The 576,716-nt window shown below is 42.9% G+C and overlaps 15 protein-coding genes and 3 long non-coding RNA genes across 75 annotated transcripts in view; 11 read left to right on the top strand and 7 right to left on the bottom strand.

Moving 5' to 3' along the window:
• The window catches only part of LOC132592775 (aldo-keto reductase family 1 member C3), a 14,407-nt gene extending 5,925 nt beyond the window's left edge, over nucleotides 1-8,482 (top strand). The window contains exons 1-9 of one of the 2 annotated variants that reach the window (XM_060280009.2): nucleotides 49-216; nucleotides 1,292-1,459; nucleotides 2,140-2,256; nucleotides 4,288-4,365; nucleotides 4,606-4,728; nucleotides 5,809-5,918; nucleotides 6,699-6,864; nucleotides 7,526-7,608; nucleotides 7,980-8,482. In XM_060280009.2, the coding sequence (XP_060135992.2) occupies nucleotides 130-216; nucleotides 1,292-1,459; nucleotides 2,140-2,256; nucleotides 4,288-4,365; nucleotides 4,606-4,728; nucleotides 5,809-5,918; nucleotides 6,699-6,864; nucleotides 7,526-7,608; nucleotides 7,980-8,022 (975 nt within the window). In that variant the 5' untranslated portion in view covers nucleotides 49-129 and the 3' untranslated portion in view covers nucleotides 8,023-8,482. Of the gene's footprint in view, nucleotides 1-48; nucleotides 217-1,291; nucleotides 1,460-2,139; nucleotides 2,257-4,287; nucleotides 4,366-4,605; nucleotides 4,729-5,808; nucleotides 5,919-6,698; nucleotides 6,865-7,525; nucleotides 7,609-7,979 lie in introns of those variants that run through there. The other variant, XM_060280010.2, reaches the window with a different exon arrangement.
• A 1,337-nt stretch (nucleotides 8,483-9,819) lies between these two features.
• LOC148684650 (aldo-keto reductase family 1 member C3-like) lies at nucleotides 9,820-20,822 on the top strand. Of its 2 annotated transcripts, XM_088676913.1 has the most exons (9): nucleotides 9,820-10,214; nucleotides 11,284-11,451; nucleotides 12,125-12,241; nucleotides 12,770-12,847; nucleotides 13,094-13,216; nucleotides 13,773-13,882; nucleotides 16,742-16,907; nucleotides 17,569-17,651; nucleotides 19,757-20,822. In XM_088676913.1, the coding sequence occupies exons 1-9, from the start codon at nucleotides 10,128-10,130 to the stop codon at nucleotides 19,797-19,799; spliced, it is 975 nt and encodes a 324-aa protein (XP_088533039.1). In that variant the 5' UTR covers nucleotides 9,820-10,127; the 3' UTR covers nucleotides 19,800-20,822. The 2 variants fall into 2 exon arrangements, with proteins under 2 accessions (XP_088533039.1, XP_088533040.1); XM_088676914.1 differs by lacking the exon at nucleotides 11,284-11,451 and having other exon boundaries at nucleotides 9,993-10,214.
• Nucleotides 20,823-27,634: 6,812 nt separating this feature from the next.
• LOC132592777 (aldo-keto reductase family 1 member C3) lies at nucleotides 27,635-43,902 on the top strand. Of its 4 annotated transcripts, none has more exons than XM_088676909.1 (10): nucleotides 27,635-27,802; nucleotides 33,644-33,773; nucleotides 34,850-35,017; nucleotides 35,707-35,823; nucleotides 37,855-37,932; nucleotides 38,173-38,295; nucleotides 39,375-39,484; nucleotides 42,119-42,284; nucleotides 42,946-43,028; nucleotides 43,400-43,902. In XM_088676909.1, exons 1-10 carry the CDS (start codon nucleotides 27,750-27,752, stop codon nucleotides 43,440-43,442), a joined length of 1,071 nt encoding a protein of 356 aa, XP_088533035.1. In that variant the 5' UTR covers nucleotides 27,635-27,749; the 3' UTR covers nucleotides 43,443-43,902. The 4 variants fall into 4 exon arrangements, with proteins under 4 accessions (XP_088533035.1, XP_088533034.1, XP_088533038.1 ...); XM_088676908.1 differs by having other exon boundaries at nucleotides 33,632-33,773; XM_088676912.1 differs by lacking the exon at nucleotides 33,644-33,773.
• A 1,551-nt stretch (nucleotides 43,903-45,453) lies between these two features.
• On the top strand, nucleotides 45,454-56,559 carry LOC148684649 (aldo-keto reductase family 1 member C3-like). Of its 2 annotated transcripts, XM_088676915.1 has the most exons (9): nucleotides 45,454-45,621; nucleotides 49,549-49,716; nucleotides 50,397-50,513; nucleotides 51,042-51,119; nucleotides 51,360-51,482; nucleotides 53,519-53,628; nucleotides 54,576-54,741; nucleotides 55,128-55,210; nucleotides 55,582-56,559. In XM_088676915.1, the coding sequence occupies exons 1-9, from the start codon at nucleotides 45,535-45,537 to the stop codon at nucleotides 55,622-55,624; spliced, it is 975 nt and encodes a 324-aa protein (XP_088533041.1). In that variant the 5' UTR covers nucleotides 45,454-45,534; the 3' UTR covers nucleotides 55,625-56,559. The 2 variants fall into 2 exon arrangements, with proteins under 2 accessions (XP_088533041.1, XP_088533043.1); XM_088676917.1 differs by lacking the exon at nucleotides 51,042-51,119.
• Nucleotides 56,560-63,207: 6,648 nt separating this feature from the next.
• Nucleotides 63,208-72,404, top strand: LOC118090694 (aldo-keto reductase family 1 member C3-like). Its single transcript, XM_035126705.3, has 9 exons — nucleotides 63,208-63,437; nucleotides 63,957-64,124; nucleotides 64,798-64,914; nucleotides 65,703-65,780; nucleotides 66,024-66,146; nucleotides 68,020-68,129; nucleotides 69,587-69,752; nucleotides 71,348-71,430; nucleotides 71,798-72,404. Exons 1-9 carry the CDS (start codon nucleotides 63,351-63,353, stop codon nucleotides 71,838-71,840), a joined length of 975 nt encoding a protein of 324 aa, XP_034982596.3. The 5' UTR covers nucleotides 63,208-63,350; the 3' UTR covers nucleotides 71,841-72,404.
• Nucleotides 72,405-76,065: 3,661 nt separating this feature from the next.
• Nucleotides 76,066-89,934, bottom strand: USP18 (ubiquitin specific peptidase 18). Its single transcript, XM_035128334.3, has 11 exons — nucleotides 89,802-89,934; nucleotides 88,449-88,619; nucleotides 87,382-87,478; nucleotides 85,944-86,089; nucleotides 85,549-85,628; nucleotides 84,463-84,609; nucleotides 83,211-83,306; nucleotides 82,104-82,271; nucleotides 80,611-80,742; nucleotides 77,738-77,787; nucleotides 76,066-77,400 (listed from the first exon to the last, which is right to left on the bottom strand). Exons 2-11 carry the CDS (start codon nucleotides 88,609-88,611, stop codon nucleotides 77,346-77,348), a joined length of 1,134 nt encoding a protein of 377 aa, XP_034984225.3. The 5' UTR covers nucleotides 88,612-88,619; nucleotides 89,802-89,934; the 3' UTR covers nucleotides 76,066-77,345.
• A 14-nt stretch (nucleotides 89,935-89,948) lies between these two features.
• Nucleotides 89,949-121,847, top strand: LOC148684647 (uncharacterized). The gene is made up of 2 exons (XR_015951765.1): nucleotides 89,949-90,079; nucleotides 119,651-121,847. It is a non-coding gene; the product is annotated as an uncharacterized LOC148684647 (long non-coding RNA).
• LOC118091384 (tubulin alpha-8 chain) lies at nucleotides 93,280-110,855 on the bottom strand. Its single transcript, XM_035128329.3, has 5 exons — nucleotides 110,691-110,855; nucleotides 104,091-104,313; nucleotides 101,342-101,490; nucleotides 96,304-96,984; nucleotides 93,280-95,199 (listed from the first exon to the last, which is right to left on the bottom strand). The coding sequence occupies exons 1-5, from the start codon at nucleotides 110,691-110,693 to the stop codon at nucleotides 94,906-94,908; spliced, it is 1,350 nt and encodes a 449-aa protein (XP_034984220.1). The 5' UTR covers nucleotides 110,694-110,855; the 3' UTR covers nucleotides 93,280-94,905.
• On the bottom strand, nucleotides 116,140-120,036 carry LOC148684648 (tubulin alpha-8 chain-like). The gene is made up of 4 exons (XM_035128330.3): nucleotides 119,823-120,036; nucleotides 119,178-119,326; nucleotides 116,970-117,650; nucleotides 116,140-116,457 (listed from the first exon to the last, which is right to left on the bottom strand). Exons 1-4 carry the CDS (start codon nucleotides 119,848-119,850, stop codon nucleotides 116,164-116,166), a joined length of 1,152 nt encoding a protein of 383 aa, XP_034984221.1. The 5' UTR covers nucleotides 119,851-120,036; the 3' UTR covers nucleotides 116,140-116,163.
• A 3,747-nt stretch (nucleotides 121,848-125,594) lies between the features above and the next one.
• PEX26 (peroxisomal biogenesis factor 26) lies at nucleotides 125,595-131,618 on the bottom strand. Its single transcript, XM_035128332.3, has 5 exons — nucleotides 130,362-131,618; nucleotides 129,285-129,425; nucleotides 127,992-128,308; nucleotides 126,869-127,015; nucleotides 125,595-126,083 (listed from the first exon to the last, which is right to left on the bottom strand). Exons 1-5 carry the CDS (start codon nucleotides 130,589-130,591, stop codon nucleotides 125,980-125,982), a joined length of 939 nt encoding a protein of 312 aa, XP_034984223.3. The 5' UTR covers nucleotides 130,592-131,618; the 3' UTR covers nucleotides 125,595-125,979.
• A 23,123-nt stretch (nucleotides 131,619-154,741) lies between these two features.
• On the top strand, nucleotides 154,742-345,129 carry MICAL3 (microtubule associated monooxygenase, calponin and LIM domain containing 3). Of its 36 annotated transcripts, XM_088676906.1 has the most exons (44): nucleotides 162,501-162,810; nucleotides 226,229-226,617; nucleotides 229,064-229,271; nucleotides 230,241-230,357; nucleotides 230,619-230,720; nucleotides 231,708-231,863; nucleotides 233,345-233,445; nucleotides 234,684-234,941; nucleotides 236,224-236,339; nucleotides 238,659-238,785; nucleotides 239,679-239,772; nucleotides 240,173-240,320; nucleotides 243,360-243,556; nucleotides 244,312-244,424; nucleotides 244,755-244,817; nucleotides 245,628-245,801; nucleotides 247,288-247,380; nucleotides 252,409-252,507; nucleotides 255,818-255,874; nucleotides 257,589-257,702; nucleotides 259,068-259,175; nucleotides 264,093-264,200; nucleotides 264,937-265,123; nucleotides 266,397-266,485; nucleotides 267,362-267,449; nucleotides 288,572-288,767; nucleotides 291,146-291,378; nucleotides 294,928-295,017; nucleotides 296,378-296,515; nucleotides 300,151-300,213; nucleotides 302,603-302,695; nucleotides 303,266-303,391; nucleotides 304,792-304,883; nucleotides 307,458-309,315; nucleotides 311,202-311,296; nucleotides 315,287-315,337; nucleotides 318,150-318,257; nucleotides 319,456-319,549; nucleotides 324,396-324,446; nucleotides 337,408-337,473; nucleotides 337,603-337,653; nucleotides 340,141-340,240; nucleotides 340,838-340,911; nucleotides 341,005-343,095. In XM_088676906.1, the coding sequence occupies exons 2-44, from the start codon at nucleotides 226,354-226,356 to the stop codon at nucleotides 341,187-341,189; spliced, it is 6,945 nt and encodes a 2,314-aa protein (XP_088533032.1). In that variant the 5' UTR covers nucleotides 162,501-162,810; nucleotides 226,229-226,353; the 3' UTR covers nucleotides 341,190-343,095. The 36 variants fall into 36 exon arrangements, with proteins under 36 accessions (XP_034982829.3, XP_088533025.1, XP_088533031.1 ...); XM_035126938.3 differs by lacking the exons at nucleotides 162,501-162,810; nucleotides 324,396-324,446 and adding an exon at nucleotides 154,742-154,877 and having other exon boundaries at nucleotides 341,005-345,129; XM_035126940.3 differs by lacking the exon at nucleotides 324,396-324,446 and having other exon boundaries at nucleotides 162,394-162,608; nucleotides 341,005-345,129.
• A 6,475-nt stretch (nucleotides 345,130-351,604) lies between these two features.
• On the top strand, nucleotides 351,605-366,979 carry BID (BH3 interacting domain death agonist). 6 transcript variants are annotated; one of them, XM_088676883.1, is made up of 7 exons: nucleotides 351,605-351,721; nucleotides 354,561-354,627; nucleotides 360,193-360,255; nucleotides 361,170-361,356; nucleotides 363,350-363,498; nucleotides 365,033-365,240; nucleotides 366,125-366,979. In XM_088676883.1, exons 3-7 carry the CDS (start codon nucleotides 360,247-360,249, stop codon nucleotides 366,175-366,177), a joined length of 606 nt encoding a protein of 201 aa, XP_088533009.1. In that variant the 5' UTR covers nucleotides 351,605-351,721; nucleotides 354,561-354,627; nucleotides 360,193-360,246; the 3' UTR covers nucleotides 366,178-366,979. The 6 variants fall into 6 exon arrangements, with proteins under 6 accessions (XP_088533009.1, XP_088533010.1, XP_088533013.1 ...); XM_088676884.1 differs by lacking the exon at nucleotides 354,561-354,627 and having other exon boundaries at nucleotides 360,197-360,255; XM_088676887.1 differs by lacking the exon at nucleotides 354,561-354,627 and having other exon boundaries at nucleotides 360,197-360,255; nucleotides 365,033-365,245.
• A 1,083-nt stretch (nucleotides 366,980-368,062) lies between these two features.
• Nucleotides 368,063-409,115, bottom strand: BCL2L13 (BCL2 like 13). 5 transcript variants are annotated; one of them, XM_035127151.3, is made up of 7 exons: nucleotides 408,850-409,115; nucleotides 398,754-398,933; nucleotides 393,943-394,050; nucleotides 393,105-393,261; nucleotides 388,696-388,765; nucleotides 382,287-382,430; nucleotides 368,063-374,131 (listed from the first exon to the last, which is right to left on the bottom strand). In XM_035127151.3, exons 2-7 carry the CDS (start codon nucleotides 398,872-398,874, stop codon nucleotides 373,319-373,321), a joined length of 1,413 nt encoding a protein of 470 aa, XP_034983042.3. In that variant the 5' UTR covers nucleotides 398,875-398,933; nucleotides 408,850-409,115; the 3' UTR covers nucleotides 368,063-373,318. The 5 variants fall into 5 exon arrangements, with proteins under 5 accessions (XP_034983042.3, XP_060135990.2, XP_034983045.3 ...); XM_060280007.2 differs by having other exon boundaries at nucleotides 371,822-374,131; nucleotides 393,943-394,032; nucleotides 408,850-408,992; XM_035127154.3 differs by lacking the exon at nucleotides 408,850-409,115 and adding an exon at nucleotides 408,699-408,806 and having other exon boundaries at nucleotides 371,822-374,131.
• A 2,884-nt stretch (nucleotides 409,116-411,999) lies between these two features.
• Nucleotides 412,000-425,618, top strand: ATP6V1E1 (ATPase H+ transporting V1 subunit E1). The gene is made up of 9 exons (XM_035127362.3): nucleotides 412,000-412,121; nucleotides 416,963-417,028; nucleotides 417,742-417,851; nucleotides 418,442-418,508; nucleotides 420,336-420,425; nucleotides 421,036-421,104; nucleotides 422,571-422,665; nucleotides 424,209-424,296; nucleotides 424,998-425,618. Exons 1-9 carry the CDS (start codon nucleotides 412,089-412,091, stop codon nucleotides 425,058-425,060), a joined length of 681 nt encoding a protein of 226 aa, XP_034983253.1. The 5' UTR covers nucleotides 412,000-412,088; the 3' UTR covers nucleotides 425,061-425,618.
• Nucleotides 425,619-427,259: 1,641 nt separating this feature from the next.
• On the bottom strand, nucleotides 427,260-446,420 carry SLC25A18 (solute carrier family 25 member 18). 8 transcript variants are annotated; one of them, XM_088676879.1, is made up of 12 exons: nucleotides 446,292-446,420; nucleotides 445,297-445,407; nucleotides 443,078-443,174; nucleotides 442,297-442,426; nucleotides 440,704-440,826; nucleotides 440,047-440,102; nucleotides 436,214-436,304; nucleotides 434,278-434,396; nucleotides 432,925-433,117; nucleotides 431,090-431,244; nucleotides 429,378-429,453; nucleotides 427,260-428,463 (listed from the first exon to the last, which is right to left on the bottom strand). In XM_088676879.1, exons 4-12 carry the CDS (start codon nucleotides 442,317-442,319, stop codon nucleotides 428,322-428,324), a joined length of 978 nt encoding a protein of 325 aa, XP_088533005.1. In that variant the 5' UTR covers nucleotides 442,320-442,426; nucleotides 443,078-443,174; nucleotides 445,297-445,407; nucleotides 446,292-446,420; the 3' UTR covers nucleotides 427,260-428,321. The 8 variants fall into 8 exon arrangements, with proteins under 8 accessions (XP_088533005.1, XP_088533004.1, XP_034983251.1 ...); XM_088676878.1 differs by having other exon boundaries at nucleotides 442,297-442,423; XM_035127360.3 differs by lacking the exon at nucleotides 443,078-443,174 and having other exon boundaries at nucleotides 442,297-442,423.
• Nucleotides 446,421-449,238: 2,818 nt separating this feature from the next.
• Nucleotides 449,239-575,204, bottom strand: CECR2 (CECR2 histone acetyl-lysine reader). Its single transcript, XM_035128407.3, has 19 exons — nucleotides 574,683-575,204; nucleotides 505,655-505,749; nucleotides 488,877-489,060; nucleotides 484,928-485,061; nucleotides 484,165-484,269; nucleotides 483,371-483,420; nucleotides 482,369-482,538; nucleotides 481,326-481,403; nucleotides 469,544-469,700; nucleotides 468,276-468,405; nucleotides 467,967-468,004; nucleotides 467,771-467,862; nucleotides 467,491-467,617; nucleotides 465,124-465,539; nucleotides 463,337-463,465; nucleotides 461,142-461,949; nucleotides 458,920-460,330; nucleotides 457,420-457,525; nucleotides 449,239-455,762 (listed from the first exon to the last, which is right to left on the bottom strand). The coding sequence occupies exons 1-19, from the start codon at nucleotides 574,911-574,913 to the stop codon at nucleotides 455,757-455,759; spliced, it is 4,467 nt and encodes a 1,488-aa protein (XP_034984298.3). The 5' UTR covers nucleotides 574,914-575,204; the 3' UTR covers nucleotides 449,239-455,756.
• On the top strand, nucleotides 499,665-505,959 carry LOC148684646 (uncharacterized). Its single transcript, XR_015945913.1, has 3 exons — nucleotides 499,665-499,791; nucleotides 504,616-504,762; nucleotides 505,621-505,959. It is a non-coding gene; the product is annotated as an uncharacterized LOC148684646 (long non-coding RNA).
• Nucleotides 519,134-524,155, top strand: LOC148684645 (uncharacterized). The gene is made up of 3 exons (XR_015945809.1): nucleotides 519,134-519,326; nucleotides 522,324-522,383; nucleotides 524,119-524,155. It is a non-coding gene; the product is annotated as an uncharacterized LOC148684645 (long non-coding RNA).
• Nucleotides 575,205-576,716: the final 1,512 nt, after the last annotated feature.

The raw sequence follows: 576,716 nt of genomic DNA, 5'->3' as shown, positions 1-576,716 counted from the left end.
TATGACAACAGAATACATTTCATTGGAAACACGAGCTTCATTTTTCTCACTCGAGTTTTTCCTTTCGCCACAAGTGTGTTGTTCAGTTTCAGCCTGCAGCCAAAAACTGAACAAGCACAGAAGCTGAAAATGGCACTTAGCAAAGACCGTGGCAATACAATGAATGATGGGAACAAAATCCCAATACTGGGGTTTGGAACCGCTTCCCCGGACGCTGTAAGTAAAACATTTAACTCTTACGATTGTATTAGGTAACTTGTTTTTGAGGAACAAAATGCCTGGGAGCTGCTGGGTGCTTCATAGAACGCAAAGCACAGCATGAGATACCTCACCTGATCTGAGAAGCCAATTGAGCGTGAGAATTTCTTGTGCCACCACAGCCAAGAATGCAACAGATGCTTTGCAGCACATAAAGTGCTGCTTTTCGTGCAACAAGGGGCCTGAGTGAGCAGATTCAGGAGCAAATAATGTTTTGTGCAAGACTTGGATGGTTTGTAGCTGAGAAACAGTTTCCAGTGTGAATTGCTGCTACAGGGTTCAAAGTCCCCAATCCAAAATGTCGAGTGATATTTTAAAAAAATCTTTCTATGGAACTATAAGTGCCCCCCATTAGTTTGTTGGGAGTAACAATATTATCCAAAATCACGAGGCATTAGCTAACTATTCTGGACACTAATAATAAATATAGAATCAATTCTGTATCCAAACCATCTTCGTTTGGTCCATATCACCAGCAATGCAAATGAAGGGATCGGTGTCGATTCTTGTTTTGTAAATAAATTGATTTCTAGGAACATCATGAATTTACTAAATAAAAGCTACCACTCAGTTTTTCAACGGAATTTTCCTTTTTCCATTTTTCCAATTCATATGTCTGCCCCAATCACATATAAAGTGAGGGTAGAATCTATTTATACAAAGAGATACATGCTGACGAAGAGACTTTCTCAATCCCTTCTTGGATATCTCTCCTATTTCACAAACATTTAAACCAATTTTTTAAAAGAACATTCTACAAACTGTATGGTGTTCCACTGTTTGAACCAAAATAACTGGCAAGTTAATTGATTACTCATTTTAAATCTTGCATGCCATTCGGTGGCGCAATGTTACTTCGCACATATAACGCATATAAATCACTTTTTCTATATGCCTTTTCTTTCTTTTTCTTTGATGTGCCTAGTCCCTGGGACTCAGGTCTAGTTTGACAATGTCCACCAACACTCAGTGTTACTTTGATATAAATTTATCCATTGAAGCAGAGACAATGACTAACTTTTTCAACCGGTAGGTTCAAAAAAGTAAGTGTGAGGAGGCTACAAAGATAGCAATAGAAGTCGGCTTCCGTCATATTGATGGCGCATATGTATACGAGACCGAGGAGCAAGTTGGGCGGGCCATTCGTGCGAAGATTTCAGATGGAACAGTAAAAAGGGAAGACATTTTCTACACTGGAAAAGTGAGTGAGTTTGGTATTTATTTATTTTTTAAAAAAGTATAGAATATAGTGTCTGTATCATGATGCAATTGCATATTTCACAGACATTATTTAACAAAATCAGAGCGAAATGCCTCTCCCTATATGAACCTACCTGGACTCTGTTTTCATCCTCTGAGGCTCTTCTTTGTGTGCTTCCTCCATGTGAGGCTCAGACGGCGGGAACATGAGAACGGGGGCTTTTCTGCATGGCTCCCCATTTGGGGAATGCTCTCTGTAGGGAGGTTCATTATACACCTCTAGGCGCCAGGTGAAAATGTTCCCCTTTAACAAGGCCATGGGCTGGTTAATATTCTACAGCCTTTTTGTGGGAGGAGGGATTCCTGTTTTGTTGCTTCTGTTCTGACTATTTATTTGTGCTTTTATCTTGTGCTTTTATCTTGTGAATCATGCTGAGATCTTTTGATGAAGGGCAATATATAAATTTAATAAATAAATGGTAAATTTTTTGGTTATATGCAATAACTGTTTTAAAATTGCTTTACCTCAGCACAGCAATTTAAAATACTCCGCAGAACAATATCTGAGAGTGTCCTTAACACTATACACACCAGAATAGTCACCTGCCACAGCTAAACTGTCCCGAGATCCAAAAGCTCTATGGCTGTGTGAAAATATAAATCTCCTTATATTTTTGACAGCTCTGGAGTACCTTCCACCGCCCTGAGCTGGTTCGGAAATGCTTGGAAGAATCGCTGAAGAAACTCCAGTTTGACTACATGGATCTGTTCATAATTCACAATCCGTATTCTATGAAGGTAAATAATTGTTGTTGTTTAGTCGTTTAGTCGTGTCCGACTCTTCGTGACCCCATGGACCATAGCACGCCAGGCACTCCTGTCTTGCACTGCCTCCCGCAGTTTGGTCAAACTCATGTTCGTAGCTTCGAGAACACTGTCCAACCATCTTGTCCTCTGTCGTCCCCTTCTCCTAGTGCCCTCAATCTTTCCCAACATCAGGGTCTTTTCCAATGATTCTTCTCTTCTCATGAGGTGGCCAAAGTATTGGAGCCTCAGCTTCACGATCTGTCCTTCCAGGGAGCACTCAGGGCTGATTTCCTTAAGAATGGATAGGTTTGATCTTCTTGCAGTCCATGGGACTCTCAAGAGTCTCCTCCAGCACCATAATTCAAAAGCATCAATTCTTCGGCGATCAGCCTTCTTTATGGTCCAGCTCTCACTTCCATAGAACACTACTGGGAAAACCATAGCTTTAACTATACAGACCTTTGTCGGCAAGGTGATGTCTCTGCTTTTTAAGATGCTGTCTAGGTTTGTCATTGCTTTTCTTCCAAGAAGCAGGCGTCTTTTAATTTCGTGACTGCTGTCACCATCTGCAGTGATCAAGGAGCCCAAGAAAGTAAAATCTCTCACTGCCTCCATTTCTTCCCCTTCTATTTGCCAGGAGGTGATGGGACCAGTGGCCATGATCTTGGTTTTTTTGATGTTGAGCTTCAGACCATATTTTGCGCTCTCCTCTTTCACCCTCATTAAAAGGTTCTTTAATTCCTCCTCGCTTTCTGCCATCAAGGTTGTGTCATCTGCATATCTGAGGTTGTTGATATTTCTTCCAGCAATCTTAATTCCGGCTTGGGATTCATCTAGTCCAGCCTTTCGCATGATGAATTCTGCATATAAGTTAAATAAGCAGGGAGACAATATACAACCTTGTCGTACTCCTTTCCCAATTTTGAACCAATCAGTTGTTCCATATCCAGTTCTAACTGTAGCTTCTTGTCCCACATAGAGATTTCTCAGGAGACAGATGAGGTGATCAGGCACTCCCATTTCTTTAAGAACTTGCCATAGTTTGCTGTGGTCGACACAGTCAAAGGCTTTTGCATAGTCAATGAAGCAGAAGTAGACGTTTTTCTGGAACTCTCTAGCTTTCTCCATAATCCAGCGCATGTTTGCTATTTGGTCTCTGGTTCCTCTGCCCTTTCGAAATCCAGCTTGCACTTCTGGGAGTTCTCGGTCCACATACTGCCTAAGCCTGCCTTGTAGAATTTTAAGCATAACCTTGCTACCGTGTGAAATGAGCGCAATTGTGCGGTAGTTGGAGCATTCTTTGGCACTGCCCTTCTTTGGAATTGGGATGTAGACTGATCTTCTCCAATCCTCTGGCCATTGCTGAGTTTTCCAAACTTGCTGGCATATTGGGTGTAGCACCTTAACAGCATCATCTTTTAAAATTTTAAACAGTTCAGCTGGAATATCACCACTTCCACTGGCCTTGTTATTAGCAGTGCTTTCTAAGGCATAATGCAAGTATTGAGTACAATATTGTCATAATGCAAGTATTGAGTACAATATTTGAAGGAGAGAGGGAGGGAGAGGGAGAGAGAGGCTGCTAAAATATTTGATTCCCTGAAGGAACATTCGGAATTGTCATTTCCTAGAGGTGCTGACAATTCTCTGCTAGATCACATCTTAATCAAAGAATGATCACTCTCAGATTTTGGGGGAGAAACATGCCAGTTAATGAAAACCTTTGCATATAATGATTACATTAACCACATAGGCATCATAAGAAATTGTGTCCAGAGCAGGACTTGGCGAGGGAGCAAGGGAAGAAGAAAATGGGTTGGAGAGACGGGGAGACAGACCTGGGCTTGCGACTTGAGTTTCCCACAGATCCCTGCACTGTGGTATCAGCCCCTGCAAGGTGAACTCCCGTTTCCTACCACTCCCGTTTCCTATCACTGTCCATTAGTCTTATATAATATTACAGAGATAAGAGAACTTCTAGGCCTGGCCTGCACTTATTCCCCCCCCCTCCTTCTTTTCCAGCCTGGACCAGATTTATTTCCCATTGGAGAAGACAAAAAATTTATTATTGACAACGTAGATCTTCGGCAGACATGGGAGGTAGGTGCCTGGGATAATCAAATCCAGCCCTTGAGTCATTCAGATACAGAGCACAGTAGCCTACCACCAGAGGAGACATGTCCAGAACAATGATCCACACAATGGCTCCTATGAGAGCAGGTAAACTATTGCACACTCTTAGGAGTATATGAGTGAGCTTCCAATATTAATTGGAGGGTGGGGTGGCTTCAGCTATTCAACAAACACCATTCAACAAACATGTTGTGTCTTCTTTGCCAGGCAATGGAGGCGTGCAAAGATGCTGGCTTGGTGAGGTCCATCGGAGTGTCCAACTTCACCTGTAAGCAGCTGGAAATGATCCTGAACAAGCCAGGACTGAAATACAAACCAGCAATAAACCAGGTAAAGCGTGGTTGACCTTTGTAGAGCTTTGTTCCAAGCACTGTTCAAAGCTTCTTTACTTAAGCTTCTTTGTGAGAGGACATTTGTTTTGACAAACACAGCCATTCCCTCAAAAAAAACTTGCTTAAGGCTATAAGGTTGCAGATCCAGTCACAAGAAGATATGGTTATGAGTTGTGGGGTGGACTCAATTCCTGGAACCAGTAATGGGTTCTTATTTCATCAAGACCTCTGAATCCTCAGACAAAAAGAAATGTGGAGAAGTCCATAATGTTTGAAACAGGCATCTCAGGTACGTAGAAGGGGGCCTGCAAGCAATCAGGGCCCACACAGCCTCTTGCGGGGACTCCGGAAGTTCTCAAGGGGGGAGCAAAGGGCCTTTGAGTTAAGCATCTGGGCAAAGCTGTTACACCCAGACAGCCCTGGTTCACTTTGACATTGGTGTATATCATATAACCAATGAGACCGAAGTTTTTTGAGACCCTGATAAAGAAGAGTTCCAGATGATATAGAGCAGGTTTCCTCAACCTCGGCCCTCCAGGTGTTTTTGGCCTACGACTCCCATGATCCCTAGCTAGCAGAACCAGTGCTCAGGGATGATGGGAATTGTAGTCTCAAAACATCTGGAGGGCTGAGGTTGAGAAAGCATGATATAGAGGCATCTTCTCGCGTTGATGAAAAAGCCAGGTAAATCCCCCATCAGACGTTTCTGCTCAACATAGAAAATTCAGAGATTGAGTGGGTAGAAATAGAGACACTGCAGGCAGGACAGCGTGCCCAGGATATTTCCAACAGGGCTGGGGTGACAGGAGATTGTGGGGGAATAAGCCCTGTCCCCCATCTTCAGCTAACACATATTTCATGGATGAGGAGCATGGCAATGGAAACCACAAATGCAAGAATGGTCGTCTAAAGATTCTGATACATCAGAAAATACAACACACTTTAAGAAAAGTAACAGCTGGATATTTCAAAAAATAATAGCATGGTTCTGCTTTTCTTTCTTTATTTTATTTCACTGTATTCTTCTTTCATCTGAATTCTCACTTTTGGGCTGTGTTGGGGGATTTTGAATCCACAGGTTGAATGTCATCCTTATCGGAACCAAAGCAAGCTGCTGGCCTTCTGCAAGTCAAACAATATCATCCTGGAAGGATATAGTGTCCTAGGATCCCAAAGGGACCCAAACTGGTAAGAGATGAAGCCAAAATGTTTGGAGACCACCTCAGGGACCACCTAGGCCCACTATTCCCCAGTATCCACATCAGCTCTGAAGGTTGCATTCTTGGCCCCACAATAAATAAAGATCCTCGTGGTGGATACCAGCATCAGGACCTTTTCTGTAGTGGTCCCACAATTGGGGAACTCGTTCCAGAGAGAGATTTACAAAGCTCTTCCCCTCCCATTTTAGACATTCTCAGATACCTTCCCATTGCCGAAGTGCTTGTTAAATAACTGCTTGACTTCTTATTTCAGGCGGGGGGGGCTATTTAATAATTTCTGCTTCTGAAATTTTGTGCTGTTTTTAAATCATATCTACATTATCTTTATTGTTGCTTTAAGCAGTAGAATGCTAGAGATGCATTTGAATAATTATAGCATTTCTCTTTTTACATAGATTGTTTCGTGTGTCTCAGCCTTGGGCCTTTCTTTCCATCCTTAGGTCCCCCCCCCCCCCGCCCAAAATACTGATTGTTCTTAAGCAAATAAAAGACTTCTCTTTTGTGCAAGGATGCTACAATTTTGGCTACAGAATGATCCGTTTGCAATGTATGAGTTCGTGATTTATTATTGGAGGGGGAGAGCACGATACTAAAAATTAATATTAATTCAAATCGACTCCCAAGCTCTAAATACAAAATATTTAGTGTATATTGGATGGACTATGTCAATACTGTATTAATTTCAGAGTGAGATTTATATATTCTTGACACCAGAAACACACCTTCTTTCGACGTTGCTCTCCGGCAGGATAGATACAAACACTCCTGTCCTGCTTGAAGACCCTTTGTTGGTTGCGATCGCCAAGAAGTACAACAAAAGCCCAGCTCTCGTGGCTATTCGCTACCAACTGCAGCGCGGCCTGGTGGTCCTGGTGAAGACCTACACCAGAAAACGAATTGAGGAAAATGCCCAGGTAAAGCAGTATATATGAATCCATTTAAAAACAATACCGAAAAAGGACATCATTTGGACACTGTGATCTCACAGGTCACATGACCAGTGTGGGAGGGAAGACGCACATCTTGGTTTGGGGACTCAAGATGTTGGAGGAGTCTCCAGCAGTGGGCATTCAGAAGAATCACTGCCTCAGACTGTGAAGGCAGAGTGCAGCCAACATGATTAGCTTCCATTGGTATTCTTATCCACCATGAACTTGTCTAATGTTTGAAGTCATCCAAGTTGGTGGCTGGCACTGTCTCCCATGGGAGCAAGTTCAGTAGTTTAGCGATGCACTGCATGAAGAACCTCATTAGCTGGACAATGATTTCCCTCATTCCTGACCATTGGTCATGATGGCAGAGACTGATGGGGAGTTGGAATCCATCCACATCTGGAGGGCCACAGTTTCCCCACTCCTGTTCTATTGCAAACTACATTACTATGCATATAAAATTCCCTCAGTAGGAAGACATATTGACTGAACCTGTTGAATGAAGGAATTAAACTTTGGGAGGTGGTAGCAAAGTTTGCTTTGATATCTCTCTTGCTGGAAAAAGGTGCATAGCTCTGAGGTGCAAAAGGAAGACATGAGGTAAAAGCACCTCAACATTATTATTTTTCTCTCCTCCTGACAGGCATTTACTTTCCAGCTGTCTGAGGAGGATATGAAATCCATTGATGGCCTTCACAAAAACATGAGCTTCATAAAAGCGGAAATGTAAGTCACATTTAGATAGTATGCATATGGATACGTAAAAGTGCTTCACACAAGAATACAAACTGCGGGAGCAAAAAGAAGAAAAGATCTGGCATCGATCTATCTCCTCTTCCTAGAGAATAAGGTGAAATTATAGAAGGAATTTCTGTGGATATTTAGTACCAAAGTCACATGCATTCTTGGACTGGGGTGCATTTTGAATTTCAGCCTCCCAGATATTCAGCAGAGCGGGCGTTTGATGACAAACTCGAGGTGGTTGCCATGCACTGTTTGAAATGGTCTCATGAGGCAATGGCTGGCAACAGATCAATTTCTGTTGCTTGTGCATCTTCCCCACCCTTGAGTGTTGACTCTCTTTTGTCTTGTTTCAGATTTGCTGGTCACCCACAGTATTACCCACCAGATGAGGAGTGAGGACTCGTCTCCCATCTCCAATTTATCTCCTTCTGAACTGGGTTCTTTCTCATGGAAAACATTTCTTCTCACTAGGGATGGGAAAATCTGTCAGTATCAGTTCCTCCCAACAACCCACCACCTCATTTTCCACTCTTCAGTTCCTCACATCTCCACATCAGTTTGGGATTTTAAAAAATATCATGAAAATTCATCAGTGCAAATTTCTCCTACCACCCACTTTTTTGTTTGCACTTTTGGCTAAAATAAAGCATGATTGCATGGTGTTTTCACTGATATATGCTCTTTAATGCATACTTTACCCCAGTATATGCATTTTTGCAATTATTCTGTAGCTGAACAACTGTACCACCGAATTCAGAGAATTGCCACTTTCTCACGATAACTGCATTTCGATTTGCAGATTGGTCCAAGAAGTGTGAGCTGTGTAGTTTCTCATTAAAATGTGGACAAAATTGAACTCCTCTCCATCCTTAGTTCTCCCTAATGTGTCAAATAGCAGTTTCAAGGGGGTGATTCGTATATTGAAAATAGAAGCCGGGGGGAGGATTAACCTTCATAAAAAGAAGCAGCTGCATAGCCTGAGATTTATTGCCAAGATGATTTGAAATAACTTCAGAAAATAAGAAGAGCCTGCAGAATTAGGCCAGTGGCCCATCTAGTCCAGCATCCGGTTCTCACAGTGGCCAACCAAATGCATGTGGGAAGCAGGACATGAGGGGAAGCTTCTAAATTGCAAATTTGCTGCTTCCACTTCTGAGGAAGTGACGGGCAGGAATGACCAGTGCTGGCTCTGAGGTCCTCTGCTGGCTGTGAGGAGTAAAGAGCACAGGATTTTGATTGTCTGCCAACTCAACCTGAAATGACTTCTGACCATGTTATACGCATGCATTTTATCCTCTGCAAGCTGTAAAAATATTCAAAACGCCCTTGCTGAAATCATTTGTTGCTACTTGCTGTCTCCCACTCAGCCACTGCTTTGTGTAACCTGAATCCTCCAGTAAAGGCTGATTCTGTGGACACTCTTCCTTTTAATCTGCATTTAGGGTGATCCCACGGCTGGTTTGGGAAGCGTTGTGCACATTCCACTCAGAACACCCAGCTTCATTGGGTTAACAGATGCCTCCACATATTTCATTTATTATTTTGTTTCTGAACATATGTGTTTTCATTTCAACACAATAACCTGAAGAAAAGGCCTGCATAGCTTTTAGGTTTGCTTTTCCTTTTTCTGACATTTACTAATCTAACAAAGAGATGAAGTTTCTTGATTGAAGATTGCAATAAGCCTCTGCATTGCTTTATTGGTTTATTGGAATGCTAATAATAATAATAATAATAATAATAATAATAATAATAATAATAATAATACAGCTATAATGTTGCTAAGTCACCAATGAAAGCTTCTGGTGTACCAAAGGACATTCTGCAGAAAATCACTGATAAAAAGTTGGCCATAGGTTATTTATCCTCTGAAAGCAATGCTAGAACATTCTGCTGAAAGTTACTGATAAAAAGTTGGCCATAGGTTTTCCTGCCCTTCTCTCTCATTTCTTAAGGGTACTTAAGCACTCCCCTCCTATTGTGCCAACAGAAGACATTTTACAAAGCTACAGTTCCCAGCATCTTTAACAAATCTCAGTTCCCAGGATTCTTTGGGGAATGCCATGCACATCAAATGTGTTTTACATGTGCTGGCAAAGTGAACACAGCCAGAGGCAGTTTCGGATCTTATTCATACGGTCCTTTCTTTCCTTACATCCTTTGCGTGTTCTTCTGGCGCTTGGAACACCCTTCAGCCCATCAGAAGACAGCTATTATTTATCATGTGAAAGCAATGTTGATAAGTCAACAGGGAAACAGCTGGTTTACCAAATGACATTCTGATGAAGTTTACTGATAAAAAGTAGGTCATAGTTTTTCCCGCCCTTCTATCTCATTTGTTCAGGGCATTTGCTTAGACACTCCCCTCCTATCATGCCAACAGAAGACATTTCATTGGAAACACGAACTTCATTTTTCTCACTCGAGTTTTTCCTTTCACCACAAGAGTGTTGTTCAGTTTCATCCTGGAGCAAAGAACTGAGCAAGCACAGAAGCAGAAAATGGCACTTAGCAAAGACCGTGGCATTACAATGAATGATGGAAACAAAATCCCCATACTGGGGTTTGGAACCTATTCCCCGGACGCTGTAAGTAAAACATTTAACGATTGTAGTACGGTAACTTGTTTTTGAGGAACAAAATGCCTGGGAGCTGCTGGGTGCTTCATAGAACGCAAAGCACAGCATGAGATACCTCACCTGATCTGAGAAGCCAATTGTGCATGAGAACTTCTTGTGCCACCACAGCCAAGAATGCAACAGATGCTTTGCAGCACATAAAGTGCTGCTTTTCATTCAACAAGGGCCTGAGTGAGCAGATTCAGGAGCAAATAATGTTTTGTGCAAGACTTGGATGGTTTGTAGCTGAGAAACAGTTTCCAGTGTGAATTGCTGCTACAGGGTTCAAAGTCCCCAATCCAAAATGTCGAGTGATATTTTAAAAAAATCTTTCTATGGAACTATAAGTGTCCCCCATTAGTTTGTTGGGAGTAACAATATTATCCAAAATCACCAGGCATTAGCTAACTATTCTGGACACTAACAATAAATATAGAATCAATTCTGTATCCAAACCATCTTCATTTGGTCCATATCACCAGCAATGCAAATGAAGGGATTGGTGTCGATTCTTGTTTTGTAATTAAATTGATTTCTAGGAACATCATGAATTTACTAAATAAAAGCTACCACTCAGTTTTTCAACGGAATTTTCCTTTTTCCATTTTTCCAATTCATATGTCTGCCCCAGTCACATATAAAGTGAGGGTAGAATCTATTTAAACAAAGAGATACATGCTGACAAAGAGACTTTCTCAATCCCTTCTTGGATATCTCTCCTATTTCACAAACATTTAAACCAATTTTTAAAAAGAGCATTCCACAAACTGTATGGTGTTGCACTGTTTGAACCATGATAACTGGCAATTTAATTGATTACTCATGTTAAATCTTGCATGCCATTCGGTGGTGCAATGTTACTTCGCACATACAACGCATATAAGTCACTTTTTCTATATGCCTTTTCTTTCTTTTTCTTTGATGTGCCTAGTCCCTGGGACTCAGCTCTAGTTTGACAATGTCCACCAACACTCAGTGTTACTTTGATATAAATTTCTCCATTGAAGCAGAGACAATGACTAACTTTTTCAACCGGTAGGTTCAAAAAAGTAAGTGTGAGGAGGCTACAAAGATAGCAATAGAAGTCGGCTTCCGTCATATTGATGGCGCATATGTATACCAGAATGAGGAGGACATTGGGCGGGCCATTCGTGCGAAGATTTCAGATGGAACAGTAAAAAGGGAAGACATTTTCTACACTGGAAAAGTGAGTGAGTTTGGTATTTATTTATTTTTTTAAAAAATATAGTGTCTGTATCATGATGCAATTGCATATTTCACAGACATTATTTAACAAAATCAGAGCGAAATGCCTCTCCCTATATGAACCTACCTGGACTCTGTTTTCATCCTCTGAGGCTCTTCTTTGTGTGCTTCCTCCATGTGAGGCTCAGACGGCGGGAACATGAGAACGGGGGCTTTTCTGCATGGCTCCCCATTTGGGGAATGCTCTCTGTAGGGAGGTTCATTATACACCTCTAGGCGCCAGGTGAAAATGTTCCCCTTTAACAAGGCCATGGGCTGGTTAATATTCTACAGCCTTTTTGTGGGAGGAGGGATTGCTGTTTTGTTGCTTCTGTTCTGACTATTTATTTGTGCTTTTATCTTGTGCATTTATCTTGTGAATCATACTGAGATCTTTTGATGAAGGGCAATATATAAATTTAATAAATAAATGGTAAATTTTTTGGTTATTAGTAATAACTGTTTTAAAATTGCTTTACCTCAGCACAGCAATTTAAAATACTCCTCAGAACAATATCTGAGTGTGTCCTTAACACTATACACACCAGAATAGTCACCTGCCACAGCTAAACTGTCCTGAGATCCAAAAGCTCTATGGCTGTGTGAAAATATAAATCTCTATATATTTTTGGCAGCTCTGGAGTACCTTCCACCGCCCTGAGCTGGTTCGGAAATGCTTGGAAGAATCGCTGAAGAAACTCCAGTTTGACTACATGGATCTGTTCATAATTCACAATCCGTATTCTTTGAAGGTAAATAATTATTGATGTCATAACGCAAGTATTGAGTACAATATTTGAAGAGGGAGAGAGAGGGAGAGGGAGAGAGAAGGGGGGGCTGCTAAAATATTTGATTCCCTGAAGGAACATTTGGAATTGTCATTTCCTAGAGATGCTGACAATTCTCTGCTAGATCATATCTTAATCAAAGAATGATGGCTCTCAGATTTTGGGGGAGAAACATGCCAGTTAATGAAAACCTTTGCATACAATGATTACATTAACCACATAGGCATCATAAGAAATTGTGTCCAGAGCAGGACTTGGCGAGGGAGCAAGGGAAGAAGAAAATGGGTTGTAGAGATGGGGAGACAGACCTGGGCTTGCGACTTGAGTTTCCCACAGATCCCTGCACTGTGGTATCAGCCCCTGCAAGGTGAACTCCTGTTTTCTATCACTCCCGTTTCCTATCCCTGTCCATTAGTCTTAGATAATATTACAGAGATAAGAGAACTTCTAGGCCTGGCCTGCACTTATTCCCTCCCCCTCCTTCTTTTCCAGCCTGGAACAGATTTATTTCCCTTTGGAGAAGACAAAAAATTTATTATTGACAACGTAGATCTTCGGCAGACATGGGAGGTATGTGCCTGGGATAATCAAATCCAGCCCTTGAGTCATTCAGATACAGAGCACCTGCACCAGATCTACCAGAGGAGACATGTCAAGAACAATGACTCACACAATGGCTCCTATGAGAGCAGGTGAATTATTGCACACCCTTGGGAATAAATGAGTGAGCTTCCAATCTTAATCTGGGGGAATAAAGTGTGTCCTCAGTTATTCAACAAACACCATTCAACAAACATGCCGTCTATTCTTTGCCAGGCAATGGAGGCGTGCAAAGATGCTGGCTTGGTGAGGTCCATTGGAGTGTCTAACTTCACCCGTAAGCAGCTGGAAATGATCCTGAACAAGCCAGGACTGAAATACAAGCCAGTGATAAACCAGGTCAAGTGTGATTGCTTTTTTTAGGGGTCTGTTCTCTAAGCCAGTAGTTCCCTAGCAGAACCAGTGCTCAGGGGTGATGGGAATTGTAGTCTCAAAACATCTGGAGGGCTGAGGTTGAGAAAGCCTGATATAGAGGCATCTTCTCATGTTGATGGAAAGCCAGGTAAATCTCCCATCAGACCTTTTGCTCAACATAGAAAATTCAGAGATTGAGTGGGTTTAAATAGAGACACTGCAGGCAGGACAGTGTGCCCAGGATATTTTCAACAGGGCTGAGGTGACAAGAGATTGTGGGGGAATAAGCCCTGTCCCCCATGTCCAGCTAACACACATTTCACAGAAGAGGAGTGTGGCAATGGAAACCACAAATGCAAGAATGGTCATCTAAAGATTCTGATACATCAGAAAACACAACACACTTTAAGAAAAGTAACAGCTGGATATTTCAAAAAATAATAGCATGGTTCTGCTTTTCTTTCTTTCATTTATTTCACGGTATTCTTCTTTCATCTGAATTCTCACTTTTGGGTTGTCTTGGGGGATTTTGAATCTACAGGTTGAATGCCATCCTTATCGGAACCAAAGCAAGCTGCTGGCCTTCTGCAAGACAAACAATATCATCCTGGAAGGATATAGTGCCCTAGGATCCCAAAGGGACCCAAACTGGTAAGAGATGAAGCCAAAACGTTTGGGGACCACCTCAGGGACCACCTAGGCCCACTATTCCCCAGCATCCACATCAGCTCTGAAGGTTGCATTCTTGGTCCCACAATTAATAAAGATCCTCGTGGTGAATACCAGCACCAGGGCCTTTTCTGTAGTGGTCCCACAATTGAGGGACTTGTTCCAGAGAGAGATCTACAAAGCTCTCCCCCTCCCATTTTAGACATTCTCAGAAACATTTCCATTACTAAAGAGTTTTTTTAAATATATAACTGCTTGACTTCTCCCAAACGTATTGTAAGAGAGAGGGCTTGCAGAGAGCAGCCCACTCTGCTTACTTCCATCAGATGGGAGAGCAGCAGCAAGAGCATCAAGGCAGGAAGGAGGTTCCAGGGCTCTAGCAGCATACTGGAGCCTCAACTGCAGTTGGGAAGCAGAGAAGAAGGGGTGGAGCCAGCTGCATCAGAGGGTGGAAAGGAGAGGGAAGAATCAGAGGAAGTTGAGGAGAAAGGTTTGACACAATGGGGATCCCATAGCGCCAGTAGGAGGGGCATTTTGGGGACCAGTCTTAAAGGCTGGGTCAGAGCCCGCCAGAGGCTATTGCGGGCTTCTGCCCCATGCAGAGCAGACATGATTTGAGACATCTCACCACTGTATATAGCATGCACAATAAAACTCTGAAAATCCAGAGGAGGTGTGGAGTGCTTACTCGGGAGTAGCCAACACCCATCTGTGACACGTATGTTTTTAAATGTTTCAGGCAGGGGGCTATTTAATATTTTCTGCTCCTGAAATTTTGTGCTGTTTTTAAATCATATCTACATTTATCTTTAACTAGCTGACCTGGCCACGTGTTGCTGTGGTTCTTTCCTGTGATTCCCCCCCCCCGTCCTGATCCATGACGTATCCTGCCCCTCCTCCCTCCACCCCGGCTCATCCCTGTGTTTCAGTAGGATACCCTTCCCTCTGTTGTCCCTGGGGAGTGTTGGCCCCTTTCCCATGTATCTCCATACCTTGGCCCCCACCCTTGGAGAAGGAACTGTTAGGTTCTGGGTTCTATTTCCAAGCATGCACTTTTGTCTTAGCCCTCTGTTGTCCCCTCCCCCCTGTATCTCCATACATTGGCCCCTGCATCGTGAACATTTCTATATATTTAGATTAAGGATCAGGGGTGATGATGTGCCCTGGGACCCAGAGAACTACTTAAAGAATCCCGATGGGGGGGGGGTCAAATAGCGAAGCCCCACAGCCCCGTAGCAACAGACAGGCCCAGACCCTGTCTGGCCAGGGACCCAGGTGGCGCTGTGAGTTACTCCACAGAGTCTAGGGCTTGCTGATCAGAAGGTCGGCAGTTCGAATCCCTGCAGTGGGGTGAGCTCCCATTGCTCGGTCCCAGCTCCTGCCCACCTAGCAGTTCAAAAGCACATCAAAGTGCAAGTAGATAAATAGGGACCGCTGCGGCGGGAAGGTAAACGGTTTTTCCGTGCGCTGCTCTGGTTCGCCAGAAGCAGCTTTGTCATGCTGGCCACATGACCCGGAAGCTGTCTGCGGACAAACGCCGGCTCCCTCGGCCTATAGAGCGAGATGAGCGCCGCAACCCCAGAGTCGGTCACGACTGGACCTGATGGTCAGGGGCCCCTTTAGATTAAGGATCGGGGGTGATGATGTGCCCTGGGACCCAGAGAACTACTTAAAGAATCCTGATGGAGGGGTCAAATAGCGAAGCCCCACAGCCCCATAGCAACAGACAGGCCCACCCAGACAGAAGGAGGGGGTCATATGGGCCACTTGGCGCGGGCCTCCGAATCCAAAGGGGGCCTCGGTCAGCATATTCACAATCAGTAAAATGAAAAAAGTAACCAAAGGTTTAAAAACAGGGCCTCTGTCTGGCCCTGCAAGGGTGTTCTGAAGCACCCAAGTTGTTCAGTTCCATAAAAACCCCAGGAAGTGGGGTCTGATAATGGCCGCCTTGGTAGTTTCAGTTGCTTGGTTGATGATGTCATTTGGTTTGTGGGTGTGGCTTAGATTTCACAGGAAGGGAGGGAGTGGAGGAGGGTATAACGCCACTTGAGGGTGCTGTTTGACTTGGTGGAAAACCAGGTCTATACCTGGCCAGGTGTGTGATTTGAGGGATTTTTGTCCCTAACAACGCTCGGGGAGTGGCCTGGATCGTTGTGTCAAAATTTCAGGACGATCGGTCAAGCGGTTACGGAGAAAAGTGGAACACACACTTTCACGATTTTTACATTTATATATATATAGATGTTGCTTTAAGCAATAGAATGGTAGAGATGCATTTATTGCATTTCTCTTTTTACATAGCTTGTTTTGTTTTTTCTCAGAATTTTGAATTGTATTGTATTTATCTATATTGGAAACGACTTAAATGCTTATTTTTTACAAGTGGGACCAGCAACAAATATTGAGTTCTCTTTCAAGTCAATGAGCTATGTATTCTTCCAGGATCCTCCATTTCATTTGAACTCCCTCCCTCTTTTCCATATCGACTCTCCAACAGGCACACGGGATTCCTTGGGCCTTTCTTTCCATCCTTAGGTCTCCCCCCACCCCCAAATATGAATTGTACTTAAGCCAAGAAAAAGACCTCTCTTTTGTGCATGGATGCTATCATTTTGGCTACAGAATGTTCCGTGTGCAACGTATGAGCTTGTGATTTATTGGTGGAGGGGGAGAGTACGATACTAAAGACTTATATTAATTCAAATCGACTAACCAAGCTTTAAATACAAAATATTTAGTGTATATTGGATGGACAAGGCCAATACTGAATTAATTTCAGAGTGAGATTTATATATTCTGGACACCAGACACACACCTTCTTTCCACGTTGCTCTCTGGCAGGATAGATACAAACACTCCTGTCCTGCTTGAAGACCCTTTGTTGGTTGCGATTGCCAAGAAGTACAACAAAAGCCCAGCTCTCGTGGCTATTCGCTACCAACTGCAGCGTGGCCTGGTGGTCCTGGTGAAGACCTACACCAGAAAACGAATTGAGGAAAATGCCCAGGTAAAGCAGTATATATAAATCCATTTAAAAACAATACCGAAAAAGGACATCATTTGGACACTGTGATCTCACAGGTCACATGACTTGTGTGGGAAGGAAGACGCACATCTTGGTTTGGGGACTCAAGATGTTGGAGGAGTCTCCAGCAGTGGGCATTCAGAAGAATCACTGTCTCAGACCGTGAAGGCAGAGTGCAGCCAACATGATTAGCTTCCATTGGTATTCTTATCCACCATGAACTTGTCTAATGTTTGAAGCCATCCAAGTTGGTGGCTGGCACTGTCTCCCATGGGAGCAAGTTCAGTAGTTTAGCTATGCACTGTATGAAGAACCTCATTAGCTGGACAATGATTTCCCTCATTCCTGACCATTGGTCATGCTGGCAGAGACTGATGGGGAGTTGGAGTCCATCCACATCTGGAGGGCCACAGTTTCCCGACTCCTGTTCTATTGCAAACTACATTACTATGCATATAAAATTCCCTCAGTAGGAAGACATCTGGACTGAACCTGTTGAATGAAGGAATTAAACTTTGGGAGGTGGTAGCAAAGTTTGCTTTGATATCTCTGTTGCTGGAAAAAGGTGCATAGCTCTGAGGTGCAAAAGGAAGACATGAGGTAAAAGCACCTCAACATTATTATTTTTCTCTCCTCCTGACAGGCATTTACTTTCCAGCTGTCTGAGGAGGATATGAAATCCATTGATGGCCTTCACAAAAACATGAGCTTCATAAAAGCGGAAATGTAAGTCACATTTAGATAGTATGCATGTTGTTGTTTAGTCGTTTAGTCGTGTCCGACTCTTCGTGACCCCATGGACCATAGCACGCCAGGCACTCCTGTCTTCCACTGCCTCCCGCAGTTTGGTCAAACTCATGTTCGTAGCTTCGAGAACACTGTCCAACCATCTCGTCCTCTGTATGCATATGGATACGTAATATGGATAGTATGCATATGGATACGTAAAAGTGCTTCACACAAGAATTCAAACTGCGGGAGCAAAAAGAAGAAAAGATCTGGCATCGATCTATCTCCTCTTCCTAGAGAATAAGGTGAAATTATAAAAGGAATTCCTGTGGATACTTAGTACCAAAGCCCCATGCATTCTTGGACTGGGGTCCAAGAATGGACTTGGACTACGTCAGCCAGAGGCAAACGGACTGGGTGGATCGTCTGCCATTGGCAGAGTTTGCTTACAACAATGCAGTGCACGTCTCCACAGGGGTGTCGCCCTTTAAGGCCAACTACGGGCGGGACCTCAGATCTTTCCCAGAGAGGGAGGGGGAGGAGGAGGAGTAGGGCCCAGCAGCAGAAGACTGGGCGGAGGAATTGGAGACGGTGCACCAACAACTCAGAGAACACTTGGAGAGGGCCAAGGAGGCGTACAAGAAGGGGGCAGATCGCCACAGGCAACCGGGGGAGGTCATCAGGGTTGGAGACAGGGTGTGGCTGTCCTCTGAGGGCCTTCCAACCAGGGGGAGGTGCAAGAAGTTGGCACCTAGGAGGTTGGGGCCCTTCACGGTCACGCAGCAGGTCAATCCGGTAGCCTTCAGGTTGGAACTGCCGGCAGACATGAGGGTGCATCCAGTGTTCCACAGGTCGCTGCTGTCACCTTACAGGGAAAGCAGCAGGTTCAGAGACAGCGCCCAGCCCCCCAAGGGAGGGGGGAGAGGGGAGGCACGGAGCAGCTCAACGAAGCCACGGAAATTCTTGATTCCAGAAGAGGGGTGGGGGGCCTGGAGTACCGCATGGCATGAGAGGACACCCCTCCATCTCAGAATGAATGGGTACCTGCGAGGGAGGTACAGGAGGAATTTCTGGTAGAGGAGTTTCATGCCCTTTTTCCACACAAGCCAAAGCCTTGGCACATGGAGCGGGAGGAGGAATCCTCTTCGCAGGGGGAAGACGGGGGGATCCTACGCAGGGGAAGACACGAGCAGTTCACCCTGGTCTTGGGAAGCGAGGTTTGAAGAGGAGGAAGAAGGGGACTGGGTCTATAGGGTGCCCAGGGCCCCTGAACCAGCAGAGGGTTGGGAACAGCTCTTCTCACCCACGGACTCGGACGCCACGGAATTCTTGGGATTCCCGTCATCGCAGGAAGCGGCACCGTCTGAGCCCGACTGGGAACAGCTTTTCACCCCCACCAGTTCGGATGCCACGGACTATTTAGGTTTTCAGTCGTCCCCAACGCTCTCGGAACCCTCGAGGGAGGGGGGAGGGGGACCTAGGGGGGTGGATGTGAGGGAGAAGAGCTACCGACAGCCCCCTCCCATCTTGAACACCAGCTCCTCCCCTAGCAGGGAGGGGGAGACTTCGAGTGGTGAATCAGGAAGTGGAAGCAGGAGCTTGAGTACCTTAGCGGAGCACAGGCACCGCCGGGGAAAGGAACAGGGAAGCAGGGAGACAGTGGGAAAGAGGCCGATCCCACTGACCCCGGAATTGCGTAAGAAGCGCCGGGGGAGGAGATTCAGTATGCCAAGATTACTTTGCTGGAGGAAAACGCGCGAACCGCCATTCGGAGGTTCTGTGCAAGACTGACAACATGTACCACTATCTGTAAATAGCACTGTTTTCAGCACTGTAAATACACAGCACCAATAAAAGGATAAAATGCAGAGCTGTGTGGAGTCGTTACTCTGAAGTAGCCCACCTAGGCCACTGTGACAGGTGCATTTTGAATTTCAGCCTCCTAGATATTCAGCAGAACGGGCGTTTGATGACAAACTTGAGGTGGTTGCCATGCACTGTGTGAAATGGTCTCATGAGGCAATGGCTGGCAACAGATCAATTTCTGTTGCTTGTGCATCTTGCACACCCTTGAGTGTTGACTCTCTTTTGTCTTGTTTCAGATTTGCTGGTCACCCACAGTATTACCCACCAGATGAGGAGTGAGGACTCGTCTCCCATCTCTAATTTATCTCCTTCTGAACTGGGTTCTTTCTCATGGAAAACATTTCTTCTCACTAGGGATGGGAAAATCTGTCAGTATCAGTTCCTCCCAACAACCCACCACCTCATTTTCCACTCTTCAATTCCTCACATCTCCACATCAGTTTGGGATTTTTAAAAATCTCATGAAAATTCATCAGTGCAAATTTCTCCTACCACACACTTTTTTCTTTGCACTTCTGGCTAAAATAAAGCATGATTGCATGGTGTTTTCACTGATATATGCTCTGTAATGCATACTTTACCCGAGTATATGCATTTTTGCAATTATTCTGTAGCTGAACAACTGTACCACCGAATTCAGAGAATTGCCACTTTCTCAGGATAACTGCATTTCGATTTGCATATTGGTCCAAGAAGTGCGAGCTGTGTAGTTTCTCATTAAAATGTGGACAAAATTGAACTCCTCTCCATCCTTAGTTCTCCCTAATGTGTCAAATAGCAGTTTCAAGGGGGTGATTCGTAGATTGAAAATAGCAGAAGCCGGGGGGAGGATTAGTCTTCAGAAAAAGAAGCAGCTGCATAGCCTGACATTTATTGCCAAGATGATTTGAAATAACTTCAGAAAATAAGAAGAGCCTGCTGAATTAGGCCAGTGGTGCATCTAGTCCAGGAGCCTGGTCTCACAATGGCCAACCAAACGCATGTGGGAAGCAGGACATGATGGGAAACTTCTAAATTACAAAGTCACAGCTTCCACTTCTGAGGAAGGGATGGGCAGGAATGACCAGTGCTGGCTCTGAGGTCCTCTGCTGGCTGTGAGGAGTAAAGAGCACAGGGTTTCGATTGTCTGCCAGCTCAACCTGAAATGACTTCTGACCATGTTATGCGCATGCATTCTATCCTCTGGAATCTGTAACAATATTCAAAACGCCCTTGCTGAAATCATTTGTTGCTACTTCCTGTCTCCCACACAGCCACTGCTTTGTGTAACCTGAATCCTCCAGTAAAGGCTGATTCTGTGGATACTCTTACTTTTAATCTGCATTCAGGGTGATCCCACGGCTGGTTTGGAAAGCGTTGTGCACATGGCGCCATATTCCACTCAGAACACCCAGCTTGATTGGGTTAACAGATGTCTCCACATATTTCATTTATTTTGTTTCTGAACATATATGTTTTCATTTCAATAATACGGCCTGAAGAAAAGGTTTGCATAGCTTTTAGGCTTGTTTTCCTACCGGTATGTCTAACATTTACTAATCTAACAAAGAGGTGAAGTGATGAAAAAGTGCAATAGGCCTCTGCATTGCTTTATTGGAACATGAAGAAGGAGGAGGAGGAGGAGGAGGAGATCCTTTGTGTGTTCTTCCGGCACTTGGAACACCCTTCAGAAGACAGCTATATTTATCCTATGAAAGCAATGCTGCTAAGTCAACAAGGAAATTGCTGGTGTACCAGAGGACATTCTGCTGAAGGTTTATCGGGTCCTCCCTAACAAGAGGGCACGTGTTGCGGTGGGACCTGGCAACCAGACCCTGTGTTGTGAGTGGGAACATTGGAGTGGCCACAACACCCTATTGGTGGTCCCTCGATCTTGGGAGCAATTGGACTTGAGGGACGTCAATCAAAGCGATTGAAGGACCACTGTTTAACCGCTGCACGTGTCCCTGAGCTTCCTCTTTCGGGCTCAGTGCATCGGAACACCTGCCCACCTCTCCCTATATTTTGGAGGAGGACGAAATTGACATAAATGGATTCGACCTCCTGACACTCCCTGCTTTCCCCTCCTTGAAAGGAGGCTGTCCCAATTGTGGTCTTGTAATTGGTAACTCGCTTAAGTTACATACCAAACATACTTTAGTACAGGTTTTATCTGGGCTGATATCCGGGGGAAAGGTTTCATGGCTAATTTCCAATGTTTACCTCTCTCCAGGAGGTTTGTCCCTTGAACTTCGCTCTAGATGGGAAATACTAGGAGACCATCTATTATCATGCCGTGTCAAGTATCCCAATGCTCAATCCTTAATTGGAGGGGATTTTAATGCCCGTACCACAGCCAACTGGGAATCCTTGAATAAAGCCAAATGGTGAGTTGACCCATGTCTTGACAACTATGAACTGGAACACGCCATAGGGAGAACCTCTAAAGACTCCAGAGTAAACGAGGCTAGAGTGCTTCTCTATCAAATGGCCATCTGTCTAAATCTAGTCCCCTTGAATGCCAAGTGCCCCCCAGATGTACCGGGGGAGTACACCCATCTAGGCATAAAATCCAACAGCATATTACGGTAGATTACGTCTTGATTTTGAGGGATTTGTTCCTGAATGTCTCTTCCTTTAAGGTCGACAATATACAATCTAGCGATCACCTCCCCTTAGTAGCCACATTCTCTCTGGATTGGCATTCAGTCGAGCACAGACATCCAATCCGAATAGATTCCAATGTTCCGACTGGAGTGAGAGGAATAAATTAATTGGTCTAAGGTCCAAGTCCAATTGTACTTGGACGTTTATCAAAAATCGGTGTGCAGCTAACTGATACAGCTTCTGATTCCCATGACCCCAATGTACTATTGGGGCTGTTTAATCATTTTATGGTGGATCTTACTGCCTTCTTTACGATACCTCCCCAAGCGGTAAATCGCAGACAGTATAACTCTGGTGCCCCTTGGTACGATTCTCAGTGTAAACAAGCTAGAACCCTTTTGCGCTCAATTTACAACAAGTACAAGGTCTCAGGTGCTACCAACCTGCCAGTTACATATTTTCAAGCCAAAACGGCCTATAAACAGGCCCAGACAAAGGCTAAATGCACCTGGCAATCGTATCGTCGGCAGGCTTTAATTGCAGCATCCAAATCGCATAGGTCACGTGAATTTGGGTCACTAATTAATAGAAGAGTGAGAAGATACTCCCTGGCTGTTATCCCTGCTCCTACTTGGGAGCAGTTCTTGAGGAAGTGCTTCTCACAGGTGGATGCACCATCTGCCTGCTTGGAGCACCTGCTTTGCCATCTACCCATTTGGCCACCTAGACTTGATATGTCAACTGAAAGTGGGTAAGGCTCCCGGGCCCGATTGGTCCCAGCGGAGGCCATTAAGTCACATCCTGAGTGGTGGGCTGGAATTCTGGCCAAAGTTTTCGATGCTATAAACACCACAGGTCTCATTCCCAAGTCATGGAATTATTATCCCAATTCACAAAAAAGGATCCACCGCTAACCCCACGAACTATCGTAACATTAGTCTACTTTCAATCCTAGGGAAAATCTATGCGTGCTTTCTGCTGTCCAAATTTACCCAGTGGTCAGAAAAGTCCAACTTAATTGGTCATGAACAAGCAGGTTTTAGACCCAATTGCTCCACAACAGACCACGCTATAATTCTTTACCATCTTGCACTGAAATACTCTACCCCTAGTCGGGGCCATCTATGTGCTGCCTTTATCGACTTGAGGGCAGCTTTTAACAGCATCCCCAGAAACACCTTATGGGTGAAACTCGCTACCTGGGGCATTGACAGAAGACTACTATGGCTTATGATTCAATTGCATGAGGGATCAGTTGCCAGAGTGAGACTAACTCCAGCAGGTGAACTCATGAATTTGGTGCCTATAAATAAGGGAGTCCGCCAAGGCTGTATACTAGCTTCCCTATCTCTTTAATTTGTATATAAGTGATATGAGAAAACCCCTAATCGAGTCACTCGTCAATATTCATGCCCCCCGCCTTGCGGATTATCGCTGCCCACTGCTTCAGTATGCAGACGACGCAGTAATTCTTTCCTATTCTCGAGTTGGCCTAAATAGAGCACTGAAGATCTTTGTTTCCTATTGTCAAACCAATCAGTTAACCATCAACCATTCTAAATCCAAAATAATGATTTTCTCCAGAAGCCGAAAACAATACAAGTGGAAGCTCGATGGAGCAACAGTGGAACAAGTTTCCAAATTCCAATATTTAAGCATATTTTTTCAACAAAACTTGAGATGGAAAGCACAAATTCAATATCTCCTCAATAAAGCAGTTTCACAGCAGATGATGTTATATGCATGCATTTTATCCTCTGGAATCTGTAACAATATTCAAAATGGCCTTGCTGAAATCATTTGTTGCTACTTGTCTCCCACACAGCCACTGTGTTATGTAACTTGAATCCTCCAGTAAAGGCTGATTCTGTGGACACTCTTCCTTTTAATCTGCATTTAGGGCGATCCTGCCAACCTAGCAGTTCGAAAGCACGTCAAAATGCAAGTAGATAAATAGGAACCGCTACAGCGGGAAGGTAAACGGCATTTCCATGTTCTGCTTCGGTTTGCCAGAAGTGGCTTTGTCATGCTGGCCACATGACCTGGAAGCTGTACGCCGGCTCCCTCGACCAATAATGTGAGATGAGCGTGCAACCCCAGAGTCGGTCACAACTGGACCTAATGGTCAGGGGTCCCTTTACCTTTACCTAGGGTGATCCCATGGCTGGTTTGGGAAGTGTTGTGCACAAGTGTTGTGCATATTCCACTCAGAACACCCAGCTTCATTGGGTTAACAGATGCCTCCACATATTTCATTTATTATTTTGTTTCTGAGCAAATGTGTTTTCATTTCAATACAACAACCTGAAGAAATGGCCTGCATAGCTTTTAGGTTTGCTTTTCCTATGTCTAACATTTACTAATCTAACAAAGAGGTGAAGTTTCTTGATTGAAGATTGCAATAAGCCTCTGCATTGCCTTATTGGAACGCTAATAATAATAATAATAATAATAATAATAATAATAATAATAATAATAATAATAATACAGCTATAATGCTGCTAAGTCAACAATGAAAGCTTCTGGTGTACCAAAGGACATTCTGCAGAAAATCACTGATAAAAAGTTGGTCATAGGTTATTTATCCTCTGAAAGCAATGCTAGAACATTCTGCCGAAAGTTACTGATAAAAAGTTGGCCATAGGTTTCTCTGCCCTCCTAATCCTAAGAATGGACAGATACAGAAAGAGATTAAGGCATTGCAAGTACAATTTTCTCAGCTAATAAATCAAGAGATAGAATCTAAAATTAAATGGATGAAACAAAAATCGTTTGAATCAGCAAATAAATGTGGAAAATTATTGGCATGGCAATTGAAAAAAAGACAGAAGTCAAACACCATTACAAATCTTGTGCAAGAAGGGAAACATCTGGAGCACCCGACAGAGATTAGAAAATGCTTTCAAAAATATTTCAAACAACTGTACAAACAAGAAAGGCAAGATAAAGATGAGGTGGAGCAATTCATGGACAAACATGGACTGCAAAAAATCCCGGAAGACAAGAAATCCCTACTTTCGCAACAGATATCTACACAAGAAGTGGAACAAGCTATACAACAAATGCATCTGGGCAAGACCCCAGGACCGGATGGACTTACTGCCACATATTATAAAACAATGAAGGACTGGATAGTCCAACCCTTGAAAGACTTATGTAATGAAATTTTGAACGGAGGAGACGCCCCCCGAGTCTTGGAAAGAGGCCTATATCACACTGATACCTAAACCGGACATGGATAGAACGCAAGTAAAGAATTATCGCCCAATCTCCTTGTTGAACGTGGATTACAAAATATTTGCCAGTATTTTGGCTTCTAGATTGAAAAAGGCCTTAGGAGATTTTATCCACAAAGATCAAGCCGGCTTTTTGCCAGGGAGACATATGAAGGATAATATAAGGAATGTGGTGGACATTTTGGAGATGTTAGAACAGAAAATAAACAAAAAAGCTGTGCTGATGTTTATTGATGCAGAGAAGGCCTTTGACAATATTTCTTGGCTATTTCTAAAAACTTAGAAAAAATGGAGGTGGGCCAAAACTTTCTGAATGGAGTAAATGTGATCTATTCAGAGCAAAGAGCAAAGATAATTGTTAATAATATGGTTTCAGAAGACATTAGAATTGAAAAGGGTACAAGACAAGGTTGTCCCCTCTCCCCCCTGCTTTTTATATCGGTTCTGGAAGTCTTGCTCGACAGGATTAGAAAGGAGGAAAGGAGGAAATAAAAGGAGTGACTGTAGGGAAGAAACAATATAAACTTAAAGCCTTTGCAGATGATCTTGTTCTGACATTACAAGATCCAGAGTCCAGTGTTCAAAGGGCTCTGGAAGTACTTCAAGAATTTGGAAAGGTAACAGGTTTTAAATTGAATAAATCAAAAACCAAAGTATTAGATAAGAATTTGGATAGTAAGGAAAAAGAAAAATTGCAAGAAGCAACTGGCTTATTTTTTGTTAAGAAAGTAAAGTACCTTGGTGTTAATATGATGGCAAAAAATTTGAATCTATTTAAGGACAATTATGTGAAAATGTGGAATGAAGTTAAAAGACTTAGAAATCTGGACTAATTTGAAACTTTCTCTGTTGGGCCGTATAGCTACTGTTAAAATGAATGTATTGCCAAAGATGTTGTTTTTATTTCAATCGTTGCCAATAATTGAGAAGTTGGATTGTTTTAAAGAATGGCAAAAGGTTTTATCGAAGTTTATATGCCAAGGGAAAAAGCCAATAATTAAATATAAGATACTTACTGATGATAAACAGAGAGGAGGCTTTTCCCTGCCGGATTTAAAGATTTATTATGAAGCAGCTACCTTCTGCTGGATGAAGGATTGGTTTCTGTTGGAAAATTCAGATATTCTGGATTTAGAAGGTTACGATAATGTTTACGGTTGGCATGCATATTTATGGTATGACAAAGTGAAGGCCCACAGAGGCTTCAAAACGCATATAATTAGAAAATCTCTGTATAGTGTTTGGTCCAGGTATAAAGATTTGTTAGAAAGAAAAACACCTAAATGGATATCTCCATTGGAGGCCAAGGTTCGTAAAAGAGTAAATATGGAACCCAGTTGGCTGAAGGATAGAGATTTGTTGATTCAAGAAGGAGAACAACTTAAGTTAAAGACTTATGAGGAGTTGAAATGTAAATTAGACGATTGGCTCCAATACCACCAGATAAATGAAGTTTTCAAAATGGATAAATTAATTGGTTTTCAATCAGAGAGGTCAAAGTTGGAAACAGAATTGTTAGAACCTAAGACAAGATGTGAGATGATAGTTAAAAGATAATATATATAAGGTAATTAAAATGATATAGAATTTGCTAATTATAAATTAATCAAAGGACCACAGGGAGGGAAACCCGAGGGGGTCCCTATAGACAATGTGAAGGGATTAAGGAACAAACAATTTGATTTTGTTTTTTTATTTTTTATTTTTTGTAGTGTTGTTATTGTTGTGTTTTGTCTGTTTTCTGTGCTTTTTTCTTTTTGTATTCTGGAAAACCTTAATAAAAATATTATTTTTAAAAAAGGTTTCCCTTCTCTCTCATTTCTTCAGGGTATTTAAGCATTCCCCTCCTATTGTGCCAACAGAAGACATTTTACAAAGCTACAGGTCCCAGCATCTTTAACAAATCTCAGTTCCCAGGATTCTTTGGGGAATGTCATGCACATCAAATGTGTTTTACATGTGCTGGCAAAATGAACACAGCCAGAGGCAGTTTTGGATCTTATTCATACGGTCCTTTCTTTCCTTACATCCTTTGTGTGTTCTTCTGGCGCTTGGAACACCCTTCAGCCCATCAGAAAACAGCTATTAATAATCCTGTGAAAGCAATGTTGCTAAGTCAACAAGGAAACAGCTGGTTTACCAAAGGACATTCTAATGAAGTTTACTGATAAAAAGTAGGTCATAGTTTTCCCTGCCCTTCTATCTCATTTGTTCAGGGCATTTGCTTAGACCCTCCCCTCCTATCATGCCAACAGAAGACATTTCATTGGAAACACGAGCTTCATTTTTCTCACTCGAGTTTTTCCTTTCACCACAAGTGTGTTGTTCAGTTTCAGCCTGGAGCAAAGAACTGAGCAAGCACAGAAGCAGAAAATGGCACTTAGCAAAGACCGTGGCATTACAATGAATGATGGGAACAAAATCCCAATACTGGGGTTTGGAACCGCTTCCCCGGACGCTGTAAGTAAAACATTTAACTCTCACGATTGTTGTTATGTATTAGTGTATATAGTTTTCCCTCAGGTCCTCAGGTCCTTGTCAGTTGTTTTAGGGGGGAACTTTAGGAGGGAACTTTGAATTATGTTTGATACATTGTTTGAGCCAGCCTCTATAAAAGCAGGCCGGCTCAGCAATGCAGTTCAGTTCTGTTCCAGCTTCCAAATAAAGAGCTGCTTTTGGAGAGATTCCTGTGTCGTCTGCTATCCTTACCCACTATTTTATACTGGCAACGAAGGTGGGATGGAAGAACAGCAGAACACAGCCAGAATCAGACATGCAATGAGCTGATCACTGAGCTAAATCACTGAGCGAAATCACATTCAGAGCTGACCGTTCTGGCTAGAGCACTGTGCGCCCTCCATCGCCATCCACGTAGGCATCGGAACCATGGCTTCATTCGTGCCTCTACCGCCGTTCACACCAGCCTCTGAATCATGGGATACGTACCTTGCTCGGTTCGCTTGCTTCCTCCAAGCAAATGCTGGCAGCGGTGTCTGATGAGCGGAAGCGGGGTCTCTTCCTCAGTCTGTGCGGCCCCGAGGTATTCGAGACAGCCCGGGCCTTGGTTGCACCTCTAGCCGTCGAGGAAGCGCCATGGGACACGCTCAAAGAGAAGCTCCGTAACAACTATGTGCCCAAGCCGTCCAAAATTGCTGCCTGTCATGCGTTCTACCACCGAGATCAGACAGAGGGTGAGTCGATCAACAACTACATTGCTGCGCTTCAAAGGGCCGCCCTGCACTGCCAATTCCGAGATGAAGACGACGACGTGCACCAAACCAAGCGAGAGCGCAGAAAATTTAAATCAAAGGCCAGAGACCAATCAGCTTGTGCCGGTTGTGGAGGCCGCCATGCCCGCGCTAAGTGCCGATTCAGGGACGCCATCTGTTGGCGGTGTTCAAAAAAAGGACACATCGAGAAGGTATGCCGGTCAGCTCCGTCTGACATGCCCCCTTCACCATTTCGCAAGGCGAAGTCTTCACTCTGGTCCAACAATGAAAGCTGTTTTGCACTAACCAACTGCCACTGCGCGTCAGGAACCGCGATTGGACAAGCCAATTCACTGACACAACACAAGCTACACATCACTGTGATCATCGAAGGAGCTCCATGTGATATGGAGATTGACACCGGGTCTGCCATGTCCATCCTGGAACACACACAAAAGACTTCTGCCCAGGCTGTCGAAAAGGCAACTTGACCAGCACCGTGTACATCTCAGAGACTACCAGGGAAATGACATTCCTGTAGTAGGTGTCGGCCGGTTCCGGGTTGCCTTCAAGGAATTCTCGGGCCTGCTCTGACTGGTGGTGGTTGAAGGTCCACGTCCTAGCCTCCTAGGGCTAGAATGGTTTGATGCCCTCGGCATGGAAGTCACCGGCATCAACAGCATCTCCAACGCTGAAACAGAGGCCCTCATCAAAGACTTTGCTGAGGTTTTTGATGGCACCCTGGGCCAATACACGGGCACGCCCATATCTTTCAGCTTGGATCCACAAGTCGCCCCCATCAGACTTAAGCCACGCCGGGTTCCGTTCGCCCTCAAAGCTAAGGTGGATGAACAGCTGGACAAGTTGATCGCCCAGGGCGTCTTGGAGCCAGTGGATCATGCCAAGTGGGAGACTCCCATTGTTACACCAGTCAAGCCAGACGGGTCGGTGAGAATATGCGCTGATTACAAGTGCACAATCAACAAGGCGCTTCAGCAGCACGCTTACCCGGTTCCCGTCGTCCAGCACCTGCTGCACTCCCTGGGTGAAGGCAAGGTCTTTGCAAAACTGGACCTTGCCCAAGCCTATCAGCAACTGCCAGTCGATGACGCCACCTTGGAAGCCCAAACGATCATCACCCACCGAGGGGCGTTCCGGTGTCGCCGGTTGCAGTTTGGGGTGAGTGTGGCTCCTGGCATCTTCCAAAGCCTTATGGAGCGTCTCCTGCAGGGGCTTCCGGGCGTGGTGCCGTACTTCGATGACGTATTGGTGTCAGCAGAGTTTACCCAACAGCTGTCCGAGCGCCTCCGCAAAGTGTTGACCAGATTCTAGGAGGCTGGACTCAAGGTAAAGAGAGAGAAGTGCAAGATCGCTGTTCCGGAGGTGGAGTTCCTGGGCTATCGTGTCAACGCCTCCGGTCTCAACCCGACGGAATCCAAGATCTGGGCCATCCAGCAGGCCCCCACCCCAAAGAACAAAACGGAGTTGCAGGCATTCCTGGGACTGCTGAACTTTTATAACATGTTCCTGCCCCACAAAGCAATTGTAGCCGAGCCTCTCCACCGACTCCTCAGCACAAAGAGACCTTGGTCCTGGGGTCATCGGGAGACGACGGCCTTCAATGCGGTCAAGGCTCTCCTTTCATCGGACAATGTGCTGGTACAGTACAGTGAAGCCAGGCCGCTGGCCCTTGCCTGTGATGCCTCACCTTTTGGCATCGGCGCCGTCCTCAGTCATCGTTTTCCGGACGGAAGGGAAGCACCGCTTGCCTACTTTTCCAGGACGTTATCTCCGACCGAACGGAATTACAGCCAGCTTGACAAGGAGGCACTGGCACTTGTGGCTGGAGTGAAGAAGTTCCATGAATACCTCTATGGCAGGAATTTCGACCTCATCACTGGCCACAAGCCGCTCCTGGGTCTCCTCGCGGGTGATAGACCAACACCACCGGTCCTCTCGCCTCGCATGCTGCGATGGACTGTCTTTCTGGCAGCTTACCGCTACCAACTCATCCACCGCCCGGGAAAGTCGCTGGGCCACGCTGATGCTCTTAGTCGGTGCCCTCTTCCAATGCTTGTGGAAGACCCAGCACCAGCGTCATCAATCCTCTTGATTGACGACCTTCCAGCAGCTCCAGTGTCAGCTACTAATGTAGCCTCCACATCTGCCCAGGACCGGACTATCAGCCGTGTGCTCAACTGAGTGTGGAGGGGATGGCCACAAGGTCCCTTCGCCTCAGATCTCCAGCCATTTGCAACCATACAACACGAGCTCTCAGCTCATCGTGGCTGCCTATTGTGGGGGGACCGAGTTGTGATTCCTCAAAAGCTCCGCCAACGCGTCCTCGAGGCTCTGCACGTCGGACACCCAGGAATCGTCAAAATGAAGGTGTTGGCTCGGTGTTACGTCTGGTGGCCGAACATGGACGATGCCATCACTGCATGGGTTGCCGCCTGTCAAAAGTGCCAAGAGTCGATACCTGCACCGCCAGCAGCTAAAGGACACACTTGGGAGACGCCCAAGGCACCCTGGTCAAGGGTACACATCAATCTCGCCGGCCCGTTCCACGGATGGACCTTCATGGTGGTGGTCGACGCCTACTCCAAGTGGCTGGAGGTGGCCCTGATGACATCCACCACTTCCGAGGCCATCATCCGGGTGCTGCGAGACCTGTTTGCAACCCATGGGTGTCCTGATGTTCTCGTTTCCGACAACGGACCACAGTTCACCTCAGGTACATTTGAATGGTACCTCATGGGACTGGGCACCTGACATGCGCTGACAGCACCATTTCACCCCGCCAGCAATGGGCAGGCAGAAAGAATGGTGAGATCAGCAAAAGAGGTGTTTGCGCGCCTGCACCAGGAGGACTGGCATGAGCGGGTCACTGAGTACTTGCTCGTGCAGCACATCACCCCTCATGCGGCCACAGGGCGGAGTCCGGCTGAACTGCTGATGGGCCGCCGCCTTCGATCTCCACTCGATCGACTACACCCGGACTTTGGTGTGGCCGAACCCCCGGGCTGTGCCAACGCACCACGGTCTTTCATTCTGGGGGATCGGGTTTTTGCCCGGAACTTTGTGGGAGACATTCCTTGGGTGCCGGCCACAGTAGTGGGAGTCACTGGACCCCGCTCATACCAGGTGGCACTTGAAGACGGACGCTTATGGCGCCGACACATTGACCAGCTGAGGCGCAGGGTTGGGAATTTGGACACGGCCACAGTGCCCCCAACTGCACCCCCAGCTCCAGAGCAAGCTCTAACAGGTGAGGCTTGATCTACACCTCCCTCACAAGCTGCGGACGTGGATCCTAGCCAAGCCACGTCAGAGGTTCAGCAGCCCCCCCCCCGAGACTAGAGCCACTGCTGTGCCTGACCATCCACCGAGTCCGCACATGGTGGTTCCTTCGGCAGTCGCGGAGACAGGAAACTTGGACTCACCACCAACATAGGTGGCGCCACAGGCTCAGCAGGAATCGGCCAACCCTCAGGACACTGGTACTGGCCCTCGGCGTTCCACCAGGGTCACCAAGCGGCCATCCTACTTACAGGGCTATGTCAGTAAATGCACTTGAAACGTTGCATTGTAAATAGAAGCTATGTACCTTGAAACTGTTATGCCCTTGTACCTAATTGAAACCATAACAAATGTAACTAATACCTTTTCTTGGTGGGGAGGGGTGTTATGTATTAGTGTATATAGTTTTCCCTCAGGTCCTTGTCAGTTGTTTTAAGAGGGAACTTTAGGAGGGAACATTAGGAGGGAACTTTGAATTATGTTTGATACATTGTTTGAGCCAGCCTCTATAAAAGCAGGCCGGCTCAGCAATGCAGTTCAGTTCTGTTCCAGCTTCCAAATAAAGAGCTGCTTTTGGAGAGATTCCTGTGTCGTCTGCTATCCTTACCCACTGTAAACGGCGTTTCCATGTGCTGCTCTGGTTTGCCAGAAGTGGCTTTGTCATGCTGGCCACATGACCTGGAAGCTGTAGGCCGGCTCCCTCGGCCAATAATGCGAGATGAGCGTGCAACCCCAGAGTCAGTCACAACTGGACCTAATGGTCAGGGGTCCCTTTACCTTTACCTAGGGTGATCCCATGGCTGCTTTGGGAAGCGTTGTGCACATTCCACTCAGAACACCCAGCTTCATTGGGTTAACAGATGCCTCCACATATTTCATTTATTATTTTGTTTCTGAGCAAATGTGTTTTCATTTCAATACAACAACCTGAAGAAATGGCCTGCATAGCTTTTAGGTTTGCTTTTCCTATGTCTAACATTTACTAATCTAACAAAGAGGTGAAGTTTCTTGATTGAAGATTGCAATAAGCCTCTGCATTGCCTTATTGGAACGCTAATAATAATAATAATAATAATAATAATAATAATAATAATAATAATACAGCTATAATGTTGCTAAGTCACCAATGAAAGCTTCTGGTGTACCAAAGGACATTCTGCAGAAAATCACTGATAAAAAGTTGGCCATAGGTTATTTATCCTCTGAAAGCAATGCTAGAACATTCTGCCGAAAGTTACTGATAAAAAGTTGGCCATAGGTTTCCCTGCCCTTCTCTCTCATTTCTTCAGGGTATTTAAGGACTCCCCTCCTATTGTGCCAACAGAAGACATTTTACAAAGCTACAGTTCCCAGCATCTTTAACAAATCTCAGTTCCCAGGATTCTTTGGGGAATGTCATGCACATCAAATGTGTTTTACATGTGCTGGCAAAATGAACACAGCCAGAGGCAGTTTTGGATCTTATTCATACGGTCCTTTCTTTCCTTACATCCTTTGCGTGTTCATTGGGCACTTGGAACACCCTTCAGCCCATCAGAAGACAGCTATTATTTATCATGTGAAAGCAATGTTGATAAGTCAACAAGGAAACAGCTGGTTTGCCAAAGGACATTCTAATGAAGTTTACTGATAAAAAGTAGGTCATAGTTTTCTCCGCCCTTCTATCTCATTTCTTCGGGGCCTTTGCTTAGACCCTCCCCTCTTATTATGACAACAGAATACATTTCATTGGAAACACGATCTTCATTTTTCTCACTCGAGTTTTCCCTTTTGCCACAAGTGTGTTGTTCAGTTTCAGCCTGCAGCCAAAAACTGAACAAGCACAGAAGCTGAAAAAGGCACTTAGCAAAGACCGTGGCATTACAATGAATGATGGGAACAAAATCCCAATACTGGGGTTTGGAACCGCTTCCCCGGACGCTGTAAGTAAAACATTTAACTCTTACGATTGTAGTACGGTAACTTGTTTTTGAGGAACAAAATGCCTGGGAGCTGCTGGGTGCTTCATAGAACGCAAAGCACAGCATGAGATACCTCACCTGATCTGAGAAGCCAATTGTGCATGAGAACGTCTTGTGCCACCACAGCCAAGAATGCAACAGATGCTTTGCAGCACATAAAGTGCTGCTTTTCGTTCAACAAGGGGCCTGAGTGAGCAGATTCAGGAGCAAATAATGTTTTGTGCAAGACTTGGATGGTTTGTAGCTGAGAAACAGTTTCCAGTGTGAATTGCTGCTACAGGGTTCAAAGTCCCCAATCCAAAATGTCGAGTGATATTTTAAAAAAATCTTTCTATGGAACTATAAGTGCCCCCCATTAGTTTGTTGGGAGTAACAATATTATCCAAAATCACGAGGCATTAGCTAACTATTCTGGACACTAATAATAAATATAGAATCAATTCTGTATCCAAACCATCTTCGTTTGGTCCATATCACCAGCAATGCAAATGAAGGGATCGGTGTCGATTCTTGTTTTGTAAATAAATTGATTTCTAGGAACATCATGAATTTACTAAATAAAAGCTACCACTCAGTTTTTCAACGGAATTTTCCTTTTTCCATTTTTCCAATTCATATGTCTGCCCCAGTCACATATAAAGTGAGGGTAGAATCTATTTATACAAAGAGATACATGCTGACGAAGAGACTTTCTCAATCCCTTCTTGGATATCTCTCCTATTTCACAAACATTTAAACCAATTTTTTAAAAGAACATTCTACAAACTGTATGGTGTTCCACTGTTTGAACCAAAATAACTGGCAAGTTAATTGATTACTCATTTTAAATCTTGCATGCCATTCGGTGGCGCAATGTTACTTCGCACATATAACGCATATAAATCACTTTTTCTATATGCCTTTTCTTTCTTTTTCTTTGATGTGCCTAGTCCCTGGGACTCAGGTCTAATTTGACAATGTCCACCAACACTCAGTGTTACTTTGATATAAATTTCTCCATTGAAGCAGAGACAATGACTAACTTTTTCAACCGGTAGGTTCAAAAAAGTAAGTGTGAGGAGGCTACAAAGATAGCAATAGAAGTCGGCTTCCGTCATATTGATGGCGCATATGTATACGAGACCGAGGAGCAAGTTGGGCGGGCCATTCGTGCGAAGATTTCAGATGGAACAGTAAAAAGGGAAGACATTTTCTACACTGGAAAAGTGAGTGAGTTTGGTATTTATTTATTTATTTTAAAGTATAGAATATAGTGTCTGTATCATGATGCAATTGCATATTTCACAGACATTATTTAACAAAATCAGAGCGAAATGCCTCTCCCTATATGAACCTACCTGGACTCTGTTTTCATCCTCTGAGGCTCTTCTTTGTGTGCTTCCTCCATGTGAGGCTCAGACGGCGGGAACATGAGAACGGGGGCTTTTCTGCATGGCTCCCCATTTGGGGAATGCTCTCTGTAGGGAGGTTCATTATACACCTCTAGGCGCCAGGTGAAAATGTTCCCCTTTAACAAGGCCATGGGCTGGTTAATATTCTACAGCCTTTTTGAACATGTTTGTGGGAGGAGGGATTCCTGTTTTGTTGCTTCTGTTCTGACTATTTATTTGTGCTTTTATCTTGTGCTTTTATCTTGTGAATCATGCTGAGATCTTTTGATGAAGGGCAATATATAAATTTAATAAATAAATGGTAAATTTTTTGGTTATATGCAATAACTGTTTTAAAATTGCTTTACCTCAGCACAGCAATTTAAAATACTCCGCAGAACAATATCTGAGAGTGTCCTTAACACTATACACACCAGAATAGTCACCTGCCACAGCTAAACTGTCCCGAGATCCAAAAGCTCTATGGCTGTGTGAAAATATAAATCTCCTTATATTTTTGACAGCTCTGGAGTACCTTCCACCGCCCTGAGCTGGTTCGGAAATGCTTGGAAGAATCGCTGAAGAAACTCCAGTTTGACTACATGGATCTGTTCATAATTCACAATCCGTATTCTATGAAGGTAAATAATTGTTGTTGTTTAGTCGTTTAGTCGTGTCCGACTCTTCGTGACCCCATGGACCATAGCACGCCAGGCACTCCTGTCTTGCACTGCCTCCCGCAGTTTGGTCAAACTCATGTTCGTAGCTTCGAGAACACTGTCCAACCATCTTGTCCTCTGTTGTCCCCTTCTCCTTGTGCCCTCCATCTTTCCCAACATCAGGGTCTTTTCCAAGGATTCTTCTCTTCTCATGAGGTGGCCAAAGTATTGGAGCCTCAGCTTCACGATCTGTCCTTCCAGGGAGCACTCAGGGCTGATTTCCTTAAGAATGGATAGGTTTGATCTTCTTGCAGTCCATGGGACTCTCAAGAGTCTCCTCCAGCACCATAATTCAAAAGCATCAATTCTTCGGCGATCAGCCTTCTTTATGGTCCAGCTCTCACTTCCATACATCACTACTGGGAAAACCATAGCTTTAACTATACGGACCTTTGTCGGCAAGGTGATGTCTCTGCTTTTTAAAATGCTGTCTAGGTATGTCATTGCTTTTCTTCCAAGAAGCAGGCGTCTTTTAATTTCGTGACTGCTGTCACCATCTGCAGTGATCAAGGAGCCCAAGAAAGTAAAATCTCTCACTGCCTCCATTTCTTCCCCTTCTATTTGCCAGGAGGTGATGGGATCAGTGGCCATGATCTTGGTTTTTTTGATGTTGAGCTTCAGACCATATTTTGCGCTCTCCTCTTTCACCCTCATTAAAAGGTTCTTTAATTCCTCCTCGCTTTCTGCCATCAAGGTTGTGTCATCTGCATATCTGAGGTTGTTGATATTTCTTCCAGCAATCTTAATTCCGGCTTGGGATTCATCTAGTCCAGCCTTTCGCATGATGAATTCTGCATATAAGTTAAATAAGCAGGGAGACAATATACAACCTTGTCGTACTCCTTTTCCAATTTTGAACCAATCAGTTGTTCCATATCCAGTTCTAACTGTAGCTTCTTGTCCCACATAGAGATTTCTCAGGAGACAGATGAGGTGATCAGGCACTCCCATTTCTTTAAGAACTTGCCATAGTTTGCTGTGGTCGACACAGTCAAAGGCTTTTGCATAGTCAATGAAGCAGAAGTAGACGTTTTTCTGGAACTCTCTAGCTTTCTCCATAATCCAGCGCATGTTTGCTATTTGGTCTCTGGTTCCTCTGCCCTTTCAAAATCCAGCTTGCACTTCTGGGAGTTCTCGGTCCACATACTGCCTAAGCCTGCCTTGTAGAATTTTAAGCATAACCTTGCTAGCGTGTGAAATGAGCGCAATTGTGCGGTAGTTGGAGCATTCTTTGGCACTGCCCTTCTTTGGAATTGGGATGTAGACTGATCTTCTCCAATCCTCTGGCCATTGCTGAGTTTTCCAAACTTGCTGGCATATTGGGTGTAGCACCTTAACAGCATCATCTTTTAAAATTTTAAACAGTTCAGCTGGAATATCATCACTTCCACTGGCCTTGTTATTAGCAGTGCTTTCTAAGGCATAATGCAAGTATTGAGTACAATATTGTCATAATGCAAGTATTGAGTACAATATTTGAAGGAGAGAGGGAGGGAGAGGGAGAGAGAGGCTGCTAAAATATTTGATTCCCTGAAGGAACATTTGGAATTGTCATTTCCTAGAGGTGCTGACAATTCTCTGCTAGATCATATCTTAATCAAAGAATGATCACTCTCAGATTTTGGGGGAGAAACATGCCAGTTAATGAAAACCTTTGCATATAATGATTACATTAACCACATAGGCATCATAAGAAATTGTGTCCAGAGCAGGACTTGGCGAGGGAGCAAGGGAAGAAGAAAATGGGTTGGAGAGACGGGGAGACAGACCTGGGCTTGCGACTTGAGTTTCCCACAAATCCCTGCACTGTGGTATCAGCCCCTGCAAGGTGAACTCCCGTTTCCTACCACTCCCGTTTCCTATCACTATCCATTAGTCTTAGATAATATTACAGAGATAAGAGAACTTCTAGGCCTGGCCTGCACTTATTCCCTCCCCCTCCTTCTTTTCCAGCCTGGACCAGATTTATTTCCCATTGGAGAAGACAAAAAATTTATTATTGACAACGTAGATCTTCGGCAGACATGGGAGGTAGGTGCCTGGGATAATCAAATCCAACCCTTGAGTCATTCAGATACAAAGCACAGTAGCCTTCCACCAGAGGAGACAGGTCCAGAACAATGACTCACAGAATGGCTCCTATGAGAGCAGGTGAATTATTGGACACTCTTGGGAATAAATGAGTGAGCTTCCAATATTAATTGGAGGGTGGGGTGGCTTCAGCTATTCAACAAACACCATTCAACAAACATGTTGTGTCTTCTTTGCCAGGCAATGGAGGCGTGCAAAGATGCTGGCTTGGTGAGGTCCATCGGAGTGTCCAACTTCACCCGTAAGCAGCTGGAAATGATCCTGAACAAGCCAGGACTGAAATACAAACCAGCAATAAACCAGGTAAAGTATGGTTGACCTTTGTAGAGGTTTGTTCCAAGCACTGTTCAAAGCTTCTTTACTTAAGCTTCTTTGTGAGAGGACGTTTGTTTTGACAAACACAGCCATTCCCTCAAAAAAACTTGCTTAAGGCTATAAGGTTGCAGATCCAGTCACAAGAAGATATGGTTATGAGTTGTGGGGTGGACTCAATTCCTGGAACCAGTAATGGGTTCTTATTTCATCAAGACCTCTGAATCCTCAGACAAAAAGAAATGTGGAGAAGTCCATAATGTTTGAAACAGGCATCTCAGGTACGTAGAAGGGGGCCTGCAAGCAATCAGGGCCCACACAGCCTCTTGCGGGGACTCCGGAAGTTCTCAAGGGGGGAGCAAAGGGCCTTTGAGTTAAGCATCTGGGCAAAGCTGTTACACCCAGACAGCCCTGGTTCACTTTGACATTGGTGTATATCATATAACCAATGAGACCGAAGTTTTTTGAGACCCTGATAAAGAAGAGTTCCAGATGATATAGAGCAGGTTTCCTCAACCTCGGCCCTCCAGGTGTTTTTGGCCTACGACTCCCATGATCCCTAGCTAGCAGAACCAGTGCTCAGGGATGATGGGAATTGTAGTCTCAAAACATCTGGAGGGCTGAGGCTGAGAAAGCATGATATAGAGGCATCTTCTCACGTTGATGAAAAAGCCAGGTAAATCCCCCATCAGACCTTTTGCTCAACATAGAAAATTCAGAGACTGAGTGGGCAGAAATAGAGACACTGCGGGCAGGACAGCGTGCCCAGGATATTTCCAACAGGGCTGGGGTGACAAGAGATTGTGGGGGAATAAGCCCTGTCCCCCATGTCCAGCTAACACACATTTCACAGAAGAGGAGCGTGGCAATGGAAACCACAAATGCAAGAATGGTCATCTAAAGATTCTGATACATCAGAAAACACAACACACTTTAAGAAAAGTAACAGCTGCATATTTCAAAAAAATAATAGCATGGTTCTGCTTTTCTTTCTTTCTCTTATTTCACGGTATTCTTCTTTCATCTGAATTCTCACTTTTGGGTTGTGTTGGGGGATTTTGAATCTGCAGGTTGAATGCCATCCTTATCGGAACCAAAGCAAGCTGCTGGCCTTCTGCAAGTCAAACAATATCATCCTGGAAGGATATAGTGTCCTAGGATCCCAAAGGGACCCAAACTGGTAAGAGGTGAAGCCAAAACGTTTGGGGACCACCTCAGGGACCACCTAGGCCCACTATTCCCCAGCATCCACATCAGCTCTGAAGGTTGCATTCTTGGTCCCACAATTAATAAAGATCCTCATGGTGGATACCAGCACCAGGGCCTTTTCTGTAGTGGTCCCACAATTGGGGAACTCGTTCCAGAGACAGATCTACAAAGCTCTCCCCCTCCCATTTTAGACATTCTCAGAAACATTTCCATTACTAAAGTGTTTTTTTAAAATATATAACTGCTTGACTTCTCCCAAACGTATGTTTTTAAATGTTGCGGGCAGGGGGCTATTTGGAGAAGGAACTGTCAGCTTCTAGGTTCTATTTCCCAGCATGCACTTTTGTCTGTGCCTTCTGTTGTCCCTGGGGAGTGTTCGACCCTACTCCCGGTATCTTCCTACATTGGCCCCCACCCATGGAGAAGGAGCTGTCAGTTTCTGGGTTCCATTTCCCAGTATTTACTTTTGTCTGAGCCCTCTGTTGTCCCCTCCCCCCTGTATCTCCATACATTGGCACCTGCATCGTGAACATTTCTATATATTTAGATTAAGGATCGGGGGTGATGATGCGCCCTGGGACCCAGAGAATAATAATAATAATAATAATAATAATAATAATAATAATAATAATAATTTTTATTTATACCCCGCCCTTCCCAGTCAAGACCGGGCTCAGGGCGGCTAACAACAAATAATATCAACACAAATATAAAAGAAACAATTCAGTTAAAACACAGATTAATACAATGTTAAAATTCAATTTCAAAATTAAAAATCTACGAATAAGATAAAACCATTATGAAATAAAACCTTAGGGGAAGCCCCACAGCCCCGTAGCAACAGACAGGCCCAGACAGAAGGAGGGGGGTCATATGGGCCACTTGGCGCGGGCCTCCGAATCCAAAGGGGGCCTTGGTCAGCATATTCACAATCAGTAAAATGAAAAAAGTAACCAAAGGGTTAAAAACAGGGCCTCTGTCTGGCAAGGGGAAGGTAGGGGATTGTAAATGGGGTGGGGGGTGGCCACTGCAAATATCTGAGGACTTAAACTGGGGAGAGAAAGTGCATGGTTGTTTTTTTAAAATAAAAAAAGACACAGAGGGTTGTAATCAGTTGTAGTATATACCGGTAAAGCCTAGGTTAAAAGAGGCATGACTGCCCTTACTTAACGTCCACTAAATTATAAAGCGAAAACCCCTCGCTGTGCCCCCAAGTGCGTGTTAGGAGAAATGATGAACGACTGCCTAATGCTGCCAGGCGTTTATTAATGCAGCCGCCGGGAGAGGCTTTGGGCTTGGGCTTTGGGGGTGGAATGGCTGTTTTGGTGGTTGTTGGACAGTTGCTCCCCCCCACCCTACATCAGCCCATGACCTATTTGGGCTCCTCCTCCCCCCACCTTCCACCCAGGGCTCCATTCGGGATAGTATTTAAAGGGCTGTAGAGCTGAGGCCTAGTCTGTAAAATGGAGCCGAGGGAGTGGGGGCCTGGCAGGGGCCTACATAAAACAGAGGCCGTGCTGCGTCCTGTGATCCGTGTGCTTGTCCTCTCCCCCCCCCTCCGGGCCTAGTGGGGGCCTGACAGGGGGCTACAGAAAACAAAGGCCGTGCTGCGACCTGCGATCCGGGCGCTCGCCCTCTCCCCCCCCCCCCCGGGCCTAGTGGGAGCCTATTAGCCTGACAGGAGCCTAGGGGTCTGATAATGGTGGTTTCAGTTGCTTGGTTGATGATGTCATTTGGTTTGTGGGTGTGGCTTAGATTTCACAGGAAGGGAGGGGTGGAGGAGGGTATAACGCCACTTGAGGGCGCTGTTTGACTTGGTGGAAAACCAGGTCTATATCTGGCCAGGTGTGTGATTTGAGGGATTTTTGTCCCCAACAACGCTCGGGGAGTGGCCTGGATCGTTGTGTCAAAATTTCAGGACGATCGGTCAAGCGGTTACGGAGAAAAGTGGAACACACACTTTCACGATTTTTACATTTTTATATACAGTATATAGATGTTGCTTTAAGCAGTAGAATGGTAGAGATGCATTTATATAATTATCGCATTTCTCTTTTTACATAGCTTGTTTTGTTTTTTCTCAGAATTTTGAATTGTATTGTATTTATCTATATTGGAAACGACTTAAATGCTTATTTTTTACAAGTGGGACCAGCAACAAATATTGAGTTCTCTTTCCAGTCAATGAGCTATGTATTCTTCCAGGATCCTCCATTTAATTTGAACTCCCTCCCTCTTTTCCATATCGACTCTCCAACAGGCACACAGAATTCCTTGGGCCTTTCTTTCCATCCTTAGGTCTCCCCCCCACCCCCAAATATGAATTGTACTTAAGCCAAGAAAAAGACCTCTCTTTTGTGCATGGATGCTATCATTTTGGCTACAGAATGTTCCGTGTGCAACGTATGAGCTTGTGATTTATTGGTGGAGGGGGAGAGTACGATACTAAAGACTTATATTAATTCAAATCGACTAACCAAGCTTTAAATACAAAATATTTAGTGTATATTGGATGGACAAGGCCAATACTGAATTAATTTCAGAGTGAGATTTATATATTCTGGACACCAGACACACACCTTCTTTCCACGTTGCTCTCTGGCAGGATAGATACAAACACTCCTGTCCTGCTTGAAGACCCTTTGTTGGTTGCGATTGCCAAGAAGTACAACAAAAGCCCAGCTCTCGTGGCTATTCGCTACCAACTGCAGCGTGGCCTGGTGGTCCTGGTGAAGACCTACACCAGAAAACGAATTGAGGAAAATGCCCAGGTAAAGCAGTATATATAAATCCATTTAAAAACAATACCGAAAAAGGACATCATTTGGACACTGTGATCTCACAGGTCACATGACTTGTGTGGGAAGGAAGACGCACATCTTGGTTTGGGGACTCAAGATGTTGGAGGAGTCTCCAGCAGTGGGCATTCAGAAGAATCACTGTCTCAGACCGTGAAGGCAGAGTGCAGCCAACATGATTAGCTTCCATTGGTATTCTTATCCACCATGAACTTGTCTAATGTTTGAAGCCATCCAAGTTGGTGGCTGGCACTGTCTCCCATGGGAGCAAGTTCAGTAGTTTAGCTATGCACTGTATGAAGAACCTCATTAGCTGGACAATGATTTCCCTCATTCCTGACCATTGGTCATGCTGGCAGAGACTGATGGGGAGTTGGAGTCCATCCACATCTGGAGGGCCACAGTTTCCCGACTCCTGTTCTATTGCAAACTACATTACTATGCATATAAAATTACCTCAGTAGGAAGACATCTGGACTGAACCTGTTGAATGAAGGAATTAAACTTTGGGAGGTGGTAGCAAAGTTTGCTTTGATATCTCTGTTGCTGGAAAAAGGTGCATAGCTCTGAGGTGCAAAAGGAAGACATGAGGTAAAAGCACCTCAACATTATTATTTTTCTCTCCTCCTGACAGGCATTTACTTTCCAGCTGTCTGAGGAGGATATGAAATCCATTGATGGCCTTCACAAAAACATGAGCTTCATAAAAGCGGAAATGTAAGTCACATTTAGATAGTATGCATATGGATACGTAAAAGTGCTTCACACAAGAATTCAAACTGCGGGAGCAAAAAGAAGAAAAGATCTGGCATCGATCTATCTCCTCTTCCTAGAGAATAAGGTGAAATTATAAAAGGAATTTCTGTGGATACTTAGTACCAAAGTCACATGCATTCTTGGACTGGGGTGCATTTTGAATTTCAGCCTCCCAGATATTCAGCAGAGCGGGCGTTTGATGACAAACTCGAGGTGGTTGCCATGCACTGTGTGAAATGGTCTCATGAGGCAATGGCTGGCAACAGATCAATTTTTGTTGCTTGTGCATCTTCCCCACCCTTGAGTGTTGACTCTCTTTTGTCTTGTTTCAGATTTTCTGGTCACCCACAGTATTACCCACCAGATGAGGAGTGAGGACTCGTCTCCCATCTCCATTTTATCTCCTTCTGAACTGGGTTCTTTCTCATGGAAAACATTTCTTCTCACTAGGGATGGGAAAATCTGTCAGTATCAGTTCCTCCCAACAACCCACCACCTCATTTTCCACTCTTCAGTTCCTCACATCTCCACATCAGTTTGGGATTTTAAAAAATATCATGAAAATCCATCAGTGCAAATTTCTCCTACCACACACTTTTTTCTTTGCACTTTTGGCTAAAATAAAGCATGATTGCATGGTGTTTTCACTGATATATGCTCTTTAATGCATACTTTACCCCAGTATATGCATTTTTGCAATTATTCTGTAGCTGAACAACTGTACCACCGAATTCAGAGAATTGCCACTTTCTCACGATAACTGCATTTCGATTTGCAGATTGGTCCAAGAAGTGTGAGCTGTGTAGTTTCTCATTAAAATATGGACAAAATTGAACTCCTCTCCATCCTTAGTTCTCCCTAATGTGTCAAATAGCAGTTTCAAGGGGGTGATTCGTATATTGAAAATAGAAGCCGGGGGGAGGATTAACCTTCATAAAAAGAAGCAGCTGCATAGCCTGAGATTTATTGCCAAGATGATTTGAAATAACTTCAGAAAATAAGAAGAGCCTGCTGAATTAGGCCAGTGGCCCATCTAGTCCAGCATCCGGTTCTCACAGTGGCCAACCAAATGCATGTGGGAAGCAGGACATGAGGGGAAGCTTCTAAATTGCAAATTTGCTGCTTCCATTTCTGAGGAAGTGACGGGCAGGAATGACCAGTGCTGCCTCTGAGGTCCTCTGCTGGCTGTGAGGAGTAAAGAGCACAGGATTTTGATTGTCTGCCAACTCAACCTGAAATGACTTCTGACCATGTTATACGCATGCATTCTATCCTCTGGAATCTGTAACAATATTCAAAACGCCCTTGCTGAAATCATTTGTTGCTACTTGTCTCCCACACAGCCACTGCTTTGTGTAACCTGAACCCTCCAGTAAAGGCTGATTCTGTGGATACTCTTACTTTTAATCTGCATTCAGGGTGATCCCACGGCTGGTTTGGAAAGCGTTGTGCACATGGCGCCATATTCCACTCAGAACACCCAGCTTCATTGGGTTAACAGATGCCTCCACATATTTCATTTATTATTTTGTTTCTGAACATATATGTTTTCATTTCAACACAACAACCTGAAGAAAAGGCCTGCATAGCTTTTAGGTTTGCTTTTCCTTTGTCTAACATTTACTAATCTAACAAAGAGGTGAAGTTTCTTGATTGAAGATTGCAATAAGCCTCTGCATTGCTTTATTGGAATGCTAATAATAATAATAATAATAATAATAATAATAATAATACAGCTATAATGCTGCTAAGTCAACAATGTAAGCTTCTGTTGTACCAAAGGACATTCTGCAGAAAATCACTGATAAAAAGTTGGCCATAGGTTATTTATCCTCTGAAAGCAATGCTAGAACATTCTGCTGAAAGTTACTGATAAAAAGTTGGCCATAGGTTTCCGTGCCCTTCTCTCTCATTTCTTCAGGGTATTTAAGCACTCCCCTCCTATTGTGCCAACAGAAGACATTTTACAAAGCTACAGTTCCCAGCATCTTTAACAAATCTCACTTCCCAGGATTCTTTGGGGAATGTCATGCACATCAAATGTGTTTTACATGTGCTGGCAAAGTGAACACAGCCAGAGGCAGTTTCGGATCTTATTCATACGGTCCTTTCTTTCCTTACATCCTTTGTGTGTTCTTTGGGCACTTGGAAAACCATTCAGCCCATCAGAAGACAGCTATTATTTATCCTGTGAAAGCAATGTTGCTAAGTCAACAAGGAAACAGCTGGTTTACCAAATGACATTCTGATGAAGTTTACTGATAAAAAGTAGGTCATAGTTTTTCCCGCCCTTCTATCTCATTTGTTCAGGGCATTTGCTTAGACACTCCCCTCCTATCATGCCAACAGAAGACATTTCATTGGAAACACGAACTTCATTTTTCTCACTCGAGTTTTTCCTTTCACCACAAGAGTGTTGTTCAGTTTCATCCTGGGGGGAAACACTGAGCAAGCACAGAAGCAGAAAATGGCACTTAGCAAAGACCGTGGCATTACAATGAATGATGGGAACAAAATCCCCATACTGGGGTTTGGAACCTATTCCCCAGACGCTGTAAGTAAAACATTTAACTCTTACGATTGTAGTATGGTAACTTGTTTTTGAGGAACAAAATACCTGGGAGCTGCTGGGTGCTTCATAGAACGCAAAGCACAGCATGAGATACCTCACCTGATCTGAGAAGCCAATTGTGCATGAGAATTTCTTGTGCCACCACAGCCAAGAATGCAACAGATGCTTTGCAGCACATAAAGTGCTGCTTTTCATTCAACAAGGGGCCTGAGTGAGCAGATTCAGGAGCAAATAATGTTTTGTGCAAGACTTGGATGGTTTGTAGCTGAGAAACAGTTTCCAGTGTGAATTGCTGCTACAGGGTTCAAAGTCCCCAATCCAAAATGTCGAGTGATATTTTTTAAAAAATCTTTCTATGGAACTATAAGTGCCCCCCATTAGTTTGTTGGGAGTAACAATATATCCAAAATCACCAGGCATTAGCTAACTATTCTGGACACTAACAATAAATATAGAATCAATTCTGTATCCAAAACATCTTCATTTGGTCCATATCACCAGCAATGCAAATGAAGAGATCAGTGTCGATTCTTGTTTTGTAATTAAATTGATTTCTAGGAACATCATGAATTTACTAAATAAAAGCTACCACTCAGTTTTTCAACGGAATTTTCCTTTTTCCATTTTTCCAATTCATATGTCTGCCCCAGTCACATATAAAGTGAGGGTAGAATCTATTTATACAAAGAGATACATGCTGACGAAGAGACTTTCTCAATCCCTTCTTGGATATCTCTCCTATTTCACAAGCATTTAAACCAATGTTTAAAAAGAGCATTCTACAAACTGTATGGTGTTCCACTGTTTGAACCATGATAACTGGCAAGTTAATTGATTACTCATTTTAAATCTTGCATGCCATTCGGTGGCGCAATGTTACTTCGCACATACAAGTCACTTTTTCTAAATGCCTTTTCTTTCTATTTCTTTGATGTGCCTAGTCCCTGGGACTCAGCTCTAGTTTGACAATGTCCACCAACACTCAGTGTTACTTTGTTTTGTTTTTTTATTATTGAATTTTATTACAAAGATAACACATCATTAAAATACATTATTTGTAAAAAAAAAGAAAGAAATATATAAGAAATAAAGAAAAGAAAACTGAAAGATACATGTATTACGATACAATCCTCATATATTTGAAAGAATATCAAAGAAAAAAGTATAGAAATATATAAAGTTGCTTTTAAACAAAAAATACATTCCAGTCTAGACAAGTACCAGTACTTCCACCGCCTTCCACACAGTCATTAACATTTCCTTCGTTGAATTTCCTGTCTTTCCCTATATTTCCGCATATCTGGTTTAAATACTAATCTACACATAAGGTTTTGTTTTTTTTCCATCTTGCAAAGTTATTCTAAGCATAACCATGTTTTATTTCCCATGTCCACTTTCTTTAAATATTCATTCAGACACTCCCATTGCCTTTTGATCTCATCTTTAGATTTTTGGCATATTAAATCTGTCAGTTTCGCCATTTCCAGGTATTCACAAACCTTATTTATCCATTCTCCTTTTGTTGGAATGTGGTTCCCTTTCCAGTTTTTGGCAATTATCATTCTAGCGGCTGTTGACACATATAAAAAGATGTTCGTTTTGTCTTGTGGTATGTTGTTGTCTAATATGCCTAGAAGGTAGGTCTCCGCCTTTTTCACAAAAGATGTTTTTATTAATTTCTGTGTTTCTGTATGCACCATTTCCCAGAATTTATGTATTTCTGGGCATGTCCACCACATGTGAAAAAAGGTACCGATTGTGTTCTGGCACTTCCAGCATTTATTATCTGCGTTTTTATTCCTCTTCGCTAATCTGTCTGGGGCCAAGTACCATCTGTAGTGGAGTTTGATGAAATTTTCTTTTATGGTGTTACATGCTGTAAAATTTATATTTTTCACCCAAAATCTTTTCCAGTCTCCTACCTCTATTTCATGACCTAGATCTTGCTCCCATTTACATATATATTTATTTTTGGCATCCTGATCTGTCCCTGAATCTTCTAATAATTTGTACATTTTAGAAAGTAATTTTTCATTATTGTTGAGCACTTCTTTTTCAAATCTCGTCATCCCCTTGTCAAATCCCTTATCTTTCTTATCTTTCTCAAATGTTGTCTTTAGTTGGATGTATTGTAACCAGGTTATTCCCATTTTTTTCAATTCTTCATAATCCTTTAGTGTGATATTCCCGTTTTCATTTTTTGTTATCTCTCTGTACGTTGGCCAACTTTCTCTTTTATAACAATTTAATGTCGCATTAGCCTCCAGCGGCGAAAGCCACCAGGGCGTTTTGTCTATTATTATTCCCTTTGTTCTTTCCCATACCTCTATCAAGGCCTTCCTAATCGTATGGTTTTTAAAATCTTTGTGTATCTTACACCTCTCATACATTAGATAACCATGCCATCCATATAGTTTGTTACAACCCTCCAGCTCTAAGATCTCTGGTGTTTTTAATGTCAACCACTCCTTTATCCATATCCAACTCGCCGCTTCATAATATCTTTTCAAATCTGGTAGGGCAAGGCCTCCGAGTTCTTTTGGTTTTATTAATATCTCCATTTTTATTCTCGCTTTTTTGCCCTGCCATATAAAATTGGCCAGGTCTTTTTGCCAGTCTTTCAGATATTTCACGCCAATTATTATAGGGATGCTTTGAAATAGAAATAGCATTTTTGGTAAAGTTACCATTTTAATCATTGAAATTTTTCCCCACATTGATAAATTCAGATGTTTCCATTTCTCAAAGTCCTTTTTAATTTCTCTCCATTTCTTTATGTAATTATCCTTAAATAAATTTGTATTCTTGTTTGTGATCCAAATCCCTAGATAGTTAACTTTATTCTCTATTTTTATTCCTGTAACTTCTGCCAACTTTTCTTTCTCTCTCTCACTCATATTTTTAACTAATAGTTTTGATTTATCTTTATTTAATTTGAACCCGGAGACCTCCCCAAATTCCTTCATGTCTTCCAGGGCTTTTAGTATACCCTGCTCTGGCGATTCTGTCATTATAATTAGATCATCGGCATAAGCCTTGACCTTATGGCAATGTTGTCCCACGTTTATTCCTCTTATTCCTTTATCTTCTTTCAGTCTTCTTATAAGCATTTCTAGAGTCATAATAAACAAAAGAGGCGAGAGTGGACACCCCTGCCTAGTCCCTCTTTCTATTTTGAATTCTTCCATTATTTCATTATTAATTATTAATTTCGCTTTCTGTTTTCTGTATATAGCTTTAATCCCATTTAAAAAGTTTTGCCCTAGATTCAGACTTTCACATGTGTCATGGAGGAACTTCCATGATACACTGTCGAATGCCTTCTCCGCATCGACCATTAGCATTTACCGTGTTTTTGCTAGGGTTTAGTTCTAAAAACTCCATTAAATCAATGATAGTTCTAACATTATCCTTTATTTGTCTCCCCGGTAAGAATCCTGCCTGGTCTTTCCCTATTATTCTGTTTAGCAATTTTTTCAATCTGTTGGCTAGCACCCCCGTAAAAATTTTATAATCTATATTTAGTAACGATATAGGCCGGTAATTTTTGACCAAATTCAGATCTGCTCCTTTTTTCGGTATTAGGGTTATTAGTGCTTCTTCCCAAGATTTCGGTACTTCTCCAGTTTTTAACACTTCATTCATAATGTCTTTTAATTTAGGCACCAAAATTTCCTCCAAAATTTTGTAGTATTTAACTGAAATCCCGTCAGGTCCGGGAGATTGTCCCACTTTCATTTTTCTTATCACATTCTTAATTTCTTCATCCCGGATTTCCTCATTGAGATACTGCTGTTCCATTTCCCTAATTTCTGGTAATTTATTACTATTCAGATAATCACTCAGTGTTACTTTGATATAAATTTATCCATTGAAGCAGAGACAATGACTAACTTTTTCAACCGGTAGGTTCAAAAAAGTAAGTGTGAGGAGGCTACAAAGATAGCAATAGAAGTCGGCTTCCGTCATATTGATGGCGCATATGTATACGAGACCGAGGAGCAAGTTGGGCGGGCCATTCGTGCGAAGATTTCAGATGGAACAGTAAAAAGGGAAGACATTTTCTACACTGGAAAAGTGAGTGAGTTTGGTATTTATTTATTTTTTAAAAAAGTATAGAATATAGTGTCTGTATCATGATGCAATTGCATATTTCACAGACATTATTTAACAAAATCAGAGCGAAATGCCTCTCCCTATATGAACCTACCTGGACTCTGTTTTCATCCTCTGAGGCTCTTCTTTGTGTGCTTCCTCCATGTGAGGCTCAGACGGCGGGAACATGAGAACGGGGGCTTTTCTGCATGGCTCCCCATTTGGGGAATGCTCTCTGTAGGGAGGTTCATTATACACCTCTAGGCGCCAGGTGAAAATGTTCCCCTTTAACAAGGCCATGGGCTGGTTAATATTCTACAGCCTTTTTGTGGGAGGAGGGATTCCTGTTTTGTTGCTTCTGTTCTGACTATTTATTTGTGCTTTTATCTTGTGCTTTTACCTTGTGAATCATGCTGAGATCTTTTGATGAAGGGCAATATATAAATTTAATAAATAAATGGTAAATTGTTTGGTTATTAGCAATAACTGTTTTAAAATTGCTTTACCTCAGCACAGCAATTTAAAATACTCCTCAGAACAATATCTGAGTGTGTCCTTAACACTATACACACCAGAATAGTCACCTGCCACAGCTAAACTGTCCTGAGATCCAAAAGCTCTATGGCTGTGTGAAAATATACATCTCCTTATATTTTTGACAGCTCTGGAGTACCTTCCACCGCCCTGAGCTGGTTCGGAAATGCTTGGAAGAATCGCTGAAGAAACTCCAGTTTGACTACATGGATCTGTTCATAATTCACAATCCGTATTCTATGAAGGTAAATAATTATTGATGTCATAACGCAAGTATTGAGTACAATATTTGAAGAGGGAGAGAGAGGGAGAGGGAGAGAGAAGGGGGGGCTGCTAAAATATTTGATTCCCTGAAGGAACATTTGGAATTGTCATTCCCTAGAGATGCTGACAATTCTCTGCTAGATCATATCTTAATCAAAGAATGATCACTCTCAGATTTTGGGGGAGAAACATGCCAGTTAATGAAAACCTTTGCATATAATGATTACATTAACCACATAGGCATCATAAGAAATTGTGTCCAGAGCAGGACTTGGCGAGGGAGCAAGGGAAGAAGAAAATGGGTTGGAGAGATGGGGAGACAGACCTGTGCTTGCGACTTGAGTTTCCCACAGATCCCTGCACTGTGGTATCAGCCCCTGCAAGGTGAACTCCTGTTTTCTATCACTCCCGTTTTCTATCACTGTCCATTAGTCTTAGATAATATTACAGAGATAAGAGAACTTCTAGGCCTGGCCTGCACTTATTCCCTCCCCCTCCTTCTTTTCCAGCCTGGACCAGATTTAGTTCCCTTGGGAGAAGACAAAAAATTTATTATTGACAATGTAGATCTTCGGCAGACATGGGAGGTAGGTGCCTGGGATAGTCAAATCCAGCCCTTGAGTCATTCAGATACAGAGCACAGTAGCCTTCCACCAGAGGAGACAGGTCCAGAACAATGATCCACACAATGGCTCCTATGAGAGCAGGTAAACTATTGTACACTCTTAGGAGTATATGAGTGAGCTTCCAAATTTAATTGGGGGGTGGGGTGGCTTCAGCTATTCAACAAACACCATTCAACAAACATGTTGTGTCTTCTTTGCCAGGCAATGGAGGCGTGCAAAGATGCTGGCTTGGTGAGGTCCATCGGAGTGTCCAACTTCACCCGTAAGCAGCTGGAAATGATCCTGAACAAGCCAGGACTGAAATACAAACCAGCAATAAACCAGGTAAAGCGTGGTTGACCTTTGTAGAGGTTTGTTCCAAGCACTGTTCAAAGCTTCTTTACTTAAGCTCTTTTGTGAGAGGACCTTTGTTTTGACAAACACAGCCATTCCCTCAAAAAAACTTGCTTACGGCTATAAGGTTGCAGATCCAGTCACAAGAAGATATGGTTATGAGTTGTGGGGTGGACTCCCCTCAATTCCTGGAACCAGTGATGGGTTCTTATTTCATCAAGACCTCTGAATCCTCAGACAAAAGGAAATGTGGAGAAGTCTATAATGTTTGAAACAGGCATCTCTGGTAGAAGGAGGCCTGCAAGCAGTCAGTGTCAGGATCATCCTACATGCAAGTAGGACTCCGATAGAGACACATGCCTGACTGGAACGTTCTCTCCCTCCTGGTCAGTCGTTCGGGATCTTCAAAAGCTTTCTCCAGCCCGAACATCACAGCGGCAAGATACCAAGAGGAATCAGCACGCTTAGGAACAGCAGAGTGTTATCAGTTTGCGTGACAGACTCAGCAGCGCAGCATTTTGGCTAAACTACTTTATTTACATATACTGTAATACACTCGGAGCATTCTGACTCAGCTCCTTCCTCATCAGCATCAAACAGCAAAGAGAGAAAACAAAGGACAATAGTCCTACATCACGGAACACAGTAATACGAAACATCCTGTCTCCGTCACTTCCCACACTGTGAAATGAAAACATACAGCGTCATGTGATAAAACCAATCCCATGACTGCAATCACGGGGCAAGAATCCTAACAGTCAGTTCCCACACAGCCTCTTGTGGGGACTCTAGAAGTTCTCAAGTGGGGAGCGAAGGGCCTTTGAGTTAGGCATCTGGGAAAAGCTGCTGCACCCAAACAGCTCTGATTCACTTGGGCACAGGTGTATATCATGTAACCAGTGAGACTAAGGCAGGCTAGTCCAAGGCATGCAACCTGCTAGCTAAGCAGGAGTGATGGACTGACAATGAGATGTGTGCATGTGATCTCCCAGTACCAGAGAGACAGTGGTCCTGATACTCCCACTTAAATCATGGCTTCTTTGTACCCTCTGCCCAGCCTTGATGTACTATCCATATCATATGTGGCAGTAGAGGGGGGGGATACACATACCCCAGACAATTAGTTCCTACGTTTCCCCCCCCCCCATACTCTCCGCCATTGCTGAGCCACAGTGGTGACTTGAAGAAAAGATAAGTTTCACATACAAAATGCATTTACACAGGGAGGATTGCTGGAAATTATACCATTACTTCCTTACATATGAGATAAAACTGCTTCCTTAAATAGAAGCATTGCCATCCGACCCAATCCCACTCCCCACTTCCCTCTTCCCCTGTCTTTTCTTCCCACCCTCACACTATATGTAACACTAATGTCTCACAACAAATGATCTGATCTGTAGAAAATGCAACTTGAAAAAAGAGACAATGCACTTATATTTGTAAACTAATAAATCTTTAATAAAAACAACAACAACAACAACAACTGCCCCTTTGAAAAGTATTGTGCTACTCTTCCCCTGATTTTATTTTCTGATGTCTCCACTGCTCAGTTTGATTGAAATTTCAGTTTATTGAGACCCTGATAAAGCAGAGTCCAAGATCATCTTCTCACGTTGATGAAAAAGCCAGGCAAATCCCCCATCAGACCTTTCTGCTCAACATAGAAAATTCAGAGACTGAGTGGGCAGAAATAGAGACACTGCGGGCAGAACAGCGTGCCCAGGATATTTCCAACAGGGCTGGAGTGAGAGGAGATTGTGGGGGAATAAGCCCTGTCCCCCATGTCCAGCTAACACACATTTCACAGAAGGGGAGCGTGGCAATGGAAACCACAAATGCAAGAATGGTCGTCTAAAGATTCTGATACATCAGAAAACACAACACACTTTTAGAAAGGTAACAGCTGGATATTTCAAAAAATAATAGCATGGTTCTGCTTTTCTTTCTTTCCTTTATTTCACAGTATTCTTTGTTCCATCTGAATTCTCACTTTTGGGCTGTGTTGGGGGATTTTGAATCCGCAGGTTGAATGCCATCCTTATCGGAACCAAAGCAAGCTGCTGGCCTTCTGCAAGTCAAACAATATCATCCTTGAAGGATATAGTGTCCTAGGATCCCAAAGGGACCCAAGATGGTAAGAGATGAAGCCAAAACGTTTGGGGACCACCTAGGCCCACTATTCCCCAGTATCCACATCAGCTCTGAAGGTTGCATTCTTGGCCCCACAATTAATAAAGATCCTCGTGGTGAATACCAGCAAAAGGGCCTTTTCTGTAGTGGTCCCACAATTGGGGAAATCGTTCCAGAGAGAGATTTACAAAGCTCTTCCCCTCCCATTTTAGACATTCTCAGATACCTTCCCATTGCCGAAGTGCTTTTTAAATAACTCCTTGACTTCTTCCAAACGTATGTTTTAAAATATTTCAGGCAGGGGGGGGGCTATTTAATAATTTCTGCTTCTGAAATTTTGTGCTGTTTTAAAATCATATCTACATTATCTTTAGTGTTGCTTTAAGCAGTAGAATGCTAGAGATGCATTTGAATAATTATAGCATTTCTCTTTTTACATAGAATTTTGAATTCTGTTTTTGTTTTTCTGAATATTGTTTTTATCTATACTGGAAGCCACTTAAATGCTTATTTTTTACAAGTGGGACCAGCAACAAATATTGAGTTCTCTTTCCAGTCAATGAGCTATGTATTCTTCCAGGATCCTCCATTTCATTTGAACTCCCTCCCTCTTTTCCATATCGACTCTCCAACAGGCACACGGGATTCCTTGGGCCTTTCTTTCCATCCTTAGGTCTCCCCCCACCCCCAAATATGAATTGTACTTAAGCAAAGAAAAAGACCTCTCTTTTGTGCATGGATGCTATCATTTTGGCTACAGAATGTTCCGTGTGCAACGTATGAGCTTGTGATTTATTGGTGGAGGGGGAGAGTACGATACTAAAGACTTATATTAATTCAAATCGACTAACCAAGCTTTAAATACAAAATATTTAGTGTATATTGGATGGAGTAGATTTATATATTCTTGAAACCAGACACACACCTTCTTTCCACGTTGCTCTCCGGCAGGATAGATACAAACACTCCTGTCCTGCTTGAAGACCCTTTGTTGGTTGCGATCGCCAAGAAGTACAACAAAAGCCCAGCTCTCGTGGCTATTCGCTACCAACTGCAGCGCGGCCTGGTGGTCCTGGTGAAGACCTACACCAGAAAACGAATTGAGGAAAATGCCCAGGTAAAGCAGTATATAGAAATCCATTTAAAAACAATACCGAAAAAGGACATCATTTGGACACTGTGATCTCACAGATCACATGACTTGTGTGGGAGGGAAGACGCACATCTTGGTTTGGGGACTCAAGATGTTGGAGGAGTTAGGGTTAGGGGCCACAGTTTCCCCACTCCTGTTCTATTGCAAACTACATTACTATGCATATAAAATTCCCTCAGTAGGAAGACATCTGGACTGAACCTGTTGAATGAAGGAATTAAACTTTGGGAGGTGGTAGCAAAGTTTGCTTTGATATCTCTGTTGCTGGAAAAAGGTGCACAGCTCTGAGGTGCAAAAGGAAGACATGGATAAAGCACCTCAACATTATTATTTTTCTCTCCTCCTGACAGGCATTTAATTTCCAGCTGTCTGAGGAGGATATGAAATCCATTGATGGCCTTCACAAAAACATGAGCTTCATAAAAGCGGAAATGTAAGTCACATTTAGATAGTATGCATATGGATACGTAAAAGTGCTTCACACAAGAATTCAAACTGCGGGAGCAAAAAGAAGAAAAGATCTGGCATCGATCTATCTCCTCTTCCTAGAGAATAAGGTGAAATTATAGAAGGAATTTATGTGGATACTTAGTACCAAAGCCCCATGCATTCTTGGACTGGGGTGCATTTTGAATTTCAGCCTCCCAGATATTCAGCAGAATGGGCGTTTGATGACAAACTCGAGGTGGTTGCCATGCACTGTGTGAAATGGTCTCATGAGACAATGGCTGGCAACAGATCAATTTTTGTTGCTTGTGCATCTTCCACACCCTTGAGTGTTGACTCTCTCTTGTCTTGTTTCAGATTTGCTGGTCACCCACAGTATTGCCCACCAGATGAGGAGTGAGGACTCGTCCCCCATCTCCAATTTATCTCCTTCTGAACTGGGTTCTTTCTCATGGAAAACATTTCTTCTCACTAGGGATGGGAAAATCTGTCAGTATCAGTTCCTCCCAACAACCCACCACCTCATTTTCCACTCTTCAGTTCCTCACATCTCTACATCAGTTTGGGATTTTTAAAAATCTCATGAAAATTCATCAGTGCAAATTTCTTCTACCACACACTTTTTTCTTTGCAGTTTTGGCTAAAATAAAGCATGATATCATTGTGTTATATTCTCTTTAATGCATACTTTACCCCAGTATATGCATTTTTGCAATTATTCTGTAGCTGAACAACTGTACCACCGAATTCAGAGAATTGCCACTCCCTCAGGATAACTGCATTTCAATTTGCATATTGGTCCAAGAAGTATGAGCTGTATAGTTTCTCATTAAAATGTGAACAAAGCAGCTGCATAGCCTGACATTTATTGCCAAGATGATTTGAAATAACGTCAGAAAATAAGAAGAGCCTGCTGAATTAGGCCAGTGGCGCATCTAGTCCAGCATCCGGTTCTCACAGTGGCCAATCAAATGCATGTGGGAAGCAGGACATGAGGGAAAGCTTCTAAATTGCAAATTTGCTGCTTCCACTTCTGAGGAAGTGACGGGCAGGAATGACCAGTGCTGCCTCTGAGGTCCTCTGCTGGCTGTGAGGAGTAAAGAGCACAGGATTTTGATTGTCTGCCAGCTCAACCTGAAATGACTTCTGACCATGTTATACGCATGCATGCATGCATGCATTTTATCCTCTGCAAGATGCATTTTATCCTCTGCAAGCTGTAAAAATATTCAAAACGCCCTTGCTGAAATCATTTGTTGCTACTTGCTGTCTCCCACTCAGCCACTGCTTTGTGTAACCTGAATCCTCCAGTAAAGGCTGATTCTGTGGACACTCTTCCTTTTAATCTGCATTCAGGGTGATCCCACGGCTGGTTTGGGAAGCGTTGTGCACATTCCACTCAGAACACCCAGCTTCATTGGGTTAACAGATGCCTACACATATTTCATTTATTATTTTGTTTCTGAACATATGTGTTTTCATTTCAATACTACAGCCTGAAGAAAAGGTTTGCATAGCTTTTAGGCTTGCTTTTCCTTTTTCTGACATTTACTAATCTAACAAAGAGGTGATGTTTCTTGATCATTGCAATAGGCCTCTCCATTCCTTTATTGGAGTGCCATTATTATTATTATTATTATTATTATTATTATTATTATTATTATTAAGCAGACAGCTATTATTTATGCTGTGAAAGCAATGCTACTAAGTCAACAATGAAAACTGCGGGGCATCAAAGGACATTCTGCTGAAAATAACTAATAAAAATTTGGTCGTAGGTTTCCCTGCCCTTCTACATTCTACAGGAGCATTCTACAAACTGTATGTCTCAGCAGTGTTCCAAAGTTTGAACCAAAATAACTGACAAGTTAATTGATTGATCGTTTTAAATCCTGCATGTGAAGACAGGCTCTTGTGGATCCAATGGTCAAGAAGGGCCGTTGTGGGATAAATGGGTAAGAAAAGCTTAGCAGAAATGACCATGCCTGGCTGTTGTAACTGCTTGCATTGCAAAGTAACGACCACGCCTTGGTAAGTGGTAGTAAGTTTTAAAAAATCGCTGAGGATAATCAAGATAATGGTGGAAATGACTGGGGAAATCAGAAACCAGGAAGATAGAAACTTTAACAAGGAATGGGGAAAATGTATAAGTTACTTAAGTGAACACTACAAACAATTAAAAACTTTGGCAGGATTTGAGTAACAATTGTAATGTACTAAAAACTAAGAAAAATGGAGAAATTATATGATGCAGTAGGCAAAGTTTGATGATGGAAACCATGGAGGGGTGGAGGGAAGTCGAAGGATTCAGGGAGCACTAAATGTGGATTATTATGATTACTGATTGAATTCAAATGTATAGTGTAAAACCGAATTAAAAAATTTAACAACAAAGAAATCGCTGAGAATACCCAAAAGATAATGCCTTACAAGGTATTAGGACAGTTTGTGGGTGACTCAGGACCACGAGGGAAAATGGAGGAGAAGAGATAGAAAGCTATTGTGCATGCTTAAAAGGGCCATGAATATTGATCCAGCAGTCCCTAGTGGTGCTAGAGCTAAACAGCATGAACATGGGATGTATGTAATGTTTGGGGATACATATCAAGGGGGAAATATGAAATAGGCTGGGAAGTCTGTAAACTGCAATCTCCTAACCAATAGGAGAATGTAGGCGAGAAATTCAGAAGGGCTATAGGGTATAAAGTACTTTTGATGTACACAGGATGGTGCCCTCCCTCTTTACAGCATGCCCGTGCAGCACTGTCTCAAGAATAAACAACCTTTGGTTTTGCCTGATCTTGGTGTCCAACTCCTTCTTCTCACAGAGCAATTGACTCCCTCCGGGGAAGATCCCTGGGGCAAATTTGTCCAACAGCCGTTGAAGGAAGTGAGGGGCAGATGGGGCTTGTCCAGCTAGAAAGGTAGCCCATCTAGGAGAAGGAAAACTCTGCTCTTTAACCTCTCCTGCCTTGTGGGATATCTTCAGGAGAAGAAAAGGAGTAAACCCTACACAAATCTGGGGTGGCATTCCTAAGATGGTTGGGTGACCCATTGCATGCCTCCTTCTGGCAACTCCTGCAGCCAAGCTGGTGCCAAATATATTACTCTGCTTTCCTTTGGATCACATCAGCAAACATGAGAGGGAGGCCTTTTCATCTGGGCAGCCCAGGACCTCCATACCCACTGCCCAGGCTTGTGCCCCAGGGAAGTGACTTTGGTGCTGCTAACACAGCAGTTTGACTTTCCCCCGGAGGCACACTCCATTGTCTCTAGAGACAGACAGATGCCAACAAGAAGGATGGAGGGGTTCACAGCATTAACTTGCTTCTCCCATGGCCATAACCTTGGATTCCAGCAGAAATCAGGCCTGGCTCCATCTCTCAGCTGCCCAGCCTGCTTTCTGCTTCCAACTCCTGGCTCTCTCTCATACACACACCCTAGTTTTTGACTTTCTAACTACCCACCCATTTGCCCTCTGGCACAGAGCTGCTTCATTTATTACCTTAACCTCTCATACTTAAGTGGCCATTGCCAAGAGACCTGCATACCTATTCCAGCAATTGGATTCTTGTTGGAGCCCGGGGTTAGAAGGAAATCAGGCATAGAGCCGAAACGCCACCTACATCAAATTTTCACACACACCCCATTAAATATTTCATTTTTTCACAATAATTCCTTTTGGTACAGTTTTTTTTATGGATCTTCTCAAATAAATATAGGTATAACCAACATCACCATTAATGTGCGCCCCCTTGACTTTGCATCCCGTGTGTAGACCCACCCATACCCCCTTAAATCTGGCGCTGACCTGCAGTCAATAAAAGCCTGCTGTTTCCCAGGCTAATCTGAATTTACCTGATCCATCCCCCGTCTCTACATATTACATGCAGTTCTCTCTCTCTCTCTCTCTCTCTCTCTCTCTCTCTCTCTCTCTCTCTCTCTCTGTGTGTGTGTGTGTGTGTGTGTGTGTGTGTGTGTGTGTGTGTGTGTTATAAGAGTAACACCATCAACATAACATAGAAGCCAAACCAAAACATGGAGTACATTTTATTGTATTGTCAGCTATGAAACAATAAGGTACTATGCATACATAATAGGTTCACTGATTAATTAGTCCTCTCCATATAACATGTGTTATAGGGGGTTGCAATAACTCTGCTGACTTACTGATGTGATCTTAGTCTTAATCTTAATTTAATTGAATCTGTAACTGCTTATCAGCTGAACGGAGAGATAAGTGGGGGCTGCAAGCTTGCCAAAGAAGGTTCATTACTGAGTACCTTGAAGTTTGATAGCTTGCCCAACTATAACAGAGCTTTGTGAATGATTCCTGGCTTTAATCTAGAGGTAGTGGGGGGAAACGAGGAACTTTGCTGTTGACATTTTCAGAGCTACCTGTTTCCACTGCACGCATATTGGTTTAATAAGCATTCCTTGTGCTGGAGTGGCAAATTTAGAAGTGTGCAAACTTATAGGCACATCAACATGCACTGTTCAGAAATGAGGCAAGTGTGTCAATCCTCATACATACACACAAGCATGCATACACCCCAAAAGAGCTTCAGAATACAGCATAACATTTCATTAGGATCTGCTGACAGTCATATAACTCTATTGAATTTTAAACAGATTGAGCCTTAATCATCTTCAGACAGCTGACAGGCAACCCATAGATTTTATTTAGAAATGCCTACAATTTTGCAAAAAAGCATTACCATTTAAACCTCTAGCATGAAGTCGTAACCTCATTAAAGAAAAGAAAGTACACAGCCTCTGCTGCCTTATTTTCCCCATTCCTTAATTTCTTCTATGCTAATCTCTTGTATCACAAACAAAAGGGAAATCACCAATCAAAGCTATTGGTGTTTCGGAAGACACTGTGATGAAAATTAAGAAACTTCTGTATAGTTAACAAGTGCCATTTATAAGCACTGCAACTCTTTGTTGGAATCAAATTAATCCAAAGTCTGGAGCATGATAGGAAGCGTCCCTGCCCTTCTTTCTAGCTTCAACAGAACACTGGCTTAGACATTTCCCTTTCATCATATCCAAGGGAAATGGTTCCTTAAAAACACACACTCTGTTCATTTTTCACACTTGAGTGTCTGCTTTCAGCAGAAGAGTGTGGTGAAATTGCATTGTTGTGTCAAGTACCGAATCAGCACAGAAACAAAAATGGCAGTCAGCAGAGACCATGGCATTACAATGAATGATGGCAACAAAATCCGTGTACTGTACTGGGAGTTGGAACCTCCTCTTCGGATCCTGTAAGTAAAACACTTGAATCTCATAATTGTAGCAACATGTTTTTGAATAGCAAAATGCCTGACACTATGACCAAGGGGCAGGTAGTAGCAGAGCCCAGACACTGTTTAGAAATAGCAAAGGAACAATACATTGCAAAATTTGCCAAATAAAAGCTACCACTTCTTTTAGAAGGAAAATTTCCTTTTCCAATTCACATGTCTATTCCATTAACATATAAAATGAGGGTGGGGTCCATCTTACATAAAAAATATACAGGCAGATGAGAGGAGCTGGACATCCTTCCTTCCTCTTACTATTCTCTCAATCCCTTCTTGGATATTACTCCTGTTTCAGAAACATTTTGATTTTTTTAAAGCATTCTGCAGACATACACCTTTGATCCAAAATAACTGACAAGTTAATGAATTGCTGGTTTGGAATCCTTTAATTATTGCAGAGGTTAAAAGACACCAAAAGGCAAGGAGACAGAAAAAAACTGAGCCGTCGTCATACTAAATCAACAAAGGTAGGGGAGGATGGAATATATAATCCATCCGACTGCCAAATAAATCACCACAGGCCGGAAATCAGTATGTGGTAGCCTAATTTCAGTGAGTAGCTGGGTCTGGGAGCTACCATTTTCATTTCCCACAATGCACCTAAAATTGATACTACTGGAGCACTATACACAGAAATGTAGAGAATTAAAATGGCAGCTCTTCACCAAGCCGCCTTGACTGGAGCACTGTTGCCATTGCCAGTCACAAGCACTTCACCTACATGAGAGGGAGCCCACCAGAGACCCAGGCATCCTCTCAGGAGGTAACTGGAACTCAAATGTTAGTTACAGGTACTCTTTCACAGAGGCGGAGCTAGCATGCTGTGCACTCGGGGGTGGGGCTAGCCGCCCACGGCGAGTGGCAAGCGTCCCAGGGGGGCGGGGCAGAGATGTCACCCCTTCTCAGGGATGACACCTACCGCACCCCCTTCCTCCACCAGTGTTCTTTCATACAGAGTACACCACTGAAGCAGAGACTTTAATCAGCTTTTTTACCTTTTCAGCTGCCAAGTCTGAGAAGGCTACAAAGATAGCAATAGAAGTCAGCTTCTGCCATATTGATGGCGCATATGAGTACGAGGATGAGGAACAAGTTGGGCGAGCCATTCGTGAGAAGATTTGCAGATGGAATGGTTAAAAGGGAAGATGTTTTCTAAAATGGAAAGGTAAGTGAGTTTGTTTGTTTGTTTGTTTATAACATTTTAAAATAAACTTTTCAAATTTTACAATTTCTTTTAAACAACCGTCAAAACAAATCTTTCATATCTGTTGACTTCCCACCCACCGTTCCATGATGTTCTTTTCTTGCCTTATGAAGCTGCTGCATTACTTATAGTTTAGACGTTGTTGTTGTTTAGTCATGTCCGACTCTTCGTGACCCCATGGACCAGAGCACCCCAGGCACTCTTGTCTTCCACTGCCTCCCACAGTTTGGTCAGACTCATGTTGGTGGCTTCAAGAACACTGTCCAACCATCTCGTCCTCTGTCGTCCCCTTCTCCTAGTGCCCTCAATCTTTCCCAACATCAGGGTCTTTTCCAGGGTGTCTTCTCTTCTCATGAGGTGGCCAAAGTATTGGAGCCTCAGCTTCAGGATCTGTCCTTCCTGTGAGCACTCAGGGCTGATTTCCTTCAGAATGGATAGGTTTGATCTTCTTGCAGTCCATGGGACTCTCAAGAGTCTCCTCCAGCACCATAATTTAAAAGCATCTATTCTTTGGCGATCAGCCTTCTTCAGCTCTCACTTCCATACATCACTACTGGGAAAACCATAGCTTTGACTACAGACCGTTGTTGGCAAGGTGATGTCTCTGCTTTTTAAGATGCTGTCTGGGTTTGTCATCACTTTTCTCTGAATCTACTTGTACTTGTTCTCCGCTCTTCCTCAGTAGCATGTTGGACGCCTTCCGACCTGAGGGGCTCATCTTCCAGCGTCATAAGCTTTATATGCCCGTTGTTTTTGTCCATGGAGTTTTCTTGGCAGGGATACTAGAGTAACTTGCTGGTTCCTGCTCCAGGTGGATCACGTTTAGTCAAAACTCTCCACCATGACCGGTCCGTCTTGGGTGGCCCTGCACGGCATAGCTCATAGCTTCTCTGAGTTATTCAAGCTCCTTCACCACAACAAGGCAGTGTTCCATGAAGGAGAGTATAGCCATGATATACATTATTTATAAATTATTAAACTGCAATTCTCATCTGCTGCTTTACTTCAAATCTTGCATACATTTTAATATAACATTGCGAAACGGTGAGTTTGAATTTTATTTCTTTTATGGACAATTATCAGTATCGAAGTGCATATTTCACAGGCATTACATAACATAGAAAGGGCAATATGCTGGCTAAAATATTATAATAAATTAAAATATAAATCATTAGCAATAATGTTTGTAAATTTTGTTTTAAACATGCTTTTTTTGACTATCAAAATAGAACAGCTTATTAAGGGTGCCTGAACGCTGCATAGGACAAATGCTTAAGTTCACTCACCCCCATGCTTTCCTTTACTGGAACCCGAAGAAGAAGAAGAAGAACAAGAAGAACAAGAAGAAAGCTGTTATCGATCCTGTGAAAGCAATGCTGAGAAGTCAACAATGACAATGAAATTCTGCTGAAAATTACTGATAAAAATTTGGGCATAGGTTAGGAGGTGTCCACGTCCGTTTCTCTCATTTCTTCAGGGCATTTGCTTAGAAACTCCCCTCCTATCGTGCCAACAAAAGACATTTGAGTGGAAACACAAACTTCATTTTTCTCAGTCGAGTGTTGATCAGTTTCAGCCTGGAGCCAAGAACTGAAGAAGCACAGAAGCAGAAAATGGCACTCAGCAAAGACCTTGGCATTACAATGAATGATGGAAACAAAATCCCCATACTGGGGTTTGGAACCGCTTCCCCGGACGCTGTAAGTAAAACATTTAACTCTCACGATTGTAGTAACTTGTTTTCGAAGAGCTGCTGGGTGCTTCATACATTGCATAGCACAGCATGAGATACATCACCTGATCTGAGAAGCCAATTGTGCATGAGAACTGCTTCTCGTTCAACAAGGGTCCTGAGCCAGCAGATTCAGGAGCAAATAATGCTTTCTACAAGACATGGATAGTTTGTAGTTGAGAAACAGTTTCCAGTGTGTCTAGTGGTATTTTTTTAAAAAATCTTTCAATAGAGCTATAAGTGCCCACTATTAGTTTTGTTGGGAGTAACAATATTATCCAAAATTACCAGCTGTTAGCTAACTATTCTGGACACTTCTTCTTTAGGCTTTTTCTTTCTTTTTCTTTGATGTGTCTAGTCCCTGGGACTCAGGGGGTAGTTTGACAATGTCCACCGACACTGTGTGTTACTTACAGGTACCCTTTGATATTAATCTCCTCACTGAAGCAGATACCTTGACTAACTTTTTGCCCTTTTCAACCGGCAGGTTCAAAAAAGTAAGTGTGAGGAGGCTATAAAGATAGCAATAGAAGTCGGCTTCCGTCATATTGATGGCGCATATGCATACCAGAATGAGGAGGAAATTGGGCAGGCCGTTCATGTGAAGATTTCAGATGGAACAGTAAAAAGGGAAGACATTTTCTACACTGGAAAAGTGAGTTTGGCATTTTTAAAAAACATGAGTAAAATATAGTGCCTGCATCATGATGGATGCAATTGCATATTTCACAAACATTATTTAACAAAATTGGAGCAAATTGCCTCTCCCTATATAAACCTACCGAGATTCTGTGTTCATCCTCTGAGGCTCTTCTTTGTGTGCTTCCTCCATGTGAGGCTCGGACGGCGGGAACATGAGAACAGGGCCTTTTCTGCATGGCTCCCCATTTGGGGAATGCTCTCTGCAGGGGGTTCATTATACACCTCTAGGCGCCAGGTCAAAATGTTGCTCTTCAACCAGGCCTTTGGCTAATTAATATTCTGCAGCCTTTTTGAACATGTTTGTGGGAGGAGGGATTCCTGTGTTGTTGCTTCTGTTTTGACAATTTACTTGTGCTTTTATCTCATGCTTTTATCTTGTGAACTGCTCCAAGACCTTTTGATGGATAAATTTAATAAATAAATGGTAAAAATACTGTTTATTAGCAATGATAACTTTAAAATTGCTTTACCTCACCACAGCAATTCAAAATACTTTTCAGAACAGTATCTGAGTGTGTCCTTAACACTATACACACCAGAATAGTCACCTGCCACATCTAAACTGTCCCAAGATTCAAAAACTCTATGGCTGTGTGAAAATATAAATCTCTTTATATTTTTGACAGCTCTGGAGTACCTTCCACCGCCCTGAGCTGGTTCGGAAATGCTTGGAAGAATCGCTGAAGAAACTCCAGTTTGACTACATGGATCTGTTCATAATTCACAATCCGTATTCTATGAAGGTAAATAATTATTGATGTCATAATGCAAGTATTGAGTACAATATTCGAAGGAGAGAGAGAGAGGCTGCTAAAATATTTGATTCCCTGAAGGAACATTGGGAATTGTCATTTCCTAGAGATGCTGACAGTTCTCTACTAGACCATATCTCAATCAAAGAATGATCGCTCCCAGATTTTGGAGGAGAACCCATGCCAGTTAAAGAAAACCTTTGCATATAATGATTACATTAACTACATGGGCCTCATAAGAAAGAAATCATTTGCAGAGCAGGACTTGGTGAGGGAGAGGGGGGGGGAAATGGGTTGGAGAGATGGGGAGACAGACTTGTGCAGAGAGAGACGACAGTTTGTTCTATGGGGCACAGAAAAAAATTAAAGCATGTATGGGGGACCTGTGGCCTTCCAGATGTTCCTCAATTGCAACTCCTATCATCCCTGATCATTGTCCTTGCTGGCTGCAGCTGATGGGACATGGAGGCCAGCAAAGCCTGGAGATCCACTGATTCCCCACCTCTGGGTTAAAAGAGACAATACAGAGTTAATATTGCAACGTAAATTCCCCCCCCTCCCCGGCTAAAATAGCACTGCATCCCTCTTGAATAAACAAGAATGTGAAATGTGGTGCTTGTGATTTGAGCTTCCCACAGATCCCTGCACTGTTGCATTAGCCCCTGCAAGTTTCATTCCCTTTTTTCTATCCCTGTCCATTAGTCTTAGATAGTATTACAGAGATAAGAGAACTTCTAGACCTGAGCTGCACTTATTCCCTCCGCCTCCTTCTTTTCCAGCCTGGAACAGATTTATTTCCCATTGGAGAAGACAAAAAATTTATTATTGACAACGTAGATCTTCGGCAGACATGGGAGGTAGGTGCCTGGGATAATCAAATCCAGCCCTTGAGTCATTCAGATACAGAGCACAGTAGCCTTCCACCAGAGGAGACATGTCCAGAACAATGACTCACACAATGGCTCCTATGAGAGCAGGTGAATTATTGGACACTCTTGGGAATAAATGAGTGAGCTTCCAATCTTAATCTGGGGGGAAAAGTGTGGCCTCAGCTATTCAACAAACACCATTCAACAAACATGTTGCGTCTTCTTTGCCAGGCAATGGAGGCGTGCAAAGATGCTGGCTTGGTGAGGTCCATCGGAGTGTCTAACTTCACCCGTAAGCAGCTGGAAATGATCCTGAACAAGCCAGGACTGAAATACAAACCAGCAATAAACCAGGTAAAGCGTGGTTGACCTTTGTAGAGGTTTGTTCCAAGCACTGTTCAAAGCTTCTTTATTTAAGCTTCTTTGTGAGAGGACCTTTGTTTTGACAAACACAGCCATTGCCTGAAAAACTTGCTTAAGGCTATAAGGTTGCAGATCCAGACACAAGAAGATGTGGTTATGAGTTGTGGGGTGGACTCCCCTCAATTCCTGGAACCAGTAATGGGTTCTCATTTCATCAACATCTCTGAATCCTCAGACAAAAGGAAGCGTGGAGAAGTCCACAATGTTTGAAACAGGCATCTCAGATAGAAGGAGGCCTGCAAGCAGTCAGTGTCAGGATCATCCTACACACAAGTAGGACTCCAATAGAGACACAGAATGTTCTCTCCCTAATGGTCAGTCATTCGGGATCTTCAAAAGCTTTCTCCAGCCCAAACATCACAGTGACTGATACAAAGAGGCATCAGCACGCTTAGGAACAGCAGAGTGTTATCAGTTTGCGTGACAGGCTCAGCAGCGCAGCATTTTGGCTAAACTACTTTATTTACATATAATACACTCAGAACATTCTGACTCAGCTCCTTCCTCATCAGCATCAAACAGCAAAGAGAGAGAATAAAGGACAATAGTCCTACATCACGGAACACGGTAATACTAAACATCCTGTCTCCATCACTTCCCACACTGTGGAATGAAAACAAACACCGTCATGTGATAAAACCATTCCCATGACTGCAGTCACGGGGCAAGAATCCTCACAGTCAGTTCCCACACAGCCTCTTGTGGGGACTCTAGAAGTTCTCAAGGGGGGGGGAGCAAAGGGCCTTTGAGTTAGGCATCTGGGAAAAGCTGCTGCACCCAAGCAGCTTTGATTCACTTGGGCACTGGTGTATATCATCTAACCAATCGAACCTTTTTGCTCAACATAGCAGGTTCAGAGACCGAGTGGGCAGAAATAGAGATACTGCAGGCAGGACAGTGTCCCCAGGATATTTCCAACAGGGCTGGGGTGACAAGAGATTGTGGGGGAATAAGCCCTGTCCCCCATTTTCAGCTAACACACATTTCATGGATGAGGAGCGTGGCAATGGAAACCACAAATGCTGGAACAGTCATCTAAAGATTCTGATACATCAGAAAATACAACACACTTTAAGAAAAGTAACAGCTGGATATTTCAAAAAATAATAGCATGGTTCTGCTTTTCTTTCTTTCTTTAATTTCACTGTATTCTTCTTTCATCTGAATTCTCACTTTTGGGCTGTGTTGGGGGATTTTGAATCTGCAGGTTGAACGCCATCCTTATCGGAACCAAAGCAAACTGGATTGTCAGGACTGTAGAACACTCATATAAGAATCTGCCACTATCTGAAGAGTACATTCCGGCAGAGTCAGAAGAGAAGGAGGAGGGCGAGAATGGAGCGCTAGTTGCCAGGGAAACGAGCAGACGAGATCTTGTTGAGGGGTCAGGAGATAGAGCGGAGGGAGCCCACAGAGAGTGACAGCTTGTCAGAAAGGGAACCTGAGCCAATCAGCTACAGACTTCGCCGTAGGGGAGGCTTACAAGACAGAGAGAGGGAGAAGCAGCACAAGAAGATGTACTTCCATTGCTTCTTCCGTAGTAAGAGAAAAGGAAACCAGAGTCGAGTCGAGTCATCGTACGTAGTCTGTTATGCAGGCTGCTCAGAAGCCAGTTTCTGGACTTTCTGTTGGTTCTTTGCAATAAATCATCCTTTTTAATTAGCCGGACTCATGCGTTTTAAGTGCCGTGGACATGGATATTTCATGGTTCTGCTTTTCTTTTTCTGTCCTTTTATTTCACTGTATTCTTTGTTTCATCTGAATTCTCACTTTTGGGTTGTGTTGGGGGATTTTGAATCTGCAGGTTGAATGCCATCCTTATCGGAACCAAAGCAAGATGCTGGCCTTCTGCAAGACAAATAATATCGTCCTGGAAGGATATAGTGTCCTGGGATCCCAAAGGGACGCAATTTGGTAAGAGATGAAACCAAAATGTTTGGGGACCATCTCAGGGACCACCTAGACCCACTATTCCCCAGCATCTACATCAGCTCTGAAGGTTGTATTCTTGGTCCCACAATTAATAAAGATCCTCATGGTGGATACCAGCACCAGGGCCTTTTCTGTAGTGGCCCCACAATTGGGGAAATCATTCCAGAGAGAGATTTACAAAGCTCTCCCCCTCCCATTTTAGACATTCTCAGAAACCTTCCCATGGCTGAAGTGGTTTTTTTTAAAATATATAACTCATTGACTTCTCCCAAATGTATGTTTTTAAATGTTGTGGGCAGGGGCTATTTAATAATTTCTGCTTCTGAAATTTTGTGCTGTTTTTAAATCATATTTATATTTTCATTAATGATGCTTTAAGCAGTAGAATGGCAGAGATGGAAGGACTCTGCTCTTAGAATTTTGAAGTGTCAAGCATAGCTCTAGTGGCTTTAGCCCAAATGTAGCAGAGTTTTCCTGCATAGCGCAGAAGCTAGTTGAGGTGGAAATGACTAGTCGGCTAGACGCAGAATAACTATTTACAGGATTTATTAAAATAAAATAAAACCAGCAGAGTTTCTGCATACAAAGCAAAGCAAAAAAATCCTCTCTGTCTCTCTCTCTCTCCAACCATACGCAGCACTCCTTCTCCTAACACCCAACAAGAAACAACTGTGCTAGCATTCCTAGATAACAGAGTTGAGTGCTGGTCATTAACCAATCAGAGAGCTGTTGCCAGGCCAGGCAGACCTTGGCTTTCTGCCAAGAGTAAATTGACACTGCCTTGAGTTAACTGTGTGAAGCAAGAATCTGTAAGTTTCCCATGAGAACCTATTATCAGAAACCGAACATCTGCATCCAGGCTTACATTTAAATAATTATAGCATTTCTCTTTTTACATAGATTGTTTCATGTGTCTCAGAATTTTGAATTGTATTGTTTTTATCTATATTGGAAGCCACTTAAATGCTTATTTTTTACAAGTTTGACCAGCAACAAATACTGAGTTCTCCTTCAAGACAATGAGCTATGTTACCTTTCAGGATCCTCCATTTCATTTGAACTCCCTCCCCCTTTTCCATATCGATTCTCCAACAGGCACACAGGATTCCTTGGGCCTTTCTTTGCCTCCTTAGGTCTTCCCCCACCCCCAAATATGAATTGTACGTAAGCAAAGAAAAAGACCTCTCTTGTGTGCATGGATGCTACCATTTTGGCTACAGAATGATCCACATGCAACATATGAGTTTGCGATTTATTGGTGGAGTGGTAGAGCACGATACTAAAAACTTGAATTAATTCAAATCAGCTAACTGACCTTTAAATACAAATTACTTAGCATATATTGGATGTACTAGGCCAATACTGTATTAACTTTAGAGCGAGATTTATGTATTCTGGACACCAGAAACACACCTTCTCTCCTTGTTGCTCTCCTACAGGTTAAATCCAGACACTCCTCCCCTACTTGAAGACCCTTTGTTGGTTGCCATCACCAAGAAGTACAACAAAAGCCCAGCTCTCGTGGCTATTCGCTACCAACTGCAGCGCGGCCTGGTGGTCCTAGTGAAGACCTACACCAGAAAGCGAATTGAAGAAAATATCCAGGTAAAGCAGTACCGTATTTTCGCTCCATAACACCACTTTTTTCCTCCTAAAAAGTAAGAGGAAATGTTTGTGTGTGTTATGGGGCAAATGTGTGGCCTCTGGAACCAAATTGCCCAAAGGCGAAAAGTAGATTGTGCTTTTTTTAAAAAAAAGAAAGAACTAAAGGCTAACAAGAGGGAAAGAGAGTGTTTAGCTCAACTGCTGATTGCAAGAGATCGGGGAGGGAGATAAGGGATGCTAGCTCCCATCCCGGCATGCCCCCTTGCCCCGCCCCCCATTGCTGAATGTTCTGCAGAGGGAGGGTGTTTGTTTCCCCAGCACATGTGACTGGCTGATTAGATTATCTGTCTGGAAACTGTAGAAATGGCTCCCTTTCCTTTCCTAAAGAAGCTGCAGAACTGTGAGTTGAACCCGATAAAAACAGGATTTTTTCCCTTTGCAAAGTAAGCTCAACAACTTTGAGCTGATCCTCAAAAAAATTGTGCTTTCCCCCTTTGCAAAAGAAGCTGCACAACTGTGAGCTGATCCCAAAAAAACCAGGGCTTTCCCCCTCTAAAAATTAGGTGCTTGTTATAATCCGGAAAAGACGGTATATACAGGTGAAACTCGGATAATTAGAATATCGTTGCATTTATTTCAGTAATGCAACTTAAAAGGTGAAATCAATATATGAGATAGATGCACGACATCCAAAGCAAGATATGTCAAGCCTTTATTTGTTGTAATTGTAATTATTTGTCGTTAGGCGGGTCAATTATAAATGGAATGTAATTAATGAAATGTAATAGCGATGTTTATTTTTGTATCATTGTAACTATTTGTTTTATTACTGTGGAATTTCCAAAAGAAAGCATTTGTAAAAATTAAAAGAAAAATAACAAATAATAAGTTGCATTACTGAAATAAATGCACTTTTCGACGATATTCTAATTTTCCGAGTTTCACCTTTATTAATCCATTTAAAACCAATACCGAAAAAGCACGTCATTTGGACACTGTGATCTCACGGGTTACATGACTTGTGTGGGAGCAAAGATGCACATCTTGGTTTGGGGACTCAAGATGGAGGAGGAGTCTGCAGCAGTGGCTATTCAGAAGCATCACTGCTTCTGACCATGAAGACAGAGTGCAGCCATCATGACTAGCTACGATTGGTATTCTTATCCACTATGAATTTGTCTAATGTTTGAAGCCATCAAAGTTGGTGACTGGTACTGTCTCTCATGGGAGCAAATTCAGTAGTTTAGCTATGCACTGCATGAAGAACCTCATTGGCTGGACAATGATTTCCCTCAATCCTGACCTTTGGTCATGATGGCGGAGACTGATGAGGAGTTGGAATCCATCCACATCTGGAGGGCCACAGCTTCCCCACTCCTGTTCTATTGCAAACCTACATTACTATACATTTAAATCCCTCAGTAGGAGGACATCTGGACTGAAGCTGTTGAATGAAGGAATTAAACTTTGGAAGGTGGTAGCAAAGTTTGCTTTGATATCTCTGTTGCTGGGAAAAGGTGCATAGCTCCGAGGTGCAAAAGGAAGATATGAGGTAAAAGCACCTCAACATTATTATTTTTCTCTCCTCCTGACAGGCATTTACTTTCCAGCTGTCTGAGGAGGATATGAAATCCATTGATGGCCTTCACAAAAACATGAGCTTCATGCAAATGGATATGTAAGTCACATTTAAATAGTATGCATATGGATACATAAAAGTGGTTCATGCAAGAATCAATACTGCAAGAGGAAAAGGAAGAAAAGATCTGGCCTCCATCTCTTCTCTTTATATAGACTTAGGTGAAATTATGAAAGGAATTTCTGTGGATACTTAGTACCAAAGTCACATGCAATGTTGGATTGGGGTGCATTTTGAATTTCAGCCTCTCAGATATTCAGCAGAGCGGGCATTTGATGACAAACTCGAGGTGGTTGCCATGCACTGTGTGAAAAGGTCTCATGAGGCAATGGCTGGCAACAGATCAATTTTTGTTGCTTGTGCATCTTCCACACTCTTGAGTGTTGACTCTTTTGTTTTGTTTCAGGTTTGCTGGTCACCCACAGTATTACCCACCAGATGAGGAATAAGTACTCGTCTCCCATCTCCAATTTATCTCCAATTCTTAGGAACCACCATAGTTCCATCATACTCACAGTATCAAAAATATGTTTCAGCAAGACTTACATCTACTCTAACTCAGCTTTGCGAATGATTCCTGGCTTTAATCTAGAGGTAGTGGGGGGAAACGAGGAACTTTGCTGTTGACATTTTCAGAGGTACCTGTTTCCACTGCACGCATATTGGTTTAATAAGCATTCCTTGTGCGGAATTGGAAAATTTAGAAGTGTGGAAGCCTATAGGCACATCAAAATGCACTATCCAGAAATGCAGGCAAGTGTGTCAATCCTCATATACACAAGCATGCATATACCCTAAAAGTGCTTCAGAATATAGCATAATATTTCATTAGGATCTGCTGACAGTCATATAACTCTGTTGAGTTTTAAACAGACTGAGCTTTAATCATCTTCAGACAGCTGACAGGCAACCCATAGACTATTTAGAAATGCACACGATTTTGGAAAAAAAGCATTACCATTGAAACCTCTAGCATGTAGTTGTAACCTCATTAAAGAAAAATTATACAGCCTCTCCTGCCTTATTTCCCCTATTCTCCAATTTCTTCTATTGTATCACAAACAAAAGGGAAATCTGAAACCCTTTCTATCACATCACTAACTTGTCAGATCAAGAAAGCTCCATCAGTTATCCAGTGACTTCATCTGATGAGGCCATTGCATCTGCTCTGGAAAAGGTGATGGATCTACACTCCCCTGTGTTCCCCCTCCAATACACTGTTGGTCATCCTCTCTGCCCAGGGACTCCTGTAAACTGTGGTACTATGAAGGGGCTGTCACTTAAAGATGTAGGTACTTTTGTCTGCACATCTTCAAAGTCCATTTAGTCAGAAAGAGGACAAACAATGCTATTTATTTATTGAGCAATTTATGCATTGGTACAACTGCTTGAAATAATAAGACAAGGAAGGGTAGAGTTGTATTTGTGGCAGCTTTTGTAGGAGCATGGATTGCCATCATCAGAACTCATCATTCTGCCCGGATACTGAGGTCCAGTGTTGAGGGCCTTCTGGCGGTTCCCTTGCTGCAAGAAGCCAAGTTACAGGGAACCAGGCAGAGGGCCTTCTCGGTAGTGGCACCCGCCCTGTGGAACGCCCTCCCATCAGATGTCAAAGAGAAAAACAGCTACCAGACTTTTAGAAGACATCTGAAGGCAGCCCTGTTTAGGGAAGCTTTTAATGTTTAATAGATTATTGTATTTTAATATCCTTCTGGAAGCCGCCCAGAGTGGAAATGCAATAGCCTGGCCTTCTCCTTAGGGTATCCTGGGAATTGTATACCTATTTGGTGAACTTAAGGTTTGCTAATAGAGAAGTTTCAGCACCTTGACTAAATGACTCAGGCATAGGAGCCAACTCCTAGGGGTGAGGGATCCACGCCCCTCTAATAAAGTATATGAGGTGGCCGCTCCCCCCCCCAAGTTGATGGGACATTGCCATTCAAATAGTGTGTATGCACTGTGTCATGTGATTGATTATGTGGGGCAGGGCTTATCTGCCCCCCCCTCATATTTTATTCAGGTTGGCACCCCTCAATTCAGGATACCTCCAGGGAAGCCATGAGAGTTAATCAGCTACAAAAACAAAACAGTGTATTTTGTTCCACAATGTTGTGTCAAACAATTGCTACCACACTCTTTCCAGTGCATTTTCCTATCAAGCTTTCATTGTTGCAAAAATCGTGTTAGGGATGGGAGGCAGGATTGTTGTGCAAGAACAGCGGTCAGCAAACTGTTTCAGCAGGGGGCCAGTCCACTGTCCCTCAGACCTTGTGGGGGGCCGGACTATATTTTTGGGGGGGAAATGAACAAATTTCTATCCCCCTCAAATAACCCAGAGATGCATTTTAAATAAAAGGACACATTCTACTCATGTAAAAACACCAAGCAGGCCCCAGAAATAACCCAGAGATACATTTTAGATAAAAGGACACATTCTACTCATATAAAAACATGCTGATTCCTGGACCGTCCGCGGGCCAGATTTAGGCGGCGATTGGGCCACATCCAAGCCCCCGGGCCTTAGTTTGGGTACCCCTGTTCAAGAACACCGAGTCAACTTTACTTGTTTATCCAGTATTTGTTGGTATGTGATTGAATCCCATCTTGAAGCTGACAGCAGCCTGGAAGCATCCTTCTCAGGAAGGGGTGGGCAGGGGTGGCCATTGCTAGCTGTTCAAAGAGCAAAGAGCACAGGGTTCCTATCACCCACCTGCTTTACCTGAATCGACATCCAACTAGGTTTTTCTGGTCTCTCTGTTCACAACAACAGATATGATACATACGCATTTCATTCTCTGGAAATCTATAACAAAATTATAAATGTCCTTGCTGAACTCATGTGTTTACCGTCTCCCACAGCCATGGGTTTTGTGGAATCTGAACCCTTTGGAAAAGCCCATTTACTCTGCATATAGGATGCTCCTACTGCTGGTTTGGGAAGTGTTGTACGCACGGAGTTAGCCACATTCCTTATCTAGCCCGTCATTTCTGCTATCCAAAATAAGACAACTGCTGTGTACACACCATACATTCAAAGCACATGACTTCTCCCAAAGAATTCTGGAAACTGGAGTTTGCCCATCACAAAGCTACCATTCCCAGCATCTTTAACAAATCTCAGTTCCCAGGATGCTTTGGGGAAAAGATTTGGGCTTTAGATTATGCAACCAAAGGAGGGCCTAGTTGTGCTTTAAGCCAGAGCCAGTTTGGCATTTTGATACTACGGTCCTAGCCTTGCTTACCTCATACGCTCCAACATTTCTCTGATGAAAATAGGGACGCCCTGTTTAATAATTATTATTATTATTATTATTTATACCCCACTCATCTGACTGGGTTGTCCCAACCATTCTGAGCAGTTTCCAACATATATAAAAACATAAAACAGATCCTCCACATATTTTGCTATTTTGTTTCTGAGTATATTTGTAAAGAGATTTAAAGGTATGTGCCATTATTCAGAATTTTAGAATCATAGAGTTGGAAGAGACCACAAAGGCCATCCAGTCCAACCCCCTGCCAAGCAGGAAACACCATCAAAGCATTCTTGACATATGCCTGTCAAGCCTCTGCTTAAAGACCTCCAAAGAAGTAGACTCCACCACACTCCTTGGTAGCAAATTCCATTTTTTTGTGTTTGTTTTTTGCCCAGAAACAAACTGACAACCAATAGATCTCATACAAAAAACAAATAAAAATCTTATGCTCCCTTCAGCTAATGCATAATTTCCGCTTGTGGGAAATTAAACTAGCTGCCCTATGCATTGTTTCACAACTGCCCACAAAAGCCAGTTATAGTACCATTGAGAGAATTCCAGGATGTGCCCCGCGGTATTTAGAAGCCTCTAGGAAGGAGAGCAGCTGTAGTGGGCTAGCAACCCATATGTAGAGAGATCGTCTCATTTGATTTTCTCTGCATGTGCATAAACTGGGAATGCAGGATCCATTTTCAGCCTGAGTGGGCATTCAGTGGCAAACTTGGGGTGGTTACTATGTACTGTGTGAAATGGTCTTATGAGGCAATGGCTGGTAACTCATCAATATTGCACCTGCAATATCCCTGATGGTTGAGACTCTTTGGTTTTGTTTCAGATTTCCTGAGCACCCAAACTATCAGCCACCAGATGATGAATGACAACTCATACCCACCACCACCACCACCTCCTATTTCTCTCCCATTCTAAGGAACCTGTCACGGCTAAAAATTGGCTGCTGTTCCTTTAATGCTAAAAGAACTAAGTCAGCATGAGTCAGCAGCCTACAATGACTCATGCAACCTCTCACCTAATTGTACCTGTATATATAGAGTGGTCAATGTTAGTTTGGTGGGTTGGTTGGTAGCTGGTGTCGATTGATGTTGGTCGTGGTTGGAGGAATTTTTATAATAAAAGCAGCATTCTGCAAAGTTTGTTTTTTCTCAAGGACTCTTTGTGCTGACTAGGGTCCGAGGACCAGGCAAAGCAGGCAAAGGAGGTCAAAACCTTTGCTATAATTTTTCAAAACATTGACAGAAACACCATAGTTCCACAGCGTTCACAGTATCAAAAATACATTTCAGCACAAATGAGAGCTACTCTAGCTGAGCTGTGTGAATGATTCTTTGATTTCATCTGCAGAAGTGGGGGGAGGAATAAATAGGATTTTTGTTGTCGGTGTTGTTTTCATAGGCACCTATTTAGCACTGCACACATGTTTGTTTAATAAATATTCCCAGTGAGCATAAATATAATACAGGGAGCATAAATATAAAATAGTTTAACCGATAGCCTGGAAAAAATAGTATTAGGCTGGAGTTGTTATTGCAGCCCATTGCTATTTTTATTTAGGCTACCTTACAGGGCAAGGCAAAACACAGAAAAAGTCAATAAATAAAAGCAAATATTCCTGTGGCGTAGCAAGAAATGCACATTTTCCCAAGTTGACAATTTAATTTAAAGGAAAATGAGGTAATCTGTCAACAGCACGGCTGCTTTATTTTCATGCAAGCAGCTTATATAAAATATGTACTAAATAACCATGTCAATTGACTTATAGAATAAGGCATGAGATGCTAACTGAGATTCTATGCTACTCCTATCTATACTAGGAAAATAAGGATTATCCAAACAGATGTTTCTGTGCTAGATAGAACTACATTGTGTGGTCTCATGCTATATTGCTTGTTTTGAAGTCACTGAAATCAAATGTGCTTAAGAGTGCCTGAACACAAATGCTTAAGTCATTTTATAAAATGAGTTTCACCATCTACTAGTGACACTCATACCCAGAAACATCTAACACAGAGATGGCCGCAATAAAATTGCACCACCTACCATAAGTAAATGCTTCCATGTTAGTGTCAAAGGAGACTGAATAATGCAGCTGGTTTTGCAGATCGCAACCTCTGTGCTTCTTGGGTCCAGACGCCCATTGCATGTGATATGCAAGGATCTGCCATCCTTTCTACCCTCCTGTGGGTTCTGCTTTATAAAGGGACAGCTAAGAAGCGTCACAGCTGAGGTAGAACAGAGAGGTTGGGATGGGGAGATGAAGGGTAATTCTATGCTGCGTATAACCTGCCTCAAGTGTGCAGAAAATCCTGGGAACTAGTTTTATGAAAAGTGTGTTGAGGTGTGTGTGGCGGTGGGGGAGTATAGGCTCTCTTAGAACAATTCTCAGTATCCTCGTGAAAATACAAGTCTCAAGTCACTTAAAACACTGGCCGTGTCTCCTGTACTAGCCGGCTGCAGAGAGTCTGAAAGTGAGGCACTGTGTAACTTCTAAAGACAGACTGCAGATGAAAGTGTGTGTTCCTGAGCTTTCTTTCCAAAAGGTCTCCCTTCCTGGTGCCTTGAGTTGTTCACGTATTGCTTATACTCTCCTGCACAAATCCGATGGACAGTCAGTCATCTGGTATTTGGAGAATCTGGACACATAAATTGCAACCTCCCTCTGGTTCCCCTGAGTCAATCAGATCAGAGCTTCCCACAATTCCTTTTCAGGTAAACCAGGAGATAGGCTGTTTCACCCCTACAGGAAGGAGAAAATAAGCAAGTCAAAACCCAACAGCACAGTGGTCAACCTGTAGCTAGTCCTCAAATCTCTATCCAACAGAGTGCATAGGATTAAGAAGATGCCCTACTATAGTTAGTTGGACCATTGATCCGATTTCTCCCCAACAATAAATGCCTAGGGTGGAAACAGCTCATCTTGAAACCAGCTCATTCCAAAACAAAATGCAATGGTTTTTATTTTGTTTTCCACACAGCCAGCCACACTCATTTCACTGCATCCTCCAGCACGCAAACAAACACACAGCCCAGTTCTTCCAGTAGGATTAAGAGAAAAAACAGTCGACCCTCCTTACCAGCGGAGATATGCTTTTCCATAGGTACATTTGACATCATCCCAGGATACCTGCAGAATACAGAGTACAAGGAGCAAGCACATGAGACAGATTCAAAACCCCAGGCACATCCATTGCGAAAGCACATAAAATGTAGACCTAATACTAAAACTTTTTTCTCATAATGAAGAGAATTATTATAAGGTTACACAGCTGATAGATGACTGTGTGTGCATTTTTAATTGAAAAAATATTGGGTTAACCTTTTAGGCAGATGTGTAATTCACTTTTAAAGTAAAGATCTTTTCACAGACCACTATGCAGAGGTTTACACACATCTTGTTCTGAATATTACCCAATTTTCAATTTCAATTTCAACACCTTTATTGGCATATATATAAAATATAAAAACAAAGACAAAACATACAACACATATAGGTCATTGGTATAAATAGTGACTCTACATCATACGGAAATAATGGAGAGCAGGAGGAGGGAAAGGCACACAAGGGATCCTCAGCTAGATGTATTGATTTTAATTACATAAATTCTGGACAAGTAGTGGGCCATAATTCTGGTAATTTCGGGGAAGTCATCCCTCAACAAGAGCTGGACCACTGTTTCCTTGTTGGGGAGGGTTCCAGGTCTCGTAAAGGATAGAGGGGGGCCAAAATCGAAAAAATTGGAAAGGGGACAGTCCAGAATTATGTGGGCCATAGAGTCTACCTCTTTCTGGCCACAAAGGCATAATCTATTCCAGTAGGGGATGCCTTTTAGTCTTCCGGATAACACGGAGGATGGGAAAGCATTTAGGCGGGCCAACATAAATACTCTGCGATAAAAAGGAGATACCAGGTCATACAAATAATTAGGTATCAATCCTTGGTGCGGTGGCAGCCCCAGGAAGGCAGGCGAGCATACTAGAGGTTGGGCAGGATGAAGTTTCTGGAATTCGATATCAAGCAGTCTCTGCTTAATAAGAGTAAAGATATATGAGTCCTCATATGTCAGGAGGGAGTCCACTGGAAGGCCTAGTTGCCTCAGTTTGTTGGAAATATTAGAAAACCATATAAAGCTTTGGCTGTCTTTCAGAAGATAAGATATCAGGCTATCTGGATCGGTGTTAAAATGAATTTTTAGCCAATATTTAAGAGTAATAATCCAACCTCTTGTCTCAAGAAGGTGTTGGCCCAATTCTGCACAGATAGCCAGGTATGGCACACATTTTGGTAATCCAAGAATTTGCCGAAAGAAGGATGATTGGACTCCTTCTACTTTGTTGTTAAAGCTGGATATCCATAAGGGGATCCCGTATAGAAGCTGGGAGGCAGATTTTGCCTTATAGGCACTAATTGCTGCAGGTACAAATTGATTCCCACCAAGAAAGTGAAAACGCTTGATTTGTGCAACCGAGCATCTTGCTAAATTAATTGTTCTATTGCGATGAGTCGCCCATTTTAAGTTATAGTGAAAGGTGACACCCAAGTATTTATAGCATTTAACTTGCTCCATTTTTTGGGTTCCAATCGACCAGTTGAGTGGACACCAACTTTTAGAGAAAACAAGGATCTTTGACTTGGAGTAATTAATTGCTAGGTGATTTACTTCACAATAATTGGAGAATGCTCTTAGATATCTTTGTAGCCCAACTCTGGAATAGGAGAGGAGAGCAGTATCATCTGCGTACAAGAGGGTAGGGATTGCTTTGGTATCTAGTCTGGGAGGATGGCCATTTACAGCAGATAAATGTAGTTTCATATCATTTAAGAATAGGTTGAACAAGTGTGGGGCAAGTATACAACCTTGTTTAACCCCTTTAGTGATTGTGAAGCTGGTAGATAAATGACCATCAAGGGAAAACTTCACCTGACCTTTAGTGTTAGTATGTAGTTTTTTAATTAGACAGAGTAAGCGGGTTTCCATCCCAGTAGTTTTCAATTTATCCCATAATAGTCCTCTAGGTATTGAATCGAAAGCGCACTTTAAATCGATGAAGGCCACATACAGCTTCCCCCTATCCGATTTCGTGTATTTTTCAGCTAGGGATGCCAATAGTAGACAGTGGTCTATTGTTGATTTGTGTTTTGTAAAGCCAATCTGTTCAGGACCAATAATCCTTTTCTTTTTCATCCAATCTAATAAGTATCTCTCTAGATGTTTTGAGTAGAGTTTACATATGGTAGATAATAAACTAATAGGTCGATAATTACATGGCTGCTCAGAGTCACCTTTTTTATGTATTGGAAATATTATGGAGGTCAGCCAAGAGTTCGGGACTATTCCTGTTTTATCAATAAGCGTGAACAGATTAGCAAGTAATATTACCCAAAGATGTTGGGTGGCCATCTGTCATGGATGCTTTAGCTGAGATTCCTGTATTGCTGGGGGTTGGACTAGATGACCCTTGGGATCCTTTCCAACTCCACAAATCTATGATTCTATGTAACTTTCGCTGCTACTGGACTTGGTGATCTTTTAATTAGGGCTGCTTCAGACTCAAGCCAAAATTCACCCATGGTAATCTATAAAATTGCCCAAGACTCCAGTCCCATAACTCAATGGGACCTTCTTCTGAGTAGACATGTATAGGACTGCACTGTTATTCACAACTGGCCCTAGCTGGATCAGGAACCACTAGCATAAATCAGAGGTGCATCCACACAGCCTATCTGTAGCGCTACATGGCTTTGAATGGGAAGTGCATTCTGACATCCCTTCAAATGCTCATTCCTTGTTTGTGCACAATTAGGTCTAGATTTGGACCATCGCCCAGCATGGCTTGCAACCTTTTTCAATGCGCTGACACACATTGTGGTTGGATCTTAGACCCTGATTTTGCCAGGAGCGGTGGAAGGGAAGCAGGCACAATGCCACATATAGGCTGCCTTCCTCACCTGACAAACGCTCGAGTCGTTGAAGCAATACCACCTGCTTTCCGTGAGGCTCCAAATGTATGCAGAGTAATGACCAAAGTTAGCCGATCCCGAGTGTGCAACAACCGCAAACAGATCATACAAGCCACCATCCTGGAAAGAGTCACAGAGAGATATTTTCAATGGAAGACAGGAGAGACACAAAACAGGGAATTACTATCACTGGACAGGACCACATCATATGCCTCATATGTCCAGCATTACATCTCCAGTATCTTTCTGTATTAGACAGTGCCTTTCTTATATAGAGATCCAGTGTAGTGCCATGGTTAGAGTGTTGGACTAGGACCTGGAGACCAGGGCTCAAGACCCTACTCAGACATGAAGCTCATTGGGTGACCTTGGACTGGTCACTGTCTCTTAGCCTACCCTACCTCGTGGATTGTTTTGAGCAGGCTTCCTCAACCTCGGCCCTCCAGATGTTTTTGGCCTACAACTCCCATGATCCCTAGCTAACAGGACCAGTGGTCGGGGAAGATGGGAATCGTAGTCCAAAACATCTGGAGGGTCGAAGTTTGGGGGTGCCTGGTTTTGAGGATAAAGTCATAGAGTCATAGAATTGTAAAATGGGGAGGGGGAAACCATGAATGACACATTGAGCTCCTTGGAAGAAATGTAAATCAAATAAATATTTTGGGGTCCAATATACCCAAAACAACATTTTCGGCAGGCTTAATCTCCATTTCAAATATAAAGAAATGTTTTCCGTTTTCCATTGTTTAAGTTGCATAGCACTTGATTCCCTATTCCCGGTGCTTTTTTAAAATATGGTACTCACCATGAAGTTGTTACAGTAAGCGCCACACTTTTAACATTTTGGGGGAGGTGCCAGTACTGCAGAGCCTTGAGTACCCCCAGAAAAAGCACTACCTATTCCCCCCCTTTTTTAGAGAATAGACCATCGTGCTTCTCTGACTCCCTACTGACCAAAGTGCTTCATCCTTATGTCTTCCTTGAACATACCTCTTAAAGAGGGGAATTTCCGCTGTGGGGTGGGGGGGATAGGAGACAACAGTGTCTTCCTCAAATACTGTTGCAGAACAAACAGTATAGCAACCTTGAAGTTGAAATGATATCCCTTTCTGGGACCTGTTAATTCCTGCTTCACAATATTGAGGGCATCTAGAACAGCGTCCACAGAAAACAAGGGTGGGCAAAATGCAAATTTCCACTCTTGAGACTAACATTGCTCTGCAGTTCTTGAATAAGTTATCCCAGAATGTGGTGGAAGCACTTGGTTGACCCTCCTGCTTTAGCCCATAGGTTGGGAACCTGTGGTCCTCCAGATATTGCTGAACTATAAGCCCCCTCATCCCAGGCCATTGACCATGCTTCCTGATGGGAATTGCAGTTCATCAATGTTAGAAGAGCCAGAAGTTCTCCACATCTGCTTTGGGCCATTTCATTATGCCTTCAAAGTCCAAAGTGAATGATGATGCAGGTAAGTGTCCCACCTCCTGTACATCCCTGTCGTACTGTTCTGGCGTCAGGATCTCACTGAAATTTAGGCTCTGTGGGAAGGCTAAGGGATGGCTGATCTTCCGGGTCTGGCTGCCTTCTTTGCAGCAGAAACGCTTTAGGTGCAGCATCAATGTCTGTGGCAGACGTGTAACTCTCATGCCCTGCAAAACCGATGCACACCAACAATGAAAGACAAAGACTGGAAAACAAAGGTCACCATAAAAATAGTTGCAAAGCAGGAACAGAGGGACTACTGATACAGGGAGATCACACCCTTTTCACCCTTCTGAAAATCTAGATCCAAATGCTGCGTTTAGCAAATTGCAACTAGTCACCTCAACCACTTCATACAGGGTGGGAACCGCCTTGTGAATTTTTCAACATTAAGGAATTGGGGTGTAAATACCTTAGAAACACATGAAGCTGCCTTACCAGGCTATTGCTCCATCTAGCTCCATCATGGGGGTCTGCCTTTTGGCCATTATTGGCAGGGCACTCTTTTCTTTTTTATATATAAATCTTTATTTGCATACTTGAAAAGTTACAAAACAAATCCAGAAATAATACAAAAGGAAGAAATGCAAAGGGAAGCTAAAAATACAAAATTACAAAGAAAATAAAATACAAAGAAAGAATAAGGTACAAATATACCAAAAATACAAAAAGAAAAAGAACACAAAAAGAAAAAGTAAAAAAAATGACTTCCTGTTTTTTGAACATCGCTTTTTAAAAATTTTTTATCTTATCCTGCTTTATCTTATCTTGATTACTTTAATATAGCTTTCTAACATTAGAAACATTACTGGCACATTACTGGCAGGGCACTTTCTTTGAATACAGAAGGTTCCAGATTCAATCTTGTTCCATCTAGCCAAGTCTCATCTACCCTGATGGGCAGCAGCTCTCCAGAATTTCAGCCCTACCTAGAGATGCCAGAAATTGAATCTGGAACCTTCTGTATTCAAAGAAAATGCCCTGCCAATAATGGCCAAAAGGCAGAGCCCATGATTCTTCTATGAACAAATTATCCTCATCCATCATGGAAACAACATGAAGCTCCAAGGATTGAATTGCCAATTAACGTTCAAAGGCAACATTACCCTTAGATGAGGCGTTTTCAAGCCACACTGTTCGCAGTGGCATGCATTTTCATCCACCAGCTGTTCCGGTGCAAAGAAACAACGCAATGAATCTGCCTAGAAGGATTGAAAAGAGCAGAGATTAGTCCCTCATGTCCAGAGGAATTCCTGCTGGCTGGAACTGATGCGAGTGAGAATCCAGAAGAATCTGGAGGGCTACAAGTTGCCTTTATCTGACAGCCCCCCTGCTCCTGGTGTCATAACAAGGTGTCTCTACCAAATCCCTACCTTCCGTCACCATTGCACGCTGTGTGTATTTCTGGAAAATACACAGGTCTTCAACCCAGTAGGAGCCATAGGTTTTTTATAAAGTTGTTACACTTGCATCCAAGGAGTCTGGAGAAGCATCCATGGGGTTTTCTGCTAATCCTTCCATTTAGGCTTTGGCCTGATTTCAGATATGGATTACTGTGTCTCAGAGTCTACCTTCAGACAAGGTAAGTACCCACCATAACCCATATGCCAGGCCATATTTGCAAAGTTCTGTCTGCCCTGAGATCTTCAGGTGAAGAGTGGTATGTAAATTTAATATTATATCACCATCACCATTGCCTCTTACTTTGCCCTGTTGGCTACTGCTTTGGCCCACCTGTCCACCTGCACACACCTGACACAGCTGAGCATCACTTTGAAGCCATGACCGCAGTAATGGCAGTGTGATGCCTGACAGAGAGATTGTATGGGCAATGGCCTCCATTTCCCGCAGAGTCCCTTTCACATACTGAAATAGAGAGACACTGACAGCCCCAGAAGTTGTTTCCCCCCCCCCAAAGGTTGGACATGTTGAAGAACTAGAAGCACTTTTCTAGGAGTTTGGGGATCAGCCCCTCCACTCTCAGCCTCTCGCTCTCTCCACCCCTCTACAGAAAAGCTCTGCTCCCCAGGCACAGCAAGCAAGGTGGTGCAGTTGGTTGCGGAGCCCTAGAAAATTATCTGAAACCATTTATCAACGAGTTTTGAGTACAGCAAGAGTCTTCCCCTTCCTCCCCAACCAATCTTTCTGGAGTTTTGTTTGTTTGTTTGGCCTCCCTCTGCCCCAAATTCCATTTCTGGGGCCCTTCCCCAGCAGAAACACTGTGTTGATACCGTATTAAGCTTTCAATATGAGCACACCCTCTACAGGACAGGAGGGAGCACTACACTGGAAACCCAGTTCTGACCCATTTGCATAAATAGGATGGATCACAGTACAGTGGAGACCCTGTTCACATACCAATGTCCTGACTGGGTGAGAATCAGAATCAAACATTGGGAGTGGAAACATCAGCAAGTTCCCATCCTTCCTCATTTCAGCTGAGCACTTTTGACACACTAGGTTCTGCTGCAGCTGGATGGTGTGCAGGAGAGCCAGGCTTTCAACCTTAAAGAGACGGAAGGAGAAAATCAGAAGCGAATAAATAATGTGCTCTGTGTAGTCAACAAGCGCTGCTCTTTGCAGGATGCCACTAACAGGCCTCAAACTGGTTCCCATTAGAGTGAAAACAAGCAGAAAGCCACCACCAAGCCCAACTATCTGCCTCACTACAGAATCCTCTATTCAGCAGATCTAACCCAGACATTTGTCTAATCTTCTTTTAAAACCATCCAAAAACGCGGCTATCCTGCTTTCTTATCTATGTTCCCTCCCCCTTAAAAAAATGGTTGGATTAGTTTTATTTTTTAATTAAATACACCATTTTTTAATGAAAAAGCCGTTTATAAAGTTAATAAACAGAATATGAGATCACAGTGTACTTTAAATGGAGAGCAGGACAGGGGGAGGTGAATCAGATTAAAGGATCCTGGAGAGAGTTGTGTACTCCGTATATTTTAAGTTTATGCTATCAAAGTCTTCATTACGTGCTTCTGGATTTTGTATTTTGTGTGTGATGGGAACTCTGCAAATTAAAAGGGCACAACGCAGAGCAATATTACAAGTTAGAATAATACAGTAGTGTGATTTCAATTGCATGCTTTCTTAAATAGTAGTCATGGTGGGGAGAGATCCAGGGGAGCTGATCCCAATCAGAAGGTCAGCAGTTTGAATCCCTACGACGGGGTGAGCTCCCGTTGTTCGGTCCCTGCTCCTGACAACCTAGCAGTTCGAAAGCATGTCAAGTGCAAGTAGATAAATAGGTACCGCTCCGGTACCGAACTCTCTGGCAGGGCTCCGAACATAAGCCTGCATCATAAGTTCTGCTTTTTCAACAAGGAACAAAAGTATTCTTGGCTGTACTTCGAGGGCCTCTGCAGGTAACTCACTGTGTCTGCATACAACACGGAAGTAACATGCTTTCCTTTGCAAAATCCGGACTCTTACCAGATCCACTTTTGTGATTTGGTCCTTAATTAGGTTCCAGAGGATCAAGAAGAGTTGAGAAGCATCATACAGAACAAGCACTAGACAAAAAGGAAGAGGTGCAAGCAAAATTTAGCACAACTGCTGGTTAATGCAGCTTGTTTGTGCCTTTCCCGAATTCATATATTTTCGCCCACTTCTTCCAGATTCCAATGCTCTACTTTTTTTTAAGCAGCCAACCTTCCATTCTTGCCCCATCAATCAACAAACACAGCCTGACTAACGTTTCTGAAGTCGTTTATCAAAACACCTCTGCATGCGTTCTATAGGGGGAGGGCAGTTATTAACTATAAGCAACCCCCACCCTCCAAATGACACCTCCCTATGGGAACATAAAGACTCCACTTGCTCCTTACATTTCACATTGTGCATTGAGAGGCAGCGGGCAAGATCCAAGGGATGCACAGATTTTCTCTTGCTCCGTTGCATCTGCTCCAGAAGCAAGAGCATTTGGTAAGGGACGCTTGCTTTCTGCTCTGCAGCTTCAAACGGCACTTTGATCCTGGCAACAGAAAGAAGGAAAGCTATCACTGCACTTTACAGTCAGAAAACACGGGGCCTCGTGCTTTAAGGCTGCAATCTTAACCATACTTCCTTGAAGAAAATCACCGTGCAACGGGATTTTTTAAAAAAACAGAACTAAGTGTAATCGCACATTTTATGACTTGCAAATGCATTCGTTAAACGGAAGTTTAAGCAGGAACCTAGCAAAGGTTTCAATTAGTAATCGCTGTTGTTAGCTACGGTTGGCTTTCCACACTCCATAAATGATGGAATTTGCATCTGCAAGATGTAGCTATGGCAACCTGCATGGATTTAAAAGCAGATAAGAAAAAAATCATGGGGGGCAAGTCAGTCAGTAACTAGTACCCATGATGGCTTGTTCTCCTTCAACTGTTAGAGGTGGTATGCCTCTGAAAGCCAGTTAAAAAGGTAAAGGGACCCCTGACCATTGGGTCCAGTCGTGACCGACTCTGGGGTTGCAGCGCTCATCTCACATTATTGGCCGAGGGAGCTGGCGTACAGCTTCCAGGTCATGTGGCCAGCAAGGCGAACCAGAGCAGCACACGGAAACGCCGTTTACCTTCCCACTGTAGTGGTACCTATTTATCTACTTGCAGTTACTGGGAATCAAAAGTGCGGAGAGGGCTGTTCCAATCAGGTTCTGCTTGCGGGATTCCCATAGGTATCCAACTGGTCACTGGGAGAACAGGAAAGCAGACTAGAAGGGTCTTATCCCGCAGGGCTCTTCTTTTGGTCTAAAGGGCCTTTACATGCTATCTAGTACCTGTGTACAAGTTGTCTGTACCTGGGTTCAGTTACTCCTAAGTAGGAGTATACACATTTTGATTTTAAAATCACTTGCTTTTTTTAAAAAAAGCACTGTGATTTGAATCCAAACCACTGCCCTTGGAGGGTTGAAAAAATGCTCCATTTTTTAAAATAAGCTAGGGTTGCCATACGTTCGGGAATTCCCAGACATTTCCCCTTGTGGGAGGCCTATGTGCATTTTTACAAGTTATAGCAATTGTCCCAAGTTTGGGGAGGTTTGGTTTTTAATCTTCAATTTATTTATTTATTTTACTTATTATTACCATCTTGTGCACACGGGCAGCTCTGGTTCCGGTGATCGCCAAAAAAGCTCAACGGCTTTTTTTGTGCAGATTTTTACTCCTTGAAATATGGCAACCCAAATTAAGCACACACACACACACACACACACACACACACACCCTGGAGAAAGAGATTTGGATCCAAAGCACTGCACCGGATGGTGGGGGAATCCTCACTCACCTCCGCAGTATCATAGTGAAGTGTCTGTTCATGAAGAAGACCTGAAGCAAGGAGTTGAGGCAGCAGCTTAGTCCAATATTGTACAGGCCAACAGCTCCTGGAAGCAAGAGACAGCACCCAGGCATGCAGCTTTGGTTAAGGGCAGGGAGAATGATGCACTTCTGACTTATGGTTGCAATTCTCTGAACACTTTCTTTGGATTAGGTTTCATGTTGGGGGGGGAGCGGACTTACCTAAGTGTAAATAGGCATAGAATCTAAGGCTATACATTAAACTTGGAGTGGGGGGATAAATTTGATGAAGTTCACCGTTAAAGGTTCACCGTTTTCAAAACAATGCACAAGCGAAAACTAGTATTGCGAGGTGAGAATATTCTCCGTAAGGCGGGTGGGCCAACAAAAGAGGTTTAAAGACTCTCTCAAAGGGAAATCTTAAAAAATGTAGTATAAACACCGACAACTGAGAAACACTGGCTAGTGAGTGCTCCAATTGGAGAACAGCCTTTACCAAAGGAGTCATGGGCTTTGAAAACACTTTGAAAACTCAGGATGAAAGGGAGAAACGTGCTAAGAGGAAGGCATGCTTGGCAAACCCTCACCGTGGTCAACTCCCTCCCAGAAACCTATGTCCCCACTGTGGAAGGATGTGTGGATCTAGAATTGGCCTCCACAGTCACTTATGGACTCACTGTTGAGAAGGCAATGTTCATGGAAGACAATCTTACTTGGCTACGAGAGATCGCCAAAGACAAGCAAGATAAATGTACAGTTGCACTCTAAGGTAATTTCTACACACACTCACATCCTGCTCTTTACCTTCCACTCGACAAGCAAGTAGTATTATCAGAGTTCAAGAACACATTTCAGCCAGGCAAAAACATTTGAGGAGGGTATGAAGCAGGGTTGGTGACGGGTATGGCCTGGGGACTGGTGCGTGGCTTGGGAGAGGGTGGGGCCTGGGGGGGTGCCAAGGGCCATACAGAGAGTCCCAAAGGGCCACGGTTGGTCCTCAGGCCTAAGGTTCCCCACCCCTACGAAATGAAAATGCAAGAAAAAAATAAAAAGTACCATTTCTTAAGTCTGCCAGGCCACATATCTCTTGGAACTTCTGGCTGCATGTCTCCAAAGCTTCCTCTGTAGAGCTCTCCTCATCTGTCTCAGCCGTCATCGTCTGATATTCCTCCAGCTTGAATGTCCTCTTTGGCTTTGGACGTCCAGCTCTCTGACCCATCAAACGTACTATAATGCAACATGAGTAGACAACATGCAAATCACTTTACCCTCAAAATAAGCACCTCATTTTATCTCATGTCTTGCTGCTGCTGCTGTTTTTTCCAGGAGGAGGAGGAGGACTTGCTGGTCACTGTGCATATCTCCTTTCTTATTTTTATTCTCTTCAATGTCATATACCTGGAGCAGTTGGCCAGGCAGGTACATTTTATTCTTTTTCACTTTAAACATATATTATCCTTTCCTACAGCAAAATGGTGTTTACTCCCATGCAAATGTGTTTAGCACCAGGGCAGCAGCAGAAAACGCCATTTTATTCCTGAAGTTCACGATGGTGCTATGATGTACGTGAGTTTAAAATGAAAACCTGCACATGCTCAGAGTATTTATTTCTTTTTTTCCCTAATCACAGGGTTGGCTGGCAAATTGGGGTTTTTTGATCTAATTTATCAGGAAGAAGATAAATGTTAATGGTGTGGTTCAGAAGTGAAGTTATAAATCCTGCGGTCTAAAGTGGTGGCATTGTAGGGGCAACATGAGTATTCAGACCAGGGTCTAAATCTTTGCTAGGGGCTTGGAAGAATTGAAGTCAGAGACATCTGCAGGCACTAGGTGAACCCTGACTTCAGCAGGACTTCAGCAAGAGATTCTCTCCGCTCCACCTGATGATGCACTTTTAAATAGGATCGACCAATTTTTATCTGCTATAGGAGCACGCCAGTTTCTGAGTTACAAAGGGAGGCAGAATATGATTCCTTATCCATGTCGCTCAGTTAACCCTGCACCCTTTATTTTTGGACTGATCCCCAATGAACCCTGTGTGGGGCTCATTTCTGAGTAAAACGCAGCACGGGAACATTTCCTATTATTTTGTTTCTCAACAAGTAGTTTTTGTCAACCTGCTAATAAGTCTGGGGATCGCTAAGAGGCATTCCGGTATAATGAAATTAAGGATTCTTCCTAGAATCACAGAATTGGCTCATCTAGTCCACCCACCCTGCATGCAACACAGAACTCGAACCCACGACCCTGAGACTAAGAGTCTCGCGCAAACAGCGCTATTTTCCCAAAGCAAGTGGAGCACCGACCCTCTCCGAAGAGCTGAAATATTTTTTAAAAAAAAATTAAAGAAAAGCAAGCAAACGGGATACAGTATACAACGTTTCGAGTCCGAGAAGAATTGGGACTTACTGCGCCTCGACCGCCAGCCGCTCGGATGTCCTGGGTGCCCCGCTTCACTTCGCTTTCCACGAGCCAAGCTTCCTTTATGAGCGCGCCGCGTCTCGGCTAGAGGGCAGAGCGGAGCAGCCGAGATGAGTTTTGATTTCCCCTTTTGAGAGAACAGCTTGGAAAGTGAAACTTAAGCGCGGCTCCGGAGCAGCTCCGCCCCCACCCGCCTCGAGCAGCCTGCTGGAAAGGGACCACGCCAGGGCCGGCCTTAGGTTTGATGAAGCCCTAAGCTACTGAAGGTAATGGGGCCCTTTATATGCCCAGCTGTCCTTTGTCAACAACAAATTGTCGCTGCTTTTTGTGTTGAATATATGCTATATGGTAATTGAGGGACCTAATAGGAGCAGAGCAGTAATATTATAAGGAGCAGGCTAGCAGGTGGGGCCCATTGCTTACATCATAGGAGCCAACACAACACCAAACACTGTTGCTGTATGTAGGTTTTATTTTATTTTTTATCTTATATTTTGGAAATGTACATCTTGTTTTTTTCCTTTAATTTTTGAGAGTGGGGCCCTAAGCTATAATTTGTTAAGCTTATGCGTAAATGCGGCACTGGACCACACATTAGTCGCGCGCCTGCATTTTCAATGCTTAAAGAGGGATGGGGGGCTACAAATTTGAGAGAAGGGATAACCCTGCAAATTTACTCCTCTTCCGCACCCCCGCCACACAATTTTCTCCATTAGGACCAGCAATAAAACTGCACGCACATTTGCAAAAGCTAAGTACCCTGTTTCTCATATTTTAAGACATACCCATAAAATAAGCCATAGCAAGATTTTAAGCATTCAAGGAATATAAGCCATACCCCGAAAATAAGACATAGTGATAGGCGCAGCAGCAATGCCGGCCGTGGCAGGAGGAGGAGGAGGAGGAAAAAAATAAGACATCCCTTGAAAATAAGCCATAGTGGGGTTTTTTGAGGAAAAAATAAATATAAGACATGTCTTATAATATGAGAAACACGGTAGGGTCTGGTACAGTGTTTTTTTAAATGCCTGCATGGAGGGGTGAGCAGATACTTGTTTTTAGTTTAATGCTAGGCCGCTGCAGACTGCCTTTTATCTAGACGCCGCCCGGCGATGATTTTTAATCATGGTGATTTCAAATAATGGTGGTGACTGGCACCTGTGTTGTTTGAGCCCGATCAGTGCTGGATTTATGTATAAGCTAAACAAGCTATAGCTTAGGGCCCCACATTCTTGGGGGCCCAAAAAAAATTATAGGAAAAAAATGGATGTACATTTCCAAAATATAAGATAAAAAACAAATAAAATAAAACCTACATACAGCAACAGTGTTTGGTGTTGTGTAGGTTCCTATGATGTAAGTAATGGGCCCCGCATGCCAGCCTGCTCCATAAAATATCACATATAAAGGGCCCCATTACCTTCAGTAGCTTAGGGCCTCATCAAACCTAAATCCAGCCCTGATCCTGATCCTATATGTGTGTTTTAAACAGAGGGAAGTGCCCACTGAATTCAGTGAGGCTGACATCCATTATACCTTACCTGGCTGTGCCATTGAAGTCAATGGGGCTTACTTCTGAATATTGGATTGAACTGTCATTCCTAAATATGACCAGTTGTGTGTATGCTTTCTAGGGAATAAGCCCTGACTGAGAATAATGTGACTTCCTCCTGAGGAAGGAGAAAAGAATGGTAAATCTCACTGGCAAAACTTGGACCTTTCCCCCCCCCCCCAAGTTATCATGCCACGCTGCATCCAAAATGGATTTCAGAAGATTCATCCTAAGCCAAGTTATGGCAACTGATTCTTTCACGAAATGTGACTTGACACTGAGAACTATTATATGATCTCTGCCCCCTAATCCACTGGCCTTCAATTGTTGGGACTTGATGATACACACCCCGCCGCTGGGTTGTGTGAGTGACAGCTGTGATCAGACCTCCCCACCGCCTTTAAGTTTCATTTCTTAGCTTCTGCGTATGTCAACAGTGGGAGCTCAGCTACTATTGTTTCCTGGTCTCAGCGAGTTTCTGTCAAACCTCAAGTCTGTTTTTCATCTAATGTGCAAAGGCTGTGGTTTAGTGGGAGACCACAGGATTTGCATGCAAAAGATCAAAGACTGAATTCCCCTGCATCTCCTAATAGGGCAAATACAGAGAGGTTTAAAAATGTCCTCACCAGTTTGGCCACCAACTGCTTCAGACTATAACGGAACATAGCATTTCCTCAGCCCTCGTATTAGGTAGCTTGACAAAAGTCTCGTTTCATAGAGTCGCAGAGGCAAAGGGGATACATTTAGGAAATTCAGAAATGGAATATTCCCCAAAGGTGCTGCCACAGTAGATCTGGGGACAAGAACTGGTGTCTGGGTTTGACACAGTGAATAGCCCCTGTTAATGAGGCCATTATCGAGGTCTGTACCTTTCTACATTTTATTTCTTGCTGACCTTCATGTTTACAACCCTCCCCCCCCCAAAAAAATAAAAAAAACTCTGTAGATTTGGTGCCTGCAATTCAAGATGCCATTTCATGCACCTGATGAAGTGTACAGTAGTTAGGAGTGAGGGGAAATTTTCATCCATTTCATTCATGTAAAGATGAATCTACCAAACTTGCGTTCTCAGAAGCAATACACAGCCCTCTTTCAAAATTTACACTTCTCTGAATTTTGCAGTGTGGTTTTCAAGCCAAGTAATGTGTACAAAAATGTATGTGCCAGGTGCGTATGTAAATATGCATATATTGGTGAAACTAACATGCGAAAATGCATTTTATATGGGGAAATGAATTGCAAATACATGTATATCCAGCAAAATTGCATATAAAATATGTATATTAGGATAAATTTGCACTAAAATGCTGATAAATTTTTCATAAGTCTTTTTTTAAGGAACTAATGCAGAAATGTGGAGAACTGAGCTTAGCAAGACCCGGGGGGGGGGGGATTTACAAATTGAGAGAAAACGAAACTGACAAGTTCATCCACCCCTAGCTGTAGCACATGAAAAGTTGTGCCATAATAAATGTGTCACAAGTGTCAAATTTATCTGTGTATTCTAAGTATTGTTAGCAACAGAAATGTAATAATTTCTTCAAGAATTATCATTAATCTGCTAACAGTAACCCATATCACTGTATGTCAGTGATGAGGAGAAAAGCAGACCCCCCTGAATTAGAAAATTGGCTAAGGTCTGATAAAACAAACACAATTAGAAAACATTGACAACAGGATAATAGATTTGTTTTTTTTAAAAAAAAATGCCCTTTTCTTACTGGAAGAAAATAATGTGAAATGTAATAAATCCCACATATGTTGCTAGGAGAGATATTAAATTAAGTAATCTCTGGGATTACCGGTAGTTTAAACTGTGATATATATATATATATATATATATATATATATATATATATATATATATATATGATTTGATTGATTTTTTTCTGGGATCTTAATTACTTAGTAAACTCAATGAAATGATTTTATTTAATTACAAATGGCCCATTGAGCTGAGTTCTCTGGGACTGATTGTCTCACTAAATTAGAAAATTAAACAATACATTCTTGTGTAACATTATATATATTTAAATATTCTTACGATATATATTTTATGATTAACAACATCACTTTTTATGTACCAAGGCATTGAAATGATAGAAGATTTTACTTATGTACATTCAACAGTACCTGTTTCTCCCCCCAAAAAACGGATTTTAATTTTTATTTTTGGTAAAAAGGATGGGGAAATGCACTTAAAGGTGGAGTAACACTTTGTTGATGCAATGTCATAAGACCACCCCACAAACAAATCAGAATGAATGCTCATTAAATGGTCAAGGTCTTCTAACCTCCTTGCAAAGTGTGTGCAAACAAATCAGGAAGAATGCTCAATAAACAGGTCACCTGGAACGAGGAGGGGGCTGAAATGCACAGAAGTCTAGCACATGCGAGTGCACAATAAAAAAAACTTTTTAAAGGCATCCTTGACATATCTCCAGAAGATAAAATGCGGGAAATGTTTTACCTGGAACAAGTATCAGCAAATCAGTCTGTCTACTGCTGTAGCTATAAAGGTAAAGGTAAAGGGACCCCTGACCATTAGGTCCAGTCGTGACCGACTCTGGGGTTGCGCGCTCATCTCGCATTATTGGCCGAGGGAGCCGGCGTATAGCTTCCAGGTCATGTGGCCAGCATGACAAAGCCGCTTCTGGCGAACCAGAGCAGCACACGGAAACGCCGTTTACCTTCCCGCTGTAGCGGTTCCTATTTATCTACTTGCATTTTGACGTGCTTTCGAACTGCTAGGTTGGCAGGAGCTGGGACCAAGCAACGGGAGCTCACCCCATCACAGGGATTTGAACCGCCGACCTTCTGATCAGCAAGCCCTAGGCTCAGTGGTTTAACCACAGCGCCACCTGGGTCCCGCTGTAGCTATAAGGCAAGGTAAAAAAAGAAGAAGGCAGGACAATAGGAGCCTAGCCCACTTGGAGATATTCCCTTCCAGAATGTTGGATGTTCTTTCTTCCTTTTTAAATTCAACTGTGTAGCCTTTTTTGTTGAGTTATAAGCAGGTGCGTAGCCAATATTTTACCCAACTACTTACAAAGAAATAATGTGTACTAATTAATTCCAGATCTTTTAGACTACTTGTGTTTCATCTTTTGCAATGATTCTCTACTGCCTTCAGCCTCCTTACTTCAAAATTTCTGGCTATGAACCTGGGATGTAGGACAGTTGAAGCATAAGTCCTAACCAGGGATGTTGCAACAGCCCCTGAGTCCTGTGTCACCCGTGCCATGCTGGTACTTATACTGTATTTTTTTCTTGGACTGCTTTAAGAAAGGAGCAGAATATTTCCTCCCCCCTCTCAATATAAGGCATAATAAAGAAAGGAAGTCACTGGAAATTGTTTTTTTGCAGATGGATGGTCTATTATTTTACATATGCTGCAGGAGTAGGCACAAGGTACAATCCACCAAACCCTCCTACTGTCCATTCCTCCATCCACCCCCATGCAATGATCAGAAGCTGTGCAGCAAAGAGTTTGGTGAGCTGTATCCCCAGTGCAATAAAGAGCTGCCAGGACCAGAATTTTTAATACTCTTCCCCGTCATTTTCTTCTTCAAAGGAGTCTGTTCCAACTTCCTCGTAATCTTTCTCCAGCGCAGCTAAATCTTCCCGGGCCTCCGCAAACTCTCCTTCCTCCATGCCCTCACCAACATACCAGTGCACAAAAGCTCGCTTGGCGTACATCAGATCAAACTTGTGGTCCAGCCTCGCCCAGGCCTCGGCAATGGCGGTGGTGTTGCTGAGCATGCAAACGGCACGTTGCACTTGAGCAAGGTCACCCCCGGGAACGATGGTCGGCGCCTGGTAATTGATGCCAACCTGGAAACCAAGAGGAGGGAAGAAAAGGCAACTGTACAGACAGAAATTAGCATGGGGAGCGGAACTCCTCAGCTGATAACCACCGCTTTGTGAAGCCCCATTGTCATCATTCCCTCAAATAGCAAACTCAAGCCTCTCTGGGGGAAACAGAGTGGGGACAGCTACAAACAGAACTGAGGTTTCGCTAAGCCTGGAATATGCAAAAGTGCAATGCATTTAAAATCAGCCCTGAACCCCCTAAAAAAAAAAGTTGATAAGGACTGCATATACATATGAGTGGAAGGGGGGTTGGTTTGTTGCGGTTGTTATTTTTTACTATGTATTTTGAGGTTTTATATTGTAATTTTATGTTGTGAACTGCTCCGAGATTTATGGATGAAGGCCGTACAGTCGTACCTTGGAAGTCAAACTGAATCCATTCCAGAAGTCCGTTTGACTTCCAAAACGTTCGAAAACCAAATCATGGCTTCTGATTGGCTGCAGGAAGCCCTGTTGCAAACCAGAACACTCACTTTCGGGTTTGTGGCGCTTGGGAGCCAAAACGTACAAGTTCCAGGGCGTTTGACAACCAAGGTATGGCGGTATACACACTTAATAAATAGTCATACTAATAATAACATAGGAAACTGCCAGATACGGAGTCAGACCATTGGTCCATCTATTATTGCGTACACTGTCTGGCAGCATCTCCCAGCCTAGCCTGGACATGCTTGGAATTGAATCAAGGACCTTCTGTGTGCATACCAGATGCTCTGCCACAGATATGGCCCTTCTCCATGCTAGGTTTGCACGTGCTCCCCCTCAAACCCTTTCAACGAGTGGGATAGGGGAGGCTGGACAGTTCAGGTGAATGGAGCTCTAACTCATCTGCCAGCATTCCTCCTCCTTGATCTCAGAATTGCCCTTACAGGACCAAGCTGAGAGGAGGAGAGGAGGAAAACTCCAAATGCAGTCCCCAGCCACAAGGGTCCACTCAAAAAATGACTCTTGATATGACCGCAGCACATGTAAACAACACTTTCGTCACCGTTGTTGTTGTTGTTTGCATTGTGGGTGTTAAGGTTTCAGTCCTACAAAAGAGAGCACCTGCTTGTCCCTTCTCACCTTGAAGCCAGTTGGGCACCAGTCCACAAACTGGATTGCCCTCTTGGTCTTGATCGCAGCAATGGCTACGTTGACGTCTTTGGGCACCACATCACCTCGGTAGAGCATGCAGCAGGCCATGTATTTCCCATGGCGGGGGTCGCATTTCACCATCTGGTTGTTGGGTTCAAAGCAGGAGCTGGTGATTTCGGCCACGGAGAGCTGCTCGTGGTAAGCCCTCTCGGAGGAGATGATGGGCGCATAGGTCACCAAGGGGAAGTGGATGCGAGGGTAAGGCACCAGGTTGGTCTGGAACTCAGTCAAGTCCACGTTGAGGGCGCCATCGAAACGCAGGGACGCGGTGATGGAGGAGACAATCTGGCTGATGAGGCGGTTCAGGTTGGTGTACGTGGGGCGCTCAATGTCCAGATTGCGACGGCAGATGTCGTAGATGGCCTCGTTGTCCACCATGAAGGCGCAGTCGGAATGCTCCAAGGTGGTGTGGGTGGTCAGGATGGAATTGTAGGGCTCCACCACCGCAGTGGAAACCTGGGGGGCTGGGTAGATGGCAAACTCCAGTTTGGACTTCTTGCCATAGTCCACAGACAGGCGCTCCATCAGCAGGGAGGTAAAGCCAGAACCTGTGCCTCCTCCGAAGCTGTGGAAAATCAGGAATCCTTGTAGCCCAGAACAGGCGTCAGTCTGAAAAGGGAACCATAATGAATAATAATTACGGGTTAACCACTGGTGTTGTTGGGCAGGGATGAAGTGCCACCACATTGATCCTCGGATGAAGGGCAGTATAGAAATTTGATTGATTGATTGATTGATTGATTGGCTATTGGTTGTTTGGTTGATTCACAGCCTGGACAATCGTGTAATCTCCCAAGGCACTAATATCCAGTCATCTGTATACCAAATCCATTTTGTGGCTATCCTGAGTAGGGCTTTTAGTGTGATGGCACCTGTCGCATGGAACATCCTCACCTTAGAAATATGGTATACAGTCAGCAGCATTTTATGTTTCTGGCATAGACTAAAAACTTTATTCTTTGCTCAAGTGTTTAGATTAGTGATATTCATCACTGTGAAGCTGTGGAATTGTATTTTATGCTGGTTTTATGTCATTTTATTATGTGCTGTCTGATTTTCATCCTTTTATATAATGCTTTGAGATTTTAAAATATGAATAGGTTTATAAGTATTTTAAATTAAATAAATTATCTTTCCCCAACCCCCAAGAAGCCCACCAAACATCTGATACGCAGGCTGAGACCCTACCTGCCTGCGGACTGTCTTGCCAGAGTGGTGCATGCTCTGGTTATCTCTCGCTTGAACTACTGCAATGTGCTCTATGTAGGGCTGCCTTTGAAGGAAACTACAACTAATCCAGAATGTGGCAGCTAGACTGGTGACTGGTAGCGGCCACCGAGACCACATAACACTGGTCTTGAAAGACCTACCGTGTTTCTCCTAAAATAAGACACGTCTTATATTTATTTTTTCCTCAAAAAAAAACACTATGGCTTATTTTCAAGGTATGTCTTATTCGGGGGCTGGATCATAACAGGGAAATGATTTTTTATATGAATTTTACAGATGCTGTACAACAGAAATCACGTTTCTCTCTCTCAGGACTGATTAGCCAGATGCTGCCTGAGATCACAATTGGCTTTATCAAATAGCTGTTAAGTACTTTCCTTTGATGCCCAGATCTCATGGCTACCATAAGGTTTCTACCTTTCAGGACAAAGGCAAGGTGATAATAGGAAGTTGTCTTTATCTATCTCCTTAATCTCCTCTTTCATATGCATAACCTTTGAAGCCTAGGAATGCAAGTTGTCTGGGTCTCTCGGCAAAACGAGAAAAGAGGGGATGTCAGTTTTAAAAAAACCACCCGCGTGTCTGCGAGAGCTTGCTACTTTCCTACCGTAGCTGCAGTTTGCCTGCTTCGCTCTCTGTCTCGGCCATCAAGAGGAAATCAACAGGCAACTCATGGCTGGGCACATACCGGTAGAATGGAAGGGGGAAAAGGTGGGGGGAAGCGAGAGGTGGGCTGTGTGTGTGTGTGTGTGAGAGAGAGAGAGAGAGAGAGAGAGAGAGAGAGACGCACAGGGGGAGAGAAAGAGACGCGCACAGGGGGAGAGAAAGAGACGTGCACAGGGGGAGAGAAAGAGACGTGCACAGGGGGAGAGAAAGAGACGTGCACAGGGGGAGAAAGCAAGACGCGCACAGGGGGAGAGAAAGAGACGCGCACAGGGGGAGAGAAAGAGACGCACACAGGTGGAGAGAAAGACGCGCACAGGGGAGAGAAAGAGACGCGCACAGGGGGAGAAAGAAAGACGCGCACAGGGGGAGAGAAAGAGACGCGCACAGGGGGAGAGAAAGAGACGCACACAGGTGGAGAGAAAGAGACGCGCACAGGGGAGAGAAAGAGACGCGCACAGGGGGAGAGAAAGAGACGCGCACAGGGGGAGAGAAAGAGACGCGCACAGGGGGAGAGAAAGAGACGCGCACAGGGGGAGAGAAAGAGACGCACACAGGTGGAGAGAAAGAGACGCGCACAGGGGAGAGAAAGAGACGCGCACAGGGGGAGAGAAAGAGACGCACACAGGTGGAGAGAAAGAGACGCGCACAGGGGGAGAGAAAGAGACGCACACAGGTGGAGAGAAAGAGACGTGCACAGGGGGAGAAAGAAAGACGCGCACAGGGGGAGAGAAAGAGACTCGCACAGGGGGAGAGAAAGAGACGCACACAGGTGGAGAGAAAGAGACGCGCACAGGGGAGAGAAAGAGACGCGCACAGGGGGAGAGAAAGAGACGCGCACAGGTGGAGAGAAAGACGCGCACAGGGGAGAGAAAGAGACGCGCACAGGGGGAGAAAGAAAGACGCGCACAGGGGGAGAGAAAGAGACACGCACAGGGGGAGAGAAAGAGACGCGCACAGGGGGAGAGAAAGAGACGCACACAGGTGGAGAGAAAGACGCGCACAGGGGAGAGAAAGAGACGCGCACAGGGGGAGAGAAAGAGACGCGCACAGGGGGAGAGAAAGAGACGCGCACAGGGGGAGAAAGAGAGACGTGCACAGGGGGAGAGAAAGAGACGCACACAGGTGGAGAGAAAGACGCGCACAGGGGAGAGAAAGGGACGCGCACAGGGGGAGAAAGAAAGACGCGCACAGGGGGAGAGAAAGAGACGCGCACAGGGGGAGAGAAAGAGACGCGCACAGGGGGAGAGAAAGAGACGCGCACAGGGGGAGAAAGCAAGACGCGCACAGGGGGAGAGAAAGAGACGCGCACAGGGGGAGAGAAAGAGACGCGCACAGGGGGAGAGAAAGAGACGCGCACAGGGGGAGAGAAAGAGACGCGCACAGGGGGAGAAAGAGAGACGCGCACAGGGGGAGAAAGAGAGACGCGCACAGGGGGAGAGAAAGAGACGCGCACAGGGGGAGAGAAAGAGACGCGCACAGGGGGAGAAAGAGAGACGCGCACAGGGGGAGAGAAAGAGACGCGCACAGGGGGAGAGAAAGAGACGCACACAGGTGGAGAGAAAGACGCGCACAGGGGAGAGAAAGAGACGCGCACAGGGGGAGAAAGAAAGACGCGCACAGGGGGAGAGAAAGAGACGCGCACAGGGGGAGAGAAAGAGACGCGCACAGGGGAGAGAAAGAGACGCGCACAGGGGGAGAGAAAGAGACGCGCACAGGGGGAGAGAAAGAGACGCGCACAGGGGGAGAGAAAGAGACGCGCACAGGGGGAGAGAAAGAGACGCGCACAGGGGGAGAAAGAGAGACGCGCACAGGGGGAGAAAGAGAGACGTGCACAGGGGGAGAGAAAGAGACGCACACGGAGGTCATTCACGAGGCGTCTTTAATCGCTCCTCTTTTCTTCTTCGTGCCTTCCTCTCCTCTCCACCTCAAATGCCACTTTTGTCCTCTTCACCAAGTAGCACTACGGCTTATTTTCGGGGTATGTCTTATATTTTTTTCAACGCATGGAAATCGTGCCATGGCTTATTTTATAGGCATGTCTTATTTTAGGAGAAACACGGTACATTGGCTCCCAGTGCGTTTCTGAGCACAATTCAAAGTGTTGGTGCTGACCTTTAAAGCCCTAAATGGCCTCGGACCGTTTAGGAGCATCTCCACCCCCATCGTTCAGCCTGGACACTGAGGTCCAGTGCCGAGGGCCTTCTGGTGGTTCCCTCACTGCGAGAAGCCAAGTTACAGGGAACCAGGCAGAGAGCCTTCTTGGTAGTGGCAGCCACCCTGTGGAACGCCCTCCCACCAGATGTCAAAGAGAACAACCAGACTTTTAGAAGACATCTGAAGGGAGCCCTGTTTAGGGAAGCTTTTAATGTTTGATGGATTACTGTATTTAATTCTTTTGTTGGAAGCCGCCCAGAGTGGCTGGGGAAACCCAGCCAGATGAGTGGGGTATAAATAAATTATTTGTAGAGGAAGAAATAAGTTTCATTTACTGTGCTACAGGACCAACAGGGTTAGCCAGCGTCTTCATGGGTTCCTTAGAATATGCCCCAGGATTTCCTACAGCACAGAAGGTATAATAATAATAATAATAATAATAATAATAATAATAATAATAATAATTTATTATTTATACCCCGCCCATCTGGCCGGGTTCCCCCAGCCACTCTAGGCGGCTTCCAACAAAACATTAAAGTACAGAAATCAAACATTAAAAGCTTCCCTAAACAGGGCTGCCTTGAGATGCCTTCTAAAGGTCTGATAATTGTTGTTCTCTTTGACCTCTGGTGGGAGGGCATTCTACAGGGTGGGTGCCACTACCGAGAAGGCTATGTGGCAAGCATGCAGAGGTTCCTTGGCCAAGAAGGTGGTGTGGAAAATATTTCCTCATGGTTAATGAGGAAATATTTCCTAATTTTGGAAAACCACTGATCTCTGAATAATGAAACGTCCAACCTCCACCCACTATGGACCTAACTTCTAAGAATGAAATAAAAAATTATAGCCCTCCAGATTACTGCCTCATCCTGCTCCCAAACCGCATATCACTTTCCATTGGCAACCTTCTACCTACCAGCTTGCGAATGCGGTCTAGTACCATGTCGATGCTCTCCTTGCCAATGGTGTAGTGGCCGCGGGCGTAGTTATTGGCAGCGTCTTCCTTGCCAGTGATCAGCTGCTCTGGGTGGAAAAGCTGGCGGTAAGCTCCAGCCCGCACTTCATCTGTTAAGAAAACAAAGCAGAGCATGGTCAGAGTTTGTTGTGGACATGTTTCTCTAATGCTGATGTGTGCCAAATGAAGACCTGATACAGGATGCCGTCTTTGTGGTAAGTCGGATGAACTTTTAAATTATTTAATTATTCTGGCTTTGTCTGCGATTCTGAACAGAATTTTGTGGAGTGTCGGGTCTGTGGAGGAATTCTGGGTGGATGTTTTACGTTTTGTGTGCTTTGAGAAAGGATTGGTGGCTCCTGTTGATGTCAGAGTGGTACTTCTGGGGTTCGAGGTCTTGTGCTGTTCCCACATTGCAGGCCTGTTTAGCGGTAGCTGCTCGGTAAAGGTAAAGGGACCCCTGACCATTAGGTCCAGTTGTGACAGACTCTGGGGTTGCGGTGCTCATCTCGCATTATTGGCCGAGGGAGCTGGCGTAGCTTCCAGGTCATGTGACCAACATGACGAAGCCGCTTCTGGCAAACCAGAGCAGCACATGGAAACGCCGTTTACCTTCCCGCTATAGCGGTTCCTATTTATCTACTTGCATTTTGATGTGCTTTCGAACTGCTAGGTTGGCAGGAGCTGGGACCAAGCAACGGGAGCTCACCCTGTCACAGGGATTCGAACCGCCGACCTTCTGATCAGCAAGCCCTAGGCTCAGTGGTTTAGCCCACAGCGCCACCTGGGTCTGCTTGGTAGCAACTCCCAAAAGTGGAAAGAGAGAGAGAGAACTGCACATAATATGTAGAGACAGGGGGTGGATCAGGTAAATTCAGATTAGCCTGGGAAATGGAAGGCTCTTATTGGCTGCAGGTCAGCGCCAGATTTAGGGTGGTATGGGCGGGTCTCTGCATTGGGTGGTGATGTTGATACCTATATTTATATCTGTACCTACTGAGAAGATCCATAAAAAGCAACTGTACCAAAAGGAATTATTGTGGGGGGAAATGAAATATTTAGTGGTGTCAAATTTTGTCCTTGCTCAGGGGACCATATTACCAAAGTCCACCCTACAGACGTTTCCATCAGTAAAGAATGCGCAGTTAACTAGCAAAATTAAAATGAATTTACCTGATCCAAGCCCAGTCCATCAATATTAAAAATGATTGTCTCCCCAGCCCCACCCACTGCATTTAGAACATGTCACCAAGCAGCTACTGCTAAACATGGTTCTTATTGTGCAAGGCCTTGAACCCTGGCTGTGACGTACAACAGAGGGCATGAATCTTTTTCAAAGCACTAAACAGGCGCATATCCAGCATTTTTCCACAGAGGCATACTCGTGCATGATGCTTACAAGCCAAACAGGGGCTATGTCAGCACCCAAGGCAATCCCTGCTGGTTCAGACTAGGCCAGGGAACAGCAAGATTAATGTTGGTGGTGCAGCGCAAGACAGCCATTGCTATGCCAGAAGAAGCCCCTGAGCTGATACTTCTTCTGATAACTATCTGGTATGCAGCTGCTGCTTGTGTGTGTGTGTGTGTGTGTGTGTGTGTGTGTGTACATGCATGTATGTGAGCTCTTCCTTTGTGCCAAATAGTTGTGTTTTTCTCAGAACACATAGAAAGAAATGTTCAGGAAGAAATGTTATCATACACAAACACACACACTAAGAGAGATATGCTACCTGAACCAAGGACATGCAGTTTCAACATTTGGGGGGGGGTCACAAATCCTTGAAAACAGATCTTGGTGCACCAATGTTTTATGCCAGCGTTTCTCAACCGCTGTTCCAGACGCTGGCTGGTGTGCCGCGACGTGCGGCGACGAGAAGGGTGATTTGCATTGTCACGTGCCTGGCAGCCGCCAATAGGCAGCGCTGACCCGCCGGAAAGGAAGCCGGCCGGGTCACGACGCGGAGCGAGCGCAGCTCTCAACAGCCACCACCACGGGAGGGTGGTTTTAGACAAACTTAAAGAAGCTGGCTGGATGAGCTCAACCTGAAACTTGCTGAGCAAAGGATTGTGCTGGCAGAGAAATCAGCGGCTTGTGAAGCCTTATTACAGGAGATTGCAACCAACACAGCAATTGGCAAGTGTTTCTTACAGTCATAATTATATAGTCACTATAGGGCGGCACAGAGTTAAATTTTTTAACTTTTTAAATGGTGGTGTGCCTCGTGATTTTTTTCATGGAACAAGTGTGCCTTGGCCCAAAAAAGGTTGAGAAACACTGTTTTATGCACTCTTCAGCAAGCAAGATAAACTCTTTGTGCCCAACCTTGTGCAAACTGGTGTTCCAAATGCAGCATTGGCATTTATTTATTAAGATAATGCTATGATGACTAATGACCCATAAGGGAATGTGAATGAACGCAGTATATGCAACAGCCTCATAGCAGGGTTTTACTGGAGGACAGAAGACCTCTGGATAGCACAATCAGATCTTTATAATGTGCCTTTATACTTGTATGAGGAGGACTTCTGAAAGATATAACTCCCCCCCCCCCAAATCAATGCTTGCATGGCACCAAGTTTCTTCAGTTCAACTGTTAAAGATGAAGGAACCCTGTTTGTACTCACATCAAGTCACTCTACGTTGGTCCCCAGCACTGTTACACATTAAGCGGTCTCATTTGCATTTGCTACTGCTAGTTATTCCACTGACCTACTACAGTGGGTTCTAGGTCCACCATGACAGCCCGCGGCACGTGTTTTCCTGTGCGAGTTTCGCTGAAGAATGTGGTGAAAGAATCGTCATCATTAAATTTGTTGGTTTCGTCCTGGAAAGTTCCATCTGGGTTGATGCCATGTTCTATGCAGAAAAGCTCCCAGCATGCATTGCCAATTTGAACTCCAGCTTGCCCAACATGTACAGAGATACACTCACGCTGTGGAATAAGGAAGACAACAGAGCAAAGGTCAGTAGAACAAGAGCACACATTGGGTCTGCCCATTCCCTTGTTCTTCCTTGGCCTCAGGTCCAGGGACAGAACTTCCTATCAGCTTCCTCCCCTTTAGTCTCAGTTGAGGACTCAACAAGAAGGAGGGTAAGACTCGAATTACTTGTCTCTGCTTTTCGTTGTCTCTGGCTGAACCCGCTATTAGGTTCTCTGCTTTTCACCCCACCAGTCCCAATGAGCATCAGCCACCACTGCTCAGAGTTCTTCAACACAATATTCTATTCCTAGTGCCATCCCTACCCTTCCAACTTTCTTCATTTCATCAACCTCATTTAGAAGAAGAACCACCAATTGGGAGTCACAAACTCTTGCCAACTATGGCAAATCACCAGTAGATCCCAAATGACTTTCACCCATCCAATGCTGTCGAACACATTGCAGACAGATTGATCAGATATGGCGGACATACTGTCTTTCAGAAAATCTTGTTCACCATTAATACTCTTATTATTAACGAAGTCATGACAAGCTTGTAAGGACACAGTATCCTTTAATAATTATTTTTTTCACTATCGGCATAGCTGCCAAGTTTTCCCTTTTCTCGCGAGGAAGCCTATTCAGCATAAGGGGAAATCCCTTTAAAAAAGGGATAACTTGGCAGCTATGACTATCGGTGCAGTTGTTGCTATCTAATTAATTTGTAATTGATTATATCCAGATATATTGACAGGTACATATTGGTAGAACTTCAGTTTCTGAACTTGATATAATTATTATTATTATTAATCATAAATCTTCATTTAAAAATATCTGAATCTGTACTACAATGACTATTTATTTCAATAATGCAGAACCAAAGCTGTATCCATTCTCATCTGACAATTGCAAGCTAGACAGTATGGAACCGGAGCAAAGCCAATGCTTTTGTTTGCCACAAAAGCATTATTCGGTCTGGCAATATGGCAAAAGTTTGCACATTCCAAGATGGGCTCCGCATTCTCTGGCTGTGTCCATGTACAAACACTGTTCAGGTGTACAAAGAGCACTCTTGATCCCATGTGGATTTTGATAGATCTTGAAAGGATACTGTGTGCCAAGTGAGTTTATTTTTATTCATGACTGGGACGTGACGCAGCTTGATGGTATTTCTCCACTGGGTGTAACTTAAGAAGGGTGCAGAGCCTTCTGATTTCTTTACTCTTTTCTGGTGATGCGAACGGCAGCTCATGCCCCTCCAGAAATACTTTCTGATCCAGAAAGTAGCATTGATTCTCACAAATCGGAGAAATTTTGTTATCAAACCTTGACAATAGAGAAGTTTGGATTTAACACTGGTGGTTTAAACTTTAAAAATGCTTCGCTCTGCCTGTCTGCAGCAAATGTTCAAATTTAGCAGCCAGAAACTAATAAAACTAGATGGGAGAGATGCAATTTCCTAGCTCACAGGCCTGAAAGCCAGGCTATTAGCTCACATAGCAGTCTAGCCAAGGACAGAAACACCATTAACAATAAACCCTTGCTCCCCTAATAATTTAGGGTGGCCAGGTGGAAAAGAAGACAAGACTCTCCTGCACCATTGATAGGTGAATTTCACCTGCTGAAAACCCCTCTTCTACACAGCAATTATGCCACCTTAGACTGCACACACACCATACATTTAAAGCTAGCAATTGTAGCTCTGTGAGGCATAAGCTGAAGCTCCCAGTAGCTTTTGGGGGAAGGCATATTCTTTAAATACTATAGCCACACTAATTGTTTTTGCTACCCTTCTGCTCTCCAAAATGAAATGTCCTAGAGCAGGCATCCCCAAACTGCGGCCCTCCAGATGTTTTGGCCTACAACTCCCATGATCCCTAGCTAAGAGGACCAGTGATCAGGGATGATGGGAATTGTAGTCCAAAACATCTGGAGGGCCGAAGTTTGGGGATGCCTGTCCTAGAGTCTCTTCATGACTGCCTGGTTAGTACTCTGGAAAAGAAATGTGAAAGCTGTTTGATGTATTGATTGCCTCAAATAATAATATGTTGTTCTCCAAGGTCACGTTGAGATCACCAGTTTACTGAATATTTCTCCTGATTTGTTTGCATCAAAGCAAGTGTTATCCTACACTTTCCAGTGTCTTTTCCTGTCACTTTACTTGTAGCAAAAAGTTTGAGCTTTTGGGAAAGCATGATTTTATATAACAATAATAATAATAATAATAATAATAATAATAATAATAATAATAATAATAATATATTATTTATACCCCGCCCATCTGGCTGGGTTTCCCCAGCCACTCTGGGCGGCTTCCAACCAAATATTAAAAACAGTACAGCATCAAACATTTAAAACTTCCCTAAACAGGGCCACCTTCAGTTGTCTTCTAAAAGTAAAATAATTGCTTATTGCCTTGACATCTGATGGGAGGGCGTTCCACAGGGCGGGTGCCACTACCGAGAAGGCCTTCTGTCTGGTTCCCTGTAACCTCACTTCTCGCAATGAGGGAAGCGCCAAAAGGCCCTTGGTGCTGGATCTCAGTGTCCGGGCTGAATGATGGGGGTGGAGACGCTCCTTCAGGTATACAGAACCGAGGCCGTTTAGGGCTTTAAAGGTCAGTACCAACACTTTGAATTGTGCTTGGAAACGTACTGGGAGCCAGTGTAGATCTCTCAGGACCAGGACCGGTGTTATGTGGTTATTTTCAGCCGGTCAATAAAGGAACCAAAAAAGATTTACAGCAATACAAAGAAACACCCAAGGCAGAGACTAAAATTATTGTCATGCTGCTGGAAAAGCTTATCAAAACAAAATGTCTACAGTTTTTCTGGAACCCACAAATAGTGGTTACCTGTCATACCTCAACAGGGATACCGTTCCACAAAACAAGGGGTAGCTACATCGAAAGCCCTGCTCTGAGTTGCTGTGGAGTCAGTTTCTGATACTTTAAGGATTCTCAAGGAAAGTCTCTCCAACTGCATATATAGGGGTGGATGGTCCTATAAGGTCTGTATTTGTGAGTTTGTAACTCCCCAAGATCTGTCTCTTTTCTTGGCAACCTTTCAGTGAAGCCAAGAGCTTCTGATGACAGAAGCTAATCGTTGTCAGGTGTCTGATGTCATAAATAGATGAGAGGGTATCTTTCAAACTCCTATAGGCTTGTGATGGAGGGAGTAATGCATTGCTTGCAAAAGAGAAAACAGAGGTCTCTGGTTCTCAAATTATGAACTATGTGTGTGGCCAAGAGGTGGCCCATGGGGAGCCAAGAAAAATTATGCTTCCAGGTCAGAGGTCAGAGCCAATGGGGATGTCCTAGAAGGGGCCTTAGTCTTGCTAAGTGAATTATTTCAGAAACATGAAGCTGATTTCCTTTCCCAAGGTAAGTTTATTCAGGAATTTGGCTGTTCTCACCTGAACACAGGTTGAAGAATACATTATGGCTATGCTGTTTGGCTAGAAAATGTCTTAGGTGAGAGAAGAGGTATAAGCTCATCTTTAAGCTTTTGATTACATCAGAACATAGAAAACTGCCTTATATTGAGTCAGACAATTAGTCTCTTGAGGCCGGTATTATTGACATTGACTGGCAGTGGTTTTCCAGGGGTTCAGAGACAAGTCTCTTCCCAGCCCTATCTGGCAATGCCAGGGGTTGAGTCCAGAGGTGGATTTAGGGAACCTAACTGGTTCGGTTGCACTGGACACAGAGCCATAGCTTTCAATTTTTCCCTTTTCTCGCGAGGAAGCCTATTCAGCATAAGGGAATTTCCCTTTAAAAAAGGGAGAACTTGACAGCTATGCGCAGAGCCTTAGAAGGCCACCAAATTCGGGCATCACACAGGGCGCCGCTAAAAGTTGAGACCCCAATGTCTGCCACTGGTTGAGTCCAGAACTCTTTTTCACTCTACCACTATGGTTCCTTCCAAATATAGTATGAACAAGAAAATAATATATCAACAAGACTGCTGGTATTCTCATGACTACAAGATGCACGTGTTTGATCTGTGGCTCTGAGTAGCAGAAACAATTGTTTCATTTTGGCATTTTGTCAGAAAAACAGAACTGGAATTCATCCTTAGCACCTTCGTTGCCCCTTAGATTCAGGACTCAATTTCACATAATAACACAGGAGAAAATGATTGTAATGTAAGCATGCATAGAGTGCTTTTTGTGAATCACAGAGAAAACATAGCTCCAGGGAGAGCTTCCAGAGCAGGCAGCATGACCTCCAGCCAGCAACATTTTGGGAAATTAAGCATTGCTCTGATGTCATGTAAAACATCCTGGGGGAAAGTGACAAGTGGGGTGCCAGTGGGTTTCGTCCTGGGCCTGTTGTAGTTTAAAGTCTTTATGACTAGGATGAAGGAATTGAGGGGATGCTCATCAAATTTGAAGATGACAGCAAACTGGGAAGTGTACCAATGCCGCAGAAGACAGAATCAGAATTCAAAATGACCTTAACAGATTGGAGAACTGGGCACAAGCAAGCTAACAAAATGAATTTCAGTAGGGACAAATGTAAGATTGCACCTCGGCAGGAAAAACCAGATGCACAAATATAGGATCGAGGGACACCAAGCTTACTAGCAGTACATGTGAAAAGGACCTAGGGGTCTTGGTGGACCACAAGCTTAACATGAGTCAACCATGTGATGCAGCAACAACAAAAAAACTAATGCTATTCTAGGCTGCATCAACAAAAGTATAGTGTCCAGATCAAGGGAAGTAATAGTACCATTCTATTCTGCCTTGGTCAGACCACACTTGGAATACTGTGTCCAATTCTGGGCATCATAATTTAAGAAGGATGTTGACAAGTTGGAATGTATGCAGAGGAGGGCAAGCAAGATGATCAAGGGTCTGGAAACCAAGCCTTATGAGGAATACTTGAAGGAGGTGGGTAAGTTTAGCCTGGAAAAGAGGAGTCTGAGAAGATATGATAGCCATCTTCAAATATCTTAAGGGTTGTCACATGGAGGAGGGAGCATGCTTTTTTTCTCCTGCTCTGGAGGGTAGGACTTGAACCAATGGCTTCACATTGCAAGAAAGGAGATTCTGACTAAACATTAGGAAAAACAGAGGTAGGATGGCCATCTGTCATGGATGCTTTAGCTGAACTTCCTGCATTGCAGGGGGTTGGATTAGATGACCCTTAGGATCCCTTCCAACTTTATCAAACAAAGCAAAATAGTTATATAACAATATAAAAAGCAATCTTTTACCAAGTCTGAGCATAGATCCATCCAGCTCAACATCATGTACACCTGATGTCCAACACATAGATTGCGATCTACTGGTCGATCCCTGCGATGTTTTTGTAGATCGCGATCAATCACTGGCCCCCTTCCGCCCCCGCCCCCTCTCCCTGTGCCTGCGTCCATTGTTGCAGAAGGGAAGCCGGAGCTTAGAAACGGAGGCTGTTATCTGGCCAGCAATCGTAATGTTAGTTAGTGGGTGCTTCAAAAAAGTCAGTGAACCCCTATAAAATGGGGCGTTTCCCCTCCCTAGAAAAACTAGTTCGAAACCAATTTAATCACGTCTTTGCCCAAATGATCTTAGGAAAGGGGCTTGAAAATTATGCTGCTTTGCGAGAGATCCCTTGCCCCTTCCGAGAGATTATACTTATGTTATTTGATTGTGAGCCATGACTATTAAACTGGTGTGAAACTGGTCTTAGTGTAGAGACATTGCATTTATTTGCAAAGGCACTTTTGAGTTACCCGCAGGAAGAAAAGCAACTGATAAATTTAATAAAACAATAATAGACATGCCCTACTTTAACTTCTGGCTCTGCCAAAAAAGAATGCTTTGGAGCAGCCATAGCTGGCCGAAAGGTAAGATTGTGAGATTTTGACCTGGAAACCAAAGCCCACCATAGCCAAGGAGTGTGACTCAGCAAGCCAATTGCTTTCAGCCCCATCTCTAAAATGGAGAGAATATGAAACACTTCATCAATTTTTTTTAAGACATTGCGCCCCCCCAGCTGAATTGGCGAGAAAGCATGATTAATCTCGGTACTGTATATAAATGTATTGGCAAGCACCCCATGTTTTAGTGTCTCAAATTTCTTCATGGTGAAAATGTAGCTACTCAGAGTGCAATCCTAAGTAGGGTTACTCAGAAGTAATGCCTTCTGATTTGAGTGGGGCTTTCTACCCACCCACCCTCTAAAGACACACAGGAAAGCAGTCCGGGTGACTTCTTCCAGCTTGCTGTCTGTGCCAGAAACATTGAAATCTAGCCAAGGGCTGCAGAAGAAGCTATCCCGTCCGAAATGAATCTCAATTTGCCTCTTGATGGGCACAGCTGCATAGCAGAGTATAAGTGGCAGCAGAGAGACTCTCATTTCCCCTCGTTCTGTGGTTTCCTCATAATCCCCTCTTGCTTACCATAATGCTCTGACCGATTCTCACTTCCCTTCTTGGTGAACAGTTAGAAGGCTTCGTTTCTGTTCTCTCCGTCTCTCTCCTACTCCTGCTGTATCACTTTGAGCTGTAATGCAGGAGGAGAGGTGGCACTGGCACCAAGCACCTGCTCATGCCCTTCAGTGTCATAGAGCAGATGAGGAAAGAGGTCACAATTCCCACCACGAACAACCCTTGCCTGATTACATCACCAGGCTCTTACATATAGACAGATAAACAGCCAACAGTGCAACCCAAGTGCACGGCTCTTCCACTCTCTGTGCATTTTGTGTGTTTTCCAGCATGTCACACAGACTTCTGATTAAGATCCTGTCCTCTGGGCTTTTGTCTAGCTTGACTGCTTCTTTAATGGCCTTCAGTGGCTACTTACCGCTATTGAATACATTCCACTCGCTCTTTAGGGGCCAATGGCTATACCTTCCAACATTTCTCTTATCAAAATTGGGACGTCCCATTCCATAGTGATAGTTTTACTATTTATGCCCCACACATCTTACTGGGTTGCCACAGCTGCTCTGGGCAAGCTTGCAACATATATAAAAACATTACATATCGGAACCTAGTGAGTACCCAGTTAGGAAAGCTTGTCATGCTCTCAACTGCAGCATGTTGTTTCTGTGGTTTGGGGTGGATGAAGGTAAAGGTACCCCTGACCATTAGGTCCATTTGCGGACGACTCGGGGGTTGCGTGCCCATCTCACTCTATAGGCCGAGGGAGCCAGCGTTTGTCCACAGACAGCTTCCAGGTCATGTGGCCAGCATGACTAAGCCGCTTCTGGCGAACCAGAGCAGCGCACAGAAACACTGTTTACCTTCCCACTGGAGTGGTACCTATTTATCTACTTGCACTTTGACATGCTTCTGAACTGCTAGGTTGGCAGGAGCTGGGACCGAGCTCACCCTGTCACGGGAATTCGAACCGCTGACCTGATCGGCAAACCCTAGGCTCAGTGGTTTAGACCACAGCGCTACCCACGTACCGTTTGGGGTGGGTAAGAAAGGGATGAATTGTAAATGAAATAAGATTGGGTTACAGACATTAGGTAGGGGTGTCAGATAATTCTGATGAAAATTGAAGTGGAAATTGCTACAGTTTGTGTGTTTGTCTGTGGTCAGCAATGGAAATCAGTCAAGCGAATATGGTGGGTACATCAATGTGAATGATAAATTGTTGTTGTTGTTGTTGTTGTTGTTGTTGTTGTTGTTTTGTGATGGTGTGTTTTTTAAAGTCTGTAAACAATACATAATTGTTTTGACATTTTCTTTACATGATGTACATTAAATGGAAGGCAGAAGGATGAGTAACATAGTATTTGGTGGAAACTGAACTGCAGCATAGAATCATATAACCATGGAATCATAGAATTGTAGAGTTGGAAGGGACCTGAACAAAGGGTCATTTAGTCCAACCCCCTGCAATGCAGGAATCTCGGCTAAAGCATCCACGACAGATGGTCATACAACCTCTCCTTAAAAACCTCCTTGGAAGGAGAGTCCACAACCTTCCCAGGGAGACCATTCCACTGTCGAACACCTCATACTGTCAGAAAGTTATTCCTGATGTTTAGTCAGGATCTCCTTTCTTATAACTTGAAGCCATTGGTTTGAGTCTAGAGCAAGAGAAAACAAGCTCATTTCCATCTTCCATGTGACAGCCCTTCAGATATTTGAAGATGGCTATCATAGCTCCAGAAATGAAACAGCACTGATTGTGATATATATAGATAAGAACAGAAATTGCTGCCTTCTTATGTTCCCATTGGGAAGTACATAAGCTATTCCTTTAAGTGAGAAGCAGGGTATGTCAACAATATAGAACTGGATTCTGGTAGGTAGCCGTTTTGGTCTGACACAGTCGAAATGAATAAAAAATTTAAAAAATTATCCAGTAGCACCTTAGAGACCAACTAAGTTTGTTCTGGGTATAAGCTTTCATGTGCATGCACACTTCTTCACATACACATAGAACTGGTTGGTGTGAAAGTAAGCTGGGGAGGGTTAGAAGCCTTTTCAAGAACCAGGTTGTTTAATGAGGTAATCTGTTTGTGATACTAAAGGCAGCTAATACAGCCCCCAGTGTCATATGATGAAGTGAAGCAGGACATAAAATGATACCAGGAGTTCCCAGCAAATGTCACTCTTAAGAAAAGTACAGTACTGTGAAGAAGAGAGAGGAATGCAGGGATGGAGCCTGTGAAGTCCCCTTAAAATTTGAACCTATATGTGCTTTATTGCACTAACTAAGCCGTGAAGTCTGATGGGTGACCCTTTCTGCTGGTAGCGGCTAGGGGCAGATTGTCACCCGGCACTGGAAATCTCTGAACAACCTAAACTTAACTGCATGGTATAGCAATGTCTGGTCAGTAACTATAGCTGAAAAAATTTCACTCCATATACTACAAGTAATGCAGGGTAAAGAATGGCCACAGTCCTTTTAGGCCACCTGGTGGTCCTTTATTACCTAGGCATCTAACAGTGACCTGCAGCATTATAGCATGAAAAAAATTGCAGCTATTTGGAGAATGTTATGATAATATAATGTTACCTGAGAATCGCTGTTGGTATTAATTCCAGTTTTATGTATTGTTCCACAGATATGCAAGTTGTTCCATTTATTGGGTTTTTTTTTTGTATTTCTAGGTTTGTTCTCCTTGAGTTGTTTTTAAAAAGTTGAAAACTTGGAAATTTAAAAAAATATATTGACATTTGGGGTAAATTTGGAGTAAATTAATCTCTCCATGAATAATTCACTGCCTTCTGTTTATTATACAATATTGTAGCTGAATGGGTCTCGAACCCTCAGTGAGTTAGGGACTTCCCCTGCATACAAAGACAGGTTCCAGCAAATTGCAGTCTTAAAATTGTAATCTTTTAAGAATGTGTGCAGTATTTGGCTCATACGCTTACATTTTATATATGAATTTGTTGTTTGAAATGCTACCGAATTCACATTTCTTAAACAAATAAGGTTCCCAGTGCCTACTAGCTGTGATGGTTTTTTCAGCCTCTACTATCAAAGGCAATTTACCCCCTGGGTACCATTTTGCTTGGAATCACAAGTGCTGTGACACCTGAGTCCTGCTTGCAGGCTTCCCATTGGCTCATCTGGTTGGCCACTGTGAGAACAGGATGTGGGATGAGGTGGGCCTCTGGCCTGATCTGTCTTTTTACGATCTTATAGAAATTGCTACAATACCAATATATATATATATATATATATATATATATATGTGTGTGTGTGTGTGTGTGTGTGTGTGTGTGTGTGTGTGTGTGTGTGTGTACTTTGCCTATACTAAAAGGTTACATTTTTCATCTCCAAAATGAAGTGTGAAGTGAGATTACAGTAGAGAGTCCCAGGGCTTAACTTCAAATGTGTGGCAGCGGTGTATCCATTCAACAACGATGAAATGGCAATCATCATTTCAAAAGTTCAACCTTTCTTATTGTTTCCCTTTGACAATTGGGGTTGCCATATTGTAAGACTTGCTTCATTTTAAAGGAGTGAGGCCAAGAAGGAACGAGGTGCCCAAAGGGCCCTAGAAACATGGAACCAGTTCTGCTGCTCTTGAATGGCTCCCACTTATTTAAACTGGCCTGCGCTGCACACACACCATACATTTAAAGCACAGTTAGACCACATGGCTCCACTCCCCCCCCCCCCAAAAAAGAATCCTGGGAATTGCAGCTTACCTTTCACAGAGCTACATTTTCCAACAGCACCTTTAATAAACTACAGTTCCCAGGATTCTTTGTGGGGAGTTTTATGCTTTAAATGTATGGTGTATATGCAGCCCAGGTCTCCTAATTGCCTTACCTTCCAAGTCCCGGACTGCAGAATCCGGGACCGGCAGCCGTGTGACACCGGAAGTTGCATCAACGTAACTTCCGGTGTCGCTTTGCCCTTCTATGGGCACCAAATATAGCCGGCGGCGGCTTCGAAAGTCACTTCTATGCATGTCCGAAATGACGCAACTTCTGGTGTCACTCCGCCCATTTATGGGCACCAAAAATGGCCGCCGCCAACACCGGAAGTCCCGTCTACGCACTTAGATGCGACTTTTGAAGCCGCCGCCGGCCATTTTTGGTGCCCATAGAAGCGCAAATCGGGGGGGAAATGTCCACTGGCAGGAGAAAATAACGGAGAAAAACGGAGACGAAGTGATACGGGGGACCACCGGGAAAAGGTAAGTAAAAACAGGGGTTTCCCGGGGGAAACGGGGTACTTGGCAGCTATGCCTAATTGCTCAGAGAACAAACCTGATGTGGAAGCTTTTATAGGAGTCACTTGACCTGCTCTTGGCCACCCAATTGGAGGAGGTTTCCTTGGCTGCCTCCCAATTTTCTCCTTTGGCCAGGGGAGGCTGATCTCACACAGGCTGAATCTCTGCCCAGTTTTCTTCAGCTCACCCATTTCAAGACTCATTGTAGGCTTGTTGTTTTGATGCTTGCTGCCCACATTACACAGGCTTGTCTTAAAGGTTGACATGGAATGCCTGCAAAAGGATTGCTTGTCATCATGTATGCAAGAGTGTGGCCTGACCACAAAACTGGTAGGAACCAGTTAGGAGGAACCTAATACTGACTGTTAGAGTGAAAAACAACTCCGCATAAGGTACAAGGAGAGCTCTGCATGTACCTCGATTTAAGTACGCCTCAGTTTGAGTACTTTCAGTTTAAATACTCTGCGGACCCGTCTGCAACGGATTAATCCACTTTCCATTACTTTCAATGGGAAAGTTCGCTTCAGGTCAAGTACGCTTCAGGTTAAGTACAGACTTCCGGAACCAATTGTGTACTTAAACCGAGGTACCACTGTAGGGTAAAAGAAACTGATTGGGTAAAGTTGCATTTCAAAGGGCTGTGGTTGGGTGAAAACATGTTGGAGTGAAAGTGGTTGGCCAGAGGGTGAAACAGCTAATACAACACATTTTTCATATACAGTGGAACCTCGACTTACGAACGATTCGACAACCAAATTTTTTGACAGGAATGGGGCAAATGGCCGCACGCTTACGAATTTCTCAACATCCGAAAGGAAACCGTGGCGGTTTTAGATAGGGTTTTTCCGACTTACGAATTTTTACATGGGGTTGCTTCGACTTACGAATTTTTCCATTTCCAATGCATTCCTATGGGAAATCGTGTTTCCAAAGGCGCTTTTCAACTTACTAATTTTAGACCTACAAAGGTGCCTTCAGAACGGATTAAATTCGTAAGTCGAGGTCCCACTGTATAGTGTTTTCTAAAAGAAAGCTCTCGCAAACTCTTTCGACTCTGTCCTGTAATGCGTTACTGAATAAGGTCTGACCTATTGGGAACTTTTCATGAGCCTCCACACGGAACCCCCAAGGGAAATTTCTCCCATAAAGTCTACAAAGGCCCAAGGAAGGGAAGAAACAGGCAAGAGACAATGTGGTGCACAGAGAGGAGCAAACTGTTAGATTTCCTCGCTGTCAACTACCGACTCAAACGAGTCAGTTGCCACTTCCTCATAGTCCTTCTCCAGGGCGGACAGGTCCTCTCGAGCTTCTACAAACTCCCCTTCTTCCATGCCTTCACCAACATACCAGTGCACAAACGCTCTCTTGGCGAACATCAGGTCGAACTTGTGGTTTAGCCTTGCCCAGGCTTCAGCAATGGCAGTGGTGTTGCTTAGCATGCAGACAGCGCGCTGGACTTGGGCCAGATCTCCTCCAGGGGTTACAGTTGGCGGCTGGTAATTAATGCCAACCTGGTAGGATTGGGAGGGAAGGGGAGAAAGCAAGCATATAGACACACACACAAATAGTATCAGTTCAAGCAACCACCTTTAAATTGGAACCTTAGAGGTAGAATAAGAATGAGGTGACATACTGCCTGTACTTCTGGTAAAGACTGGTACCTTCCATCATAATTCTCTATGGGAGCTGAGTGATGTCCCTCTATTTTTTGGCAATTCTATGGTGAAATAGTTTGCAAGTTCTATTCTATACAGGAAATATCAATAGGGAATGTGATGGAGTGTGACTCTAGCCTTTTTCTGGAATCACCAAACCACAGGCACCGGTATGCTCACCAGCAATTCCTATGGCATCCCCCTTTCTCCACACCACGTCTCCCCTTATTTGCTTTTTTTCTAAACTAAAAAGCTTCAGATGTTCAGAAAAGGCCATTTTCTGAATCTTTTCCACAGATTCCTCTCTTGATAAACCTTAATGATTGCATTGGGACCCAGACTTCATGCCAATATTAATCTCTCCTCACCTTGAAGCCAGTTGGGCACCAGTCCACAAACTGGATTGCCCTCTTGGTCTTGATCGCAGCAATGGCTACGTTGACGTCTTTGGGCACCACATCACCTCGGTAGAGCATGCAGCAGGCCATGTATTTCCCATGGCGGGGGTCGCATTTCACCATCTGGTTGTTGGGTTCAAAGCAGGAGCTGGTGATTTCGGCCACGGAGAGCTGCTCGTGGTAAGCCCTCTCGGAGGAGATGATGGGCGCATAGGTCACCAAGGGGAAGTGGATGCGAGGGTAAGGCACCAGGTTGGTCTGGAACTCAGTCAAGTCCACGTTGAGGGCGCCATCGAAACGCAGGGACGCGGTGATGGAGGAAACAATCTGGCTGATGAGGCGGTTCAGGTTGGTGTACGTGGGGCGCTCAATGTCCAGATTGCGACGGCAGATGTCGTAGATGGCCTCGTTGTCCACCATGAAGGCGCAGTCGGAATGCTCCAAGGTGGTGTGGGTGGTCAGGATGGAATTGTAGGGCTCCACCACCGCAGTGGAAACCTGGGGGGCTGGGTAGATGGCAAACTCCAGTTTGGACTTCTTGCCATAGTCCACAGACAGGCGCTCCATCAGCAGGGAGGTAAAGCCAGAACCTGTGCCTCCTCCGAAGCTGTGGAAAATCAGGAATCCTTGTAGCCCTGCACAGGTGTCAGCCTGTAAAGGGAACCATCATTTAGGTGCTTTCCTCACACATGCAGAGAGCTTTTTTACACCGACGAGCCTGCATAAATAAGATACCCCTCCTGAGTTCTGAAATGTTAGAGTCCAGGAAGGACTGTACATTGTGAAAAGTATTTTGGTCTGTTTAAGTAGGCAGGCAGAGGGGTGGAGATTCAGCACCAAAAACATTAGGAGGGGAGGGAAACTTTAATTCTCTTTCCATGCAATTGGCAAATGTGATATTAGGATCCAGGTGTCTGCCCAGGTGTCTGCTTAGTGTGGTACAAACTGGCCTCTCCACATCCTTTCTCAGCCAATCAGAAAGTGGCTGGGAGAAAGGGATGGATGGTGTATGTGTTCATACATATGTGTGAGTGCGTTTCTGTGTGTGTCTCTGTGTGTATTTATTTTATTTTTTGTTAAATTAATGCACAGAAAGTCTCTACAGAGGGTGGTGAATACAGCACATAATATCATGGGCTGTCCCTTGAGTCCGCTAGATGACATCGCAAGGGATCATTGCCTTAGGAGAGCGAGGAAAATTCTCAGGGACGATTCACACCCCGGCCAGCACCTCTTTAATCTTCTACCCTCGGGCAGGAGATATAGAAGTATATAATCAGCCGTACCAACAGGCTAAAAAATAGCTTCTATCTGTGGGCTTTTAGGCTGTTGAACGGAAAATAACATAGCACAATGAACTTGCGAGGTGGTGTCTTGTTCGATAAGAGATTGAGTGTTGGGGGGGGGAGGCTCGTTTAATTTCATTGTACATAGGTTGTACAATGATAAAATAATTATTATTATTATTATTATTAAAGGTAAAGGTAAAGGGACCCCTGACCATTAGGTCCAGTCGTGACCGACTCTGGGGTTGCGCGCTCATCTCGCATTATTGGCTGAGGGAGCCGGCGTATAGCTTCCAGGTCATGTGGCCAGCATGACAAAGCCGCTTCTGGCAAACCAGAGCAGCACATGGAAACGCCGTTTACCTTCCCGCTGTTGTTGTTGTTGTTGTTGTTTAGTAGCGGTTCCTATTTATCTACTTGCATTTTGACGTGCTTTCGAACTGCTAGGTTGGCAGGATCTGGGACCACGCAACGGGAGCTCACCCCATCACAGGGATTCGAACCGCCGACCTTCTGATCAGCAAGCCCTAGGCTCAGTGGTTTAACCACAGCGCCACCTGGGTACTATTACTATTATCGTCCTATACCCACAGATCTCAATCAATAAATCTATTGATTGGCATAAATATCTATTGTAAAATAAGATGGTATATTGACTTACATAAACATAATTATTAGAATGAACGAGTAAATTATAGCTGTGACAATCTTCTAATTAACAGAGATATCTGATGGGTGGAGTTTGACTCAGGTGGACCAAAGGGGGGACTTCTTTTGTTTGGTCCTCGGGTTCTCCAGGGACCCAGCCAATGCATTTCTGGTCTCTTTGAAGTGCCATTCAATAAAACATTGTAGCCTACCTAAACATGCTTTCAGTTTCGTTGTGCCTTACCAGTTTTCGAATGCGATCCAGTGCTAGCTCAATCCTGTCCTTCCCAATGGTGTAGTGACCACGGGCATAGTTATTAGCTGCATCTTCCTTGCCAGTGATCAGCTGTTCCGGGTGAAAAAGCTGACGGTAGGTACCAGACCTTACTTCATCTGTGAAAGGGGAAAGGAAGCGTAAGGCCTTCTGAAAGGAGCTGAGTTTTAATTACAAGGACGGCCCAACTCTGAATCTAGATAGAAAACCATGGCCTGATATTTCAACTCAGTGGTGAGGGACCTGTTGCACTCCAACTCCCATCAGCCCCAGCCAGCATGGTCAATGGTCAGAGATGCTGAGATGGTCCAACAACATCTGCTGGGCTACAAGTTCCCAAGTATCTGTTAGTTGGGGGGCATTGCGTAGTAAAGCTGTGGCTTTAAAGAACTGAATAGCTTGATTCTTCATACCATTAGAAAACATCTTTTGTTTTCTTACAGCTGAACAATTCAGTAGGGCTTGACTACACACATGGAAACTGAAGATTCATCTATTCACCTAAGGCATATCCCGGGACTCGGAAACCTGAGGCCCATTGAGGAAATGTGGGCCCCCCGAGCCACTATATGATTTCACAAGCATTTCATGTGACCTGAGACAGTCTTAACTCACCAACTACAGTTTGCTCCAAGTCCACCATGATAGCTCGTGGCACATGCTTCCCGCTGCCAGTCTCTCTGAAGAACGTAGCAAAGGAGTCGTCAGTATTGAGATGGTTCTTTTCAGCGAAGGTGCCATCTGGCTGAATTCCATGCTCCAGGCAGAAGAGTTCCCAGCAAGCATTGCCGATCTGAACTCCAGCCTGGCCAACGTGAATGGAGATGCACTCACGCTACAGAATGGAGAACAGGGTAGTCAGAAGACACGACACAGACTCTTTGGGACCGGTCCATTCGTTTTTGCACCCTGTAAGTAGTTGCAGGCATATGCTTGGAAGGATTTATTTATTTTAGGTTTGATTTCCCACAGTGACCCTGCTGCAGTCACTCTGAAGCACTTAGTCAAATTAAAATGGTAGCTGGACCTCGTTGCTTGGCACTGCTGGGCCCGCTGGACCAGAATTGTCTTAGAATCAAAGAACTGTAGAGTTTGAAGGGACCCAAAGGGTCATCTCTCTTCCTCTATCTGTCCCATCTGAATTTGGAGAGGCGATTGAGGTGTTAGACTGGTGCTTGGAGGCAGTGATGGGCTGGATGTGAGCTTATAAATAGAGGCTGAAACCTGAAAAGACGGAGGTACTGTGTGGTGTTCCAAGTTCTCATGACAAGGAGGTGGGGAGACACAGCCTGTCCAGGAAGGAGCAGGTCCTCAGCTTGGGGGTGCTTTTACAGTCAACACTGTCACTGGAGTGGCCTCCGTGGCTAGGAGTGCCTTTTGCCAGCTCTAGTTCCTTTTGGACACACTGTATTGTGTGTTTTGTAATTTCCAGATTGGGTTATTGCAATGTTCTTTACACAGGGCTGCCCTTGAAGATGATTTGGAAACTTCAGCTGGTTCAAAATGTAGTAGATAACCAGAGTTCTGGTTTTATGAGACAGGGAGGAGGGGACCTTCTTTCTATGCATTTTCTCCATACCATGCAATTTTTATACCTCTATTATATCCCCTACTTAGGACTCAGCTGTTGTTGTTTAGTCGTTTAGTCGTGTCCGACTCTTCATGACCCCATGGACCATAGCACACCAGGCACGCCAGCTACATTAGTCAAATAACAACACTTTGAAAGTGTTATAAACATGCAGCACCAGATGGCGCCAGAGAGAAAACAAATTTCCTATGTGATTTTTACATAGGTTTTTTTCTCTTTTGTTATAGAACGATTTAATTTCGGACTTCTTTATAGCGTTTTTATTCGTCTGTAAATCCGCCCTTAGTCACCTTTTCTCTAAATGAAAAGCTCCAAACACTGTAGCCTTTTTTCACAGGGGATCTACTCCATCCTATTGATCACTTTGGTGGCCCTTTACTAATACAGTGGTACCTCGGTTTACAAACACAATTGGTTCCGGATTCTGTACTTAACCTGAAGCGTACTTAACCTGAAGCGAACTTTCCCATTGAAAGTAATGGAAAGTGGATCAATCCATTCCAGACGGTCCGTGGAGTACTTAAACTGAAGCATACTTAACCTGAAGCGAACTTTCCCATTGAAAGTAATGGAAAGTGGATAAATCTGTTCTAGACAGGTCCACAGAGTACTTAAACTGAAAATACTCAAACTGAGGCGTACTTAAACCGAGGTATGACTGTATTTCCCTTCTACATTTTCCTTTTTGAGGGGTGGCGACCAGAACTGTACACCTTATTCCAAATGTAGTTGTACCATTGATTTGTATAGCAATATTGTTGCTATATTGGCAGTTTTATTTTCAATTGCTTTCTTTATGATCTCTAACCTGGAATTAACCTTTTTCACAGCTGCTGCACATAAAGCTATCCATCACTTTTAACTTTTAGGTAATTTTTATTGATGTTTTCAAAAAACAGACAACAATATTGAACCCCAATATCTTTTTTTTTCTGGACCAGTTCAGATGCCATTAGAGTTATGTGGTTGGAATTTGGTTTTTTGCTACAGTGTGCATTGCTGACAGCTGGCATAAATAAAATCAAGGGGAAAGCTTCAGTCAACATCAACTGGCAATGTTTGAATAAAACAGAGAGGGATTGAAAGCCTAACTAACTAATATTTGACAGCTCTCTCTCATTTATCATCATAGTAGAACATGATGTATAAAGTAAATCAAGAATGGATTATATTCGAGTACCTGAAAAACTACTGTGACAGCAAAAACCTCCTGGCAGATCTTGAATGAGTCTTGCATTGTACAGACAATATATGTAAACTTAATGTTTTTTTCTTAAATTTTTCTTTTTTTTCTCATTATCAAAAAGATTTAAGAAAATAATATACTAATAGGATACTGTGTAAAATATAACAAGTGTAATTTAGGAGTTTTTTTTAGAACAATCAGAAGTCTATTTTAGGTCTTTTTTAAAAAAATGTGTTTTTACTTTTTCTGCGGTATGGGATGGGATACAAATTGTAATATAATATATTGTTGTATAATTTTGTGGAAAATGTTCAAGAATTCAATTAATGGGGGGGGAGAACATGGTTAAACTATGGACCTTGCTAGATGTTGTGATAGCTGCCAACTAAAGGGAGGTAAAGGGACCCCTGACTGTTAAGTCCAGTCACAGACGACTCTGGGGTTGCGGCTCTCATCTCGCTTTATTGGCCGAGGGAGCCAGCGTACAGCTTCCGGGTCATGCGGCGAGCATGACTTAAGCCACTTCTGGCGAACCAGAGCAGCGCACACAAACGCCGTTTACCTTCCCGCTGGAGTGGTACCTATTTATCTACTTGCACTTTGACGTGCTTTCGAACTGCTAGGTTGGCGGGGAGCTACCAACTAGGATGCCTTAAAAATGTTAGATAAATTCAGGTAGGATAAAGCTATTAATGGCTCCTACTCATGCTGGCTATGTTCTATCCCCAGTGTCAGAGGTCTTATACAAGTCTGCTGGGAATCGCAAGTCAGGAATGCTATTGCACTCAGATGCTGCTTGTGGGCTTCCCCTTGGCACTTTGGAGAAAAGGGTGGGATACAAATGCAATGAAGTCATTCAGCTGCTGGCCTGGAACAACTGGCTGCTGCAGCATCAACCTTGCCATCACAGAACTGATGTGGTGATGGTGGATAAAATGTCTGGGTGTAGATCAGGGAAGGGAAACCTGTGGCACTCCCGATGTTATACTTCTAACACCCACCAGTCCCGGCCACCAGGGCCAATGGTCAGGGATGGACTTATAGCCCAGCAGGATTTGGCAGTTCCCCAACCCTGATCTACACCCTGGCATCTACACCACATCAATCCTGTATTTTCAAACTGCCTTGATCTTCTACCCTTTCAATAGTTCTGAAGCAGAGCAAGTGGCAAAGGAAACCTTCTCTCCCCTTGGCACCTTCCATGTGCAGGAGGAAGCTCCCCTTCCCTCCTTACCATGGTGCCTCAAGTAATGCTCACTCTCGCTCCCGATTAGCAACAGCAGCTGTGGATGTTGACGTTCCCACTGCTGTCTCGCTCTAGGCAGCTGGGTGCCAAGGACCCCAAGCCATGCATGTCACTCCCAGGGAGTGCCATTGAGCATCACAGTGCAGGGGAGGAAGGTCATAATCACCCTTGGCAACCTCCCCTTTCCTGCTCCTGCCATTTACATCACTGAACACTCACCCACTCTCAGGTGGTGGGCTCAGCAGAAGCCATCCGCCCATGTCCCCTTCCCCACTTGAAATGATAGGAGCTTCTTCTTCTTGGTTCTGTTTTATTCTCTGAGCAGAACTGGGTTCTTTTCCTGGGACTCTGCCACTTCTTGCTTTGTTTGAATGCTTCTGCCATGGACAAGGTTTTTTGGGGGGGGGAGGGGGAGTTCCTTGCATGCAGGGAAATATATTCCAAGAAAGCTGGGCTGAATCATTTCCTATGTAGAGGGAGTTACTTGCCCCCCACTGGGGAATTCAAATTTGCAAATACCCACCCACATCTTGAAGTAGTAGGGGCCATGGAAAAGCCTTCCCATTTGATTCTACTGAATGCTCGTTTTTTCTGAGTTCAGGAATCTGCTGAGTAGACCTTGGAGGACACATCACAAACCCAACAAAACATAGGTATGTGGAACCTGAGGCCCTCTAGATGTTGTAGGACATCATCTTTCATCAGCCTCCACCAACCAATGGCCAGAAGTGATGGGAGCTGGAGTCTAGCAGGAGTCTAGCAGGATCTGGAAGCCACAGGTTGTCCATCCCTCAGCTAGCACCTATTGTTTGCCATGAACTTTCTCTGCCATCTTCCTATCAATGGGTTGTCATCTAGCAGAGCTGTTCCGGGGGTGGGGGTGGGGGTGGGACTGTGCTGGCCTGGAGCAACCAGTTTGCAAGGCACCTTGCTGATAAAGTCATTTGTGTTTGTTTCAAAATAGATCCTGTTCTCATTGTGAAGTCTATGGAAGCCTTGGTAGAATCACAGAACTGTAGAGTTGGAAGGGACCTCCTAGGGTCATCTAGTCAATGCAGGAATCGTTTGCCCAGCATGGGGCTCAAACCCACGACCCTGGGATTAAGAGCCTAATGCTCTCCAGACTGAGCTATCCCTGCTGCCATCTGGTACTGCTGTTGCATTAACTTTTTTGCAGCTTTGACATAGGCATGTGGTCGGCTGCTGTGAGAACTGGAGGTGGAGTTAGATAGGCCTTTGATCTGATCCAGCAAGGGCTCTTCTTATGCTGGTACCTGCTCATCCTGTTTTAATAGGTATGTTTTAGCTCCTTCCGTCTGAGGATGTGAACAAGGTGCTTGGAGGTATTAGGCTGATCATCTGTCCTCTTGGCCCTTGCCCATCCTGACTCCTTAAGGCAGCCAGAGCAGGGCAGGTCAATTGGATGGGGCAGGTTGTAAAGAATGGTGAAGCACCGTATGGACTGAAGGAAATTGTTGTAAGGCATTATCAAAGGAGCCTTCATCAGATCCCACTATCCTAGGTGATTACCTGCTGGTTTCCTATTTATGCTACTTGGGCAAAGTGCTCAAGTGCACAGCAGTGTTCCAACCTGAAGCTTTCTTGGAGGAAACGTATGATCTTTATCCTTTGCAGTACAGTGGTGCCTCGCTTAACAAATGCCCTGCTTAACTAAATTTACACTTAACGAAAGGATTTTTCGAGCGGAGGTTACCTCGCTAGACGAATGCGTTTTACGAAAAATTCATCTAGCGAATCGCGGTTTCCCATAGGAATGCATTGAAATTCAATTAATGCGTTCCTATGGGCAAAAAAAAATTCAATGCATTCCTATGGGATTCGCTAGACGAATTTTTCGCTATAAGAAAAGACCCGTGGAACGAATTAATTTCGTCTAGCGAGGCACCACTATATGGTTTTGGGTCTGAAATATCTGTCACACTAGTGGATTACCTGTGCTGTGAGCTGGACTAGGGAACTGCAGGCCACTTGGACCTTGCAACAAGCTTTTAATACCATTGACCATCCCTTTGGGATGGGAGGCGCTGTTTTGCAGTGGCTGTAGTCTTACCTTGCAAGTCAGTTCCTGAACATGGCATTTAGGGATTTGTGCTTAATTCCTTGGTCTCTGTCCTACATCACAAAGGACTCCAGTGTGTCCCCTGTGTTATTTCACCCCCACATGAAACAGCTAGGAGGTTATCTGGTGTCAGTAATACACTGCGAACACCCATCTCTAGTTTGCATTTCCTTCCTTCTGTCCAGGGAGGGTGTGGAGAGCCTGAACTGCAACCTGAGAGCAGTGGTGGGTTGAATGTGGACTAATGAGTTGCATTACTGAAATAAATGCACTTTTCGACGATATTCTAATTTTCCAAGTTTCACCTGTATAATACGTAAATTAATACCACAATCAAAAATACGAAAACAGCCTTAAGCGGAAGCTCCAAGAACTCAGTTATAAAAAATATCTAGTTGACAAGTGTTTCTAAGTGATCATATACAAAGCCACCAAATTCCAACTATATCATGGAAGTGCTTTATCAGTCCCATCCCTGTGATCATGACACAGCAGATGCCCCCCCACCAAATACTGAACTGCCACTATCCTTAATTCTTGAAGAAGTCTCTGCCTCACTGCAGGTGCTCTCTCAACAGGTGCAGTCACCTTCATTGACTTGCAAGTGGTTTATCCACAGTACCTCCAACAAGCACTGCTTCAGCTTCATACAGAAGGCAGTGGAGTCAGTTAGTCTTGAACTGGAGGCCTGTAGTGTGGAGAAAATGCAGCCAAGCGGGCTTGATGGAAAAGCTGGATTAGCCTGTTGAGGAAGGGCAGAGAAGTAGGAGATGCTGGGAAAAAGAAGAAGAAGAAGAAGAAGAAGAAGAAGAAGAAGAAGAAGAAGAAGAAGAAGAAGAAGAAGAAGAAGAAGAAGAAGAAGAAGAAGAAGACTTTCATTTCTCGTATCTACCCATAACAATAAGCAAATATTATTCATGACACTGGTCAAACATTCCTCCTCCAAATGTAAACACCCAATGTCCCAAGGGTTCTCATACAACTAAAATAAACCACTAAGGTATCACATGCACCATATGTTTAAAACACTGTCATATCACTTTAACAGCAACGGCTTCCCCCACCCACCCAAAAAAAACCCGGGGAGCTGCAGTTCATTAAGGTAGCTGAGAGTAGTTAGAAGACCCCTCACAGAGCTACAATTCCCAGCACCTAAAACAAACTACCGTTCCCACAGAGACTCCTTGCCTGAAACCCTGGTGAGCCATTGCCAGAGCTAGATCGACCAAGAGTCTAACTCAGGAAGCTGTCGTATACTTGGTTCTTATGCAGCTACTCCCTGCCGTGCCTTCTACTCCTTTGCTGCTGGACCTGGGGTTGAATTTGGGGCTCTCATTCTGTCCCACTCCAGATACGGCAGGTGTGACCATATCCCCAACAGTCTGTGCTTTACAAGACATCCCAGAAATCTCAATCTTGGCCAAGCAGCACTGTGTCTCAATCCACACACACAGCCATTCCAGATACACCTTCACACAGGCTAAATATTTCACAGAGTAACAGCTGGATACTTCTCCTTTCCCTTCCCCTCCCACTGTCTCCCCTCTCTTAAGTATACCTGGGTCAAGTCTCACAACAATGAGACACAACATGAAAGCAGCCAAGAGGGTCTTTCTGTAGGGGATGGAACAGAGCTGGCCTGCCAAGGATCCAAGCACTCGACCCAGCTGTGCCAATATGGTCAACACCTTTTGGGATACCAAACCTGCAAAACAAAAGGAGAAGTGGCGAGGAGGCACCACTCAGAAAAAAACTTTTTTTAAAAAGTTATTTCCAGAGAAGATTCCATGAAAAATAACCTCCTTTCTCCCTTAAAAGCTCTCCAGACACCACCGTTGTCATGTGAAGACTGCATAGCCAGCACCGATTTCTTGTGGCTGATCAAGGAAATGCTTTTGCCCCTTAGCAAACGCTTTATCTATGCTAATAGTCAAAAACCACCAAGGAAGGTCAGTCCACAACCTCCCAAGGGAGACTGTTCCACTGTAGAACAACTTACTGTCAGAAAGTTTTTCCTGATGTTTAGTCAGAATTTCCTTTCTTGTAACTTGAATCCATTGGTTCAAGTCCTACCCTCCAGTGCAGGAGAAAACAAGCTTGTTCCCTCTTCCACATGACAGCTCTTCAGATATTTGAAGATGGCTATGATATCTCCTCTCAGTCTCCTCTTTTCCAGGCTTTTTCAGTATACCTGAAGGAGCGTCTCCACCTCCATCGCTCTGCCCAGACACTGAGGTCCAGTGCTGAGGGCCTTCTGGCGGTTCCCTCGTTGCGAGAAGCCAAGTTACAGGGAACCAGGAAGAGGGCCTTCTCGGTAGTAGCACCCGCCCTGTGGAACGTCCTCCCACCAGATGTCAAAGAGAAAAACAGCTAACAGACTTTTAGAGGACATCTGAAGGCAGCCCTGTTTAGGGAAGCTTTTAATGTTTAAGAAATTAGTGTATTCTAATATTTCTGTTGAAAGCCGCCCAGAGTGGCTGGGGAAACCCAGCCAGATGGGTGGGGTATAAATAATAAATTATTATTATTATTATTATTAACATAACTACCTCCTTCAACCACTCCTCATAAGGCTTTGTTTCCAGACTAGGTGGCAAGAAAATTTATATACTCCAGGCATCTATGGTTTCAGCTACAAAATGCATAAGATTACTTTATACATATATTTAAAAAAAGCCTACCCAACCGTTGCTTCCACACCATTTCTGGGTGCTCCTCCGGAAGCTGCCGCTCCTCCTCTTCCTTCTGCAGCCACTGCTGCCTCTTCTCCTTAATGCTCTCATAGGCCTCCACCTGTTGCTCTTTGCTCAATGCTTTACAACCTCGGATTAGCTCCTCTGCCTCTGCAAAGAGCCTGAGCGGCAACAGCACATGAAACAGGTAGAGCTGAGCCAAGAGGCAGTAACTAGGCAGCTGCTGATTGGCTGAGGAATGTAACCAGTCCCTGGCGACTTCTAGCATCACATGAGGTTCTTCCACTTTACTATGCAGGAGGATGCTGAGAGGGAAACAAAGCAATACCACCATTTTAATATGGTTACAATGACACCATTATCTTTGCATTATTGCTTTCCCTATGCATTCTCAAGAAAGCCCTTGACACAAAGGGAGCTAGTATAATTTATCTGGCCCTCAAAACACTCTACAAGCAACAAGTCCTTCCCAGACACAACAACAAGGCAGCCCTGTTTAGGGAAGCTTTTAATGTTTGATGGATTTCTGTATTTTAATGTTTGATGGATTTCTGTATTTTAGAATTTCTGTTTTGTTGGAAGCCGCCCAGAGTGGCTGGGGGAACCCGGCCAGATGGGCGGGGTATAAATAATAAATTATTATTATTATTATTATTATTATTATTATTATTATTATTAACAACAACAACAACAACAACAATTTATTATTTATACCCTGCCCATCTGGCTGGGTTTCCCCAGCCACTCTGGGCAGCTTCCAACAAAAGATTAAAAATACATTAAAACATCAGTCATTAAAAACTTCCCTAAAAAGGGCTGCCTTCAGATGTCTTCTAAACGTCAGTTGTTTATTTCTTTGACATCTGATGGGAGGGCGTTCCACAGGGAGGGCACCACCACTGAGAAGACCCTCTGCCTGGTTCCCTGTAACTTGGCTTTTTGCAGTGAGGGAACCGCCAGAAGGCCCTTGGCGCTGGACTTCAGTGTCCCAGTTGAAAAATGGGGGTGGAGACGCTGCTTCAGGAGAGATCATACGACTTACTGCATCTCCATACAAAAAGAAAATCCATACACAGAGAAAACTAGCATGTCTGGCAGAAGGCTAGGGTGCAATGCCTCTTTCTCCCAGATAGTTTTCTGTATGCAGGGAACTGATCTGCATGAATGTGCATTTAACTATGCAAGCCCCCACCCGCAGCCTAAACTGGTACAGTTCAGTAACAGGCTTACCACCCCCAAAATACAATAATATAACTCCGCTTCTATTAGAGCAGAACCCACCACAGCTCTAGAATTCTGGAAGGCCAACATTCAGGATGATGATAGTACTGAAGAATCCAAGGGAGGACTTCTCTCCATCGGTTCATCTCAGCCAAGGCCTGGATACCCACAGTGCATAAGGAGCATTTCAGTTCTTCAGAGCTGAATCAGCAAGGAGATGCACAAAATTTATTATTATTATTATTAAAAATTAACCCCACTCTGCTGCTGAAAAGCCATACAAAGATCAGCAACAAGACTGGAAGTCTGGGGGCAAGGGCTATCTAAATGGCATGACACAAAAGGAAAAGGCATTGGGAGGGAGGAGGGAGGGAGAGCAAGCACAGGCAGTAGTTCTTATTTACAAAGTTTTATAACAACCAGATGGAATAGGAGAAGTTCAAGGAGAGGACGAGCGGGAAGTTGCTGTCTCTCAGCACAGCCAGTTTTCATTTTACCCTTCCCATCCCTCTGCTGTAACTTGGTAAAATATCTTTTTCTGTAAGAAACTGCATTCTTTTGCCATTTGTGCTAACAGGTACTGGAATAAATATCATTATTTAATTCCCTTTATAAGAACGACATCAATTCCAGGACTGGATTTAAGCAACTGGAGGCCACGGGCTAAGTGTTTAATAAGCTTACAAAAGTATGGAATTATTGAAGACATTCACACAGAACATTCATAGGGGATGGGGAATCACAGCTATGTTATAATCCTCACTTGTTCTCAAAATGTACTCTTTAATGATAGTGATCTGAACACATGTATTGCTTCACATGGCTGACTTTATTATTTGATTCTGAACAGCATTAAAACCTACACGAACTTTACTAAATAGTAAGTACACAATTGTGTAACTCTTATACTGTACAGTCATAGACACACAAACATTGTGTGTTTAATATTACCGATACTAAGCAACTGGGCCTAGATAAAATCTGCCTGGATTTTTTATTTTAAAAATCCTTGCAAGAGAATGAGCCCTACCCCCTGGATCATGGGCAGCAGATAGCTCCGCACATAAGTAAATCTGGCACTGATCAATCCCATTCTTCCCGGTTCTCGTCCTACCTCTGCCTCAATTCAGCATGTACCTGTCAGCATCTTTATTCTCGGGGTCCTTCCTGACGCTCTCGCAGCCTTTCTCGCACCTGTCCAGAGCAGCCGCGAAGTCCCTGTTCATCACCAGCAGATCTGCAGCCTCTTCCAGTAAGGAAGCTGCTTGGGACGCCAGTGGAGACAGAGACACGGGCTCGCTGCTTCTTAAAAGGCTCCCTGCCCCGCCGATGCCAGCAAGCGCCACGGACAGATCATTCCTCATCATCTTTAGGTGCTGGTTCTAAAACTAAACACTCCGACTGAGCTGCGCTACAGGCCTGATTACCTCGCGCGATGTCAGCAACTTCAGGACAAAATATTATGCAGCACTCAATAATTTGGGTTTTTGTTTATTAATTTTAGCCCACTAGCTTTTCTTCCTTCTTCAGAGGCAGGCTATTCCCCTCTGCAGTCAGACACCGGCTAGAAAAGAGGGGAGGGGGTGTGCAGGAGGGAAAAAGCTAAGGAAAAAAGAAAGTTGTCTTCGGTTGCACCATTCTTCAGAATCCAAAAGATCCCGACTGTCCGGATCTGCAGAATTGCAATTCTGAGGGTGCGGGTCCGCCTTCTATAAAGCCCTGTATCCTATCAAAGAGCAAACGCAGCGCAGACCCCGCTCTCTTTCTAGGAAGCAAAGATCATCTCCCTGCACATTCTGTACAAAGAGCAACAAAAAAAATGCGACTGTTCGGCGAGCTGCAGAACAGACGACTTCCTCGCTTTACCTGCGCGACCACAGTCACGCCGCAAGAGAGCATGATGGGAAATGTAGTCCCTCGAGCAGGAGGGAAAAGCGGTCGACGGGAAAGGCTGACTGACGGGAGGCGGGACTGCAACAACCGGAAGGCAGCCCGTGGCAGGAAGTAACGTGGAGCAGGAGGGAGGGGGATTTAAGCTTAGTTCCTTGGCCTCCTCAATTCATAATGTCCCTCCTCGCTAATTAGCTGGAAATTTCTGAGGGCATTACCTACCCACCCCACCCCACCAACTGCTTTTAATGTATTGTTGCAAAAGCCCGACGCCGGCCAAGCAGTGACCAGACTGCATGGCGTCTCAGGCGCACCTTCAGGGTCTGCGTCCCTTCGGAGAACAGAAGACTCGGCGGAGGCTGTGGTACTTTGAGAAACGGGGTTTATTCACTTATTTGCACCTTGCATCTGCATGGAAGGGATCCAGATCTTACAGCATGGCCCAGAGCATTGCGGGCAGTCTTTCCTTCACCCTTGTCAAGATGGATCTCAGCCATTCTCCCTCTTTCTTCCCAGAGGCTCCTTGCCCTCCCCCAGAGCAGTTACCTAGGCAACCCTCCAAATCTCCAGCCTCTGGTCACACCCGAGACAAGGAGTTGTCCTCAATGGCTCTCTTATTTTAATGCTCTGCTCTTCCCTTGGCCAGCCAGGCTGGTTTGAGTAAGGCAAGCCAGGAATCCCCTTGGCAGCTTACATTCTCCCTGCATATCTCAAAGAACCCAAAATCCTAGCATTTATTAATTTCTTGGGTTTAGGGGGATGCCCCCTATTTCTATAATACCACCTCCTCCTTAGCAAAAGCAGTCTTCCATGACTGTCCAACGTGGTTACTACCAACTTTCCACGGAGCTTGAAAGATAACAGAATTGCATCATAAACACAAGAAGGCATTTAAAAAGACAATAACTGGATTCCTCCAACTCTTTTCTTTCTTTTTGTGACACCCTCTGGTCACTGTTCTGCATTCCAGTGCAGCTTACCCAGTCACCCACACCTGGCATGCAAGGTGATGGTCATCCAGTCCAACCCCCTCGTCAGAACAATTCTCAAACATCATTAACAGTTTTCATCAAGTACATCCCTGAACAGAGTATTTGAAACAAAGCCCTTATTATCCCAACACCACAGCATGCACATAAACAAAAGACATCACAGCATTTCAAAGTCATTGTTGAACTTGCAGGAACTATCCCTTTGTAGGTCAGTTCACAGCTCCAAGAGCAGAAACCCCCCACCCCCTCTTCTTGTTGTAGTAGCTGGGTTTTTCAGAGTTTCCACCCTTAAGTAAAGCAAACACAATTCTCAGTCCTTGTTGCTTAATTCACAGGTTCAGTCCTTCTGGTGGCTTCCTATGCCTCTGGGGTCTCCCAGCAGGTTGTGTAGGAATGCCTCCCTCCTCTAGCCCCCCTAGGCTGCCACTGGTGATACTAGCTACTGTGTTGGGCCTGTGGTTCTGTTCCCAGAGCCCCACGGTCTGGTCCCACTGGTTGTTGGGCCACCCAGGATAGAGAATAGCTCTTGTATTTACACATTGGCATGAAATATTTTGACCACAAGCCTTTTGTCTCTTGTTTAGAAAACTGCATTCTTCAATAGTAAAACAAACAAACAACCCCCCCCCCACAGAACACAGTCCATATAAAACCCTCTAATTTAACCCTATTTCAGCAGGAGAAAGCTAAGTACCGGTATATCAACAACATTCCCACAGAAGTCCATGAAATCAAGTTCAGGATACAACAGAACAGCCTGCTCTTATAAGAGAAATTAATAGTACAGTAACATGTTTTTGTACTTGGCTCTTATGTCCTGTAGGGTGCAGTGTGGAACTATGCAAGACCAACATCTTCAACTTCCAAGATTGCCACCCAGAACAGCAATTTGATAATAAGAGGCTTATTTGAAATCAAACAGGTAACCATCTCTAATGCACAACCACATGCAAAACGGCAAAAGAACTTTTACTTTGAAATAAAATATCTAAAAACCAAGTTGCATGGGAACCAAAGCAATAGCAAAGATGTTAGTATCCCGATTTTGGTAACCTATGTTTTTTGTGGGGAGGTATGCAAGTGCCAACAAGAATGCCCTTTGCAGAGCTCATTTTAAATCAAGTGTATGATAACCTGATGCAACAAAAAAACCCCAACAACAGACTAGGGAATAATCTCAAGGAGAATAAAATAATAGGAACATTCTGTAGGTGTTCTATGAATTATTTTCATATGTGAACTGGAAAACGCATTTACGCCCTTCTTTGACAAAAACTTATCATTTAGTCATTTTCTGGCCACTTCCCATATGAGCTTTCAAAACCTGTTTAGAGGAAAGTTACATGAATCACAGAATCATAGAATTGTAGAGCTGGAGGGGGCCACAAGGTTCATCTAGTCCAACCCCCTGCAATGCAAAAATCTTTCACCCAGTCTCATACTCTACCAAACTGAGTTTTACATGAGAAACAACCCACAACAGGTCATGCAGTGAAAAATTAGATGGCTACCTTGCATGGATTCAAAGCTATCCACAGGAACTGGAAACCTGCATGCTGAATTGGTTATTGGATTGTGGTGTTGGATACACAGCTCAGCGGTAGTGCCTATTCTCTGGATACAGAAATCCGCAGGTTCAGATCCCAAATTGCTTCCAGCTAAAAGGACTTACGGTGCTAAGTGCTGGAAGGAAGCCTGCTGGAGAGCCTAGAGCAGGCATCCCCAAACTTCAGCCCTCCAGAAGTTTGAGACTACAATTCCCATCTTCCCTGACCATTGGTCCTGCTAGCTAGGGATCATGGGAGTTGTAGGCCAAAACATCTGGAGGGCCGCAGTTTGGGGATGCCTGGCCTAGAGAGATGTTGTAGAAAAGTCTTCTCCAACCTGGCACTCTCCACATGTTTTGGACAACAACTACCGGTATCATCCTTGAGCATTAGCCAAGCTGATTGGGGCTGATGGGAGTTGGAGGCCAACATGGTTTGGAAGGCACCAGTTTTGGAAAGGCTGGAGTAGACAGGATTCGACTAGATCAGAGATGGAGAGACAAATGCTGTTGGACTTTGAACTCCCATTAGCTCCAGTTGGAATGGCCAATGTCCAAAAACATCTGAAGGGCCACCGGTTCTCCATCCCTGGGACAGATAGACGAGTGGTGTCATTCGGCTAAAGAAAGCTTTAATGCATAAGACAATTCCAACTTTTCAGGCAGGGTATGACACACAAAATATAATTATGCATTATATTTTTATTCCAAAAAGCAACATTTCCTTATTAGGTTTGGATAGCTTACTTGTTATTGCTTTTTACTGCCTCTGAATTCTCCCCTCCTTTCCCCTCCCCACAACACATATTTCTGAAACTGAAGGCAGAAGGAAATTTGTTTGGACACACAATTTCCGCTTTCACTAAAAATAAGGACAGACTCTGCACATATTATATTTTCTGCTCATGAAGAGAGCTTGTGAAATACGAACAATACATAAAAAACAGGAGTAGATAAGATTCTAACCCAAAACAAATGGCATAGCAAAGGTCACTAATAAGTCATTTTCTTTTGGCCACTCCCAGTTCACATCAGTAAGTCAAAATAATATATACTTGCATTAAATAGTTTTTTCACTGGAGTGGCAAACTCATGTTTACTTTAAAAAACAAAACCCAAACCCTGTATTTGGGCTGTTATATCTGCAGTTGGAGCTCATAAATTTGTGTGGTTCTCCCTTCTATATAAAAAACAAGCATGTCGAGATGGATAGTTTAAAACCCTTTTACCTCACACCTTTTTCTATTTTCAGGGGCACATTTGTGTAAGAGAACTTAATAATTGAAAGAGACCCCACCTGCAATCTGAAGCGGTACAGCCCAGACATGAGGCTACCACCTCAGTAAGAACAGGTCTTAGTCCACTGTGAGAACAGAATGATGGACTAAGACAGGCCTTTGGATTGTTCCAACATAATAATAATTATTTTCTTAAGATCTGTTAGTATCTCTGCTGATAGTTGGTTTAACCCAGTAATAGTCTTAACCATTTCTGGTTCTATAGCAGTAAGTTCTGATTATCAGTACTGTACTCTGGGGGGAAAGCTTTAAAACTACATAACTACATCCACTTCATTGGATGTCCTCCACCGTTACCAAAGATGTGCTTCCTTTTTGTTATTTTTTTTCAAGTTACTAGTTTTACATTTCTCTCAACTTGTTTAACCTTAGCTTCTTCTTTTTTTCAGCAGGAAAGAACATTTCATCTTGCAGTGTATGGAAGGCATTCCTCGCTCCCTCGCTCACATTTTGTAATCTTGCATTTTGCTTAGTATCTTTGCTAAAAAACCTCTTTGGACCAGAGTAGCCACAAGGTGCAGTAACCAAAAAAAACAGTGAGTAGAATGAAAAGCTAGACCCTTTGCTGTGCAATTGTTGTATGTGGTTTTACTCACTCATTTGGTTTGGTTTTTAATACCCCGTTACCCAGTGCAGCTCAAGGGTATTTAGAAATATAGGCACATGCAGTAAGGCCTCCAGGACAAATCACCTCAAACGTTAATCCAGATCGGAACAGTACCGGTCACAGGGCCAAAGGGTTGGGGGTGGGCAGTCTTTCGAGCTCCTGGCTTCTTCTGTGTTAGTGGGCTGTTAATTAGAGATTAGCAACACTAATACTCTGAGCTGGAAGGAGCAAGGGCATGCAGCTAAGTTTGAAGAGAAAGAAATAGTCGCAGCTTCTCATGTTGAAAAGAAGAGGCAGACATATCAATGTCATCAGGATGGGTAGCACACCCTAAATCCAACTGAGATGAGCATGAAAGACAGGTAAGGATCACGGAATTGTACTGTGTAGTTTGCAGTCATGTTTAGCTCATTGAATGCAAAACTCCGCTTTGATTGATTGGAATGTTTTGGCTGTTTCAACTGAAGTCCAGGATGTATATTGGAGACCCTAATTGTTATTCATCAGCAACTATGAGAATGGATTATTGTGATTAGCGCATGCTTGGCATACAGTGTACAACTACTGTATGCCTTTCAGCTTGTAATGGACCAGCAGGCAAGTTCAATTAATTAATAGGGTCTGGATTGTCTTCCCTTCTTTGCTGTTGATAGTGGCCTGGTTCAACGCATAACACTAAATCATGATTTAGCAGCTAAATTTTAGCATTATGCAGCCAAGGCTCAATGAGCCCAACAGGGTGTTCATATGCTACTCCTTTCCTGCCTGTTTTCACAATCCAACTATAGTAGGCTTATTAGAAAACAGATGTGATGTTTGTTTTTGAAAAATGAAGGATCCCTGTTTCAACTGTAATGCTAAACTGAGATACTTTAAAGTGTCCCAACTAAACTTGGGAGATGTCCTTCTCCTAGCCATGTGGGATGAGGAGAGGGGAGGGAGAACATGCTAGGCTGATGCTTCCCTCAAGCTTGTTACGGTCTATCCATGTAGCATTAAACCATGGTTTATCATTGCGTGCTAATAATGCAGCCAATCAGTGCAGCCCTTGGAATTACATTTTTCCACTCTATGTATGGGCCTCTCCTGACTGTTTTTTTCTTCTTGTTGTTGCTGTTGTTTCATTTTGTGGGTATATCCTACAATATTGGCACAATACTAGTGCATTGATGCATTAATATACAGGACCATCCACAAATCATTCCACTTTATTATTTGTTCCGTGAAGCTTCCCCAAGATTCCCACTCAACAAAAGCAGGACATAAAAAATAACCCAGAACATTTGTGGTGTGTGTGTGTGTGTGTGTGTGTGTGTGTGTACAGGATTTCAGCCCAAAGTTGTGGACATGCACTGATTGGGAACAAAGCAGTATGACTGTCCCATGACCTTGAAGCTGCTAAGAGTATTGAAAGCAGATATCACACAACTGGCCTGATATCACCATGAGCACAAATAATCATGATGGCACAATTAAAAGGACATCTGGAAAGACTCTACATCAGGCATCCCCAAACTGTGGCCATCCAGATGTTTTGGCCTACAACTCCCATGATACCTAGCTAACAGGACCAGTAGTCGGGGAAGATGGGAATTGTAGTCCAAAACATCTGGAGGGCCGAAGTTTGGGGATGCCTGCTCTACATCAAGCATGGGTTGGATTGGATGCCCTGCACAAACCCTTCCAACTCTATGAAACAGTAAGAATAGTGAAGGCAAAGTCTTATCAAGATGTAGGCAGAGTAGACAACAGATTTGATAGACCATGAGCCAGATTTTGGCAAACCACCTAGCACTGGAATTCTTACAAAGAGTGCTGCACTAATCTAATCCAGTGCAAGGCACTTCTTTAAGCAAGAATGTATACTCAGGAGCATTTGACACGGATTAGTTACGCCTTCACTATTAAGAGATTCCTGGTGTGTATGCATGCTTGTTTTGCAAATTAAGAATGTATTGGAGTAGATTTAGCCAACACCCAATTGTGTTCCCATTGGCATTCTTTCAGTTTCATCCATGTATGCTTAAGAATAAGAGGAGCCCTGATGGATCAGGCCAGTGCCCATCTAGGCCAGCATTTTATTCTCACAGTGGCCAGGCAGATGCCTGTGAGAAACCCGCAAGCAGGACCAGAGCCCAAGAGCTCCATCCCCTCCTGCTGTTCCCAGCAAGTGATATTCAGAAGCATACTGTCCTGAGCTGTGGAGGGTACAGCATATCCTTCAGGGTTAGTAGCCATTGGTAGTCTTGTCCTCTATGAATGTGTCTAATCCTATTTTAAAGCTACCCAACATTCTTTTTTTCCTAATCCTCTAGAGTCTTTCTAGTCCATTCAATCTGGTGGAAATTTCATCCCATCCTTCCTCCTATAATACTCCGGTTCCTGCCTGGTTTCTAATCTCTGTGGGCCACCACTATTTAAAGTTTGTCGTGTATATACACTTCTCCACTTCATTGCTCTTTTCATTGAAGTTCATCCGTGCTCCTCCTTTTAAACTCAGATTTATTGGCAGGCTGTGTGAATTAGCACTGTAGTATATTTATTTACATTGTACAGATATGTACAGAATGTCAGAAAGGCTTAGAAGAACTCAGAAACCAAGAAAGAGCCAGGAGCCACTATTGCCTTCACTTACTGTTGCTTCTCTTGCTGTCTGCCACCCATGAGGTGGTTAATGAAAGTCTGTTTTGCAAAAGCTGGCCGTTCTCTGTGGTTGCTAGGATACATTGCCCTGCTCTCAAGGAAGGATCAGCTAATTAAAGATTGTTCTGATGATGAAATGTTTCTATATTCGTGTTCCATTGGTCAACGGCACTGTCACTCATGTTTTCAGCTGGGGAAAATCTGGGTGGAATTCTGTAATTTACTGAATGTGTCTGCTGTGTATTGCTTGTGCTAGTAATTTTTTCATCCCTATACTGTATCCCAGTACTAATAAACATGGCTATCTAGAAGCAAGTCCTGCTCGGATTCAAGAAAGGTAATTTAGAATTTCAGCCTTAAAAGGCAGATTGAAAATTTGTAGTGTTCAACCTGCGGACGCAATAGATATCTGGAAGTAGTTTATACATTTTTTATAAGTCACATTTTGCATGTGTCCTTATAAAGGCTCTTGTAGGCATAGAGCTCTACTAAGTACATCTTGAAAATCACCTTTAATTTTTAAAAACCCACCAAAACAAGTTTCTAGCCTTCATGCTTGCTTGCTGGAAGGTAAAACACAATCCACATGGCTCTTTCTTTTTAGGCTGCAATCCTGTATTCAGTTACCTGGAAATAAAATGCCTTAAACTCAACGGGTCTTACTTTTGAGTAGACTTGACTGCATGCTTCGGCATGTAAAACCACACTTTCTTTCTCCTTACCGCCTGGGTCTTCTTCCTCAAGAGGTGTTAGAGCAAAATTGGATACAGCTGCAACTGGGATTAGATTTCTAATTAGTTAACTGTCTCTGCACACAGTTGCTTACTTTTCAGTGGGGGTGGGAAGGGCAGCGACAAGAAATCTGACCCTGACCTTCTTCTCCTACCTTTCAACTGTAAGTGAAACCTGAGCTTCAAGGGCAGAGGGTTCCTGCATACCTCTGTATACTCTGCATTAAAAGGAATGGAATCATGTGCAAAATATCCTACCCTCTGAAGAGAAGCCAAAATTCTGAGCCTTGGCTAAATAATGCAAATAAAGCCATGTTTGCACAACAGTGCTTATTTTGCATAATTCAGATTGCTTCTGCCAAATACACACAGCCCTGACTGAATACCCCTCCCCGCCTTGTCTGCTGGAAATCCCGCTCAATCCTCTGCCCCTCCCCGGCTCCTGAAATCTCGTCAACTATTATCCAAACAGTTTCAAGGTTATATTTGCAGTCTTAAGGGCTAGAAAGTTTCTGGGCTCTTTTTAATAAAAAATTAAGCCTGTGATTCTCGAGATTTGCTTAGTAGCAATATCTGTGATTGCAATAGACTTGTGTAAGAGCTGGCACCGGCTGCAGCTCGCCGGTCAAAGCTTAGCGGAAGGGTGAAGGTGGTAAAAGTGTTTACCTTGCATACAGAAGCCCCTAGGTTTGATTCCTGGCATCTCCTGGTAGGGCAAGTTGAGACACCTGCCTGCAACCCTGGAGAGCAGCTGCCAAACAGAGTGGGCAACTCTGAGGTAGGCGGAACAAATTGCCTGATTCGCCTACAAGGCAGCTTCCTGTGTTCCAAATGCAGCCAAAATGCCTACAGCTCTTTTGCAACTTAAATGAAATTGGGGAGGAAGGTTAACAGGTCATTTGGCAGAGAAGTGTTGCCCATGGTTCTGAAGTTCTCAAACAGTACTCTGAGTAGTCTGGAGGTGTTGGCTTCTGTAAGGGGCTCATGCTCAATGTCTGCCTCACTCTGACAGTCAAGTGACACTTATCATTGCATGCACTAGTTCCTTTTATCAGGAAGCCCCATAAGGCATATCCTTGAAAAGGCTGTTGAAATGTGGGTGCCATGAAAAAAGACCCATGTGATTTGAAGGCCACAGAGGCATGTTGGAGGAAAGGATTCACTAATAAAATTCTTCTGTGACTACAATGGTCCCTGTATGGATTTCATGCTTAGCCCTGGGTCCAGTAGTGTATGGACTGATGGAGTGGAAGTCAGGGAGACCCACACTAGGTGGAGCGTAAGCTAACGTTTGGCAGAGACAACTAATTCTGGCTTTGTCTCCCTCCTTCATGCTGAATTGCACAAGGACAAGGCTGAAAGGAAGGAGGAAGAAGCTAATAGGCAGTGCCACCTGCTGACTGGTGGTTGTAATTAAGGAGGCAGGCAGGTGGGGGCAGACTTAAGTTGGTGTGGCAGTGCCCTATTTGCCCTAACAGACCAACCTGCATGGCATGGAAGGAGCCCCTTTTCAGCTCTAGAGTATACTGTTTGTGTGAACATGGACTGTATGTGGTGCTTTTAAGTGGATGAGGAGAAAGGCCTGCTGTAGCCGTCTTTGTTCAACCCTTAAACGAGGCCTGCTCGTATTGTGTGGCCCAGCGAGCTAAATGCCAGCGTCCATCACCGTGGTAGAGTTAACTTAATTGTGCCTTACAGAATTTGAGCCTTAAAGGGAGACGATGGTGACATTCCTACATTACAGCCCATGAGTGTACAGTGTACTTGTGTACACAAATACATTGTTTTTCACATGTAATATTCAACGAGTGTACAGTCTATGTATCTGTGCACACCACAAGTCAATAAGTGTACACTCTTTCAATTTATTACATTTATTCTTATACCGCTTTCATCTTCCAATGATCTCAAGGTGGTGTACAATGGTTCTCCTCATCCCCATTTCACCCCCACAACAACCTTGTGAGGTAGGTTAGGCTAAGAGATGGTGAGTGGCCCAAGATCACCCACTGAGCTTCATGGCTGAGTGGGGATTCGAACCCTGCTCTCTATGTGTGCTCAGTGTGTGTGTGTGTGTGTTTATGTATACAAGCCTATAGCATTATTGGAGAACTTGGGGACAGGGCTAATTAGAACAAACCTTCTCTTGTGACCTCTTAGACTATTGACACTTTTCTGTATGGCATAACGATATTAGGAATCGTGTCCCACATGTTGTGGTAACTCTCCCCTCTGGGAGAGTGAGAAAATGACAGCTCTGGCTCATTTCATTTCCATTTGACTCGTCAATTCAGAACTAATCTTGGGTTAGTGGCAGTAGGCCAGACAAGGAGGAAAGCAGCTTTAAGAGGTTTTATCCTGTCTGGAACTGCCATTCACTGTTTCCGTGCCTCCGGAGAAACTCCCGCCAGGACCCTTTCAGACTCTCCCAGAAAGGATTACTACAACTTGGATCACACTGGTGATCTTTGCTTCTTCCAGTAGACTGACATTTGTTTGTCTATCTTCCCAAGTGATGTGTAATTTTTTTTTTGAGACACCTTTGAGGGAATCTTTCAAGGAGTTGGAGGTGGTGTTCATAAGTGGTCCATGTTTCACAAGTATACAGTAAGGTTGGTAATAGAACAGCTTTGTAAACACGCATTTTGGTTTCCCCGAGAATGTCCTGGTCCTCAAACACTCTGTGCTTCAACCGGGGAAAAGCTGCGGTCGCAGAGCTCAAGCAGTGCTGGAGATCCTATTAAGCGGGATTTCTTCCAAATGACTCCTAAGGACCATCTGCTTTTGGAGTTCCCTGGTAACATCGAGGAACACTGGACCAAGCTAAAAACATCCATTATTGCAGCCTGCGAACAAACTATTGGATACCAAACCAAGAAACACCAGGGCTGGTTTCATGAGAATGACAGTGAGTTTGAATGCATTATCAACAAGAAAATGAAGGCCTTTCAGATCTGGCAAAGAGATAGAAACTGCGCCACTAAGGGAAAAAAAACTATGCAAACGCTAAGGCTGAAGTGAAAAGGGGGGGAAATCCTATAGTATGTGAAAAGGAAAATAAATAAATAAAACTGGTTTCTACAGGCCCTGAAAGATACCCAATATAGGTAATAAATGCTCTGCTTAGGCTTTATTTTGCAACCAGAATGGCTGTCAGGATTACTTTGTGATGAGAGAGTTCAGCTCCCCCTGCTTTTTGTCATTATGCTGAGGCACAGTCTCCACCTGTTGTTGGTCACCAAAGTGCAGATTCTGAAAACAGATACCTGCAGTAAAACTGGAACCTGAGCCTGGCAGCAGGAGGGAAATACTCTTAATTAGTATTGGGCAAAAGACCTTTTCATTTTGCAGCTTTCGAGCAGTTTTAAAAGATACTTTGCAATGCCAATGGAAGAGCAGGCCTTGAAAACTTCACCCATTGAGGTATTTCTAGGACCCCGTCCAATTGTTTAGTAAAAATAAAATTTTGGGCATTACTATCTGAGGCTGCAATCCTATACACATTTACCGGTACCTGGGAGTAACTCCCCTTGAACTAAATGGGGACTACTTCTGAGTACACATGTATATGATTGGCCTGTTAAATTCCATTTTTCTCTCTGAGTCTTTATGGCTGTGAGCAATTTAACCCATCCTATTTATTTGTTGTTTGCACGTAATAATAATAATAATAATAATAATAATAATAATAATAATAATAATATTTTTATTTATTTATACCCCACCCTCTCCAGTCAAGACTGGGCTCAGGGCGTCTGACACCAATAAAATTACAATAAAACATAAAAGAAAGAAAAACAATTAAAATACGAATTAAGATACAGTTTAAAATTTAAAACGCAGCCTCGTTTTAAAGTAGCCCATAAATCGAAACCATAAGGAGGGAAAACATAGGGGTCCAACCCAAAGGCCAGGTGGAACAGCTCCGTCTTGCAGGCCCTGTGGAAAGATGTCAAATCCCACAGGGCCCTGGTCTCCTGTGACAGAGCATTCCACCAAGTCGGGGCTAGTACTGAAAAGGCCCTGGCCCTAGTTGAGACCAGTCTAACCACCTTATGGCTCGGGATCTCCAAAATGTTATTTGTGGACCTTAAGGTCATCCGTGGGGCATACCAGGAGAGGCGGTCCCATAGGTACGAGGGTCCTAAGCCGCATAGGGTTTTAAAGGTCAAAACCAGCACCTTAAACCTGATCCTGTACTCCACCGGGAGCCAGTGCAGCTGGTAAAGCACTGGATGAATGTGATCCCGCGGCTGGGACCCCGTAAGGAGCCTCGCTGCGGCATTCTGCACCCGCTGGAGTTTCTGGGTCAGCTTCAAGGGCAGCCCCGCGTAAAGCGAACTACAATAATCAAGCCTGGAGGTGACCGTCGCATGGATCACTGTGGCCAGATCCGGCGAGAAAGGTAAGGTAGTTCTGGTGCTTGATAAATAATAACGAGACTTGCAGGACACTTGGCAAACTCCTGAGTAGTATGTTAAATGTACTCTGACCCGATTTTCTGGTACAAACCCCTGATAAATTACAGCCCTTCTTTTGCCAGTTGGGAAGCTTTCTGTTTCAACTCAGGATGAATTGCTATAGTTGTCTGTCTGCAGGCTCCATCCCCAGCAATCAAATCTCTGGAAGTAAGACAAGGGCATGGATTATTATTCTTGTTTACAGCGTATGTAAATATGATGCACACAAACATGTGCTCTAACCATGCAAACCATTGAGAAGCCCCACTGTGTTCACCAAGCCTTATTTGCACAGGTAAATGTGCACAGCAATGCAGTTTACCATATCGTGTCAGTACACAGCTTGCCATTTCAGACACTGCAGCTGGTGAGATTCACCACAAACTACTCATAGCATTTATTATAAGGCCATTATAATTTTCTAGTGAATCTTTAACCAAAAAGACAACTGTCTTGTTTGCTCTTAAATCAGTGTAGATTGGGCTATTGCAAAGCAGATACATACAGGATATATGAACAGGCAGAGAAGCATCTCCAGGCAGACAGCCAAACTATGTACGTATGTCTTGCAGACGTGTGACATTCTCCTGGTTTTTATTTATGTTTTAATTAAACTCTCACAAGTGAGAGAGGTTCATTGCACCCATGCGCTGCTTATGGGTTTCCCATAGGTATCTGACTATAAAAATCAGTGCTTTTTTCAGGGGGTACTCAAGGGTACACTGTACCGGCCGCTCTTTTCATTGTGGTTAAAAAGTGTGGCACTTACTATAACAACTTCATGGTGTGTGCCGGCACCTCTTTTTCTAGAAAAAAAGCACTGATGAAAACATAATTTTATGCTAGAAGAGCATTTGTTCTGACACAGGAAGGTTCTTCTTAGTTACGCTTGTGGGGAAACAGATATGTATCTTTTCCCATGCTGAGGAGACAGAGAAGATAGGAAAGCCGTCTTTTTTAGCAGAACAATTGAAGTTTCCAGAAGTTGCCTTTTGCAGCTTTCATAATGCACCAGGAGAATGTTACACTGGAGGACAACTTGCAATATTTACTTTATCCCTGGGTGTTTCTGATGTGATAACAGACATGTTCAAAGTGTTCCAGAGAGTGCCTATTTTCATGTGTGATAGCTTGGATGATGCTATATTTATCATACTAATTAGCCGAAGCAGATGAACTTGGCAACAGTGCTTTTTCCACATTTTGGGGGAATTCGAGGCTCCTGAGCTCAGTGCTGATTCAGCATCGCTTTAGAACTGGCCCTTCAATTTGCCTTCCAGGAAAAAAAAGACCTTTTTAGCAGTACCAATACATGCAGATGGCAGTACAGATAGTGCCAACTTTCCTGGATAACACAGCAGCATAACAAAGAGCTGGTTGTCCGGCCTATTGCCTTGCCTGCCACATCTCTCCCTGCTAGAGAGGGTAAAAACTCATTCCCTCCCTCACTGCAGCCAATTCTTGCAGCAACAGCAAGGAAAACTTACTCAGAGCGCTCAGCCCTGGCCAGACTCTGTTGGGGACGGAGGATCTTGGCAGCTGGGTCTGATTCAGGCTTCTGCCTTTTGTTTCAGGGCATTTTCTCTCTTGGCACAGCTCAGAGGCTCTCAGTGTTGTGCTTCAAGAGTCACATGGTAAAATATTTGTACAGCTGTATGACGCTAGAGAGACACATTGGAGAGAAGAGATTGTCTCCTATTATTCAACAGTACAAATCAGTGTTAACCCAAAGCAGAGCTCGCCTGTGCAGTCTCTATCTACAAATCCAAAGCATCTCTGGCCCAACTGTTTACTCACTCACCCATCCTCCCAGCGGAGCAAACGGTCACACATCTTGATGTTGTTATGTCCAGGCTAGTTCCAACATTAATAGTTTGGGAGCATCATCTTGCCTTTCCAGGCTTACTGACTCATTCAAGGTGGGCCCCAGGCAAGAGCAGACTGAGAAATTATGCAGACTGGCTCAGGAGTGGAAGTTACTGTGAAAGTAGGGATTTGCAAGCACCCTGATGCTCAACCCCCAAAAGGGTCAAGCTTTTGTGAGCATTTGCAAAGGCTTAAGAAAGACATAATTGAAGTGCCTGTGGCCTTCCCTTTCCCAACCTGGACAACTTCTACAAAGCATGGGATTCCCCTGAGCTTGCTGATACTTCTCTCTTTTGTATGGGTGGTGCAGTTTTGGCTGCATGCGGATTGGCAGTCACCCACTCAGCCAAATCACTACTAGGGGAAATGATGACGATTTATTAGCCACTCTCCCCTGCAGCTACTTATCTACTTCACAGCACCCCCCTCTTCCAAAGCTGACTTTCTAAAGTTGGCAAGTTATTGCAGATATAGGGCAGTATACAAATTCATATTATTATTATTATTATTATTATTATTATTATTATTATTATTAGTTGTTGGTGCCCACCTGTCTCAAGAGACATTGGAGTGTGCCTCGGGGGATGGGGAAGTCAAACCTACTGGAGAATCACCGTGCCTGTTGTGGCTACAGAGACCGGAAACTCGTAACTGCTGCCTCCCTCGTTGTTTTTGCTGCATTAGCAGTGCTGAAGTGACCTCCCTCTGGTGCAAGCCTGGGCAGTGTGTATGGAGTTCTGGGGCTGCCCAGATGACAAGACCAGCCTCAAGGATGTGGTCCAAAGGAAAGCAGAGCAATACGTTCGGCACCAGGGCCGTCTTAAGCACATCCAGCGCCGTGGCGCAAACATCCCTCCAGCGCCCCCTCCCTTTCCCAAAATTTAGAACTCAGAGCCCAACTTGTGGACCATCTCACAGCCCCGGGAGCCGCCGCCCACAGAAGACGCCCCTGATGTGGCCGCGGCACAGCTGGCCAGACCGCTGGAACCCCATGCTCACTTGCGAGGCTCCAGGGCACCACCTCCTCCTCTGCTGCCTGATGACAGCCCACTGCCGGTGCTCTCGCTGCTGCCCAGTGGTCCGAGGAGCAGCAGGCAGTTGCCACACCATGCCTGTGCCCTGGGGAGTGGTGGTGCTGGGGCGGTGGGCACCGGTGATGGGAGGAAGCTCCTCGGGAGCCGCTGCCGCCACTGCCGCTCCTGCCGCTCCCTCAGATGACAGCGGCTCGGCAGGCAGTGGCTGAGGGGATTCCCGCGGCCGAGGGAGGGGAGGCGGAGGAGCCATAGGGCTTAGTGGCTCGTTGCGCCCTGCCAACCATCTGGCAGCATGCAGGAAAAGGGGAGGCCGCTGGCAAAGCAGGGCAGCTCCCCCACTCGCTGGAGCGCTCCTGAGAGGCTGGCGCCCTGGTGCAACAAGCCACTAGGCCCTATGGGAAAGATGCCTCTGTTTGGCACCAGCTTGGCTGCAGGAGTTGCCAGAACAAAGCTACAAGGTGTGATCTGTCTTCGAGACTCCTCTCCAGATTTGAGTAGGGTTTACTCCTTTAGCATTTTATTTTCTTGAAGATATCCTGCAAAGCAGCAGAGGTTTAGGAGTTTTTGCTTCTCCTACATGGTTTTGCTTCTCCTACATGGGCAAACTTTTTGTTTTCAGAAGCCACTTTCTCTGGAGAGACCTGTGTCCTAGGTCTAGGACAATGCGGGTGGAAGGGAATGAGAATTCATGCCTCAGTCATCTTAAGTAAGTCCTGGAATGGTGCATGAATCTGCCTTATGCTGAATCAGATCTGTGTTCCATTCAAACTCAGTGGTGTAGGTCTTCCTTACTGTCCTGCCAGCTCTTTTAACTTAGGTTGCTTGGGACCTGCTGTTATCTGTTGAACCTGGGACATTGTGCATGTTTACCTTCTTGGTATTCACAGCCACATCCCATTACAGTCACATCCTCTTCTAACAGTATATAATAATCTGATAATTATACCATAATGATGATAAGGGATGCATTGCAACAACCAATGCAGATTTCCATGTGTTGTCTTTCAGCTACATCTACTGTTTTCTAGATCAACTGGACATACATGGACAAATTATTATTATCGTCTTTTGGGGGGACTTACATTGTGTTTTCATTGCAGTTCTGTTTAACAACACTTGCACACCATTCTCTTGAAACCAGTGTTAGAAACTGAGATATCAAAGCTAGGAGCTAAATGGCACTTTAAACCTAGGTTATGGGCACAACAACAGAATGTCTAGGCACGCTTTTTTATTGCAATGATTCAAAGCTGAAAATGTATGAACTGCAGCTAAAATATTATGTTCATTTTTCACATGGTCTAGTCCTTCCCCTCCCCACCCCCCCCCTAATATTCTTAAGAGGGTCTCTTGTCCAGTTTTCAGAGAGTAGCTGGAAGTGGGGAGGCAGAAAAAGATTTCCTTCCACTTTGCAGTTTATATTTGAAATCTTAGGCGTAGTACTGCGCCAGAGCTCAGAAACTGCTAATGCTAATGAAATCCCCTGCTGCAAAATGTATGTAGAACAATTGGAGTTTCAAACACTGCTTGAAAGTGAAGCATCTTGTATTTTATGTGTTCCTAAATGTGTAACTTCAGCGCATACAGGGGGAGAAACCTGCTCGGTGATCTTCCCATGCACCTTCTTCAGTGACCCTAGGAGCCAATCCTCACCTCTGTTGACTCTGATTAGCTCCAATCAGCACAAAGGGTGAGAAGACTTCTCAGCAGGTAAAAAGCTCCCCTTTCCTGCTGATTGAGCGACTCTAGGACACTGAAGAGACAGGGTCCCTGCTGCAGAAATAGTAATGTGCCACTATACCTCTGGCTCTCTGTCACACTGAACTATGGGCTTTGCAAATTGAGCTGTGCTGAGCCTTTACCCTGATTCAGATTAAGCCCCCAGCATTTCATTTCCTCCATGTGGGCAGAAGTTGAGGAAGCACCGGAGGACTTGAGGAAGCAAGAAAAAAATACATATATTTGGAAGCACCCCTGCTTTTCTGCTCTGTGGCTGCAAACACATCTACATATGTACACACACTTTCTCTCTGCTCCTGGCAGAGAGCCAGCCGCTTCAGTGACGCTTCTGTTCCTTCAGCCACCACAACCTTTTGCTTGGGAAATCGTGCTGATGAGGCAGTTGATGAGAATGTTGCCGGCCATTAGCAGCTGTCACTTTTATGTCCTCCTTTGTGAGTGACGGGGCAGATGAGGCCTCTTCATCCCATTAGCCACCTCCGCAAGGTCCTTGGGCCTGCTAAGGAGCTGTCGCTGCCAAGAAAACATCCACAGAGTGGTGGTGCAAGTGGGAGGGAGCCACAGGCACCAGCCACCTGCTGGAGAATCCTGAGCATTTCTGGAGGCCCAAAGTGGTTCTAGGGACCATTACACAGCAACAAACTCCAAGCTTGCCACTGCGTGTACCACAAACAGAGCCACAAGCAACCTTGGCTCTCCAATTAGTGTACATGTATGTGATCATGCGTACTTCCAAACACCTGTTGTTGTTTTTTAAATTATGTTATGAATTTGGCAGAGGGGCAGGCTCGCCATAATCTCTACATTCAGAATCTGAGCGAACTCATACATTTATGAAGTAAGCAAAGTCTGGTTACCGTAATTAAAACTAAGCCAAGTGGTGTTGCTTTCAGTTTAGGACAGGGGTCGGCAAGGTTTACCTCGCTTGGGCTGGTTCACTTCAGTGGAGATCACTCCGTGGGCCGGATCACACACGTGCATGAGCATGCGCAGACGCGATTTCCGGCATCTGCATTGACACGATTTCTGGCGTCTGCGCAGATGCCATTTCCAGTGTCTGAGCATGTGCAGATGTGAATTCCGGCAATGTGGAAGTGAGTCCCTGCGCCGTGCTGCGCCGTGCTGCGCCGGTTTAGCGCAGCGCACAGGGACTCACTGAGTGGGCGGCTCAGTTTGGCCGGTTAAACAACCCCCATGGGCTGCTTGTGGCCCATGGGCCTTAGGTTGCCTACCCCTGATTTAGGATCACAATCTCAGGCAGCTTCACATAGCTAGCTGGGGATAAGCTAAGCCCTTAATGAGACGAAAGGTGTTGGTGGCCCATCTAAGAGGAATCCTTGGGCCTGTGCAGACAGAGGTTGCCAAGGTGATGGTGTGAGGTGACAGGAAAAGAGTGTCTTTAGCAAGGTGTGCTGGGAACATGAAGGGGGATCAAAGATAGATGCCCCCATTCCTCCCTTTTTGTGACACATTGAATGACATTTTCTAATCACTTTGGAGACCGGCACCGTGCGTGCATGCATGCGCAATCATGTCTTTTGGACGTGCATCAATTGGCCATTTCCTGTACTCAGAACAGAACAGAGAATTTACCTCACTTATTTCTGTGGCTAATAGCCAAGTAACTGCCTTATATTATTAATGGGTTAATAATACAGTAGTTTCTCTGCTCTGATGGGAATCTCCCCTCCCCAGAAATATTTAGATTTATGTTCTCAGATACCTGCAACATTCTCACAAAGAAAATGGAGAATTCACTCAGGGTTCAGCCTGGTTTTCTGTGTATCAAATGATAGTGGATGCTCCAGAGCCTCAATAATAGGACACCTGGTATGAGAGGGAGAAAGTCATTTCTAGGGATTCATTAAAAAAAAAAAGATGTATGTCAATTGAAAGGTCTCTGGTGTCTTCCAAAAGGATGCTCAGCACATAATTCACATAATTTCTGTCCTACCTTTGCATCTGCGTTATTCTACCACAGGGGACCACATCTTGGTTGTCATGACAACAGTGACAGAACGGCAGCCTGCTGCATCATCGCACCATCTCCACAAGATGCTCTGGTGAGATGCTCTGGGGAAAGCTTACCAAAGGAGATGCGCATCAAAAATACCGTTTCCCTTTCACCTCGATTTTCAGCATGCTTCACACCCACAAATAGAAGTGACGGAAGGAAATGGTACCTGTAGATTTTCACAAAGGGAACATTTGCAGTGCTGAAGCCTGAGGACAAAGGCAGGCAACAGGGAAATTTATGGTTCTGGAGATTCACCAAGTCAGGGGTTGTTAACAATTGTGAGTGCTCTGCTTACTGACAAGGATTTTAACCTCTGAGAAGAAGAAATAGATTTCATCACTGTTCTGTGAGTATTGACCATATCACATGTGTTTTGAAGCTGAAAATGTTTAATTGTCTTGTTCCATGTGTTGGTGACTTTAGGGGGGAAATAATTGGGCATAATGCCTTTTGTTAGAGGGATTCTGTGAATACACTGTAAAGGGTGGGTCAGGGCATAGAGTCAGTGTTGTAAACAGAAGCTAGAGGTCTGCGCTGGAGTTGATTTGATAATTATAATTTACACCTACATGTTGTTGTTGTTCCATCAATGTACATTGTGCTTTACAGAGTTTCATAAGTAAATGTATGGGGTTTTTTGAGCTTGCCTACAATCCACATTTCAGCAGTGGATGAGAAAACATTAAAAAGGGAAGAGGTCTTGCAGGAACATTCACTAGTATTATGTGTGTGTGTGTGTGTGTACACACACACACACACACACACACACACACACACACACACACACACACACAAAATGCATGGTCCCTTAAATACTAATTTAAACTGAGACAAGTCCCTGCCCCAAGAACTTTCCAATATAAATTTCAAGTAAACAGGAGAAAGAGGGAGACAAAGGCAGCTATAACAGGGGAAATATTATGTATACATAAATGTGGTTATGGGGCAATACAGTCCTATGCATGCTTATTCAGAAACAGCTTCCATTGTGCTTAGCATGGCTTACTGTATAGTACTGTGAGTGTGTTTAGGTTAAGGCCACGAAGCAAAACAAACTTATTAGGAGTAAGTCCTATTGGACACAGAGTAAACATGCAAACTATTGCAGTGTTGGGCTTAGTTTTCTGTATGCTGTGAGGACTAAAGACCACAGCTCTCCATTCCAGGGAAAGATCGCTTCTGGAGCCCTGATGAGAGCAGACCTCAGCCCTGGGGGATTTGCAGCAGTGTTTATACCAGAGTCCAAAGTGTACTGGTGTCCACACATCCAGCCTCAACTGTATGCATTTTATTTCTTTGGTGTCCTTTGAGATCAAAGAGCTTATGTGGCAGTGCACAGCCTCAGCTCACTGGGACTGAAGCACAAAGCGTCTGGCAGCAGTTGCTTCATACCAGCACGATAATGTTACAGTGAGCCTCAAGTGACTTGTGCCTTACAGACCCAGGGTTGCCAGCGTGGATCCATGCCAGCTGTTCCTAGGAGCAGCACGCTCAGGTCTTCTCATGTGCATAAACACACACATGCACACAGAAAGGCATGGACTTGTAGCATGCACAAGCTCCAAAGGGATGGCATGCCTGCTAAGGATTGTACTACCAGAGTTTAGTAGAAAATGGGAGAGACGTACAGGAGGGTAGCCCAGCCTCTGTTCCATGGCTGGGCCTGGGGTGCCCTCCCTTCTGTGCTTAAGCAGTTGTGCCACCACCTTTTGTTCCTTCTCAACACCCCTGGGTCATCTTCACTAAATGGATAGCTTACGTACTGAATTCTCTACCAAGCATGTGGTGATGTCCCCTGGCTGATGAGATGGCTTTAAAAAAAAAGTTTGACACATTGCTGGAGGAGAGGTCTGTCAGTGGCTGTTAGACGCAAGAGCTAAATACACCCAAAGATAAGATGCCACTGGGTACTAGTTTCTGAGGAAGGCTTGTTGCCTTCATGACATTCCTTTGGGCTCCCTGGAAGCATCTGGCTGTCCACTGTGAGAAATACGATACTGGACTTGGTAGATGTACCAGGGGCCTGGCCCAGCTGTTATCACTTGATTAGGCAAGGTGGTGTTGCCCTGCCACCATCTGGAGGGCCTTCTTGTCCCTAACAGCTGTGCATAAAGGATGTTGCCCAACCCACTGGGAAGTAAAGGGAAAACACTGCGATCCAAAGCAGGATATGTCTATTTCCTGCCGGCAGTGGCTATGAAACTTGGAGCAAAGCTCATTGTGTATCATAATGTGGATTCTGAAAGACAGGAGGAGATTTACATGTTTTACACCTTGCATGTCTTCTTTGGAAGCAGTCTGACACACAGGTGAGCTTTTCGACATTACATTTGTTTACTTCTTAAGGGGAAAGGTGTGTGAATAGTAGAGCACAGTCAGGGCTTTCAAAGCAACGTGGGAAATATTCCAGCCCAAATAGTGTTGTGAAACGTCCTGACAGCGTCTGGCAGCAGCTTTCCAGTGTAAGGCGGATTTATTCCCATCACCTGCTATCTGATCCCTTTAAACTGAAGATGCCAGGGATTGAATGCATGCAAAACATGTGTTCTGCCAGCAAGCTGTAGTCCCTTACTTCAGGTACAATTGCTGGCATGTGATCATTCTAATTTTTGTGCCTTGAAAATATTTACCTGCTATAAATCAAGGCACAAGAGCAAGTCAGGTGGCTGTTTTGTGGTCAGGTGGCAATCCTCTAAACCAGGCACCCCCAAACTGCAGCCCTCCAGGTGTTTTGGCCTACAACTCCCATGATCCCTAGCTAACAGGACCAGTGGTTGGGGAAGATGGGAATTGTAGTCCAAAACATCTGGAGGGCCGAAGTTTGGGGATGCCTGCTCTAAACGATACTCTCCCTGCACACACACCCATATAACTCCAGAGTAGCATAGTGAAAAAGACAGAACCTTTTCCCAATGAACTTAGAATCTTAATTGTGGAAGGCAAGGAGATATAAAGAGAAGACAGAGCCAAGGGTTGACTGTGAGCGAATGAGTACAGCTACCGTAAAAATGCACCCATATATACAGAAACATATAAACACTAAAATGTTTCATTTTCTTGGCGTGGTTTCCTCCCTCAAAACATTGTTAATAGATGCCCTTCACCAAATTTGGTTCCAGGGTGGTTTGCAAAATATGCAGTGAAATCCTAAACGAGTTTGCTTAAAAATAAGCTGCATTGTACAAAATGGTTCGTTCTGCCTGGTATTTAGGGCTGCATCCCAAATATGCAGCAAAATAAAACTTTTTTAAAAATCAGATAATGAAACAGAGATTTTCAACTCATGGATGGACCATGTTTGATCCCATGACAGCTGAAAACCTCGGTGTTTGGAACAGATGAGACCTCAGATCAGCAAGGGAAGAAGGGGGTCGGCTAGCTCAACCCAGTCCATGGACAAAAGGGAAATGTATGCACATAACTCCTGTCAATGCTAATGGGAGTCACGAGATGAAATTCCCTAAGCACCAAGAGCCAAAGCCGCCCCCTCAATGTGCAAGCAGCATAAAGACGTGTCTGTGTGTGTGTTGGCACGGCTGAGGGCCTAATGTGGAAGAATAATAGACATCAGAAATGGACATGAATTATTTGTTCATCTTGCCCATCCCCATGGAAATTGCTCCAGAATGATTCTCTGCTTTCTCTTTTTGGGGAGTCCTGCCCGCTCAGTATTTATCAAACAGACATACAAAACTGATCTTTCCCCAGTCTCTTTTAAGACAGCTCAGCAAACCCAGGCAACAGATACTCTTGCAAGCCAGTTCTTATTGAATCCAAGTCTCTTCCTGCAACATTCCCCAGCCCTGTTTGTTTTATTCATCACATCTTGTTTCCTGCTGTTCCAACCAAGGAGCTTAGCACAATGCACAAGGGGGCTATGCCATTGTCTTATCACACCATCACTGCTAGATAGCTTAGGCTGGCACAAGGCCATCCAGAGAACTTCAGCAGGGATCAGAACTTGTGTTCCAAGACTAACACTGTATCAATCCTATACACATTTACTTAAGCGCCATTGAACTCAATGGAGGCTACTGCTGAATGGGCATGACAAGGGTTGCACTGTTATTGTAGCATAAGCTCTTGTGGGCTAGAATCCCCTTCATCAGATGCTCATGTGGGGTTGGGGGTAGAATGGAGCCAACACAGCCTGTGACAACACTACGTTGATTAAATTGACCATTTGCAGCAGCATTAATTGAAGCGCAGAAAAAGAAAACATGACTGTACTTTTCTAATTTTATACCTGCCAGCTGCAGATAATACTGCATGCATCTGATAAAGGGGGCTGTAGTTTACAAAAGCTTATGCTGAATGTGTTGGTTTTTACGACACAGCATATATTTATGCAACAACCACAAGACTCTTTATTTGTTATTGCTGAATGTGTTTTGAGTCACACAGCTTCTATAATAAGTACAAGCAAGTACACTGGGGGACTGAGCATTCTGTTAAACTTTCTTCCATTCTAAACAGAAGGAAACTGTTGTGTTTGGTTTACTAACATGCCCTGCTTCAGAAGAAGCCAGTGCTGTCCAAGTTATTGCAGGCTACAATTTAATATGCTGTACAACCATCTTCAGCAATGTGTATTGATGGCCGGTGCACATTAGGTGTGTTACATGATTGAGTGTGCTTATTCTCCTCCATGAAACTTGGGAGTACTTACAGTTTGTGAATTCTAACCTTTCCTACAGGTAATGAGAATAAGAATTTGAATCCAAGTGATAAAAAGAAAAATATATGAGAAGAGTACTTCTTGCAAATCAGCATCTGTTTCACCCCAAAGGATTTGTTTCAAAGGTAGATTTCTCTTCGCTTAAAAAAAGGTAAATGAAAAACAGTGTTTGCTTTCCTTGCTTGTATTTCTGAAGGGGTGGTGGTATTATTCCGTGGTTACTGATTGTCTTGTTTGTCACTGATAACATATTTTGGCTCGGCATTGTATACAGTAATTTAGCTATCTAGGTTTTGTATCTTTAACTCGAGGTTGATTCAAGGGTTGGTATGCTTTTGCTGTGGCCCTACATCCCAGTAGCAGCCTAGTGGACCTGCAGCAATGAGGCAGTGGACACACACACTGAGGAAAGAGGAGTCCGTGGAGGGGGTCTTGTATTGGACCCTCCAAAACCTGGAGCTTTAGGTACCGGTAGTTAAATTTTAATTTTGTTTTTGGACCAATGGTCCGTGATAAAGGATGTGTTCTTCTGTTGTTTGTTTCTCTGGCTTCTGTATGCTTTATATCCTTTAGTGCAGCTCCTGTATACAGTACATTCTCTTTCTTGTGGCAACATACTGTAACTCATCTGACCATATATTTTTATTACTTGCTAGAAGTTAGCCTTGTGCTCTTTCAAAATGGGCAGCATTCATGCAAATCTTTAATAGAGAAAGGGAGCAAGTTTGCAATCATTTCCCCCTGCCGCATTTGTTAGACCGTCAAATTAGGAATAATCTTTCCTGGCTGTAACACACCAAGTATTGTTCTGCTAGTTGGATCAAAACTGCCGGGTTGCACAAAAGAAGTATTCTACACAGGACTTTAACAGTTGTGCTAAGAAGGAGTTCTCTTTCCATCATGGTGGGCTGTAAGAGAGAAGTGTTATGTGTAATAGGTTGGAGTGGGTGGGGAAAGGGAGAGTGGCTATTTGTAGGAAAGGGTGATGGGTCAAATTGAACCTCTTTTGTGTTGAGTTGAAATCTAACACAGAACTGATACTTAATTTTTCCACACATGAGAAATTCAAAACTATTAAAGCTAAGAAAATGTTGACCTAGTGAATAAAATGGTCTTAAATGCTAAACTGAATTTAGAACTGAAGCATTCTTGCTGCAGAAATTGAAGATATTTGATACTTAAAATAAAATTAAAATCCAGTTCTGTTGACGTATCAGATGTGTACAGTTGCCGTGCTTTGTATCAACTTCTCTTCCTTTTTCTCTACAAAGGTAATCTTAGTCAGGGGGAATTCCTTATTGCAGTCTGGGGCATGCTTCCTATCCTACAACTTAATCATTCAGTATTTTCCTGTTATTGAACATGAATTAGGGTATGATGAGTCATTGTATTTGTAACAAAGAAAGATTTATCACAGAAAGCTATTTTAAGACCTCACTCACTTTTAAAAAAACAACAACCCAGAAAAAAGCTGTCTGCCAGTTACAGAAGTCTTATTCCAGGGAGACAAAATGTTTAAGATATCTTTTCCAGGATCATCTAATGTGGTAAAATCCATCAGGTAGTAATTGGTGAAATCTGCTGTGCCTGTACCTAAACCTAACTAAAAAGTCTAAATTCCGTTATGTGTACACACACACACACACACACATATTTTTGGAGTGGGGAGTATAAACTTATTTGGTTCAAAATTATGTAATTATTTTAGAGAAAGAGAGCCATTAGTCAAGACAGGTCCCTGCCTTGAACTTAAAATCCAAAATTTGTCAAAGAAGAAACAAAGGAAGGGGAAGGAAGAGTAAACAATGAAAAACATGCAGTTATTTTAATAGCATATACTTATATAGCTTGGTTACAGGCTTAATGTCCTGGGACCTAGGGGGCTGTAACAAAGGCTTTGTTTTGCCTCTCCCTGCTAGAAAGAATACATATAAGAATTTGGTAACTAATAATTTTCCCCATCTCCCTCCCAATTATTTTTGTTTTCTTGCAAACCTGAGAGTTGTAGTTTATTGTATTGCTTTGAAGCGTATTGGCTTTTAAGATTATACATTGCTGTGTGGGTGCCTTTGCTCAGAGAGGTGACCCTCCAGTCCACAAGACAAGTAAGTGTGCAACAAGCCTGACATCCACAGTGAGAAAAACGGGTACTAGTGATCTGTTATGGCAATGTGATGGCTTGAGATAATGGGTGGGTAGGGAACAGAAAGGTTGAGGCTGGCAATTAACACGGGAAAACAAGAAAATAAAACGTTTACTTATAACTGGAATTTAGTGTTTTGGTATAGTGCACTGTATATTTTTGTCACTTTTCTGGCTTTAAAAAATCTCATCTTGTGAAGTGTGGTAGCACTGAGAAGGCTGAGCAATGGAGGTTTTGTTCTTAATGTTCTTCTCTGTTTACTTTGGTGTGGTCCAATCTATAGAGATGGCACAAGGCCCCAAAAATTCACCTCTACAACCTCCTCCTGGTCCGTAACCAAGGGCAACCTTCATAGGCCTCCTTCATTTGGCCGACAGCAGGGGTCAGCAAACTTTTACAGCAGGGGGCTGGTCTACTGTCCCTCAGACCTTGTGTGGAGCCGGACTATATTTTTAAGAAAAAATAATAATGAGCGAATTCCTATGCCCCACAAATAAACCAGATAAAAAAATTCCTTCAGTAGCACCTTAAAGACCAACTAAGTTTTTCTTTTGGTATGAGCTTTCGTGTGCATGCAGAATTAAGAAGAGCTGCTGTGTCAAATTTGACCAGCTTCAAAAGGAAGTTTATGACAGTAGATGACAAGAGAGGGCTTTCCCAAATAACTGTGTAAGTGTATGCAATCAAAGGATCCCTTGTTATTGCTATCACAATGATGCATTATGCTGGGTGCTTAGAATTTGACAGCAGTGCTGTACTTTCCCCCTGTAGTAAGTTTGCATCACTGATTAACTTGGCTACTGTTCTTCCAATTCTGTGTATCTGTTGCTGTATGTTGTTGTTTATTGAAGTGAGACAAGTCAAGGGAGCTGAATGAGGACACCATGTTGCTAGTCCTGTTGAACTTGGCATAGGTTGTGTGGATGCAACTGCTAACAGCTTTGGTTTTAATTACACAGTTTGTGTAAAAGATTTCTTGGTGGTAGTAATAGGAAGCCAGCTGTCCTGTCCTGTTCTTCACCTTGAAGGCAAAAAGCAGGCAGTGGATTGTATTAATCACTCCTTGTGTTCTGACAAATTCCAGAAGAACAGTTGAGATTCCCGCATGGCAGGGGTTGGACTAGATCAGGCATCCCCAAACTTCGGCCCTCCAGATGTTTTGGACTACAATTCCCATCTTCCCCGACCACTGGTCCTGTTAGCTAGGGATCATGGGAGTTGTAGGCCAAAACATCTGGAGGGCCGCAGTTTGGGGATGCCTGGACTAGATGAACCCTGTGAGTTAGGTTAGGCTGGGATAGTGGTGGGCCCAAGGTAAACCAATGTGCTTTATGGTTGAGAGTTGGGGATTTGGAGTTGGTTTTCCATAGGCCTAGTCTAATACCCTAACCAGTGCCTCACACTGAGCTTTAGACCAAGGGTTCCCATTTGAGATGTTCAAAATTACTGAAACCCACCCAAATAGTTGTATGGGGCCAGAGCGAGTCACAAAACAATGGGAATTTTTCCACAATCACCTGGCAGTTAATTAAGATCATCTTCTACTGATAACTTTTCTTCCTTTGGAAGTTACAAACTCATTTGCTGTAGGGTTTTCCTTGTGACAAAGAGTTCCAAAGCTCTGTGACTCATGCTAAGTACAGGCACTTATTGTAGAGAAAGGTGGGGAACCGCTGACTCACAGGCCAAACTTGGCCCACCAGGCATCCTCACTTGGCCTGCAAAGCTATTTGGGGCAAGCCACACTCACCCTGATGTCAAACATGATGTCAGGTATTGACAGGTAGGATCGGAACTCCAAAGAAACAATCAGAAGCTTAAAGTGAGCTGCTGAATTTTCCTTTGTTATTAATTAATTATATTTCCTTCAATATTTTCTCTGGCGCTTTCCCCTGAGACCTTCCTCCCCTCTCCCAAACTTCTGCCCACTTTTGTTCAACAACCAAGGAGTTGCTGGTAAGGGCATTGGTCCAACCAAAAACTATGGCAGGGCTTGGGACAGGCAAGTTACCGTAGGTGTATATGTGAAGCCCTTGAAAAATGGGGGTGGGTAGGATATTTTCCCCCAGGCCTTTGCATCTCTAGTGAGGAGGCCCTAGGCAGACTGTGACACTGATGTCCATCTGAAAGTGGCGCAAGTCTCACTGGTGGGTCCTGGTTCACTAGAAACAGCCTTAGACCATTCTTACTGAGCTGCAACATTACATGGGCTTCATTGATTGATTGGGTTAAGATACTAGACTTTGTTCTGTGAAAAGGGAATGCAGGGGGGAAATGTGCACCATATTTTATTGTAGTTTTGGGTGAGGGCCTCCCTTGTACCGTACTACAATGGAGCGTCACAGTATCTATGGAAATTCAAACAAAATGTTGATGTGAATAATCCTGCCATAGGATTAAAACCAGAGAATAAAGTCCTCTTCAAAGAACTTGACTGAAGTGTAAGGTTCCTCTAGAGTAGACTTTAATTGTCAGCTTCAGGCTAACATTTGCTGTGGTTTCTTATTCCTCTAGTGGGAATTGCTTTGGCCATTATTAGTACTTTATTATGATTGCTGATAGGCTGGGGAGGAGGGTGGGCATGTTGGAACAAAGCCCTACTTCCATAGCTGTGGCAGCACAAAGCTTACATCTCTCATTCAGTAATGCGAGCATCTGCTTTTGAAAGCATTATTAATTTTTTATTTGGTCTCTTCCCCCCCCCATGTGATTTTCATCTTTTTTCTCCAGCGCTAGTCTTTTAAACAATCTGGCATTTCACAGCAGGGGGTCAAGAACTTGAAGGCTAACCCCCTTAATCCTGGGATTAATTACACAATTATGCAGCAGTCTAGTCACAAACGACTTAAACTGGAGTATAGTACCGGGTAGGAGTTAAGCTAATTTAGTACCACTCTGAGAGAGACAAATTGAAGCACTGGTCTATAAATCACAATTGTGCTTAAATGCTGCTGGTGGCATCCTCTGGGTGATTTCTCCGTGTAAAGACTATAATATGCAGAATAGCTTCCCATGACTGGGTGGACCAATAGGAACTTCTGTTGGTGTCATTAGATTGCCCATGCAATGTAAACAAGTCATATGGCAAGGCACTCTACTTACAATGGCTGTAACACAGCAAGGGGAGATATGACCCTCCCCGTCGCGGCTTCCATGTGGCAGTTCTAGAGTACTGTATACCGTAGACTTGCCATAGAAGGCGAGAGAAAAAAAAAGGCACCTGTTTTCTCTCCCACTCTGGGAAAACAATATCTTAAATTTTGTTTCTTGATTTCATTTTTAAACCATCTTCATCAAGCAAGTGATCCTAGTACAGGATACATCAAATACAAAATCAAACTAACAATACAACAAGTCCAGTAAAAACATTAAAATCAGTACTTCTCTTCCTTAATTCAAAAGTCAGTTGCCTAACACGTGAAGAATCCACACAATTAAAAAATTGGCTAAAGAGAGAACGTTTTAATTGGCACTAAAAGCCATCCAATGCTGTGTTATAGATTTTCCTCTTTATTCCCCACCCCCGAAATGTTCAATTTACTGTTCCTTTAGCCCAGACTTCTAGTTTTCTGAAGGGTTAGGAAACATTAAGTGGTGCATTAAAAAACAAAACCCTTTAAGGTACAGGTTTATTTTTGGTTACAAATAATAACAGCATTGGATTCCAAAGGAGTCACAGCTGTAGCTCTGAAAGCTTTACCTCCACTTCGGCTAATTTCAGTGTAATCTTTCAGCTCCACTCTCTCTCTTCTGTTTCTCTGTCTACCCTGACTAGCTAGAGAGCATGCCAGTTATGTACCAGGCTAAGTTCTGGTGTATAAAGCCCTACATGGCTTGGGATACTAGGATGCCTGAAAATTATAAAGAGGTCAATTCTACACAATGTAGGAATTGGGCCTTTAATGTTGTGGCACCTAGTCTTGAGAATTGCTTAACCTTGAATATTAGACAAGGTGCCATCTCTGTTTCTGGCACCTGCCAGATCTTCCCCTTTGAACAAGCTTTTAAAGTTGAGATCTTTCCTGGTTGACTTCTGTATTGGAATTGTTTTTAAGAAAGCTTTGTTTTGTCACTTGTTGTTTGCTGCCCTGGGTATTTTGGGAGGAAGTATAACTAACTAACCTTCCAAATGTGGTATTGCATACCACAGGCTGTAGAGGAGTTCCCAGCTATCAAGGCATGTTACTTTACTTTTGAAAAATCTCTAGTACAGTAGTCATAGTTCCTCTCATAAACTATTTTAATGCTTTAGCTGTGTCAAGCGCACATATTGGCAGCTGCCTGAGGCTGTCACCTCACCTTACCTCATGGATTTGCCAGCCCTGTTAACTAGTGTACCATATCTGGGCTTTTTGCAGGGAACTCTTTAAGATTTGTAGGGGGGAGGGGAGGGGAGGCATCTAACACAGAATGATCAACCCTGCAAAACTACATTTCCCATAGTCCCTTGGAGAAAGAAAGCTGACTTCTAGGTTTGTTTTTCCTGTGACACCTCTGTGGAAACGAGCTGCTTCTAAGTTACCACAGTAAGGCAGCAATCCTATGCTTCTTGAGGAGTCAACTTTGGGATTTGCTTTTGAATGTGTGCACAGGATCGGGCAGCAAGAAGAACTAATGCACCAGCGTAAACGGGTGTGTGTAAGCGAGTGAGATTCTTCAGGTGTTTATACTGTACAGTATACTGTATTGAGAACTCTCTCAAAGCCGTGTTAGTCTGTAGCAGCAGTCAACAGGAGTCTTGCGGCACATGAAAGATTGGCAGATTTATTTTAACGTAGGCTTTTGCGGATAACGCTTCATGTATCTGATTAGGCGGCTTCTAGTGCACGCAAATTTATGGTAGAATAAAGCTGCAATCCCATTCACACGAAAACTTGATGGAACTCAAACCCAGGGAACTCGGGGCTTTGCTTCTGAATAGATCGGTATACAGTAGGATTTGCACACTGGAAATATTTAGCTTTCAAAATACTACAACATTCTCTGACCTCTAATTTCTAACGTTCCCTCCGAAGCGCAGTGGTTTTCTCAAGGGCACTGCATATATTCGAAAATCCTTCCTTAAACTTTTAGCCGTTTCTGATACAAAGCGCCCAATGGCTCTCGCAAGCAGAGTCGTTGCCGGCGCAATAATCCCGAGCCCGCTTCCTACAAACGCCGCCTCTCCTACTCCCTCTTGTGCTTTTTTGGCTGGTGTTGCTGTACTGTATTGAAATGGCATTGCAAATTATTGGATAGCTGGAGGTCAAGGTTGCTCTCTTCCCACGTAAGAGGCTGTGACGTGAACAGGGCGTGTGCTGCTTTCTCTCTCTTTCTTTCTCCCTCTCCCCCCTTTTCTTTCCTCTCCTCCTTTCCTTGGGACTCCTCCAGACACCTGAACCGCCCTCCACCGTTAGCCTCTGTCGCTTTAAATGCATTGCGCCTTGGCCCTGCTGCAGTCCCTTGAGCGGCTTCCCATTGGCCGCTTTGCTTCGCGTCTCCGCGCGGCGGCCAACCGCCGCGTTTGCTTTTTGTATCACAATTCGGACCGCACCACCGCCTCTCCCGGCGGAGGGGTGTGTAAGCGGACGCGACCAACCTCGGGACGCCGCTCCCTGTCCCCATTGGCCGCCGTTGGCTAATTCCCGCTCCATAAACCTCGGAGCGGAGCAGCGCGCGTGCTTCTTTAAGAAGCGGGGAGGACGAGCTGGCCCCGTCCGCGTCCCTCGTGCCCAGCAGCAGCGGGCAACGGCTGCCAAGGTGTGTGCGAGCCTGTCGCTGTTCCTTCCCTCTCCTGCACGGCGTGGAGAGAGCCTGGAGCGCGTGCAACGCGGAGCGCAGCTGGCCGGAGACCAGAAGCCCCAGGGAACCGGGCGACGGTGCAGCGGGGCTCGCCTTGTGGCTTAACGCGCGCTGCGCGAACTTCTTCCTTCCCCAGCAAGCGGGCACCGGTCATGAGCAAGTACGGGAGGCTGCAATGCACCGGCCGGAGGGAGGGGGTAGATCGGTTTGCCGCGGCTGGATTCCAGCTCCAGGGTTGAGGATCGGGACTGGCGGAATAGTGGGGAGGGGTATTTGACGGGCTGCCTGTCGCTTTTTCTACACCGAAGTCGAGGGCTTCTAGTGGGGTGGCCTGTTCCTCCATTGTTGGGGAAGGTGATGCCTTTGGGAAGGGTGTTTTCTGCATGAAGGTTTCTGGTCCTACTGGCTGCAGAAGAACGTAGTTGCCGCTCTTTTTTTTTAAAGGGAGGGCACGGAGGCGGTTTATTGGGGTTCCTTTTTTTACAAAAGAAAGAAAGAAATGGGAGCAAGGAATTCTCTTCTTCCTACAACCTTAGATAATAGCAGGAGGAGCGCCCTCCTCGGTTCTGCCCAGAGCAGAGAGCTTCCCTGCTGTGATGTGTGTTGCTGCGGGTAAAGGGTGGGGGGAGGAGGAGTGGGCTTTTAGGACGTTCGTGCATTCTCTATTATGAAAACATTCCTCCGCTCTCTGCATTAATTAATAAAAAAACCACCCGCAGTCTTTTGGGATTCCCTACGTATGCGATCAATAAAAGTGGACCGGAAACCTCTGCTTCACACACAAAGAGTATGGGAGACAAGACAATCCTTTCCGTATCGTCGTGATAGTATTGCATATCACTGGTAGCTGGCAGATAAGGGGTAATAGATCCGCATCAACACCGCGGTAAAACATGTGTCTGATTGCCCTGCCTAAAGCGCAACGGCAAAGTCGAAGCCCTGATCTAGGCACGTCTCCAAGGGTGTCCTGTGTTTGAGGATTGTGTGGGATAAGATGCATATGCAGAAATTCTCAGCCTTTTGTGCCTGACTGCTTTCCATATACTGGCATTCACCAACATGGGAAGGGCTCTGATGTACAGTACTTAGTAAGGAGTGTTGGATTTCTAAAATGAGCCAGGTTTAAGCTTGCCAAATTGTTGCACTTCTTCTCTGCAAAAGCTCTAAATTAAAGCTCTAAATCTGGGTTTTGCAAAGGCTGGTTATGGGATACTCTGCCTGTCTTCAAAGGCAGCTTCAATCTCTGTTACTTACTATACTGTACATTCTTTGTGGATGAACCTTGGGGTTGGGTGCAGCAGAAGTTTCCTGGACAATGAACTCTTCCTGAAACTGAACCCTAATATTTGGCAGTCCAGGCTTGGAGGGACAGGATTAGGCCATTTCAAGGGCAGATTGGTCTTGAAAGAAATTCTGTTCAAGTGAGCTCTTTGTTTGAGAGATTCGACAGAGGTGCAGAGTTTTGAAACGGGGCCCTGTGTTATTGGTGAAGAGCTTCATCTGGTACCAAGGTACCAAGGGGATGTTATTCAGCAAGAGCAGCCCTTTGTTATTTTATCTGTGCAAAATGTGCAAACATTTCTAAAGTCCCAAAGGCTGCAGAAAACGCTTGTTAGTTACTTGTGTGGATAAAGCCAAGGTGTATTTGAAGGGGAGAAAATAATCACTTGTAGACCATACATCAGCCACAGCATAGTGGAAGATGTGTTTGGGGAAGATTAATCTTTTCCCACCCTTGAGGAAAAGTTCTATGTGTCCCTTTTACTTGGGAGTAGAGGATCCATGACGTATCCTGCCCCCTCCCCCTCCCCCACCCCCAGCTTATCCCTGTGATTCCCCCCACCCCGTCCCGACCCATGACAGATTACGCCCCCTCTTCCCCCCACCCCGGGTCATCCCTGTGACTGGACCCACTGTGTCCTGACCTATCCCGTCCCCTCCTCCCCCCAACCCTCACCCAGGCGAGTCAGTACCTCCATTCGGCCTAGTCTGTAAAGGCTTTGGCCTAGTATGTAAACTGAAGCCGAGGTGCTGTTGAGAGGAAAGTTTTTATAGGTGCAGTACCAGTGTAGCCACCGCTAGAGGGTGCTGGTTTGCAACCTGGTTCTTTTCCCAGCATGCATTTCTGTTTGAGTGGTGTGTTTTGAAACACAGGGTTTTTGGGTTTTTACGTGGCACAGGTGTGACATCTGTCTTAGTGAACTTTATAAAAGCCTTCAGACATTTGCTTTGTGGGACTAGGCATGCATGTGTTCACGTGCTATATTTCAAAGAGTTAATATTTGGAAGATAATCATATTTGCCTTGCATATCTTGTCTAGATGTATTTGCAGGATGTATCTTACGATGCCCTTCATTCTGGGCAGAGAGCAATGCAACCAGTAATGATTGATTGCCTTTTTACAGAGTCTAATGTGATGGCTATCCATTAACCATGGGAGAGACAGAAGGGACAGATCTTTGCCAATTCTATTGTGTGGGAAACTACAAAGAGATATTAGGACTGAAAGCAGTGAATTATGCCAAATACCTACTTAAATCCTGGAGTGTGCCAGATGAATTTTCAAGCACTGTCTTGTTTTGTAACTGCTACATCTAGGGGTTTTATGGTTAAAATTCAGATTGGGAGGACTGGGTTTTTCTCTGTCTCTCTTTGCGGAATTTCAGATTGAGATCTCTATACTATGAGGGTTGTCAATTAGTGTGTTCTAGTTGGGATTGACTGTTTCTAGATGTGATTCGGTTATGTTTGGAAAAAATGCAGTTTTACAAAGATGCCTATCCCTAACCCCATAATGTATAGCTAGATTTACCAGGTGCTCTGTAATCTCAGAAATGACTTTAGGCTCCTGCTTCTGTTACATATACCGTGTTTCTCATATTATAAGACACGTCTTATATTTATTTTTTCCTCAAAAAAACACACTATGGCTTATTTTCAAGGGATGTCTTATTTTTTTCCTCCTCCTCCTGCCGCGGCCAGCATTGCTGCTGCTCCTATCACTATGTCTTATTTTCGGGGTATGGCTTATATTCCTTGAATGCTTAAAAATCCTGCTATGGCTTATTTTATGGGGATGCCTTAAAATATGAGAAACAGGGTATATGGGCCCATTCACACATGTAATATTACCATGCTGGTGGGCTATTAATAGGTGGCATTCTAACATTAACACATTCATGGGCCAGTGTGTACAGTAAGTGTGTGCATGCAGAAAATTTGCACAGGTCAGGGCTTTCACCTTTGCTTGCATCCATGGGGGTCCATGGGAATTTTTCTGGCATGGAGGAGTAAACCACTGAAATGGGGGAGCAGATGAATTTCTTTTTTAAAAAATGAGAAGAAGAATGTCTGCTATACATGTTGTCACTTATCTCAGGTTTCACAAATGCTAGAAACAAAAGTTGGGAATTGGAGTTATGGTTCTTCTGGGCATAGCTGCCAAGTTATCCCTTTTTTACAGGGATTTTCCCTTATGCTGAATAGGCTTCCTCGCAAGAAAAGCGAAAACTTGGCAGCTATGCTTCTGGGGTGGATCTGCCTCTCCCCCGCCCCTCCATTTTACATTGGGTCCAACTCTTACGCACTGAATATAAAACAGGAGTGAGTGTTTAGGATTTGTCAAATAGAAGCAACTGATTTTATCTGCATAACTATATCTTTCATGGTCTTTTGGAAGTCATTCTACCAGATATCATAGAGGGCACATTTACTGTTAAATAGAACATCTTTCTGTGTAGGGATCCCAACTCTGGGAAGGCCCAATGCTTTCTCATTTCTGTCAGTAACATTTGTCATCTATTGTAGTTGTATTTGTGTTTTGAATTGTTGCAACCTGTCCTGGCACCTTAGGGTGAAAGGCACGCAATAAATTAAATTAAATTAAATTAATGGTGATAATAATAATAATGTTGAAGACATCATTCCTCCTTCCTGGACTTGTAGCTGCCAGCTGCGATGAAGGCTGTGAAGCAGGGATGGTGATGGAAAGGAAGTAGTAATTTCCTTTAATTACTTTCATTTCCTGCTCTTTCTCCAGTGGCATTTTAGCCTCATGATATCCCTAAAAGTGAGGTTAGGAAGAGTTTTTTTCATCTAATGGTACCCTTTACATCTGAGCAGGGATATTTGAATCCAGGATTCTCATATCCAGGTCAGCACCTACAGTACAACATGGTAATTTTGTGACTGCTTTCGTTTCCGCCTGCAAGTGTGGGCTCACGCTGTTAAATGCTTTTCTATACAAAAACATTCCGTATGTACAGAAAAGTGGCAGGCTGGGAAGAGGGGTACCTTCTTCCTCACATGCTACTTGTCTATATGCAGGGAATGTTCAGTCACTTGTGGCGTGAAGTGATAAAATCCAGAAATAGGTTTAACCACCTGCTGATTGTAAGAACTAGGCCCAAAGAGACAGCTTGAGGTAGCCAGAACAGTTTCCTTTGTGAAAGAACAGCTGTTAGGTCTAGCAGGTTGCAGCCTACTGGGTTTCCTTTCCATTTGAGATATGCCTAGCAAGAAACTTGGGAGGTTGCTATTAATAGATTGCAGGGGGAGTTGTTCTGCTGCACAACACCTGTAGGGACATTGATTCTCCAGTCTGTCTTTCTGGGCAGGAGCACATTTAAAGGGCATTTGAAGGATGGAGGGTTAAACCCTCCTCTCAACAGGCAGGGGAAAGGGGTCTCATTCACTTACAGCCCAACCCTTTGCATGTTTTCTCCGAAAGGAAATCCCACCATGTTCCAAGTAAGTGTACATAGAATAGGAACTCATGATTCCCTTGCTGGCACACTCTTCTTCTTTAAAACCCACATTATAGATACTTAATTGTCGTGGTTGCAAGCTGCAGCAAGCAGGCAAGTGTCTGGTTAGAGTTAGACGGACGTCATAAAAGTAATTTCAGGCTTTCCATTGTAAAATCTGAGCACAGAATAGCTGGAGGGTGAAGATGTCATTAGTAAATACGTACTTTTACCTAGGCATGCATATGCATTTTGTGTTAATTATGTTAATCCTCTCAATCTGTTCTTCAGGATTTTAATCAGGTAGGTCTAGGTGTTAGCCAAAGTGGTTAGTGTGAACTTGTGCACAGGTATCTGAGCATAGCTTCTGGGCATGTAGCTTTAGCTTTAAACATTATGCACCTCCAGTGTATCAGTTCCTTTACTCTTCTGATGAAGGTTGCAACTCTTAGCTCATTCAATTAATTGATGGCATCTTACCATGAATATGGAACAATTTTCTCCCGTTTTCCTGCCCCATGGGACTATAAAATGAGTTTTTCTAACCCAAGGATAATAAACTCTGCCTCCTATTTCCCAAGGTTTATTGATAATATATAAAGACCTGTAGCTAGTTATTTGGCAAGTTATTTCTAGTTGGTAAGCGATCTGTTTACTATTATATTTATTAAGAAAATGTATATCCCTCCCACCCTTCCAAAGGATTTGCATCACTCAGGGTGGCTTATAACGGTAACACCAAGCAATGCCATTAGGCAGGCATAGGCAAACTCGGCCCTTCAGATGTTTTGGGACTACAACTCCCATCATCCCTCGCTAACAGGACCAGTGGTCAGGGATGATGGGAGTTGTAGTCCCAAAACATCTGGAGGGCCGAGTTTGCCTATGCCTGGTATAAGGCAACAACAACACACACACACACACACAGGGAGAGAGAGAGAGAAATGAGGTCCTGCTACATAAATGCAATGAAACTAGCAGGTCAAATTCCCATTGGAATACATTTTTGACCAGATTACAAGAAAAAGCGAAAGCAGGGGTAGATGGATTTCATAAGGTAAGATGTTCCATAAAATAAATAGAAGATGTTCTATAATCTGGCCACAGAGGAGGCCTTTTCTCACAGATTCTCACTTCTGCCTTTACGTGTGTTCAAATGTCTATTTAGACTGTTCTCTTTCCTAGTTTTTCTCCTCATTCCTCCAGTCTCCTTAGCTAATGCTGTTGCTGCTTCTCTCTCCTTTCCTAGACACTTCTGTCTGTTGTGCCTCTCTCTAGAAAAGGGATGGAGAACTTGTTGGACTCCAACTCCCAGAAGCCCCAGCCATCAGCCCCAGGGATGATGGGAGTTGTAGTCTAGCAACATATGTTCTCCATCCCTCCTGTAGAAAAAATGACTCACCTACCTGCCTGTGCCACCTTCTGTGAAAGTTGGACAGCTCCGTCAAAAACTTTGTGGCTTCTACATAGATTTTTGTCACAGACATGGTGAATGTTGTTTATCTGCTGTAGTGATTACAGAACTATGCGTTGGAAAGAAGCCACTGACTTCACTAACACAAGAATGTTGCTGATTATGGTTTAGGTAACATGGCAGATGTAACCACTGTCTGGAACGAAATTTGTGAACAAGTCCTGAACATGTTAAGACTTCTGAATCGTTACTCAATTAGAAAAGCAAGTGAGAAGACGGTATCTGACATAGACTTAAGGTTAATCACCAGCCAACCACAATTCTTCTTAAGAAAAGAAGGTTGTTGAATCTCTATGAATTTTTTCAGCTTCCAAGCTAATCTCAACACAACTAAAATGGTGAACATCTGGAGACTTAGCTTTATATTAGCTGGCTTTGTTAGTCTTAAACATAAAAATCAATGCTTTGACTTGCTGTTGGCTTATTTTGCCTTTTCACCTACTTTTGCATAGCTGCAAAGAGTTGCAAAATGTCAACACACATGCTCGTAACCAATCTCTCCCTTTGGGTTCAAAATGTAAGGTTGAAATAGTAGCACTGTGGGCTCTTACATAATCAAGGCACTTGTTTTCAAAAGCTAAATGTGGAACAGAATAGGAGTTGGCAGAGTCTCCTTCAAACAGTATATAAATCAGCCGGGTTCAGCGATGGATCTCAAGGTTCTTCTTCATAGTGCAAAGTAAGTTTGTGCAAAATGACACTGCTTCAGGAGTGCAGATTCAATCCTCGTGCTAATATATTGATATGTATATAATATACATTGAAATATATTTACTTTCTCTTAAGATAGTGACTAATTTAACTAGGCACAATAGGATCACCTTATTTGGAAATTTTGGGCCAAGTTCGGTTGAATGCATGAGGTCAGGAAGTGCTTACAAAACCTTTTCTTGATCAGGTCCCTGTGTCCATACACTCATCTCATAATAAGCAACTGCAGGAGCAGAAATATCCACCATATTATATAAGATTTGTTTGTCATAACACACTTGACTCATTGTTTTGGAGAATTTATGGCTATAGTGGTGTCATTCTAATAGGTTTTGGTGATTGTTTGTAAACACTGCAAAAAAAGGCTAAATTAATTGTATGGATCAATCTCATTTGTTAGACCATTCTGACAAATGCTTTATGCTTTGGAATTTTTTATGGAGAGTGAATATTGTCAGGAAAAAGGTTACACAAAATTTATTTTTGAATTACGGTTTGCATTCAAGCTTACTTGTAAATACCAACTTTTCACTTCCTTCTTAATATGGGTCTGTAATTTTAGGTGATGTGCATCTTGGCATAACTCAATGAATTCAGCAGGACTTTTATCCTTGCTTTATGTGGCTTTCAAATATTCTACTGTAGGCATAATCTGGAAAACGTTAATGTTTAGTATATGAGTGTTCTTTGGGCTGCACTTTGAAATTATATTTTACACTCAATCTGCCACACCATCTTTTACAATAGCAGATTTTCTTGGCTAATATAGGACACTGGAACTGTAGAAGAAAAATTGATTGTTGACCAGAGGTATGCCAGGTAGACACCCTGAACATCTGCACAGATTTCAAGGTTCCTTTTGAGAAAGGAGAGTGTTTCTTGACTGCTGCTCTGTATAGAGATAAGCTCAGCAGCAGAAGAAAAGCACGAAACCTGCAATTAGGTTGAATGTTGGCTCTCCTTAGCCTTGTGGGCAGTAGTGAACCTATCAAAATACAGGCTTATGTTGATTTGGCAGATCTTCTAGAAGTACATCAGAAATAAGCAATGAAGATACTCATTAAGATTCAGAGCTGCAAAAACGAGTGATGGAGTATGTGTCTGTGGGTGCTTCACTGCCATCTTCCTTCTTTTTCTACAGTTGTTTATGCAAAAGTATGTCTGAACATGAAAGCATGAGGAAGGACCCTGGGGAATCTGCTTCCAGCGAGGTCTGTGTCACTAATGAGTTTAGGATTTACATGAAAAATATTTTCTCTTTCCCTTCCAGTTGCTGCTGAGGGCCATCTGTAAATGCACGTGTTAGACCCTCCCCACTTACAACAATATAGACTTCTGTATATAAAAATGATCAGGATATTCCTCATCCTGGAGAGTAGTGACTAGTGGGGTGCCACAGGGTTCTGTCTTGGGCCCAGTCTTGTTCAACATCTTTATCAATGACTTGGATGATGGGCTTGAGGGCATCCTGAGCAAGTTTGCAGATGACACCAAATTGGGAGGGGTGGCTAACACCCCAGAGGACAGGATCACACTTCAGAATGACCTTAACAGATTAGACAACTGGGCCAAAGCAAACAAGATGAATTTTAACAAGGAGAAATGTAAAGTACTACACTTGGGCAAAAAAAATGAAAGGCACAAATACAGGATGGGAGACACCTGGCTGGAGAGCAGTACATGTGAAAAGGATCTAGGAGTCTTGGTAGACCACAAACTTGACATGAGTCAGCAGTGTGATGCAGCAGCTAAAAAAGCCAATGCAATTCTGGGCTGCATCAATAGGAGTATAGCATCTAGATCAAGGGAAGTAATAGTACCACTGTATTCTGCTCTGGTCAGACCTCACCTGGAGTACTGTGTCCAGTTCTGGGCACCACAGTTCAAGAAGGATACTGATAAGCTGGAACGTGTCCAGAAGAGGGCAACCAAAATGGTCAAAGGCCTGGAAACGATGCCTTATGAGGAACGGCTTAGGGAGCTGGGTATGTTTAGCCTGGAGAAGAGGGTGATATGATAACCATGTTCAAATATATAAAAGGATGTCATACAGAGGATGTCATATAGAGGAGGGAGAAAGGTTGTTTTCTGCTGCTCCAGAGAAGCGGACACGGAGCAACGGATTCAAACTACAAGAAAGAAAATTCCACCTAAACATTAGGAAGAACTTCCTGACAGGAAGAGCTGTTCGGCAGTGGAACTTGCTGCCAAGGAATGTGGTGGAGTCTCCTTCTTTGGAGGTCTTTAAGCGGAGGCTTGACAGCCATCTGTCAGGAATGCTTTGATGGTGTTTCCTGCTTGGCAGGGGGTTGGACTGGATGGCCCTTGTGGTCTCTTCCAACTCTATGATTCTATGATTCTATGATCAGATTTATATTTTGCCTTTTTCTTTTCTGCCATTCCACCTTTAAAAGCTGTTTTGTTCTTCCCACGGCAAACCAGTTCAGAGAGACATCTAATGTAGAAAAATCTATTAAAATAACCACATTGACTTAAGCAAATTGCCTTTCCAGGTGGAAATGTCTTACCTGTGGAGGGCCCTCTGGCTTTGATTTTGATGGCACTCCAGGGGAGAGGGAGTTGGTGTGGAGCAGCGGTTAGTGGGCTCAACTAGGAAGCTGCTTGGGGTGAGGAAGAGAAATGTGGAACCTTCTATGCCAGTGCGCTAGCCGACACAGATTCCCTTGTTTTTTATGGCTTCTAGGCTGTTTGTGAGATATATTCAGGAGAAGGCTAAGGAGTAAAGCGTACAAAAATCTGGAGTCCCTAAGACTCCATAGTGCCTTATATGCCTCCTTCCGGCAACTCCTGCAGCCAAACTGGTGCCAAATGTATTGCTCTGCTTTCCTTTGGACCACGTCAGTGAAGCTGAGAGGGGTCTTGTCATCTGGGCATCCCAGGACGTCCAGACACACTGCTCAGGCTTGCACCCCAGGGAGGTCACTTGGGTGCTGCTAACACAGCGCTTTGACTTCACCTTCGGAGGCGCACTCCATTGTTTGTTGAGACTGACGGATGCCAACAACAAGAAGCCTAGTTGCTAAATACAAGGCTGTGTTATTACCTTCTAATCATTTGTGTTAAGCTCACAGCTGAAGTCACTATAAAAGAGTGGGTTTTCTCCAGTGCCTTCAGTACATGCCTGTGGATGCAAACGTACACACACTTGCTTGGGGAATAATCCCTCTGAAACCAGTGGGAGTTGGTTCTGACTGTAAGCATGCGTAAGATTAGGTTGAATGTGTGGGAAAGGGTTTCTAATCTTTGTGAGTGATTGAATGTCTGGAACTGACTGCTAGCTTGTTTAGCTAGCATTCATGCAGTGTTTAATAATATGATCATCATGGGTATAATATCAGAAGAATAGCAAGTCCGCATGATGTAAAACCTTTTAGTATTCCAATACAGCCAATAGGCAATCTGTGTGTATTCCAGGTAACAGATATAAAGTACAAAATTTGGTATCCTGAGAATATATATTAAAAAAGAAAGCAGTTTGCTTATGATTTCAGTGGTAGAATGTGGACAGTTCTAGTTGAAATCCCTACAGCAGGTTGGTACCTAGGAATTCAAAATATTTTCCCAGCACTGTCTGGGAGAGCCTCCTTTGACTTTGCTTAAGCACAATGGCTAATCTATACAGATTTATTGCAGACTCCATGTGAATGAGCAGTAGGATCACTCTCTGCCTTAGGAAAAAATGTGCATTTCCTTCCAGGTGAATGGCATGGAGTGAATTCTAATTGAATTCACTAGTATATTTCCTGAAGTGGGTTTAACCTGGATTAACCAAAATAGCTAGTCTGTTGTACTTGTATGACTAGGAGACGAGTTCTGTTTGCTTTGAAATGCTGTTCTCAGCTGTAATCTGCATGGACAGTGTCATTCAAGGCCTTTGTTCTGTGTGGGAGGGTTATTCTGGCAAAATGTGTCATCTTGTGGGAGATGGTTCAGCCCCAAAGGGGATGACTTTGGATTGTGTTAGGTAGGGAATTATGAGGAAATTGGATCTCCCCTTTTTATGCTGTTGGTGTCCTGTGTGCTGATAGAACAGCCTTCTCAAAAGAGCTTCTCTTCCTGACTTTTGCTGCTTCAGCTCTACATAGCTCTCTCCTTACAGTAACAATCTTTGTTACTCATTTTTTTGGCTATTGAATTTCATCACCCACACATTTTAAATGTGTTAAAAGATATTTATAGTGAAGTCACTCAACAATATAGTAGAAAAGTTGTTGCAGTGGAATGAAGGCTGTGGCTTTCCGAACAGACACAAGGAACCAGTAGCATCCAGAAGGTCAGTTTTGATGGTTTTGCCTTTAAATCTCTGGAAGGGAAAAAGTGTAATTCATCTCACCCACCTGCCCGTTGAATGGGAGGGAAGGAAATAAAGTAAGAAGGTGGGAGACAGGGATTTTAGTTGTTGAGGTTGAGCTGGCTTGTGAATGACCTTCACAGTTTGGATAAACATTGTTGTGTGATATTGAAAAACTTTTACTAGTTTGTTCAAGCAAAATAAAAAAATTCCTTCAGTAGCACCTTAAAGACCAACTAAGTTTTTATTTTGGTATGAGCTTTCGTGTGCATGCACACTTCTTCAGATACCTTCGTCAGGTATCTGACGAAGTGTGCATGCACACGAAAGCTCATACCAAAATAAAAACTTAGTCGGGTATCTGACAAAGTGTGCATGCACACGAAAGCTCATACCAAAATAAAAACTTAGTTGGTCTTTAAGGTGCTACTGAAGGATTTTTTTTATTTTGCTTCGACTCAGACCAACACGGCTACCTACCTGTAACTAGTTTGTTCAATTTGAGTTTCACAATAGAAACACTTCATTTTTTATTTTCATTTGAGGTGGTTTATTTTACAGTATTCATTTTATTATTAATCTTTCAATCTAAGCTTCCTTATCATTTGATAGGGTTGAAGGATACCAGTCTTTAAAATCACAAATGCTAATTTTTCTTGTGCATAGGAGGAGCAGAATTTCTGTACTTCAAAAGTTCTCCACACCTGTAGTATGAATAAAGTACCGTAGATGTGTTTACATTTGAGATACTTCATCCTGGATACAAAATTTATGGTTTGGCAGCATTTAGCATTTGTAGGGGGTGTTGAGGTGACAGGGGGTGGAACTTTGGGTTTGGAAGTTTTTAAGGTGGTGCTGTGTGAGGGCAGGAACTGTATGCAGAATGACAGTTTTACAAACCATTAGTAGCATAATTCATATTCCTCTGCCCTCCCCCCCTCAATTGCTGATCATTGAGCAGAACCTTTCTGTAATCATTTGGATTCTCCCCCCCCCATATGAATTATGAGGTTCAACAACCTGTGTGGCTTTTTAAATCCAATATTCCTGGAGCAGAAGTAAAAGCAGGGAAACAGGGAAAACAAGTCCCACCAAATAGATCTTTTAAACATTTAAATAATCTTCATTTATCTGTAAAGCATGTCTTCAAGAAAGAGTAAGCTGAGTTGTTCTAAATATCATTTTAGATGCAAATGCATTTTTAATTGCCCTTTAATTCCTAATTGAAATTGAATTGGATAGTTTTTAATTGCTCAGTTCAACACATAGACTGGACTAGTCAGACAGCATAAGCTAAGTGATTGCTTCAATGTCAATGTAAACTCCAGGTTGGAATTTTGTATTGCAAGTTCATGCTTCAGGTAGCTTGAGTATGATTTCACTGCAAACAGTGAATATTGCTTGTTTGAGTGTACAAAGAAGCATGTTAGGCCTTTTAATTCTCCATCATTCGCTGAACCTAACACTGAGTGATCTGTCTTGTTTGATATTTGTTTTATATACAGGCCCTTTTCAATATATATACTGGTATATTTACGTTTGTTGTGCTTGTGGTCTTTGAAATAAAAATAATGGTTTGTTTGTTCCATTCTGAGTAATTGCAATGCTACTTTGTTTTACAGTGGTTATGTGGCAGGGAGAGAACATGTGTGAATTCATTTGTGTTAATAGCAGCCAGGTTAATGGAGGATGTTATATAATTGTGTTCCTGGCTTTAGACAAGCCAATTCAGGTTTGGCTGTGGTGGGAAGAAGGCTGGGATTAATGGAACCCTGCTTGGAAGCATGTATATCTCCTTAAAATATGCGTTTGAATGGGAGAGCCATTTGGGGGAGGTATTATGAATTAAGTTCCCCCACAGCATTTCTATTCTTGAATGCTCCACCAGAAGCAGTTGTTGTTGTTTTTTAAAAAAGCCAGTTGTACGAAACACATTGCTTGCACCTGAGAAAGAAACAAGACTGAGTGAGTTGCCATGCCTGCTATGTGCTTCTGGGGGGAAATTAATCATACCCCATGCACAATGTATGGTAAATGGGTGAGATGGGCTGATCATGCAGATCAATCGAGTACTATTATCGCAGAACCAGGATTGGTTCCAATGTGTATGCTTGGTGGCAAAGTCAAGATTTGCTGTTATGCAATATGTACGAACATGAGTCTGACCAAACTGCGGGAGGCAGTGGAAGACAGGAGTGCCTGGCGTGCTCTGGTCCATGGGGTCACAAAGAGTCGGACACGACTAAACGACTAAACAACAACAACAACAACAATATGTGCCATGGTCTTCAATGTTAGTCTCTTTGCTTAAAACAAAAACTCAATACTGACTTCATAGGGTAAAGAGTCCGGACTTCTAGTATGCAATTCCCACTTAGCCTCTCTTGATTCTTTGGCTTGCTCTCAGTTTCATCTGTTTTCCTTTTATGGTGACAGGACTGCCACATTTTATCTCCTCACTTGTCTCCTTGCCCTCTTAGCACATCACAAAGGCTTTCTTATCACTTCAGTAGATGCAGACTGCTTTGAATGTTGAGTGTGCTGGTTTTGCAGCACGTCTGTGTACTGATACCGTAATATGGGGCTGTAGGTGCTGCCTGATCATCTGGGGTACTCTAGCAGTAACCACCAAGCTTTCCAGATCTGGGTTCCACTCTTAGTCCAGATACGCATTTGGAGATCCACTTCTTCGTCATTTATCTTGTATGGTACCGGTAGTGCTACTCTTGCAACCCAACCTAGGTTCCAGCCCACCAGTTGAAGGTTGGTGCTGTAGGTAACACACACAATGAACGAAGAGCATGAACAAAGCAGCTCAGCTTGGCTGAGGAATAAGACAGTTGTTGCTCTTGCTCCTTCGTTGGCAAAAATGGGTATCTGAGCATCATCAGTTGTAGTTTGTTGGAAACTAATGGATAGCAATAAAGGAGCTTTGGTGTCTATTGACAGGAGCGGGTGCCAGGAGCAGGTTATCAATAACTTCCATGGCTTCGATGAAGTTAATTTTTTTATAAGAAACAAGACAGCTCAGGAAGCCAGGCCTAGAGGGTACAGCCTTTGCACAGCTCCCGAAGTCTCCCTCTGTTCCTTTCCAGGCAATCTGAGGCTCCTTTGTCTTGCCTGTCTTTGCTCTGCCTGTTTCATGCCTCTCCTTGTTCTGGGAGTCATGACCACTCAGTGTTGTCCCCCCCACTAATTCCCGGGCTTCTGAGTCTTCTTCCCTTGGGGGTTCCCCAGCTGTTGCCTCATACTGGTCCTCTGTATCCAGCCAGTCCATGACATCTATACATCAGATCAAGTTTTATTCTGCAGTAAAGTGAATTTGATGGGTTCGTCTGTTCTTTCTGCTCTTTCAGGACAGAGCTGTCTACCTTCATCGGGCTTTAAATGATTTTTTTCCCATTGTTTGCAAAAACGCTCCTGGAAACAAGCAAACAAAATTCCTTTTGTGGCATTTCCTTGTTTTTCACAAACTGACCATCCTTAAGTCACCTGATAGCACAGCATTGCCAGGACCAGATAAAGAGTGTGTATTCTTCTATGGATTTGTTTTTACTAGTATCCATGTTGTGTGTGTGCTTTTTTTTTTTAATGCAACCTTCTGTGCAGGCCTTTGTTACTGAATGAGAATGGTGTCTTTTTATATATTAAAACACCTGACCTCTGGCTTTCTAAAACATATATTTCAGTAGTTATTGTGAAATAAATAGTTGCATGACATCTTGAAGAAGTTCCATTAGGAGCTCAGTTTTTTAGAATATGATTTCCTTATTTTTTTTAAAGTGCCGTTGTTGCTTACCTTTTGACTTTCCTTTGCTTTCTGAATTCTGAAAGCATATGAAGTACTGTACCATGATAACAAAAGCAGTGTTGGGATTGCGACCCTGCAATGTTGATTGAGCCCAAGAGTAATGTGCTACAGGAGCAAAATTTGCAGTGTAAAACTGGTATTCAGATTACAATAACAAATGCTGGAAATGATTATAAACGGTGGTTTTTCACTTATGTATTGTAAGACATTTTCCAAGGCTCTTATGCATTGCCGTAAGAGCAATTTGGGGCAACCATTGTTCTCATTTTGCAGACATGGAAGAGTTACTTGTTCAAAACCACCCGCTGAGTTAATAGCTGAGGTTGCGATTTGAACCCAAGCCTCTGTCCACAAGATAACCTTGGCTGGATTTACACCCAGACACATTCATATAAACTAGTCTGGAGTAATATGAGCCTTAGCCACAGCCATCTGTGGGGAAGTGGTTGCCGATATTTGCCTAGTAAAAGGTCTGTGGTTTGTTCTTCCTCTATACCCCACTCCCTGCCAATAATAGTTCCAGTTCTTCATCTGACCCTTGGTGTGTTTTGCAATTTAAGTTACATTTATGAAATTAAAGTAAATTGTCTGCAGTTAGAATAGATAAACCCAGCAAACTGGTCGATATGTGAGCTGCATGCAGTTGGTATTCTTCACTGTACAGCATGCCCCCCCCCCGCCCGGTGGATCTAGGTACTTCTTGTATGGTAGCCTGTAGAGGGAGGTATAGGCAGTCCTTTTTTCTGGGGGTACACAGGGGTACACATACCCCTAAACATTTTGTAAATCTGTTTGGCCTCATTGAGGGGCAGTATTTCAATATGAGTAGGAAAATGAGAGTACCCCAAAACTTTTTTTAAAGAAAAAAAAGCACTGGCTATAGGCAGTCCCATAATTATGCCGATCACTTGCTTATTGCTCTGTCTTGAGTGTTAAAAGCACTTCATATGTCACTCTGTAGGTAATCCTTGCAACAACTCTGTAAAGTTAGTAGTATCCTCATATTTTGAGGATCTGAGGCTTAGGGAATAGTTGTTTGTCTAAGGCCACTTTGTGAGTCAAGGCAAGATTTGAACTGTGGACATCCTGATTTCAGAAACCAGCTCAAGAGTGTCTTGTTTGAAATCACAAAACAGTGATGTGCATTAAGCTTTTGGGGACTCTTTAAATCATGTCCTATTGTCTAGTATGTCTGTTGCGAGTTTACAGGGTTCCTGGTTTGTCACAGCTGAACTGCAATTTAGAATTAATCATTTAAACTAAGTGCCAGTGTGGGTGCGTGGAAGAACCTGTTTTCAGGGACATTATGCAAGTTCCATGCTTTCTGCCTTTGTTTCCCTTAAAAAAATGGCACTATAATGACCTACCTTTATAGGAGTCATGTAGAGATGATGAAGTCAAATGATAAATGATTAACACACTTCTGTTTACCTGTGATATCAGGGGCTTTGGCTTTTTACAGTCTGCTGCTGTCGAGGTGGGTTGTAACAAAAGTGGCTGAAATGTAGCTTCTCAAAATGACAGTTTCATTGTGTTCTGTCTGGGTAATTGGTTCTAAAACACTGTTCCCAAGCAATGAATGTTAAATATTTAGGGATTTAAATACTTTGAAATAAAGGTTAAATATTTAGGGATTTAAATACTTTGAAAGGAAACTGGAGTCTCTTCGAAAAGCAGCTTTGACTATAGTCAGAGTAATGGGCTTCTAAAAGTTAAAAGGCTTTTTCTCCCCTCTAGTTTTTAAACTAATTATAGAATTCATTCACTAGTAGTTCAAGTGTTTAGCATTAAATATTACGTGAAAGTCTGGCAGGCTATACTTTATTAAGGGAGTTTGTCAAAATGATTTGTCAGTTTCTTTTTCTCCCTTTCTCTCTTTTTGTAATTTTTTTTAAAAAACGAACTAAATCAATTTGCAATGGTAAGTTTTGTGGGCGGTACCTAATGAGATATCAGCCTAGGTGGGAACTGAGCAGGATGTCTAGGGGCTCCCACAAAAACATTTAAAAGGCCATATAATGTTAAATCAGCCAAAGGCTTGGTTATACATAGAGAAATGTTTTTGCCTTTCACCTAAAGATATGATAATGTATGTGTAATATTACCTTGTTCATTATTGGGGCATTCAGAAGACCTCCTTCCCTAGATGTCTCTCTGCTTGGAGATTAAGAGTTGGCTCAGACTTGGGAGAGGGCCACTTTGGTGCTAACATCCAAATCTTAGAACTTTTTCTGAAACATCTTTACCTGGTACCTTTTTTGCTCTTGTTTTTTAGGTGCACAGCGAAGACCATCTAGTCCTTTCACATTTTTTGTAGTATGGAGTTCCTTTTAATTGCCTTCATGCTCTCTTTATTTGGGCTTTTAATTCCTGCCTCTGGTGTTTTGTCATGTTGATTTTAATTAAATTTTAGTATGTAACCTTGTAAATCACCTTGAAGTTATCGGGCTAAAGGTGTGATGGAAATGCCATAAGTTAACAGAACTCTGTTTTTATCCCTATCTATTTTAAACAGTAGGCTAATCTCCCTCTGGTAGTCTGATAACGGGATATAAACCTATGCTGTTATGCTCAAGTGTACAGTACATCGTTGCCTTTCCTGCTTGCATTCTGTCCTAGGATGCAGTGGCTGATAGCTTCTCTTCTGAACTGAAGGTGCGACTTGATTCATACTTTAAACACTGCAACTTAAAAATAACACAGTCACCCCAGTTTTTCACAATAGAATGCATCCCTCCAGCACCATAAGGCAAGTAACCCCAGCTGTTAATATTTAGTGAAGAATCTGTTGAGTGTTCTATCAGACAAATGTTGGAAATTGGAGAACTGAAGCACATTAAATACATTGGAACACTTGAGCTAGTTTATTAAAAGGATTAACCAGCACTTGCAAACCTTAAGAACTAGAATAAAGCAAACTGTATGGATATATTATTACTTAAATCATTTATTCCTTTTGGATGTGTGCAGAACAGTTGCCTCTTCAGGGTGAGTAGTTTGCTATCCTGGTATCTGTAGGTTTGTTTCTGAAATCAATGCTAGAATTGGACATCTTCTGGTGTAGTGTACTTTCTGTCGACATAGAATAAAGTTGTAGGATGCTTAATCTAGTACCTCATTCATCAGAAGGTGGTGGGTTATCCTTCTTTGGAGGTTTATAAACCGAGGTTTGATGGCCAGCGTTCAAGGGTTCTTTAGCTATGATTCCTGCATTGAAGGGGGTTGGGCTAGATGACCCTTGAGCATCCCTTCCAGCTCTGTCATTTTATGATTCTATACAGCTTTGCAGAAGAAGAGTGGTTTTCCCCAATCTCCCCCTGCCACCATCAAATAAACTGAACAGCAGAAGAAAAAAACTTGGATAAATACTAGCTGGAAGCTTTTGATCCCCCTCCTTCGCCACTGTTAGTGTGAGAGCGCTAGTTTCAGTACAGGACATAGAAATGAGACATCTCAAGACTTTAACTTGGTTGCTGAGGTGTTATGGCTTATTCATAAAACATTCCAACTGCTGAACAACTCTTCCACCACCAAATATGTTGGGGCACTCGGGCTAGAGACCAAAGGAAGTAGGCAGCACTAGTTGGATGTAACAGTAAACTATGGTTTAGTGTTATATGCACAAGCCTTGAACTTGTGCATCCTTCCCTCTCCTCTAGTATGACAATGAGGAGGAGGTTTGATGCTTGTGCTTCTGTTTGTTTGTTTTTTGGAAATGCAGTTCTTAATTTGCTCCAGGGGGTGAGAGCGTAATGACCAAACAGGACTCCTCATTTTCATTTTTAATTCACCATGGTTTCTTATTTTGTCTGAACCTAGACACATCGTTAAGGCACCGTTAAGGGACCCAGGTGGCGCTGTGGTTAAACCACTGAGCCTAGGGCTTGCTGATCAGAAGGTCAGCGCTTCGAATCCCAGTGACGGGGTGAGCTCCCGTTGCTTGGTCCCAGCTCCTGCCAACCTAGCAGTTCGAAAGCACGTCAAAATGCAAGTAGATAAATAGGAACCGCTACAGCGGGAAGGTAAACGGCGTTTCCATGTGCTGCTCTGGTTTGCCAGAAGCGGCTTTGTCATGCTGGCCACATGACCTGGAAGCTGTACGTCGGCTCCCTCGGCCAATAATGCGAGATGAGCGCGCAACCCCAGAGTCGGTCACGACTGGACCTAATGGTCAGGGGTCCCTTTACCTTACCTTTAGACACATCATGGCTAATCTTAACTATAGCTTGGGGCAAGGGTGGGGAACCTCTGGTCCTCCAGGTGTTTGATTCCAGCTCCCATCATGGGCAATGGTCAGTGTTGATTCTAGCCCAGCCATGTCCAAGAGGACACAGGTTCTTCACTCCCAGCTTAGAAATATCTTTACTTTTTTTAGCCTTTGTTGCTGTCAGCTAGAACCAGATTGAGGCTCGGAAACATATTTTTAAGTATGAATGACAGCACAGTGTTTGGGGGTTCCATAAATGGTTACCAACTGTAGGCTTGGAAGCCATGATCAATACTTAGCGTATAATCACAGCTACTGGTATTTCAACTCTGTTATTTAGTACCTCTGTGGTGGGAAAGAGCCATAGCTCAGTGGTCGACCATGTGGCTTGCAATGAAAAATGTCCCAGGGTCACTCCCTGGTAGCTTCACTCTGAAGATCCACTGCCAGGGATCCACTTAGATGCAAACTGTTTTTGTGCACTGATCCTATCTCAGTCTCTTTCAACTTTCAGAGAGTTGCACTCATAAGGAACCTGTCTACTTAAACTGTAGGCCAGAAGTAGCAGAACAGCATTTCAGAACTTCACAGTAAAAGAGGTGTCCAGAAAATGCTTTAGCTTCTCTTTGCCTTAAAACAATATTTTCAAATGAATGCCAGTATAATTACTCGTAACAAAATATTGTAAAAGTGCTTCTGTGCTGAATCACGAGTATACAATCCCAGCTCTCTTCCTCCATGTAGGTGGATCAGTTGCATATGTAGTTTAAGCAATAGAAGCTGGAGCAAGAGATTTAGTTCTCTACATAAGGATGAATATGTTAAGCAGGTCTAATCTGCCCTGCATCTTTCCTGTGTGGAAGGAATGGCTTAATTTAGTGTGCTGGCTTTAAAAGGAGATAGTCAGATCAAAGAAAATGCTTCTGTTGGGAAATATTGCACCGGCATGATTTTCGGAAGTATCCAGCCAACTTCAAGTGTCTCCCAGTTTAATATAATCCTGGGTACTGTTTATTCTCTGTACAAGTTGGTTTTTCTTTCCCTTGCTGAAAAAAAAATGCTTTGGTGCTTTACATAGAGGCAGGTGGGGGTTCACTTATAAGTAAACTTGTATAGGTCTCGTAGGTTCTGTTAAAAAGACCGAAAGATGGAATTGCTAGGAATGTAGATGCTACATGGATCAAAGGGGTCCTTTTGAAGTTTCTGCATGCATCTGAGATGAAAGAGATTTTGATTGTGCTGCTGCTTTTTTCTGTCCTCTATAGAGCTGCTGCAATTTCCTTTTAGTTTATGAAAATGTTAAATGATTTGCCGAAGGATATTTGTAGTAGCTGTTGGAAATGGGGCACACAGTTGTAGCTTTCTTTTTTACTTGCATAAACCAAAATTGCCATCTTTGTTCACATCATAAACATACAGTTAATGGCTGCCATTTTTTTGGCACATAGCACAATTAAGATGCTGAGACAGAATTTAGTTTGCCAGTACAGTATGTCACAGCACTGTTAAAAAAAAAACAGCAATAAAGTTGTGTCATTCCTGATTGTGTTTGGAAGCTGCAGAAAGAAGCATGTTCAGGATTTGGAATGGTTTGTAGGTTGAGCAGTTTGTAGGCTGAAATTTGTAGGTGTAGCAGGGCCAGTCCACTTTTGAGACAAAGCACCTGGCTCCAAAGGTGTTTTCATTCCTAGCACCTGTTCTTTGGGCTAAATGAAATTTTGCAGAGAAGCACTGCTTTAATTAATTCAGAAAAGTTGCTGTGGCTCAGCCAGGCTGGAAATGATGATGCCCATTTGTCCTGGTTGTCTTGCTTCTTCAGCCTGTATTTGTGAGATCAGGCTGAAACTGCTTTGTGAGTAGGGAAGGCATTCTGCATGTGCTCAGAGGCACATATCCCAGGTCTTGTATTTTGTGTTTAAAGCTAATTATGGTACCAGGCTCTGGCACAAACGAAGCCCTGGGAGATTAAAGCACTGGTGGGAATGTGAAGAATGACTTTCCCTTTTGTGCTGGTCAACCCTGGGGTTAGCAGGAAGGGCTGAAATGGCAGACGAATAGATTTCTGTGCAATTTTCTCTGATATTTCTCTCTCTCTACTTATAGTGGCCTTCTGTGCCCCAGCAATCTCCCTCCACATGGGCTATTGTCCTGCTTTTGTAAAAAGCTGTTTTCCCATTCAGATTTCTTTCCCATTGACTCCTTTTTATATAGGTAAAGCTGGAAGACACTGACTGGTTAAAGGGTTCATAGTGAACAACAATTTGAATTCAAATTGTCTTGATCTGTTCCAAGAACTTTAGCCCATTGATGGAAAAGCTTTGGGGACAATGTGCCAGAAATCCAAAATGCTATAGTTGGACTGTAGCACAGCTGTGCAGACTTCCATTTATTTTTTCAGCCTCTTGTGCCTTGGGGTGGCTTTGCTTCTATATTACAGATTGGTGGAGCAGAAAGGTGTATCCTTTCATAGCTAGACCCATAGGGCCTACATGTTCCTGCCTAAGGTTGACACAAAATCAAGGTGCCTTGCGGTGCCCTGCAGGTTGGCCACCCATGCTTTAGCCGCTGTCGTCCTCTGGGTGCATGCCTAATGCTGCCATCTTTTCCCCTCCTCATTCTATTCCAGGATCTGAAAATTACAAACCTGCAAATTAATAGGCTATGCTTATAAGCACACCCTAATGGGGATAAAATTCAGACGAGTACACTGTCTAGTGTATTGTTTAATTTTCTTTTGCTTTGCAATCTTTGGAACATTTTGGGTGTCAGAGGTTATATGCCAGTGTAAGAAAACAATTTTTTTAAAAAAAAATTCAGACTGTTTCAACATACAGGCAACAGGGCTTAATAAAAACAAATAAAACACAACCACTGTGTTAATTTGAACTGTGCCCTATCAGTTTGGATATTCTCTTTTTTTGTGTACTCTTTTAAAAGTAACTCTGGAAACCTTTCTTGCTTGTTCCTGTTTAGCTAGCTAGCTAGTTCACGAGTCGTGGGGATCTGAACAACTGGAACCTTTTGAATGGTAGCATAGCGTACTCCTTTAAAGACTGTTGTTGGGCAAAGTGTGGTGGTTATCTAGCTTGCTAATGCTGAAAAAGAGCAGCAGCTTGGCGTACGCCCCAAACATCTGCTGCTTTGCATCTCACTCATTATTTGGTGTGTGTGTGTTGGGCAGTCGCCATTTTTGGAGGAGACACAAAGCTTGTCTCTGTGCCAGAAAGATAACTCCAGGGCTGGGTGTTTTATGAGGAGTGTTTGCTTCTGTTTCTGGATGCCGCTGCCCTGTTTGGAGCTGGTTGTTGTTGCAGGACTGATAATGCATACAAGGAGCTCATTCTTTGTGCAAAAGATGCCTGCTGCCTGACTAGGCACTGATGGCTTTGCAAAGATGGTGTCCTCCCTTTATCTCTCTCGTCATTGCAAGTGGTCTTCCATTGCCAGATCTGATGAGGCATTGCTGGCCTCAAGCACTTTGGGTCCTCCAGAGCAGTTATTCAAATCCAATGCATGTGATTTCAGACACTTTTTGTTTTCTTTTTCCTTCAAATGCCGCCACATCCAGCTCCTAACTTCTTAAAAAGGAGATGGTGTTGGCGTCTTGTCTGGAGACATCGCTTTCTGATCTGGAAGTCCCTTTGCCCAATCCCTGACAATACATCATTTCTTTCTGGTAAGGGAAATCCACTCTGTTCCTGGTAAAGTCAGTTTCATCTGTTCAAATAGTGCAAGGTTCGTTTGTTTGCTGTAGTCATATTCTGCCTTGCCACCAACAGGCTCAAAGTGGCTTATAGTTTGAATGCTGTTAAAGTTAAGCGATGCAGTACGAAAGAAAAAAGAGAGAATAATAAAATGGCCACTGGGATCGATGAGTGGGGATTCAGGCTCTTCAGACTATTTGTTTGATTCTACTGCTGTCAGGAACATGGACCAGTTTGCATTGGTTAACATTAAGCACAGTTTGTTGGTTTGGCCAAAATGACAAACTGGTAAACTAAAGCAGAGGTGGAAGTTTCCAAAATTCTCCTCATGACCATGCTGGAGGAAGAAGTGGCCAAGCTTGTGGCTTTGTTATGGCTTGCTCCAGCTCGTTCACATCATGCTAAACCATGGTTTAGCACAGAGACAGAGGACGAGATGGTTGGATAGTGTTCTCGAAGCTACCAACATGAGTTTGACCAAACTGCGGGAGGCAGTGCAAGACAGGAGTGCCTGGCGTGCTATGGTCCATGGGGTGACGAAGAGTCGGACACGACTAAACGACTAAACAACAACAACAACAAACCATGGTTAGTGCAGGGATTGGGACCTTGTGCCCTCCAGCTGTCCTCAGCCCCAGGATTGATCGGAGTTGAGCCACAGGCTTCCTGTCTCCAGTTCAGAATGATGTCCAAAGGTGGCCGTGTGAATCTTCAGTCCTATGAGCTAGTAACATGAAATGTAGGATGGTAAATTCTGTTGTGAAATTCCATGCTTGCATGGCACGATTACTGATAATACAGTCTTGGCTTCAAGCCCATTGTCTTTAGATGGCTGGATCTGTTTAAATAACAGACAGTTCTAGGTTTTTGTTCTCCCGTAGGCCTTGTAGCAATTCTACAGATAAAATTTGAGATGCATTGCAGTAAGAGTTCACTCCGTCTTGCACTTTGCTCAAACTGGCTACAGTGCAGATCTGATGAATAAATCTGCAAATGGAGCACCAGCATCCAGTTGTTCATACTGTACAGTGAAACCACCTCCTCTGCCAAGGATTATCGTGGTGCCAGCTTTTCAGAGAGATTATTAGTTTACAGAAGAGAAAACCAAACTTACCTGCTTTCGGTAATAAGGCAGCATTACAAGATAGTATGGAAAGAATTCCAGAGAGAAATTGGAAAGTTTGGGTGTTTTTTCTTTCTGTTCAAGCACTTAATTGGCGGTCTGGGTTGGGATGCTGTGTCTCTCTGCAACTTCCCTGACTGTTCATCCCTGCGTACGGCATTTCCTCTCTGTTGTTGAGACCATATCCTGTGAGTTGCTGCCAACGTTCTTGACAGTTGCATCCTCTTCACTGATTCAGGAGACAAAAGAATAAAGCTGCTCAGAGAGGGAGATGTAGGGAGCAGAAGAAGAGTGTTTGCTAAACCAGAAATCTTGCTGTTAGCAGCACATTTATAGCCCCCAAATGGAAATCTTTAGGGGAACTGGATGTGGCTTTATAGTATCAAACTGCTTGAAGAATAGCAGTTGCAGGGAAAATTGAACAAATGAGAGTTATAAGGGGCAGAGGCAAACTGGAGGTTTTGCCTGCCACTCTGGCATTATTTTACCGTAATTCATTTACAAATTGAGCTGGCATACTTTATCCTCCATCATCTGCAGCTTTCAAGATACGGATCTCAAAACAAGTGTTTATCAGTGAGTTCTTTTCTTTTTTCAGAATTATGCTTGTTAAAGTCCTGTCACCTTTGGCTTACTTTGTGATATTGTGATACCAGAAGGACAGAAATATGTACAGTGGTACCTCTACTTACGAATTTAATGCGTTCCGAACGCACATTCGTAAGTTGAAAAAAATTGTGAGCCGAATCCCATAGGAATGCATTGGGAGAAAAAATTCGTAAGTCAAAGCAACCCTATCTAAAAATTTGTAAGTAGAAAAAAATCCTATCTAAACCGCATCCAAGATGGCGGACGGAGCTCCATTCGTAAGTAGAAACATTCGTAAGTAGAGTTATTCGTAAGTAGAGGTACCACTGTATGTTGTACAAGTTCTTACTGGAACTATGAGTAACAAAATATGTCTTCTGATGTACTGTACCCAAGAACTGTAGGATTTGGACTTCTGTTTTCTTTTACTTTTGCTATTTAATGGTGCTTTATTAGTGTAAATTATACTATAAAAAAGAAATTATACATAAAGAAAATATTGCTGTTAGTGCATACTTAAATTGCTTCCTCCCAGAATCTAGACGAGAGATGCGTGCTTTCAAAACATTTACCTCCCATCCCCCTTGCAGATAAGTTTATGAAAATTACCAGCCCACAGATACGTTCTGCTAGCCCAATTATTTGTGGCCCTTTGACAGCTAGGGTGTGTGTGTGTGTGTGTGAGAGAGAGAGAGAGAGAGAGAGAATTATTTTCTCCACTTTACAAAAGCTTTCCTGTTTTGTAAACAGACCAGGCAATTGTAACTTTTCCCAGATTTTAACCAGCAAGGCCATTTCCACCCCTAGGATCTGAAACTTGACATTGAGCAATCCTTCTCTTCTACCAAACCTTGTCTGTATAGGTGACTTCTCTGAGCATCCATATGCATTAGCTTCAAAACAGAATGCATAGCCTTCCTGCCTGAGGAAACACCTTGACATAAGGAATCCTGCAGCAGGCAATTTGGAGGTAGTAGCTGCACAGGAGGGAGCATATTCACTGGGTGGGGGAAATTGCAGCTACTAATCTGCATATTTAAGCCAAAACTTTATATCTTCATCAAGTCCCAGCAGCGAAGACATGTGTCCTTTTCTGCATTATTCTAACAATTTGCTTAAAGGTGTAAATTAGTTGCAGTCCTTGCTATAGTTCTAATGTTGTGACCCTTGATGTACAAACTGCAAATATTTTCTGGCTACATTAATCCATTGCAGTCCTGTATGTTCCTGCTACCCACAGGGAAATTTCTTTTCAAAAAACCACCTTTAAATTGTAAATTCTTGGCTTACAACTCATCCTGTAGCAGCAGATACTCTTAATTGCTTGTGGTGTGAGCAAAGTATTTTCTTTCTATCGGTTTTAGAATCCCCATATGGAGAAACCATGACATCCAAGAGCTGAGGCTATGTTTGTGGGACTTTTAAGTTGCTCTGCTAGTGCTTGAATAAATGGAGCAGATAAAATGTTTTCCTTTAAAAGTGCCTTTCAGTGTGTAGTAAAAAGAGCAATGAATGTGGGATCCAAATGTTGATTATTTCTGCAATATTTTTTTATGATACAGAGGGTTTCATAATTCTCAGCTAAATTTTCCTTTTAGCTAAGGACAAAGTACTTTGTTCAAGGCAGGTAGCATATTAAACCTGCTCATGTTAAACATACTAAATCTGCTTCTGCTGATACAAATGGATTTGATTTTTTCACTCCTGTGATGTGGAGTCACCCTTCCCAGGGTAATGTCTCTTTAAGGCAGACAATTTATCTCGTTTCCCATTTCTCCCAACTGGGGGTGTCACATATCTTCCCCAGTATTTTGAATCCAGAAATCAAGAAACTTAATGCAAGATGCTCTCTAAGCAGGGAAGCTGAGCAACTTCTGTGTCTATTAATACATTGTTTTCTGCTACTAGCAATGTGCTCTGGTCACTTTCAGTTTTGTTTCATAACCACCCCATGAAGTCAGGTAGACCCAAAGATAGTAAGTCTGAACTTCACGACTGAACAGGAGTTTTAACCTAGGCCTTCCCCCATTTAGGGCTGGGCGATATATTGATATATCATTCGAAACCAGTGTGAAGTCCATATCATGATAATGGTTTCATAATTTTTAACTTGGCAATAAATCGTGAATCATGATGTGTGTTAGGGCTGGGCGATATATCGCCCCAAACCAGTTTGAAGTCCATATCGTGGCATCAGTTTCATAAGTTTTTGACCTGGCACTATATTGTGAATCCTGGTGTGTTCACGCTATGCAAAAAACACAATGTGGGGAAAACCATGAAGCCAAACAATGCTTCTCTTGATTCCGGCAGCCCCTGTTAACTCTGCAGACTCAGCTCTTCCTTGCCTACAGCAGGAAACAGCGAACCACAAGAGCAGACGCCTGCAAAAATCACGATGTGGGAAAAACCGTGAAACCAGCCACTACCTCTACATAGTTCCATCCTTACTGCAGGCATCATGATAAATTGCTATATTGTGATGTTTAGCTGCTGATATATCACATTGTTGAAGACCAGATATCACCCACCCCCACCCCCATTCCAGGTCAGTTCTGTGTCTTCTAAACCACTGCCTTGCATGTTATAGTGGGGCATATTCTGGGAACCATGAATCTGTCGCATATGCCTCCTGTCCTACTGACTTCTGCATTCAGCATCTTAGGAAAACTAGTTTGGGGAGCGTATGCAGACCTAGATCTGGTTAACAATGTCATGACCCTCTCCTCTGCCCCGTCCTCACCAATCACTTGTTGAGGACTATAGATTGCAGTTGCTGCCCAGAGACCTTACAGTCCTATGTGCTGTCTGGTATTAAACACAATAATGCTTAGTAAAGTTGATTTAAGATACCGTTAAGAAGAAGAAACTACCGTAGTTTTTAGGCTGCATTTCTTCACTCAAGGTAGGGAACCACTATCTTCCCATATTTAAAATGATAAAAAACATATTTCCACCTGGCTTTAGTGTACCGTAGCTCAGAAAAAACACCCCACGTAATGGCATATGATGAAAAGAAAAAGATTGGGACTTGGCCGAACCTGTTTGTGTTGGAAATGTCGCTGTGTTTCAGTGTCCAACTTTCCAAGCTGCCAGTGTGAGTAATGCAAAAGTGAGATGGGTGGATTTTTATATAAACATCTGGTCCTGGAAGCATATGGGGATTGGTACTCAAAGCAGTTAAAGATAATGCGGCACTTTGCAAGCCCTGACGCAGACTGGAATGAGTGCAAAGTATTCTCCGGAGAGAGAGAGAGAGTTGTACAGCCATTATTCAGCCCTACTTAAGTAAGCTATGTCGCATTATCCCTGATGCAGTTGCGTTTCTTGTTTTGCCTGAGATGGGTAAGATATTGCTTAATAAAGTAGGTTTCCTATAGCAGAGTAAAAATGGCAGCCTTGGTATATTTATATTAGCAGTGGTTGCCCATCCTTCATTCACATCCATTCTGAAAATTTGTGCATAGGCACTATTGATGTTAGAGCAATAATTCCCAAAGTGTGTGCCATGAGAGCTGTTAGTGTGCCTAGAGAAATATATTCAAAATTAAAGTCTCTTGTGAGCCTTTTTATCCACTTGGTTGCAGAGGAGGTTGCACACCGTATCCCTGCATGATGTGGATACTTTTGCCTTGCTTCTATAATAGGTAGTCTTTGCTGGCAGCATCTGCATTGGGTATGACTAGGGATTGCAGGGGTGCAACAGGAACTGCCCTGAGAATGCAGAGCTTGAAGAGGAACACAAGTTCTGGTCCTTCCTGTCAGCTAGGAGACTAAGGTATTCAGGGTTATCTGGGTTTCTTTGTGTGTTTTTGTGTACACACAATTTGTTGTAAGTCTCCTTGGGATCATTCAGTCAAAATAAATCCTATAAATTTTCTAAATAAACTTTTAGATTAAATGAAACTGCCGTACCTGTTCACAGATGAGACATGCTCAGAACAGGGACTCTTTCAAACTGTGTGCCTCAGCTACTGGAGAAACACGGAGGGAGAGCTTTTCCTATATGGACTGCTGATATCTGAGACTTAAAAAGAAACATCAGGAAATTCAGTCCTGTTTCTCATCTGTCCACACAGAAAAATATATTTGGATGTCCTGCATTCTGTTTGGAAAAATGGTCATTAAATTCTTTGTTCAAACTTGTTGTCAGCATCTCCGTTCAGAAAAGTTGGTGTGGAGGTTGCTATGCATTTTACAGCCTTTCCAACAGGTCCTGGGCAGCTTCTCCAGCCTGGTGCCCTGCAGATATTTTGGACTACAACTCCCATCAGCCCTAGCCCAGCCCAACTATCTGTAGGGCACCAGTTTGGGGAAGGCTGCTGTCGATGCGAGAGAAGGAAGAATGTGGCAGTCCATCCTAGATGAAAATCTGGTGGCTTCTGGCCGTCTTCTTCAAGTGCATTTATATGAAACAGATCTCAGGCATGTCTGCCTATGTAAGGAATGTTGGCTTGAAAGAGGCTCATAATAAGGCTGTGATCTAGAGAGCTGCATGGGTTAGTTTCTGCATACAGCATGGCTCTGAACTTGCTGCTGTGTGTGCTACACTGCTTGACAAACTGCTGTTGAAACGAGGGAGTTTTATTTGTATGCCACCTTGCAAGAAATTCAAGGCACCATACATCATTCCATTCCCCATTTTGTCCTTGCAGCAATCCCCCAAGGTAGGTTGGTGCAAGAGAGTCGCCCAGTCAACGTCATGGCTTGAGTGGTGATTTAAACCTGGGTCTCAACCAGCGGTGTGGGCTGCTGCTTTTGAAGTTGAGGAGGGAACAATGAAAATAAGTGGATTGTGTGTAAAAACCATGCTGCACAGGTATACAGGGTTCTGGGGATTACATCCCAAAGGGGCCCCTGTAGAATATGATGGCATCACTTAAATCAAGTGCCACAGTCTAGAATCCCCCTGGTACTTGGGTGACAGGAGAGAGCCAATCTGGTGCCACTGTCTGCTGTAAAAGATCATTCAGGAGACTATTAGGACGGTTATCGCCTTGTATGGCTGAACAATTTGGTCACCTGCATGCCTTCTCTAGGTAATCACCAACATTTGGACCTGAATGGCTGAGGTGTCTTGAGTTCTTCTCGTCACTTCCTCCTTCCTTCTTCATGCATTGCAAAAGCACCCTAAATGCTGTGGGTGAGCGACTGAAAGAAACACAGGGTGAGATCACCATGGCTTGTCCTGGCCAGACAACCTTTTCTGACTTCCAGTGACACTTTGGCTGCTTAATAATCCGACAGATGAATGAGCCTTCCACCCATTTTTTTATTTTTTGCTTTAATATCCTGGCTTGTTTGGAAGCTGTTAAACATAGTTCTCCAGTTTGGGAGGTGGGAACACTAGCTAATGGAATATGTCCCGGCCGATTTGTCTCCTATACAGTGACAAGGGTTGGATGTGCCGCCACTCAGTCATAGCTTGACTTAACCTGAGATATGATTGTCCAAACTTGCCCTATCTTCATCTTTGAATTCATCACAGAATTACACGGGTCATGGTATCAGAACTGGAAGCAGTGTTAGAAACTGAGATATGAAGGCTAGGAGCTAAATGGCATCTTAAACCTAGGTTATGGGCCCAACAACAGAATGTCTAGGCACACTTTTTACAGGGATCAAGCCTGCAATTTTGGCATTGTTGGCACCACACACTAACCAACTGAGCTGTCTCTGCTCAGGCTAGTGCCTTTCAAATTGGATTTGTGCCTTCTTCCAGGCAGGCTGAACTACGAGTGTGTAGGCTGTGGGAATCAGATGTATCACAGGAGTGCATCCAAGATACCTCCATGCAGATGGATCTCAAGATAAAAATATCTTTCATTCCTTCTTTCCTTGCCCCAGTCCCTCCCTTCCTCACCAAACATATGATTAGGGTGCTGACAGCAATTGATTGTCTCCTTGCCTGTTTTAGCATATTGATTTCAAGTCTTTCACCCCAGTCTGAGAGCCTAAAAGTATTTCAGTTGAAAAATTGGAAGTATGTTTGTCCTGTCAAAGTTTGTAACGTAGCTGCTCTGCAGAAAGCAAAGTGAGTGTTTTGTTTGTTCCTGAAGGGATCTTTCATTGAAGCAATCAGTGTGATAAGCTTAGAATGCCATTAAAAAGTTGCTTCTCTGCTGCCCTTTTTCAGTATGAGTAATCTTTCTATTTACTTTTTGTACAGGAATGTCGGTGCCAAAGTACATAGCATACCCATATAGCAGTCTTCATGGTCCTGACGTGTTCTGGGTGGGTTGCACAATGATGGGTTTTTCGTTTTTCATTTTGAATGTTGTTTTTTCTTTTACCAGGCTCAACATTACCCACTGTTGTTGTGTGTCCCTTTCAGCTTTGTTCCATCACTACACTTCACACTTAAATTTCATCCCAGCACTTGTTGCTGATATATACATTAATAATTGGGTTGAGGGGGGGAATAACAATGTACTGTATTGTTAACCGCTGATGTGATGTTTTTACATTCTGCTGTAGAGGGAGATATAGGGCCTGAAGTGTAGAGTTATTTTGCAGGTGGGTCCCATTCCAAAGTGTTTGAAACCCTGCCATATAGCATGCATCCATGCAAGAGAAATGTTTTCCTACGGAAAGGCAGCAAGTCTGTGTAGGAAAATAGGAGTTGCTTGTATTGGCTGCTGGGATGCACTCAGAGGCAAGAAACATGCCACTTGCACATTAAATAAACTTGTATTTTCCTGTATGAAGATTATTTCTAGAGCACCTGTATCAATCAGGGAGCTGAACAAGAGATTTGACCTGCTTGCAAACCGTATGTTTAAAGCACCCCCCCAAATATGGGAACTGTAGTTTAAGGGTTTGGGGAATTGTAGCTTTAAATGCATGGTGTGTCTGCAGCCTTATAAAAAGCCCCCTTCCAACTCGTATGATTCCATGTATAGGATAGCAGTACTGTGTGCAGGTGTCACAGGAAGCTACCTTATACTGAGTTAGACCACTGGCCCACCTAGCTCTGCATTGGCTACACTGACTGGTTCCAGCTCTCCAGGCTTCCTCCCAACCTTAACTGCAATATCAGGCCTTGAATGTGAAACCTTCTGCATGCACAATGTGCTCTACCACTGAACCGCAACCCTTCCTCCTAAAGGTCAGTACAAGCTTTGCCCTTTAATTTTACCTTTTCTTCCTTTTGGCTAACCCTACTGGTCAGTCTAGCCCAGTGTTGCCTGTCTCTAGGCCAGGGGCAGCTAATCTGCAGCCCTCCAGATGTTGCTGGACTACAACTTGCACCATCCCTGGCCATGCTGATTAGGTCTGATGGGTGATGTGTTTCAGGCAGGAATCTTAAGACCATTGTTGAATTGGCCCAGGAGCTTTAAAACGTAATATGGGAGCAGGTCCTGCATCTGTAGTTTCCCTCTGGTTTCCTTTGTTTTCAAGACTGGTCTTGGGGCAAGGCAAACTAGGGGCTAGAGGTCCTGTGCATTGAGAGAGGCCTTTGGTGTAGGAAAGGTGAAGGAGCTTGCAGCAGCTTGTACTGAGCTAATGTCTCTCTCTGCTGTGTAACAGTTATGGAGGCCCATTGAGAGAATCTGTTAGATACCCAGCACAGGGCATGAGTGGAGTGTGCAGCAGTAAAGTTCTAAAAGAACTGGTGAGCTGCTCCCAACCCCCACCCCGTCCCACTGCCAATAATTTTCAGATGTGATTTGGCCGCCCAGAAATAGTCAGCTGTGCCAAGGCAGAAGCTCGGAGGCCTCTGTTGCTTTGGCTACAGTGCTCATATGCTTAGCCTGAAATCCTGGCCCTATGCCAGTTAGCAAAACTATGGAGGATGAGGTGATACCATTCTCCATCCTGCCCCCATTCCTGCCTTATTGTTTGGGATTTGTTCGAGCATAACATGAAATTAGGTTGCATTAGCCTGGCTCAGCGTCCGTAAACAATATTTGCTCTGTCACTTCCCTCTGTGGGCTACCCTCTTCACCATCCTTTGCTATTCCCTCTTCTCCTCCTCCATGTATTGCGAATCTAGTTGAGATGGCTCTATTCATTCCACCCCAGTCACAAGAGGAATGCAGGTTAATGATTTCTGAAGTAATGAACTTTGAGGGTGGAAATGAGGTGGAAGTAGGAACTGGAGGCTGGTACTTTGAGATTTGGTTTGCCTTCCACATTACTGATCTGGTGTGCATGAGATACTCCTCTACTCTTGCATAAATGAGGCATTTTGAAAAGCTGTAGTAGGCTCAGGTTTATTGCAGGATATTTCAAACTTTCTGCCTTCATGCATTGCTGTTTCCATCAATGTGAATGCCACAAAACTACTGCTCATTACAAAAGATTCTAGCTATACATAGGAATATAGGAAGCTGCCTTATACTGAATCAGACCATTGATCCATCTAGCTTAGTCTACACTGACAGGCAGCCGCTTTCCCTCTGTCCTACCTGGGGGTGCTGAGAATTGAACCTGGAATGTATGTAGATATAGTTTCTGCATGTAAAGAGAAGTTCTGTGTTTTGGAATGGGCTGAGTAAGTGTTCCAAGCACTTGCACTTACTTGACATTTGACTGCCGGGAAAGTGTTTCATTCTCTGCTTTTCAGCAAACATACAATCACTGGGCTATCTTTAGTCAGCTTGTGGCTTAACTTTACCTCAGGAGAGACAGAACATTGCAAGTGGTTTACATTTTCCTGTGAGGAACACACTCCTTGAAGAAAGCAACTCATCTCTCTCATTCATCACTGCAACCACTTAGCGCAGGAAAAAAAAGAGCATTGTTCAGTCGGCTGATGTTTGCTTTGTTAAAAAAAATAATCCTCTGGAACAGTAGGCTACGTGGATGTTTGGCTGAGTAAGAGTTGGAATTGAAACTTCTGTGGCTTAAGGATTTTGTTTACTTATTTTCCTTCCTTTTACAGCATCGTGTCCCACCTTCCTTCAAGTTGCGTGCTCTCTCTCTCTCTATATATATATATTTGGATGCTCCTGGTATATAAGCAGAAAATGTAGTTCATGACTGACCAGGAATGAGACCTTGGGATCATAGTGAATAGCTCAGTGTAGATGTTGTCCAGTGTGTGTCAGCTGTGAAGAAGGCAAATTCCATGTTAAGGATCATTAGAAAAGGAATTGGGAGGGGAAAACCCTGTCAATACAATTATATTATTCAAATCCATGGTGTGACCACATTTGGAATACTGTGTACAGTTCTGGTCACCTTCTCTTAAAAAGCATATAGTAGGGTTGGAAAAAAGGTTCAGGAAGGGACAACCAAAATGATCAAGGGGATGGAGAGATCAATGAACAGTTGCAGTATTTGGCACTGCTTTATTCTGGAGAAAAGGCAAGTAAGAGGTGACATGATAGAGGTTTATAGAATTATACATGGCTTGGAGAAAGTGGATAGAGGAATTTTTTTCTGCCTTTCTCATAGCACTAGAACAAATGGATATCAAATGAACACGAATGTTGAAAGATTCAGGGCAAATAAAAGGAAGTACTTTTCATCCAGTGCATAAGTAAAACTGTAGAAACTCACTCCCACAGGACAGGGATGGCCACAAACCTGGTTGGCTGTGAAAGAGGATTGGACAAATCAGTGCAGGATGGAGGGTATCATTGGCTACTGACCACAATGGCAGGAATGCTTCTCAATACGAGTTGCTGGGAACCATGGGGCCAGGAGGAGAGTGCTCTTGTACTCGGGTCCTGCTTCCAGGCTTCACATAGGCCTCTGGTTGACCACTGTGAAGACAGGATGCTGGTCTAGATGGGCCATTGGCCTGATCCAGCAGGCTCCTCTTACGTTTTTATGTTCTTAGAGACATAACAGTATCCAAACCGCAGATAATAACAAAGAAATAACCAGTCAAAGAGAGTACAGAATCAGACTCTCATCCACAGGCCATCTTGTTAATCCAGGAGGCCTTCTAAGACAGGGGTCAGCAAACTTTTTCAGTAGTGGGGGGGCTGGACTATATTTGGGGGGGGTAATGAATGAATTCCTATGCCCCACAAGTAACCCAGAGATGCATTTTAAATAAAAGGACACATTCTACTCATGTAAAAGCATGCTGATTCCCGGACCGTCCGTGGGCTGGATTTAGAAGGCGAATGGGCCGGATCTGGCCCTCTGGCCTTAGTTTGCCTACCCATGTTCTAGGACTAAGTTTACTTATGCCTTTGCACTTACTAAAACTAGCTACCTTTTGAACACACCTTGGGCTGTCATTAGTGAGTTTCAAAAGCTTGCTGGGAGTGTGGATATTTACCGCTCCAATTCCAATTGTATCATTCACCCATCACCAGTACTGGTTCACAGCTTACTTTCATTAGCCACTATGCTACATTAGTTTATATGAAGAAGAATACAATGAATAAGTCTCTGAATCCTCATGTTTTTAATTTTAATATGCAGAACATTTGTTTCCCCTGGTTTGTGTGGCATAGGTTTGAATTGCTTGCCCTTCTGAATTTTGCAAAACAAAATGTCTGAAATGTCCTTGAGGCAAAAAAAATATGACAATCTACTTGCACACATCAAACTGAGATGCATCTGTCTGTAAGATGAATGGTATTGAATTATAGCTCTTTGGGCGAAAGAACTTGCTGCATTTTATCTAAAGATCAAATCCCATGAGTCCGATAATGATTTAAACCTCCTTTGTATTGAATAAAGCCTGTAGCTTAACAAGTATCGATCTGAGGCCAAAGTCTTAGAGATTCAAAATTTAGTTTTGAACAAAACTGAGGATCCTGCTTCCATTTAATGAAAGTTTTTATATTAAAAAAGCCCATGCTGTAGAAAAATGCCCCATTTCTTGAATATAGCTTTGGGCTGTTGCAGACACTGCAAGAATTCATGTCCATGCAGCAGATTTATTTAGTGTGCAACTATTAAGTGTTTTTATCTATTCACTGGCATATTACTTGGAATGATGCAGGTAGTTCATGGTGTGTACAATTAGACATCCAACTGCTGATGTCTCTGAAATGTACCATGTTTCTCATATTTTAAGGCATCCCTAAAAAATAAGGCATGGCAGGATTTTCAAGACCTGGCAAAATATAAGGCATACCCCGAAAATAAGACATGCTGGTACGGTATGGCAGGGCACGCCGCGCCAAGTCCCGACCCAGCGGGACCCGGCAAGGGCAGCAGCGCGCGCTTTGCCGAGCCCCGACTGAGCGGGAACCAGCAAAAGCAGCAGCCCGGCAAAGCGCTGGCTTGGAGCTCGGCAAAGCGCGCGCTCTGTTGGAGCTCCATGCCGGCGGCGGGCTGTGCAGGGGAGAGACCTGGATCTCGTAGCTGGCAAAGGGCGCGTCTCTCTCGCGTGGTTAGGGCAATTGGCAGAAAAGTACTTTGCCGCTCTTGCGCTTTCGTTCGCGAGCTGCTTTTTGGCTGTTGCTGCTGCTTTTCTTTTCTTTTTGTCGGCAAAAACAAATGTGAGGGGGGGAGGCGGGGAGAGCCCAACGAGCGGCAGAAACGCCTTCCCCTTAAAACCCGCCCTCTGCTGCTCACTCAGAGAGCTGCTCACTCGCACAAAGGGCTCATCGGGTGCTGCAGGCGCCTCGCCTCGCCTTCCGCGCGTGCCCAGCAGCCGCTTCTTGCGCGGGCGGCGGCTGCGCGCCCCGACGCCCCTCGGCTCCCTCAGCTCGACCTGAGCGGGGAGAGGAGAAGCAGGGCAAGGTGGCGAGGATGCTCCCCGCCGCCAAGCAGTTGCTCCGGGGCTGCAGGAGAAGGTGGCGAGCGCCTCAGCCCTCCTCGCCGCTCCTCTGAGAAGGGAAGGCGGCGTCTTTCTCCCGGCGGACCGGCTGCCTGTGAGTGGAGGACACGGCGTGCCCCTGACGCAGGCGGCGACCCCGTCGCTTGCTGCTTCCTCCTCCTTTCTTGGCTCAGGCCTGAGGAAAGAAACTTCTTAGCGCACGCGCCACCCGCTCCTTCCTCGGCAAGGCAAGGCAAGGCAGGGCGAGGCGGGCGCTTGCCCAGCTTTGGCCGTCTGTTGCTCCACAGCCTTTCAGGCTGTAATCGTGTTTACAGGCAAAAGCAGCAGCCCGCCGCCGGCTTGGAGCTCGGCAAAGCGCGCGCTCTGTTGGAGCTCCATGCCGGCGGCGGGCTGCTGCCTTTGCTGGTTCCCGCTCAGTCGGGGCTCGGCAAAAAAATAAGACACCCCCGAAAATAAGCCATAGGCTTATTTTCTTGAGTAAAAAAATATATAAGACATGTCTTAAAATATGAGAAACACGGTATATTTTGCTCACCCCTCATAGTGACTTGCAGTTTATTAAAATGCAGCTTCTATTAAATACAGTGAAATGATGAAATAGATAACTAACAGAGTCGGGCCAGAGGTCCTATGCAGCCCCTAATGGCATTTTATTGTGGCCTTCCGTTCCTCCTGAAGCTCTCTCATACTTCGATCCTGTTAGAGTTCCTTCCTTCCTTTCTGTCCCCTACCCCCCACTCCTCCTGTTTTTTAAAGGTTTGTTTTCTTCTTTCTACCTAGGTTCTAAACCAGGGGTTCCCAAACTAAGGCCCGGGGGCCGGATGCGGCCCAATCGCCTTCTCAATCTGGCCCGCGGATGGCCCGGGAATCAGCATGTTTTTACATGAGTAGAATGTGTCCTTTTATTTAAAATGCATCTCTAGGTTATTTGTGGGGCATAGGAATTCATTCATATTTTTTTCAAAATGTAGTCCGGCCCCCAACATGGTCTGAGGGACAGTGGACCGGCCCCCTGCTGAAAAGTTTGCTGACCCCTGTTCTAAACCATTGTGAGGGGAAAGTATTTTATTTGATGATTTAAAAAATTTCTTCTGGTTGTATGGCTTGATCTGAGAACAAACCAATAAGACAGGGGTGTCCAAACTTTTTTCAAAGTGGGCCAGATTTGATGAAGTGAAGGGCCATGAGGGCCGACCAAAGGGCTGACCAATGTTGTTGACCTTTTTTGGCTTGAAGTTGTTGAGCTTTTTTTAGGATTTTACCCCAGGAAATAAACTGCCACAGGGGCCAGATTAGACCCCCCCGAAATGGACTTTGGACACGCCTGCAATAAGGCTTCTACACTCTCTGTGTGTGTCATGTGCATGTATGTCTTGCTCTCTAAACTCAGAAATTACTTTCACTTACTTTCTAGAACAGTAACTGGGTTGCTCTCCTGCACTATAAATAAAAATTTAAACCCTCTGTATACTTATGTGAGAGTAATCCTATCAAGCACAGTTGAGATTACTTGTGAGTTGAACTTCATAGGATTGAGAGTTCTGCTCTGAGGCAGCTGTGATGAAATTGAAAAAGGGGGTGATCTTTATTCCAGATTAGTTAACCCAGAGCGGTTTTGTCTCTGACTTTGCTCACTGTTGACTCTGCTCACTACTAGCATGCAGCTCATGACAGTTCACTCACGAGAGCATGCAGGACTCGATAGAGGAAAGATTGCCCATCCCTAGTTTGCATCCTAAAACCTGTTGGTAACATTATCACAGCCCAACAAAGTATTTATTAATAGGAAGATCTTAACCCAGAAGCCTCCCTGGGCAAGGAATTATACGAGTAGATTTGTAGAACAGTATCTCTGTTAAGATAAGACAGGCATCCACCATCTGTACTTTGTGGAAACAATTGAAGACATTTTTATTTTTGCAAGCTTTTCCAGCTGTGTGGAAAGGTCTCTGCCTTAGGTGTTTATTTTGAATTGTTTTAAAACCTATAATTAGATTTTTGTACTATTTTTAAAAAAGTTTTTGAATGTTTTTAGTGTGTGTTTGTAAATCACCTTGAGGCTCATGTGAAAGGTGATTCCTAAATTAAGATAATAAAGAATAAATGCAAGTAACAGACAGTGTCACAACTGTGCATCTATAATTATCTATTGAATTCTAGTGCTGGGATCATAGCTGCCAAGTTATCCCTTTTTTTAAGGGATTTTCCCTTATGCTGAATAGGCTTCCTCGCGAGAAAAGGGAAAACTTGGCAGCTATGGCTGGGAGTACCCAAAGCAGGTACCCTGCTTAAGGTACAGTGAGAGAGCCAGAAGCAAAAGGACTTGACTGGGATATTTACCCTTAACTTTGGGTTCTCGTAATGATGCAGCATGGCTTTTTATGCCCTTTGCCAGAAGTATACATCTAAAACTGACTTCCCAACAGCTGTTTCGGTAGCTAAGCTGACACCTCCCCTTTTCCATTCCATCACAGTAGGTGGTAAAGCAGCCTTTTGCAGTGAAACCACATGGTCTGAAATCTGGTGTCTGTATATAAGAGGTCAGTTAGTTCTCTTTAACAGCATTCCCCTCCCCAACCTAATCTAATAGATGCATTTAGAGGCCAAACTGAAAACACATCAGCTCTCACTCCCCATTGCTTTGCCCAGGACCACAGTTGGCTTTGACAGAAATGACTTCTTCTGTATTTATATTGGGTAGTAAGGGCTTATAAATGGGAGGGAGGAATTCTTGGCAGGAAATACAGCCCGATCCCCCAGCCCACCCGTAACAGGGCTGTGTATTGTTGTCTGCTTATTCCCCCTCTCTTCTCTGGAAAATGATGTCACTGATGCCCTGATCAGCCCTTTATGGCTATTGTCCAAGGGTCATTAAGGAGGCAGGGCACACTGTTTGCATTCTCCACCTACCTCTTTTGAGTTGAGAGTGATGAGCTTTGTCTCTTCTTAACTTAGACAGAGATAAGACTAATTCTTTCCAACTCTAACTTGCTAGACATGAAAGGCCCATTATTTAGAATCGAGATTATTATTAATTTCATTTCTATACTTCTTTATCTTTATGCTTTGATTAGTTGCTTTCCATCTTACCAAAGAATAGAGATTGGAGGGAGCACTTCAGTTCATATCTCATTTAGAGACGTGCTTAATTTGCATTTCCTAAATCAATATGTGAACTGAAATGCAACTGTTCGCATTGCATCACATCTTTCTGTCTCGGGAGACAATGGAGAAATGCACTTTTGCAGGCAAACACTACTGTGACTGTAAAGACCGATGCAGGAGAGAGATGTTTTGTTGCAGCTGGGGCTGATGAAATTTGCACATGCCTGAATTTTGCAATGCCATTCTTCAGCCATGTGTAAATGTCCATGATGGACTTAAGAAGAAAATCACAGACTGATGTGGAAAAACAAACTTAATATTGGAAGAAAGGGAAATGGAGAAGAATCAAAATGGACAGATTCACCCATAATTAAGATAGTCAGTTATTAAAGGGCTGCGAGAGTTAATCCACTAAGTGCATGAAACTCTTAACTCTTGCTGAAACTCCAATTTAATGTGAGCTGTATTCTTCGTTTGGGTAATTCTATTTGAGCCTTGTTGTTCCATCATTCTGAGAAGCTTGGGGTGGCCCCTAAGTTTTGGAACTCCTTCCTTACAGAGGTGTGTCTGGCAACATCTTTGTTATACATCTTTGCTGGACTGCTGAAGACACACAAACCTCTTTTGATGCCTGAGATGTATGTTTTTTTGGGCATGCCTTATTTCTGCGATGAGAAGCCGTTTTAATTGTTGTAACTCAATTGTAATAATAGCCAAGGCAGGAGGAAGGGTCAAAAAAGGTTTGTGTGATTCCTTCTGTTCCCCTGTGGGTCCCTGTTCTGAGAGAATAGAAGTTGTCTGAAGAGTTCCCCACCCAGAAGTCTCAGTTACACTGGCAAAACGGATTGAGCTAGGGGCACCTGAATCCAAGGCTCCAGTTTAGATTGCAGCCCCACCCAAGTCTGCTTTTAGATTTATTTATTTTAATTTACAGCATTTGGCAAGTGTAACATTGTGGGTGTTTCTGTTTAGTAAACTTGTAAATGTAAATATATAATTTATATCAATATAAATCTGGCTAAATTATAAGCTAATTCAGTGATGTGAGCATGCTGTGTGTTGCTTTTAAAAGACAGAACAACCATATAAACTAGAGGGGAAGTAAGCACCCTGAATATTCAATATCAACATCAGGTTCTCCCCCCCCCCCATATTTTCAAGTACTGTTTGTACCGTACTTATCACTAAATAGAACTTCACATGGGGGCTGGTATGTTTTGCCTTTTAGGGCCAAGAGCGGGGGGGGGCACAATTTTAATAAGAGAAAATGACAAAGGTCAAAGGTCCCAAACCAAATCTCCACTCCATGAGACTGGTATTAATACTTGAAAAAGAACTAACACTGGAGATCCGTGTTCACAGATCCCCCACAATATGCCTTTAAGTCTTCATGAAACAGGTAGCTGGTCTGCTTTCCATTAATTTGTGCTATTTACAGCAGTTGGACTGCAGAACTGCGGTTAGCGGGACTTTTGTAATAAAGTTGCATTATAATTTAACAGACGTTACCCTTATATTTTATGGGACGCGGGTGGCGCTGTGGTCTAAACCACTGAGTCTAGGGCTTGCCGATCAGAAGGTCGGCGGTTTGAATACCCGTGACGGTGTGAGCTCCCGTTGCTCAGTCCCTGCTCCTGCCAACCTAGCAGTTTGAAAGCACATCAAAGTGCAAGTAGATAAATAGGTACCGCTCCAGCGGGAAGGTAAACAGCGTTTTCATGCGCTGCTCTGGTTCGCCAGAAGCGGCTTAGTCATGCTGGCCACATGACCCGGAAGCTGTACACTGTCTCCCTTGGCCAATAAAGCGAGATGAGCGCCGCAACCCCAGAGTCGTTTGCGACTGGACCTAATGGTCAGGGGTCCCTTTCCCTTTCCCTTTCCCTTATATTTTACAATATTTCCCCCCTGAGAGGCTTTGTCATACTACCCATGACTGGTATTTATAAATACATTTATAGTATATCTTCATTGTCCATTTCTAGTCTATGAACCTTCAATTTTTGGTGTGTGTCTGCTTGTTTTTGAGCAGCCCTTCTCATCCTACCTTTTCCTATTTAAGTTAAAAGCTTCCAAAATTGGCACAAACTCTGGATACATGCCAGGGTTTTCCTCTTGTTGCTTCAAGATTTCCTCATGCAAAAGAAATGATGCATGACCTAAATATTTCCTTTGTTTTATTCAGTAATCTGACATTGCATATCTTTTAGAGCAGGCTTCAATTATGCTTGGTTGATCTGGACGAGGGAGAGAGCTTGCTAACTCCCTCATCGGAAGCTGAAAAGAAAACAGGAGCTGACTGTAGAAACTCAGAGCAGATTAGATGTAAATTGCCAAGTGCAATTTAAAATTGCTGCATTTAGGAATGAAGGCCTGCCTTTAAGTTGACCATGTTCACAAAACTTTTTGCTTTGTTCTTCTATGCCTGTTTTTCCTCTCTCCTTTTGGACTTGACAATGCTACTCCCATGTGAAGACTTCCAAAAACTTACTCCACATGGTGGCCACTTCATGCTGATGTGTAGGGTGGGTACATGAAACCAGCTCTCCACGTGGATATTCCTTATGGCACGGAGAGTCTCCAGACTGTGTCCAAGATTGGCGGTTCTTTCAGTAGAAAAGATCTTAAGCAATATATTGTGCTTTGGTTCTAATCAGTGACCTTTTTTTAAAAAAAACCAATACCTTATCAGCGGTGACCCTATCCAATCTAGACCTGTTAACATGGAGACATCATAGAAACAAATGTTCCCTAACACTTGCTTACTGTAGTAGTCAATCAAGGCACAATTTATTGCTTAATTTTCTTGGAAGGTCCACTGTGGGAAGGGTGTAACGTTTGATTATAAAGTGGCCTGGTGACAGGTTCTGCATGAACACTTTCTCCAGATTTTGAGGGGCAACTAATTGAGCAACTTTGGAGTCAGACAGCACTTCAGCTACTGACCTATGCAGTTGTTTCTGATTCTGTAGGTTTGATCAGAGGATGCTTACAACCACCATGCCATTCTTTTATTTGGAAACTCTTCTTCTTCTTCTTCTTCTTCTTCTTCTTCTTCTTCTTCTTCTTCTTCTTCTTCTTCTTCTTCTTCTTCTTCTTCTTCTTCTTCTTCTTCTTCTTCTTCTAAATCAAGTTCCTCCATTTTTGCATTAGTTGATTTAGGCAGCCAGCATAACCATGTAGACATCAACATCACTGCAGCAGATTTTTTGGCGTGCGTACTGGCCTAATAATTGGACTACATTTCCACTACAGTTTTCTGTACAAGACTAGTAAACATGCAATGGAACTGAAAGCATGCTATCTATCTATCTATCTTATCTATCTATGGTGATGCTTGGTCTTTTTCAAGGGGAGTGTTTGTTCTGTTTACCTTTATTTGCGAACACCAATGTGTTCTTCCCCTTTAGCCCCTGGCATGCTTCATAAATTACTTTTAAATCTCATTTTCTCTGCTACCCTGATTGATTTGTTGTCCTGTTTTAAAACTTTATGTAGACCTTTGAATGCAAAGCTGCTTGCTACTATGTAGGATGCACTTATCATTTGAAAAAAAGAATACTGTATGGGGTGTGCTTTGAAAAATGAAGGTGATTGTACTTTAGCTTTTAATAGTTGCTACTATTGCATTATGACATTGTATGGTTCAGGCTCTGCATTTGCAGAAGAGACCTAATTTCTGAGACAGTAATTCAGGCATCCCCAAACTGCGGCCCTCCAGATGTTTTGGCCTGCAACTCCCATGATCCCTAGCTAACAGGTCCAGTTGTCGGGGATGATGGGAATTATAATCCAAAACATCTGGAGGGCCGAAGTTTGGGGGTGCCTGCACTAATTCATATCCAGTCTTGATTGACTGAAAGAAAGCATTGGTTGCTGTTGATAAAGTTGCAAAACTAGTATAATTTGTAATTTACTATTTGTGCTTGTATGAGTGTTTCCTCCTTTCTTATTTGTTTGTTTCATAAAACGTTCATACTGCTTGATAGTAGTTTACAAAAGTAGTTTACAAAACAAAGTTCTGTTCCTAAGTGCTTCAGGTTGGGTTCCTGTGGTCTTGGTTATTTCCCCTGAGGATTTCAGTTCAGTCTTTGTAACAACTGTGCCTCCAAATTCTCCCTTTATAAGCCTCCCTTTATAACCAACTGAACCTATTTATAATTGTTTTACAGATTGGTGTATGTTGGACATGTAAGCGTTTCCACATGTTCCAGCAGCTGCCCACCAGGCTTCTTCCCCAATATTTGTTTATTTGTGTAGAAAAAGGCTATACTACTCTTCAGTAAAAATTCCCATGGTGGCACACATTAAAATAATAAAAACAGTAAATATATATGCCATGCTACAGGAATCAAATGGTGCAAGAAGCAATTAAGATATAGCCACAGATAAATCACAACTTACCAGTACGTTTCATGCTGAGATGCTCTGGCAGGCTTTCTGGGTGACGGGTGGTACCAAGTAACACCAAGATGAATTTTTAGGGGGAACATCTTTCTTAATTCCCAAAATGTCCATGACATAGCACCACTCCTGGGTTAAACATGGCACCTCCCCCAGGCCAAAGGGGTACTCATTACAGTGGAGCACCTGATTTTTTAATTTTTAATTTTATTTAAAAAGGGGAGCTCAGGGCATGCAGGTAGGAGTCAGTGGTGGGCTGTGCAGGGGCCTTGAAGGTATCTGGTGCTGATGCCAGACCTGCTAAATCAAATGTGGAAGCTGATCATGGACTGATTGAGATACTTCAGTAACCTAGTGTCAGTGTTGGTGACGGAGGCAAATGAAACGTGATCTACTCACCTGTTCCCATTTGTATCAATTTTCTTTGCACAGCAGGTTGCTATATGGCCTGGTATTTATTGGAGTAGCAGTTAAGGGGTTTACAATTTTGCAGTAAGTGCAGTAACTTTAGAAAGTCTTTGCAACAGATCAGTTCAATGGAAGAACATTGTAAGGAGGTAGAGAAAGGGAGTTGTTTACAGCTGCTTACTTCTTATCAACCAAAAAGCACCATAAACGTTCATAATTTCCAGAAGGGAATCTGCGTTATTCTGCTTCTGCTGCAGCTTAGATTTTTTGCTTGGATTTTCCTTTCATTTCAGGCAGTTCCCTTTCTCAGTGAAGTAGTTTCATTGTCATACACATAACTTGAATAAAGAGGCTAATACAAACTTATGCACGATAACTTTTGGTGTTCCTTTACTGTCCAGACTTCCCCAAATCAGTATTTTGTTATTAAGTCCAACGGGCATTCCCTGACCAGTCATTCTTAATGTGTTTCTAGAAATTCTCTTCTCATTCGAAGTGTGGAGGTGTGTTGAAACTTTTAATTTCTAAAATTTGTCTCCTTGTAGGTATGTGTAGCATAACTAGTTTATTAATAGAGTTCTTTGCAGCTCCCTGGTAGGAAAGGGGAAAAGGTAGAGTCTAGAGCAGGCATCCCCAAACTCCGGCCCTCCAGATGTTTTGGACTACAATTTCCATCATCCCTGACCACTGGTCCTGTTAGCTAGGGATCATGGGAGTTGTAGGCCAAAACATCTGGAAGGCCACAGTTTGGGGATGCCTGGTCTAGAGGCTAAATTGTGCTTAAATGGACAGTGCATGGTTCATTCTCAGAGATTTTCCTGCTTGTTCATTTCTTTGCAAGTGATCAAGATTCCCAAGAGGGCACTTGCTCAGCCTGAAAAACAGAGGTGAACTTCACATGGTGCTAAAGAGTTGTCAGTTTCTGGTTATGGCTAATGTTTTCAAGTTTGTTGTTGTTGGCACCCATCTGACTTGAGAGGCAATGGAGTGCACCTCCAAGGGTGAAGTCAAACTGCTGCGCTAGCAGCACTGAAGTGACCTTCCTGGGGCACAAGCCTGGGGAGTGTGTGTCGGGGTCCTGGACTGCCCAGACAATGACCCCGCTTTCAGCCTCGCTGATGTGGTCCAAAGGAAAGCAGAGCAACATGCTTGACACCAGCTTGCTTTCAGGTGATCTTTTAATAGTTGTTGCTGTAAGATCAGTAACATCTATATGTTCCAATTCCGTTTCTGTTGCATAATCAACTCTGTTTCTATCGTTATTAAAAGGCGCATTACATAGATTGCTTTTACTTATCTTTTTTAAAAAGGGAATGGAACCTCCTCCCCGTTTGGTTACTTGTGAAGATCACTTGTAAAGATGATGGGAGCAAGTGTTTGAAACAATAGAACAAAATATACCCAGCCTTTATTGGTCTTGTAATGTTCCTATTTTTAAAGCACTCGCAATCTATTACATACAGAAATAAATTAGAGTGCTTCTGCAAATAAATAAAACAAGACTTGCCTCTTTGACTTTGGATCTGAAAGTCGGTGCTTCCCTTTTGCCAACCCCCCCGCCCCCCGCCGTCACACATTAACCCAGTGTTTCCCAACCAGTTTGCCTCCAGATGTTTTGGGACTACAACTCCCATCATCCCTAGCTAGCAAGACCAGTGGTCAGGAATGATGGGAGTTGTAGTCCCAAAACATCTGGAGGCACACTGGTTGGGAAACACTGCATTAACCAAGTCCCCAAGACCAGCTAAGGTGTCACTGCCCCTTTGTGCTCCACCACTTTGCACGGATCACCCAAGGTGGTAAGAAATAACATGATGGAATTCATCATTTGCATGCCCCACACTTAATGGAGTGAAGGGGGTCTCACCAAGAGTGCATTGCCAAAGAACTGACACTCTGCAGTGGCTCCATGAATGACTTTCAGCCTAGTATACATTTGGGAGAGAAAAATTGCCTATTTTATTGAATCCCTCTTGCCTTTTTGTTCAGGCCTCTACATAATCAGTCATCAGCTGTACAGCATGCAGGGAACTCCGTGTACAGATGAAACATTCCACTTCTGTGTTATACTGCACACAGCATAACAAACCTTTGCCCTCGGGTATGTTTCACACTAACAAGTAGGGAATTATACTATACAGCACAATCTGGTTTTGAACTATTTAAAGCACTTGCTTGATTACTGAATTACTGTTTGCTCTGGTTCTTCTACCAGGAACTGCTTTCTAAATTATGGGTGGACTCCCTGTTATGGCTGCTGATTCTTTTGCTGTTGTGGCTAGTAACAACCCCTTCAGTCTAATGGTCTGGAAGGTTATTTGAGTGCAGCAAGTCACATCTCTTACACAGACTCATTCCATGCTTAATTTCTCATTCTAAGTGATAGGCTGTGCTTGGTGATAGGGTGTGTTCTGCATTCCTGGCATGACTAGGTAAAACAGGGCTTGGGAACCTGTGGCCCTGTTGTTGGACTTGCAACGAGGGCCTCAGGTTTCCCACCCTTGAGTTAAAAAGATCAGGAAGCAGATGATTAGGGAAACGTTAGGAAGAACTTTTCAGTGGCAAGAGCTTTTTGACAGTGGAGCAGACCACCTCGGAAGGCGGTGTGGACCGTTCTTCATTGGTGGTTTTCAAACAGAGGTTGGATGGTCATCTGTTAAGGATGCTCTGTGATTTCTGCATAACAGGGGCTTGGACTAGACGATCCTTTGGGTCCCTTTCAAATCTACGATGTTGATTCTATGACTTCTTGAGAGAGAAAGGAGCTTCTTGTGTTCCATATCTCGTGTGTGTGTGTGTGTGTGTGTTGCACTTTGGAAGGGAAAAACATGAAACTTACCATAAAATGGGGAAGGCCTCATGGTGTCTGGACATACATTCTAGGCCAGAGGTCAGCAAACTTTTTCAGCAGGGGGCCGGTCCACTGTCCCTCAGACCTTGTGGGGGGCCGGACTATATTTTTTTTGGGGGGGGGATGAACAAATTCCTATGCCCACAAATAACCCAGAGATGCATTTTAAATAAAAGGACACATTTTACTCATGTAAAAACATGCTGATTCCCGGACCGTCTGTGGGCCGGATTTAGAAGGCAACTGGGCCGCATCCGGCCCCCGGGCCTTAGTTTGGGGACCCCTGTTCTAGGCACTTGACTGCTTCAGTGAAGATATAATAGAGCAGAACCTGCAGCATAAGGGGTCCTCTTGGTTCCTGCTAGTATTATTTATTTATATATTTACTTTATTTATTTTATTTATTACATTTCTACAGTTTTCTTCTTCCAAGGATCACAGAAATGCTTATAGTACAAAAACACAAAAATACATAACATAGTAACAAACAACACACACACACACACACACACACACACACACACACACACCAGTTTAGAAGGGCATACAGTCTTTGCCTGGCACCTAAAAGTATGTAACAAAGGTGCCAGGCGAGTTTCCTTGAGGAGAGAGCACTTGACAAGCAGGAAGTTGCCACAAAGAAGGCCCACACTTGTGTTGCTATGCTCTGGACCTCTCATGGTGGCTGTCTTTGTGTTTTGCCACCACTGCCCAAGCAGCTCTGCTCAAAAGCAGAATTTTCTGATTTGTGAACATTTGAACCCGCATTATGCCAAAAGTGACTACTAGCCTATCTGACTTAATTTTTTCTGCTCTAATTGACTAGAGCTTGTCATGGTCTCAAGAAGAGTTCTTTCCCATGTACTTGAGATCCTTTAGTTGGAATTGCCAAGATTGAACCTGGAAACTCTTGTATGCAAAACAGTAACTCTCTTACCTTGCTGTGGGCTTTCCTCTGCTTGAGTAGGGTTGTTTGCAGTGCAGACAGCCACAAAATACCTCTGTATAGAAGAGAGTTCCAAAGAGCGGAAAAGAACGAAAGTCTCCTTTGTCTTCTCTGTCTTCCATATATTTTTACACACAAACGGTTAGTAGTACATATTTCAACTTTACAGCATGTTTACATTTTTTAATGAATGACAGCGTTCTAAGTTTGTTAGTTTACTGGTACCTGCCTTTCCTTGATACCCAAGAGGTATAGCATATAAGCTTGTTTATAGTCTTGAATTGCTTTTTCACAAACCTGCAGACTCAAATCTTTTTAGAGTTCACTGAAGCCGTTTGCTTTTACTTCTTAGTCTTCCATGGGCATTTGGGCAGGCAGGTTAGTCACTTGAAAAATGTGACATGAACTAGTCTAACAGATGTCACCCTAAGCTTAAAGAACTAGCCGGCACACTGCAGCACAGGCATCTTGAACCAAATACGGTGCTGATTAGACAACAGATTAATCCCCTACAAAATGATTGCACTGCCATCAAATAAAATCTTGTGGTTTTACATCCACTTTTCTTCTTAAACTGCTCTTAATCACATCTTTTGAATTTGTGGCCCTGGAAACGTGTATGTATATATCTGCTGCGTTCAATCCCTTACGCTGGCTTTGCATACGTTGTCGATGTGGACCAGATATTCTTCAGCTTCTCCAGGCACCCTCATGTTGGAGCACTAGTCCTGGTTCCTTGTGCTGAACTTCGCTTACCTCTGATGTAATGTGCCTCTTTTAGGATGTGTTTGACTTCCCAATATTTAATCCAGAGGATTTAAGACCAGCCCTCAGATTTTCCTATTTGCACTAACTGCCAAAGCATGCTGGTGTGGCATGCTGCCAGTTCATGCCGGCCTTTTGCTGCTCCAACTGACTCATGTTGCTGAGCTGTGGCCCAACCTGGAGACAGGCTAGCGGTGGGTGTTAATGTATTGCATTCACTTTTTCTTTTTCGACTTTCAAGAAGGAGCTAAAGATGGGGGGGGGGTACATGGTGTAAGCTGGAAGCTGCCTCTCTGTGCTACATACTTTGTTCTAGCTCCCGTGAGGCATTTTAAGAGGTGGAGGGGTTTGTGTTTGTCCATGTCAATTCATGGATCATCAGCTCGTCTGGAAGAACGGCTGGTACTTTTGGCATAATGCAGCTGTGGAAGCTTATTTACTTTGGCTTTGAAAATTGGTTTGGCGCCGCCTTCCTTATGCGAAACCTGCTTTGCTCAGAACAGAATCCAGGACAGCAGTTTGCTTTCATTTCCCCCTCACCATTTTCTTTTTTTAAAAAAAGGGAACGCAATTCCTAACTCTCGTGGTTATCAAGAAATGTTTAAAATGTGCTGGGAATGTGTATAAAGGGGAGGCTTTGGGATAAGGGTTGTTTGCTATCCATTTCTGCTTTGTCTCCCTAGGGTTCCCCAGTTATCCTTGCTCTGTTCTAAACAGACTTCTTAGCTCCTTCCATCAACTCATGTAGTTTCTCTCCATTGTCAATTTCGCATAAATGTCCAAAATATTGCAACTAGAACAGAGCATGTTCGTTTTAAAGCAGGGTTGGGGAACCAGGTGCCCTCCAGGTATCGGCTCTCAAGAGACTGTTGGGCTCCCAACTCTCATCACCCCCAGCCAGCATGTCTAATGTCAGATGCCATGGAAGTTGTAGTTCAGCTACACCTGCAGGACCACAGTTGCCTACCCCTAGTTTAAGCCGAATTAACTGGTGTTTCCTTTGGTATAGAGCTAGGTTTTGTATTCTGAAAGCACATGGATCTTAAAAGGGCATTTTGAAGCTCCGCTAAAGAGAAGATTCATGGCGTGACAGTGAAGTCTGACAGGCCCATGGTGCCCACCCACCCCCCAGCCATCTTAGCCCTCCGAGGCTCAAGACAAGTGTACCCAGCTGCCCCCCCCCACATCTTCTGCACAGGCCTGAAGAGGGACAAGCGTCATTGGTCATCTGGAAACTGAACTGGGCAGAGACCAGAGGGAAGTTGCAAAGATCTATCATATTTTACATTGGATTCTTACTAGGAAGCAGGTGTCGCTTTAAAACTCTCTTAGTCCACAACACTCGTATCACTTCCACCAATTCCTTTCACAGCCTCTGGAGCAGCCTTTTTCAGCCTTGAGTCCCCAGATGTTGTTGGACTACAACTCCCATCATACCTGACCACTGGGCCCGCTAGCTAGAGTGATGGGAGATGGATTTCTTAGGAGGACTTTACTTGATCCATGTACTGAACTTGGTATCCTCTTTAGCTTGAGACATTTCCACATACTTGGTGTCTTCAGGCAAATTGCTTTACTAAATGCTAGTTTCAGCCTCAAGTGGGAGTCAGGTGTCCAACCAGAGAGGGGAGCGTGCTGCCCAGTTGCTATTTTTAAGTGCTTGAACAGTGCACAAACACTGTTCACTTGGAAGATGGAAGCTCACCCCTGAAGGCAGAAGCTCCGGTCCTAATCAGCTGTTAGTGCTGCAGAATCCAGGTCATTGGTCCTGTAGAGAGCTGCTTGCTTTGAGACTCTTTGCCCAGGAAACAGAAATTGCTCAGTCCCTGCCATCCTCTTTGACAGCTTCATGGGAAAGCAATTTGTTTAGCTTAGCTGTGCTAACAAAAGTTTTATAATCGCCTTCTGAATGGGGAATGTTGGTACAGCATCCGGAGCAGGCTTTGTTTTCTGGAGCTTGTGGTTTCTCCCATCACTAAGGAGATATGGTAAGGTTGGTTGTTTAGGGTGTGAAGCTTCTAATGGGACAGTGTGGGAAGTCTAGCTAATTTGTTTCTAATTGCTTTGCTTCATCTTCTGGTTTAAATTATGTGGTATGACGTTAGTTTTCGAAGAGTACTGGAAACTGGGATCGGTTGAAGTTTAGAGAACTGGTCTGGTGTAGCTTGTATTTAGGAATTCAAAACTGGAGTGAAAGGGTGTTATCTCTTCACAGAGTATGGAAATTAGCAAACAAAAAACCACAGTGCCTTTAGGATCCATTTTTCAAGATCACTTAATGTAGGTTGCAGTATGAATTCTAATCCACAAGAAGTTCTTTTTTTAAAAAAAAAATAAGGAATGAAGAAATGGTAGTTTTCCAGATCAGTGCAGAATGCAAGGGTGTGATCCTTATTGCATGTGCAGCTGGGGATGCACATTTTGGCAGATGTGCTGTACTTGTTTTCCATAGATCTTGCCTCTCCGTAATTAGACTAATCAGTTGGCTTCAGGCAAATCGGTATCTGTTGATCTCAGCCCCCACCAGTTGCAGTATTGGATTAAAACAGACCAGTTGGACAGGGTTGTTGCTTTTGTTGTTAGGATTAAATATATGCTCTGGGCACTCTGAAATGTTCTCTATATGCCATCTTCAGTGAATGTAGCTACCCCATTTCAACCATGGAGTTCTAGATCCCTTGACAACTCAAGAGCCAGCCGTGTCCTGTCCTTAGAACCTTTCTGCCCAAATTAAAAGATGTGCTCTAATTTCTGACCTGTTAGTTATGAGCACAGTTGTCTAGTTCACAGTGTGCTGGATGCAGCTGGGCTGTCTTCATTCTTCATACAGTGCTCTGATGTTGCTGTTATGCTGGCAAAATCAACAACTTGCAGATTTGTGTATGTATGTGCTGCTGCCCTCTACTGGATGGAATCACATTCATTAAAGCATTTGGTGCCTTCCTTTCAACTCTTGACATATACCGTGTTTCTCACATTTTAAGGCGTCCCTATAAAATAAGACATGGCACGATTTTCTGGAGGCAATAAAATATAAGGCATCCCCCCAAAATAAGACATGCTGACTGGGAGCAGTGGTGGGAGCAGGTCTGCATGGCGCTTTTGCAGCGTGCGCCTCGCCGAGCGCTGCTGTTTCTCCCGGGTCCCGCTCAGTCGGGACTCTGCGCGGTGCGCGCTACTGTCCTTGCCGGCTCCCGCTGAGTCGGGGCTCGGCACAGCGCACGCAGCTGTCTTTGCCGGCTCTTTCTTGAATGAATCCCCCACCCCGAATTCGACCAAGCCCAGAACAGCCTGCCAATCACACCAACGAGCAACCGACGTCGCTTGCTCCCAGCGGCCGTGAAGGGGCGGGGCTCCGCTCGTGAGCAGGCCGGGGGGAGGGTGAGAGCAGAAGCGGCCATTGGGTGAGAGGCGTTTCGCGCCTGAAATGGCCGCCGCTGCCGAACAATGGACGAGCCTATGGCGGGAGCAGGGCCCACCGCGGCCGGTCCTGTCGCCATGGGTGGGGAAAACGAGGCTGAAAGCCGGCAAGGCCCCGCGGACCGGGCCGACGGAGAGTCGCGGCTCAACCTGTTGGACACTTGCGGGGTGTGCGGCCAGAACATCCAGAGCCGGCGGCCCAAGCTGCTGCCGTGCCTCCACTCGTTCTGTGTGCGCTGCCTACCCCCTCCGCATCGCTACCTCATGCTGCCGCCTTCCGCTGCACCTTCGCCGGGCGCTGGCGGCCCCAAAGACCCGCCGCTGCCTCCACCGTTGCCTTTGCTTCAGCCTTCCCCGGCCCCCTCGTCGCCCGTCGCCATGCCGCCCTCGTCGCTGCACTGCAACCCGGGTAAGGAAGCCCGTGCGGCGGCCGTGTAACGACTGGGGGGTGAGGAGGAGAAGAGCTCGTACGGTAGTTATCTCAGAGAGGGAGAGCCCCGACCCAGCGGGAGCCGGCAAGGGCAGCAGCGCGCGCTGCACCAAGCCCGACCCAGCAAAACTCTGAAAGCTTAATACCAGTAAAAAATTAAAAAGCTTAACAAAAAAAATAAGACATCCCCTGAAAATAAGCCATGGCAGGTTTTTTTGGAGTAAAAATAAATATAAGACATGACTTAAAATGTGAGAAACACGGTATATGTATATGTATATGGTATATAATTTTTTATGTAGCATCCAGGAGTTATGATAGAAAAATGTAGCTTTGAGGAGTGGGCATAAAGAAGTGACAAAATAACTTGTTGCAAGAGCAAAGGCTGTAATACATAGACAATATAAGAAAATGTCAGAATCAGTCCAAGGTGACAGCAGAAAAGTTATGCCTCTTGTGGATGTAGTACAGTATAAAAGTTCTCAGACAAGAACACCAGACCCTTGTTTCCTAATTTACATCCCCATTAGAACATGATTCCTGTCGTTATGGGATTTCTTTTTAAAAGCTCCATTGTTTGGCTTATGTTGCTCTGCATTTCTGCAGTGGGTAAGCTGTGTGATAACCAGTTTTATTTCCAGGGGACGGTCCCCGGATTTACAAACCAGTCCCATTACAAAATCCATTGAAGTTGAAAAGTGTCCCCGGATTTATTGAAAAAAAATCTGGTAACCTTACTTTAGGAAGCTGGTTATGTGAGTTTGCAACATTTGACTAATGCTGATTTGTAGTGGAACTGAATTCAACAGTTATTTCTGCTTTGGGAATTCAGCGAGGTAGTTCTTGGGGAAGGGCCATAGCTCAGTGGTGGAGCTCATTCATGTTTTGAATTCAGAAGATCCTGGGTTTGGCCCCCATGTCTTATGTCTGGGATTTTTTATTTTTTGCCAATGATCAGATCTCTCTGAGATTGAAAGAGAATGAAACAGTCTTTTTCCAGGATGAGGATTTGTTGAATATGCAGTGCTGTATATCAGAAAAACACATTTAAACGGCATACATTTCACTGTGTTTACATCTGTTGCTGCTCTGTCCCGTGCTAAAATACAGCGGGGAAATGTACAAAGTTCGAAATACGTATAACAATATCATCCGTCGTGTTCAGACAGCATCTTTAATCCAGGTGAAGATGACTTCAGCCTTGTCTGGACCACGTCATATTATAGTTAGTGGTCTCTGCCAAGCTGAGGATGTGAGAGAGACAGGGTCGTGCTAGGGAATAATTGGAACAGTACTTGGCTTTTACTCTGTCGTGGTTGAGAGCTATGATTTTAAAATACCCATTGTGATTGAGATACTTATGGACTTCTGACTCCAGTCTAGTGCATCTAGGGTGTCTTAAGCCAAAGCTGTGGTGAAGCAGATTATTGGCAAGTCTTATAGGAATAGTCTGCCAGACAAACCTCTGAGCATTTTCTTGCTCTCTGGTGTTGATTCTTCAGGTTTTTTAATTTCTGCTGCCCCACCTGTAATACAGCATTTCTCTCATGTATCGATTGCTACAGACACAGCAGGCCCTGCAACTCTTCAATGGTTTGACTTGACTCTCAAAGGCACACTCTTTCATTGTCTCTCGAGACAGACGAGTGCCAACAACAGGTGGCTACAACAGCCGGGTAAATAAGCCCCTACATTAACTAGCCTTCCAAAATAATTACTAGCCTGCTGAGGGCTGGCAGAGGAGGAACTAGCAGCTTGCTTGGCTTCTATATTGGCCTCGGAGCGACTGCGTGTTCCATCCCTCTATCACCAGCCTGCTCACTCGTGTGTGTGATATTCCATCTGCCTGCCTGCCTCCCCCCCTGCAGCTCTGGGTTCCTGTGGTCACCAGGCTAGTGCTTAAATACAAGTCTATAAGTTCCTTATAGACACCCCCTGATAAGCTTCTTCCCCATGGGACTCGGGAAGAAGCTCCCCTTCCCCCTAGTTTGTAATTCTAATTACATAATTCTGTAATTGCGTTATGCTTGAGACTCCCCCCCCCCCCCCGCATTAGCAGCAGAGGGTATGTTTGCTCGAGAGGCAGCAAAAGGGGAAGTCGTTTCTTGAATTGTGTTTGCCATATGGTGATATATATTATTTTTGCTGAGATGGTTAACCTCTATCTGGGCTGTACCATTGCAGACTTCAGGTGAGGGCTTGCATTTTGGAATTTTTCTGATAGGCCAGCATGACTACTTATACTTCTTGTAGAATCTGAATGCTTCTCTATTTGGAAAAAAATAAATAAATCCCTGCATATAGATCAAGTGTGCCCACCACATTTGGGCTGCAACTTCCATAGTCTCTGACCATGGTGCCTGGGGTGGATGAGGTTATACATTTCCCAAATTTGGCATAAGGCACCCAGATGACAGATGAGATTCAATTAAAACATTCCTAGTTTACAGTTTAGTTCTTTGCCTACTCCACTGTTAGAGTTTCAGACCTGGCATTTGGAATACTCTTGGGTGCTGACTTTTTTCCTGTATTTATTTTTGGTTTCCTAACTGATTCCCATCTGTTCTTATAAGGCAACGTCCAGCAGCAAGAGATGTCCTAACCCTCAGGCAGCTTTTTCAATTCTTTTTGGGTGGATCAGTGCACTCTTTGAGCAAGCTGTGGTTATGGCTACTTAATACATGACTCACTCAAGCCGGTAAAAGTGAACCCTAAAGCACAAAATACACAGGAGGGTTGGTGAAGTTCACCTGCTCTCTGCAGAACTGGAGGGAAAACTTGACACACAGCCCACGTTTTGATGTTCCTTCTACATAAATGGAACAAGGATTAGCCGGCCACACCTGTGTTGTCAGCCTGCTTTAACTGGACATAAATTACAGGAACTTCACATATCTTTGCCATCCAAGAGCTCGGAAAAGCTTCCAAATAGTATCTTGTTGCATCTGTGGAGGCAATGAGTTGCTGAGGAAAGATGTTCACTCTTCACTTCATTCCTCAGATTCCCTGTTTGTTTTTTCTCAATGATGCTGGCTGGCCAAGTCGCACATGCTGAAAACCACATGGGATCTTGGCATAGAATGGAGTGATGAACCTTTTTCTCTTGTCAAGGGCCATATTCCCATAATCTGCAGGAGGGTTGCATGCCAGTGATCTGTGGGGCTGAAGTAAAAATGGGGCAGTGAGAGCCAAAAGTAAGTGGGGCACCCCTTCTCTCCCATCTTTCTCCAATTTCTCTGCTTTCTCCTTTTCCCCTTCTTGTTAGCAACATGAAATTAAGATGAAGGATACTGGCATAGAATAACATAAACCTCTCTGAAGAAGTGTGCATGCACACGAAAGCTCATACCAAAATATAAACTTAGTTGGTCTTTAAGGTGCTACTGAAGGAATTTTTTATAAACCTTTCAGTTTAGGACACTGAATTTAGGCCAGCTCCTGTGTCCTCTTGAAGTAGGAGGTGGGGGGCCTTTTGAGGAATTCCATAGTGAGCAATTAGTAAAGGTAAAGGGACCCCTGACCATTAGGTCCAGTTCTGGACGACTCTCGGGTTGCGGCGCTCATATCGCTTTACTGGCCGAGGGAGCCGGCGTACAGCTTCCGAGTCATGTGGCCAGCATGACTAAGCTGCTTCTGGCAAACCAGAGCAGTGCACGGAAACACCGTTTACCTTCCCGCTGTAGCGGTACCTATTTATCTACTTGAACTTTGACGTGCTTTTGAACTGCTAGGTTGGCAGGAGCTGGGACCGAGCAACCGGAGCTCACCCCGTCGCGGGGATTTGAACTGCCGACCTTCTGATCGGCAAGCCCTAGGCTCTGTTGTTTAGACCACAGGGCCACCCACGTCCCAGGTGGTTAACAACCACTTTCTTATTTATTTATTTATTTATTTATTTATTTATTTATTTATTTATGGCTGTAGGTCACATTTCCAGCTAAACAGTTGGGCATGTTCAGACATTGCTTTTCTCCTGTGGGTGTTCCCTGTTGGGAGGTGCCCCACTCCCCCCCCCCCAATTTCAGATACAGAACACTGGTATCATCCATGATACCACTGGTATCATCCATGATTCTTAGATTAAATTGTTGTCCTGAAGTTGAGAGCCAGGATCTTTGCAAAAACAGGGCTCTAGAGAGATTTCTCACCCTTAAGATACTTAAGACACATTGACTCTGAATGCTGGCAAACTTCAGGAACTGAGTGTGTGCAAGCAAATAAGCTTTCTCTGCCAGGCTGCTACATTCTGCCACCCATGACTATGTGCGTGTATGTTTTAAACTGTGTGTTCCTTTTTCTACCCTGGTAATTATAGGTGGTGCATCTACCGTATTTGCTTTGTGTAATTCACAAAGCTGTCATAGAGATGGCATTGGATGTGGAAAAATATAGGCCATCTCTTCTTGGTAACCCTGGGGCCTTGCCCTGTGCAAGTAGACACCAACTGGAAAAAATTTGTGTAGCTTGGCGCCTACTAACACACACCCCTGGATGTAAAATGACATTTCAGCAGCTATCCAAGGCAAGATGAATGATGTGGGTTAGATCTATAGAAGGTTGACGGTGTGGATGTTTTTGCCTTGCTATGAAGCAAATGGATGGGGGCCATCCTTTTGATCCCTGCCAGCTTCTGTTAAATTACCTCATTGGAATACTATGGGCCTGTTAGGCTGCTGCTTTGCCCTGGGATAGAAACAGTCCAGCCCACACTGCTAAGACCTGAGTGTTGATCCTGTTTCCTTTTAGTGGGGTTTTCACATCTTATGCAGTAGCAATCTAAGCCTGCTGTGAAGTCTGCTCTAAACAGGGAACCACAACCAACCTCAACTCCCTAAGAAGCATACCTGCATGATCTCTATGTTTGTACTTCACATGTTTACATTCATGCTTCACATGCTTAGGTGTGTAAGCATGTTAGGTCTGCATCTTTGGACATAATGGGTGAAGAGACCCTCTATTCTTGAGTTGGGGTTGGGGGGGGGGGAAGCAGCACTCTGCAGTTTTGTTACAGTTGCTGGCATTTGTCTTTCTCGAGAGACCATGGGGTGCGCCTCTGGCGGTGAAGTCAAACTGCTAAAGAACCACAGTGCCTTCCACTTCTGCAGAGACTGGGAACTCATAACTGCTGCCTTCCACGTTGTTTTTGCCAGAGTCCCCGGTGGAAACCCCAATATCTTTCTAATGAATTTGTTCTGTTGGGCTCCTAGTTCTGATTTGATACCACTTCCCCATATCTCGGCCCCATAAATCATTTGTGCAACAATCTTTTACACTTGGATCTTGATGGCTGAATTGATTAAGGCCCGCCCCCCCCCTTCGAGTGGAAGAACCTGTATAGCTGTCCAGTAGAGCAGGCAGATAATAGCTTGATTGCATCCAGATGGGGGTGCCATGAAACAGTGGCGTAGCTAGCTGCTCAGTGTGCATGCCCTGTGCCTGGGGGTGGGGCAAGCCAAGGCAGGATGTGCTACACGGAGCCTCCAATAAGTCTGCCCACCACCTCCCCCTCAGCTGTGGGGTAAGTGCCCCCCCCCGTGGTGTGGCGCCCAGTGAGCCCCCCCCCAAAGCTATGCCTCTTCCATGAAAGCTTTTCATTAATAAATAATCCTAGGTATTTAAATCTATTTGCTTGACCATCTAATGTCCACTTGGACTGGGTCAGCATTGCCTGCCTCAAGACAAAAACATGCAAGGTCCTGCTGGCTGAAAGGCACAGGCACGGAAACCCAATACCTTGGAAACCTGGCAGGCACCTCTGCCTCCCCTTGTATTTCTCTGGCTTGCTGCCTCCAGATTTCGAGAGCTTTAGGGGTCTGAATATTCCCGGCAGGAGTTAGTGGATGGAAATCACTGAAGCTCCAGACAGAAGGAAGTTTTGAATGCTGCTAATGCGCCTGTGCCTGTTTCCCCTTTCCCCCGTGTCAGGAAGGGTATTGCACCCACCTGCTTTTTAATGTTGCACCGCTGCTGTTAAGAGGCATCCAAAGACTGAGGCAGCCAGTGTAAACGATCGCATCACACAAAGACTGAAGGCTCTACAATACAAGCAAGGGTTTCTTGTGGCACCTTACAGGCTAGCAGATTTATTTATGGCGGGAGCTTTTGTAGACTCTTCTTCATCCCACTTCAACAAATGACTGAATTGTTATCCTTGGGTGAGCAGATAAATCATTGTAAAAGGTTCATTGTAAAAGGTTGTAAACAGTGGGGTCAAAAGGCTGTGCACTCGATTCCTGGAGACGACATGGCTCTTGGATTTTCTTTGTTTTAAACTCCCTTCCCCTAGTTCCCCAGACACTACATAAGATTCTCTTGCGGCATTCCTGTGTCTGGCAAAGTGGAAAAACAAGAGGAGGACATTCGATGAGCTATGTTTAGCTTCAGCCTTGCTCCGTGGACCTCTGCTGGCACTAAACCGTAGTGTGTTCTTTGCTTTATGCTCTCTGTTACTATAAAAAGCATTTTGTCAGCAACTGAGGGGGGCGCAAGTGTAACTTGATACACTGAAGTGATTTGGGGATATGTACAGAGAGTCTCTCTGGGAGGACACAAGGCTCTGTGTGCAGGTAGGATGTCTTTAGAGGGTGCCATCTTTATTCTGGAGTGGTTGATCAGGGAATAATGACTGTCACTCACTACTTACGTTCTTCAGTCATTTCTCCTGAAAGAGTGATGTTGCCTTTAGTCCAGATCAGCAGCATAAGCGGGGAAAATGACTCACATTTGTGATGGTGCTAATATTTCTCACATTGTGTCACTTTTTACCATTGTTGTATATGGTGCGATATGGAATAATATACAAAGGAGACGGGTCATTTTTCTCAAAAAAGCATTAACATCCGCCAAAAGAGGTACTTCAGACCACAATGAATCAAGACTAGTCCTGCTCAGAGTAGACCCACTGAAATTAATGAACCTAAGTTAGTTATGTCTATTAATTTCAATAGGTCTGCTTTGAGCAGGACCAGTGTTGAATACCACCACTTGCCCTTCACAATGTTTATTTGCATCTGTTTTTGAGACTAGATTTACTGTTGTAGTAAAATTTAAGCTGGTTCCTATGAACCCAGAGAAATGGATCCTGCCCAGGGAGAGCCCAAGGATCCAGGCAAACAGACGAATTTAAGCGTCTCCTGCCTACCAAATAACAAAGACCAAACCAGGACATACGAAGCAAGGCACTTTTATTTTCGCTGTTGCAACAGGGTCCTTCCTCTCACTCAGGAGAACAAGGAAGGAACCCCAAACAAAGATGTCTTGCCCTTAAAAAGAGATTTGAAATTGGTTTCAGCCCACCCCCCAGAAGCATCATCCATATGTCACAGAAGGGGTGTAGCCCAAGACCCCCCCTCCCTAGATTCATCATAGGCACATCATGAACGGGGAGGTCTGGTGGCAGTAATCTGAGCATCCTGGACCCTGCCCCCTGCCCCCAAAACCTAATCAACAAAATTGAGAGATATTTACATTTCCCTGTTTCCCAGCCAAGTTAATCACACCCTTTTGTCTGGCACTCAGGTATCAGGATGCCAGGGTTATCATTTTAATTCCTGAGACAATGAGAAGGTTCCCCCCCCTTCTTCCTTGCAGAGGAATGCCAGGTCTGAGAGAGTCAAAATGGTGTCAGTCGGGCCTATCTTCCTGTGCTGCTTCAGACATGTTTCTGTACATTCATGTACATGTTTTATGAACAATTATTATATATATATATGACCTTAAAATTCTTATAACACTGTGGTCATTCAGACTGCTCTTAATTCTTCTATCAGTGGTTCGTACATGATGGCAGCCACAATACGGTAACCGTGGAGAGTGCACAGGGCTGCCTCTGGGCTTGTGGTTAGGTCCATGGAAGTGCTATTTGTGTTGATAGTTTCTCTGTGCCAGCCTTTCTCAAGGTAGTGCCCTCCAGCTGTGCTGGCTGGGGCTGATGGGAGTTGTAGTCCAAAACACTGGGAGGTCATTATGTCTGCTGTATGCAGATAGTGTCCATAGGGCACTACCTTGTGATGATGGTGAGCCTGTTTTGACCCACCACTGTGTAAATTGCTGCATGGAATGGTGGTATTTCACACAAATAGGGCTTCCTTCTGAGTCAGCCTGTCTGTTCCCCCTACCCCTTGGGTGGAGATTTTATGGCGCCTGTCATCCTGTGTGAATGTGCCCTTATCATGTAAGTAAGCCCCAGGGGGAGATGCCTGCTTATTGCTTCAAATCCTAAATAATATCAGTTGACGTAGTGTTGGCAAATGTGCAACAAGCAAAACACTCCAGAGAGAACTGACACATTGGAATGGCAAGAAGCATAATCTGAAGATTTGCCTTGTCTTACTCCCTGCCAGGGGGTGAGAAAACAAGAATATGAAGTTGAATTTGAGTTAAAGCCATATCTCCATTCCAGCAAAAATGCATTTTGTTTTTAAAAGTCATATTAGCTTGTAGGAGCTGTGCCACTTATGGATTCTGTGTCCTGATAGAAGTGTACTTTCTACCTGTCTTCCTTTTTATTTAGAGATCAGATGTGTTGCTCTAGTGTGGATAGGAATGCCTAGGGTAGCAAAGATAAGGCATGCTAATGGAGGTAGATGGATGTGGAGGCCGATGAAAACAGTTGCTAAGGGATGCTGGTCCCATTTATGGTGCTGTAATGGGATAAGTGTGACATCCAGACCTCAGCGTTTTACTTATTTAAAGAAGTCTTTTAAGTCCAAAACACTTGGGGAGGAAACCTCCATTTTCATTTGGGCAAATTGTGCATGAAACTCCTCCTGGTAAGAAGATTGTGACCCTTTATATCGGATACAATCCTCTTTGCAAAACCTACGTGTAGGCAGCTGGTTCCATGTGGTTTGACAATTGGAGCAGAATGCAGTGGTCAGGGTGCTGGCTGGCACTACTGGCCGGGCACATATTACACCACATCTTACAGACCAACACTGGTTGCCGGTGTGCTCCCAAGCCCAGTTCAAGGTGCATATAAGTATTTGGGCCCCAGATGTCTCAAGGACTGCTGCCTCGCACATAGATTTGCCTGTGTGTTGACAGGGAAGGCCCCGCTGCCAGTTCTGCCACCATGCCAAATTCACGAGAGGAGCTTTTCTGTGGTGACTTTCAGATGGTAGAACACCCAGCTGGCATTGTCACTGTTCAAAGTTGGGCGAAAATGTACTTTTTTTTTTGCACAGGCTTTTAGAGTTGAAATGTATTACATGCCTTTATTGTACTGAGCAGTAACCTACCTTGGGACCACATGGTGAAGGGTGGCCTATAATTTCATTTGAATAAGTAATCCTACTACTATCTATGAAGGGCATTAAATCATTCTCTTCCCTGATTATTGCAAGTTCTACTCATAGTTTCTGATTTCTGAGACTTACATTTACTTTCAGTTGTATCTTTGCAGCCTTCAGGACTAGGAACATAAGAAAACTCTGCCAGCTCAGGCCAATGGTCCATCTAGCCCAGCATCCTCTTCCCGCAGTGCCCAACCAGATGCCTGTGGGAAGCCCTCTAGCAGGACCTGAATGCAAGAGCTCTTTCCCCTCTTGCAGTTTTTAGCACCTGGTATTCAGAAGCATTGGACCCAGGTGGCGCTGTGGTTAAACCACTGAGCCTAGGGCTTGCCGATCAGAAGGTCGGTGGTTCGAATCCCTGTGACGGGGTGAGCTCCCGTTGCTTGGTCCCAGCTCCTGCCAACCTAGCAGTTCAAAAGCACGTCAAAATGCAAGTAGATAAATAGGAACCGCTACAGTGGGAAGGTAAACGGCGTTTCCATGTGCTGCTCTGGTTTGCCAGAAGCGGCTTTGTCATGCTGGCCACATGACCTGGAAGCTATACGCCGGCTCCCTCGGCCAATAATGCGAGATGAGCGCGCAACCCCAGAGTCGGTCACGACTGGACCTAATGGTCAGGGGTCCCTTTACCTTTATTCAGAAGCATTACTGCCTCTTGACTGTGGAGGTAGAACATTGCCGATCATGGCTAGTAGCCATTGATGACCTTTATCTCTGTGAATTGTCTAATCCTCTTCTTAAGCTGTTCAAAGTTGGTGGACTTCACTGCCTCTTGGGGGAGGAAATTCCATAGTTTAACTGTGCAGTTCTTATATTTTAAAAATACAAATACAAATAATTCTCTTGGGTCATGATGTACATACACGGTGTATTCATACCCCTGCCCATTGTGAGTAGCCGCCTTTGTAGTTGGGTCACTAGGCCATGGCGTATTAGTTTTGGCAACATACCTGAAGAGTTCTCTCTTCAGTAGTTCTCTTATGAGTATTCTTTGTCCTTCTCCAGGTGCTGTAGCTTGTGTTGAATGAGTGTTAAATCAGTGGTGTGCCAACATTCCCATCTTGTTAAATCTGAGCACTACTGTGTTCCTGGGGCATTGTGTTTATTGGTTTCACGTTACAATTATGAGAGTTATTTATTTTTAATCTCTGCTTTAAGGCCTACTAGTCTTCTCTGTTCCTTAGAAAACTGAAAGGGCATAGGGATGTATCATGTCTTGTGATAAACTGGGAATTAACAGTGGCTTGAACACTTGGAAACAAATCAGGGAAACAAATAAAATTAATTCTTTATTTCTTTAATCCCCCCTTTTTTGCTGTGTGTGGGGAGGTGCTTAAAGAATAGTACATTGAAGATAGGCTTGAAAAGTTGTGTGGACAATGCTTTGTGAAACCCAGGATGGGGCAGCACGTTGAGCAGAATTTCTAACCATCAGGAATGGGGCCTCAGTGCTTGTTCAGTTCCAAGAAGCTCTCTGCATTGGACAGAGTCAAACAGATCTGTGTAAACTGGCATAAGCTGCACCACTTTTTACATACCAGTGACATGTGTTTTTGTGGACTCACTGACCTGTCTTTTGCTTTTCTAGGTTAATAATGTTTGTGGATTAAAACAAGCGACTGTTGATGAGTGAAATAGCTGACAAGAAGGCAGGCAGACTGGAAGGGGGCAGCTGCCAATGCGCCAAGGAGGGCCAGCGGCTCAGCTGGAAGCATGGAGGAAAGGAGTAATGAGAAGGTGAACCAGGCCCATGTCCTCTTTGACCGATTTGTCCAGGCCTCGACCTGCAAAGGGACTCTCAAAGCCTTCCAGGAGCTCTGCGATTTTCTAGAGCTGAAGCCCAAAGACTATCGTACTTTCTACCACAAGCTCAAGTCCAAGCTTAATTACTGGAAAGCCAAAGCCCTTTGGGCCAAGTTGGATAAGAGAGGCTGCCACAAGGACTACAAGAAGGGGAAAGTATGCGCCAACACGAAGGTGGGCATTGACAAGCAGGGCTGCATTGGGTTTACCTGTACAGTATATATGAAAATATGAGTCTGACCAAACTGCGGGAGGCAGTGGAAGACAGGAGTGCCCGGCGTGCTCTGGTCCATGGGGTCACAAAGAGTCGGACACAACTAAACAACAACATATATGAAAATGGCCTTTAGCTGTATGCAGTTACATGTAGATGAGCCTGTGATGTTGGCTAGTATTTTCCATGCTGTTGGCTAGTATTTTCTTGCTGTTTATCTCTGCTACAGTAAGCTGAACAATAATCTTAATGCAATGTGCAGTTGGGCTACACAGAGTACTGCAGCTGATACGACTATACTACATGTTTAAGTAATATTACTTGTTGCCTCGTGTGGGAGGGTTCCTTTTGGATTTGTGTGGAAGTCTTGGGAATCTCCTCCTCAAACATTATCACTAAAAAATTACAACCATGATTTAAAACCTGCAGAAAATTAAAACTGCAATAGAATAGACTAATGCAAATTAAAACTCATACAGACTTTTAAAACACGTTGTCTAAATAAGAACGCCTTTAGCAGGTGCTGAAAAAAAATACAGCAAAGGAACCTGCCTGATATCAAAATTTGATTCTGATCCTCATGAAAACCTCTTCAAGTTCTAATGACCAGATTTTATTTATGAAAAGTATAAACTTCAGTTACAATCTATCTAAATTCCCAGTTACTTTCTTAAAATTGCTGATCTCCTTGTTCTAAAAGTCCCAATTTTGTCAGCTAAATCACCTGCTAACCCTTGGTGGTTTTTCAAAACAAACAGATACCACCAATAAATAATCCACTTAAAACTTGTATTTAGCAATATGTTGTAAGGCTTGGAAGCTGCTGGCAGCTGTGTTTAGTTGGGCCGTTCCATCTGCAGAAACGGCATGTTCCAAAAGATCAACACAGTTCACAGTGTGCTTTTCAGCCTCCATCTCGTGTTAACACTGCCTGTGCTTCATCTTTGCTACCCTGGCTTTGGCTTTATCTTTTATATCCTGGCTGTTTGGTGGCTTAGTGATATCACTTCCTAATATAATTCTTGGAGTAGGCAAGAATTCCCATTGTAGCTGCTGAGCGATTTCCCCATTTGCTATGCCGGTGACAGGATTGCAACAGTCACCAGCACTCAGTTGTTACTTGTTTGAATATTCATTTGTATTCTGCTCAGAGGTCTTGGGGTTGAACGTGTGGGTGTTCTGGTTTTGTTTGTTTGCTTTGTTTCGTATCATTTTTGCAACACTGTGAGCTAGGTGAGGACAAAGGGACTTACAGTGGGCAACCCACTTGGTCTGCATATGCAGCTGAAAGAGGAGGTAGACCTTTGAGGCAGTTGTACCATTTCACATTGCATGCACAGATCACATTTCTTAACACTCCCCTGTATGAAAATTTGCTGTAAATAGAAACTAGCACAATAGGGAATGAAGTTGGCATAGAATCTCTGCAGGGGCAGCAACATGACTACCTTCCCCTCCCAAACACAGCTCAGAATGTGGGCATGGATTCCAGATTGGCTGTTTAGGGAAGTTACTGTGGTTTCTTGATGGTGTCATGAACTATAGCAGCAGCTTAGTGTTTTGTCTGCAACTGGGAAACCCAGTTTCAAATCCCCACTCAGCCATTAAGCTCACCAGGTGACCTTGGGCCAGTCAGCTTCACCTACTTCGCTCGGTTGTTATGAGGATAAAGCGAAGGGACTGTGTACACACCAGCTTGAGCACCTAGAGGAAAAGTGGGGTATACATTTAATGGTGTATTAATAAATCTGATTTGGGAATGGAGGGGAATTAGAAAGTGAACTTGTTCTGAGATTTGAGCAGAACTTTGGTAGAGGTCTTACTCAGAACAGTTTTAATTGGAGGTGGCAGGGATTGAATTTGTGGCCTTCTGCACGCAGAGAGCATGCTTCACCTCTGAGTCATGCCCCTGTCTAAATATTATGATGGTGGAGTCAGATGCTGAAGCGGAGGAACTATTATGTGTAAGGAATCCAAGCACTGCTTTTGCTGAATCCTGCGTAGACAAAAGCTGCTTTGGAAAACGGTAAGCTGGTTTGTGTGTATTTTCTAAGGCATACCGCCTTGCAGGTAACCTGGTTTTATTCTGCAGAACCATTTCATACTAGGAAAAGACTACGGTTATTGTGAAAACTTGACGTTGCCTTACACAAATCTGAAGTGATTCCTGATGAGGAAGACTGTCTTTGTGTCACTCCTGTGTATTTCCACTGAAAATGTGGTTATCATCCTATAGCCAGAAATGTAGAAAGGGCACTTGAGTATCTTTCAATGTCTTCCTGGATTTTGTTGCATTTCAGTGAACAAAGGCCATATAAACCTCCCCTGCCCCCGTCCAGACTTGGAAGTTCGAATTTTGAAATCGTCTTCATACAACGACGTGTAAAACTGTTGCCTCTTTTGCAGTGTCTCATCATTGGGGCTGGACCCTGCGGCCTTCGAACAGCCATTGACCTATCCTTTCTAGGAGCAAAGGTGGTGGTGATAGAAAAGCGTGATGCCTTCTCCCGCAACAATGTTCTGCATCTGTGGCCATTTACCATACATGACTTGCGGGGCCTTGGCGCCAAAAAATTCTATGGCAAATTCTGTGCAGGAGCCATCGACCATATCAGTAAGTGGTACCGTTCTTGGTTATCACAAATTATATATAACCTTAGGTGGGGCTGAGGAGGGTGGTGTGTGTGCCTGAGATGGCTGTGGTCAGGATAATGTTGGCATATAAAATTACTTGCCTGCCACAATAATATTTATTAGCTTTCTCATATTTAGGCTTGGGGTGGAGGAAGGAAGGGGGCTAGAGTTGAGGTTGGTGGGTATGGAAGCAACATGTCTCCCTGCCAGATAGTGAGTTCTCCTTCTGCAGCCCTTCAAATCCTTTCATGCACTTGTATTCTCAGAAATTCCACTGAGTTAATTCAGGCATACTTCCAAGAAAGTCGGCATAGGATTTTGGTCCCTGATTTTTTTCTTTTTCTTTTAACATATTGATATAGCAGCAACTAATGTACGTAGCTGTACACAGATAACACATGTAAGTTCATGAAGAGCAGCAGCCTGTCTTTGTTGACAGATAATAATCACAGGTCTCTAGCAAACAGGTGTGGGTAGTTACTTGCATGGCTGTATAAATTGCCACAAGGTGAGTTTTTTTCAGTTGCTCCCTGTGTGGGGAGAGGTACTATTGCCACACGAGAGAAGAAATGTTTTAATGAGTCTCCCTGGTAAAATAGAAGATCATACTGGATCGAGTACGTTCAGGAAAGAAGTTCACCATAGCAAAATACAGTAAAAAGTTCTTACCCTCTGATTTCCTATCCACTTTCTTTTGTACAGTCTCATTTGATCACAATCCAGATGCTTTAATCTTTAGAGTTTTGCTGCTGATAGTCATCCGGGAAGCATCTAGGGTTGCTTTCAGTCACTTCATTGACTATTGGATTATATTTTTAGGTTACAAAGCTCTTTTGAGGGGATTGGTGGTAACATTAGTGGCAGGCCTTGGTAATGTGTTAGTGCCAATCAGCAGGTTTCACGTTAAGCACCACTTGTCATTTTAATTGTCTCTCCCTCTGTCTTGCAGGTATTCGTCAGCTCCAGCTGATACTCTTGAAGGTCTCCTTAATCCTGGGTGTTGAGATCCATGTCAATGTGGAATTTCAGGGGCTGCTCTACCCTCCTGAGGACCAGGAGAATGAGAGTAAGTAGAGTTGGGATTAGCAGCAGGATCTGGAAGAGTAAAGAGGAAGGCATGTATTGTTCTGCTGGTGGCGACTGAGAGTTAGTTCCTGCATTGTCAAAGTGTCACAGGCTGCTTCAGTAATGCATATAATGGGGAAAACCCCAGGGGGAGGCAAGTTAAGGTGCAGTTAACTTTCCACACCAGTTTTGCTAGGCTCAGTGAAATGTTATCTGGTATTGTTGTGCTAAAATGTTATTAACATGCAGAATTTATTCATAGGAATAGGTTGGCGTGCACAAGTTCACCCGAAAACTCATCCTGTGTCGGAATACGAGTTTGATGTGATCATTGGCGGAGATGGAAGGAGGAACACATTGGAAGGTAGCTGCTACTGGTGTTTATAGCAGTGTGGAGTCAGCACCTCTAGTTTCTGCTCAGCTATGCACCCCCAACCACTGTCTTGCAAGTCTTCCAGGAGGACACATTATTAAAATAAATTATGTTGGATGTGGGGACCATGGTTGAGTGATGGAACATGCACTTTTTATGCAGAAGTAGAGCTGGTCCAAAACATTTTGCTGCCTGAGGCAGAACAGCTGATGCTGCCCCTCGCCAAGACAAGATGCATAATACCCAAGAGTAGTCAAGTTGCTTGGCCACCTGAGGCAAGAAATCCCACAAGCACGTCTAAAGATCCTACAATAATGACAAATTAAGCTACTAACAATTTGCTGCCCTTTCATGTCTCCCCAAAAGCATCATTTGCACCCAGTCAGAGATTGAGGGCAGACGGGGAGTGGAAATGTTCTCCTCCTCATGTGGGCAGATGACCCCCTTGCTTGTTCACGGTATTCCCACTGTACTAAGTTACTACCTGGTACATTGTCTGCAACTATAGTAGGGGAAAGTAACATAGGAAGCAACTTTGAGGACATACATTACATAGTTAGTCGGTGCTTTAGTTGAGATTCCTGCATTGCAGGGGGCTGGACTAGATGACCCTCAGGCATCCCTTCCAACTCTACATTTTTATGGTTCTATACCCAGAATGGACTGTGAAAGGCCCATATACAAGTTTTATTGCGCACTTAGTGAAATGAATGTATCTGCCCCTAATTATAAGTAATACGTTAGATATACTACTGTAGGTGCTGACTCTAGTGAATGAAACAATGCAGTCTTTGGGCAGCTGAGTAAAAGTCCAGGTCTCTTGTTTTTAATCCAGTTTTTTCTACTACTCCATGCGGCCGCTGCTTCTATTGCCAACACTTCCATTATCAAGACAGCCCTGAGCCTATTTAATTGGCACTTTAGTTGTCACAGTGAGACTTTTGAACCTTTTTTTTTTGTCCCTTATCTCTTCTGTAGGGTTTCGACGAAAAGAATTCCGTGGCAAGCTGGCAATTGCCATTACGGCAAACTTCATCAACCGCAATACAACAGCGGAAGCCAAAGTTGAAGAGATAAGTGGTGTGGCCTTTATATTCAACCAGAAATTCTTCCAGGATCTACGAGAAGCTACAGGTTTGTAGAAATAGTCCAAAGACGAAAAAGGGCATTTTCAATATGCATATTTGATCTCTTCAGTTTTCACATTTTCTTTGTACTACTTGGGGGATGGCTGCTCGCCAATCGTGGTTTCACAAGGAACACATGGGATTGTTTCAGTTGCCCACTTTATAGAGCAGATAGCGTGGTTTCTGGGTCTTGGCTTATGTTCTCTGCCTGTTAAAGGGTGAAACAACAGTGGATTCCTATGGTATGTTTTCACTATGCTTGATTCTCATGACAATCTAGTTTTGATTTTGATACACTCTATGTGGGGCCATCATGGTTAAGTAACTACAGCGGTGGTGTGCAGCTACTTGGGAGCTATGTCACCTGCATGTTTCCTAACTGTAGCATTGTAGCAACCCACTTGATGGAACACTTCAGATGTTCTCTCTCCCAGTGTGGAAACTTGCTCAAACTTATTTCTAAACTGAAAACTATGGAGAGACCTAGTCTGAATAGAGATATTGGATTCTTGTCTCATTACACATGCTGAAGCTATTTTTGGTCATTGCATACTATGCTTTGCTTTTTCCTGTAGGACTAATTGCAGTTGTTAACAGTCGTCAACAGGTTTACCATATCCATTGAGCCAATCACCCATCTCCTACTACCCTTCTGAGAAAAACCCCACCCCCCCACCCTCCCAATATATATAAGGGTTTGGTGACTTCTGTTTCAGTGTATCTAAAGAAGTGTGCATGCACACGAAAGCTTATACCCAGAACAAACTTAGTTGGTCTCTAAGGTGCGACTATTTTTAATTTTTTTAGTATGGAAACAGATATGGCAACTGCAGCCACCCCCACAGTGCTGTATGTACATTTAAAGTGGGTCTCTGCTTCATGTTGTCTTGTGGGACCCTTTTCACTGTTTGGTTCCGTGTTACTGATGCTTCCGAACAGGCCATTCATTCAGGACTACTTCTTCACTGAACAACTTGCAAGTTATGGGCTACATCTGTTGCAATGGGTTTTTTAGGGGGTACTCAAGGGCATGCAGTACCAGCACCGCTTTTGTTGTTGTTAATAAGTGTGGCACTTACTGTAACAATTTCATGGTGAGTCATTTCTAGGGGGAAAAAAGCCCTGTCTGTTTGGATCAAAAGCAGTATATGCCTTGGAAGTCTGCTTGGCAGAAGTTTGCATCTTGGGCCTTTAGAGTTTTGAAAATGAGGTGTTCAGGGGTCCATAAAACTAGATCTGTGTAGTTGACACCAGTTCCAGGAAGAAGCCCTTTTCTTTTTCTTATTGGGCACCTTGTTGTAGCATGGGGAGCATCTTGTAGTCTGGAGCTGGTTTTTCCCTATAGGTGTCTTCCTTAGACCACCTTACAAGGACATGTAAGGTGAGATCACCGGAAGGGCCCCTTGCAATACATTCTGCATTCTGTCACGTGCTCTTGTATTTACCCCTCCACTGCTTGATTCCGTGTCTGTTTTTCTTCCAACTTAGGCATTGATCTGGAGAACATTGTCTACTACAAAGACGACACCCACTACTTTGTTATGACTGCCAAAAAGCAGAGCTTACTGGAAAAAGGAGTGATATTGCACGTGAGTGTGCTGTTAAGTCTCTTTGAAACCTTTGTACACTGTGTGGGGTGTAGCACCATCATTCAAGCACTTTAAAGTTTGTTAACTATTCTGCTGACTTGCTGTTGGCTATCACATCAATCTTCTAGGACAGGATTTGACTCAGATTATTGATAGCGTCATTTTGAAGCAAAGAGGCCATTAGATTATTAAATGGAAAACTGGCAAATAACTCAGTGGTCCAAGTGCCCCCAGAAGCAGTCACCAAAATTCAAGAGCTAATTGCACCTTATATAAATATGACCTTGAGTAATCTTGAAAGACAAGCATAATTGGTATATTTAATTCTCAGTAGTGGCAGAGTTTGCTCTTGTGTTCTGACATATTTGTTTCACCACTGTGTAACTGAACTGACTCAGTAAATGAGCTGCTGGGAGCTGCTGTTTTGTGCATAAACATCTATCCAGGAAAAATACACCTATGCTATTTGATATATAAAGTGTGGCAGCAAAGGATTGTTTTTTAACCACCAGAATATGGATTGAGCAGTTGTCTTAGTACATATTGTTGTGTGAATAAGATGCTATGGAGCTGAAAATAAGTATTCCTTTCCATTATTTTACTATTTTTTTATCCTCATTTTCAGCTGACAGCTTCCCAGAGTGGCTAACAGCAATCAATAAGATGGTTCCAGTTCTCAGGCTTACAGTCTAAAGCACATAACACAAGATTGTGGGGGAAGGGGGGGATACAAACTTGGACACTACTACTTGTTGAGTTATGAAGCTCTTACAAGTGTTATTTTTGGCAGGGATGGGTAGAGCAGGTTCCCTTCTGCTCCTTGGTCAATGGAAGTGGCCAGGTTGATCTCCGCCTTGCCATGATGTTCTTCTTCCTAGGAGGCCAGGGGAGCATCTTCCCTGTGATCTTTATTTTCCTGGCTGATGGCAGAGGCCCAGGACATCTGCAATGGAAAAGTTCATCCATTTCACTGATGTACCAAAGTTCCCCTTGAATATTGGCACACTGCGCTGCAAACGTGTCCACCTGCACAATTCTTGAACAAAGTCTGATTGTTATGCTTGTTCTCTCCTGCTGAGGAAGTTAGAACAACTTAGAAGTGGTTCCTAGGGGGCTTGCTGTCTAGGCAGCTAGCTAGTGATGCCAGGCCTGGTTGGTTTCAGTGCTAGGGTTGCCTTATATGCCTTCAGAGCATTGCACAATCCCTGATCCTTTCTCTCTCTCTTTTGGTCTTGCAGGACTATGCAGATACAGAGCTCCTTCTTTCGCGGGAGAATGTGGATCAGGAAGCTTTGCTCAATTATGCCAGGGAAGCAGCTGACTTCTCAACCAATCAGCAACTGCCATCGCTGGACTTCGCTATCAACCACTATGGGCAGCCCGATGTGGCCATGTTTGACTTCACTTGCATGTATGCCTCAGAGAACGCAGCCATGGTTCGAGAAGTAAATGGCCATCAGTTGCTAGTGGCATTGGTTGGGGACAGTCTGTTAGAGGTTTGTTCTTTTACATGGGTTGTTTCTTGTTTCAAACGGCTTTGTTTTTATGTCCTTTCCCATCACAGATGCTCAGGGCGGTCAACAACATTTTGTATTATTAATGTAGTTGTTTCCGTGTTTGTTGAGGGGATTACTACTGAATGGAGCAGAAATAATAATCTGGAGGGAAAAAATAAATGGGTGGAGAAAAACAGAATTTGAAAACAATGGGTTATTTCAAACAGTGTTGCTTAGCTGATGCTCTGTATCTGCTTCAGAGAGTTTGGGAACCCTCCAAAGAAACTTTGGGATGCAGAGGCTGTAGGCAGGAGGGGAAATCACAGAAAGTTGCTCACCTCCTCTCCACTGACGGAGGGAGGCAGCACCACCAGCTGTGTGACACCACTGGAGAAAATCCAGTGGGTGGTAGTCAATTAAATCCTACTCAGAGCAGACCCTTTGAAATTAATGATGCTAACTTAGACATGTCCATTAACTTCAGTGGGTCTACTGTGTAGGACTAGTGTTGAATACCACCCAGTGATCTTGTAGGGCAGGGGACTGTGCATAAAGAAGAATTGCTTTCTTCTGTAAATGTGTGGAGGACTATCAAAAAGGCAACTTCCATCACTATCTAGTTCATTTGAATAGGGGTGGACTATTAATTGCTCTCTATCAACACACTGCTTTTTCTCCAGGATCCTCATCAATTAAACAAACATATACTGAATAAATTTTAAAAATAACTTGCATGATAAAAGGTGAGCCTTCTCACAGTTCAGAATGTTTTGATGCATGCCAGTGTTGCTTCTTCTGCAGCTCTCGTGCCTCTGGCTTCACATGGAAGTAGTGGAGTGTTGTTGTAGGGCTTACATATATATGCACATCCAGACATGGGTGTGACTTGCAGGAGTGTCCTAGTGACTTGAAAAATGCAGCATGCGAAAGAGACCAGATGAAAAACTGCTGGAAGTGCTCCCACCTCCCAATTGCTCTGCCATGACTTGAAAAGAAGCATGGTTTATAGAGCCTGTAATTGGGTAGCAAAAAACAATTAGCTGTCTGTAATTGACTTAAATGGCATATCTGGCTTTGGAGAACTACTGTAGCAGCTCAGGGGATAAGGGTGCATTGAAATCCCCCAGGCATCATATTAGATGTTGCTCCTACAGAGGCTTGGAGGGAGTGCGGGTCTTAAGGCAGCATTGCAATGTGTCAGCTTCTCCAGTTTTCTTAGGAAGTTTATTCTCTTCTTCTTCCTCCCCCTCCTCCCCCAATGCTTCTTTGTGGTTGCCTCAAGCCATTCTGGCCAATGGGAACTGGAATTGCCAGGGGCTTCCTTGCTGCCATGGATTCCGCCTGGATGGTACGAAGCTGGTCTCTGGGAACAAGTCCTTTGGAGGTTCTTGCAGAGAGGTAAAAAAAATTTCTGTGTGTACCCTCTGTGCGGAGGGTAGAGAACAAACGTGAATTCTCTCCAGATGAGAGAGTGGCCTGGTTCACATGTCACCTTAAACTGTAATTCCCTGCAGCTACTGTACTTCAAATGAAATAAGCCAGAGTGTGGCTTGTTGTGTATCCCAAACACAGGCTTGTTTTCCCCCAAACAGGCCACAAGCAGTAGTCAAGTTTAGTTCTTGGTATACGACTCATTGCTTGTTTGTAACAAGCAAACTCTGAGCCCTCATTCAGATGACATGGCAAGCTGGACTCTGGTTTGTTTCACCTGTGCAGCAGCAGCAGCAGCAGCAGCAGCAGCAGCAGCAGCAGCAGCAGCAGCAGCAGCAGCAGGAGTTCATAGAGGGGAAGCATTCAGGGAACTTTTGAGTATTGCAAACTAGCATGCTGCTTGTTCACATTAAACCACAGTTCGTTTTAAATGAGGGTTTAATGTGACGTGCAAACTGGGCCATAAAATGGAAGTGTCTGTGGCTCCTTAATATACCTGCAGAAAGCATGTGATTTTTATGCAAGCACGAACCAACCTTAATTCTGCACCTTTTTTTGTCCGATTGCATTTCAGTTTCCCCACTCTTTTTTGCTGTGCTTTTCTTTGTGTGTTTATCTGCTGAATTTGTGTAATTCCACCCAGACACATTAGGAAGTTTCTCTTTGTGTGCAGAATCAGATTTAATAGTAATGTGGAGCAGTTTTCTTACCATTGTCTTCCTGCAAGCAACACAGGGTTGTTTAAGTGAGATTACTTTATGTACACTTGCAATGGTTTTACAAGAGAGATTAGATGTGGAGAGAGAGAGAGAGAGAGAGAGAGAGAGAGAGAGAGAGAGAGAGAGAGAGAGAGAGAGAGAGAGGCCTGTCCAATTGGACTCTCATTGCAGTCCTGTACATGTCTGCTCAGAAATAAGCCCCAGTGAATACTGTGACACTTGCTCCGGGGTTAAGTGTATTTAGAATTTTCTTGGAGAACATAGGGATTTCATCCCACGTCTGATATTGGTGCTCTAATCACTAGTCCTCATTTCCTGAGTGAATAACACATGAGGAGCCATGAACAGGGACATTGTAAAAATTTATCCAAGCAACTTGCAGGAAGGATGTCCTTAATGATATGCAACCTTTTGCGTGGAGATAGTGGGAAGAACTAGGAAGCAGAACACTAATTCAAGTGTAATTAGTAAATATAAGATTGAGGTCCACACTCATCTTCTGCCAGCTTCTCCCACTCTTCTAAAGACAGATCAGTTGACAAATGAGCTCTTCTGGGCCTACCTACCTTAAAAGGCTTTGAAGCCAAGCAGCAATGTAATTAAGATGAAAATTGTTCTTCTGAGTTCAAAATTGTTCTTTTCTGAGTCACATTTCATTCCTTATCCCGTTGCATAAGAGCATTGTTAACCTCTGGTGTCATGCCCTGGCACAGGCAAAGGTTGTGGTAGAAGTTTACTTCATACATATGGGAGAGACAAGAGAAATTGTAAGAAATTAAACAGATGTTATCGTGCTAATCGCTAATTCCTTTATTCTCTGTCTAACCTTCTCATAAGCTGTCCCCCCTCACTGCTCACCCTCACTCTTAATTCCCTCAACTCACTCTCCTAACTGATTTTTCCAACTGCCTTTGAATGCTGCCATTACTCATCAGTCAGCTCCTCCTAGCATTCCAAAAATGCTCAGGCATTACACAGGCCCCAAATATTGCATGCAGGGTGAAGTTAATCAGGTAGTTGGGTTTTGCTTTGTTTTGTTTGTTACTGCATGGCAAGGTGCATCTTTTGAAGATTTCCACATACTTGTGGTCAGGCAACCACCGCTTAGGTGAATCAGAAACGCCGGCTGCTTTTGTACTATCCTACTTAAAACAAGGTAAATATTTCTTCTTCTTTTTTAATTGAATGGAAAAAGTGAGTCTTGAGTTTCTGGGCTCTGGCCAACTGTCTCAGAAGGGATTGCTTGAAACCTAAATATAATCAGTTAAATGACAGAGTACATTGAAATATTCACAGAAAGGACATTGCATTTACAAAGCAGTTAAAATGAACAGATTACCTCACTTTTAGCTTTTCACATGCGCATGGGACAGTTAGGTATTGTCTTAAGCAGCAACAAAGGATAACCGTTTGCCATAGATGGCAAAGACAAACAATTGTTAAGTGGGGTGAAATAATTTCACTCAGTGATGGCTGCTGGAAAAGGCGTTGACTGGGCAACGTCATATGTCCTTGAAGACACTCTTTTACGTCACCGGTACTAATGCCATTGTCTTCTTTCTCCTAGGGAGAGCATCTATAGATTATTGCCTCAAACCACCCCTGAGAATGTGAGCAAAAACTTTAGCCAGTACTGCATTGACCCTGTCACACGGTATCCAAACATCAATGTCAACTTCCTGCGACCAGCCCAGGTAATTGCTTTAATCCTGGGCTCTTCCAGTGTGCTTAAATGCACTTTGAGTCCCGTGTCTCCTTGATGTGGCTGTCTTTATCTCTTCTTGTCTGTTTACTGTACCTTGAGTCAGATGTAAGAGGAATTGTTGGGAAGAGCAGGCTGCTTATGGTTTGATCTGATCTGATCTGAAATATGCGGTGGTAGGGCATGGGACTCCGATCTCTCTGTGTAGAATTGCATCCCATTTTTTTAATTGCTAAGTTGAAAAGGAGATGGCTTTTAAGTCTTTGAGGATAGTGAACCAAGTAGATTTTTATCTGTATATCCATCTGTCTATCATTAATCAACAGGCAGGACGAGTGAAGCAGGCAGAAATCCATTGTCCAAAGTTACCCTAACTTTGTAACTTATTATTCATTTATTTTACATATTTATGTTTGTTTATTGCTTTTTTTGATTGCGGAGAAGAACAAAATTCAAAGTCAGTATAAAACAAAATCAATATAGAACATGAAAATAATGGCTACAAGACAGAAGCTTGCCATGAAATAGAAGTCATACAGACTTTGAATCCCATCAGGGATGTTGATTTCTTTCGTTTTCTCTCTCTTTTAAAGGATGTTGATTTCTGCATTTCGTTGGGTATGTTTTAAAATTAGGGTGGTGAAGCTGTGGCCCTTCAGACGTTTTTAGTCTGCATCACTCACCAGTCTTGTCTATTGATTTTCTGGTTGGGGCTGAAGTTGGAATCCAGCATTTGGAGGGTACTCATCCCTGCTGTCGTGAGAGTGTCTATTCTGCAGATACTTACACAGTTCACTCACACCTGTGTCATTCAATGAATGCTTAACTTTTTTCATTCTTCTTTGAAGCTTGAGATAATAATCAAATCTTTTTGAACTGGTACAGGTACGTCATTTGTATGACACAGGAGACTTGAAAGACATTCACCTGGAAATAGAGAATTTGGTGAACTCCAGGACACCAAAGTTGTCGCGGAATGGTAAGCTCCCATTCTTCCCCATTCCTTTTGTGGCACTTCCTTCTCTCCCCTCTTGTGAGTTTCAAAACCACAGTCTATGTCAGTGGCAATCAGAAGTCAGGTTTTCAGATGATGCATTTTAGAATGCCTGGATATTTTCTTAAAAGCCGCGTTCAATGTCCTTTAGTGACTTCAAAGTCCCTTTGACAACTCGCAGTCTTTGATAAACACAAGCTGTATTATTTAACTTTTGTGTACAGGCATGATAATGGAAAATGTTATTTGAAGCGGTGTGTGTGTGTGTGTGTGTCAGAAGGATATATTCCTTTTTACTTCATCAGTATGCTTTTTATCTATTTGTTCTGGACAACAGTGCTGAGCACCTGGAACAACAGTTGCATATGTGTGTGCTTGTATTTAGAGTCGGTGGCTCGCTCTAGCAAACTCCTGGGCTGGTGTCAGAGGCAGACAGATGGATATGCTGGTGTAAACGTAACCGATCTTACAATGTCTTGGAAGAGTGGCCTAGCGCTGTGTGCCATTATCCACCGATATCGCCCTGACCTCATGTAAGAAACTGAATGTTAAGTTGAAGAGGGCATCCTGATGATAGATGGTCTGAATAGTGTGGGGGTGGGGAGAGGAGTAAGAATTGCTGGATGAGGCCATTGACACATCTAGTCAGCATTCTCTTCTCATAATGGCCAGCCAGATGCACGGGGGAAGCCTGCAAGCAGGAAACGAGCACAAGATCACTCCCCTCCTGTAGTATTGAGAAGGAAACTGCTTCCAGGCATGGAGGCAAAGCAATAACCATCAGGGCCAAAATAAAAAAATTCCTTCAGTAGCACCTTAAAGACCAACTAAGTTTATATTTTGGTATGAGCTTTCGTGTGCATGCACACTTCTTCAGATACACTAGATCTAGTGTGGTATTGCGTCCATCAGGAGGGGTCCACGTGGAGTCCTTTTTTGTGTAACATCTTTTCGGTGGTGGTTGGTGGTCGATGTTCTGTTCATTAATGCGTTTGGAGGGTGATGGTTGTTCCCCAGTAAGTTGAGAGGTGTTGTGTTGTGGGGATGTAGTTTGTTCTACTTTGTCTTGTTCTTGTTTGTGATGAAAATACTCCTTCAGGCGTAAACGGCGGAAAAATGCTTCCAGGTCCCCGCAGAACTGAATCATGTGTGGGGATTTAGCAGGGCAGAATGATAGACCCCGTGAGAGGACGGATTCCTCAGCTGGGCTGAGTGTTTGCTGTGAAAGATTGACAATGTTGTTGATCTTGTTTTGATTAGTGGCTTGTAGGTTGGAAAGGTTGCAGAATCTAAACCATGCTGAAAGGAGAGCCATAGAAAATCTCAGGAACAACCCAGACATTATAATTAAAGAGGCAGACAAGGGTGGAGCTGTCGTCATCATGAACAAAACTGATTACATCCAAGAGGCTCACAGACAACTTTCCAATACTGCCTTTTACATGAAATTGGACTCAGACCCCACACAAGCATACAAAAAAGAACTGAACAAGATTGTCAAGGAGCTACCCCTACACATCCAAGAACAGATCCTCACAAACACACCAGCGGAACCTCGACCAGGAACTTTCTACCTTCTACCTAAAATACACAAACCAGGAAATCCAGGACGCCCCATCATCTCAGGTATTGGCACCATTACAGTGGGTGTTTCCGGCTATATGGACTCTGTTCTGAAACCATATGCTATCAGTGCTCCCAGCTACGTACGTGACACCACAGATTTTCTGAGGAAAATACAATCTTTGAACAATCTTCCTAACAATACTATACTAGCCACTATGGATGTGGAATCTCTATACACCAACATCCCACACAATGATGGTTTACAAGCCATAAGGAACACCATTTCAGATAAAACCACAGCGGACTTTGCTACCAAACTCTGCCACTTTGTCCTTACCCACAACCACTTCAAATTTGGTGATGACCTGTTCCTCCAGATCAGTGGCACAGCCATGGGCACCCGCATGGCCCCACAGTATGCCAACATCTTCATGGCAGATTTAGAACATCGTTTCCTAGACTCCTACCCACTCAAACCTCTCTTGTACCTACGATACATTGACGATATTTTTATTATCTGGACACATGGACAACAGACCCTGGAAACCTTCCACCAGACATTCAATGACTTTCACCCCATCATCAACCTAACAATGAACCAATCCATGCAAGAAATACATTTTTTTGGACACTACTATAAAAATACAGGATGGACGTATAGACACCACCTTATACAGAAAACCAACTGACCGACAAACATATCTACATGCTTCTAGCTACCATCCTAAACATACCAAACAATCCATCGTATACAGCCAGGCCCTACGTTACAACCGTATCTGTTCCAACTCTACAGACAGAGAATCTCACCTAAGAGATCTACAGCAAACCTTTTTAGAACTAAAATATCCACCTGATGAAGTTAAACAACAGATCAACAGAGCCAGACTGATACCTAGGGAGAACCTGCTGCAAGACAGACCCAAAAAAGAAAATAACAGAACACCACTAGTCATCACATACAGCTCCCAAGTTAAAACAGTACAACGCATCATCAGAGATCTACAGCCTCTCCTGGACAATGACAGCTCCCTTTCTCAAGCTCTGGGAGGAAGACCTTTCATTGCCTACAGACAGCCACCCAATCTTAAACAACTCCTCACCCACAATAATACAACCACCAGACTTAACATGGACACTGGTACCAGAGCCTGCAATAAACCCAGATGCCAACTTTGCTGCCACATACACCCGGACAACATCATTACTGGCCCCAACAACATCCAACATACCATCTCAGGACTATTTAATTGCTCATCTTCTAACATTGTGTATGCCATCAAATGCCAACGGTGCCCTTCAGCTCTCTATATTGGACAAACAGGCCAAACCCTACGCCAAAGGATAAATGGACATAAATCTGACATCAGGAACCATAAGACTGAAAAACCAGTAGGAGAACACTTCAATCTCCCAGGACATTCTATACAAGATCTCAAAGCAGCTGTTTTATTACAGAGAAATTTCAGGAACAGACTGGAAAGAGAAGTTGCTGAATTGGAAATCATTACCAAGCTTAAAACCATGGAAGCACCTGGGATGAATAGAGACATCGGATTCTTATCTCATTATGCATGATCAAGCTCTCTTTAGCACCTCAGCCCAGGACTAATTGCAGCCATCAGCAGCCATTAACAGCCATCTCCAGGTTTACCACTCCCATCAGCCCACCACCCATTCCCACCCCCCCCCACCACCCTCTGTATATATATATAGGGTCTGACACTTCTGTTTCTAGTGTATCTGAAGAAGTGTGCATGCACACGAAAGCTCATACCAAAATATAAACTTAGTTGGTCTTTAAGGTGCTACTGAAGGAATTTTTTTATTTTGCTTCGACTCAGACCATCAGGGCCAGTAGCTGTCAATAGCCTTGTCCTCCATAGAAATGAGAGGGGATAATGAGATAAGATCTGGTGGCTGCTAGTGGGAGGATTTTGTAGTTTCCTAATGATTAGTGGGTATAGAGAAATTAACCTTTAGGTAACACATTTTCTTCCCTCCAGAGACTTTGACTCTCTAGATGAACACAATGTAGAGAAGAATAACCAGCTGGCATTCGACGTTGCTGAGAAGGAGTTTGGGATCTCTCCCATCATGACTGGCAAAGATATGGCATCAGTTGGTGAACCAGACAAGCTGTCCATGGTCATGTATCTCACTCAGTTCTATGAAATGTTCAAGGACTCCCTTCCTTCTGGTGGTAAGAAAGCTAGGATATATCTGCTAGAAATAGTTCTTGAATGCTATATGCCAAGCTGGAGATGTTTTCTTTCTTTCAGGGGCCATTGACTCATTGGTGGGGGGTTGGCAATCTTACAACTACACACAGTTACTAATTTATTGATTCATTGCATGTTTTTAATTGTATTACAAATGCCACAAATATTTAAAAATGTAATGCCTAGGAAGGCATTTGGGGTGTTTGCTGCTTCCTGAAGCTCCGGCTTCACAGGTTAGGATCCATCAGCAATGTTGTAATCTATCCCTGAAGTGGAGATGAAGACACATAACTTCTCCACCTATTGGGAATATTTCTGATGGAACAGAGAAAGCAGACAGGGAAAGGTTGTATGCATCTCCTAAAAAGAGTTCTGAACAACTTTAAACAAGAATATCTTAAATGGTCAGTCCTTTTCTAGAATGGAAAATAGAATATTGATTTGGGTGTTTTGCGGCATAAAGTGTAGGCCAGGCATCCCCAAACTTCGGCCCTCCAGATGTTTTGAACTACAATTCCCATCATCCCTGACCACTGGTCCTCTTAGCTAGGGATCATGGGAGTTGTAGGCCAAAACATTTGGAGGGCCGCAGTTTGGGGATGTCTGGTGTAGGCAAAGGAAATGTGAAAGGGCAGAGAGAAAAAGAAGGATATATGAGAAGAAATGGAACTCTCTTTAGGGTGTTTAGTCTCAGATTTTGCTATGTCTCAACTAATTGTATTTGTTATGCTCACAGATAACCTGGAACTGAATGCAGAAGAAAAAGCTGCATTGATTGCTTCCGCTAAATCTCCAATCTCCTTCTTCAGCAAATTGGGGCAGAGCATCTCTCGGAAACGGACACCAAAGGTAGCCACAGTTGCTTTGGGAATAAATTCGTAGAAAGAGTGCTTATGTTTATGCCCAGTTCAGGGACACCCTCATCCACCTTGAGATGCTTTGTTGATGGTGTCATCTAACTTGGAAACATGGGGACCTTCCCCAAATCACTTGTAATTCAGGTTACACAGAGCTAATGCATACCCCTAGGATATGCCATCAGCTATTCAGGCACCTGCTTATTTTAGATGGGAAGGTTAGGTATGAGTTTTACTTAAAATGCAAAGTAGATTTATTATAGGCATTATTATAGGCTGAGAAAATATAGGCTCAATGGTTTTTTCCCCTTTCTGTGCCCAGGATAAAAAGGAGAAAGACCTTGATGGTGCAGGAAAGAGGAGGAAGACAAGCCAGTCAGAAGATGTAAGTAAGAGAGTAATCTGTTTGGTTTTGTTTTCCGTTTTGCCTTCCTCTTCACAGGCGGTGAACTGTTCAATTTTCTGTGTGCAGAGAGGAGATTCAGTCACGTGACCCCACCTCCTACTTCAGCTCAGAAACATGCCCCCCCAAGGTGTTTGTAAAACCAAATCATCCACCCAAACTATCAGAGTGGTGTAATTGTTTTGGATACAAAAAGCCCGGTTATGGTCATTGTTTTGCTTACTGCAAGATGTTTCCAGCTAAACCTGAGCAGTGTTGCTTTGATATGTTTGGAGGTGAGCTTTCAGGAGTATATGAAGATATGTAGTGCATCCTGATAGAGAGACGTACAGTACGTTAACATTTGTGATCTTGAGGAATGGGATTTTCCTCTTTGAATTCCTCTTAATACTATGGCATGCGGGGAAGGGAGTCAATTAGCTCAGATGGGCAAGTTCAGGTTAGCTTTACTGAACTTTTGGAACTCTTGGGACCTCAGGCAAATGTCTTTCCCATCACCTGCTCTCTGATCCTTTCAGCTCGAAGATGGAGATGGAACCTGGGGACCTCCTGCATGCAAAGATTGTGCTGTATCACTGAGCTATGGCCCCTTCCTTCTGTTTATCTTAATTCCATTGCACGTTCTCATAGCAGGAGCAATTTAGCAAGTAGATGGGCATATAGTGAGCAGGGTAAGCTGGCAAGAAGGAAGATGTGTTTTGAAAATTAGGAGTGATGCACAAAATTGGAGATATGTGGAAAGTGGCTCTGGAAAGGGAATCCATCAGTGTATAATGCATTTCGATTTGGCAGGAGGACTCTTCCCGAAGCTACCGAGAAGAGAGGCCCACTCTGGTGAGCGCCCTGACAGAGAGGAGAATTGATGCCGCCATTGGGAATCAGAATAAAGTGAAGTCCATGGCAACACAGCTGCTGGCCAAATTTGAGGAGAATGCACCTGCACAGTCCACAGGCATCCGGAGACAGGTAGGAAGAGGCTTTTCAGCTTGAATGTCATTTGCACCTCAGCTAATGGCTTAGCTAGCAGGATGTTTTGGGGGTTTTTTTCTGGCAGGGAAAATCTGGAGGCTTCTTGGCTTTGACCAGGGTACCTCCTTGTTCCCAAATAAGTCATAAGTGCCTCCTATAGGTGAAACATCTTAAGGATAGAGGGGAAACTCCATCCTTGGTAACTACTGTTCTTGCACTTACGGGTTTTGTACTATTTTGATAGAGGGCAGTTTTTCCAACGCAAATTGCTGCTTGCATGTTGCTCCCTCTTTGCCCCGAGGATTAGAATGGTTCTTCAGTCCTGGAAGTTTAATCAGGCTTTCAATTCATGCAAATTTCTGCTTGACGATACTGTTGGCTTCTGCCACCCCCATTGGTTCATATGGCATGTTTTATGCCCCATCCTGGGAGATGCAGCTACATGAGTTGTGTGTGTCAAGTGAGTCATCTATGAGCTAATCTTTGGTGCGTTGCCATCAGTTGAACATATGAGAGAAGGCTCCCCATAGTTTGCCCTGTGGGCACTCCATACATAACCAGATTTCATGTTTGGGAAAGCAGATCCTCATAGCTGGAGTGCTGCACTCATCACCTTGGCACCTGTTTAATTTTAACCTGCTTGAGCATGGTTGGAAAAGTTAAATAATAAAATAAATTTGCGAGCATAGAAAAATCCGTTTTATAATATACTGCAAGCGGAATCATGTTTTCACTTGCAATTCTGTCATAGGAATGTCTTCAGGGCAAGGGAGTACACATGGACTAAAACAAATTTATATGACTGAGGCAAGCATGCTGTCCTGCACATCCCAAGGGAAGATCCAAAATGCCAAACAGGCCATAGGAAAGCTTTTTTTCTATCCCTTGAATATGGCGTTTTCTGAGTGTGAAAGTAAAAGAAAGCGAAGAGGCTTTCAAAAAGAATGTTTTAGCCCTCTAGCAAAGTGCCTGTTCTTTTACCCCTCGTTAAATTGTGTAGAAAAACCCATAAAAGCCTAGCAGTAGAGAATCCTCCTGAAGCCAATAAGCTTGGTTAAGATGCAAGATTTTGGAGCCTTATCTATCACGGTTTGAGAACGAATGTGCAGCTGCTTCACTCTCAATTCTTGAGAGAATTCCAGGAATTTTTGGTTCTCTAATAGTTTAAACCCCTTTCAGCTGCAACCTAACATTATTAAAATAAACCATTCCAAAATAAATAAAATGCGGCACTCTACATCTTAAGTTCGCATCTTCCTTTTTTTCCTTTACTTTTCTCCATTTTCATACGATTTTATTTGCCAACTAATTTTTCCTTACTCCGTTGTTTTTTTCTTCTTCTCCTAAATGTCTGTCTGCTGACCACCCTGTCCCAACATTTACCTCATCCCTTTGTGGGTTTCTTTGTGAGTTTGGTTTTGCGTTTGGTGTTAATGCCCTCTGTGGCCTCCATCCTGCTTATTCTATGACCTGCATGCAACAGTCTGCCCAGCCTTATCAAGACCGTGCTCTCACCCAGCCAGCCTACCGACAGCGAGAGCAGGGCCGCTTTGCCCCCATGCCTCAGTGGAAACAGGTAAAACGAAACCGAATGAATGACTGTGATGCTCAATCCATCTAAGTTACCACCCCATTGGCTGCTGCTTTTCCATACCAAATTTCCAGGTTATTCCTGTGGACTGGCACTGTTTTAAAATGGAAAGCCTGCATGTAATTTGACAGTAGGTGTGGCTCACATTAAAGGGCTATGTCATCTTTTCACTTTCTCCCTGTTCCTGACCATTGGTGAATATTTGAGCAGAAGTTGTGCTCGCTTGTCCAGTTAGGGGCTCACTCTTGTGAATGAGCCTCAGGAAACTCAGTCTATGTTTGCTTAACTATTAACTTGTGTAATCCAGATTTAATTTCTGGAGGGTTCAAGAGCGGGTTGGGTAAGCAGTTAATGTGTCTTGAAAACATGTTCTGGTATCCATGAGGATCACTCAAAGGGGAGATCCTAAACATTGGAAAATAGATTGGGAGGATCAGCCCTTTGTCTGAAGTAAGAGATAAAGAAGAGAGATGTTCCTTGTTCTTATACTGTGCCTCCTCTGCTTGTGATTTCTCAGTGGCTCATATTAGCAGGTTGAGGTCATTGTGTACTGATCACATTTCTTACTGCCTATGATAGAATCCTGAGCTATACATTTTCATTGAAACTGGTAAGGCTTTTATCATTCTTGTCATGGTCTTTGATCTTCATCTTCAGAGGCATTGCTTTCTTTGAAATACCTATTCCACTTGTAACAGACAAGATATTGACAGCTGTTTTCGTGTTTAATTTTTAAAAGCTCCAATATTCTCCATCACTCTCAACTGAGGGATTTTATTTTACTTTTTAAATTGGAATTGAATGGTAGCGTCAGTTAAAAAAAAACAACCACCAATCCAACCCAAGTTTGCCTGATTGGAATAGATAATTTAGGAACCAGATTTTATCACCTTCTGCTCTGGCTTGTGGTTGCTATACTAGCATTATTTAAAACATATTTTGTATATAGATTCTTCGTAATGTAATGATGGCAGGGCTTTCTCATCCCATGATGCATTAGCATGAGCAGATAGAAATCATTTCAGAAAATAAATGCAGGACTAATTTGTGTGTCAATACACTTTTTGTAAATACTGTTTCTATATTCAAGAGATTTGAAAAAGGGATAAGAGTGACAGTGATACAGCTTCTGATATTTTTTCCTCCCTTAAAATGTGCTTAACACATAGATGGAAGCGGGGGTAGAAATGAATTAAGGTTCCCAGCATGCAACGCAGCTGATCAAGTGCATTAGACCTCAGTAAGCTCATGTTGCTGACAATTTTCTTTTCATCCATCATCTGCTATTCATCCCACTCCATTCCATGGAGAGTCCACAAATATGCTTTTACTTTGGGCAGCCACCATTGGGCCAGAAGGCAAGGGCGTAGGCAGGAGGGGGCACTTGCCCCCCCTAGAAGCAGGGCCGCTGGCCAGCCTGCCCTGCTGCCCGGTGCCGTCTCCCTTCTCCCTGGCTGGCTGTGGGGCGGGTGGAGGGAAAGCCCCAGAACCGCGCAAAGCGTTTGGCTGGCTTTCCCTCCGCCCGCCCCACAGCCAGCTGGCTAGAGGACGTCTCCCTTCTCGCTGGCTGTGGGGCGGGTGGAGGGAAAGCCAGCCAAACGCTTTGCGCGGCTCTGGGGCTTTCCCTCCACCCGCCCCGGCGATCGCAGAGGGGGAGGAGGGGGTCGGAACAGCCCAATTTCGGGCTGATCCTGGCGCCCCCTCGCCTCTGAACAACCATGGCTTTCCTTGCCCCACTGTGGCCCCTCCCCTCCCGTGCCTTGGCCCAGCCCCTTGCCCCCCCCTAAATTTGATCCTGGCTACGCCCCTTTTCTGGCCAAAGTTGTGCATGCCTTTTGAAGGCAATGGAGGTGAGGGCACTTCATTCATCCAAGCAGTTAGATCCTTTGAATGTAGCAGAAATTCAGCTCAAGCTGTCCAATAACTAGGAATCATGAGCTGGGTTCAGTACCATGTACCATGGAAATGATTTGCTGGAAAAGAGATTTTTCAAAAGGGCAGGATGACTTTCTGTTTAGCATATCATTAAAATCTAAGACTCTTGCAACAGTCCCATGCATGTTTAATTGGTTGTATTGCCCTGAATTGTTCTTGCTGTCAAGTAGGTACACCTAAGATCACAAACCTAGATCCACATAACCTGTACACATGTGACTTGCTACTTTCTGTTTGTCTAGACTGGTATTTTCCAGATTTGTCTTTTTGGCCTAAATTCATAGCCATAGGCCTAGATTCAAATTTTCATAGCTTCCCTGGGATGTTGTTAAATGCATAAATCCCATGGTTATTACTATTAGATTTGATGAGAGAATGCTGTTGGCCTTGCCAGAGATTTTAGGGTGTAGGCAAACCTGCTTTGGCTGGACATATTCTTGAGGCATTTCACTCTTGCCTGATTTTCAAGTACAGTTAACAGAATAATTTTGGTATTTTCTGTTAACAATCTTCAGGCTTTTTTTGAAGGCAGATAGACAGGTTTTTCCAAACTTCAGTTTAGACACTTCAATATGGTGAATCAAATCCAACAATTCAGATGGAAAGCACCTTTCTCTCTTTCCTAGGAGGTTCCAGCATGTCAGATGTAGCATCCTGTGTTTTCTTTCTTGAGAAGACCTTGCAGAACTGGTATTTAAGAATACTAGGAGACACTTGAATGAAAAAGTGGCCCGGGTTGTAGGGAAAGATGTGGCCAGCAAACCCTGTTCTCTCTTACTTTCCACCTGACCCTGATTTTTGCACCTGATGAACTGGCCCCTCAGTTTGCTACTGTTTATACAGGTAACCAACTTGATCCATGAGCCCTGTTTACCCCCATTAGAAATGCAGTCATGTGTTCACCGCCTCTGTACTAGTTCTTGTTGCCTTATTTTTCTTTTAGCGCCACAGAGAAAGTATACAGTACAATGAGAAGTACCTGCACAATGCAAGTCATGGGTATGTGAATTAAGGAAGGGACTCTTAAAATAAGTCAATGTGTTTTTTGTTTATACTGCTCCACCAACGCTTAGGTCAACTCATCCACCTTTTTTTTGCAAGAAAATATCCATGATCATGCTATGAGTTGTTAAGCTCTTAAAGAAAGTTGTTAAGCTCTTAAAGAAATGGGAATGAATTACCTGCAGGAGTTATGTGCATGATTATAAAATATCCTTGCCTCTGATGGTTACTCTTTGAGGATTTATTGATTGGTCTCTTATTAAAAAGAGCTGAATCTGCTGTGCTGCTAGGGGAGGTGGAAACCCAATCTATTACGTGTCATAGGATTTTTTGGTAATTCCAATGAACTTCATCTCATTCTCTTAACTTCATCATTCATTTGCATACTTACATCACTTGAGAGGAGTGTGTGTATATATATAAAACAAAGGAAGCCTGTGTGGGGTCAGAGGGTGGTAATATCAAGGTGTTGTTGTCAAGGGTTCTTCTTGGAAGGATATATGGATATGCAGTAAACATGCTCTTTTTGGTAATGATAACGCCCAAAGATGCATTTGAGTTGAAGTGACCAGAGCCAGCCATTAAGATGGAATAGAACTATGCCAGCCAACTTGTTTCTGTCAAGTGGAATCTTCCTCCATTTTACCCTTATTAATGTGAGCATCATTTACTACTGGCCTTTTCTGAACTCAGAAATGCATCCTACTTGAAGATGGAAAACAATGTTCTAATTATAGGAAGGCCAGCAAGGGCTCCAGCCTGCTTTACGTTTGTGTGACTGCCACCTTAACGAAAACGCAACAAACATTGTTCTCTTAGATAATTTTTTTTAGAAGGCTGTATGAGTAGGACATGATCTGGCTAAACCTGGTGGGAGACAGTCAATGAGGTCCTGGATTTTATTAAAGGTCCCCATTAGCTTTCTCCTCTCCCCTCAATTTGAGCAGTGATGGGAAACATTCCTAATGTGCCTTATGGATGTTGACAGCTCTTGACCTGCAGGAACAATACATAAATCTTTCCCTTTAGGCTTTAGATTGCCCAGAGTTAAAAATGCTTAAGGTTCAACTTTTAAGAAGGACTTTTGGATTTGCATAGCAAAATAAAAAAAATAAAAATCCAAAGTGGACCAATATTTTCAAAATAAGCAGCATTAGTGGTGGTGGTGTTTATATACTGAAACAGAGCCGCCGCCCCCCCTCGGGGGGAGCATTTTATACAACAAAATACACAATCAAGTGCAATTTTAAAAGTTTCTTTATTTTATGCCCTGCACCTTTTGGTGTGTGTTACATTTGAAAGGAATAGGATATTCTGCTGCTCAACAGCAGCTGCATAAAAATTGCCCTTTTTAGACATGTGCCAATTTGATGCCTTTGAGATTCCAAACAGAACTACTTATATTTGAATCCCTGTTACCTGAATTTCATTTATACTGTTGGTTGAGCCTCATGTTGGTTGAGCCTCATGTTGGTTGAGCCATTCAGATAAATGAGGCATCATATAATGGCCAGCTATGCTTGTAGTGACACGGGGACTTCCAATGACATTGTCCACCGCATGAGGAAATAGCTCGCTTGCATTGATGCGTAAGAATGCTGGTTCCTACTTGTCAACTGAGAAAGAGAAGCAAGATCAACATCTTCCGCATGATGCATTTCTGAGGCCTTGCTCGCATACAGACACAGTAGTGGTGGTAAAATTATTCCTGGACAACTTTAGATAGGCAATCATATGGTCGAATGAAAAATTCCCTGCTCCTATGCCAGCTGTCTGTTAGACAAAGGCTGTGCTACTTGGTAGTACTTAGTTTTTGTGTGCGCTGAGGGACCATTCAGAGCCCTTCCACTCCCAGGTAACCTAAACTGGTATAATCCAGAAAGAATTTTCATATTTCATCTGCTGTTTGGGGAAAAAACTGGTATAATCCGGAAAGAATTTTCATATTTCATCTGCTGTTTGGGGAAACTTTAGTTTGTGGCCTTGCCACAACTAATAACCATCATCATTGACTATGTTTCTTCTTGTTCTATTATTATTATTATTCTTTTTTCTCTCCCTTGTTTTTAAACAAAGATGAGGAAAAAGGAGCGTTCTCGGACCTGCCCCAAAAAAGTGATCATGCTCTCTTCTTCCTCCATTTGCACTTCCTCTCCATCGTACCCCAGTCAGCAGGTGATTTCATTCTGCATGCTCTGTCCTCATTTCCCTTTCTTCCTGCTTCCACAAGTAGGCCACGTACCCTTTCTGTTTTGAGTTTTCTCCTAAAACTGAATAGAGTCAGCAGACCTCTTGATCTTCCCTTCCCCAAAACCAGTAACACAAGCAAACCCAGAATTCCTTTTATCATTGTTTGATTGAAGGTAATGTACACATATAACTTCTTACATTCTGTTGTTATGGTTACTTTGTGTAGTAGGTTGGTGTACCAAACAAAAACCTGAGGTCTTAGTAAAAGTTGCTGTTGATAGCGCCCAGTTGTTATATTGGATGCCGTAAGAGGAGTGACATACTGGTCTCTGGATCTAAAATAAGCAGTCTAGGTGGCCTTTAGCTTGGTTTTGCATTGTAACGAGAAGAGAAGCATAATGTAATGCTTCTGTGGGCTTCCCATTCATTGCTGAGATTACAGGCGCATCCTTTATCCATCTGTTTGTTTATTTGAAGCACTTACATGCTACCTTTCAGAGAGCGCCTTACAAAAGATATTTCAGGACAATTTAGCGGTTTAGGATATTTTCTCTCCCCTGCCCCCATTAAATACCAATGGAAGGGGTGTCCTATCTCAGGATCAGAGCTTATCCTGGACCTTACTTTCTCTCTAATGAAAATAAGATAGATAATGTGCCTAAACCCACCTTCTCTGGCCTGTTCTAGTACAACTCTCATTACCCCAGACCGTTAGCCACGTTGGGTAGGGTTCATGGAAGTTGGGGGTCCAACAACATCCTCAGGGCACCAGATTGGGGAATGTTAGCCTTGAAGCAGATTCTTACATTTGGCCTGTGATGTGGGAACTGCTGCAGCACTTCTCCCACAGCACCAGGATGACTTTGTTTAACTCTGTCAAATAAAGGGGTCGTGCAGAGACATCCTACAATTTGCTAGAATGTAAACCCATTGTTGTACCTTGTTGAATGACAAGGAATTCCAAAACATAGCCCCCAAAAGTCCTCCAGGTTTTGCCGATTCTAGCCTGCTGCGGTTTCCCTAACTTTCCTAGTGTGTTGTGCTGCTCTTACCAACTGACCATAGTACCACTAATCAGCATGGCAGTCGTCTAGAATGCCTGGGCCTAGCTGTGTTACCTGGCTTTGGGACCTTGGGAAGCCTCTCCCATTTCCTGATCACCCGTCCCTCACTGACGTTGTTAGAACATTCCTCCAAAGTAGTTTATTGTTGAATACTTCGTTCAAATCTGGCACCCCAGTTACATGATTGTGTCAAAAATGTGGGGGCCTTGAGTCAGTTTATAATAAATGGTTTTATTTGAATTTTTATAATAAAATTGGGGACACAGGTGGCGCTGTGGGTTAAACCACTGAGCCTAGGGCTTGCCGATCAGAAGGTTGGCGGTTCGAATCCCCGCGACGGTGTGAGCTCCCGTTGCTCGGTCCCAGCTCCTGCCAATCTAGCAGTTCGAAAGCACGTCAAAGTGCAAGTAGATAAATAGGTACCGCTACAGCGGGAAGGTAAACGGCGTTTCCATGTGCTGCTCTGGTTTGCCAGAAGCAGCTTTGTCATGCTGGCCACATGACCTGGAAGCTGTACGCCGGCTCCCTTGGCCAATAACGCGAGATGAGCCTTGCAACCCCAGAGTCGGTCACGACTGGACCTAATGGTCAGGGGTCCCTTTACCTTTACCTTTATAGTCATACCTCGGTTTGCGACCGCCTCCGTTTGCGACTGCTTCGGTTTCCGACCACCGCTGACCCGGAAGTGTTTACATCCGGGTTCTGCGGTGCGTGGATGCGCAGAAGCGATCTGCACAGCATGCGCAGAATCGCTCTAGCGGAGCTTTGCACACGCACAGAAGCGTGCCTCAGGGAGCAACTAGTTCAGGGAGCAACGAATTGTGGTCGCAAACTGAGGTACCACTGTATAATAAAATTAGGTAGTGCAAAATACAGTGATACAATACAGCACAATCGTACAATTCATCTCAACATCAAATACATATTTTATTGGTATTGCGCCATGTTGAACGTTCTGTTTGTGCAAGCATTGCAACTTGCCAAAAATAACAATTCCTTCTCTCCTCCCCTCCCCTCCCCAGCATGCTGCTGTGGGGTTTCTCCTGACCCCCACTCCCTAGCCAATTTAAGGGAGAGCAGGGGATGGAGAGGAGGGGAAACCTATTGCACAAGTAGAAGTCCTTGTGCAGGACATTCGCTAACTGGGTTTGTTAGGTGAATCATGGTATACAGTTTACCCCAGAAGTTCCCTCCATAATGTCAGGGCCAAAATAGTATTATTGACAAATGCACATACCATAGAACATAGGACATGGTTTACTTATAGATGGAAAAACTGGGCCAGCCTCTCTTGCTTGATCTGCAAGAAGAGTTAGCTTCTAAATGGGAAACCTACCACTCAGTCTTGTAAACTATTTGTTTTTAAGGAGTTTTATATTTCATATATAGTTGCATTGACTCACAAAACCAGAAGGTTGCAGGAAACAGTACTATATAAACAGCACAAAAAAATTAATAAAGATCTATTTGGAAGTTGTGTACACACACATATATACTTTATCTCTACTCATGAAGTATGAGCAGGTTTGTGAGTTTCTGAGAGCTACGTTTTTATAAAGCTATACCTGTGTGTATCGAGGATAATCAAAGCTGCCTCCAGGGATCTGCATTCTTGGGGCAGGGAAGATTACAGTCTGTCTTATCGTAGGATACCGGGAGCCTTGTTTCTTGTTCACATTGAGGGGAGCCCAGGCTCTTCAAAATAACCGTTGAATGAAAGACAGACTTGGGGATTACTTAAGCTCAATGGGGATTACTTAAGCTCATATTACTTTAAAACTAGGATTTTTCAATGCACAATTTATGGTTTCTTGGGAGCAGTTCCTTCCTCTCCCACCACATGTATCACTGTGTGGATATTTATTGCTATGTCACCATTTACTAACACACTTTGTATAAAGTATTGTTTTTAACTGCTCTGCACAAAACCTCTTTCTTCACAGTAGCCACATGATCTTTGCAAACCTCCTATGGCAGGCATGTCAAACCTGCGGCCCTCCAGATGTTTTGGACTACAATTCCCATCTTCCCCAACCACTGGTCCTGCTAGCTAGGGATCATGGGAGTTGTAGGCCAAAACATCTGGAGGGCCGCAGGTTTGACACGCCTGTCCTATGGCTTTTCCAGGACTGGTTTTAATGTTTCTCTTGTAGGGTGACTCCTAACTGAATGGTGCTATCTTTCTGTGAGTGTGTATGTGGGATTTGTCAAGCTCATTATTTTGCCTGCAGGCAAACAGGGAACCTCATGGAGAACCAGCTGGAGAGCAGAGTCCCAGACAGCAGCGGGTAAAATAGCATGAGCAAAAGCAGCATGGAGAGGGTGTGTGCACTCTCGGGAGAATGTTGTGCAAGCTGGGGGTGGGTAAGAGAAGACTGTAGAGCTGTTCATATGCCAGCATAATACTAATAGCCAAACTGTACTGAAAATGCTTCTTAAAAATAGTAGTTTTGTGTCTGTGTGGCCTTTGCAGAATTACATGCTTGACAGGCTTTTGATCACTTTGAGCATCATGCAGTAGGTCCCCCCCCCCCCCCGTTGGGCACATATTAGCACTTTGAATTTGGCATTCCCCATTTTTTTCTCTATAATAGGAGATACTATAGTGGAGTAGAAAAGGCCTGCTGATGTGTCGGAAAATATCTATCCATCTATCTGAATCATTATTACCTCGTTCTTCAGCCAAAAAAGCTCCCAGAGCAGCTTACAGATCAATAAAAAGCTAAACAGTCCTAGCCCTCAGGCTCACACTTTAAAAGGAATGACACAAAATGAAAAAGGGATGGGGCAGAAAGAGGAAAACAAGACAATACAGGAACCAGTTCTTTGTTAGTTCTTTTTGTAAATAATAAAACTATTGTTACTCCCTGTGGAACACCCTCCCATCAGATGTCAAGGAAATAAAGTCTACACAACTTTTAGAAGACATATGTATTGGGAAGTTGTTGTTTGATGTTTTATTGTGGTTTTTTTATGGGCTGGAAACATGGGCTGAAAACATAGCCTGATGGAATGCACAAATAAATCTTTATGACAGTAGGGAGAAAGGGACATTTTTAAGCATCCCCCCACAAAAGCATACAAAACTAAATTAACTGGAATAAGCTTGGATCAAAGTAGAACATGCAATGAAAGAGAATGAATTGACATAATAAAGGCACGGATCGATGCTGCAGTCTGCCTGCTCAATATATTTCCAAAAGCTGCTCATCACAGTAAATAATTTTGAAAAGGAACCCTACACAATACAGTTTTGAGGATACTGAGAATTTTGTGTTAAACATCACTAGCCCCTCACAGAGAATTATGCCCATGCCTTTGCCATTGTTCCCCTTCCATGACCCTTCTCTTGACCACTAGCTTGGTATTGCATCCAGTCTCCAAAACAACCAGGTTAAAAAGTTGGAGCGAGGGAAGTGAGGAAGGAAGCCCCAGAGTTTTTGTCCCTGTATACTGCATCTGCCTGGCTTCCCTGCCTCTATTCACCCCCTACCTTTCAGTAGTGTGTATCACTACAGTCAACAGTGTGTATCACTACAGTCAACAGCAAGTGCCCTTCCCCAGATCCCTGCGACACATCTGTATTTCACAGCACGCTAAACTATGATGCTGCTTTGGCGGCACAATCTTGGCTCCTTTTCCTGCTGCTGTAGGATTCATAAACCACAGCTTCCAAAGGTCACAGCTCTCTGCATGCTTCCTGAGCAGTAAACCTATTTAAATCAGTGTCTTCCAGAGTAGACCTATTGGATTCGGCCACCGTAAATAGTTTATGTTATATGTATGTCACATCTGCGCGGGGGTGTGTGCAACCTTCATCCAGAGGATTTTGAGCTCTTGTTCCCCTCCTTGCCCCTGTGTCCCACTTTTTTTTAAAAAAAAAAAAAGCACAAGCATTTAATTAACTGACCTTTGTTTCTTTTCCTACTGCCATGCTTTTTCCATGAATATTCCCCCCCCCTGTGCTCTCTTGTTCATTTTCCCTCACTCATTATTCTGCAGAGACCTCACCAGTTCTTTTCAGATGACCTTGTGCCAGAGCGCACGCTTACCATTGAGCAGAGGGCAAGCCAGCTGGCTGCCCTCCTGGAGCAAAGGCCAGCAACCAGGCATCAGGTGACTGCCTTCCTGTCTGTCTGGCGCTTTGTGTCTGCTTGCCGTTCCGTAGAATGGGAAATGAAAGGTTGCTTGGGCTGTAACATGGCTGGCATCAGATGTCCTGTTTTAATGGCTGATGAGTACACCATCACATTGTAGTAGAACACTTTCAAGCACTCTGGGTAAAACAACACCATCCAAACTCATTATTCTGTTTTTCCTGTTAACTTACTGTTCCTGCTTGCTGAATCAACACTTAATCTTGCATAGATGCGTCTAGCACTAATAAAAACTGTGTGGCATATGTGGGGAAGAAGTTCCTAACTTAAAGGGGCTTTTGAGAGTTTGCACTTCCATAGAGTAGGGTAGAATCTGTATTGAAAGACTCAGCTAGATTCAAGAAGTGTTGGTGGAGCATTGCTTAGCCAATCTGGAGAGGAAGAGCGTCTGCGGTACGTAACTAGGTTTCAGAAGCAAGGTCTATAAAATTAGCTTGCTAAAGAGTAACCCAAAACAAATGAAACCAGGAAGTTAACTAACCCCAGAAGAGCCTTTATATTTAAACCAAATGGGCTTTGAAAACTGTTTATTTCTTTAAGCAATATATACTTTTTTTCGATATGTGCTCTAATTTTTAAACATGTATGCCAGTGGCAATATTCAATCATGTATCATCAGAATTTATTTTCTGACCCTGTGTAGGCTGTTATAATGTATTTCATCTTGTTAAACTCTGGAAGGTCTAATATCAATTGCTTTTATTCATTTTGCCAAACAAAATACAAAATACTGATGGGGTAAAAAGAGACTATTGAATGCAAGCACATGCATTTTGACATGTGTCTTGCTTAACAGAGTGGAGACGGGGGGTGGGTGGGTGGGAGCCGGCCAGATGGGCAGGGTATACATAATAATTTATTTATTTATTTATTTATTTATTTATTAACAGTCTTGCAGTCTCTTTTACCCTGCAGAAATTTTAGAAAGTTGTTTCTTTTCAACCTTCTTATTAGGAATTTTTGGTGTTGCTTCAAGATTGGAATAGAATTCCTCGTATTTTATTCGGGATACATCTAATCCCCACCTTTATAAATCCATTCATTTCTAAAACTTGAAAGACAAGCATCAGGAAGGTCATTCACAGCTGAAATTAGTACATGGATTTGGTGTTCCACCATCCCCCCCCCCCAAAAAAAGAAATATCAATGATTTGAATGGCAATGCAGATGGCTGGGGAGTTTAAAAGTAGTAGAGCATGCCCACAGTTTTCCTACGTCCGTTGCAAGCTACAATATCTCTGCTGCCTTTCTCACCCGCCCCTTCCCCAAAGCTCCTATCTATTTTAAAATGCTGTCTTCTGACTTTCTCATCTTTATTTTGTAGCCAGAGATTGAGCGATCTCGTCGATCTGTTGTTGAGCAGTGGGAGATCTCCCGCAGCCTCCGCTCTTCCAGTCGCCCTTCTTCTCCCTCTTCTGACTCCCTCAGACAGGTAGCATGGTGTGGGGCTTGAGGCTGCACCCGGTTGCACATCTTTGGCCTATTCCATCTCCTGCCACTTGAGAATGCCGCACTGGCTAAAGCTAGGCTAATAAGTTCTCTTTGCCTTGGGTGTGGCTGAGCTTAGCCTGTGTGCCTGCAGAAAGGCTTGGGCTTCCTCTGTATCCTGGTTATTCCAAGCCTTGTGAATTTGGAAATGGTGCATGTCCTTTACACCTCAGAGTTACTGATTGTCTGGTAGGAGAGAGAGCAATGGCTAGCAAATATTTCACAAATAATATTGTATGTCTCATCCAGAACTGGCTTGTTCTGCCTTCTGATAAGTAAAGGCATACCCTGGAATGCACTCACCCAGTTGGAGATGTGTTGGGTCTGAATCACCAAGCCATAGTTTGATCATCAGGAGTCCTTTGTGGGCTTAAGTGCTTCTTCCTCTGCTTTCTCTTGCATCTTCCTTGGGCTTCTCCACTTCACTTTCATTTTCTCCATAGTTTTATTGTAATGTTTTGAACAGGTGCTGCCATAATCACTTCTAACTATAATTTGTTCTCAAGTTGGCAATTAAAACCAAGTTCAAATTGTGGTTTGAGTCTCTCAAATGAAAACAAAATTGGGCTAGCAGTAATTATGACCTGCTAGTTTAACCATGGCTTCCCAGTATATCTTTTGCTATGCAGGGAAGGGAAATGGAATTATGCAGACTGCTACTGACCACCAAACCATGGTGATGTTGGAACTGGACCACTGTGTCAAACGGCCATTTCTGGCTACTAAGGATCCACCAATAAGGCTTCATTGTTCCCAAGAGTGGGATTCATTGTGTTGTCTGTCTCTTAACAGCTGTTTCTAGCACTGGATTTTCTGTGGCCATTGAACATCTACATGATGAATAAATGCTTGTTTGCTGCTTCACTTTGAGGATGTGATTCAAATCACTATATTGCTTTGTGTGTCTTATAACAGATTAGTTGTGGTTTGATTTTTGAACAGCGTAGTGAATAGTGAAATGCTTGCTGCTTGCCTTATCCAGATTAAGGTTTAAGGGATTTCTGATTGTTCTATAGGAAGAGCTATACTGTATTGGTCATTGTGTAACTAAATGTCTTAATTCTTCAAGATGGGCATGGGGAATGTGGACACCTGTCTGTTGTAGAACTACTATTTCCTTTTAAACAATGTAGTCTTGCTCTGAGAATTCTGTAGAGTTTTTATGGGAGAGGTGGATTAGATTCAAATCGATCTTAGGCAAAGTTATAATCTTTAGCATGGTAAAGAAACACCATGCTTTAGAGCACATAGTTCCCTCTGTCTGCTTGTAGAATGGGGAAGAGTAGGACTCGCCAACCAAGGCCTTCCCTTCAAAAGAAAACTTGTGGATGACAATAGACATGTTTCTGACAAAGCAACCACATTGCCTCTCATTTGGTTTCCCATGTTGTTCCCTCTACTCATACATAAACAAGACCTAGGGTAGAAATAGGCTAAAAATTCTCACAATTGATGGAAATAGGTCATGGGAGCCCCCAAAGATCTGTATTGGGACAGTCTATGACAGGGGTCCCCAGACTTTCTGCGCGGCGGGCCGGTGCCCGCCGCGCCGACCGCGCAGTGGGCCAGAGGGCAGGGGAGTGCGCGCGCAGCGGGCCGGAGGGCGGGGGAGTGCGCGCCCGTGCGCATGCGCACACGCACACGGGCGGGAAAAAATCGCCAAAAATCGCTTGTGCGCATGCGTATGGGCCTCCCCCGACCCGGAAGTGCACCAGAAATGACCTCTTCCGGGTCGGGAGAGGCCCATACGCATGCGCACAAAGGATTTTCGGCGATTTTTTGCCGATTTTTTAGATCGTCGCTGCGCCGCGCGCCGTGAGAGCGGGCGGCGGCAGCGGGCGGCGGGAGTCGTCGCGGGCCGGATTGGAAGGCCGATTGGGCCGCATCCGGCCCGGGGGCCGTAGTTTGGGGACCCCTGGTCTATGAGGTTGAAGAGATTTGTTTTGTACACAGTCCACACACAAAAGAAAAAATAGAAGAGCCTGTCTTAGAGACAATAAGATTATGTAACTTGCCCATAAATGATCTGGAAGTGATCAGTGAGAGCCAACTTTGCAGATGGCTCCAATTTATAGAGCATGATGAAAACCTGAGCAGACTGTGAAGAGTTCCAAAAGAACATCTCCAAATGGGGTGAAGGGGCAAAAAAATGTGCCAATAAGTGTAAAGTGATATATATTGGAACAAAAAATTCCAATGCTGATTGAGTCTAAACTGGCTGAGACTGTCCAAGAATGACAACTTGGAGCTGCGGTGGAGAGCTCAATCAAAACTTGGTGCAGCAGCTGTGGAAAGACAAATTCCAGTATTGTAGAGATGGATAAGTGGTGCAGAAGAGGCACCAAACTACCAGTCAAGAAGTTGGGAGGGCATTCCAGGCAAGGCTTGTATGTTTGGGGCCTTTTAATTTAGAAAAGAAATACTAAGGGAGACACGATATAGGGTTATAAGATTATTATATACTTTTCAATGTCTACATGGCTTACAAAACATTAAAACCAGTTGCACAACCTTGTTGAAATACAGAATAATGAAAAATGCACCATAATTGAAATGCACCATAAATCCATCCCATTAAAATGTTAAAATAGAAACCTGTGATTAAAATATGGAATAAAAGTATCGCATGAAAACACCATAGCAATTAAAACAGGAGACCTGGGTCAAGAGATGAAAGGAATGCCTGTATTAACAGGTGTGCCTTCAGAAGCTGGTAGAATACCAATACAGATGTGGAATGCACTACCTGCTGAAATACCCCAACACCTGAACACCTGTGCATCAATAATACATGATGTGGGGGAAATGTGGGAATGTTTTTTCCTCTCATAAAACTAGAACTCACTTAATGAAATTGTCATTAAGATGAAATAAAGCATTTTTTCACACAATATATAATAAACTTATGGAATTCACTGGTGTCATAAGATGTGGTGGTCAATGGCTCAGATTGGTTTTTTAATGACTTGTTCATTTTTAAATTAAATTTATATATCACACATACGAAGATCACAGGACAGTTTACAACATAAAAACACAAAATGCATAACACAATCATAATAAAAAACAACACACACGCCACCTTTAAAAGGCCATAGATTGTTTAACAGAAGGCCTGCCTGGTTGAAGAGAAACGTTTTTGCCTGGGTCTAAAAGCAGTCATGAGAATTTACACAGATTCATGGGGGTTATGGATCTTTCAAAATATGTAGATTTATCAGCAATTAGCTGCAATTTGAAATACCATATCAATTGAGAGTCCTGTTGACGTCAGGCCCTCCACCTGACCAATCTTCTGATCCCTCAGGGCTATTCTTACAACAGAAAGGCCCATTAGCTGTTAATAATGTACCGTATCTACTTAGGTAAATAGAAAGACTTGCTGATTTTACTCTCTGTTCTTCAGTACAAAGTACATTGGCTTAAAATAAGTGGAATATCTGTTGTTTTTGAAAAAGGGCAAACTGTCAAAGATTCTTGAGCTGAATTTGATATTCTGCTTCCTTGCTGAGAGGCCAGGCAACCCTCATCCGTCTTCCCCTCCCCATAAACTTAAGGGAGAATTTTGGGGTGGTGGTGCAGTTATATGACTTGCTAGGTGGGACTGTGTATGAAGAATCTCAGTATCTAAGGTTCTGTAGACTTAATGGCTTGTGCCCCCCCCCAATATATTTCTGAAACACAATGCTATTTAGTTATCTTTTTGTGTTGTACGGTTTGCTGCTTAAATAACAGTTGAAACCAATCGTTGTTTTTAAAAATACTGTAAATATAAGCAAAGGCAGCCATGTTGGTCCATAAGACACTCCTTTCGCAACTCCCATACCGGTAGTAGTAGTAGTAGTAGTTGTTGTTTAGTCATTTAGTTGTGTCCGACTCTTCGTGACCCCATGGACCAGAGCACGCCAGGCCCTCCTGTCTTCCACTGCCTCCCACAGCTTGGTCAAAGGAAATACCTTTTTTTAGGCCAACCAAAATGTAACAAAATAATGAGCAAGCTTTTAGGTTCTCCAGCATTCTTCATAAGCTGGATGTGGGCGAGAAAAAGGCTGGCTTGGTGTTGAAACTATAGTGTCTGAGATGGGGTATGAAAAGAGGTAGTGGACTTAATATCCAACTGGGGAGACTGGGATGAAGAAACACACAGTGGCTAAAAACTGTGTAGTATTTTTGTAGCCTTGCAAGAAAGAACATATATCTAAGCATGCAAATTCGTTACACCCCTCTTTCCCTTTTAACTTCTCCTCCAGATATCCTTTCCCCAGACTATGTAATTCCCCAGTCTGATTTTGGATATCATAAATAACCATGGTATCTCAATATGGGTAATCCATGCTACCTCATCCCTGAACCCATAGCACTCTTAGTCACCTATTGTAGGGGTTTCTGTTTGGGGGAGGGGTCAACAACCAGCAGCTCATGGACTAAATCTGACCCTATGGCAGGATTATGTTCAGCTGCCAATCTAGAGACAAGCATGGTGTTTGGAAAGAACATGGCAGCTGTTATGGGAAACCTTTGTGGGAGATGGGGTTAGAAACACCTGTTACCTCCAACCCACATCTCAAAGTGACTCTCTGGCAAAAGAAAGTCTCTGACCATGGTCTTAGAGTGGTTGGTTACAAACTCTTAATAATTTTATTTAGTGCTGCCCACACCAGTGGTTGCTGAGATCACTTGTTTTGCTGGTGCCGCACACGCTTGTGTTGTCCACTGTCTTGGCATGGTTTCACCCCTTTCTGCACCTTATTTGCCATTTTTTTCTTTTGTAGTTTTCATCCTGAATTTATACTGTTTCTCTTTTCCCTCATTTCCCCCATCCATCTTACCTCCCCCCACCCTCATTACCTTCATCTGGTAGAAGTATATAAAGATGTATACAGGTGGCGTGAGCTCATTGGCTGAGCAAATAGCCAATCAGCTTCAAAGGAAAGACCAACCCAAAACCCTTCTAGACAAGAAGGAACTGGTAAGAGAATGATGTTGAGAAGGTGATGAGTATTGGTGATTAGAAGTTAGACAGCTCTCCCTTAGATCCTCAGTAATACGGAGCCTTTAGTTTTCCCTCAGTGTTTAGTTAAAGGTAGCTGATGTAAGCACTTCCTTGCCTGTTCCTCCACTTGCCTTTGTGGGTACTTGGATTCTTGCTATAAAGAAAATGGATAGTACGCAAAAGATCTGTTGCTGAAAGCTTTGCTGTCCAGAGCATAATGGTGTCTTTGGAGTAATCATTTGACAGTGGTTGTTTCGAGCCTAGCTTTAGTGGTAATGTGGGAGGAGGATTATTACTATCATAATTGTGTGACCATTTCTATGACTCGTTAGTTGTGTATACTTAGTGTCTCTCATCAATGTTGTGAGGTATGTCATCATTATTCCCAATTTAGAGGCAGGCTGTGTGTGGGAAAGCTAAGGCTGAGAGAATTAAAGAATTTTTAGATCCTTCTGTTCTCCCATATTCCACCAGACTCTTTATTTTCAGGTGGTTGGATGCTGCACCTTATGGAATGTGTTCTCTGGCTGACCTTTTCTTCCTCATGTTGGGGCCTTGGAATTATCCGTAGGTGCCTGTTAGTGTTTTTGCTGAAATCTCCTCCGTTTCCCGTTGAAGGATTCCAAAACAATCTAATGAATACACATGGCACGACAGTGGAAATAAAAGCAAGCTCGTGACTCTAGACCTTTCCTTGTTCTTGCTGCTTTAGGGTTCCTTGAAAAAAGAATTCCCTCCGAATGTGGGAGGCAGTGATGTCTGCTACTTCTGCCACAAGCGAGTCTACGTGATGGAAAGGCTGAGTGCTGAAGGCAAATTCTTCCACCGCAGCTGCTTCAAATGTGAATACTGTGCTACAACCCTGCGCTTGTCCTCTTATGCCTACGACCTGGTGGATGGTAAGTGGAATTTACCTTTTGCCTTAGGAAGGGGATGGGCAAGAGCAGTCATCCCCAAACTTCGGCCCTCCAGATGTTTTGGCCTACAACTCCCATGATCCCTAGCTAAGAGGACCAGTGGTCAGGGATGATGGGAATTGTAGTCCAAAACATCTGGAGGGCCGAAGTTTGGGGAGGCCTGGGCAAGAGTTTCAACTGATGGGTTGCATTCAGCGAAATTGTTGTGCAGGTGACTTCCACTTGCATAACATAACTCCTCTCCCTCTTCCCCCTCCTCCTCCGCACTTGTGTCGCCATACCCAAATCTTCTCTGGGGGTTCCCCCAGGCTTCTGGGGCAGAGGGGTTTTTTTGGGGGGGGGCGGGAACTCAGGGAGTAGGAGAAGGAGAGGGAGTTCCATTGTGTAAGCAGAAGTCATTGAGATCACAACATGACTTTTATTGGATTCAGCCCTTTGACTTAGAAATAACCTTCAGTATTCCATAGATCTTTAGTATGGTCAGGAAATCATTACATCACTGTTTGGCCCACTGCAGATACATCATCCAAAATTATTATTGTGCAAGAAGTATTTGTAGAAACTAAAACACACATTGTAAATGCTGCAGTCTGAAGCTGGTTGAACTGGGAGTTAAACTCCTCTCCATGCTCAGGATTTTTTGTGCCACCAAAGATTATGGAAAACTCAGAGTGGGAAGCCATTACTCTTGTATTTGCACTCATGGCTAGACAACTGCAGCATCATGTAAACAGGGCTCTCCTTGAATACTGTTTAGAAAGTTCAGCAACACATTGGAAGATACCACTGGCTATTTGCATCTGTGAAATGATAACTTTTGAATATTTGTAGCTAGAAATCACCTGGGTGACCATGGTACATAGATTTCTGTTTGGATTGGTCAATTCTTTGGTAAGCAGCGGTCTGTTTGGAGTTAATGCCCAGCCCTTTCCTCTTTGCATTCATTCTTGCCTTTTCCACAGCACTTCTGCCAGATTTTCATGTGATGCAGCCTTTGTTCCTCATACAGTGCTGCTTTGTGTGCGATGCCACGCAAGTTCCCCTGGGATGTTCTGGCTATTGGTTGGGTGCTGGGTAAATGGCTATCAGGCACCCTATGGAAAATCCATTTGTTTTCAGGAAAGGAGGAAATGAATGTGAATTAAAACTTTGAGGCATAATTGTCTCCATGTATATTGTGTGTGGCATTGCACAGCATTACCAAACTGTAGCTTTTGTCTTTCTCATTAAGATTTCCCTCTTGCTCTATTTGCAGGAAAATTCTACTGCAAGCCTCACTACTGTTACAGACTTTCAGGTTATGCACAGAGGAAGAGACCAGCAGTGGGCCCTCTGTCAGGAAAGGTAGGCTGTTTCCTTGCATTTCCCAGATGAGACTGCTTTGCCATTTTATGTTGGGAAGTGGCTTTGGGTTGTTTGGAAGGGGGAGAGCAGTGTTGCAGAAGGGCGCAGAATCTTTCTGAATCCTATGTGCATTGATCTTGCCTGCCTTTACTAGCTGTAGACTCTTAAATAGAGCACATGATGGGAACTTTTTATCGGTTGTTGTTTTTATAAATTTGTTGGCTTACCAAAACCAAGACAGCAGCATGTCTGGAGAGAGAAGGTGAAAAGCTGTGCCACTGTGCCAGTGCTGTGCAAATAGGCACGTCGCCATTCATATTTACTTCTGTATATCCAAAATCCAATTTATGGTGTTGGATAATAAAAATAGGTTCTTTTTATCAGGGGACTATTGAAAAATACCCGTACCCAAAGAGTGGGAATTTAATAATTAAAACATGGATATGCATTAAAGTAAATTCTGCCATGAGAATATATGTAATAGCTGATTGACTGGACAAGGATTACATTTACAAAGTAACATGAATTAATTTTACTTATGCAGTTAATTTTATAGCACTTGGTTATATGGCAAGTAGTTCTTCAAGGCAATACTATGGAAAAACGATACGTGTGATACTATTATTTTTTTGTTAAAATCAGCTAACCCCAGGGATGCCCTCCATATGGCTTTACTTGAAGAGGTAGTTAGATAAATAACAAAGATATACTGAGAATGTGTGTCCAGATCTGGAATATGCCTGAATAAACTAGGATTATTGTTTCTCCTGGATCTAAAACCATAAAACCACCTTTTTTTTGGCATTTGCTCACTTTTAAATTACATGCATTTAATAACTGCATCCTGCCTTGCCTGTCTCCCCCCCCCCCCCTCAGGACAGCAAAGGGACCCAGCAGGACAACATGGCAGCAGACGGTGCAGGGCGTGCAAACTCCATCTCAACTTCGTCAGAGAGGACTCCAGGTAGCTCTGCTTCCTTGTTTGGCAGGGTGATGCAGTACTCGCTCCACCTCTTTGACAGAGTTAGGGTGGCAAGCCAGCTCCTGCAAAACACAGTTTCCTCAGTTGGGCACCACGTAGCCCAAAATCCCTTGGACTCCTTTTTCATGTGCCAGCTGATGGCTTTTGGAGTCCCCTTTATCTATGTCCAGTCAGAGGTTCTTGTGCAGATAATGGGGGAGTTTTTATCAGCACTAGGATATTAATACAGTAATAACAACTTTTGTAACACTGTGTAACATGTGTGCAGGAGGAAATTAGGGGTTATGTGGTGGTGATGGGGTTACTTTATGGTTTGTAAGACAAAGCTGCTGTTCTGGATGCTGTCCAGGTGAACACAGACACTCAGTTCAAGATTTCTTGGGTAGGTTCAAATAAATTAAAAATTAATTGTTATCCATTGCTAAGTCATACCCAGAACAGACCAATTGAAATTAATGGACACGACTAATTTAGCTTAATTAATTAATTTCATCAGGTCTACTCTGAGTAGAATGTAGATGGATGCAACCCTTAGTCTGCAAAATCTACATTGCTGAGTGAATCAAATATAGCATTAGCATGGTTTGAAGAAGCCCATTAACTGGATTTCTGTGTTCACCTGCAAAACTATCTTCTAGTTCTCACTGACATGGTATCTGAATAGCAAAACATCAAAACCTTGTTGATACGTTTTGAACCATGCCTGCTATATATTCCTTGTTGTCTTTCACAGCCTTTAACTCTGGGTGATCTTGGTGTTGGCAGGTTGTGGAAATTTCTCCCAAAATATATGCTTTGCTGTTCTGGACTGGGGCTGACAAACCAAGCTGTTGAGGGCATACTGGTTAATCTTTAACTTGAGATTCCTGTCTCTGAGAGAGAGCAATAGACTCAATTTGTGCCACAAACTCTTGTTTGGACAGACTTTTACTTTGACCTTTTGGTGATTAAATTTGAATAGCACTTGATAAGACCCTGGACTGGATTCTAGTTGTGGAATCTTCCAAGCCAAACAGGTTTAGATTTTATTTTTTTATATATAGAATTAAATTAATATAGTTGTAGTTGTGCATAGGAACTAAACCGTTGCCCTTCCATTGGCTAAATGTTTCTAAATGGTATGAAAAAAATCCAATTGAAGGATCATTCAAGATACGTTTTTTTCATTTATTTATTTTTAGTTGTGTGCACTGAATAGCATTGTACAGTACAGTGTCTCTATTTGTGTGACATTTCCCACCCAGAAGCAAAATGAAAGAGATTTAAGATTTAAGTAAGCTCTGAAAAACATTTTGTATTAAGCAAGTCTTTCAAACGTGAAAACACAGCTTCTTGTAACTATTGGATAGGAGTCATTTGGCTGTGGAAACAGAGTTCTGGAATTTTGCACTGATTAAATTGCTTGATCAGAGATTGGATGTGGCTGTTCAGATAACATTTAAGAGTTCAGATTCTGAATACTGCTTGTGTTGAGCTTCTGCCTCTGTTGTCTTGAGACTGACAATCTTGTCGAAGTTGCTTGCAGTTGGAGTTGCCAACTTGGTCTAGCATATTTCAGCAGCTCTTTACCTTGTTAATTTCAGTTTAGCAATAATTATTCTTGGCCTAACATTGCAGTGAAACCTGTCCTACATTCCCTGTCAGCCATCTAACTTTTAGTTCTAGTTGCCTGCTGGTCAGGGCAAGAAACAGACATTTTTTGGCTCTCTGCTGAGTTCAAAGTTAAATTGAATGTATAAGTTCGCTAATCACTGATAGAGTATGGGAAATTAAAGATATATTTTCATAGGAGGCTGCTGAAGGAATCTCTATATGTTTAAAGTTTAAGATCAGGACTCTTTCATGTGTCTGTGTTTACATATACAGTGGAACCTCGGTTTATGAACACCTCGGTTTATGAATTTTCGGTTTATGAACGCCGCGGACCCATCTGGAACGGATTAATTCACTTTCCATTACTTTTAATGGGAAAGTTCGCTTCAGTTTATGAACGCTTCAGTTTATGAACAGACTTCCGGAACCAATTACACCCATGTTTCAGTTTATGAACGCTTCAGTTTAAGTACTCCGCGGACCCGTCTGGAACGGATTAATCCACTTTCCATTACTTTCAATGGGAAAGTTCGCTTCAGTTTATGAACGGTTACTCCGCGGACCGTCTGGAACGGATTAATCCACTTTCCATTACTTTCAATGGGAAAGTTCGCTTCAGTTTATGAACAGACTTCCAGAACCAATTGTGTTCATAAACTGAGGTACCACTGTACCTATTTATGTGTATATAGATATTGTAATCTCTACAAAGTAGAATACAGCAATAATTAACTGAATAATTAATTCTGGCCTTTGTGTTCTATAAGCACCATGAACTATGATAATAGTTAAAGACAGTGCTGGGGAAAATATATTTCAAATAATCAGAAGCCAGCATTTTATGTGTTCAGGGCCGATAAAAACATTTCAGTCCCTAGATTCCAGTTGAAGTACCCTAATCAGAGAAGTTTCAGACTTTGGCAGTCCTCTGTGAGGCTGGTCTGTCCTCATGCAAACTCTGAATTGCCATTGAGGTAGAGATATAATTCTATTAACTGCATGTTTCGGACACTGGAATTCATGCAGAGATTGGCATTTCATAATGTGGGAAATGATGGTGATTTGAAAAGAAAAAAAATGTGATTTTAATAGAATGTAATTGGATGGTAGTGGGGGAAGTAGAGTCTTGGAACGAATAGAAATCTGTACCTCCCATTGACCTGTGTTCATGGTCAGCTGCCCATTCCAGGCTGACCCTTGGTTCCCATGGAATAGGTAAATGCATGCTAGTGGAGCCGTGCTTACTCTATTTGCATGTTTCAAACAAATCTTCAATCAGTATCTGCTTGGTTCCTATGAAATTTTATTTCTCCTCCCATCCCTACTTGTTGGCTAACTTCAATAGTAGAGAAGAGAGCTCTTCTGTACTGAGGCATTAGAATAATGGTCAGGAAACAATAACCACTTTTTATTGTGAGATAAGTTCGCTCTGTGGCATGGGTGGCTCTTGCATTATAGGTGTTTTGTGATTCCCCCTATTCTGTTACAAAGGGGGAAATTAACTGATCTCAAAGCTCAGTATTTAGCCATTAGAGTAGGCCACATCTTCTCTTGATGTCCACCTCCTGGTCTGCCCAGGAGTGTGTGTGGCACATGTGAGTGCTTTAAGTGAGTTAGCTTTTGATGTTGCTGCTATCCGGTGACACTTCTTGCACACTGTCTCCAAAACGTGCAACCCTTTCTGCTGGTGCAGGGGTGGTGAAAGCTGTGACTGGCGCTTCCTTGTGCTGAACTCTGGCATGCTTCTGGCAAACTCTGTATTATGCCTTTTTCTTGTACTGTCTTCCTGGGATTTTGTGTCAAGCACTCTCTGCATTTGCCTTTGTGACACAATTGCTGCTGGTGCCAATAAAAGGAGTGGGGGTGAAAAACCCCTTGCTTTTCAATGGTTGTACTGTATTCTGTAATAGTTGTATGTCTCTTGTATTTTGGAATGTTTTAAAGTGAGTGTCATTTTTTTATACTTTTTTTTTTAACACGGAAGTATTGTTCTTTCTGCACTTTGTTGTAAATGTCTGTAAAATATTTTTGAATGTATTAATCCTCCTGTGGGTCCCGTGGGCTTGGAACAGTCTCTTTGCATTTTGCCCTTACAATTTTACATAAAGGCGGTTGGTTTTCACTCAATAACTTTTAGGGGTAATGCAATTAAGGTAATTCACCATGAGCTAAGTCACTGGAATGTTACACACATAGTCAAAAGCATTCTAATTAGAAATAAAAAGAAAGAAATATAGGAAATTGAGATAGTTTGTACTAATATCCTCCTTTGAAAGAGAGGAAGTAAATAGTATTATCAGTGGAGTATATCTGTCCTTAACAGTATATTCCAGTGAACTAAGCTAATTGCACCATAGAGAGGTGGCTGGAATGTGGCAAGTAATCATGAAATACTAGGACTTAAACATGACCTTCTTTCAGACTAACAGTCAAATCTTGGAACACATAGTTGCTGTTTTTAGTGGAGGCCAGCACTCCACTATGGAATTTGCAGCATTTCACATGGGCAGAAAGTTGGGTTGTAGGACTTCAGTTGCTCTTTCATATATGCTTGAAGGAGCTTTTGATGGGTTTCTAGTAGCATGCACCCGTATCTGCAGAATGCAAGCTGAATTGGCTTGTGTATTTGTTAATAAAACACGGGAAGAGGGAGAGAGAGTGTAATCTTTGATCAGTGATTAGAGGAGCTCTATGCTCTTCTTTTTTCAGTGATTAGAGGAGCTGCATCTTCTATTCCCCTTGATGCTATTTTGGCAGACTCTTCTTTCCTACAGAAAAAGGTGTATCAGTAAATTTGTCCCTTTTTGCAACAGAGTACTGAATTATTGTGTTTAAAAAACAAACAGAAATTATATTGTTGGTTGTAACAAACTTATTGTTGAATCCTGAAACTGTATTGGTTCAACCAAGCATGGTTAAGCTTTGTGTTAAATTGTGCTAATGGTGGTGTTACAACAACATACCTGCAGTGTCCATATATATGTAATTTAATAAGATTATATAATGTCTCCTGGACACAAATTTTAAAATATTAGCATACTACCTTTAGTCTCATGATCTGAATTAATATAATTCTTTTGTTTTTGTTTTGTTTTTTGACATGATAACTAGTGTATAGGTATTTTTTGATTCAGCATATGCTTTACAAACTATAAATTGTGCTTAACTTGATCTCAGTTAATATAGTTCCTTAAATTATTATTAGCTATCACCCTGGTTTAAAATGTACTTGATAGGTAATGTAAAATTCACTTGCCCCAAATTTGGCATGGACTCTGCCAGTACTCAAGCAGCACCAATTTCTGTTTAAACAGAACATGTTCTTTACAGAATTAATCGTAGGGTAGCAAACATTTGGACTGATGTGATACAATTTTCCACCTGTGACAGAATACTTTTTAGGAAGTCTAGAGATGGTCTTGGTAACCTTGCACAATGAAGGCAGCATTTGAGAAGTTTGATCCTTTTTTGAAATGTTGCTTGGTTTTTACTGTGTCCACTGCAGCAAGATAGCAACCACTTTTAAAAACTCTGCAGGCCAATCAAAACTGTGCAGTGGATTCTGAACAAGTAGGAATGAGGCTACAGTTCTTTTCCTAAATGTTACTGTGGACCTGAAGCTGGGTAGAACAGTGGGACTCCAGGATTTATGCCACATTATGTGCAGAGAGACCCAAGCAAGGTCTGTCTCTTCAAAGAGGTTAGGATTGTTTTATATATTAAAGCAGCCACCTGGAGTTTGATGGCTGCTCCACAAGAGGCCCTAATCAGCATTAATTGCACAATAATAGATTGGCTCTATTTTGTAGTCTGTAAACAGTGTTTCCGTGCGCTCTGGCTTCCGACAGAGTGTTTCATTGTGCCAGAAGCGGTTTAGTCATCTCCTGTACAGAATACCAGTGTATGGTTGCATTTCTTGTGGCCTGCATTGAGCTACCATAATGTATGGAATCACTTTTAGTATGAAATCAAAGGTCCCGTGTAGCTGGAAGTTTACTGTTAAGCATGCATGTTGAATGGCTGAAGATAGTGTCCCTACCCTATGAAAGGTACCTTCCAGAGCTTAGCTTGGAAGCTTTCTTGAGAGACTGTTCCTAGACCCTGTTGCATTCCCCTTCAGTGTTCTTACTAGGTTTTTATGGTGGGATTGATGTGGAGGGAAGAATGTGTCCAACCAGGGGGCACATGAGGAGGCAGCAAAATGAGGAGTCTGGACATGGTGCATCAAGGGGAAATGATGCACATAGGAAAATGCAGTATTTTGTGCTTCCAAAGTGAACATCACTTTTGAATAGCGACAGGGAAGAAATGAAATGTAAAATGTATACAATTGTTGGGGATCCACCATAAAATCCTGTTGAGAACACTATTTTCCTGGGAGAGATGAAATTCCTTTCTCTTGTCCTTTCATCCCTCCTTAGACCTTGTAGATCATAGTGACTTGTATTGTTATTTGTACATATATGCATTTCTTGAGGGATGATGTGAGTTATTCTGAGTATTTTCTTAAACAGAATGCAATATTACTTGTGTGTCAGCGAAAAATACCTTAAATCTCTTAAGAAACGGTTTTGTTTTTTTCCCTCCCAGCAATTAACCTGGGGTGTGCTTAAATGCCCCCTATTTTGAAATGCAAAATCTGAAGGAAAAAAACATCCCCTACTTGAGATTTAAGCTGCGGCTCAGGGAAGAATGGGAAATGTGCTTTGAAAAGCCTCACATCTCCGAATTGAGATGTTGTACCTTTTTTTTATTTTGGTTTTCTTGCACTTACTGTGGTGGTGCAGGGTGTGCATTTGTGTTCAAATTCTGTAACTTTGGAACTCTTGTTGCTGTGAAAACAATACGTTTTTGTGCAAATGTTACCTCTTCACGTTAAAAAGGGAATAAATTCCAAACAATCTTTTTGAGGTTTCAAAAGTTTCTGAGTTTTTCTTTTCTACTCCCTTGTTTATCTCCTTTGATTCAAGCTTAAAGAGGTGGGGAATAAATACTTCCTGGAGATGGAGTTTCAGCAGTTGGTCCATTAGATTGAAATTAAGTGTTGGCTAGTGCTAAGAAAAATATACTTTAGAGTAAGATTTGGCAGGACAAGGATTTGCTTAACATAATTCAGAACTTGCATTTCCAGTTTATGGTTCTATAGTATGCATAGAGTCCCAAGGCAATAAGATGCCTTAAAGTAACACAGCCCATTGGTTCTTCTTAGAGGAAAAATGAGAATTTTGACCAGCAGCCAAAAAATTGTCCAGTGATTTCAAGTCAATATATAAAATCCAGCCTCTGTCCCTGTTCTTTTCGACTGCTTGCACCCTGCTTCGCAATATCATGTCTTGAGGTCCCTCGCCTGTCCATTTCTGCTGCCAACAACACATGTATTTTCCTGTCATCAAGGCCCAAGATTGAGAGGTTTTTTCCTACGGTAACTATCTCTCTCTTTTCTGCTAAAGTGCATTGCTGGTAATGTTCTCATTGTTGCTAACAACATTCTTCTAAACAATTAGAATGTTTATGAACCTCCTATTACCCCACAAGCTCAGCAAGTTTCTTACAGGAGAAGGTAGTGATAGCTGCTCATGCTCTAGCCCTCATACTGAGAAACAGAACCTAGTATGTAACTACGTATACAGAAAGGGACAATCTTGATTCTAAATAAATGGAGCAGGGATAGCAAACGTGGTATAATCCAGATATTGTTGCACTACGACTCACAGTATTTCTGACCAATGGCCATGCTGGCTGGGACTAATCAGAAAGACACTGTGTTGGCTAACCCTGAACTCCATCAAATGTGTGAAGCAGATTTAACCTCAATAGCCATTCACTGCTATTGAGAGAAGTAAAGCACGGCACTAAGGGAGCCAAACTTGTCCTCCACTATTGATACCTAATGAGCTGTTCCTCTAAAAATGGGGTTTTTCATGCAAGCCAACTGGATTTGTGCACAAAGTACACAGCAATGTTTGTGTATGCACATGTACACAAATACAGTCATACCTTGGTTTAAGTACGCCTCGGTTTGATTATTTTCAGTTTAAGTACTCCGCGGACCTGTCTGGAACGGATTAATCCACTTTCCATTACTTTCAATGGGAAAGTTCGCTTCAGGTTAAGTACGGACTTCCGGAACAAATTACACTCATACCTCGGGTTAAGTACGCTTCAGGTTGAGTACTCCGCGGACCCGTCTGGGACAGATTAATCCACTTTCCATTACTTTCAATGGGAAAGTTCGCTTCAGGTTAAGTACGCTTCAGGTTAAGTACAGACTTCCGGAACCAATTGTGTTTGTAAACCGAGGTACCACTATACACAATCGTTCCAGTGCACAAGCCCTTCCTTCATACTACTAAAGAGCTGGAACATGGAGACAAGTGAAAGAGAACCCAAACTGTTAAATCCATATCAATAAATTTTCCAGGGGTTGATTTTCAACTTTTAAAATACTCCACAGAAATAAATATGCATCCACTGTATTTTGTTAATACCTCATCAATGAGAACGATGTGTAGCTCTCTTGCTTTGTGGTATATTTCTAATGTTGCTTCTGTACTGAATATGTTGTCCTACCTTTATTCTACAAAATAGATAATAATTTGGAAAGATGGCCAGAGTTCAGAAATGAACTGGTTTTGGCAGTGGTCAGCTTTGGAAGGGGTTTCTTTAAAATATTATTGGTTCAGCTCACTCTCGAGACATTGGAAGAATTTCATAGTCCTAGTTTTTCTTTGCAAATTTGCAAACCAATTAAATGAATACTGGAAATCTTTTTTCTTTGTCATGGGCTCGTCATTGAAAGTAATAGCAATAAAAGGCACGTGGAAGGCCTTGAGAACACTGAACTCCTAAAACATCTCTGGTCCTGGATGGTAAAATAGTTTGCACCTTGAATAAATAGCATTGCTTTGCCAAGTGCTACAAAAGCCAGCAATAAGGCCAGATACTTTCTTCCTTCGCTTCATCTGAATATTCAGCTAACAATCGGTGTTGATTAACTACAGTGGTACCTCGGTTTGCAAACACAATCCATTCCTCGGAGGCGTTCATTCGCCGAAGGCACGCTTCTGCTCGTGCGCGAAGCACCGATAGAGCACTTCTGCGCACGCTGCGCAGATCGCGTCTGCGCATCCGATGCTGCAGAACCCGGATGTAAACACTTCTGGGTCCGCGGCGTTCGTAAACGGAGGTTTGTGTAAACGGAGGTAGGCGTAAACCGAGGTTCCACTGTACTATGCACTTAGCACTAGACTTGCTGAGCTCCATGATAAACATTGACAGTGTGTACCTCCGTTGTGCACATAGTAGAATGTGGTACGTTATCTCCTTTGCATACACAATCATATTAAAGATCCTCAGCATGTTGCTTAAAATTGTCTGTATCCAACTAGACCATAGAAAGCATCTTTATGATAAATCAGATCATAGAATTGATTGTAGAGTTGGATGTGATCCCAAGGGTCATCTAGTCCAACCCCCTGCAATGCAGGAATCTCAACTAAAGCATCCATCCATGACAGATAACCATCCAACCTGTGCTTAAAAACCTCCAAGGAAGGGGAGTCCACACTGTCAAACAGCTCTTACTGTCAGAATATTCTTCCAGATTATCTGGCTCAGTATTGCCTATACCAGAGATGGGGAAAATGTGATCCTCCAAATGTTGCTGGACTCTCTCCCATGATCCCCACTCAGCATGGTCTGTGGTCAAGGATGATGGGAGCTGGAGTCCAGTAACATATGGAGGGCCACAGGTTTCTCCATCCTTGTTACATCTGTTTCCTACACAACAGACTTGGGAATTGGGCCAAAACTAACAAAATGAATTTCAATGTAGAGGTAGGCAGGCACTTAGGCAGGAAGAACCAGCATGCCCTGTATAAGATAGGCATGTAGTCCAGCTTGCTAGCTTTCATTTCTTTTCCTCTCAGCTTTATAAGCTCACAGCCACTTCCATGGAACAGGGGCTTTGAAAGATAGAGCCAGAACCATAGTTAGTGAATTCAGACAACATGCCGAACCACAGTTTGCTAAACCTACTTCAAAATGCCGTTTGAAAACCCAACCCATGTCATGGATTCTGATTCTGAGTGTGTGCAAGTTGCAAAACCAGAGGAATCTGCGTTATACCAGGTCAATACTATTTGTCCATCTAGCCCAGTATTGTATACTGTGGCTGGCAGTGACTCTCCAGGGTCAAAACACTGGGAGGTCTTGCCCATCACCTACCATCTGATGTTTTTAAGTGGAGGTGCCAGGAATTCTGCATGCAAAGCATGTTCTCTACCATTGAGCTATGGCGCCTCCCAATTCAACTTGAGCCAGTATGGAAATAAGTTTTCATATGCCTGCTTTAGTTGCTAATTTGAAAAATTAAACTTGCATGATGAACCATCAATGCTATTAGAAATATATGGAATCCCCTTTTATTTAGTATTGTCAGCTTTTACAGCTTGTACATGAGAATGCCTTAGGCAAGATTTGAAACACACAAACTTCTATGAATAAAAATTAACTTTTTCTATAATCCTTCCCTGTCTCTTCATTCTTCTCCCTTTTCTACCATAAAAAGCCTAGTGATCCAAACAGAATCTCCGGGATAACCTTCTAAACACATAACACATAAAGGGGGAAAGATCTGCAGGTATTAAGATAGATACATCACAAACTATAGGGAAGGCCCTTCACACTGTATCACATAATCCTTTTCCTTGCAGCTGCCACCATAAAATTTGAAATACGAACACCAATTTCCCACCTCCTTAATGTGCTCTTCTGCAGTAAAGTGTGCAAGGAGCCCTATACATTCAAATCAAAATGCACCCCACCATGAGGCAATGGTTTTATTTTATGCTTATAGCATACTTCTCCTGCTTCATTTCAAAACACCTCACCAGAAATATCAGCTTCACCTAAAAAAAAAATGCAACCCAAAACCTGCCATAAAACCTGCAAAACAAGGAGAAATAAAATCAGCAGTATGAGCAAAGCACGTAGCAGCCGCAAGTAACCTCTACCTCATCTGCAAACCCCCTGAAATAAAAGTTTTTTACACAACAGCAAGAGACCAAGAGTCAGGGGGCCAAATGAACATCCTGGGAAATAGAATTCCAAAGCCTGACTTCAGTGGCCCTCACCTACATACACACCCATCTAACCTCAGAAGAACATATATGAAGCCACCTTATACTGAGTCCGACCATTCTTAGCTCCATCTAGCTCAGAATTTTCTGGCAATGCTACTGTATGGTTGTGGATGGGGGTCTTTCCTAGTCTTACATATAAATGCCAGGGATTGAACCTGTAACCACCTGTATGCCAGAGCTATGGCTGAGCCTATGGCTTCTTTGAAAAGGCAGCAAGACACAGAGCTTGGGACTCAGCTGAGTGAGAAAGTAGGTTTCATATGTGCAAAGGCAGTTCTTAAGGTATCTTCCACCCCAGGTCATGTAAGGTTTCAAATGCACTTGGAACTGGGTTTATGTAAGGTTTATCAGCACTTGGAATTGGGCCCAGAAGCAATTATAGAGCCAGTCAAGTTAGTTTTGGAGTCCACATTCTCCCTATAGACAAGGGTGTTTTGATAACCTGCACCAGTATCAAAAATACATCCTGCGAATTAATACAGTGAATTAAAACAACGAAGAAAAGGCCGTAGATAAAGATTGTATTCATCTAGAATATGGCAACTTCCCCGTGTTTTTAGTTTGTCACAAACATGTGTGTGAACAGTCATATAGGTACTGTAGTTAATAGAGTAACACAGAGAGAGACTCAAAGATATGCGTTATGGTGCAGTATATTTACTTTAAACTCTTTTAATATTTAAAAACCTCAGAGCAACAATAAAACAGCATCATAAAAAACAGATGCAAACATATAAACAGCAAAACAGTGCTAATGGGTTCCACTTCTCATATTTTACTGAGACTAAAAGGCTTGTGCCTGTGACTAGGCCTGAGGAAGAGAGCTCAACCAGCATAGGAGGGTAGTTGCTAGGCAACCAGTGACATTCATTCTCTAGTACTGTACAGGCTTCCTCAAACTCAGCCCTCCTGATGTTTTTGGCCTACAACTCCCACGATCCCTAGCTAGCAGGACCAGTGGTCAGGGATGATAGGAGGTCAGGGATGATGGGAATTGTTGTCTCAAAACATCTGGAGGGCCGAGTTTGAGGAAGCCTGCTCTAGTACTTCTCCCATGCTTTGTAAACAGGCCTTGTGCTGAACTATTTGTGGGGTGACAAGGAATAGATAGGATAAGATGGGGCAGGATGTAAAGGTTGCCAAGTACCTGGATATTTTTTTAAAAAATCTGGTGTCTAGAAACTCAACTCATCTATTTAAAGGCACAGACACTAGATTTCAAACTCTGCTTAAAGTAACTAATTGACTCTGCAATCCTATATATATATTGAACTGGTAATAAGCCAGTTTTAACTCAGTGGAACTTACTTCTGAGTAAACGTACATAGGGCTATGCCGTTAGCATTACAGCTGCTGAATGCCCTTCAGAGGGCGAGGGCGCCAGAAGTTGAAGTTGAGGCTTTTGACACACCTTTCTCCATCTGGGGTAAGTGATAATGTAAACCAGGGGCGTCCATTTTCTTCTGTTGAGCATGGCCTCTCATTCTGCAAAGGTTTGTCTCAGGGGCCAGAAAGGTGTATAGACACACAAGAGCCAGGATGAATAATACAATTGCTGTCTTCTAGCATAGCGGTGGGCAGAATTATCTACTGGTGATCTCTGGGTGATTTCAATCTTATCTTACTTCAACAACAAAAATGCTACCCCCTGCTAAATTATACTGGCTTTGGAGGAGAGGGGATACTTTTGGGTGGAACGACTTATGACTCAGTCCAGTTCTATCATCATCGCTATCATTTTATGTTACAGTATTAGGAGGTATTTGTCAAAATAAAAGCAATTACTGGAGAAAATCTCTCTAAATGTCCAGAGTCAATGCTGCTGCTCAGTCTTTTCATGGGAGAAAATATTAACTTGCAGCTCAAACCTCTAATAAGTTCTCTTTTACTAGCATAGCAGACAGACTCATAATAACGAGATACTGGAAAAACTGACTAACAAAATAAAATCGGACAAGGTTTGAAGCACAAGGACTCATTTGCAACTGAATGGTACAGCTTTGATATGTACAGGACTCCCCCTCGCATTATAAAACCTTCCAGTTAACATAAATTATTTATGTTATTTCTATACAAATGGTAGTCTGGAATAAGAACTTATCATGTTATTTGGATGTTATTTTGCACGCATTGCCTATACACCATCTTATGGACTCAGTCCAGTTCTGGTACTCAAAACAAATTCCTGGGTTCAACATTTTTATTACAGTACTAGTGTATTTCAGCCCGTTCAATAACGGGCGCTAGAACATCCTGGGGTTCGGAGAAGCGCTTGCGCAGCGCTTCTCCGAACCCTGGGACCTGTCCTTGCTGTCGGCGGCAGGAGGACAGGAACGAAGGAGGAGAAAGCGCTGCTTTCTTCTCCTCCGTTCCTCTCCCGCAGCCGCCGACAGCAAGGAGACATCCCAGGGTTCGGAGAAGCGCTTGCGCAGCGCTTCTCCGAACCCTGGGACCTGTACTTGCTGTCGCCGGCAGGAGAACAGGAACGAAGGAGGAGAAAGCGCTGCTTTCTTCTCCTCCATTCCTCTCCCGCAGCCGCCGACAGCAAGGAGACATCCCAGGGTTCGGAGAAGCGCTTGCGCAGCGCTTCTCCGAACCCTGGGACCTGTCCTTGCTGTCGGCGGCAGGAGGACAGGAACGGAGGAGGAGAAAGCGCTGCTTTCTTCTCCTCCGTTCCTCTCCCGCAGCCGCCGACAGCAAGGAGACATCCCAGGGTTCGGAGAAGCACTTGCGCAGCGCTTCTCCGAACCCTGGGACCTGTCCTTGCTGTCGGCGGCAGGAGGACAGGAACGGAGGAGGAGAAAGCGCTGCTTTCTCTTCCTTCCTTCCTCTCCCGCAGCCGCCGACAGGAAGGACGCGGGACACAAACCCCTATCTCGCCGCCGCTGCTTCGCGGCCTCCCGCCGCTCCTCTCACGGGCCAGGGAGGGTTGTGAGGAGGAGGTCTCTGCCGGCCTCCACCCTCGCTTCCCTGACGTTCTGGCCGGGAGCGGCGGTTGGAGGAGGCAGGGGGGGGAGTGCGCGTGTGCAGTCTCTGCTGTCCAATCCCTGTGTCCCTGGCGCACATGCGCAGTACCCCAGGGACACACTGGACAACTTGGACGCAGGGACAACTTGGACTTTATTATATAGGATTATTTTATTTTAGTGTATATATTTCACATGAGGCTTGGTGATCTTGGGGTTCAAATAAAAATACAAAGTATATAATGCAAGCCTGACATCAGCCTACCCTTTACCTAGCAAATAGGGGACTTTATGGTAGTCAAAGAGAGGATGGTGACATAGCAAAGCAGTGCTGCACATAGACGCTCTTCAGATGTTCCTAAAATCTATCCGTGTGGTGATGTGTGTGCTTCCCCTCCACACACACCTATTTAATTGAGTGGAAAGAAGAATTTCAGGAGAATTGTAAGTGTATTCAACTAAATGTGCTTATTCCTCACTGTGATCAGGAACCCTGTGCCATCAGGATTCCCAATCACAGGGGCACAGTGGGATAGGGCCGCTGCCTGTAGCCCCTTTACCAAGAATGGAGAATTTGTGGCTTTCCAAAAGATGTTAGACTACACCTTCCACTATCCCTTACCACTGGGGCTAATGCGAGGTGTAGTACAGGCATCCCCAAACTTCGGCCCTCCAGATGTTTTGGACTACAATTCCCATCTTCCCCGACCACTGGTCCTGCTAGCTAGGGATCATGGGATTTGTAGGTCAAAACATCTGGAGGGCCGCAGTTTGGGGATGCCTGTTGTAGTACAACGAGATCGGGAAGGCCACAAGTTCTCCTTCCCTGCACTACACAGATAGGCTTCAAGAAGACCTGAATATGACATGTGAAAGGCACATGGCACATCTCATGTTCTGACAAGCTTGCTCCTGGATAATTCTGTGGGTACCTGAAAATAAAAGTGGTGCTTGTGTACACTAGGGGTTGGGGGACATTTTTCAGCCCAAGTGTTACTTGTCCTTCTAGTCAACCTTCTGCAAGTTACATGCCAGTGACCGGTGGAATCAGAGGCAAAAGTGGACAGAGTAATTTTAACTAGACAAGGCAGCTAGACTGGGTGACTGGGAGTGGATGCTGAGACCATATAACACTGGTCCTGAAAGACCTACATTGGCTCCCATTACATTTCCAAGCACAATTCAAAGTGTTGGTGTTGACCTTTAAAGCCCTAAACAGCCTCGGCCCAGTATACCTGAAGGAGCGTCTCCACCCCCATCGTTCTGCCTGGACACTGAGGTCCAGCTCCAAGGGCCTTCTGGTGGTTCCCTCACTGTGAAATGTGAGCTTACAGGGAACCAAGCAGAGGGCCTTCTCGGTGGTGGCGCCCACCCTATGGAACGCCCTCCTACCAGATGTCAAGGAAATAAGCAACTATCTGACTTTTAGAAGACATCTGAAGGCAGCCCTGTTTAGGGAAGTTTTTAATGTGTGATATTTTATTCTGTTTTTAATCTGTTGGCAGCCGCCCAGAGTGGCTGGGGAAACCCAGCCAGATGGGTGGGGTATAAACAAACAAACAAACAACAACAACAAGAAGAAGAAGGCACAGTAGTGTAGATGGTTGGCTGGTCAGAGTTCCAAGAGCTAGCGCCAGACCTAAAGTTCCCACCCCTGGTATACACTTACAGTGGTACCTCGCAAGATGAATGCTTTGCGCAACGAAAAACTTGCAAGACAAAAGCATTTTGCAATCTTTTTGTTGACTCGCAAGATGAATTTTTCTATGGCCATGCTTCGCAAGACGAATTTTTTTTGTTTCTTTTCTTCTTCTTTTTTGCTTTGTTTAAATTGGAAAACTGCAAGACAAAATTTTCGCAAGACAAAACGACCCATGGAGCGAATTAATTTTGTCTTGTGAGGCATCCCTGTACTATCTCTTCGTATTGTCCCTTCGTTGGGATTTGGCTCAGTTTTTTGAAATCACAAGATGATGAAGGTGACCTTTCTCAACAAAGCTTTGTTGATTTTTATGGAATTCAATATTTTCTGGATGCCTCTGGCAACCTTACAGAATAGAATTGTGCACACTGATATTTACTTAGCTGCTATGTGTTTAAAAAGTACAATGTATTCCTGACATCTATTGACCTTTTTTTTTTTAAAAAAAGAATGCCTTATGTATTCTAATTAATCAAGGGATTGGAAGCTTCTATAATGCTTCTGATGTAAATGCAGCCATTGATAGTTTTATTTGGCAGCTGCCCTGATTGAATGCATTAGATTGGACACTCATTGAAGCCAATGATTTGAAAGCAGCATAACTTGACCAGAGTTTATCAGATTATGATTTAGGAACACATGTAGCTCCTTTACCAGATCATTGGTCCCTTTTGCTTAGCATTGTCTCCTCTGACAGCATCTATTCATGGTCACAGGCAAAAAACTTTCCCATCTCACCTGCTTTCTGATCCTTTAACTGAGGATGCCAGAGCGAGAGATTGACCCTGGAACCATCTGCATGTGAAGCATGTGTTCTATCACTGAGCTGTAGTCCTTGTCAGCCATGGTAGAATCTGAAAAATGCTAGCCAGTTACGGAGATGTTTTGAGAGGAAGGAATGGGGGGAAAATAATATTGTTAATTTAGGATTACAGCCAAGCAATGGATCACCAAGGAAAAATACAGAAGTTCCCTTCAACCCAAAGTATTTGTACCCATCCCACTGGGTGGAAAGTAGTCAATACCAGAATTGTTTAGCACAGAACTGAACATCCTAAGAATTTACTTTCAACAGAACCTTTTGGGCTTCAAAGTACAGTATATGAGAAAATGGGCATGTGCTTGTAAAATATTGGGTTCCAGAGGTGGGACTGAGCCCTGTGGTCAGTATTGTGGGGCTTCCGTGCCTGCACCCAGCATCACAAACAAAACAGATAATTCAAAAGAAGGCAATATATGCAAACAAATTGTGTTTGTGCATAGTTTTGCTCAGCATGGTACAAAATGATCCTTTTTAAAAGCCCTGATAGGTCTGATGTGGGGAAAAGATCGAAGAAAATTCATTTAAGAATTCTCTTAATACTGTATATTCCTGCGTATAAGACTACTTTTTAACCCAGGAAAATCTTCTCAAAAGTTGGGGGTCGTCTTATATGTCGGGTCGTATTTCTTATACGGTGAGTATATCCCAAACTCTGTATTTTAACTGGAAAAGTTGGGGATCGTCTTATACGCCCAGTCGTTTTATATGCCAGAATATACGGTAGATTTCCTTGCTTTCCTGTGACCGATCTTCCATCAAAAGCAGTGGCCTGGTCTGAAGCTGCAAAGATGCAGTTTGACCAGTTCACTTTACAGTTCTGTGGTTAGTTTCTCTGAGGACTTGTTTTCTCTCTACTAAGGCTTGTGTCAGTGGCTTCCACATCAGATACCAAATACAGTGGTACCTCTACTTATGAATTTAATGCATTCCGAACACACATTTGTAAGTTGAAAAAAATTGTAAGTCGAATCCCATAGGAGGAATGCATTGGGAGAAAAAAATTGTAAGTAGAAAAAATCCTATCTAAACTGCATCCAAGATGGCGGATGGAGCTCCATTCGTAAGTAGAAACATTCGTAAGTAGAGTTATTTGTAAGTAGAGGTACCACTGTACTGATTTCTACTTCTGATTCCCAGACTCCAAGTATAATGGCTAAAAGATTGAGCTGTGAACCAGAATGTCCCTGGTTGCACCATGCAAGCCGTCACCTTCTCAGGTCTAGCCCCTACCCCACCTCCATGTCTACAATACTGTATATAGATAACACTTTCATATATTATAGGTTTGTTGTAAGGATTACAGAGAGAATGGCTAGGATTAAAAGAAAGAAACACTTCAGTCAAGCATAGGAAGTCTTATGAGATCTACTTTAAAAAAAATTGAAATGCTGAGTTCTGTCAACTGGAGCTAGACACAAAATAAACACTGAAGGGCAGAACTAGAAACAAAATGGCAGAGCACTTGCCCACCCCAGACACTGGGGTAATTTGCATATGCAATTGACAATATACTTCTGAGTACAGGTAAGGGATTCTAATTGCCTTCTTTGTGGGGTAGGAAACTTTTTGCTGTGGTTATTGAACAACTGGGAGTCATAAGCTCTTGCTGATCTACAGCAAATTATCCAGTATTCCTCCACTGTGGGAAACTATGTAGACTTCATGGTTTTTTTAAACAGCTAATTTTTTTGCCATATTGCAAATTGCTTTTGAAACCCCAGCCCCTTATTTTCAAAAGCAGTTTATTCTGTTGCACATTCTACTGCTGTTTGCAGTGTAAGTGTAAAGTCTACTTGGTACTGACAAAATTAGCTTCTCAGCCTTTAAGATCCTGGACAAAGTACATGAGGCCTTTAACACAGACTTCCCTAACCTGGCACTCTCCAGCTATTTTGGACTACAACTCCCGCTGGCACACGATTTCCGTTCTCATCCTGGGGCAAAGTTATCAACTCAAGGTAACTCTTCCAGGTTAGCGGAGTTTGTAACTTGAAGCGTTTGTAACCTGAGGCGTTTGTAACTCGAGGTACCACTGTATGTGCAAAGTTTCTACCCATCCAAATCCATGCACCTCACAGAAACAGTAGTTGCTGAGTAGCTTCCTACCCTTACTGCAGAACCATTGCAAAGGAGGCAACAATTGCAATGGGGAATGATGGTTGACTTTATGGGTGGGGGTAGTGTTCAGACAAATAGCTATCAGTTTGCTTAATTTTTTTAAAAGTCACAGAAAATGGAAATTATTTTTAGGAACATTCTATACAAGGGAAAAAGCCAAAGGGCACTTCAGAGGAGTGATGTTATCTCTGTCCCTGGCATTCCTTACCAAGAAGTTGGCTCGGTCAAGGATTGAAATAAATAAATCTTCTGTCAGCTTTCACAAAACAGCTAAGTGGGCTGCACACTTATGAAAAACAGCTCCTTTTGGTTGATCTGTGTACTGCTCATCGCCAAATGCTTCCAAAACATAAAACTGTTGAGCTGAGGAATAAAACACTTGCCTATTTAAGGATGTTTACATCTTACAACCAGATTTTTTAAGCCACCATATTAGCACATTTACCCATAAAATAATGCAGCAGGATGATAGAACTTTAAAGTGATGCATCTCGTGTGCAATACTGGTGTAATACTGGTACAGTATCTGCTTGACTTTAATAGTAAATGTGACAATCTATTAGATAACTTCCTTTGGTGGTGGATGGCTGGATGGATAGTGAGGTTGTATACTGAATACTTTTTCATATAAAACTACTAAATACTGTCTTCTCAGTTTGCCTTTGCAACAACCCTGGGATAGGATGATCGCTGTAACTTGCCCAGACTGCAAAACTTAGTCACTGGTATAAGACACATAGAAATCTGTCTTACAACTAATCAGATTGTTTGGTCCATCTAGGCCAGTGTTGTCCACTCAAACTAGCAGGATCTCTCCCAAGCTATTGGGCCTTTCAAAAATCTGTTACCAGTGATCCTTTTAACTGGACATATAGATTAAAACTGGAATCTTCAGCAAACACATGTTCTACCAATGAGCTATGCTCTTCCCATTGAGTGTGTCACACTTTTTAACCATAAATATCTTTTGGGATCAACTACACTATTCAGTATTCAAAAAATTATGTAAATCATAACTGGGTTATTTGGTATATATGTTTGTTGTCGTAACAGAGCCTGAGTAAGATATAAATGTCTACTGTGTTGACATCAAAAATCAATTAATATATTATGAAATTAATTTTTAACACACACAAATAGCCATAGATTGTAATATAAAAAGATCAACGTACAGACTAAGCCATCTTAAACAATCATGTTACCATATTATAGAAATGTGATCCTAACTATAAGTATTTAACTCCAGTTATCAACAGTTAAACTTACCTTTATCATATGAACATTAACAGGACTATTTATCCAGTTTGTTTCTAAAACTAACCTCATTTCTTGCTAACCATCGTTGTGTTATGAATGTCTTAAACTAGAGCTAATTATTGCTTCTTCCTGAAATGGTAAAAATACTCCAGTAACTACATATCCTGCCAACAGTCCCATTTTTATGTGCTCTGGAAACAGGCACATAATTACAGTGGGGTCATTGCAGCGCAATACACTTTTGCCAGGGCCCTAACACTTAACAAAATCTTGTATCATGTCCTATGCCTGTTGTCTTCCTGCTCTGAATTTTATAGTCCTGTTGCTAGAAACATGGAACAGATCAAAACAGAAGCAGTTATTAAAATTTATATGCTAGTGCAAATGTGAACTTGGTCATTATGCAGTCTGTTTTGAAATGTCACATTAATATCCCCTGAAAATTTGGGGGCAGGAGTTGAGATTCACTGACTTTTGAAATCTTGGTTCTTGCATCACCTTAGTGCTCTTTCATTACCCAAAATTCATTTTGCATTTGCTATGTAAGCCAAGACTGATAGACCACATTTCCAGACTATGCCTCCTGGTTCTATAAGTTTGTCGCTGGGAGATGATAAAACCCTATTTTGGCAGAGCCTAGTTACAGTGGTGTTGGCGATGGTGGTTTTTATCATCGTTATGAGAGATGGTGGACTCTCCTTTCTTGGAGTTTTTTTAAAGCAGAGGTTAGATGACTATCATGTATGATCTAGTTGAGATTCCTGCATAGTAGGGGGTTGGACTAGATGACCGTCATGGTACCTTCTAACTCTACGATTCTATGGTGCTATGATTTTATTATTATTTACCCTTCATGGCTCTGGTCAAAATACCAGACAAAAATACGAATAAGCTTTAATCGGTCAACTTTTTCATAGGCAGGGTAGTTAATGGATTCACTCAGTGCTCTGTTGAAAAGGGGATTCTAATCCATGTTAATAAGTGAAAACTGAGGGAAGAAGTGATAGCAGTTCTGTATTTATTAACCCAAACCAATGAGCATAAACATGTGTATGCATGCAACAGACTGAGGTGGGAGAGCAGACTTGTATACCATTTTTGAATGCTCCCCTAGGTTTAAAAAATACAGCAACAACAATTAAACTCTAGTAGGAAGAAATGTAGCATAGCAAAGAAAGGAGTTCTTCAGTTTTCTCCTTGGAGGTGGTTGCTCTACCCAACAGTCTCTTCACTGGGCGACATCTGTAAATTAAGCCTACACCTCTTACGTTGCATTACTTGTCAATATAAGGTAGACATTTTCCAGAAACAAAGCAGAAATTCCCTCTTATTAGTTCTTTTTCAAGCCCTGCTTTTTAATAACAGTTTTCATGGTCAAATATCTTATTAGGAGAATCAACCAGAATCAAATTTGGCTCATTGATGGAAACAAATACAATGCTTTCACATTCCAGATCAATGCTCACAATGCACTTTTTCCCCTGTTAATTTTTGTTCCCCAGTTCCCAGTGTAAATGGCGTAGAGGAACCCAGTATTGCGAAGAGACTGCGTGGCACACCAGAGCGGATTGAACTGGAGAATTACCGTCTCTCGGTACAACGGGAAGAGGAATTGGAAGAAGTCCCTGAGGAGACCTTGGCAGAGCACAACCTGAGCAGCGTGCTAGACAAAGGAACAGAAGAGGATGTACCCAGCAGGTTAATTTTCTTTTTTAAAAAAGCCTTAATTTATTTAAAATATGTCTTGGCTGCCTTTCTAAAGAATGCCTGTTCAAGGTGGCTTGAAAGAGTAGAAGTTTTAAAAATGTCGATAATACAAAAAGGCTCAGAGTTTCCCCCTTTAAAACAAATAAGGCTTGTATCAAATGCAGTACAACGCTGACTAAGGATTCTCACATGCACAGCAGGACTTTCTCCCCTCTCCTCCACCTGCATATGCCGTATGCCCTCTCCAAATCTACTCTGGAGGGTTGGGGAAAACCCCAGAACAAATTTATTTTCTTTTCCTTTTTTGCCAGTTGGTTTTTTGCCAGAGTTTCTGAGCAACTTTTAATGAAATTCAGAAAAATCTGTACTTCCAACATGGGCTGCCATACATCCAGATTTTCCCGGATGTTTCAGCAATTTTCTGCCCAAATGCTGTTTAAGAGAGCCGAATACCGTCTATGTCTGGAAAATTCTGGACATATGGCAGCCCTACATTGCGCAAGCAGGAAATCTTGTGCTTATGGGGCACTTAGCACTACAGTAGACAGAAGCCAAAACATTCTCAGCCAGCTAGTTAAAATACATTTCACAGTTCTAACAACCACAAGCCAAGCCAAAAAGCACTAAGCAGGAATAGGCCAGTCAGAGAGCAGATGACTTTCAAACCTTTTGAAAAACTTGAAGTAAAACTTACAGTAATACAAAGTGCAATGAAACAGAACAAAAAAAGTTACTATTGAAATAACAACCATATCCATGCAAAATAATCAGATAAGACAAATTGCATCATAAGCCAGTTTACTGGCCAAAGTTTGCTTGAAGGTGCCTAGTCCTGAGAGATGTGACTGGCTGGGCCTTGTTCTCTCCCCCTTCATCCACTGAGTGGAAAAGGAACTTGGGGAATATGATTTTTAGCTGAAGAATGACACTAGTTTATCATTTTTAAAGGCATTTACAGGTCATCTTTCTGGACAAAGTCCTCAAGGTGGAAAAAGGGTTAAGCAGCTTCACCTCACTTTTCTTCCACTTGAACACAGCTTGCACTAGGATCCTTTCTGCTTTAAAATAAATATTTTAGAAGAAAGAACCTGAATTCCACTTTTTTTGTAATTTGAGCATGTGTTCTGCACGTTGACAGGGACTTGCATACTATTTTTAAGTGACAGTAAACATAAAACTTATTTTTTTCCTTCTTCCAACAAAGCAAAGCCAACATTCCTCCTTGAGGGCCTAACTATCTGTCAAGCAATGTACTAAAATAAAAAGCTGTTTTTAAAAAATAATTCTTAACACAAATGTTTGGAAAAACACATTCTTAGGAGTTGAGAAAATCACAATGAACATTTCTTTGTCTAGATAAAATTCCCAAAAGGATTATGCATTTCAGAAGGTTGCCCATAATTTCACTTAACAGCCTTGTTTTAAAAAGTCGTGAAAAACCTGTTCCCACATCTTTTGTGAAAATAGATGGCTAAGCAACAAATGGAAGGTTTCGCAGTTTGTGTGAATAAAGACAGAATCCCACTGCTATTCTTAATTGTAACAAAAGTAACAATATTTTTGCCAGGAAACAAGCCAAACAAAAACAAGATAAATTTAGTGTATACTTTTGCTGCTACAATTCTAAGTGAAATGAGTTGGAGAAACAGTATGCACCTCCTAATCTTTTCAAATATTTTTTGTACTGGAGAATTTCCTGCTGGATTTTGTCCAATAAAAATGGATAGGGGGAAAGGGTAAAAACATATGACAAAGAAAAGAAGGGTGAATACCAGTTGATTTAGCCTCCAGGAGAGGAGGAGCTTGCTTTCCTACGAGGAATATGTAACAGGCCTATAAAGATTAAATGTTGTTTTCTTCTTCTAATGGTATCGTTCCTCAGTAAGGCATTTGCTGAAATGAAGGAGGCTGTCATTCCATTGATACTGGTTGTGTCTGAGTGGGGGGATCACTAGTTACCTTCCTCTCATGATTGGCTCTTTTTGACTTTTTTGAATAAGGGACCACAGAGGCCTCAAACTGGCTGCAAACTGAGAGTGGGGAATAAAAAACCCCTGACATTTGACATGTAGGTTGTGTTTCAGTGAAATTCTGATTCAATTCTGTTTTGAATGACCCCAATCTGTCATAGTCAAGTGGGGAACATGTGGCCATGGTTGGGGAAAAGTGGCCTCGTGGACTCCCTAGCAGGCCAATATTGGTCTATGGGCCACAGGTTGACCACTCCTGGGATAGATGGACCTGGTGTGAGGCAGTTTGTTTTGTTTTGTTGGCTATGATTATTTTAAAACAATCATCTGCTTGTACGCACAGGGGGGGGGGATCCTGTTGAAGTATCATCTACTAACTTTCCTGTTTTTCCTCTGCAGTAGTTCAGAATCTGAGATGGAGGAAGAAGAGGAGGAAGAAGAACAACCACAGCAGCCCACCTCTGACCTGGGTGGTGTGCCTTGGAAAGAGGCTGTGCGGATACATGCCATGCTGAAGGGCAAGAGTGAGGAAGAGCTGGACACAGAGAAGAATCATGACAATGAAGCAGAGGAGGAAGAGGAAGAAGAGGAGGAGGAGGAGGGAGAAGAAGAGGAAGAAGTCTCTAGTGAAGGTTAGTAGATAGTTTTGATTGCTTCTCGGGATATGGATTTGGATATGTATATTAATTTTACTTTTCCAATGCTATTCAATTTATATCTTGCCATTGATCCTGAAGGAGCCCAGGCTGGCATATTGATCCTAGATTGCCATCAAACAGAATAAATAATCAAATATAAAGTGCATCTCCCATTTCTTTTGGAAAACTTGGAAGTCAGTGCAAAGACTGCAAACCTGCTGGAGACTCGTGTTTAGGGACTACTGGGAAGTCCCATGAAGAATCTTTAGAAGAAGTATTTGGGCCCAAGGTGGTGCTCTTCATCAAGTTGGCAGTCATTAAAATTTTATTTTCTCTAACCTAGCGCTCTCTCTCTCTCTCTCTCTCTCTCTCTCTCTCTCTGGAACACTGTTCCAGGATTTCATTTTTAAGTCTGCAAATTTATGTCTGGGAATCAACATAGAATTGGAAGGAACCCCAAGGGTCATCTGGTCCAACCCCCTGCAATGCAGGAATTTCAGCTAGATCATACATGACAGATTGCCATCCAACCTCTGTTTAAAAACCTCCAAGAAATAACAGTCAATCACCTCTTGTGGGAGTCTATTCCACTGTCAAACAGCTCTTAACTGTCAGAAAGATCTTCCTGATGTTTAGTCAAAATCTCCTTTCTTGTAACTTGAATCCATTGGTTCAGGTCCTATCCTCCAGAGGAGAAGAAAACAAGCTTGCTTCATCCTCCATGTGACAGCCCTTTAGATATTTGAAGATGGTTATCATATCTCCTCTCAGTCTCTCTAAACATAACACATTTCCTCAATCATTCCTTATAAGGCTTGGTTTCCAGACCCTTGATCACCTTAGTCACCATTTTCTGCACATGTTCCTACTTGTCGATATCCTTCCTAAATTGTGGTGCCTAGAACTGGGCACAGTATTTCAGGTGTGGTCTGACCAAAGCAGAATAGAGCAGGACTAGTGACTTCCCTTGATCGGGACACTGTGCTTCTGTTGGTGCAGCCTAGAATAAAAGTAGCTTTCTTTCTTTTTTGCTGCTGCACGTTGATTCCTGTGAAACTTGTGGGCTACTAAAACCCCTGGATCCTTTTCACATGTACTATTTGCAATCCAGGTGTCACCCATCTTAAATTTGTGCACCTGGATCTTCCTGCCCAGGTGTAGAACTTCACATTTGTCCCTGCTGAAATTCATTTTGTTAGTTTTGGCCCAGTTCTCCAATCTGTTGAGGTAATCTTGAATCCCCATTCTGTCTTCTGCAGTATTGGCTGCCCCTGCCATTTTGGTGTCATCTGCAAATTGGATGAATATCCCCTCCATACCTACATCCAAGTCATTCATAAAGATATTGAACATCACTAGGCCCAAGAGAGAACCTTGCAGCACCCCAGTTGTCACATGTTGCATTCAGACTTAAAACAGAGTTATAATTTGAGGAGCCAGTTCAACAGGCAGGTACTCCTCCATAGCAAAAGGCTTGAGAAAGAGCCAAAGCTTAATTGTAGAATGCATGTTTTGCATGCAAAAACACCCTGGGCTCAATCCCCAGCAGCTTTGGGTAGGGCTGAGTGAGACCTCTCACTGAAACCCTGGAGCATAGCTGTCAACTTTTCCCTTTTCTCACGAGGAATCCTATTCAGAATAAGGGAATTGCCGTTTAAAAAAGGGGTAAAGTTGACAGTTATGCCCTGGAGAGCTACCACCAGACAATGTAGGCTATACTGAGCTAGATGGACAAATGATCCATAGGTAGCTTTTTATGATCCTACATCAGGCATCCCCAAACTTCGGCCCTCCAGATGTTTTGGACTACAGTTCCCATCATCCCTGACCACTGGTCCCCTTAGCTAGGGATCATGGGAGTTGTAGGCAAAACATCTGGAGGGCCGCAGTTTGGGGATGCCTGTCCTACATGATGGCAGCTGGGTGAGATCAAAGGTCCATTGCCAGGGTTAGGGAAGTAATGAAAGATTGATTTGCCTGCAGCCCAAGGAAGTAGTTCAGTAGCAGGGTGAAGAGGCAAGTCAGGGCTGGAACTGTGATTCAGTAAATAGGTTAAGTGAAAAGTTTGGCATGTTTCTGTGGCTGTTGGTGATGAAATGTTCAGAGGTACCGGTATTTATTTGGCTTGGATGTGTTTATATAGGTTTAGAGCAGGCATCCGCAAACTGCGGCCCTCCAGATGTTTTATACAATTCCCATCTTCCCCAACCACTGGTCCTGTTAGCTAGGGATCATGGGAGTTGTAGGCCAAAACATCTGAAGGGCTGCAGTTTGGGGATGATTGGTTTAGAGTCTTATCACAGCTCAGAGCTAGGAGCCAGCAGCAAAGGCAGAAAGGTTGTACAAAGCTTTGCTTCCAGACCAGAAGGACCCCTGCTTTTAGTTATATAGGAGTCTGTATTTGGATCAAGAATTGGATTTTTTTCTCCACAGTTCCTTTATAACTGCTGAAGACATGGGTTAATTGGGTGTGTAAAACCACATGTCTAAACTAGGGATTATCACCTAAGGTAGTTGAAAAATCAAGAGTGAGTCACAAAAAGTGTTGTGTGTAGATATTCATGCTTGCATCTAATGGGAACAGTTCTGCATTAACTGCTTAAGGGAGTATCAGTTACAGATCAGAACCGGCAGGTGTCTCAGTTATTGAAAGTTTTGGGAACAATAAATCTGCATAATATTCAGTCTTCAGGGATTTATAGGGTGTTGGCATTTTAAATTACTTTTGAGGATTGTTGTTTGTGGAGATAGACAGCCTTGCAGCTCAAGTCACTTTTTTTGTCATGGTGGCTGGTACCTGATCAGTTTCATCAGACATATATCTTTGGGGGATGGGGCTCTTCCAAATGAGGAGTTCAGCTTTCGAAATGGGCCTCGTTTGCCAGAGAACTCACATGTCTCTTGCAGGACTTGTGCCTTTTCAGTAAAGGCCATTGATGAGTTAAAGACAACAGAGATCAAGGCAATGAACTTGCTGTTGGAGCTATCACTACATAATATTTCTGTATTTGAATATTGTAAAGTTGCATCTTGGAGACAGATAATCTGGCACCTTCTGCTTCAAGCAGGTTTACAAATGTGAAGTTCTCAGAACTCCTTTACCACCAGCTCACTTAAATTCGCACATCAGAAAGAAATTTAGTTGATGAATGCCTTGGAACAGAGGAGCACTTTCAAGCATGATTTTTCCCCCCTGAACAGATATTGCTTTTTGGCAAGGAAATTACTTGTAACCCTATGTACAGCTGTGATTAATTTATATATACCTGTCATGAAGAGGGAAAGTTTTTTGCAACAGGCACACACAACAAAGTAGACAGGTGTTCATCACATGGGATGGTGTTCCTACACATTGCATTTAATTCTGTACGCGTAAGTGAAATCTGTGTAAGGCTTCTTATAGGTGAAGCAGTCCTGAACCTTTCTGGATTTCCCTAAAACATCGCTGTGTTCTTTCTGATTCTCTGTCCTTCTCTTTTTCTTTGTTCTGCTCTAATTTCTGTATCAATGCTATTTGTTGATGTGTGACTCCCCCTGCTGTAGAGGGAGAGTATTACCCTTGGGAGAGAGAACTTCAGCAAGGCCTCTGGCTTCAACGTCTCTCAAATGAAGAGGACACGGGTACATTTAAAGGTACCCTCACATTGTCATCACCTCCCCTAAAGGGGGGCATTTTACAAAGAGCAGGCCTCACATGAAGCAACAGTGTTTGTTTTTTTAAATTGGTTCACCAAATTTGTTGTAATTGATAATTACTGTTAACTTCCAGATAAGGAACAAACAAAACCTGTAAATTTACAGCTCAAATTCTGTTTGTTTGATTTCTTGCATCAAATACAACATCTGTGTGATCTGTGTGTCCGATTAAAGACTTGTGAGCATATCCATTAATATTACTAAATTCCTTCTGTGATCAAAGAGAGGATGCCTCTGCCCATCTTCTGTTCCTATTTCTGCTTTGATTCTCTGGGAAGAGAGGTCAAACCAGTGAAAGGTGCTGAGATGCCTACTTTATCTCATGAACCATATTCCTTTTGTTCCTTTTTTGCAGAATACATGATATACTGAAACATAAAACTTCAGTACTTTATATGCAGTTTCAGTTATTATTGTACAAATCAGGTAAAGGACCCAGGAGAATGACTGTTAACAAGGCCAATTAGCTGCCCTCAGATAAACATCTGTACCCCTCTCTCTCTCTCTCACGCACACACACACACACAAATTCCCATCAGAGAAATGTTCATTTAAGGTCTCTTAACTGGGCTAGTGAAATTGGGAATGGTGAAATACATTCAGAATAAGAAGGTACAGTTTGGGATGGTTGGGTGAGGCCTGCTCTTTGGAAGCCTTGCTAGGTTTCTATGAATTTCCCTTCTACTCTCAATTCTTGCTGGTTGAAACTCACCCTTCTAACTCCTAATGCTGTGTGATGTGGTATAAACACTAACTCTACTTACCCAAGGATTTGCATCAAGGGGACTTGACAGCACGAGGTGCCATGTGGCCACCAGGATTCATCACTCACTTTTGAATAGCATTTTTCCTTCCACGGTTCAGTTTTATAACTCAATTTGTGTCAAATTAGAAAGAAGTACAGGTTTGTGTACTTTTTCTGTGCGCATGGATATCCAGTTACTAGCAGAATGTGACCTTTTCCTATAGTAATAGTTAGGGATGGTGAAGTCTTGATTAATAGTATGCATCATTGAACCATTTTTGCCATGGAGTGGAATTTCCAAACTGCAATCCTGTCTGCATGTGTGGGAGAGGGCGAGTGAGTCTGGAGGGAAGCATAATGCATGCATGATGCTGAATTTTACCTGTCTTCTCTTGCCAGCTTATCTCAGCAAGTAACTTCTTTCATTTTTACCTCCCTTTCCCTGCATTTCTTTCCTATTGTGTGTGCTCCTTTTCCTTCCCTCTCTTTTTCCTCCCTTTTATCCCTTGCCACTCCATCAACATGATCCACCATTGGCCTCTTGCCTGCTAGCTGGAAACCTGAGGCTGCAGCAGATAGTAAATCCGATTGATCCCCTGGCGATCTTGGCAGATGTGCATTGGACACACATCCGTCAGAAAGAGGAGGAGGAAAAACTGGGCCCTACTTCTAAGTCCTCCACCTCCAGAGGTAAACGTGTCTGCTGCGTTGACCCCTTACATCACAATGACATTTGTTCCCTATTGATTGTATCTCCAGAAAGGCCAACTCTCGAATGTCTTAATGTCACTTTTAGCAATGTTCATTTCAGGTTGGTCTCCGTTTGTTGTTGCTTACAAAGGCCAGCAAAAGGGAATTTTCCAGGCTTGCATCCCTGGTTACATTTACATCCTGATGCTCTCCTACTTATGAGGATCTAATTGTAGCAAGAGAAAGATCTGAATACAGGACTTGATAGACCCTTGGCATGGTTTAGCAGGAAGTTTTAGTGGAATTTTATTTAACTCTGAAAACAAATTGTTATTCTTTGTGTCCACAACTTAGAGCTTTTTGGATCCCAAATTTTGTCTAAAAGCAGGAAGTGCCAATTTTCTTATGATAGTACAATGTTCTCCTGATTAAATTTGGCAGCTCCTTTTGTGACAATACAGTTGGTATCTGGTACGGTTTTGCTTAACATTAGGTAGGAAGGAGAAGATTTAAGTAACTCTACTAGGTGCTAAGTGCTCCAGGTACAGAGGAGGATATGAGAGCAGGAATTGTCTTGGTTTCCTCTTTCAACCAGTTTCAATATGAGCAGAAGTGTCTTAATCTTAAAGTGGGCGGAAGATAACAAAGGTGATTCCACCCTTGCTGAGGCTGAGTGGAAGAGAGGCTCATGTCATTTCCTGCTGTGTCTTACTTTCCCCTGTGAACTTAACAAGGATATCATAGCCAGAGGTGGTCCTCTCTCTGAAAAGCTTGTTCAAGGAAGTTTTGGCACCTAGGCTTAGGAAGTGGCTTTTAACGAGCCTGAAAATATGCCATGGAATGGTGAAAAAGTATGAGAACAGGATCACAATGATTGATGTCTGCTAGTATGCCTATGTGGGATATAGTGGAAGGCAGTCCTTTGAGCAGGCCTTTAAGTGTTCTGGGCTTCCTAAAGCAGATAGAAGTAGTTCTCTACTAGTGAGAGCTTGTGATGACAGATAATGCAAGACAGAAATGTGAAAGCAGGTCCCTAAATATCAGGAGCAGAGAGGTGTAGAAAGTTACATAGAAAGGCCAATCCATTTTTTAAAAAAAAAAACCGCAGTACTGTGGAGACCTCAGTTGGAATTTGGGATCCAGAGTAGAGTAACAAGAATGATGAATGGCCTAGAAGCCAAATTATGTCTGGAGAATCTGAAAGAATTGTGTATAATCATTGTGAAGAGAATAATTTTACTTTTGCATTTATTTAAATATATTTATATCTACTGCATGACTGAGAAATGTTTGAAGAAGAATAGAGAGTGCAGTGCTAAATAAGAAGGTTTTAAGAAGGTTGCTCTTTCTTAAACATTAGGGGAAATGTCCTAAATATAAGACAAATATTGCCTATGACAGTTCTGGATTCTTCTTCCTTGGATGATTCTTTTAAAAGCTGGAACGGAATGCTTTTAAGTATCTTGCCTGTAGCTAAAGAGACGTTGCTCAATGCTCCTTATTCTATGCAGGATTTGCAGGGAAATCCATACAAAGCATTCTCTGTGGGCCTTGTTAACCAGAAAAAAGCAGGGCATGGAAACCTGAAAATTCTCTTCCATTGCCTCTGACCTTCCTGTGCAAAGTAAACTTGTTGCTGTTGAGATAGTGGGCCCTTTCCTATGCTCAGAGCTCCCAGGAAATGCCTGCTGTTGCCATTGCCTAGAGCTGATGTTTGTTATGTCATTCCAGGTCTGTGTTGCTAAGGTACTTCCCATAAAGTAATTGATTTGCACAATAACTGTGCAGCTTGTTACTTTCCTCTTGCAGTGGGTTCCAGACTTAAGTCTAGGTAATTCTTTAGCTGCAGGGATTCATCATGTGCCTAGTATTCAGAGAGCAGTATGTTGCTGCTACAAAGCTGTCAGGATCTGTAGTCCATTTAGGTTCCGTTTTGGTTATATTCTCCAAATGATTTGCAGTGTCTCGTCTTCCCTCTAATATAGAACTAACTTTTAATGGATGTTCTGTGTTTGATTAATATTGAAAATACTTTGCAAGAGAAAGGTTATCTTTTCACTCCACTTTACCTCTACACATTTCAGATGTCAGGAAATGCCTAACCTTCAACCTCTGGCTGCATAATTTCCCCAGCCAGAATTCTCCTGTTTTTTGGAAGCCTCACTTAGGTGCTGTTAAGTCTTCAGCCATGCCTTTCATCATCCAACTGCATATTCGATCTGTCTGTCTGTCTGTCTCAGGAAGTATCAAACTTTTTTTATAGCAAACCTCTTTAGGTCAAGGAAATTGTTCCTTCCTGGTTCTAAAGTTACAGGGCCAAAACTGAGAAGGCCCAGTCCCAAACACCGAGATCTTATTTCTCAAAGTAAAATAAAATTAAAAATTAAACTTGGAATGCCAGTAAATCTTGGGACCTAGGAAATTTTATAACAGAAGTAGATGTTTGTTTTTGCTTTATTCCACATGAGTGTGTTACATAAGCTTTCACCGGTGACCTAGAATCTGAATCTGTGTGCCCTTCTTGGAATCTTCTGAGTTTTCTTTCCTCTTATCTTATTCACCATCTTGATTTTTATAAACTGGAGGCTGCTTTTACTGTCCACAGATTAATTTAGTAGTATAAAACTACTCTTCCTTGTCACATAAATAACAAATACAAGAGAATGGTGAAAAGAGACTAGGGCTTGCTGAAGGAGTACCATATGGAAGACGATAAATTAGACATAAAGTCACTCCTTTGTATTGTCTACAGTTCTACAGGAAAGGCTTTGTCAGGTGTGAGAAGTAAGAACCTGATGACTGTGAAGGGCTATTAGGAAATAGGGAACAGCACTCTGGGTAATGCTGGCATCAAATGAATCTGTAACGGATGAGCTTGGCAGAAGACACAGAGAGCTGAAGAGCCTTTGGTGTGAGGACACTATTCTAAACCCAACAGTTAGGCATACATAAACCCAATGAAATCCTTGAGTTTAAGTAAGCCTAACTCTGTGCTGGACTTAGGCCATTGACTGCCTGACTGCACCTGGCACCCTCTAGATGTGTTCAGCTACAAGTCCCACAAACACTGGCCATTTGCCACTGTGATGGAGCTGGTGGGAGTTGTAGTCCAAAATATCTGAAGACACGAGTTTGGGAAAAGCTGATACAGCACTTCACACACTTTACTGCAGTAAATGCGTGGGAATAGAAGAATCAGTTCAACCATCCAAGGGGAGGCAGGGACATAATACTGATAGGGAAAGGGATACATTTTGCAGAACTGTTGCGATTTGAATGAAAAGAAATGGCCACCAGTAGTCTAAGTGAGGCTTGATTGATCCAGAGCTTGGACAAGGATTCATTTGCTATCAGAAACGAACATCTTTTCTTGCAGGTGGGTAGCAAAAACCACTGCAGCAATTACTCATGCCTCAAGGATTCATGCTTCATCTTTCTCCCCCAACCCCCGCCTTTTGGAGGTGGGGGACGACTTTTGAGTCTGGTCTTCCCTGTGTTTGGTGTCTCCTTGGTCTGTCTGCTCTTCTTGAAGTTTCCCTCCCTTGATGTTTCCGTTTCAGATGTTTCACTTTCAAAGTATTTGTTTTGTTGCTTTGAAATTTATTATTATTTTATTTTATTTTATTTTAATTCAGCATCGGACCTTCCCTCCATACGCCACGAGGCAGTGCGGGCGTGGCTGGAAGCAGTCCCAGGAGGTAGTTTTGCTGATGTTCTGTTTTACAGCTCACAAGTAACCCTGCCCGCCACTGCTGGTGCTACCACCTCCCCGGAATTTTAGTGTTCCAGCTGCTGGCCCTTTTTTAACCATGGAGCTATCTATGCCTTTGGTGCTACTGCATGCTGGGTTGGGGAGGAAGGAGTAGGGAGGAGGCTGCATGTCTCACTGAGATGGTTAATTCTTGCATGAATTAGGCTTCCATGTTAACCTCTCCGAAGGCAGGCCAAACAAAAAAGAGGTTCATGTGTATTATGAAGGAGCTGCAGCTGTTGTTGAGGAGGAAACAGATTTTTCATTTGTGCAGTAGGAAATTAGGGCCAATTTAAATCTAACGTTTCTTGTATGTGGCACTTCAAAGAAGCTATGCAGATGCCTCTACATTTTTAAGGTTGTTTTATGCAAATAATAATAATAATGCCGTTTATATAGAACTATATAGCATTATACAACAAAGGGTTCAAGTTACTTCACACTTTTTCTATCATTAATCTTTTTTCTCATTAATCCTGTAAAATAGGTTAAGATTATTCCCACATTGTAGATGTCAGCTCATTTTAAGAGATGATAGCTTGCCTTATAATTATTTCCTCTGAATTAATAGCAGAGGTGACATTTGGATTAGAAACATTTTCTTCACAGCCACTATGCCACAATGGCCCTTGTACATATGGCAGACATGAGCAGTGTGTAGTCCCAGGCACCTGGCTGGAAAATATTACAGCGACTTGGAAGCATCATGTTTACAGCGGCCCCTAGTTGTGAATTTCTAAGTTCTTCTATTCCTGAGAGAGACCTGGGCACCCCCTTAATTTGAAAGTGCATCATTTCAAAGAGGAGAAAATGCTTTAACAAACGGAAGCTTGTTGTAACCCTAAAATCTGAGAGAGAGGTGGAATATGTTAGCTGTTCTTGCCAGACCATCTTCTGGATCAGAGGTGGCCAACATGGCACTCTTCAGATGTAGTGGCCATTTAGCATGCTGTCTGGGACTGAAAGAAGCTGCAGTCTAAAACATCTGGAAAATGCCCTACTCCTTCCCTGCACTTATTATTCAGAATAACCCCTGTCATTGAGGGCATTTTAGGAAAGAAGAACCAGGTTTTTACAAGCTAGAAATTTAACTTTGCCTAATAGAAAAGTGATTACTTGAGATTTGGCACCTGAGTTTTGCATGAATGTAGTTAGTGCATTTCTAAAACCTTTTGCTTCTGACAGCAGAGCTTACAGGATGGCTGCATACCGTCTTACCCAGTTGTGGCTGCTGACCAACTTGGACAAAACGTTGGCTCCATTCGTTTCTGGCTACAGTAGTGCATAGCTCACAAATTTTGGTGTGACAGCTTTTATCCCCTTGCACTTCATCTTTAACTGCCTAGTGTGTGTAAATGCATACTTGTACAATAACTGTGAATAGGTATGTGTCTCCACCACACCAATATATGTTTGCACCAATGTGTTCCCAATCTGTACCTCCATTAAACATGACTTCTGAGGTCTTTATCTTTATTCTGTGAATCACCCTGAGATTATTCTATGAACCGCCCTTAGACCTCCGGGCATAGGGCGGTATATACTGTAAATTCAATAAATAAATAAAATAAATATATCTTGATAATGTTAACAGGGCAGTTATGGGAAATTGCGTGATAGCCTGAGCAATTACAAAAGTTCATTTTTTAAAGAGGATGTTCCAAAATGTTGCAGCACTTAACGCCAATTATTTTAGTCTCTGAGGTGCTATATTCCAGCTTACCCAAGCAGTGCTTGCTTTGGATAGTTGCACAGACCAGCCAAAGTCTGGTAAACATATGGTCAAACCATTTCAAATCATGCCAAATATAACCGTGCTTTGAACATACTGCTTTGCAAGACAAAATGCACCCAACAGAAAACAAATCTGGTGTCATAGACTTTCAGATATGATCTAAGAGGTCACCCAGGTGATTTCAGGGCAGAGATGGGCAAAGTTAACCTATTAAATGTATCTGTGAGCTGAGCTACATAATCAGTAGTGTAATATAGTGCAACTCATGGTTGGCTTTACCATTTCAAATTCAAATAGGTTTCAATGCTTCCATGTTGGTTTTTAAAAAATTGTTCTATATAGTTTTCTTTCTGACATGCTAGGTTTAATATGCAAAGTGTGGTTTTATGGCAGCAGCATACAAACATACAGCACACCTCACTTTTAACTAGTGGTATAGTTAAGCAAAGTCTGCATCACATGATGTTACTGTTTCTGGCACTTAGTTCTTCACACACAAAAGTTGACTTCTAAAGAGACCACAGTACATCTTAGAACTTGAACTTACATAGATCTGTTTTCTCCCCTACCCCCATTTCTTTGTGTATCGTATTTATTCTAGCCCTGTGTGGGGAGAACGACTATGAAGATGAGGCAGGCACCGAGCCTGCAGAAGCTATTGAAGATGGGGACACAGGTGCAGAGTTGGATGATGGTATGGGACCATGAACTCCCTAGTGTGTTGTCAAACATAGTTTCTTTAGTACAAAGTCGTGTCTCAAATGGGTGCAGTGGTGGTATTTTGTGCAAGACTTAACAAACCCCAAAACACTTGAGCTCAGTGCATCTGCTGTTTAAGCAGTGTGTGGAGACAGTTGTAATTACAATTGTAATGTTTTATTCATTTGAGGATTAGTGGTGCTCAAGAAAGCTTCTGAGATGAGTGGAGAGAACCTATTGCTATCAATATTGACCTAGAACTAGCCATATGCTAAATGGGTGTACAAAGGTAATAGAGGATAAGTTAATTATTCAGAGAATGTGCAGATTGTTTTAAGGTGGGGGGGGGGCATTTTGAGAATCAGATGCAGAAGGTGAGCCGGCCACCCTCTGTCCATCTGATTGCCTTCAAATCTTGTTGTCACAGCCACCATTTTCCTTCATGCATCTCTCTTGACTCTGGGTTTGCAAGGTGAAATCTTACCACGAAGACACTCAAGATTTGCATGTCAGATCCTTTAGTTTTTGTTCTTCTCCTTTCCTTGCGATAAACAATGGGGAGCAGATGACATCCCATCAGATGCAGAAGCAGAGTGCCGCTTGCATCAAGAAAAGGCAGAAGAACTGGAGCTGAAAGTCTCTGAAAAAGAAGAAGAAGAAGAGACAGCTGCCCCTTCCATTGAGACAGAAGGTACCAAAATTGAATCATCAAGTCTGAAGCCCCAAGCAGTTTTGAGCAGTCTGCACTGCAGGCAGTGCAGTATTCTAACGCAATACATGGTTCTCATTAAGTAAATCTGTGGCCAAGTTGCCAGAGAACATTTGCTACTCAGGGAATGCTTGCAGGTGGCTGCCATGAAGGTGTACACGTGGAAAATGTTGTGTCAGGTTATGGAAATGATAGTCTTGCTTAAGTCTAGGCTGCCTTTTTAAAACCTGATTTGTCAAAAGCCCTAAAAGAAAAAGAATAAAAGGCCAAGGAATAATACTTGACATCTGACATTTTTATGGCAGCTGATCTTATTTGGATATTCAGGCTTCATAAGGGGGTACTAGCTGGAGCCATGTTCACATTGGGGAGTCTTCTCAGTATGGGATACCTCTGTGGTGCTAGTTTCCATCAGTAGCTCCATTTTGGCTCTATAGAAGGAGGACTCCACGACTTACAGCCAACCATCTTAGACTGGCATGAGTCTTGTGGAAGCTGCTTCTGCTGTCTTGCCTTTGGGGTTTGTTCCTATCTTCCCTGGAAACGAAGGCTTCTCTTATCATATTCTGGCTTAATTTTCATCCTTCCCTTCTAGAAGTTATGGAATTTGCTACCGCAAAAATGTGGTGGTGACCACTAGCTTACGTGGCTTTGAAGCAATTAGGCAAATGCATGGAAGACAGGGTTATCAATGACTATAAGCTACAAAATAAAAAAATTCCTTCCAGTAGCACCTTCGAGACCAACTAAGTTTGTCATTGGTATGAGCTTTCGTGTGCATGCACATGTGTATCTGAAGAAGTGTACATGCACACAAAAGCTCATACCAATGACAAACTTAGTTGATCTCTAAGGGGCTACTGGAAGGAATTTTTATTATTTTGTTTCAACTACGACAGACCAACGTGACTACCTACCTGTAACTATAGGCTACAATTAGTGTCTCTGAATCCTTCTTGTGCACTTCTCAGAGGCTTCTGATTGGCCACTATCAGATAGACTAGGATTGACCCTGGGTCTGGTCCAACAAGGTGGTTCATCTAGCCTTTACTGCTAAACATATTTCTTTCAGACCTGTAATGAGCCACACCTCCCTCTCTACAAGCAGTGTAATATTTTAGCATCTAAAGCTACAATCCTGCGCATACCTATTTGTGAGTAATCTCCACTCATTTTAATCGTACTTGCTGCCAAGCAATATGCATCACATCAGATTGTACCAATCATAGCACTGTGACTGTCTTGTTTAACTGGGTGGAATGGTAGTATTCAGGTTAAGTACCAAGTTGACTATCTGGAAATAAGCAAGGAGGTGGCAGTAAACTCAATTCACTTCATTTGGTTTAAAATAGTTGTGGACTTATTTGCTGGTTTTCCTTCAGACCCTTGCAAGCTCTGTCTGCCTGATCAGTCACCGTGTGAGAGGGCTGCTCTGCCTACTCCAGCTGAAAATCACAAGGAAGAAGAAAAAGAAGTAAGAAAATGGATTGTGATTTTCTTCATAGCTAATGCTTACGTAGCCAGCTGAGTAAAATGTTAAAAGAGAAACTTGATCATACCATACACAAAATATTTGTAAGCTTATTTTCAATTTTTATTTGTGTTGCTTTATAATGGCTTGCAACGTAAATGCACATGGAAGTGCCTCTCTCATTGAAACAGGACTGGCAAATAATTGGTTTAGAACCTCTTTATAAAAACAAGTTCCAAACATTCTGCAATGAATATGCTTAGAACAAAAATGGGTGAAAAATTAATGGGAATGCATTTTAAGAAATTAATTGAGGTAGCTGAAGCCACTGAGTTTGTGAGAGTGCTGCTTACGTTATATTTGGTACTTGGAGAAAAAAATTCCAGAGTACAAAACAGAGGCATCATTTGTGAACACTCTGCTTTTGTACAAATAGTGGCTTTTAATAACAATATTTATTATTCATAAAGTGCCTCAGCAGTCTAAAGCATATTTCAAAAATCAAGACAGGCCCTTCCAACACACTTAGAATCCTAGGAACACAAACCTACCTATGGAGAAGGTGTGATCTCATCCCTGTTGGTGCTCTCATTGTTGTTTTTGCAAGCAAAGCCCACAGTGCATCCATATATTATTCTGTAAGGACACAGTGCATGTGCATTTAGAAAACACCACTCTTCATTTGATTCACAAGAATTTATTTATTTATTGAATTATTTATATCCCACCCATCAGCTAAATGTCTATAGAACAACAGAAAATACACATCTTTCAAATGACTGCCCTGCCCCCACTGTAAATGCCTGAGTAAATAAAATCATTTAAAGATATTTAAAGAAGGGCCAGTGCAAGACAGGAGACCAGTTGGGACACTATCACAGAGAAGGCTCTCACATCATGGGCACAATATGTGAAGCAGCTGATACCTTAGGTGAAGCTCTGTTTTACTTTTGTACCCCAGGCTCTGGAGTTTCCTTAACTCTTTGAAAAGCTGATTTACTTTGGACTTTAAGAAACAGCATGCTAGTATCAAGCAGTACTTTTAATTGGCTATATTCTGTGACAAGGGGGGTGGGCGGTGGCGGAATGAGACTTCCTCCTTATTCTTTCCCATAGATTTGTAGGTAAAAGACTCATTTCCCAGAATCTTCTTTACTTCAGTCTGGTGCAGGACAATTTTCCAACTTATTCAGAGCTGAGTCAGTCATTCCTTGAGGATTTGTCAGAAGTCACCCAACAATCATCTTTGCTGGCACTTCATGTGACTTGAACTAGTGTTATGAAATGCAATCCACGTGCCTTGTGTTGTTGTTTTTTAGCACAGCTTAAATAAAATAAAAAAATACAGGACAAGAATGACAGTCATTAGTGACACAATGTCCAAAAATTATACAGTGCTCTAAATAGATATAAAAGTGATGCTATCATAATGCCTGAAGAAGGAATAACTCATATTGGCTAGTACTGTAGTCCTTATTCATGGTCCTTATTCACCAACTGTCTGTCTGTTCTGCCCTATGATCTGCATCATATTACTGAATCTGTTGAGAGCTAGGGTTGTGAATTAAATTCTGATAGTGGAAAGTACCCAGTGTTGCATGGGAATTCTTAGAAACCAAATCCTCCCTGATATTTATAACTGGAAAATGTGATTTGTTACAAGGGCTGTGTGTGCCCTCCAGTCCTGCCCCAAATCAATTCAGGAGGCTGGGATAATATTTAGTTTGGTTCTTTTAGATCCTATGCAACTGGGACAGGGAAGGAGAAATTTGTGTCTTCTTTCTTGCTCCCCCAACTGCACTGCAGAATGCAGAAAGGTTCAGTCTTGCTGGGTTCTTCTTCACCAGCGTGATTCTTGCTGGAAACAGATCACTGTAGTCAGCGGAACTTCACACTTGGTGGACGACTAGTGTATGTGCCAGGTCTGTTTGCCACATTCCCCCTCCCATGCCAATGCCCCCAACGTGTCTTAGCTCAGTTTAGAGCCAGGCGTCCCTGCTGTCACCACCATCACCAACAATGCCACACCACTTTACTCTATGGCTGCTTCTTACTCAGCTATTGTTGCTGTTGCCACCACCAGTACATTGCAGGCAGCGGCTGCCTGAGCTGGACCCACATCACTACCATCCCCACAAACAAACTTCTGCATCAGCCATCACCACGGGGGCCATAACCAGGTATGAGAAACCAACCTTTGCATGGGGACAGTTCTTCGGTCCTCCTCTCCCATATGGTTAGGTCTTCTCTTCCCACTTAGGACCTTTGCAGTTTCGGCCACCTGCTTTTCAGTCCTGCTTGGGTCTGCTTACCCAGTACTTTCCCTGTAGGTGACACACTGGCAATCCAGATCCCTGCATCCAGCAATATTGCATCCTCTGGCCAGTGCCTCATATGAGGAGAGTTTGCACTCTAGAATGTTTCCCAGAATTGCTCGTAACAATCCAGGGGTCTGTGGCAAACATGGCACAGCTGGTATGTACAAAGTTTAGAACTCTTTGGTCTAGAACCTGCTGGTGGGTGTTTTGTTCCATTGATGATGCTCTGTGTTTTATATCTGTTATCTGTCTGTTGTAGGACTCAAAGGAGCTTCTTGCAACAGTGCCCTGCAAAGATGAATCCCCAGATGTACGGTTTTTCCCTGAACCGTTCCTCCCAGGAGAGGAAGCACAAGTCAAGATCTCTGATGACCAAAAAGTCAAAAGCCCACCTGTACCACTCTCTCCAATACGGTCCCAGCCAGTTGCAATGCCTGAGACCATCACACCAACATCACCTGTGAAATCGCAGCCAGCAACTCCTGCAGTACCTGCATCTCCACCTGCCACCCCCTTGCCTATTTGTTCACAGCCTTTACCCTCTGGTGAAGCATCCATTCAATCTCCAGGGGAACCTGTGTGCTTCCAACCAGTCCCAGCCTTAACCTCCACTCCTTTGACCAAGCTTGCCCTAAAAAATCAAGATGGAGAGGTGGAAAAATTGGGGAGCCCTACCACAGCAGAAGAAGCTTTGAAAAGGAATAACCTTGTGGAGGAGTTCTGGATGAAGAGTGCTGAAATCCGGAGGAGTTTGGGTCTCACACCTGTGAACAGAAGCAGGGGTCCAGAGCCAAGCTTTACCATTTCCCCCCTTGAGTCTGCCCCCCTGAAAACATACACTCCTGAGCGTATTTCAGAAGAGAAGGGGATCCACATTGTAAAACCTCAGTCAGCCCCAAAGAAGCCAGTCACAGCGAAGCTAGACAGTGAGCAGTTTTCTTTGCTGACTCCAAAATCCCCATCCGAGAGAGAGCTGAAAAATTTGAGTGATGTTAAGAGAGAGCTGTCCAGCAGTTCTGGACTGGGTCTTCAGGGCAGTTCATCAAACATGAGAACATTGGCCAGCCAGAGTTTCAACACTTCTGATTCCACCATGCTCACTCCTCCATCCAGCCCTCCTCCTCCACCACCTCAAAATGAAGAGCCAGCAACCCTGCGAAGAAAAAGGCATCAGGCAACTTGGAAGAATGAGGCTGAGTCTAAGCCAGCTTCTGTGCAAACACCTCACCCGCCACCAGCAGCCATAGAAAGGATCCGGCCAGCCAGGGAGCCATCCCAACCCTCCAGAGAGGAGGTGCGGAAATCATTTGTGGAGAGTGTGGATGAGATACCATTTGCTGATGATGTGGAGGACACTTATGATGAGAGGACTGAGGATTCGAGCATCCATGAAAAATATTACACGCCCCCCAGTAGGCCGAGGCCAGAGAAGCCTCTTCACCTACATTTTGTTAAAGAGAATGGTGGGCCACCATCAATGGAAGGGGGAAGCCAGCAAAAGAGAGGCCTCCCTCAAGTCTCTGCAGAAGCGAAGGAGCTAGCAGAGGAAAGAATGAGAGCCAGAGAGAAGTCCATCAAGAGCCAGGCCTTACGTGATGCCATGGCTAAGCAGCTATGCAAGATGAAAGATCTGGAGATGGCCAATGCTGCTGGTGCCGCCAAGTTGCACAAGGCATCTACCATGCCTTCAAAGACCAAAGAGCTGTATTTTGAATCCCAGAAGCATTTGGGTATGAAAGCTGGGGAAGGCCCCACGCTGAAACACGAGGCTAGTGGTGACAGGTTCTTTTCACCCTTTGCAGACACCAGTGGGCGTGATGGGTCAGTCACATCCTCGGAAGGCTCTGGAGGGAAGAGTAAGAAAAGGACTTCTCTTTTCTCCCCCCGCAAGAACAAAAAGGAGAAGAAGTCCAAGAATGACAGCAAGCTCTCTGACAAATCCAGCAGTGCAGCTGAAGAAGCCACAAAGCCCAAATCACTGTGGAAGTCTGTGTTCTCTGGCTATAAGAAAGACAAGAAGAAAAAGACAGATGACAAATCCTGCCCTAGTACACCTTCCAGTGGGGCCACAGTGGATTCTGGGAAGCATAAGGCGTCTCCACTAGTTAGAGCAGCAGGTATAGTGCCACTGACTGCATTCTTTAGTGATTCCACTGTACCTGAAAATCTTTTGCAGATTTCTTCCATGCACAGAATATGAGCACAAGAGATATTTGAGCAATGTAACCTAACAGCGGCCGTCAGCAATTTGGGAGGTGATTAAGGAGGGAGGAAAGATAAGCATAAAAAGGCAGAACAGGGTCAAGGAAAGCATGAGAAAAATAGTGTTTTACAACAGCATGGGATTTCTAGTATTAGCTTGAGGAATAGGAATATGTGTTCCTCTGGATGTTCATGGACCCCAGTTCCAAGCAGTCAGGGATGACATCTGGCGAAAAACACACCACAAGCTCCCTTTGAAGTGATGTATGCAAGGCACATGTATATTTTCTGTGGGTGCTTTCAGGGACTCCTTCAATTCTTGCAACCTCTTTCCCTTTTAAAAATGAAATTGTTGAAACAGCTTTCTTGTGGGAGGCTGGGGGGGGGAGAGATTATCTGATGATGATTGAGAAATAGCCCCCTACTCCTAAACAGAATATTCACAGGCATGCACATTTGGGGGAGGGGTACACAGCTACCCAGTGGTATCACTGTTCCCTGCCTAACTGGGAGCAGCTGTTTTATCCAAGTGCCCCAAATGGGCTACAAAAAAAATCACATGTGTGGCCTAGATTTGTGAGGCATGACTGGACACATCCATGAGTTTCCATTTTGCTGCAACACCCAGACTCTAGGGAGATTTGTATCAGCAGCAGTGTTAGGCTTGATGTATGAGTCATCGTTTTCTCCCCCCCAGGTCTCATCTCAAGCCTGGTGAAGTCAGTATGATCAGTCTGCTTCATTGTCAACCAGGCTTGGGAGTTTAGGATTAGGTGCATTTGGTTCTGTGCCCTGCTCTTATTTCAAGCCACTTGGACAAATCCGTTTGAAGGATAGTGTTCTGAGTGATCTGATGGTTTTCTTTCTCATATATTGTCTGACTCAGTTTATAACTTTTAAAATAGCAGGTTGGCTATCTGGAGAATAAGTAATAAAGGTGCCTCAGACTAAATCAGAAATACTCAGCAACTTGCAGCTTGAGGCCCAGCTCATAAACTTCCATGCCAGTTGCAATAGTATTGCCCTAATCGGTAGCATACCTTCCAGATAACTTGCTTGGTGTGGAAAGAATAAGTCCCAGCTGTTCTTCAAGAAATGTCGACACTGCTTTTTGAAAAAAAAAGTATTGAAGAAGTATAAATCAAGGCATCTGAGAAAGTTACTAGTGGAGGTGCAAAAAGGTCACACTCTTAGATCTTCCACAGATTATTATAATTAATATCAGCAGCACAATATCTTTTTCCCATGTCATAGAAGAGAAGGGATGTAGTCTCGCTGTAGGTAAAACAGGGACAGATAAACTGTATATTTGCTTTCTTCCAATGAACTCATAAATGCATAAACACACACTCCTTTTTATCTTCACAACAACAACCCTGTGAGATAGGCTATGTAGAGGTATAGTGAGTACCTCAAGGTCACCCAGTGAACTTCATGACCAAGTGAGGATTTGAACCTCAGTCTCCCCAGTTCCTGTCCAACACTGTAAACACTGCACCACCATGGCTCTCAGTGATGTGGTTAGAAATAAATTTAGTAGAGACCAGGGAGGAGAAATGTGTCCTTCAGCATTAAAGAAATTGAGCACACAGATGTCAAAGAACACCATTAAAAATGGGGAGGGGGGATCACAAACTGCCAGGGCATTGCTCCAGGTGAAAGAGGTAGCTGCTCTAGTCAAAGTAGCAGCAGTGGGTGGTGTATTATTTTTTCAGACTTCAAGAGGCTCATCATCTAAGTTCATTATGATGCCAGCTGCTCCTCTGGCTGTGTCATCTGATTTGTTTCTTTACCATCTCAGATTTGCAACTACGTCGACACTTAAGCTTCTCTGAGGACTCTGACCTCTCCAACGATGACGTCTTAGAGCGCTCTTCACAGAGATCCAAGCGAGAGGTAAGATTAAACTGGGTGGGAAATGTCGAGCTAGCTGTGCTCTTTCAAAGCCAAGATAAATAATAAAACCTTAGAAAAGCTGAAGTGATTAATGTTTAATATTTCCTATTAATTTACTTTAGCTGGGCTGGAAGAAACCTGCAGACCAAAGCCCACTTTTGGATATATCTGGGATTATACTGTAAAAACTCAGTGTTTATGAAGAACATTGCTTTTCACATCTATTAATAACTATATATGGTATCTACACAGGTCAAATGATCTGCCTATCTATACAAACACACTTTTAGCAAATGTAGGAACTGTGACATGCATATTTAGCACACTGACCACTTAATTGCTTTATATCGGTTGTCCCTTGGGGTATAGAACAAACACATTGATCCAGAAATATAGGTCCTCCTGAGGAATCCTCACTTATGGCCTGAAATGCTGGATCTCTTTCCTAAATGATTCCACTGGTTATGTCTCAACCTCAGTTGTGTGATCTGTAGCATCTATTTATCATCTCACATTGCTCCTGTTGAGAATGAGATGCAGCTTGCAAAGCTGGTGTGTTTGTTCCAATTGTTGTTCCTTCGATGTGTACTGGGAATGGCTTGTGTGGTTTACACCTCATAACAAACCATACCACTGGTTTAGGACTCAATTTCCAAGCTTCATGGGAAAGTCACTACCTCATCAAAGAGGTGCTAAGTTCCTTGCACTGTTCAGTTTTATGACAGTGAATAACACCCTAGAAGCACTGTTTCAAATGTCAAGATGGCGGTCTTTTTGCAAGTATGATTATTTGCATGTCGAGCAAATAATCTGTAGTTTTTCCTGCTAAAAGATCTGCTTGTGAGTAAGCACTCCAACTGGCCACTTTTATATTGGATGATAAATTCCAGCTCAGGCAGCTATCCAAGGATGATGATGTAAGGTTGTAAATGTGACTGTCTTTCATACTCAGACGCTGAGTTTCTCCCCATGTTTAACATATCTAATTCACTCCTGTTGAGCTCGTGTTGTTTTTTTTATTGGACCCTTCCCTGCCCCCCAACTTCCCACATGCTTGCCTTCAGGCTTTTCCTGGCAGGTTCCACATTACATCTGGGATGCAAAGGAAGGAGGAGGTACCTGGGGATGCTGGAAACAGCATCATGGGAAAGGGTAGTAGTAACAATGTGGTGGGTTCTGGTAAGTCATGAAGCAGTTACTTATTCATGTCCGCATAGAGCAGAAGTGGGAACCTGTGGCCTTCTAGATGTTGTGGGATTCCCACTCTACCTTCACCAGCCAACATAGGCAATAGACAGGGAGGGTGGGAATTGCAGCCCAGCAACATCTGTAGGGCCTTGGTACCCAATCCCTGGCTTAGAGTCCTGAAGCTGCCTCAACATCATGGATTGGTTAGCACTTCAACCACATCTGATTCACACAGGTGGCCTACATGTGATGAAGAGTAAGAATTACTTCACCTCTAAATAGCCATTGGAGTACGCAATGGTTGTTCTGTTGTGTATTTTGAATATTGCAGGCATTCCAGGTATCTTAATCCTCAGCAAAGAACTGTTATTAATATGCATTGAGAGTTGCATCAAGAAGGAATATGCACTGAAAGAGTAGACGTAATTGGTCATTTTACCAATCTTACCTCCTCCATTTACATGAATGAAAGGGTGGTTAAACATTCCATGGACTAACTAATCCTCTGCAGTTCTGACATTGAGCTGGGATGCATATAACAAAGCAGCTCCCTTACCTCAGTAGAGAGATCAGGAGCAGGCTGCAGGATTGTTGTGTCAGTGACAATACATGGCTTGACTGTGGTGAAGGAGAGAGGGGAGCATCTGTGAGGATGAAATACACAATTGCAGTCTGTTCTCCAATGCTTAGTTGTAGTTCATAGAGCCACCTTTGCTCTTTGCTTTCATGTTTTCCATGCTGGTGAGTTGTGAGAACAGAAATGGCAGGGTGTTGTGGGATGGTCTAAATTTGATTACTAATCTGGAATACAAGGGCATGGTCTTGTGTGTACCTCCTGAACCAATATTTTCTTCTCTCTGCTACATGACCGATCATGAACTGCTTATAGACCGAAACCCAGCAGCTAGCGCTCTTGTTGCAACACCATATCCTCTTCCCAAAGGTTGCCTGTTTGATGATGTCATTTACTGTAATGTTTGTGATTAGCTTTTTAGTTTTGTCTGCTTTCTAACACTAGAAGCAGCTTCTAAATAAATGCTGGTATAGCTTCCTGTGGGATATGTGCTTCTTGGAGCTTTGGTCAGTGTATGTGTGTATGTGCTGATGTTGTAAAATATTTGACATACTTAGGATCTGACTGTTTGTTCAAGGATCTGACTGTTTGTTCTGGTAGCCTGCTGAAGGCTGAGGTTTTGTCTAAAGCAGGGGTCTTATGCTAAGGCAGATGTTTGACACTGTGGGTGTAATATTGGAGGACCCAAAGTCTAAACTCTAGTTGCATTTCAGTTTTCCCTTCATGTTTATGCATTTATTCAATGAAGATTAAGTGCACTTTGAAAGTACTGAAAGGCAGGGTGACATGTGTGCTTTAAGCAATTCCATAAAAAGTACCATGCAATAGCAAAATAATAATAATAATAATAATAATAATAATAATAATAATAATAATAATAATAATAAATAGGGCACAAAATTCAGTGTTCTGAAAAATCACATTTCATTTTTAAAAAGAGTCACACTTATAGCCTATGAAACGGAGATGGGGAAACTCTTGTTTATTAGCTGCTGCTGGACACCATTCATCCCTGTCCTTGGGCTGAGCTGCCTGGGACTGATGGGAGTTATAGTCCAACAACTTCTGGAGGGTTACAGTTCCTCATTCCTGCTATAACACTTCTGAGATGGCTATGCTTTGGGGAGGAGCAAGATAATTGACCAGGCTTCAATGCCATGTTTGGCTCTTTGCTCTGCACAACTAGCCAAAGCAGCACCACATGCAAAGTTTCATTTGCAAAATTGTTTAACTGAGTGTTTTCCAGTGAAAACAGTGTGGAAGGATATCTAGGTGCCCTGTTCAAAACCATAACTTCTGTAAAGGTAAATCTCAATTCAAGTGGAAGATTGGAGTCAGAATTGAATGCCAGGCTAGGCATTCATACACAGTTTCATTAGACAAGAAATAGTTATGTGACCATTCCTCAGGGGAGAAGCACAGATACACATGGGGGGGGGGTATGATCAGCTGCTTTCTCCCATGTGAACTCTGTCACTGCCATAGTGGCCCTTTAAACTCTCTCCTTCCACTATTCCTTCTGAATAGTGACAGAAGCTTTGCAGAACCCTTTTCTTCCAATCTACCTGCCCTGCAAACTTCCATTTGCTTCTGCCTTGGCCCAGGCAAGGATGCAAGCAACAGAGGAGTGAAACAAGGAGAGGGCTCTGTGTAATCCTCTTTTTACTGTTCATGCAGGAGCAAAGAGAGTTAAGCTTATGATAGTGAATCAGTAGTCTGAGCAACAGTAATAACATCTCTTAATTAAAAACAGCTGCTTTGTTGCTATGTTGTACCAAAATTGGTCTGGCCTGGACTTCCACAAGTTGTGATCCCTGCCATCTCCCAAGCTGAACAGTGCTCCCAAGCCATGTATATTAGTGCACCCAGAGTTTGATGAACAACTCTTTCTGTTGCCTGTGACTACCAAAATTGGCAGCGGGGGTGGGTGGGTGGGGGTGGGTAGGGTTGTACATCTGACAGGCTACAATACATGGCTTGTAGGTTGCATTTGGGTTTGGGTCACAGGCGGTGCAGGCCTGGTCAAGTATTTGTTTGTTTCCTGATTCTGAAGCATTCACCCTCATACACAGTGCCATGTCGCACTTTGAGCAACCTCTGTGTCTGTTACTGTGCATTTTGTTTTCAGCCTTTTAATGTTTAACTGACTGTGCTCCATTTTATGTGTGTGGGTTTTATTATTTATTTATTTTTGCCTTTGCCATTCCTTCCCCCTCCCCCTTTTAAAGTCGATTTACGTCCCACACGCCTTGGCATTCAAGAGATCATACGCATCAAAGGTAGTGTCTCCATTCTCATTGACTGGCCACAGTTGCATGCATTCCCATTATTAACCTACCAGAACTATAGTCTGTGCCCCATCTCCCTGCCTTTGTTTGTACTAATGTAATTCCAGACTGTGCATGTATGAAATGGTTAAAAAAAAATAAGGGCAACCTGATCAAGGAAATGTCAAATCCTAAACCTTCATGCTCACTTGAAATGCATGCAGTATGTGCATCAAGGATCAACCAGAGAGAGAGAACCTGTTGATCTTGGTATGTTGCTTTTAAAAAAGGGTTTAAAGGGTATTTTGCTGGACATATTAGGTACTTAATTATATCTGGTATAAATTGAAATTATTTTTCTTCTGCTCATTTTTTTTCTTCTGCTCATCCTCCAAGGAGATCAAGGTGGCTTACAAGATTTCCCCATTTTATCCTCACAACAACCCTGATAGGTAGGGTAAACTGAGAGGAAGAGATCAGCTGAAGGTCACCTAGTGAGCTGAATGGAGATTTGAGCTTGGATTTCCCCAATTTTAGTCCTCTACTCCAGTGTTTCCCAACCTTGTGCCTCCAGCTGTTTTCGGACTACAATTCCCATCATTCCTGACCACTGGTCTTGCTAGCTAGGGATGATGGGAGTTGTAGTCCAAAAACAGCTGGAGGCACAAGGTTGGGAAACACTGCTCTACTCTAATCACCATGCCACACAGTAGCCTTGGCCATTATAATTTATTGATATCTTTCTGTACCCTCCATATAAGTCAGTGTAAAAATGTAAGTACACATAGGTAGAATGCACAAAACAAGCATCATTTTAACAACAGCTTGTGCAAATACTTGTGTTCATTGCCACAGTTCTCCAAATCATTTGGTTAATTCTGAATTATTGATAAAAGCTGGTTCCAAATTGCAGCCCAAGTAGCATATTGTTTTAGGGGGTATCACAATATCACCTCAGTTCCCCCTCTTCCCATTCTAAGCACATTCACATCAGAGGCTCTAATTGGTTTTGTACCTGTTCCATTTCCCTAAGGAACTCTTGAGTTCTATGTGAGTATGACCTAGATATGTCAAACTGACTTCTCAGCAAGCTACAGTTCCCAAGATTCTTGGGAGAAACCAGTATCAAGTTTGTTGTGCTGTGATGGCTTCCAACTCTGCTCACAGGTTATATTCTCATGCTACCATTTTGTGTGTCGAAATCTACACATCTGTGAAGGCGTGCACATTGTAATGTGAGAGTTGTCATCCAGGTGTGTTTTCTTCTTCTGGCCTAGTACAGTACATGCTTCAGCTTCTAGGTGCATACATTGAGCCAAATGAGAAAGAAATGTGCACGCATTCTCAGCTTAGGAAATGCAGGTTTTCCTGCTAAAGTGTGGATTTTAACATATAAAAATGTAATATGAGAAGTAGCACTTGGTTTCAGGTTGGAGTCTTGAATAAGAAAATAATGAAAGAGGCAATTCTCAGATTTGCTTTTCTCAGGGCAAACACATCAGTTTTACACATTCTGTGGCCAAATACTTACATAAGCTACGAGTGAAACTGTTAGTTATGGGCTTAGTGGGGCTCCAAAGTGATCTTCTTGTGATTTAGCATCTTTTTAGCACTAATAAACTCTGGTAACTCTAATGACTTCCAATCTCTAATCTGACCAAGATTTCAGCCACCCAAATCTGGTTGACTTGATTTTTTAAAATGGCATGAAGGTAATAGGCGATGCTGGGATATTTGTGTCAATGGGGGGCTGCTCTGAATTGTCAAGGGAGGATGATATGTTAGGAAAACACATGATCCACACGTCTTGTTACAACATAGATGTGAATTCTCAGCCCCAAAGCAACTCTGTAAGTTGCATGTCTATCTTGAAACTAGTTGTGTATATTAATGATTTTGACAAGATGTTTAAAAGACACTGGAGCATGTGTCCATAAAACTGGAAGACATAGGCAGCTTGTAACCCCATATAGCTAGTTCACACCACAAATTTATAGCTAAGTTGTATGAACAGCAGGCCCATGTGACACAACTGCTACTGGACCATTTAAGACTGCTGTTAGGGTGCTCTCACAGTTGTATGCTTGCCTAGAATGTTTTATGTGAGCTGGAAGGATATTTGCATAACTTTCCTCATTGTGTTCTAGTTTTATATGTGCTAAGTATTTACTTTTTAATATAGCAAAGAATTCATATCACCATTATTCCCATTTGCAGGTTGAAGTGATTACATAGGCCTTTAGTGTATTACATAGCCCTTTAGATAATGAGTTTCCTCTATTGTTGCATTGAAAATGCAGGTTGAGTGGTTGCATGACCTGCTGATTAAGTGATTGGTAGGAGTTGCAAATATGGTAGGAGTTGCAACCTGGACTCATGGTAGCACAATGAAATAGGCAGTATACCGTGTACTTTAATCTACAATGAACTCTCACCCTACTTCGTAAGATGATTTGGTCACAGGGGTCTTTTCTTTTCTTTTACTTTGCCTACGTCAAAAAGTAATACAACAGGCTCCCTTCTTTGTAAGAAAGCTGTTGAAATCAGGGACACCTCCTATCTTTAGGGCAAGCCACAAGGAGAATTGAAGAGAATTTAGCCGTAACTGGAAGCTCTCTGTTAAATCACTGCTTTGCACCTGATTCATGCCTTTCCTTCACACCTTACTTCTGCACCAAGGCCCACGCACTGCACTGTTAGCACTCAAATTGACAGCTTGCCCACTGAGAAGAAAGCCCAGCAAATAGCACCTTCTGTTCCTACTTATCAGGCTGACAGCTTTGTTGTAAGGGACTGAAATGCATTCCTCTCTTTATTGCTGCAGAAAGCATATACGGAGGATGAGCTCAACGCCAAACTGACCAGGCGGGTGCAGAAAGCTGCTCGCCGTCAAGCCAAGCAGGAGGAGCTGAAGAGGTTACACAGGGCTCAGGTAAAGCCATAATTTCCATTCATAATTTCCAGGAAGAAAAATTCATGAGCCTTTAAGAAGATAACCTTCTATGTGCACATCTTTGCAGTGTGCATCAGAAAAATCTGCATGTCTTGAGGAAGGTCACATTACATTGATCTTTCTGGTGGTACAGAACTGCACTTCCTATATGTAAGGTTTGACAACAGTACATATTACTCTCTTGTTGCTGCCTGGAGTGCCGCTTTTGTAAGACACCTGTATGAGCAGCTGCAAACGATATACCTATGTACACTTCTGCCTTGTAGGGATCCAAAACAGTAACTGGAGAATGTGTGACTTACCAATATCCTGAAAACACTTCACACAGCAGCACAAACAGAAAGACATATCCCTGCCCTGAGGAACTTTCAGTCTAGATTTTGACCAAATGGAGACAAAGGAGATGAAGGTGGACACTGGGGCAAGAAGAACGAGTCTGCTGTTTTATTTGATTTATTTTGTTGTGTTGTGTTTTATGATGGGCGTAAAGCCGAATAAACTTCCTGATTGATGGGGCAAGAAGAAGAATTCATATTACTCGAATATAGTAGGGGGTTATGGTTAAGAGGTGTTGTGGAAAAGGTAGGATTTGATGAAAGATTCCAAAATTATTTGAAGGTATTTGGGGGAAAGGTGTGTGAGTACTTCCCACGTATCTAGGGCTTGTCCACACTTTGCTTGTCCCATGCCTAGAAAGCATGAGTCTGGGAAGTTTTCTGTTTGCCCCGCTGCTTGCCTCATGAAAACCCACTCTTTGGCACTGAATCGGAGCAAAGTCAATCCATGGGAAACCTGGTTGACATTTGCTCCGATTCCGTGCTGAAGAGTAGATTTCCCTGGGGGAAAGCAAAAGTGTAGACGAGCCCCTGGTCCCCATAGTGTGCACACTTCACCCACCATTTTTAAGGACATATGGAGAGCATGTTGCCAAACCAGGTACTGGGGGGGGGGAATTCCCAGATGTGTCATTGTTTGGAAAACATCAATGCTCTCTTTTTCCCCAGGAGTTGATCGTCAATTACAAAACCTTAAGGCCCCTCTGATGTGTGCCTCTGGAACAGCTCTTAGGTGGTGCTGGTCTGCTTTGGAAGCACTGGAGATTCTCGAAATTAGTATCCTGCCATTTGAACACAGGAGAATGAGAACCTATGTGTCTGTTTTCCCTCTTTTCCCATAGATTATCCAACGACAGCTGGAACAAGTAGAAGAGAAGCAAAGGCAGCTGGAGGAAAGGGGAGTTGCTGTTGAGAAGGCTCTTAGGGGAGAAGCAGGTACCTTCCAGTCTTCCATCTTGAGTTCTTCTTTTCTCATTGCATTTTTATGCAAATGTTCATAACAACCTGTTTGCTAGCTATACATACTGGTCCCTCCCTAAGCTGCAAGTTCTTTTATTAAATTATCTTTTTAAACAAATGAGTTAAAATTCACCATTTCCCTTCTCTATCAGATCTTGGGCTACTCTGCCTGTGAAGCTACCTAAATGGCAAGATCCCTTAGCCGGGTTTCATTTGCTCTGAAAATACGTCTCACTTCTTCAGGACAAAGTTTTGTCCAGTTATGAGTTGCATCTTGCAAAAAGGTGGTAATGCGTATAGGTTACCCATCTGCTAGCTTTCCTTTAGGAAATAAAACTTTGTTGTGGCAAGGAAGCCTCCACTTTGCCCAGTAAGATGAAAAAGAGAAGAGAGTAATTGATATAAGTTTGTGTTTTTTAATTCACTGTGCTTTGAATCAGCATTAGCACCCTCATAAGGGACCATCACAGAACAGCCCCAGCAAGTACCACATTCTCTCTGAAAAATCATGCACAGCTTCAGGGCGTGTGGAACAGAAATTCAATACAACATGTGAAACAGTTGTCATCATCTGCTGTTAATGGAATGAACCTCTACACTTGATGGCCTGGTTTAATGAATGGTACTTGGAATTAACATAGATGAAAGACATTAAGAGCAGAACTAGATGTTACTGCACACACAGGAATGCTACTGAAAACCCAAAACTCTGTAGTCTTCTGCCCACACACCCTTCTTAATGCCAAGTGAAATTTGCTATGCAACATGATGTCATCGCTTTTGACTTTCCCTGCCTCCCTCCTTCTTTGGGTGCTGAGGTGAGAGAATTCACTGCAAGACATCGCATGGTGAGTTTCACTAGACCTTATGAGGGAGGAAGAAAAAGTAATGAGAATACTGTTTTACCTGTAGCCCTGTGTCTACCATAATGTCTAGTTCATCTGTGGGAGAGAACATAGTTAGATGATGATTTCCTCACTTGACATATCCTACCACTCCTTCCTTGAGAAACAAGTAGAGGCAAACACACAAAGGCCCAGGTTATTTCACATGATCCATTTACCAGAGGTGTAAGAGGCAACCTACTTGGTGAAAATGAAGTTAATTTAATTTTGAGATATGTAAAGACGAGTAACCTTTTGTTATACTGACCTTAAGTTTGGGAGGGAAATGTAACTAAATTGACTTTCCTCAAAACAGCCTTGGAGAATTGTTTTTCTGCTTTGTTTGAAGCTTGGATTGACACACTGAAATTTCCAATAGGAATGCGGTAGGATTATCACTGACCAGACAATCAGTGTACTAAAACAGATACTAGCTGAACATTACACTTAATTATTACAATGTATTTCTTTTTATTAAGATGTGTATTCTGCCCTATTCTGAAATCTCCTGGTAAATAGCCTATTTGAGACAGATTTAACAATATCAAAGGCAACACAGGATGAATTAAATTTTAATCCCCTGTTTGCTGTCCTTGGCCACCAAATGCCACACCAGTTACAGGAGACTTTCCCTACCTGTGTTAGATACCCAGGTTTTGGCAAATTTTAGAAGATTAGGAATTCCATAATTGTGGATTAGTCCTCAGGAAGTCTTATATATCCTTATAGATGAAAATTGCTTTGCAGAGAGTGGCCTACAGTGATCTTGGCACCTACAAGGGAGGGAACTGTGTGGGACTCAATCTCTTTAAGATTGAAACCAGCAACATCTAGAGCACCACAATCACAAACTGAACATCATACCTTGTCCTTGTTTTCAAAGGCAGTCTCCCCTAAAGCTACATATAGATTTTAACATTTTTTAGTTAATGAGTACATTTTGATAGTGCCATCACCACTAGCTGCCCAAACTTATTTATTTTAGCTTGCAGTTGACTCTGTTTTAAAATGCTTTTTGCAGGCTTTCAGAGTCATTTATGTTGCAGCTGGGGCCAAATAATGTACTCAGTCCAACTTAATCCTTGGAATACTTTTACAACTATTTACAAATTGTTGTTTAAATTGATTCATAAAATGAATGCCGATACATAGTTTTAAAAGAATGGAAAGAATTGTGCACCTCTGCATTCAACAGTCTTCAGCCATCTCAAACTCTCTTTTTTGTCACCTGACATTCATTTCTTTCCTTGTCCCCCGGCATCCTTATAGGTGGTGTCATCAGAATTTGAGGAGCTTTAAAAACAACTGAGGGCTTTACTTGCCACACTTCATGGGCAGTGGTGGGTCTTTGGCAAGCAGAAAATTATTAGAGATGGCTTTAGATATCTAAAATGTGATGGGGAAGTGGAGAGGGAAAGACAAATGAAAAGGTTGGCTTATTTGGGGGCCTCACAGGTGTGCCTATGAGTATTAATAATTGCCTTTTGAATTCAGGATTTATAGCTGAAAGATGTCCATATTCAGTAATCCCATGAAAAATAGACTGTTTATGGAGCATGCTCTTGTTTCATGAGATGACAGATTTTCATGTGCCTTAAAACCTCTTTTTCCTTACACACCTTCAGTATCAGCAGTAACTTATTTCTATATACTGTCCAAACAACCTTGATTGCCTCATGCAGTGTACACAGTATTGGCCAAACTGATGTGCCTTGCAGACTACAGTTACAAAGCCGCCTTCTCCTAATGGCTAGTAATGGGTTTGCTGGAAAAGGAGCTTCTGCTTTGGAAATGCAGATGGGAAGAGAACACCTTCCCCAAACTACCAATTCTTTATTGTTAAAACAGCTTCCTTGTGTATGTGTTAATTAGAATTTTGTGTCCATTTCACCCAAGACTTATTCTGCATTGATACTGCTTCTATTGTTAGGAGCATTGCATGCACACTTTAACATGGGACAAATATACAAAAGTTCTCCTACTATGTGCACTTGTTGCGAAACAGACACAGTATGTGCTTGTCCTGTTGTAGTAAACACACAGCATACATGCCCTTGCCGTATGCAGACATTGTGTTTACATAGGAAGTGATTTTCTGCCTGGAGCACTTTTGTACACTTTTGTGCTACTTTATATATTGAAAACTGAAGTTCAGCTTATTGTGTGATGTGTCAAGGGAACATACTTTGTGCATTCCATAAACAACCCAATGCACTTTGGTATTCCAGGCAGAAAATCCAAGTACAGTCGTACCTTGGAATTCGAACGGAATCTGTTCCAGAAGTCCGTTCGACTTCCAAAACATTTAGAAACCAAATCACAGCTTCTGATTGGCTGCAGGAAGCTCCTGCAGCCAATCAGAAGCTGTGGAAGCCCCGTTGGACGTTCGGGTTCCAAAATAATGTTCGTAAACCGGAACAAACACTTCTGAGTTTGCGGCATTTGGGAGCCAAAACATCTGAGTTCCAGGGCGTTCAGGATCCAAGGTACGACTGTAGTGCCCTTTACTACTTGGTAATAATAATAATTCATTATAGTTCGGTGGCCTTTAATGGTTTTCCCCAAAATATTTGGCACCTGAGGCCAACTGGCTCAACTTGCATAATAGAAGGTCCAAACCTGTCTTGACCCAAGTGAAATTTTTGAGCATTGGACCAACTCTGACAACCAATTTTCTTGAGTCTGTCGTGGTGCTTCCTTCTTAGGGGTTGAAACTAAAGTAACAATTGACATTTTATTTCTAATTAGAAATAAATTCATTTGAAAAGTGCCATGCTGGAAACACAAGGAAACCCTTTATGATGAGCAGTTCAGAGGATTTAAGTCTTTTTGTCCTCTTGAGTTAAGTGTCCCTAAAGTCTGTTGCATACATCATTACTGCTTTAATAAGGCTCTTCATAGTTTACCAAGATGTATAAAGATTTCCAAATGTTATATACTCCCAACAGGCATTGACATGATTATTAGGCATACTGGATGCCCTATTTAAACTGGAGGGGTTTTTGTTTGGGTCAGAATGAAGACTCTTTGTAGAACATAGTTATTTTGGGGGAAGAACCCTTACATTCTACAGAAGGGGCATGGCAGCTGCTTAGTTTTTCTTAGCTATATGGTGTTGAGTTCCTTGCCCAAATCCAGACACCCCCGGCCCATGTGGCCATCTGATGTTTCCTAGTTCTGACAACACATCCTATAAAACAGTATCTGCCACCTATGGAAAGTGATTGCAGGAATGTAGATGTGTGAGAAAAGTTACCAAAGAATTGGCTATGCCCTTAGCTTTCCCAAGGCCAATGTTACATGCAAGATCCCAGATTCCATTGGGCTTGTTTATGGATTTACCCTGGAGGTGAAAAAACTTACCAAAAAGAAGCTGCAAGAGTGAAGACCCTAGTACTTTTCTGGTTGCTTAGCCGACACAAAACAATGTAGCTGAATAAAATGAAGGATGAAATGAGAAGACCCAGCCCAACTCCTTCCCCTGCTCTCTTCAATGGAGATGTATCCTTCCCCGAATTCCCTCCCTACTGGAGAATGTTTGTGGATCCTTCCTTAATGTTCCCCAAAATAACAGTGCAGTGCCTCTTATTGATGCAAACCAGTATAGGTGACAAATCCTCATACAGAATCCAGCCTGCTCTCCTTCTCTGCCTGGAAATCCATGCCTGCCTGTCCTCCCTGCCTATTTACCAGGGAATACTTTATCCTCCCCATGTCTTTACAGTATATACCGTATATATGTATGTGTATATATTTATTATAGAGTTGCATGATTTCTTGTTTCTTCTGTTTCTGTCTCTCTCTTTCCCTGTCTGCTTCTCTTATGTATGCAATTTCTCTTACAGAGTGCTTTGAATCCTGGGCAGGGAGTGGGGAGGGCTAGCAGGGGTGGGTACTTGAACCAATAACTCTCTCTCTTCACCGATTCCTTGTTGTAGACTATTGGGGAGAGTCTTATTACAGTGACCTCATCGACTTGCACCTGGGTGGTATGTATGGCAGAACCTCTTTGCTGGCACTAACCCTGCTGACACCTGCTCCCGCCACCCTCTCCCTCCACCTACTTCTTTCCATCCCTGGCTCCTCACAAGCAATGAGAAGAAACCAGTCTTGCACCTAATTGATTGGCTAGGACATAACCCCTTTTCCAGCTCGGAGGAGAACTAGCAGTCCTTAATGAGCAGTGTTTTGGAATTGTAGAATCTCACAACTGCAGAGTTGGCAGGGACCCTGAGGGTCATCTGGCAGGAATCCTGCTCACAGCCTTCCCAGGGTGGGCTTGAATCACCAGCTGTCTAGTTAACAGTCAGATGCACAATTGGGCAATGTCACATGAAGTCTAGGCTTTTTGCAAACCACCCCAGTGGCCGGCGGGGGGGTGGTGGTTTCCATTGTGGTTTCCTGTAGGGAAAAAACCAGGAATGAAAGTGGAAGAGATGTGCAGAAAATTTATTTCTCATCACGTTTTGAATATTGAACCCATTCTCAGGAGCTGATTTTTTTTACTCTTCCCCCCCCCAGGATAAACCTCTACACCAACTTAAAATAACCTTTCCTGAGAAAGAAGTTTAATACTCAAAATTTGTTGGGCAACAAATTGTCTTTTGTACACATTTTGAAATTTTTCCTTTTTTATTCTGGGATTCTCTGGAGGCCTGATCCAAAGTGTCACATGCTGAGTTCTTTGCATGCACAGGGGACTCTCTTGTAAGCTGGGTGCCTTCTTTTCCTCTCAACACAATAATACTGGAGAAACCATGTCTGAAACATGGAGGTAAAAAACCCTGAGTCATCTCCTCCTCCTCTCTCTATTGGTGACATTTAAGAATTTCAGTCCATGAAAGGTTATGCCATAAAAAATGTGTTAGTATTTAAGGTGCCGGAAGACTATGTTTTTGCCGCAGTGTACTAATTTGACTATCCTTCTGGCATTTAAAAATGTGTAGTGTCACATTATTGCAATGAAAGACTTCCCATTCATATTGTGGCAACCAATGAAATGGAGGGGGACAAGGAAGTGCAATATTATATGTTGCATGTTTTTAATTTCTAAGTATTGCAGGGGATCCAGGAAGAGGAGAAAGAGAGACATGGGATTGCTGCTCTTGCCAGTGGTCAGTGTCTGCTGTGAAAAGTAGTTGTAGCCTGAATGTAGTTTCAGGTGGTGCTGCTGTAATGAAAAACAGAGGGACCTCTGGGGTACATGTACAAGACTTTAGCTAAAGGAGCTCTCTGGATCACGGCCTCTTTTCAAACTTCATCATTTAACCTGGGGTAGCTAACCTTTGAGATGTTGTTGAACTACAGCTCTCATTAGCCCTGACTATTGGCCATGCTGGCTGGGACTGATTGAGGGCCATAGGTTAGCCACCCCCAGTTTAGCCCCTAAACTTAGTTGTGCCATGCATTTTGTTGATAAGTAAGTCCAAGCTATTGATTAGATTTTTCTTCCCAAAGATAATCTAGCATTTATATTATGTACTTTATTCTCCCTCAAGGATTGTCCCCAACCCTCAAAGCAGTGACAGCTGCCCCCTCAACACACTTTGTTACACTTTATAAGGACTGCTATATTTTCTTTTTAAATACTATGATTCTTTGAATACCGTTGCCTGTTATTGTAGGGAAGGTTATACAGATTATCACACTTAATCCGCACTGCCAAACTGCAGTTTGAGTGCTAGAGTTCCTACAAATGGATGGGTGACTAGGAGAGTACACAAGTGTTACACATGCCCTGTCATTTCTGAAATTAAATAATAATAATAATAATTTATTATTTATACCCCGCCCATCTGGCTGGGTTTCCCCAGCCACTCTGGGCGGCTTCCAACAGAAGTATTAAAATACAATAATTTTGTTTTTGTTCAAAAAAGAGTTTGAACAAGCCCTCAAATGGTATTCACAGGCTCTTTCTCTTTCCTTGTGTAAAGTTCATCCTCAAAGATCACCACAACATGATATAGTTCCTATTCTTTTCTCTTTTTTGTCTCCCCCCCATGTATAGTGACTTTTTATGAATAACACCCCCCATTCTACATATTACAACTTTAACACAGGCCTGCACAAATTGTGTCCCATCAAGCTTACCAGTCATGTATTATGACATTGCAGGTACTTGATAACCTTCCTGTTTTTGCAGTCCGAGGCAAGCGTAAATCAAAATAAAACATCAGGTGTTGTTTGAAACCCTGGTGGGCTACATTCGACATAGTGGGTTACCAGTCATGCAGGACTGATTCAACACATCTTTGGTACTACAAATGTTTTCCAAAGTGTCTTAAATTCTGGTCCTTACTCCTTGGGAGTTGGTGACAGAAGGATGTATTGCCATGTCTCCTTAAGGTGACTTTAGTATATCAGTAATATTTTTGAACTATTGCTGCGTCACTTCCATAAAAATCAAGCAAGCTACCCGTGTTCTTCAGATTGGCAGTTTGCAGGTTAAGGAGATCAACAGTGTTTTGTGGTTTCAACCCTTATAGTTTAGAAATAGGTAAGTGGTAGCCCAGGAGGTTATAGGCCCCCAGGGATTTCCTAACTTGGCCCTATCATAGTCCCAAATCTCAAAGGGTCCCCCTTTCATTATTTTGCACCTTTCCTCCATCCAAATGAGACATAGACCCTTTCTTCCCCATTGTGAGCAGCAAAATGCTCTGCCAGTTTTCTCCCTGCATACTTCAGCAGCTGACATGAAAGCCAAATACAGAGATCAGTTTGGAGAGTTAAGTGCCTGAGGTGCTCGGCCACCAAACTGTTTTAACATGTTGTGGGAGATAACAGAAGGATTTAAGTCCTTTCTTCATGCCTCCACTCACCTGGAGTCAATCAGTAGGTGGAGCTAATGCTCTCCAGTCCTTGCTCAAAGCAAAATGACACATCCTCCCCAGAGAGGAGTTGCTGGCTCCTCTCTGGAGACCAGTGCTCTGTCTATGTGGGGTTTCTTTACAAGTGTGCCACTAGGGGGCATTGTGTGCCCACAGACAGAGCTGTAAAAGGGTTAATGCAATGTTACACCTAACAGGTCCTGCTCCTACTGTAGTTGATGCAGCTCCCACACTTCCTTCTCCTTCTCTCCCCCCCCTTCCTGATTCCCTCTTGAAGGCAGCAGTCTTGTCATTTTTGCTAACAGTGGCTTTAAAAAGTAGTTATCGGAATCATTTAAAGGGACACTGTCGTTTTTTCACATTAACTAACCTCATTTCTGTCATAAAGAACTAGCATAAGTAAATTAATTAATCTCATTTGCTTCTCACGGTTATATCCTTTTGTTCCCTACATTTTCTGTTTGGATAAATGTACACAATATTAGCCATGGTTACTTCTTCCCTACACTTTTGGGGTTTAAAAGGCTTATTTATTTATTTATTTATTTATTTATTTATTTGCTAGTTTCAACTCCAGCCCAGATAGGGGTAATAATTCACAATTCCAAATGGAAGATCAATTATTATTTTAAACTGTCTTGATTTCTGTCTTTTAAAAAAAAATTCCCAGCAGAAAACTTCATTATTTGGCAGTATCCCTTTAAATAAAATGCAGTGTTATGTGCAGAAAAAGTGGCTTAGTAGTATTAGTTCTTTTTATACTCCTCTGTGACTGATGTTTGTTCAGTACTTCCTCACAGGGCTGCCAGAGTGCTCAAGAGTCACTGTAGCATAGGGGCTAAGAGACTGAACTGTGAGCTAGGGAATCCCGGGTTCAAACCTCACCTCTGCTGTGCTCATTGAGCCACCTTGGGGAAGTATGGGCTTCATAACCGCTGCCTTAAATGGTTGCATAATAATAGGTTTCTATGCCTCTTGTAGTTACAGGTAGGTAGCCGTGTTGGCCTGCCGTAGTCGAAACAAAATAAAAAAATTCCTTCCAGTAGCACACGAAAGCTCATACCAATAACAAACTTAGTTGGTCTCTAAGGTGCTACTGGAAGGAATTTTTTTATGCCTGTTGTAATAGGTATAATAGAAAGATAGGTTTGAATAGCCAAGGCACTTCACAAAGCACCGTATAAATGCTAAAATTAATATGTACTTCTAAAGGCGGTGACAGAAAGTCCTCTCCTTCGTAACCATTGGGTCTCAACCTGAATTGACTTCTGCATTCATAATGGCTTTTGCTCAAGATAAAGGAGGAGACATGTTCCAACCACGTTCTTGCTATTTGTGAACCAGCTACTAAATGCTCTTGCTTTGATATGAGAGATTTTCAGTGTGCAGATGTATTCTTACGACCCCTACAGAAACAGTTATACAGGTGAAACTCGGGAAATTAGAATATTGTCGAAAAGTGCATTTATTTCAGTATTTCAACTTATTATTTTTTTATTTCCCTTTTAATTTTTATAAATGCTTTCTTTTGGAAATTCCACAGTAATAAAACAAATAGTTACAATAATACAAAAATAAACATCGCTATTACATTTTATTAATTACATTCCATTTATAATTGACCCGCCTAACGACAAATAATTACAATTACAAAAAATCAAGGCTTGACATATCTTGCTTTGCATGTCATGCATCTATCTCATATATTGGTTACACCTTTTAAGTTGCATTACTGAAATAAATGCACTTTTCAACGATATTCTAATTTTTCGAGTTTCACCTGTATATAGCAACTGTTTCTGTAGGGGTCATAAGAATACATCTGTATGGCAGTGACATATGCCACACCCGTGAATGCCTGCGCATGTTCTTGTATGGCATATGCATGGCCTAAGAAATGCTCAGCAGTCATGGCTTGATTACCTAGTGGGTGCAGGAGCAGGATGGTTTTGCTGAGAAAGGGCAATTTTTGTTTTGTTTTTTTTAAAATAATTTTTATTAATTTTATACAAACAAAACACACAAAATACAATATAACACTGTCCCTTCGTTTTCCCTCCACCCACCGGTCCACTTCTGCCACCAGTAGTACCCGTGTGTGTTAAGAATCAAAGGGGTCCATTATAAGTTGGGTTTGGCCTCCCCCCTCCCTCCTCCCCCCACATCCCCCCCCCTGCCACTGAAAGGACAGAGATGGAGGAGCTCTGAGGATTGGTTTCCCCCAGCTCTTTCATAAACATACTTAAACATATACAAACAACAAAACAACAATAGGGAAAGTTATAAATTCCCAATTCTTATTAACTTAACTTTATAATTGTGACTTCCTCGATACTCTTCCTCCTGGTTTTCCTGATAGTCTCTAGTTGCTTATGGCGGGTTTTCTATTCCAATTCAAAATCTTATTCTTATTATAATAACTTAATCCTCCTCCTTTTCCATGCTGTCCTCCCACAGGCCCCCTCCTGCCACAAGGGGAACCCGCAGGGCACAGCACTTCCAAGGTTCCATTATCGTGTCTGGGTTTCCTTCCACCCCCTCCTCACCTCTCTGAGCACCCCCTGCCACTGGGTGCCTCAGAGTAAGGAGAGGAGGATAAGCAGCTCTCTGCCCAGACACCTATCTGAACTCACAAAAATTAGTATTAACCTAAAAATTCTTTCCTCAGCCATTCTTCTCACTCCCTCCAGAAAACACAGCTTTTATTTTTCCTTTTAACCCTCCATCCCCTCTCCCTAAGTCTTTTCCCCCAATTGGATCAGCATTTCCGTTAACAAGCCAAGATTTCGAAAACCATCTTTCAAAAGCCAAAACAAAACCTTTTAACTAAAATTTTTACCCCACACCCATTCTTTCCCAATTCCATCTCCAGGCCTTTGCCCCCCCCTGCCCCTGTCTTTCCCATCTCTCAATAACACCACCCCACATTTTAGCCCCTCCAGGATCTTCAGTTCCATTGATCTTCATGTCCATTTGCTTCTCATTTTCTTGCTCTACTTGTTTCTCTTCCTTTTGAAGTCCATGCTTTGCTTCATCCCAGACATATTTTTTATAGTCCAAGTCCCCTTCAAAATTCTCATCAGGTTGTTTCTCCTCACACACAGTCTCAAACTCAACAGACTCCAAATCCAAATTATCCTCTAAGTCCTGAACTTGGACTTCAGCCTCAACTGGTAATAAATTGGGATGTTGCCGTTCCTTGTAAATGTCCTCCCATGTTTGTAAGTAGTTCAGCACAGCCTCCTGGAAGGCTCGAGAGTACTTTGTTTTCATATTTCTCTTAACCGCAGACAAACAGGAGATAGGGAGCAAAGGGTGCTGGAAAATTCCTTCCTGTTAGACGATCGACTCCATTTTGGCTGTTCTTTTCCTTTGTCTTTAACTCAATCACAAATCCATTCTTAATTCCAATTTAAATAATTCCACCTCCTTTTCAGTCAATTTTTCTATTCACAGCAATGCAATAAATCCACCCGGTCTTTTGACAGTTTGACAGCTTTTGACAGCTGTCAAAACGCTCTTCCCCTTAATGATGCTGTACCTCAAGGGGTGCCGGACTCGGGAGCTGAGAAGGTTCAAAAAAGTCTTTCTTTCTCTCGGGTCCACCGTCCCAGAAACTTTTTTATCTTCGGCTTAGGTTTATTTAAAGCGCCTCCCGGTTTGCCATTAGGAAGAGACCGACTTCCGTTTCTTTAAAGTCTCTCCTATTTTTCCAATTGATTATTTTAAAGTCCAAATAAAAATTCCACTTACTTTATGGAAACCTTTAATTTTGTTCGGAAGAATCCGCCGCTTGCCGGGTCAGGACTCGGAGCTTCCCTTCTCGGAGGTAAGATATAGCCCAAAATGGCTCCCGCGGTTCCACCCCGCCGGCTCTCGATCGCTCTACTGAGCTCTCGGGCAGCGGGGGATCCGCAAAACGGAGCAGCCGCTGGGTGCGTGAGTCACCGGGACTCTCTACCCGGTGTTTTTACGGGGAGTCCGCTCGCTCTGCGGACTTCCCCCCCCCTCCGCGAGGCCAGGGACTTCGGCGCGCGAAGTCCCTGCATCCTTCTCTCCGCCGCGACGGACCGGAAGCGTGAGAAAGGGCAATTTTTGGTGCTGGCATGAAGATGTCTCCAATTATTCTTGGTTTGGACTCTAATATCCATCATTGGAAGTGAAATCCCAGTGATTACATTCAGGGTTAACAGTGCTAAGCTCCAAACCCTTTGGTCGGACTCATACTCCAGCTGGGTCAGTGAGTTAGATGGAGGCAGATTGCACAATAAAGCCCAACCATGCTATCACCATACCTTAGCAAGGGGAGTCCGGAAAGCTGTGCCAGGATCAAACCAAGATCAGAAGAGATCCATCTAGTTCAAAAGTAATCCAGGACAGCATTGGTAGGCTTGGGGTCCAGGGTTCAGCAACTGATGAGCTCTAAGAAGGAAGCAGGGGGAGGCAAAGGAGTCAGGTTCAGAAGTAAGGAGCTGGATGGTGGATTGTCTTCAACAAGCAGACGACTCCATCTGAAGCCTGATATAGCTTGGGCTCCCAAACCATGCCATCGCCAGCTTCAGGTGTTTGAGTCTACTATAAGAGCCTTTGCTCTTGAGCTTTGTTAGTTACAATGAGCCTTTGACTCAATAATTACACAGCAACACTGCACTCCCAAGTGTGCATTCTCTCACTGACTAGCTGCCTGGGCTGGATCATCTGGCACCAATGTCTTTAAGGCTGAGGAGTTGATTCAGCCTCCCCCTTTGACTTTGCCAGGGCTTCTCTGCCAGGGGTGGCTCAGGAACACACCGCAAGGTCCTTTCAGAGCATCCCCAGAAGGCCTAGGCAGAGGCCTTCTGGTATACCAGGGACTTCAGAACTATCATTATGGAGGTGGGGGAAAATATTTCACCTCTGGTCAACGATCAGGAGATCTTGATGATATTGGGTTGGATGCATGTTGTTTTTATCCATAGCTTGTACAACAAATTAATTTTCAGTTTTATTGTATAATAGTAAAATGTATCCAATAGCCAGAACCTTTTTGGATGTCTCTAAGTGATACTGAAATAATTATTTTAAAGCACTAGCAAACCAGGGCAAAAGAAGGCAGTAGTGTAGTCAACAGTATCAACGAGTGTAGAGGCAGTACTGGTCTCTTGGCATGTAAGGACTCTGTAGCAAGAGGAGAACATGGTTATCAGCATTTGATGCCAATGCCAGGCTTATGGCTGAGTAACCCTGCACTGGAAGAAATGGGAGGTATAATTGATTATAAAACAGATTTGATCAGAGATGGAGGGGCAGGTCTGACAGATGTTCACAAGAGAGATGTTCAGACTAAAATGCAGGGGGTCAAATACGGCTCAAATAGAAATTTATACTTCCCCACTTCTCTCTGGATTCACCTTAGTGGTTCAGCAACCCCCCTTGCTTCACTTCCCTGACTTGACTTTTTTGCCTGGTGATACGTAATGCAGGACACCCTTGAGTTTTGGAACATCTGATACCAAACTTAAGTGATCATATGATGCCGTTATGCATGCTGATTTGAATGCATCACACCTATAGGCTGATTATCAATATCCAGTGAAAATGGGGGAAGGGGTGTTTCATATTTATTATATATCACATACTGTATCATATGCAGAAGACTAACTGCAGCCAAATGTATGGGATTTGCGTTTGTATCCAGTTTTAGCATCCAGTGCACTTATGTGTGCATGCATTTGTACAGTGGGTTTATCTGTTTTAAAGTTATTTTAGTGCTGCAATAATCTAGGGTTACCATATTTCAAAAACCAGGACACCACAAAATTGTGAAGCTTTTTTTTTTTTTGCAAAAATGCCAAAACAACATGATGTCCACTGTCCAGGAAAATCCAGACATATGGAACACTACAATAATCCACTGTAAGTTGTACCTGTACCTAGTACTTAAACGAAAGGGAGACATTTATAGTAATAAAGTAACATCTTTGGGTCTCATGCGTCTTGCTGTCAGCTTTTTTTTGCAATGGTAATACAGTCGTACCTTGGATCACGAATGCCCTGGAACTCGGATGTTTTGGCTCCCAAATGGCGCAAACCTAGAAGTGATTGTTTTGAATGTTCTTTTGGAACCCGAATGTCCAACAGGGCTTCCGTGTCAATCAGAAGCCGTGCTTAGGTTTTGGAAGTTGAACGGACTTCCAGAACGGATTCCATTTGACTTCCAAGATACAACTGTAGTTCAGTTAATGCAAGATGGCTGTGTATCGCATCAGAACTTAGGCACCTGTACTTCCAAGCAAACATGCATAGAACTGGATTCCAAGATTCATTTAGCTTGGGCGTTTTTGTTTCTAGTTTGGGAAACATACACTAAATAATGATCTTTTGCTGGATGTATTCTTTGTGTTGGAACTCTGCAAGTATCTGAGCTACATAAGATCTATTTCAGTTCATGTCCTAAGCAAAACAAAAAGGATGGTGTGTTCACGTTCAAGTTTGATGCCTTGCTGCATGGTACTTGAAGGCATTTCTTGACCAAACCCAAAGTGAGTTGAGTTTCCGCTTGATCCTAGTTGGCCTAGCAAAAAGTTGATCAGGATGAGTATAGTTTTTAATAAGGTGTGTATTTCATAAATTGCTGCAGGCTTTTAAATAGTCTCTCACTAGTCAGTTACCAGTGGTGAATAATCATCTCTTGGCTGGCTAGGGGAGCTTTTATAAATTGTTAGACATTTTGTTCTGAGTATACTTTCAGGTGGTCTGTGTGCTACACATAACTTGCTAATATAAGCATTTGCTGACCAGCAAATAGAAATGTTTGCTGTCTAGTAGCCTTTGGAACACGGGTGGTGCTGTGGTCTAAACCACTGAGCCTAGGGCTTGCCGATCAGAAGGTTGGCGGTTCGAATCCCCGCAACGGGATGAGCTCCCGTTGTTCGGTCCCAGCTCCTGCCCACCTAGCAGTTCAAAAGCAAGTCAAAGTGCAAGTAGATAAATAGGTACTGCTCCGGCGGGAAGGTAAATGGCATTTCTGTGCGCTGTTCTGGTTTGCCAGAAGTGGCTTAGTCATCCTGGCCACATGACCCGGAAGCTGTCTGCAGACAAACGCCGGCTCCCTCGGCCTATAGAGCGAGATGAGCACCGCAACCCCACAGTCGTCCGCGACTGGACCTAATGGTCAGGGGTACCTTTACCTAGCCTTTGTGATTTTTTATTGCTTTAAGTTCAGTGATGCGGAGAAAGGATTTATCCATTTATATTACTGAATTATCTGTATACATAATGGGCTATTCAACACATCTTTACTAATCGGATGCTATGAATATTCTCTGGGGATTATCTATGGAGTTGGACCATTCTACTAATGGTCTTGCTTCTGCTGCATGTACTGTTGGGGGAAAAACATTGTAGCTATTGGATTTAGGTTTATTGACAATCGTAGCAAGAGGCCTGCCTATCGATGTGGTGGAATAAGCCCAAGAACCTCCACCCGCCATAGTTGATATTTCAGTCTGCCTTATCTCTTGAAACCCATCTCTGCTTACTCCAGTATCAAACTCTGGGAGCAAGGGTATCCTTTGGTTCCAACTGACTTAGTTACACCATAGGCAGAGGGGATTGTCCGGGGGGGGGGGCTCCATTGAGACTCTTAAGATATGATGTCAAACCATGGTTTGCACTAGCAGTGGTTTTGCCTCCAAGTTCAATTTACTCTTATCTCGCCTTCCCTGGAAATCTTCAGGTGAGATCCCATGCAATGGCCTTCAAAACTGGGAGGTGGTCTATGCTTGCATAGAGGTACAGTTATGTGAACTGGCATCTGCATGTGGGGCAGGAATGGGAAACCTGTGGCCTTCCAGATCTTGTGGGATGACAGATCCGATCAGCCCCAGCTAGCATGGGCGGTGGTCAGGAGTGATGGGAATTGTAGCCCAACATCATCTGGAGGGCCACAGGTTCCCACCATTCATTCAGAATCTGTATCACTGAATGTGGCAGCTAGAACTAGGCTGCTGCAACCATGGAAATGGTAGTACAGTAGCTCCATATATAGCCTTGATACACACCGAATCTGCATAGAAGCCTGGTCTAGTAGCAGCCCAGTACACCATGGAATCCACCCAGTTCAAAGCAAAACATAATGTCATCTTAATCTTAATCATGACTGAGGAAGAACTTCAGCAAATGCAAGAATAATCAGAGAGTATTTCCCTTGGTGTACAGCTTGACTGTACATTTTAGAACCATTTAATCCAAGCAACCCACTTGTATTCTTGTATTATTATTTTTACACATACTAAGAATGTAATACATATCTATCCAAGACTAGGCCTTGAAAGAGACCTGTGAAGTAAAAACGAAAACAAAGCACCATTGCATTGCCACTTTAAAGAAAAACATGTGCGCATTGTTACACTACATGGATTTTCATGGATCTCTTTCCCAAGCGACAAAAATACTTTTAAGGCATTCAGTTTGTTAGTTGTTTGGTTTTTTTGGTGGGGGTGGAGAGAGAAAAGTTGTCTGGGGATACTATGGAATGTCTTCAGACAAGATAAGTCTTCACGTACAGATGGGCACCATGTAACATGTATATGTGATGTACTTTTAACCCTTTTCACACTGAGTATACATGTTTCTTCCTGTTGAGAGATTCACATTGCTCATTCACACACTATTTGCAAACTGATGTGCCTCCTCCCTTTTAACTTTGGTCTGTCCTGTGTGTTACTGCTCTAGTTCTGTGATGGTCCCTTCTAAAAGCTGTTCCCTCCCCAGACCTTATCTTCATAAATGAGAACTGAGGCTTTCCCTGTCCATTATATGTGCATGTAGATCTGATTCCAGTGGATTATGAATGTCCTCTTTTTATATAAATTCAGTTGCTCCTTATTACACAGTGGCATTTTTCTTTCACTTCTGTTCTACTCACAGATTAGTCAATGGGCCACAGGTCTTTCTGTAATATATAGATCACTGCGGGTTGCAAAGCACCGTGGACTGCACCCACTCAAGCCCCATTGATCAGCTGGTTGCTGGGGCTTCTGTACACAGCAGCACCCAGTTCCTCATCCCTATTCTATAAAATAGTCATCTCTTTATGTATAATCTACCCCAATAATTCCCAAACTGTGAGGAATTCATTGGATAATTGATGGGTCCTATAAGTGCCAAACCACAGGAAGAAGCTATTCTCTGCATCAGAGTGTGTAAGTTTGGGAAGTATTCCTCCCATTTTATTATTTTTTAATAAAAACGGCCTCTTTTATCAGAAATTTGGGAAATGTCAATTTACTGTGTTATATCTAATTAATTGCTACATACTCAAACTTCTCTTGCCCCCCAAATCAATCAATCAAACAAACAAACATACCAGTGGGGCATAGTCCTCAGTTTTCTGTCTACCCTTGATATTGGCAGGGCCAGAAATACAAACTATGCATGAATACGTGTAAAATACCAGTCAAGGCTTTGGTTAGACCCAGGATAGGGGAACATTTGGCCTTCCAGAAGTTGCTGGACTACAGCTCTCATCATCCTGACTTTTGACCATGTTGACTGGGGCAAATGAGAATCCAAAAACTTTTGGGGCAGGGGGACAACAGGTTTGGTCTAGGTTTGTTTGCCAATCATAGGCAGTCAGTCCTGTTTTGTGCCATGATCTGCCTTTTTTTTACTAAACACATAATACTTGCCACTGTCACCTAGTTCCTTGGATTAGGTCACAAAAAAGCCACATGGAATGTGCCAAGCTAATTTTGTCTCTTAACTGCATCATGCAACATGCAGGGTGAAAAGTCACCAAGCACAAGAAATGTCAAATGTTGGCATTTCCCCTTTATCCCAGTAACTTTTGTGGCCCACACTGTTTCCCCTCCCAGTGCCACAGTCTGCTCTTCTCCATTATTCGTGTTGACAAAGGATGTTCCATCTGTAGACTGTTTCCCTTGTTTCTGCTTCTCCATTTCTTGTATTATTATTTTCTTTTCTACTTCTTCTTGTTGTTTCCTTTCTTTCTCACTCTTGTGCTTTTTTGTCCTTTTGCTTGTCTGTTTATTTTCACCCTGTTTCTCCTCCTCTCTTCCTCTCCACTTCCAATTTCCTCTTCCCTTCCTTTCTTCCTCTCCCATCTTTGGTTCTATTGAAGTTGAGCCCAATGCCGGGACACCACGCCGTAGACCTCTCTCCTTCTGTCCTTGCTGTGCCCATGAAGGTAATGTAATTTCTTGCATTCCCTCCATTCTGTTCCCAAACCGCCATTGGATTGGTGTAGAGACGCTAGTGAGCTAGCAACAATATCAAGTGGCTCACCGCCAAACTTTTCTTTCCTTCAATCTCAAAGAAACCCTCTATAACAACCTTGTTATGAAGTGTGTCTGGCAGGATCGTAAAGGTACAGTATCCTTTTTTCAGCTGTGCATTGTGGGCTAAGGATAGTCTTGAAGTTTATTGGCGCAATTAATCTGAAATGACTGTAGTGGCATCAGTTTCATGCCTTAAGGGTTCTGTTTGGCTTGTTGGATGATTTTGCAGGGGAGTGCGGGGTGAGTCTACTTCCTTTAAAAAAATACACATGGGTTAAAGGCATACTGTCTTTTCTAATGACTGGCTTCCCCAACAACCCTTGACTTTGAAAAGGCAGCCTCCTGATCTGCCATATATCGTGCTAAGCATCTTCTTTATCCCAAGTGGAACCAGATTCCCACTGAAGTGTTTCCATTTCCCAAGGCATGGGGGGGAAAGGGTGGAATGTGACCGCCATGTATAACTTCGGCTAACAACTCTCTGCTTTTCATGGTGTGCTTTCATCAATTGTTCATCTTTCCTCCCCACCCCTGCCTCTCCCTCTGCTCATTGGCTGTCTAAAAATGAAAATATAAAAATATACCTACATCCCACAAATGAACAAAAGTTTCTATAGGTCAGTGTTGACATGTATTTGGCTGTTTTGTGCAGAAGTTTCTTTTCTGATTGATTATCCTCACAGTGGAAAGGGTGGGGAGATTTCCCAGTGCTTCTCATGGCTCCAATGCACTGGGCATCTGCATGTGTAAGCTTCTTCTCTCTTTCCACCATGGCTATGAGGGCACCTTGTGCAGAGATGCTCAGAGAGGCTTAATTGGGACCAAGCGATGACTAGGTATAGCCATCCACAGCCATGATTGGCTAGGGTGAGATTTTCATACTGTGTATGTTTGCTTCTTGTGTTCTGGAGCTGTGTTGGTGGTTTTGGAAGAGGAGGAGAATTCTTGTTACCTGAGAATAAGTGGTAGGAACAGGGTCACCAAGAACCTCTGCACTACTCTGTTTTCTTGACTGTGATGGGAAATAAGTCTTGCTCCATAAAGGCATCCTCAGTTACAAATGATGCATTAGTCAGTGCCATCCAATACTGGCAAGCACTACCAGGAACAGATAATAATCTTTCGTAGCTGGATCCAACTTGGTAGCTGACCATCCCCATTTTAGAGTGTCTCCCTTGGGCTTCCATAATCCATAAGAAGAGTCTGCATTTTTTAATAATTAGAATAGTGTCTAATACAAATATTTTGCCATTTACACATAAGTAGGCACAGATCTTGCATTATATTTTTCTTAGAATAGATGTTCCCATTAGTTTTATATGAGATGAGAACTCATCTATGGTATGGATGAGAAACAGGAGTTAACCCTGTGGTGGTGTGCAACTTGACTGTGTTTTTTCCATATACCAGTTTCCTAAACTATTGACACCTCTGATAGGATGGTGAAATCTGATTGGTGCAGGAAACAGCTGGAATCCCTCTGGGCCTACAGTGGTTAGGCCAAGACCCTGATCACTGGGAGCACATAACCAGGGCTTCACTTGCTTCCAAACTGATTTTCAGGATCTGAATCCAAATAGCTACCTATAAAGAGCTGCATATTTCATTACTAGATATGAGTTGTGGGTGTAGCTCTCTAAAATAGCATAAAATGGCTATGCTATTTACTTCATATCAGGCTTTGCTACTGGGTCTGCTAGCTTGGTTTTCGTTGATTAAGCTTTTATTGAAATACCTGGGAAGCTACCATGCTTCCTCTTCCTTTTTTATGTGAGCAGATTTTCTTCTTGTGCTTTTCTACCATGAACTAGTGGTCTTGAGCTGGTGAACTGCATTTGATTGAACCTGTCTTTATGCCACACAATACGTGTTTTTTGTGTAAATGAGGGATCTCTAGCAGACACATTGAGGCAGATCTGCCTGGTGTGACTGATAAAGCCAAGAGGAAGGGAAATTATTGATAGCAGTGGTCAGGAACTGGTTGCTTTCAGTCATTAAGTTAATGCAGGTGGCTTGAAAAGGGGAGAGAGCCCAGCATGTAAGACTACAACACTGGTAGGAGAAACAGCACATCAGGGAACTGTTGGGACTGAATTCTTACAGCAGTGTGTTCACTAATCACTCTATATTTATATGTAAAGTGGACAAATGGGTGTTGAGTAAGGTGTGAGTGAGAAAACATGGCTTGAAACAGGTAGGCTTTGTTGGAAAGTGTTGGAAGTGTCAGAGCTCTGTTTGAAAGTGTCCAAATTGAAAAGGACAACAGAAGAAAAGTACTGAAAAGAGACTGTAATTCTGGCTATTGGTTTGGCGGGAGGTGTCATGGGGAAGATAGATTCAGGGCACATGGATCCAGTGGGTTTTTTTTGTTTATTTTACTGGAGGTGACCCTCCTTCCGGCGTGCCATAGACAAACTAAACAAGCAGATCTGACAAGAGTGCTCTGGCAGCATCTAGCTCAGCTTTCTTTGCACATTTTGCCCCACTCCCATTTTTGTTCCTGCCTGCCTGCCTGCTGGATTTATGGAAATGGCGGGAATCTTTCTCAAAGCTGACCTAAACTGTTCTCTTGGCAGGCATGGGGAAGAAGGACGACCCCAAGCTGATGCAGGAGTGGTTCAAGCTGGTGCAAGAGAAGAATGCCTTAGTGCGCTATGAGTCGGAGCTCATGATATTGTGAGTAAGGAGAGAAATTTCTGCATGCTTGGTCCACGCAGAGAAGGGAAAAGATGAGACAACTATCCCCAGGCAGAGATGCGTTATGGAACCTGTATCTGCCTTCACCTTTGCTGTGATGACAATGTACAGATGGGAATCCTTTTGCTCTGGAGACCCATAGGTGCCCCAAGTAAAATAAAATTTTATAAAATTGATGAAGTGATCTGCTGCTGAGACCTGGTTCTCTTAGCATTTCCTTCTCATTCATGATTCCAAATAAGGTCAATGTAAGAAGGAAGATCTTGTCCCTTGCAACTCAGCCCTGATGTGCAGTGGGCAATAGGGGCCAGGTGGAACAACTTGGCATATTCCCGTTATTTCTCGTCTGCCTTTCTGACCATTCCACAACGTGGGTTTAGGTGAAAAACCGACATGTATGTTAATCAAGGGAGGTTGTTCTGAACAAGGTTCTTAGTACAACTGAATGGTTGCCTTACAATCAGAACTGAAAGGGAACACTTCACTACCTGAGCATGTTAGATTTTTAAGCCAGTAGCTTAGACTGCTGCTAAAACAACCTAAACCAGACATTTGCCTATTCTTCTCTCCTTGCAGCGCTCGGGAGTTGGAGCTGGAGGACAGGCAAAGCAGACTACAGCAAGAACTTCGGGAGAGGATGGCAGTGGAAGGTAAGTCTCATCGATGTACTCTGGTTCCCAGTAGAAAGCCCCAGCTACTTCCTTGGCTAGCGTGACAAGTCTGCTTGTCCCTTTCTTTGCTAGATCACCTAAAGACAGATGAAGAGTTGTCAGAAGAGAAAAGGATCCTGAATGAAATGCTAGAGGTGGTGGAACAGAGAGATTCTCTTGTGGCCCTCCTCGAAGAGCAGCGACTCCGGGAGAAGGAAGAAGACAAGGACCTAGAGGCAGTCATGCTGTCCAAGGGATTCAACTTAAACTGGTCCTGAGCTTAGCAGCGCACTCGTCTGCCGATCTGCGTTGCCCAATTGGCATGTGCCAAGTTGGCTGGAGCTGCCTGGATGGAGGAGATACCTTGGCATAGAAACCTCTTGAGGGTTCTTGCAGCGCCCGAGTGCTTCTTCCTGAGAGGGGGTTGGATCGAAAAGTGCTGAGGCCTGTATGAGGCCTGCAAACCTCAAGCCTGAGGTGGTCAGCTGAGGTTGTGTGCCTTCCTCAAGGACCTGTGCAAAGAGGCCATTGAGTTTTTGTGATCTCTGAGAGAGGCTAAAAAATGAAATGAAAACATTTTATTAAATTTATAAAAATACACCACAACTTTAACCAATTCAGGTGGGCCATAGCTTGTCTGTTTCATATTTACTTAGCTGGTTGTGTTCTTGTTTTTGTTTTGAAATACAAAGGTGAGAAGTGGCTACTCTCTTCTGAAGCATCACCCTGCAGCAGCCCACGGGAGAGCAAACCACTCTGTACCCCAGAGCACACTGTGTGTATGTTTAAGGTTCTCCTCACCAAAGAAGCCTGAAGCTGCCATTATTGTCTGGGTATGGAGGAACCCTGAATTCAGAGAGGACTGGAGACTTGGAAGGCTGGCTGACATGAAATACTTGCCCCATGTGGTTTCTACAGAAGATACAGGCTCCGGTGGACTAGCTCTCTTTGCTGCAGCCTCCACAAGTTGCCATTGTTCTAAGAGGGGAAGAGCGTGTAAGCCACCTCCTTTCTGCCATGCAGTGCTCTGGACTGAAAGTCACAATTTTCCTGTCTCCATTGACATTAGACTGCTCTGTTGTGAACCTTGTGACAATTTTGACACTGGAAAGTGCTGATTTTGAAGATGGGTTACTTATGAAGCAGTTTGCGGGAGCTCTTGGATGAAACCCCTTTCTTCGAATCCCCCAAGAATGGACTCTCAATGGGTTTTTGTTTTTTGTGTGTATATATATCTATAGATATATATCTTTATTATTTTTTGCACGTCAGAAATGAAGCAAAAGACCTACCCGGGCCCTTTAGTCACTTTAGACCCTTTAATGTCTATTAACTTATTTTTTAATACTTGAAAGATTTGGGTTTTATACCTTTTTAAGAAGTGAGCAAATGTTTGAGTGGTGAATCTGTGTGCCTGCTGCATTCCCCAACCTTTTTCTTTTGTTGTTGTTCTTATTTTTAATTTGCTGTTCTCCCTTTCCCTGTACCTATTTATTAGAGTTCTATTAATGCTGTTACAGTTACATGCTACTTTTGATGTGTAGAGCAGGTGCTTTTATGTTCCAGGCTATTCTACTTTGGACTTGTCCCTGCACCAAGTTGAGGGGCAACCCTAGGAAATACGCAGGCCAGGTTCCCAGGTAGGGTGTCTTCTCAATTAAGCTGCATCCTCACAAAGAGAGCTCACAAAGCTGAGTGGTGATGGCAGACTTCGCTCCTGCACTCCATATCCTCTGTTCCTGAATGACAAACCTGTGCTTATTTTAACTACTGCTGTTTAAGGTTTTTGTAATTATAATTGTGGCATTGCCACTTTACCCCATGTATTTTAAAAACAAACAAACCACATGCTGGCTCTGTAAAAATCTGCCTCCCAAGGGAAGGATTAGCACAAGCCCCACTGGTTTTGTCCTAGGGCCTTCATTCAGTTGGCTCAGAAAAGGTCTTACAGTGCAGTAGCAAATAGGAAATAACACAGAATAGACTCTTGTCTATAACCAGCTGAGAGGTTCCATAAGCACACCATGTCTTTCACAATAACTTTCTCAAAAGTGCCGACCTGTCACATACAGAATTTTCCATTTGCATTTTTTTAGCTCCAGTTGGGCTTAGTTTAAAGAAAGCTGTAGTTCTATTCTCCAAACAAAGTGCAGACTATTTTTTTAATTAACTTTTTTTAGGGAAGCACTCATCCCAAGAAATAGACATGTCCTTTAAAGCAGCCACCATCTTAAGTTTTTAAAACAGGAAATGCTGTGTTTTCAAAACAGGAAAGGCTAGCGAGAAAAAATGGGGAAAGGTTTTTAAACACCCACCCACTTCCTTGTTTAATGAAATGTCAGTACTGATGACGCAGAACAGAAAGCTGTCGAAACAACAGCATGTGTTGAAATGTAGCGTCAGAAGATTTTATGCCAAAGGGGTACCATGCCTGGCATTTGTTGAATATTAAGATATTGAAAGATTGTGATGATACACTGGCAGAATTCATACCAGAGCAAGCAGGACTTGTGTGTTCATGGGTTCGTGAGACACTGGGGGGGGGGTTGTTCACTAGGACCGGTGTTTATATGTAGCTTTCAAAATGGAGGGGACGAATCTCTGGCTTTTCTAATATTACTGGACTACAATTCTCATAATCCCTGACTACTGAGCATGCTGGATGGGGCTGATGAGAGTCCAACAGGAGTCCAAGGTTAGTCACCCCAATTGAGGAAGAAAAAGAAAATACCGGTATGACTTCTATTGTCTCAGACAGCATCTTTGACATCTGTAGAGACCAACAGGGGAGTGTATGGCAAAAGGTTGAGAATGGAAGTTAAACTCCCCTTCGTTTAGGATGGGGCTAGAATTCAGTTGTTAAAATTTGGTGTCTAGCCACATGAAAGAGGCAAATTTGCATTAACTATTTCTGCTGTGCCTGGTGCAATTTGTAATGGAACTGAGAAAATAGATTGTTCTGTAAAGTGGTAGAAATTGAACTCGCTTTTATCTGTTCTTTGAATTTTTCACTGTAGGAAAACATTGACACACTAAGCTTCTTCCTAAGCTGCCTATAGCTGCATGTGGAATGAGAGTAGAACAGTCTGTCTGAGAAAGTGGAAGGGAAAGTCCATTTCAGCTCCAGTGCAGCTGTGTAGCTCTGCCTCTAGTTAGCCCAGACTTCTTTTGGGCAGCTAAGACTCCCTTGTCACTAGAACTGCGGTGTTTTAGAGCCCATGGCAGCACCAGGAGCATTAATCATATTTCCTCTTCCACTCTTAACATTTCCTGTAATGTGTTGTGTTGATTGTGCTCGATCCTGCTGTCAGTCAAGAGGTTTCTTTAAATGCAGTGTCTGGCCCTCCTTTTATGACACGGTGCTAATGCAGAAGTAACAAGCACACCTGTTGCATCCTCTGGGTTTTTAATATGTTTTTTTTAAAAAAAATACATCCAGGTCAAAGGCATTTTAGAGCATCTACAAATATGTCCAGAGTTGCATGACCCAGTGGCACAAATTCTTTTTATGGCAAAAAAAAACAAAGTTGATGCCCTCCCCCACCCCAATGGTTTTAAGAAAATGTATTTAACAGAATGTTTACATTTAGGCCCTGAGATGAAAGTGGTGTATTAGTTTTCCAGCCTCATGTTTAAAAAAGAAAATGCTGTGATTATTTGCAATAAAAAATGTACCACGAAACAGTCTGTTTGATATGAAGAGGTAGAGGAGGGTATTTCTCTCTCGATGCATGAGAAGAGGACAGAAGGCTTCCAAAGAATTGCTGCCTTCAAAAGCACTAGCAGTGGAACTTCATAAGCAAGGAAGGTAGATGAGAATGTCACTAAAGCTATTGGAGGAAGGGATGTCATGTTTTGATGGCATTGTAGTAATTTAATTTTATACACACACACACACATATATATATAAAGAAGTATGTATGTGAAACAACCCTGTCCCAAGGAACTGTGGTATCTTCCCCTTGGGACAGGTGGGAACTCTGATATTCAGACTGTTTTATTGTTGGCGTGTGTGCAGTGTAACAGGAAATTGTGTACCGTACCTGTTTTCATGTCTAAAACATCCCAACCCCTGTTTTATTTCCTCTTTTTTTGGTTGCATTTCATTCTGTACGTTCTTATGCACACTTGCTTTGTTGGTGTTGAGAGTTTAGCACCTCAGGTCACCAACGTAACTAAAAAATAAAATAAAAAATAAAAGTCATTAATTTTTTCTTACTTCATTGGAATTTGATTTTGCTTCACGGTTCATGCCAACAGCAAATTGTTGGGGGCCCTATTCTGCACCGTTTCTAGTTCTACACTATCCTTTTTGAGATGTAATAACCAGAGCAGTACACACAGTTGTGTACAATGCTGCCATTCTGCTTCTCCAAGTCTTAACTTGTGCAACAGAACTTCCCTTTCTCCTCTCCCCCTTAAAATCTGTTCTAGAGGGTTTGGGGACCATCTGGAACCGCTTTCATTGGGGGGGGCAGGGATAGGAGAGGAATTAGAAGTCCTATTGCATGAGCAGAATGTCAATAGCACCACTTTACCACAAACCCAGTATTACAAGTTTGAGAGCACCATAGACTTTTATAAAGATGTTATACCATACAGTATTGGCAATTTTTATTTTCTATTGCTTTCCTAATCCACCACAACTCTTATGATGTGTTTCCAGGGTTTCATTGGTGGCTTGAGTTCTATAATATGGTGGACATGTCATATATATATATAATACCCCAAAACAAAAGAGGATGTGTCTCAAGATGCTGAAAAATTTGATTTTGTTTTCAGAGCAGCCCGGTGTGCTATGGCCAATTTTTTATTTAAAAGCTTCCTTCAGAGCATATCAAAACAAATATAAAAAATCATGTAAATAGCATATACATGCAACTCCTGCTTAACAAACACAATGTGTCCCCAGGAAGTTGTTCACACAATGAGCCCACAATGAGCCATTATTTCTTATGGGAACAACACCCCTCTGTCCATGGTTTCTTCCTGAAATTACTACAGCCAATCGGTAAAAGAGAGACAAGGAGGGGGGGGGAGCCAATCTGATTTGTCTGACCTCTCCTGCAGCCCTGATTTGTCTGATTTCCCCCCTGCTCTCTGATTCGTCAGATATCACTCCCCTCTTTCCATACTTGCTTCCTGAAAATGGCCACCACTGACCAATTACAGCAGAAACAACCAAGAAAGTAAGGAGCCGGATATTCGCATAAGTGAATCTGCAGAGCCAGGGCTTCTTTTTTTCCAGCCGGAACTCTCCAGAACTCAGTTCCAGCACCTCAGTTGTGGAACCTACCCTTGGAATCCCCTCCGCTTGAATAGTGAAGTCCTTCCTCTTCCAACAAGCCTTTGAAGTTGAGATCTTTCACTGTATGCATCTGTACTGCAATGGGCTGTTTTTATGGCTTTATGGCTGTTTTTTGCTTCCCTGGTCTCCTTCGCAAGGAAGCACAGAATAACTATTTAATCAATAAAATTGAAACATTTACCTATGCATATATATGCTTGCATTTATATACTGCCAGTTCAGGCAATATGACATGGCACTAAGTATTGAAGGAGACCCGAGTTCAATTTCGTAAATAGCTCTGATGCTTCCTGGGTGACCTTGAGACACAGCCAAGTCTCTCTTGGCCTAACCTACGTGGCAGGGCAGTTGTAAGTACTGTTATCAGATAGGAGCTGAGGTGAAACATACATACTGTACATAGTTCATAACTTCTTGGTTCATACATGCTAAAAACAGCTGTCAGTTTCACTTTCTATTGCTAGGAAAGAGGAAGTTCAGAAAGCAGTGTTGGGAAGATTTTGAAATGTATGAATCTGCCGTTCGAGTCTATGCCTCATTCTCACCCCACTCCTTTCTCTTATTTCAAGCAATGAACCCTTTGAACTACTTTCTGATAAAACTGGCACAGTCCCTTGTCTTAAAGTTGCTATGTCACAGTGTACGAAGAAGCATTCCTAAGAAGGAGCAGTTTTTATATTTTTTTATCATGATTTATTAAACTAGGGGGTATACAGTATTTGAAAGACCTAATTTTTTTCCTTAGCAGAGATAAACCATTAGGGCAACTGCTTTGAATGCCAGATCTAGACCCTGCCTAAAAGGACTCTCACACACACACCCTGATCCTTTTATAATTACATACATACAGTATCAGGATGCTTTCAGATGGGGGCTTAATACTGCAAATTGGTCATTTAGATACCATAAATTAAGTTGCTAGCAGCAGGGTTCTTGTTTTTTAACTTACTGGATTCCCCCATTCCCACCCTGGGAAGTGCAAAGTGTGGGGGTGGGGAGTACAGGCTGTCATTTTGATGGCAGGTATGTCATGTAGACACTGCAAAAAACTTTATATGTCACTTTATTAGTTCTTCAGAAAAGGGGCTTCCTTTGATAAAAGCAGAAAGACAAGCAGAAACCTATTATCGGTAAGCAGAACTCTCTTCCTGCTTTTGTTTTCTGCCCCTGCCTTTGTTACCTTGGGGTCCATTTCACTTCTTGCACACTTTGACAACTGTGACTTTGGAGAAAAGGTGGCAACTCTCTCTCCCTATCTCTCCAGAGGTACACAACCATCAATAGCACCTTTGCTTTTTCATGTGTGGCAGTCTTGGGAACACAGCATTAACAATTGCATGTCTGCAGCACCACAGGACATAGTATGAGTCAGTGAGGAAAGCACCTCATTGCATTACTTTTTAAAGACGTTTCATTCTTTCAGTGGGGCAGAAACAAAGGATTCCCCCCTGTGTCCCAGCTCACCTGTTCAGCAGGGGAATTCCCAAATTCTTCATCACTGAGCCCACACCTGCCCGTCTTCAGGAAGGGGAAACTGCATTGGCTGAAACAGCTGAGCCCACAGCCAATGCACCCATTATAAGGAAGCACCAGGCTCTCACTCTGCATGTGTTCTCTAGAGCAGTGTTTCTCAACCTTTTTTGGGCCACGGCACACTTGTTCCGTGAAAAAAATCACGAGGCACACCACCATTAAAAAAGTTTAAAAAATTAACTCTGTGCCGCCCTATATTATAATTATGACTGTAAGAAACACTTGCCAAATATTGCTTTCCGGCGGGTCAGCGCTGCCAAGTTCTTAAAAGATCCGGGTTTCTGATCCACCCCACCCGACCCCGCCGTCCCGTATCTTACCCTGTGCGTGTTCTCGGACTTGTGAGAGGACGATTTGGTCTTCATGCCTCCGTGAATTAGCAACAAACTACCTTTTGAATCTTGGCTAAAGGATTCTGGGATGATCCTGTCACGTGAGGCATGGGGAAAATGGAAATACAGTGGAACCTCGGTTTATGAACACCTCGGTTTATGAATTTTCGGTTTATGAACGCTGCGGACCCATCTGGAACGGATTAATTCATTTTCCATTACTTTCAATGGGAAAGTTCGCTTCAGTTTATGAACGCTTCAGTTTATGAACAGACTTCCGGAACCAATTACACCCATGCTTCAGTTTATGAACGCTTCAGTTTAAGTACTCCGCGGACCCGTCTGGAACGGATTAATCCACTTTCCATTACTTTCAATGGGAAAGTTTGCTTCAGTTTATGAACGCTTACTCTGCGGACCGTCTGGAACGGATTAATTCACTTTCCATTACTTTCAATGGGATAGTTCGCTTCAGTTTATGAACGCTTCAGTTTATGAACAGACTTCCGGAACCAATTGTGTTCATAAACCGAGGTACCACTGTAATGAAAGCTGATTGGTCTGTGGAAACTAGAAGGGGCGAAGAAATAGGACGCTCAGGGAGGTGGAGTTTGCAGCTGCAAAATCGCCCTTCTCGTCGCCGCACGTCGTGGCATACCAGCCAGCGTCTCGCGGCACACTAGTGTGCCGCGGAACAGCGGTTGAGAAACGCTGCTCTAGAGAACATCTGCAGGGCTTCTTCATTTCCTTAGCAATCACATGAACAGAGATCAGGTCTAACTTACTCCCATGTACTCCCATGTACAGGTCTAACTTACTCCCAAACTGAACAAACCAGCAAGTCAAATCTCTTTACCTGCCATCAACTCAACAGGTCGCTTTAAGCAAGCTGCTTCTTCTCAGCCTCACAACGTATTTTGCTGTTTTCCATGTACAATACCTAACTGGAGAGGCATTTAAATCAGGGGTCAGCAAACTTTTTCAGCAGGGGGCCGGTCCACTGTCCATCAGACCTTGTGGGGGGCCGGACTATATTTTGAAAGAAAAAAAATGAACGAATTCCTATGCCCCACAAATAACCCAGTGATGCATTTTAAATAAAAGAACACATTTTACTCATGTAAAAAACACCAGGCAGGCCCCACAAATAACCCAGAGATGCATTTTAAATAAAAGGACACATTCTACTCATGTAAAAAATGCTGATTCCTGGACCATCCGCGGGCCGGATTTAGAAGGCAATTGGGCCGCATCCGGCCCCCGGGCCTTAGTTTGGGGACTCCTGATTTAAATCCTTGTTCCACATTGGTGATGCCAGTGTTGCTACTGTCACTTCAGGGCAGGAGGCTAGCTGAGGATGCACAGGCAGATTTCACACACACTCCTTCCTTCCCTACCTTCCTGCCGCTTCCTGCCTCCAAAAATCCGGCTGCCTGATCTTTTTGCAGATTAGCACTCCCACCTCGCTTGCCTGCTGCAATGATTCTGGCAGTTTCATTGCAGTTTTTAGAATGTTTTCTTTTTTTAAAAAAAATATTTTTATTAATTTTCCAATTAAAACCAATTATATCACATTCAATATTTCAAATTATACACATATATATATCAATAAAACCGAATGTTATGCCAAATCATCTAACGAATTTTTTATTTGGGTTCCCATGCTTCAAGAAATTGGGAATTCCTCGCAACTGTCCACTGCCGTCTTTTTTCTAAAGTTCAAATCGTCCTCCAAGTTCATAATAATCCAGATCTTCCCCTTACAGTCACATAGATGTTTTTAGAATGTTTTCAAAGTAAGTTTCTAGAGCAGATAGCCTGGCTAAGGCACGGCAGGCCAACTTTTGCCATTTTTAAAGTAACTTGCTGCTGCTTAGAATGTGGGTGACAGCTGTTGCTTAGAGTTTCATTATTCTTAGGTCACACCTTGGAGGAAATGCCTCTTCTGAGGTACTGCTTTGTGTGAACATTCATTTATTTTCAAAGTATTTATTTTATGCCATTTTTATTCTGTCCACCAACCAAATCCTTCAGGCAGTTAAGAAAAAGGGGGGAAGTTCACCCCACCCACCCCGTCATTAGCCATTTACTTCCTATGCCCCCTCCAAGAAGCGGAAAATGGTATATGTGAGTCTCCTCCCCATTTTATCCTCACAACAACCCTGTAAGGTAGGTTAGGCTGAAAGATGGCATCTGGCCCAAAGTCTTCCAGTTGGCTTCATGGCTTAGTGGGGATTTTAAGCTGGGTCTCTTTAGGCCTAGTCTAACCCAGACTTCCCCATGTCTTGGTGGCCACTGGATGTTGCTGGACTACAGCTCCCATTCTCCTTAACCACTGGCCATGTTGGTTGCAGACTCCAAAACTTTTGGATAGCGTCAAGTTCAGGAAGGCTTCTCTCACCATTACACCACACTGGCCATAACTGCAAATGTGACACCTAAAAATGGGTATTCTGGCCCACCTCACCATTACTGTATTACAATAAACTATGCAAACTGATGCAGACTTATCTGATTAATCATATGTTTGGTCATATATATATATTTATTTAAAAAATTATATACCACTATGTCATTTAAGGGACCCAGGTGGCGCTGTGGTTAAACCACTGAGCCTAGGGCTTGCTGATCAGAAGGTCGGCGGTTCGAATCCCTGTGACGGGGTGAGCTCCCGTTGCTCGGTCCCAGCTCCTGCCAACCTAGCAGTTCGAAAGCACGTCAAAGTGCAAGTAGATAAATAGGAACCGCTACAGCGGGAAGGTAAACGGCGTTTCCATGTGCTGCTCTGGTATGCCAGAAGCGGCTTTGTCATGCTGGCCACATGACCTGGAAGCTATATGCCGGCTCCCTCGGCCAATAATGCGAGATGAGCGCGCAACCCCAGAGTTGGTCACGACTGGACCTAATGGTCAGGGGTCCCTTTACCTTTTATGTCATTTTAAAATATAGCAAGGCAGTTTACAACAATAAAACATAAAAACCGTAAGGAAGTTAAGAGCAGACACATAGCTGCCAAGTTATCCCTTTTTTACAGGGATTTTCCCTTATGCTGAATAGGCTTCCTCGCGAGAAAAGTGAAAACTTGGCAGCTATGAGCAGACATCAGTTAAGCACTGTGGAAGGACGGATTCTTAATTGACTGCAGAGGCCTGGCGGAGCAGGAAAGTTTTCAGCAGGCATTTAAAGCTTGGCACAGAAGTTCAAAGCTCCCGCGACCAGAAGGCTGCCTTGAAGCGCGCCAAAGCCCGAACAACCCGGCGCAATGGACGGGACGTGACGGGCAAATCGCTTCTTGGAAAGCTTGTTCTCAGAAGAGCATAGCAGCGCCTTGGCTGGATGTCGCTGAATCAGAAATGTGTAATCCCCGTCGCCGCCCCGCTCCCAGCATTTCCTCCCGAGACCAAGGTACAACTCGTGGGCAACTTGGCGAGCTCGCGAAAAGGGCCCGTGTCGCTTTAAAAAGCGGGATTTGGAGGGGAGGAGCGCACCACGAAAAGCGGCGCGAGGAGGAAGTGAAGTCAGTCTCGCTGTAGCGAATCCGCTGCTCTGAGCGGAGGGGACGAAAAAGGAAAGCAAGCAAGCAAGCAAGCAGGCGGCGGGGCTTCGGGACCTGAGCTGGGCAGAGCCGCTTTGCATGGTGAGTCTCTTCGGAGAACCGGGGTTTCCAGCCTCTCCCGCGCCCCACTTTGGAGAGCCTCTCTTTCCCCGACGCGCGCGCGAGGGTGTGGTCGCAATGGGGGGGGGCGCTTTGCTGGTGGCCGGTTAGCAGCGCCTCCTCCCTCACCCACCACCCCCCCCCGCCGAAAGATCTCCGGCCTAAAAAGAGAGTCAAAAATGTTTGGGAATGTTGAGAAGGCACTGAATGGAATCCTCCTTCTCCCCGCGCTTCCTTCACTGGTTCAGCCATAGGCGAGACCCGCTTGCTTGATGTTCTGGATGCGCTTCCTCGTGGCTCTTCCCTCTCTCTGTGTGCGCACCCCCCCTCCCATGTCACGCCTCCTAATTCTGTGGCAGTAGCATATACTGTAGTTGTTCCAAATGTTGTTATTCGTTTTCAATAGCCATGGCAAGAATATTAGCCTGCAGATACGCTTGGAAAGTATTGCCGAAGGTAACGCGCCGTTTTCTTAAAGCATTCCTTCCTGAGGGCTTTTGTTGGTTTTTGTGTGTGCGCTTTTGAGGGAGACTCCTCGAAGTGCCATGAAAAGGCAGAGGGCAGCCGATTAATTCCGTTTATTATTCTGTTTTTAGCATTGGGTGGGTGCGGTTGCTCTTTCTGGGTTTGCCGCCTAGTATTTTGTTGCGCGGTTTTTCTCCCCCCCCCCCAATTTGGAGGTATTTGCAGGACACGCGCACGGCCCAGGCAGACGCTGCCCAAAGATTTCCCCACTGGGGGTGTCCGGAAATAACCGTGGTTGTGATGGTGGTCAGGGGTAGGGCAGGCCTCGGGGCGCCTTGTCGGCTCCTTGACTGGGCAGGCCGAGCTGGGGGAACAAGAGGCCTCTTTTTGGACAAAGCCGGAGTTGGCTGTTAGAGAGATGCCCACAGCGGCATGTTCAGCCAGGACCTTGGGCTTTGGGGGCTCCCTTCACGGGGCAAGGCTCCCTCCTGCCAGTACCCCTCTCCCTGCAAGCATGGATGGAGCAGGAAAGTGAGCAGCGAGGAGATGCAGAAACAGCAGCTGCCGCGACTTGTTTACTTTCCTTGGTTGGGTCCATAGGGAGAATCCTGTATGGCTGTGGTGCCCTGGCTGCATTTGCCAGATGCAGACAGGAGGATGTACTGCAGGTCCTGTAGATCTGGGGTCCCCAATCTTTCTAGCCCAAAAGCACATTTGGAAATCTAAGAAACGGACTTGAGCATGAAAAAAATACGCATAAGCTGCCAATGCTCAGAACTCTCCCAAAACAAGTAAAAGCATTTGCTCAGCCTCAAAATAAATACAACCTCCCCCTTTAATATGTATTTATATATAAAATTGGGAGTCGCAGGGGGTCATGGGAAGTGCTATCAGGGGTGTCTGATGTCTTTTTGGTGCCCATGGGAACCCCAGCTCTAGACATCATTGAACTGTATTTTTTTACAATAATTTTTATTAGTTTTCAAATACAAAAATCCAAAATACACCTCATTATATCTATATCAGCAACCCAGGTGGCGCTGTGGGTTAAACCACAGAGTCTAGGGCTTGCTGATCAGAAGGTCGGCGGTTCGAATCCCTGCAACGGGGTGAGCTCCCGTTGCTCGGTCCCAGCTCCTGCCCACCTAGCAGTTCGAAAGCACATCAAAGTGCAAGTAGAGAAATAGGGACCGCTCCGGCGGGAAGGTAAACGGCGCTTCCGTGCGCTGCTCTGGTTCGCCAGAAGCAGCTTTGTCATGCTGGCCACATGACCCGGAAGCTGTCTGCGAACAAACGCTGGCTCCCTCGGCGTATAGAGCGATATGAGCGCCACAACCCCAGAGTCGGACACGACTGGACCTGATGGTCAGGGGCCCCTTTACCTTTATATCTATATCAAATCACAATACCAAATCAAATATCCAATTGTATAATTTTGGTGGCCTACCCACATGCTAGAATTACAGGTTTATTTTTTAAAAAAATTCTGCTTCCAAAGTCTTACTTAATCCAGTTGCATTCCAATCATAATTATAATCCATTCAGCAGCTGCAACGTTTATAACTTCTATTCATATTAACACATTCAATAATTAGTCCACAAATGAAGATTTATATCTTATATCCTACTGCGTGTAGTAATTATTTGTCCATAATTTTTCTTCTTTCTTTGCCAAATGTTAATCCATTAGTCCAGAAAATCCCATGTCGCTCCAGTTGTTCTCTCTCCTTTCTTTTCTCAATTGTACTAGCAATATAGGTAAGTACATCAGCCTAGGGAAAGAGTTAACTGGCACCCTGCCAAAGCCCTGGCAGATCTCCAATTTCTCTTCCTTTAGATATTGAACTGTAGCTTACATCATCCCTGATCTTTGGGCATGTTTGCTGGGGCTGATGGGATTTGGAGTCCAGGAAATCACTGTTTTAATTTACTTACTAAAGGTAAAGGTAAAGGGACCCTTGACCATTAGGTCCAGTCGTGACCGACTCTGGGGTTGCGCGCTCATCTCGCATTATTGGCCGAGGGAGCCGGCGTATAGCTTCCAGGTCATGTGGCCAGCATGACTAAGCCGCTTCTGGCAAACCAGAGCAGCACATGGAAACGCCGTTTACCTTCCCGCTGTAGCGGTTCCTATTTATCTACTTGCATTTTGACGTGCTTTCGAACTGCTAGGTTGGCAGGAGCTGGGACCAAGCAACGGGAGCTCACCCCGTCACAGGGATTCGAACCGCTGACCTTCTGATCAGCAAGCCCTAGGCTCAGTGGTTTAACCACAGCGCCACCTGGGTCCCAATTTACTTACTAAGCAGTATCTAATTGTTGAAATAAATAAAATAAAACATCTGGAGGGCCACAGGTTCTCAATTCCTGGTGCAGTGATTCAGAAGTCCAGTGTGACCAAACAACAAGAAGCGAGAAATCAGGTTTTGTTTATATAACTTTAAATATTTTTATTGTGGCTGGCAATGTGTGTGTATGTGTGTAGGAAGAACTTGAATATTGGATGCACTGTGTGTCTTCCTACACACGCATCCTCTCATTTTCTGTTCCCACCTGCTCCAGATTCCTAGTGGTGCAAGACCACCTTGTATCATCAAGAGTGGAATGGGGTGAGACATTACATCACAATCACATTCCTGAATGCAACAATTGACTCAACTTTACCTTAGGATAAAGTGGGACACAGCTGGAGGGAGGTGACACTGAGCATTTTCTCCAAATCAAGCTTTACAACTTTGATAGCCTGGCCTTTGTATTACCTAGTCACAAAGTCACATTTTCTTCCTCTACACCCCACCCCACCCCCAAAAATTTTCAAAGCATGAAACAAACATGCACATAAGGCACTTGAAATAAAAAAACACCCAATGTGGACAGCACACCTGATGCACTAGAGAGGGAGCTGTTGTGTTGGATTTGGAGACTGTATGTTTCATTACAAGAGCAAAGGTGAGGAAAATCGAGATCACCCCTGCAGCAGAACCTCCTCACATTTGCTCATGTTTGGAGGAAATGGCCTCCTTTTCCAAAGTGAATTTGGGTCTATCTTCAACTTTGGAATATTATTCTTTTTATTAATAATAATCTTTTTGGCCAGTGACCCATTGAGTAAATTAAGAAGCCTCAGTTATATTTCCCTTTTCCCACTGTGATTGGAGGCAGGTATATCTTGCAAGAAGCTTCTTCTGGAGCCAGGGTGTGAGAATAGAGGCCATAACCCATAGGAACATTGTGCTTTTGTGAAGTGTTTGCCCACATGTGTGTGCTCCTGTTACCCTCTGAATATCTGGAGTCTCCTGTGGGTTTGGATAAGATTGGTCTCTGTTACATTTGGAACAGTGAGACTTTTTCAGCATCTACTTGCTATAGCTCTTATCTGTTTCCTCACCACCACCTATGAATGGGGTGCTTTTGGCTGCTTTATATCTTTAGGTGTGCAACTGGCAATTAAACTACCTGAGGGGAAAAAAAAAAGTTTTGCAAGTTGGCAGCACGTGAGCTGCTCAGGCTGTCTGTCTACTGCGCAAACACTTCCCCGCATTTGGTAGGCTTCACTCAATGGTCCACATGAGTAGGTCTCTTTCCTGTGAGCAGTTAACTCTGTGCTGGTGAGCCTGTGAGTAGACACTGTGAATGTAATCATAAATGAAAACAACACTGCAAGCCCCCTAAATCTAGAGTCAGTGTTAGAAACTCAGATATAAGGACCCAGGTGGGTCCTTAAACCAGGGTTACAGTCACTAAAATGGAATGTTTAGTTGCCATTTAGGAGCAACTCTTGGATTCCTGATTGTGCAGATAAAATATCACTGACGGAATTCTACAGGATGTGATGTTAGCGTGTGAAAACAGGCAAGATCAAAGGATCCTCAGTCACGCACCTCCAGGTGGTGGAGACGTCAGGTGCCATTCTGGCGCCTAGCTTCACTGGGTCGCAAGGGTGAAAAATGAGCCTGGCACATGGAAAATTTCAAACTCTGCTAGAGGTACAAGATAACTCCCACAAGCAACAGGAATAAAGAGGGCTCTTGTCAAACCTACATCCCAGACACTTAGCAGCTGGAAACCTGAACAGACAATGAGAAATGCTAAAAATAAAATAAAAGAATCATACCCAACTAAAGGAATTAAGGGGTATTATCACCAAAGACCTCATTCTTACTATTGGAGTTTGAGGTGAGCAAGCAATCAGTGTAAATAATTGCCCACAAAGCAAAAAAATTAAAAGGGAGCACATCCAATATTAATAGATGCCAGCCAGTATTCTGCTTTTCAACTTGACCAAAAAGTCCACCTAGAGAACTACTGTCATTCATTCCTGCTTCCAGAAGTACAATGTTTTGTGTTTCCTGGAACTTGGGAGCTGAGAATTTGATGCTGACAGCCACTTACTTCCTTAATAAATATGACCTTTGCAACATGAGTCATTTTGTTAGGTTGTTGACTTGAACATGTGTTTTTTCATGGCTGTGACGATGATATTATGATGACTGTTGTCCTTATATGATTGACACCCTTTATATCTTTACTTGGCGATTCATGCGCATACCAGAAAGTTTAGGGTGAGATTCACCTAATGTGTCCCATCAGCAGAAGCCCCCCCCCCCGATTTCTGCTTGCATAGTGGGACTTCTCCCCTCTCTTCTGGCCCACCCCCTGGAATTATTCCATCTGACAGGCTGAAATGCTTGTGCTGATGGAACATTTCTCTAAAAACAGTGTTGAGTTCTTTCCCGAGGTTTCAGCAGGTAAAGTAGTCACCCTAGTGCAACAGGTCTACTTTTAAAAAAGGAAGTGACTTTTTGTGGTTAGGAAAGTGATGGAAAAGTGTAGTCAAAAGTGTGGGATGAATGAATCAGTAATGCAAAGGCATTTACCTTCCCTTGCATTTTGAAATTTCAATTTCTTTGGCATTTTTCCTTTAGTGGAGCCTTATATAAATTTGATTTCTGACTGTTGATTGTGGCTTCTCTCCCCCCACAAAAAAGCTGGGGGGTGGTATCCCCTTGCCCAATCTATGCATTAAATACCATTGGTGTATTTTGCAACCTTTGCAACTAAAGCTATTTCACTTTCCCAGTTCTGACAAATGTCTGCACTGTTTTGTATTGGAAGCTTGGTAGCAACCCCTAGGTGGCACCAGTAAACATTGCAATTATTTTATAGTTCGGTTACATAGGTTCTCTTATCTCCATTTAACCAATTAAGCTTTTTTCTCATACTTGAGCAACATTTTCTCTGCACACATTGCATTCAGTATAGGATTGCTCCTAATTTTTGTACAACATAATACGTTTTGTGATTGCCCCCACACGCAAAAAGAAAAAGAAAGAAAAAAGATTTACCAAAGCTTTGAACTTTAAAGCTTCGTTTAAATTCAGGTAGGTAGGCGTGTTGGTGTGACGCAGTCAAAATATATAAAAAATGTCCAGTAGCACCTTAGAGGCCAACTAAGTTTGTTCTTGGTACAAGCTTTCATGTGCATGCACACTTCTTCAGATATATGCACATGAAAGCTTATACCCAATACAAACTTAGTTGGTCTCTAAGGTGCTACTGGACATTTTTTAATATGCTTCATTTAAAGTTCACTGCAGGCTGTGTGAAGCATAGAATCTACAATATTGCCACAGATTAATATATGCAATATATAATAGAAATGGGAGTGCCTGATCACCTCATCTGTCTCCTGAGAAATCTCTATGTGGGACAAGAAGCTACAGTTAGAACTGGATACGGAATAACTGGTTCAAAATTAGGAAAGGAGTACGACAAGGCTGTATATTGTCTCCCTGCTTATTTAACTTATATGCAGAATTCATCATGCGAAAGGCTGGAATTAAGATATGCTGGTGACACAACGTTGATGGCAGAAAGTGAGGAGGAATTAAAGAACCTTTTAATGAGGGTGAAAGACGAGAGCGCAAAATATGATCTAAAGCTCAACATCAAAAAAACTAAGATCATGGCCACTGGTCCCATCACCTCCTGGCAAATAGAAGGGGAAGAAATGGAGGCAGTGAGAGATTTTACTTTCTTGGGTTCCATGATCACTGCAGATGGTGACAGCAGTCACGAAATTAAAAGATGCCTGCTTCTTGGGAGAAAAGCAATGACAAACCTAGACGGCATCTTAAAAAGCAGAGACATCACCTTGCCGACAAAGGTCCGTATAGTTAAAGCTATGGTTTCCCCAGTGGTGATGTATGGAAGTGAGAGCTGGACCACAAAGAAGGCCGATCGCCAAAGAATTGATGCTTTTGAATTATGGTGCTGGAGGAGACTCTTGAGAGTCCCATGGTCTGCAAGAAGATCAAACTGATCCATTCTGAAGGAAATCAGCCCTGAGTGCTCACTGGGAGGACAGATCGTGAAGCTGAGGCTCCAATACTTTGGCCACCTCATGAGAAGAGAAGAATCCTTGGAAAAGACCCTGATGTTGGGAAAGATGGAGGACACAAGGAGAAGGGGACGACAGAGGATGAGATGGTTGGACAGTGTTCTCGAAGCCACCAACATGAGTCTGACCAAACTGCGGGAGGCAGTGGAAGACAGGAGTTCCTGGCGTGCTCTGGTCCATGGGGTCACGAAGAGTCGGATACGACTAAACAACAACAACAACAACAATATATGCAGCCTGGGTTTTGGACTGGGAACTTGTAGTAGGAGTAATAATTCATTTATAATTACTTCCCATGGAGCACCCCAAAGGGATTTATAGTATATTAAAAGCATGTATCAAACAGTCACATAGATTGTGTGGCAGCCATACCTTAGAAACAATACTGCAGCTTGCTTTACTTAAGGCAGGTGTGGAGAGGCTGTAGCCCTCCAGGTGATGTTGTTCTCCAGCTCCCATCGAGCCCGGCCACCATGGCTGATAGTTGTGCATCAGGGCAGCCACTGGCTGCTTGCAGTAGGTAATAAGTGACACACCTCTCTCCTTGGCTTTTGACACCTGAGATGTATGCTTTTTGGACCCACCTTCTGTGATTGTAAGTGGCTTTAAACTGTATTTAGCATGGTGCTTTAGTTGTTTCAACCCACGCTGGGACTTGGGGTGTTGGGCAGGCAGGTCATAAACTGGTTATAATAATAAGAATACATTGCCAGTGGTTAGTGGATAATTGGAGCCTGAGCTGCAGACCGATACTTATTTCCTGTGGTTTTTATTGCCAAGTTAAAACAATTTGGTCTGTCTTAGTGATTTCCTATTCCTTTGAGGTTTCCCCTTTGGGGTTTATCGTTCAGTGTCCCCGCTTCCTTTGTACTCTGCTTTCATTCTCCTTGTTTGAGCTAGGCTTACAGGTGAAACTCGGAAAATTAGAATATCGTCGAAAAGTGCATTTATTTCAGTAATGCAACTTAAAAGGTGAAACCAATATATGAAATAGATGCATGACATGCAAAGCAAGATATGTCAAGCCTTGATTTGTTGTAATTGTAATTATTTGTCATTAAGCGGGTCAATTATAAATGGAATGTAATTAATGAAATGTAATAGCAATGTTTATTTTTGTTGTTTTATTACTGTGGAATTTCCTAAAGAAAGCATTTGTAAAAATTAAAATTAAAATAAAAAAGAATAAGTTGCATTATTGAAATAAATGCACTTTTCGACGATATTCTAATTTTCCGAGTTTCACCTGTAATTGTGCTTTAACTGTTTAGGCAAAGAGCAGCAAGATTTGCAGCGGAGTGTGCAGGCAGACATTGTGGGATGGTAAAAGAAGAAAGTGCAATAATCCAGTGTGGAAATTCATCATCAACAAAAACACCAGCAGCAGTATATGCAAATAAAACATCTTGAGAAGTTCTGCCCTTTACCCCACCCTGCAGAAAGATATAAAATTCTGGTGTGAAATAGCTGTCAAGGAGGCCTCTATGATCTTCAGATGGTAATTGCTGGGCATATACTGGCAAGCTTGAGCTGCAGAGAGAATTAACCAAGAGATGGAAAGAAATCACATGCAATTCTTCTTTTGCAGGTAGAAGCCCTGTGATTTCCGAAGATTACGAGTAACCTGGCTTCAGCATCAACGATGGACCAGGTTGGATCAAAAAATATTTTCAAATAATTGTATCGTCTGAAGAAATGTTGAGTTGTTTGTCCAAGTAAAGTTATTTTTGAGTCACCTTTTCTAGAAGCCCCCTCCCCCACTCCTCCTAAAAGTTTTCAGCTCTCTCTCACCCCTGAGTTCTCAAAGTTTACACTCCGAGTTCTCAAAGTTTACAAAATGCTGCAGTGCACAAACACAGAACCCATACATTTAGATACGCGTTTTCTTATGGAAAACACTGCTCTTTTAAGGTAGCTCTAGCTCAGAATCACTTGAGAATTCAGTTCTGATAGCTGGCTTTGATTGTGCATGCACAACTAAGGGACCATTTCCAGAAGAGTAGCCATGTTAGTCTGTTGCAACAAAAAGCAGCAAAGAGGCTTGTGGCACCTTAAAAAACTGGCATAAGCTTCCACTGTCGCCCACGAAAGCTAATGCTGGCACAAGGCTCAGTCAAGCTGGTCCTTAATCTCATTTTGCAGACATCAAGTGTGAATTAAAAGATGCCAAGATCGCCTTATTAGCAATGGTGTGGTGGTGATTCGAAGACAAGGGCAGAGTTGAAAAAGAAATGCACAACAGTTATAAAATAACTGCCCCGGGACACTAGAAACCATACTTGGCTCTCACTCTGGAGAGTTTGACAGTGCCTGCTATTTTTAGTACAGTATCTTAAGAGCTGCAAACTTCCCCTTTTTGTATTTAAATATAAACTGATATTCTCGTTTCACAGGGTAAGATTATAAATATGCATAACCCCTGGATCAAGATGATAAAGGATTTCATGCACTAGGAACTGCTATTATTTTTATTTTTTTTAAAAAGCATTAAATGAAGTTGGCTGCATGCTTGTTTATCATAAATAATACCTGTTCTGTTTCTCTCTCCCCCCCCCCACATTATAGGGTGATTATAATAGCCCCTTTCAGGAGGCACAGCTAACCAAGATTCTCCTCTACTCCTTCCTGGAGAAGTCTTCCAACTGTGCTTTTGCTTCAGAGCTTCGTGCTTTGAAAAACCAGTTGGTTTCAGAGCAGGACGATGATGGGGAGCTTCAGACAGATGGCAACAGATTTGGGCAACCTGAGGCCAGTAGGTATTTTATCTTGAGCAAGCAAGGAGGTTGGTTGGTTGGTTGGTTGGTTGGTTGGTTGGTTGGTTGGTTTGATACCCTGGCTTTTCCCTCAGTGCAGGACCCAAGGCAGCTGACAGCATGAATTAAAACAGACAGAACTACAACTATGCAATAAATATAACTATTTTAAGAACATTTAAATAAATAAAACTATTAAAAATAGCTCTGCAAACAATTAAGGCCATTTAAAAGCACACGTGCAAAATGTAAACATACATTATTATCCTGGCTTTTCTGCAAGCAGCTCAGAGCCCCCACCCCTTGCACACATAATCCTCTCAGTAGCCCTGTACAACGATCCCACCCAGGACGTTGTCACCAATTAATACGACGATCGTCCTGGCGTTGTCACTAAACTTGAGATGATCCCACCTAATATGTGCGGATCCCGCCAATGCGATGTGCCTCCCTTTCTATACCACTAGCAGAGTGTTGAAGGAAACTGGTTATTTCACAAACAACCCCCCTATCCTTCTTGCGCCCAAATAAACTGCCTGTTTATGTTTGGGGTCTGCTAGGAATCGAAGTGCAGTTCCAGTTCTCCCAATAGCGTGGCTCGGTATCCCTTTTAACTCCCGGCAAGTGTATCAGGAACCACCTTGTGCTCACAGTCAGGATTCCCTTTTTACCTAAGGTTCACCTTAGCAGCCTGTTGCTATTTTGTGGCACCTTCTTCCTAGCACTTGTCTTCCCTGGGCTTGACCTTGAGGATTTAAACTATTTTCCTGCTCCTCAGGTTGAGTCTAACCACCTCTCTACAGTCACCACCCTTTTGAGTTAGGATACGTAGCTGGAATAACTAGGCACATCCGCTTTTAATATAACATTTAAGAAAGCTTTATTAAACTAGAGGACATGTAAAATGCGTAATGGTTTCATGCGTATAAGATCTTAGTTCATTTTCTTAGTTACATATAACATTGGCTGAATAATATAGGTCTAGTAAACTTCTCCAAAAACACTCTAATACAGTGGTACCTCGGATTACGAACGCGATCCGTTCCAGGTCGCAGTTCGTAACCCGAAAAATTCGTAACCTGAAAAGGGCCCGAACCGCGGTTCTGCGCACACACACGCGGCGAAAATACTTCCGGGTTTGTGAAGTTCATAACCCAGGTTGTTCGTAACCCGAGGTGTTCCTAACCCGAGGTACGACTGTATCTCCTACTCCTACCCACACGCTCCTGCTCCCAAAACCCCTCTCAACTCTATCAACTGAAATAACTGCTCCCCATTCCTTTTAAACTTGTGGCAGTCCTGCCCCTCAGGAATGGAATGCGTCACTCAACAAGGAGGTTGGGTTTAACACTTTCCACTCTGGGGTTTCTGTCGCAAGCCAGCCCAGTCCGTTACACCCTGTGATGTAGATTAGGCTGAGAGGCAGTGGCTGCCCTAAGGTTTCCTAGCAAGCTTTGTGGCAGGGATTTGAACCCTGGCCATAAATTCAGTGTTCTAACCACCATGCTATGGTGGACCCTTGTAGCAAATCCTCTGTGCTGTCCTCCTCAGCTGTCTGTTTGAAACCTAACTTCAACCTTGGGCAGAGCCATGCCATGTGTCACATCCAGTGCATTTTTAATGCACATGACTTCCCCCAAAGAATCTAGGGAACAGCAGTTTGTAAAGGGCCTTGTGAGTGGGAAACTACGGTTCTCAGGATTCTTAGGGGAAGCCCTGCTTTAAATGTGTGTTGGGTGGTGCTTTACCTATGTGGTGTGGATATGCCCCTTATTTATTTGGATAAGGGACAATTTATATATCACTTAGTCTTTCAGTGATTTTCCCCCCCAAAGGTGCAATACAAAAAATAACAACCAGTTTTCACTAAAAAATGAAAAATGAAACATCAGTTAAAATGCCTGCTGAAATTTTAAAAAGCCTTCAGTAGGCCCTGGAAGTTCAGAGAGGAAGAGTGATCAGATAATTCCATTCTGTTTAATCTTTTTTCAGTCATATATCCAAATTTAGAAGAAGAGGAAATTTTCCGGATTATCGGAGCTCAGCTGGCTGAAATCGGAGATCAGCTGGCTGCCGAGATTGACCCATCATTCGTACAGAACCTTGTGAGGCAGTTTATGGCGGAGAACATGTCCAAAGAGGTGATTGAGAGGAATGAAATCTAGGGCTTACTTCAGAGTTTCATCTACCATGATAAGTGAAATCCTGGATCCAAATAACTGCTGTGTGGTTTTTCTGGGAACCCTTGCAAAGTCCATGCTTCTCTTGCAGAGGTGACTTGGTGAATGGGATTTATAATAATTACTTCAGCTTTATTGTTGGGACTGAGGAACATAAAATTGGAGTTGGGAGAGAGAGTTCAGGCATGTTTTGCTGTGGATTCTCTTACAATCTCATGAGCTAAAAGGCAGGAATTTCTACTTCAGGAATGCAGGGATATGTCTTCTTCTTGGACAGAGGACAACAAGGCATTCAGCTTCATTTCTATAGCTGAAATTTCTGTCCACCAGCAACAGGCTAGATTTGTATTCTTGCAGCTAACTTAGCTGCAAAATTGGCATTGGGGCACAACAGTGTTCCACGAAGCAGGTGAGTCCAAGGCTTGCTCCCACTGCTTCCCTTGGAGTGATTTTTAAAAAGTCCCTCTGCCTAGAAGGTAGAATCATAGAATTATAGAGTTGGAAGGGACCATGAGGATCATCTAGCCCAACTCCCTGCAAAGCAGGAATCTTTTTATCCAACATGGGCCTTGAACCTACGTCCCTGAGATTAAGTCTCATGCTCTGCCAACTGAGCTATGTCACCAGACTGCCATTACTTATGTCGAGGGTCTTCCCATAAAAGCAGCCTCCTCACGTGTGATGAAGCAAGCATAGCCTTGCAATCGGAACATCATTTTTCACTGGAGGATAATCTTGATTTTATGTCTGTAATAGTACTTTTATTGTGGGAGCATGTTTTTTAAAAAATTAAAAACATGGAAGAGATACAGCTGTTGTTTTTTTCATCTATTGGTGAGAATTGTTTTAAAAGGAATTACTTGTCAGCTAAGCAAAGGAGTGCCTGCTTAAGAGCAGATGTTGGAGGTGTGGAGCGAGCAAAGCAAAATTGCCCCAAGTGTTTTGGTTCATTTGGCCAGGGTGGGGGTGGGGAGGTTGCTTTTATATATATAGGTGTATTTCCATTTTGCATTAGGTTACTCACCAGAAATATGGCTATAAATGCATTTAAGTGGGTGGCCAGTGCATGATTATAATAGAATGCAACTTAATGTTATTCAAGCTTCGGTGGTGAAGGCCTATAAACAGTTGACACCTGCAGATTATAATCTAAAAGTATTTGGTCTTCTTTGAGGAGTTACTTTGCTATTGAAAAATTATTGGATTGCTGAATTTTGAAATTCGTACATAACTGAAACCATGTATAATTTAGAAATGGTTGTTTTTTTAAAAAAATAATCTGTCGTCGGTGGATGTTAATGATTGTTACACTGATCTTTGATGTTTGGAACTATTGTAAACAGCAAAGGAGCAAAACAAAGATCCGCCAAATGCCTTGCGGTGTGTGGGGACAAGGGGGAAGAGAAAATAGGTTTTATTTCTGAGGGATTGGAGTAAAGAGGAACAGAAGGGCAGCATTTCAAAGAGGTACATTTCCCCCTCTCTCTCTTTTTAGGCAATAACCAATCACCTGTCTCAAGTAGTGAAGGAAGTTGTGCGAAGGATCCCTTTGGAAATGGAGCAGGAGAGAGCCATGCTAGTGGTAGCTATGGTTTTAGCCAAAAAAGTAGCAAACACTGTGCCATCTCTTCTACAACAAGTGTTCAGCACAACTGTGAACTACATCAACCAGAACCTCCGTGATTATGTGAACAACTTGGAACGTGAGGTGATATAAAATAAAATCTAGGTGTTGCTATTTAATTATCTCCATGCCCAGTGAATAATTCAGCCCAACTTTGGAAGCTAGGGGACAAAGGAGTGGTTATTCAGGCCGTGTGAAATGTTGTAGGAATGGAGTTTGTTGGGTCCCTTCATGTGTGAATAGGATGCACAACTGGGGCCCATGGGCAAGTGGTGCTGGTTGTGGCCAGAGACAAAACAGTGGGGCATGACTTATACAGTCTCCCCGTCTTGCATCCTTGCATGCAAGAGGTAGTCACTACAGTTCAAGTGACACATTCCAGCCAGACAGAGGGACTTGAGGGTGCACAGTGGGGCCCACAGGGGAAATGGACTGGGGGAAATCCCAAGGGCCTGACGTTCCTTACACTTCCTCTATTAGGATGAGGGAATCAAGCATTTTTTACTCTGTTTGGTGTGTTAGCCTAACTCCAAGTTCACCAAATTTGGGGGGCTTGCAAACCAGAGAAATCATTGTTAGCAACACACAAAGAGACCCCTGAAGCTGGTTTCATCAACTGCAAAATTTCAGTTGCAGCAGGGAGGAGTCAGGGAAGGCTGCTGCAGGCACATGTGTGTCCACAGATGCCACATTGGCAATCTGTATTCTGACTTGTGATCCTGCCTTCAGTTGGACCCTAAAGGGATGGGCTGGGGAAACCCAGCCAGATGGGTGGGGTATAAATAATAATAATTAATAATTTATTATTATTATTTTATTTATTACTGTGCATACATGCAGGGCATGTATGAAAGAAAAAGCCTTTTGGCGTTCACTTGTTTGGGAAATACCTAAATATGTGGACCATTGAATATAACTGTAGCGGACGGCTGAACATAACTCCCTCTTTTCTTTCTCTTCTAGAGGTGAATGAAGGGAACACAACATGTCTACCTTTAAGAAATCTTTTTTTTTAAAAAACAACAACACCAGGAAACAGTTATAAGGAACTGTTTTAAGCTTTGCTTGCGATTTTTACCAATAGTAATTAGTTCCATTGTGCTGCTTACTTTGCTTTAAAGTATGAATGACTTTTTTCTACTTGAAATACTTGGTCCAGCTCTACATCTCAGGAGGAAAATGGCTATTTTTCTTGGGGTCATGGTGGGAGCAGTCTGTCATTCCCTTGCAAATGATAAGCTTGGAGCAAAGGGTAGATGTTCTGTTCTGCCAGTCGCCAACTGCATTAGAGTCTTTGGGATCACTTATAAAACTACAAAGCCTTAATGAGCAATGGCAGGCGCTCCACCCCATCTAAGGACAACACTCTTGGGCATCAGTGAAAGGAATTGCACTAATTTGAAAAAACCTTAGCTTGGGGGAACAGTGCTGGCTATGTATGCTGCTAGTGCCCCAAGGCACCTAGCCTTGGAGCAGCTTCATCTTTCCAGCTGTCCTGGAAACTGGCTCTCAAGAACCAGTTGTTGTCCAGTTTTTAGCAGATCATTTTTGTTAATTCAAGTAGCTGATATATGTAGTTGTGTTACCGTTTGTAAAATTTCAAAAATGAAAATTGTTTCCTGTGTTCTTTTTACATTGGGCAGCAAATTTTACAGCAGAGGTGTTTAACTTGTTGCCCTGATAGCATGTGTTTCTGGATTAATCAGTGCCACCCAACCAGCCCAAATGAGTAGGAATGCTGTGGCCACAGGTCACCCACTCTTGCTTTAAATGAAGCTGGTTTGTGATGTCTAATAAAAATCCCTTAAGGTTGCTTGATTGATTGGTGGGTTCTGCTCTGTCATGCAAGTGTTTTACTTGCACTTGGGAATTTCCAGCTCATAATAGATTGGGTAGCCCTGGGCTCTTCCTTTGTAAACTTGCCAGTTCTTGGTATTGCTTTATAAATCTCTTGACATAGTTGCAAGCAGAGAGGGGTGTATGTGTACGTTTATCTGTGTGGATTGGTGGCCTTCTCCTTACACCACCAGCTAAATTTGAAAAGGTGTGTCTCCCCACCCCACTGTACCACACCCTATAATCCTGAATAAAATTTTGATTCAGCATTAAGGGTTAAGTAGTAAGGGCTTTTGAGAAAGTGTACACAGGGTGTATGTGGAAGTACTGCCTTAGTAGTTCTCCATTTTACTTGGCTTGGAAAAAAGTAAAATGTAGTTCAACTATGGACTAATTTGGAATTTTGAAAATGTGTATGCCACATGAGAAGTTCAACAATAAACATGGCTCCTTTTATTTATTATATCACAGCCCCTTTTATTAAGAAAAGAAAAAGGTTAGCCCATGGAGCTAAAATTGCTTTTTTATTTCTTTCACTTCAGCTCTTCATGGCAGCACAGAAAGAATATTTTGAGAGCTGGGATTTTATGCTGACCCTTTCATTGTCAAAACCGAGTGCTAGGGAATGGGGTTTTGATAAAATACTGAGAGGAAAGGTTAGATCTAAAAAAAATGATCCTGTATTCCTAATCCCTTTTCCTTCTAGCTGCAGTTCTTCTGTTTCAGAATTTAACGGGAAGCCATTACCAGCAGCCAGAGTGTTAATATTGGTATTTGAGGAAAAATGGATGGAATAACAGATGCAACGCCTGTGACTCAAACACAGCTACTGTACCACAGAAAAATCAAAGGTTTTACACCACCACCCCTCCATCCAGACAAGCAAAATGCATTATCATGTGACACCTTCCAGATTGGCAAAAGCAGTAGTGGGCATGTATAGTGGGTGGTTAGAGCCTGTAACGAGCCCTATGTGTCAGATGGGGAGCTGTGCATGGCCCTATTCAATCCTCAGCCCCCCCCCCTTTCCCACACTTGCACTAAACAGAAGAAAACCCACACATATTTTATTCAAAACTGACTTTATTAAAGTGCAACTGAGGGCTAGGGGCATGGGGTCTTACAACAAAGCGCCATCAGCAGAGGAAAAATACATACCCCTTCAGTTTATGAACAGTAGATGAGGGAGTTGGTAACTCCTTTTTAACACTGGAAATAGCAAGTTTTTTTAATTCATCAAATGGCACAAAAGGCTTCAGACAGTAATTTTGAAAATGCTGTACTTGCATAAGGAATTAGAAAAATACAGTTCCTTGAACACTTAACTGATTTGCATGTCACATCAGTATTTCAGAATGCAAATTTGCTTATTGAAAATCAACCAATTGTTTTAGGAATTCACTAGAAACAAACACATTTTCCCCCTAATACCTTTAGCCATAAAATGCTTTTGTATGAACAGGATTGAAATAGGCTTTTAACCCATATGCTGATGAGTTGCTTTTACAGTTTTGGAGTTCTATAGAGGGGCTAAATTGTGGTTTGTTACGGTATATAGCCTTTTGTTTATCTCATCTCTTTTGCTCTCACAATCAAAATCCATAATCTTTTAGAGTGCAACCAAGCTTCAATCTCTTCCACCATGACTTAAAGCATTATCAGAGGTAAAATAGGTTCTACTTAATGAGCAATGTCTGAAAGTCTGCATTAGTAACAGTTTATACTGCTAGGACAGTTCCTAGACAAAATTTGCTTTAAGTCCTCATGATCACTATAGACCAGGCACCCCCAAACTGCAGCCCTCCAGATGTTTTGGCCTACAACTCCCATGATCCCTAGCTAACAGGACCAGTGGTCAGGGATGATGGGAATTGTAGTCCAAAACATCTGGAGGGACGAGGTTTGGGGGTGCCTGGTATAGACAGTAGTTAGGGGGCATCACTTAAGGAATAACAATGTAATCACATTCAACTTTAGAAATAAAAGAGTTCTGGGGGCTGATATATGAAGTATTTGCAAGTTACACATTATTTTCTGGACTGAGTTTCAAGTCAAACCCACACAAACCTGCTTTCCTTTAGCCGCAACTTAATAGAAATGCTGCAAGAATAACCTCCCCCCTGTTGCAACTAGCTTCTGGGAAACATAGTTTTTACGGTACCTGCTGCAGTTTTGGTATGCAGCATATAAAACATGGTCTCCCTGAAGCTTCCCTGCTGCTACCAAACAAGACTGCTACAGCGCCAGAAATTAGTCCAGGAGTGGGTGAGTGGGAATCAATTTTAGATTTACTGAGATAAAAGCCCAGCTACTTCCTGCTTTTGTTTTCTTCTTATTTCAGCCAACTATAATACAAGCCACAGGGAGCAACACACCTATCACCCCTAAGAGAGGTGGTCAAATTAGACTGAATCTGCTGATTGCTGCCATGTTGCTTGCCTGGACAGGAAAGAGGTTTTCAATGGCAGTCACCTGCCCCTGCCCATTCAATTTAAAAAAAAAATTTGGTGGGGGAGGCTGAGAGAGGACGGCAGCCACACTGTTGTCTGAACAATGTGCATTTGTGGCTTGGTTTGTATGGTACAGTCTAATAATTTTAGGTGTTCCAATGCAGACTCGTAGACCACCCTGCTCATAGATAGCACAGTATATAAATGGGTACCTCTAGGTGACATAATTTCACATGCAATGCATTTTTAAAAGTCCACCAATATGAATGTTACTGCTAACACAACAGTTCATGATTTATCCTAAATATTTTATTGTTTGCAGCTCCAAAAACCATAGAGACTCCAGCCTGTTGCCCGTGCTATATGAACATTAACCCTGAGAAGTACTGTTGCCAGAGTACAGAATGTTAGTTATTAATTTATAAACAGACTAGCCCTTCTCTAGTGATGCTTCAAGAAAAGCTGTGAAATAACACTGCTTCAAAGCATCCATTTCACTGCTAAAAACAAAATTCATCTGAACCAACTAAATAAATGTATGACTTTATATCACAGAATAAGAGAAATTATAGTACGAGACACCTTTACCAAGTCCTATTTCATCTTGAAGCCCTAATAGCTTCAGAGGAGAGTATCTCCCCCCCCCCATTTCAGAAATCTACATAAAATAGAACAGATTATTACTGGTCAATGGTTGAAAGTGGCAGTTCACAGTTCTACACCCTTTAATCGTTCATCTAACATTCTTTTTAGCATTTCGAAACTAGCGAAATTAACAGGTGAAGAATACCAATCTACAGTTGCCCATTGTCTCTCTTGCTCAACCCCGGGCCAAACACATGACCGTAGTATTGAAAAAAGAAAAACAGTACCTGTTTATCCTAATTGATTTGTAGTGCCTGCTAGAAAAATGAGAGTTTGTATTGGCAATAGCCCTAGCAGATAAGGGAGGAGCTTATTTCAAAGTATGCATAACTCATATTTAAGGGGGTATGTAGTGGAGAAAGAAGAGTTTTGCAAATATTTACACAGAGGAAGCAACATCCATTTAAAACCATCAAATTTATTGAGAGCTATAAACCATTCCCATCTATTATCAGTTGAATTGGCCTAATACTAGTGTATCTCTAAATACTGAGAACCCAAAATGGTACTATTGAGCTATATTAACTCTTGCAACAATGCTAATATCTAACGACGTGGCAGCTATGATTTATTTTACCTTGCTCCAGCATGGGAAGTTTTTTTCCAAAGGCTTTTTGGAGCTATAGCTCAAGAATACTCACTATTGGACAATAGGGCTACAAAACAGAAAGCAGGCAAATATAAAAAAGGGAAACCGTTAAAGCCCACTGGAATACACTGAGGCACTTTATTCTGGAAAATGGGTAACAAAGACAGCACTAGAAAAAAAGCATTGGAAATTACCTAACCAGCAACTCCCAACTGCCATGGCAAAGTTCCCATCCTGCTGAATCAAAAAGCAAAAATTCCTATATGGTTAGAGGACACTTCACATACAACATTTGTAGGTGTGCATGTAATGTGGGAAGATAAACCCTTGTTTGCAGAAACTATGTACAGTATTATACATGCATACTCACCAGGGAGGCGAGATTGGCAGTGGCTTTCTCTCAAATAGAAAACTGATAGTAAACCCAGGCTTTCTACCACAATGTGTGGATACTTCCTCCCAACTTCACAATCATTAGAACCAAACCCTCATGAACTTGGCTACTGTGCTAAAACTACGGCTGACTGCAATTACTTTTGCCATCATGAGAAATCCTGGATGCCCCAAACAATCAAGTGACCATTATAGTCAGATGGAAGACAGTTTTATGGTAAACAGGAATGCAGACTGTCATAGTGGCAACTATCACTCATTAAATGTATATCAAAACTACACTGAACAATGGGGCCTGCCCAGTGAAGTTTCAGGAGTAAATAGCAATTATAGCAACATGAAATAAGTAATAATAAATTTGAGTTTTTGAAAGGTGAATGGATTAAAAATGAAACACCTCCTTACTTTCCCTTTAAGTTGCATCTACTTAATTACCTACCTGTACCTGCATCACATACACTGAGATCTGTAGCAATTTGCTACATGGTGTATTTATAAATTCTAGGAATGGCTACCAGATGCTTCCTGAGGGAAAAGAGCATATTCTATTTACAAGCACATCCCTAAAATGAATTGAAATTATTGTTTGTTTTTAAGAAGCAATTGAGCCTTAAGAATTTTTGCAACAAAAAAGTTCAACACAGGTCATAATGAATATGTTGCCAAGACATTGCCTCCAAAATGTAACACTTGTTAACACAAGCATTGAAGAAGATCACCACTGCCACATGATGAGTATACATGTGATAATTTGAAATGATGATTCTTTTATTTATAATACATGAATGGAAAAGTTCAGCCTACAAATGTTGTTGAAGGGAATCTTAGGAATTTCCTGATCATCTGTTCTGCAGAGGGTAACTGGAAAAGGCAGCTATGGCAAGGAACTAGAGAAAAACACTACTCAACACTTTCACATTCCTAAATAGCACTATAGTAAAGAGGTACCTGATTGCCAGACAGGTAATCATATCCAATTAGTACACTGAGGGGGGGAGGGATTCATTCAGCATCCTTTGGTTAGCAGAATAACGAGGGGGGAAATTTGAATATGTCTACTATAGTGGAGCTTGGATATTTTAAAAAGTTTGGGAAAGGTCGTCTTTTTTTTTTTACTTTTGATTTATACACCATCTCAGCATTTTCAGTACATCTCTAGCCCAAACAAGCTGCAGCAATCGCTTGAAGGACACAAGAGCTTTCACTCCACAGAGCTAGCAAACACCAACAGAGTAGTAATATTTAAATTTTGTTTCCATCACACACACAGCACCAAACACTAATAAGACATATCTTATTTCATTCCTCTTGGGTAGAAATTATAGCTGGCTGGATTAAAAATAAACTTTCCACAGGCAGCTATTATCTGGTAAGTTTACATGACTTACTGGCTTTCCGGTCACCATTCACTCTACAGCCCAAAACCAGACAAACAACTGGGAGGGACAGCACAATGCTTCAGTTGAACTACATGAACTCATTTCTTTGAAGACCTTGTGCTTGGCTTTTTATCAGTGGTCAAGGTCAATTTAAGGCTAAGCGTCTTTTACTCTTTAATTTGTGCAAACACAACAGGGAAAAGATGTCCAAAGCAGGTGCTTATATTTTGACTTTGCAAGTGGTGCCACTTGCAAACACTAATCCTGCATGGGAGACTATTGCTTTACCCACCCAACATTAAAGAGCTTTAAGAATTTCATTAAATATATATGAGGGGGTAGAAAAGGTATAAAGCAAAGAGGTATTGAATAAGCACTAACCCACTGGGGTTTAAAAGAGATCTGGAAGGTCAAGAGGAGCTGTGCAATACCTGAGGAAGCCGAGACAAAAGAGCTACCAACCTCATGCTACAGGATTGAAGAGCCTCTCATTCAAGAGGTGAAGGGGGAACCAAGAAGCTGCAAGAGCAGCTATGGAAGGGAAATCTCCAGGGATAACAACAAACTTTCCTTTTCCCCTGGAATGTTCTGTGCCGGTTTCCAGTGTATAAGCATCCCCATTTCTCAGCTATACATACATATTAAATGTGCAGGGTTTTTCAAAATGACACCCCTATATGTTAAACAGGAAGATCCGATACCAATCCAGTAAAAACATGATTGTCCCCAGGCTAAGCCTTATAGTGTACCCTTGCCCCATCACCCTTTTTGCTACATGAATTTCCCATTAACAGCAGGCACCACACCCTCAGCCAATGCAACTAAGTGTAGATTCAGGCGCTACCTCCTTGAGGAGAGGCGTTCACTACTTCTTCCTCAATGCTAGTGCTACACCTACTGCCACAGCTAGGATGGCCACTGCAGCTGCCCCACCATATAGTAGAATTGATTTGCCTTCTGGTAAGAGGATGGGTTTCTCCTCTCCAGCAGGGGTCTTCTCATCCTTTTCTTCAGAATAGCTTCCCTTTCTGGCCTTTATTTCTTCTTCTGGAGGCAGTATTCTTTCAGGTTTGGGGGTAGCTTTTTCTTCTGACTGAGTTAATTGCTGGACAGGTTTACTCAAGGCTGGAGCATCAGGTTCTGGCAGCAGCACCTCTTTCCCCTCTTTCTGGTGTTCCGTATGGGAAGGTGCAGAGGAGCTTGGCTTTTTAAGAGACACAATTTCAGCTTCTGGCTCCAGCAATGCAGTTGGAGGTTCTGGGGAAGCAGACTTTGCAGTGTCAGCATGCAAGACCACTTCTGACACCACTGTTTCCTCAACCCCCTCTGGTATCTCCTCCTTTTCAACATGAACAATATCAGAGTTTGAAGAGTTATTCTCACTCCTTTCTTCCCCACCTCCATTGCTGTCCAAACTCTTCACTTCTTCAGGATCCATAGCCACTTGTTGCCAAGACTCAGGCCACAACGAGACAGGTAAGCTCTCAGTATGCCAACTCTGACTAGCTGACAAAGAAACTGGCAAGCTCTCTGACTGCCAAGATGTTGTCACTGTGGGTGACTCAGGAGGGCTCACCTGGCCTGAGTTGTCACTAGTTAGGATGTAGATGTCATTGCTGTCTTCAGCAATTATTCCGTGGTACTCCTCTTCTTCAGAATCCAAACTAAAAACAGTACCCTAGAAGAAAAATGCACATAATCAACAAAGTTAACAGCACGTAATTTTACATGATACAACCACATTACAGAAGAATTGGAAATACGGGTAATTAACTTTTTCTAAAGGAGCATGGTAGCCTTAATTTAGAACCACCAAGAGAAAGTATAATTGCTACATATAGTTGAACAGCCAATGGATACAACAGGTTTCCATCAGAGTGCAGGTGCATGCAATTATTGGGGGGGGGGAGGCAACAAAACTTTAATACAGTGGTGCCTCGCTAGACAAAATTAATTTGTTCCAAGGGTCCATTCGTGTAACGAATTTTTCGTCTAGCGAGTCCCGGTTTCCCATAGGAATGCATTGAAACTTAATCAATGCGTTCCTATGGGCTCCGGGGGACTGGCGGCGGGGAAGGCAGGCAGGCAGGCAGGCGCTTGCTCTCTTGCCTGCCTGCCTTCCCCACCGCATGTCACACGAAGATCGGAGGGCGCTGCTTGCCAGGGCTTGTCAACCCCGGCAAACAGCGCCCGCCGATCTTCGGCTCTGTCCCCCGATGCGCTACGGCTTGGGAGAAGCAGGCAGGGAGACGGCAACAGCCTGCAGCTTCCCGGGCTGTTGCCATCTCCCTGCCTGCTTCCCCGAGCCGAAGCACCCGGGTGACGGAGCCGAATTGTGGCGCTGCAAGGGGGAGGCAAACAGCAAAAAAAAACCTTCTTCCTCCCCTTCTTCCCGCTGCCGCCAAGCCAGTCCCTGAGCCGAGGTGCGGCGCGGGAGGGGGCTTTTCGCCGTTTGCCTCCCCCTTGGGGGAACGCAAACTGTGAAAAGCCTCCGCTGCTGACTGGCTTGGCGGTGGTGGGAAGAAGGGGAGGAATTCCTCCCCTTCCCGCTGCCGCCAAGCCAGTCCCTGAGCCGAAGTGCGGCGCGGGAGGGGGCTTTTCGCCATTTGCCTCCCCCTTAGCTCAAAAGCCCCCCCCCCGCGCCGCAATTCGGCTCCGTCCCCTGGGTGCTTCAGCTCAGGGAAGCAGGCAGGGAGATGGCAACAGCCTTCCCCAAGCAGCACCCGCCGATCTTCCGCTGTCAGCGCCTCTCAGCTGATCTTCCTTTGCCTTCTTCCCTTGCTACAGCTGGTTCCCCTTTTGCTAGATGAATGCCCTGATTTTTTGATCAGAGGTTTTTATGGCCACGCTTCGCACGACGAAGCGGTGGCCATAGAAAACCTCGTCGTATAGCGAGGCAACCTCCGATCAGAAAATCCTTTCATTAAGCGAAATTTTCGTCTAGCAGGGCATTCGTCTAGCGAGGCACCACTGTATTTAAAAGAGGGTTGCGTATTGTTGAAGCTAAGTATTGAACAGTAATTGTCTTCTGTCGGGTTTGAGATGAAAGTATTGTACTTGGATATGGGATTCAGATCTCCACTCACCCTAACCTATTTCACAGGACTGTTATGAGCATAACACATGAATCTGATGTACATTATTTCACAATACACATGCAGCCAATCAGAAGCTGCCTCCTTGGTTCTCGAACGTTTTGGAAGTTGAACGGACTTCCAGGACAGATTCCGTTTGACTTCCAAGGTATGACTAGTTCTGTAGCAATCTCTCACATACTCTATAGTGGGTGTTGATTCAATTAGGAAAGTGCCTCACCCATAGACATAACACAATTCCTTCATAACTTATAAAAATTCAAAGCCTATTTGAATTAATCGAACTATATATATATGTGTGTATATATATATATATATATATATATATATATATATATATATATATATAATCTGGTATCTGTTTAGAGAGATAATGTTAATATACAAAGAATATTGGAGCATTGCTAACCAGAACCACTCATGCATCCTTCAAGCAAAGCTCTCAGAGCTTCTGTTGATGGCTGCCTTTCACAACTATCCATCTGTGCTAATGGAATGTGGCACATGTAGAAAGCTGCATCAGGGGCTGGACTGCCGCCACACAGAAAGTAATTACTCAGTAAATCCCCATCTTTCCGTGCTGATCAAGCTGTCTCATGAGCTCAGGAGCTTTATGGTGAAGAGTACATGTTATTCTGCTATGAATTGTTCCCACTCCTCTGCCCTCTTCATAGCTCCAGGCTAGCTTGCACTATTCACCCTTGCTTCAGCACCAGAGTCATGTAAAACAAAAATCAGAACACACAGCACTGTAATATAATAGAAGACAGGCCCTCCCATCAGACGTTTGTGATACTCTAATCAAGAATGACCCTGCATCAGAAAGCCAAAGGGATATTGAGAAGAGATCTGCACAGCTAGCAGCAAAGAAGTTTTGCCAACGAAGATATTTTAGTAGGTTTTAAAAAATAAAATAAAAACAAGTAGAGTATGTTTTAAAATAAATCAATACTAAGAAATAATAAAAAATGTGTTAGGCACCAGAGGCCTAACTTCTGAAATATTAGTTCTAGAGAGTTGGGTTCAATTAATATTACTCCCAGTGTCATTTCGCTTATATTGTTTCATATAGTTTCATACTGTACACCTTAACCTTATTGGCCCTGTATTTTACTTAAGTGAGGACACAAAACTTGCCCAGGGAAGGTCATTCTACAAATACTGTTTCTGCAAAACAATTTTGCTAATTTTTGAAGACAGACACTCCAATGCAATTATCTAGGCAGTTTCATTAAATAATCTAGTATCTGACTTGAAAGATTATGCCTCAAGATGAATAGCATTAAGCTGTGTATACTTCTCATTGTAAGTTGCCTTATAACAAGTCAGATCATTGGGTCCATCTTTCTTAGTACTGTTGACACTGACTTGCTTTTACACGCAGAACATGTGCTCTACCAATGAGTTACAGCCCTTCCCCAACAATGAGTGGAATTCTCAGTTACATCTAGCCAGCAATACTACTCAAATAGATTTCTTAGCTTCATAAAGGAAAGTTGTTGTTACCTCCATTTCAGCACAAACTGCACCAGAGGCTACAGAATCCTTTTATCTGCACCACATGATCCACAGAACAGGCTATTTTATTCCATTTGAGGTGTTATACTAAATCTTCATACATCAACAGTGCTGTTCTTATCTGAAGGTCACACAAAGGTCTTCAGAGTGCAGTTTAACAGCTTTCAAATGTGCCAGGAATTAGCAGTTAAAAAAAGAAATAATGGAAAAGATAGAGCCATGGAATATTAAGTAGCAATGAAGGAAAAGACATCTTAGACAATCTCAAATTTGAGAGGGCAGGCTCCTGAAGAGGCTGGCTTTCCAAGCTCGGGGTGGTGGGGAGAAGAAAACCCATTCCCCTAGGTGTCAGCTGAAGGAGTAGGAACAACCTCAATAGGAGGAAGAAATCCACACTATGGAAGGGGTTGAGACACAGAAGAGTGTAAGTGTGTGGGATAGCAGGCACTGAGGAAGGTGGGTGAAGCTGTCTCTAGCATGCAGTGAAGCAAGAGAGTGCTGAAGGTTATGGAGTCTTCTCTAAGCCCAACCTTAAAGGTAAAGGGACCCCTGACCATTAGGTCCAGTCGTGACCGACTCTGGGGTTGCGCGCTCATCTCACATTATTGGCCGAGGGAGCCGGTGTATAGCTTCCAGGTCATGTGGCCAGCATGACAAAGCCGCTTCTGGCAAACCAGAGCAGCACATGGAAACGCCGTTTACCTTCCCGCTGTAGCGGTTCCTATTTATCTACTTGCATTTTGACGTGCTTTCGAACTGCTAGGTTGGCAGGAGCTGGGACCAAGCAACGGGAGCTCACCCCGTCACAGGGATTCGAACCGCCGACCTTCTGATCAGCAAGCCCTAGGTTCAGTGGTTTAACCACAGCGCCACCTGGGTCCTAAGCCCAACCTTACTTTGTCCTAATAGGATTCTTATGCTTTTTATTCACTGTCCTGAGTGTTGGATATAGGAACAGGTTACAAATATAAACAAATTTAAACTGCATATGCAGGATCCCAATGATTTGTTTTAGTATTTCAAAACAGTCAAGAGTAAAAATGCTAAGTATCAGATCTAAAATTAATCAGTGACATTACCCATGCTGCTAAAAACAAACACTTGCTCATTTCACTTAGAAAAGCATACAAAAAGACACAGGAACTCTCATTCCAGGAGCAGTTAGTCTGTGCAAGCAACACTAACCTATTAAATAGGACCTCCCCTTGTCAAATACAGTGTTATGTACTACATATTACAGTCCACAATATTCCATTTTCAGGCAGAGAGGAGAAGTTAAGAAGTAAGTATCTAAAACAGGAATTGTTATCTAATACTGAAATCTACAGTAGACTCCTTTATAAAAGTCAATAATGTCCCACAAGCCTACAAATCTCCAGCTAGCATTTATTGATATATCCCTTGCAGCATTTATTATTTTCAAATTACACCATCCATTATGTTATCCTGGATTCCATTATTTCACTTCTGTAAGCAAGTGAAGTCTGAATAAAGATATCATACATTCTTTTACTCTCTTACAAAACACACTCTCCAACAAAACATGCTGCTATTTTAATACATTGCCTACAGATTTCTGCCTTGTCATCCAGAGTCAAATCTTGGAATAAAGAACCAGACAATTTTGTTTTTTCACTGAAAGTATGCCACTATTAACGTTTGTTCTTATACCTCTACGCATCAGAGTCTAAAACACAGCTACTTAACACCATCTTCAGTTTTAGAAACTGAACAACTACTTTACACTTCTAAAGACAACAATGCCAAGACTGAAAATAAAACCCAGAGTAAAGCACTAGGGGAAGTAGCCTGCTTTCCGTATCTTTTTATAAACTCAATCGCAATTGCAATTGCAAGGAAAGCAATACTTTAGATTTTAATTGTGCATTGCAGCTTCTAGTTCGTTTTTTACAAGTCAAATGGATGTGCAAGTTTCCAAAGGCACTTAACTATACTTTCATGCAGATATTATTAAAGTAGCACAAGCCACAAGCATGTAAACTGGTGACAAAGCAGAATAACAACTTTTAAGCAAAAACAGTCATCCTTATTCTTCTCAGATCTCCCACAAGTCCTTTTCAATATGGATGAAACACTGGAAATTAGGACAAGGTTGACACTTTTAAAGCATAATTATACTACTTCAGTAGTAAAGTCTTACCCAAACTGACTGTTCTTACTCTGCACTTTTCCAAGAGAAGCTTCTGATGCAGCAGACACAGCAAACAGAGGGAGAGAGAGTGAACAGAGAAAGGGGAGGGAGTATGCGCACTGCACATCAATTTGTGCCCTAATACAGCTTCAGGGCAAGCTGTGGAGCTAAGCTGCTGCCAAATTAGAATGAACGTTTTTTGTTTTGACCCAGTGGAAAACATGAAACCATTCTATGACTCTTCTGGTTTCCATCAACAATGTCTAGAGAGCAAGCTATATCTACAAAAATGCTCAGAGCTAGATCTCTGCCTCTTATGATTAAAGAAGTACACTGCTACCTTGAAAGTGAATTCAATGCAAACCAATCTACTGCCTTACAAGAAGTAAAGCGAAAGTATATATTCTGCATTGCTCTTATAATCCTTTCCAAGTTCAGTAACCAACAACATTGCATGACTCTGTTTCTTTTAGATCAGAAGCTATTGCTTACATATGCAAAACTTTATGAGAACTTAGAAATTGCAACTGCACTTTGATTCTTCCTGATATCATTGAAATTACTACAAAAGCAGACTTAATGCAGATTTCACTGAAGAACGTTACTCATTACTCACTGCTCACACTCAAAATGTGTGCAACACACCTTCTCATTAGAAAAGGAAAAGCAACATAGGAAAAAATGTCTGGAAACCATCAGAACAATGAAAAGGAGGACATTACCTTTTTTAATGTGCTACGATTAACTTTTATAGTCTTACAACATAATCCTATGCAGGTTTATTTAGAAACAAGCCCAACTGAGTTCTATGGGGCTGATTCCCAGAACCAATCTTCTCTTAAAGGTTGCCATTTCTGCAAAAATCGTCCAAATATCAGGAAATCTACTCTTGACTGAGTACACAATGATGGCACTGGGTGATGAATCCAATATTAAGATTCTAAATATTCAGTTTGTAGTATCTTATTGCTCCAAGTGTGTTCCATGTTGCATGAGTATTTTTTACTTCAGTCTAGATATTTTCCTAGTCTACAAAATAGCTCATTAGGTCTGGATTATTTCCACTTACTAGAGCTCCTGAGGCTGTACCATTTTTGCCACTGCCTCCTCTGTAGAAAGACTTGATGTTTTCACAAAGCTCTAAATCTATAGAAAAGATGGATCTTCCCAATACTATTTGTGACTTTCTTTAATGACTAATGGAACACAGAGAGTTAGACACTCTTAACTAATCCATTCCTTGCCTCTGCTGGAGTAGCTGAACATTTAAGTGATTTTAGTCTTTAAACAGCTTTTAAGCTATCTCCTACCCCAATACACATTGTTTCTTCTTCCTTGGACAGGTTCACCATGACTGGAAATTTAGGAGGTTTAGCTGAACCTTTCACATTGGGATTAAGCAGCTCAGGGGCAGGACCACAGATAATTCTCCTGTTCTGCTGCACTACCATTAGTGAAGAGCAGCAAGAACATTTGCTGTGCATTCTGAGCTTCCAAACCGTGCAATTAATTTGAAGTTTCCCTATTCAAGTATTTAAGCACAACCAAAAAACATTGCTTAATGGCAGTACCATGTTTCAGGAAAATTTGAAATATTACAGTTTCACAGTTTCTTAAAACACAAATTTGTTAAACCAAATCAAAATAAGACTAGGTACCACCCAAAAAACTGAACCTTGTGCATAATGATATGAAGATCAAAATACCCAAGATCTTATTCTTCTCCACAGAGTAGTTAATCATGGCAACTTTTGTTCAGTTTAAAAATTATCACCATTTCAATTCTTTCCTCATCTTTCCTGCACCATTTCCAAAATAAATCTGCCCTGTTGGTTATGCAGCTTCTGTCAGTCCAATTTTATGCCTGGCTAGAGGTGAATAGATAAGTGCATGGTTCATGGAACTGCCAAGTCAACTACAAACAGTCACACAGTGAACATTCCCTCCCTCTTAGACACAGCTAGGCTGCTGTGTGTTTTCAGAAGCAGCTATGCACTGTGACACGTGTTTATAAAAGGCTTTACAGAAGTCATTGAGGTATAGAACACAGACTTCTGAGAGTACCAAAACATCAAAAGAAACAGGAGGGCACAATGCAAGAAGTTATCTACTAGCCAAAAACAAAAAAATCTAAGACATTTCATTAAATCAAGGCCCAAAGCATAGCCAGATGCAGGAGTCATTGTTTATTGTGCAGGAAGTGGAAGTCATAAAGGCATAATCTAAACACTAGCTCTTGCACCAGGCAAATATGCAATTTGTACAGCCAAGAAACATACTTATTCTTATGAGAAAATAAGGGCACGAAGGAGATGAGGGCGAGGGGAAAGCCCAAGTAAAACCACTGTTTGTACCCTCCTAGTACACTTTCCAAAATCAAAATACATAGAATATATATAATTTTAAACGTTATTAGTATGTTTTTTGCTATTTAGATTTTCTAACCACTGACCAGCTTTACTTTCAGAATAAAAACAACTTGGGAGTCATTTCACTAATCCCAGATTAATTCTGTTTAAATCTGGTAGTCTTCTATCTCCCAGAGAGGAATAATCTGTATATTCACTGTGCTCCAGCTCAACTATCAAGTTGTAAGAAACAGATGGGAGGGAGGGGGGCTGGATATTCTTAGAGGGTTTCGTTGTACCTTCAAAACACAATTTTCTAATAGCACTTTTAAGTAGAACCCATTTTTTCTTAACCCATTTCACATGGGAATCTAGAGAAATACAACTTAAAGCACTCTGAGAAATTCAATAAAATTAAAGCAAGCTCAATCTAAATGCATAGCCTGAACTTGCCCATGACTATGAGGTAGCTCAAATCTGCTGCCCCACAAAAACAGAACTAAACTCATATGAAGACCAATGCATTTTAATTAAGATTATGCTGTTATCTTTGTTCTTGTTCATTATCCTAAATATCTATATGTTCTGCTATGGACAAAAAATCAGCACTGCATTCCTTTGAACAATTAGTAAATCTTAAATACTATTGTTGTACAGAAAGATGCACATATCTGTTCATCAACTCTGGAGGAAGATACAGTTGGAGATTAACTTCCTTACCCATCCACCTTGCTGGATGATATAGTCTGCAACATAGTCCTCCAGGTAGGTCACTCCAAAATTCAGCAGTGCCCCAAGTGGTTCTTGGCCCTGTCTCGTCAGTTCCATCAGGAATCGCTGAAGGATCACCAGAGGCACTAAAACCTTGGGAGTAAAGAGTGAAGAAAGGGTAGGAGAGGAAGAGACATGATCAGGAATTGCAGTACTTTGGAAGAACACAAAACCCTGGCCAAAAAGCAGATTAGTCAGTGGGTCAATCTAGTCTCAAGAATCAGGCAATGAGTTCCTAACTCATCATTTCCTACCCCTCACTACTTGTTGGGCAGTTGCTGCTACTGTTGCAGTATCTCCAACTTTTAAAATTAACAGGCAGTCAGGATGGGAACAGCAATTCGAATGGGAGGAGAATAATGGACCTAGGTAACCCTTCTTCAAGTGAACTGGAAAGTAAAGTGGACTGGAAAGTTTTGCTGCTGTGCAACATTATAATCTCCAAACTCTCCATACAACACCAAGAAAAACAATTTCAATATCAGCTTCAAGGACTTTCAAATGCAAAGAATGCATTATTGGCAACAGGATAACATTCTGTACCTTCCTAACTGTAACTTTTCAATTAAATCACCACTATTTGATCTAATTTCTGGAATTACCAAGGGATAACACTCTCTATTTTTTACTTTATCCGAAAGAAGAGTCAATACTGATTTATCTTCTCTTGCAAGATATTCCAGTAGACTTGAAAGAAATTGTTGTTGTTGTTGTTTAGTTGTTTAGTCGTGTCCAACTCTTCGTGACCCCATGGACCATAGCACGCCAGGCACTCCTGTCTTCCACTACCTCCCGCAGTTTGGTCAAACTCATGTTCGTAGCTTCGAGAACACTGTCCAACCATCTCGTCCTCTGTTGTCCCTTTCTCCTAGTGCCCTCAATCTTTCCCAACATCAGGGTCTTTTCCAGGGAGTCTTCTCTACTCATGAGGTGGCCAAAGTATTGGAGCCTCTGCTTCATGATCTGTCCTTCCAGTGAGCACTCACTGAAAGAAATTAGCTAGCACCTAAAAGGGTATTTTTATGTGAATATCTGTGATGAGAGAAAGTCAATGCTGCCTTGGGAGTCTTGAAGCTTCAACCCAGAGAGATCCACTTTATTCCAAATAAGCTCCCTAACATGAGTGGTAACCAAGGCTCTCTCCAATAGGGCCACCAAGATACTAAGCCCTTTCATTACGGGCTTTTAGCAAGCATAACACCAAGTGACAGTATCTTTTCCATTCAATCATAAAACAGAATTGGAACAATTAGTACCTGAAATAAATACCTGACAGGCTGAAAAGAATCTATTTGAAAACATTCATTAAAAACTAATTGATGTACAGTGGTACCTCTACTTACGAATTTAATGCGTTCCGAACGCAAATTTCTAAGTCGAATCCCATAGGAATGCATTGGGAGAAAAAATTCGTAAGTAGAAGCAACCCTATCTAAAAATTCGAAAGTAGAAAAAAACCTATCTAAACCACATCCAAGATGGCGGACGGAGCTCTGTTCGTAAGTAGAAACATTCGTAAGTAGAGGTACCACTGTACTATATATCTAACCCTTTAAGAACCTGGCAGCTTCTATGAGATTGAAATGTCTATGAGTGCTTCACAAGAAAAAGGATGGGCTTCTTATTATCTGTTAACAGAAAACTGGATACAACTGTCTCCTTCTGTGCTATGCATTTAGAGTGAAATAGTCATGCTTTGCTCTCTCAGAGTGCATTTGGAATCCATGTCTTAAGGAAAGTTGTCATCCTGTATACATTTACATGGGTGTAACCCCCACAGGGCTGACTTCTATGGAAATATACACCATATTGGACTGTAACGGTGACCTGAAGGATTATAGGGAGAGGAAGGAAACCATAGCAACAACACCAAATGCTTGGCAAAGGGAGATCCATCTGGGTATGGGACACGGATAAAGTTGTAAAAGTCTGTGCTGGGGTGGGAAGAAAAATGCTACTGAAAATGCAATTTGAGCACTACCGGTAATAGAGATACACACATCAGCCCCATTACTATACCAATGTTGAACCCTATCCCCTACAAAGGAAAGAATGAAAACCATCTGCATCTCTGCTTCCTCCTGCTTAGTGTGAGGTTTGTCTCTCACCCACACAGCAAACTTCCTTTTCCTTGACGCAAAATGTCACATTCAATTTGTGTTGTGGATGCTGTATAACAGAATTATACAGTACTTACAAAAAATAAAAATTATTCAGAAAGAAGTCCCTTCCTTACCTCCATCCTGTTCAGCAACAATAATTATTTCCCTTTCCCTTTGTCATTTGGACAAATTATAATTATACAAAAGAAGTTCAGAGCCATAAGAGCAGTTTGAGTTACCTAGGCCAGGTTCCAAAGAACCATAAACTAGTTTAATGAGTCCAAAAGTGCTTTCAGGCCTGATTTGTTTCCTTAAACAATAGCTCCCTATACCAAGTGACCTTACTTTAAAACTCAGGAGAGTTTGTAAGCTACTCTGATGTGTTACGGTTATCAGATGCTGAAAGTGAAAAATTCCACTGAAAGCCTTTCTGTGAGCCAAAGTATTTCTTTGGATTCCAGCTCTGGTATCAAAAAGCTGTAACTCGGTAGGGGAAGATTTTATCAAAATGAAGTGTTTTTTGTTGTTTTGGAAAAAAGAGGAACATTTGCCACCTTCCAACTATAGCTGTTTTATTTCCTGCCAACCTAGAAGACACTCAATAAAAAATCCACTCAACATTTGGTTTGCAAGAAAGCAAATGACATTTTAGCTCCTTGCAGGCAAGTTCAAAACTTTTTATGATTTCCCATGCTGACCTTTGTATTCTCCTTTAGTTTATCAGTTTAGAAACTGTATAGGATGGAAGGATTCTTAATTCTTTTCATTTCCTTTCAAAATCCTCTGTTAAAGGGCAGGTTTTCAAGAAAAATAGCCACTGGGTAAAAGTGGTAATTCCAATAAAGATTGGTTTCAACGCAACCTGTTTTGCAAGCTTTATCTGTATCAGCAATCATATTGTTAGAGTGTATGTAGTCAAAAAGATTATACAGAAAAGTCTATAAATTGCAGACACTGCATTTTCTAAAAAGACTAGTAGATAGATGGTGTGATCACATTTGGAATACTGTGTACAGTTCTGGTCGCCTCAAAAAGGATAGTATTAGAAAAGGTTCAGAAAAGAGCAACCAAAATGATCAAAGGGACGAAGCAACTCCCCAATGAAGAAAGGTTGCAGCATTTAGGAATTTTTAGTTAGAGAAAAGGTGACTACGGAGTGGTAAGAAAGAAGTTTATAAAATTATGCATGGCATGGAGAAAGTGAGTACAGTGGTGCCTCGCTAGACGAATGCCCTGCTAGACGAAAATTCCGCTTTACGAAAGGATTTTCTGATCGGAGGTTGCCTCGCTATACGACGAGGTTTTCTATGGCCACCGCTTCGTCTTGCGAAAGTGGCCATAAAAACCTCCGATCAGAAAATCAGGGCATTCATCTAGCGAAAGGGGAACACCGCCGCCTCCCACCTGCCTCCCTCTGCCGCCTCCCACCTGCCTCCCCCGACACGGAAGGCAAGTTCAGAGACGTCCGAAGTTGCCTTCCGTGTCGGGGGAGGCGGGCGGGAGGCGGCGGCGGTCTCCCTCTGCCGCCTCCCACCTGCCTCCCCCGACACGGAAGGCAACTTCAGAGACGTCCGAAGTTGCCTTCCGTGTCGGGGGAGGCGGGCGGGAGGCGGTGGCGGTCTCCCTCCGCCGCCTCCCACCTGCCTCCCCCAACACGGAAGGCAACTTCAGAGACGTCCGAAGACGTCCCGGATTTCTCAGCGAAGGCAAGCGGGGGACACCTATCCCGCCCGCTTGTCTTCGCCGAGAAAGTGCCCGGCTTTCTCAGGGAACGCAAGCGGGCGGGCTAGGTGTCTCCCGCTTGCGTTCCCTGAGAAGGCCGGGCGCTTTCTCAGCGAAGGCAAGCGGGGGACACCTATCCCACCCGCTTGTCTTCGCCGAGAAAGCGCCCGGCTTTCTCAGGGAACGCAAGCGGGCGGGCTAGGTGTCCCCCGCTTGCGTTCCCTGAGAAGGCACCCGGCTTTCTCAGCGAAGGCAAGCGGGGGACACCTATCCCGCCCGCTTGTCTTCGCCGAGAAAGCGCCCTGCTTTCTCAGGGAACACAAGCAGGTGGGCTAGGTGTCCCCCACTTGTCTTCCCTGAGAAAGCCGGGCGCCTTCTCTGGGAAGGCAAGCGGGCGGGCTACGTGTCCCCTGCTTGCCTCCCTGAGAAAGCTGTCACCTGCTGAGCGGCTTCAGGCCGCTGTCCTGAGGCGCGCATGTGCCTCTGGAGAGCGGCCTGAAGCCGCTCAACAGCTGACAGGCGGCGGCGGGAGGCTAAGCGCACCTCCCCGGGCAAAGAGACCCGTGTCCATGGATGCGGGTCTCTTTGCCCGGGGAGGTGCGCTTAGCCTCCTGTCGCCACCGTCGCTTCGCCCCCTCACAGCCCCGCTTCCCCCCCCACCGCCAGACACAGCGGGATGGGACAAGGCTGTGTCAGTCGAGGTGAGGGGAAAGCGGAGTCCCCCCACCCTGACTGACACAGCGCCCCTTGGAGCCGAAGTGCGGCGGTGCGGGGGCTTTTCACCATTTGCCTTCCCCAGCCAAGGGGGAGGCAGACGGCGAAAAGCCCCTGGCCGCAGCGCCACACTTCGGCTCTGGCACTGGCTTGGCGGCGGTGGGGGAAAAGGCGCAGGATCGTTCCTTCGCCTTTCCCCCACCCCGCCCGACAGAGCCGGATCCAACGAAGCTTCTGAAGCTTCGTCCGATCCGGCTCTGTCGTTGGCAGCAGCGGCGTTGCTCTCTTGGCTCAGGGAAGCGCCTGCCTGCCTTCCCCGAGCCAAGAGAGCAAGTGCCGCCGCTACCACCAGTTCCCCCGGAGCCCATAGGAACGCATTAATTGACTTTTAATGCATTCCTATGGGAAACGGTGCCTCGCTAGACGAAATTTTCGTAAATAAATATTTTTCTTCTTTTCTCATAACACTAGAATGGACATCCTGATCAAGAAGGAGGAAATGTTCCCAAAGTTATGCTGAACCTATGCTGCTTTTCCTAAGAACACCAGCAGCAGACTTGGAGTCAAGAGACAGCCAATTAAGTGCATGGCACACTGGCATCACCCTAAAGTCTGCAAGCAACCATGTTGCAGCGTCAACTTCTTACAGTGGAATGTCAAGAACATGGCTTAAGCTGATCCCAGAGACCCAAAAAGACCAGAAGATCAAAAGCCATCGTTTTCTAGGAAGGAATGTGGTTTAGCCTATCAGATGTAAACAGATAAAGTGCTCCAAGATACTACTACTATTATTTGAGCTTTCAAACGTAATTCTGCCTGTAAATCTGTCCTACAAGAAAGACCATGGTCACTCACTATTCAAAGTAAAGCAAGTTTTGCCAGAAAGTAACTCAGATCTGCTATTATGAAAAGAAACTTGAATAACTAAATTCAGTATGTCCATATATTTGCTTATTTTATTTGTTCTGGTTCTAATGATTATGGAAGAAAGTCCTATAAACAAAACTGAGGTATAACCCACCATCATTACCTGAAATGCTGCTCAGCCGCCCCTCTCATGGTGTTTTGCTGCACAGATGACATATAATCATACTTCTTTACCACCATAAGGGCTAGAATTTTGCTTTTTAAAAAAGAGAAAGATGAGAACCTCCATATACTGACTTGGTGTTTGACTGCAGAATCATATTAAATATCATAGTAATAATGTACCGACTACACTTACTCCTATATTTAAGTGCTAATAAAACCTGGCAAACATACAGTACAGTATAGATGAGGCAGATAAAACAGAGTAATGATTCCTTAAATTAGCACAGATCTATAATGGTTATCTAGTCCAGCGTTTCTCAACCACTGTTCCGCGGCACACTAGTGCGGCGACGAGAAGGGCGATTTCCATTGTCACGTGCCTGGCGGCCGCCAATAAACAACACTAACCCGCCAGAAAGGAAGCCGGCCGGGTCACGACGCGGGGCGAGCGCAGCTCTCAACAGCCACCACCACGGGAGGGTGGTTTTAGACAAACTTAAAGAAGCTGGCTGGATGAGCTCAACCTGAAACTTGCTGAGCAAAGGATTGTGCTGGCAGAGAAATCAGCGGCTTGTGAAGCCTTATTACAGGAGATTGCAACCAACACAGCAATTGGCAAGTGTTTCTTACAGTCATAATTATATAGTCAATATAGGGCGGCACAGAGTTAAATTTTTTAATGGTGGTATGCCTCGTGAATTTTTTCATGGAACAAGTGTGCCTTGGCCCCAAAAAGGTTGAGAAACACTGATCTAGTCAATTCAAAGTGAGGGTGATTTGGCAAGTACCTTGCTCCATCCACTGGCATGAGCTGATGCTTCCTGTGTCCTTTCTTTATATTCCTTGTAAGTTACTGGTCTGTACAAATAAAACCAAAACACAAGATTTTAAAAAGCAAAGCAAAGGCAAAACAAGAAGGCATAACTCCCTTTTCAACAATTTCTGCACAGTCTTGAAATGGTAATAGTAACACAGAGAGAGATGTCAATTCTAGTAATATTAGATTACAGAGTTGGTGAAATGATTTGTGCAATTTTTGTTGAATCAGCTCATGCAGGCAACTGACAAAAAACTTAATACTAGAATACTACAACAGAACTCCATCAAGAGTTGCCACCTTAGTACTACTTTTATTGTCAGTGACTTCCATCGGATGGCTGCAATCAGGAGGTGCTTCCACTGCAACTGCAAGGCCCAATTTCTGTAGAGATGGCTCAGCAAGATATTTGCAGCTGAAGGGGAGAACTGGGAACCCACTTACGAGTGCGCTCCCAATTGCTATTTTCAATATCTGAATTATCCTGTGTCATAAAATGTCAGGTGATTAACAGGTGGGCAAGATCTGGGTCTGGTCTGCTGACTGGATACTAAGAGATGGTAACAATTCTTGTTTGCCCACCTACTGAGCATGTGACTGAATGCAATTATGGATGCTAAAATCTGAGAGAGAGGAAAAACTCACATTACTGTGTGTATATGTCACAATCCTATGTACACTTACCTGGAAGTAGCCCCACTAAACACTTCTAAATAAGCACAGGATCAAGCTGCTTAAACTATGTAAGAGTGATATTATCTTTAAATCACAATTAAGCTTAAGGATGTTTTAAAAGTAAACATGCAGTATGCTGATACATGGAGCAAAAATTGTGGTCACTTTGCTCTTCCACTGCTTCTGGGACCTAAGCCATGGTTTAGCATAGTGTTACCTGTGAGCCCAGACTCAAGATCTGTCTCTCTCCATGCAAACCACAGGCTGAAACCAAATACTTGTGATTTGTTTGGGAAAAACAAACCATGAACCAGGATTTGGGTACAACACTAAGCCAAAACATAGTTTAGGTCCCTGCAGTGCAGCAGCAGTGGGGAAGAAGTGAACTGGCCACTATTTTCACCCTAAAGTGACAGGTTAACCAGCTCATCCCAGGTGATTGGCAAGTTTCCATATGTAGATATATCTTTACCTCTAACATGCAGGTAGAGGACAGAAGTGAAGTTTTTAGTCCTACATAGGACTAAATTGTTATAGCACTGGCCCCATGAGATGCTACTGGATGTATTTCCTTCTGATTGACCTTTGTTTGTTGTTTTTCAACAAACAGAACACTCCATGCTTAGCAGGTTTTTTTCCTAATCCGCATTTTCCTACGTCTTTTATGAGGATGTCCTGAGCAAGGGTTAAATGCATTTATTGAGTCTAGCTTAAGAACAGCTGGTCTGTTACATCTGTCCACTGTACTCAGTACACGAGACCTGGAAACCTTCATATCACCATGTTTACAATATAAATGACTTACAGTTTCAATAGAAGACTATACTGTATTGCAAATTTTGATAGCATCTACATGTAGGACAATAAAATAACTTTCCCACATCATTTGGTATAGATTTTTATTAATCTTCTAGATAATTAAATTTACCAAATACAGAAGCTTCCACTTGTGCTGCAATTTCTTAACTCAAAGATCTTAAAATGAATCAAAGCATCAGTAATGAGCTGCATGTGTAGAACAGCCATCAGAAATCTAGCTCCAGAGACAGGTTTTCACTCACTAGTAGTAACCAAGAACAAACCTTGGTTACAACCCCCAGTTTGTTTTGAGAGAAACAAACCACAAGCCCAGGTTCAGACATCACAAGCTGCCAGACTCTGGCTCATTTCACAGCAGTATGTGCATTATAGTTATTTGGGAGCGAATCCTAGCTAAAAAGCAAAGTATAAACATAATAAAATAAACAGTGACCTGGGAGTTAGGCATTTTGATCCTTTTCACAATTGTTTCCTAATCTTTGAGATTTCCTTCTACAGTATCTCAATACTGCACATATAAGGCAATGTATAATTAAGAATATATAACCCATCCATTCAAAATACCATCTAAAAGACAACCTAACACAAATTACAGTTAAAGGCACAACTCCCAAATCAGCACATTTCAACAAATTGCTCTAATGAAATGAAACACTTTCAGCTAACAACAAAAACTTTATATTAAAGGCATCAGCTTGATCTTGGGAGGGAGATGTAAAAAAAGTATTAAATAGGGACTGTTGCAAAAAAAATAAAAATCCCCATGCTGAAAACAAAAGCTTTTATACAACTTCAATCGAAGTCTCCATCTTTCTCCAAGCTATTGGGAACCACGTGTAGGACATCTGTGGAAGTAGGGATGCATATAGCAAAAGCTATGCAATATAATAATTTCATAATAATTTAATATTTATACCCCACCAATCTGGCTGGGTTTCCCCAGCCACTCCTTGCATGCTGAGTAAAGGTGGTTGGGAGACAGAAGTTCATGGCAGGTCTCCCTTCTCTAAGAGGAAGAGTCAGAGGAGGTGTTAAAGGAATTTAGATGAGGAAAAATATATTTATTGTTAATAATAATTCAATGGGGAATACAACAGAATGGGCTGAGAGAGAAAAACTATTAGCATAAATAAGTGAAGGTAGTAAAAAGGACCAGGAAGGAGGGATGAAAACAGCTGGCAGGTTTCAGAGCGGGGGAAGGATAAGATCTAACAAGGAGAAATGACAAGATGGATAAAAATACTATAGAGACACATGCAAGGGTGGGAGAGGAAAATATAAAGGAAAAAAGCCTTCTCCACGTAGAACCTCTGGATCAGCAAATTCTTCCTAAATTGGGGGTCTGTCACAATACCTCAAGATCAAACATCTGTACTTAAGCTTGAGGAAAGCTGAGCTGTGGAAATCCTTGCCACAAGAAAAATACAGTGGCAAAGAATTTTGTAATTTCCAAATATGTATTAGATATCAGTAGAAAGTGATGCCAGTAATTGCCCGCTGATTATGCCAAACTCTGCCTCCATCTATCACCATGTTGTGACTGGCTCTGCCTCTGCACCATCTTTTTTGACTGGTGGGGCTCAGTAATTTTCACCCATGTTAAGTGAGCCCTGTGGGGGAGAAAGTTGAGAACCCCTGATTTAGGCAAAGCAATCTTAAAGTGTTCCTATGATTTTCTGTATCTTAACTTAAAATGAACAAAGACTGGTACTAGTAGAGATGTGTAATGAAGTCAAATTTGTACCAAATGTTTGTGACAGTTTTAGAAAAATTATCATTCAAGGAACTGCTTGTATACAGTATCTCAGTACCTTTCAATATTGACTTTTGTAAGAACGCCTTATAAATACTGGCAAAAAGCTCTAATGTTTCCCCTTTTTGCTCTAAAACTGCATTTCTGAATGGTTACGACTGTCTACGCAAGGAGAACTGTCATAAATAAATATGTGATAGTTTGTATTATTAACATGAGTGGTAGCAACCTTCAGATCAGGCATAGTAGAATATATATAATTTTCTACTGTATTGTGTTTTATTTTCAAACTATGAAAAAAGTTGCTTTTCAGAACTTGCCACTACATGCAGCAGAGTGAGGTAAAAAGTGTTGGCTGTAATCAATATGGCAAAATCCTATTCAGCTTTACAAGAGACAGGAACTGCCAAATTTATTAAGCTATTGTGGAATCAAATACCTTATCTCTCTGATACTTGTATTACTAACATAATCAAATGTCAGTACTTTTGTTTTATAATATACCAGCTCTACATATTCATTTGGAATAATTCAGCGAAATGACCTACTCCCTATCTCATGTCAACATTGAGGGTCTACCCTGCTATATGAAAAAAAGCAGACTGACTTACATGAAACACGTGTCTGTGCTACCTCAACGCAATTTCTCTATTACTTCCTACTTGTCCCTCTTATTAAAGGCCAGAAACGCTCCCACTATGAGAATGGGGAAGTAGTTCCAATAGCAGAAGTGCACCCAATATATGTTTGGCAACATCTGGGGTACCTAAAATATAGAGATATCAGTATTAGCCCCATGGCATTGTAGTACAGCATCCAGATTTTAAACACTTAGGAGGAAGGACTCTACCCTGACTACTGTCTAATAAGGAAAACATTTGGGCATTTAAAGCTATCAGAATAAGCAGTGACTTTGAAGGAAGTTGTTTTCATTGTAGTGTATTGATGTTCATAAGTTTAAATGATGGGGAATTGTTAGCTCACTTCCTATCAAGTACATAATTAAGGAAGGAAAGTGAATCAGGTTTAGAAATAGTTGTGCCAAAATATAGTCACATAATCAATACTACTGCATTTGTGAGAATTTTAAGAGCAAGTACCTTCCCTGCTGAGCAAAGCAAATGAGAACTCACTTGCTAAGTAGGGTCTCTAATGCCTTTTGAATAGGTTCTTTCAATTCTTGGAATACTTTCTCTCCCAGATGAGCTAAGCAATCTTCTATTGAAGTCTCTGGATTGGCAGGACTGAATACTGGAGATGTGTGGCAGTCAAAGCCTGTGCTGGTAAAAGCTGAAATAAAAAGAGAGAGATTTCATACTGTTAGTGAGACTGAAATAGTAAGTCATACTTGGAGCAGATCCACTGAAATCAATTGACTAACTTAATCAGTCATGACTAACTTAAGTCAACTGATTTCACTAGATCTACTCCAAATATGACATAGCTGGTTAAGAACATAAGAGTTTGCTGCATCAGGCCAATTGCCCATCTAGTCCAGCATCCTGTTCTCAGAGTGGCCAACTAAATGCCTGTGTGAAAACTAAAAGCAGAATTCCAGAAACAAAAGCACTCTTTCCCCTCTGTTTTTCAGCAATTGGTAACTAGTACAATCTTACATAAAAGGGACGCAGGTGGCACTGTGGGTTAAAGTGCAAGCAGGTAAATAGCTACAGCAGGAAAGTAAATGGTGTTTCCGTGTATTTTGAACTGAGTATTTTTGTGTATTTTTGTGTATGTTCAAACTGTGTAGTTTGAACTGTGTATTTATTACATTGGGGTATAATACATCTTTCTGAAGAACATGCACTAATCTTTTCACTTACGGTTTGAAATGTGTATTACATTGGTTTATAATACATAATTCTCAAAAACGTGAATATTCCCTCTGAAAATATGGCTGTAGGAAACTTATAATTCTTGAACATAACAACATAAGCAACCAAGAAAGGAAGTCCACCAACTTGCACAGACCTTCCACAATTTCTTCATCAAGACGTTTCAATTCCTCCTCAATTTCTGCTTTAAGTTTCTCCAGGACTTCCTTATCTAAAGCTTGAGAGACTGCAGATGGATCAGTCACTGAAACAAGCAAAAAAGTTCAGCTATAAAGGTAGATTCTTAGGACATGCATATAATGGCAGAAGAGCAACAAATATTCATCAATTACAAACACTTACACTTCTATCAAAGCAAAAGAACTCCAGTTCACCAAAAAAAATAAGCAGAAATTAGTGTTTATGGCATAAGAGCATCCAGGTCAATTTCTCACACAACCAATCATTTCTAGTGAGGAAAAAACTCCCTAAGAAAAATAAACAAGGTTGCAATCCCATGTGCATTTAGCTAAGGCCCCCTCAGCATGGCAAATGACAAGGGATGACAGAGTTGTGTTCAATGGGACTTACTTCTAAGTAGACATGTATATTACAGTGCTATAAATTTGTATTTATGAAAGTAAGTGGAAGAAATTTAATGAAGAAAATGACTTTTCCCAACAAATATATGACATGCCAAATTGATGAAGTTGTAATCTCCCCAGCAGTATAAATTGCTGAAAGGAGAAACATCCAAACATTAGTGATCCAGCTCATTACAAAACGTTAACAGTCTCCTTGAAATGTAAGAATCTACTTTGTTCTAAACAGTAAAATCTGTTGGAAGAAAGTTGCCTTCTAATTCTGGAAATGTTTTCCTATACTTAGTGGCCTTGTTTGCATTTAACTATAGTTTAAACATTAATTTGTGTCCCCCACCATGCAGGTCCCCACATGACTCCCCCCCACACCACATGATGCCTGCATGGCTCAAACAAGCCATAGTATGGTTTGATATAGGAATAAAACCTAGACCATGGTCTGTTTCAAACAAACTACAAGAAGTAAGCCAGAAATAAACCAAAGTTACCACATGGTTTGCTTGAAGAAATTATCAAAGCAAGGTTTAAGATAAACTGTGGCTTATTTTAATGTCCACACCATGCAAAAATGTTTGCAGTCCATTTGTTTAATTATTTCAGAACTCCACTTTAAGTTAATACTGTACATGAAAAATGTTTTTTTTTTCATTTTTATGGATCCTGGAATTTTTGCTACTAGACTCACAAAACAAATAGTTTAATCGGACAAATAAAACTGTATGCACTCCCTCCCTCTTCACTAGAGAAATCCAAATACAGTACTTAAGTGTCTTTATTTGAAAACCATATTCTTCTAATAGATTTTAATATTGATATTACGGAATTTAGACGGCCTCTAATGGGCTTCTCTTCCCATTTCCAGAAATGATTTTGTGGAATGTGACAGGAGAAGTAGTATAGCACACACATGCTACCACAGGGACAGATTCACTTGCTCAGTTTATAAGCCAAGAGTCAACCAAACTGACAAATTATGTGATGCTTAAGAGGCAACCTTCCAGGACAACACATCCTGGGTAGAACCCTTCTCCCCGCTCCTGTAAGTATATCATGTCAATATATTTGTCTTTCAAGAAGATATACATTTCCCCCTGCAAATGGAGGTTTTCTAACAGCCACATCTCATATTACCCACTTGAATTTTTTTATTCCATTAACTCTTTTTGCCCCAGTTTTAGAAATGTTACTACCCTCTTCCTACAAAAATGAAGATAGAAAGCTGATAAATAAAAATTGCTGACTGCTCTCCAGGGCACTTAATTAGTTGCTGCTAGGGAGAGAAACTTGGTTCCAACTCAAACAGTGATAGCAGTGGCAAGAGCAGTAAGTAGAATCAATTCTATTCCCCTTTAAGTTATACCACACTTATCTGATCACATCAACTCGCAATTCCTGCTGTACTTGCACAAACAATGTATGAAAAAGCATAAAAATCCCCGTGAACAACCACCAAAATGTCCTGTGTCCAAATAATGATATAGGATGGGATGAAACAAGAAATGATTCCTAGGTGTTGTTAGTGATGTGCCTCTGGAATTCTGACCAAGAGGTAACTAGGCTTCCATCAGAAGTAACACAACTATAAAATCACATTGAAGAAAGAGTTTTGTCTGGAAAGCAGAGAAATTTACTTTGACGGTTTAACTAGTTGTATAATACCTCCCTTCAGGAAAGACTGAATAACAGTTACATAAAGAAAACCCAAATCTAGACTTCTCAGTTAAGGCTTGCCCTGCCCAAATGAGAAGGCCTCCATTGAGAAGAGCACCTGCTTCCCACAGAACTTGAGTGATGGTGATCTCACATGGCAAGCTGTCATACTTGATAAGAAACCATGCTGAAAAAATGACAAGAAATTACAATCCTTTCAAGTACACAGGAGTACTATTTAGATACCTATTGTTGTATCCTCAGTGCTTTCACATTCAACCATTCAGTATTGCTAATGATTTTTTTAAAAAAAACCACTAATCAGAGGCTCTAAAGGAGACAACACAGCAAATATTAACTGATTTTGATACTGACTTGACAGACAACCACAGGAAACCTGTCTAATTTCAGACACTATTTAACTAGGTTATTCATAAGTAGAAAAGTAGTTTTATCATTCTCTTTATTTCCACAGCTCTTTGTAAATAATCAGAAGAAAACAATTTAAATGAATGCCCCTTCCAGAGAAACAAAGCATAATTTATTGTTCACAAGTGATGACCTCTGGCTGGTCCAAAAGCAACATTGCCAGACTGTACAGGAAGCAAAATTCAGCTGTACTTTGTGGGCAGTGAAGGGAAGACACTGATGGTTTCTCAGAACAGTTCTCCTAAGCTCCACGGACTGCAAATTACTGTATTCTTGCTATTAGTGGTTCTGACAAGTACATTACAGGAAGGTATCTCAGCAGTAATCTGTAAAACAATGTGCCCCATTTCAACGGTATACAGTACTGTGAATAAAGCACAAAAGAGAATCATTTCCCTCTTATAGGATGGTAGTGCATACTGATGTAAATTTTAAAAAATTCTTTACTATTATTCCAATTCTTTATTGGAATAATACTGAATTTCCAGTGGTAATACAAAACCACTTAATAGAACTGGGGAGTTCAAAACAAATGCGACTACAATCAAGAACCCTAAACTGGATCCAGATTGAGACAAGATGTTGATGATTGGAGATCTAGGGAACACTGGCTTTTGCCAGACTACACCAGCCCAAATCACACACTGCATCTGAAGAATCAGGTTCACAATTTGATAGCACAGTACTCCTAAAATCATATTGCCTTGCTCCCCTATGACTTTGTCAAAAAATCAAAGCTGATGCCAAAATGAATGAGTGTTTTGAGAGGCAACTGAAACAATGGGGGGAGGGGGGGAACTGGCTGTAAGGCGGATGTAATCAGTGCTGTATACAAACATTAGTACAGTGGAACCTCAGTTGTTGAACGTAATCTGTTCCGGAAGACCATTCGACTTCCGAAACGTTAGAAAACCGAGGCTCAATGGGCTGTCGGAGAATTCAATTGAAAAAATAGAGAAACGTGCAGCCATTTGACTTCCGAGGTGCATTCGAAAGCAGAAACATTCATTTCCAGGTTTTTGGCGTTTGGCTTCTGAAACATTCAGCAGCCGAGATGTTTGAAAACTGAGGTTTGACTGTATTTGTAAAAGGTTAGAGAGGGAAAATATATTTTATCAAATTGAAGATGCAGAAAATCAACACCTGAACACTGAACTGGCAATGTTATAGTTACCTCAGAGAAACCTACGTACTTATGTTTCAATTGCAGCCATGTCTTTGTGGCGCTGACTAGGGTAAACCTACTGTTCAAGCTGTTGTTTTCCCCCACTGAATCAAAAATGCCCTGAGAATTTTATTACAGTAGAATGCAAATACCAACAAGACATAAGCGATAACTGAGGCAGCAGGTAAGCAACAAGCTCTCTGTGCTGCTTCTGCCAATGTTTGTGGACAGTTAATGGTAGAAGTTCTTCCAGCCTCAAAAAATACACATAGATCTCCTACACACAGAACTTGGGGACACAACTCAGAGAAAAAGAGAAAAGAGAGAGGGTAGGCAATGACTTTATTCTGCTGGCCTACTCGTTCATAAATTGGCAGGCAAGCATATGTTACCATAAACCTCCTAAGTTTTAAACCTTAATTAAAATATTGCACAGAATGATATAAAAAGTGAACCAACTGACAAATAAAGAGCAAATAGATGCAAGTTTTTTTTGGGGGGGGGGAATACTGAAATTATCCTAACATTTATATAGGAATCACATTCCATTGAAAAAGTTATAATATCAAGAGTTTTCACACAGAAGTAATAGGTCAATTATATAGTAGTGTATATAAAAAGCTAATAATTGGGACAAAGTTGGGAAAAGCTCTGGAAATTATTTTCCAGAGCAAAGTAGTAGCTAAAAATATACTAAGTTTAGTATTACTTGAAAATAAATTACTTGTATAATTTATTTTCTATTGTTAAAAGCCAATTCTTGCTTTTACTGCAACTCACTTGATAAGTTAGGTGTGACCTATGCACTTAACTACACTTATTTTGAGGATCAAAGACCAGTCTGAATGCGCATGAATTGTCTTATACTAATCAGATTATTCAGAAAAGTTGAATACACTGAAATAAAAACAATATCATTTAATAACTTAAAAACTGGTGTAAAAACTGTGTTATTCATTATTCTCCGGAGCATGTTGTGTTTTGGGTGTGTTATTTTATCTTTTGACACACAAAAAACCCTTCATGTGCATTCACATTTTGAAATATTAAAAATACATAATACCAAATTGTATACAATTGTATACAAGAGTATTATATACAAAAGTAGAATGAAGGCATTACCTTGAGTTGGCAGAGAGAGCTGCTCCTGAGGTTTTTCTTGTGACAAGAGACCCAAATAGCTGAGGACAACATATTTTGTTTCATAGTGAAAACCTACAGGCACAGTAGTAGAAGATGCCATTTGGTTGGCTTCCAATGCCCCACAGGATTATGAGCTATGTAATTTTCTCTGTTTGAGATCTGGAAAATGAAGAATCAAAATGAAAAAACGTAATTAGAATCATATTCAGATTATGTACACACATGCAAGATAGAAAAAATACAAAATGCAATTGTGCCAGAACTTATTAGCCCTGGCCAGACAGAGCATCATTTGAGAGGGTACATAGGTGGCAGGTTAAATCCGTATCTCTTCCTCCCATTGAAAGTAGCCCATTGGCAAGTTGCTTTTCAAACTTCCCTATGGTATGTCAAACAACAGTAGCACAAACTACAGAAACATGTTGCAGGCGAAATATATACGTATTCTACTTCTTCCCCAGAGAGAAAGAAGAGCAAGATCCAGAAAACCGCTACATAACCATACTGTATTCAAAATTACTAAGGTTCAGAAATAATCATATCAGTAGTTCTTTTGAAAGTTTATGCACACTTCTGCAGGTTTATTTGATCGTTGTTGTTTAGTTGTGTCCAACTCTTCGTGACCCCATGGACCATAGCACGCCAGGCACTCCTGTCTTGCACTGCCTCCCGCAGTTTGGTCAAACTCATGTTGGTAGCTTCGAGAACACTGTCCAACCATCTCGTCCTCTGTCGTCCTTGTGCCCTCAATCTTTCCCAACATCAGGGTCTTTTCCAGGGAGTCCTCTTCTCATGAGGTGGCCAAAGTATTTAAGCCTCAGCTTCAGGATCTGTCCTTCCAGTGAGTACTCAGGGCTGATTTCCTTCAGAATGGATAGGTTTGATCTTCTTGCAGTCCATGGGACTCTCAAGAGTCTCCTCCAGCACCATAATTCAAAAGCATCGATTTGATTTAGATTGTATCTTACTGGCCCAGTGGTTTTTCCTACTTTCTTCAGTTTAAGCTGGAATTTTGCTATAAGAGGCTGATGATCTGAGCCACAGTCAGCTCCAGGTCTTATTTTTGCTGACTGTATAGAGCTTCTCCATCTTTGGCTACAGAGAATATAATCCAATCTGATTTCGATGCTGCCCATTTGGTGATATCCATGTGTAGAGTCGTCTCTTGTGTTGTTGGAAAAGAGTGTTTCTGATTACCAGCTTGTTCTCTTGACAGAACTCTATTAGCCTTTGCCCTGCTTCGTTTTGAACTCCAAGGCCAAACTTGCCAGTTGTTCTTTTATCTCTTGATTCCCTACTTTAGCATTCCAATCCCCTGTAATGAGAAGAACATCCTTCTTTGGTGTCATTTCTAGAAGGTGTTGTAAGTCTTCATAGAATTGGTCAATTTCAGTTTCTTCAGCACCGGTAGTTGGGGCATAAACTTGGATTACTGTGATGTTAAAAGGTCTGCCTTGGATTCGTATCGAGATCATTCTTGAGATTGCATCCCAGTACAGCTTTTGCCACTCTTTTGTTGACTATGAGGGTCACTCCATTTCTTCTACGGGATTCTTGCCCACAGTAGTAGATATGATAGTCATCCGAACTGAATTCACCCATTCCCTTCCATTTTAGTTCACTGATGCCCAGGATGTCAATATTTATTCTTGCCATCTCATTTTTTTGCCATATCCAGCTTACCTTCATCCATGTTTCTTACATTCCAGGTTCCTATGCAATATTTTTCTTTACAGCATTGGACTTTCCTTTCGTTTCCAGGCATATCCGCAACTGACGACCTTTCGGCTTTGGCCAAGCTGCTTCATCAGCTCTGAATCTACTTGTACTTGTCCTCCGCTCTTCCTCAGTAGCATGTTGGACGCCTTCCGACCTGAGGGGCTCATCTTCCAGTGTCATAACTTTTATAGGCCTGTTGTCTTTGCCTATGGAGTTTTCTTAGCAGGGATACTGAAGTGGCTTGCCAGTTTCTTCTCCAGGTGGATCACGTTTAGTCAAAACTCTCCACTATGACCTGTATGGCATAGCTCATAGCTGAGTTATTCAAGCCTCTTCGCCACGACAAGGCATTGATCCATGAAGGGGTATTTGATCGTAGCAGAACTGAATTAATTCTGGTTGATTTCCCACAATGTCCTTAATTCAGTGACACTACTTTGGACTCACTGAGGGAAATTTAAATAGTAGCTCCCAGACCTTTTTCTTTAAAAGAGATGTTTCAGAATTCAATGACAAATTAAAATGTGGCTTCCCTCTTTTGTCTCCCCCCCCCAATAATATTTATTCATTTTATAAAAATAAAGAAAAAATACAAAATACAAAATACAAAAAAGCAACAAAGAAAAGAGAAAAGAGAAATCTAACAATAACAACAATCTTTCATTTTACTTAACATTGTAGACTTCCTCAATTCCCCTCTCACTGGGTCCATTTTTTAATCCATCTTGAGCAATTTTCATATTATATCTTAAATCATTTTCCATTTATTTAACATTTTCTTCTTCATTTTCTCTCAATTATTCCTAATCTATAAACATCAATTATCCTTTACCTATAATCTTCAATGATTCCTAACCTATAATTAATTTCCCAACCATCTATCTTCTATCCTCTTTTGTCATGTCAAACGTTTTCAGAGACAGTATGTGAAAACAATTGTTCAGATGCAGTCATCACTGCCATATCTTGTAGCGTAAAATCTAACAGATATAATTCATTCAGCCTCTCTGTAAGTACAGTGGTACCTCAACTTACGAAGACGATCCGTTCCGCGGCCGTCTTTGTAAGTTGAGGTTTTCAGATGTCGAAGCTCCGCTAGTGCGCATCCACGAAGCACGAATTTCGTGCTTCTGTGCATGCGCAGACCGCGCATGCTGGGCACGCGCGACAAAAAGACTTCTGGGGTTGTCGACTTCGGAAGTCGAAGCGTTCTGATGTCGAGGTATGACTGTACTGTAAAAGGTAAAGCTATTTATTGGGCAGCATCAGTTTCTAACCTTTAGAATTAATTCATTTTTGTAAGTAGAACACTATCACTTTTAGACAACTCTCCAGGAAGCCTCACCTCTTTCATATTATTTAGTACTAGTGTATTTCAGCCCGTTCAGTAAACGGGCGCTAGCCGGGCGGGAACAGAGGGGAAGCCCTGAGGAGAAGGAAGAGGCCTCTGCCGCCGGCTCCCGCAGCGCGGCTGCTGGCAACAACAGAGAGCGCTGCAGCGCCGGCGGCCCCGCCAGGAAGCCCGGGGCGGAAGCAGCCGTACTCTCTCCCAGCTCCTGCCGAGCTCCCAAGGAGCGCGGCAGCGTCGGCGGTGCACCTGGGGGATGGAGGGAGGGCGAGGGCAGGTGTCCAGGAGCGCGGCCGCTGGCAGCAACAGAGAGCGCCGCAGCGCCGTCGGCCCCGCCAGCAAGTCCGGGGCGGAAGCAGCCGCGCCCCGGGCTTGCTGGTGGGGCCGACGGCGCTGCGGCACTCTCTGTTGCTGCCAGCGGCCGCGCTCCATTGTATGCTTGTCCCGCAGCCGCCAGGCGTGCCATCGCCGCCGCCGCGATCCTTAGCGATCCTTGGTGGGGGAAGCATGCAGTCGGTGGGAGGTGGAAGAAGAAGAGGACGACGACGACGGGGGAAGTATGGAGGATGGGGGGAGGGAGGGAGGACTGCAGTCCCCGAGGCTCCGTTCGCAACCAGGCCCTTTTGTAGGAAGCGGACGTCCCTGTCCACACGCTTCCGCGGCTTTCAGCGCTCTCTCTGCCCTCTCATGAAAGGTAGCCCTGAGGGCTGGGAAGGGAGGGAGAAGCTCGAGCGGATCCGGCCGCCGCCTGCACCTGAGCCGGGTGGCAATGCGAGAGGGGAGTGTGAGGGCGAGCGGCGGTTGGCAGAGGGGGGGGGAGAGCGCGCATGTGTGTGCGTCCTGTCTCTCCGTCCAATCCCTGTGTCTCTGGGGTACATGCGCAGTACCCCAGGGACACACGGGACAACTGGACGCAGGGACAACTTGGACATTATTATATAGGATATCTGCTATTGCAGGCTATTTCCCATGTCTGAAGCCCTTGCTGCGTAATTTTTTAATAGCTATGAATCATGTTAAAAATAGCAAGGAAAAGATTTGAAAAAAAAACAATATTATTGTAGTTATGAAACAAATGTAACACCTTTTGTGACAAAATGCTGTCAACTCCTACTGTATGCACCACTATAATACTACTTCTGGGATGGAAGAACAGAATTACAGTACAGTAGATGTGGCAACACTTGCCAATGGGCTACTTTCAGTGGGAGGAGGAGATAAGAATGTAGTCTGCCACCTATGTGCCCTCTCAAATGTTGCTCTGGCCAGGGCTGATCAGAAAACTGAAATGTAGTAAAACACAGTCAGTGTATATTCTGCACAGTGCAGGAGAAAACCATAATGTTCAAAACAAGTTAATATACCCTTGAATTGGAAGAAGCATAACCACATAAAATGTGTTTCTGGTACCTAAGAATTTGCAAGAGCCACAATAGGGTAGTATCTGAAATAGAATCAACTAAAATGTAATGAAGTAGTGACACTTCTGACATTTTAAATCCAAATAAAGATATTTTTCAACTGTGGCTTTTGGATTTCTGCTAAAAGATCAACAGGTATATATGGTTTTAATAAGAATTTGCATTATATGTTCAGCCCTGACCTTAGACAAAGCAATTAAAATTGCTACCTCCCCCTTTCAACCATGGAATCCATTCCAAGATAACTAAGCAAAATCCATTCCAAGTTGTTGTTGTTGTTTAGTCGTTTAGTCGTGTCCGACTCTTCGTGACCCCATGGACCAGAGCACGCCAGGCACTCCTGTCTTGCACTGCCTCCCGCAGTTTGGTCAAACTCATGTTCGTAGCTTCGAGAACACTGTCCAACCATCTTGTCCTCTGACGTCCCCTTCTCCTAGTGCCCTCAATCTTTCCCAACATCAGGGTCTTTTCCAAGGATTCTTCTCTTCTCATGAGGTGGCCAAAGTATTGGAGCCTCAGCTTCACGATCTGTCCTTCCAGGGAGCACTCAGGGCTGATTTCCTTAAGAATGGATAGGTTTGATCTTCTTGCAGTCCATGGGACTCTCAAGAGTCTCCTCCAGCACCACAATTCAAAAGCATCAATTCTTCGGCGATCAGCCTTCTTTATGGTCCAGCTCTCACTTCCATACATCACTACTGGAAAAACCATAGCTTTAACTATACGGACCTTTGTTGGCAAGGTGCTGTCTCTGCTTTTTAAGATGCTGTCTAGGTTTGTCATTGCTTTTCTCCCAAGAAGCAGGCGTCCTTTAATTTCGTGACTGCTGTCACCATCTGCAGTGATCAAGGAGCCCAAGAAGGTGAAATCTCTCACTGCCTCCATTTCTTCCCCTTCTATTTGCCAGGAGGTGCTGGGACCAGTGGCCATGATCTTGGTTTTTTTGATGTTGAGCTTCAGACCATATTTTGCGCTCTCCTCTTTCACCCTCATTAAAAGGTTCTTTAATTCCTCCTCGCTTTCTGCCATCAAGGTTGTGTCATCTGCATATCTGAGGTTGTTGATATTTCTTCCGGCAATCTTAATTCCGGCTAGGGATTCATCTAGTGAATTAGTTAACTAAGCAAAATTTACAATATATAAGTGAATTTATGGGCAGCATCTCCTTGCACACCACATCAAACACTACAATATTTCATTATCCATTTGACTTTGAGCTGCTGGGAAAAATCGAGTCAGTCAGATGGATATCTCCAGATGCCTCGAGTGATCCTAATCCACAAATGGATTACTGGTACATATCAATTATACAGAAAAGCAATGGTTAACAATGAATAAACAGTTATAATCCTCTTATAAAAAAGGGTTTTGCTATGTTTGCACTTATCACAAAAATATTTCCACCCCAAAGGAGTAACCATGTTAGTCTGTGATAGCAAAATCAACTAAGAGTCTTGTGGCATCTTAAAGACTAGCCAATTTATGAAGGCATAAGCTTTCATAGGCTACAGTTCACTCCATCAGATGCATGGAATGTTTTTCCAAGTTGGCAGGTATAATAAACATGGGTGTACTTGCTAACTTGGGATAGCATTCCATTCACCTGATGAAGTGGACTGTAGTTCCCAAAAGCTTATATCATAAACAAGTTTGTTGGTCTTTAAAGAGCCACAAGACTTTATTGTTTCATAAGAATTACGGTAAATCTGCCATGAAACTCACTGAATAATCTTCAGCCAGTCTGTCTCTCAGACTGACCCACTGCACAGGATTGTTGTATGGATTTTAAAAAGAGGAGAACCATGTATGCCACTTAGGCTCCTTGGAAGAAAGGTGGAACACAAATGTAATAAAAAAATTTTTTTATAAATATATACCGTAATATGCAATTGCTTCAAAATTGTGATACTCTTAAGACTGTTTACATTTCACCATATAATTTTATAGATGTATAATTTGATTCAATTGGAGTCAAGCACCTACACTTTTAATGTTATAACTGCTTTTTATTGCCTAGAATATGAAGGCTTATCAGAGACCCTGAAGCATTATGCAAGATTTCAGTGTCCTAAGACACAGCTTTGAAGTCTATTCTGTTTTACAATTTAGACAGCACATAAATCATTCAAATCACTCACCATAATTTTTAAAAGTCATAATAGCAAACTTATTTTGCAATAATTTCCCCCCTTTTGTGTACCTGTCACTGTCATGGTTCACAATCCCGGGTTCAATCCTCAATTCCAGGTGGGGCAGGGAGTGACCCCGGTCTGAAATCTGGAAAAGCTTCTGCCAGTCAATGTAGACAACAGCAAGCTTGAAGGCTCAATGGCCTGACTCAGTATAAGGCAGTTTCCTACAGTCCTAATATGAAAAAGCAGTGTTCTCCAAGTGTGTTGGATACCTGGGATGCCTGGGATAGCTCAGCTGGTAGAGCACAAGACTCTTAATCTCATGGTTGTGGGTTTGAGCCCCTGTTGGGCAAAAGATTTCTTCACTGCAGAATGAAGGAACTACATGACCCTCATGGTCCCTTCCAACGCTACAAATCTCTGGTGCAAAGAAACAAACCATAAGCCTGGATTCAGATGACAAGCAAGATCATGCCTTGTTTCCTGCCAGTGTGGCAGCAGCAGGAGCAGAGAAGGAACAAAGCTCTTGCTACTTCAGTAGCATGTGCTAGCATACTGCTCCTCCACATTCAACAGCAGCAGTTAAACTATGGTTCAGTCTGACGTGGAAAGAAGGCCAGTTCTCATTCATTTGAGTTCCATTCCAGAACTAAACCACATGATAGCTACATAGCAGGGGTCCCCAAACTAAGGCCCGGGGCCCGGATGCGGCCCGTGCGAGCCAATTGTGCAGCCCCCGTGACCCCCGCTGCCGCCCACTCTTATCAGCACGCCGCAGTGTGGTTGCCCATCTCTGGGTCGGTGCGGTGCCAGAAATAGCTTGTGCGCACATGCGGACCAGAGGGCAGGGGAACGCACTCCCATATGCACACGCACAAGCTATTTCTGGTGCCTTGCCGCCCCAGAAGTGCACCGGAAAAAGCAAGTGCGCGCCCCTATGGGAGCACGTTTCCCCGCCCTCCGTCCCGCTGCGCAATCAGCGCCGGAGGAACCGGCCCAAAGCCGGGTAAGTTTGGGGCCCCCTGCTATATGCCTTGTGGCTTAACCTGACTTGCACACCTGAGATTAGATTACTAAATTAGTTTGATTAGGTGAGCTTTGAGTTTGTTGGGAATTTTCCACAAGGATATGTATATAGTACAGTACAGTACAGTGGTACCTCGGTTTAGGTACACAATTGGTTCCGGAAGCCTGTACTTAACCTGAAGCGTATTTAACCTGAAGCGAACTTTCCCATTTAAAGTAATGGAAAGTGGATTAATCCATTCCAGACGGGTCCGCGGAGTACTTAAATGGAAAGTACTCAAACCGAAGCGTACTTTCAATTCAACACCTTTATTGGCGTACTTAAACCGAGGTATGACTGTATATTGAAAACACCTATTTCAAAAAACAACCTGTCTGCATTGCATATCTAGCTTCTACCCCGCCCCCCCGCCCCCCACTGACAGTGCACAGTTCACCTTTCAAATTTTATTTCATTTTGAAGTTTTACCTCTGCACCAGGGAAAATTATAGGCAGAAGTCTGTAAAATACTACCCATGTTTACTGGCAGCATTGCAGTAACTGAAATTCAAGAATTACCTCATTTATCTATGAACATCTGGTTCTGTGGAATTTTGCAAATCGAAGTGTATCTATCATAGTTACACAATTTTCTCAAAAGACTGAAACAGTGGGGTGGGGTGGGGTGATGAAACAAAAGCCTTAGTACTTTATCTGAGCTTGGTTTTAGTTTAACTTTATACTGCCACAATCTTCTATGAACAAGAGACGCTTTCAGTGGATTTAACTGAATTATCTCCCACAAAGGTTTCATGTTTTCCATACTTTGAACTCTCCTTTCCATACATCTAACCCACATCAATCCAATAATTTATCCATGTGCCGTTAAAAGTACATTTCTTAATACGAGCAATTAAAATGTTATGGAGTACAAGCCATATTTTCAAAGTCTCCTACACAATCGCATGATAAGCAGAAAGGCTGAGCAAACCTCTGAGAAGAATACTCTCAAGATAACTACAGTGATGAGCAATGTTAGAAGCACACCTAGCTAGGTATGTGTGGTTTAAAAATAAATTCAAAGCAAGATGTTGAACAACAATATCCATCCAAAAGAAATGTGTCACAATAGCACATAAAAGCAAACATTCCAAGTAAAGATTGTATCACTTTTCATAAAGTTTCAAGCTAGTGCAGACAACTCTGGAGTTCTAAGCAGGTACTGTACTATACTGTACTTCTGAATGCGAAGGTTTGCCAGCTCACAAACAACAGCTGTAGACACTACATAGGGCCAGGGATCTCTACATAGGACGAGCCTTCTCTTGTAAGGATAAATTTGAAAGAGCACCGAGCATCGGTGCTGCCTTTCCCGCTCCCATCATCACACCCATGCAAAGTGTACGCCATTCTTACCAACTGTTGAGGAAATGCAGCTGTAAAGCAGGGAGATGCTAACGAAAAGAAAAAGCAGCACAAGTGCACGCAAGCACGAGCACGTTCACACACTCCTCCTCCAGCAGCAGTAGCAAACAGCAGCAGCAGCTCTCTCTGGGAGCAGAAGAGATCTGGCAGCTGACAGGGCACACCATTGTCAACAACGCTGACCCTACTTAGTCCCCAGGAGGAGGGGCCTGTCCTTCAACCGCTTCAAGCAGAGGGGAGATAACTAGGATTTCACGCCATGCATTTGGGGGGGGGGGGAGGGCGCTCCTACTGACCGACAATAGCCAACCTACATTTTTATAACTATTTAAAAGAAGGGGGTGGGGCGAGAGCTGGCACCACCTTATTAACTCGAGGACGGGAAAGAACATGGGGAGAAACAAACCACACCACACACACAACATGCAACACTCCCCCCACCTCAACCGGTCCCTCCTTTCCTTGCCGGGGCGGGGGGGGGTTAGTTTGCCCTTCAAAAGAGAAACCGCCCGAAGGCGCAAGTGCCGGGAAAAGTCCCGCCTTTCACGCACGTGAACCGTGGATAAGGGAGCGGGTGAGGAGACAAAAGGCCACGAGGGAAACACCAACCCATAGCTGCCAAGTTTTCCCTTTTCTCACGAGGAAGCCTATTCAGCATAAGGGAATTTCCCTTAAAAAAAGGGAGAACTTGGCAGCTATGCACCAACCTCAAGTAGGGGGGTGGGGAGCCTATGAAGCAGACTCTACACAGGACGAGGGTGGGGTGGACAGAAACCACCACAACATTTGCGGTGAATATTTTGTGTGTGTTTTAAAGGAGAAGCCAGGCGGTGGTAAGGAAGGGGTGGAAGAAGCGACCGCCTCCACACCCACCTCATAAGGGGCTGCCGCCAACCGCCCGGAGCGCGCGCCCAAAGCAGGTCGCCCAACCGCCCACACGGTGACCTCGCGCGCGAGGAGACTGAGGCGCTCGGTTCTTTCCGCCCCGCCCCGCCCCTCAGGAGAGTGTTTTTGTTTTGCTTACCCGAGTCTCACGAGGACGGGAGGGAAAAGCCAAGAGGAATATGTCCGTGCCGCGGGGCCGCGTTAGGATATATACAAGCACGCGCTTGGGTGAATGTTCATATATGTATAAATGCGTGTGTGTGTATATATATATGTATGTATGTATGTGCGTGCGCGCGCGCAACGCTTCCAGTCAGGCCCTAAATGAAAGTCTCCGTCGCCGCCATGATAGAAAAGGGCAAAAAAAAAAAGCAGCGTGAGTCGGAGGCCCGCCTCAAACGCTGTGGGCGTCGTGACGTCATCGCGACGGAACGGAGCCTGGGCGTGCTCATTCTGCGTCAACAACGTGAATTTCGCTCCCAGCTCGGCCACCTGTACGGTCACCGAAGCCTTTGAGATAGGAAAAAGGTTAGAGCGGTACACAGCCTGGACTTCCGCTCAAAAAGCGAACTGCAGCAAACTCAATACAGTACTGCATACGATTTTCACTGGCAGGAGCGAGCGGATTTCATGCTTATGGGATCTACGGTACTTCAATAGAAACAGCCCACTACTCAAGTCCACCTGCTGGAGCCAGGTGCAAATAGTGGCTCAGGCGGTGGGCATATACTTAAAATATTGATGTGTTTATTTATGTAAGATTAAGCTTTGGCCCAGCCTGTTTTCTTTGTGATTAATTCCCTTCTGGCCTCGTTGTTTACTTGTCTTTGTGCCTACACTGTTGATGCTTGCTAACCGAAGATTGAATTAATTGTTTTTTAATTAATAATAGGTCCACACATTCTTCAATTTACAGAGAGGCCTTGCACAAGTTACTTATCTCTCAGCGTTAGTTTCTGTTTCTAACAGAAAAATAACTACTTATTTCAACAAGTAAAGGAAGTCATACTGATCCATAAGAAGTCATACTGATCCATAAGAAAACAGCCAAGATGCATGGTCATACATTACTTTTGTTAGGACCACTCAAAAGTCACAAAACAGCAAGCAAGCTTCTGAATTTTGTATAAGTCTTCATTTGGCTGGAGGTTGAGCAATAGGAGTTGGGAGAGCTACCTTGTTGCTGAAGCCACAAAGTCTGCACTCAGTCTTAAAATGTAGTGTGTGTAGGTGGAGATACGATTGGGCTCTTGGACGCTATGCCAATTTCACGTTACACCTTGAGCTGCTGTGACAAAGAAAAAGACACATTGACTGACCCAACCCCTATTTCCAGCCTAACCTCCAGCCTGTAATAGTGTTTTAAGGAGCAGACATAGAATTAGGAGCTGGATTTGCAAATTACATGCTCAACCTAGAAATATCTTTTCCAAACCAGAACTGTAATCTGAATTGCTTCACTTGAAAATCTACTCCTGGTTTTCTTTCAACTGCCTAATTAAGGAGTAAGCTCTTGCTGTTACCGAAACATTTAGGAATTAGAAACATTTGCTGGTCTACTGCAAATAATTCAGAGTTCCACCCCACTTGTAAGCACTGTCAGACTCATCCCTGCCCTCAACTGGTGCCCTGGGCTTCTCTGCGAGGACTGACTGCTTTTAATTAAAGAGCTGTTGTTGTAATGTTTTTATTGTAATTACTTATATAGTTTAAATATTATTTTATTGTTACACTCCACCCCAATCTCCACAGCAGTGCAAGATTCCAGGAGTCCAAGCATTTACCCAGGGTTTGCGTTCCCTCCAGAAATAGGCACAGTGATGTTTTTTATGATATATGGTTTATTCATGTGTACTGCTCAGGCTTGCACCTCAGAGTCACTTCAGTGCTGCAAACAACCTGAGTCTAGATGGAAAGAATCACATCCCAAGGGGGTTCTATTCCTCTCATTGCTGCAGCCTCCGATTCCAAGAGACCCCAGACATCATGTCTGACCCCTCTCTGCAGCATAAAACAGACTGACTTCCTCCTGCTCTACTCCACACCTCACCCCAGCCTACAGAAGTGACTTACCTCTTTGCCCACTACAATTCTGCCCTTCCCTCCTGAACAGCTGGCCTTTTGTCTCTGCTAACTGTCTCCTAATGGGTTAATGGCTAGACTATCATCAGCCTGTTTGGCACAGTTTAGTCCAGGCATCCCCAAACTGCGGCCCGCCAGATGTTTTGGCCTACAACTCCCATGATCCCAAGCTAACAGGACTAGTGGTCAGGGATGATGAAAATTGTAGTCCAAAACATCTGGAGGGCCGAAGTTTGGGGATGCCTGGTGTAGTCAAACCATGATGAATTAAAACTTTACTGAATTTAAGAATTATGGGTGACTTGCACCCACAAACTCTGGTACCCCAAACCTATAACTATAGCATTTATTTCAATTGGTGTTTGTTGTTTGATGATTATTTTCTCCTAGCTGTTCTTATTTTTATCTGTAAGCCGCCTTGAGTCCCTGTCAGGGAAAAAAGGCAAACTATTATTATTATTAGCAACAACATATTGAATAAGTAATACATATCATACCTGTAATAAGTATATAACATGGAACTACACTGCAGTCCATACTCTGCTACAGATCCTCACCCACTCACCCGAAAAGAAACCCTTGCATTAAACGATGAAGTTGGTTACTAGTACCCAGTTCCTAAAATTTGAACGAAAGTTAGAAACCCAAGGAGAGCACTATTTGAGAAGCCCAAGCAGAAAACTCATTTGAGATAGGGAACATGGAGCTTGCGTTGGCACTACTATTTTAAAATAATAATTTAAAAAAACAAGCACAAACCTCGAAATGAAACATAAAAGTTGGAATGACAAAGAGCTACTCCCTTTCCTGACACCTTTCATTTCGAGGAGGCCTTCCTAACCGTATACGCAGGAACATGGGGTTGCTCTACAAATCTCTCCGGGCGGTTCCCACCACCTCCCTTAGGTGGCGATTTGGGGAACTCTTCGCTCAACGCGAACCCGGAAGTTCTGTACACTAAGGCTGGGGAGAGGCACTCTATATTCTTTTATTTATCGCTACGATAGCCGTGACCTCAGAGCCGGGATAATAAACGTCATCACGCAAGCGTGGACGCACTTGGCGGTGTCGGGACGGACCCTGCTTCCCCATTGGCGCCTTGCCAAGGGGTAAGGGGCGGGGACACGGTGACGAAGCAAGGGTGGGCGGAGACTTGCGTCAGCTGCTGAATGACCTGAACCGGATTTGATCCCATTCCCTTCCAGCCTTCCAAGGAGCTCGGCCCTAGGGAACGCTTTGCCTTGCCTATATCGTCCTGTTCGTCTGGGCCCACTTTCTTCTGCGCTCGCTCTCACAATGGCGCTCAGCGATGACGACGTCAAGAAGCAGGTACTGTACTGTGGATGGGGGGCCCTGAGGAGAGACCCTTCTTATCAAGCCCATCCGGCTTCTCCTTTCCCTCGCGGCCCTGAGCTCCCTTGGCCGGGCTGTCATGTGACGCGCGTCCTTTTGGCCAAGCTGTGGAAAAGGGAATTCACCGGTTGAAAGGATGGGGGCGGACATACTCCCCGGGAAATACCTTTTGCACCCTGAAATGCACTTTGCACCCTGAGAGTCTGAAGAGCTGCTCTGTGGATGGGTTGAGAGAATGTGCGAGGGACCTGGGTTTTGCTTTGCTTTCTGCATTCGTTTCGGTTCTCAAATAATTGCATCTTGTTGCGTTATGGTTAAGTGTGCTTTGGATACCGCCCTGTTAAGTGTGCTTTGGATACCGCCCTGCGCTTTCCTTGGAGGTTTTTAAGCAGAGGTCGGATGGCCCTCTGTCATGTATGACCTCGTTGAGATTCCTGCATTGCAGGGGGTTGGACTAAATGACCTTTGGGGTAACTTCCAATTCTACAATTCTGTGATTTTTAAGAGTAACGGGTTGCTTGATTTGTTTTTCTTCAGAAAAACAAATGTTTAATAGAGAGCCAATGTTGTGTAGCGCTAAGTGTCTAACCTACCCTCCTGGGGTTGTCAAAAGGACAAAATGAGGAGGGGAGAGCCAGGTGTTCCACTTTGAGCTTCTTGGAGGAGAAGGTGGTTTACAAAGGTAATCAATAAAGCAATAACTGCATGGCTTCGTCCTAGGTATGCTCAGTTTCGGTATAAACCCTACCTTCCTAAATCCCACTGGGTTCAGTCCACCTTGACTTTCTTCTAAATCAACATGCATAGGCTGAAGCTGTAGAAGTGTACGGTATATGCATGGCACTTGCAGCACAATCCTTGTGAGGTTTATTCAGAAGCAAACCTCACTGTGTTCAATGAAACACCCTCCAAAACACCTTTTTGAATATCTGCAGTGTTATTTATGTGCACATGAAAATAGTTAATGTGGGATAAAAAGGGGAAGAGATCCACTTTATAATCCAGTACCCCTGACAGTAAGTGACCATAGCAGGAAAGTCCTTTTGTACATTTACTTGGTAGTAAATTCCCACTTAGTTCATTGGGGTTTCTTCTCAAGTAAATTTGTATGAGGTTGGGCAGAATACCTGTTGAATTTGAAACTTCCAAATAAATATGCTTACTACTGTGCTGCAATGGGATTTAACCTTGAGGGGGGCTTGGGGTAAGAAGAAAAGCTTGTTACATTAGAAATGTTCACTACCTAATATGCAAGATTACATGGTTGTGTTCTTAATGAATAAACGTGAAAAGTTATCCCCTTCCCAGTTTCTTGTGCACAAACAGGAACACACTATTGCACACATTTTGAGTTTTTGAGATGTACTGAGAAGGTGAGGAAAGCTACTTTTGATTACCATGGTTATGGTTATCACAGCGTCATGTCCTACCTTGTCCTTGAATATGTGTCCTTGAACCAAAGTGTTTGCAGTAAAAATGACTAAGTATATCTCAAGAAGTAGATAGATGGAAAATGTTTGCTGTTCACAAAAGCTTGTGGTCTTGTACCAAGTCCTATCTTCCTTTGTTTCCACATTCACAACTATCAATACATAGTATTATTACCAGTGTAAGATTAATGGTTTGTTCATGGATAGGATAGAAAAGAGTGAGGATTAGCTGTGTAGTAGAAGATGCTCAAGGGTAGTTGCAAAATTATTTGTAAAGTAAAAGTTGGCTAAGTTTGAGGGGAGGATGACTATTGGGTGGAAAAGTTAGATATAAATGGATTTAGACAGGAAGCTAAAATGTCTTACTATTGAATTAGACACAATAAAGGAAAGACAAATATTTCTATTTTAGCTATTTTTAAATGGGCTTTGAGAGAGTCCAGCTAGAACCAATTTGTAGCCAAGGGTTCTTGTGGCATTAATGATCGACCTTGGGTGCTCACAAGCCATAATATGGTGCCACTGCTACTTGTTACTTGCACTTTCTTTAAAAGACAAGTTTGCTTTGAAGTGTGACTGCTCAGCCATTGAGCAAAGACATATAAATTCTCCGCTTATACTGCTTACTTCTGGACTAGATGCCTATCAGTAAGATGTGTTTTATCCCAACATAATGGTTTGATTGTAAACAGAGGATATCTTTTGGAACTCTCTTGTAAGACTATGAAACTAGAAGTCAGTGAAGTAAGCCTTGTAGCTTCATGTTTGAAATAATTTGGAAGAGAGAAGCAGGTGTGAAATTGATTATAAAGGGACAGTGGGGTTATTTTCACATCGTGTATGTGTGTGGGAAAGATCTGGAAAAGCCCATGATTAAGACTCACATTAACTGATGAAAAAACTGTAGGAAGTTCTGGTCCCAGCAATTGAACCTTTGGAGCATGTGGAACTTTGGGATTTGTAACATTTAACTCTAATTGGATCCTTTGAAGCACCTTCTAGTAATTATATTCTTATCATTGCTAATGTATTTTATCTATAGGAGTGACAAATAAGCTTATGTTTGTTCAAGAACCTAAATGCATGACAGATACATTTCACTATTCAGTTGGGAACAAAGATGAGGAATACAGCACAAAGCCTGAATGCTATTGGTTGGAAGGGGGATATTTTTCTTTTTTACTATATGAGTAAACTTGAAGTATCTTCCAAAAATTCCTAATACACATTTAAAAAACATTGTGGCTTTTTTTATACCAAATACCACTTTGAGGGCTTCTGCAGAAAATTAATAATACTGATCTTTGGGAGTTACAGTATATATACAGTATATGAAAATAGCAACAACACTCAGTTCAAATAGTCATTTTCCTGAAGGAACGTTTGCATAATGGAATTTTTTGATATACAGTGCATGTGATTTGGCTGTCCTTTAGAGCTTGTCCTGTTGACTGTAAATAGTGTCCTTCCTAGTAGAACTGCCCTGAGCTAGGTTTGGGATGGAATATTGTGCTGAACTCTGCATAGATCCAGCCAGTGCTGGTAAAACATTGTCCCCTTACAGCTGACAGGCAGAGTACGTAAGTTTTACTTAGTGTTTAACATCCATAAGCTGAGCCTTTCTTCACATAAGTGACCACTGTATGCTTTTTATTGTTATTAAGAGGTTTACTTTGGGAGCAGGTCAGTTTTTTGTTTGAGCCCATATACCAGTTCTCCAGTATCTCAGGAAGAGAGCTTTCTCACCACCTGATCTTCCAACCAGAGATGTTGGATATTGGGACTTCTCCAATGCCAGGAAAAGGACCATAGCTCAGTGGTCAGTGTATCACCACTGCAGACATACAGAAGTTTACAAACAGTGTTCGAAACTCCCATTGTTCTATGCACATTTTGTGACATGGAAGTTCATTAGCTTGAGCAGTACGCAGTGCATTACTGCATCAAAGATTTCAGATTAAAACTGCAGTGTGGAAGGAAAGGAGGACCTTTTTCTGCCTCCCCACTTCCAGCTACTCTCCGAAGACTGGAGAAGAGACCCTCTTAAGAATATTAGTGGGGTGGACTGGGGAAGGACTAGAGCATGGGGAAAATGAACACAATATTTTAGCTGCAGCTCATTCATTTTCAGCTTTGTACTCTTGTTATAAAAAAGCACGCCTAGAATTTCCATTATTGCACCCATAACCTAGGTTTATGGTGCCATTTAGCTCCAAGCTTTCATATCTCAGTTTCTAACGCTGTTTACAGATTATATGCTCTGCCACTGAGCTATGGTCTCTTACCTGCCATTGCACACACGGGATGAAGATTGTATATTATCCTACACATTTGGTAAAACTGCTTAACATCTTGAAGTAGAAATCCTCTGGTCTCCTGGAAGTAGAGTGATATTATGAAGCCTTCATAATACTAGAGCTCTGGGCCAGCCAATGAAGCTGAGCGTTGGAAGATTGAGGAAAGAGAAAATAAAGCACTTCTATGAAACTCGGTCCCACAAGAGGCAGTGATGCCACCAATTTGAATGGCTTTAAAAGAGGATAAGCAGATCCATGGAGGTTAAAGTTATTGAACAAGCCACCATGGCTATGTTCCACCTCCATTGTCAGGCAGTGTACAGCAGTTACAGTACTGTGAATTGCAAGTGGACAGAGAGCTGTTGCTATCTGGTCCTGGTTTGTTTGTTGCATGTATGTGTGACCTTTCATCCATGGAGCTCAAGGTAGCACACACAATTATCCTTCTCCCAGTTTATCCTCACGACATCCTGTGAGGTAGGTTAGGATTTAGGATGAAAGTCAGTGATTGGTCCAGGGTCACCCAATGAGCTTTATGGCCAAGTGGGTATTTAAACCCCCATTTCTCAAGTTCTAGTCCAACACTTTAACCACTACACTACACTGGCTCTCAGGCTTTCAGTAATCATCTGGCTTGCCACTGTGAGAACAGGATGCTGGACCAGATTGGGCCATTGGGCTGACTAAGACAGGCACTTGTGATCTGCACACATTGACCACAAATCATCCAGCAGAGGGTTGCACTGAGATAAATGGAGATTGAACGCAGCTAACCATATACAGCTTTATCATCATCATCATCATCATCATCATCTATTATAACATTTGCACAGGGGTACCCGTCCCATGTTCCTACACCATTTGTATTTGGAATGTGTTTAACTCCATAAGAGCTTGAGTATTTGTCCATGAGCACGATGTCCCATACTGTACTTGCAAAATCCAAGCTTCAAAAAGATTTGCATTTAAAGTTGTCTAGTTCTTTGCTATCACTAATCTAGATGCAGTTAATAAATGAAGGATTATATTTTTATTGTATTCTTAATTAATATGAGGAGTAAAATAAATATAATTCTCCTTTGTGTTACAGATCAAGCACATGATGGCTTTCATTGAACAGGAAGCCAACGAAAAGGCAGAAGAAATAGATGCTAAGGTAAACAAAAAGTATTTGTATCTTTCCTGCATGTGGAACTTCCATAAAAGATGTTGGCTTCTTCAGATAACTAAAAGCTCATTTGTGGCAAACTGAATGTTTGCCAGTCCTCCTTCTGAAATTTCTCAATGAGCCCTATGTGTGGATACACAAAACTTTTTGACACTGTATCACCAGCAAAGAAGGTGAGGGGTTATGATTGGTGTTGAAAGTGAACATAAAGCATGATCTGTACTTGGTTGTAAATCCCACTGAATTCGTTGGTGCTTCCTCCTAGGTAAGTGTGTATAGGATTGCAGCCTAACATTCCCCTCTAGTTTAGTAGTCTTGAATACAGAAATCAGTTTTCATGTATACATACTCTAGCAGTTAGAATTTAGTAAAAGTTTTAAAAGGGAACGGAAGTGTAGGATATGAAGTTTCAGTTTCCAATGAAGACATTCATTAGCTATGAAAGCAATATATTTTTCCGTCTATAAGATGCCCCCATGTATAAGACGCCCCCTATTTTGGGGGGACACTGATTTAAGAAAATAGGGGGAGATCTTTCCGTGTAAAAGACCCCCAAATTCTGGACATTATTTTTTAGGAAAAAAACCTAGGCTTATGCATGGAAAAATACGGTAATTGGATTTTGCAGTATTTTGCAAAACGCCCTATTTTAGTAGAAAAAGCAGCATATATCCCAGATGGAGTCTTGTTCTTCCTAACAGGCTGAAGAAGAATTCAACATTGAGAAAGGTCGTCTTGTTCAGACACAGAGACTGAAAATAATGGAATACTATGAAAAGAAAGAAAAACAAATTGAACAGCAGAAGAAAATGTAAGTAGTATGCTGTGACTTTTAACTTATTCTTGGTTGCAAGTAGCCAGCATGGTATGTAGTCCAACCGGAACTACAGGAGAGGTAATTCCGCAAACAACATGTCATTTCCTGAGGGAAGTGATGAGACCCTGAATACGTTCTCCCCTCTTTAAATAAATAAATAAAATCCTGAAGGAAGAGTATGATGTGTTGATGAAAAGTACCTCTGTTCCAGCCACCTTAATTTCTGTATCCACTTGTGTCCATCAAAATGAATTGCAGTCGTGGTCCTGCTCACTAGTAAATGGTAATAATAATGCAGTAAGTAGTGGTCTTTAATGTAAGAAATAATGTCACTCCATATAAAGTGATCTCTAAGCAGAGATTTCTGTGTGATCATCTGAGTAAGTCTTGGTGGTGGCTTAAAGAGATTCCAGAAGTGGACTGACATTATGAGAGTTGGGGAAAGGGTGTTTACAAAGAGCTTTACTTTGTGCCTGTCTGGATCCAATATGGGGTATGCTGAGGGGGAGTGTGCAATAAATGACTGCTTGTTAGACTGTCTGAAGCTTATGGCACTCAGTTCTGTTTTTCCATCTGACTTGCAGTCAGATGTCCAACCTGATGAATCAGGCAAGACTGAAGGTTCTCAAAGCAAGGGATGATCTGATTGCCGTAAGTATATACTTCCCTTTATAAAAGAAAGAGGATTCTTACCATTTGTCTGACTCACAACTGGTGTCTTTAAAAAACAAAACTTTCAGGTTTCACTCTTGGGGGCCTCCCTGATGTAGAAAATACTTGGGTTTGGAACTTGTATGTTGTTGTAGGTCCAGGTGTACTATAAATGGAAGCTAAGTCTGATATCACTTTCTGCTATACTGGAGAAGAAATAAGAAGTAAAGATGCTTATTTTCTGCTTTCAGCCTGTTCATTGCCCCCCCCCCCCAGCTAGCATTTAACTCTTGCACAATACAACATTGTGGGGAAAGAGAAAGTAATTGTATTCAGTGGCATGTTAATGGGGAGGAATTCCTCCTAAAATGATAGAAAGGGTGAACCTGTTCTAGTAGTTGCACTACTTCAGGTGAGGGCTTATGTGAGTTAATGGTCCTCTGCACAGAGCAACTTCCTGAATACAGAAAATTAGCATGTCATTGAAAAGTTTTCATATTTTATCCTGATGCATTAGTATTGTTGTTGCTGGATTCTGATTTTGTTTGATGTTTAATAAGGAACACTTCCAGCATTGCCTTCTTGCCTAATTCTATTTTTAATAGGCATGGCAGTATGAAACATAGTTACAAAACATTCCCCTTCTTTCTGCTGGTTATTTGGGTTAGAAATACATTGGCTTAAATTTAAAAAGAGCTGCAGGGCTACAATTAATGTGTGTGTCACAACAAAATGCCTTGCTCACTCCACTGTTAGGTGAGAGTGGTATAATGATATTCCATAAACAGAGCTCACTGCAGTAGAATTTTCATTGTTTAATTCCTGTTTCCCTTAACAACTCAGAATACTGTATCACTTTTTAGAGAGAAAGTTGTCCCTTTTGCAATTTGACTCTGATATAAGAATTGATTCTGGCAGGATGTGCTAACACTTGCTGTACATGTTGTGGAGAGTGTGGAGAGGGCTGAAGGAAAAAGGCTAAGAAACATGAATTCTTTCACAATCGACTCAAACAGCTCAGTCACATGCTTGTGATGCATGAAACGCTCAAACTTCCTCTTTATATCACAACTTTATATTTGTACCAGATAAGTGACCAGGGTTGGAAGGAAATTTCAGGAATTTAGTCCAAAATGAAAAACTATAATATAGTGTTGAACTGTAGTATGACTAAATAACAGAACCCAGAACGGGGCAGGCTTGCTTTTGTAGAATAAAGTAAATTGACTGCAGTCTGGGATATATTACAATGGAAGTGAGCCTTATTCAAAATACTGGTATTATTAGGTGCAGACCTAGACCCCCCCCCCAATGGTGTCCTCAAATGTCCCCTTTTGCTAGCTTCTATATATGTGGATGCTGCTCACTTATTGGGGGGGGGGGAATAAATCACTATACTTGGGGACAAGACTTTTGTGCGGAATTACTTTTCTTCCACCCATGGCAGTGTGGCCTGGTCTCCATCAGGTTTCTGCATATGCATGTTGGACCAACGGTTGCAACAAAGCACGGTCCTTTAGTCTTTGTATCAATCATAATGGTCATTTCACTAGTGACTATATAAAATGGTCCTGTTACAAGTTAAATTTCCACAGTGGTGGTAAGACTTAATTTTTCCACCCCCGATTATGTTTAAAGGATTGTCTCTGGAAAGGCTTTTTGCTTTGTGTTCTTAAAGCTGAGGTTTGCGTCAATTACAATTAAACGCCTTAACTGAGCCTGTGCATTGGGAATTGGGGTTGGGGCAGAGGGAGTCTGCCTGAGGTTTAGTGTTTGACTGAAGGACATCATGTGATCTTTTCTATCCGCATTTTTCTCTTGTTGTAGGATTTGCTGAATGATGCCAAGCAGAGACTGGCTAAAGTAGTAAAGGATACTGGCAGGTATCAGAGTCTGTTGGATGGATTAGTTCTACAGGTAAACATATTCCATGCTTCCTACAGACACTTCCCTGTAAAATAACTTGCATCTTTATTGTCTCCTTTTAGTTGTGAATATAGACCTCTTGAATCCACACTATCAACTCTCCTTTGTATTTCTTAGGATGTTTCCCAGTTAAATTCCCTACCTCTAGTTTCTCTAATCTTGAGAAAGCACTCCATGTATATAGTATGTAATCTACTAACTCCAATGCAACATGAAATGGTCAAGTTTTTATCTTTGCTAAAATTACTACCTTTGCCACTTGTCTCCCTAAATGTACTTGTATCCATTAAGATCAGCAGAGAAAGACCACCTCCATTTCTCCATTCACAATGTTAAACTGCTAGAGCAGAACTTTTTACATTTTGGGCCATCAACTCTGGAAGCTGTTACCCAGAGAGGCCTACCCAACCCAGGTTTTGTACTCCTTTTTGGTAAACCATCCGCATTTGGCTAATTAAGTCCAGTATTGTGTGAATTTAAATTAAATATGTTTTAATTGTCCTGGGGTTTGTAAAGGTTTTCATTAAACTTAAGGATTCTTTCAACTCAGATTGTATAAATTTTGCAAGCCACATTAAGCTCTTGTTCTATTTTTAAAAAGGGATTTTATCAGTTACTTGAGCCTGCAATGACTGTCCGATGCCGGAAACAGGATCTTCAGTTGGTTAAGGTAAGGGGTTTTTGGGGGGTTTTTTACTATAAGCTCCTTGGTGTAAAACCACACAATAAATGTATAGTTAAAGTAGCAGGGGGTGGGGACAGAACCCAAATTTGATCAGAGGTGTGGCATGAGGTGGATTTGTTATCCCATACACTTTTCCTGGTCTAAATAACTATTCTCCCTTCCCTACCTCTTTGGTCCTGCTGCTGAAAATACTTAGATACTAATGCTGTTAGGTTTTGGTGGCTTTGCCACTGAGATGTCACCCCTCCCTCTTATTAGAAATGCCGCTCAGGGCAGATGCCAGACTGCGCCAGCCACCAGCATTTCCAAGTGGCTGTCCCTGGCTGCCGATGCCTTAAGCAGACCAGAGGCCTCCATATGTGACTCCGTGGAGAGAAGCACTCACATTCCCCTGCAGCTTGCAGTAGGAAATAATGAGCCAGAAAAGTAAAATTGAATCCACTTTATTGCAGGCTATATACAAAGTTTCTCTGTCCATAAAGCTGTGGTGGAACAGAGTAAGACATCTTGCTTCCTACTCCATCGAGAGCAGTAGCGAAGGAGAGTACAGAATAACATCACATGACCATAGCTGTCAAGTTCTCCCTTTTTAAAAGGAAATTCCCTTATGCTGAATAGGCTTCCTCGCGAGAAGAGGGAAAACTTGAGAGCTATGCACATGACTAGGAAGAAAACATAATATAAACTTCCTGTCTGACGAAGTATCTCAGACTCAGTGTGAAAAACACAACAGTCCCACATGTGCTGCTTTCTTGTGCAGTAGAGGATATATAAAAATCCTAACACTTCTATGCACATCCAGTTTGGGCAGGGCCCTTGTCAACAACAGATGTACGCAATTTATCTGCATTGTTCTGCAAACTGAATAGCACACCCCAAGGAAGTATCTCAATTGCACATGGAAAGCTGCCTTTCGTGTGCTGAATGAAATCACCTTGGTCCATCTAGCTCAGCTTCAACTCACTAGACTCGCAGTGAAACAACATGAGTTCTTCAATTGAAATCTGAATGTAATACCATAAGGGACAAATCAAAGCTTGTGTTCTACCAGTGTTGCCATATTTCAAAATTCATGACACCCACAAAGTTGTTGAGCTCTTTTTAAAAAAATCCCATCAAAATTGTTGAGCTGTTTTGGGGAAACCTCCCCCAGAAATAGTGATTTTAAGCTTTTGGAGCTATTTCCACTGCTTTTTCAATTGCCAGACATCCAGGTTTTCGCTGACATTTTGCCAATTCAGCAAAATTCCCCCTGATGTCATTTTTATACCCGAAGACCAGGACATGACAGGAATTTCCCCAAAGTATGGCAAGCCTAACCAATTGCCTGTGAGGGGCACGAATTCTTATGCAACCTGAGAGGCTAATGAAGTGGTGGTATTATTTTGGGACTGTAAATGGAATTGAGCAAATTATTATTTTCCTTTGTGAACATACAAATCCTTTTTCAGGCTGCTGTCCAGAAGAGCATCCCAGTCTACAAAACTACCACTAAAAAAGAAGTTGATATTCATATTGACCAAGAATCATTTCTCCCTGAGGACATGTAAGAAAGATACATAACTGAAATGGGGCTATTGGTACTACCTAACATGGTAGAGGCAGAGTGGTTTACATAGAACTTTCATGTGGAGAGCAGGGGTTAAAAATATAATAACTTTCTAACATCTAATGGTATACAGTGGACCGTCCGGATACGAACTTACTTTGTTCTGGGGGTCCTTATGTACCCCGAAAAGTCCACAACATGAGGCACCACTTCTGTGTGCGGCGCGGTAGTGCACTTCTGCAATGCGCGCGTGGCAAAACCCAGAAGTATACACATCTCGGTTTGCCACGTTCGCAACCCGAAAGTTACATTACCCGAAGGTAATGTAACCCAAGGGTCCACTGTATAATGGAAATTAGCACTGTCACATGCTCAATATATTATAAACCTTTCACATCCACCCAGAAAACAGCTCATACAGTTGTAGCTCTAGAAGGGATGGAATTTGATATTTCCTCATTATTGTGTTTTTTAAATGCCATCTTGTTCTGTCACACCAGAGTATTTGAAGAGGCAGTTCACTCGAAAGCTTCACAGTGCAGCAACAGATTAGGATGGGAGGACTACTTCTAGGTCCAAGGCTGGAATTGTTTAATAGTCCGCCCTTGGGCATGTTTATGCAGAAGTCCTATTGTACTCTATGGGATTTGCTTTCAGGTAAATGTGTTAGTCTGTGAACTTATGTACACTGTGGAGTAAGTCCTATATCTTAATCTTGCTTCTCCATAAGATGACCAGGAACCTAGGCTTTGTTACAAACAAATACCCAAATGTCCCTAGCTACAACTGTCAAAGATCATTGTAAAACATGCAGATTCATTAAAACTTTTCCTTACAAGTGAAAATTGTGAGGGAAATGTTTACCATGCTCTGATTTAACTTTGGTACGACACTCATGCTCAAGCACAATTAGTGAGCTAGTGACTCATGGGCCACATTCATCCTCCCAAAGCAATTTCATTTGGTCCACTGGTGTCCACTAAAATGTAATCAGTGTGTGGTGCAGTGCACATTTTGCTTCATTTCCTGTTTTAAGTAAAAGTAGCAATGAATCTTGTGTATGCGTTTCACACAGTAATTGTATTGTGTCATGCATAGCCTAAAAAGGCAATGAACTGCTGTCAGCAGAGCATCTTGCAGAAAGCAATTAGTTTTTTAGCCAACCCTGTTGATGACTTGGAACTGCCTGATTACATACAGTCAAACCCATCAAGCATTTACTCCTAGGCGATGCTAAATTTTATTAAAGAATCTGATCCTCCTATTCTCCAGATTTGTCTCTGCACCATGGTTGCAAAAAACCAGAAGTGGCTAATCTTGCCCAAGAATGTACAGGAAAAGATCCTAACATTTTAAAAAGACTATGAAGACACACTATGTAGAGGCACATGTTGCATTGAATAAATTACAGTTGCAGTGAAATGTAAGGGTTGGGTAGGTGACACTGATTCATCCCTCTGGCACATGACTTAAAACAGTAGTTTTGTTGGGGTTTTTTTTCATTCAGTCAGACATTGTTTATCTTGTTTGTGTCTTCTAGAGCTGGCGGTGTTGAAATCTATAACAGTGACAATAAAATCAAGGTTTCCAATACTCTGGAAAGCCGGCTGGATCTAATCGCCCAGCAAGTAAGCCTAAAATCTTCCATTTTCTCTCCCGCCCCACTATCCTTGAACCCTAGATTTCTTCCGATCTTAATATCCTTGGCAAATGATTTGTACACCACTAATTATTTTGATGTGTATCCCATCTTTCAATCCAATGATCCTCAAGGCATCTTACAGTAGACCCAAGCCCCACACAACTCAGCAGCCTGTAAGTGCATGGCTGATGCAGTCCTGGGTCAACTAGGTAGTTGAAGATTTCTGGCAGTGAGAGGGGAAGCAAGCTCCCTGCTCTCTCTCTCTCTGGCCATTCATTGATGCCACATCTTTGCCATCATGTTCTACCTGGAAGGCAGGGACTACAGGGTCCCAGTGGCCCCCTGGCCAATAATGAAGGTCAGAATGTTTCCTTTCAGCTTTTCAGTCCCAGTGGCTACAGGTGCTTGCTCTGAGGTCATAAACTCAGTTTGATGGTGCCAGTCCTCATTACCAGCATTCTGTTGAAGGAGAGGATCATGCATCATGGGGAAAGGACTGCTTCCATTGGTATTGTGCAGTCTTGCACAGCTTGTGTGATGTGTTCCTGCAGCCCTTTATCTTGCCATTTCAGGGCTGATGACTGCGCCTGCAATATCAAGCAAGGTGCTTGGTGCATGTTGCATTCCTGTTCTTCTGTGCCATCACCAAACACATTGTAACTGCTTCGCTTTTTTTCCCTTCAACAGATGATGCCAGACATTCGAACGGCACTTTTTGGTGCCAACAGCAATAGGAAGTTCATGGACTAAATTTCTTCAAGTAACAGTGGAAATTATTCCACTGCCATAGTGAAGGGAATGCTGGAGCATCCCTAATAAACCAACACCCCTCTTAAAATGTAATACTCAGTGCTATATTGTGTTGCCCTGTGTATGTTCTTTGGTTAAGTTATACTTTTTTTCTTTTTTTGCATACCTGCTATGCTTAGCCTGACTTGAAGAGAGGCTGGAATACCTCTGTTCTCAGAACAGTGGTATGTAAAACAGAAATTGAGGCGTTTAGGTCCCTTGAGACAGATTCCTTGGGGGTCGGTCTCTGCTTTGACTACTTCCCTCAAAGCATGTCGCCAACCTGTGTTGTTTATCCATGGTTTCCTTATTTAAAAGCTGTTTGATATTACGTTAAATAGGGGGGGGGGATATGTTTCTTTTGAGGGCCACTGTAACTTATGCTAATTTGGTCAACCCCAGATTCTTGTTCTGTATATGTGGTTTCAAAAATTATATATATATATATATGTATACACATACTTGACTTGTACACATGCACAGCCTATATACATCATTAAAATAAAAAGGTGTGTGAAACTTGTTGTTTTCCTTTGCTTCTGCCCCCAGAGGAATAAGTCTGTATTGGGTCATCAAGCAACCATGTTACTGAGCTTTACAGCAACACCTTCCCTCCATGTAGTTTCAGTTAGGGAGTGTAAAAAAAAGAAAAAAAGAACAGAGAACCAATGGTACCGTTTATCAGAAGGGAGTTTTAGACTAAATTTTAGTTCACTATAAAGTTGGAAGCTTCAAGATTGTTTACAGTTTGCATAGTTTATTTCCCCAATAACAGTCTGATTTATTAAGAGACAAGCTGCTTTTTAAGGTCAGAAGCAGCCATTTTACCACTCTGCTAAGATTAACGTATAACATTTTTTAATACTATCCTTTAACAGAGTTCCCTGGGTAGGTTGCAAAAAGTTATGTGGTCATGTTGTAGAAGGTAAGGCAGAACAGGGGTGTCAGCAGGTAGTAGGATGAGAGTTGGTAATTACAACTGGATTTTTTTAGGGGTTCCAAGCATAAGAAACTGTAAATTCTCCTATTTTCTTTAAAGCTATATCAGTCTAATGAAGCAAAACTACTTTATCTAAAATTTTATTTCTCCATGCATCAAGGAACAGGTTTTCAGTAAGATTCTTTTGTTTGAGGTTGGATGGGTACTACTTTTCTGCTAGTTTCTCCATGGAAAGGGGGTAGAAACTAGTCTTCTTGCTGGCCAATCGAAGCACCATTGCACACACCAACTAGGGTAATCCTTGGCCCCTTTTTGCTATTGCCACTTTTAGGATTTTCTGTGCAATGGTGAAAGCTACACATTTTAACCAAAAAAATGAAGTTTCATACTATCAAGAACTGAGTGGAAGAGAGACATGGTGGTTGCTATTAACTATAGTAGTGCTAAAGAACAAAAAAGACCCTGTCTGATCAGACGTGCCTAATCCAGCACCCTGTTCACACAGTGGCCAACCAAATGCTTGTGGGGAAAATGCAAGGAGGACCTGAGCACAAAAGCAGTATCCTCTCCTGTGGTTTCCAGCCATTGGTATTCAGAAATATACTGCCTCTGGACCTTGTGGTTATGAGTAAACAAGGGGGAGGGAAGCTTTGGTCAGCCCAAGAGCTGCATTCCTTTGGTAGTCACCTCCTGAGAGCCATGTGGCAGAACTGGGTGAGGCTAGAGGCAACAGTAGGCAGAGCAATGGATGCAGTTTTCACCTTTGCACAGTAGGCTACATCTCAGCCATCTAAAAGACATTTCCACATGCAATCCAGGCAAGCAGCATTATCAAAGCTCAAAGATAATTCACAGGCAGTAAGAGAATTCAGGGAGGGCACAGACCAGGGCCAGTGAGAGGTGTGGTCTAGGAAAAGTCATATGGGCCAGAGACAGAGGCCTGGAAACTTCATTTGCTTTCTGTCTTCCATTTAAAGTTGGTGGGGAAGATGGTTCCTTACCATCCATTTGCATTGCTGAGCAGTCACTAAGGTGCAGCATGCTTTAGGGTTAGGCAAACACAAATATTTCCTTTGTGTATGTATCTCTGTTGTCTAAACAAAGCTCTGGGTTGTGCGCAAACAGCAAATGGGAACGTTCGTACCTCCCCCCACCCACCCCAAGCTGAACAGCAGTTGGCAGGTTATAGACTGAAATCAGATGCTGTAACTAACACTATCACAGATGCAGAAGTGGTTTAATAGAAACTTGCTGAGCTCAGATGGTCACATTAGAAACATAATACAGTGGTACCTCTACTTACGAATAACTCTACTTACGAATGGAGCTCTGTCCGCCATCTTGGATGCGGTTTAGATAGGATCTTTTCTACTTACGAATTTTTAGATAGGGTTGCTTCGACTTATGAATTTTTTCTCCCAATGCATTCCTATGGGATTCGACTTACAAATTTTTCCAACTTACAAATGTGCATTCGGAACGCATTAAATTCGTAAGTAGAGGTACCACTGTACAAGATTAAGAACGGCCATTAATTTATGTGTACAAATACATGCACTGGAAGAGAAGAGGGTGGCAACGATGAGGCTGCTTCTAAAATGAAAGATCAGAAAGGGTTCTGTGGTGAAATGTATATAGCAGTGCAGGATTACCAAATCAAATGTACAGGAAAATATTTCCAGCATGAGATCAGGGCAGCAAGGGTGGAATTAACCTCCACTAAACTGCTATCCTTGATCCAACTTAAGAGCATTTAAGAAATGACATAAAAATATGAAGTAGTGATATTTATAAATCCACTTGTAATGGAGAAGAACAAGCATCTGAGAAGGACCCCATAAATCACTAGTAAAGTGTACGCTTTGTAAGTAGATGGATCCAGATTCAATCTCTGGCCATACATATTGGAGAAAGAGCACCACTCCTGGTCTGCAGTGGTGTGTGATAGTCCTACTGTTAGATCAGCTTGAAAAGTGTTGGCCAATGTTTGGTGCAAGTAAGAAATAACACTTGCAACCCATTCCTTTTCATAGCACAACCTTTGGCTTTTTAACTTTTAGGTCCCAGAAATCTGCCCAATGCTAGAGGATTGTGTTAGAAAATGAAGCAATGGCAAACCTGGAAGTGGTGTTTTTTAGGCCATCTTCCTGGATAGCGGTAGACTGGGTAGCTGTTCATAGCCATTCAAGTATTTACAGGGTGCTTCCATTTCTCTTCAAGTAGCTAGTGTCACAGAACTCCTGCGATCTTAATTCACGATCCAGTGTGTTTTGGAATGGGTACTACTTGAAATATTCCATGATATGTTCTCCAATGCCAATGAAATACATTCCTTGGGCTATGCCAAAGAGAGGAGCTATAACCAGTGCACGGCATCCTGCCCCTTTCATGAAGGCAGCAGGGCCCTCGTGAATCCAGACCTTCCTGGAGAGGAGAGAAACAAAGTGGGTTGGTAAAACAGCTCCTGAACAGTTATTGCTACTATCAGTTAGAGGGTTTTTTCTATTTAGGGTTCTCTGAGTACAAGGCAAGGTGGCAGAGAGGAGTCTCCTGATTACTTGCATAGCTTCCTCTCAAGGCAGCAAGTGAGAGCTGCCTCCCCAAATCAAGTAACAGCTGGGAAGCTGGAGGCAAAGGTGGCCAGGACCACAGCATGAAAGGAAAAAGAAACCAAGACTTCCATCCAGAAGTCATTGAACCCCAACTCAACTCACCTCCAACCAGCACAGCCAAAGGTCAGGGATCTTGTGAATTGCAGTCTAGCAACATAAAGAACCAGATAGTTTCCCATCTTTGACACCCCACTGCTTTTTAAAGTTAAAAGCACCCAAGAGTAAGCTGTGTTCAGCAACAGCCATGGCAAGAATTGGGAATCGTCATATTTGTGTTCCGCTGCCCCTTGTGGTCAGTTACTCAGAGCTGCTGACTTTGAATATTTATTTCCTTTGCTGGCTGCTCATTTTCAGTCTTATTTAAATGCTGTTGCAAGGGGGAAAGCTAGCTTATACTCAGAAATACTATGTTTTTTCCAGTATAGAATTGGAAATCATGCATGAGCTTGCTCAATTACCAGCTTTTCCCTCCTAAGAAGAATGAATGAAGCAGAAACTGGAAAACCTTAAAGTAGTGTAGAATGCTACTGTTAAGGGTGCCAGCAACTCTACTCCATTCCATCCTCTCTGCGATTCCTCCAAGCCTGCTGCCACCTTTCTCTTGTGAGTGGATGGTGCAATTTCTGAAGGACCTGACAACTTACATCGCAAAATGTCACTGCAGAACATTGTTAACATAGAACAATGACCTGAGTACCAGTAAAACAAGAGTTCAGGTCTGCTTACCTGGCACAGTCAACGATCCCATTGTAGGTGTCCTCTCCCAGTCCTTTCTTGAGAGTTTGAATTCGGGTCTTTAGAACTAAAACAAGCAGTAATTGATTTAAACCTTTGCAAAGTTGCATGCTTTACAGACTTCTTAGTGCAAGGATACTTAACTGCAAGATTGAGATATTCATTTATTCATTTCATTCCTGGCATGAATAAATGCTCCTGATATTGGTCAGAAATGCAGTGTTGTTATCCCACATCAGTTCTTTATCAATCATCATTCTTTACCATAATAGTAAACACAAGGTGCCTCACTAAAGCATTTCACATACTGTACATAAGTTCCATTGTCCTCACAACAGTGTTGCAGTATGAAAACATGGATGTGCCAAGGGATGTACTATTTTTTTTTTAATTTCTACATTTAAGCTTTCCTAGGCTATTCAGTGGTGTGGAATGAGGATTTCTAGCATATAAACTTATCATTAATTTTTCAGTCTTTATGTTTGTATTTTCATGGCAATCTTATCTTAAATAGATACATAAAAATAAACCTCTCCTTTCTCCAATGAGTTCATGGTTCTCCAGTAGCAGTTGGTTAGATGAAGGGGCTGTGCCTGGTCCCAGTATCACCACTGAGCTTTCTATCCAAGCAGCAATTTAAACCCAGGTTCAACACTCTTATCGGATGGAGTCTGTTCACTGCATTAATATTGTTTCTCTAGTAAGGTTCACTTAATCATTATGCTGCCCCAGCTAATCTGTTGGTCGGCGCTGTTCCAGACAACGCTCGTTCATCATCTATGGGATTTGCTTTCAGGTAAACGTGTTGGTCTGTGAACTCATGTACACTGTGGAGTAAGTCCTATGTCTTAATCTTGCTTCTCCATAAGATGACCAGGAACCTAGGCTTTGTTACAAACAAATACCCAAATGCCCCTAGCTACAACTGTCAAAGATCATTGTAAAACATGCAGATTCATTAAAACTTTTCCTTACAAGTGAAAATTGTGAGGGAAATGTTTACCATGCTCTGGTTTAACTTTGGTACGGACACTCATGCTCAAGCACAATTAGTGAGCTAGTGACTCATGGGCCACATCCATCCTCCCAAAGCAATTTCATTTGGTCCACTGGTGTCCACTAAAATGTAATCAGTGTGTGGTGCAGTGCACATTTTGCTTCATTTCCTGTTTTAAGTAAAAGTAGCAATGAATCTTGTGTATGCGTTTCACACAGTAATTGTATTGTGTCATGCATAGCCTAAAATAGCTCCCTCTATTTTCCTGGAATAAATGGTATAAATTTATAATGGTATAAATGGTATAAATGGAATAAATGGTATAAATGGAATAAATGGTATAAATGGTATAAATGGAATAAATGGTCTGCCTGACACAGTAGGTACTCTTGGTTGCTAACAGAACAACTAAGTGCTCTTAGTTATTCATGTGGTTGGGTAAGAAAAAGCTTCTATATACTCATATGCAAAGTGCAGGTTATTTTGCAGAGCATGTAAAACATTATGGACAATGCAACTTACAAAGCAGCCCCATAAGGAGCTTAATTAATCTTGGGTCTGAGTTGGCAAGGTCTTAATAGTTCATTTGAAGCACTACTGCGGCCTCTTGGGAGGGAATAAAATTAACACACACACACACACACACACACACACACACGTAAGCAAAAGTCACTGCCTTTTGATAGTCGCAGCATCTAATACTTACCATCCAGTGGGGTCACGGCCACTGCAGCCACAGATCCTGCAATACAGCCAGAGATGAATGAATGGAAGAAAGAGGCTTTTTCATCAAGATTCGCCTGCCCCAGATTGTTGATGTTGGCAAAAAGTGGGAAATATATAATAGAAAAGGGCACATCCCTGTTGGGAATGGAAGTGAGACATTTTAGGTAAGCAATACAATTGGCTAATCTCTTGTTGAAGCTGTTTTTCTTAGCCAATTTTCACCTTCCCCTGTTCAACTGTTTCCCCCCATTTGGACTGCCATACTTTCTACCCTTGCAGTTGTTACAGGCTTTTATGTTTTCACACAAGTGTGCTTTCCCCACAGTTGCAACGTGTTATGTACTGAGCTGAATCCTAGAACAATAGGATTCAGAATCAGCGGGAGCTACCCAATCCAACTCCAGGTGGAAGTGAATCCGCAACCTGATTGGCCTGCTGGAGCAGCCAATCAGGCGGCTGGCAGAAGTGAATCTGCTACCTGATTGGCCTGTAGGAGCAGCCAATCAGGCTGCAGGCAGAAGTCAATCCACAATATAATTGGCCCACAGGTGTAGCCCTGAAGTAGCCAATCACGCAAGGCCCATTGTGTAAATAATGTATATAAGCAGATGGTTTTGGGAAAAGAGCCATTCGTCTTCTCTTCTTCTCCTTGATGAATATGAGCTGAATAAAGAGCATGAAATTCACTCTCGACTCCGAGTATATTTCACAACGTATCATGGAATTTTAAAATGTAGGGAGGTTTGTGCTTATGTTTAGCTTTGATCCCATCACCTTCAACAAACCCACCCTTGTGCAGTGCAACTGAGAGCAAATCCCTATGTCCAGAGAACAGTCTGAAGATGTGACACATTCTAGCAGCTAAAACTATTTTATTTATTATCCCCACTTTCATTAAAAAAATATATCAAGGCAGCTTTCAACATAATATACAGTATCATTTATCTCTAATTATCTGTAAAACATAATTAAAAGCATCAATAAAACATTAGTTGATACTGTTTGGTTAATATGAGAAAATCTTATTGTGAATGCCTGTCCTTAAGGTATTTTGAGCACAAGTTGATAAGGAATTTGTGAATTAATACAAGACGTTGAACCTGGCCCACTAGCAAATTGGCAACCAGTGTCTCTCAGCAGTGGAGTAACATGTTGCTAATAATCTGCCTCTATGAGCAGTCTGGCTGCTGCATCCTGCGCTAGATGAAGCTTCTGAAGCGGAAGCATCCTGACCTTTTATAAGTTGCTTAAGTGGGAGGCCACCTGTGAATTATATATAAAGTACTTTGAGGTCTTTGGTTAGTATATGGGTTAGCAACCCTTAGTTATACACCACAATGAGGAAAAGAGGGCTGTAGACTCAATATAGATCATAGCTATTGCTTCGGATCCAGATTTCCATGCACAATATGAAGCTCCCACTAATTCTCTCCCACCCCTGGTTAGCTTTAAATGCTCAGGCAGACGTGCAAACAACCAATAGGGACTTACGTGTGAGGTTGCCCTCAGACAGGAGCTCATGCGTACTGTATGGAGTTCCTGGATCTAAGTGATGGTTTAAAAGCCAAAGACCCTCCTTTAGAATGGGAAGCAAATCCTTCTAGGACATGAAGGGCATTTACAGAAATTGAAGCATTCTTCTCTGCCTCTCCAGGTGCAGACCAACACTGAGAATATAGCTCCTTGTTCTGGCACCAGCACATCTCAGCCTGCCTTAGGTAGCCTGAATGCTAAATTTCCTTTCTCAAGACCTCTAGACTAAAGCAGCTTGCCATCCTATAATGAACAGAAAGGAACAATTCACTCTCTTCTAACCTGAGCAGGGTGGCTCCCAACCCTTTATACAGGCCTGCAACTCCCTGGGTGCACAGGAGATCTTTGGCAATCATGAAAGCAGAGGGGCGTTTAGAGGCTGCTGTGGACCCGGCTGTGTAAGGCTGTCCTGGTGGTGAATGGGAGGTGGCAGCCGCTGGTCCATCCTGTCCCAAGGCCTTCTGCTGATGAGCAGCTAAAAGAAAACAAGCAATAAAACTCCTGACTTTCCATTGTCACTCCATGGGTTCCTTGCATTGCTGTCTCAGGGACATCATAGCACCCCATCTCCAGCAACAATTACCCCAACCCCAATATATTCTGGCACTACTACTGTGGGGTAGGACACTTCCTCCAGTTTGGGGGCAATCTTGGCCTACCATGAGGTTCAAGTTGGTCCGTGAAGCCATTTTCCACAAACCATGGCTACCTGTCCATTAGCTGACATAACTGGCCAATGTCAGCAGATGAGTAGGATTCAATTCTGCCGGAGAATGCAGGGAATGTGCTGGTGAAACAGACCCTTGCAGCCAGCAGGTTTGAATTCTTTGATCACCAGCTGGTGAGTGGATGGTTCAATCCTGTTCAGTCTGGCTGTGCATGCCTGTGCATCCCCTAGTAGGAACATGTCTTTGCAGCAAAAGTGTGGTGTGGAGCTGTTTGAAAGCTCTTTTGCAAACAGTTACACAATGCTCTTTAAATGTTTGAAAACCAGAGGTTTAAAGAGCCGCGCAGAGCTATCTGCAAAAGGGCATTTAAACAGCCCTACTCTGCACTTTGAAGTGCCAACAATTAGAAGAAGAAGAGAAGAGTTTGGATTTGATATCCCGCTTTATCACTACCCTAAGGAGTCTCAAAGCGGCTAACATTCTCCTTTCCCTTCCTCCCCTACAACAAACACTCTGTGAGGTGAGTGGGGCTGAGAGACTTCAAAGAAGTGTGACTAGCCCAAGGTCACCCAGCAGCTGCATGTGGAGGAGCGGAGACACGAACCTGGTTCCCCAGATTACGAGTCTACTGCTCTTAACCACTACACCACACTGGCGTAGCATTAACAGGAGATATGGGGAGATTAGGACCTAGCTCACGGGACAGAAAAGGTTCTCCACACCTATATTCTAAGTAACACAGATATTAATTTGCTTATTTGCCCAGTAAAAGCACATTTTGGCAAGTAACCACTGTTAGGCAACAGCAAAATAGGGACAGAAGTACTGTATAACAAAGACAAGTAATGGGAATTAGGGGCTGTGTCTGAGAAATAGAGATAGTTGGAGTTCGTTTAATTCAAGACTTTGCTTTCACCATCATTCTCCCCCCACCCCAGAAGGGGGTGGTGTTGGAATGGGAGCTTACCTAGCCGCCCAGCATCTTGAAGCTGGATTTTCAACATTTCCATTGGAGATGTGACCACTACCTGGCAAGTCCCAGCTCCACAGCCAGCAAGCATCTCTCTCACCAATGACAATTTTTTTCTGTCAAGAGAAGCATACATGCAAAATAAATGCACTTCCACAACTATAGGCTTGCCAAACTTTGCTGCTGAGGACAAGAAGGGAAAAGATCCTCATTTCTTTCCCAGCTCTTGTCAAGAGATAAAGGTTGAGCTGGTCCTTTTGATGGTGGGTGGCTGAGGTGCCTTGGCTTCCTGCCATCAGAATGGTGAGCCCTTGGGTGGAATTTAGTGTTGCACTGTAATCATTCCACCAGCACAAGCATTTCTGCTTGCCAGACAGAACGATCTTCTCCCACACGGTTCTGAGTGTTCTCCCAATCCTCCAGAGCAGATTTGGGTGATGCTTGAGTGGGTGGGGGAACTCCCATTGTCCTAGCAGAACTCTTTGTGATAGTTTCTACCAGCATACCAGGTTAGTTGAATCCAGCCCCTAAAGTTTCACTACAGGCCATTATACAGAGGAACTCAGAGCACCTTGGGTGATCCGTACTAAGACAAGCCTCTGCTCCCTTCCCACAAGTCAGGGACAAAGATTGCATTCTTATATATGTTTGGTTGGGAGTAAGCCCTATTGAACACAGTGAAGCTCTCCTCTGTGTAAACATGCATAGGGTTGCACTGAAGAGGAATGGCAAGGACCTAGTAGTCAAAGATTTTGGCCTGGCTACCAAGGCTAGATGAAATTAGTGGACCTGTGGAGAGGAGCATTGTCTGCCAAAAGAAGTCACTGTTAAAGGTGCAAGAGCAGAAGCTCACACACACACACACACACACACACACACACACACACACACACACAACATCTTCTTCAAAGATCTTAGGATCCATGTGTAAATATCTGCTCCTCTCTCTACAGGTACATAAGCCTCTTGGCTCACCTGAGATGTGAACTGCCTATAGCTCGTAGCCTGCAAATACAGACTACTACACCAAAGAACACTCGCAGGATTCAGATAGCTCTGCTCAAATTCAACTGCAGCACATGGCTAATAAGAATTATTAATGGTATTATTAATGATTAGTCATAATCCAAAATTTTCAAATCATAAACATCCACATATAATGTATGTATAAGTCCATAAACAACAAATAGCAAACGTAATAAATTGCTATCAGGGAACACGACGACGAAGGCAGGATACCTTTAAATAGATAATGTCCAAAATATTGTAGTGGTAGGTGTTCCAAGGTGTAGAATGCAGTAATGAACAGCAAACAAAACTGGAATAGAACAGTGTTTCCGGGATAAGTCAACTGTTTCAAGGATGAATCTTAATCAGCGAATCAATTCCAAATGAATTGTCCATTCAGGTACATATAATAACTCTAGACCAGTGCTCACTAACAAATGTAGCCAGCTGATCAGGTAACAGCTCTCCACTTTGAACAGTGAAGGTGGCTACCGTATTTTAGCTCAAGCCTTCTGTGCCTCTATTAGTGGGAATTTCAGGAGTGAACCCTGTCAGAGGAACGACTACAGATTCATCACACACACACACACACACACACACACACACACACACACACACGTGCCTCTACACTGTCACTGTGACCTAAAGCCAGGACATTGGTAGGAGGCTATCAGGATTTGATGATGGTTAGGCTGACTGTTATTATTCTCATGGTATTTATTTTCACATGCTGCTCTGATGGTGTTTAGCTTTTAAAAAAACCTATAATTTATTCATGATGAGATTTTGGTGTTTCATTGTATTCTTTGAACTGTTTTATAGGAGGGTTTTTGGTTTTGAATAGCATCCCACAAATGGCAAAATAACAATAAAGAAAGATAGACGAATAGATCAATAAATAATAAAAACAAAGAAACTGGAATACCCATCTTGGGAGAGTAACTGTCGGAAGAAATCATTGGCTGCCAACTTGATTGCTTTTTCAGGAGTGACAAGAGTCAGGTTTACAGCAGCCCCTGTGAGAAGATGGGAGAGGCAATAAGGCACCCAGTTTTATGGTACATTAATATATTACTCCTCTGGTAATATGTACGTACTAAACACACTTTCTGGAAGTTTCTGGAAGGTAGCAAATTAAAATATTAATGATATCCCAATTAAAATGATATTAAACTGGATGAAACACTAGCACTAGAAATATTTCCCCAATTTAACATGGAATGCCAAATGTCAGAAAAAGTTGCTTATAAAGTCTTGCAGTTTCCAGGAGTCCAGTTTCCTTGCTCTCTGGACTTGGTGCATGAAGAATGAATTCAAGAGGGCACTGTTGGTCACATAAATTAATTGGCTTCCAAGAGAAAAAATCAAAATTACAAGAAATATTACTTGATAAAGAAGATAAACATTTGACTAATTTATATAAATATTTGCTAGAATGGAACCTTAAAGATGAGGTGGTTAAGTGCAGTATGGTTAAATGGGCACAAGACATAGGGAGAACAATCTACAGTGTACAGTGGGATAAATTGTGGTCCGAAAGCTTAAGATTAAGAAAACATAATGAAAATGGCCTACAGATGGCACTTAACCCCGGAGAAAATAGGGAGAATTTATAAATCGGAATCGAACAAATGTTGGAAGTGTCACAAAAATATAGGTACATATATGCATTGCTGGTGGTGGTGTGAAGGTGTGCAGGATTTCTGGAATAAAATATATGAGAAAATGAAAAGTATGTTAAAACTAACCTTCGCAAAAACACCTGAGATATTTCTACTAAGCATGATTCCAGAAAGCGTTCCCAAAGATAAGAGGAGTATTTTGTTGTATGGGGGTGCAGCAGCCCGGACACTGATAGCACAAAAATGGAAGGGTGAAGAACTGCCAGGGGTGGAGGAATGGCAAATTAAGATGGTGGAATATATGAATTTGGCCAAAATGACGGCAGCAATTAGGAACGTTCCTAGACAACAGACCCAAAACGAACGGCAATTAGTGGAAGAGTATCTCAAAAAAGAAGGCATTAAGACAGAGTTGGTGATTTGCTTAATTTAAAGAATGCATGAAGAGAATGAATTATTAAAGATAAGGAGGAGAGGTTTTATTTTTAGAGAATTAGGAGAAAACAAGCAGAGGAGGAAAAGGATAAGTAAGTGTTAAGTCGATAATCGGAAGTTCTTTTTATAAATTACTTTTTTAAACACTGGTTGTTGTTTTTTTTTCCCTTGCTTCGGTTCTTTTCCTTTCTTTTTTTTTGGTTTTCTGTCTTTTGTCCTCTTTTTTTTTGGTTAACCTGACTTTACCACGATTATGAGCATTCTTTAGTTAAATCTAATCTAAGGTTGATGTGGGGTGAGGTTATTTTCTTTATGTTATATCTTTATTATCACTTTATTATGGGTTATATTTTCAGTATTATTTCATTATTTATGATTTTGTATGTTATGATTTCTTTATTATTTATATCTTTATTTTGTTTGGTTATGTATGAATTTAAGAAATTGTATTTTAATATGAATTTCAATAAAGATGATGTTTTAAAATTAAAAAAAAAGAGGGCACTGTTGGTCAATTTTAAAGATTGTGATGGGACAACAGGGAAATGGTAGTCTCTTAGCTAGTTAAACACAAGTACCGTAACTGTGAAATACGAATTAATTTGTTACCGGATGCTCAGACAGCCATTTTAGTGCCCTAATAGCCTCCTGTGAGGCATAGCAGGAAATCTGGGTTTCTCAAAAAAGCACCCCTGAACTCTCCAAAAGTTCCTCTTTGATCTGTCACTGGCCACCTGAAATTGTGCAGTCCAAGAAGGACAGGCGCCGGGTTGTCCCCAAGATTGGAGCACATGTGACATCATACGCGTGCCACACATCACGTGACCTCACACACATCTTCCAATGCCGTGCAGACTGGACCAGCTCGGCCTAGTGGAAGGCTGCACTGGCCTGTGCAGTGTTGGGAGACACTGAGGGGACCGCACTGGTCTGCACAGCATCTCTTGATATTGTGGGGACCAGTGCGGCTGTCAGGAGTATGGGCAGGAGTCAGGCTCTGGGGCCTGTAGTGCCTTGCAGGACTGGGGCCTGCCTCAGCTTGTGCTGGGGAAGCAAGGCGTGGCCACACAGGTGAAGACCTCAGCTTGTGCTGGAGAGGCAAGGAGTAGTCACCCAGGTGAGACCACTTGAGATCTCATTGCACCTGGTGGCAGGAGCTGGGAGGGATAAAAGCCCAGCATTTCCCTTCAGCTCTTTGCCACAGCAACGCTATCCCTGCCTGGTTGCATCTGGCCTCCTGCTCCTTGGACCGTCGCCTTGCTCCTCGACCCTTGGACCTTCGCCTTGCTTCCTGTTCCCTGGACCTTCGCCTTGCTTCTTGTTCCTTGGACCTTCGCCTTGCTCCTTGCTCCTGGGACCCTTGCTTTGCCTTCGCCTTGCTCCTTGCTCCTGGGACCTTCGCCTTGCTTCTTGTTCCTTGGACCTTCGCCTTGCTTCTTGTTCCTTGGACCTTCGCCTTGCTTCTTGCCCCGTGGACCTTCGTCTCTGCCTTGCTCCTTGACCCTGCAACTGCCTGCTGCTGGACCCTCAGTCCTGCACCTGTTCCTGCTTCCTCACCACCATCTTGCCTCTGGTCCTGACGCCCGCCGACCGGACCGTGACAGCGGCCTAGCAGAAGGCTATCCATTTTTACACAGAGAGTTTTGCAGTTCCTTGAAGTACAAAAAATACAGTGGTACCTCAGGTTAAGAACTTAATTCGTTCTGGAGGTCCGTTCTTAACCTGAAACTGTTCCTAACCTGAGGCACCACTTTAGCTAATGGGGCCTCGTGCCACTGCCGCGTGATTTCTGTTCTCATCCTGAAGCAAAGCTCTTAACCCGAGGTACTATTTCTGGGTTAGCAGAGTCTGTAACCTGAAGCGTCTGTACCCCGAGGTACCACTGTATGCATTATGAAAATCCTCCCGCCTTTTATTAAAATATGCTCTCTTTTTATTGGGTTTTATAAACAAGAATACATATAAGTATACCAAGTTTTTTCATGTCATTTGTATATCACAAAAATAGCATAATAAACATGGAAAAATATCTACAACATATGTTTCAAAGAAAGAAAGAAAGAAGGCGGAAGAGGGGGAAGGGGAATGGTGAGTGGGTCGCAGTTGGGCGGTTATGCTTCTATTCTTCTACTTGGGGGGCGGGGGTTGTGTCAGCGTTACTTGTATGGGTTCTCTTACTATTCACTTGTATTTCCTTGGTGGGTTGAGGGTGGCTTAGGGTGTGGTTGGGTCGTCTTTGGTTGGTTGTAGTGAGAGTTGTTTTGTGTGTGAGTGGGGTGTTAGTGTGTATTTTTTAATCAGGTTAACCAGATTGATTCATATGCTGTTGGCGGATTCTTGTTGTCTTGTTGGGCTGTGTATGTGATAAAGGGGAACCAAACCAGGATGAAGGTATCTTCCTCTATTTGTCCCCGTGTCATTTTTAGTTTATTGGTTAGTTTTTCTAATAAGGCTGTTTTCCATACTATTTGATACCATTGGTCCATGCTTACTCCTGACAGGTCTCTCCAGTGTCTGCCTATGTTGTTAAATATGGTCTTTTGATACCAATATTTAATGTTTCATTTCAAACATCCCCTCTCAGATTGTCTCTATTGTTCAGCTGAGATAATTTAAAAAACAGCAAAAGCATTTTGCCCATTGCGCTTTGCTATTGCAGTTCAGACAAAAAGGATGACCTTTCCATTTTTATAAGCATTACCTCGATACATGCCAAAGAACCCCTCAGATTTAATTGTCTTCACCAAACAATCTCTCCTAGAATAAGAGAGGAATAGAGAGAGAAAAGAGTTTGCAACATGTATTTCAATATTGCGACTGACTTTTGTGACTTTGACCAGTTCCCCCAACTGTCTGATGTTCAGTAGGTGCTTACTTGGGCACAGCGTTCTCAGCTATAGCACCAAAACTACGGAACTCCTTTCCCAAATACATTTGCTCTCCCCAATCTCTGTTGGTCTTTGGGCAACAAGAAAAGGTGGTGGTGTTTTTCAGGTCACTTTCTGAATTTAATTTGTTGTTGATATATCCCTGCTGCTTGGTTGGTTGTGACTACTGCATTTTATATTTGCAACAATTTTTTAGCTACTTTTCAGAATGTAAATTTAGAAAACCAGAATACATATGTTTGAGTGAGTTCCAGCACCTCTTTTTCTAAAAAAAAACACAGTACTGGTCATGATTATCCCCCTTCTCATTTAATCCCCACAATAACCCTGTGAGGTAGATTAGACTGAGAGGCAGTGAGGGTTGAAAGATACATAATTCAAACCAGATTGGACTCTAATACCCATCTTAGAGCCTAATACCCCATGCCATACCACACATATCACATTAAACAAAGTCTTACAACACATACATTCCGGTGTAGATGGCTTGTCCTTGCTGGTTCTGGAGACGGGTTTTGGCCAAATCAATGGGGAAAACACAAGTCACCCCCACAAGTCCTGCTATACCTCCGTTGATTAACTTAGCTGGAAGGCTGTAAAATATAAAATAAGTTACAATTGTATTCCTTGGTACAGGGATTCTAGCTGTTGTTGTTGTTGTTGTTGTTAGTCACCACCACACTTATATTCACCCTTTCCTCCAAGGAGCACAAGGCAGCAGACATACATGCATGCCCTGATAGCTTTCCACCACAGTTATATAGCCCTTGGTCCAAAAAGTTTCCCACACCCCTGCTTTAAAGCAATTCCATGAGCTGTGATAGGAGCCTCCGTGAACTTCACATTTGTTATATTCTTTTGTGCTCATCCTGGCACTCGCATTCAGTTGCAATGCACATGGGGGGGGGGGTTGTTTTTAAGAACATTGCTGGATCTGGTTTATCTAGTGCAGGATGAACAGCAGCTGAGTTGATGTGTGCAGGAAGCCAAGAAACAAGGCATGAAGACAACAGTCTATCCATGCAACCACACACCTACATACACACTTCAGAAGAAGCAAACTTCTTCTGAACACATTTTGGCAAGTAACCACTAATTTTTCTAAGCCTCTTTGAGAAGCCCCTAAACTAGCACATATCACTGCATCTTGTGGTAGCAGATACCGTAAGCAAATTATGCCTTGTGTGAAGAAGTGTTTTTCCTATCTGTCTTGAATCAGCTTTCATTCAATTTTCACTAGGTCACTTTTAGTATTAGTATTGTGAACTAGGATAGTCACTGTTTCTGCACCATGATTTCTGTTCATGCCCATAATCACAAGGAAACATTTTTGTCAGGACCAGAAGCGTCAGGGCATCAAAATCATACATAGCGTGGAGAAAGTTTTCTTTCTTTTTCTTTTTTTATCTCCTTATCTCATAATATACTAGAACCCATGATCACCCAATGAAGCTGAACAGTAGAATATTCAGGGAAGACAAGAGGAAGGGCTTCCTCACACAGCAGCATAATTAAACTCAGGAATTCACTACCACAATATAAGGTGATGGCCACCAACTCAGACAACTTTAGAGGAGGATTAGACAACTGCAGGGAGGACAAGGTCACCAATGGCTACTCTTCACAATGACTGTATACAGCCTCTAGGATTCACGGGGAAACAACAGCATTGTCCTGATGTCCTGCCTATGGGCTTCCCATTGGCATCTAGCTGGCTAGTGTAAGCTAGACTGGTCTTTGGTCTGATTCAGGAGGGCTCTTCTTATGTTCCTAGTCAACACTGGAAGACCAGGCTCACGGGATAGATGACATCAACAAGCAACAAGCTTAGAGATGGCTCCGGGCTATTTTACAACTTGAACAACACCAAGCCAGGTTATTCAGCCTTTCAGGCAGAATTAAAACTAACAAAAATGTCTGAAAAATAGAGGACATTAACTATCCTCTGCTCCATCCTGTATCCTGTCCACCAGTTCCCACAGACAAGCCAAGCATCAGTTATATCAATGGAGCACAGAATCCCCCACTTTCAAACGGCAAGGAGCAAAAAGGACAGGGCTGACCTAATCTTCTTCTTGCCCCTCATTGTTCCTTGGGGATGTTGTTTCTTGGTGACAACAGCAGCTGCTTGTGGTGCTGACACAGGACAATTATTTCAAATATGGAGGTGCATTCCTCTTTGCCTTTGTTCTGCTGGGGAAGAGAACACCATTAGTGCTTCTTGACGTGCTACTTGCCAGGGGTATATTACAGGTAACAAATGGCAATGTCAGTTCTAAAACATAGAGGCAATTTATCACTTAATCAGCTCCTGGAGAACAGTGAAGTCAGATGAATAGCTTCCCAGAGGCCACCAGACACAAAAGAGGGGCTTTTGTCTCAAATGCAACCCAACCTGGGCACTTTTGAGCCACTATTTTGTGCCAAGGAAACACCTACCATTCTGGATCCAGAGAGGCCAAAGAATCTCCAGAGGAGGAGAGGAGACGTGGGCACCAAGGGGGATGAGACAAGGGTTAGAGAACATCAACCAGACATTGCCCCCTGAAGTCTATAATACTGATCACAGAATTTGGTGGGGAAATGATGACTAAAATCACTAGGAGATGCATAGAACTGTGACATAACTCTATTAATCTCTGAAGTGGGAAATTAGTGGGTATTGAAGGTACCAAAAAGTGAGGTTCTGGAGTTCCATGAAAGATGGCCCAGTATGCTGTGAGTGGGGAGTTGGCTTGGATGGACAAATAGGAACTACTACAGATTATTTGTTAAGTATCTCATTCTTTGAGATCAGCAATAAAGAGATCAATGTTGCATCTCTGCAAAATTTAGAAGACTCACTGTTGAATCTGGGTCTTTTTCTGGCAGTGAGATCAGAGTAGGATAATCTTGTTGGTTTTACTTCACCTGAAGGTGGCAGCAAAAGACTTCTGAAATCCTGGAGAATGACAACAACAGGGAAGCATGAAAGGCATGGCATGTTCAAACAATTTCCATGCTTTTGAAGGGGTTGGGAGTGTCTTGATGTTGCCTTAGCGGCCATCATGGAACAAAAGACTGTGTGTATTCATGGTCATCATTATGCTGTTTGTGTGTTATATAACTTACTTGCCCAGCCACGCCATGCCAAAAGAAGTCAAGCAACAATTTCACAAGGCCAATGAGTCACACATAAACAATTACTCATATGTAACCAGCTAGAATAATTTAATAATATTGTTGCTACGAAATATTTTTCTGGTTCTCTATTTATTACCAAAATGCAACTAGTGAATTTGCAGTTAGTATTTCTTCCAAGGTGGTGCACATTTGGTTTTCAGGCTGACGCCCATCCACTTACTTACTCTCAGCAAGGTAGTGGCCTCATGTGCCTTCAGACCTAACCCTGGGGCATATGTGCATGAGTTATACCACAAGTGCCAAAGGCAGCATCTGAAATGTGGTAGCAGTTTGCACAGATAGTGTCATTCTGGCTACTGAAGTCCAAAGCAATCTATTCTAGCATTCCACTCTAGAACAGGGGCTAACAACTGTCATATAAGCTAGTTAGGGTAGAATACCATTTTAAAAAGAAAAGAAAAAGAAGAAATATATAGACCTTCCCTTCTTGCTGCTCTGATGTGCATTTAATGATAGGAACAGTTGTACCCACAGGAACAATGGAAGGTGTGGCATAGGATAATCTTAGAATCATAGAATTGTAAAGTTGGAAGCAACCCTAATCATTATCTAGTATCCAACCCCCTGCAATGCAGGAATATGTAGCTGTCCCATTTGAGCCTGCAACCTTGACGTTATCAGCACTGTGCTCTAACCAACTGAGCTATCAGGAAGCTCACAAACAACATTACACAATTGAACATATGTCTCTAAATTACTGTGTGTGAGGCATGTAGGTCCCTGACAGTATAAGAACATCTTTGTAAGAAATAGCTAAACAGAACAAAAGAATTTCTGTCCTTCATCTATAACTATTAGGAATCTGAAAGACGTCCCTCCCCAGAGTTAGGACTTCATAAAGAAAAGCATGCATTGTAGACTGCCTCTGAAATATGAAGTATTAGAATATATCCCTGTGAGTGAAACACATGCAAATTCAGAAGTCAGGAAAGATGGGAAGCTAGCTTACCTTCCTTATTTGCAAGCAGCCAGTTCCCTCCCTTCCTTCCTTCTCTCTTTCAGTTTTTAGCATCTGACTCACATCTGGATTCCTCCAACTAGCAAACCCTATCCAATGTTTAAGGGACGGTTCACAAATTCCCAGTGATTTTGTGTAAACACACTGTAAGTGGGAGAGGGGAAAACACACACACATCTCTGTGTGGATTACTCATCAAGCCTCTCCTTTTTGGCCCTGGCAAAGGAAGTGCCCCAAACCCCACCCAGGAGAACAAGCACGCCTTAAAAATGTGCTTTTAACCTTAAAACCGGTTTTTAGACAAACACTGTTTACATTTCAGCCTGCTTAGGCAAGTGCTTTTCCACAAGTGCCAGCTGTAATTTCACTGGTTGTTAACAGCAACGCTTTCTTTGCTATTAACTGGGGAAGTGAGGTATAATGGCAATGCGGTGTTGCTGTTGACCCCTGACATCAGTCAGTTGAAGTCTAACCTCAATTATGAACTCATTACATGGCCATAGGACAAGATAGTTTCCCCCAAAGCTCTGTTCTCCATTTGCAGTGTAAGAATAACAACCCTGTGTCCTACGCTTCAGGATTACTAAAACAACGTACAAGAAGTTAACATCTAATTCCTGCCAGGGACAGTATCACCCGCTGCTGTGGTGGCAGGAATGGCTGCAGTGCACTCCTTGGAGGCTAGATTGGCTGCCTCCCTGGCAGCCCCCCCATGCCACCTCCACAGTGGCCTCTTGGGAAAGAGGAGGCACTGCTGGTCTCCTCACACCCCTAGGAAAGAAATGGCAGCAGCTGCCCTCTGGGGTCTACTGGGCTCTGCACCCTACTCCCACCCCATGGTGTCCGATTCCTACTTAAACCATCAGGCAAGGTTAATTTGATTCCCACCCACCCCTTGTTCTCAATGTAGATCCTCACTCACCCCTCCTTCCCCAGCCAAAAGTGGTGGTGCCATTTTGTGGTTCGCCTCAGGTGCCGAAATGTCTTCGGTCGGCCCAGATTCCTGCAGCAAGTTTTTCTTCATGTGGAATAGCTAGGCCAAAATGCATTGAGCTTCAGGGATCCTGCTTATCCAAGTGTGTATTCTTAACAACCAAAAAATATACACAAGTTCTATAAGGATAACCATGTTTGTTTTTACAGACTAAATATTAGAAAATCTACTGTCACAAAAGCTTGTGTTATAAAACATTTACTCACAGGATTCTTTGTGGTTTAGATGTCCTATTAATACTTAAGGGCATATATAAGATATTTTAACTACTTCCTTCCTGCTTTTATGTAGATTCAGGGCCAAACTAGGCCAGACATTAAATACTTCGAACCAGTATCTACACTGGGAGAAAATTCCCTATTGCTGCCAATAGGGGATTTCCTACAAACCCAAATACTGGTTAAATCCCCCCCTCCACACCTGTTGTGTAGAAATTTTGTTTTCGTTTTTTCCCGTGTAAATGGTTTGCAATATGTGAGTTTCTCGTGTCGAATGCCAACATGCCACATTGGGATTTAAACAGAAAATAATAATTAAAGGAAGCATCATGTTCCTTAAAATCCAGGACATTTCAGTCAAATTCCTAGGCAAACACGGGATATTTGCTCCCTTTTCTTTCGCTGACACCCCACCCCCACTTCTGAAACACTCTTTTCAGACACATTTCACTTCAGTTCATTCTTTCAGGAAACTCTAGGCCATCAATCCTGTTGTTACCACAGGAAAATGTGTTTCTTGTGCAGTTTATGTCTCTGAAACATTTGCTCAAGGGCCATTGGTGTGTAGAGAAACAAGATGTGCATTAATTTTCTCAATAATTTTACCTGGGACAAAATGGACACTAATACATTGGCTTCTGCTGTTCTAAGTTTTGTTCTTCCTTCTGCACTGGTAGAGAAACAAAAAAAGAAAGCAATACCTACCTCAGCAAGCTGGTGCTTTCTGTTCAGTCATGTTCCAGTATATTCTGTTAGCCATCAGCCTTGTAAGACTCCAGATTATTTCTGGAATCCATTAATGTCTGTTGTTGCCAAACTTCTTAGATATCAGCAAACTAGGGGCCCTTCAGGCATAAATGACCCTTAGGCAACATCATCTGTTCCCTGCCTCAGTAGTAACTGTGGCAACTGAGATATGTAGAGGACAGGGAGTGGCCATGGCTATGAGGCTCTCCAGCAGTCTGTAAACCGGGGGGGGGGCGCTGTTGGTCGGTGCTCCCTTTACGAAATGGTCAAACAGGAATGTTCCATTTATGTCTATCTGCACAGTGCTCTGACCCCAATGCCACCCCCCTGCTTTCAATATTGGGCCTGAGATTGCAGGGTCAAAGAGGCTGTAATTGTGGAACAGTCTAGTTTGTATGTTACATTCTTTACCATGTAATTGTAGAGTCTGAAAGTACACTGGGGGTCAACTAGTCCAAGCCCTGGCAATGCAGCAGTATGTTATGGTTAGGTTGGTAGGAAGAGAGTGTGTGAAACTAAGACTCTTCTCTACTGAATTACTGAATTACTTTTTATTATATACGGGCAATATGTGACTAGGCCTTGAGCGATGCAGGTACAGCTCAGCTAAGTTCTCTTAATGTGATCCTGCGAAGGATTGAGTGTGAAGTTTGAAATGCTCCAAGCAAAAACTGCCTTCCTGATATTTTGCCTTTTCTGACCTTGTAAATTGTGTTGTCAGTGCTTGATCCCACCAGTACACACACCCATGCATATTGAAGGAGGAATTACTATGTTTCAGTTTCAGGCAACATGTGAAATGTTCCCATCTCAGTTTTAGCATTAGGCACTGGAAAGCTAAACCCTGATATTTATTTAAATTAATTTAGGTCAATGAACAACTATTATTTTTCCACAAATTGTTAAGATTTCAAGTGCATAGAGAGTTCCTAGTCTCTCAAGGACACATACATCTTCTCACCAATGGTTGGTCTGAGGTCTGTTCAGGGCCTGATGATGCTGAATCAGAGACGAGTGATGCTTGTTGGTGTGACCTGAAAGCACCAGCAGCTGCCTTAATCACTCCTTTAATAAGTCTGAAAGAGTGACCCCTTTGTAGAGGAGGGGCAGAGAGGACAGCTCATCTTAGACTACCTGGCTGTCAGAACCAGTGCATGATTTAAGCACATGACAAAACCTTCTGTTATCACACAACCTGGAAAGCAGATTTTGTATAAAAAACTTTAAAGGCGTTCTTTATTGAATGCAGATTTCCAGGCAGGGAGCAATTGGAACAGCAAAGTCTGAGTGAGGATGTCTATGAAATCTCTGGAAGCTCTTACTGCCCTCATATAGAGAAATTCCAAAAAAGGAGCCTGTATTATTATCTTCAAGTGGGACTGCCGCACTGGAGACACAGCTGGTCATTTGGAAAGGCTTCAGTTGCAAAATCTCACTTCTGGAAAATGACCCTGCTTGTTTCCCATGCCTTGAAGCCTGACAACTAAATAAAAGCGATTGATCTGATCTTCCAGTACTCCAGGCACAGAAGTACTGGTGCACTGACAAAAAAGAGTTATGAACTTTTTACAATCCCTAAGCACACATAACTTGTTATGGAAAACAAAACGTTGGCAGAGAACATGTGGTTGCTGGCTGGGCTGGTGAAGGGGGAGCAGAGGTTACTGCACCCAACAGGAAAGGAGGCACTTCTGCAGGAAACTATGTTCAAAAACAGAAATTACATTACAAGCTTCTGCCACCCTCTGGGTATTCTTAAAGAATGGTGTTGGGACTCCTCTGACCTTGAAGTCTCCCCCCCCCAAATAATTTAGACGCAAGGATGTTAGTTATGCTTTTTTCAGTGGTGAGAAGTGTGCTCTACTCGTTTTCAATGGCTTTTATATATCCATTGCATATTTTCAGTATGCAGTATGCTTACTGATTCGTACATTAAATGACATTATTGACCTCAGCCATGCCTACTTTTTATTGAAAAACCCATTTTGCTTTCTCTTACCCCTGCAAACTAGAATTAATCTAAAAACCTAAAAGCTGTCATTATTTCATGGCGGAGGGAGGAGCTGAGACTAGTGACATGTCTGCATTGCATCACAGCTGAAATGTGAGATCTTATTTGCTGAAGCATAGATCTTGATGCAGAGCTTGCTTGAAGGACACCAAATTTGACAAAAGAACATATATACACTCATCCTACATTCCCCCCATGTGGCTTAGTTGGCTCAGTTGCTTGGCCCAGTTGCTTTAGTCATCTGGAGACATTTGTTTTGCACATTCCTTGTTCATAGTTCCTTTCTGGTTGCGACAAACTAGGATACAGATTATGTGGATCCATCTGCAACATGACTGACAAGTGGCAACTCTCGGAGTTGGCATTTTGGTCTCTTCTAGCTTAATGACATCAGTCTTTTTCAACAGCATTTGTACAGGAAATTTGCTTCAGGTGGCAATATAGTGATTTTTGTTGTTGACCCAATCGTAGTTGCTAATTTATATTCTTATGCTGAATTAAGGATCCTACACAGGAGACCAGAAGTGTAATTCTACTCCACTCCATAATTATTATCACTAGACCTTCCAAATATCACAGAACAGAGAGTGGTAATCTATCTATGAGTGTTTCAACAGGACTTTATCACTGAACTACCACCACTGATCAAATATGAATCCTTCAGGATGAAAGACCCATAGCTCAGTGGTAGAGATTACAGCTTTGTATGTAAAAGAAGGTTAGGGAGGAGGTGAAGTAAAAATCCCTGTCTGATACCTTGGACAGCCATTGACAGTCATATCAGCAGCATCGGGATATGTGGATGAATGGTTTAACTCAGTATGAAGCAGCTTCCATGAGGAATTAGAGGTGAAGAAATACACACAGACCAAGACCAGCTACTATTTTAAGAACATACTTTATACAAAATAACAAATTCTTATGGAAATAAAATCTACAGATCTGCAAGGATCAAGCTTATTTTTAAAAAAAGGATCCTTAAAAAAATTACCCAAACACAGAAAATTAAACTAACTATTGAGGTAACTGTCGCTCTCAGGGAATCAGTAGACCAAGACGAAATATACACAATATAAAAATAAATAGCATTCCCCTTTCCAGTATTGACCAGGAGAGTTCAAACCCAACTCTTTGCAGCAGCAAAAGGGTAGAGGAAAGGATCCCTGATGCTGTGCTCCATGGGCAAGGAAAGTGATCAGGGTTTGTTCAGGAGCAGTGGAAAAGGCAGCCAAGTGAGGTACCTGAGTCCCAGTTGGGGAAAATAGAAGAGCACATGAGGAGGAATTCACAGTCATTCAGTCAGTCTTATATCAGGTGTTACCTCTCCAATTAATGGGCCCTCTTGACAGTAGCTTCCTGCCACACTAACAAGTTCAGTCTGCTATGGCGTGGAAGACCCATGCTAACTCCCTTTCAAAACTAGTTGAGAAATTCATTTATCCAGCCAGACACTGCCATGTGCAGTCCAAACCATGTCAGATTCCTCCCAGAGTTTGTCAGTAATATATTTTCACAGCTTGATGGTGAGAGGACACTTGCAGCCACAGCTTGTAGTCCTGTTGACCAGAAGATATTTCAGCTGTTTGACAGAGACCAGGATCCAGCTTGCAAGTCAAACATCAGACTTCATCCAGAGGAACGTTCTCTCTTCTCCTTTTGCCCCCAAATAGGCAAATTACATTCTTTACAATCTTAATTACAATAATACAGTCCCTCCCATCCCACCCACCAAATGACCCAGAAAACATTTCAGGAATGATGGAGATTGGCAAAAAATTGTCAAAGCTCAACCACTTCAAATTAAAAACCAAAAGTATTGTTAAAAATTCTCAGATCACTAAGAAATATATTCTCTAGCAACCAAGCCTATTGTTTTGTTTCTCTAGTTAGAAAACTTATTTCTTGCTGTCCTTCCTAACCATGGAGAAAATATCTCATTCTATTTAGACAAAATGCAGTAGTGCAGGAAAAAGCTGAGCAGTAGAAAAAAAGTACTCAAACACTGAGCAAGATACAATTTTTGTATGTGTAAAATCAGGAGCCAGACTAAAAAACTAACTTCCACAGTAATTCAAGTTCCAGTCACTAGTCCCAATTTTTAGGCACCAGTGATCTCTGGGTTTGTTTTTTCCCTCCCTGCAGTGGACTCCTATGATATACTTAACGTTTATAACGGGGGGAACCTGAAGAAAGCACAATAACTGCTCTGCTTTTATTGCTAAATAGTCAGGCTGTAGTGTGCACTGAACTATTATGGAAGAACAAAGCATTAGTAGATGCCAGGGTGCATAAATTATTAACTATAACTTGCATTTATATCCAAAGGAGAATTCAGCACCATGACACTTGGAAGCCCCCTGTTTAACGTCAGTGAAGTCAGTTGCAGAGGGAATTAAATTCATTGTATAACAGTGACACCTTGTGGTCAGTAGAGAATGTGGCCAAACCCAAAGAATCATTGACATTTGTGGTAGCACTGATCACTGTCCTAGAGCTAAGAGGAATTCCCCACCAGGATTCATTGGATCCTTCAATGCTCTGACTACAGAAAGCATGCAGAAATTTGGCAGCTGTTAATATTGCAATAAGCACCTGGTATACTGCCAATGCTAAACAAGTACTTAGTAGAAATAGTTACACAGTTTGAAAAATTTCACAGAAATCCTGTAGATTCTTGCCAGAAGACACAGGAATTAAAAACAGTAGGGCCTGCCAACAACATTTAGCTCCCCATCGATAACAGTCAATATTCCTACTGTGTTGTTGCTCATCACCTTATAGTAAAGCAGATTTTTGATACATGCTAATCAGCAAGAACCTCTTTTGTCACTCTGTTGTCAGCCAAGTTATATTTTCTATTTCTCCAACCCAAACATTCATCAACAGCATCCAAAATTTTGTCTGGTCTTTGTAGTTAGCCAAATTCTGTAGCTGTCTGCCACTCACTCTGACTCTCCAATCTGGAGAGGGGCAAGATCATATTTCAGATGTGCCATGTTGTGGCAGTATTCTAACTTTGTGAAAAATCTTGCCACTTCAGAGTGCCTCTGAAACTCACATGGCTGCAAAGGTAACCCCTAGAGAAAATGGAAGGACTTGTGGCTGAAGTTGTGCTAGATTTCTGAAGTCTCCAACTGTTGCTGCTTCCAAGAACCCCCAAAACTGAGTGGGAATGCAGGGGCAAGCCTCTCCACTCTCCTCCCATTTTGCACTCGGCAACTTAAAAATATGCTCACCACTGACAAGTGCATTTGGGAGCCCTATTCACCACCATCTCCCCACAATCAAGTTTTGGAGTCTCTTTCAAAATCTCATCTGTTTCATTTTCACATTCATAACAGGATTGATTTAGGTGTGCTGCTGTCTGCTTTTATGTATCTATTCCTACTTGTTTTCAGAACACTTCACTATTTCAACATTATGAAATCTCACATCTGGCACTCCTCACTGTAAACATAGGCACAAGTATTGGAAAAGGTATGCCAGAATCAGTCCTTATTTTCTTAGGTATGTTTCCCCACTAACATATAGCAGTGAAGAAAGACATGTTCTTTAAAAAAATATTTAATTCAGTGGTAAATGTGGGCACTAAAGGAGATGCTCCACACAATGTTTGAATTACTGGGGGGGAGGGGGACCTTCTTATAGTTTATTATAGAATAGATTAGGAAATATTGCTTCAGGTTAGCATGTGTCTGGCTGCTGGGAGGGAATGGAAGAGCAGCTGCACCTCACACAAAAGTGGAATCTATTCTCATGGAGAAAAGGCCTTATACAATCAGAGGCATCTTTGTTTTTCAGTCAACATACATATAGGATAATGTTACACTGAAATATATGGGAAATAAACACTTCCTTTCACTGAGAAAAAACCAGCATTGCTGGAAGAAAACTTAAATCTTGCATATTCTCCTCATACAAAGATACAAACTATATTTTCTGGTTTCTAGGCCCTGTACATCATTTCCTGCTTCAAGTTGGGACATATGATGACACAAAGGAATGACCAGAGAACTCTGTAATCAAATAGTGCTAACTTATTGATAAAGGCTATATTGGAATGCTACCAAATGAAGCAAGCACTGTGCACCGCCAGGGAGCCTACTGAACTGTCATGTCTGTCAGATCCTTATTTTCAGTTCCATCAACACATTGCCTCTACTCTCCAAACACAGGAAAATGCAAACCAACTTCAGATCTAGAACTGAGACATCAACTGAAATATGCAACTACTTTTTACAATAGGCACACTATTGATGTACTGCTGATATTTGCTGTTTTGTTTGAATTAGAAGTATTTCATATATCCAAGCACTGTAGCATTCACCAGTATCAGTAATACCTCTCTATTTGAGGATCATAGACCATTATTGATAACAAGACACTATAAGGAGTAAAACAATTCATCCAACTAGAAGGATTTAATTACCAATATTGGTAATTAATACCAGTCAATAGTGGTTTTTTCAATGCCTAGGTAATTATTTCAATGAGGGAAACTCCCCCCCCCAAAAAAAAACCTCATATAGATATTGTTTACATGATTGACATTTACCATTAACACCTTCTCTTTATTTTTAGTGTGTCTGCTTTAGGAAAGGATTTATTCTTCCCTTCCTGCTGATGCTTCAGAGAGAAGTATGCAGGGGTCATTATGTGCCTCTTAAAAAAGGTTTCTTCCACATGGAAGGCAGGAGTCCTGCAGGGCCAGAATGTGTGGCACCCCATCTGTATCTTAAACAGATACAGATGGGTAGAAGTGGGGAGGTTATTGCTTGAGATAGTTCTTTCATTACATGAAGCACAAGCTTTGAAGCCCATTATCAGTCCATCTGCAGCTGTGCCACTCATCTATCTTAGCCATCCAAAAGGCTCACACACTTATTATTCAACCACTCATGCCAAAATTACGACAGAACAGGAACTGGGAAATAGCAAACGCTTTCCATCAACTTTTAAAAGAAATAACACCACTATCCTATTACAATGCCTTCCTAGGAGCCACTAACATCCATGTGTTTATAGATACTGAGTAGCAGTGGGGCTCTGTTACTCTTCTGGCTTCCCAGCAGCAGAACCAATCTGCTGCTCCTGCCACCATGCATCACACTAAGTTCCCTACACCTCACACCTCCCCTCTCAGCAAGTGCCAGAGACCTGCTCTGTTAGGAAACCAGGAGAGCAACAGAGTCCTACCCTCACCGGACACTACTGTAGATACTAGAAGCTATCTCATAACTCCAATGTGCTAATAAGCTCATGTAGGTCATTTAAGCCCAACCTAACAAGATCATTGCACACACAAGCTTTCACACGCAATAACCTGCTTCACAGTTCTAATGAAAGTGGACTCATTGCTCTCTAAAGTATATCTCACAACAAACCAGTGAATCTATAAGGTGCAACAACATTATTCTTTTGTTTGTTTGTTTCACAGACTAAAATGACTACACATTTGGAATGTATTCCTGATTTTTTTTGGGGGGGGGAGGGGAGGGAATACTATGCTAACTTGTGGCCCACCAGATGTTGTTGGGACTACAGCTTCCACCATCCTTTAATGTTGGTCATGTTGACTGGGACTGATGGGAGGTAGTGGAACAACTTCTGCAGAGCCAGTAGCTAGCCACATCTGCTATACAAGGAATGGAAATTTTTCTTCCCTAGTTTATGAAGTTATCTGGTAGCAGACTAGAAGAGATTAAAGGGAAGAGGCAGAAACTCAAGTAATATTTAGTGATAGACATAGATAGAGCCCCTTTCAAGCTTGCACCATATGGTAACTGCCTGCAATGAGGCTATGACTCTGGGCTAGAGTTCTATTTCTCAAAAACAAAACAAAACACCTAATATAAATTCATTTGTGGGAGGGGGAAATCACGTTAAAAAAAATTATTTCAGGGCCTAGGTGCCAGCGCCTGTTTCTTTCCTTTGAAAATGACTGTCCATGAGCTGTGTACTCTAATTGTATTAGGTTAGCTGGAACTGCCACTAGAGATGTGGCCGTGGTCCTTTTTTACTTGCTACTTGTACTAGTCATGAGACTGAGAATAGATTTCTGGCTCACATGCTCCTTTCTCTGCTTTCCATGGGCACAGAGGAGCTCAAATAAGCATGGATTTTTTCCTGTTCAGTCACTAACTTCTACACACAGTGAGACAAGGGAGTGATCACTTATGATATACATTGAAGCTCATGCCAGGCACAAAGTAAACAAATGGGCAGACCTATGGCATCCATCAACAGAATATAGTAGTGCCTAGTGAAAATGTTCACACTCTGACTGAATGTGTGTCCAGGCCTGGCTAGAGCCACATACTTAAGACAAAATCAGAGGGCCATATTATTTCATTCTAGGTGTCATTGAAAGCATCACAGATGCTGCATAAGAAACCCTTCTGTAATATCCTCACAGGCCTTTGTCTCCGGTTCTAGCATCTTTAAAGAGATCTTTGAAAACATTGGCATTACATGTAACAACATTCTCTTTTCTTATCCCCATAATCTCAGCTTGGGTGTATGCCAGGGTAACTATTATTCCCAGCCAGAAATGTTTGTGAAAAGGCTGTTACAATTCTAAACAAGATTTCCAAATTTCTGGAAATTCTAGTTTGCTGGTTTCCTAGTTCCAATAGTGGCAGGAACTAGCAGTGCATACAATTCAAGGGCAAGATTGGGGAACACTGATTTCTCCTGAGCAACACCTGTGGCCAGTTGCCAGGCAATGCCTTAGCCCCAGGTAACCAATAGGTGGTGTTGATTTTTAAAAACCAGGGGGGGGGGAAACAATTATTTCCTGCATCTACCCACCATAGCTGTCAAGTTTTCCCTTTTCTCGCGAGGAGCCTATTCAGCATAATAGAATTTCCCTTAAAAAAAGGGAGAACTTGACAGCTATGCTACCCACTCCTGAAGGATTTCATTGTGACATGATTGTAAACATATGATCATCCCAGTGCTATGCCCACAACATTTGAGGCCTACCACTCCCACCCTAATAATGTACAATACATTCACCAACAAAAATATTTTTCTTTAAAAAGGCAACAGGTTAAAAAAAATCTGTAAACTGGATTCCATTCCAAACACACATATTAATACAAGTACTTTCAATAGCCTCCTGTCTTTCACCCTGAAAAATATACCTGAGTTTTAGCAGTTCATGAAAGTTTCAAGCTCCTCAAACAGAGCCCCTTTAAACTCTTAATGAAACCTAAGTCTCTGGTGAAAAATGTCATTAGTTCAAGTTGCTCCCCCTGTGTCATTGAGACAGTCCTGTGAGGTGCTCTATTCCACCAGACCTTGGAAAGATTTGCTTCTGGGAAAGAAGATGAGCGTAGAAAGTATATTTCCCTTTGCTCTCATCCACTCATATGTGGCTCTCATCTCCATCAAATCCTTCCAGCCTTAGACTAACTCTGAAAAGGGACAGACAAAAAAGTGATGATTATTTGTTTCAGAAGTAGTTTTCTAAATAAAAAATAAAGATCAAGCTTGGTTTTAAATAGTAGCTGCAAAGGGACGGGGGAAATCAGGGTAGCAATAAACAACTTTCCTTCTTGGAGGAGGGACAGCAGATTTTCCTTGGGGGGTAAGGGGGATGGTCTTCTCCAGGACTGTGCAGTTTATTTATTATTTTAAAATTTTATATCATGCTTCTCAAATAGGTATATAACAATAAAAAATGCAAAATTTAAAATTTAAAACAAACACCACAAAATTAAACATCAGAAATTTAACGTATCAATTTTTTAAACAATAACATGAGAAAAAATTTAAAATACCAGATAATCATTCATGAGGCAAAGTCCTCCTGAAGTAAGATGGATTTAACAACACCTGAAACTCAGCAGGGAGGTGCCTGTCTGACTTCCAAGTGGGGAAGAGTTCCATAGAGTTTGGCCAACAATATCAAAGGAGTGACTTCTTGGTGTGAAATAAAAAAATTCCTTCAGTAGCACCTTAAAGACCAACTAAGTTTTTATTTTGGTATGAGCTTTCGTGTGCATGCACACTTCTTCAGATACTTGGTGTGAGTCATGCTTCTGGTCCATGGGGACCACTAGTGCTTGGGATGTAAGAAGAAAGGTGTTTCTTAAGGTATCTTGGACCAAAGACATTCAGGTTTTGTACACTAATACAAGAACCTTTACCTTGGCCTGGTAGCAGATGAGAATCCAGTACAAGACTTTCAACACTGGTATCAAGTGTAGGTGATCCATTCAAGGTAGGCAACAGGGGGGGGGCAAGCAGATGGTGTGTGGGAAGAGTGGCTTAACCCTCCCTGCCCCTTCACTCACTCAATCCCAATCGTGCCAAATACTCAAAGCTGCTTTTCCTCTAAAGGGGAACCTGTGACTGCTACTCTGACCATCTCCTCCTCCCCACAGCTATTTTTAAAAACAAACACACATGCACATGTAATGTATCATTAGTCTGGCCACCAGATGGCACAATATCAGAACAGCCTAACAAGAAACTGATTTTATACCCTTTGAAAGCAAAGACTGAGAAATACACCACAGTTAGTTCATCAACCTAGGACAGAAATCATTTTTCATTTTTTAGAAGGACTTAATAAACAGCCATGTCTAACGAATTAAGAGCAAGAACTTGGTGTATTGGCCCAAAAGGAGTGCTGGGAATCCCCAGTTCAAATTTTGCCGCAGTCATGAACTTACTACATAGATGGCCTTAGGCAAGTTATGTTCTCCCAGTTGCAGTTTTCTACCAACTGCAGTAAGAAGATTGTAATGCATGCCTGACATAATAAGGTTGTTGTATGTATCACTGAGAAGTGCTTTGGTCCAATCCAAAATGCAATATGAATGCAGCATTGTTGTTTGTTGTTGTTAGCAGTTGGCTTCGTATGATTTCAGAAATATCTAAGCCTAAGCAAAAGTGTGGACAATCTTAAAGCAATCCCAAGGACCAATATCACTCACCAAATTATAATAAAAAGTATGGCCTACCATTGGTTCTGCTTTCTCCCTTCCCACAAAAGCTACTAATACTCACATATTTCATGCACCATGGTGCAACATTCCCTATGGTCTGTCCTTTATTTGTACTTACTTGATCCAGAGGCAATGCTGGTGTTTTTTGTGCTGGAGGCTCTTCCCGGGCTGGTGTTGTGGTAGGCACCTTTAGGAACGGGGCTTGTGGCTGGTGCATGTGCATTCTGGAATCATACACAATGGAAATGGCAACCTTAGCAATGGCATACCATTTCATAAACACACAGTTTATACAAAGACGTATGTTCCTTAAATGGGAAATTCATTTGGTGGAGAGTCAGAACTCCATGTTTGGTCAGGTTTGTATTCTGCATTGGTCACACACAGTTACCGGTAGATCTACAGGGGAACCTCGGGTTGCGAACGTGATTCATGCAGGAGGCACGTTCGCAATCCACAGCGGCACACTTTCACCAATGGGGCCTCCCCCCCCCCCAAAAGGGGGGTTGTAATTAAAATAAATGGGTTGTAATCCAAAAAGGGACACACACTTCCGGGTTTGACGTGGTTATAATCCAAAATGGTTGTAATCCAAAACAGTTGCAAACCAAGGTACCACTGTAATCTAAACTTTCCCACACAAAATCTATAGACAATAGGATTGGATAGTCTACCAAAAAGAAGTGACGGTAGTATTGTAAGCAACCTTCAACCTCTACTACTGAATTGTTATCTCAATCAATATGAAGTAGATGAATAGCTTTCTAAAAAAATTCAAGAAACCTTATTGATAACATCAACAAATGAAAAAATTTCATGGTTTAGTAGTATAATTCAGGAAAAACATTGCCCTAGGATCCACTGAGATGAAGGGTCAGCTATAAATATCCTCAATCAATCAATCAATCAATCAATCAGAAAGTCAGTTCCCCCCTCTTCTACCCATGGTGTGTATGCACTGCCAGCTCTTGTTAACAAGTGAACAAAAATACAGTGGTACGTCGACTTACGAAGGCGATCCATTCCGCGGCGCTCTTCGTTGTCGAAGCGCCCGTTTAGCGCATGCGCGAAGCACGATTTTGCGCTTATGCGCATGCGCTGACCGCACACGCCGCTTCTGCACAGGCACAGAACGTGCACAGGGCGAAAAGACTTCTGGGTTTGCCAACTTCGGAAGTTGAAACCTTCGGAAGTTGTATAAGGAACTATAATTTCCAGGAAACAGGAAATTCTGTGTGAGATTGCAGCAGTCACTTCTAAATAATTTCAGTATGTCAGTAAGAGTAAAAACTTAAAATATGAGCCAAGATTGTGGGGACAAGAACTGTAAATGTTGTTCCATGTAATGTTAATGTGCTAGAAGATCTATATAAGGACACCAGAACCGCGGACAAGGGCCTGTGAGGGCATTACAGGTATGAACAGAATCAAAACTATCAGATCAATCCCTTCTCTCATTGAAAGGTGACTTGTGAAGCTCTATCACACATAGTAGTGATGTGCACTGTTCATTGCTACTCTTTGGAATCTCACCTTTATGACAGCAACTATCATTCAGCACTCTCCCCCACCCCGGCATTCTTTCCCCACCTCATTATCCCGTAGAGAACAGTCTTACCCTGCTGTTCTATACATATCTGGAGACAGTCCCCCCATGCCACCTCCACGTCCTGTCTGTTCCATCATTAAGGCCTGAAAGTGCCCCACATTCTCTTCCTGGCAGCGGTACAGAGGTCCCTCATGAGCAAGACCATTGGCTTGATTGGTGGCTGGAAGATGTGCCAAGTGAGCATTCACAGGTGACCCATAAGCTCTGGACTGGAAGTGACTGCTGGGATGTCGTGGTGCATAAGGTGACCCTGTCTGCAGCATGACACCATGTGGTGGGAAAGCAGAGGAACCAAACCCAAGCCCAGAAGAACTCATGGGTGGTGGTGGTGATGAACTATACAGGTATTCTCCGGCTGCAACTGATCTCTGTCTCTTGGTGGCTGCATTGTGGTTGTCCAAATCAAGAAACTCTTTGGGACTCTCAGGCCTCTCTTGGGATTCATCCGTTTTCTCAGCCTCGGGTGGCAGCTCTTGCCCACTGCTGGGAACCTCTTTGGTGCTTGCCATGTCCATTCGGTTTGGGGAAGCCAAAGAAGCGGTAAGCACTTCACAGCCCTGCATGCCGCTGCCCATGGTCGCTCTGTCTGAGAAAGGAGGCCTGGCCAGAGGTGATGGACCAGGTGGATGACCAGTGGGACTGGACTGGGGAGGGAAAGGCCTCTGCCAGTCTGAATAGCCCTGTGGACAAGGATAGTAAGGAGGCTGCTGGTAGTGGTGATAGGAAGGAGGAGGTTGAGGCTGGTAAGGGTATGGCATGCCCTGGTGGGAACGGTAGCGGGGGAAAACCCCATGGGGACTGTTACTAGGCTGAAAGCCTCGGGCAGAAAAATGCTGAGAATGGGATACTGGGTGGGGTTTCCCTCCCATCATTGGATTAAATCCCTGCAGTCCTGGATTGATGTGATAGCGTGCTGCTGAATTTGGATACTCCAAATTGGGCATGTAGAGAGGGGCAAACTGGCCAGAGGTGCCTCTTGCCGGACTGCTGTCCATGGCAGCAGGAGTATTGGTGCTCTGTCCCACGCAAGGCACAGTTGCTTCCAACACGTTTTTCCCTCCAGTGCAACGAGACTTCTCCATTATATTAGCAACCAGAGTTTTCCCTTCAGTGTCAGTGGATGGTCCATCACCTATAGCACCATTTTCAGGCACAGGCCCTCTTTCTGTTGCTATTACAATGTCCTGCGCACATCCTTGGGCTGCTGAACTTGTATAGTTACTCTCCGATGGCCATGTGCTCTTGCTCTGTGTTGCTTTTGGATCATTTTTAGTTCCAGAATCAACACCCTCCCCTTCCTGGGTCTGCCTGGAGCAATCCATTTGCAAGGGAAGCTTGGAATGAGGTAGCAGCTTGGGGTATGTCCCCTCTGGAAGGCCAATACACTGGGCTTTCTCTTCCACTCCTGGTGGAGGGTTCACTGTGCAAAATGAAGCAAAGTTAAATCTTTTTCATCACATGAACTGACAACATCCAGAAGCATTACAGTGAACTCCAAGGTCCAGTATAGACATAATATTAACTTGGTTTTATGAAATGGGAGTTTAGAGCATCCCTATAGTTAATTTTATCAGTCTTAGCAACAATAACAGGCAATGCTGAGCCATGTTAAAGGGGAGTGGGACAATTTAGTGTAATTGAGCATGTGTGTCAGAAGGGAGTGTGTGATCCTGCAGCCTGCTCCCAATCTCTGAACCCAGTTAACATCACATTTAGACAAGGCCTGAGTGAAACCAGTACCTATTAACTTCACAATTTTAAGTAAATCGGGAACAGTGAAGAAATGTAATGAAGTCCCCCCCCCCCCTGCCCCGATTTGCTTCACAATTAAAATGGTGCTGGAAGAAGACTGTTAACATTCTACAAATATACATAAACATGGGATGTGGATACATGCTAACCATGATGCAGGTATGCAGTTCTTGTTATTTTCAAGGGGCTTGAATGGGGAAAACTTACAGTATACTTGTATCAAAACAAATTCTTATTCTGCTGCTCTTAATGGTGTCCAATAAAATCTACTAGTCACCTTACTTTCTCTCATGGCCACCTATGTGTGCACATGCCATAGTAAAGCATCAGACAGACAGCCCTCCCCCCCAAACCCCATTCACCAATGGCAACAGCAGTCCCTAACTCTTTGCAGATGCTTGAGGAAATGGACATAAATCAGTTGCTCAACTGATGAAGCCACCATATTTTGCCTAAGCAGATCAAGAACATGCAATTACCTTGGTTGTTCTCTGGATCAACTGTCTGACTGGTGTCCTGAGAATTCCCATTCCCTAAAACTGTTTTTGGAGGTTGAATGTTCATAGATGCTACATGGGCCAATTGTGGAAATGGTCCAGGCAAGTGGGGGGGAGGAGGCTGGCGGGGGTGGTAAGGCACGCCAGGTGGGCATACCCGGGAGGACAGCTGTTGCATGGCAATCATCTCTGGACTGTCCATCATGGAATCCCCACCTTGGTTTCCTCTTGGCATTTGTGTGGGAGGCCCAAATAATGAGGCTGGTAGCTGCTGCTGCATTCTCTGACCAAGGCCTTTTCCTGGTTGTCGGATATATCCTGAGGGTGGAGCTCCATGAGGTAGGAAATTGGATTGCTCAGTCCACTGATTAGGTGGCAAAGGTGGTCTCAGTACCTGAGGGTCCATCATGTGGCTCAAAGCACGAGGCGGACCCACTGAGGGTCGCTTGTCTACTCCCAAGGTCATCTGGTTTACTGTATCATGGCTTCCATTCCACACAGCAGGATGTGCACGGTTTAGGTACTTATAGGGCCTGTAAACATGTCCAGGGGGAACCTCTGAGGTCTCTGTTTGTCTTGTAGGGGGTCCATTGTGCCTTGGAGAAGGGAATCCTTGCTGAAATTGTGCAGGGGAATACATACTGGCATCTGAGGGAGGACCTGTCATCCGACAAAGTTGAAGAGATCCAGGCTGTGGTCCTATTGTGGAGACGTGCATTGGTCCTGCACATACCTGCTTCTCTGGAGCAGGAAGCCGATGTCCTCTGGGATCATTCAATCCAACTGTAGGCTGCAGAAGGAAACATAGGAAAATGAGGCAGGTTCAATGTGGACATAGGAAAATCAAAGTCATTAGTAACGGATATATAACAGCAAGAATTGAGACTACACTTTAACGAAGAATCTAGAATATTATTATTATTATTATTATTATTATTATTATTATTATTATTATTTAAAGGTAAAGGGACCCCTGACCATTAGGTCCAGTTGTGACCGACTCTGGGGTTGTGGTGCTCATCTCGCATTATTGGGCGAGGGAGCCGGCGTACAGCTTCCAGGTCATGTGGCCAGCATGACTAAGCTGTTTCTGGCGAACCTATTTATCTATTTATCTACTTGCACTTTGACGTGCTTTCAAACTGCTAGGTTGGCAGGAGCTGGGACCGAGCAATGGGAGCTCACCCCGTCGCAGGGATTCGAACCACCGACCTTCTGATCGGCAAGCCCTAGGCTCTGTGGTTTAACCCACAGCGCCACCTTATTATTATTATTATTATTATTATTATTATTATTATTATTATCATTATTATTATTACCATCATCATCATACTACCCCTCCATCCATAGATCTCAGGGCAGTTCACAATATAAAAATCCAAGATTAAAAAAAAAAAACAAGAACACCCTCACCCCCTCCCAAAACACATTTTAAAAAGTATCAGATTACATTCGCCTGGCACCTAAAGGTGTATAATGAAGCTGCAAGCTGAGACTTCCTGGGGAGAGAATTTCACAAATGGGGAGCCTCCACAGAAAAGTCTGTTCTCATGTTACCACCCTCTGAACATCTTGCAGAGGAGGCACATGAAGAAGAGCCTCAGATGGTTATCATATAGGATCTGGGTAAGTTCATCTGGAGAGAGGCGATCCTTGAGGTATTGCATTCCTGAGCCATTTAAGGCTTTATAGGTCAAAACCAACACTTTGAATTGGGCACAGAAACTAACTGACAGCCAGCACAGTTGGGCCAGGATTGGCACTATATGCTCAAACCATGTTGCCCCAATGAGCAGCCTGGGTGCTGAATTCTGCACCAAAGTTTCTGAACCATCTTCAGAGGCAGCCCTATGTATAGCACATTGCAGTTATCTAACCTTGAGGTTACCAGAGCATAGAAACAACAGATGTTAGGTTATCCCTGCCCAGATATGGGCACAGATGGTCCACCAGCTGAAGCTGATGGAAGGTACTCTGCATCACTGAGGCCACCAGAGGCTCAAGTGACAGCAAAAGATCCAGGAGTACCCCCAACCTGCCCCAACAGCAATAGTAATAAGACCATGAATAAGTAATTGTTTGTAATTTGTAAGGCAGAATCAAGGTTTCCTTATTGCAGACTTGCATGCAGTTCTTAAATATGCAGGTGGCAGCTCCTTTCAGCTTATGTTTCTTACCTGCATGACAAAGTGCTGGTGCTGCTGACCTGGCTCACCAGGGTGTGGTTCTGGTACTCGTGGTGACCCATATGGTTTTGCTGGATCAGACCCATGCAAAGAGCCAAATGGTCCTGGCACTGCTGATCTCTGTACAGGAAAACAAAAGTCACCTATGCAACTTAGTAGGAGATGGAATTTCTACAGTCACAAACTTCAGTCATTTCAGATTGAGGAGCCACCTTTCACTTTAAACTACAAGATGGGACCAGGGAGACCCAGATTCATTTCCTCACTCAGCTATGATGTTTTTTAAGTGACACTGAACCAATCACCCATTCTTAGTCAACAGAGCTGCAGTGGTGAGATTTTTTAGAGAGAAAATTAAGAATGCTGCCCTTGAGGGATTGGGGGGGGAATGGATGGGTAATGAAATAAATAGTTACATTTTTAACAAAGCTAGTGTCATTGTTTCACAACAGCTTTCTAATCTGTTTTTCATAATTGGTATAAGTACCAATCTGTTTATTATTATCTTCTTTGTTGTTACCATAACTTTAATGCCCTAAAAAGATTTTGCAAATTATTTGACCACTCCATCAATCAAATCTTCTTTTTTTCATTTTTTACTAGTAAAATGCTCATTCTTAGTCAAGACCCATCCACTGAAGGTCAATGCACTAGTGAGGCTGATAAATTCACCAGTTAGGAGAACCAAATACCTTATGCCTGTGAGAGGAAGAGCATCCGTTTCTACTTCCTGCCTAGCCTCTTGTTTGTTCTCCTGGGAGGTAAATCTGATAGATAAATCATGTCACTGCCTCTGATTCTCCACAGATGCATCACAGCAGAAGCACACAGGCTGCACACAGCACTCCAACAATCAAATTCACAAATGTTGGCAATTCTAATAAGAACAGTATTTTCACCACTTCCTACCCCTTTCCCTCCCACAATTTTAAATGGCAGTAACCCAGCTTCCCCCTACTAAGCATGTACAGCAGATGCGGTCTGCAGCAGCTTTGCTGCAAACCTGGGAGGTGAAATGCAAATGTGAAATTTAACTAGCACAGCTATAAAACTCTGGAATTGTCTCTCTGGAACAATTTTGAAAGAAACAAATCCTACTGTGGTTGAGTCAGGGGCAAGCAATTTTATGAATCCAACTTTAAGGTTTTTTATTCCTGGGAACACTTGGTCGCTTTTGCTGAGGGTGTGATTGATTGCAACATTTGAGGTTGGGTAGAAAATTCCTTCCCCATCATATTAACCATTGACCCAGGAAATCATTAGGGAGAGGTTGGGAAGTGTGCACTCTCCCTTGTTTGTTGAACCATCCGGAGCAAAATGCTCCATTGCCAAACTTTTGAATATACCACCTCCCTGATAGTGAGCATAATAATGCCTGTGAAGTGAGACTAAGAGGGAAGATGGCTGCACTAGATGGTGTTTTCTTTTTCAAATTCTGATTCTATTAGTTGAAATTCAGACTGTATTTCTTTGCAGTTAATTTTTTTTAAAGTGGTTACATGAGAAACAATCCTTCCAAACCTTTTATCTTCCAGACAAGGTCTAGTGCCAGCTCCCCACCCTCACCCCAATCTGGGTTCTTTCAAGTCCAGTGTAAACTGCACCAAGAAGGATGGAATAGGGAAAGGAAAGGAAATATGAAGTTCGTTATAAAAAGGAAAAGTGGTGTGTATTAGCTTGGATACTTAATGCTACTTCCTCCCATTTGCTGTTGATCCTTCTGAAATCCCTGCCAAATAATATTTTTTTTCCTGTTGGTCCACTGGAGTGGGACTCACCATCTGCCCTGGATGGGATACACGGCTGGGCATTCCACCATAGCTGTGTGAGCTCAGGAAGCCTCGGCCATTGGAAGAGGCCACTTCTCCAGAGGGATGAATAGAACTGCTACTTGGACCCTCAGCAGAGAAGAAGGAAGAAGAGGAAGAAGTAGGCACTCTGTGTTTTGCCTTGTGAGGTGGAAGTTTTCCTCCATTTTGCACATGCTGTTGTCTCTTGCCAGGTCCTTCAGTGTCTCTGGATCGAGTCCAAACATTCCCTGTGCTGGAACGTATAGTCCGACGGCTTCTTTTCTCTCGCTTCCCATCTTCTCTGATCCAGAACTCATCATCTGTGTCCCCATCTTCTCCAGGAAAGTGTTTCATCATTGCCCGGTGGAAGCATCTTTCTAAGTTATAAGCCATTTTAGTGTATTCTGTGTTGAAAGAAGCAAATAAAAGAGAGTGAGTTTTATGGGTAGTTACATTTTTCCTCTGCTGAGAACTGCCCTTGGAATGTAGGTTATTACCTCTCTCTGCTTTTACTATGTTTTTTTAAAAGGAAATAAAATACAATCAGAGTTGGAAAACTGGAAGCTATAACATGCATTTCAATGCATCCCCTTCAGTGACATTCCTTATTTTAAATTATCAATATGAATGCAAACTGTAATACAAACAGATGCCTCTGTGGTGTGTTTATTAAACAGATACAGTTGTACCTCTGGTTATGAACTTAATTCATTCCGGAGGTTCGTTCTTAACCTGAAACTGTTCTTAACCTGAGGTACCACTTTAGCTAATGGGGACTCCCGTACGATTTCTGTTCTCATCCTGAGGTAAAGTTATTAAGCCGAGGTACTACTTCTGGGTTAGCGGAGTCTGTAACCTAAAGTGTTTGTAACCTGAGGTACCACTGTAATGGGATGACTCCACTTCAGCTTCACATATCAAGTCTTGTATTGGGCAAAAACGGTCTTAAAAATGAGTTAAAGTAAGTGTTCTGTTTGTTTCTGAAATGTGTGCAACTGGTAGACCCAAGTAAAAGGATGGAATTCAGCAGTGCCCCATGTCTGTATAAGCAATTCAGCTTGCCAGAAGGAATGATTTGTCCTTCCATGTGCTGTTCTGGTGTTCTCCTAATACTCCCCAAGTCAATTGGGGGGCAGGGCATAGCTGTCAAGTTTTCCCTTTTCTCGCAAGGAAGCCTATTCAGCAATTTCCCTTAAAAGAAGGGAGAACATGACAGCTATGGGGCAGGGGGCAGTGTGAGGGGAAACCCTGTGACACAAGCAGAAGTCCTTGTGAAGGGCTTCCAGTGACAGGGCTCTTTGAGTGAATCCCATCCACAATATATTAGTAAATGATTCATAATGTTGCCCAATAGCGTAAGGCCACCCAAATTCAGAAGACCACACTCATCTTTTTCTCTCTTTTTTAGTGTGCAGCTGCCACACAGAGCTTAACACAGAAATGCTAGCCACACAACTGGAACTCTGTACATGAAGGAACTATGCTTAAACTATATGCACATGACAATCCTACAGATTATATCAACAGTTAAGCCCATTTCTCTGGGCTTTGTGTACTGTTGCATTTTTAACAAGGTTAGGTTTCTGAGAGCCACAACTTTTTGAAAGATGATGCCTCTGGTCTAACAGTAGCACAGAATAGCATGAGGACATAAAGACTGTGGTCTGAAAGAAGATCATAAAAAGAGCAGGTTTTCCTAATGCCAGCTCATATTACTCCAGAAGCCTTTCATGCGAATAAATATAGCCACAAGGAACATTTATTTAATTTTTCAAATGTTTGTAGTGAATTAAAAATTACGGGCTTAACCTCTCCATCCATTTTCTGTCCAATCCAGCTATGGGAGTGTGAGGGACAGGAGCTATAGACTGCCCCCTCCCATCGTGACCACCAGTTCCTCTCCTAGCACAAGCGGGAGCGGGGGAAGGAGATGAGTCTAGCGGGGAAACAGGAAGTAGAGGGCAGGGCTCGGACAGGGTCACAGAGCCTCTGCGCCGACCGGGAGAGGAAGGAAGGGAGAGGGAAAGAGGGAGGCAGGAAAACACGGCTAGAAGACCCCTCCCTCCAGTTCCGGAGCTGCGCATGAAGAAAAGGGGGCGGAGATTGGGGATTCCCAGACTACTTTGTTGGAAAAAGACGCGGGAATCCCCATTCCGGGGTACTGACCCAGACTGAGAACATGTACATTGTACAGCTTCTGCACTGTAAATAGTCTGCACATAATAAAAGCATGAAAAGGCAAAGTGTTGGAGTCGTTACTCTAGAGTAGCCGCCAGCGACCCTGTGACAGGGAGGCTTGGGCTGTTTTCCATGTATATGTACACAATAAATGGAACTCAGGTTCCTAATTCTTACCACTATTTTCACCGTTGTATTTAAGGCAGTTCCTGAACATGGTCTTCATGTCACCCACAAATTCCTCCTTAGTGTAGTATTGCCCTCCATTTAGCTTCTTCTCCATGCTAGATATATCCATGGGAGCCTGAAAAATACCCCAGTTTGCTTCAGGCTTACAGACCTTGAAAGCTACAATCATCCTTTAAAAAGATGTATTCTTATTCTGCCTGATGCAGATTCCATTGCATCAACTACAACACAATGTTCAGAATGCAAAAAAGGGCTTCATACTGCTTACCTTAACAATTTGGTAGTAATTTGGGGCATAGGATTCATCAACTGGCTCCAGGAATGGCCAGGAGTCCTTGTGAGCCTTCACTACATCGAGAACTGTCAGCAGCAAAAAGATGATAAACTGTTACACATACAAATGGGATGCCAATACTTTAAAAACCAACCAACCTGCAAAGCTAGTGTCTGGAGTGGGGACTGACCTTTGTACATGGCAGTGAACTCATCATCCAATTCAAAACTGCAAAGAGGAAATGTAAGATATTAATGCAAACTTTCTCCAGCCTCATTTCCTCCTCAACTCTGTCTCTGGTATGTTATCCTTATCACTGAATGTTCAATTACAGCAATTGCAATGCTTTCCAAGGCCTGCATTCACACTCTTTTTAATGCCACAGAATATAATTCTTCCATAGCCTTTTCTCTGGCCATCAACATTAACATTGACAATCAATTGTTTTGGGTGTGATTGTTTTTCTGTATTTATAGGCCACTCACTGCAATTTACTTACAGGTCCTTGGTCTTCCTCTCCTCCCTAGCAGGTGAACTGGGATCCAAGTGAGAAAGCTCTGGGGGAAGTTCCTTTCCCTGGGCAAGCAGCCATGCCCGCTCTTCTCGGAGCTTCCTTCTCTTGGCTCGTTCTGCAGATAGGGAAGGAAAACTATTACAGTGGTGCCTTGCTTAACGAATGCCCTGCTTAATGAAATTTCCGCTTAATGAAAGGTTTTTTCTAGTGGAGGTTGCCTCGCTAGACGAATTCATTTTACGAAAAATTCGTCTAGCGAATCGCGGTTTCCCATAGGAATGCATTGAAATTCAATTAATGCATTCCTATGGGCAAAAAAAATCAAAAAAAAAAATCAATGCATTCCTATGGGATTCGCTAGACAAATTTTTCGTTATAAGAAAAGACCCGTGGAACGAATTAAATTCGTCTAGTGAGGCACCACTGTACATTCTTGTTAAGTTTTCTAGTACAATGCCCAGGGTTTCAGGAGGTCATTCACACTCCTGTGTGTCATCAGTGGAATTATCATGGGGTTGGAGCAACTCCTCTTTGAGGAAAGGTTATAATGATTGGGCCTTTTTAGTTTAGAAAAGGTGAGAAAGGGAGGATATGATAGAGGTGTATAAAATTATGTGTGGTGCAGAGGAAGTAGGTAGAAAGATGTTTTGCTCTCTCTAATATTAGAACTGGAGTCATTCAATGAAACTAAATGGTTGGGGATTCGTGAAATACAAAAACATACTTCTTTATGCAATGCATGAAATTCACTGCCACAAAATGTAGAGATTAGACAAATTGAAGCAGAATAAGGCTATCAATGAAGCTACCAGCCATGATAACTATATTACTTCTAGCATTAGACACAGCCTGCCTCTGCATACCAGTCGTTGAGAATCACAAGCAGGGGAGTGCTGCTGCACTCATGTCCTGCTTGTGGTAGACTAGATAGGCCTTTGGTCTGATCAAGCATGTCCTTTTGTTCTTAAGATACTGTCACGATGACCTTATTATGGCCAAGCAGGATATATAGTTCTGTTAAAATGTATTGAGGTATATTCTAAAAAGGAATATGAAATTAATGAGGGGATACAAATATTGTGATGATTTTTGGGGGTGAGGGTGTCAGACTAAGACAAGCAATCATTGCCATTAAACAACTAAACTGAGTGACATGCTGGTGTATTATGCTTGTGAAGTGAATATCATGTATATAAAAATAAACTGTAGACCAAGAGCACCTAAAAAACCTTCCGTAAAGCTGATCCGCATACCTTCCACTGCCTTGACTTTCTCCTCCATTTCTCGTTTCCTTTCCTCCTTCAACATTTGTTCTTGCTCCTTCTTCTGAACTGCCAGAAGGATTTGACGTTCCTCCTCCTCTTCCCGCCGTCTCTGCTTCTCCATTCTGCTGAGCACCACAGGGGTCACCTGCAGAAAGAAACACAACTATTTACTTATTATTATTTATTATATTTATATCCCATATTTTATGTTAGGTAGGTCAGACTGAGATACAGTGACTTGCCAAAAGTTAACCAGTGGGCTTCAAGGTTGAGTGGAACTTTGAAGACCAGCATCCACAGCCCTAGTCTAACTCTCTATCCATTACAGCACACTGGGTTTCAGCTTATGATTGCCTTACATGAAATTATTGCAATAGCTGATATACCTTTGTAACCCTTTTATAGCCTTTAGAAACAGACTTGACTCTGAATGAGAAATTGGATCATTTGCACATTTTTAAAACAAGATAATATCATCAGAGGAAAGCACCTCCCTGTAATTTTTATCTTGCGTCTTATAAATGTACTGTACATCCACGTGATCAAATCAAGGTATAACTGCAGGAAATGTATTGTTTGTTTTCAATGACTGCATTTCCCATGTATGCAGCTTGATTTCAGCACATACAACCACATTTATAAGAATGAATAGTCAGGGAAGGAACATGTGATAATTGCAAAAGGTGCATTAGATGCGCACACACTGTCACATAATGTATACTGGCCTGAAATGTGAAAATAAAGCTATTCTTTACAATGCCACTGCTAAAGCAAAGAAGAACCAACTGGGAAGTTATGAGAGGGCAGACTGCCACCAAAAATCTCTACAGTCTACATTTAGAATGCTCTGAAGATGCACTGTGCAGGCTTTTCTATTTGTATGCTGGAACAGTGAACACATAAAGAATATATGTGGAATTGAATATTTCATCAGTGATAGGTTCAGAAAGTACTATAAAAACCCAACACTGAACAACTGGGGTTTAGAATAATGCTCAACACAGACCAGTACCTCTCAGGGACCAGTATTACAGATATTTATAATAGCACAAACTACCCCAATCCCAAGCATGAGTGCCTCTTTACCAGGGCAATCTTTTTTGGGGGAGCACATAGGAATAATTGTACCCCGTTCATATGTGCTCCCCAAAAAAGATTGCCAGAATCTTGTCCAGAGTATGTAAATTATTTGATTGTCTTAAAGGAGCCACTTTATAAGGTTACCACACCACAAGTTTTAGGATGATCTTTTATCTTCTTTTGGAAATTACTTTGCCAAGAAAAGGGATTGGATCACATTTTTACAGCAAAAGATGCCCCCCCCGCTGTGTTGACCTTTCACAGAAGCTTCATGTCCCCGAAATGGCGCGCACACACACACATATATGAATGAGCTCCAAGAAAATTCAGCACAGCCCTATCATTTATTTATTTATTTATTTATTTATTTATTTATTTATTTAAAGTGTTCTATATCTCACCTAACTGTTAACAATTCCAGTAATTACTTATATTCTGAAAACTTGTTCTGTGCCTGTAACTTCAATCAAGATTAAAAAAGCGTGGGGGGAGGGGTGTCACAGAAATTAATTAAAACACTATGTAACTTCATAAGTATACTAAAAAAAACGTAGCTAACATAAATCCCCCCCCAGCATTTCACATTAAAAGCCTATTTAAAATCAATCCTTTCATCTTCTTCTTAAATATGGGAAGGTTATTCTGGGCAGCTGGCTCCAGAGGTTACAGCCACAAGAGAAAAGTCACTGTGTTCTTATTTCCTGCCTAGATAGGATCACAATCAGGCCCTCTTCAGTAGATCTTAATAGCAATCTGCCCTTGGCCATTAACAGATTTCAAAGCATCAGAAGCTAACATTCAGTCAGCTTGTGTTGCAGAATTAGCCAGATATGTTCTGTCTTCTTGTTCATATTAGGTAGGAGTTGGGAGTTGCATTGTGTGCCAATATAGTTTTTAAGAGCCATCCTATATACGGGAGGCAGTGGAAGACAGGAGTGCCTGGCGTGCTCTGGTCCATGGGGTCACGAAGAGTCGGACACGACTAAACGACTAAACAACAACAACAACATATACTAGGGATGGCTAACCATTTTGCCCTGAGTGCCACGTTTAGCCAATCCTCCACAGGCCGCATACCAGTAAGTGAGTGTGGTCACTCCACATTCACCCACCACACAGGACAAACGTGTGCAAGTCATGGGAAACACACACAGGCACAAAGCTCCCCTTCTCAGTTGATCCATATTGATTAGTCAATGAGAAGTTTTGCCTCATTTCTGTTTATCAAATAACCACCCTGATGCATAATCAATTTGTTTAAACTTCATTGTTCACCCCAGCACTCTATTTTTTTAACTGGTAGGGTCTTGGGAGAGGAAAGAAAAAAATGCATGTCGGCCAGCTCAGGTCCCTGCGATAGGGGTTAGCAAGCCCTGCTATGCAGGGAGCATTATGGAAATTGATTCTACAAACAAGGTTGATAGTTGCCAGAACTCTACAATGTAGGAAATGTTAGTGTTTATATGCAGCAGAGGAAGTTAAGTTTAGTTAAACGAATTCTTGCTTGGAGCACACCTTTAGATGAAAGGCATTCAGACTGATACATGGTTTAAATAAGAAAGCTTATTGTAAGGAATTCTAGTTGGAGAAACAAAGAAGCAAAGCTATGCTTGCCCCTTTGTTCCCAGAAGATTGATCCAAGATGACCTCTTGCCTTGAGGTCCAAATAAAGTGTATGAGGAGGAGCAGGAAGTTGTAAATGAAATGCAATACCACCATAAACATCAAAGAGATAGAGAGAAGTCAGCATAGATATAAAGGTACAGTACTACAGGGATAGTCTGTGAAGCTGGAGGTCTCTTGCTTTATCTGTCTTAACACATGCAAACCCCTCTCAGAAAGATGAGATGCACCCAAACTTTTCTCCTGGTCTCCTGAGAATATATGATCAGACAAACTAATTTAAATAAAACATAAACCAGAAACCTTGTTTCAATCCCATATTTGTAGTGTGGGTTAAAAACCCAATATATATTGGACACAACACATCGAGTGAGAATGTCAGCTTAGAATTTCAAAAGTTTTAGCTTTTAGCTCAATGCATGCTTCAGCTTTTTAGGCTAAAAACGGTGGCATGTAAGTCACTTTAGGGTGGCTGAATGACTGGATGTCATTGGAGAATCCACATATCTTAGATTTAGAGGGTCATGATAATATTGGAAGCTGGCACGCCTATGAAAAGGTGAAAGTACACAAAGGATTTACAAATCACATAATTAGGGGAAAAAATTGTAGAGAGTATGGGATAAATACAAAAAATTATTGGAGATAAAAACACCACTTTGACTCTCATCATTGGAAGCCATAGTGGTAAAGAAAAAGAAGATGATAGGTTGGACAACTTATAGAAATTTATTAAAACAAGAGGGAGGAGAATTTAAATTAAAAGAATTTAATGATTTATCAGGAAAGTTAACAACATGGATACAATATCATTTGAATGAAGTATTTAAGAAAGATGGGAAACGAGGGTTTGAGAAACAAATATCACAACTGGAGAAAGATCTATTGGAATGCAATGTTAAAGTGCTGTCTAAAATGTGTAAGATATTACTGGAATGGGAGACAAAGGATAAGCAAGTAAAATCTTCAGTGATACATCAGGCAATAGATATTGGTTATAAAATAGATATGGACATGTGGGAACGATCGTGGAATATGGATATAAAATTTACAGTATGCTATGGTTTAAGAGAAAACTACATGAAAAAGTTATATACGTACAGTAGGTGGTATCTAAACTGGCAAAAATGTATAACTCAAAATCGAATAATGGAAATGCAAAGAGAAAGAAGGTACAGTCACACCTTGGTTCATGAACACCTTCTGAGTCGAGCGTTTTGGCTCCTGAACGCCACAAACCCAGAAGTGAGTGTTCCAGTTTGCGAACATTATTTGGAACCCAAACGTCTGATGCGGCTTCTGCTCCTGCAGCTAATCGGAAGCCACACCTTGGTTTGCAAATGTTTTGGAAGTCGAACGGACTTATGGAACGGATTCTGTTCAACTTCCGAGGTACCACTGTACTTTTTATAATATGTGGTGGCCATGTAGTAAGGTTAAAGCTTACTGTGAAATGTTATAAAATGAATGTAAAAAGATGTTTAAAATAACATTTGTTAAAAAACAGAAGCTTTTCTTCTGGGAATTATAGGGGTAGAACTATCTAAACAGTATAGATTATAGTATAGATATAGATTCATGTATGCGACTAAAGCGGCAAGAATGTTATTTGCCCAAAAATGGAAAGAAGTTGTCATCCAGGTGACAGAAGAATGGATACAAAAACTTATGGACCATGCAGAAATGGCGAAACTTACCAGGGAAAAAAAATCAAGATAACAAACTTTTTATAAAAGAATAGAAATGATTTATTGAATATTTACAGACAAATAGTAAACAGATAAGGACATTGGCAGGATTATTGTAATAACCTGCAGTTTCATAGGAGTATATAATTAAAAGTAGATGAATATAAGTTAAGTTTATTTAGAATATGCAGGAAATGATAAAAATAAATTTAAGGAACAGCAGAAAGAGGAGGAAGGAAGTTGAGTTTTGAAATGTTAAAATGACTGTAAAAGTACCGGTATTGAAATGTACATAACTGAAAATCACAAATAATTTTTTTAATAAAAAGTCAAAGAGAAAGAAAGGGCGTGACTCAACTAATTTTTCAGTTTACACTTTAGTTTTCAAACTGAGGGGATCTAGGTCCTTTAGCTTAACTTCTGTTCCAGGAAAACTGGAAGCAAGCGTTATTAAAAGCAGAATTTCTAAGCACATAGAAGAATAAGTCTTGCTGAACCAGTAAGGGTAACATCTGTTTCACTAACCTTTTAGAATTCTTTGACAGTTTTATTAAGCATATAGAGGCGATCCAGATGACAAACTTATTTCCCCTCCCCCAAAATTCAGATAAAGTCCCTCAAAATGAAAAGGATTGAAAATAAAACTGACAGTATCATAATGCTGTTATGCAAATCCATGGTTTGACTTAATTTGGAATACTATGCACAGATTTGCTTGCCTCACCTCAGAAAGGATATCGCAGAGCTGGAAAAGGTCCAGAAAAGGGCAACCAAAATGACCAGAGGGCTGGAACAATTCCCAAATGAGGAAAAGTTACAACATCTGCACCTTTTAGTTTAGAAAAAAGTGAGCAAAAGGAGGGGGGGATATGATTATTTACATCAGTTATGGTCCAGTAAGTATCTAAATGCCTCTATTAGGAGGACACACTTGAGACTTTACTGCAATAGCTTACAATTTCTGCTTATAGAATCATACTATTATTTCAGCTTATAAAGCCAATTATACTATTCACAACTACCAGATTATTGATATTTGCACCATCTGGCAACTTTTCTACCTCGTTTGTAAAGTTTCGTGACACAGATATATCTTAAATACCACAAGAACAACACAAGAAAGAAGAAGTTTATTGTTTCCTTCTCTCTATAGGTTACAAATTATCACTGAGTAAGCCTGTGTCTGGGCTCAGATGATGGAATGGTCCTCTACCTACACAATAAATCCCTATATACAGAACAGTGACCATCTGGCTGGTCACTGGAACTCTCCCCAGACCACAACCCCCTGTGCCCCTGCTTTACACCCTGGCTGGAATGTGCATTTGAACTTTGATAATGCCTCTTGCTTGTCTGGATGGAGGACACAGGGGGGGGGTGCACAAGCTAGCCTACAGTACAAAGGTGACATGTTTGCCAGTGGTATATGTGGCCCCAGGAAGGTTGCCAAGAAGGGAATGCAGTCCTTAGGCTGGAAAAGAATTCCCTGCCACAGCTGTAGAAGAACTTCTATAATCCTTCTCCCCAACAATGCCACTTTAGATGCCAGGTGGAAATTCCCATGATTGAATGAACCTTCTACATAGAAAACTCAGTAAGTGGAAGGAACAGTCATTCATGGGAACCTTTGTCTGCAACCAGAAGTGGCATAGCCCAGATATAGGTTCACCACTGCATTGAAAACTGGGTCTTCAATGCAATCTATTTCCTGAGAATTAATGATCAGCTGGAGCCTCCTCACTGCCCTTCAGGCCTTAGCCCATCATTAATTCAGACAAAAGCCTGCACCTTAGCCATTATTGCTTCATTATTATTTTTCACCTGCCTGCAAATGGGACCTGAGGGGGCACTGATAAATTGCTAGAAAGGCAAGCTAGCTTCTACCCTAGATATCCTAAGTGCCTCTATATTTGTGTTGTTGCAGAAATGCTATTTAGTCATTTCCTTCAGTAATGCTTCCTTGGAGAATTGTCTGACATCATCTCCCATCCTTGCCACCAGCAAAAACAATGCATTAAGCAAGGTCTCTAGGCCCCTGTTTTGTCCTCTAATAGAAGAATGCTACAGTTAGACAACAGTTTTTAAAAAATCATAAGACATGGGCTACTTTACAAAATGCAAGGCAGAGAATTGGATACAAACACCTGTTCCTCACATCAGAATGCAAGTTGTCCTTTGAGTGCAACCCTACCCACCAAAGTGAGCTTGTGTATTTGAACTAGTGTTGCCAGTGTATCCAATTAATCCCAAAATAAAAATTTAAAGAGAATCAGAGCAATTAGACATTTTGTGTTATTTAGTCCATTTCATCTGACCATTCACAGAATCATCCCTGTAGAATTTATTCAGATACAATAGTGCCTAAATTATGCCCGCTTATGTGAGGATTAAAATACTAAAAGATAATCTCCCAAAATACACAAACTACCTGTATTTAACTGCTTTTTCTAGAGAGTTATTTACCAGGACTTTCAAAATTTTGTAAATATTACAGAGCTAGTGTCAACAAACAAGAATTTCAAAGGGCAGCTATGTGTCTCTAACAATGCTCCAGCCCAAATTCTACAGCAAAAACAAGTCAAATTCGGGAGCTAAATAAATTATTCAATACAGTCTGATTCTTTTGCTAACAATAAATATTTCTCTTAACAGAATTTTTTATACCACTTACACACTGAGCACTGAGCACCCTCTAGATCAGGGTTGCTAATCTGGTGCCCTGCTTTGGATCTCCTGCCAGCATGGCCATGGTCAGGGGTGATAGGCGTTGAGATCACAACATCAGGAAGGCACCATGTTGGCTATGTCCAAATAGTTCACGGCATAGTAGGCTTGGACACTGGCAGAGGAAGAGGGGGGGTGGGGAGCGCACAGACCCCGGCACCATGATCCCGGTGGGGTGCCATCGCGGCTGCCTCCCCCCCCGCTAGGCACCACGCCCCCGGGACGTATGTGTGCGATGCCCCCAGGATGCATGCCAGCCACGCCCTCACCTGCTCTTTGCCCCCGGTGCAGGAGCATGAAGCTCCGCCACTGGGCTTGGAGAGAGGGAGGATAAAACCTATGATTGGATTTATAGGGAAATATACTGTGAGCCCACTTTATATATTATTTAATAAATGTTCTAATTCATGCATACATTAAATTGTACTTTAAAAGTGTTTAATTTAGCCTCATGCCAAATTAGAATGGTAGGGGAGAGGGCTGCATTCCATGAATATTTTATTCTACCACAAAATAAGCTGTTTTATTACGAGGTGCTATAGAGATATGAAGTGCTTAGGGTTGCCAGACTCAATAGAAGACAGGACTTCTGTGCCTTTAATTGCCCTGCTCTCTTTTGAGTCTGGAAACCTTAAAGAGAAACCAGCAGACCCTTTGCTTGGAAATTAAACAAAGGGTCTGCTGGTTTCTCTTTAAGGTTTCCACACTCAAAAGAGAGCAGGGCAATTAAAGACATAGAAGTCCTGTCCTCTATTGAGTCTGGCAACCCTAGAAGTGCTCCTCATGCAATTAAGGCAGCCTACACACACTGTATCTGGTCTTCGGCTGTAGGAGTGTGAGCCTCTATGTAGTGCAGCTGGGCTGCAGTTTCAGTATCATTGCTTTGCTCAAAATTTCCTTGTCATGGTACTGTCATCATGCAGCCAATCAGATCTGACTGAGAGAAAAATGGTCCTGAAGCTGTTTAGAGCCACAAACAGCAGCAGAATGGTACACAAAAAAGGAAGTGGGGGGGGGTTAAACTTTAGGGAAACATTTCAGGTGGATCCCAACGCCCCCTTTTCATACAAAACAATGTGTACTGGAGAGCCTTCTACTACATTCTGGATTTAAAAAAAATGCAAGATCTATTCACATATACTGTGATATGTATAGCTTTTTGCACAAACCTGTTTTGTTAACCCAAGCTGAATCAAAGCCTATGCACACATCATTGTATTTACAAAGATCCACCCCATTATTCTGCCTACCTCCCTCTGCTGTCTCTTCTCTGCCAAAATTTAATTTGTTATCTCTTCAGAGTTTGGACCTGTCTTACTTTATTGTTTTGTAAAGCATCAAGAATACCAATTGTGTTATATGGGGATCCAAACCATTCACTTTTTAAAACTTAGTTTGGGCTCAGCTGTAACTGAAGTTGTGTTGGTTCAAGCCAATGAAGGATCAGGAACTGATTCAGTTCAGCTTAAGCCCCAGCACACCCGATTCCCAACAAAATGCCATAGAAACACTTTTTTGAGGAAACAGAAAAATTGTTGGGTGATAAATTGTGAAAATGCCTTTGGAAGTCATGAAAGCATGTCTGCTGCTTTGCTGAAGCACCACTCACATGTCTGCAGCAGAGGGCACTGTGGGCTATGCAGAACAACAGGCTCCAATGACTTCTGCTCTCTGCTCTGATATAGTCCCCCCAAAAGAAATTCTCTCTCAAGTGTTCAACACAAGATGTGCAGTCCCACATGCCTTGGTCTTGCCTCAGACATGGCCCTTGCCCATTCCTCTCTCCCCCATGTGATACCTACTAGAATTTCCACAGCTGCTTCTTAATGAAGGTGCTGCTCAGAAGGTTTTTTAATGAGAAGCTAATCTGAACCACCTGTTTGAGAAATATTGCAAAGGATTAGAAGCCTACAGAGCAGTTACATATTTAAGCAGCATCTACATCTTGGAACCAGACGGAAGAGGCAACTCCACAGATAGCATATATGGTCAGAAACAAAGAAATTTGTGTGCTATGACTACAGTCTTAACAACTTCCCTGCATCATGTGCTGGAAAGCCTTCCAATTTAAAAAGAAACAAATACAATTCAATGAAACAAAACACTTGGCATTGTGTTTCCCTGGAAATGGGTATGTCCAGAGACTTGCATCCACAATAACTGCTACCCCTCCCCCCTGCCTCCGCTCCTCAGGTGAAAAATTAGAGAGACTTGGGAGCTTTATGGGAGTCCTGACACACACTGGCCCATAGGCAGCAATTAACTTATGCTAAGCACCATAGGTCTTATAGCAAGCCTCCTACTGATTAGCACCAATTTGTTTCTCTACATCCAAATTTGCAAATTTTCCTGCCTGTATATAAATATGCACCTTCTTATTTCCTGGGTGATTTTTGTTGTTGTACTTCTTGCACCTAAAAATGGAAATAATGCAGCAAGGCACACTCCACTCCTGGGACTGCTCTGCTGAACAAGAGGTGGGGCTCCCAGGATGAAGAAGAAGTGTCACTTAATTCTCATTATTTAAGCTGAAAATATTAATACTCCTTGGCTCCACAGTTGTCACAGTGTGTGCCGGCCAGTAAATCACACAGTTCAAAGTTGATGTTAACTCTTTATTAGCAAAAACACAATCTCCACAGACCAAGCTGAGTGTCGGGCCTAATGAGCACATCAGTGCATTCCCTATGGATCTTATTCTATGAAATTAGTTGCCGATACTAAAGGTTCCCTGCTCCCCACAGCTGTCTATGTCTCCTCCTCAGCAGGGCATTCCCCAAGCAACTGGAGACTGTGTCTACATGCAGCCAATCTCTCCTCTAACCTTTTCATGCCTCTCCTGGTTCTGGGTGACAGGGAGGGAGGGGAGCTTGTCGCAGCAGGAGGGAGAGACACCCATGCCTCTTCACCAGCCTCATTCATCCCTTGACCTCCCTCCTCCCATTCACCAGCTCAGCTTCTGATTCTTGACTTCTCTCTGCCACGGACTCTCCTAGCTCACGAAGCCTTGTTACCCTTTCAGCTTCCGACACCTCATCTCACCAGCCTTCTGCCTCTGACCAGTTTCATCATCAGTACATAACTATTCTTTCCTTTTCACTTCTGTACAGCAAGAAAGGCAAACGGCTACTTCAAATATACAACTGCAATTTTCAGCAAGGCAAAGAGCAACTTCAGGTATAACTTGGTGTGAAACACAGATTTGGGAATGCACTGATTTGTGGTGATATAGTTCAGGTGCTGACACTATGTACCATCTCATTTCCCAGATGTTGAAATAATGGCTGAATCTACCATTCAGTGCTTTGAAATGCTTCAACAGAGACCTTTGTTTCTGGATTAGATTGAAGTTCTGTGCTGATGACAACCAGATGGCTATCTGGGAGGGAGGCATTTAGCCAAAAATTCTTTCCAATCCACCTCTATATTAAATGAAGACATTTCAAGAGCTTTATCTATATTTCAAAATTTCTTCATAACTGATAAAATGAGGTTGCCATCTATTTAAGAACAAATCTTTGCTTAACAGTAAGGTTTGTTTGAAGCAAAACAAACCACAATCACTGCTTTGGGCATAATGTTATGGCAGGGAACAAGGCTTGCTGCTGCTACTCATGCTAGAGAAGGAGAATTTCAGCAAGAGCAATCTTCATGGTTCATGTCTGTGGAATGCCATCTCCTAACATATTTTGTTGAAACCAGTCCTGGTGGGTTTCACACAAACTTACAAAGACATTTTTATTCACGCAGACATTTGGTAGTTGACTGAAGGAAATGTTTGGTCATGTTTATGCTTCATGCTTATGCTGCTGTCATGTCAATTATTTATTGTTGTTTAATTTTTATATTGCTTTATTTTAGAACGGTATTATATATTTTATGTTGTACCCCACTTTGGGATTGATTTTCATGCAGAACTCATTATACATTACCTGAATAAATAAAACTAATAATTAAGGTTACTATGATGTGCCAACTACGTTATAGTATGTGTGGTGAGCTTCCAGAAAGAAAACGAAGGTGCTGGCTGATGGCAGTCAGGCATAGGTTTCCTTAAATGTAGGCCTGAAATCTGTATTGTATGCATAAATAATAAATATACCAATATATCCAAATGAAGTTGCCTTACCTGAAGTGCTGTTTCTATGACCTAATTTTCAACTTGTTGCTGAGGTGAGCACATTCAGTAATAATGCTGATAGGTGGCACTTTAAAGCTAATTTGTGCTAACCTATTCTGATATTAATAGTAAGGTAAAGGACCCCTAGATGGTTAAGTCCAGTCAAAGGTGACTATGGGGTTGCGGTGCTCATCTCGCTTTCAGGCTGAGGGAGCCGGTGTTTGTCCAGAGAGAGCTTTCTGGGTCATGTGGCCAGCATGACTAAACCCCTTCTGGTGCAACAGGACACCATGACAAAAAACCAGAGTGCATGGAAACACCATTTACCTTCCTGCTGGAGCGGTATCTATTTATATACTCGCACAGGTGTGCTTTCAAACTGCTAAGTTGGCAGGAGCTAGAACGGAACAACGGGAGCTCACTCTGTTGCGGGGATTTGAACCGCCAACCTTCCAATTGGCAAGCCCAAGAGTCTCAGTGGTTTAGACCACAGCGCCACCCATGTCCTCTATTCTGCTATTACATCACACATTACCTCTTGCCTGATTGGCTTTATGTGCTGACGATCAGACATCCACCTAGGAGAAAACTCCATTCGCTGCAGACGTTTCTCCTAAATAGTGGTGAAAGAAATCAACATGGATCAGCTTTGGTACAGAAGCTTCGTATTTGGATGTATGCCATTTATTAGTAACAATTTCTGTAATATTTTTCAATGTACAGAGCACTTAGCAATTAATTTTTCATTTACCATCCCTCACAGATGAAGTCCCAGAAGCTATATTAAGATACAAAATTACTCAAAGACCAGGCCTGGATAATGAATTACAGGAGTTGATTTTTCAAATGATATCAAGAATAAAAGCAAAGCAAGCAAACAAACAAACAAACAAACAAACTACAAAAGACTGAGTGCTGCTGAGATTGACAAGTATCCTCCAGATTCAAATATCAAAGAATCAGAGCGCTGAAATGGACTAAAATACCATCCAATCCAACCTTCTGCCACAAACAGGACCAATCAACCTTCTATTCACTAGTCCATCTCCCCACATTATTCTTCATAATTCTTCTAAAACCAGAGAATAAGTATGAGTCAAGGCAAATGCTACAAATGAAAGCATACTTCCCCTTCCAGATCGCTGTCAATCTGAACTGAGGTGGTGAAGGGGATTGGTTTTTTTTTGGGGGGGGGGTTCCTGTCTACTGCAAAGAATGCACTTGGAACTCTACAGCAGTTCTAGATAGCCAGTAATCAAGGGGAGAAAGTGAAGAAGTTTGGCTATCTGAATTTAACCATGGCACAATAATGCACTTTAGATAAATCTTCTGACTTTAATTCATTGTGAAGAAAATCTTGAGCACATATTGTTAGCATATGCAGATGCCTCAAATATTCAATGAGTTTGTGTGAATGATCTAGAAGTCAAATGTTTTCTATTATACATTATTATACATTCTCTACAACTATTGCCTCTCCCGCAATACCTATGTCCTCCTATCGTTTTCTTCTTCATAAAAAAAAACCTGCTCTCAACTCTTGAGGCTGCCTCAATTTATTCAAATATTCCTTCTTACCTTTTGTGCAATCATGTTGCAGATCTCTGGCAGGAAATCTTCACTCAGGAGCTTGTAAAGCTGCCTCTCTCTTAAAGATGTTCTCTCTCGGAAGCTCTCTGTAACCTGCCTCCAATCCTCTTCTGTCTGACATAGAAGCCACCATGTTCCATGACCTGGTCCTTGAGAACCTTTGATAAAATAAAATAAAAATGCTAAGCAATGAGAGCATAGGCACTAATATGGCAGGTATCACATGACCTAACATGTACCAATAAGCCACAAGTAACACAAGTGTGTTACTTCTGTATGAAGAATGGGATGGTGCCTTCCTAGGACAAATGACCAAACATTCAAAAAGGAGAGATGAGAAGTCCTGAGACACTTCAACTACAGTGATATCTGTTTGAACCCAAACTGCCATGATATCATAGATATCATAAGGTCCAACAAATTCCTCCATTGCCTTGCTGACCATTTCATTTTCCAGAAGGTAGAAGAAGCAACAAAGGGATCACTTATTTTGGACCTGGTGCACACCAACAGGGTGGAACAGATCAATGAGGTAGAAGTACTGGGAACCTTGGGAGAAAGAGGCCATGTCCTCTTGGGTTTCATTATACAGAGGCAAGGGAAAGCTGAGTGTATTTACATATGCACTATGCACCGATTCCAAAAGGCTTAAGAAACTGCTGGATGAAATCCCATGGTCAGAAATACTCAAAGAGAAGGGAGGCTAAGAAGGGTGTGAGTTTCTTGAAGGTGAAATATGAAAAGCATAAATACAGACAATTCCAACAAGAAAGAAAAGTGGGAGGCATCTAAAGAAACCATTGAGACTCAACTGCCATTCCTTTAAATACAGAGAGAACTGTACAAATGAAATTCTAATTAATACAAGCAGGCCTCTTGTTCCCTATCTGTTTAGAATGAATTTGACAAAAGAGAATGGATTATCAAGATGCCCTCCATCCTGAAACACTGTATTAAAAAAATTAACTATGGTCCATAATTTCCCCTTACCATTTCTCATCTGTGACTCACACACAAGTGTGTTTTCTTCTGCCTTCTCTCTATGAGCAACAAATAAAATAAACAGTATTGTTAGGAAATGATATAGAATCATAGAATTGTAGAGTTGTAGAGCTGGAAGGGACCACAAGGGCCATCTACTCCAACCCCCAGCAATGCAGGAATCCTTTGTCCATCATGGGACTTGAACACACAACCCTGAAATTAAGAGTCTCATGCTCTACCAGCTAAGCTATAAAGCAAATTTAAGCAAAGTAGTACATTAAATACTGCCACTGAAATGTCACAGCACTTGGTAGATATTGATGTAGCTCAGTTTTAGCATTAGAAGGCAAATCATAGGCTACATATGGTCATAAAGTTCAATTAGCATTCAGGTCCCCTTCAGAAGGCTTTATATTCAACAAGACTTGTTCACATTCATTCCCTGTTACTCATGCCACATCCTTTCCATCATCCCCTTCATTTTCATTACTGTCAACATTTAGATTATCTGAAGAAGTGTGCATGCACACGAAAGATCTGAAGATCTGAAGGTATCTGAAGAAGTGTGCATGCACACGAAAGCTCATACCAAATAAAAACTTAGTTGGTCTTTAAGGTGCTACTGAAGGAATTTTTTTTATTTTACTTCGATCCAGACCAACACGGCTACCTACCTGTAACCAGAACATTTAGATTGTAAGCTCCTCTACTCTGTAAAGCATCGTGTACTCAGATGACACTACATAAACACATGCATTTTATTATCTTTGGTTAATATTTCAAACATGGCATTTCTTTACCTTAAGAGATTCTCCTCCAGTAGTTTCTTTCGTTTTGGAGGTCGCCCTCGTCTTTTTACTATTTTTCCAGGAATGGTTTGAGTGCTTGTCTGTATCTCACATCCCCTGGAACACATTAAAAAGTTACAGAATAGCTACAGAACATGATAGTAGCAGTTGGCAAGAGCAGGAGGGTAACAAGAGAGCAGTGACCATAAGAAGCACTGAAACAGCTGCTAGGAGTCAAGCTAGGAAAGAGATTCGTTCCAAGGAGGGTAGCAGAAGAGAAGGGCACAGCTATTTGGGAAATTAATTCAACAAAGGGCATGACTTTTTCCAGCAGGTAGTAAGTGTGGCAAAATGTGTCTCAAGTGGCAGAATTCTTAAGATCTGCAAGGTTGAACTCAGTTTTAGCTGCCTTATACAAGAAGCACTCTGGTATAATGCCTGGAGTAGAACTTTCTCCAATTTCCAAGTACCATCTTTGTAATGGATTCCTTGTGAGACCTTGAAGCAGTCACTTTCTTAGCTTCACTTCCCAGCCTGTAAAATGGGAACAATAGCAGTCTATCTCAGAAGGCTCTTGAAGGGGCTTTTGAAGGCAAACAGAATAAAAACAATAAAATAATCTGAAAACTGCATATTTTGTAATTAACAGGAAATAAGTAAACTTGTTGATTTTGTAGCCCTTGCAGTGGTACTCCAACCACTATTGCTTTCATAAATTTGCTCCTTTCTGGCACTCTCATCCACCTTCTCCTTACTGACAAAGGTAAGTTTGTACCTGTCTGAAGGCATTTCTCCATTTGGTTTCATGGGTTCCTCTTTGTACATACGAGTGCCATAGAAATACCAGTAGAGGGCACCGTTGCCATCCTCACCCAGCGGTTCCACCCGAAGGCTATCTGCATCCAAACCCTGTATTTGAAAGCAAATATACAAAAAGACAACGGTGGAAAACCAATCACCAACACTTGTCCACTAATATTGTTTAAAGTACAGGCATCTCTGGGGTTCTGGACAGCCTGTAATGTGTTTGAAAAAATAAGTTGTCCTTTCTCGGCTAAATATAAGTTCTTCATGGTCATTTCATTTTGACAATGCCCTCTTTTGTGCACCTAACAAAGATGGACAAATAACACTGAGTAGCTTTTTATGCAGCCTGAGACAATCATATAACAGTTTTGCACACATTTGATTCAACCAATACATCCAACTTCTGTTGGCCCAGCACATTTTTCTGCTGTTCAGTATCACTGCTGCATTTGTTGCACCCATCTTAAAACCCTGACTGTACCCACCAGAGGTGGTGTACGCAGTCAAACTTCATCTTGCCAAAAAATGGTCAGATGTGTCAATTCATTCTGAGATTTGTGCGCTACAAATATATTCACGAGAAAGGCTAATTAAAGCTTGCTAAAGCCAAACCAAAGTGGCCTCTTATACCTTTCATAGTAAAACAGCAGGTGGGCTCTCCCTCCTCAAATGCCAAAATTCTAAAGTTCCACAAAGACCATACTTGGCTTCAGCTGCAAGCAGGTGCATCTTCTACCACAGTATTGCAGTAACAAGAGAAGTCACACCTGCTGAACGTCTCCCTTCAAGCAGCAATGAAAGGACCTTGTCTGATATAATGGTTGCCTGCACAACACTGTTCCGGGGATTATTTCTAAAGAGGCATTATGCATGAAAACCGGTCATCCTTGAATTTTTTTTGGAAACAACCTGATTACAAAACTGGATTCCTGCTAACTCTTGGTCATAGATACTTACTGGAAAAAATGACACGAGATAATTTATTCCAATGTAATGACATTCAAATGGATTAATCGAGTGGGATACTTATTAAAATGTTTTCACCTGTGGTTATGATGGTTGGCTGATAAACTCACCCTCTATCTGTGGTAACGAGCCATGTGATGAGGCAGGCTTTACAGCTCCTCTACTACCTCACATATATGTACATTTCACACTGTGTTACAAATCCACACTGGCTACATTCAGACAATCCTACAAACCACTGTTTGGATCATGGCTTAGTGTTGTACATGCTCATTTTGCAGGGGCAAAACTAGACTTTATTTCAAAAAACTACCCAAAAATAGACAAAACTAGACTTTATTTCAAAAAACCCAGTTTGCCCCCCCCCCAAATTCACCTGTGCCCATTTGTGTGTGTGTACACACACACACACACAGGGAGCCTCAATGGTGCCCCTCTGGAAGGTTCACCCAGGGCAAAAAAAACCCCTAGCTACATCCGATCTGACAAAGTGTAGTTTTAGTCAGTCTCTCAGACCAGGATCAAACAACGGTTTCTGACATCACACTTTATAGAAAAAACTTGCTTTTCATTTTAAAAGAAAAATAAATAAGCCTGCACATGATACAGACAATTTTGTTGTATGTGGCATCCTTTAAAAAAAATACTTTACTGATAACCCTGAAAAATGGAAACCAATGAAATAACAGACTGGACTTTGGCTAACTTAAATAGGCTGATCTGTCCTGGAATTGTTATAAATTGGAAATCAATAAAACTATATTTATTTTTAAAAGACAACAAGAAAAAGCATCTGGGCCAAATGCCCTGAAGCACTTTTCAAGAAAAGATACCGGTATTAACTTCTCTTAAAATGCTATGCCTTCCTTAAAGTTATTTTAATTATCATTAACACTTGCAACTTGAGGGCCACATTTGATGCAAATAACAATAAAAATACCTAACCTCTCTTAACTAGTAACACAACACAGCTGTTGTTGGCATTCACAATAACCACTGTAGCTAACAAAGGCTGGGTTCTATGACCACATGCACATACCAATGCCTATTGACCAAGCATAGTAAGGGAACTTCTTCTTCTTCTTCTTCTTCTTCTTCTTCTTCTTCTTCTTCTTCTTCTTCTTCTTCTTCTTCTTCTTCTTCTTCTTCTTCTTCTTCTTCTCCTTTGGCGATCCCTCGTAGCTGAGTAAGATTGTCTTCCATAAACAAGATTTTAACAATGAGTCTGTAAGTGACTGTGGAGGCCAATTCTGGATCCACATGTTCTTCCACAGTGGGGACATAGGTTTCCGGGTGGGAGTTGATCATGGTGATGGTTTGCCAAGCGTGCCTTCCTCTTAGCACGTTTCTCCCTTGCGTCTTGAGTTCGAGTGTCTTCAAAGCCCATGACCCTTTGGTAAAGGCTGTTCTCCAACTGGAGCGCTTGCAGGCCAGTGTTTCCCAGTTGTCAGTGTTTATACTACATTTTTTAAGATTTGCCTTGAGACATGCTTTAAACCTCTTTTGTTGACCACCAGCATTACACTTTCCATTTTTACGTTCGGAATAGAGTAGTTGCTTTGGAAGACAATCATCGGGCATCCGCACAACATGACCAGTCCAACGAAGTTGATGTTGAAGAATCATTGCTTCCACACTGGTTCTTTGCTTCTTCCAGTACACTGATATTAGTGCACCTGACCTCCCAAGTGATGTGTAAAATTTTTCGAGGAGCTGGAGATGGCGTCTATAAGTGGTCCATGTTTCACAAGCATATAGTAAGGTTGGTACTACAATAGTTTTGTAAACAAGCATTTTGGTTTCCCTGCGAATGTCCCGGTCCTCAAACACTCTGCACTTCAATCGGGAGAAAGCCATACTCGCAGAGCTCAGGCGATGCTGGATTTTGGTATCAATATTGGCCCTTGTAGAAAGATAACTGCCTAGGTAAGAGAAGTGATCAACATTTTCCAACGTTACACCACTGAGTTGGATTTGTGGCGCTGCAGAGGGGTTATTTTGTACTTGTTGGTGCAGCACTTTGGGTTTTTTGGATGTTGAGAGATAAGCTTAATATTTAGGATGGTTTGGAGGTCATCCTCTGAGCATGCGCACACTACATTGTCATCAGCATACTGAAGCTCTATGACGGAAGTTACGGTAACCTTACTCTTTGCTTTCAGCCTGCTCAAATTGAAGAGCTTTCCATCTGTTCAATATATGATTTCTACTCCAGTGGGGAGTTTCCCTTCGACAAAGTGTAGGATCATGGCAATGAAAATAATGAATAGAGTTGGGGCAATAACACAACCCTGTTTAACACCTGATCCCACTGTGAATGGTTCACTTTGAGAGCCATTGTTATCTGCGATTGTTGCTGTCATATTATCATGTCTCCCCAAAACAACTCAGGTTTTACTACTACCCGTGGTTTTCAAAATTAGCAAATGCCTTGTGAATAAATAATGCAGAAGTGTGTGAAAATAACTCCCAAAAACAACAAAAAAGGAACTTAAAATATATTACAGCTAGAGACAATATAGTGTTGCAAACGAAAAGTTCCCACATGTTGATGCTTAGTCTGGCAATCAAACAACAAGGGAATGCTTGAAGCTGTAGTCCAGAATACTTCCTACCTGACATTAATATATTAAAACCAAGATAGCTTTTCAATATTTCTACAACCACTAATGAGCCTTCTTTAACACAGATTTACTGTGTGTATTTTTTCAGTGAATCAAAGATACCAGAGAGCAATATCCAATTTCACACACTTGTTTCTTCAGATTGTTCAGTTTGGGAAGACTAAAGACATCAAACAATCTAACAAATTAAGCCACATTCTAAATGAGCTTAGTACAAAAAGTGATATTGAATGTACCTATGAACACAAAGTGCTAATTTCTTAGTGGAAAGTGTGTACCATTCCACTTTCCAGTTCCCTATCCAACATCTGTCACCACTCAACACACCTTGAGTAGGTCAAAGACATCATCAGCATCAAGTCGGTAATCACAAAGGCGGTGCAAGATCTCCACACGAGTGCGCAAGGGTAGCTCTTGGAAAGTAGATTCTCGTAAGGGATTGGGCTTCCCTTCCTCCAGTTCCCAGCGATAGTTGATGATGTCCTCCAGGTAGCCATGAAATGTCTGAGATCTAATAAAAAGAACATATGTTCATAAAGTACCTTACACAACCTGATGAGAAATTAATCTTTAAATAGCTAGCAGATATAAAAATTCTGTTTTGGCAAACAGGCACTTCAAAACTGGCCCAGTTCCTGGCATGTGGTTAGGCTTACATGCTCTGCTCATCTCACAAAACAATTTATGTCAAATAGGACAATAGTTAGGAGTTATTCTTTTGTCAATTTTTTTAAAACAAACAATGGTTTTTTTAAAAAATAACGATTCCCATAACATGTAGAAAATTCTGTAAGATTGGTAATGCAGATGCACATTTGTTGTCCTAAAAGAACAGCTTTTTAAAAGTGGAACAAGGGTAATGGACTACATTTATCAGACTGCTAGAGTATCAGTCCTTAAAAGAAGCAATTAAGAGAGGGTAGTCTAGTGGCCCCCATGAATTCCCCATTAATATATTGAATCAGAAAGTAGTTTTTATATGTAAATCAAATTCAAATCGAATTCACCATTTATTGGCATAGTTTAGACAACAATGTCATAAAAGATGAATAAATAAAACATCCATAAAACATTGGCAATCCAAACATATAGTGTAGTGCTATATGTATCAGAACAGGAGTAGGAAACCTTTTTGGTCCAGCAAGTCACATATTTATCTCCTTCCACCCTTTGGGCCAACTTTGACAAGTGGGCAGGGCCAGTCACTTGTTAATCATCTGACACTATGATGACATCATCCGAATGACACCTGACAAAGCTGGTCTGCAGGTATGGGGAAGATAGATCAAAGGGCTTGCTCAGCTTTGTGTTCAGTGCTTCCCAGATACCCCCAAACCAGCTGATTATTGGGCATTTGAGAAGTACTGCATTTGAGAAGTCTGAGGAAACCCTGTGCTTGGCTTATGGTTATATGATGTGACATATGATGTCAGGTGAAGAGCAAATGGGTGTGGCTTGCCCAACATCCAGCCAAGTCATGTCAGGCGCAATAAGTTGTTTAATTTTTTTTTTAAAAAAAACACATAATGTGTAATACTGTGTTTTAATATTAATGTTGTGCTAATTGTTGTAACCCATCCTGGGAACTGGGGGTGAAGGTGGTTAATAAACTGTAACAACTACTGACTGGTTTTGTATCACACACTTACCCTACAGCTACCAAGTTACTGGTAATTAAGAATCCAGAGGAATAAATGAAATAAGCATGTTGGTGGTGGCAGGGGTTTAAGTTTATTGTCACAGAGAAGGAAAGAAAGCACACCCTTCCTTTCACAATTTATAATATGCTGCACACTGCTCGGAATTTTTTTAGTATTAGCAGTCTATAAAAATAATATAAATAAATAAATTCACTCAAAAAATCTCAAGTAACTAAAAACTGAACCAAGTACAGTGGTACCTCTGGTTACGAACTTACGGTAATACATTTCGGAGGTCCGTTCTTAACCTGCAACCGTTCTTAACCTCCCACTGCCGCCATGTCGCCAGCGCACGATTTCTGTTCTCATCCTGAGGTAAAGTTATTAACCCGAGGTACTACTTCTGGGTTAGCGGAGTCTGTAACCTGAAGTGTTTGTAACCAGAGGTTCCACTGTACAGTTATGTAAAGGAGACAGGAGAATTACATGATTACTTCTGTAGCTAACCCAAAGAATTCAGAAAGTGTTTTATTTTCTTTGCATTCTCTTCCATCCTGCTAAGTATCATCACACCAAGAATGAAATTCTGGATATTGGGTAATAGCTTTATAAGAAACAATTAAGAACATTCCCCCCTGAGGCAGCTCAGCAGATGTGCATGCTTAGAATCTGATGATCACTGTACTAGCTTTCCTCTCAACTAGAAACCTCCCTCAGCCCATTGCTCAGCCCTTAGAAGCAATGCAAACCCTTTCTTCACAGAAAATGGCATGGTTCACTTGTGGATAGGGTTGACAATTATTTTACTGCTTGTGGCGATCACACAGGGTCCCCGGATGTTTCACGGTCTATTGATCCCTGTGCCACCACTTTATTCATAGCTGCCAAGTTCTCCCTTTTTAAAAGGGAAATTCCCTTATGCTGAATAGGCTTCCTCGCGAGAAAAGGGAAAACTTGGCAGCTATGCTTTATTTCCCACTGCCACCAACCAGTCTCTAAGGGATAAAATACTGAGTCCAGTCAGGGTTAAACTGGAACATAAAACTTCTGTTTATATATTGCAGTTTAACAAGCGTGTGGTTTCATAAACGGTCTTCAGTCAATTATAAATACTTGGTGCCTATACCACCCTATACCTTCCTATACCTGCTAACAACCAACTTCCTTCCTGCATCCAGTTCCACCCTGAACTTCCTAGCAACTAACTGTTACTGACTCAGCTTATATTCCACTACACCAGGCATGTCAAACCTGCGGCCCTCCAGATGTTTTGGACTACAATTCCCATCTTCCCCAACCACTGGTCCTGCTAGCTAGGGATCATGGGAGTTGTAGGCCAAAACATCTGGAGGGCCGCAGGTTTGACATGCCTGCACTACACTAACTCCATCTCCCCACAGACTCCCCCACAATTCAACTCCCACTCCAATCACAACTGAGCTCTGATCCAACTGAACTAACTCTACCCCCTGAACTCCCCCTCAGGGCTGGTTTTTATAGTCCCTCTGACTCCAACCCCCTGGGTTCTTCTTGGGTAACCTGTTTAACTATTTCACCTCCAGCACTATCATAGGTCAATGTCACACTGCTTCCCTGTGCCTTTAACAGCACCTTGATCTACAGACAGAAGCAGGTGACAATGTCCATCTCAAGGCATGAAAAGCTTGACAGATTTCTGCAGATCAAACTACTGTTATAGACTAGACTTTTTGTGGGGGTTAGTTGGCCACCACATTTGCTGAACTCTGCATATCCTTCAGGATACTGCAAGTATACACCCTAAGTGATCCTGTAAGCTGTGGTGACAGTGTGAAAGAGGACAAAGTGGCAGATGCAGCAGAGGCTGTATTCATCAGGACAGGGCTGTGGGGTGAGGTTGTGGTGCAAGGCAATCACCACCAACCTGACCCATCCCCATCTTATGCAACAGCACACAGCGGGACAGCATAGTGATGTGTGCCCCCTCTCACTATTGCTTTTTAAAGAAAGATCTTGGTACTTGGAGACTCAGGGAAGTGAAACAGGAAAAAAGTGTTGTTGTTGTTGTTTTAAAAACATTGCAACAAAACAGGTAAAGCAAAAGATGTGTTTGGAGATAGAATTCTTTCAAGAAACAGTACATTTATATATATTAAATTCAGTGGATGTTACAAGCTTTTAAACAAGATTGTAAATATGTAACTAATATTTACTTTGTTCCTTAATGAACTACGTAATTGCAGAGATGTTATACATGAGGTGTTAATACTTTGGTTCTGAAACGAGTTGGTACTTTTTGTCAGTTTCCTTTCTATAAATCTCGCTCCTGAGTCTCCTCTATTAGTACAATAGACTAGGGGATCATCACACCATTCCTAACTGGTCTGGGACTATTTGTCTCACTCTCTGGAAGATCTATCCCCTGCATACTGAATTTAGACCCAAGTAGAGTGTTCCTTTACAACTCCACTTCTCCTTTCTCCAGTTCAGCTTTCCAGTTCTCACTTGTATGTATATTTTTAAATGACATTAGTCACTGTTTTTTAATCTATCTCCTAGCTCAGAGACTTCCTTCTCTGGCTGTAGACATTTTCCACAGAGTGGATGCTACACACAACTCAGAGGCTATACCAGTGGCAGAACATGACTTCATGGTGCCTGGGACGGGCAGCATGGGCACAGAGAGCAATGTGAGGAGGATGCAACAGGGCAGACATGCACCCTCCTTTCAATGAGTCAGATTGGATTGATTGGAAGGGTGTGTGCCTTTTGTGTCCTCCTCATGCTGCCCTGCCAGTGCCCTCCCAGAAAAATGTGCCTGGGGCCATCGCCCCAGCACCCCCCCCCCAGCACTATCCCCCTGGGCTAGGAAACCAATTTACACCTGCTTCTCCCCCCCCCCCCAATAACCAAGAGCTGTCTCCAGCTCTCTGGCTAGCTGTACCCACATCCAATCAGAGTGATTCTCTGATTGCAGTACTCTGGAAGCTACACCACTCTGAGCTACACCACTCTGGTGGAATTTGCACAGCATCACCAAACCTCTGGTCTACCTGAGCTTTCTGCCACAATAGATAATGCTCTCTCTCTCTCTCTCTCTCTCTCTCTCTCTCTCTCTCTCTCTCTCTCTCTCACACACACACACACACACACACACACACACACACACACACACACCACTGCTGCTGCTGCTGCTAAATTGAGCACAATCCACAAGTTAAGAGTATTGTAAACTGCCTAGTAAGTCACAAATTCAATTGACAAGTCACCACCCCAAGGCCCCAAGTTATGCAAACCTTAGAAATATCTGAAACATTAGTCTTGCTTCAGTCCTGTGGTACAAACAACCAGGACCAGACTGTTTTAGCATTACACCTGAAAGCAGTTATGGCTGGGATGGGTGGAGATATAACTCTTAAGATTAAATATTCAAATTCAAAGTTCCATGTTAGAATCTCCTTTAGCAAAGTAAAATGTGGATTTGGAATACTTAATTTAAAGCTTAGTACTAAATATAACAATCCATTTCTCTGTACCTGTTAGCAAGCACCACAGATTCCCAACTACTGAACAAAGCACCACAAAAAACAAAACACCACAGACATGCTTGTGGAGTCAAACAATTACTTTTATGACTGGCTCACATATAAACATTCAATGATTTATCATTCCCTGAAACTGCTGACATCAACAATCCTATTAAGAGACTCCTGGCCCGGATTTCCTCCAAGTTCCAATCACTAAATGATTGATGACATACACCCCTCTCAGAAACCATTGACCATTTAAGATTATCATTAACATTCAGTAAGACTGTCATAATGGAATCCTAACTAAGAAATAATTCTTCAGCCTGGTTTGTTTTTCTCTGTCATAATTGAGAACTGGATTTGAAATGCATTATCTGAGAATTTTTCCCCCAGTTCTACATTAAGAACATGTTTGGAAAGCAGCAAAGTTTATCAAGTTGTGAACTGTTAGCTTGTGTTTGGGCTATCAGCTGATGAAAATATTTGTTTAAGAAGGAGTCTAGCTTTTAAAACTTAAACACATGTTATAAAACCCATCAAGGGGCTTTTTTGAAGACTCTGAAGGGGAAAATATGAATTACTTTACAGTCTGGCACAACTTTTTGCTAATTTTTGACAGAAACTGAAAGAAAACCCATTATTAAGATGCATCAGTCAAATCTGGTGCAAAGTGAGTAGCGCATATTTCACAGCAGGAAGGTATTTCCAAGAATTTTTCACCAACATCAATCAATTGAAGAAGAGATAAGTGATTAAAGCTTTTAATTTTTTAGAGCTAATTAACGTATTTCACATTGTATGCTTAAAATCACCATGTATGCATACCTAATATGTTTTCAGTGAGAGGGATCATATAGTAAATAGGGACCCATGGTTGGCATCATTCCTTATGTATATATGCAATAGCAAAAGTGTTTATACTGCTATGGAATGTGTGTGTGAGCCCCAGCCAGCAAAGCTATGATCGATGGGCATTGTAATACAATATTTGTAAGGCACTGGGTTGTGAAGGTTGAGTTAAACCTTCCAGTCCTAAACAATATGGTTGTTGAGACACGAATAGAAATGGGCATCCTCAGCAAATTACTAACACTTGAATCCTGATGAATCAGAGCATATCAGACTGGCTAACAGGAGCAAAATTCATATGCTCCTTGTATGTGCAGTAGCAAATATCAGAGAATGTGTATGTTGGGTGGCATGATTGAAAATAGGCAAGAAAACCTCAGTGGTTGTTCTTTTCTTTTTTTCCATTTCTTCTTGCTGTTGAAACAAACATACTGAGCCATGAAATTTCCCATTTCCGGAAGATGGCTGGGATTTGAGCATTTAATTCCCATTTCCCCCAGAGAGAAGAGTCTGTTGACTCAACCAATCATCTTGGGTATTTCAGTTTGACTTTTACATAAGTGGTTAAAACCAGAAGCTTCCGCCCTTCTGCCCCACATAAGCCGCAATGAGCCTCTGTTCTTAGCAGAGCACTCCAGGTTCTCTTGTCAATTTGTGTAGACTACCACTGAATGGTTGTTGCTTTGATTCAGGCTATAATGAGAACCTGAAATGGGAACCAGATGTTTGACAGAATTTCCAGCTACCCTCAAACTTCAACTTTATCTTTCCTTCTGTGGTAAGTCATTTTCCCAAATGAGCCTAACGATTTGCTTTCCCAAACAAATATTTTTATCCTTGCTTTTGAATATCACTATTAAGATTTTTAAAAAGAAAGAAAGAAAGAAAGAAAGAACATTACAAGAAAGCAATGGTGTAAATAAGCAGAAGCACCATGACTCTTTCATAAAGTGAAATGAGGGGCATCATACTGGAAGAAAAAGATGGTTGTTAGAAAACAGAAATATGGTTGGTAGCAGTTTATAACATTATAGTCAATTATGCTTCCCATTATAGTTAAGTATGCTTGAGACAGTATTTTAAACCTGTGGTAAATAAAATCCTATTTCAGTCATTATAGCATATGTGCTCTGCACTATTTGATTGAAATAAAAATAATTACACTTGATTTTTCTTCGCAGAATAAGGTTTTCCAACACACCACCAAAATATTGCTAATAATAGTAGAGCAAGAAACTGTCACATAAAATCCAAATGTTTTGGGTAGAAAACAAACTTTCTCTGCCCCTTTCTCAAGTCACATATGGGGAACCATTCTCAATGGTTTCAGTTCATTCTACTGCATCCATCAACTGGTCATATATTTTACTTTCGACACTGTTCTGCACTTTGTTTACACTGTGACAAAGAGAGGCAAATACATCCAGGAATCCTGTAGAGGTACCTGCCTCGCAGAATTGGAAAAGGCACTCTATCAAGTATCCCAGCTGCAGGCAGCAAGGGTTTTTTAAAGTATCAGCATGTTGAATTTGGCACTCAATGAAGTTTACAAAGAGTTCTTGTAGCCCATATATGATATAATTATCTTGGCTGCTGTGTTCTGTAAACAGGTACGTCCAACAGGTAGATCGTGATCTACCGGTAGATCATTGGATGTCACTGGCTCTCTCCAAAGCAGCTGAACAACATTGCATTTTTTCCCTGCACCCCAAAGAAAAGGGGCTTTCCTCCTCCCCTCAAAAAGCTCAACAACTTTGACTGGATCCCCCAAAACAGGGCTCCTCTTCCTTAAAAAAAAAAAGCTCAACAACTTTGACCTGGACCGCCAGTTATTTTTTTCTGCCCTAATGTAGACAAATGTTCAAGGATGAAAAACCTCCATACCCGAAAATTTCGGACAATGTTCTCCAGCAGTTTCATGCAATGGTGAACAGAATAGATCTCTGTGGGATCCAATGTGATCTAATGCAGAACAGTCCTCCAAGCACCATTTTCTGAAAACTCCACAAAGATGTTGGAGTAGAAGAATACCATGGCTGGTGGCATGGATAAAACTACTGAGATCAGGGGAATTAAGATTACTACCGTGTAGATCATTGGATGTCACTGGCTCTCTCCAAAGCAGCTGAACAACATTGCATTTTTTCCCTGCACCCCAAAGAAAAGGGGCTTTCCTCCTCCCCTCAAAAAGCTCAACAACTTTGACTGGATCCCCCAAAACAGGGCTCCTCTTCCTTAAAAAAAAAAAGCTCAACAACTTTGACCTGGACCGCCAGTTATTTTTTTCTGCCCTAATGTAGACAAATGTTCAAGGATGAAAAACCTCCATACCCGAAAATTTCGGACAATGTTCTCCAGCAGTTTCATGCAATGGTGAACAGAATAGATCTCTGTGGGATCCAATGTGATCTAATGCAGAACAGTCCTCCAAGCACCATTTTCTGAAAACTCCACAAAGATGTTGGAGTAGAAGAATACCATGGCTGGTGGCATGGATAAAACTACTGAGATCAGGGGAATTAAGATTACTACCGTGTTTCTCATAAAATAAGACACTGTCCTATATTTATTTTTCCTCAAAAAACACACTACAGCTTATTTTCAGGGGATGTCTTATTTTGCCCAGCAAGCGAGCTGCTTTTCGGGGCACAGCTACGGTGGCCACTGAAGACAACTCTTGACAACTCTTGACTTGGCCCGAGGAAAGGCCGGCCCAGCCTCGGCAGCGACCTTTCCTCCAGCTACCGTACTGACAGGGTGAGGGTGGAAGCAGCTCACTCCGCCTTTTCCCATGAACCTGCCCCGCTGCCGGTGCCTGGAAGCCCCGAGCTCGTCTGACCCTGCTGCCCTGACCCGGGACGCTTCACCCTCTGTCGCATTCCGGAGGCTAGAGCTTGGGAACCAGGCAGAGCAAGAGCGGAACAGGCGCGCTGAGGAGGAGGCGGGGGCCGCAGGCTCCTGCAGCGGCTCCGGTTCCTTTCAGAGAGTGTGAGCCTCTTGTCGGGCGCAGAACCTGCCTCGCAGCAGCATGTCCAGAGTGGACCATTTCCACATAAAGGCATTTGTGAACCAATTTAGGGCAGAAGAAGAAGGAAAGTGGTGGCGCCCGATTAAGGTTGGGCTAGACCGAGGGAGCGGTGCAGGGACCATTTGAGCAGGCGAAGCAGGGCGGAAGACGGCCGGCCACGCCCTGGCACATTTTTCTCCTCGACACCTCAGCGAGAGGTGACTGTGTGCACGCGCAGTAGCACCGCTGACCGGAGCAGCCCCACCGCCGCGCGCTCGCCCCATTGCCACCTGCTTTGTGGCGCTCGCCTCCTCCACTCACCCCATCGCGCTGCTTCTCCCCTTTCGCTTCGCGCGGCAGCAGTGCCTGAAGGGAAAGCGCCGCTCGCCTTCCCAGCTCGACAGCCTCTCCCCGGCGAACTCATGTTGGAAACGTGTGCTTGGACAGCTGGCTTCAGCTGCTTCTTCTGGCCCCTCCCCAGACGCCGACAGGCACCTTCCTTTTCCTCTTCCTTGGCGCCATCCACTCGCTCACTACGGCTTATTTTTGGGGTATGTCTTATTTTATGAGAAACACGGTACTTGTAAAACATCATGTGAACAATGCTTTCAGAGGAGATATGTAAGTTACGTACTTTGCACAGGAGAGATAATAAAAGACTAGAATAACACGAAGGAATTCTTTTCAGTGCCTGCTAAAAACTTTCTTATTCAGACAAGCGTACCCAGATGCTTAGGGGGATGCAGGTGGCGCTGTGGGTTAAACCACAGAGCCTGGGGCTTGCTGATCAGAAGGTCGGTGGTTCGAATCCCTGCGACGGGGTGAGCTCCCGTTGCTCGGTCCCAGCTCCTGCCCACCTAGCAGTTTGAAAGCATGTCAAAGTGCAAGTAGATAAATAGGTACCGCTACAGCGGCAAGGTAAATGGCGTTTCTGTGTGCTGCACTGGTTCGCCAGAAGCGGCTTAGTCATGCTGGCCACATGACCTGGAAGCTGTACTCCGGCTCCCTCAGCCAATAACGCGAGATGAGCGCCGCAACCCCAGAGTCGGTCACGACTGGACATCCGTTTACCTTTACTTTACCCAGATGCTTAGAAATTTGAGGTAATTTTAATCTGTTCTGGTATTTTAATTTTAATTTATCCAGATGCTTAGAAATTTGAGGTAATTTTAATCTGTTCTGGTATTTTAATTTTTGTATGCTTTTAAGTATGGTTGTAATTTTTTCTTGCATTCTTACATTTTTGTAAACCACTTTGAGGCTTTTTACAATGAAATGGTGAGTGTACACAAGGTGTACATAAGGTGAGTGTAAACGGGGAAATAATTGCCTGTTAAATTCCATGTGGCAAAGCAGTAGAATGATTCCTAAAGAACTAAACGGAAGCGAGCAAGTGGGTGGGAAGCTGGGCTGGGAGAGAGCATGCAAATTTGCAAGCCCTTCCCAATTTACCACCTAAACCAAAGGTGAGGCCAGCTAATGGGGGTCAGTCCTGACCATAGTTGAATATATACGGTATGTAAACAAATTAATTTGACACCAATTTTTCCAGTACAGAGGTAGCATCATATGTTTGGGGGTGGGGTCATTCTAGTGCACTCATAAATGTACTGAGCAGGGAGCAGGATGTAAAGTTGCTGTCCATAAAAAGACAAAACTGTTCACTGGCAGTTACCTTTACAACAACAACAACAACAACAACAGCTGCTTCCATAGGGATGTCTGCTTATACAGTTTCTTTTAGGCTGGGAGAGGGCAATCTAAGTTCAGGAAGATGAAAGGGCAAGATATGTAATGTTTCTCTCTTTGCAGCAGAAGGGAGCATTTTTCCAGTGACACCCAAAGTCATTAATGCTTTATTCTAAATTACTTGGCAATATTTTCTTCACAAATGCAACTTGTCTAGAAATAAATGAAGACTATGGGGAGGAGTCTAATGTGTGTTTGAATGACCTCATTCAGACATCATTAGTAGGGTCAGAAGAAGCAAGGAGTATATCAAGAGAAAGAGAAAAACCTACAGGATAGCTAATGTTCACTCCCCTACAGCAATCTATCTATCATGACTTGTCAAAAAAGGGCTTGTTTCTTATTAAGGTCAACCTAATCTGAGTTACAGCTGCAGGCCTGACCCCAGACAGCCACAACGGAGCTCTTTGCTTATCTTTAGTGGGAAGAGGAAGTCCAAAGGAGAAGCCTTCTGGCTAGTTCTAACAGCTTGTGAACCTATGAAGAAGGTAAGTCAAGCAAGGTAAGACAGCATACGTTTTCCACTAAGGACCTGCGTCTATCTAGTCAGCTCCCAAAGAGAGGGCGGAAAAGGAACCTTGTCTACTTTCCCAAGAAAGAATTAAGGACAGTAAATTTACTAACTGCTATTAGCCATGATAGTTATAATTAATATTCAAAGAAGTACAATACAGGGAACTCCCCACTTACATGGGGTTATATTCTGGCGCCCCACGCATATGTGAAAACCTCATAAGTAGGGAGCAACTTCTAAAACCTCTGAATGCCCTTCTTTGCCACACTCTCTCTAATTCAGATCAAAAATACTGTCGCAAAAATATCCATAACTGGAAATGAAGCTCTGGGGCTGGCAGGAAGCTGGAGGACGCATAGGAAAATGGCCCGTACTGCGCTACCATGCGCATGAAGTGTTAGGCAGGGAGGCTGAGGAACCTAAACAAAGCCCCACAGCACCTCCATCTCTTCTTGGCCCTCACTGAAATCCTATTTGGGCTCCGGGGAGGGTCTCCTCGTCATAGCTGCCAAGTTTTCCCTTTTTCTCACGAGGAAGCCTATTCAGCATAATGGAAAATCCCTTAAAAAAAGGGATAACTTGGCAGCTATGCTCCTCGTAAGCCACGAGGACTCTCCAGCTCTCTCCCTCCATTTGAATTAAATTATTTGATTACGTCTCGGTGCTGCATGTATACGCAGTCATGCATGAGTCAATTGCACGCAAGTGGGGGGGGGTGCCTGTATCTTGAAATATCAAGTTGCTTTTATCATTTTTATTGTAAGTTGCCTTCTGAAGAGGATTTTCCCAAATTAATGTGGTTTCATTATAAGAAAGAAAGATGTGGTTTCATTATAAGAAAGAAAGATGCTAAGCAACAGCAAGCTTGTAGGCCTCCTAGAAGCAGCTGGCTTGCCATTTTTGAAAACAGGGTGCTGTACTAGAATGACTTTTTGTCTGATCAAGCAGGATTATTCTTATGTGTGATTCCCAAGCCTGACTTAAATGCTGGGTAGGGACAAAAGCCTTGTGGGTAAGTTGTAAGTTATCAGCACTAGATGCAACACAAAAGACAAGAATTTCACATAAAATCGTTGTGATTTTTTTCAGTCACTTCATCATAACTTGGATGGATTTTCTCAAATATGAAGTTGTAAAATTGGGGCAAAAAAACTGAGGTTGGGAAGAGAATTTAGCCTTTGCCTAAGTCCCATCTGTTTCACTGCAATGCTTGATTTGAAATTAATTTTCTGAGCAAAACCAGTTTTGCAATGCAATCAGGAAGTGTTGTGCAAGCTAGCGGCTAATGAAAAGTACTCAGCTCTTAAATAGTCCAGGGGGATTTCTTACAACCCAGGTAAGAATCCTACATTCAAGTACAAAATATAAATATATTGTACTATAAGTGTACTTTTTCCTTCTATGCATATTCAAGCAGGGGATGGATATGTTCGCAGTCACATCTCACAGATTTCAGACACAAGACATATATTTTATGAGAGTGCAGGTATAGTTTGTAAGAAGTAATCCTTAAGTAAGGGAAGGTGCTAGATAGTTTAAGCCAAGAATAGATGCCTTAACTGAGATTCCTGCTTTGCAGGGGGTTGGGCTAGATGACCCTCGGGGGTCTCTTCCAACTCTACAATGCTATTATTCTAAGAACTATTCAGTTAGCAAGGTAAGAGGCACACTTTAAAATATCCCCACCCTATCTATTCTCAAATAGACTTTTGTAACTAAAATCTCACAGCCAAGCAAGTTGGCTGACTCCAACAGCACTCCCACAGATAGAATTGGAACAAAGTTGAAACGGCACAAAATCCCTTGGGAAGCTGGGGAAATGGAGAGCCGATGGGAGCCGTCTAATCTAATAACAGATCACATCGCAGACACATGTACAAGCTTGACAGAAGCAAATGCAGCCACTTAACCTAGAGATGACAGCTGAAGCAGGCTAGTTTCACTGCTACCTAAAAGGAGGAAGAGCAGCAAGGTCATTGCTAAAGCACACAGCCAGAAGAGGCCTTGATTATATGGTATTGCTTTCCACACCCACAGCAGAAGTATCTGACAATAGGGAACTGCTTTACTTCTCGGCCACAATCAGGGCCGGCTCTAAGGCAAGGCTGGGTGGCGCAAGGCGCCAGACAGCCGTGCTGGGAAACGGGGCAGGGGGGCACCGGAGGGATCTTCGCACCATGGCACCAGGGCGCCAGATATGCTTAAGATGGCCCTGGCCACAATGATACTCTCGCACTACATTCACCCTAAGAAAAACACATTACAAGTGGAGGACTAAACGACTAAACAACAACAACCCAGATGCTTAGGGGGACGCAGTTGGTGCTGTGGGTTAAACCACAGAGCCTAGGGCTTGCTGATCAGAAGGTCGGCGGTTTGAATCCCCATGACGGGGTGAGCTCCCGTTGCTTGGTCCCAGCTCCTGTCAACCTAGCAGTTCGAAAGCACGTCAAAGTGCAAGTAGATGAATGGGTATCACTACAGCGGGAAGGTAAACGGCGTTTCTGTGCGCTGCTCTGGTTCGCCAGGTGTGGCTTAGTCATGCTGGCCACATGACCTGGAAGCTGTACTCTGGCTCCCTCGGCCAATAATGCGAGATGAGCGCCGCAACTCCAGAGTCTGTCACAACTGGACCTAATGGTCATGGGTCCCTTTACCTTTACTAGTCAAAGATAGCACCAGCAAGGAAAGTCACACATATCTGTGACAATGCAATGTCACAGATGTCTTATTAGTCTCCGTGAGTATGGAGTTTTTCTGTTTGCATTAAACAGAACAGAAGTTGAACAATAGTAGAACATTTTAAAATAGAGACCATAGTTGTCAACTTTTCCCTTTTCTCGCGAGGAATCCTATTCGGAATAAGGGAATTTCCCTTTAAAAAAGGGGGAAATTGACAGCTATGATAGAGCCAGGATAGGGTGCCTAAGTAGGCATTTCACGTCTAACCACTAGGTACTGGACATTTCTAAGGCACATGCTGTAGTAATTTTTTCAGACGCCTCAAAACGCTACCGGAAGAAAAAGTTGTTTCACATTATAAAATAGAGTTGCCTTGCAGTATTAAAAAAGACTGTTAAAAAGACTGTTTTAATCATTAAAAAGACTGTTTTAATCACCCTCACACATACACTCTCTCTTTCTTTCTCTGTATAACAAAACAGGACAATTTTTAAAGCCAAAATCGGAGGACTCCCAATGCCATGTGGCACAGACTTGACACATGTTTTCTCTTCAAGACAAATAAGCAAATTAACCCAAAGTACATTTAAATTGTGCACCAGAATGGTTCTCAGCTAGGCCTCCATTTCTAAAATTACTTTAGAGTACATTATAATTAGCAGAAGTACTTTAATCATGCTGCATACAGAAAACAATAGCCAAGCAGTTCCAGCCCAGTCAACAATTTTTACATGCTGTGCAAGAAAATATAAATAAATAATGAGGCACAGTTTATAGATGTAAATCGCTATATAAAAATTAAACCATTCTCAGACGGGCAGACAGCATTTATGGCAGGGAAAACAGACACAGTTAAGACACTGCCATGTTGATGAGAGCTCACACGGCCTTGGCTTTAAAGTCTTTAGTGCAATCTTCTTGATTGAGCCCCCTTTATACTCCCAATTTCTGTCAAAAATTGCCATTCAAAGAGGAGTGTGACTTAGAAATAGAGCCCTGGTCCCACACATATAAGAATAACAACAAATCCTTGAATGGAAATTGCTGAGAACTCAGGGGCTTGAATGTTCTGAATGAACTGTTATTTTCATTTCCTAAACCCCACGACCAAATAAAATGCCCATCATCAGTTATTACCAATTCCATTTAGTGCTCCATTTCTGTCCCATGTTGCAAAACAGAACATCGTAATGAAATGCATTCCATCTACCAGAAGCAGACAGGCTATCAGGAAATGCACTAAGGGTCCTATACAATTACATTATTAAAGTCACAAGAAGAAGTGTCTGCTAGGCTTACCTAGGAAGAACACAGAAGCATAAGAAATTGACTTATGCACTGAGTCAGATTATTAGCCCATCTAGTTCAGTACTGTATACACTAACTGGCAACAGCTCTCTTTGTACCTTCCCAAACAGAGCACCTCTGTATGCAGTGACAGCCCGTCCCATTTTCGCCGCCCAAGGTGGCTTCACTCTGCCTCATGGGTGGGCCACCCTGTCTGTTCTGTATAACACTGCAAAATTTCACTGCATTCTAGAATACTTACAAGTAAGCATCTAATGGGAACATTTTATCATGTACACAAAGGCCATCAGTGTACCATTAAATTATAAGAATGGGGGACATTTTACTTAACTCATTTAACACATCTCTAAAGTCTTTCTAAAAGGGAAGCAAAGTGAAGAAGAAAATCAGGAGTCACAAATCAAAGATCAATGTGAATGCAGTTCACTGTGGTCTCTGGACCACCAGTTGTCCTCAAGCATAATTTAGGTGGCCCATGCATGTCTACGAAATTGTGGTTGAAGACAGGAGGTGGCATATGCTTTGCATTAAATATTCATATTGATTTTAATTGTTTTTAATTGCTTCTTTTATTTCTTATATTGTATTTTATTGCATTGCAATTTGAATTCTGTGGAATCCACAAAAGGTAAAAATAATAATAAAGTTGTCCACTAAAACCCTTAGCAATTCTCAAATAGTCTGTGAAGGGGAAAGTTTGGGAGCTACTGCTTTAGATAAACCTAAGTGCCTATGTTTCACAACCTCTGTTTGTTTTAATGGAACTTGCACAGTGCTTATGACACCACCATAATGGATTTAATTACAGGTGGAGACGAATCTGCGTGCAGGGGGAGGTTCAAAAGGTATCCACATGGTGCTTAGAGAACAATCTGCACCTAAACATTGCCAAGACAAAGGAGATGGTGTTGGACTTTCGGAGGAAGAGAGGGGAGCTTGCCCCGTTGTATATCAGGTGGGACTGTGTGGAGAGAGTCTCTTCGTTTAAATACTTGGGAGTCAGTCTTAGCGAAATCCTAACTTGGAAGGTCAATACAGCCCAGGTGGTTAGGAAGGCCCAACAGAGACTTTATTTCCTTAGGATCTTGCGAAAGAACAAGGTTGGACAGCAACTGATGACTTCCTTCTATCAGTCCACAATAGAAAGTGTTCTCTCATACTGCATTACAGTGTGGTATGCTGGTTTGACAGTCATGGACAGAGAGTCCCTATGGAGGGTGGTGAAGACAGCACAGAATATTGTGGGCTGTCCCCTGAGTCCGCTAGACCGTTGCCTCAGAAGAGCAAGGAACATTCTCCTGCCCGAGGAGATATAGAAGCACGATAAGCCACACCAATAGGTTAAAGAACAGTTTCTACCCATGGGCCGTGAGGCTGCTGAATGGAAGGCGGCAACATTGCAGCTGTTCAGGGTTGGTGGTTGTAGGACAGCACACAGGGTGTAACAAGGACTGAGAGATGGGGGGGGCTGGTTTAATCTCACTGTAAACAAGTGGTACAGTGACAAAAAAGTATTTCTATTCTGCTGCAGTAACAGCCCTTGGATTTTCTCATGCAGGTTTTTATGCAGGATCAAACGAGAGGTCCGCATTTAACTAATCATACTAACAACATACAAACATTTGAGGCATAAATTATGAATTCGAATATAATAGATGGGCTATGAATAAAATAGTAATCCAACAGCCACTTTAGAATAGAAAGCTGTTAGAATTCATTTGACACTTATTCAGGACTCAGGTCTGGCATCTATCTTTTCAGCACTCCACAGAAGTTGTATCACACCTCAAATGGGTTAATTCTCTTTATTTAGAAAAACATTTAAACCATGGAATGAGACTACTCACGTAATGTCACTGCGCTGGTAACAACCCTGAAGAAGACAGGCAATCAGATCACTGATGAACTCCACATCATCACTGTAAAGAGCTGCTTCAAGTTCCTAATGAGAGAAAGAACATTTAAATACACTTCTCCGAAATCCTTTCCTTCCAGACTGGAGGTGGGAGCATTGACAACATGTGATCTTACCAACAGTGACCTCTAGCAGAACAAATATAATTTGCATTGTTATCATTTGTATGGTATTTCCAGCATGCTAACTGCTTTATAATCTGTATTTCACTGTCCTGAAACAAATGGTATGAAGTTATTACCAGTATTCTTGATTTACACACAGAAACTGACACTATGCCCAAAGATAGCAAGAGTAAGGCAATTGTTGAGCTAAGAATGAAAAATGGCTCCAGCTGAGTCTAAAATAACATACTTTGGCAACAACTCCCCCCCCCCCCGCAGCTAACACTGGGGTGGGGGGGATTATTAATAACTTGCATTATTATGTAGGTATGCCTATATCTGTTTCCCTTTCCTGATCTTTAGCTGTCTAACACTGCAAAACAAACAAACAAAAAACACCTGTAAGCAAAGGTTAAACAGCTCAAGACTTCATGGCCATCACTCTTGACACACCAGGCAGGGAACATCCTTGATGTAATCAATAAAGGGTTTTTTTAGGGGGGGGGGCAAAATCGCGCCTACCATGTGGGACTGTGGGCTGCAAAAAAAGGCTCATTCTGCAACTAGCGCAGCATCCTCTGGTAGCCAGCTGATTGAGTTATTTTGGATGGTCCAGAGGTTACAGACTCCCAGTGTGACCAAACTGAATATGCATTTTGAGGGTAAAGTTGCTCGGTTTTGGAGTGATCGTGACTCTGTACTTGTTGCAGCTCCAGCTGAAGTATCCACTGCCAATATTGAAGATGTTCTGTGGGATCAGTTTCACCTTATACTATCAGCTGATGTGGACAACGTGGTGGCAGTAGTGCATCAGGCTATGTGCCCCTTGACCTCTATATTTCCTGGCTTTTTTTCCAGGGCTGACTGGTTGAGGCCAGAGTGCAAAAATAGCTTTTGGGGGAAGGTGGTGGAAAGAACCATGGTAGGGCAGTACAAGCATTATTGGAGGATACAGATTGTTTAGATCCATTCCAGTCTAGGTTCAGGCCTTGGTACGGAACCGAGTTGGCCTTTGTTGCCTGATGGATGAACTCCACAGAGTACAGGACATGGGAAGTTTGACCTTGCTCTTGCTTATTGAACTTGTTGGCTTTTGATAGCATCAACTATGGTATCCTCCTGAATCAGCTTTGGGAAATGGGAATTGGGGCACTCCTAGTAGAGCAGCAAATAAAACCTGATGAATGTAGCACTAAGCGTATTATACAGTCTCATGGGGATCTCATTTTTTAAAAGCACAAGTTTCTAGTCCATTGTAAAGTCTGTAAAAATGTTCTTGAAATTGCATGGACTGAAGCCTCAGAGGAGCCCTCTGCTTCTACGAAAGGTAAATTAACACATGCTAGTAATATATTTGATGTTGGGAATGATTGAGGGCACTAGGAGAAGGGGACGACAGAGGACGAGATGGTTGGACAGTGTTCTCGAAGCTACGAACATGAGTTTGACCAAACTGCGGGAGGCAGTGCAAGACAGGAGTGCCTGGCGTGCTATGGTCCATGGGGTCACAAAGAGTCGGACACGACTAAACAACAACAGTAATATATTGTTAATCTTCATTGCATGATCTTAGGTATGCACATTAAATATGGCACAGGGTACAGCCTGGTCCATTTCATTATGCTCTTATTTCCTGATGCATTTTGGACAGCCACCAAGTATTGGGATATGTCCACATAAACATAAATGGTTATGGGCTGTGAGTAGGTCTTTCCAGATACAATTCAAAGAGTTAGCATACACAAATAACAAAAATCTTTTCATGTTTCATTAATACTCTTAATATTCATTCATTAATTAATTAATTAATTCATTCATTCATTCATTCATTCTTCCTTTCTTCCAGGGAGCTCAAAGCACTACCAATATACTATTTTTAATATATGAATCTTTGTTATTTGGTTATTGTGCCTCTTAGTTCTTTGAATATGCCAATTTCTTTTTTCCTTTTAAGCATCACTTATATCAATTCAAACAGCTTTTTGAACGTGGAAAACAATGTTTGGGTTAAAGAACAATTTGTAGTAGTATGTATGGGTATGAGCACTCTTTTATTACATATCCGAAGACTCAAACTTACAGTTTCTGCTGTACATAAGTCACATACACTCTTAATATGGGAAATGATATAATATATTTGTTGGATTAATTTCTATTGATGAAAGCGTATGTTGAAGAAATGAATTTTAGGAAATAAATATAATATTTAAACTTTCAAGCCCTAATGAAGAAGGCCAAATGTGGGACAGTAGCTAGTACGAGTGTTTAAAGCAGATGATAAAAACCACTTATAGCAACCATTAATTTTCAGAGATTTGCTGGCAAATGAAGAAAGGAGCAGGATTCTCACCAGCTCTACTGCACAGTGCAGAGTCTTGAGATAGGGCAATAAGTGACTTTCCCTCCACATCCCCCTCAGTCCTTTGTTTTTCTCTTTTCTCCTTGAGCATTGAGCTGTGAGCACAGAAATCTGAACCTTGCCAAAATGCATTGGGGACAGAGCAAAAAGGAAACGGAGGAGGCAGCAAATCAGCACAGTGTGTGTACTGGACCGGTGGGAGGAGGTACAAAATGGAGACACACAGTTCCTCCTCCACCCCCTCTATACATTCACAGAACACTGGACAGGAGAGAAAAGCCATATTCTCCCCCTCTCCAGCTGGCGTCACAGCTCATTAGGGAAAAGCCTGTTTAACATCTCTCCCTCCCCCCCTCACAACTAAATCCCTTGGAGTCCTGCAATGGTCGTTGGGAAAACACACTCTGCATATAGCATGGATATATCCACCTCACCAAGCTGCAGCCTGGAGAAGGGCAAGGATGGAGCAAGAAGGTAGATACAGACCCCAAGGCACTAGGGTTGAGGAATAACGTACAGCTCTGTTTTAGAAAACTTGTATTTTCTATAAGGCAAATATTCCCCTTGTTTAGACACCACCCAAGAGGAATCCAAATCAGATACAGTACTGTATAAACAAACAGTTCGATAGTTGGCTGGAAATACTTAAGATCATCTGCTACACTATCAAGAAAACTTAAAAGACAATCAAATCAGACTGGATACACATGTTTGATCTAGAAAAGAAGTAGTTTTAAGGGAATTATTATTGAATTTCAAATATTTCTATCTGCACCATCATGTACTGAGTGTGGGGGGAAATTTAAAAGGAAGGTAAAGTTATTTTCCTCAATTTTTAAAAAGTTTAGATATAAAAAGGGGGAAATTACAACTGAAAACAAATCTTACAGTGGACCCTCTAGTTATGTACCGCTCTGAATATGTAACTTTCAGGTTACGAATGAGCCTCTGCTTACGGACTTTTTGGGTTGTGGACGGACCCACGAAACATATTTAATTTGTATCCAGAGGGTCCACTGTACATTGCAATGTCCTTAGAATTTAAAAATTCATTGAAATAACAAAAATTCTTATTAAAATAGAATATAATCAGTAATTCCTTCATATTTTGAATCAAGACAGTGTATCACACTATAGTTAACATTTAAAAAATCTATTCACTAGTTTCAAATCCTTCACTGAAAAAGGATGCCAAAATTTGTCTTCTGCACAATACCTCTCTTAACATTTTCATAATCCTCTTATTCTAAAACCATATAAAACTGTGCTTCTAATTCAGAGTGAATTTTTAATTTCACCCAGAGTCTCTTATAATATGTCAACTTTTACATTAGAAAATGCCACATATTTTGTTTCTATTCCTTGATAATCAAATTTTCTTCCAATGTTGTTGTTTAGTCGTTTAGTCGTGTCTGACTCTTCGTGACCCCATGGACCAGAGCACACCAGGCACTCCTGTCTTCTGGGCCACTAACAAATGGGATATAGTCAATATCTTCCCCTCATTCTTAGAGCTGGCATCAGAGGCTGGTTGAGGAGTCCCTGACTGCTGGCTCGGGGGACTTCAACATCTGTGCAGAGGCAACTGGCTCTGAGGTGGCTCAAATCTGGATTCTTTTGATGGGGTTACACTCCCTCTGAAGGAGCAAGTACGTAACTTGGGGGTACTCTTGGATCCTCGGCTGTTGTTTTGAGGCTCAGATGGCCTCAGTAGCTTGGAGTGTCTTCCATCAGCTTTAGCTGGTGGCCCAACGACACCCCTATATGGGCAGGGATAGCCTAACTTCTGTTGACTAACTTCTGGTAACCTCTAGGTTTAATTACTGCAATGCGCTATACATAGGGCTGCCTCTGAAGATGGTTTGGAAACTTCAGCTGGTGCAGAATTCAGTGGCCAGGCTGCTCACTGGGGCAAGATGGTTTGAGTATATAATGCCAATTCTGGCCCAATTGTACTGGCTGCCAATTAGTTTCCAGGCTCAATTCAAAGTGATGGTTTTGACCTATAAAACCTTAAACTGCTCAGGACTGCAGTACTTTTAGGACTGCCTCTCCCACAGAGCCTAGGTCTTGCCGATCAGAAGGTCGGAGTTTTGAATCCCTGTGACGGGGTGAGCTCCCGTTGCTTGGTCCCAGCTCCTGCCAACCTAGCAGTTCGAAAGCACATCAAAGTGCAAGTAGATAAATAGGTACCGCTACAGCGGGAAGGTAAATGGTGTTTTCGTGTGCTGCTCTGGTTCGCCAGAAGCGGCTCTGTCATGCTGGCCACATGACCTAGAAGCTGTATGTTGGCTCCCTCAGCCAATAATGCGAGATGAGCGCCGCAACCCCAGAGTCGGTCACCACTGGACCTAATGGTCAGGGGTCCCTTTACCTTTACCTCCCCATATGAAACGATCCATACACTGTGATAATCATCTGAGGATCTGAGGCCTTTGCTTCTGTGCCTCTTCCATGAGAGATCTGGAGGGTGGTAACATGAGAACAAGCCATTTCTCCAGTGGGTCTCTGTGGAATGTTCTCCCCAGGAAGCAGAGGTGCCAAGCCTAGGGGGCATCACAACTATGATGTACTGTAGTGAATTCAGCAGAACAGAACTCCCCTGAAATGTGAAATATCAAAGTCTACCCTTGCAGGGAGGCTCAGCTGGAACCTTCATTACATATCTTTAGGTAACATGCAAAAATATTTTTCTATAACCAGACCTTTGGCTGATTAACATCCTATGTCCTTTTAAATGTGTTTGTGTGAGGGCGTTTATTGGTTTGTTTTTGTTTTATTATGTATTTTGCGTTCTCATTTTGCATTTTTATTTTGTGACCCACGCTGTGATCTTCAGATGAAGGGATGTGTTGTTGTTCAGTCGTTCAGTCGTGTCCGACTCTTCGTGACCCCATGGACCATAGCATGCCAGGCACTCCTGTCTTCCACTGCCTCCCGCAGTTTGGTCAAACTCATGTTCGTAGCTTCGAGAACACTGTCCAACCATCTTGTCCTCTGTCGTCCCCTTCTCCTAGTGCCCTCAATCTTTCCCAACATCAGGGTCTTTTCCAAGGATTCTTCTCTTCTCATGAGGTGGCCAAAGTATTGGAGCCTCAGCTTCACGATCTGTCCTTCCAGGGAGCACTCAGGGCTGATTTCCTTAAGAATGGATAGGTTTGATCTTCTTGCAGTCCATGGGACTCTCAAGAGTCTCCTCCAGCACCATAATTCAAAAGCATCAATTCTTCGGCGATCAGCCTTCTTTATGGTCCAGCTCTCACTTCCATACATCACTACTGGGAAAACCATAGCTTTAACTATACGGACCTTTGTCGGCAAGGTGATGTCTCTGCTTTTTAAGATGCTGTCTAGGTTTGTCATTGCTTTTCTCCCAAGAAGCAGGCGTCTTTTAATTTCGTGACTGCTGTCACCATCTGCAGTGATCAAGGAGCCCAAGAAAGTAAAATCTCTCACTGCCTCCATTTCTTCCCCTTCTATTTGCCAGGAGGTGATGGGACCAGTGGCCATGATCTTGGTTTTTTTGATGTTGAGCTTCAGACCATATTTTGCGCTCTCCTCTTTCACCCTCATTAAAAGGTTCTTTAATTCCTCCTCGCTTTCTGCCATCAAGGTTGTGTCATCTGCATATCTGAGGTTGTTGATATTTCTTCCAGCAATCTTAATTCCGGCTTGGGATTCATCTAGTCCAGCCTTTCGCATGATGAATTCTGCATATAAGTTAAATAAGCAGGGAGACAATATACAACCTTGTCGTACTCCTTTCCCAATTTTGAACCAATCAGTTGTTCCATATCCAGTTCTAACTGTAGCTTCTTGTCCCACATAGAGATTTCTCAGGAGACAGATGAGGTGATCAGGCACTCCCATTTCTTTAAGAACTTGCCATAGTTTGCTGTGGTCGACACAGTCAAAGGCTTTTGCATAGTCAATGAAGCAGAAGTAGACGTTTTTCTGGAACTCTCTAGCTTTCTCCATAATCCAGCACATGTTTGCTATTTGGTCTCTGGTTCCTCTGCCCTTTCGAAATCCAGCTTGCACTTCTGGGAGTTTTCGGTCCACATACTGCCTAAGCCTGCCTTGTAGAATTTTAAGCATAACCTTGCTAGCGTGTGAAATGAGCGCAATTGTGCGGTAGTTGGAGCATTCTTTGGCACTGCCCTTCTTTGGAATTGGGATGTAGACTGATCTTCTCCAATCCTCTGGCCATTGCTGAGTTTTCCAAACTTGCTGGCATATTGGGTGTAGCACCTTAACAGCATCATCTTTTAAAATTTGAAATAGTTGAAGGGATGTACTGGTATACAAATTTAATAAATATTAACAATCAAGCAATAAGAAAGCTAGTAGAGTTATCCCATAGGGAATTCTGCTTCATGGGATAGATGCCACAACTATGCTGGTACAAAGCCATTTGTGGCATTAAAAGTCAGGTGTATTTACCATCCCTGGAATAAGGGACTGTCCCGGTAATGAGGCCCACATGCTGCTCATGTACCAAGGGAGCCACTGAACTCGCAATCACAGGGATACATACTCAACATACCCTGTTTCAATGTGTGCACCACATCAACCCCACCCAGCAACAACCTTTGCTACTGGCATCCCTACAAGACAGGGGTTCAAATACCTCTACTTACAAATGACTCGACTTATGAATGTTTCTACTTACGAATGGAGCTCCGTCCGCCATCTTGGATGATGTTTAGATAGGATTTTTTCTACTTACGAATTTTTAGATAGGGTTGCTTCGACTTACGAATTTTTTCTCTCAATGCATTCCTATGGGATTCGACTTACAATTTTTTTTGACTTACGAATGTGCGTTCGGAACGCATTAAATTCGTAAGTAGAGGTACCACTGTACCCTCTTGCTGATCACCACCTGGCATACAAAGGGAAGGAAAGAGAAGACACACAGAACTGTACCCACATAGCTCTTTGGGCAGGACACCTGCAGAGTGTACAGCACTATTGAGGACAAGTTCAAAACCTTTCCATGGAAGAAAATACTCTTTTGGCAAGCAGCCAAAGAAAGGCAACACGGGGAGCCACAATTCCTCCTCGACAGCAGCAGGTTAGAATTATAACTTCCAGTGGCTAGATCCATAGGGCATGGGGGTTAGGAAGTAGGTGGTGGGAGTTTTTAGCTCCCCATTCACCTTGGGGGTGGGGCTGGCAATACAGGTTCCAAGGAGAAGTTTCCTATCTAGTAAAGCACAGCACCAGGCAAGAAGCAGACACATCATGTGGCATTTATATTCTCCCAGTCAAGGCTCAGTCATAGACGCCAGGAGCATATCAAAGCAGTTCCACCAGTGTATATGTTGTGCCAGCAGTATGTCTCAGGTTTCGCCAGCAGCTTCTGACAGATTCTGAAGTACCTCAGCTGGGGAATATAGGGTTGTGCCCTAATGGAGTGATTTTATTTATTTAAAATGTTCATAACTTGTCTTTTAGGGAAAATGCCCTCATAAGTCAGCTTCCATAAAAAATTGAAATATAATTATAAACAAAAATCACCATAAAAATATACAGTTATTAAAATCAACCACAGCTATAAAAAACAATTTCAACCAGCATATAATTTAAAACCAGCTAAGCCATAAAACTATTGAAATCCTATTTAAACACCAAGACCATTCATAATAAATAAAGAAAGAAAGAAACGAATAAATGAATAAAATCACAGTCCTGTTTAAAAACAACAACAACCTGAAACAAATAAATATTTAAAGCCTGCCTGAAGGCCTGCAAAGAAGGAGCCACATATGTCCCATTTGGGATCCACTATTTAACATACAATCTCTCTTATGCCTGCCAACCTAACTCATCTCACTGGCACAACTCCAGGAAGGGCCTGCAAAACTGATCAAAATACATGAGCAGGGTGCTACAGGTGAAGGTGGTCCTTCAAATAACATTGCCATGCACTATTTAGAGTCATTACCAGCAGCTTTCAATTTGGACTGGAAATGCACCAGCAACCAGTATGACTCCTACCATAACCACCTCATCTCCAACGAAACTGGGTGGCTTTAATCTGTACCATTTGAAGCCTTTGGATCATCTTTTTGGGCAGGCCCATGTAGAGCATATTTACTTATTTACTGAAAGCATTTTTATCCCAGTCCTCAGTCAAGAAAGGGCCTTATTAATGCCAATATTAAGGCATTACAGTAGTCTATCGGGGGCTTCCCTACTGCATGGATAACCAAGAAAGGATTACAGCTGGTGCGGCAGTCTAAACTGCCTCTGCCATCCTGAACCTTGAACTTCCATAGATAGCATTGAGCGCTGCCCCAAAACTATGAACTTAGTCCTTCAGAGGGAGTGCAACCCCACCCAGGGCCGGTTGCACACCACTACATGGATTGTTCAGTTTCTCTACACAATGCGCCTCTGTTTTGTCTGGATTACCATAAATTTCAGTTTCTTCACCCTCATCCAGCCCCAATCCACTTCGACAAGTTCGTTGACTACTTCAGCTACTTTGGAACTTTTTAATACAAAGCTTTTCAGCTTGCTTCTTATTGGATGACTTTCTGCTATTTGGTTCTATTCATATCAACAGTGACTTTCAGAGACCTAAAGGATTTGTGTTTCATGTGAATTTCATTAGATATGCTTAGTTTCAAGTCTTGTTTTTGATATTACATTATTTGTAAATACATTCTGTTCAGTTGAAATTTGGTCATGTGTTGCCCAGTACTTCAGTGCTTGCAACACAGGGTTTTGGTTTGTTACTTCCAATCCACTTCCAAACATGGCAACAGAGGATTAAAGAGTTCCACAGCCTCCCTAGGATAAGTAGGTGAAAACAAGAGATATAGTTGCACATCACCTGCATACTTGTGAACCTGCAGCACTAACTTTCACTTATGGTTTCATGTAGGTTTCATGTAGATGACTTATTAAACAATCTTGCAGTGGGTCAGCCTTATTTCTCTTTCATGTCTTCTGGGGTTAAGCAATTCCAGTCCCTTGTATAAACCAACCCCCCAATTTGTAGTGTGATCTCTAATTCCACCTGTCTTTCCTCTCTTGCATTTCCCCCCCCCCCAAAAAAAACCACTAGGATCTGTGTGTCATTCCCCTGTCACAGCTGCAGTTAAAGAAACTCTTCCCTAATTTCCCAGCATCTTCACTTCTATGAAGCCCTGTAGGCAATTGAACAGCAAAAGGGATGTAAACTGCCGACTTTTCAATTAGATGCTCAAGTGCTTTATAGCTTCCTGAATTGAAAACCCTTCCACTAGAACCTCCACCCCCAATTCTGTATTTGAACTGCCTCAACAGTAAAGACAAAAGACTATACGGAGTTAGGAGTCAGCACACACACACACCCCTCCTCCCAAGCAACAGAAACCAAATTGACAGCTCTCTTCACAGACATGGCTTCTTGGCACTTCAATTATTAGGAATGTTGTTGTTTAGTCATTTAGTCATGTCTGACTCTTCGTGACCCCATGGACCAGAGCACGCCAGGCACTCCTGTCTTCCACTGCCTCCTGCAGTTTGGTCAGACTCATGTTGGTGGCTTCGAGAACACTGTCCAACCATCTCGTCCTCTGTCATCCCCTTCTCCTTGTGCCCTCCATCTTTCCCAACATCAGGGTCTTTTCCAAGGATTCTTCTCTTCTCATGAGGTGGCCAAAGTATTGGAGCCTCAGCTTCACGATCTGTCCTTCCAGTGAGCGCTCAGGGCTGATTTCCTTCAGAATGGATCGGTTTGATCTTCTTGCAGTCCATGGGACTCAAGAGTCTCCTCCAGCATCATAATTCAAAAGCATCAATTGATTATTAGGAATAGGACAGATTAACTCTGAAGGAGTTAGGCATTGTCCCCTTTGCTGCCACTTTCTCAAAGAAAAGGGAGAAGAGCTTTAGTAACACTTAACAATTTTCAATAGGACCAAATGATAATCCTTTGTACCCTTCCTGGATTCCTTATCACTTCAGCCAAGAGCTAAATATGAGTAGAGGAGGAAGAAGTCTGCTTCTCTTTGGCTTTGCTCTTAATGATACTGCTATTTCCAGACTTCACAGGTTTGGTCCCTCCCCCAACCTTTTTATAACTACATATGGGAGGCTGTTTGGAAAGCATTAGAACAAGGGGATAATGTTACAATGGTGGCTTAGCAGAGGTGTGAAGTGATAGCTTTGTTACAAAGCAGAGGGTTATAAACTGAAAGCCACAAAGTAATTGTAGCATTTCTTTCACATTGGCCAGGCAAATCCAACAGTAACAGCAAACAACTGTCTCTAGCAAAAGAAAGGGGGAAAGTGAATATTGCCCCCTGTCATTAGGGATAGAAAGAATGGAAGGTTTGTGCTTGTACCCTTCTCCCAGCATGGTTAGCTCAATTTAACTGGGTACTGCAACCTTTAAAACAACAATCTTAACACTGCAACAGATGAAACAAGGCCTTGCCTATGTAAGCTAATGCTACATTAAATGTACTGATCTTTAAGATGCATGGGGCAGTTTGCTCTTTTAACCCTAATACTACAGGCAACTTATGACCATTAAAAAAAACCTCAGGGGTTTTGTTCTTTAACACTGAGCTGCGTGAGGACCACTAAAAGGTGCATATTCAGTATCTATTATTACACTACCACAGGCAAGTCACAGTTTCTTCGAGGAGGCCATGTTTCAGGCTCACATGCTCCTTCCTCTCATCCCAATTCCTCCTCCACGTACCCAATTTCTTCCCTCATTTTATTGGTTTGCAGTAACTAAGGCTTATTGTTATGATTGAATGGTCAAACCATGGTTACTATAACCAAGTGCACCATAGAGGTGAGAGTATTTGACTAGGGCTGAGGAGAACTAGGTTCCAATACCTGCTTAGCAAACAAACAAACATATAAAGAAATAACAGAACTGGAATCCATGGTTTCATATCCAATGATATATTTTTATTTCACCTAAAGTTTTCTTCATACCTGATCAGAATATATTAAATATGTTGGTTCTGGTTTCCACTAGATTTCCTGTTCTAATTTGAAAACCAAGTATGGTTTGCGGGCAGTAACCATAGTTTTTGTAATTTAAATGGAACAAAAACCAAACAAACCTACAGTTACTGTGAGAAGACACCTGCCATCAGCTCAAGCCTCTGTCAGTACCGTGTTTCCCCCTTTTTAAGACACCGTCTTATAACTTTTTTTCCTCAAAAAAAACCACGGTGTCTTATTTTCAGGGGATGTCTTAAGGCTTGGTGCTCTGTGCAATCACACATGACACTTTCTGGCACATGCAGATACAGATCAGCTGTAGCGCTGAAATCAGCTGTTCCTGGTTCAGGTGTAGCGCGCGCCCAGCGAAGTCAGCCCTGAGAAGGGAAAATGGCATTTAAAAATGCCATTTGAAGTGATTTTAGCCTGTCGCCCAGAACCGGCTGCTGCAGCGCGGAGCGCCCAGCAGCGCCCGGGGGGAGCGCCCAGCAACACGGACAGAGCGCTCAGCAGCACCAGGAGGAGCGTCCCACCGTGCCAGGCGGCGGGGTGGCAGGCCACCTTGGCATGGCGAGGAAGAGACGAGGCCGCTGGCTCGGGCGCTCCTGAGTCCTGACCCCAGCCGCTTCTACGCGGCAGCAGCAAAAGAGCCATGCGGCCACATGGAGAGGCTAGCGCCCGAGCGGGAGACGCGATCTCTGCAAAGCTCTGCACTCACTTCATCCGCCCGACGGGAAAGCGAAGTGGGGAAGAGAAAAAGAGAAAAAACCGAAGCGGCTCTTTTTCTCTTCCCCACTTCACTTTCCCGTCGGGCGGATGAAGTGAGTGCAGAGCTTTTCAGAGATCGCGTCTCCCGCTCGGCCACATGGAGAGGCGAGCGCCTGAGCGGGAGACGCGCTCTCTGCAAAGCTCTGCACTCACTTCATCCGCCCGACGGGAAAGCGAAGTGGGGAAGAGAAAAAGAGAAAAAACCGAAGCGGCTCTTTTTCTCTTCCCCACTTCACTTTCCCGTCGGGCGGATGAAGTGAGTGCAGAGCTTTGCAGAGAGCGCGTCTCCCGCTCGGCCACATGGAGAGGCGAGCGCCTGAGCGGGAGACGCGCTCTCTGCAAAGCTCTGCACTCACTTCATCCGCCCGACGGGAAAGCGAAGTGGGGAAGAGAAAAAGAGAAAAAACCGAAGCGGCTCTTTTTCTCTTCCCCACTTCGCTTTCCCGTCGGGCGGATGAAGTGAGTGCAGAGCTTTGCAGAGATCGCGTCTCCCGCTCGGCCACATGGAGAGGCGAGCGCCTGAGCGGGAGACGCGCTCTCTGCAAAGCTCTGCACTCACTTCATCCACCCGACGGGAAAGCGAAGTGGGGAAGAGAAAAAGAGCCGCTTCGGTTTTTTCTCTTTTTCTCTTCCCCACTTCGCTTTCCCGTCGGGCGGATGAAGTGAGTGCAGAGCTTTGCAGAGAGCGCGTCTCCCGCTCGGGCGCTCGCCTCTCCATGTGGCCGCACGTCTCTTTTGCTGCTGCCGCGTAGAAGCGGCTGGGGTCAGGACTCAGGAGCGCCCGAGCCAGCGGCCTCGTCTCTTCCTCGCCATGCCAAGGAGGCCTGCCACCCCGCCGCCTGGCACGGTGGGACGCTCCTCCTGGTGCTGCTGAGCGCTCCGTCCGTGTTGCTGGGCGCTCCGCCCGGCGCTGCTGCGCGCTGCAGCAGCCGGTTCCAGGCGGCGGGGAGGCAAGCTGAAATCACTTCAAACGGCGTTTTTAAACGCCATTTTACCTCCTGGTTCCAGGCCCCCAGTTGGCAGGCATGGGGGTATGTCTTATTTTCAGGGTATGTCTTATATTTCTCAAATGCTTAAAATTGTTGCCCTGGCTTACTTTTTGACTACGTATTAAAAAAGGGGAAACACGGTATTTACAGGAAGCTTCCTTGGCAACCAAGACCAGGCTGGAGGGCATGCCTCCCCACTCAGTGTATACAGAGAAACAGAAACAGAAAAAGCTCCACAGTGTGTTGTGCTTTCAGCTGGAGCACAGTCAGGCAAGGAAGGAGGTCACTTTTTCTGCCTCAGTGTTACAGATAACCCAAGTGCTGCAAGGCTAAGTAGGAGGTGCTAACATCAATTCCCAGGGAGCCAAAGGGAAGGTTGCTGGAGGGAGGAAAGAAGCAGAAGTATTGCCTGTGTTAACTAAGGTATGTACAGGGGCCAGCACAGGGGCCAGCGTATGAGAAGGGAGGGGCATGGCAGAAGGAAGAAAAGGAGAGGCCATAGGAGGGTCCTCTGATGAGCCAGGCTCCTGAGTTCTGAGAACAAAGGATTCCTCAAGTCTACTCTGTTGCAAGAGTGCCTGACATTCTGAGAAATATCATGGGGCGGGGGGCGGTTTGAGACTGAACACCATCCCAATGCAAAGTGTATCAGTTACTATTACCAGGGAGGTGGGACAGCAGAAACCCAGGGAGCCAAAGGTAGGGACTCAAACCTCAAATTTGGCTAATACATCTAAACTGAACCACAGTGTGCTGAATGTCACTCCCTCAATTGGTGGATGTTGTTATCCAAGACATGAAGTCTGAAGATAACTAGATTGGTGTGCACACACACATACACACACAATATCAGTATAGAGATTCCAACAGACATACAGAAACAAAAGAAAGGAGCCTGCATCCCCTACTGTTGAAAAGTGTTCCCTGGCACTAGTTTGCCAAGAACTAGAGATATAATATGGTAAGTGCTACACTGCATTTAGAAGCAGAACTCTTGCACTAAGATAGTCCAAATTCTGCAACCTCTACGGTATAAAATATTCAAATCACTCACATGTCTGCATGGTTAATTCTCCTTTTGTTAAGCAGCAGGGAGGCATAAAAAGGTATGCTTTGGCTCTCTGGTCACTGTACAACTCCACTAGTACCTCTGAATACCCAGTAGTCAGTCTGACACAGCAGGACAGGAAGAAGGTGGCTGCTTCTTTAATGGCCGACACTCATGAGTAGGCAGGCCAGGCCTGGTGGAAGCAACCATGGAGGTCCAAGAAGCAGACTGGAAGTTAGGCCGAACTTGGACAGAAGAGCCAGGGTTCACTGCTTCCCCTCCTCCATGTATTGTGAGTGCTACATACGTACCTAGCATCTGGGGCTCAGCTACTCTTGGGAACCAAACAGCAGCTCAAACTGTGAATGCAGCTGCTGAAGAGCAAAACTGCTACCTACTCTCCTCTGGTAACACCACTGTGCTGAGAAGAAAGCAGCAGTGGATTTTCAGATTTGAGAAGCCTTCCTTCCAGCATTGAGCCATGTACAATGCATTGCACCATGCCTGTATTGACTGCCTTACTTGTCACCAGGGCAACAGAGCAGCAACAAAATCTGTAGACTTCATTAGTATTTATGTATTTTCCCACACTTTATCTAATATCAAAGCTGTATACACTGTGTCCCTATTCTTTATCCTCATAGCAGACCTGTGAGATTTAGCAAGTTATCTGCAATCACACTGAAATGTACCTGATGAGGAATCAAGCATGCGAGTCTCTAGTCAGTTCCATGTTGACCCAACCCACAAGCAATATTTTGCTCACACCTACCATGCACCATGAACAACCACATCTAGGATTCTCAAGCTATCCCTGTGACATTAATAGAGTGGGAAAATGTTTAAGCTACTCAACAATGGCAGATGATCAAGCTGTCAGCAGAACAACATCTATAGAAAAGGAAAGAAATTTACCGCAAGGAACATGGGCTTTGAAGAGTGACCCTCAGGAAAACACTTTAATAAAAAAGAATTCCTACACTTGCATCCTGCACCATAAATTAATGCAACCAGTAGACCACAGCTGCCCATTTTACTATACACATGTTGAGCAAACACCATGAAGGTTTGTAAAGTGATTTTTTAAAACCTAGCAACTATTTCCAGCTTTTTCTCTATATAAAACCTGTTTGCATTAAAAACAAATGTACTTTTTGCTCTCCCACTGCTTTTCCATAGATTTAAATATATTTCACAACACATATCTCCAATTTCCTTTAGACCTTAGAAAAGAGATATTTAGTTTGAGAATCCTTGAGTTCAGGCTCTCTATATTCTAGTCAGTTTGGTGTTACTGCTGTTAGCAGACAAAGCATCTGGAGGCCATGCTGCTCTCCCTCTGCAGCTAAGAGTCCCACCCATCCCTTCAAATAATCCATTTTCCTCCAAAGCAGAGCATATATCCTGCTTAACCTGTCTGTTTTACTAACTGAAAGGGTATCAGTTCATGCTGCAAATGGGAGAGGAAAGGAATAGCATATGCTTCCCACTGTGCACACTATGTTCAAGGTAACTGTGGCATTCCAGTAGGAAAACAGGTGAAGGCCATCAGAAGCATACAGGAAAAGTTTCCTTTCTACCCCACAAACAAAATGTGATTGCTCAGAAGAAATAAATAAATTCAATATAATAAAGGTTTATAAAATAAACAGCTGATGAATGTACAATAGATATGAACTGAACTACATTCAGGCACAGTGAATTAACTATGCAAGGTCCCTGTGCATATAGACTCCCTCCACCATTTTACTTTATTTAGAGTTTTGCTGGAGACATGTATAATAAACTTTTTAATAAACTTGTTTAATAAACTTTACATTGACAACACTTGTGCAGTGCCTGAGTGAGTCACTGAAGTTCAACATACCGTACAATACACCCACCACACTTTAAAATCCAACAAAAATTTGGAGCAATATCTTCCTAGCTCCAAGCTTGAATTACCACCATGCCTGTGTGCATAAAGGAGCTATTGGTATGTATATAGGGGGTGGAGTAACTCCACTTTGAGGGAAGGTTGCAGCATTTGGAACTGTTTGGAGAAGGTGGCATTACATAAGTTTATAGAATTATGCATGGCATAGAGAAAGTGAATACAGAAAAGTAAGTACAGTACTGTTCTTCTTCATGCAGACCACAGTTAACTATGGAACTTACCCCAAGGGGTGGCAGTGACAGCCATCAACTTAAAGGGTTTAAAAGAGAATTAGACAAATTCCTGGAGACAAGGCTATCAACAACTACTAGCTACAACTACCAGCTATGTTCTATTTTCATTGTCAGGGGCAGTCTGTATCTAAATACCAGTTGCTGGGAATCACAAGTGGGCAAAATGCTCTTGTGCTCAAATCCTGCTTGCTGGTTTCCCATAGGCATCTGGTCAGTCACTGTGAGAACAGGATGCTGGACTAGATTGGCCACTGGCCAATCAGGTATGCTCTTCTTATGTTCTTATATAATAAAGGCTGAATGAATGAAGTTATTTTATGTGGGTACATAGCATTAGGAAACCAGGACAACAATGCAGCCCCACCTGTGCCATCCCACCATCTGCTACCATATACCTGCACCCTAATATCTTCTTTGGGGGCCATTCTCAAGGTAACCACATCAGATTATGTATGGCAGGTGGCTACCAGAAAAGGTCCCCCACCCCAATGGCATCCTGATTGTAGAATGACCTCCCCAAAGATGCTTACCTGGCACCTATATTATGCTCATTTTACCACCAGATGAAGACCTTTCAATTTTATTAGGCATCTTATGGTCATTAATAAATGTTTTGATGATATAGACTTTATTTAGTTAATAATGTAGTTGGTTTTATTGTGTATGTTTTTATGGTTTTTATTTTTAAGTTTTATTGTGAACAGCCTGCAGGATATTGTTAACTGGGCAGCGTAAAAAAGATGCAAAAACATCTGTCCAGATTTAGCAAAATCCTGGGTGTATGTTAGAAAATCCTAGGTCATGTAATCAAAAATACAAAGAATTAACCCACACTCACACAGTTAAAAGAAATGCCCAGCATTCCAACCACCAAAAAGCAAGTACAAATGTGCATATTGGGGTGGGGTTCTCTGCAAAGAGAGTCATTGTACACACATGCTGAGAATGTGTATACCCTTCCAACAGGTAAACAAGTTCAGTGTTTTCAGTTACCCTGCTTTGCATAGCCCTAGGTGAGTGCAATAAACAGACTTACAAATAGCATCAGCAATACTATCTGCTAACAAACCATTTGTTCTTGATGCTATTCCCAGAAGCATCATGGCTTTAGCTACATGCTCACTCAAGCTATACTGCAAAGAGATAAAAACAGAACAGCTGATCATACAATGTTGCCAACTTCTACATTAAGAGGCTTCCTGGTACCTACTGGGAGTTCTCTTAAGCCTTTAAGCCCATTGGCAAGGTGGTGAACAGGCTGCAGTTCCAAAGCTAGGGGCTCAAAGCTACAATCCTATTTCAAAATGCCACCTCCCCAGCCAACAAGCAAAGAAATAGGATGAGGATACTCTCCATTTTAGATACGGACTAGCTCTGGGCTCTGGCTTCCATCTCATGAGCATGGGGATGAAAGGACAGGCATTAAAAACACCCTCATCTAAATTCAAATGCAGAAATTTATTCTCCAGAAACTCATTTCAACAGCCTACACCCAAACCCGTCTACAGTGGTACCTCAGTTTGCGACTACAATCCATTCCGTGGAGGCGGTCGCTCGCTGAAGGCATGCTTCTGTGCATGCCGAAGCGCCGATAGAGCGCTTCTGCGCACGCTGTGCAGATCACATCTGCGCATTCGACGCCGCGGAACCCGGATGTAAACACTTCCGGGTCCGCAGCGGTCACTCGCCGAAGCAGTTGCTCGCCGAGGTAGACATAAACTGAGGTTTGACTGTATATTAATCAATATGGAACTTAAAGGTAAAGGAACCCTGACAGTTAAGTCCAGTCACAAACAACTCTGGGGTTGCAGTGCTCATCTCACTTTACTGTCCAAGGGAGCCAACATTTGTCCGCAGACAGTTTTTCCGCATCATGTGGCCAGCATGACTAAGCCGCTTCTGGCGAAACCAGAGCAGCACACGGAAACGCTGTTTACCTTCCTGCCAGAGTGGTACCTATTTATCTACTTGCACTTTGATGTGCTTTCGAACTGCTAGGTTGGCAGGAGCTGGGACCGAACAACAGGAGCTCACCTTGTCACGGGGATTCGAACTGCCGACCTTCCGATCGGCAAGCCCAAGGCTCAGTGGTTTACACTACAGCGCCACCCACGTCCCTACTGGAACTGAAGGTTGAAATAAATATTCACCTATGACTAAAAATCTGTAGGTATATTTCATACATACCATTCATTGCAGGAATAGTAACCATTTTTATTCTACTTGTTACCGTGCTAACCTCCAAGCAAATTTTGCCCCCCCCCAAATTCTACTGACTTTGGTGGCAGAAGCAAAAAGAAAGCATTTAAAGTAGACATGGCACTGGGATAGGTAGAGAGATTTAAATCACTCCACCTAGCCCAGCATCCTTCCCTAGTATTCAGGTCTATCATCTGATAAGCAGAGGGGGCAATAACCCTCCCACACACCTGATCTTCATCAGCTGAGGAGCAGCATTGTGCACCTATATGTGCACACATCTCTGCTATGACCTATACCTGTGTGTATTGTGTTTGACTATGCATGTCCACACACATACGAGTGTGAGTAGCCCACTGCCGGCATGCACATATTAGAGGGGGGTTTGTCAAGCACTCCTAGTCAATACTTTCTGCTACTGCTTTTGTGCAGTTCTTTTAATCCTAGAAAATGTGGTCCCGACTAATCAAGAATCATGCAATCCAGGAATGGGGAAGCTGTGGCCCGCCAGGAGTTGTTGAAATTCAATTTCATCAGCCCCAGATAGTGCACCCAATAGTCAAACATAGTGAAAACTGTAGTCCAATAACATTTGAAGTGCCATAGCTCCCCCCATCCTTGATATAATCAATGTGATATGTCGCAATGCAAAGGTTCCCAAACTGTGGTCTGTAGACCAGTGTTTCTCAACCACTGTTCCGTGGCACACTAGTGTGCCGCGAGACGCTGGCTGGTGTGCCGCGATGTGTCGCGACGAGAAGGGCGATTTGCATTGTCACACTGACCCGCCGGAAAGCAATATTTATCCTCCTCTTTCCCAAAGCTCAGTGCAAACGAGCCTGGCGGCCGCCAATACACAACACTGACCCGCCGGAAAGCAATATTTGGCAAGTGTTTCTTACAATCATAATTATAATATAGGGCGGCACAGAGTTAATTTTTTTAACTTTTTAAATAGTGCTGTGCCTCATGATTTTTTTCACGGAACAAGTGTGCCGTGGCCCAAAAAAGGTTGAGAAACACTGCTGTAGACCACCAATGGTACACAAGCTTCATTCAGATGGTTCACAGCATATCAGTGAAGAACTGTCACAATTTGAATCCTGTGGAACTCAAATTGTAATTAAAAAAATACATTATAAAAATTAAAAGAAGCAACAAAAATGCAATTAAAAATAATAATTATCTAGCACAGTGCAATACAACTGCTACAAGAAGCAGAAAAATGTAAGTGCTCCATCAATGCACTCAGCAATTTTCAAGTGGTTTGTGGGAGAAAAGGTTTGAGAACCACAAGAAAATTGGATCTGAGTACATGATGGCATAACAAAGAAAAGCAACAAAGGTGGTACCCAAGGCTTCCTTGATGAGCCACATGGGTGACCCCAGCCAGGTGGAGACCATCTAGTAAGTGGGATATCATTATGCTATGTACCAACTTTGTTTTGGTTCCCAGTTGTGAAAGAGCTGTATTGGCTGGCAGTAGCCATCATGGCTTTGTTAGTGATGAGCAGCCCATCACTTTACTCCTTCCACCACCCCACTTTGGGTTGCTTTATAAGCCTTTAAATATCTCGATAGCTAAAATGATGTTGAAGAAGCAATTGCTTTCCCCCCTGCAGAATAGAGTGAATGTAAAAGCAATGTGCTGCAGAATTCACAAGAAATGTACAGGAATAGAGAGGGATAAAGATTTGTATCAAAAATGCCCAAGATACTTCAACACAACACCTCTAATTTATGTTACATATTAAGTCACACAGCAAAACCTGAGTATTAAACTACAAAAGTAAAATTAACTTTTTATACATGCACAGCAAAATGTTTAGCTCCATTCAATAACTAAACTACATCAAGAAGATGAACAGTTAAGACTTTCTGACTTTGATAGAAACTATTCAAGCATCCTTTAGAGACTTGACATAGCTAGCTAATATTCCCAGGCTGGCCTCTTAATTCCAACTGGAATTCCACTTTTCCTTAGCTTTCCTGATGTCCACACAGTACTGCTTTGCTCCACTGAGCCGTCATCTTACACAGGATGCTAATAAAACAAAACAAAACAAAACCAAACAGGACCGAACACTGTTGCTTAGTGACCAGCACTGCTGCTTTCACGGCAGCTGACAGAAGAACCAGGGTCCTCACAGGAATTCACATTCCACTAATCACAGCTGGGAGAAAAAAAGATGCTGCTAAGAAACAAGATTACAGTTTGGAAACTGTAATGTAAAACAAAATCCTACTGTAGATTTCAATAATAAAACTGTGCTATGTACAACAACACAAGAGACGACTCTACACATGGATATCACCAAATGGGCAGCATCGAAATCAGATTGATTATATTCTCTGCAGCCAAAGATGGAGAAGCTCTATACAGTCAGCAAAAACAAGACCTGGAGCTGACTGTAACTCAGATCATCAGCTTCTTATAGCAAAATTCCAGCTTAAACTGAAGAAAGTAGGAAAAACCACTGGGCCAGTAAGATACAATCTGAATCAAATCCCTTATGAATACACAGTGGAAGTGAGGAACAGGTTTAAGGATTTAGATTTGGTGGACAGAGTGCCTGAAGAACTATGGATAGAGGCTCGTAACATTATACAGGAGGCAGCAACGAAAACCATCCCAAGGAAAAGGAAATGCAAGAAAGCAAAATGGCTGTCCAATGAGGCCTTACAAATAGCGGAGGAGAGGAGGCAAGCAAAATGCAAGGGAGATAGGGAAAGATACAGGAAACTGAATGCAGATTTCCAAAAAGCAGCAAGGAGAGACAAGAGGGTCTTCTTAAATGAGCAATGCAAAGAAATAGAGGAAAACAATAGAATGGGGAAAACCAGAGATCTGTTCAAGAAAATTGGAGATATGAAAGGAACATTTCGTACAAAGATTACCATAATCAAGGACAAAAGTGGTAAGGACCTAACAGAAGCAGAAGACATCAAGAAGAGGTGGCAAGAATACACAGAGGAATTATACCAGAAAGATATGGAGGTCTCGTACACCCCAGGTAGTGTGGTTGCTGACCTTGAGCCAGACATCTTGGAGAGTGAAGTCAAATGGGCCTTAGAAAGCACTGCTAATAACAAGGCCAGTGGAAGTGATGATATTCCAGCTGAACTATTTAAAATTTTAAAAGATGATGCTGTTAAGGTGCTACACCCAATATGCCAGCAAGTTTGGAAAACTCAGCAATGGCCAGAGGATTGGAGAAGATCAGTCTACATCCCAATTCCAAAGAAGGGCAGTGCCAAAGAATGCTCCAACTACCGCACAATTGCGCTCATTTCACACGCTAGCAAGGTTATGCTCAAAATTCTACAAGGCAGGCTTAGGCAGTATGTGGACCGAGAACTCCCAGAAGTGCAAGCTGGATTTCGAAAGGGCAGAGGAACCAGAGACCAAATAGCAAACATGCGCTGGATTATGGAGAAAGCTAGAGAGTTCCAGAAAAACGTCTACTTCTGCTTCATTGACTATGCAAAAGCCTTTGACTGTGTCGACCACAGCAAACTATGGCAAGTTCTTAAAGAAATGGGAGTGCCTGATCACCTCATCTGTCTCCTGAGAAATCTCTATGTGGGACAAGAAGCTACAGTTAGAACTGGATATGGAACAACTGATTGGTTCAAAATTGGGAAAGGAGTACGACAAGGTTGTATATTGTCTCCCTGCTTATTTAACTTATATGCAGAATTCATCATGCGAAAGGCTGGACTAGATGAATCCCAAGCCGGAATTAAGATTGCCGGAAGAAATATCAACAACCTCAGATATGCAGATGACACAACCTTGATGGCAGAAAGCGAGGAGGAATTAAAGAACCTTTTAATGAGGGTGAAAGAGGAGAGTGCAAAACATGGTTTGAAGCTCAACATCAAAAAAACCAAGAACATGGCCACCGGTCCCATCACCTCCTGGCAAATAGAAGGGGAAGAAATGGAGGCAGTGAGAGATTTTACTTTCTTGGGCTCCTTGATCACTGCAGATGGTGACAGCAGTCACGAAATTAAAAGACGCCTGCTTCTTGGGAGAAAAGCAATGACAAACCTAGACAGCATCTTAAAAAGCAGAGACATCACCTTGCCGACAAAGGTCCGTATAGTTAAAGCTATGGTTTTCCCAGTAGTGATGTATGGAAGTGAGAGCTGGACCATAAAGAAGGCTGATCGCCGAAGAATTGATGCTTTTGAATTATGGTGCTGGAGGAGACTCTTGAGAGTCCCATGGACTGCTAGAAGATCAAACCTATCCATTCTTAAGGAAATCAGCCCTGAGTGCTCCCTGGAAGGACAGATCGTGAAGCTGAGGCTCCAATACTTTGGCCACCTCATGAGAAGAGAAGAATCCTTGGAAAAGACCCTGATGTTGGGAAAGATGGAGGGCACTAGGAGAAGGGGACGACAGAGGACAAGATGGTTGGACAGTGTTCTCGAAGCTACGAACATGAGTTTGACCAAACTGCGGGAGGCAGTGCAAGACAGGAGTGCCTGGCGTGCTATGGTCCATGGGGTCACGAAGAGTCGGACACGACTAAACGACTAAACAACATGTAGTTTGCAATATCAATAGCAAGACACTACTTCAAGTACAAAAATGCAAACACACTTTAAGAAAGGAATGAAAGAAATGAAAGAGGCTTACAACTTGAGGATGATTGTCTTGTTTGACTGCTTCCCTTACATTCAAAACAGGGCAGTCCAATAGGGCAGCAAGAGTACTTTTGACACAGAAACCGTGGGCTGCACATTGCCTTATCGCACAGGATGTGGGGAGCAAGGCCAAAATATGACACCTGCTCACTCCCCAGCTCTCAGGCTGTCTTCCCAAAGTTGGCTAAGCAAAACACTGAACTCCTAGAGCCCTCTCACCTCTTTCCTAAAGCTGAGAAAGCACTAACTAGGCTTTGGGAAGGATGCAGGAGGACTCTAGAACCCTATCAGAGCCTTCATGTCTGCTGCCCAAAGGCCAGCACCTCACTTACCGCATGCAGTCCTTGGGCCACATGTTGCCCCACCCTGGTTTAAAAGAAAATCTCTGCAAAAAAAAAAACCCAAAAAAACCCACACACACATCTGAAAGAAAATTTCTAGCCTGGACATTTCCCTGCTGTGTTCATTTTCTATTTTCAAGTAATTGTTCATGTAGTACAGAATTCAAAAATATTATGCCCTACATTGCAGCCTGAACTGGCTACTATCTCAAATAGTAGTAGCCGATGTGGTGCCCTTCAGCTGTTGTAGAACTCCAACTCTCATCCCCCCTAGTTTTATTGGGCATGCTGGCAGGGGCTGATGAGAGCTGGAGTCCAACAATATTTGGAGGGCATTACACTAGCTACCACATTATTCTACCAGCATGCGTAGACCAGGCCTAGCAGTTCCAAGAATTTTCCTCTACATGCCAACTGGTTGCAGAAATTGTGACAGGATACAGAACAAGTGAGAGAATGTTCTAAGTTATGTAGGGCAGCCTTCCAATTTCATCTACAAAAACATTAATAGTCTCAAAAGCATTATCACTAGCTCATCCACCTAATCCTTAGGAAGAAGTCATAATGGCAAGTTCCTTTCCCATTCACAGGGAGCTTCCCTGCCTAGTCTCCTAGAGGAACTCTCAGGGTCTTCACCCTTACAGGAAGGGCTATTGTCTTTTTTGAATGAGTTTATCAAATGAGCTTTAAGTGAATTAACACCATTCTCTAAAATGTTTCCAGAGATAAATACCGTATTATTCAGTCACAGTTCTGAATAATTTTGCTTCAGGGACCAGTAACTGAATATTACTATGGTTAGAGACTCACTTGCTCCCCATCAGAAGTCATCTTTCTGACACCACCCTGTTCTGCTTTGTTCCAAGCACCCATGACTTACTGGTATGTGTGTCCCATGCATCAGAACAAGTATTTCTTCAGGTATTTTGTTGCCATAATAGCCAACATTTTCCCCTGCCAAAGCTGCTGTACCTTTAACAATTGGGTGACATGTGCTACTTCAACACGTGAAGCTTTCCTATGCATGCAGGTGTAGGGATGGTAAAAGTGTCACTTACTTAATCAACTCATCTAACAACTATTACAGGTGCATGAGTTTTGCTATAAAAATATGACAACCCTAATGTAAACTGTTTGAAGGAAATGAGGTGGTGGTTGTGAAAATTATAAGAATTACATGGCAAGTTCCTAACTACATGGATGAGTCTTCACTAAATAGGAAGTTTCCAGTTGACCATCACCATGTTGTTCACAGAAAAGAACCTTGTGCTGAAAAGGAATTTGTTTAACACACATGAGCATGTGAACTAAAATTTATAGTTCTACTGAACATCTACAAGCAGATCTGCTTGTGACCTAGGATGAGGAAACCAATTACTATGGATAAGAAAAACTTTGTGATAAATAACATGACATTGTAGTCAAGGAGGCAATCTGCATACAATTAAACTGTTAAAATCCAACTGAGTTTAATGATATTTAAAGTGGCTTGCCTATGTGCAGGACTGTTGGCTTTCTGTCAATACTACAATATTGTAAGTTTGTAACAGATACATTGAAAAACACTTAGAATGTGGGCAATAATGTTTGAGGTTACAACAGGTGAGCTGTGTTATCTGAAACAGAAAACGGGAACATCCTGTTTAGAAACCAGAAAAAATGAAACTGTACCAGACCTGTTTTCTTTCATGAATTTAGGAACACATAGGTGGCAAAAAAGAATGATGGTTCATAATTTGTCAAAGAGCTTCATTGATACAAGAAGAACCTTTTTATTTTAGCTATTCAGGTTCATCAGAGAGCAGTTGTAAATAAAGCATTAATTACTATCAGACCTTGGAAACAAAGCATTATGTTGCCCTTGTTCATATGCCAATACCTCCTTTTAAGCTGGTTTGTGATATTATAATAAACACTATGCTTACATTTTCTGTTGCATATCCTGTTGTGAATGCCACTATATATGAATAAACAATAAAATTGCTACAAATTACAAAACTACAAAAACAGTAGTACCCTTCCCCCAGTTTGGAAAAACTGATTACTGCCACATCTAATACAGTTTTGAGAGATGATAAAACTATTTTACCAAAATTCATGTTACAAGTTTCAGAAGAAATGTTTGCTACAGTGCATTAAAGGTATTCAAATTTGGCATTAGTGATTCATATCCTAAGCAATGTCACTTCCAGGTCAGATGTGGAGCCACTTTATGTGGAGCTGCCTTTGAAGAGAGTTTAGAAGTTTCAATTGGTTCAAAATGTGGCTGCCAGAATTCTGACTAGAGCCGATGGACTGTATCACATTACACTGCTCTTTTACCAGCTACAATGGTTACTAGTTTGTTTCCAAGCTCAATCCAAGGTGCTTTTTTGACCTTTAGAGTAATAAATAGCTTGAGACCAGAGTATCTCAAGAATCTCCTTCTCCCATAGGAAGCTGCCCAAGCACTATAATCAATTTCTGAGGCCATTCCTTAAGTCCAACAGCCCCTCCCCCATCTTTAGCTGTACCGTGAGGGGGCAAAAGAGGTGGCACTGGGAATTTGGAATAGCCTTCCAAGGTAGGTTTGCCTGACTTCAAACCTTGCTAAGCTTTGGGTAGATATCAAAGGCAGTTTAGTGTCAGTAGGCTGCTCCAGTTGCTGCTATTAAGATTTACTGTATAAACCCCAGTTAACACAGGACTACACTTGAGGGTTGTCATACACTAATTCATCCAGTCCCTGAAGCAAAATGAATATAACAACACTGGGTTAGCGAGGCTGACATAACCCACAGAGATTCTCAGCCACAGTGCTGTCCCCTGCAATATGGATATAATAGCCTATTTGCAGTGCCATTAACAGAATAATTTTAAAATATTGAGAAATTCAGAAGGAAGCCAAAAAATTTTGTATGAAGTAGGTGCTATCTTTCCTGTTACCTCTTTTTTTTGTTGATACACTACCCATTCCAAGCTTCACTAAAAAGGGGGGGGGGTAAAAACCAACCATCTATATAATGAGTGTTCTACTCTAGCCTTCTCTTTCTCTAGTGGGAAACCCTTTTCAGCCTAATGACATTGGCCACATTCCCTTATGGTGAGTGGGCCCAGAGGCAAACACAGAGAGAACAATGATTGCGTGGTAAGGCCCTGGGCCCCGCAGCTCCCCCAGAAATAAACACACAGACATGCATATGTTGGGTTAATGGGATAAGTAAGGCCACAACTTTATTGATTACAGATGTGAGCAGTTTGGCTTAGGCAATTGGGTGAAGCAAGACTATATCCTGACTCCTGCCCATCTGCAGGAAGTCTCACAAAGGGTCAACCACAAATAGGGTGAGCCCTGTGATATACATCAATTAAGACAGGGGTCAGCAAACTTTATCAGCAGGGGGCTGGTCTACTGTTCCTCAGACCTTGTGGGGGGCCGGACTCAATTTTTTGGAGGGAAATGAATGAATTCCTATGCCCCACAAATAACCCAGAGATGCATTTTAAATAAAAGCACACATTCTACTCATGTAAAATCACGCTGATTCCCAGACTGTCCATGGGCTGGATTTAGAAGGTGATTGGGACCCAGATTTAGATTTAGATTTGGATTTAGAGGGACCCAGGTGGCGCTGTGGTTAAACCACTGAGCCTAGGGCTTGCTGATCAGAAGGTCGGCGGTTCCGAATCCCTGTGACGGGGTGAGCTCCCGTTGCTTGGTCCCAGCTCCTGCCAACCTAGCAGTTCGAAAGCACGTCAAAATGCAAGTAGATAAATAGGAACCGCTATAGCGGGAAGGTAAACGGCGTTTCCATGTGCTGCTCTGGTTCGCCAGAAGTGGCTTTGTCATGCTGGCCACATGACCTGGAAGCTATACGCTGGCTCCCTCGGCCAATAATGCGAGATGAGCGCGCAACCCCAGAGTCGGTCACGACTGGACCTAATGGTCAGGGGTCCCTTTACCTTTACCTTGGGCTGGATCCAGCCCCCGGGCCTTAGTTTGCCTACCCATGAATTAAGAGCACCCCCAGGGTCACAGATGGGGTCGTGGCATGGCCCTAGCCCACACCCCTGGATCCCTTTAATGGGATACCCTTAACGTGGAGGGGCAGGCCGGAGGCAACAACTGCCCCTCCCATGACAAGGCTTACCCAATGCCTAACCTTAACGTTGCTACGATTGCTACTAGGTAGGCGAAAACCAAATGGCTGGCGTCAATTTGCCAAGTGGAATGATTCCTACCCAGCCTCAACAACCAGGAGACCAACATTAGTCACAGCAAGGCCACAGTCAAGCAACGCAAGCAAATAGGGTGGGTGGGCTGGGTGATCTGACGAAAGTAGACAAATGGAGGCTGCTCCAAAGTTGTGCTGCTGTTTAAATGGCAGAAGACCCCCCCCCCCCCGGCTAACCTGGTTGGTGACATGGGCATCATCCCTCCACCCACTCCTGGGTAACTGGGAGGTCGCATAACCCCTCCTGCAATGCAGCCCCTCGGAAAAGGGGAGCTGTCATGTGAATGTTATCTTTATACATTAGGCTAATTTCTATACACATTCATCCAGGCAAGCAAGAAGCCTCATCAGAGTTCAGAAACATTCTAACCTGGCAAAAAGACTCCAGGAGGGTCCAAAGCAGACCCTGAGGAGCTGGGGTGTGACCAGGGAGAGGTATATGTCCTACAGGCAAACACAAGTGGCCTGCAGAATAACACTTGGCCTCTGGTTCTCTATCCCCAGTTCAACATGACAAGTGAATTTATGTTCATTTCAAATGGGAAACTTGATTTAAATTAATTATTTAAATCAGTCTTTGTCCTGGTAAATCAAAACAGCTAATTAAAATCAATCTACCACACTATCAAGAGGAAATTCTTATTAACCTTAATGCCATTCTAATGTTTACGGCCAACCAAGTAAAATTTGAAGTCTAGAAAAACAGGTTGTACGGACTGAATAGACAATGTTACCCTTCACTCCAGATTGCTTAATAATAATTGTTTCATTAGTTAGTTTCTAAGGTTAATAATGGAAAGGCAGCCAGATATTTTTAACAAGTACATAGCAATTATCATTGCAAAAGATTCTACATATCTGCTCAAAAACAAGTCCCACTGAATTGAATAAGGGCTATTTCCAAGTAACTGATACCGTAAAGGATTGTAGTAAAAAACACCATAAACATACAAAGCATTATTTGGCTATTTTAACTTGCATGGTTTTGGATCTTGTATGGGGAACCTATGGTCGTCACTATGTTATTGATCTGTAACTTCAATCATTCCTGGCCAATGGCCATGCTGGCTAAGGTTCATGGAAGTCCTACAACATTTGGAGGGGTGCAGGTTCCCCATCCACAGTTTAGGCCAATAGTTTGATGTAGTATGACACTCTTCAAATGTTTACATCTAGAGAAGAAAAATCCAGCAAGAACATAGCAGATGCACTTTGTAGACAGTATCATTTATTGTAAGATAAAGATCATTAACTGGCTTTAGATTTTATTTGACATTTTTGTCATTACTTCCCTCTAAGGAATTGTAAGAATTGCAGTTCTGTGATAGAAGATACCTAATAAAATTAGCCACAAGAAACCAGAGTTTCACTTCTTTTTCCTGAAGCTCAAACTCAAGCAAAAAATGATGGAACAGCAAAATTCCTTGAACATCAACCCTAATGATCTATTTGTAACTTTTATAGAGCCAAAGTTCAGGGGCCTTGTTCACACATGCATTAAAGCCATTTCCTACTACAACCATACCATGTGCGTCACTAATCAAGTTTCAGCACTGGTGCTTGGAAATCAAAAGCCATCTTGTCCCCACCTGTCTCATATTGAAAGAGCCATTCTTCACAGTATGCAGTCTGATTTTCAGGTAAAATGAAGTCTGCTAGTTATTTCACTAAAGGAATATTATTTTTTCTTCCTGCAGCATTGCTGAAGAGAGCTGGAATATAGCCTGAACCACAGCATTAATTCTTAAAATATATGCCCAACATTTCAGACAAAAAGTGTCCTTCTGCACAAACATTAACACTCATCACTGACTACACTGTGGAGAAAGGGTGAAGAATTCTCCACAACAGTAAAGAAACAGTTGCCACACACATTATAATGGGATAATAGGATGGGTCATTGCCTTCTTTTGCAAAAGCACATTGGCATGCTTTTACTAAATAGTGCTTCAAGTATGCTGTACAATACCTGAGTAGGAGGGAAAGCATGTTAATTTCCTCCTAGTTTTTCTTAAAATTACTGTAAGGGTAGGTAACATAGGCACACACACATACAGCATTTTATGCCAGTGTAGTACACACAGTCATGATTAAGAAACTAGAAGGCTGCATGATTCTTGCTCCTTCCTATTTCCCAGGATCATTTTTACACGAAACCTCTCCACCTTCCTCAACTGCAGTTTGTGCTTTTATCCCTCTTATAATGAACGTAACCTATCACTTTGGAAGCAAAGCAGGATTACCCCAAGATAGTGTAATGGTTTTTACATATTTGAAGGACTCTTAAGAATGCAGAAGCATTAAAATTCTTTTTAAAAATAAGTTTATTTGCACAGACACTAAATTAGAAATGGCAGTTAAGGACTGTGATGAGCACTATCAGGAGACAAATGGGACTTTCAACAGCAAGCTGCAGTGTGAAATGTTACTGTTCTGGGTGCCAGACCACTAGCCATGCCCTCTTCAAGAAGACTCCATTCTATTTCCCTCTCCCTTTGTTTCCTGTAACACGCACCCCACCCCAAATAATCAATCATCATTGTATATGCATAGAGCATGCTCAGTCTGCATTAGGCTGTTTTGGGTTTCTCCCCTTAATATTTTTGCACTTCTACAAATTTTCACAAACTGACTGATAGCTCCCACTTGTGCATGGAAGGCTCAACCCTTAGAGAATAATTTCATACACAGGATGATGAAGCCAAACAAAATACATTATGGTTTGTTCTTCTTTTGCCACAACGACTGCAGTGTGTTTACACAAAGTTCTGCTTACCTCCTGTGGCAACTTTCCAGTTACTGTGGGGTAAACAAATGCAACTGTATGAGGGATAGCCATTGTGCACTGTAGCATAGTGCTCTTTTGAATGCATGCCGGGGTAAGTTACACCAGAGTGCCTTAATTTTCTTGGTTCTTTGAGCAAATCCTCACATAGAGACAAACGGAGAAGCTGCTCCTTTAAAAGGGCTGCAAGAAAAAAATGAACAGATGTGAGAATGAGACTGAAGGGTCTGACCAAGGGCATGGAAAGACATGGCAGAGTAGACACAGGAAGAGTGGGAATGGGAAAAGTATTCCGATGTCATGGCAACAAGGTGCACAAAATTTTGCCAAGAGACAGTTTGAGCAACTGTGAAATGAAAATATTTCTGAATGGCTCTTTGGAAAACAATATCTAATTCTTCACAAGAATGATTAAAAGAGGAAAGAAACTGCAGGTTTAGTACTGAAAACCGATTGCTCTGCTTTGATATGTAGCTGTACAGAAATGCCATAAGTAAAAGAATATCAGCAAACTGTTCTAAAGCATAAAAGGAACCAATCAGTGTAAGCAAAAAGCAAATTGTCATTGAGGAGAAAGTATGCTAGTGTGTAGTTAATGACGGGTAATCAGAGACCAAAGGTAAGAAGCATTTATAATGACAAAAAAATAGGTAATGAGTGCTCAGTTCCATCCCAAATACACTTACCCGAACAACATGTGCTAATATCACTAGAACTGAAGCAAAACATTCCCTTATAATGCATATAAATATGTTTCAGATTTTTATTCCTAGATTATTCACTGAGAAAATTTTCAGCATCCTGGTCTTTTTATACTGTAAGTAGATCACAGTCTCTTGTAAGGTTACCGTAACTTCCGTCATAGAGCTTCCGTATGCTGATGACAACGTAGTGTGCACACGCTCAGAGGATGACCTCCAAACCATCCTAAATATCTTTGCATAATCTTACAAAAAGCTTGGCCTATCACTCAACATCCAAAAAACCAAAGTGCTGGACCAACAAGTACAAAACAACCCCTCTGCAGCGCCACAAATCCAACTCAGTGGTGTAACGTTGGAAAATGTTGATCACTTCTCCTACCTAAGCAGTTATCTTTCCACAAGGGCCAACACTGATGCCGAAATCCAGCATTGCCTGATCTCTGCGAGTGCAGCTTTCTCCCGATTGAAGTGCAGACTGTTTGAGGACCGGGACATTCGCAGGGAAACCAAAATGCTTGTTTACAAAGCTATTGTACTACCAACCTTACTATATGCTTGTGAAACATGGACCACTTATAAACGCCATCTCCAACTCCTCGAAAGATTCCATCAACGGTGTCTCCAAAAATTTTTACACATCACTTGGGATGACAGGCGAACTAATATCAGTGTACTGGAAGAAGCAAAGATCATCAGTGTTGAAGCAATGATTCTTCAACATCAGCTTCGTTGGACTGGTCATGTTGTGCGGATGCCCATTGATCGTCTTCCCAAGCAACTACTCTATTCCAAACTTAAAAATGGAAAGTGTAATGCTGGTGGTCAACAAAAGAGGTTTAAAGACTGTCTCAAGGCAAATCTTTAAAAATGTAGTATAAACACTGACAACTGGGAAACACTGGCCTGCGAGTGCTCCAGTTGAAGAACAGCCTTTACCAAAGGTGTCATGGACTTTGAAGACACTCGATTTCAGGACGCAAAGGAGAAACATGCTAAGAGGAAGGTGCGCTTGGCAAATCCACACCGTGATCAACTCCCGCCCGGAAACCAATGTCCCCACTGTGGAAGGACGTGTGGATCCAGAATTGGCCTCCACAGTCACTTACAGACCCATTGTTAAAACCGTGTTTATGGAAGACAATCTTACTCGGCTACGAGTGATCGCCAAAGAAGAAGAACTGTGAGTAGATCACAGTCTCTTGGTTGTTGGACATGCCTGTTCTAAAGTGACTATTTCACAGAGGGCACAGGAGTTCTACTGCTAATGTTTCTCAGCAGATAACTCAATATGAAAAGGGTTCCTTGAAGTTAAGGAGTTTAAAGACCACTGCCATATATCTAAAGTTTCCATAATAGATTTCTGTCCTCTTGAAAATATCCAATAAAGAAGTTTCTGCATCCCCAGGTAAATGTGGAATAATTATCATCCCCAGTTCTGGTCTCACCTATCATTAAAGGGAAATAGAGCAGCAACTCAATAAATAAAATGTTATGGAGCACTGTTTTTCACTGCCCTAATGCTGTAACAAAAAGCTTTAGGCAAATGTGATAAAACAATGTACTATAAATCTGTCTCTCTAGCGTATTCCATTTATTACAATGGTTGAAAAACTGAACTTTGTTTCAGTCTACCTTGCAAAATTAGCAGCCTATCAAAATAGTGTTTTGAGGAGAACATTTTGAGAGTAACCACGAAATTCACTTCTTTCAGCACCGTCCAATAAAACAAATATTACAACCAAAATGGGAAATCACCTCAAACTCCAGTCAGTGACCTACAAGTGTGTAAAACTAGGTCTGGCTAGCCTGTTAAAACAGATCACCAGAGGCTTCATTTGCAGAAACCCAGTGATGAAGCAGACTAAAGGAGGATTTGGTTGCATCCTAATTGGTACTGCTCCCTGCAACTGCTACATAGTAAATCAAAGTACTGGGGTTTTTGTTGTGCTGAACATTCTGCCTTTGGAAACCTTCCATGCCTGCTTTGAAATGCCTAAAACCCAGAGTTAGCAACATCATCCTGTAAAACCCTATGGGGGGGGAGTGTCCTGTGGGTCCAATAGCAATTGCCTACGAGGAGAGATTGCATAAATAGCTGGTGTGTTCACTCTAGAGAGGCAGTGGAAAAGAGAGGAAGGGGAATTTGCAGTGTTGGGCCCCAGCTGTGAACTCCTCTTGTTTTTGTTTTAGGGTAATTAATGTTCCGTTGAATAGAGCCAGGCTATGGACTCCATTTCTGTAGCTTTTTTATTCTGAATTGGAAGCTTTATTGGTTGAGCTGAAAGCGGTGGTAAGAGAGATGTGCACTGCCTGCCACTGTGAGGGTTATGCAAGTCTGTTTGTTCTCCTATATCCAGATAGAAGGTAAGAAAGTAGGTTGGTGGAGCAGAAATATAGCGCCCTGTCTATAAATGGGGAATTAAACCCCAGACACCATCAGTAGAATAGTCATTTCAGAGTACGATGTGGGAGAAATGATGGTGGGCTAAAACTAATTTGCAAACCCTTGTTCCAATGTGCAACCCTCTCAAGCTCCTATCACTACCTTCTCTCAACCCATCAACTTGCCACAATCCTCGAATTAGATACATTCCCCCTTGCGCTCCGAGACATCTCCATCTCCACAGTTCCTTGACAGAGCAATCATTTATCAAGTTGATTCATGCATTGTTGGGGAGGGGGATGGGGTGGGTGGGAGTTTTCTTCGTCCCTTTGTTGGAACTCCACAGGATCATCCCGAATAGTCTCCAGCCAACTGCTGAGAAATGCTGGACTTAAGGAGCAAATGTTAAAGGGGTTGCCTTTCATCTACTTGCTGATCCTGCTGCCTTTTAATTTTATTCTCCAGTGTAAAAAAGAAAAGAAAACTACACACATCATCATTCTGCATGCACGGTTTTGAAGGCGCTGCTATTATTATTTCTACCAATTGCTTCTGCAATAAGCCCTACTCATCCACCAAACATTTTAGGAACAGGGGTTGCCACTAGCAGTTTTCTCCTCCTCCAATTTCATATATGGGACACTGGAAGGTCCTGTTCCAGTAACTCATGGGGAGTGCATACAAACCTGGAGGAGGGGGGAGGGGGGAGGGGGAGGAGAAGAAGAAGAAGAAGAGGCCTAATATGTTTTAAATATTACATACATAAAATATAAAAACATTTTTCATTTTATTTTATTTAGTTTTGTTTAGCAAAAGTTACATAGTACTTAATTGCAGCAAAACCACTATAGTTTACAAGAATTAAAATGATCAAAATTTTAAAGCAATTAAAAACATTTAAAAATAAGAAGGGGGGGAGATTTGTTTGAAAAGGACACCAACCATCAATGGACTTTGGCCTGGATTCAAATTACAGATTTAATGGGAAGCTTCCAACAGCAAAACAAAAATAATCAGCAGTTTATTTCAGAACATTATGATGGATAAGGTATGTTAAATACTTTCATACTAAAGTGTGCTTTTTTAAGGCTGATAAGGACATTTTTTTTACATGTGTGTGAGAGAGAACACACTCCTTTACAGCAGATTGAGAGTAAGAAAGACTAGACTTTAAGCATCATATTTCTATGTAAGAAAGAATACCACTGTTTGATTCACAGCTACCGTGTTTCCCACATTATAAGACACCGTCTTATGTTTATTTCACTCAAGAAAATAAGCCTATGGCTTATTTTCGGGGGGTGTCTTTTTTATTGTTACTATAAGTACGGTACCTCCTTACTGGGTCCTGCTGGCTCAGGGCTCGGGACGCGCAGCAAGCCGCCTCCTGCTGCTGCCAGATCCCGGAGGCGGCCTACTGGGTCTGGTTGGCCTGCATGGCCCGAAGCTGAGCGGCGGCAGGAGGTCCGCGGGTCCTTCCCTGCCACCAGGGCGCCGGCGGAAGCGCTGCTGGTCCCTTCCGCGCCGCCGGAGCGTCGTGGGCTGCATGGCCCGAAGCTGAGTGGCGGCGGGAGGTCCGCGGGTCCTTCCGCACCGCCGGGATGACGGATGGCAGTGGGAGCACTGCTGGCCCCTTCAGCCGGATGAAGGAAGCGGCCTGCCGGGTCGGTGCCCAGCAGCGCTGCGCGGAGCACCAGATCGAGTCAGTGCCCAGCAGCCCCGAGCTGGATTGAGGAGGCGGTGCTCCGTGCGGCGCTGCTGGGCGCTGACTCTGCAGGCTGCTTACTCGATCTGGTGCTCCGCGCGGCGCTGCTGGGCACAGACCCGGCAGGCCGCTTCCTTGATCCGGCGGAAGGGGCCAGCAGTGCTCTCGCCGCCCGTCACCCCGGTGGCGCGAAAGGACCTGCGGACCTCCCACCACTGCTCAGCTTTGGGCCATGCAGCCCACGACACTCCGTCGGCACGAAAGGAGCCAGCAGCGCTCTCGCCGGCGTCCGTCGCCCCTGCGGCGCGGAAGGACCTGCGGGCCTCCCGCCGCCGCTCAGCTTTGGGCCATGCAGCCCACGACACTCCGTCGGCGCAGAAGGAGCCAGCAGCGCTCTCGCCGGCGTCCGTCGCCCCGGCGGCGCGGAAGGACCCGCGGGCCTCCCGCCGCCGCTCAGCCTCAGGACATGGAAACTGGCAGGGATGGGGGAGGGGGGAGCGCTTTCCCTCCTCCGCATCCCTCCGTGTAACTCTACCCTGCCAGGCGAGCGCTTGCGCTCTAAAGGAACGCAACAAGGTATGGCTTATTTTCAGGGGGTGTCTTAGATTTCACAACTGCTTAAAAATCCTGCCCTGGCTTACTTTATGACTACGTATTAAAAAGGGGGAAACACGGTAATAGTTGTGAAAGTATGAATTCCCACCCAGGTAGAAACCTTTCAGGGAGGGCCTGCTGCACATTCCATCTATTTGGGTAGATGAGAAATAGGAACACATTTTATGGTACATTGGCATCTAGGCTGCATTGCAGGGGTCAGCAAACCTTTGCAGCTGGGGGCCGGTCCACTGTCCTTCAGACCTTGTGGGGGGCCGGACTATATTTTTTTTGGGGGGGGGAAATGAACAAATTCCTATGCCCCACAAATAACCCAGAGATGCATTTTAAATAAAAGGACACATTCTACTCATGTAAAAACACCAGGCAAGCCCCACAAATAACCTAGAAATGCATTGTAAATAAAAGGACACATTCTACTCATGTAAAAACATGCCGCGGGCCGGATTTAGAAGGAGATTGGGCCGCATCCGGCCCCTAGTTTGGGGACCCCTGCTGTATTGCAACTTACACTATAAACATCCTTCTATCAATTTATAAAGTGCATTTCATGGTGGGCCTTAGCAGTATCTTCTTAGTTGTTTTTTACAAGAATACACTCCCTACATACACTTTGACTCTGTCCACAGAGCAATCTCACCCAAGCCAATCCTTCTTTTCAACACCTACAATAGTATCACCAATAATCTCTCTCTCTCTTACATTTATTGTGTATGCTTTCTTCAACTTATGTGTCCACTATCAAATAATTTTTTAAAAACCTACACCAATGTACCGGTAACTAGCATCCTGTTCACTGAAAGATATACAAGTGATACACATGGCACAACTTTCAGTAATTCCTGATAAATTATTTAATTAAATTCTGAGTAAAACCTGCATTCAAGGAGCATTCTCTATATTTCAGGAAAACTAGTCATCCTGTCTAATTTCATTACTTACATCATTCTGAACAATCTGATATGCAAGAGTCAGGATGATAATGGGAGGACTGTCATTTCTACTTAAAGCCTTATCCATAGTATCTTCTTTACAGAGGAACTAGGTTTATCTGCAATCAGTGCTAAGAAGCCAGGCTTACAGGCCAGCCAAAAGAATGATAAGAAGCCAAACAATACCCTCTGGCCCTTAAGAACTGATTAAGCGGTTTCAAACTTCAACAGGCTGAAAATAAATCTTTTAACAGCACCCAATCAGGAACAGGATCGTCAGTTTTGAAGCACCTTCTTGTAAATGTACTGCAAGCTTTCAGCATAGCTCAATTTTATCATTGGAGCATATTGACTATGCAGCATACTGATTCGCACCTTTGATAGCACACATATACACACTCCCAGAGTTGTTTTGCAACTTTGAAAAGTTTTCATTTTTAAGTTAAGGTGAAAGATGGACTGACAAATGAGTAAATTATATTTTAAAAGGCAGATAGCTGCTCAGAAGCATGAGGAGAAAGTTAAGAACTTATAACTTAACCGCATTGACTGTTTATATATATGTAGTGTGTATATATATATATATATATATATATATATATATATATATATATAACATCTCTCGAAGCTACGAACATCAGTTTGACCAAACTGCGGGAGGCAGTGCAAGACAGGAGTGCCTGGCGTGCTATGGTCCATGGGGTCACGAAGAGTCGGACACGACTAAACGACTAAACAACATCATCTCTCAAATAAATTATGAGTGATATCCAACATTTGTCAACAGGTCTGTTACAAGTATGACTAATTTTGGACATCATCCTGTGAAGCCCACCCAGCTTCAACTCAAGGGAAGATCCCACTACAGTATAGCTGCTTTTCAAATTTTGTATCTGTTTTCACCCTAAATTACAGCTGGCCAGACACTAAGAAGTGCTAGACTCTGTCTACGAAACCCTTAATGTTCTGCATAATTAATACAGCATGAACTATGAAATCCTTTCATCATTTATCATCTCATATGTGATCCATTTAAAAGCCAGAGTGGTGTAGTGGTTAGTGTTGAGTTAGAACTTGGGATGCCAGGGCCCAAATCTTTGCTGTGCCATAAAACTCATTGTATAACCTTGGGCTAATCACAGTCTCTCAGTATAACCTACCTTACAGGGTTGTTGTGAGGATAAAATGGGGAGGAATAGAATCATGTGCACCACCTTGAGCTCCTTGCAGGAAAGGTGGGATAGAAATGTAAATAAATAAATAAATAAATAACTCTCTCTAGTTCTTGTGTGCCTCCCCCAAAAACATTTTTCAAACTGTGCAGGGCCTGTACAGGTACATACTATGGGATTAGTTACACCTTGTCACATAGAATTAGGAATATACCAAAGGTGTCTTAGAGTGCAGTGTGTAATGTATTAAGTATGTAAATGCATCTCAATTGTGTGTTGCGCTATTATAAGTCAAGGCTGAACTTACCTTGTCCTATATTATTCATTGGGGACAATATCCTCTGGGATTTGCTCAAATTCAAACTGCCTCTGTAAGGGTAATTAAGATTCAATGGAGGAACCATCCACCTTCTTTCAATACCTAATTTCCTCAACCTAATTCCAAGGCAGGTTTTCCTATAAGTAGAAAGCCATGGCTGCTGTTTTAAATCTGAGCTAGCAACAGCTATGCTCAGTGAATTTAATGTTGTGCCTTCTACCAAAGAGGCAGAGAGGGGCTTCAATTTCTAAGTATACCTTGCTATGGATCTTCTGTAACTTAGCAAGTTAAACATTTCCTACCTATTACTTAATCTAAAGCATGTACTATTAAAACAAACTTTCCTTCTTTATTGCTTTGGGCTGTATCCAATGCTATAGGCTCATTAAAATTAATGGCCTTCACTAACTTAGGTCTGTTAATTTCAGTGAAACTACTCTAAGCAGAAGTTAGTGGGATACAGAAGTTAGTGCGAAGCTAACTACTGTGTGTTAGTTCGTATGGATGGTATTCAACTAAGTTTTACTCAGAGTAAACCCACTGATATTAATGAAACTAACTTAGCCATGTGCATGAATTTCAGTGGGTCTTCTCTAAGTAAACCTTTATGCTATTTACATATGTTATAATAAATTTCAGGCAGTGTTCACACTAGTGGCTTGAAACCATGGGGGTTTGCCTTTTCTTTCTTGCCACTGCACACTTACAAACGCTGTCTGAACTATTTCCAGCACAATGGAACAACAATTTCTGTTTTCAAATCACAGGGAAGCCAGTTTCAGGAAAAATACACTGAAGAAGAATATTCTCTAAAAGCAACAGGGTAGATAGATTGTGGTGATTGTGATACTGGTTTAAATAACCAGAAGTGACAGTGTACTAGATCAACAGTAAACAGTAATGTGAACATACCATAACTTCTTAGTTAAATTAATCTGGCCTAACCTACATTAATTCCTTTGTCCATATTACTAAAAAAAATAAAAATTAGAAAAGGGTTTGGAGGTGGAGCATTATCCCTGTCAGAGAGTAAGGTAGAACGCCTGCTACACCTGAAACTAGTATTTAACTATGCACGTGTCACTCCACCTGCAATACTAGCACACTAGCTATGACTGATGGTCTCTGGGAAGCATTATGAGGTAAAAGCTCTGCAGATCGAGAATCCACTAAGGCTTCATTAATTATTCAGCATAGTAGTAGCACGGATATCAAACACACTAGGCAAAGTCTGTTGCTGCCCAATAACACAATTGATTATCCATCCCAGAAAAGAGTGGGGGGGATGGCTCTTAAAAGTCATAAAACTCATTCTCCTCATAGGAGGAATGGGGAGAAACCATAAACTGCCCAGTTGCAGAAGTATCAAGCATATATTGCACCTCAGTCATGTGGCTGTTTGGTGGGCTCCTAGTTGGAATAGGAGACCCCAGTGGGTAGGGTGTGATTCTGCTTCTCCATTGCATGTGAGTCTTTTTCCATCCCTGAGCCATTTGAGAAAGAGAGAGTGTGTGTGTATACGTGTGCTGCATGCATGCATGTAAGTAAGAGATGGAAAAAGAATGTAATGTAATGTTTAAATGTGAGCATAAATTTGAAATAAATGATCTCAACAATCATGACAGCTAGAATCTCTATAAAAACACTCCTATTTTCAGGTATTCACAACATAACTGAGCTGGAGGTTCCCAAAAACAGCTTTCAAACAAGATATTCCACATATAAGTTACTATTATCAATCCATAGTGGCAAGTCAAGATAAAAATACCAAATGGATTTCAGGATAAAGGTAAAGGGGCCCCTGACCATCAGGTCCAGTCGTGTCCGACTCTGGGGTTGCGGCACTCATCTCGCTCTATAGGCCGAGGGAGCCAGCGTTTGTCCGCAGACAGCTTCCAGGTCATGTGGCCAGCATGACAAAGCTGCTTCTGGCAAACCAGAGCAGCGCACGGAAACGCCATTTACCTTCCCGCCGGAGCGGTCCCCATTTATCTACTTGCACTTTGATGTGCTTTCGAACTGCTAGGTGGGCAGGAGCATGGACCGAGCAACGGGAGTTCACCCCGTTGCAGGGATTCGAACCACCGATCTTCTGATCAGCAAGCCCTAGACTCTGTGGTTTAACCCACAGCGCCACAGGTGCAATTAAAAGTTTTTTAAAACTTTACAAAAATGTATGCTGCTACCCTTCTCTCTTTGGCAAGGGTACCACACAATCCTCTTCCCCATCCCCATCTCAATTTGGCTTCCAGAGCATTCTCCATTTCACCCCAAAGCATGCCAGCCACTGAAGGGTTAATTTAATTAGCCCTGTGTGTGCTCAAGGAATTAAATGCAACTTTATTTCATTATTAAATAGTCAATCAAGTAATCTCTGTATCTGATTAGCACTATAATGAAATAAAGTCTTCCAGGTCAAAGCTGTCATTCCAATCAGGAGGCACCCCATTTTCAGGAAGGAAAAGCAGGCAGGGTTTCTATAGCCTCCAGCTTTGGATCAGGATGATGGAACAAGGAGGAGAGAGGGAGGAAATCCCTTTGCCTTGCAGAAAACTGAAGGGCCCACAAAACACAGAAACTCAATTGTTTTCATACCAGGTGTGTCTACATTACATTAAAAATGGAACATCATCAACACCACCCTTTTCCCCATTCTGCATTGATGTATCTTTTGCCCTTAACTGTTTGGCTACATTTTGGATGGTCCTACAAGACTAACTCCAGACCAAACCAACTGCATAAAGTGGGTCCCACGTTCTACAGATTGAGGAGAACATTGGACTGTAGAATACAGTGTTTGTCAAAATAATATGGTACTTTCTGTGGAATCTGTAATCCCAGTTCTCAAATATCTCAAAAATTAATATTTTTAGTATTTGTGCTCCCAAAGAAAAATATGGAGACCTTTTGCTAAAAGTTTACAGTGGTACCTCGTGTTGTGGACTGGATCTGTTCCAAAGGCCCATCCGTAACATGAAAAGCCCACAACTCGAAGTGTGATTTAGCACTTCTGTGCATGCGCAAGCGGCGAAACCCGGAAGTAACCCATTCCGTAACTTTCGGGTTGCTGCGGGATGCAAGACAAAAACACACAACCTGAAGCGGACGTAACATGAGGTATGACTGTACTAATCAATGTGAGATGGAGCAGACTCTAATTCAATAGAGGTCCAAGTCCCTAGCTCCAGGGTATTACAAACCAATTGCAACCACAGAATCATAAATCTGTCGAGTTGGAAGGGATTCCAACAGCAATCTAGCCCAACACTCTGTAATGCAGGAATCTCAACTAAAGCATCCATGACAGAAGGCCATCCAATCTGTGTTTTAAAAACCTCCAGTCCATCACCTTCCAAGAGAATCTGTTCCACTGCTGAACAGCACTTAATGTCAGAAAGTTCATCCTGATGTTAAGTCAAAATCTCCTTTTAGGTAACTTAAAGCCATTGATTTGGGTACTAGCCTCTGGAGCAGGAGAAAACAAGCTTGCTCCATCTTCCATGTGTGACGGAAAAGTTTGTTTTTGTGGGGCAGGTTGGGTATTTTCTTTTTCTTTTCCCCATGCCAGAAAAGGGTTAATGTACGGCAGCCTCTGATTGGCCGAGGATCTAGGAGGGGGAGTTGAAAAGGAGAGGATTTGGAGAGACAGTTACCTGTAGTGAGTTTTGGTGGGAGTGTTGGGAGGAGGTTTTGGAGTAGGTTGGGATTGAGGTGGGGAGGATAGGTAGGAAGATAGGGAGTGAGAGTTGGTTCCGGATAGAAACATCCACTCCGAGTAAAATATCACAAGCTAGAGAAAGGAGTCTCTGAGCTTGGTGTGAAGGACAGTGTGTGGTGCCCTGTAAGGGTAATTAGGCCAAGAATTAACTGGGAGACTGCAGCTGAGCCAGGAGAAGTAGAAGCTGTAAAGAGACAGTCTACTTAGGTCTCATTCCAGTCAGGAGGGGAGAGATTCTTTTAGTAAGAGAAGACTCCCAAACCAGTGAAACTTCGGGTCTATTACTTGGAGTACCTCAGGAGTGTGTAGTACCTCAGGGGTGTGTAACTGACAGAAAAAGTACCACCTTGTTAAGAACCAAAGTATTAAGTGTGAAACAACTGAGAAAACCTTGAAGTGAAATAACATTGTAAACTGAAGTATCCTATGTTTTATCCACTCATGTAATAAACTTCCTTGTTAAATAAAATCATTATTATTAGAACAAATCCTGCCTCAGACTACTAATTATTAAGTTTTACCTCACGCAAGTCCCCCACAAGATAATCTGAGGTAGTTTGGGGGAATTCGTGGGATTGGTGTTCTGTGAGTTGGGTGCACATTCTATTTTTAAGTGAGAGGACGGGCCCAACGGTGCCAGGGGGGAAAGTGCTGTTGCACCATGTGACAGTTCTTCAGATATTTGAAGATGGCTTTCATATCTCCTTTCCTTGGTTTCCAGACCTTTTATCATCTTGGTTGCCCTCCTCTGCAGCTTGTTGGTATCCTTCTTAAACTGTGGCACCCAGAACAGGATGCAGTACACCAGGTGTGGTCTGACAAAGGCAGAATAGAACAGAGCTAATACTTCCCTTAATTGAGACACTATACTTCATCTTGTTAGTTGTGGCCTACTAATTCAATCTGTTAATATAATATTAAATCCAGATTCTGTAGCATTAGTTACCCCTCCCAGTTCGGCGTTATCTGCAGATTTGATTAGCTTCCCCTCAATTCCTTCTTCCAAGTTGTTTATAAAGACGTTGAGCAACAACAGGCCCAGGGCAGAACTCTGTGGCACCCCACTTGTCACTTTTGTCCAGGATGATGAGGTGAGCACTCTTTGGGTTCAGCCGGCCAGCCAGCTACAAATCCACCTACCAGTAACAGTGACCTTGCCCAGCCCACATTTTACCAGCTTCTCTGTAAGAATAGCATGGGGGACTTTACTATTGTTGTTATTACTATTATTTCTCCAATCTCAATCTATGATAAAAACTTAATAAACCACCGGCATTTGGAGCAGGGGAATCCCCACATATTTTAAGGCAACAAATGCATGCATAATTTGCCTAATTTATTCCAGTCACAGAATTGAACTGGATTGAACTGATTTAGGTGCAGAACTATAATCTACTTACTATCTCATTCCTCATTCCTCCCTCTTCTTACACAGCATAATTCCCAAACCTAGGGCAAAGCCAGTGAATAAACCTATTAAGTATATGGGGCATGACTGCCACCCATGTGGGAAAGGAGTTATACAAAGTCATTATAGCACTCAGAAGGAAGCCAGAAAACAGACCTCTCCACGCCCCCTGCCCCGCATGCCATTCCCTCTCTCGCGTCATACAGTGTTATTTCCAGCCTGAGGGAAAGTGCAAATCGGCAGCTGTCACACTGAGGCAAGGTCTCAGTGTGCCCTCCTCCTGTCTTTCACCAGAGATTTTGGATCTAAATGACCCATTACAGTTTTAACACAGCTGCAAGAAGTGAGACACTTCTACACAGCATGACTGAGTGGTTGGGAGTGGGGAGGGGAGGAAGGGGAAGGGGAGTGGGAAGAAGAGAAAAAAAGACTACGCTTCACCTGCTCCTCCGGAGGTACTAGTTCTATACAGGTAATCTTGCTGACTGATATTTCCCAGCCTTGTCCCTAACATTTACATCAGAAAACTAAATGTGATTAGTCCATGTAAACAGCTTAGGTTCCTAGAAATACTAGAAACAAAATAAAAAAATCCTTCCAGCAGCACCTTAGATACCAACTAAGTTTGTCATTGGTATGAGCTTTCATGTGCATGCACACTTCTTCAGGTATCTGAAGAAAGCTCATACCAATGACAAACTTAGTTGGTCTCTAAGGTGCTGCTGGAAGGAATTTTTTTTATTTTGTTTTGGCTACGTCAGACCAACACGGCTACCTACCTGTAACTAGAAATACTAGGTTATCAATCCATATTTTTAAAAGAGTATTTCAAAAAAAATGCCCTCTCAACATCTCAAGCCAAATACTTGGTGGGCCTCAATCCTAAAACCACTGACCCACAAGTCAGTCCGCAAATGATCAATAGTCTGGATCCAAATAATTCACTTCAAAAGCAGATACCACTTCTGTTCACAAATCTGGGACAAGTAGCTACTATTTTTCCCCATATGCAGCACTTGTGCCCCTCAACATCCAACTGTTCCTCAACTGTTTTGCATTTTTAAGAGGGCATGGAAGGATTAGATGGGGGCAACAGCTCGTGCAGCAGGAACTGTATTCAGATCCATGCCATTGTAGCTTATACACATACCAGTGTTGAACTTCTTCCTCCACTACTGCTCAGAAATGTAGGGTGCTGAGGAGCAATTAACTCTGGGCTTATCTGCATGTTCGGAGGCTACAAATAACAGACTGTCCTTGCAGTCTCAGGCCACATCATGCAAAGCTTTTAAGCAGCTAGCTATCACATAGCTACCGTAGGCTATCTGTCATGTGAATCCATCCAGCAATACGCTGAACAAGGCTAAATGAGATCTAAGGAAGCAACATTCTCATTAATTCAGAAAAGGAAATACGCACACTAATATTTCATGCCTTAAACTTAAATTGTGTTTTCAAAGTAGATGTTATTAAGTATATAGTCTGACATAGCCTATTACTGATGTCTAAGAAATTCAAGCGGGTGGCGCTGTGGGTTAAACCACAGAGCCTAGGGCTTGCCGATCAGAAGGTCGGCAGTTCCAGTTGCTCGGTCCCCGCTACTGCCAACCTAGCAGTTCGAAAGCACATCAAAGTGCAAGTAGATAAATAGGTACTGCCAAAGCGGGAAGGTAAACGGCGTTTTCGTGTGCTGCTGCTCTGGTTTGCCAGAAGCGGCTTTGTCATGCTGGCCACATGACCTGGAAGCTGTACGCCGGCTCCCTCGGCCAATAACGTGAGATGAGCGCCGCAACCCCAGAGTCTGTCACGACTGGACCTAATAAATTCACAGGATATCCATATTAGGACAGCACAATAAAAGCCAGAAAATCACAGCTCAGTGTTAGTAAGTTCATCCTTCTCACTTACCAAAGCTTTTCATTTTCACATATCTATTATGGAAACAATGAGGATTAATCAGCACAATTCTGTCCCTGAGGTCCTTCACGCATGACCCTGGTGTATGAGTTTGTGGACAGGAGTGAACTATAAGCTGGTGTGCCTTTCTCACCACACACAGAACCTTCAATGACCTGTTTTGCAAGTAACACAAAGCACGGTTTGTTTAACAAACCATGAATTGTCCCAAAGATGACAAACCATGGCTTGTCTTTCCAAAAATTGTATGTGTTTTCTAGCTGCTCTTACATTGGGCCTTTGTAGCATAGTGAGTGTCGGGGGTGGCCAAACCATGGCTAACGAAGGGTGTTTGGAGATACACATAATGCCAAACCAAACCAAAGTTCATAAGCCAACAACAAACCAAGGTTTCAGATCATGGATTGTTGGCAATAAACAAAGCATACGTAAACTACTTGGCAAGAGTCCACACATAACTCTAAGACAGTTTAATAAAGCATGACTTAGCAGTATGCGTGAACCAACCCAATGCGTGCATTGACTACGCAGGTAAGCCTTAATGCATAATCCATCCACTGGCGGAGGAAGAGGAGTGCGAGGGGAGTGCACCACCCCCGTCCGCGCGATCCAGGTGGGGTGCCATCACAGCTGCCCCCCTTCACGCTGGGCACCACACCCCCAGTACGCACGCCATGCCACGCCCCTGCCTGCTCTCCGCCCCCCAGTGCCAGAGCATGAAGCTCCGCCACTGAATCCATCCACCATTAAAAAGGGGTGGTGGGCCTTGTTTTAGTACAGGGGTCCCCAGACTTACCGCGCAGTGGGCCGGTGCCCGCCGTGCCGACCGCGCGGCGGACTGGAGGGGAGGGCAGTGCGCGCGCAGCGGGCCGGAGGGCGGGGGAGTGCGCGCCCGTGCGCATGCGCACACGCACACGGGCGGGAAAAATCGCTGAAAATCGCTTGTGCGCATGCGTATGGGCCTCCCCTGACCCGGAAGTGCATCGGAAATGACCTCTTCTGGGTCGGGAGAGGCCCATTTTTTTGGCGATTTTTTGCCTATTTTTAGCGATTTTCGGCGATTTTTTGCCTATTTTTAAGATCGTCGCCACGCCGTGCGCCGTGAGAGCGGGCGGCGGCAGCGGGCGGTGGGGGTCGTCGTGGGCCGGATTGGGAGGCCGATTGGGCCACATCTGGCCCGGGGGCCGTAGTTTGGGGACCCCTGTTTTAGTACTACTGTATACCGGTAAGATTTTTATGTGTAGTTAAGAGGGACCACCAGCCTTACACACCTGGCCTCTCTATATAAACTTGTCCTCTCTGTATTGCACCCTCTATTCAGCAGATTTACAAAAAACCTAGCCTTCCTTGTAAAACAGCAACAAATACCACAAAGTACCGGTAAGTCTCACAGTGCCTTTAGATTTCATACGCAAACTAGTCTGTCAACAAACACCTCTGTATTTCCCTTGATGAGTGGCAATACTGTTTTATTCTCAGCTATGAAATTCAACTAGGTTATTTCATTATCAGCTTACCCAGTCTCAGACTTCCTATGTGTGGATATGCTAGAAGGCTAATTCACCATTTTTATTTTGGAAAACTTTTCAAAACACAAGTCTGAGCTCCTAGAGGGGAAGCAGGAAACAAATGTAACCAACAAATAAAAGTTACACTGTAAGGGTGGGAAACAGTTGCCATGAATTCCTCTATTATCTTTTAACAATATTCACATAAGGAGGTAATGAGAAAACTACTGTAGATTATCTCTACTCATCAGACAGTAGGAACAAATAAATGTGATACATGAATAAAACATGGAAGAGAGGCAACAGCATTTATTTCACACTCACAGACACCTTGGCACTACAAACAGGTAACAGAGGAACTTCTATCACCTTTTCTTCAACACAGAGAGTTTGAGGGCCCATCCATGAACAAGATCAATAACAAACTAACCTCATAGTCAAAAACTTTGTGGATTTGTCTTTTAATTCATGTCTACATTACAAGTATCACAGACTAATTGGCCAATGACAAACTTAGTTGGTCTCTAAGGTGCTACTGGAAGATAAAAAATTATTTTGTTTCGACTACGCCAGACCAACACGGCTACCTACCTGTAACTAGACTAATTGGTGTTTTATAATATATATTTTATTCACACGTATATATAGACTGGCCATAGGTGGAAGTTTCACAGCTTAAATCCATTCAAACAGAAATTCTCTCCAATCTCGTTTCACTGGGGTGGGGTGTGTGCAGCAGCATCCAGCCCCCAAGAAATCCTACAGCCCTGATCTTTTTCTCAGATTATCTCAGTGTAACTTTCAGCTTATTCATAAACAGCTGGATAATATCTTCCTGTGCAGGGAGGGGGAAGCAAGGAAGAAAGACATAGCCCCATCCAGGATGATGATCATATGAGAACTGCTGGAGAAAGGCATACAAATACTGTAAAGCTAAATCATGATTTAGGATTACATTCAAACATGTTATTTGGCCAACCAAATATGAATAATCAGGTTTACAATGCCTCAAAGTATCGTCAATTAGCTAGGAACATGATCAACAGCAACCACTATTACACTGCTCCTCAATATGCAACTGGTACTAGCAATAGCAAGGCTGATGACTTCAGACTGCATATTTAGAGACAGGGTACCATTAAAGTCAGTGTGACAAAACAAAAAAAACAAGCAAAAAATATATAACATTATGAATACAAAAATCTTGGACACAAAATGATTTATTCTTCTAAAGATTCCCACTACTGTATAGCTCCCAACAGCATAATTTATCCAATATATAAATTGAAAGAAAATATGACACTAATGCATTGTTGGGACCCAGGTAGCGCTGTGGGTTAAACCACAGAGTCTAGGGCTTGCTGATCAGAAGGTCGGCGGTTCGAATCCCTGCAACAGGGTGAGCTCCCGTTGCTCGGTCCATGCTCCTGCCCACCTAGCAGTTCGAAAGCACATCAAAGTGCAAGTAGATAAATAGGGACCGCTCCGGCGGGAAGGTAAACGGCGTTTCCGTGTGCTGCTCTGGTTTGCCAGAAGCAGCTTTGTCATGCTGGCCACATGACCCGGAAGCTGTCTGCGGACAAACGCCAGCTCCCTCGGCCTATAGAGTGAGATGAGTGCCGCAACCCCAGAGTTGGACACAACTGGACCTGATGGTCAGGGGCCCCTTTACCTTTACCTAATGCATTGTTACAACTGTCCATGAAGAAAGCACATTTAAAAATAAGAGCTCTCCAAGCTACTTTGATCCTTTCCAAATGTCGGTTACTGTATTTTAAATGTAAAGCACCCTGCAATGCACTACAATTAAAACAGACAAACCCAGATCATTAGTCTCAAGGTTTATTTAACATTCAGCAGCACAAACATAAACTACGGTTTCCTACTGATGTATGGGATTCCATCCTATCCAATTACTTGATTCTATATCCTGTTGCATAACTAAGGAATACCTAGATAACATAAAAGTAAATGAAAAGGGAACTCCTGAAAGTCTAATTTTGGTCATCCTGGGAATACCAGGTAATACAAACAACAATAATACATCAAGTTAAAAATATTATTATGTTATTTTACCCAACTTGTACCATTTATTTTTTTGAAAAAACCAGATCTACACATATAGAAGAATAAGATGGTATAATGGTCTATCATATAGTCCTTACCTGTACAATGTGACCAAAGCAAAATACACCACATCATGCATGTATGATGCCAAACCTTTAAGAACCTGCAGGTTGTAACAGTTCAGCAGGTAGAAAAAACAAGCATGATTTACTGCACCATCATGTACATATTATCAGCTTAGAAACAAGTCCAGTCAAGCACAATGAAGCTTACTCTCAAGTAAGTGGGTATGGCATTGTAGAGTGATTCTTTAGGCCAGTGGTTCCCAACAGGTGGTCTGCGGACTCCCAGGGGTCCGCAAGCTATGGCAGAGGGGTCCGCAAGATGCTATTAGAATAAAAAAAATATTAAATATATTTCGTATGATAACAGATTTTTTGTTTTGGCCGCTTCCTGCATGAGCAGAGTCTAGCGCAAAACTAGAATTAGATAGAGGCAGTAGTTCTGCTGTATGCCGTTAGGTGGCGCTTTACAAACACTACTGTTTTGCAAAGAGGCAGCGCGCGCATTCTACTAACGCTCACCTCCCCAAGATGCTTTGAGCGCGTCGGCTTCATTTGTGCGCTACTGCGCAGGTACCCTGTCTTCTCCATTCCCCTCCCTCCTGCCTGGCACGCGCTGCCTCTTTGCAAAACAGTAGTGTTTGTAAACAAAGCGTTGTTTTTCGCGGAAGCTACAGTTCGCGTAGTTAAAAATGGACCGTTGGTTAAAAAGTGGTTCGTTAAAACGACAAAGGCCTACAGATGAAGAGGAAGAACTGTAAAAAAACGTATAAATATAAAATATAAAAAGACTCTTAATTTGGCTCTCACTTTTTAATTTTAGGATTAGGAATTAATGGGGGTCCTTGTCACAATAGCGGCTCGATGAGGGGTCCTCGAGAAAATTTTGTTGGTAACCCCTGCTTTAGGCTGTCTTAAGCTATTATGAGGCTGCTACTTTATCCATTTCTTTCAGTAAACACACATCTTGTCCCAACACATAAACCAACCCCTACACAAAGAATGGCCAAATACCAGAACAGCATACAGATCTGGACAGCCAGTGTAGCAAACAAATAATCAGAGGTGAGGGAAGAACTTTAGTCTCCAGATGCCACAGACACACTGTTGTCACACCTTTTTGGTTCATTGTGAAATGTTAACTATCTCCAACATTCTCATTTCCCTTAAAAACTGAATTATTACATAACCCGGGGGGGGGGGGTCAGAGAAAAGATCTGTGCAAACTTGCAGGTTTTTTTCCCTTTTTAAAAAAGAAACTTCTTGGCCTTAATCTTGATTCTTCAATCAAAGCTTCTACATAGAATGGCCAAAAGCAAATGCATTTTTACAAAGGTAATCTCTCTAACATATACCCCTGCAGTTTCTCAAGCTATGAACCCCAAAAAGAGAATAGTGTACATCTTTACTGTTTCTTATGCAACTGTTATACACAGGACTACCATTAATGGTTCAGGTCGTTCTGACAATTTGAAATAAAATCAACTCCTCAGTAGAATTCTAACTCTTCTTAAATCCAGTTGTTCCAAAGTACAATTTCTACCATATCTTGTTAAAGTAACTTTACTTTTGAAAAGTAAAATTGAATGAAAAATGCACAACTTGAGAATGGTGTTTGTATTCTGGCAACTTTGAGTAACAAACAAGATCCGGTAATAATCATCAATTTGCTTAGCAAGTGTTCTGTCTCTTTAAACAAGGGATTTAAGGAAAATGCCTAATTACAGAGGTACCCCACCTAGCATAATCTGCTAACTTACCCACTTTGCAAAGGAACCAAAAAGGAACTGGCCACAATAGAAAGGAGACTTGCTACAGTGAATAGATCTGTTAAATTAACACATTTTCTGTCAACCAAATCAGCTGCCTCTAGTGCCATTGTTATTGAAACAATGGAGACCCCAGGAATGGGCAGCCATTAAAAGGAACAAGTCTACTGAAAAGGATACACTCTAAGGCAAAGGGTTTGTGTGTTTAACTGGATTCTGTACTGTAGGGAAGGAGGCTAGGCTGCATTTGCATTGTCCTCACACTCAAAAACAGATGCAAGTGATGGTGCTGTTAATGAGGAAATTAAAAAAATTCTATCTTTCAAATGCCTTTTATAACAAAACTTTAAATCTGTATTTCTAATACAGTTATTGCTAGTTATTTGCTATTTTTCCAAAGCTATTTCCTCTTAAGTATGAAAGCATCTATAGACATCATGAAGGGTAGATTTTCCCCCTCCTCTATACCCCACCATACAGGGACTGAACAGATGCCAGGCGTGGAGTGGCACTAATACACAATGCCATGTGGGGAAGAAGAGAAAGCCTAAGTATTAGGCTTGCTCAGTACACAAAGTTGGACTGCTTTAACCCAATACATTATTTTTGCATTGAATTAGGGCTTGTCTAGAGTTTTGCTGCAGCAGTTGCTTGATGCTTATAATGGAACCAAAAACACACATCATTTTGCTGAAAAGTATTTCCACAAGTACTGTAATACTAATTCACAATATTACATTTTACATTTCAGCTTATTAAACTTGAGCTTCTTTGCCATGGCTTGAATTTCATGCTGACATTTGAGTAATGGCACCCATCATCTCTCCCTACCAAATCCAAAGGGTTTCCCTCAGCCATTGCAGCTACTACGGGTATTATTAAATTAAGACTCAGATTGAAAGGAAAACTCACCTCACAACAGTGGAGCACATAACACAGATATCATTTGTTTATTTGATATAATGCCCATCCTTCATTGTAAGTGTTTAAAGGCCTAAATGACTTAGGCCTGTAAATAATTGAAATGCCTCTTCCTTCCCTATTGGCCCTCCTAGGTGTTAAGCTTAGCAGAGGTGTACCATAGTTTCACCTCCCTCAAAAGTTGTGGGCTGGCTCAGGAGAGGGCATGCCCTATGGCAGCCCCTAAGGTGTGCAATTCCCTCCCAACAGAGGGAGGGCTTCTTGACTATTCCATTTTCGATTAATGCTGAAGACACACCACTTTTACCCTAACATTTGACACCTGAGATGTGTGTTTTCACACCCTACTACTGTGACTAATCTGTTTTAAGTGTTCTAATTCTGCATTTTAAATTCTTGTAACACATTCTGCGACCTGCTGCCAAAGGGCAGGTAATAATTTTTTTAAAAAAAAAGATCCTTGGGGAGGTCACAACAATTTAAAATACAACATTAAAAACAGTTTAAAACAAATTACAATCATGATAGAGTATGCCCTAAAATGCATATATCTAAAATGTCAAAGGCCAGAAAAAGAAGTGCATCTTTAGCATAAAATGAAAACTGTATAATGAAGGTGAAAACAACTAATGTGGAGGTCTGTTGTATTTGTTGTATCTCAATCAGGAGGGAGTTCCATAAATGGGGTGCTGCCACAGAGAATGCCCTGTCTCATGTCACTAACTTGCCCGCTACATCAGCTGACAGGATCAGATATCGGGAAAAGTATCCAAGCATCAGGTCACTTAGGACTTTGTAATAGCAACATCTTGAATGGTAGCTTATTGGCAGCCAGACAATGAATGCTATGGGACTGAAATAATCTCCAAACACCACCTTCTGAAATCATCTCTCCAGAATGTTGTGGAAGAACTGAAAAACAGTACTTCTAAGCAAGTTCCATTGTGTTCAGCGGTGATTACTCCCTGATAAATGTGTGTTAAGATTGCAACCACAAACACTTTTCCAAACAATGCAGATGACATGTCAAACACACAACCCATCTCAGAATGCCATAAACTACTATCGTGTTCCCCAATTGCACAAAATATCCCCAACTTAAAATAAGACTCACACTACATTTTCTCTGCACCACTCAGTTTGATTTCCCCACCAACACCACCACTCTCCTTTCCACCTAACCTATCTTCTCCTTCACAGAGACCTACTGTGATGATGGGAAGACTCTTGAGTTTATATGTGAAAAACCAAGTTCATATCAATACTCAGCCATGATGCAAATATATAAAACAGTGGTTTTCAACCAGTTTGCCGTGGCACCCTGGAGTACCTTGAATGATGGTAAGGGGTGCCGCGGGCAAGAATGGCCTCTGTCCCTCTTTCCTTCCCTCCCTCCTTTGATGCCCTCCTGCATCTCTGCCTCCCAAAGGCTTCAGCAGCTTTTTATTGCAGCAGCCCCAGTTACAAGCTCTGCAGGCAAATAGTATGGAAACTGCAGCTGGTGCAGAATTCTGCGGCTCAGTTGCTCACAGGGGCAAAAAGGTTTGAGAAAATTACATGGATCCTGGTCCAACTGCACTGGCTGCCAGTTAGTTTCCAGGAAAAATTCAAAGTGCTGGTTTTGACTATACAGTACAGCCTTAAACAACTCAGGACTCCACATACCACGAGGATCGCCTCTCCTCATATGAACCAACTCGGACCCTGCAATAATCATCTGAGGTCCTTTTTGTGTGTCTACTTCATGAGAGGTCTGGAGGGTGTCAACATGAGAATGGGCCTTTACTGCAGTGGCTCTCCATTTGTAGAAGGCTCTCACCAGGAGGCTCACCTGGTGCCTTTACTACAAATATTTAGGTGCCAGACAATAACATTCCTCTATAACCAGGACTTTGGCGGACTAAACAATCTGTTTGTGAGAGGGGAGTTATTGGTTTTGTTTTGTTATATATTTTGTATTCTCATTTTGCTTCTTTATGCTGTAAACCACCCTGTGATCTTCGCTTGAAAGGTGGAATACAAATTTAATAAATAATAAATAAAGCCTCCAGTCCAAATTGGCCACTACTCCAACCACTTTCAATATATGAAGATGGCAGAGAGCTCCTAAAAGTGGACAGCATCAAGGAAGGAAGTGAAGTTAGTGTCTGCAATGTGTACATTCCCTTATTCCAGTTCCCCCTGCCCCGCCACACTTCTTCCATGCATCAAAGTGAGGGAATGGTAAATACCCATTTGTGAAACTGTGCCACTCACGTTTTGAGCTAGATTAGAAGCTTGTTGTTCACCTTGGTCCAAACCTCAGTGATCTTAGCTCAGTATTATGGGGTGGAGGAAATTTTCCAAATGTGTACATCTTGTACCAAGATATACATGGCTGACTTGGAACAATACTACCCATTTCTGTCCTCAAAGGCCTCTCCGCTACCTAACATCTTCATCATTTTAGCCCATGGAAACCTGGCTCCTAAGAAATTCAATTAAATCTTAAATTTCTTCAACCCCATTATCAACCAAAGCCTAGATCAGACATTGGGAAATGTTCACTTTCTAGCCATCACAGAGCAACTTATAACCAAAAACCCATCAATTGCTACACATATCTGCATGCTTCCAGCTCCTTCCCCAGAGAGAACAGCACAAATCCATCATCTACAGCCAAGCCCTATCATATAGCCAGCCATATTTGTTCCTAATTTCTTCCTAAGACAGATCCATGTCCAAATTATTTCTGTCAGACATACTTAAAACTACAATGCTTACCCATATAATACCGGTAGCATGAAGAGATAGTTTGGCAAAACCAGACTGTTATCCAGGAATCATCTCCTTCAGGACATTTCCCAGCAGAGAGAGAGAGAGAGAGAGAGAGAGAGAGAGAGAGAATCTCTCCTTGTTACTACCCCGTTAAAATAATATCAAAATATCACCAGTGAACTACAGCCCAAATTTGACAATACTATCCTCACACAGGCTTATGTATGTTCTCTCTTACTGCCAGCCTCCAGATAAAGGTTATTTACCAGCAAGAAACCTATCTAACACCAACAAAGACCCAAATTGCAAACTCAATTATGCAGCTGCTGCAAGCTCAATGATGCAGCTCTGTCCCTGCTACAAGACTAATATTATCAAGGGTTCATTCACCTTCTCGTTCTCCAATGTGATATACAGTGGTACCTCGGTTTATGAACACAATTGGTTTGGATGTCTGTTCATAAACTGAAGCGAACTTTCCCATTGAAAGTAATGGAAAGTGGATTAATCTGTTCCAGGTGGTCCGTGGAGTACTTAAACTGAAGCGAACTTTCCCATTGAAAGTAATGGAAAGTGGATTAATCCGTTCCAGACGGGTCCGCGGAGTACTCAACCTGAAGCGTACTTAACCCGAAGCTGGGTGTAATTGGTTCCGGAAGTCTGTTCATAAACTGAAGCGTTCATAAACTGAAGCGAACTTTCCCATTGAAAGTAATGGAAAGTGAATTAATTTGTTCCAGATGGGTCCGCGGCGTTCGTATTAAACCAAAAATTCGTAAACCGAGGTGTTCATAAACCGAGGTTCCACTGTATGTCAACAGTGTCTTTCTGCTGCCAAAACAGGACACAAGCTTAACACAAAAATTGGTTTCCCAGAAACCGTTGGAAAAACATTTCATTAGCCTGGCCACTCTGCTGCTGACCTCAAATTTACCATAATTAAACAAAAAGAGGTAAATGGGAGGCACTGGTGTGAAGCTGTGGAATTACACTTCATCAGTAGATTTTATTCCATTCAATTTGAACTTTATCAGAACTCTTTCTTCCCAAATACAAACATCAGCACAACTAATAATGCTTAGTAGCAGCAGAAGTCTCCTGCCCGTCCCCACCACCTCTTGCAAATTTCAGGCAAGATTGTGTCCATTTGGGGCAATATCACAACTGAAATTGATGCAATCTTGCCTGAAATCAGCACATACGGTGGCAACGCTTCTTCACCAGTGGCAGAAGCGGCAAGGAACAGGCAGAGGTAGAGCAGACAGTGGTGGCAGCAGGAGTAGGTATGGTGCTGGTGGAGCGGCAGCGGCAGCAGCAGTTGACATGAGCAGGGCAGGGTGACTTTTCATTTTCTTTTCATTTCAACCTGTGGTTGGTGCTTAGCCATTCCATTAGGTCAGGCATGTCCAACAGGTCGATCGTCATCTACTGATCAATCAGGGGGTGTTCCTGGTCGATCCTTGAACTCCCAGTTACTTTTCCAAAAAAAAGAAAAAAGCTCAACAATTCTGGTCAATCCTCCAATGACAATGGGTAGATCACTGCCAGTTGGTGGTTGTTGTTGTTGTTGTTGTGAGTAGTTCACAGTCTCTTGGGAGTTGGATGTGCCTGCATTAGGTCATCAGCTCTGTTGAAAAGCCAACAACTTATTGTAAGCCAAAGGGCAGGAACTGTCTTATAATTGACATTTGATTTTCCAATGACTTTCGGAGCCATTTTCAGTTGAAGAGGAATAAAAATGCTTCAAATAAATAAATCTTATTATCACAGAGACTGCTATTGTGAACGAGCGGCTTTATTCTTATCTTGCATACATTTGGGCTCTGCATAGAAATGTCATAGACACAATTTAATTTCATGGCCTTTTCAACCACTATTTATACCCCCCCCCCATATATATGTCTGCTAACCAAGGATAACACTTTATGCTTCTGATAAACTCTAGTCCATGAAAGCATATGTCATAATAAATCTGTTCATATTAAAGTGCTATAACTCTCTGTTGTTTATATTGACATAAGAACAATCAAAATGGTTGAGGATTGAAGTCGTACAAGCTGGAGAAAGAGTAGAATAGGCAAGAGCAATGGGTCAGGAAAGTTGTACGGTAAAAATATGCCATGTTTCAATATCGATACTGTTGGGAGGGGGGGAACAGGTAGAAGGAACTAGTTGGGAAGGAGACATTACCACCAAAGGCAGGGGTCAGCAAACTTTTTCAGCAGGGGGCCGGTCCAATGTCCCTGAGACCTTGTGGGGGGGCAGACTATATTTTGAAAAAAAATATGAATGAATTTCTATGCCCCACAAATAACCCAGAGATGCATTTTAAATAAAAGGACACATTCTATTCATGTAAAAACATCAGGCAGGCCCCACAAATAACCCAGAGGTGCATTTTAAATAAAAGGACACATTCTACTCATGTAAAAACACCAGGCAGGCCCCACAAATAACCCAGAGATGCATTTTAAATAAAAGAACACATTCTACTCATGTAAAAACAGGCTGATTCCCAGAACATCCGCGGGCCGGATTTGGAAGGTGATTGGGCCGCATCCGGCCCCCGGGCCTTAGTTTGGGGACCCCTGACCAAAGGCAATCCACAAGTGATATTGTTTTTACTGGAGACCAAAACTTAACTTGTGTTCCCCAGAAGACAGACTGCTGACACAGTCTTAGATATCATTTCCAGTTTCTCAGCTAGATTAATAGCCTGTTCATATCTTTTCAATATGCTGGTACTTTGAAGTGTTCAGCTGATGGAGCTGCCTCAGAGATATACATATATGAAAAATAAATGTATAATATTATTGCACATGCAACTCCCTCATGTCCCACTGAACTTTTGACCTGGTCAGTACTGAGCCACCTCCTCCCCTCCAAACCACAGCTGCGAAATCTTGAAAAGAAGAACCCTAAGCCTTGTCAGGCAGCTGCCTCTGCTGAAGCCAGCATGGGGGCTTGGCTGTTCAACACTCTCTTCTCATAACAATGCCCAGAGCCTGGCCTGATGGATGCACTGCTTTATCTGAGCCAAACGGCTCTGTAAATCCACTCCCCTTCTTCAGCCTCTCATTACGCAATGATCCAAGAAAAAGAAAAAGAAACATCTGCTTCCCAGATTCTGAGGCATACAGGTGTTGGTGGCACCCCACATCTGGAAGCATCACTTTCTTCCAGTCTACTAAGCACAAGGTTGTGGACTGACAATGAAAAAGAGGATAGTTCAAGTTGCAGTGCTGATAACCCGTTTCTTTCAAGTAACTTCCATGAAGAGATCTATAAAAGTTTAGACCACAGTAAAGTTCTCTTCTGTTCTTTAGCACCACTGATTACCCCAATTCAAGCAGAGCTTATAGGCTTGCATAGATTCAGGTCTGAAAAAGTTCAAAGTGCCCTGGATATTAAGGCATCTAAAAAACTGAAATATTTACTCAGTGCCATGCAAGGCCATCATTTAAAAATGTGATGTTGGTATTCAGGCATTTGAAATATTTTACCAACTCTGTTAGACATTCCCATTATTTTGGCACATACAGATTTTAAAAATTCAGGCAGAAAGTTTTTACACCAAATTCCAATTGCTTGTGCACTACCAAGGATCTCTAGCTCAGCGTTTCTCAACCGCTGAGACGCTGGCTGGTGTGCCGCGACGTGCGGCGACGAGAAGGGCGATTTTGCAGCTGCAAACTCCACCTCCCTGGGCGTCCTATTTCTTCGCCCCTTCTAGTTTCCACAGACCAATCAGCTTTCATTATTTCCATTTTCCCCATGCCTCACGTGACAGGATCATCCCAGAATCCATTAGCCAAGATGGCAGCCCCCAGCAGCTAATAGTGCCGCACGTGTGTCTCTTTTTTGGAAAATCGAGCGGACTTCAAGTAGCTACTTTTAAAATATTCAATCTCCATCATTAAAAAGGTAGTTTGTTGCTAATTCACGGAGGCATGAAGACCAAATCGTCCTCTCACAAGTCCGAGAACACGCACAGGGTAAGATACGGGACGGCGGGGTCGGGTGGGGTGGATCAGAAACCCGGATCTTTTAAGAACTCGGCAGCACTGACCCGCCGGAAAGCAATATTTGGCAAGTGTTTCTTACAGTCATAATTATAATATAGGGCGGCACAGAGTTAATTTTTAAAACTTTTTAAATGGTGGTGTGCCTCGTGATTTTTTTCACGGAACAAGTGTGCCGTGGCCCAAAAAAGGTTGAGAAACAATGCTCTAGCTGATGTAAAATACATAACTAGAGTGCTATTTCCTTCTCTTCAGCACTTGTTTTCTGAAGGACTGTAAGATCCCAGTGAACACCAAGCATATGGGCCACTCAAGGTTTAGGATCGTGACATTCTAATATCTTCATTTCACTTCTTTATAAATAGCACTGGAAACAAATCATTTTCTTGCACCATCCTATATAATAATGTCCAAGTTGTCCCTGCGTCCAGTTGTCCCGTGTGTCCCTGGGTCACTGCACATGTGCCCCAGGGATACAGGGATTGGACAGCAGCAGAGACTGATTGGACAGCAGAGACTGCGCGCGCGCACTCTCCCCCCACTCTGCCTCCTCCAACCGCCGCTCCTGCCGGACACCGCCTCACTGCAGGGCACGTCAGGGAAGCGAGGGTGGAGGCCGGCAAAGGCCTCCTCACAACCCTCTCCGAACCCTGGGATGTCTGCTTCCTGTCGGCGGCTGCGGGAGAGAAACGGAGGAGGAGAAAGCAGCGCTTTCTCCTCCTCTGTTCCTGTCCCCCTGCCGCCGACAGCAAGGACGGGTCCCAGGGTTCGGAGAAGCGCTGCGCAAGCGCTTCTCCGAACCCTGGGATATCTGCTTCCTGTCGGTGGCTGCGGGAGAGGAACGGAGGGGGAGAAAGCAGCGCTTTCTCCTCCTCCGTTCCTGTCCCCCTGCCACCGAGAGCAAGGACAGGTCCCAGGGTTCGGAGAAGCGCTGCGCAAGCGCTTCTCCGAACCCCAGGATTCTAGCGCCCGTTATTGAACGGGCTGAAAACCACTAGTTGCTCAATAACCTTCTACTAGCAGTTGTTCACCCGACTACAGCAGAGATAGAAATGAGACTGCATGGCCCACTCCCATCAATTTCGCTAGGACCAATGTTATTTGGCTCTCCACTCCCAGAACTGACTCTCTCTCTCAGTGGCCACTGAAACACTAATGTAACTGTGGATAATTTGTACTCTTTTTCTTTTGCAGCACATCTATTAGATTAAAAACTTGAGGGCAGAGGTTCTATTGTTTGTACAATAACTGGCAAACTTTCTTTTTTAAAAAACCAACACCTCTGTTATGTATTTGTTATGTTCTAGATTCTATGTTATTAAGTGTTATTAAGTACTTTATAAATAGTAATAATAACACTTTCTTTTCTCTTCCGGCAGTACTCATCATTAGCATTATTTATTGATTAAAAAACACAAAACTGCACAAACTGGATCCAGATATGACTCAATGCCAGAGTGAAAGCATACATGGCAACTCTCACTATGAAGAGAGAACCTGGGAAATCATTAGCTAATTGTTTTGTGGACAAATCAAAACTCAGGCTGACCTGGAAAAAGAATTGTGCATTATGGGCCAAAAAAGGATCATGAAGGTTTCTCCAGCAATGTTAGGTAAAAGATAATGTCAAGTTCTTGCTTTTCTTGCTGCAGCTCATAGAGCTCAGGAAACGTGGCCAACAGAAACATCTGGGAATTGGCAAGGCCATTAACCAAATTAGGTTTGCATTTGCAATAATGAAGCAGATATTGTCCATCATTACTTATTTTATTAATATTTAAAGGTACAGTATTAAGAGATCTTGTTATGTTATAAAACATCAGGGAAGTGTACACCAATACAGTACACTCACAACTTACACACAATTAAATTGTGTGCATTCAGATTTATGAGCCTGGCAAAAAAAAAGGTTAAATGGCAGCGGAAAGGGGCAGGCATTGGGGGGGGGGCACTCTGGCAATCCCACCTGCCATTGCAACCAATGCATTTTGACTATACACAATTTTTGTTTTAGGTGCTATCCCCAGAACATAAGCCCCAAATAAGTTGCATGCTTACTGTATGTAATCAATAAAATGAGAATAAAAACAGTACAAAATAATCATTATAAATTTTAAGCAGCTGCATAGGCCTATCAGCAGTAAAAAATAAAAATAAAAAGTCTTCAAGAGATTGTTGTTGTGTTGTTGTTTAGTCATTTAGTCGTGTCTGACTCTTCGTGACCCCATGGACCAGAGCACGCCAGGCACTCCTGTCTTCCACTGCCTCCCGCAGTTTGGTCAGACTCATGTTGGTAGCTTCAAGAACATTGTCTAACCATCTTGTCCAAGAGATACCTGAATATCAAAGGCCATGATACTTGCCAAATCCCTACTGGAAGAGCATTCCATAGCATGGGACAGGTGACACTAAATGCCCAGCTTCTGGTTGAGATCAATCAGGCCTTTGTAACATGGAAGACAACTAACAGTGCTCCTCTGAATGATCTCAGTGATTGAACTGGGATAGAAAGGTTCTGGTGGTCCTTAAGGTATCCTGGACAAGTTGTTCAGGGATTTATATATCAACACAAGAACCCTGAACCTTGTGTGGTAGCTTTTGAGCAGCCAGTAAAGGTATGTTACCAGAGGTGGCCACCTGTCCCCATCAGCAATCTAGCCACTACCTAGTGAATTCTGTACTAGCTGGAGCTTCAGGCCCAGGCCAAAGGGCAGTCACACAGGTTACCATTACAGCCTCAAGGTTACCAATGCATGGACTACGGTGACAAAGATATCCCAATCCAGATACAGCTGGCATATCAGACAAAGCTGGTAAAAGGCACTCCTAGGCACTGGTCAGTTAGGCAGCTAATGACACATATGAATCCAGGAGTATCCACTCTTCAGAGGGAGCACAACCTGAACAGACTACTTACTGACCTATCTTTGAGACATGAGAAGCACAGAGCTTCTGCTTTCCCAAGAATGAAACTCAGTTTATTGGCCCTCATCTAATCTACCACTGCATTAAGGCACTGATCCAGAGCTTGCACAGCCTCTCCTGATCCAGATATTATGGAGAGACAGAGCTGTATGTCAGGCATAGGCAAATGGCCCTCCAGATGTTTTGGGACTACAACTCCCATCATCCCTGACCACTGGTCCTGTTAACTAGGGATGATGGGAGTTGTAGTCCCATAACATCTGGAGGGCTGAGTTTGCCTATGCCTGCTCTATGTCATCAGTGTACTGATGGCACCATGCTTCAAAACCTTTAATGACCACCTCCAGCCGCTTCATACAAATGCTAGAGAGCATTGCGGACAAAATGGTGCCCTGCAGAAACCCATCCCATACAGTTGATCTAGGAGTGGTCAATGGTATCAAAGGCCACTGAGAGATCAAGTAAGCATAATAGTGTCATTTGATATTGTTATCCATCAAGGTGATCAAGTTTCCAAACCAGGCCTAAACACAAATATAAATAATCAGTGTCATCCAGAAGCACTTGCAGTTGCACCACACATCCCTTTTCCACCTCCCTCCCAAAGGAAAATATATTTAATTTCTGACAGAAGAAATATATAGGGCTGCAATGTAAATTACATGATTGGTCAAATAATTTCAACTGAACATGTATTAGCTAACTGTTTCATAACAACTGTTAAACTAATGCCTCCCCTCTTGCCCTCTCTTCTAGTGGTGATGTACATCCAGCAACTCAAATTTCCTGTGTAACTCATACTGAAAGCTGAAGTAACTCCAAGCTTGGAATTTGGAAAACACAGTATGTTATCTCTGCGTATCAACAGACAGAATATGAGGAGGAAAGTGAACAAACCCAGCCAAAACATATCCTTCCTTCCTGTTTGTTATTCTTGTTAATCAGCTTTTTATCCTCAACATTTACCTGTGCCATTTTTCCTTTTAGAAGACATCTGAAGACAGCCCTGTTTAAGGAAGCTTTTAATGTTTAACAGATTATTGTATTTTAATATTTTGTTGGTAGCCACCCAGAGTGGCTGGGGAAACCCAGCCAGATGGGCGGGGTACAAATAAATGAATTTATTATTATTATTATTATTATTATTATTATTATTATTATTATTCCTGGAAAGGGGGATAAGGATCTTGGCCATGATTTTTAAAATAATAGTTTACGTCTCTTCACCTACATCAATAGTGAAAATTACTGTCTATCATTTGACAAGTCTATTGCCTAATCTTCAAGATGTATACTTCTAACATAAAAGTGAAAATTAATCCAATAAATTGTTGATGTGCCAAGGCATATGATACCGGTAGTTTCAAGACTGCCATCCAGACTGAAAGGGCTAAAGCAGGGGTCCCCAGACTTACCGGGCTTTGGGCCGGTTCCCACCGCGCCGATCGCGCGGCGGGCCGGAGGGAGGGGGAGTGCGCGCCTGTGCAGGCCGGCGGGCGTGGGAGTGCGCGGCGGCGCGCTTCCAGGTCGGAGAAAGCGCCGGAAATCGTTTGTGCGCATGCGTATGGGCCTCCCCCGACCCGGAAGTGCACCAGAAATGACCTCTTCTGGGTCGGGAGAGGCCCATACGCATGCGCACAAAGGATTTTCGGCGCTTTTTCCGACCTGGAAGAGCGCCGCTGCACTGCGCGCCGTAAGAGCAAGCGGTGGCAAGCGGCGGGGGTCGTCGCGGGCCGGATTGGGAGGCCAATTGGGCCGCATCCGGCCCCCGGGCCGTAGTTTGGAGACCCTGGGCTAAAGCTTCAGTTCAAAGCACACTTAACAGGAAGTAAGTTTTACGGTACTGAATACAGGGAAGCTTACTCTTGAATAAAAAATGCACAGGATCAGACTGTCTGTAAAGCATGCTGCCTATGCTCTTTTGCATTTTCAGCACTGAAATTACCTAGAAGAGAAGGAATAATGGCTGTGCCAATAAGGGTCATATAAATTTTCTTGTCTATCTGCTATATCAGTTATGCCAAAGTATCCACAAAGTCAAGACTGTTAAGGAGTTTGTCATCTGAAAAACTGTAGAAGCAGAAACAGTATTAAAACATCATAGAAATCTCTAAGGACCAATTCATATAACTGTGGCACCACAAAAAATAGAAAAGCCACTGAACTCATGGATAGCTGTTGAACATAACAAATATATAAAGGACAGGTTCTCTGTTTCATCCATTCAGTGAGTGAATCCACTATCAGCTTCACATGATCATTATGGTTAAGTCACTGGGGCTTACAAATCATTGTAAAGTGATAAAATGTTTGAGTATATAATCAATAAAATCATTCTTTGCCAATTTTTCAATGTCTTTAATAAATACCACCACATTTAATATAAATATTCCTAAGAGGAGAAAAGTGCTTCATACAAATGTTGTTTAACATAAAAGTTGGGGGGGGATTTCAGAAAAAAGAGCTGTTTTTATTGGCATCCCTCTTCCTATGATGGAGACAATCGTACAAATTGCTCTGTGCAAAATGCTTCTCTCCTGACACCTGTAACCATAGTAAGGTAAAGGGACCCCTGACCATTAGGTCCAGTCATGACCGACTCTGGGGTTGCGGCGCTCATCTTGCATTATTGGCCGAGGGAGCCAGCGTACAGCTTCCAGGTCATGTGGCCAGCATGACAAAGCCGCTTTTGGCGAACCAGAGCAGCACATGTCTATTTGCACATTGACATGCTTTCGAACTGCTAGGTTGGCAGGAGCTGGGACTGAACAACGGGAGCTCACCCCATCGCGGGGATTTGAACCGCCGACCTTCTGATCGGCAAGCCCTAGGCTCAGTGGTTTAACCCACAGCACCACCTGTGTAGCCATAGTAGAGGGTTGCAAAAGGGGAAAGTGCTGTCCACAGCTGCAATCCCTGTGGTAGATTAAAACAATGTTGAAGGATATTCCAGACTTTTTATCAGTTTACTGGTCCTTTGTTCCTGTCCAACTATACCACAAAAGTACAAATGGTTGTACCCTCAACAGTCCATGTTGTGAAGAGTCAGAGGAGATTCAATGTAAAAGCAATGATGTCAATTAGAAGCTTTGACATTTATTTTGTCAGCCTCCTTTCTGAAGTTTGTACCCATATGGGACTCCATGTTTACAGGAAAAATTGAATTCACCAACCTACCCTGCAGTGTTTCTCTGCCTTCCATCTTTTTACCATCTGTCCTGTCTATAGATTTTCCAGGAAAAGGGGGGGTGCACATTCCCAACAGCCTCTTCCTACCCCTTCATACTTTTCCATTTCCCCCAGATGTGGCCCCATTTAGAAGCCAATGCATAAAGTTTATGCAATTGTGCCTCTGTCTCACTTATTTTCAGCGATAACAAACTTCTATTTCATTTTCTTTCACCAAAGAAAGAAAAGAAGGGTTCTTATACCCTTTTTACTTCTTGCCAAATAATAAACTACTCTAAATGAACATGTTAAAAATATAGAGGGAGGAGTTTGGGGAGGGATAATCAAACACAACATGACACAAAATCAGAACTTCTTCCCCATCCCCAAAGAGGAGGCAGTTGCTCCTCCAGACCATATTAAATGTTTACATTTGACAAGCACCTTCTAGAAACTGAAGTCCAAATCACTTTTGAAGCAAACCAGATGCTAATTTGGGCTTTCAAAGGTGAAAGGCTAGTGCAATTGCCCTTTATCATTGTAAATTCAAGATATTTCCCCTTGCTTCATGTGCTTGGCAAGAGAACCTCCTCTTGAGAGTCTACATCAATAGGTGGGGGAGGGGCCCTCTTTGATAAGGAACTCCATCACTGGGAGATCCTTCCTCCTTTCAAAAATTTAGCACTGCATAAGGGATTCTCTCCTTCAAAATTAACATCCTTCAAAGAGTTTTAAGAATTCTCACATGCTGTTGAACTGAACATCTTTAGAAAGGTGGCTTGCTCACCTTTGAAAATTAGAGCCATCTCATTGCAATTCCTAACCCTCCTAGAATGAATCTAGCTAAAAGGAAGATTTAAAGGCACATAAATATAATCTTAACGTGCCTCCTCCCATTTGTACCATTCATATCCAAAATATTCAGCACAGTACTGTGGTGACAATTATTCAAAATAATAGCAGGCACACTTAAGCACATTCATAGGAAAGACTTGTGCATGTCTAACTGTTGGGCTGTGATTGGTGGTCAGTCACACCTTCAAATTGTATTAGATCAGAAGATGGAATGCATTGTGAAAATTAGTCACAAGATTCTCCTACAGTGAATAGATGTTAGTGGCAGTGAAAATTCACCCCAAATTTATATTGTGCTCCCTACAAAAGTATTTAGAAACTGAAACACTAATAGTATATACCTCTTAAAGGGTTGCTTTAAACCAACAATTCTCAAAATTTCAGTACAGAATGATGAATACATGCATGCTTCCGTCAGTAGGATGCAGAATAACATCCCCTGCCTTATAAATGGCCAGTGCCCAACAAGACACAGCAATTAACAACCTGAGGGCAAGTGACATTTTAAAAGGGGGGAAAGTGAACAGATTCTTTATTATTCCTTCAAGAAGCCATGTAACATACTCATTTCTGTCTAGCTAGCTTCCACCCTGCTTTCCTCATGTTTTCAGTCAAGAATGATACGTATAGGGTCACAGAAGACCAAACTCCTCCGAGCACTGCCACCATTTTGAGTAGTGAATGTGTTTTCTATAATTCCAAAGTGCTGTCCATTACATACTGGTACATATTCTATAGAATCATAGAATTGTACAGGATCATCTAGTCTAACCACCTCCGTTGCAGGAATCTCAGCTAAAAGCATCCATGTCAGATGGCCAACCAACCTCTGTTTAAAAATCAACAGTGAAGGAGAGTCCACCACCTTCTGAAGTACAGTATTATAATACTGTACTTAGCAGGATAGTAAATATGACAGTCTGCAATGTTAAAGTAGCAATATCCTAGTTTCTAATAGGCTTCTAAAGATCTTTACATGTCAACACACATCCTTTTCATTTGTCTTCCAAATCCTACATCGCGGTAATAATTGAACAGCAGTACCAACCCACCCTTTTAGACATCACACCCCAACTACTTAATATTCACTTTTGCAATTTCCCTTAGACTCTCTTAGACTGAAAATCAACCTCTGGTTCTTGGCAAGAACAGTCTTTGATGTACACTTTAAAGTTTGAAAGAGCATCAGAGGCACCAAAGTTGTTACATCTGCTATAAACAGATGGCAAACCCCAGGTTTAATCACATTGGCCTAAGCTGCTTAGGATCTTGGGAGTATGAGCCAGAGCCTCTGGGAGGTCTGTTCTGGGTACAATCTCTCTCTCACACACACACACACTCCACCATCTTCCATCTGATCTCATTATCCATTCTACAACACACCACCATTCTACAACACACCACAAGAAGGTCACCGCCTCAAGTTGCTGCACTTTTATCTGTAAATTAAACACTGAAAAAGTAGTTACAGGTAGGTAGCCGTGTTGGTCTGAGTCGAAACAACATTTAAAAATTCCTTCAGTAGCACCTTAAAGACCAACTAAGTTTTTATTTTGGTATGAGCTTTCATGTGCATGCACACTTCTTCAGATACACTGAAACAGAAGTACAGGTACATAGCATTGTATTTTAAGGGTGTGCACTGAAACAAATGAATGGGCAACTATTTAAAAAAAAAACCCTTTGCAAACTCTGAAATTGTAATACTGAACTGATTGACAAAATACCCCAAATTCCAGAAAAGGGTCACTAAAAACTATAAAACTGAAATACAAGTGTATCTTTCTAATTGTAGCAATATAGTACGGTAGTAGCCAAGTATTTTTCTGCCACTTGCTTGATTATCCGTTTACTGAACCTGAGCCCTATGAACTAAGCAGATTTCCAAACTTTATTTGAATTAATTTAAACTTTCTGCCACTCTTTAAACAGAATAGATCCAAACTCCTGAGAATACTGAAAATGAGTGGAGGGATGAACACACACACACCCTTCTGGATTGTCACAAAGCTCAGAGCTTGTCACAAAGCCCCAAGGCAGCATGTGGCACCTCCATCACAGGCAGGCAGAAGTAAAACTCCATTCTCTCCTACTCATCCTTTCCCTGAAGGGATAATGGCAGCAAAACAACAAACTCTTCCAAGCTATCAGTCAGGGCCACTAAAGGAGGGGGGAGGGAGAGGAAGGACAGAGATCAGTACTGTCCTTTCCTACGGGGACTGGGGGATCTAACAGTCTCTTTCCTTCCTCTTTTGACCAATATGGAAGCTTGGGGAAAGGGAGAGGGCAACAGAATGGGTGTTCTTAAGAAGTAGGAATAACCTTCCCCCAATTTACTGGTGAGTAGGCGGGTAAAACAATACGTTCGAGGTAATAGACTGACGGAGCCCGTTTCGATTTAGCAGTTTTTGTAGCAATTCAGATCGGTCTTGATTCAGTCCTCCACCGATCTCGCACACTTCGGGTCTTGGTGGAACTGGCAAGGACAGATCCCGACCAACCCACCCACCCCTCATTCCTTGGATTTGCAAAAACTCTCCTAATCACGGCTGTTATCTCACCAGGGGGAAGGACTGTGAAGGCTGGTGTGGTCATCATCCCCACCCCCACCCCTCATTTTTTAGATACCCTCAAAACGTACAAAAATTAAGAGGTGAAAAACAAAACAAACATGTACTTTGCGACAGTTCTTTATCTACGGTATGTGTAACGAATTCTGCCGCCACCCCTTGCCCTCCAGCAACTGCACGTCCTCCGATTCATCAATCGCTAAAAGTACTGTACTTGGGAGACCAAGCATGCATCAGCCATTTCAGTGCAACCGTGCATATTTACTCAGAAGCAAGTCCTACGGTACTAGCTTCAGCGGGGCTTACTCCAAGATAAGTGAGAAAAGGATGGCAAAGCCACCCAGGAAGGTGGGTGCATAATTGCCGGCACTTTTAAAAATGAAATTAATAATAATAATAATAATTTTTTTATAATCCCAGAGAACGGGTGAAAACATTCAGCCAACATTCCTTTCTGGAGAAGGATCAATATCGAACACGCCGAACAAAACTCTCTTCGTCTTAAAAGAAAATTGGACAATAACAAGTCGGGGGTGGGCGGGTCGCAGTTGTGCGCTCGCGCTCTCTCTCTCTCTCTCTCTCTCTCTCTCTCTCTCTCTCTCTCACACACACACACACACACACACACACACACACCCCACAGAGCCCACTGACCCTAAAAGCCTTCCGGCTAAGGCGAGAGGGAGAGAAGGCAGGCAAAACAGAGGCGAGCGGAGTTATTGTCCCGTCCCATCCCTTCTCCTCCTCGAGGGGGAGGCGGGGTTGCCGGATCGATCGGCCGGTCCCATTTATCGACCGAGCGGGTCCCTCTCTCTTTTCCACTTCATCTTTTAATTTTATTTATTATTATTATTTCGGAGCCCGACTCACCTCGATCTCGAAGTCGGGCAGTCGGAAAGCGGTCCTGAAGAGGGAGCAGAAGTGAGCGATGGCCGGCACTTCCCACCAAGAGCGCAGCTCGCTCAAGAGACCGGCCGCCGCCGTCGCGGACGTCCCCTCCGGATCCCCGCTCGCGGCTGCCGAAGCAGCAGTAGCAGCCGCCGAGACCACCACCACTCCTCCTCCTTCGCCACCACAACCACCGTCCTCCTCCGGGCACATCGCCCCTTTCCCCAGCGCCCCTCAGAGACTGCTTCTTTGCCGGTGTCCGCCGCGAGAGAGACGGGGGAGGCTCCTTTTCCTACCCACCCCCACCGAAAAGAGTCTTTTTCTCTCTCGCTCGCTCTCAGCAGCCGCAGCTGCCCCCTCCGCGCCGACTCCTCCACATGGGGCTTGTCCGGGCTGGCGCCTCCTCAGCCACCGCCTCCTGCTCCTCCTCCCTCGCTCGCTCGTGGGTCTCTAAGGCAGGCGGGGGCGGCGCTGCTGCTGGAGGCTGCCGCCACACGGACCCATCTTCCACCTTCGCCTCAGGTCGCCGCTACTACCCGTCCATACAATGTATATTTATATATATTATTTACAATAAAACAAAAAGGAGAAGAAGAAACTGCGCTTCAACCAGCCGAGGAAACAGATGGGGCTTAGGAAGGGGGGAAGGGGCGCTGGGGGCGGGTGAGAGCGACTCGTGCGGATGCGATGCGAGGAGGGTGGCGACGACGGGGGGACGGTTGTCGAGCGCGCGACGGTGAGAGGCGGGGTCCGAAAGGAGAAAAAAGGCGTGTCTGCGCGAGCAGGGGGAGGGCTCTCGCCGGCAGGGCGCGGGGGAGGTGGAGCAGTATTTATATGGAAGGAGGGTTCAAACTCCTCTCATGCGTTGGGACAGTGAAAGGGGAGGAGGCGGCGGGAGTATAACCCAGGGACGCAGGAGGAGGAGCCTATGGGCGAACTTTAGGCGATCGGAGAAGCCCGCGAGCGAGTCGTGGGAGGAAGGGGCGGAGCTTCGAGAGCGAATCGTGTGGAGAAAATGGGCTTCTCGAGAGCCGTTAAAAGGCTCGTGAGCGCAAGTAAAAAAACGGGAGGAGGAGGAGCCGGCATTGGAAAGCTCTCCGCGCACGAGGCGTAGGCGGGGCTGCTCTTTATCATAACAACACCTTCGCCCCGCCTTTTTTCCTGCGGGCAGCCAATTGGGGACCTAGCGCTGGGCGGGGCTCCTGATTTAAGCGTTCCCTGTGGCTGTGAGGAAAGAAGGGGGGGGCTCTCTTTTTGTAGGCGAAGGAGGTTGGCGGAGGCGGAGTTTTCTCTCCGAAATTTAGTTAAGCTCTGAGCACCGCAGTAGTAGAGTCGCTTACCCAGTGGGGTTCTCTGCTGTAGGAGGCACTGTTTTTCGCGTTCTCAGAGGATTTTGAGTCAGGAATTAAGTTAGTGGAGTTTTTATTTTATTTTTATTTCTCGGATTCCGTGATATATATATATATATTCTAGGGCTTCTTTCTGTGAAGATTTTTAGCCTTCGCAAATTATGCCTTGAGGTCTTTTTGTAACTTGGAGGCTCAGCGATCCTCCGTTACTCAGTGGTTGTGATACCGTTCTTCGCTTCCTTTTGTTTTTTGTTTTTACTTGGTTATTATTCATCTCTGATTTTTAGACAAACGAAACGTGAAATTATAAAAGGGTTAAAATGACCCTGTTACGCAGCCTGTGCTACAAAACTAAATTGCTTAGGCTTCAAGCGGTTTTATTTCCCAGATTGTGTATTGGATTTTAAGCCTCGGAGCGCATGTGATAACTGGTAGTGCGCAAGTCTTGCGTGGCTAAAAGGAACGTCTTGTTGGGCGTATTTGATCCAAGGGTTTCCTTCTCTCTGCTTGGAGGCGAAGATTTCTGACAAATGCTGCAAGGAGTAAATGGTGTGTGTATTGCAGTTTTGGCAAACTTGCCGTTCATATACAGGATTGATTTAGTATTCCTCACTGTGTTGTACTTTCGATCGGATGAAGTAGTTATAGCAGAGTGTCCCGTTTCCCC

This window comes from Zootoca vivipara, chromosome 9, assembly GCF_965207765.1.
Source record: "Zootoca vivipara chromosome 9, rZooViv2.hap1.1, whole genome shotgun sequence".
NCBI classification, from domain to species: Eukaryota; Metazoa; Chordata; class Lepidosauria; order Squamata; family Lacertidae; genus Zootoca; species Zootoca vivipara.
Note: the sequence above shows the minus strand (reverse complement) of the source record. Positions and strands in the feature narration are given on the sequence as shown.

Coding starts and splice junctions, on each gene's coding strand:
- LOC148684650 (XM_088676913.1), top strand. CDS start 10,128: ATGGCACTTAGCAAAGACCGTGGCATTACAATGAATGATGGAAACAAA. Junction 12,242..12,769: donor ACAATCCGTATTCTTTGAAG/GTAAATAATTAT, acceptor CTTCTTTTCCAG/CCTGGAACAGATTTATTTCC. Junction 12,848..13,093: donor ATCTTCGGCAGACATGGGAG/GTATGTGCCTGG, acceptor ATTCTTTGCCAG/GCAATGGAGGCGTGCAAAGA.
- LOC132592777 (XM_088676908.1), top strand. CDS start 27,750: ATGATGGGAACAAAATCCCAATACTGGGGTTTGGAACCGCTTCCCCGG. Junction 35,018..35,706: donor ACATTTTCTACACTGGAAAA/GTGAGTGAGTTT, acceptor TATTTTTGACAG/CTCTGGAGTACCTTCCACCG. Junction 35,824..37,854: donor ACAATCCGTATTCTATGAAG/GTAAATAATTGT, acceptor CTTCTTTTCCAG/CCTGGACCAGATTTATTTCC.
- LOC148684649 (XM_088676915.1), top strand. CDS start 45,535: ATGGCACTTAGCAAAGACCGTGGCATTACAATGAATGATGGGAACAAA. Junction 50,514..51,041: donor ACAATCCGTATTCTATGAAG/GTAAATAATTAT, acceptor CTTCTTTTCCAG/CCTGGACCAGATTTAGTTCC. Junction 51,483..53,518: donor ACAAACCAGCAATAAACCAG/GTAAAGCGTGGT, acceptor TTGAATCCGCAG/GTTGAATGCCATCCTTATCG.
- LOC118090694 (XM_035126705.3), top strand. CDS start 63,351: ATGGCACTCAGCAAAGACCTTGGCATTACAATGAATGATGGAAACAAA. Junction 65,781..66,023: donor ATCTTCGGCAGACATGGGAG/GTAGGTGCCTGG, acceptor CTTCTTTGCCAG/GCAATGGAGGCGTGCAAAGA. Junction 71,431..71,797: donor AGCTTCATGCAAATGGATAT/GTAAGTCACATT, acceptor GTTTTGTTTCAG/GTTTGCTGGTCACCCACAGT.
- USP18 (XM_035128334.3), bottom strand. CDS start 88,611: ATGGGTCAGAGAGCTGGACGTCCAAAGCCAAAGAGGACATTCAAGCTG. Junction 82,272..83,210: donor TGAAAACGCCTCATCTAAGG/GTAATGTTGCCT, acceptor TCGGTTTTGCAG/GGCATGAGAGTTACACGTCT. Junction 80,743..82,103: donor ACGACAGGGATGTACAGGAG/GTGGGACACTTA, acceptor GACTCTTTCCAG/GATGGTGGCTTGTATGATCT.
- LOC118091384 (XM_035128329.3), bottom strand. Junction 96,985..101,341: donor TAGACCGCATTCGCAAGCTG/GTAGGTAGAAGG, acceptor TTCCCTTTTCAG/ACTGACGCCTGTTCTGGGCT. Junction 95,200..96,303: donor GGTGCCCAACTGGCTTCAAG/GTGAGAAGGGAC, acceptor CTTGGTTTCCAG/GTTGGCATCAATTACCAGGC.
- LOC148684648 (XM_035128330.3), bottom strand. CDS start 119,850: ATGGTGGACTTGGAGCAAACTGTAGTTG. Junction 117,651..119,177: donor TGGATCGCATTCGAAAACTG/GTAAGGCACAAC, acceptor TTCCCTTTACAG/GCTGACACCTGTGCAGGGCT. Junction 116,458..116,969: donor GGTGCCCAACTGGCTTCAAG/GTGAGGAGAGAT, acceptor CAATCCTACCAG/GTTGGCATTAATTACCAGCC.
- PEX26 (XM_035128332.3), bottom strand. CDS start 130,591: ATGATGAGGAATGATCTGTCCGTGGCGCTTGCTGGCATCGGCGGGGCA. Junction 127,016..127,991: donor GGTGTGGAAGCAACGGTTGG/GTAGGCTTTTTT, acceptor TTTGTTTTGCAG/GTTTGGTATCCCAAAAGGTG. Junction 126,084..126,868: donor TGTTGTGAGACTTGACCCAG/GTATACTTAAGA, acceptor TCTTTTTCCCAG/CATCTCCTACTTCTCTGCCC.
- MICAL3 (XM_088676906.1), top strand. CDS start 226,354: ATGGAGGAAAGGAGTAATGAGAAGGTGAACCAGGCCCATGTCCTCTTT. Junction 245,802..247,287: donor CCACAGGCATCCGGAGACAG/GTAGGAAGAGGC, acceptor TGCATGCAACAG/TCTGCCCAGCCTTATCAAGA. Junction 300,214..302,602: donor GCTGGAAGCAGTCCCAGGAG/GTAGTTTTGCTG, acceptor TATTTATTCTAG/CCCTGTGTGGGGAGAACGAC.
- BID (XM_088676884.1), top strand. Junction 363,499..365,032: donor CGGAGAACATGTCCAAAGAG/GTGATTGAGAGG, acceptor CTCTCTTTTTAG/GCAATAACCAATCACCTGTC. Junction 365,241..366,124: donor TTATGTGAACAACTTGGAAC/GTGAGGTGATAT, acceptor TTTCTCTTCTAG/AGGTGAATGAAGGGAACACA.
- BCL2L13 (XM_035127151.3), bottom strand. CDS start 398,874: ATGGCATCTTCTACTACTGTGCCTGTAGGTTTTCACTATGAAACAAAA. Junction 382,431..388,695: donor ATGCCAGTGGATGGAGCAAG/GTACTTGCCAAA, acceptor TTTACTCCCAAG/GTTTTAGTGCCTCTGGTGAT. Junction 374,132..382,286: donor TCATCCAGCAAGGTGGATGG/GTAAGGAAGTTA, acceptor TTTTTCTTCTAG/GGTACTGTTTTTAGTTTGGA.
- ATP6V1E1 (XM_035127362.3), top strand. CDS start 412,089: ATGGCGCTCAGCGATGACGACGTCAAGAAGCAG. Junction 417,029..417,741: donor CAGAAGAAATAGATGCTAAG/GTAAACAAAAAG, acceptor TCTTCCTAACAG/GCTGAAGAAGAATTCAACAT. Junction 417,852..418,441: donor ATTGAACAGCAGAAGAAAAT/GTAAGTAGTATG, acceptor TCTGACTTGCAG/TCAGATGTCCAACCTGATGA.
- SLC25A18 (XM_088676879.1), bottom strand. CDS start 442,319: ATGAGGGGCAAGAAGAAGATTAG. Junction 434,397..436,213: donor CAGTTACTCTCCCAAGATGG/GTATTCCAGTTT, acceptor TTCTCTTGACAG/AAAAAAATTGTCATTGGTGA. Junction 428,464..429,377: donor GGGATCGTTGACTGTGCCAG/GTAAGCAGACCT, acceptor TCTCCTCTCCAG/GAAGGTCTGGATTCACGAGG.
- CECR2 (XM_035128407.3), bottom strand. CDS start 574,913: ATGTGCCCGGAGGAGGACGGTGGTTGTGGTGGCGAAGGAGGAGGAGTG. Junction 483,421..484,164: donor CTGGAGGAGAATCTCTTAAG/GTAAAGAAATGC, acceptor TGTTGCTCATAG/AGAGAAGGCAGAAGAAAACA. Junction 463,466..465,123: donor TATCCCATCCAGGGCAGATG/GTGAGTCCCACT, acceptor TTTCCTGTACAG/AGATCAGCAGTGCCAGGACC.